Consider the following 538,382-nt stretch of genomic DNA (forward strand, 5'->3'; position numbering starts at 1 on the left):
TCAGACTGGGGAAAGATCTCAGATGAGACAAGAGAACCCTGAGCAAGCACATGTTCAGAGTGAGAGGCTCATACATTCCCCACCTGGTTAATGCTGGCTCAGCCCTCTGGAAAATGACACGCGTTTTCCTTGCTGCGGGGGCCAGAGGGCTGTGCTGGGAGCTGTCTCTGCTCTCCCAGCCTGGCTGCAGGCAAGAGGTGCTGCTGGCAGGGTCCAGAACCACTGTTCTTTCCCCTTTTCACAGCTGTTGCTGGTTATGAAAATGGGAATGTTCCCCAGGCAGTTCTCAGCAGGAACTGCCCTTTCCAGGGCTGACCGCATGGGCTCTTTCTTCCTCTTCCCACCTCCTGACAGCAGTCACAGTTTTGGGTACATTCTAGTCTTGGCAAAGCGCTGCCCTTCCCTGCTCCTCTTCCTCACATGACACACAGGAGAGAGAGGCTGTGGCCTGTGGAATGGGAATGTTTGTTCCTGGACTGAGAACAATACAATTCTTGAGCCAGTTCTCCTCCCAAAGCTCAAAGAGAGAAAGAAGAAAAGTTGGGACCAAGTGGGGGATTTACACCCCAAATTGTCAGTGTGCTCCTAGCACAGAGATCCTGACACAAGCTCTCCTTTCCCCAGTGCAGGATGAGGGGTACAGCTTGCAGGAACACCAGGGCATGTTGTGGGAAGTCATTATGTCTTGTCACATCTGATTCAGTGCCTACACCACAAAGGAACACTGGGCAAAGCTTAGGGCAGGCAGGAAGGGGACAGCAGAGCTTGCTGCTGCTGGAAGCTGAGTTCCTCAACTGAGGGGTCAGACCCTTCTGCAGGCAGGAGCTAACACACATTTCAGGGTAGGAAACCTCAGGGTTCAGAGCTTAAACCAGTTTCCATGAAAAAAGATCAGGACTAGCAGGAAAGGGGAATGACTCCAGGCCAGCTTTCTGGCAGTGCTGGACACTCAGAGGACACTGATGGCACAGAAGGGGGTGGATTTAGGCCACATCCTAGCCAGGAGCTTGGGAGTTCTTTGGAAAACCTAAATAAGCCAAATGAGCTAACCCAGAAAGAAGTTGTCTGGCTAAGGCTAAGGTCAATCTGAATAATTCCTTCCACTCTCTCTTCCGCTTTTGTGCAGTGAGGCAGGAAACTGAAAATTCTCCGGCTGATTTTGGGAGTCCAGAGGTCAGTGAGCAGGGATCATCCGGGTTCTGAGGAACAGATGAGTGTGTTAGCACCCAGCCCTGCACTCAGCTCCCTCCTGACTCCTTAGCACACAGCCACAGAATTTCCTGGCTTTTCGTTTCAGAACTCAGGGAAAATTCCTGCCACGAGCGCTGAGTTAAACTAAAAGTTGGTAAATTCAGGAGGCTTCTTGCGACAAGGCACTAACCTTTGGAATTGCCTCAAGAGTTGGTAAAGTCAAACAATAACTGGCTTGGAAAATCCTGATGGTTTTATGACCTTTCACAATGTCTGTACTTCTGTACCCAAACAAGGGTCACCACACTGCTCCGAGACATGACCAGAGAGATAAAGGAATAGTTTTCTTCCTATCTTTCCCTGTCCTGGAGTGATTGACATTGCTCAGTTCTGTAAAGCACAGGAATTACCCCAGGCCAGAGCAGCATGGCTGGAGTGCTGAGCCTAGTCCCATAAACCCCACTTTGGGATAAGAATTCAGGTCTCTCCATGACCTCCTGACAATTGAGGGAATGTGGCCATTGCTGAAGGGGCTTCAGAAGACCCTGCTGAGGGCAGTCATGCTCTTGTCCCTGGAAGTTCTGCTGAGACCTTTCCCTTCCCAGCTGCTTTGTGTGATTGAAGCCCAAACCTCCTTGGAGGCCAAGCAGCCATGGAGACAGGCTTCATCCACCACCTGCCCATGGCAGCAGGTCCCAGTGGTGCTCAGTTCACTGGAGCTTTCTCCCACTAGCAGGTCCCTGAGAGCAGTGGATTATGCCCTGGCAACAGGGACACTGCAACATGCAAGCCCCGAAACTGCAGAGCCTGCTCCACTACACAGCAAAATAGGTCGTGCATCAGCAAATGAAAAAGGACAGATGGTGTCTGCTAATACAGCTTAGTTTATGGCCTGCAGGATTAACTCACTAGTTGTCATGTCTGCAGAAAATAGGAAATGGGTGGGTCAGCTGGAGGAAATGTGTGGTGTGCCCGGCCCTACCTGTGCTGTGGGATGCACCAGCTGAAGAGGATGTCAGAGATCCTGTGGGGTTTTGAGATGTTGCTGAAGGTCTGCCAGTGTCTTCTGGGGGCTCTGAGCACTGGAGATAGTGCCTTGTACCAAGCCTTCCTGTCCACCTGGATTGCCAGAGTCCCACTGCAAAGGTCAGTGCTGCAGGGATTGACGCTGAGCTGAGCAGGGATCTCCAGCAGACACAGGGACACCCTCTGTGGTCTCTGCTCCAGCAGCTCTGCAGGAGGAGCCCACAGCTTCCTGTCCTCTGCCAGCTGCAGGACAGCCTCCAGTTCAGCCTTTGAACTCCCAAGCACCCACGTGTCTGCAGGAGTAAGACCGAAAGCTGAGGCAGAAGCCTCAGGTCTTTTCAATGCCTTCTCTGTGACACACTGTTCTCCTTTCCTGGAAACCAGGCCAGTGCCTCACTCTGTTCTCCTTGCAGAAATCCAAGCCTGTGCCAGAGCTCTGCCTTGTGCATCTGCTCTCTGAAGGGCAGGACAAACTCTTCCTTAGCTCTCCATGAGAGCTCCTCCTGAAGATTTCACCTTGATCTTGCTGCCTCTGCTGTGGCCAGGTTTGCTCACGTCCTGCAAGATGCTGAGCATCCCAAAACCCAGCTGGCATCAGGGAGATACTCCAGAGCCAGGAGCATGACATGCCATCTCCATGCCTCTTGGCCTTCTGCTGGCACAGTGTTTGTCACCACCACCACTAACCACAGCCTGCCATCACAGGCACAGGAGGTTTTCTCCAGTGACTAATTTGCCTGTGTTTATGCCAACACCAAACAATTAATTGCCTATTTAGTGACTCAGGTGAGGAGGGAGTCTGGCTCCTTCCTCCTGCCATAGGGATCTGGCCAGCCCTATCCTGATGGCAGCACCCTACAGTGCTAAACCTTCTCAGTTATAAATCCCCCACGATTAAGGGTAGCAGGTCACTGGTGAGAGTGACTTGAGAGCGGGGATCATTGTCACTTCTATCCCCAAAGCCGTTCAGCGAGCGTGGAGGTGAATAAAGAACACAGAACAGCCTGTGCTTTTATTACAAAAGGAAATGCTGCTTTTTGTAGAGGGGGAAAGCATGTCACATTACTATTATAAGTAATTGCTTAATGATCCCTACCTTTGCGTCATTGCTGAAGTACATCTGAGTCCCTTTTTGGGGTCTCTCCTCGCTGCACGTGTGTCACCAACGGGGCCAAGCCCGTGGCCATCCTGACTGTGGGAGCCCTGCAGGAGACAGGACGGGGGAGCTACGTGGGCACAGGAGCCTCCACATTCTTCCCCCTCGAAATCTCCCCACCTCCCACCTCTTCTATCAGCTGCTGACAAGACTTGCCGTGTGTGTAGGTGGCTCCCGAGCTTCCAAGACGATTCCCCGCTCCCCCCACCTCCCTTCCATGAGAGGATTTCGGGGAGGGGGAGCGCAGCGTTCCCCCGGCTGCCGGCCTGTTCTGCAAGGCCTGTTGTGATGCTTTCAGAGAGAGCTCCATGTGGTAACTCTCTCCCAGGATTTCACATGACAGCCTCTTCCCCAGAAAGTCACAGCAGGGAGTGGAAGATTGCCGTGCGTGTGGGTGTTAGGAGGGAGCGGAGTGGGATGGGGAGATGGAGGGGAGAGGAGGTGTAACCACAGACTAAGCCAGAACAAATCCTCTTGGAAGAGCCTTGCATTTCTGATCCCAAGGCTCCCATCTCCTGCCTCTTCCTCTTCATTTAAAAGACCGTCAATCCTTGTTAGGTCCAGCAGAGAAAAGAGGAGCCAAGCAGAATCATCTCCTTCCTTCCCTGAACACATCTCAGGGGACCAGGAGAAGCAAACAGAACACGGACTAAAGGGATAGAGGCAGAGATGTGCACACTGGGGAGAGCCCTCCCCAGCCACGGGTGTCTTCCCTGGAGAGACATGAGCGGCTGTTAATGACATCTCCATCTGACAAACGATCACAGTGCATGTCATTACGACCCAGTGTTTCCCCGGGGCTCTGGCAGAAAATGACCCCAATGAGCTTCAGTTCTTGCAATCACAGCTGCTCCCCATGAACGTTCAGCGTCCCTCGAAGGGCTCTCGGGGTTAAGCCTCGCCGAATGCCTCGGGCAAGCCAAGATTGACAGCCCTGCTCTGGAGCTGGGACCCCTAAAAGAGGAGTAGGGAAGCCCATGTGCCCCTGGCACAGCTCTCCAGGGCAGGGAGAGGACTGGAGACTTCACACTTTTGAGAGGTTTAAAATTACTTCTGTGCTTCTTGGATCTGTCTGTCCCTCTCATCTTCTTCTTCCAGACGCTGTGAGTGCAGCACATCTCAGGAGGGTCCCGTGGTGGGTCCTCAGCAGAGAGACCCCTGAAATTGCCATCTGAATTTTGGCAGCCTGATGCACCTGCATCCCTTCAACAACCCTGGCTGTCTCACCTTAATCGGGCCAAAGGTCTCAGCCTTCCCAGCAAAACCAGAGCTGAGTCATTGCTGAGTGTCCCTATGTGAAAACAAGGAAAAACTCCTGGTGTAAAACTGCTCTCTTCCTTCCCGCATTTCATCAGCAAGCAGCAACACGAGCTGGGTTTTCTCTAAACTCCATCTGCACCCTGTCCCCTTTGAATAACCTCCCATCGCTGCCTGGGGAAAGTGGGAGAAACCCCGAAGAAACCCACTAAAGAAAAGAGCGCTGGGAAGAGGCTCACACCTCAGCGCCTGCATTCCAGAGGTTTAAGGCAGATCGGATCTTTTTGTGTCCTGAAATAGCTCCTTCAACACCTCTTGTGTCCTGCAGGACAGGGAGGAGAGCAACAGCGAGGTATTTCCCATACCTGTGATATTTGGGTAACCCAGAAGGGGGGAAAGGTGGGCAAAAGGGATGTGGTAAGAGCTGGAATTTCAGTTTTATCGGCTGCAAACCCAAGCCGACGTGCCTCCTTGCCAGTGTCCCACCGCAGCGATATTCGCGGCCAGGCACACCCCAGTTCCTCCATGCACTCTGCGTTTCACAATCCCTTCCCAGCAGCCCAGCCTCTGCTTTCACTCTCTGAATTACCAAGGGGAATTTTCATTACATCACCAGAAGCTCTTCCTCCTCGATAGCGACAGACTTGTCAGTCTGCTTTGCAGGGGGGTTTTTTGGGGGTGTGGGTAACGAGGGTATTTCTCTGGAAAGAGAAATAGCTCCCAAAAGCAGGTTCAGCCCAGCTCAGCCTCTTCAGCGGCTCCATCCAGGCTGGGAACGGCCACTGGGCAGTGTGGGGCGGCTCCAACCGGTGTCTGAACAAAGCTTTCTCCCTGGAAGCCTTCCTGGGGGATAAGGCGCTTTCAGGCAGCTTTAAAAGTCGCCTGTGCCAAATCCAGAGGGGCGGAAGTCAGCAATCTTCCAGCTTTCTGCCAGCGTAAGCAAAAGCCAATTTGCCTATTGGAGCTGGGATTTGCAGAATGATTCGCTGCGGCTTTTGAATTCCCCCCACACGCCCTCGCCTTCTGTATATCTTTTTTGTTGTTGTTGTTGTTGTTTGTTTGCTTTGCGTTTATCTTTTCAAATATCCTCCTGTTTAACGGTCAGGCTGGTGGCAGCTTCCCCGCAGCTCCGGGGAGGGACTGATCCGATCTCTCTCCCAATCCGGTGACTTTTCAATCAGCCTCTTTCCTTTCCTTGCTTTCCTGCCCTCTCATTCCAGTTCCCGACTGTTTGGTTTGGGTTTGTCTTTTTTTTTTTTTTTTTTTTTTGAATCAAAACAAACTACCGGGTTCAAGCTGCTAGTCAGGAACACGCTGAGCAGGAGCCTTTGCTCCTGGCAAAAGCTGTGGAAATTCGCCATGGAGAAACACCTCAGCCACGGAGAACTTTTTTTTTAAGTAGCTGGGATGTCTGGAGCACAGCGGGGTCTGGACAGCTGGAAATCTGTGTCTCAGAGCTCCATAAAAGCACTGAGTTCCCTCAAATATAATACCACTGGCAAGAGCACTGCACAGCTTGGGAGCAGGGAAGATAGTTCTGGAGTCACTCGGATTTACTCCGACCTCCCCCAGCCTTGTTGATATCCTTGTTGATTCCTCATATAAGGCAATGAAGAGTCATTTCTGCCCCATCAGCCCTTCCCAGGAGCTCCAGATGGTTTTGCTCTCTGTCTCTCTTGTGTCTGCACTACTGGTAATTCAGGCCTGTCTCACATTAGTTTTTGAGCTGAAACCTTCCCACAATTAGAGTCTGTGCTTCTGCGCTGCAGAGGACGTAGGGCTGAGCTGGCAGAGCGCTGTCTGGGAGATCCATCCCACACACGAGTCCTGTTCAGGTTTCTCTATTTCAGTCAAGAGTGTGATTTTTCTAGTGAAATCATCAAAGCAAGACAGTCTCTGCTACAGATGGGCAGCGACAGCCATTTGAAGATGCCTCATAGCTGGTTTGTCTCAGACAGGAGTTGTTGATTTCAGTATAATCTCACTTTGCACCAATATAACATCTCTCTCTGCTTCATCCAGCCCTCCTTTTCCAAGGAAAAGAGGTTATGTTCCTTCCCCTTTTCCTCTGGGAGCTTCACATCACAAGTGTCAGGGAAATCTGCCCAAGGACCACAGCTCAGCAACTCACTCAAGAAAAATGTGCTCCACAGATACCCTCGAAGCATCCCTGCTTCTCTTGGAGCAGAGCTGTTTGGCCCTTGCCAAATTAACTTGCTAATTAACAGGGTTTTTGATCCCAGGCAGGAATTTACCACTCTGAGGCCAAACCCAAGTGTGGTCCAAAACTTCCAGCTGCTCCAAAGCCCTGTGTGCTGTGGCAGGAATGTGAAGAGCTGACAAATGTCTGGGGAATGCAATCTCTGGGAGAGGACTTGGGTGTAGCAGACATCTCGGGATAAGCAGTAAGGGAGGGTTTATGGCAGGCACAGAATTAATGGAGAAGGAGCACAGGGAAAAGCAGGATTGCTGCAGGGCATTTGAGAGAGGATGAAGCTTCATTTGTGCAGGTGATTTACTCCTTCTGTGCCTTTATTCAACCCTCAGACAGGGAAGTGTCATCATTATCCCCTCTGTGCCGACAGATCTGGGGTCTTTGCCTACAGCAACCCAGCGGCACCAGCACCGAAATCCTGGTTCCTTGTTCCCATCCCAGCTCTTGGAAGGATCCCGGTAATAATAATCATGCAAATCATGCAAGCAGGCTTTGCTGAGAGAGATGATTTCAGCAATGGTGATAGCTGGGAGACAGTGATGGAGCCACACTTGTCACATGAATAACCACAGTCTGTCCAGTCAGAGCTGACAGTCTAAGGCAAGGCAGCTCCTTCTGTGCTTATTTAAGAGGCTCTTCGTAGACACAGCAGATCTTTCTGCTTCACCTCCCCTGCATAATAAGAAGCAACGTCTTTCCTGTTAGTTTATCTGCCTTTGGATGGGATATGAGGCTGGCAGACCCCTCTGGGCACGGGGGAACCCTGGAAGGAAGTGGAGGCTTTTAACTTTCTGCATGAGTGCAGTGAGAATGTGGGTTGTAGTTTCAGTGCCTCTAAACCTGGCACTCGGGGAGGAGTTCCCAGCTGAGTAAATCTTTACGTGATCTTCAGAAACGTTATCAAGGAGGGACACGCAGTGAGGGACAAGGTCCTCCACTGAGATGGATGAATTTAGAGGAGGCTCCTGAAATTACAGACACTCCTCTCCAACGAGAGATGTTAAAAAGCAAACTGCCCCGGGGTGGGTTTTTTTTAAAAATAGAAACCTATTTTTTCTGCACAATCCAGCCAGAAGACTCCCCCCATTCCAGGCCTTGCATGAGGCAGCCATGGCAGTGCTGAGTGAGGGATGTTAAGGAGAAGATGTAAAGCTGAAGGGATAATCACAAAACAAGCTGAGTGGAAAGGGACCCACCAGGATCATCGAGTCCAACTCCTGGCCTTATGCAGGACACCCCATGAATGCCTCCATGTGCCTGAGAGTGTTGTCCAAACATTAGGGAACCAGGGTGCTGAGGGGAAAACGGGAGCGCTGAGGGGACCCAGGGAGTGAGGGGAGCCGAGTGTTGAGAGGAGCCAGGGCACTGAGGGGAAATGGGGAGCTGAAGGGAGACACGGGTGTTTAGGGGATATGGGGGCACTGAGGGGAGCCAGGGGTGCTGAGGAGAGCTGAGCACCGAGGGGAGCAATGGCGCTGAGGGAAGATGGAGGAGATGAGGGGAGATGGAGGCACTGAGGGGAGCATTGGCACTGAGGGGAGATGGAGGCGCTGAGAGGAGATGGAGGAGCTGAGGGGAGCAATGTCACCAAGGGGAGAAGTGGCACTGAGGGCAGATGGAGGCGCTGAGGGGAGATGGAGGCGCTGAGGGGAGATGGAGGAGCTGAGGGGAGATGGAGGCGCTGAGGGGAGATGGAGGAGCTGAGGGGAGATGGAGGAGCTGAGGGGAGATGGAGGAGCTGAGGGGAGCAATGTCACCAAGGGGAGAAGTGGCACTGAGGGGAGATGGAGGCACTGAAGGGAGCAAAGCTGCTGAGGGGAGATGGAGGAGCTGAGGGGAGCAATGTCACCAAGGGGAGAAGTGGCACTGAGGGGAGATGGAGGCACTGAAGGGAGCAAAGGTGCTGAGGGCAGATGGAGGCGCTGAGGGGAGATGGAATCACTGAGGGGAGATGGAGGCACTGAGGGGAGATGGAGGCGCTGAGGGGAGCAATGGCACTGAGGGGAGATGGAGGCGCTGAGGGCAGATGGAGGTGCTGAGGGGAGATGGAGGCGCTGAGGGCCGGGGGTCACTAAGCGGAGCCCAGAAGCAGAGCAGAGGCTCAGCTCTGCCTCGCTGGGACGCCTCAGACACACTCACAGGCAGCGCAGCCGCGGTCCGGAGACACAAACAGCAGCAAGGACACGGACCGGCACCGCGGGCTCGCCGCTGCCCGGGGGCGTTGCCCACAACCGAAATGGCGGCGGCCGCGCCCGGTGCGGGGCGGGCCGAGGCGGGGCCGCTCTCACCCGGCCCCGGCGCCGCTTTCGTTACAGCGCGGCCGAGGCAGCGCCCGGCGGGACGCGGCGCCCGGAGCCCCCGGACCGATCCGCTGCTTCCACCTCGGACCCCGCCGCCGGTGACTCGCCGCCATGGGCTCCGAGCGGGACTCCGAATCGCCTCGTTCTTCATCCATCCACTCGGCCGCCGCCAAGTGCCCCAAACCCGGCCGCCGCCGCCGCCTCTCCTTCCAGAGCGTCTTCTCCGCCGCCGCCGCCTCCGCTGCGGGCGGCCGCCGCCGCGCCAAGGCCGAGCCGCCGCCGGCCGCCCCGCCGCCGCCTCCCGCGGCCCCGCCGGCCCCGCCGCCGCCGCCGCCGCCGCCCGAGGAGGCTCCGGTGGTCCCGGAGGGCGAGGAGGAGCTGGAATGTCCGCTGTGCCTGGTGCGGCAGCCGGCGGAGAACGCGCCGAGGCTGCTGTCGTGCCCGCACCGGTCGTGCGGGGCCTGCCTGCGGCAGTACCTGCGCATCGAGATCACCGAGTCCCGCGTCAACATCTGCTGCCCCGAGTGCAGCGAGCGCCTCAACCCCGCCGACATCCGCCGCCTGCTCCGCGACTCCCCGCACCTCGTCGCCAAGTACGAGGAGTTCATGCTGCGCCGCTGCCTGGCCGCCGACCCCGACTGCCGCTGGTGTCCGGCCCCCGACTGCGGGTGAGTGCTGCGGGGACACGGGCTGCCGGTGGGATGCTCCTGCTCCATCCTGGGACAGCCCGGGAGACGGGGGACCTGCTCGTGTGTCTGTCCCGGGACACCTTGGGGAGGGGAAACCTGCTGTCCTCTCCATCCTGGGACACCTTGGGGAGGGGAAAACCTGCTGTCCTCTCCATCCTGGGACAGCCCGGGCGATGGGGGACCTGCTCGTGTGTCTGTCCCGGGACACCTTGGGGAGGGGAAAACCTGCTGTCCTCTCCATCCTGGGACAGCCCAGGCGATGGGGTACCTCGTGTGTCCATCCTGGGACACCTTGGAGAGGGGGAAACCCGCTGTCCTCTCCATCCTGGGACAGCGTGATCCCTGTCCCTTCCATCGTAGGACAGCTTGGCAGGGGAAAGCTGTTGTCTCTTTAGGGTGCTGCCCCATCTGTCTGTCCTGTCCTGGGAAAGGCAGATTCCCAGCCTGGAGGGATGCTGCCTGTCCCCAAGATGTGCTGGGATAGCTGAGTGAAGTAGACCCACTGTGGGCTGCTGCAGATGCGGATGGCATCCCTCACTTGGGTCCCAGGACAGCACGGTGAGGGCTGGCTCATCCTCAGTAGGATGCTGCTGCTGTGATGCTTCTGGTCCTGCTGTGTCCCATGGGGAGCCCTCGCTGCAGGGGTTTTTTGCTTATCTGCAGTCTGTTCAGGACAGCTGATAGGCCTTGGGTACCAAAATTCCATCCATCCTTATCATCTCTCTAAAGCACCAGGATTTGACCTTGGGGATTGTTAAAACACAGACAAATCGGGTAGGAGTGGTGGCTGAAGGGGGTTTTAACAGAGCCATCGTTTCCCTAATTTAACAGCAGCCTTTTTTTCCTGCACAAATGGTAAGTGTGGACTTTCCCAGCTCTGTGTTTCTCTGCCAGTCCTGGGGACAGTGCATGGGGACAACGCTGCAGCCTCCAGTAGTGGGGAAGAAGGAGCCATAACCAGTCACTTTTTCCCAGTGAGGACTTGAAAACACGGCAAAGAGGGGTGATGTTGACTCACTGTCTGTTGCCCAAGTGAGGAAACGTCTCTGTCCAGAAGTCAGCTCAGCCAAGCCTGATGACTGTGTAGTTATGAACGTGTTGCTTTCATTTTCTCTTCCCTTTTCTTTTAAACGAACTCTGTTCAGTTTCTGTTTTGGGCGTGAGCCAAAGCTGCCTGGAAAAGGGCTTTGTCGGGGAACTTGAGAGAAGTGCTGTGAAGTTGAGCTACAACTTAGCTTGGATGGCAATTCTGGGTAGAAAGAACATGAAAGGAAAGTCTGACCCAGTAGTCGGAATGGAAAAGATGGTGGGAGGATTGTGAAGATTTAATCAGAGCCTTGTAATAGGCATCCTATGCAAAGCAGTGAACCTGGCTCCGGTTACCCATTTCACAGCATTTTGAGCATCCTGTATAAGGGCTTGTTCCTTCAGAGGGTGAAGTTAACAGCAGACAACACCTTTGCTCCTTTCTGAAGCCAAATCAAGTGCACGATCTCGATATTTCAGCAGCTCTGAGGATCAGATCAGGGAGATAGAGCAGGTTGTGCTGCCACGGAGGAGGGAATGCCTCTGCTGGTAGCCGGCTAGAGAAAATCCGGTTCCTGCTCAGCGAATCTCAGCTCCTTGACTATTGTGATGTTATCTGTGCCCAGGATAAGGTGTACAAACAGCGACGTCAGCCGGGCTGGCTGGTTGGAAGGATCCAGCTCCAGCTCGGGGCCCGGAGGGCGTTGCCTCTGTGACAGCAACGCAGCCTGAGCCTGGTCCCTTCCTCTGGGGGAGGTTTGGGCAGGCTGGTGGCACACACGGCTCTTTCTCCGAGCTAAAACCTCCTCTCTGGTTAGTCAAGGAGCAGGATGAGCCAGGTGACAGTGCCGGCATCCTCCTCCCAGCTGCCCAGAAGAGCAAGAAGCGACCCCGAGGCTGTTGGAGATGTTGGAGACAGCTCTGGTGGACCAGCGCTGCTGGTGTGTCTGTAGCGCTCGAACAAAGGCTGTTGGAATCAGCCCTCCGGCAGGGAGAGGAATTAATCACCCTATTCATTCTTCCCGGCAGAGCTTGTGTGGCTGTGCTTATGTAAAATGAGGGTATGAATTATTTACAGCGGGCTTTCCCCGCTGTAGTAGTGCCGAGTACGGGAGCGTAGGGCTGGGGGCACGGCAGAGTGATGCTTGTCACTGGGTCACCCACCACTGTCACCCCAATTAAAACTCTCCAACAACGTTATTTCAGCGTCAGGGAATCAAGGCATTGCTTTATTCTGGCCAGGATGTGCAACAGAAATCGTTTCATCCACACGTGCCCCAGGTTGTGCAGTGAAAATCCTTCCATCCCACCTGGTTCTTTACCAGACTTTTCACGTATTTATACGTTAAAAAAAACCTCCAGAGAAATTCACCTTCATTTGGCTTAAATTACACAATTATTCCATTTCCTATTGGTTGTTGATCCCTTCGATGCTAATTTGGCCCTCATTCTTTGGTTCTCTTATTGATCTTTTCCCAGACCAGGTGTCTCCAGCCTCGCCGGGGGGTGATGAGTGTTGATCTCCGTTTATCTCCTCTCTTTCTTCTGGCTCCTCTCCATCTGTTGATATTCAGCTCGTGAGGCCTCACCCCGGGGCTTTTCAAGAGAAACTTCAATTCCTCTCCCCCTGGGCAAAGGCAAACAAAACCCCTGAGTGAAATTACAACAAAAAATGCTAAAAGTTGTATCATTTCCAACCAAGGTGGGCAGGGCTGGGCTACGGCCCTGGATGTCACCCCCACCGAAGTGGTGGCATCAAGGGGCTGCAGGGCTGTGACAGAGCCCTAAAAACATCCTGTGCCTTGCTCACACCCTGCAGTGTTTCCTAAATGAAAGAGCTTGGCCGGGAGGAGGAGGAGGAGGACGACACAACACCGGTGCATGTTGCCGTGGAAACCCTGGTCAATTGATGGCGCCATCAATGGCAAAACAAATAATTTTCTGTGTTTTGCAGCTCCGGGTTTTCCCCCCCTCCGACACGCCCCTTGCTACAGTCAGGTGGGATTGCAATTGCTGTCTAGTGTTTGTCACACTGCAGCCTTCCCCAAAGAAAAGCAGAACCTTTAAAGAGAACGGAGCTGTGTGGGCTGAGATCCGTGAATGGGCAGGAGGAAGGACGGAGGAAACTCGTGGCTGTCCAAGGAGGGGGATGGAAGCGGAGCTGTGCCATTCCTGGGGTCTCAGGAAAACACTCACATTGCTTTGTAGGGAAAAGTCAGGGAGAGGAACTCGGTTTCCCTTCTTACCTGCTGGGATTGAGCCTGAAAATGGCCATATAATGTGTCTCCACAATGTGTCAGGGATCAGTGGAAGAGGAAAACCACTCTCCATCCAGGTCCTGCCGTGACTATTCCTCAGCATTTCACTTCAGAACCCACTTTCTAGTTGACCTTGACGTGGAGATGTGTTATTTCTTCCCCCACTAGACAGTCCTGGAGCTTCTTTCCCCCACAGCTGTGGGCTTGTGCATGATATTTCAGCTCCAGCAACAAAATATAAATGCTGATGATTTTAATTTCTCGAGTGTTTAAAAAAAAACCCAGCGTTTTGAGCGAGGAGTTAATTTAGAGTGTGGGGTTGCTTAATATATTACACTGAGCTCTCCTTGGCTGCTGTTATGGTTTGAAATAGCAATGTCACAACACAGCTGGGCAGATGAAGCTTTTCTTTTCTGTTCTGCCAAGGGCATGCCAGAGGGTAGTGGCAGGGTGAGGATGTTTAGTGGGATATTCCTTAGACAAGGTGCACAGGGACCAAATTCATCCCTCCCAACCCCCTGGGCTGTCTGGTCACAGGATTATCATATAGGAACAGAGTGGTTTGGGTTGAAAGAGACCTTAAAATTCATCCTGGGATACTTCCAGGGATGGGGTTTTCCTGTCTGTCCTCCTGCTGGGCTCAGGGGCAGGTGTGTGGATGCACAGGTAGAGCTGCAGTCGTGCCTGCCAGCCCTCAGATGCTGTTTCTTTGGCGATGCTGTCGTAGCCTGGCAGGATGAAGTTGCTCAAACTCCCACGGGATATGAATCATTGTGGTATGACACATTCAGTAGTTCTCACGCTGCTGCCTCGGAGAAGAAGAGGCAAATACAACTCCAGCCACACGAGCTCTAAATATGAAACCTTAAATAGGAGTTATTCCCCTCTGACCACTAACAGAAATACTGAGGATGAGCAAACAAAAATATCCTTTTGCCATATGGGTGTCGCAGGACTGGGAAGGCACTTTGGGAATTGCTCATGGCAGCCCCTGCCAATGGAAACAGCCTCATCCTCAGTGGCTGTCAGTCACATTTCTGCAGCACTGCTTGGTGATGCTGCTTAAGGCTTCTGTGTACACAGGACACTTCCTTCTGGGCGTATCACACTTCTGTCACAGTCAGGTGGTGGAGCTTGGGCCTCTCTCTCTTGCACAGTTGATAATTTTACTCCAATTTTGGCGTGTTCCAAAGGCAGGGCATTGTTCTTCACCACTCTTTGGAAAAGGAAGCTCCGTGGGGATCATCAGGAGCTCGCTTGTTGACTTAGCTACGTATGGAACTGTTATCTCACTTTTTTAGAATCATTCAGTTGATAAAAGTGCCCGGGACAAGCTCAGCTTTCCTAGACTCCTCTACACCACATACAGCATCCACCCATAGATCTGTCCTGAGGAAATGAGGGATGTGTGTGTGCCTGGAAAGAGCAGCCAGAGCCCATCCTGAGAGGAAAGAGCAAGGAGTCATCTGGGCACACTGGGCCAGACAAATCTGGCCTGGCTGAATTGCCAGTGAGAACTGCCAGCAGTTACCGAGGAGAGAACAACTCAGCATCTCAAGCTGCCTGCATGAAAGGTCCCTGCCCTGAGTAACCCAATTAGCTCTGCTTAATTTCAGGCCCTGCAGAGCTCAGGAATGTGTCTGGTGTGGAGGCTGCTGTGCCAGTGATCAGGAATGAGACAGGGGGGAAGTGACCTGGTGGCTCTGGGTGTCGTGCCCTGCTCGAGCTTGGTAACTTTGTGTTTCCCTTCTCCCGGCAGGTACGCGGTGATCGCCTACGGCTGTGCCAGCTGCCCCAAGCTGACCTGCGAGAGGGAGGGCTGCCAGACAGAGTTCTGCTACCACTGCAAGCAGATATGGCACCCCAACCAAACCTGTGACATGGCCCGGCAGCAGCGGGCACAGACCCTGCGGGTACGGACCAAGCACACCTCGGGCCTCAGCTACGGACAGGAGTCTGGGCCGGGTATGCATTTACCCCTTTCTCATCAAACATCCAAAGCTGGACAGACCCACTAGGCTCTTTGCCCTTTGCAAAGGACAGCCCTAAAGAGTCACACCCTGATTTTTTTTTTTTTTAAATTGCTCGGCTGTTTGTGTGTGTGTGTGTGTGTGCGCGCTGAGAAAGGGGCACCTCTGTTCAAACCTGCTGCCCTCAAAGCCTGAGTGTGTCTCCAGCAGCTGTGAAACTCAAGAGTCATTTCCCCTCGGATGTGTGTTAGGGCACGTCTGATCTCTTCCAGCAGCACCAAACAGATCAGGAGGTGATGATGTGCTTTGGGTCCTTTTGTGTCATGGCAGCTCCCCTCATCCGCCCCAGCCCTGCTTGTGGCTCTTTTGATCTTGGATGCTCTTGCTTTTTTGCTGATCTAAACCCTGAACAACAGTAAAAAAGCAGTCACTCCTTTACTGTTGCAGCTTCAAAAGTTGCCTGGTGTGGTCTTGAAGAGCAGCATTCATGGCCAGCTGAGTGTGGGGAGCTCTGCTCTTGTGCACTGTTAGGTCTTGGTAATGGCAGCTACCAAAAAAATGCCAACCCACAGAACTCCTCTGCTGCCTGGCAGGAGCTGCTGTGTCTGCTGAGTTTGTGTTCCTTAAAAATAACTGTATTGACTCTGGAAATGGGCAGTGAGGCCATTTTTTTAAAGCCCTGCCCTACCCCCAAACAAAATACCCTGGTTTTCCTTCTGTGTGAGGAGTTTAAATATTAATTCTCTCAGTGTGGAGCTGCCGTGGGTGGTTCTGAGGTGGCTTAATGGTGTGCCGAGGTCCAACATGCCCCAGTTTAGAGAACCCTAAGAATGGGCAGCATAGATACTGCCCCAACCAGCAGAAAAACCCAGTGTATGACTTTTTCTATGCTGTTAAAGAGATCCCTGCCAGGAAGGGCATTTAGCCACGGGAAGGGAGGTTTTGGAGACAGTGGTTTTTCTCCCCACCCCGCCGTGCTGGATCCAGCCTGGTGATTAATAAGGTGTGAGCTGGGCTCACAGCTGGATTTCATCTTGCTGAGCTTTGCAGGGGCCAGCAGAGCCCCGAACCACGGCACAGCCATTGCATAACCACCATCAGATGATGCCTGAATTAAGGAAGGGGTGAAAGCCCCTTATCCTGCTCTGCCAGCAGCAGGCTGGGGCCTGGGCAGCCTCTGCAGCTGTGTGTGGCTGCAGCCCCATGTCCCCTAAAGGCCAGGTTTGGGGTTTCTCCAGTGCCTGTTCTCCCAGTCGCTGTGTTGTTCTTGGCCCATGAATCACCTCCGTGGAGCAATTCAGTAATGGCTCGTTGTGCTGGGCAGGTAGGACTTGTTCCCTGTGTTTAAGCATGAATACTGGAATACATCCCATTCAAGATTAGAGCAAGCTTTCCAAAGTGGCTGTTGTTCCCAGTCCCTGCTGTTGGCGGGGTCTGTCACGTCCAAATTATCTTCTCTGAGATAAACTAAAGACACACCAAAGACACCGCTCACCTTGGGAGCAGCAAAAGGTGTTCTGCTGCACAGAAAACAAGGATTTCAATCCTTAACGAGAACCCCTCTGGCTGATTCTTCACTCTCCCAGCAGAGAGCCCCTCTGATCCCCTTGTTTCCTCCCCTCAGCTGATGACATCAAGCCGTGCCCACGCTGCAGTGCTTACATCATCAAGATGAACGATGGCAGCTGCAACCACATGACGTGTGCCGTGTGTGGCTGCGAGTTCTGCTGGCTCTGCATGAAGGAGATCTCGGATCTGCATTACCTCAGGTGAGCAGGGCAAGCAGCACGTGCCTCTCTCGGGCTGCCTGGAGGAGTTCACTGCGCCCTGATGGACTTTCACCCTCTCGCTTCAGCGATCAGCCAGCGGGGATTTTATTGTTTCGGAGTTCTGATGGACTCTGTTCCCACTTTACAGCGTTCAGATGCTTTTCCCACATCAAACAAAGCTCCTGATACAATTCCTTTTGAGAGCTCTTGGTGTACTGTGTATTAAACACAGACCCTATAGTGTGATAATCACCTTTTGGAGTTAAAAAAAAAGACAGAAAACTTATTTGTGTTGTCTACCTGCTTCCTAAGCTCTGGGTTTTACTCATGAGCAAGTTGAACATGAGGTTCTCAGGAGCTTATAGGAACTGCTGGAGTGCTAATGTCAGCTTTTTTTTCCCTTCCATGAAGCCCCTCTGGCTGTACATTCTGGGGCAAAAAGCCATGGAGTCGTAAAAAGAAGATTCTCTGGCAGCTGGGCACGTTGATCGGGGCTCCTGTGGGCATTTCCCTCATCGCTGGCATTGCCATTCCTGCCATGGTCATTGGCATCCCTGTGTACGTTGGGAGGAAGGTGAGTGTGAGGGGCAGAAGGCTTTGGGGTGTTCTCTGTGCTGACCAGAAATTTAGAGCTGATAGGAAGGGTGGATCTTGTCACAGAATTCAGTTTTCTCTTCTGAAGCTTCTCTTATCTCCTGGGCTTTGTGTGGGGAAGGTGGTGGCTGATAGCCCTGGAAGCCCTTCAGGCTCAAGTCCTCCCAAATGCATTTTGCATTTCTCTTGTGCCTCTGCCTCAACTAAGGAGCACCCAGGGGGTCCCTTTTGAGCCCATCAGCCCTGTGGCTTCTTTTTCTTCAACACGGACCCTTTCTTCGTGGTTGTTTCTTTTTCTTCAGCACAGACCCTCCTGCTAGGTCTGCTCTCTGAGGAGATTCAAAATGAGGTTCCTCCAGCGTTCATGCAGGTGTCAAGGCTGTAAAATCACTTTGTAATGTCCTCTGGGTGTCTGCTGTTCTCACCTGGTGCTTTTTCTTCCATCAGATCCACAGCAGGTACGAGGGCAAGAAAACCTCCAAGCACAAGAGGAACTTGGCCATTACTGGTGGGGTCACCTTGTCTGTCATTGCCTCCCCAGTCATTGCTGCTGTCAGTGTTGGTAAGTGGCTCAGCCCTGTCCCTTCTGCTGGCCCAGTGGCCACTGAGACAAGTGGGTAGCCCAGCCCTGTGCCATGGGGGTGGCCAAAGGACAATCTGCAGAGTGCAGCTGTGTGTGGGTTTGGGCACAATGCTCTGTCTCACATCCTGATGTGCTCGAGCTGGCCCAGAGCCAGCACAGGCCTTGTCTGGAGTTGGCTGTGCCACAGCCCATCCTGGAGTCCCTTGTCACACAGAGCTGTCTCCTGTCATGGTTTGGGGGCTGATGTCTTGATGGTTCAATGCTCTTGAGGCTCCCCCACTCAGCACAAAAGGCTCCACCACTGTCTGTCTGTGAACTGGGACCTTTAAAAGCAACAAAATCATGACTAAAAAGAGTCCCTAAAAATCTTTTCTGTCTGCCCAACACATCTTTAAGCTCCTATAACCCAGCTCATCTTCCTCTCCAGGAATTGGGGTCCCCATCATGCTGGCCTACGTCTATGGGGTGGTGCCCATCTCGCTGTGCCGGGGTGGTGGCTGTGGGGTCAGCACAGCCAATGGAAAGGGCGTGAAAATCGAGTTTGATGAAGATGATGGACCTATCACAGGTAATAACCGGTCTTGGGAAGGGGGTGAAGCAAAATGCTGTTGTTGTTGTCTGTTGTAATGACATGGTTTGAGGTTCTGACATCTCCCAAATCTGAGATGAGACATCGCGGCCGAGCGCTCCCACTGCCCATCCCAACCCCTGTGCTCTCCTTCCCCGCAGTGGCCGATGCCTGGAGAGCCCTGAAGAACCCCAGCATTGGAGAGAGCAGCATTGAGGGGCTGACCAGTGTTCTGAGCACCAGTGGCAGCCCCACGGACGGGCTCAGTGTCATCCAGGGCAACTACAGCGAGACCGCCAGCTTTGCCGCCCTGTCCGGGGGCACCCTGAGCGGGGGGGTCCTCTCAGGGAGCAAGGGCAAGTACAGCAGGTAACTGCACTCTGGGAAAAGCAGAGAGGTGCCCAAAGGCCTGTGTGGGTTGAGGGGGTTTATTTTGAGGAGCTTTTCCAGGAGTGTGAGCGAAGCTGCTTTGATCTAGGGGTTGTGTCGTGGTATTTTTGTGCCTTGGTCTGTTGGAGAATAACCAGGTCTAGGAGATCACCTGGGATGATCTGGAACCCGGAGCCACCCAGGGTGGGGAGGCAGTGGCACAGATTGCCCAGAGGGGTTGTGGGGTCCTCATCCTTGGAAATGTTCCAAGATCAGGTTGGATGAGGCTCTGAGGTGTCCCTGCCTGTGGCAGGGGGTTGGCACTAGGTGATCTTTAAAGTCCTTTCCAACCCAAACCATTCCATGATTAGTGCCAGTCTAGTTCTTACGAGGTGGACAGATCCCTACTGAGCTCCTTGAGACCACAGAGCTGATATTTCAACTTAATTTGGAACAGCACAGAGCTCCTGCCTGCCCTGCTTAGAGCTATTCCATCCCTGTTATCCCAGCCTGGAGGCTTTGATGCTTCCTGTTCTGCAAGCAGGATCACGGCTCTCCAAGTCAGGAGGTTACACCACAGTTTTCCTCCCAACTTGCCTGTGAGTCAGTTTGCTGGGTAATTAGAGCCACGTGTTGATGTGGCAGCCAGGATGTAATCAGGGCTCTGTGCGAGATCCATGGAAATCAGCTCTTCGCAGGAACCGTGTGAGTCATGGATGTAAACACGGCTTTACCTTCGTCATGGAAAACAGAATGGATTTGCCTAAATGGAGCCAAAAATGAGAGTAAACGAGAGCAACCACTGGGGTTAAACTCCTGCCACACTGAGCTGTGCCAGCCTGCAGGGATTCTTGCTTTCCTGTGAGGAGCAGGGATGGGTTGGTGCTCTTTGGGGGCATCTAAAGCATTTCTGAGGAATCCTCTTCTTCTTTCCTGCAGGCTGGAAGTCCAGGCAGACGTCCAGAAGGAGATTTTCCCCAAGGACTCGGTCAGTTTGGGGGCGATCAGCGACAACGCCAGCACCCGAGCCATGGCTGGTTCCATCATCAGCTCCTACAACCCCCAGGACAGGTAGGAGGACGTGGAATGCTGAGAGGAGCGTTGGTGGAGGGCGTCCTGGAAAAACACACGCTCTGTGAGAGCTGCTGTGGGTGGTGGGATGGCTGTGCTGGCACCAGGGATCCATCCTTCTCCTTCTCCTAGCACGGGAGGAGGGCTGGGGACAATTTGGGAGCAGCCTCCATGTGTGGTGTGGAGGCTGGGGAGGGGATCTGCAGCCCAGCACCCTCAGGGGCTGTTTTGGCAGTTTGAGAGGACTCTGGAGCATTCCCAGCTCAGCCCCTGGCTCAGATCTTGGCTCTGTTTGGAGGATTCAAGGAGAGCAGTAAATCATGGGGTGACGAGCAGCATCTTGCTCCTGTTTTGGAGGTGTGATCCTCCCAGTACAGCCCAGCTGAACCCAGTAACTGCTCCCAGTAACGAGAGGCTGGTTGTTCCTGCAGGGAGTGCAATAACATGGAGATCCAGGTGGACATCGAAGCCAAACCCAGCCACTACCAGCTGACCAGTGGCAGCAGCACAGAGGACTCCCTGCACGTCCACACCCAAATGGCAGAGAACGAGGAAGAGGAGGAGGAGGAGGAAGAGGAGGAAGAGGAGGAGGACAAACAGGAGCAGACGTGCAAACACCAAAGCTGTGAGCAGAAGGACTGCATTGGCAGCCAGACGTGGGACATCACCCTGGCCCAGCCCGAGAGCATCCGCAGCGACCTGGAGAGCTCGGACAGCCAGTCGGACGACGTGCCGGACATTACCTCGGACGAGTGCGAGTCCCCCCACTGTCAGACTGCAGCAGGCTGCCCACAGACCCCCAGAGCAAGAGGTGCCCAGAGCCCAAGTGCCCACCTGAGCCACTGTGCCCAAGCCGAGGGCTGCCGGCTGGATGAGATGGTCCAGCTGGAATGCATCGAAGCCAGAGTGTGACCTGAGCGCTGCTCCCTGTCACCTGCAGCTTCTGGGCCAGGGTTGTGTCCCTGTTGGCTTGTGTTTGCCATCCTCCAGCTGGCTCCCTCAGCCTCGCCTCGGGGAGTTGCTGTTTGTTATGTGACAGAAAAAAAAAAAGCAAACCAGAAAAAAAGGAAAGGAAGGAAAAAAAAAAAAAAAAAAAGAAATTCCCCCTCACCGCCGTCTTTTTTGGTTTAATTTATTGGTTCAGACTCTGTGAGGTGTGTAAGAGTGTAAATATGTTTGTGTGTCTGTACGTCTGCAACCATCCTAAGGGACTCTGGGAATAAAGACTCTGTCATTCGACCTGAATCCAGCTCATCCTTTCCAAGGCTGCAGGGAAATCTTCCAGCTGACTGTGCCCACGTGAATGCTGTTCCCAAAGGCTTGGGAAGTGGAGAAGTCTCTCTTCTCCCTCTCCCTGTGCAGCAGGGCTGGGTACAGGTGAAAGGAGGGGAAGAACGGGACCAAAAGGCAATTTTCCAGCACTTTGGGGTGTGTGGGAGCTGAGGATGATGATGAGAGCAGAGGTTCTGGTGGGACACTGGGGACAGTGCCTTTGCCCAGAGCCGTCCCAGGAGCCAGGGTTCTCCCTGTGATTTAATTGTTGGAGCCCACAGCCACTCCAGCAAGCCCCTGTCCCCATGCCAGTCCCTGGAACTTCCCTGAGGGCGATGGCCACCAAACCAGCTCCTCTGAGTGGTCTTTTGGCCAGGTCACCTCCTGCCCTGACCCCTCTGCTTTGCCCTGTCCCTGCAGGTCAGTCCCTGGCAGTGCTGGTCAGTGCCCTGTGGTCCTGCAGTGTCCCACCCCAGGGGCTGCCCCTTCCCTGGAGCCCAGCCTGCTGCCGTGGCTTGGGGATGGATGGGGAAGGGGATGAGGAAGCGTGGAACGGTGTCTGGGCATGGCACAGCACGTCACGGCTTGTCACGGCACGGCTCTGGCTTGGCAGCGAGGGGAGGGCAGGGGTGGGACACGCAGGAGAAGGTGGAGTTATCCCTTTGTCCCGGGGAGCTGGTCTGACAGGAATTGGAGCAGCAGGTGGGCGGCTCCGGGTGGCTCCGGTGTCCTGGTCCTGCCCCGTCCCAGCCCCCGATGGATCCGACTGCCCGGGGGCTGAGGGCAGGGCAGCTCCCCGGGGCATCCAGGGGCTCTGCTGGCCTGATCCTGCCCCGGTGAAGATGTGCCAAGTGGGTGAGTCTGGCTCCGGCAGGGGGATCACCCCAGGAGGGCTCCATCTCTGCCCTCCTGCAGGGGAAACTGAGGCAGGGAGGGAGGGACAGGAGCTGAGGGACTCGGTTGGGGTCAGAGAAGGAGCTGGGCTGAGCACTGCGTGGTGATGGGGGTGTGAGGGTGGGTTCCAGAGGGGAGACAGCCCCACGGTCACTCCTCACGGGGCTGGGTGCCAGAACCCAGCCCTGGAGCTGCCGTTTGGGGACAGCTGCTCTCCCAGAGCTTCCTCATCACTCCAAGGAGCTCTTCCCAGCCCCACAGGGTCTCTGTGTCCCCATGGCCATTGTCACACCTTTGCTCCAGTCCCACGAGAGCTGGCTGGGCCAGTGGTTTGCATACCTGGGCTACCGGTGGCTTCCACTTCATCTCCTGCCTCATCCCCCTGCCAGCATGGGGCAGGTCCTCCGGGGCTGTCCCCAAATTCCTGTGGGGACAGCCCAGTGCTGGCCACTCCACACCCTCCTTTCCCCTCGTCTCAGGCCACCTCGATCCTGGCAGCCACCGAAAGGTGCTGATGAAAACGGGGCTCATCCTCCTCATCCTCGGGCACCTCAACTTCATCACCGGCGCCCTCGTCCACGGCACCGTCCTGCGCTTCGTGGTCACCGCCCGCGATGCCACCTCGCTGCACTACGGTGTCACCAACAGCGCCTCTGTCGTTGCTGCACTGCTGGTACCGCTGGGAGCGGGGCTGGGGACACGGGGGGACGTGGGGAGGGGCTGGGATGAGGGAGGGGTGGGGATGAGATGGGATGCAGGATGGACACTGCTCTGTCTCCACTTCCCCGCTCCAAACAAGCACAAACCCAGAGAATTAAACACTCGGGGGCTTTTCCTAGCACAAACCCAGGGAATTAAACACTCGGGGGTTTTGTTACTGGGTGAGGCCGTGGGAGATGAAGCACTGCCCCTCTGGATGAGCTCCGGGGACAATGCCAGCAGGGAAAGGGGACCCGTGTCCCTGGGGCGGCTGCTGCTCCTCGCTGACCTCCCTGTGCCTCCTCGCAGACCATCTCCTGCGGAGTCTCTGCCCTGCTGCTGTCCCGTTACCTCGGCCCTGCAGCCTTTGTAAGCACCCCCAGCTCCTCTCCCAGCACCCAGGGGGCTGCAGCCTCCCAGGGAACCCCTCTTTGGGGTCCATCCCGGGGAGGGGACACCCCTGAGTGTCCACTCTGCCTCTTCTCTCCCTCCTGCAGAAATGGGCTCTGCTCTGCCTGAGCGCCTGCAGCAGCCTGTGCTGCCTGTGCTGCCTGCTGGGGCTGCTCGTGGCCATGGGGCTGACCCTGGGCAACCAGGGCCGGGTGTTGCTGGCCCCCTGCTCCATCACCAGCGCCGCCCTCGCCCCGGTCTCCCGCGAGTGCCCCTTTGATCCCACCCGCGTCTACGTGAGTCCCCCGTGGGCTGGGGATGCGCCGGGGATGGGGAGGATGTGCAAGGAGCTGATGCTCCCCCCGTCTCGCAGAGCTCCACGCTGTCCCTCTGGGCCATTTCCCTCCTGCTCGAGGCCATGGAGATCTTCTTCAGCATCCGCTGCCTCCTGCTCACCCTCGAGCTGCTGCGCCTCGGCCGCTGCTGCTGCGGGATGCTCCGGATGAAGGTGATTTCTGATCCCTGGGCTCAGCTCCAGCCCTTTTCCTGCAGGGCTGGGACGGACCTGCCTGGGCTCGGGGTGACTCGTGCATCCAAAGCTTCCACCCCTCCGGTCCCATTCTCATCATCCTCTCTGGCTTCCAGGTCTCTTTGCAGGCAGGGCCAGTGCAGAGCCCCAGCCCCGGGCAGTGCCTGGGCTTGCTGAGACTGGACAGTGTGGAAATTGCCTGGCTCTGAGGGATAAATGACCCTGTGGCTGTGTCCTGGCCGTTCCTGCCCCATTCCAACACCACCACAGGACTCAGCTGCCTCCCAGGATGTGTGGACACATCCCCTGGCACACGAGCCCATCCCACGGCCTTGGCTTGCCTGGGGCTGCAGCGAGGGAGGAAACTGGGCTGGATCCAGACCCTGCAAGGAGGAACTTTCCCCAGGGGTTCCGTGTCCCCTTTCCCAGCACGGACTGCACTGACACAAACTTTATTCTGCAGGTATTAAAGACCAGAAGCACGGCCCCCACCGCAGCCTCAGCCCCTGCCCTGGCCGTGGGGAGGGGGCTGACCCAGCCCTGCGCATGGCGGTGTCCTCATGGGGGGGACCCCGCAGCCACCGGGGCTTTGTCCCCCTGGGCTGTGTCCCCACTCCTGCCAGAGATGCCGCAGTGGCTTGGCCACCAGGCTGGGCTGTCCCCTGCTCCGAGCCCCGGGGCTGGGGAGGTCTGTCCTCACTCAGGGCACACCCAGCCTCCCTCCTCCCACCAGTAAAACCAGTGCAGGAGCCCCCCGGGGGATGAATCCCCTCACCCCAACATCAGCCAGGCTCCAGCTCTCATCCCACAGGGGGCTGTGGGGACACGGCGGGGACCGCGGGGGCCGGGCAAGGGACAGTGACCATCTGCAGGGTCGGGGGTGGCAGAGAGGGGGGCTCTGGGGGGTCCGTGGGGCTCAGAACTGCATGGCCCCGCTGGGGTCACACTGCAGCAGGCGCACGATGGACGGGTCGCTCTTGGCCCCTCGGATGAACTCCTCCAGCGAGAGCTTCCCTGTGGGAAGGGGACACGGCTCAGCCACCCCCCAGCACCAGAGACCACCCAGCACAGCCCGTGGACACCCCCCAGCCGGGAGGAGCACCCTGGGGTGCCCCTGAGCCCCTCCACACTACAGACATGAGCCGTTTAATCAGCGTGCGTGCGGCTCCTTCTAAGGCCCCTGGATTTAGCCATGAGACCTTTCCCTAATCCCCGGCAGCTCCTCTCATTTACCGTCGTTATTAGTATCCATCTGTCGGAAGATTTTCTCCGTCCTTTTCTCCGGGGTGGCCTCGTCCTCAGGCATGTTCATCACAGAGGAGACCATTTTGTAGATGGCCTGGGACAAGGAGAGGAGGGTGAGGGTGGGTACGGGGGCATTGCCCACCTGGGACAGAGCTCTGGGCTTTGCTTCCCTGGGAATGGGGCTGGTGTTTACCACCCTTCCCATGGGATCAGGCTGGGAGCTGCTCCTGCAGGGAAGGGTTTGGCCACTGGGATGCCGCTGCAGTGGCCATGAGAACCACCAGGTTGGGATTTGGGCAAGGAGAGAATCTCCTGCCCTTTTGCCAACACCATCAGGAGTGTTGGGTGATGACTGGAAGCACGGGAAGAATCCCGGGATGGGGTAACAAAAGGACATCCCCAGGCAGGGAAAAACTCGGGATGCTCCAGGATAAAACCATCTCTGCAGCAACAGCAACGAATTCACCCCTGCTACTGCAAAACCCTGTCCGGGAGGTCCCGCAGGGCGAAATCCCCAACCCACCCGCACCCGGGGGAGGTGACGGTGACACCCGAGAGCCGCGGCGGGGCAGGGCGGGGCCGCCCGCTACCTGCACGATCTCCAGCATCTCCTCCCGGCTGATGTAGCCGTTGCCGTCCAGGTCGTACATGCTGAAGGCCCACATGAGCTTCTGCTCCAGCTTCCCGCGGGAGGTGACGCTCAGGGCGATGATGAACTCCCTGAAGTCGATGGTGCCGTCGCCGTTGGTGTCGAAGGTGCGGAAAACGTGCTCGGCGAACTTGGAGGCGTCGCCGTAAGGGAAGAAGTTGGCGTAGATCTTCTTGAACTCCTCCACGTCCAGCATTCCCGAGGGACAATCCTTCAGGAAACCTTTGTACCAGCCCTGCAGCTCCAGGTCGGAGAACTCCGTGTTTTCCCGCAGGTCCTGGAGCATCTCCGGGCGGAGTTTGCTGTTCTGTTTCCCCATTCCGCTGGGACTGGCCCCGAGGAGGGGAACGAGCGCTGCAGGGGCAGGGGTCTGACCGGGATCGAGGGGTCTCTCTGCGCTACAGGAGGGGAAAGGAACGGGCCAGAGCTCCCTGGCAGCCCCCGGACACCCGGCCGGACGCCGATGCTGCTCCCTCCATCCCCGCTGGCCGCTCTGAGCCGTCGGGGCCAGCCCCGGGGACCACCCAGCGCCAGGCAGCGCCAGCCCCCTCCTGTTTGCGTAATAAGCCCTTATAGCTCATTTGCATAATATATAGGTGATATATAGGTGGGATCAGCAGGGCAGAGCGGCCCGGAGGAGGGGACGGGGATGGGTTCGGCCCCGGCAGAGCCGTGCCGGCGGTTCTGGGTCCAGCGCAGCTCTGGGGCCGGCCGGATCTGGGTCACATCCCTCGGAGGAGGGTTATTTTCAGCTCCTCCGCTGTCTCCGGGAATATTTGATGCCTCCGGCGGGCACTGGAGCCCCAGGAAGGGCCGGGGGCGGCTCGGGGCTCTGTCCCTGCCCCAGGGTGCCCCCAGCCTGGGGGGGACCCAGTGGACCCCAGCCCTGGTCAGCCCCGAGGAGCTCAGGGGGGAGGGTGTCCAACACCCGGGCACTCAGCCCAGGTCCCCACCCTGGGCACTCTGTGGTGACCTTGACCCGCTGCCACCATCCTGCGGTGTCCCCCAGGCTGTGTCGTGACCCCTCCATGGGAGAGGATGGACTCGGGGGGATTCAGGGGCGCACAGGAGGAGGCTCCAGTGCCTGGAGCTGCCTTATCCAGAGTAGGGAGAAGCCGCAGCACCCCCAAACTCCCCAAAGATCCCTTCGGATCTCAGGGCAAACGGGACTCCCCAAGAGCAGCAGCCAGGTAGGGCTGGACCCCCCAGTTACAGGGGGATGGGACCCCACAAAATCTCTCCATCACCCCCCACCTCAGCTCCAGCCCCGCTCCAGCAGCCCGAGGAAGGATCTGAGTGCCCCCACCCCACTCAGGGCTCCCCAGTTTTGGCCCCCCGGGGCTGGCACGACCCTACCACCCCCAACGCCCGGGGTCTGTGACCCCTCCCCACTGCCCGGGGCTGGGGAGGGAACCCGAGGGGGGCTCAGCACCCCGAGAGGGCTCTGCGAGGACCCCCCCAAAAGCGGACACCTCGGCAAGGGTGGTTGGGCACCCCCAGGGAATCCTCTCCGGGGGTTGGGGGCAGCTACAGGGGATTCCCCCCAAACCGGACACCCCCGGATTGCCGGGGATCGCTTCCCTCCCGTGGAGAGGCTTTACCAGGCACCCCCGAAAGCAGCGTGGGGGACACCGAGCACCCCCGAAAGATGCGGCGGGGCGGCGGTGGCTCTGCAGCCGCCGGCGGGGACGGACGTGCCCGGGGCTGGGTCCGTGCCGGTGCCCGGGGGGCTCTCCGGTTCCTCAGCGCCCCCCGCCCGTGTGTGTGCGTGTCCCCCCTCCTCGGGTCCCTTGTCCCCTCCACCTCCTCCTACCTGCCCGGAGACCGCCGCTGTCGCCGCTGCCACTGTCACCGCAGCCCGGGAGCTCCCGCCGCAGCGCCGGGAGGCGGGGGGGGGACACCGGCACCGGGGGCAGCACCGGGAGCGTCCCCCGGGACCCCCCACCCGCCCCGGGGCACAGAGAACCCCCCGGGGCATTGTCCCAGGGAGGAGAACTCGGGGTGCAGCCCCTGGTGCCCCCCGAGAAGGGGCTGGGGAGAGAGGGAGGGCTGGGGGGCTCTGGGAGCACTGGGAGGTTTTCAGGCACTGGGAGGTTTTCAGGCACTGGGAGAACTGGAAGGTTTTGGGGAATGGGAAAACTGAGAGCACTGGGAGCACTGGGAGCACTGGGAGCACTGGGAGCACTCAGAGTGCTGGGAAATCTTCAGTGCAATGGGAACACTGGGAAGGAGCACTGGGAGCACTGGGAGCTCTGGGTGAACTGGAAGGTCTTTGGGCACTGGGAACGCTGAGAAATCTTGGGGACTGGGAGCTCTGGGAGCACTGGAAGCTCTGGAAGCACTGGGAGCACTGGAAGTTCTGAAAGCACTGGGAGCTCTGGGAGCACTGGGATCACTGGTATCATTGGGAGCTCTGGGAGCACTGGGAGCACTGGGAGCACTGGGAGCACAGGGACATTCTGTCTCCACTGGCCTGAGAAGGGACCGAGCCAGGCTTTTTGGGGCTAGAAAAGGACATTTTGGGTTGAGTGTCCCCAGGACTCTGACGAGGGTAGCAAAGCACCCCCAGTCACTCCAGCAAGGAGCAAAGTGGCTTCCAGAGCACTGGGAAAAGGCTCCAGTGGGGACAGATGCTCCCCATAAGGAGGTGCCGTTCCCAGCAGGTTTTCCAGAGCCCGGGATGGCCGTGGGGAGCAGATGGCAGGGGCAGATGGGAGCAAGAGCCACTCTCCTTGGAATTACACAAACAAAAAAAAAATGCATCAAGTGATTAAATCCACGGCTCCACCGCTGGCCTGGGGGGAACAGGAATGCTCTGGGGTGGCTGCTCCAGGATGGGGCTAATTCATCCTAAAATCTCCTGGGCAGTAAAAAACTGTGGCTGGCCCCTCCCTGGAAGTGTCCAAGCTCAGGTTGGACGGGGCTTGGAGCAGCCTGGGACAGCAGAATCTGTCCCTGCCCATGGCAGGAGTGGCACTGGGTGAGTTTAAGATCCCTTTCAATCTAAACCAGTCCCTGATCAGTGAGGTTGGGGGGCTTTGGGCACCCACTGAGGGACACCTGGCACCTCCAGGCTGAAGCAGGGCAGGAGACAGAGACCAGTTCTGGCCAAGTATCCAAAATCCAGAGGTGTGTTTGGGAACACCACTGGGCACCTCTCCACCAGAGCTGGAGAACAGGAGCAGCCCAGGAGGACCACAGGGACTCGACACACCACAGGAATGAGCAATTCCTATTAATAACCCTGGGAAGCCTCCCTGAGCTCCAGGTAGGGGGTTTGTGCACTGGTATCAAGCCCAGTGGAGAGTTTTGGGAATGGGATTGGGCTGGAAACACGGGACCTGGAGAGGGGAGATGCTGCAGTGGTGTTTTCTCCTCTCTCGTTTAAGAAGGAGATTTGGAAATGAGGGGTGGGATGGAATATAAGCAGAAAGGTGAGGAAAAGGGAGACTTTTGTGCATTTGGGAAGATGTTCTGCAGGGCTGGAGCTGAGCACCCCACAGGCAGCAGAGCCAGGGCTGGGGGAGAGCAGGGGGGCCCCAAGGTGGAGGTGCCACCTGCCCTCAGATAATCTTCATATCTATTTTAATCCCCCTGGGCATGAGTGACTGAGGCACAACTGACGCAGGCTGATTTGAAAGCATCCCATTTCCGACTCCAACCCGACCCTAAACCCACCTAATCCCCGTGCTGGAAGGGATTGTGGGAGGGAGAGGGAGGATAATGCCCGTGAGGGGGGCACGGGCAGGGACATCAAACCCCCCGTGATTCACAGGGTCCCTGGCACTGGGGGCAAACACCCCCCAGCTCATCCCGCCTGCCTCCCACCCCTTCCACCCCAAAATATCGTGGGTTTATGGCTGGAGCCCCTCCAGCACCCCTTGCCACAGGGGTGGGCACCACAGCTCGGGCTCGGGATGTCCTGGAGGTGACAGGGCAGGTCCAGGGCAGGTCCCTCTGGCCCTTTGGTGTTGAAATAGCCACCAGGGCCGCTGTGGCATCGTCCCAAAGCTGCTGGGGACACACCTGGGCTGCCTGCCTGGGAGTTCCCCCTCGTTTTCCTCCTCCTCCTCCTCCCTGCAGGGATTTCTGTGGGAATTTCCTGCGTTGTCATGGCAGCCGCGAAGCCCCCGAGGTTCGGCTGCGGCAAGAGCACGGTGAGGTGGGGCTGCAGGGGACACCCCGGGAGGGGACACCGCCGTGTCCCTGTGCCCCAGGACGGGGCTTCAGGGCTGGCAGGGCCCCGCACACACCTCTGTGTGACCCGGGCAGTGCGTGATGCCCTCAGAGCGACCCTGGCCGCGGTCCCCAAGCTGACGGGGCTCGATGATGCTCAGGGTACCCACAGCTCGGTGATTTGGGCTCCAGCATCAGCCTCAGCGCCCTCATCAGCCCCAGACGCACCCACACACAGCCAGGGTGGCACGGGAGGAGCCCAGGTGTGGCCGGGATGGCTCTGGGTGTGTCGGGGGACATTTGGTGCTCAGCACACAACAGGCACCACCCCTAAAACCTTCTGGGATACTGGGACAAACTGGGAGAGGGCAAAGCAAGAGGGGCTCAGCCCTAGTGAACACAACCAGGGTGTCCCCAATACCCCACAGACCCCTCCCTGATGGTCCACGCTGTCCCCAACGCGTGTCCCTGTCCCCAAAGCATGTCCCTGTCCCCAAAGCATGTCCCTGTCCCCACAGCGTGTCCCTGTCCCCCCGCCCGGCCCGCCGGAGGACACGAGGAAGGTGAGCGGCCCAGGGTGGGGCAGGGGCTGCGGGAATAGCCGAGGATTAAAAGCAAATACCCAGATAATGAGGATCTTTGGTAAAAAGCCCATTTGTATAATTTAAACCTCTAATAGGCTTCCTGGAATACAAAGCCCTTTGTGATGCCCCATCTCATCTGGATCAGGAGCCACTCTCCCGCTAAATCTTGACTTAGCAGCGCGGAGATGCGGGGACGTTTCATAACATTTCATAACAGAGCTGCTCCACCCCGTGTCCCCGTGTCCCCGTGTCCCCGTGTCCCCACGTGCGGTGCCACCCCGCAGCACGTCCCGCTCACCTCGCCCCGCCAGCCAAGGTCAGGGCTCCTGGGGACACGGTGCCTGTCGCCGTGGGGCGCTGCCACCTGGACACGTGTCCTCAGCACGGTGACACCGCGCTGGGGACGTGTTTTGGGGCACTTTGGGCACAGGCGTGTCCCCGAGCCGAGCCCACGGCCAGGCTGTGCCTCAGTTTCCCCAGTTCGGGAGCCCAGCTGGGCTCTGCTGGGGGGTCAGGACATGCCCAGGGTGGGCTGGAGGCTGCAGCTCGTCCCTGTTGTGTCCCAGCCTGGGGACTGAGGTGACACTGCCACCCCGGGGAGGTCACGGCCCCGCAGGAATGGGTGAGACTGGGCGGGTCCGGGGCTGGGAGCGCGCCCAGAGGGGTCTGGACCCAGACTTGTCTCTTGTCCCCTCGCTGTCCTTAAGGAACGGAGGGGTTAAACGCCATCACCAGTGCCACCAGTGCCACCAGTGCCACCTCTATCCCACTGCAGCGGCCACGCGCGGGCCCCGGGCTCCCTCTCGTGGCTTCTCTCCCCATCTCATGGGGCGGCCGAGGGACTCTCGGGGACGCGGCGGGGCAGCGGTAGCTGGGACAGCGGGGTCGGGGGGCCTGGGCGGGGGTCTCCGAGCCGGGGGGTTCCGAGCGGGGGTCCCCCAATCCCCCCTTGGCCAACCCCGGCTGCCCCCAGCCCCCTGCGACAGAACCCCCGGGACGAACTGGGCGCGGGGCCGGAGCTCGGGTGCTGTCCCGGGGGTCCCGGGGGGATGTTGGGGGGTCCCGGGGGATGTTGGGGGGTCCCGGGCTGTGTCCCCCGTCCTCTCCCGGCGCTCCGCGGAGCCGGCCCCGGCGCGGTGTCGGCAGATGGCAGCAGCGGCTTTCGGCAGCGCCGGGATGCGGGAGCTCCCCGCACTCCCTGTACCCCGCAAAGCCTGCACCTCCTGAACCCCTGTACCCCCAAATCCCGGCACCTCCTGAGCCCCCTACACCCCCTGCACCCCACACCCTTTTCACCCTTGAACCCCCTGCTCACTGCACACCCCAGAATTCCCGGTATCCTGCACCCCACATCACCCTCGTCACCCTCTCAGGGGCTCTCAGCACCCCACACCCAGCACCAGCATTTGGGGGGACAAGCCCCCAGAGAAGCTCCCAGTGGGTGATGAGCTGCCATGGGGTGCAGGGAACCTTCCCCCCGAGGGTTTGGGGTGTCACAGGGTGACAGGTGGGGGTGACCCAAGGGCACCTGGGGGGACAGCAGCAGAGTCCCCCAGATCTGCCAACATCCCTTTGTGCCATCATAACCCCCCGGGGCTGGGATTGTCCCTCTCGAGGGACACTCAGAGCATCCCTGCACGCCCCCATTTCCCTGATTTAGGGACGAGTTTTTGGTGTCACAGAGCTGTGGGCTCGGTGCTCCTGCCGGAGCCCAGCGCGGTGAGGGTGAGGTGGGACAGCGCTGGGTGTGAGGGGTGGGACAGCTGGCGGCTTCCCAGGTGTCCGTCTGGTGCCGGGAGAGGGAAGAGGAACGTCTGCGGAGCCTTGAGTGCGTAATTAGAGCTGGGACTTAATTGGCAGACGAGGGGACGCGTGACGGGCGTCGTGTGACTTGAATAGTGATGGGCTGGGGAGGGGCAGGAGGCTCCGCACTGCGAGGGGAGCCCAGAGGGGACCAGGACACCCAAAAAATGCTTTGCCCAGTGGTGGGAAAGGTGAGGGAAAGGACAAGAACAGGATGGGCTGCCCCTGGGGACAGCCAGGACCTGAGCCCCTGGAGGGGACCTCAGTGAGCTGGTGACATCCCAGGGCACCTGCTGATGTCATAGGGTTGGAAAAGAGCAATGTTCCTCCTTTATTTGGAAAGGAGGGAAGGAAAAAGCCAAGGAATTGTGGTGTTAGCTGTGTTCAGCCTCTGGAAAAATACCAGGACACAGCCAAAACCCTCCTGGGAGGCAGAGGGATGACAGGGACCAGCCTTGTCACATCTGCCAGGAGCCACTGGGGCAAAACACTGCCCGTCCCATGAGCTGGGGCCCAGCCTTGGCTCCCTGTCAGACCCCCCCAGGATGGGGTCCAGGCAGGCAGGGAATCCTTGGGTTTGTGTGCTAATCCCTCCATTTCACTGCTGGGGGACTTGGAATTCCCTCTGCAGAGACGGGGAAGAGCTGCTGCTGCTGCTGGCATGGAGGCACATCCTGCTGGGACCTCGGCTTTGCCTTGCTGGAGCTGTTCTGGCATCACCGGTATCAGAACTTGGGGGTTGTGAGGCTGCTCCAGGTGTGCAGGCCACAGAAGAAGCACCATCAGGAGCCTGAGCCTCACAGTGTGTCCTGCCCAGCCTCATGTTCCGGCAAAGAAAGGCCCAGGGGAAGCAGCAGCCCAACCTGGAGCCACCTCTGGAGCCATGGCTGTGCCCAAATCCTGCTCCTTCCAGCCCAGCCATCCCCGCAGGGCTGTGCCCAAATCCTGCTCCTTCCATCCCACCCATCCCCGCAGGGCTGTGCCCAAATCCTGCTCCTTCCAGCCCACCCATCCCCGCAGGGCTGTGCCCAAACCCTGCTCCTTCCATCCCACCCATCCCTGCAGGGCTGTGCCCAAACCCTGCTCCTTCCATCCCAAAGATCCCTGCAGGGCTGTGCCCAAACCCTGCTCCTTCCATCCCACCCATCCCTGCAGGGCTGTGCCCAAATCCTGCTCCTTCCAGCCCACCCATCTCCGCAGGGCTGTGCCCAAATCCTGCTCCCTCCAGCCCAGCCACATCTGGCTGGATTTGGGGCCCCCCCAAGCTCGGCGCAGGCAGCTCCAGTGAGGGGCTGAACCCCTGAGCTCCATCCCGGGGCTCCCACTCCTCCCCTGCACCTTCTCTGGTGCTGAACTGATGAAATTTTAATCTGCTGCCAGGCAGGAGATGAGAGGGAGGCCCCACAGGCATTTCCCTGGGATGCAGCACGGACACGATGCTGGGAATTGTCATCCTCCAGGCTCGGGGGTGGCAGCACAGGGCTGTCCCCTGGCTCTGGCAGAGGCTTTTTGGTTTTCCCTTGGGTGCCTGTCACTTGTCCAGGAAAGATTTTTTTTGAGGGGACTCCTCAGCTGGGGGGTGTCTCTCTGTCCCCCCCAAGCAGCACTGAGGGAGGGTGACAAAAGGATGGTGGCAGAGGTTGCCAAAACCCCTCACAGCTGATTCACTCCCCTCTTCACCCAGCTGCATGGATGAGCAGAGGAAAACCACCAGTCCATAAACCAAACCCTAGGGACCGGGATTGACATTAATGTGGGGACCCTGCTGATGCTCGTGGCTGTCCCCAGCACACCCGGGCAGGTGGCAGATGGACACCTGGGACAGACAGACAGTGAGGGGACACACAGCCCGGCCCCCAGCACCTCCCACCCACAGCACGGCCGGGTGCTCCCAGTCAGAGCTGGAAACTGCCACCCGTGCCCAGTGCCACCCCTCACAGGGCCAGGACACCCCAGTGCTGCCGGGGAGCAGCCGAGGGGTCACAACACGGTCCCCCCTTCAGTGTCGCATGATTTGGCAGCTGAGCTGGGACTTGGATTATATTCCCATCAGCCGCGAGCATCAATCAGAGGGTGCCGGTTAATTAACCTGGAGGCACGGCTAATTCCAGAGGCTCCTCGTATCCTCTGGCCACGGAATTTAGCGCCTGCTGGCTGTGTGACACCCCGGCGGTGACACGTCCCCGCTGCTGTGCCCCAGGGCTGCTCTGGGCAGGGAGAGGGACCCTCGGTGGTCCGAGCAGCCCCCGGGAGGGCTGTACCGGGACCCCGGCGGGGGAAGGAGGGGCGGGACGGGGAAACTGAGGCAGAGAGCGGGGGGCCCGAGCCGCCCCCGTCCCACCGCCCCCGGGGCCGGGGGAGGGACCGGAGCGGGGCTGCCCGGCGCTGCAGCGGGCGGAGCCGGGGCTCGGCGGGGCCGCCTCCCGGTCGAACCCAGCCGTACCGTACCGTACCGAACCGAGCTGAGGCGAGGCGAGCCGAGCGCTGCCGGGCTGAGCGGAGCTCCGCCGAGCCGCACCGGGCGGCACCGGGCGGCACCGGGCGGCACCGGGCGGCACCGGGCGGCACCGGGCGGCACCGGGCGGCACCGGCCCCGCCGCTCTCCGCGGTGCTGAACGACTCCGCCGAGCCCGCAGGACGCGCCGCCGGCGGGGCCCGGCCCGGCCCGGCCCGGAGCGGCTCGGCCCGGCCCCGAGCGGCCGCGGGGGATGGAGCCCTTCCTCGGCTGCACCGGCGCCGCGCTCCTGCTCTGCTTCAGCTACGCCGGTCTGCGCCCGGTGGAGGCAGGTACGGGCGGCCGGGCCCCGGGAGCGGCTGCCGGGGCGGTGGGGAAAGGGGTTCGGGGCCAGGAGAGACCCTCGGGGCGCGGGGAGCAGCGTGAGCTGAGCCGAGGGGACGGAGTTTGGGGGCGCCGGGACTTTGCCGGGATTTGGGTGCGGAAGAGGCGGCGATTTGGGACACGCAGCCCCGCGGCACCGGGGCTCGGGTAGCGCCGGGTCCCAGCGTGGGCGCTCGCAGCACCGGGCATCCCCCGGGAAGGCGGCTCGTGGAGATGTGGAAACGGGGACAGGGACAGGAGCCCCTCGTCCTGCGCTGGGAGAGGTTTTGGGTACCTGAGCAGCGGCCCCGGTTCGTGTCACGGGGCTGAACTGGAGTGGAGGGGGCAAAGGCAGGTCTGCCCTGCCAATGCCCCTTCCCGGCTGCCCAGGGCCCAGCCAGGCTCTGCTGGGAGCCCTGTGAAGGCTGGGGGAGCACCTTGGTCCCAGAGGAACCACGGTGGCCCCAGAAGAACCATGGTGATCCCAAAAGAACCACCTCTCCAGGGACACTGCACATGCTGCCATGAAAACCAGGCCCCTCCGAGCTGAGCAGGTCACCTGCAGCTGGGGGGATCTGTGCTGAAGGCAACGGTCCCTTGAGCTGGACTTAATTTTGGAGCTCCCAGAATGGCCCCAAGTCCACTCTTGCCGTCATTGGCCCCAGAACCCCCTGTGTGGGTGTAAATTGGGCATTACTGGTGGAGCTCCCCAGTCACCCTCCCAAGCAGCCCAGGGCTGTCTCCTTTGCTGGCTGCAAGATGTTGGTGGAACAGCTGCTTTGATTCCCAGACTGCTGAATGCCAGGATATCTTGCATTCCAGCAGGCTGGGGGTGATTATTAGGGATGCAGAGCTCCAGGGAGTGGAAATTCCTTCGCTCCAGCCATCCCTGGAAGTTGCTGGAGTTACATTTGGCCTCTGTCAGGGCTGCAGCAACCCCTAAATGCTCTCAGCTCTGCCACCCGTCCTTGGGCAGGCGTCGCCTTCTGAAGTTGCTGTTTCACAACTGCCAGATCCGGGGAGATTAATGAAACATTCCCAAAGGGAGGGAGCGATGAGGAAAACACCGCGGCACAATGGAGGCGTCTGCAATTGTGACAGCACTCGGGGTTCTCTGTAAACTAGGCCACTTCCCTGCTCTTCCTTATCCTTGGATCACCTCAGCTGGCATCTCAGAGTAAACAGGGAGTCGTGTCCTTGCCCATAAACCGCCTCCTGCTCCTGCCTGGGCCGGGAGGTGTCCGTGCCACGTTCCTGGGAGCTCAGGGTGAGCTGTGTGACTTTGGTTTGGTGGCACGCACTCCCCACTGCCTCCTCCTGCTGTGTCACCCGTGCCAAGGGTCCTGACGAGCTCTCCCTGCACTCAGGTGAGGCAGAGAACTTGTGCTGTCCCTGTTCTCCAGAGCAGGAGCAGAGGGATGAGGGCACGGAGTGATTTTGCCAAGGTCACATAGAGGGAGTGGCAGTGTCACCACCAGCTCCGTGTCCCCAGCCCTGCGTGATGATGTGGCCACCAAGGCACACAACCCAAGAGTCATTGGAAAAGCCTGTGGGGAGGAAATCATTTCCTGGCAGGGATGGAAGCTCCAGGGCCCATCCCCTTTGGACCCAGAGCTCGTGTGAGTGAGTTGAAAATAATTCCTGTCATGAAAGATTAAAGCTGTCGTGCCCAGGAGGGGACTAGTGCAAATTCCCCCCTGGCAATGCCAGGGCAAGGGCTGGTGAGTGGCACCAAGCACAGGCCCTGCTCTGAATTCAGGGATTTTGGCCAGGCAGGACCATTTTTTACCAAGGTGATGCCAAGGTGAGTGAGGAGGGGAAGCAGGAGCAGGAGGATGAGGTGGCTGAGAAATAACCTTCACACCAACGCCCTTTGACAACCCAAATCCCACCTGGCTGGGTGATGCCCTCCCATCATCCCCACTGCTCCAGAAGGTCCCTGAGGAAACACTCAGGATGTTTGGCAAGTCAGGAATAAGATTTATTTTACCCTTGCTCTGCCAGCAGTCCCCTCCTCGTTAGGCTGAGCTAATGAAGAGAGGGGAGCTGGGCTCAGGGCACTGCTCAGGGCTCAAAGAGCAGTGGGGAGATGATGGAAGTCACAAAATAGGCCACGACCCCTGTGACATGCAAACAGCCTCACTGCGAGGTGCCAGCCTGTAAAGCAGCTCAGCTCAGGTTTATTTTTGGGAGATGGAGAGCAGAGGTGACAACGCTGCTCAGGTAAAACCTCCCCTGCCAGCACAGCTCAGGGCCAGCTCTCAGGACCTGCACAAGCTCCAGTTTGAGGAGCCCCTTCACAGCTCCCCCACCTCAGCTGCCCAAAAAGCTGCCAAACTCTCCTGGCTGGATTCTGGTCTCTGCTCAGCTCTGAAGTGTGTCCTCACCCCCCTGAGCCACTGCAAACCACCTTCACCCCTCCCCAGGCAGCTCCCCAGCCTCCAAGGGGGAAGGAGAGCAAAGCAAAGGTGACAATCTGACTCCAGGTGCTGATTCCCAGCTTGTCCGAGCCCAGGGAGCTGGGATCACCCTCGGATCAGAGTGAGCAACAACCTCAGCACGCTCAAGAGAGCAGCTAAAGGTCTCTCAGCCCTTTGGGAACAACAAACCAACCCGTTCCAGCCCTTTCTCTCCATCCCAGAGGCCGGGGAGATTCCTGGCTGGCTGACGGGTGGCGTAAGCACTTTATTGATTTTTTTGCTGTTGGGCGTAGGAGGGATTTAATTGGGATGTGGAGGTTTCTCACCCCGGTGTCAGGCTCTCAGCAGGGATGGTGCTGTGAGAGGCAGCCAAGGTTGAGCCATCCTCTTCCAAACTCTGTCTCCTGCTGGGAATATGCTTGTGGAAAAGGGAGATTCCTCCCAGAGACGTGTGCTTGCAGTTATTAACCACTCACTCCGTGGCAGTGCCATCCGTGTGCTGGCCCTGGATCCATCCTCACCCTTCCAATGTTCATTGCTAAACAAACTCTTGCTGCTTTATGAAGTGCCCAGAGGCTGAATTGAGGCCTGGATCGAGTATAATTCAGTTAAAAGCAGAAATGTATTGAGCAGTGAAGCTGCAAACCTTTATGTGTGCAGTAAAAAGCAGGACACAAGAGCAGAGCTGGGCCAGGAGCAGGGAGCAAAATCCTGGGAAAAGTCTGCATCCAGGACTGTCCAGGAAATTCCCAGCCTTCCTCACCTCCTCTGATACTACAGAGTGTGGGATAAGAGGAGCTAGAAGAGCCCATGGTACCCAGTTCTCCGTGGATATTTGGATCCTGGACAAAACACGCCATGATGGGAACGACTCTGCTCCGAGCTGGCAGCATTTAAACCCAAATTGTGGCACTGGGGAGACCTGAGAGAATCCTGCATGTCTCTGGGACTCTCCAGGGTAGAAATATTCCTTCCTTCTGCCCTGAAGAATTCCCAATTCCTGTCTGGCCACAGTCTCTGCGCTCCCTGAAAAGGCTCCACGCTCCCTGGCAGCATTTCCAGCACGTTTGGGCAGCTGCTCCCTGAAGAATCAGCCACAGAGCCAAGGGGTGGGCAGGAGGGGGCTGGTGGCCTATTAATATCCCGTTTTTATAGGGAAGTGAGCGGCCAGCAGGGAATAATTGCCTCTTTCCCAGCTGAAGAACCACCAGTTGGCCTCTCTGCTCTTTGAAATCGCTGGAGCTCAGAACACAGCTCCACTTCCCGTGGGGCTGGGAATGATCCCTGCTCCCACACGTTCCCCTGGGGCTCCCTTCATTAAAACCCTCGGGAATGCTGAGCAATGTGCCAGCTCTTCCTACATATCCCATAAAACCCACAAGCAATTACATCCACGGATGGGATCCCTGCTGGGAGAGCACAGAGAAAGCAGCAAAAGCAGCTCTGTGGGAATCCAAACTCAGGGAAAAGGGCGGTGGGGCTGGCAGGAAACATCACATGGAGTTTTAGGGATGCTCCTTTCAGGTCGTGTCCTTTCATCTCCTGCATCCCCCAGGGAAGGTTGTGGTGCAGAAATCAACTACTGGGAATTAAGGCTGGAATTCACTGCTTCCTGCAGGAAAGGGCAGCTGGAAAGCAGGGAATGAGCTGCTTCAGAGCCTCAGCTCAGCAGACCGTGTCCCTGGGGCTCTGAGGCAGCTCAAGTCCTTCCAGCAGGGCAGGAGCTGCTTGGGAGAGGAGTTGAGTGAATTGGAAAGTGCTGGGAACACAGCACAGCCTCGGGAAGGATGCAATTCCAAGCACATCCATGGGAGAGGTGAATTCAGGGGGGTTTGGGGGCCTCTTGGCTGGAGAGATAAATCCAGAAATACACTTTAATTCCAGACCTATGGCCTGGACTCGGCTGGCCTGAGGTGACCCCAAGGATGTGACATTTCCACAGGTTCCTCCTCTCCTTTGGTGACACCTTTGTGGCCCGGGAACCTCCCTGATCCTACAAACCCCAGGGTTTGGACACTACAATATTCAGCATCCCCCCCCATTCCCAGGTGACAGCAGCAGTGGAATGGGACAAAACTTTTTTCCCTGCTCTTTTCCCCAGCCCTCCCATCCACGCCACAGCTCCCGTGGGGAATCCATGGATTCCCTCACAGGGAAGAGGGTGGGCTCCTCTTCCTCGTGCCCACAACAAAACCAGAGTTGTAAAGTGTGTGTGTGTGGGGATCTTCTCTCTCTCCAATTGAAGTCCAACAATAACGAGGAAAACATTTAATGGAGGGCAGGGAGGGGTTCTCAGCAGCGGGAAGGGATTAAGGATCGTCTCCAGGGCTCAGGATTTTTTGGTGCACAGCGGAGGCTCCGACCTGCTCCTGCCAAAGGGGCCCCAGGTGCGGCGGAATCGGGGAGGGCTGGGCCTGGGGGATGGGACATTTCGGAGTCTGTGGGAAGGAAACGAGATGGGATTTTAGAAAGCTTCGGTTTTTAAGCTGCTATTCGTGTTGAAAAATCCTGATTTCAGCTGAAATCATCAGGGTTTCCCTTAATGAGGGGTGGGGCGATTTCTGCTGACATGAAAATGAGGATCTTTTTCCATCCCAATTCGGGCAAATATCCTCTGCCACTTTGCAAAGTGGGATTTGCTCCAGCATCCTGCACTGGGCTGAAGTTAAAGTGCCAAAGCAGGAATCTTGCACCATTCCCTTATGGAGCAGACAGGGAATGTGCTGCCCTCAGCAGCTCTGGAACAAACAGGCACAAAAAAACCCCCTTTTGATCCACAACCCATTCCCTGCAGCATTCCCACCCTCTGTGCCTGCTCCCAGAACACCAGCAGCTTTCCTGGCTGCCACAGGCACAGAAGCAAAGTTTCCAGGAGTTGCACATGACTCTGGAAGGAAACAAAAATTTGCATTTGGCACCTCGAGGCCCGGCTTGAGCTGCTGACCCCCTGCAGCCAGCTGGAAATTACAGGAATTACACCTTTTCCACTTGATCTCAGCCAGGCTGGGACTAACAAAGAGCTGCAACAGGGCTAGGGAGCCAAAAAGTCATGTGGAATATCTTGGAACTGTGTTATAAGTCTTAGGAAGTCGTGATCTCATCATTTCATCTCCTGGGAATGGGCAGAAAAGCAACCTCATGGATGAAAAATTTGGTTCCAAATTATTCCCGCAGCTCTGGGAGCAGGAAATTCATCTTCCTGGGTCTATATTTCTGTCAAACACAGTTTAACTCTCTTTTTAGTGTTTTTATGCTGGTTTGGCATCACTGATTTGGGTGTAGCAGTGCAAGGGAAGGCACATTGGGATCTGCCGTCCTGGATTTTAGAGCTGCTGACTGCACTGCCCCATCCCTCTCTCAGGTATTCCTCCAAAGAAAGGTTCTAGAATGTTCCTGACCACCTACTCCAGGTGATTTCTCCCTCACCTCCATCCAGATTCCAGTTTTGGAGGCTTCAGGCAGCTTTCCCTCCTGCCTCACAGCTCTCCACCCTCTCCCACCACTTCCCAGAAGACTTTTTTTGCTCTCCTCCAGCTCTTCAAGGTCTTCCCAACTCCCCCATATCTTCTGCCATCAGGAAACTCGGACACTTTTTATGCTGCGCCTCCCTCAAGGTCACAAATTTCAAAGGGGACCTGAACACTCTCAGTGCTGTTCCCTTTTCCAAGCATTTTTTTTTCCCCCGTGATCTCCGTTCCTGTGGGGTTAATTCATCTCTTCACAAAGCCCTCCTTTAACTGAAGCTGGCTAAGTCAGTGGTAGCTCCTAAAAAAAAAAATTTAAAAAAAAAATATATATATAAATTTAGCTCCTAAAAATACCCAGGGAAGACAACCACGCCGGGATTGAGCGGTGCAGCCGGGAAGGGCGAAGTGCTTGGCTGCAGCTGGAGACTGTTTTGTCTCCCATCCCTCAACTCCGTCATGTCCTCCGTATGTTCCAGCAAATTCATCAGGCATGACTCACAGACCTTCCCCGTGCACATTCCTGTCTGCTGACCGCCCCTTCCTAAAATTAGACTCGACTTTTGTTGCTTCAGTCACGGGGGAAGGTGAAGAGCTGCAGACCCACGTCCCTTCCTCGTGTCACAGCCCGCTTTGGAAGGGACTTTTATTCCAGCATGGGGAGGATGATCTGTCTCCATCCTCGGCTCAACATTGGCACTGCTGCCGCAGGGAGGGTGAGGATGGTGAGGGATTCCATCCCTCTAGAGCGTGGCTGAGGAATTCTGCCTCATTCCATGAGGGCCAGGCCCTGGGAGATGAGAATGCTCTGGGTCAACACTGACTCCATCGTTGCTCCAGACAGGAATGACATCCCTCTGTGGAATCACAGAGACTTGCTGCTCCTCCTGAAGTCCTAAATTTGTGTGAATTCAGCCACTCAGTGACTTTTTTTTTCCTCACTGAGGGATTCACTGGATTCAGTCTGGCTCGAATCTCCAGACGTTTTATTCCTGAGGGTCTATCTGCTGGCTGTGAAAGGAATGAGGGATCACTGTGCCAAGTGACCTTCAGCTGGGGAATTCTGTGCTCCTGTTATTCCTCTGTTCCCGGGGGAACATTCACCAGGAGTGATGTCAGACACTGACACTACAGCTTGAATATTTTCAGCCCCATCCAGGCGGCTGGGAATGACCATAAATCCAACAAGTGTCACTGGAGATGGGCACAAGTGCACCCCTCTTGTACTCGTGGTGACCTGTCCCAGCCCCAAAGGGGTGGTTATAATGAAATAAAAGTATTAATTTATCATAAAAGTTAGAATAAAATAACTCTTCCTCACCCTACTGACCTCCTGGGACTACTCAGAGCATTCAGTGCTTTGGGTTCAGAGCAAAACTGAAGATTGTGAATTAAATTTGACCAGAGGAGTGGGAACAGAGTCCAGCTGGAAGAGCTGTGCCAAGCCCAGGAGGTAAAATCTCCCCTCGAGATGCCAGGAAGGGCTTTGGACTGAGCAGCTCCCTTGGGAGGAGGCTCCTGGGGAGGTTGTGCAGGAACCCAGCTGTCCTTGGCAAGGCTGGCAGGATCCTGCTGGAAATTCAGCTGGGCTCTGGGAATAAACACAAAGCCTCAGGCTCCTGCTTTCCTGGCCTGCCCTTTCCACATTACAATATCCACCGTGTCCTGGCAGCTCCAAGTGGCTGCTCGCTGGCTGTGCTCTGACATCAGCCACAAAAACATTGTAAGAAGCATTTTTTTGCCAGGGAAAAGCAAAAGAAACTCTCCCAGTTTACTCCTCTCCCACGTTTCAAACCTCTGGAATGCTCATCAAAGCATTCGGTGTGCACACTTCCATGGCAGAGCTCAAAATTCCTCCCAGCTGTCACTGTCAGGGAACAACAGGGAAAAATGTGGCTGGGGAAGTTGGGATGAATGAGCTGCTCAGGGCTCGGCTGTGGTGTTCAAGGAATTCTTCCCAAGGGTCGGATATTTCATACATAGAATGGTTTGAGTTGGAAGGGACAGGAAGATTAGCCAGTCCCACTCCCTGCCATGAGCAGGGACGATTTGCACTGGCCCAGGTTGCTCCAACCTGGAGATGAGGCAGCCACAGCTTCTCTGGGCAATCTCCACCACCCTCCCAGGGAAGGATTTTTTCCTTCTATTTAATTTAAATTTCCCTTCTATCAGTTTGAACCAGTGTTGAATGTAACTCATATTCTGAGGTGACATCTCCTAGCTCCGCCGTGGGAATTGAGACCTGGAGTAGCAGCAATTTCCAGGTCACATATCCAAAACGGATCCTGAGGAAGGTCCTTTCCCACTCCTTGCCTTGCCCTCGCTGTGTCTCCTGCCCCTGTAAAGGCTCTGCTCTCCCTCCTTGCAGACAGCCCCTCGGCTCCAGTAAATGTCACAGTCAAACACCTGAAAGCCAACTCGGCCGTGGTCACTTGGGATGTCCTGGAAGACGAAGTTGTCATTGGATTTGCAATTTCTCAACAGGTACCGTGCCTAGAATTACCCAGTTTCAGCCATGTCCATCTCCCCCTCAGGTCCCTTCAGTTGCCAAACCCTCTTGCTGCAGTTTAAGCCCATTCCTTCCCGTCCTGTCCCTCGTGGTGCTGGAGGGGATTTGGCTCCCCCGTCCCCTTTGCAGCGGCTCTTTTCACGTTGGTGGCTGCAGAGAGGGAAGGATCCTGACGGTTTCTCCACATCCACGTGGTGGGCAGGGCAGGAATCGGTGGCCTTAGGTGGCAGCAGATGCACACAATGGGAGGGGAGGTCTCTCCACCACTCTGTGCTCTCCTCTCTCGGCTTCCAGAAGAAGGACGTGCGGATGCTGCGCTTCATCCAGGAGGTGAACACCACCACCCGCTCCTGTGCCCTCTGGGACCTAGAGGAGGACACTGAGTACATTGTGCATGTCCAGGCCATCAGCATCCAAGGCCAGAGCCCTGCCAGTGAGCCAGTCCTCTTCAAGACCCCCAGGGAAGCTGAGAAACTAGCCTCTAAAAATAAAGGCAAGTGTGGGTGAGTTCCTACGTGGCCCCTGGGACACAGGGCTCCGCAGAGAGGAACCAGGATCCTGTGTGGTGAGAGGAGCTGGGAGAAACCCTGTGGGATAAATAGGATCAACTCAGTGGGATAAACAGGATAAACCCCGTGGGGTAAAAACTCACGGGGGTGAGTGTCCTCTCAGGATGTGCTGGAGGGGACACAAGGTGACGGGGAGATGCTGCTGGAGGTGGCTGCTCCTTCTCCCTGTTTCAGGTGAGATTTAAGGAAGTGAGGAGGAGGTTTGCAGCTCTGTGTCCTGCTCCTTACAAGTGGAGAATGCCAGGGGATATTCCTGGCCTGAACTCACGTGGAACCAGCCCCTCTGGATGGCACTGGGCACACCACTGCCCACAGGGCACTTGTGGCATTCATGGGGCCTCCTGTGCTTGGATTTCAGGGGAAAAAAAAGTACCCAGAGGCTCCCACTTTTCTTACATTTTCAATATTTCTGCCAAATCACAGAGAGCTGAGGTTGGAAGATCCCTTGAGATCACCCAGGCAGGGTCAAGCAGAGCAGGTTGTCTGGGATCACATCCAGCTGGGTTTTCAGTATCTCCACAGAGAAAATCAGGCACTTCCTCACTGGCAACTCCTTCACTTGCTCCTCTTTAGCCAAACCAGGCTGTTGAGGGTTTTCTGTCAGCAAGAATCCTGCTCCAAAGAGGGTCTGGCAGTGCAGGGCTGTGGGGACACCCAGGTCCCTCCCTGCCAGCTGAGGGTCCAGCCTGTTCCAGGGCTTTTGGCCTTGGTTCTGAGGATGCAAGTCCTTGACTCTCTTTATTAAACTGATTTGGAGGCTGTAAATCCTGAATTGCTGTTTATCTGGAAGCACTAAGAGGAGCACTGCTCCTTTCCTGGGGGCCTGAACTGTAATCTCCTTAATGCTTTGAAGCCAAGGAGGCGAATTACGCCCTGCAAAAAGGCTCTGCTCCTTTCTGAATCCCAAGGCTCTGCTGAAAAATATCCTGCCAGGCTCCCCACGCCGCTGAGCTGGAACTGCTGGAGCATGCAAGGCTTTGTGACAGGTGCAGATGGCACTAACAGGGACAGGGACAGCAGAGAGAGCAGCCACGGGGACAGATAACACTGCTCTGTCCCCTGCTCCTCCTTTGCCCTGTCCCCTCAGGATGTCACAGGATAAATCCTGGAACCCCAGACTGGTTTGGGTTGGAAGGGACAGAAAGCTCATCCTGTTCCATCTCCTGCCACGGGCAGGGACACTTCCACATCCCAGGTTGCTCCAAGCTGGCTTTGGACACTTCCAGGGATGGAGCAGCCACAGCTTCTCTGGGAAATCCATTCCAACTCCTCACCACCCTCACAGGGAGGAATTCCTTCCTAAATCCTAACCCAAGTGCCCTCTCAGGACTATTTCCCTGCTGGCTCTGCCCCTGACACACTGCTTGGGGTCAGGGACACTCCTAAACCAGGCTCTGAGCTGGGTTTTGGGGTCTCACGGTGTCTCTTTGCCCTTGTGCAGATGAGGTGACAATGAAGGAGATGGCGAAGAAGAACCAACAGCTGCGAGCGGGGGAAATTCTCATCATTGTTGTGGTGTTGTTTATGTGGGCAGGTCAGTCCTAACTCTCTGTCAAAAGTATTATCCACGGGATACCCTTAGGAATGCCTGGCTGCACGTGGAACCATGGAAGAAACCTTTCCTCCCACAAAAAGTTGGAGTTGTCACTGTAAAGGCACCTCAAGTTGGGCTTTGCAGCTTGAGTTTGGTCCACCAGGAAGCAGAAAATGGATTTGATGGAAGCAATTCCTTATGGCTAATCCTGTAATCTCATTTTTTTTTTCCAGACTGCCCTGATTATGACGCCCTCAGCCACAGAATCATGGAATGGTTTGGGTTGGAAGGGACATAAAGATCATTTTGTTCCACCCAACCTTCCACCAGAGCAGGTTGCTCCAAGCCCTGTCCTGGAATGTTTCCAGGCATCCAAATATCCAAGAGGATATGCCTTGAGTCCTTCAGATCTTACAGGTTGCAGTAATTTTCTGGATATTATATGACTCCGATGCTCAGGCAAAACGGAGATTTACGAGTCTTGCTCTCCACAACCACATATTTATCTTTATATTCATATTTATATCTCCCACAGAAATTTCCCCATCATAGAAGGGGATGGAGGAATCCAGGTGACAATGAATCAAATCCATATATAATAATTTTTTCCCCCTTATTTGCATCTCTAGAGACTGGACTGCAATTATTCTTAAAGCCAAGAATCGCATGAAAACCGAAACGAACTTAGAGGATTTCCAGAACCTCTAGGCCATAATTTTTTTCAGCATTTATGCCATGTTTTAGTTGTACACATCCCACTTTCAATGCCCTGCCAGGGAAAATAATCATGAATAATTACATGGGGTGATTGAACAACTGATTCATCTCCCGCTGTAGAATAATCTGCGACTTGGATCAGCTGGGAACAAAGAATTTGCTAATCCCACAATTTCCCTTCCAGACAAATGACTTACATTTAAAAAGCAATAAAGGGTGTGGGGAGAATCTCTCTACATCAAATGGGTCCTTAAAGGAGTCTCAATACACAAAAATCTCCTTCCAGCTTTTAACCTGTAGCACAAAATTCGGGAAAATCCAAACGGAACCAATCCATGTCCAGGGCTCTGTATTGAGCTAAACCCCAGCTTTTGTGTTTCTGGGATTTTTCATGGCACTTTCCTCCTTTGTGTGTCAGTTTTACCCAGAAATCACACAAGGAGTGGCTGCGGCAGATGTTAACGCCTTTTTCTCCTGGAATCAGCCGTTCACCCACATTCCCAAAGAAAGAATTTGGGCCACTGTGTTTATCAGCAAAGCCTGGGGGCAACTGCCCAACTCGTTTTGTAGAGCAGTTGATGACGTGAGACCGGAAGATTTAAATATATTTGGCTATTAAGGAAGATTTTTTTTTCAGGGGAGGGAAAAGCAGCATCTGCCTGGATCCACTTCACCTACGTGTCTGGAATCTGCAGGCAGAGACGTTATTTGGTGGAAACATCACATAAAAGCTGCTCAGACAGACATTTGCAGTCCTCTTACGTGCCACGGCTGCCCCTGCTTCCCTCTCCACGTGCCTGGGTGTGTGTGGGAGGAAATTTCCACTCGCAGCTTGGTGCCGCTGCCCATTTGCAGGTGCTGGCAGGTTCAGAACCTCTCCTCTGCCAGCTCCAGCTCCAGAGGACAGGGAGCAGAGGACACGTTTTCACCAGGCAGAAATTCCAAGGAGCTCCAGTGCTCGCTGAACCGCGGGCTCGGTGTTGGTCCAGGTCCAAACGCAAGGCTTAAAACACTTCATAACAGGGAGGCTGGAATATAATTAATCTTCTGTCGTCCTGTCTAACTAGTTTAGCGTGGAATTAAGGGAAGGGAAGAGCCAGAGGGCTGCCTGGCCGTGCTCTAGGAGGAGCTGGGACTGCAGCCGAGGCTGGCCAGAAGGGATCTGTGATCTCTGCGGGCTGCTGAGCCTCTGTCGGTGTGATCGCTGATGATGCTCTCTCTCTCTCCCGGCAGGGGTGATCGCCCTCTTCTGCAGACAGTACGATATCATCAAAGATAACGAGCCCAACAACAGCAAGGAGAAAGCCAAGAGCGCCTCGGAGAACAGCACACCCGAGCACCAGGGCGGGGGTCTCCTGCGGAGCAAAGTGAGTGCCCGCCACCGAGTTGCGCTAAATCATCCTCTCTCCAAAAAATAGCCTCTGTTAAAAAAATCCTTCCACCCCTCCGCAGCCGGGATGAGGGAAGGGAACACCCTCCACACCCACGGCTCTGCGGATCAGGACGGCAGAGCTTCACTCCCACCTCCTGGAGCCTGCGTGGCCGACAGAAATCAGATTTCGAGCCACGTTTCTGGATGATATGAGCATCTCTGGAGGAAAAAATTAAAAATTGAGTTCCTTGGGTCCTCCCAGAGCAGCACGTGGCAAAGAGGACACTGCTTCCAGTAATTAACTGGAGAGTTAATCAGCAGGAGCAAAGATGGTGACATGCACGATGTCGAAGTGTAAATAGGGCAAGGCTTTAATTTATCCCAACTTATTTCAATTAATTTACCTTCCTCGTGTTTCTGTCCACATCCCCACCCTAATTATTTAGTATTTTGAATACTTATTATGGTTTATGATGGTTCAGAAGCAGTGATGATCCCCACAAGCCTAAAACCTCAACTCCGACCCTCTTTCATCATCATGAAGGGGTGGCAAGGAGAATTTTCACACAACACGACCTGCAGACTGCCCTGAGCTCTGATGTGATTTTTTTCCCTTCCACACATTCGTTTTTCCTTTGTTTTCTCTCCTAGTTTCCAAAAAACAAGCCCTCAGTGAACATCATTGAAGCATGACAGCCTGACACCTGAGAGATGGACTCCATCCCTCACTCTCACTCTGCCTCTGAGCCGTGATGACTGGGGAGGTGAAACATTGTCGGAACGATTTGCAAAACAAGACCTCGTGATTGTCACTCGCTGGCATCCACCTCCTCATCCGTGTTCTGCAAAACATCTGGCCAGGAAGGGAAATCCTGCAAAAAAAAAAACCAAAACAAACCCAAACAAACCCTGACACCCAAACGAAGAAGATGGAGAAGAATCAGTGATTGCTGGAGCGATCTGTGAATCAACCTGGGTTGGAGAAATGCCTCCTCTCCTCGAGCTCCATCTTCTTGGACAGTTTTCCTGTGTTTTTGGGAATGCACAAGGTTCTGTTGTGTCTTTCTCTGGTCTCACTGGCACTCCATCCCAGCAGTATTCCCAGGCATCAAGCACATCCCTCTCTGAGCAGGAACAGAGGGAAGTTCATGGCAAACACCACCGAGAAGCCAAATTCTGGCTGCTGTGTGCTCGGGCCTTGCTTCGTCCATCGATGTGTGTCGTGTAACACGTCTTGCAGGTGGGTTTTTCAAACAAAACAAAACAAAAAGGCATCCCCCAGTTTTCATTCCCACCAGGAGAACTCCCCTGGTTGTTCTCCAGCCAGGCTGCAGCACGTTCTCCACTGCTGCTGTCTCTCCTCTCTCACACTGGTGCTCTTCACCTCAGAAAAATCGGGGAACACTGAGGCACAGACCAACACGAGGGGGACACCAGAAGCTGTTATTTAGCTTCCAGGATAATTTCAACCATTTTCTTCGTGGTATTTTCAGCCTGGGCCTGAGTCCAATGGGATAAAAGGTCCATAAAAATGTAGCCAGTCAGCAAAAAAAAAAAAACCAACAAAAAAGAAACCGAGAAAAGGACAAAATACCTGATGATACCGGTTGCTATGCAAGGTCTCCAGGGGGCAAGGGCTGTTTATTGTGGAAGGCTCTGGCCTGAGGAGCCTTTTTCTGAGGGCTTAAGTTCTTAAAATGCTTCTTTTCGTGAAGTTTCTGTGTGGGAAGGGCGGGTTCTCCTGATGCTGGAATGGCAGGAGGCTGCTGGAGACAGCCCTTCCCAAAAAAAAGGGATTAGGATGGATGGGAAAGGGGCTGGGCTTCTCCTCTCTCTTAGGAAACGCTGAACAGGATCCCTGGGGATTGCTGGTGCTCTGGAAAGCTGGGAGATGCAGGACCATGACATGAAAAAGATTTACTCTTTGTCGTGTGCCATGGGGTATCTGTATTTATTTAATTCCTCCACAAGACCACTCCATATGCACTTAGGGGATGAGGCAGGATCCGACCCGTTCCGTCAAAAGCCAACAGGGGTTGGCCTGAGGAAGGTTTGGAGGAGCCTGGGTTGGGAATCCCTGCAAAGGACCAGGCTGGCAGTGAGGAGCTGCCATCTCTCCTCTTCCCCTGTCACCAGCTTTTCCCAAAGAGCTGGTTTGGGAGAAAAGCACTGGGAAGTTCTCCTGCAGAGGTGCTGGTTGCAGCCTGGCCAACCCCAAAGGTGTCTCCAGGATCCTTTGCCTGAACAGACTCTTCCATCACCAAGAAGGAGAGGTCACCACCTCTGATACAGACAGAGCAATAAACATTTTATAATGTACAATAAAAAATTAAAGGCATCTCTTGTGTCCTTCTAATGCCTGAATTAAATCATTTCAGCAGCACAGACCCCTTAGAAATGGGGGTACTTTGTATTTCCCAGACATAAAACCTAAACAGACCTACAACCTAAAATATTTTCTTAGTGTCTGGTGGAGAAATCCAAGGAGCTTCAGAGTTGGTTCTGGTTTGCAGGACACACAAAAAAAACTTGCATCATAAATAACTCCCCAGCCCTACCTAGCAAAATTCTTCAGCCACGTCTGTTATCTCCTAAGGAAGAAATAGCATTTGGAATCCACAGGCCTACAAAGGGAGATTTAGGACAGATGGTACAGCATGTGCAAAATGATAAGGGAGATGCTCTCTCCTAATCCTGGGGCAGACAGTCAAGCAAGCAGCCCTCGGAGAGCTGCTCCAGAGGAAATCCAGCCTGGTAATTTGGCAGCTTGAGGGGGTGTGTGGCCGTTTTTAAGGCCAGTTGTCCCTGGGAATTCAGACCATATCCCTTTTTTTTTTTTTTTTTTTCCCCACAGTTGTTGTTCCCTAGGGACAGGTTGAAGCTATTTCTTTCCATCCACAGAGATGTGAGCACTCATTTGGTAGAACAGAATTAAATTTAAAGTGTCAGTTTGGGGCAGAGTTCAATACTCAGATGTGGCAGGAGGTGCCAGGGTTATTTTTGATAACCTGCAGTTGATAACCCATAACTGCAGGCATGGAGAGTATGGAAATGTTGTTTGTGAGGAGAAACAAATGGAGGCTGGCAGAATTCAGCTCAGACAGGGCTCAGTTCAAGTGATTCCCTTCATGGAAATTTTTCAGCCACTCTCAATTGAGGTGAAGGAGTAAATCCACACTTTAGGAAAAGGTTATAGGAGAAGAAAGTTACTTATAATGCTGCCGTTCTGAGGGTCATAAACATCAAAGCTTTAACTGCTGTCTGGGTATTAAATCCCACTGTAACCCATGAGAGTGAGCTCAATCCTAAACCCATCTTTAGAACAGAGACCTCGCTCCCGTCAGCAGCTGCCAAAAGATACTCCCGAGGTGTTTTACAGTCAATAAAGGCAAGAGATCAAGCTAAAATAAACTCAAGACACACTCAGGGAAGTCATGCTGGGCCACAGCACAACACACCCTCCAGACCACCCACGTCCCCCTACGTGTTTTTGCCCTGACTGCTGATTTTGACTCATTGTTGGAAGCGGGGAGCTGCAAAAGGGAGGTTTCAATAAATCCTAAAAAGCAGCAAGTGGGAGTGGGCTGCTGTGCCAGGGATCCCAGAGAGGCTGATTCCCTGCTGATCTCTGAAAGCAAAGCCCTCCCAACTGGCTCGGGATGAATCCCGTTGATTTCCAAGAACCAACTGAGCAGAGATTCGGGGCACAATAGGAGCAGAGGGAGCTGCAAACAAAAAAAAAAAAAATAAAACCCCTTTTGCCAGCACACCCAGGGCGTGTTTGGAGTTAAGCACCGCTCTCCTCCCTCCTTCCCAGCACTGTAATATTATGCCTACAAGTACAATTTAACCGATAGATTCCTCCCCCACGAGTTTAGCAAAGAGGAGCCGCGGGAGGAAGTGTGGAGCAAACAAATCCTGCACAGCGTGTCCTTCCAACTCACAACACAGCCCCAGCCACTTGTCACCCCCTCCCCCGGGCCACCAGGCACAAGGCTCCGTGCTCCGAGGAAAACGGGAACACGAGGCTTTTTTAATTTTTTTTTTCCTTCTTTTTCTTTGATTCCCTGCCACTTCAATAGAAGCCGAGGAGGAAACACCTACACGGAGGGAAAAGTGTTAGCACAATCTCAGCTGGGAATGGCTTTACCGGAGGAGATGCCAAAGGAGAGGAACAGGCTGCTGCTGATGGCAGCGTTTGCCAAAGACGTCGAGAGGTGACATCACTCCAAAGCCAATGTCACAGCTGCACATCCATTTTTTTCTCCAATAAAAAAACCCACCTCGGCGAGGCCTGAGCTTCCCGAGGAGAAGGATGAAGATGACACCATATGTTCTCCACCGAATGTAATTTCCCCCAGATTTGCAGCAAAAAGAGAGAAAAAAAAAAAGCTTCCTAACGATGTGTAATGAGCTATTACAGCCTCGTCTGGAAGCAGCGCTGACCAAATTCAATTCTTCTCCAGTGTTTGTTAAAAAGCTGCTCGATCAACGCACGCTTGTTATGTTAAAATATCTTCTGTTTCCTCCACAAATCTGGTGTCTGTTGAATTGTTTGGTGACCTCAGGCATCCAAATGATGCTGTTCCCCCTCGGTGGTGCTGCAGCCCACACGTCTTGAGGAAAAACAAAAAAAAAAATAGGGGGGGAGCTGGATTCTCCTTCAGCTTCAATTTTGGTTAAGTAAGTTCCAAATGAAGAATCTTCATTATTAGTGACAGAGCCGGGGAAGGCACAGCTTGAATTTCAGATTCCCAGATGGAGGCAGCAAAGCTGGCAGCCAGAAAAAAAATTCCTCTTTTTCCTTGGAATCTGGACGGTGCTGGAAGCAGAACCATCGAGTGGCAATAACGACAGAGCCCCACGATGCCATTTGACACTTTGCAGCATCGTTGTGCTTTTAAACTCACAAAACCCCTCACCTTTAACGCCACCACCTGCTAAATAAAACCTATTTGTATCATCCAGACCTGTTCTGCACCTAAATATCCTCTCAAACCAAACGCAAAATTGTATCAGCTTCCACTATTTCCTGATTCAGGGTGTCATTTCTTCCTCCTTACAGAGAAGAGCTGGTTAGTTTTTAAGAGGAAAGCAGAAAAATAAAAAAAAACCCCACACAGTGGTTTCATTTCAGTCTCCTTGTTTCCCAGCTGCTCTCGGCTGGCTGAAATACATTGATGAACACAATTAAATTTTTAATTGTGAGGCATTTCATCAGTGCTCACACAGGGCTTGCACAAAGCCAGTTTTATTCCAGTTTTTATTGATATCACTGGGTTCTACGACAGCAAAAATCATCAGCAGGGCCCTTGGCTACTCTCTAACAGCAAACACAGAGTGAAACACCCAGTCCTGCCATGAAGGCTTAACCCACGATCCTCCCTCCTCTCTCCACCATTCAGATGTGAATCATTTCCCGTGTCAAAGAGGGGAATTTGCAGCACCAAAGCTGCCCAGAAGCCTCAATCCTTCCCAAGGGGCAGAGCTGCTTCATGGCAGAGTTTTACATTCCCAAAGAACACAAATCTCCTCCTGCCTGAGGGATGGAGGCACCATCAGCATCTCCCTGGTGGGGTCAGGAGCTGCTTGTTGGGAATTTCCATCCCTGGAAGTGTCCAAGGCCAGGTTGGACAGGGATTGGAACAACCTGGGATACTGGGAGGTGTCCCTGCCCTGACTGAGATGATGTGGATGATCTTTATGTCCCTTCCAACCCAAACCATGCTGGGATTCCATGGGTATCAGCTGAAATTGTCCCCAGAGCACAGGAAAACGATTCCTTTTTCAAAAAACTTAATTTGTGGGCTTCACTGGTTTAAAAGCCAGGAACCACCACGTGCTGACAACTCTCACGTGCTTCCAAGGGATTTCTACTTCTCCCTCAATGCAAAAGCTCTCTGGAAATAAAGTTTACAGAGGTAAAAGTCACCAGAGAGGCTCTGGTGGCACCAAGGACCTGATAAAGCTGGGACCCTGGCCATGTCCCAGTCCCAAATGTGCTGACTTTGGGTTCCCTCCTTCCTGCATTCTGTGAGATCTGGGAGTTTGTTGCAGTCAGGTTCTGCTCCAAGCCTCACTGCTGATCCTCTGGACAAATTATTTCCATTCTCCCTGCCTCAGTCTCTGCACGTTCAGTGCAGGGAGAAACTTTCCCTGGTTTCCAAAGTCCTGTCCCACTCTGGGTGCCACAGAATAAAATCTGTGAACCACTCAAAAAAAAAAAAAAATTCATCAGCACTGAGCCAAAACTTTGATTTCTTTAAGATCACATGAGCCAAAAGCATCCCCAAAAATAGTCAGATTGCGATGATGAAAATATGAGATGATTTGCTGCCTGAATAAACTTAATTTGCTCTCCAAAATTCCACCTATAAATACCTAAAGGAGTCACAAGGCCCTGCTGGCACCCCTGGGAAGAACATTGGGAAGATCAACCTATCCACCTCCAACTCATTTGGAGCTGCTCAGTCACACAGGAAAGAAGAAAATGACATCTAAAAGCTGCAAAAAATATTTATAAACTCGAGTGCAAATCTCATTAAATGCTTTTGCAGAAGTTACAAGTGAAACTTAAAACCACTGAAAACCAGACCAATTAACACCTCTAAATGCAGAACAAGAACCAGCACAAAAAGCAGCAGAATCCAATGGGGTTGCACTGCAAGTGTTCAGGAATTCTCCAGAAATCCTGGCCAAGTTCTTGCTCACCCACTGGGTATGGGTTGGAATTTGGGGGATTTCTTAAAAAAAAAAAGCAAGTCAAAAAGTTAAAACAAACCCGAGAGGAACATTTGGATGAGGCTGGAGCAGCAGCAGCATTTCTGAAAAACAAATCTCCATTTCCTTGGTGCTCACAGCTGGTACCTGATGTTCCTGGTAGGAGGTTTTCAAAGGGAAACCACATCCTAAAGGAGGCACCTTGAGAAGGGAGAACATCAAAGCTCCTTTCAGGAATTCTGCCTGGTGCTTCATCACTTCCTTTGCAAAGCTCTTTCTGCCTGGCCCACCACAAAGGCTGAAGGTTCAAACAAAAAAGTAAATTTTCCTCACCAAGCGCAGCACCCTCCTTAAATCCTCTCATTTGCACGTTCTGAAATAACGAGACAAAACTCCACAAACTTTAGGCAGCCTCAGGAAAGCAAGATGAAAACCCAAACTACTTCAAGGGGCTTGGTTATCTGCAGGCCTCAGAGTGCTACAAAGCTTTGCCCCATCTGTGTTTCGAAAAAAATTAACTTTGCTGCCTTATTTTAATCTTAGTTATGCACAGCCTAACTCAGGAAATCACTTTTTTGACCTGTAAAACACTCTGGTTTTCAAAGCAAAACCCAACCATGGGGGTCACTCCTGCAAAAGCACTGTCCAAACATCTGGTTTGGAGCAGGAACATCTGCCTGGCTCCGGGTTGTCACCTCTGTCACAGCACAGAGAGTTTTATTTTCACTGCTCAGCAAGAACAGGCAGTGACCAGAAGGGCTCCAGCCAAAGCAGCTTGGTCTGGATTCCACCCAGAGCTCAGGGAAAGGCCAATTCCCAGGAATTTTTTGCCCTTCCCAGGGTAAAATCCAGCACAGAGCCAAACTCCAAGGTTTTTCCATGCTGCAGTCATGTGCTGGATGTGAATCACAGCTCCTTCCCAGGGAACACAGAGTCTCCCCAGTAATCCCAAGTCTCCTTCAGGAACTGCAGGATCAGCTCCTATTTACCCAAAGGAACAACTTCTGGCCAAAAAACTGATACTTCTAGAATGGATTGTAAGAAGTTTTCCTTGAGGAATCCACGGGTTGTTTGGGAGGAAGGGAGGTTCTCCAAGGCAAACTCTCACTGTGTGCAGCAGTTTCCATTGTCTGCAGTAAGTGTAGAAGAAATCACGACTCTTTTTTACAGGTTTTGAGCCTTCCTACATCTCAGTTCCCTCCCTTGGCCTTCTGAGTCAGAGGTGAAATGGGTCATAAAAACAGAGGGAACATTTCCTACTGCCAGGAGTGCACTTTTCACCCCTGAGGAGAGATGAGGACTTGGGCAAACCTTCACCTGACTCACTCCAGGAAGAGGCTGAAACTCCTCTCCAAGAGGGGAAGTCCCAGGGGCAGATTAATCCCACCAAATATTTGGAGGAGCTTATCCCAGTGCCTCACCATCCACCCCAGGGCTCAGAGGCCTTTTGGCCTGAGGAGAGGGGGCTGGATAAACTCAGCTGCCATGGAACATTGCTTAAAAGCTTTGGAGTTCTGTCTCCTTGGGCACATCCTCGTTCCTTCCACAACTGTTGAGCCCAAACTTGAGATTTGGGATGAGGTTTTCAGGCAAGTTCCACTCCTTTAGAAACCAGGAGTAAAGATTATTTCAGCTTTGCCACAAGAGAAGCCCCTGGACCAAGAGCATCACACTCTGAACCCGGGTAACTTCTCACTCTCCTCACCATAAACTTAGAAATCCACTTTATCAACTCCCACCCCACATCTCTTGAAATTTAGGGTTTGGAGGTGGATTTCATTTGCTTTGAAGTGAAATCTCCCTCCTGAGCTCAGCCACTAAATGGAATTCTCCCTTTCTGTCAGCACAGCCCCAGCCCTGCACCTTCCCTGCCTGCTCTCCAACCAAGCAAAATTAATTTGGGCAGGTAAAAACTGCTTCAAGATTAAGGATTTTTCTTCCCCTCAGCCAGCTCAGCATCAATCAAGAGACCAGAGTCTTTCAAGACAGAGTCTGCTAGCAAAGAGTTCATTTGTATTTCACAGATTTGTTTCTCCATCTGTTCCCTGACACTGCTCTCCCTTTCCATCACCTTAAACACACTGTCTGGTTTTTTTTTAAGATATTGATCTTTGTTATTACAGTAAAACCAGATGGTTTGTGCCTCTTTATAAGGTATTTCCTCCTCCTCTCCCTTTGATTCCAGGGAGATCCAAGGAAATAATTTATCAGGTTTCTGCCAGGTTGTGAAGAAGTCTGATAAAAATTTTAAAAGCATCGAAAACCTCTAGCAAGCACACCAAGCCTCAAGGAGAGCTCCTGATGGAATCCTGGTTGGGAAAAAAAAATGGATGGAGGTCAGGCAGGAGCCAGCTCAGCTTCCCAGAGGTGCCTGGAGCAGTGGAAGGTTCCCTGCTCATGGCAGGGGGTGGAACAGGATGATCTTTAAGGTCCCTTCCAACCCAACCCCTTCTGTGATTCTGCTCCAAATTCCCCAGTTTTAGCAGCCTCAGTATTTGTGTAGCTGATCCAGCCTCAGAATTGCCAAGGAGGATCTCATCAGGAAGGAAATAATTCCATTTACTGCTGGATAAAGGGCAATAACAAAGTGCAAACGCTGACAAATGGTCAGCTGGCAGAAATCTTGTGTGGTCAATTATCAGCCCCCCCATTGCCAAGCAGATGCTCAAATCACAGCTCATTTTTACATCTGCTCCAGCACAGCCTCAGCAGCATTTAAATTCTTAAGGGAAGCTGCAAATAAATGAGTATATTAGGATTTAACAGCATCTAGAAAGCAGAATGAGAGGAGGCCACAAGTAGAGCCACGGGGTTGTCTCCCAACACACTGGAGATGGCTCAATGTGAGAAGTTTATTCTGAATATAAAAGGATTTTTTTTTTCCCAACTAGGCAGCGTGACTTTTAGCACTCAATCACCCAACATAAGAACATATATGAGATATATGCAGATATAAAATATATATATATATATATATATATATATGAAAATGGTAGATAGATAGATAGATAGATAGATAGATAGATAGATAGATAGATAGATAGATAGATAGATGAAAAATGGATTTATATATATGGAGGTTGTATTTCTGGTATATATTTATATATATGAAAGTTGTATTTCCTGCCAGTGCGAGCCACTCTGCAGATGAGGGAAAAGACAAAATCTCTCCTGAAGCCTGGAATTCCCTCAGACAGCACAGCAGCAAGAGCCAGGATCCAAGGAAGAACAGACAGATTACGTAAAAGATGGGATAGCAAAGCAAACATTACCCTGAGACAAATGCCAGGAGATTTGCAACTCAAAGCAGAGCTGAAGATTTGTAGCAGCAATATATTAGCAACTGCTTCCCAGAAGGAATTCCCTTGCTGGCTCTAAACCTGCTGATTTTTTTTATTTTTTTCTTTTCCTTCATGAATTCCTTGGGATCACTCAGCATTTCCTATGCAAACGACACACCCAGGGCAGTGCTGCAGCCCCAGGTGCAGAGGGACAGGACACAGGGCACTGCCAGCCCCACCCAGCAGCTTTTCAGCTGGGACAAACTGGCAGAGCCCACGCTGTCTGTCGGGCTGGATTCCAAGCCTACAGCTATTTGGAATAAGAAAGGTTTGCACTAATAAGAAAATCAAATTGTGTGCATCACAGACAATGTTCTTCCCCGGCATAAGAGAGCTCGATTTCAACTCGTCAGCCGCGCTCGTTTAGAGCTCCTGCCTGATTTTTTGTGACTCACAACATACGTCTTGCATTTTTAATTTGAAAGCAAGAGAAAACAGGCCATTTCAGCTTTCCCTGCCTCGTCCCCTCTGCATTACTTATGCTGGATTCATCTTCTGGAAGCTGCCCTGTGGCGATGCAGCTGTTCCTGCTGCCTGCCTAAGTGCAGGCTCCACACACACACACAACTGTCAAGCTTCTTGTGCCTCGCAAGAAATGGCAATTATTGCACCCATGAACACTCAAAATAACCGCAGGGAGCCGTGGCTGGAAGCTACCAGAATATTTTGCCTCTCAGAAGATCCCAGTCCTACCCATCAGCTGCCACCCATGAGCTGAAATCCAAACCTGCTCTTTGCAACACCTTCCTTTCCACGCCCCCGCAGTCGGTGCCTCTTGGATGACACCACTGAGGCAACACGGAGAAGGTGTCAAAAAATAAACCCAAATCCCAGCACTTGAGCTCAAGATTCCCTCAGTCTGAATCCACATCTCAGCATTTGAGCTCTATTCCCTCAGGCTGAATCCAAATTTCAGCATTTGAGCTCAATATTCCCCCAGTCTGAATCCAAATTTCAGCATTTGAGCTCAAGATTCCCTCAGTCTGAATCCAAATTTCAGTATTTGAGCTCAGTTCCCTCAGTCTGAGCCCAAATTTCAGTATTTGAGCTCAAGATTCCCCCAGTGTGAGTTCACAGGTTTCAGGGAGGTGGTGGAGTCCTGGAGGGGTCCAAGGAAGGACTGGACGTGGCACTCAGTGCTCTGGGCTGGTGATAAGGTGGGAACTCCATGTTTTTTGAGTTAAATTTTCCAATTTTAATGATTCTGAGATGGTTGTGAACCAACAAGACCAAGTTAATCCCCAACAGAACAAGCCAGAGCTCAGCTCTGCTTTTCCCAATGAATACAAACCTGCTTTTCCCTGATTTTCCACACCAAACCCCCTTCACAATATTTCAGATATCTCTAAAACTCCTCAGAGGCAGCCCTGAAGCCAGGCTGATTCCTGTGCAGGAATTTTGTGTATAGCAGTGCACAAAAGTGTCACAGGAGCTTTTTATTCCCCTCTGAAAACAAACACACTCCAAACAAAGAATTCAAATCCAGCCAGGAGACCAATTTTTCCCTCCCCATCAGCCTCATGTCATCCCCACCTGGGGGTTACCTGAGGTAATAGCCACACTTTTCCTCACTTGGATGGGCACAGCCTGGAGAGAAACGTTTCTTTTGCTCAGGCTGAGCTTCTGAAATGCAGATCCGTTGTTTCGGCCTTGAAAATAATAATTAGTGTTAATTCTTTTTAGGTTGTTTGTTAAACTAGGTTACAGTTGACAGAGAGGGCAAAGAGCCCTGCTGAACTGCGGCAGACATGACACTCTTGTAGCACCGCTCTGGATTGAAAATAAGAAAAAAATAAAAAGTATTTATTTGAGTAAAGCTGTAAAGATCAAACACGCCGAGAGCAAAGCGGCTGAGCCACCCAGCCGCTCACTGCCCCGCTGACCACAACGGGAACCGCAGGGAGCTCTCAAAAAGCAGCTTTTTCATACAAACAGCAACGCCCAGAACGGGGAGAAAAGCCCCGATGTGTCGCCTCCAGGAGCGGGGAAGAACAGGAGCAACATCGCGACCCGCTCAGCTGCTGCCACCTGCAGGGAGCGGCTCCGGGAGGAGCAGCCAGGGAGCCAGAGCGGCACGAACATCGCCTCTCCTGCCCGCAGACCACGGCCCAAATCTGCCTGGCACACCTCCTTTCTCATTTCCCGACATTCTTCCCCCTCCTCCAGTATCTTACAGGGTGAAATATTTATTGTTTCCCCACTATTTCAGTGCAATTGAATTTAAAAATAGGAATAAACCCAGCAATGAAGTGGTAAAGGAAACAGCTGGGATGGTTTCCAAAGCGAAGATTTCCTAAGAATTTACCTTTCTTCCTCCTCCTGTGGGACTGGAATTACTCTGCCACTTTTCTTCCCACTGGGTGGCTCTTCCTGCCCAGTCTGGCCTACAGCTGTGTCACTTAACTGGAAAGGGAAGGGAAAAGGGGATTAATGTGGAATAAAACTTTTTCATGTAAGTTTTGCTTATCAGAGTTATATAAAAATCCACTTGAAAAACCTCCCCAACGCTTGTTTGCACATGGAGAAATCCAAAGGGACGGGGTTAAAAACATTCAAGCTACAAGAACGAAGATGTGAGTTTACTTTAGTGCTGCCTGGTGGCTGCTCAGCTCTTGGGGATTCCCTTTCAGCATCCTCTGGAGAGCCTGATTTCCTTGAGGAGCAGCTCGTGGTTGCTTTGGGAAGTTCTTTTTTTGGTGGCAACACAGATGCTGAGCCCTCACCCCCTGTGCTGTGGCCACAGGGAAGGTCGGATGAGGGCACGGATTTTCCCGGGCAATCCTGAGCCAGGCTTTCCTGGCCTTTAGGCATCACCCCTTCCGTGGATTCTTCAGGAATGCAGCTCCCAGCAGCTGTGGAATACCCCAAGCAATCATCTATCATTGCATCCAAGGTTTCTCTTTCCAGGTTGTTCTCCTCCAGAGCCCCGGCGGCGCAGGCGGCGGCGAACGGGCTCAGGCTCAGCAGCTCCTGCAGGTCAAGGTCCAGCTCCTGCTGCAGCTGGGCCCCATCCAGAGCAACACTTCCACTCAAAAAGCCAGCATCACACCCAGAGCTGCCTGAGAGAGGCTCCTGGGCTTCCTTTGGCTCCTCTGTGACCTCTGAGGCCAATTCACTGACTGATGTCCCCAGGGTGCAGTCGCTCTCGGCCTTGTCGCTCTCTCCGCTGGCACTTTGGCTCAGGTGGCTTCCACCAGCGACGTGCTGCTGCTGCTCAGCTTCCATGGAATCATCAGCCAAGATCTCCTGGATCTCCTCCTCGGTGTAATCAAAGGGAGAACTGCCTTTCTCGCTGCCTGACAGCTCCAGCAGGGAATCGTCCAGCTCGCTGTCGTCGAAACACCTGCTGATGTCCAGGGAAATGGCCACGTCGTCGTACTTGGACACGGAAAAACTGGCACCAAGCTCGTCCTGGCCACTCTCATCCAGGAAAAGGGAGCAGCCAGAGCCTGGGGAAGGGAAGAGAGGATGCCCTGCTGGATCTGGAGTGCTGCAGCCACGCCTCAGCACACAGGCTTTCTTAGCTGACTGCAGGGCCTGCACCTGCACTGCGGAATCCGACAGCCTCTTGGCCCTGGGGACTGGCTCCTGTTTGAATCCCTGACAGAGCCCCGGGGAAGGAGGGGAACTGTCTCCCATGGCTCTGTGGCTTCCTGCAGCTCTGCTTCCAGCTCTAGAGGCTCATCTGCTGCTGGTGGCCTTTGATCAGCCCTTGCAGAGGAGGAATCAGCAGGAGTCAGCTCCAACCTGCCAGCAAAAGCAATATCCTCAGTGAAAGGCACTCAGCTGGATCCCCAGAATGCTGGAATTTAACAGGGAGGGCAAAACCACCACGATTTGATCTCTGTTCTTGGCTGGTTTAGGTCCCAACCAACCCTTCATCCCTGAGTGTTCCCTCAAGCAGCACCAGTGGAAACCCCAATGACTGGAAACCTCCTCAGGCTGTGGCCTCTCCTCCCAAAGTGCTGCCAGTCCCTCACAGCCGACCCCAGGAATCCCAAATGCCTTAAATTGCAGAACATGCCTGAGGCATTAAATAAAACCTCCAAGTGTCTCAACCCCCACCTCTGCCATCCAGAGATAAATAAACACATCTAAAAAAAAAAATCTTTTTTTGGGTTGGGAAAAACTGAGCAAAGGAAGAGGAATCCTGTCAGGAAATTAGTCATTGAGACACTCACACAAAACCCTCATCATAATCAAAGATCACCAGATAAAGAACCTTCCTGTGAAACTCAATAGTTCCAAAGTATTCACAAACAAACCCTATTTTTCCCCAGTGAGGACTCATCCCGAAAGGAATCTTTGGACCTGAAAGCCCTGCACTTGACTCTCACCCAGCAGGAGAATTTGGACTAAGGAAAGGTATTTCCTGTCCTCTTTGAGAAAGGATTTAAAGGAATGTCTTTTATCATTCCGTGTCTTTGACTATTGTTTATAAAAGAGGGAGGGTTACACACTCCAGGAATGAAACCTGGGCAATTGTGCTGCTTCCTCTTGTCATTCTGCCTGAATAGTGAAAATGGACACTTTCAGAATTGTGCTGTGGGGAAAAAAAAACCCCTCAGGAATCAGCTGTGTGTGCACAAAACCCACACAAGAACACGGCTGGATTTAGTCCTGTGGAGTGCGATAGTCTGATAATTCAGCTCCTAACCATGGAATCCCCGAAAGGGTTGGGTTTGGAAGGGACATAAATGTGTGGCAGTGCCACCCCTTCTTAGGGCAGGGACACCTCCCACCGTGCCAGGCTGCTCCAACCTGGCCTTGGACACTTCCAGGGATGGAGCAGCCACACCTTCTCTGTGCCTCCTCACCCTCACAGAGAGGAATTTTTTCCCAATGTCCCATCTCCCTCGCGCAGTGGGAAGCCATTCCCCCTTGTCCTGTCTCTCTTTGTCCCACGTCCCTTTCCAGCTCTCTCGGAGACACCAAAAACCTGCACTTGGGTCACCCTGGAGCCTTTCTCTCTCCAGATAAAAACCTCAGGAGGTGGTTAGACCCCGTTCTCCCCTCACCGAGGGCATCGAAGCCAACACCGACCCCGCCTCTCTCCGTCAGGGACCCGCCCGTCCCTCAGCGGGCACCGCCCAACCGGCGCCTCAACGGCACCGCCCCAAGGCGGGGCCAAACCCGCCCCGCCCCCGGCTCCGCCTCCTCGCCCACCCCAACACGGGGAGCTCCCCGAGCCCCAGGAAAAAAGGGATAAAACCCTTCAAAATAAAGGAGGAAAAATTAAGTTCCGCTGAGACAAAGCAGCGGCCGCGGCCCGGTTGGGCCTGGCGGGAAGGGCGCTCACCCGCCGCCATCTTAACGGCGCCAAGGCCACGCCCCCACGGGCGCGAGACGCCCTCTGATTGGCGAAGCGCTGGCCCCGCGCCGCGCGACGCGCTCTCTGATTGGAGGAGCGCGCCCCCGTCCCTCCCTCTCAGTGCATCGGCAGCTCGGCGTTCGGCAGGCCCAGGAGCGGCAGACGAGCGCCGAGCGGGGCTGATGCAACCCGGGGCAGGTCGGTGGGACCGGGCCGGGGAACCGGGGGGGTTTGGGGCTACCGGGGGGTCCCAGGGTCCCGAGCCTCCGGTAACGGCCTGTCCTGCCCTACAGTCGCCGCTATGGAGCCCGCGCCCGGCCCGCAGGAGAAGTATCAGCTCATCACGCGGAATCTGCAGGTACCGGGAAGGCGGATGGGGCCGCGGCGGCGGGGTCGCGGCTGGGCCCGCGGGGACGAGCGGGGGTATCTGGGCTGGATGTCAGGGATGAGCGGGGCTGGATCGGGCTCGGGCGGAAGAATTGGGGCTGGGCGGGTTGATTTGAGGTTGGATCGGGGCGGGGGCGATTGGGGCAGGATGGGGTGCGGGTACCGGGAGGATCGGGGCCGATCGAGGGGAATACGGCAGGATTGGGGTCCGAGAGGAGGCACGGGGCAGGATCAGGGCACGGGATGGAGGGATCTGAGCCAGAGCAAGCCCCGGGGATCAGCGCAGAGACACACCGTGTGTGAAAAACCTGTGTCCCCAGCGGGATTTATCCTGCCCAGCTCCTTGCCGGTGACTTCCCGGCGAGGCCCATTCCTGCCAGCTCTGTGTGTGTTCTGGCCCTGACAGGAGGTGCTGGGCGAGGACAAGCTCATGGCCATCCTGAAAGAACGAGAGCTGAAGATTTACTGGGGAACCGCCACCACGGGCAAGCCCCACGTGGCTTATTTCGTGCCCATGTCCAAGATCGCGGATTTCCTGAAGGCTGGCTGTGAGGTGAGGCATTGTCACCGTGCTGGGTGGCACCTGCAGTGAGCAGGGGCGCTTCCCTTCACCCAGGTGACACCGCCTGTCCCTTGTCCTAGGTGACAATCCTCTTTGCTGACCTCCACGCTTACCTGGACAACATGAAGGCTCCCTGGGAGCTGCTGGAGCTGCGCACCCGTTACTACGAGCACGTCATCAAAGCCATGCTGGAGAGCATCGGGGTGCCCCTGGAGAAGCTCAAATTCGTCCGGGGCACTGATTACCAGCTCAGCAAGTGAGTCCTGGCAGGGCTTCACCTTGAGCTCTGCTGATCCTGAGTCACTGCAGGAGGTGCCTGCAGGCTTTGTCCCCTCTCAGTGTGGCCAGGAGCAGCTGTCAGAGCTGTCCCCGTGGCCCGTGGTGACAGTGCTGTCCCTCCCACAGGGAGTACACGCTGGATGTGTACCGGCTCTCCTCCGTGGTGACACAGCACGACGCCAAGAAGGCAGGAGCAGAGGTGGTGAAGCAGGTGGAGCATCCCTTGCTGAGTGGTTTGCTCTACCCAGGCCTGCAGGTGAGGCAGGTGTGGTGTTCAGGGAGGTGCTGGCAGAGCCAGGGCCACCTTGGGGTGTTTGGGGCTGAGTGTCAAGGTCGTTGTTTTCCACCCCAATGTCACAGCTGGTGGTGGCACAAAACCTGGCCTGAGCACAGAGCTGCTGTTCCAGCAAACAGTCTGGAATGTTCCCGTCCTTCCCTGGCTGGGAGTGCCCCAGGAGAGGCTGAAGGACAGGCCAGGACTGTTCTGGGTCCAGCCTCGAGGCTCTGTGTCTCTCCACAGGCACTGGATGAGGAATATCTCAAGGTGGACGCTCAGTTTGGAGGGGTGGACCAGAGGAAGATCTTCACCTTTGCAGAGAAGGTCAGGAATGGGGGGGATTTCTGCCAGACTGGGGCCTGAGGGAGGGCTTGGCCACTCCCAAATCCACTGGGAGGAGTGTGTGGGATTTTAGTTGACATCACAGCTCTCTGTGCTGCTGCTGCTGTTGCTGTACTCTGTGCAGCCACACATCCCTAGCTGTGACTCTGCCCTTCCTGGGTGCTGTTATCCCAGATCCCAAAGTTACCTGGAGCCAGGAGCAAACACGGATTGCGAGTTGAAGCTAAATGAAGCCTGTCTCTGACTTGCCTCTTGGTGTTTTCCCAGTACCTCCCTTCCCTGGGCTATGCCAAGCGCGTCCATTTGATGAACCCGATGGTTCCTGGGCTGACAGGCAGCAAAATGAGCTCCTCAGAAGAGGTTGGTCCTGGATCTGGCTGTGCTCAGGGGCTCTGGGGGGGCAGGTGGGTGGCTGGGGGCTGAGAGGGAACCACCCCAGGGACGATGAGTTCTCCCTCCCCACTCACACGGGGTTCTAAGAAGATACAGCAACTCCAGTGTGAATTTTCTGGGCAAAAGCTTGGGTGAAGGGCTGAGGAAGTCTCTTGCTGCAGGACTCCAAGATAGATCTTCTGGACCGCAAGGAGGACGTGAAGAAGAAGCTGAAGAAGGCTTTCTGTGAGCCAGGGAATGTGGAGAACAACGGTGTCCTCTCCTTCATCAAGCACGTCCTCTTCCCCCTCAAGTCAGGTGAGGGGCTCACCACGCTTGGGTGTGGAGGAGGGGACAGGAGGAGTGTGTCCCCTGCCCCTGAGTGCCACCTGCCCAGCCCCTGCTCGTGGGCAAAGAGGGGTGGATGGTTTATCTGAGCCTGGAGTTAATCTGAGCTTTAAAACCTGTTTTGTCTCAGAGTTTGTGGTGCTGCGAGAGGAAAAATGGGGAGGAAACAAAACCTACACAGCCTATGAGACCTTGGAGAAGGACTTTGCTGAGCAGGTGAATGCTGGGAGGGGCTGAACCTTCTGCCTGTGGTTCCTGGGAGCACTGGGAGATGGAAATCTGCACTGGGAAGAGGTGTGGAGTGTGGCCAGGTAGTGTGGGATGCTCCCAGCCAGGAAAGCCCAGGGGAGAGAGGATGGGTGAAGGGTGTGAGGTCAGGACAGCACCACATTAGCCACATCTGGAGCACAACAGCAGTTTAACCCTTCCCAGCTGTTCCCAGCAGAGGCTGGAGGCGGAAGTGTCCAGAAACTTCTAATGTCCAAGGGGAATCAGGTCAACGGTTTGGGATTCATCTTCTCACCCTGTTTGGTCTCCAGTTCCCACCCGTGACCTCAGACAGGAATATCTTTGTCCTGACACAGGTTGTGCACCCTGGAGATCTGAAGAACTCTGTGGAAGTGGCCCTGAACAAACTGCTTGACCCCATCAGAGAGAAATTCAACTGCCCAGAGCTGAAGAAGCTGAGCAGCGCTGCGTATCCCACCCCATCCAAAGCCAGTAAGGAGGGGCTGGGGGCCTGGGGAGGTGGGGGTTTGGCAGCTCAGGGAAATGGGGCCCTGGCCGTGCAGGGCTGAGTGGGACAGAGTCCCTCCAGGAGCTGAGACCAGAAAAATTCTGAAGCTCCAGACTCAAAAACAGCTGCGGTGAACATTGGGAAAGGTGAGGAAAGCCAGCACAGGAGAGACTCTGCTCTGTGGTATGGAGTTCCATGAAGAGAATTCCCCCCAGGGGCCTGTATTTGGGGCTGACCACCTCCCTGGGTTTGTGCTGAGTGTTGTGACCACTCCATTCACCCTGCAGAGCCTGCAGAGAAGGGCACCAAGAACTCTGAGCCGGAGGATGTGATCCCATCCCGGCTGGACATCCGCGTAGGCAAAGTGATCAGCGTGGAAAAGGTATGGGGACAACCTTCCCACGTGGTGGTGACATTCGGGGTGTGCCTGGTGGCTCTGCCACCCTTCTGTGCCACCCCATTCTCATCCCTGCTCCCCCTGGCAGCACCCAGATGCCGACAGTCTGTATGTGGAGAAGATTGATGTGGGCGAGGCTGAGCCCCGCACCGTGGTCAGCGGCCTGGTGCAGTTTGTCCCCAAGGAGCAGCTGCAGGACAGGCTCGTGGTGCTGCTCTGCAACCTCAAACCCCAGAAGATGAGAGGGGTGGAGTCGCAGGGCATGGTGCTGTGTGCCTCCAGGTGAGGGACGAGAGGGGACAGCAGGGCTGGGCCACCCCTCCTGCCTCAGGGTGCTGAGGGGCAGCTGGGCAGCACTCTGGGGTGACTCTGGTGTCTCCACACCTCTCCTTAGTGTGGGGGAGCCCCGTCAAGTGGAGCCCCTGGACCCCCCAGCTGGGTGCTGCGCCGGGGAGCGTGTCTACGTGGAGGGCTACGAGGGTGGGGAGCCCGACGAGGAGCTCAAGCCCAAGAAAAAGGTCTTTGAGAAGCTGCAGGTGAGGACTGGGAACAGCTGGGAGTGGCTGGAGTTCCATCCAGCAGGGCCACACTTGTCCCCACCTCTGGGTGACCCCAAATGGGCTGTTTGCCCCCTCGGTGTGAGATGAACCTTCCCAGGGCTGACCCTGGTTCCCTGTTCTGCTCCCCAGGCCGATTTCCGTGTCTCTGAGGATTGTGTCGCACAGTGGAAGCAGAGAAACTTCCTCACCAAGCTGGGGACAATCTCCTGTAAAAGCCTGAAGGGTGGCAGCATCAGCTAACAAGTGCCAGGGCTGCTCTGGTGCCTCCTGCCTGACTCCTGCACCTCAGCCAGGCTCCTCCCAGTCATCTCCCCACCAGTGCCCCGGGTCGGGGGGCTCAGCCCTGGGGGCTCTGGGACTGAACTTGCAGCCTCTCACCCGAGGAGCTGCCTCCAGCATCCCCCTGGGCCTCGGCTGTGCCAGCGCTGGGGACTGGAGGTGCCACCACACCCAAGGGACCCGTGTGACTCATCCCCGTGGCCTTGGGGGCCACGCCTCGCTCTCAGCTGTGCCATGGACTGCACTCCCTGCCTGCTGGGGTGGCACATGTGGTGCTGTGCTGAGGGCAGAAGGGAGAAGCTGCTTCTCCAACCTTGTGTTGCTGCTACCAGAGCTGGGGACAGCCTGGCAGTCCCTGTCCCGTGCTCCACCTCCAGCCCACGTGGCCACTGGTGCTGCTTTTTGGCCAGGAGCCAGCCCAGGCAGCACCCGTGGGGCTGTCCTGAGCCCGTGGGGGGTGTGGGCCTTCAACACTGACTCGGGAACCATCTGTCTGTCATAAACCCAATAAAATGTCAAGCTGACTGCACGTGGCTGTGCCCATCTGTCCAGGAGAGCTGGCAGGCAGCCCTGCTCCAGAGTTTTACTGGGCAGTTGTGCTGGGAGCCAGCCCAAGGGTGTCCCTGGAGCTCAGCACCACCCAGAAGGGACCTGCAACCATAAACCAGGAAGAACAGGAGGCAGCAAGCTTCGGTCATTATTTTTACCAGCCAGGTACAGAGCTCTGAGCAGCTACTCGGCGGCAGAGGGTCAGTTGCTTTTGGTTCAGTTTGGTTTGGTTTGGTTTGGTTGGGTTTGTTGCTTCGTTTGGTTATCGTTCCGTTTTTTGTTTTGTTTTGTTTTTTTTACAATCAAAGAAATCAAAATGTGACCCGAGGTTACAGAAACAGAATCAAGGCTCTATCCCAGAGCCCAGGGCCAGCTCGAGGGACAGCCAGGCCCTTCTTCCTGCCGGGCAGTGGCGAGTGGCCGGGGCCAGTGCTGGCCACCAGCCCCTTACGTCTTTCCACGAAGAGCCAAAGCCCTGGTCCCTCCCAGCCAGCACCTCCATCCCCTCCTGTTCCTGTCTGCATCTCCCCAGGCGCTCTTGTGCCCAAAGCTTTCCCATTCCCTTGTCCAAAGTGCTTCCATTCCTTGCAGGAATTCTGTCCAGCAGCAGTGGCTCCAGCTCCGGTGTCTTCGGTCCCCAAACTCTTCTGGGTGTGGCTGCTCGGCTCCACACACCCAGACCAAGCATCAGCTTGGCAGGGAGGAGGTGCTGGCTCTGGGCATGGGCCTCGATTCCAGTTTAAAAAAAAAAAAGCAAAATAAAGCTGTAGTACTTAGGAAAGTGAAACCAACACCATTTTTGCATAAATATCAAGGCCGTGGAGGCTAAGGCTGTTTGCTTCCTGTATTAAGTTAGTTGCCAGTTCCACACTCGTCCGTTGACCTGCCCAGGTCCCTGAGAGATTTGGATTCCTGTCCTTGGGGGCTCCAGTCCTGCAGCGTCGTCCTTCAGGCCGTCTCTCCCCGTCCATCTGCAAGGGAGAAAGGGAAGAGCCCATCAGCCACCCTGAATCCCAGCTTCCCACAGCCGGGTGGCTAACTTTAGGAATTTATGACTTGGCAATGTACAGCTCAGGATCCTGAGCAGCGAGGCCGAACCTCCAGCAGCATCATCACCCCGTGGCTCCCAGCCCACGTACCTTGTGCAGGGAGGCTCTGAGCCGGCGGCTCCGCGGCGTTCCTGCCCTCCGTCCCCGCCAGCTCGCTCTTAGTCCTGCTCTCCTCCACCTTGGCATCCCCGTCGGGCACTGGGGAGCCCAACGCCTCTGCTCCCGGTGCCTTCGGGGCAGGAGCCGGCCCCGAGCCAAGCGAAGGCTTCTTGGCCACCGGAGGAGGGATCTTGCCTGGTTTCCGCTGGGTTTGTGCCTTCCCGGGGCCCGGCGGGGCGGCAGCAGCCGGGGCTGTCGAGCGCTGCCCCGAGAAATTCATCAGCTCGGCCACCAAGTTCCTCTTCAGGTCGGCCTGTGCCTCGGGAGACGAGGCCGTCTCGATCACCAGCTTCCTGGAGCTCTTGGCGAAGATGAAGCTGGCGGTGGAGGCCGGCGATTTGTTCCTGGGGGACAGCTGCCCATCGCCGGGCGGCCCCTCGGGGCCGGGCTGGACCGCTCGGCCGCTCGCCGGCTTCTCGGCCTCTGCGGAGGCCAAGGCGGCGGCCTTGAGGTGCACGGCGTGGTGGAGCTGGTTGGAAGGCACCGTGTCTTGGGCAGGAGGAGGAGGAGGCTGCCGTGTGGACAGCGAGCGGCGGACGGGCTTCTGCGGGACCGGCCGCTCCTCGGCCCCGGCTCCGGCCCCGGCTCCGGCCGCGGGCTCCACGCTGACGGAGCGCAGCCTCACCATCTGCAGCAGCGACGGGGTGACGATGGGCAGGCTGGCGTCCTCCTTGGCCGCCGGGCCGCTCTTGCTCCGCGACACCGGCTCCTTCTTGGCGGCCTCTGCCCGTGGGCCGTTGGCCGCCTTCTTAAGGCTGATTTGGGGCGGCAGGGCCGGAGCCGAGGGCGGCGGCAGAGGCGGCGGTGGCGGGGGCACGGCGGCCGTGGGAAGGGGCTCGGCAGGAGGCTCTGGAGCTCCGCTGGGTGGGTTTTGCTGCTGAGATGATGAAGACGCGGCTCCCGGGCTCGCTGTGGCCGTCTGCCCGTCCAAAGGCGCCGAGGTGGCATCGGGCAGGCTGCAGAGATAGGATTCATCCGGAGGAGGGAAGTCTGCCATGGAGAGGTCGTGCTCCTCGGCGGTGGGCGGCGGCGGCGGGGGCCAGGCGGGGTCGGTGAGGGGCTCGCTGCTGCTCTGCGGGCTCCCTTCCACCTTCTTGGCCGGCGGGGGAGGCGGCTGGTAGGCAGGCGGCGGGGATGGAGGTGGGGACTTGCCGCTGGGCTTGGCCGAGGGCTCCTGGCCGGCAGTGCTGGGCGCTGGAGGGGTTTGTGAGGGCTGCAGGGAGCTGGTGGAAGGCGGCGGCTGCTGGGGCTTGGTGGGCGGCGGGGAGAAGGGAGCGGGAACCTTGGGGTGCGGCGGGATGATGAAGCGGTCTGAGCGACCGCTCAGCGCCTCGGGAGGGGTCGGGTCCGAGGCCGAGGAGGAGATGGAGGTGAGGGAGGAGGACACGGAGAGCGCAGGCGACTGCAGGGAGCAGACCCGCTCCGGCTTCTGGGGCTGAGACTTGCCCGGGGACACAGCTGGAGGTCCCAACCCCTTGGTGGGCAGTGTGGGTGTCCCGCTCTGGCTGGAGTAGCCGCTGGAAGGGGACATGGTGCGGTCAGAGCCGTCGGGGCAGCTCCACTTGGCCTGAGCTTGGGGCTCCCTCAGCACCACCGTCACCCCGGGGCGGCCCCGCGAGGCCTCGGGGGAGCCGGCGCCGACCAGGCTCTCCGAGCGGAGGCTGCTGGTCTCGCTCAGCGACGGGGAGAACACCTCATCCTCGCCCGTGGGGCTGAAGGGCACGGGGTGCGGGGACCAGGGCCCGCTGCTCTCCCGCTGGGGCCGCCGGTCGGGCCTGGGGGGCAACCCCAGCACCTTGGGCTCGCCGTCAGCCTTCTGGTGCAGCGAGTAGGTCCTGCGGGGAGGGGCCGGGGGCTTCTTCATCTTCCTGAGGGAGACGCTGCGGGTGGAGGAGCGCTCGCTGGCCAGGCTGGCCGTGTCCGAGCCGTCCGCCTGGCTGCTGGTGCTGTAGGCGGGGGACGTGCGGCCGCTGCCCACAGCCAGGAGCCCGGTGGCCGCAGGAGCGAGGCCGGCAGCGGGTTTGGAGCAGGAGCTGGCGTAGCTGGTGGAGCTGTAGATGCTGATTTGGTCAGTGTCGGAGCGAGCTGCCACATCTGCCTCTCCGTGCGGCCCCACCTCGGGCTGCCGGTGGTCGCAGCCGCCCTGGGAGGAGATGGTGGAGCTGTTGGACACGATGGTCTCCGTGGACTGCGAGTGGCTCCAGTTGTCGCTGGAGGAGGAGGGCTCGCGGCTGCGGGCGCTGCGCTCCGAGAAGCGGGACAGGGAGCGCACCGAGGCCGGGCTGGACGACACCAGGCTGCAGCGGCTCAGCGTCCGCACGCTGCTGCTCGTCAGGGCCACCACGTCCACCATGGGTGGCAGGATGGCGTTGGGGATGATCTTGGACATGTAGGTGCCCTGGGGCGAGATGGACATGACTGGACCCACCAGCATCTCCGGGGGGTTGGCATAGGTGGTCATGCCCGGCACAGCCAGTGACTTCGGCCTCATCATGGGTGACAGCTTGGCCGCTGTCTTCCTCCCCAGCAAGCTGTCGTCGTAGTAAACCTTGTTGATGTGCTTCTGCAGGGCTGCATCTGCCTCCTCCAGCACTCCCAGGCAGACGCGGGCGCCGCCGGCCACGGGCAGAGGCTGCAGCTTCCCGTCGATGGTGGGGATGCGGACGGCATCCCCGGACACCTGCCCCCCATTCAGCAGGGGCTGCACTGCCTGGCCATCCCCCCGGCCCGCTGGCCCTCGCCCATCTGCTTCAGGATGTCCCTTGGCTCCATGGCTGTTCCTGAGACCTGGGAGCAGGGAGAGGTGACCTCAGCGTGATCCCAAAGCAAGGCAAACAGAAATCCTAAAAATCCCCCCTTGCCCCCAAAGCTTACCCAGCTCCTTATGGACATGCTGGGGGATGCCCAGCACTGTTGTCCTCCTGTCCTTCCTCTTCTTGCCAGCCCTCTCTGAGGATTTGGAAAAGGAGTCGTGTGGTCGGAAGGTGGAACCTGCAAGAGGTGTGAGAGGGTCCAGCCGGTGTGAGGGGGGCCCTGGTCAGGGTGTCCCCAGTGTCCCCAGTATCCCAGCACTTCCCACTGCCAGAAATGCTCTGGGGCAAGCCAGGCTCAGGCACTGGAACAGCCCAGAGAGGCACCAACCGAACAGTCTGAGCAGGGAGGAGACGGTGTCTGTCTGTCCGTCCATCCCCCTCGCCCAGCCCCAACGCTCTGACTCAGCCAGAGCTGCTCTCATCTCTCCCAAGGGCCCCCAAACCCCTGCCCTGGCTCGTGGCCACACCAAGGCAGAGCCCAGCTCCGTACCACACTCCCCAAAGCCCCTCTCGAGCCCCATCCCGCAGCCCCCAGCCGGGTACCTTTGCGCTGGATCATCTCGGAGCGGATGGACAGGGCATCCTCAGAGGTGCTGTCCGTGGCACAGGAGGTTGCCCGGCTCCGGAAGGACAGGCTGTCATCCTCCGAGGATGCACAGGACTGTGGAGACACAGTGGGCTCAGCAGACCCCGGGCTGAGGGGACAGAGCTGCCCCAGCCCCGGCCAGGCCCCTTCCCTGCCGCGAACTGACTCTGCAGCCGAGACAAAAGCTTTTCCGAGGGCCAAAGGCTGAGTCAGCCACGCCGGCATCCAGAGTCCTCCCACCAGGAGCAGGGCTGGGAGCAGCCCCTGGGACCCTGCACGGCTCTGCAGCCCCCCAGAGAGCAGGAGAAACGGGCTCTGCTGCATGCAGGGAGCACCTGAAGGAAGTGCCAGGCTCGTCCCTATGCCAAGCCCAGAACGAGTCCATGGGTGTTCCCAGCCCTGCTGGGAGCCCAGGGCTGGAGGGCTGCCACGGCTGGGACAGGGGTGTGGGACAGGGACAGGCAGGATCCCCAGCACTCCCTGGACACAGCCCCATGCTGGAAACACCTTCCAGCGTCCCCATCCCTCCAAACCATCCCTGGCACGGGTAGAGGTTGGGGATGAGAAAATTCAGAGTTAACCTGACCCCTCCACCTCACTTCCCCCTTGGCTCTGCCCATCCTGGGGTTTCCAGTCCCCCACTTCCAAGGGGTTAAAGGGGCTGGGAGCCAACAGAGGCAACAGCTTGAGCAAACACATGTGGGTGAGGCACTGGCAGCGGGGTCAGGGATTGCCAAAGCTCAGCTTGGCCAAAAGAGGAGGAGTTTCTCCTCGTCAGCAGCCAGGGAGGGGCACAGGCACCGGGGCTGGATATGGCAAACAGTCCCCATCATTCCACCACGTCACCCCTCCTCGGTCAGGGCTCCCAGGGGACACCAGTGGGGGTGGGACAGAGGGACAGAGGGATGCAGGCACAGGGGGGACCTCGGCAGAGCCCCACAGGGCAGAGCAGGACCTGCCAAAGCTGAGGGTGGGGAGAACGGCTTGTCATGGGGCAAAGGGGACAACACCAAGGGACACACAGCCAATTCCAGCCCCAAAACCCCCCTGGACATGGTCCTGCCACCTCAGTGGGTTGCTTGTCTGTCCCCAAACACCACCCAGGCAGGACAGAAGAGCCACCCTGTGTCTCGTCACCCCCAGGGCAACCCAAGAGCACCTCTTGGCAGGGCTCACCTGGAGGCTGCTGGTGTCCCCGTGGTCCCAGGCACTTTTGGTCTGTTTCTGCTTCTCTGTGGAGGGAAGACAGAAGGTCAACCCCTCCAGGGGAGCTGGGGGAAGCAGCTGAGAGCTGGCAGTGGCCCCTGCACAGCCCAGCCACCAGCACTGGACTCCGGTCAGCCCCGTGCGCCGCCCACACTGCCCAGCCAGCCAGGAGCTGGGGACAGCCCTTCTGCCATGTCCCCAAGGCCACCCTGGGGCTGGGGACACCTACCCTGGTGCTGCAGGGACTTGAGGCCCTGCTGGGCCTGGTTGTGCAGCTCCTCCAGGTGCGGGGGCCGTGTGCTGGGGAAGAAGACGTTGTCGGGACATTCCTCACCCGCAGTGTACTGCACGCTCAGCCGCTTCTCACCCTCGCCCTTGGCAGCGCCTGCGGGGGACAGCGGGGTCAGCTGGGCTGGGGGGACACGGCCACGCTGCCAGCAGTGTGTCCCAACCCACACTGTCACCCGGGTGGTGACAGCCACCGCCGTGATGACATTATCGCGCTCAGCTCCAAACCAGGCGCTGGAAACACCCGGAGAAATCCCATCCCTGCCGGTCGATATTCCGGAGTCAGGATGTCTCCGCTGGTTTTCTGCCCACCACCAGAGCGGTGCTGGGGTGTGGGATGACTCCTTCCCCAGCGCCTTCGTTAGGAGCTAACGAGGCAGGGAATTGTGTGGGGCTCGGGGCGGCTGAGCAGGGAATGGGCAGCACAGCAAGGGATTAAATGTGGATGGAACAAACATGACTTTCCCTTCGGAGCATTGCGTCATTCCCAGGCCTTGCTCATCACCCCGACAGCAGGGGCTCCCCCCATGCCCAGGCAGGCTGGGAACTGCACAGAAGAGGGAAACTGAGGCACATCCAGCAGCAGAGATCCCAAAGGACCCAAATCCTTGCTTTAAACCCCATCGGATGCTGAACACTCCATCTGCCACGCCTGGGGCAGCACGGAGCCTTCACTCTCTGCCTTGCAGTCCCCTTCCTCACAGCCACCACCAGCAGCACCCTGGGATGCCCAAAGCCAGGGGTTACCCTGGCATCACCCAGCCCTGGCATCACCCAGCCCTGGCATCACCCAGCCCGGGCATCACTGCAGCACAGTGCCACAGCCCTGCCCGCTCCTGCCCACAAGCCTGAGCAAAGCCTCAAACTCTTCCTGCCCAGAAAAACAACAAAAAAAAAGACAATTTTGAGGAAGGGAAGGGCGAGTGCAGGAAACCGTCGCGGCTGGCGGTGGCACCCCGGGGCACCTGCTGCTCAGCATGGCCAGCAGCACACAGCACCCCTTGTCCCCCTTGTCCCCCTTGTCCCCCGGTCGTCTCAGGGCCAGCCCAGCCAGGCAGCGAGGCAGCCGAGCTCCAGCACACAAAGGAGAAGGATGGAACAATGGAGCCTCCCGCCCTGCCGCCATGCCGGCCTCTGCCTCCGCCAGCACCCGCGGTGTGAGCGGGCACCGGGGCACGGCCAGCCCGGCACGGCGGGTGCCGCCACACGGGTCCCCTTCTCCTGGTGGAAAATCCCTGCGGGGCACACAAGACACCCACAGCATCCCTGAGCATCACGTTCCTAATCCTCTTTTCTCCCCCGCTTTCGGCAGCCCCTCGTCTGACGCCCCCCAAACACGCTCGGAGCTGCCTTTGCGGGGAGAGGAGCGCAGTGATTTATTCCGGGAACTCCGCGGCGGGAGAGGCCAAGGCTGGGGTGACCTTCCCTGCCCTCCCCCGGGGATGGCAGCCCCCTGCCCTCCGCGGGTGGGCGAACACCCCGGGCCAGCTCGGGGGGGGTCCCGGCGGGCAGGGGTTGTGTAAGGACAAGGCTCTGCTCCCTGCCTCCCTCCCCGCCCGCTGCTCACTCACCCTTCTTCTTGAAGAAAGCCAGAAGCGAGGAGAGGTTCCTACCCATGAAAACCACCATGGTGGCCGGGGAGAGGGTCTGGTCCCCAGCGAATGTGGGGGGCTCCGCAGCCCCCCGAAGAAGCTCAGCCTATTGTGCCGAGGCTGCTCTCACCCGGCGTGTGCCGGCGGGGCGGATGCCGGCGGCCCCCAGCTCCCTCCTCCCGTCCTCATCCGCACGGGCGGGAGGATGCTCGGCCAGGCGAAGACGCTCCGGCGCAGCTGTTTGCGAGCAGGGATGAGCCCGAGCCGGGGACGGCTGCGCGGTGGCAGGAGGGGACAGTCCCAGCTGCGCCCACCGCGCTCCTCGGCCGCGGCAGAAGGGAAGAGGGGAGCCCCTCCTCTGGCCTCCGGCTCGCTGCCCCCGGCCCTCCCGCCTCCTCCCACGCACGGCACACACCACAGGGATCTGTTCTTCCAGGCTCAGGGCCAGCATTTCCCCTGCTCCTCCCTCTCGGACCCCTGAGACCCCCCTCCCCAGGACCCTGCTGGGCACAGCAGCGCTGCAAACCAGTTGCTTGTTTCCACGATAGGGTGGCCAAACTGGGAGGAACTGGGAGGCTTTTCCACCTTGGGCTATGACACAGCACAGGCAGCAGTGTCACGGTCCCCACCCCGGCCTGTTCCCAGTGACCCCCCCAGGACCATGCCCCATTCCTGGCAGGAAACACACAGGGCAAAGGGTGTTTGTCCTTAGGGACGAGGCCACGTCACGGTCACAAGGGCTGGCAGCACTGGGGTAAACCAGGTCCGGGACCAGTCTAACCAGTAGCTCCAGCTGCTGCTGCGGAGGCAGGTGAAAGCAGGGGCAGAAACGCCAGGCGGTCACACAGTGGCACTGCCCTGGCACTGTCCCCACCATGGAGATGCTCCCAGGGTAGTGGGTGCCCGGCACCTCTGGGAGCTCCATCCCCCCTATTTCCAGGTGTTTTACCCCAAAAGGTGAGCAGCACCCGGGTTTTGCCCAGCAGGCAGCCCTGTCCTTGTGCCAACCCCTCTGTCCCCTGCCCTGCGGCTCCCCACGGGCTGTGCCCAGGGTTTATTCAGGCATGACACAGTGTGGGCTGCAGACAGAGCACAGTCACCCAACACAGGGTCCCAGCAGGCCCCAGGCAGTGACTGAGCAGCCCAAGGGACACTTTGACCTTGTGAAGGGCATCTCTGTGTCTCCAGCCAGGCAGCTCTGGCCTCAGCCAGGATTTCTTCTCTGGAATTCTGATATGGCCATGGCCCCAAACACCAGCAGCTCCCTGGCTGTGCCTGACCCAGCAGCTGCTCCAGCTGTGCCCTGCAGCTGGGCCCTGCTGCCCACAAGCTGCCCCAGAAGGTGTCGGTGGCCGTGGGTAGATATTCCCCAGCTCTTTCCACAACACAAGTGGGAAAAGGACATAATGAAAGGGCTGAGGATGCACAAAGCAGGCAGCCACGTGCTGCGCTGAGCACTGCCCTCTGCTCTGTCATGAGCCCAGAAAGGACCACGGGTGGTGGCAGCAGAGAGGGACACTGCTCCTGGCTCCACAGGGAAGGGTCCAGCTTCACAGTGATGGAACTGCAACAGGCTCTCCCTGCATGGCACCAGGAGCTCCCCCAGCAAAGGGAGACAGCCCCTCCTGTGCTGCTGGTGCAGGGCCCAGGCGCGGCAGGGCTTTGGGCCCGCAGGTCTGCTGATGGCAGTGCACGTGGAAGCTGCTTCCAGCGCTGTGAGGACATTCCCAGGGGCTGGCAGAGAGCCTGGCCCTGCTCCACCTCCCTGCCTGTGGCCCACTGCCCACACTGAGGAGCTGGAGAACATCCCTCACCGAGGGAGACGTGTCCCTCTGCCCAGTGTGACACCGCTGAGGAGGAGCTCAGCACGGGTGGCTGCAAAGTGCCAAAGGATAACTCGGGACTGAGCCGGGGCAGGCCACAAAGAGCAGCCTCCCCTTCTCCCACTCCCTGTGACCTTCGCTACCTCATCATCCTCACCCAGCCCGCCTCACCCCGGCTCTGTCAACACGCAGAGAAACCTGCTGGGAACAGGAGGGGGAATCCAGGAGGGAGAGAGCCCCGATCCTGCAGGTCCCGGTGGGCTGGGGAAGGCGCTGCAGCTGCAGCCTCTGCTGGTAGCAACACGCCCGGTTGGAGCCGGTGTCCCGGGCCCTGCGCATTCCTTGCGGTGCATCCTGGATCACCCCGTGCCCTCCGGGCTCAGCTGACACACGTGCCTCGGCCACACGTGGCCAGGGATTCTCCCAGATAAGGAACCGGAGGGTTCTCAGCGATGGCATCTCACCCTCTCGGGGATGGGCTCGGAGCTGGTACCTGCTGCTGCCAGGGCCAGGGGTGGTCTGGAGGGAGCAGAGCATCCCTGGAGCAAGACAGGAAGGGCAGGGAAAGCCCAGGCTTTCAGCTCTGCCTGAGACAGGTACCAGAGTGAGAATGGGAATCGCTGCACTAGAGCTGAGACCCCACAGGAACACGGCCAGGGCCCCCCAGCCCGATGCTGCGGACAGAACTCGCACAGAATCACAGGATTTCTTGTTGGAAGAGACCTTCAAGATCACCGAGTCCAACTCCTCCCCTAACACCTCCACCAGATCACGGCACCGAGTGCCACATCCAGTCTTTCTTTAAACAGCTCTCACGCTGCTGCTCTTCACCTGGAGAGAGCCAGGGGAGAAAATCCCAGCTCCTGTCCCCCTCCTCGCCAGGCCTGTGCCTCCTGCGAGCAGGTTTGGCCGTGCTCGGCGGCGAACATCCATCTCTGCCTGCTCGGCACTGCCCCGACTTGCCTGCGCCCCGCACGGCGCGGGTCCTGCGGCGGCAGCGGCTCCCTGCCCGCGCCTCCACCGCCACTGACTCACCGCCCAAAAATGGGGAGGAGGGGGGCGGGAAGGGGCTGCGAGGTCCCCAGGAGAAGCCGGCTGTGTCCTGCTGCTCAGCGGGATGGAGCCTTTGCCTCCCTTCTGCCGGCAGCGAGGAGCCCCCCTGCCCCACGGGTTGGTGCTCTCCAGCCACTCTGGGGGTCCCTCCCAGCACCTGGGGACTGCTCTCTCTTTCCCTGCTGCCTGCAGAAGTCACAGGAGTGGATAACACCGGTGGGGTGCACCGTGAACCCCATTCCTGAGAGCTGCACGGAGGTGTCAGGACATGGATGGAGCCTGGCAGAGCTGTGCTCCAGTATCACGGAATATTCTCATTTGGAAGGGACCCTATCCAGCCCCTCTGCTCCAGCATCCTGTCCCTCTGCTCCCTTTGCAACCTGCAGCTCTTCAGGGTGTCCGGGAGCCCCTAAAGACAACCAACCCGTTCCCTAAATCCTTGTCTCAGCACAGGATCCACACCCTGGGACACACCGCGGGGCCCTGAGCACTCCAGGCAGGGCAGGAACACAATAATATTTACGGTGGCGCTGGTCACACAGCCCCTGCCGCCAGCGTGCCCCGGGCCACACCTGGGGGGCTGCTCCAGCCACGAAAACATCTCCACCGAGCAAATAAACACCACCCGATCCACGCTGCTGGCTCGGCTCTCAAACACGATCCCACGCAGAGGCTGAACTAAAATTAATCTCAACTGGGAAAACAAACTTGGATAGGGTTGTTTTTTGGGTTTTTTTTTTTTCCTTCCTCTAAATCACAGCGGGGAAAGCTGTCTGGTATCACCTCGGTGAGCCACAGGGTCTGGCCAGGGAGCTGGTGCAGGGAGAAATGCTGCTTGGAGCAGAGCCGTGGCTCCAGTCGCCTGCAGCCACGGCTGCTGTCATGACAGGAGCACACGGGGTTGTGCAAGGGGCCCTGACCTCGCTGCTGTCCCACACTGGCCCCACAGCCAGCCCTGAGGTGACACAGAGTGTCTCCTGCTCCCTGAGTTATCCCGCATCCAGCTGGCAGCACACCTGAGAGGTCCCGGGGCAGGACCACCCCAATGCTCGGCTGTGCCTCCCTCCCGGCCCCTCCAACAGCCCAGAGAGCCTCCAGCCCACCACGTCCCCACCCTGAGCTCGTCCCCTCCCCGGGAGAAGCCACCAAACAGGTTTGAAGGTAAATAACAGCCTTCTCCAGCCAGGAGCCGGATCCGGGCGGCAACATCCCAGATGGGGAGCGCGGGGAGGGGAGAGAGCCGCGGGCAGAGCCTGGGAAGACACAGAGGGTGACACCCACGTGTGACCAGGAGTGGGCCACCAACATCTCCTTTCACTTTTCAGAGTTTTTGTCACTCCCGGTGCCCTATCTGGGTGTCCTCCAGCTCTCGGGGCGCTCGGGGCTGGCTGTCCCCGGGCCGTGCCGTCATGCCCGGCGTTGTTTGCAGGGCACCAGGCGCTCCTGCCTCGGCAGAGGCGTTTGCCTGTCACAGCAGGCACCTGGCTCCACGCAGGAGCAAACCCAGCAGAGACGGATTAAGGACAAGACGTTGCAGGTTTTTTCCCGTGCACGGATCCCCCGTCCTCGCAAGCGGCGCCCAAACCCTCGGGGCTTTTCCAAGGAAAACTCTGCGGAGGTGCCGATCCTCCCTCTGACACGGACACGGCCGTGTGGGAGCAGGGAGAGGAGCTGCCACCGAGATGGGGTGGGGGACAACCAGAGAGCCACAGGGCGGTCCCATCCCTGCCTGTCGGTGACGGGAGCGTGCCAAGCCGGCACGGCACGGCACGGCACGGCACGGCACGGCATGGCACAGCCCAGAGCCGTGACAGCTGCCTGCCGGGGACACCCGCGGATCTCCTCTGCTCCGGGAGCAGGAGGGACACCGGCAAGGGCTCGGATGTCCCGGCCACAGCGGGATGTTGGCCGGTGCCTGGAGAAAGCGCCTGTGTAAATCTCAGCGTGTCCCCCGCTGGGAGCGGCCCCTGCCCTCCTCCTCCTCCTCCTCCTCCTCCTCCTCCTCCTCCTCCTCCCCGGCTGTTTGCGGAGCCGGCCCAGCGTGGGTCTGGCACGGGGAGAGGCTGCGAAGGAGCACAGAGCTGCTCAGCCCACACCGGAGCTGCCCCGCAGGAGCTGCCGAGAGGCTGCTGCTGCTGCTGCCGGGGCCGCTCACAGCAGCACACAGCTCACCCCTGGATAACCCATCCCTGGAAGTGGTTAGGATCCAGCCTGGAGCAGCCTGGGAGAGTGGAAGGTGTCCCCTGCTCACGGTGGGGAGTGGAACGCCATGAGCGCTTCAAGATCCCTTCCAAATCAAACCATTCCATGATTATTTTTATTTTTATCCCCCCATCGGCCACCGAGGGTGACCCCGCACCCAGAGCTCGGCGGCGGCCGCGGCCGCATCCCCGCTGCCTGCGCGGGGCACAGCCTGGCCAGCGGCCACGTTCCTGCGCCCTGACTCAGCAGGGCCCGGCGGGGAGTCCCGATAAGGAGGCGATAAGAGGCTTCGGTTCTCCCTGAGCCTCAAGGACCTTCCCTGGCGTGGAGGAGCCCAGGGACGAGAGGCTGGGGATGCCCCCGGATGGAGGCAGGCTCTGCCAGGGGTGCGTGGGTTTGGCGCTGGTGGGGCAGAACGGGTGGGCTCGGGCAGGGGACAGCGGCAGAGCCACCCCGGAGCCCTCAGCTGTGCCCACCCTGTCCTTGGGGACCCCTGCTCTGTCCCCTCAGCACCCAAAGGTGCTGCACACACGGCACAGACACAAAACCATCTGCCAGCGCCCTGATGCACCAACCACCGCAGCACCAAATTAAACTTCCAGTCACCAGAGAGACAGGAACTGGGGACACTGGTCCAGCCGCCTGCCACATGCAATTCTTCTCCAGCCCCACACGCAGAGGCGGCCGGGGTCTGTCAGGGGGAGACAGGAGCGCCCCGAGGGTGCCGGCACACCCTGCCCCCAGCCGGTGATCCCGGCTGCACCCTCCGAAATGCTGAAGCGACACAATGCAAATTCTTTGGCTTTGTGGCCGCCGCGCCGTTGCCATGGAGCCGTGGCAGAGAACAAACACAACTCGCCCCATGTTTTCTCAGCACCTTCCACCCCACGGCCTTCGGCCCCAACGCCGGAGCTCACCTCCCAGGATGAGCCCCGGCTGGACCAGTCCCGCATCCCGCCCATTCCAGGGAATCCCACATGGAGCAGCGCTTGTCCCAGGCGGCCCTGGCTCAGGGCATTGAGAAGGGACACCCAAGGCTGGCAGGAGATGGAGGTGTGGGCAGGAATGTCACATGGAAAGGGTGAGGATGTGCCCGGGGATTGCAGCGCCAGCCCAGCCTGGCCAATGGCACCTTCCTGCGTGGAGACCACAAGAGGACAAGTGCAGCAGAGAGGAGCCTGCAGCCAGCCGGGGAGGAGAGGTGGATGGTGGAGGGGCTGCAGTGAAGGAGACGCTGTCCCTGCACGGCCACGGGCGGTGTGTGAGCCTCCTGCCTCAGTTTCCCCGGGCACTGAGCGGATGTTCTCAGCCAGGACGTTCTGGAACTCTCTCCCTGTGCACCTGCGGGGTCTCCCCATCCCAGGCCCCACCTTTGGGATGGTTTTGCTCGGAGTGGTGTCCCCGAACCTGGGCAGAGTTGACTCCAGACCGTGTTCACCCTGAGGACAGCCGGGCTCACACACCTGGGAGCTGCTGCCTGTGAGCACTGAGGGAAAAGGGCAGGAGGGACAGGAGGATCCCACGGGGCTGGTGTGGGAAAACCTCCCGGTTACCACCCCTCGGTCCTGCTAACCCTGTTCCTGTGATCCTGCCCACGCTCCTGCCAGGTCTCCTCCTTGGCTCAGGCTGGGCTGGGGACACAGGGACAGTCTAATGACACCGGTGGGGGAGTCCCCACCGGGATGGGGACATTGGCACTGCGAGAGACCTCCTCTGCTGGCATCACCCTGCTCTGATGGAGGAGCCACGGAGGGAGCTCACGGCACCCCACGGGGTTCATTGTTCCGCGGGTGGGTCCGGCCTGCCGTGGGACCTTCTCCCTGCAGGAAAAATCTCGGTCCCTGCTTCCTCCTGGGCTATCCAGTGGCATCCACGGAGATGGAGCATAAAGCAGCGAAGCAATCGGTGTGCGGACAGACAGACAGACAGCGAGGGGACGGCGGCGGGGAGAGAGGAGGGAACAACCCCTGCGAACCCTCCCAGATCCCCGCGGCACAGCGAGAGAAACCGAGGCACGACATGGCAACAGGGGATCGGGAAAGCGACGCTGGCAGCGCTGGGATCCCACTCGGAAAACAAATCAGTAACTAATTCAGCTGATCCCGTCCTGATAGCGCGGCGAGCTGCTCCCCGGCACAGCCCTGCCCGCAGCCAGGGGGGCTCCCCCAGCTCCCACCCTGCGCTCGGGGGGCTCCTCCTGCCCCCCCGGCACCGGCAGCACCCAGAACCAAGCCTCCCCTTCACTCCCCTCTCCTTCCCAACCCCGCAGAACACAAGCAGCCAACTTTCCCTTCCAACTCCCCCTAAAGGGAGACCACCCTCCGTTCTCCATCCCGGAGCCATCCTCACGGTTCCTACCTGCCCTGGGTTTGCCGGCCCGGCCGAAGGGCCAGGAGGAGCCGGGTTTGGTGGCCGCCGGGCTCCTCTTGCGGTGCGCGTTGCCCATGAGGCCGCCGCCGCCTCCACCGCGGCCGGGTGGAGGGCACCGCGGTGCTACATGGCCGAACCGAGCGGGCTCCGGCGTGACCCGGGAGGCCCCGGTACAACGGAGGACGGCGGCGGTTCGTTCTCAGCCGCCGGTTGCCATCCCTCCGGATCCCGGCGGAGCTGAGAGCTCGCCAAAGCGGCAGCGCCGGAGCCAATGGTACGGGCAGAGAGAGGAGGGGCGGGATCACCCGGCGCATCCCACAGCACCCTCCCAGCCCCATCCCTCCGCCGGGGATGGTTGGGTGACACACAGAGGCTGAGCGGGCTCAAGGGAGACGCCCCGGTGGCCCAACAAACATCCCCGAGCAGGGATTTCCACCCCGCGCCTCCCGGGAGTTTGCCATCACTTCTGGCTGTCCCCAGCTCCAACCACCGCGGCTCCAAGCATCCCCTCTTGGTGGCTTTTGGGGAGGGGGGACACCTCACCCAGCTCGGCAAAAGGTTAGGACAGGATTACCAAGGCTGGAGCAAAGCGCCCGAGGGCACGGGCTGGGTCGGGCCGCTGCCCAAAATCAGGGCGAGCAGCCACACGCCAGCCCCGGGTGGGTGGGAACCCCTCGGCCGCTCTCCTGGTTCTGGGGAGAGTCACGAGCATCTCGCTCACACCGCCGGCACCTTCCCGTGCCCTCCCCGGCTGCACCTCGGCCTCTCCCCGCCTCCAATCCCCGCTCCACCGGCAGCGATTGTGCTCCAAAAAAGCTGCCCACACCTCCCGGACAAGCCCCTCCACGGCCCCTTCCCGAAGGCCACTTTTCCCCTGCTGGTTTTTAATTAGAACATTAAATGCTGCGAGGGCAGGGAGGGGTCAGCCAGGCAGGCAGCGGTGGGCAATTCCTGCTGGCAGTGTTTGTGTTCCTTAGGTGATTCATCAAAGGCTGGGATAAATAGGAAGGAGGGTTTTGTGGGAAAGGCATAAAACCGGGGAGGTGGTGCAAGAAAGAAAGGAAAAAAAAAAATTAAAAAAATTAAAGATCAACCAGCAGCTTTGTCCTGACGTCCCAAGGTGATCGGCACCGAATTAATCTTTGGACTTCAGTCTTCTCCTCGGCGGTGGAAATATTGATGGTTCAGCTGCTCACCAGCTTGGTTGGGTGCCCAGGGCACGCTCAGCTGGGCAGGGACTGTCCCCGTGGGTTTGCTGCCCCGTCTGCTGTGGGAGCTCTTAGGGAGATGAGGGGCTCCGATGGGAAAATATTCCCTGTTTTCCATTACTGGCTGTGCCCCGTTCACAGGACAGCCCCTCCACCTTGGGGATGAGACAAGGTCACGGCCACAAGAGCAGCAGATCACAGCTCTCTCAGTGACTGTGGGACATGATTTCTCCTCTGCTTAGCCAGGAGCATCTCCAGGCTGGGACGAGGCTTCCTCCCGCTGCCCAGCAGCTTCCAGGATCCCTGGGATATCCATCCCAAACCATGGAACCCCTCCCGCAGTGCCCCAGGGAGCTCCTCTGCAGCCACACAGGACAAACCTCGAGCTGCAGCTCTTGTGTTTCTCTCCCTGGGAGGAACAGAGAGGCTGGAGCCTGCCCCAGATCCAGGGACGACACTTCCCCCCTCCACTCCCAAAACAGATGCCCTCCGTGCCAGCACTTGCTCAGGGAACGCGGCCACCGTCACCGCCCCCAGGCAGCGCCGGGGATGTGCCGGCAGAGCTGCGGGAAGGAGCCGAGCCCCGGGCACCCCGCGGGGCCCACGGCTGCCAAAAATACCCAGCGTGGCTCCTCTGTGATGGGGTAACTCGCAGCCACGCCGAGCCAAGCTCCAGCTCCTCGTTGGGCTGAATTTTCGGGGCTGAGAGCAGCCCCATAGCTGGGGAGGCTCCAGCAGCCCCATAGACCCCACTGAGCTGCCCCACTGCTGTTTGAGGGCACAAACCCCGCTCAAATGTGTGGGCAGCCTGCTCTATCCTGCATCCCAGACGTGGGTTTTGTCGCTGTGAGCAGAAATCCGGCTCTGGGGGCCTGGGGAGAGCTGAGCCCCAAATTCTTTGCCCTGTGCTAGAACCTCAGTGCAGCCCAAAGGAGAAGGGAAGAGAAGCACTTGAAGCCTCCCCAGCACACGAGGGATGTGTGAGAATAGGGAGCTGAGGCCCAGAGATGCTGATTTCCAGGCGGAATCTCTTCTCCAGGCCAGAAATCCCTGGTTTTGCTCACTGAGAGAACTCCTGATAAGAGCTTGGAGCAGCAGAGAAGCAGTTTGTGAGATACAGATCTGGTCAGCACAGCGTGACCTGCCCCAAGCACATCTGATCTGCCCAAAGTCACACATTCCCTTGGTCACAGCGGCCATGGGGACCCCTCTGTGCAGTCACAGGGGACACATCTGTCCCTCCTGGTGCTCCCCATCCATCCCCCCTGGTGTTTCACCTTCTGGAGTTTTCTAAACCCAGGACCACCTCCGAGCAAACACAGAGCAGGAGCTGAGCTGCCTGAAGGAGAAAGGAATTCAGCCCTTGTTCCCTTCACGGGGAAGTAAAGCTCAGCGAGGCAAAGGTAACACAAAAACCCCACTTGAGATCCCCAATCATTAACAGAAATACATAACCAGGAGGGTTTCAGATGATTTCCTGCTCCAGCTGGAGTCCAGGCCGGCTCTGCTGATGACAGGTCCGGCTCCAGCCCACAGAGGTGGAGGGAGCTCAGCTCCCTGCTCAGGGTGAGGTGGGTTTTATCCCAGCACAGCAGCCCAAGGCTCCTGCTCCTGCTTGGCAGGGAAATGGTTTTTCACTTCATCCTTGCCCAGCTCTTCACCTTGCAGCGGGTTGTGTTCCCATCGCCGCCGGAGTCAGAGTCAATGATGATATTGTCTTATGAAATCAGACCTCCCTTCCAGGGGGAAACATGACCCCGCTGAAATCCTTTTATCGGCTCTTATGGAACGTTATTCTCAGGAGTCATTCTCCCGCTTGTCTCCAGGTGGAATAGCTGTGGTTGCAGACACACCTCTCTTTGTTCGCCGGTGCCAGGCCAGGCCAGCCAGGGGATTCCTGCTGCTCACATTTGCTGAAGTGTCACTCTCTGCCTCTGGCAGATTAACAAACTCATTCCCACACACACACACACACACAGAGGAACAATCCCCGTGCCTCTCCCCTCTCCTTTGAGCTCAGAAGCTCAAGGCTAAACTCAAGCCTTGTGTTTACACCAAACCGTGCACGGCAGCAGAGGATGGAGGAAATAATTGTCCGGGGAGATTCCACAGCTCAGCCCCACATTTCCTTGAGGGCTCACGTGCACCCCACGGCATCGAGTGTCACCAGCGCCGAATCACAGAGTTTTTGAGGTTGGAAAAACCCTCCAAGATCATCAAGATCAATCTGTGATCAAACCCCACCTTGTCAACCAGCCCAGAGCACTGAGTGCCACGTCCAGTTGTTTCTTGAACACCTCCCAGTGCTTAAAAACCTTTTCCATGGAGGAGCTGAGCACGATCCCCACCACAGCCCAGCCCCTCTGCCCTCTGCTCACCCTGCACATGGCAAATCCCCAGCCCCAACAAGCACTTGCTGCTGTTACAAAGCAGCTGTGAGCATTGAAAGCTTTATTTTTAACATCACTATCCCTCTGCCCCAGTCAGGAAATCACTGCTGCCGGACTAAGCTGGCATCAAAAACGAAAATTAAAAAAAAAAAAAAAAAAAAAGCCAATCCTAATTTAATATTTCTGGAACATCGATTCCTTTACTTCATCAAGGAATTAAGAAGAGCGTTGCGAAAGCCGGATAAAGCAGCGGCCAAAAAAACCGGACTAAAACCACTGGATCCCAGCACCAGCTCATCCTTCATCCCAGAGCTGTGTTTATTTACATCTCTGCACCCAAAAATCCAGCCCAGGCAGCGGGAATGGTGGGGCACCTCCAAATCCTCTGGGTCTGACCCTTGGCACAGCCCCGGCTGCTCTCCCCGCCTCAGCTCCGACCCCGGGGCTTAATCACTCCTCTGCCTCCAAAGGTTCTTGTGGAAATAACCAGGCTTGGACCGGCGAGGAGCTGGGATACCACCTGCAGCCAGCAGGGCCCATCCATCCAAACAGGGCCGAGCATCCCGAGGATGCAATTCCAGCCGGGATCAGCCATTCCCCGCTGCTCCCAGAGCTGTCCCCTGGAGAGGTGGCTGCTGCTGGCCCAGCAGTGGGATTCCAGAGCCTTTCCTCTCCACGGCTCAGCTGTTTGGGCAGCCAGAGACGGGCTGGCTGATGGCCGGACCCACGGGATTGATCCAAAGTGGAAATGCTCTCATCCTCCCGCTGCCGTGATTTCAGTGCTGAGCAATGCCGACCTCACCGGCACCCACAGCTCAGCAACGAGCCCTGATCCACGTGCCCTGTGCTGAATTCCCTCTCTCCCATCCCTGGGAGCCATCCTACTCCCCCTCCCCATCACCAGGATGGTCTGAACACACCCTGTTCCCAAATCCGTGACCAAATCCACCTGCGGGAAGGGAGAAGGTGACGGGGAATTGCGGGGCCTGAGCTAAAATCCCTCACACAGGGAAAGCTGAGAGCACTCCGAGCCTGCTGCAGCTCTCCCCCTCCCACAGCTCCCAGCTGATGGTTGGAAAAATTCCCAGCTGGTCCTGCTGCACGAAGGCTCGTGATGTCGCTGCCTCCGGGCAGGTCAGAGCCGCGTGTGGCACAGCCGGAAAACCCCCGGAAAACCCCCGGGGCTGACGCTCCTTCCCTTCCCACAGCTCAGCCCAGGGTCTTGAGGCATCCTGATCCTCCTCCTCCAGGGCAACTTTATCCCCCATCCCACAGGGATGGATAGGGGTAAGCCCGAGGATGCAGCGGAGCCGGAGGCGCTGGAGCAGGGAGGGGCTCCTGACGTGTTCTCCCTGCTGGAATTGCACGGGGAGGGTGATTCAGTCATGCAGGCAAGCTGCAACCACTGCACAGCTGTGCTGCTTCTCCTGGTGCACCAGTGGAGAGGCCAGGGAATTCGGGGCAGCTTTCATCCCATGGGATGGCAGAGGGGAAGAGTCCCCAGGGTTGGGGCACTGAATGGCCTCTCCATCACCAGAACGGGCTGTGGGCACTCAGGACAGCTGTCCTGGACACATCTGATGGGACAGCAGGGTGACAGTGCAGTGACAGAGCCCTGGCTGGCACAGAGAGCAGCCAGGAGGTCCCCAAGCTGTGACCCTGACAGGCCGTGACTTGGCATTTTGAGGATTAGCTGGTGAACGGTACAACTTCAGGGAAAGGAAAAAAAAAAAAAAAAGGAAAAAAAAAAGGCTGGCAGAGCTGCTGGGGGCGTTTCTGCCGTGGAGAGGAACATCACATGCTCCAGCACATCTCGTTTTTTCTGCTCAGGTTTCAGTGCTGGGCTGTGGCAGCGGCGTCCACACACGGAGGGCCGGGAAGGAGCCACCAGCAGCATCCCATGGATCAGCCCAGCAGGGAGCTCAGCTCTTCCCAAGCCTCTTTTCCCTTTCCTGTCCTATCACAGATCCCTGTGTGCTTCTCCATGCAGCAAACGTGCCTGTATCTGGTTTGGACGCCTGGAAATTCACTCCCTGGAGCAAACTGAGGGAGAAAGTCCCAGCTGACAGAATCCTGCTGCACTTGGGTGCCACAGAAGAGGCCTCTCCCTTGGCAAAAGAGCCAAAACATCCCTGCCAGAGGTGCCTGCAGGGCGGGCAGGGGTGTGACACAGACAGTGTCCCCGACAGCGTGGGGTGGGAGAGGTTTTGGGGTGATCCCTGCCTTGTTGGGACATCAACTCCTGCCAAAAAAACCGCTGAGGAGAGGAGCGTGACCAGACAAGCCGGCAGCCACGGCTCTGCCAAAGCTGCCTGAGCCTGTGGATCCCCAAAACACGGCTCCAGGATGGTGAAGAGAGGGCACCCCGAGCCCTGCAGGGCTGTCCTGGTGGCAGGGACGTGACGGGGCGCGGGAGGCAGCACCCACAACGGGCCAGGGTGAGGGCCATATCTGGCACAGGAAGGGCCACACCTGGAGCACGCAAACACCCAGCCCAGGAGGAGGAGGAGGAGGAGGAGGAGGAGGAGGAGGAGGAGGAGGAGGAGGAGGAGGAGGTGGCAGCGGCTGGCACCCCTCCAGATTTCCCTCAGCCCCAGTGACCTTCTGACTCAGCGCAGGGAGAACCTACCCAGTGAAGCAGCACCAGCCCTCGGGGCCGGGGCGAGATTGTGCCGGGGACTGCCGGATCCATCCTGCTGCCACCATGGCCACCATGGCCACTGCCACCACGGCTGTCACCTCCCTCCCCCCCTGCAGCCACCCCTGCTGCCACCACGGCCAGTAACTCCACCCCACCTGGCCACCACCATGACCAGCACCTCTGAGTCCCCTTTTTAGCCACGTCCGTGGCCACCATCACCTCAGCCATCATGGTGACCCCCCTTTGGTCACCTCCAGGGTCAGCGCCCTGACCCACTTTGGCTTCCACTGTAACACCTCCACGGCCACCACCTTGACCTCTCCTTCACCACCTCCTTGGCCACTGCTGCGACTCCTCCTTGGCCACTGCCACAACCCCTCAGCCACCACCCTGAGCCCTCCACGGCCACCAGCCTTGTCCCTCCTTGGCCACCACCGCTGTGAACACCACCCCGACACCTCCCTGCCCATCCCACAGCCGCCACTCCACGCTTGGCCATCACTCCAACGCCACCGTGGCCACCACCGTGACCCCACCGTGGCCACCACCGTGACCCCTCCTCAGCCACCACCACCACGACACCTCCCTGAAATCTCCTCGCTCACCTCCACCGCTGCCACCACCGTGACCCCTCCTGAAGTGCCACCGTGGCCACCTCCCCTCCCGCTCCTCACCTGCTCCCTCCGTCCCTCCCGAGCTGTTGCCGTCCTTGGGCCGTCTCCGCCGATCTCGGAACCAGCTGAAAGCCCGGCGCAGCGAGTTCTTTCGGGCCTTCTTCTTCTTGGGGGGAGCCCCGGTAAGCCCCGCCGAGCCTCCGCCGCCCGGCTCCGGGTCCCGTTGTCCGGCCGCCGCAGGTGCAGCCCCGGCGGACATGGCCGCGGCGGGCAGCGCCCCGCAGCGCCCCGCAGCGCCCCGCACCGCCGGCAGCCGCTGCCCATAGGGCCGGGCCCGCCCGGCTCGGCTCGGCTCGGCTCCGGCTCCTGCTGCAGCCCCGGCCCCGCTCCGGGCTCCCGCCGAGCGCCCGGCGCCGACGGAAAGTTTCTGTGCGAGGCGGGGCCGGGCTGCGGGAGCTCCGCCCGCACCGTCACCCGCCCCCGTGGCCCGCAGGTGGCCCCGGAGGCGTGGGGACCGGGGACCCTCCCCTTGGTGTCACCGGCGTCGCTTTGTCGCCGCCGGGGCTCCCCGAGGTGTTTTTGGCGATCCGCGGTGGGTGTCGGGTTTGTCCCCTCCGGGGGCGATGCCGGGCCTTTGGGACCCTCCTTTTCCCTGCCCGCGGTGCTGAGCATCGGCGGGGGGAGAGCGGAGAGGAGCCGGGAAACACACGAGGGGGAGCGGAGAGCGGGATTCCAGCGCCGTCATGCCCGGGCCGGAGTCCCGCACATCCCCGGGGGGCCTGTCCCCTGTCCTTGTCCCTGTCCCTGTCCCTGTCCCCATCTCTGTTACTGTCCCCTGTCCCTGTCACTCTCCCCTGTCCCTGTCCCCATCCCTGTCACTGTTCCCTGTTGCAGTCCCTGTCCCCTGCCCCTGTCCCTGTCCCCTGTCCCTGTCCCTGTCCCTGTCCCTGTCCCTGTCCCTGTCCCTGTCCCCATCTCTGTTACTGTGCCCTGTCTCTGTCACTCTCCCCTGTCCCTGTCCCTATCCCTGTCCCTGTCCCCTGCCCCCTGTCCCTGTTCCCTATCCCCTATCCCCTATCCCCTATCCCCTACCCCCTGTCCCTGTCCCATCCCTGCCTCCTGTCCCTGTCCCCTGTCCCCTGTCCCCTGTCCCTGTCCCTGTCCCATCCCTGCCTCCTGTCCCCTGTCCCCTGTCCCTGTCCCCAAGGAGAGAAGCCAGAGCTGGCAGCCGTGTCCTGCCCTTGCCCTCCCATCCCGCAGCCACCACCGGATGGCCCCGGGGGTGACACTCACCCTGTCACCACCAGTGGCAGCGCCCAGGGGGACACGGGCACACCTGAGGCCACCAGGACGCTGCCTGCAAACAATAAACCAGCTCCTGCAAAGGGAGCGGCCCGGGGCAGGGGCGATGCCTGAGGCCGGGAGAGCAGCAGGAGCTGCAGGGAAGGGCTGTGCCTCCCGGGGAGGATGTCACCACGCGGTACAAACTGGCCTTGCTCAGGAGCATGACCACAGCGATCTGATTTAGATTAGATTTCAGGCAGAAATCCTTCCCCGTGAGGGTGGGGAGGCCCTGGCACAGGGTGCCCAGAGAAGCTGTGGCTGCTCCGTCCCTGGAAATATCCCAGGCCGGCTTGCACAGGGCTTGGAACAGCCTGGGACAGTGGGAGATGTCCCTGCCCATGGCAGGAGGTGGGAACAAGATGAGTTTTAATTTCCCTTCCAACACAAACCATTCCACGATTCTGTGATCCAGCCGAGAAGTGACAACAGGACACACAGGGACTGGGCCGGAGCAGCAGCAGGTTGGTGACAAAGCCAAAGGAACGATTCTAACAACACCACAGGTGGTTTCTGCTACATTTCCACACTCCTGGCTCCCAGGGGGTTGGGTCCCTGCGTTTCCTGCTGGTTGTGTTGGAGCTCCATCCTTCCCGGATGCTGCCAGGGCCTGGCTGCATGCCTGGAGGAGTTTGCCAGCCTCTGGAAATGGCTGGAAGGATTTATAAAACAAGGAGCCTGTCCATCCCTCAGGCTTTCCAGCACATCAGCGTCTCCTGTGGGATTCAGGCGCTGGCACTTGTGGGTGGTGCAAATCTGAGCATCCCACTGCCTCCCAGCAGCACCAGTGCCCAGGGATGGGACCAGGGATGGGGATTCAGCTCCAAACCCAGGGTAACACCTGCAGAAAGGCCAGGATTTGCTGTGCTTTTGTGTCTCTGCCTCACATCCCTCCCCTTCTTCACCCATCTGAACCCAAACTCAAGGTTGAAATGAGCACTGGAAAGAGCTGGGCAGAACTTCCCTGGCCCCTCTGTGCCCCTCCACGATCCCAGGGGATTGATTCCTTTCCAGGATGAAGGTTGAGCATGTCACTGCTCTCCTGGGCTTTGCTGACCCACGTCGAGCTGAACCACACTGAGGAGATTCTAATCCCCAATTAAGGTGTTTGTGTTGACTTTCTGCTGCTGGCGCCGACTTCCGAGTCATTACCCTCAAAAAAAAAAAAAAAAAAAAAAAAAAAAAAAAAAAAAAACTAACAACCAAAAAACCCACCCATTTTTCATTTTTTCATCTTTCCCCTCCTCGTGTGGCAGCAGAACCAGTTTGAAAAATATTTTCGCACGGACTAATGGAGCATTGTCCAAATAACCACAGTGAGAGAAAGAGAGAGAGGGGGAGAGAATCGGTTACACCGCGGGGAGAGCTCCCATCCGAGGGAAACGGGAGGAAGGTGAAGAGGAAGATCTAGAGGAGAAGGAAATTCCAGGAGCTCCCTAAAGCACCAGCATTTTGTGGAGAGCCCCAGAAAGGTCCCAGAGAGCTGCAGGGTCCTCAGCTGGGTGACTCCTGCAGGGCCAGGATGACCCCAGGACACCGGGATTCTCCTGGGGAACAGCAGCTCTCCCAAGAGCTCAGCTCCCACAAAACTCAGCCCCAGGGGAAGGGCGGCAGAGCCTCTGCCACGTCCCCAAGAGCTGGGGAGGAGCGAAATCCGAAATAAAGACTCCAAACCATGGGGCCGCCGGCCGTGATGGAGCCACAGCAGCTCCTGCTCTGCCCTGCCTTGGGCTGTGCCCATCCTGTCCCCTGCCCCCATTTCCGTCCCCTCGCGGGGACACGGAGCCCTGGCTGCTCCCTCATTACTCATTAACGCCTCCGTCACGCACAGGCGGCCGGGACAAGGTCCTCCCGCATCCCTTTGAGCCCCGTGAGTGCCGCTTCCCAGCCCTGAGCAGGAGCTGCCGGCCTCAAACCCCTCCTGCGGTTTTGTTTTTTCTTTTTTTTTTTTTTTTTTTTTTTTTTTCCTCGCTCTTTCTTGCCCCAGGGTATGGAAAAAGCCAGCGCCGAGCTCGGGCTGCCGTGACCCCGCCGGCGATCGTTGGGACGCGGGGATTGTTTGGTTGTGGTGCTGAAAATCAGAGCCCGGTTGGAAAAAAATGGGTTGGAGAAGAGAGTCTGGGCTGCAAATGTCATGGGAAAAGCGCTGATCTCCTTGTTCAGGTGCTCCTGGGATGGGATGGATAAAGAGCAGCTCGCTCATGCTGCAAGGGACAGCTCTGTCACAGCCCAGGAGCATCACCCGGGAGGCGGTGACAGGGACAGGTGGCCACAAGAGGCATCTCCTGCTGCTGTGTGAGCATCCCGAACCTTTCCTGAAAGAGGAAAAAAAGCCCGTGGGAATGTCAGCGCAGCCTCGGTGCCGTGTGGGATGTCACAGACACATCAGAGCTGTCCCCAAGGGTTGGCACAGGCGTGATGGAGCTGACAGTGAGTGCCAGCCCTGGGGTGTGAAATCCCCCCCGGGGGTGACACAAGTGACACGCCGGGGTGCTGAGGGAGCTGCAGGGACAGGCAGCCTTGAGGCAGATGTTTAATCCCGATTTCTGGGCTGCAGGAGCGGGATGTGGGAGCAGACACACTCCAAGGATGCCAGCAGCTGGAACTGCTCCTCAACCCCTCTGCTCCCTCGGGAGCCGCTGGGATGTTTCCTCATCCCGTCCCCGCAGGGAAAGCCGGACCCAGCACCCAGATAAGCAGGAGCCGCTGGCGCCTGTGGCACCGCGACACGGTGTGACCCTGCTCCCGTGGAGATCCCAAGGTCCCCGCGGGGCAGACGGCGCCTTCGGGCTCCTCTTTCATGTGCCCGAGCTGGCACATGCCCACCTTTCACTCCTCCTCCTCTTCCTCCCCTCCTTCTCCTTCCCCAGCTCTCAGCTGAGGAAACTGAGGCAGGAGGTGAAGCAAACCAAGTTGTCCCCAAGGGGAACATCCAGCCCCTCAAACCTGGCTCATCCAGAGACCCCTGACCCGCCCAGGGCGCTGCCCTCGGAGCCGGGAGCCTTTCCCCGGGTGCTCTCGCAGCTCCAGGGATGAATCACACTTTCCCCTGGGAGCAGATTGCAGCTCCTCGCACTGAGGGGCCGGATTTGGCAGCGCCGTCCCCGGCCCCAGCCCCGCGCCCTGGGCAAACAGAGACAACAGCGTGGGGCACCGCTGCCCGGGATCGCCGCTCCTAAACCCCATCCACACTGGAATTCCATCGGATGCTCCCTGGAGCTGCCGGAGGTTCCAAAGCCCTGCAGTGGGGCTGGTACTTCCAGCCTGTCCCCAAAGATGGTGTGGGGACAGCGCGGGGACAGGCTGGTGGCGGTGGTGTCACGCCGGGTCCCTGCCCTCGGGGCAGATCTGCCGTGCGTGACGAGAAGGAAAAATCCACCAGGAGCTTTGACACAGCGCCAGGGCACCAGAGACGGGGTGAAAGAACCCCCACAGCTGCTCTTCGCTCCTCACCACCCCTTTCAGCCGTGTTAGAGCCGCTGCCGCGGATCTCCGACTCTGCATCTCTCCAAATCTCTGCTGCCTTTTCCCTCTCCTGCGGCAGCGGCGGTAACACCCCTCCAGCTCTGTTTACCGGAGCAAAGTCCACGTTGTTGGCTGCGGGCGGCATCTCCCTGCACGGCCCCGGTGTGTGCCCGCGGCCGGCCGGGCTGTGCCGGGGACACCGGAGCCTCTTGTTGCCTGGTTATATCCACAAAACATCCCGGTGCCGGGGCCCGGGCCGGGCTATCGCCTTACGGAGCGGGGAACAGCTGAGCCTCCTCACTCCGCACCCCGCCCTTGGCAGCTCAGCGCATAAACCCCAGCCTGGGCTTGTCGCTGTCATTGTCCCCTCCAGGCCCTACAAGGGTTGTTGGATTCAGCCCGTGTGATGCGCAGGTTTCTTCCCTTGGCAGCTCCGGATGGATATTTATACACCCAACTTGTGTGAATTTAACAGCATTCCTCGCTGATTGAGTCAAAAAATAGAGGCGCTTCATGGAAAAAAAGGAGAGAGAAAAAAAGGGAGGGAGAGAGAGAGAGAAAAAGAAGGTGTGTCTCTCTGAAAAAAAAAAAAAAAAAAAAAGCAATGGGATCCAAAAAAAGAGAGGAAAAAAAAAACAAAACTCCACTCAAATCTCCCTTTTCCTTTTAAAGCTCTGTTCCCGAAGGATGGACCTAGCGCCGTTATTTTAAACTTGATTTCTGCATCCCCGTGGCCAGCGAGCCATGGGCGAGGTGCCGGTGACAGTGGCGGGGTGGCACCGGGCGGTGTCGCAGGCTGTGGTGTGCTCTGCCGCCCGCTTTTGGGGCACCTAAAGCCGAGACTTCCTGAGAGAACAGTGCCGACTTCCTGGGCACGGCAGGAGCGGAGAGGGCTGAGGTAGGCTCGGGGACACCACACCAGGGGTGGCCAGGCCAAAAACTGACCCTGGGATGACGCACCCACTTCCAAGTAGCAAAATACATCTAAAAACTGGGATTTTAGATAGATATTTGTCGGTGATATGATGGGCAAATGTGGGTTTGGGATCCACGGAGCGAGGAGGATGAGGATGGGCACCGTGGGAGGGAAGAGCTGTGGGTGGGGATCCAGGTGGGTGTAGGACAAGCCAGGAGTGTGACCACGGCCACCACGGGGCTTTGCAGGGAGAAACGTCAATTCTCCATCCCCAAAACAGAGGGAGAAGGGTGGCAGGGATGGGTTATGGGCGGAAGAGGAAGCAGAGGCTGCGCTCTGCCATTACTGGGGTTTGTGGGCCGTCAAAAGGCCCCCGAGATATTGGCGTTTAATCCGATGATAATCAATGCACCTCTGTGCTACCAGCACCCTCACAAATCCCATTCCATCCTCGGGGGGAGACCGTGACATTCGGGGACATCCTCTGGCGTTTCCCCTCCCACCACAGCCAAACCCCAGAGCCTCAGGGGGTTCCCACCGAGGCACCTCATTATCCCCATCTCAGAACCCCGGCGGGATGGGGACCTGTGGATCCGGGGAAGGAGCCTCCAGCGGCACGGGAAAGGATGAAAAACCCAAACTAAACCGCCCATAAATCAGGGCTGGGAAGGGAAGAGCCGGGGGGCGCCATGGGGGCTGCTCCCCAAGGGATGCGCCTGGCTGCAGCCCGTCCCTGCGGCTGCCTCTGCCAGGGATGCAGAGAGCCGGGCCTTCCCCGCCCTCCTCCTCCTCCTCCTCCTCCTCCTCCTCCCCGGGGCGGAGGAAGGCAGAGCCCGCAGCTGGCACTGCAGGCGGTGGCCGGGGGGAAGCGGCTGCTCCGAGGAGTCTGATTTCCAGCCCTGTTTATTAATAACCCCTCTCCGCCCCATGCTAAGCCCATGTGCAGCGCACAGCCGGCGGCGCTGGGCTCCAGGGGAGGAAGGTAAGAGCCCAGCAGGGCAAAAAGGGGCCGGGGTCCTCCAGGGGGGTCCCATGGGGGCTGGATCCTCGGTGAGCTGGGACTGGCCAGAGAGCAGGGATGGGGTTGGGAAGATGTGAGGTTCAGCATTCCTGGACCCTCAGGAACCATCAGATAGGGGGAGAATGTCCCTGTGGGGCACGCAGGGGTTTGGGGGGCCTGGGATGAGGGGTGGGAGGTGGGAGAGACTCCCCCAGCCCCGCTGGCGAGGCGACACGGAGCCCTCCCCTCCCGTGCTGCCAATGCCAGGCGGATGGCAGAACTTTGAAAAACAAGCGCTGGCAAGAGGGGAGGGCAAAGAAAAAAAGGGGGCAGAGGAGCCTTTTCCCCACCTTTCCAGGGGCTGCCCCTTCTCCAGCCGCCCGCCGTGGAGTCCGAGGCTGCGATGTGTCAGCAGTGCCGAAAACTGCCTTATTAGGAGAGAAAGTAATCGGTGAAAATCAGTTCTTTGCTGAAAGCCGTTGCTCCGAGCCGAGGGCTCTGAGTGCCAGCCTGCGCTCATTCCTTCGGGAATGACTAGACATGAGCTCAGCAGCGTGGCCGAGAGGTGAGAGCATCCTCCCACCGATCCCACCGCGCTCCTGGCAGCAGCGGGAGAAGCCCCGGCTCGTCCCCGAGCGTTCTTGTCTCCATCCTAACCTCCCCCCCAAAAAAAAGCAGCTGGGAGAAGGCAAAAGCCGGGGTTTGGTGGTGGCAGCCGCAGGTGCCGTGTCTAGGGGACAATGAGGGATCGGATGACTCTGCAAAGCGCCGGGCTCCTGCTGCAGACGGCTCGGCTCGCCCGGGGCTCTGCGTGTGGCGTTCGCTCCATCTCAGTCATCCCGGAGGCTGCCTGCGCTTTCCAGCGGCGCATTCCCTTGCCGTGAGGTTATGCCACACCGCTAAAATCCCCGCGGGTTTTCCAGGGAGTGCTCACACCACGCGGGTCAGGTCGGTGCCCCCGGGGAGGTTGGACCTGGCAGGTTGGCACCGGAGCAGCTCTTGGGTTTGGGGTCTGGGTTTGTATCCTTCATTCCTCCTCCCTGGTGGTCACACGCTTTAATGGGGTTTTAATAAGGTTTTCTTTCCTTATTTTGGACAGTCTGGGCCCAAGTTGTCAGCAGAGCGTTGAGCCCTGTGGGTGACACAGGGATGGTCACAGTGGGACCCTCCCTGGCTCTGGGGGTCCCACCAGGTGGGGAGGAAAGGCTGAGACCTGCCCCACTCATTGCTCTGCTTCACATCCCCTCTCCTTCCCAGGGACCTGATGGCACAGCCCGAGCCCCCTCCAGAGCTGCAGCTGGATGAAGCCAGAGGATCCCCAGCCCCACAGGGAGCAGCTGAAGGAGCTGCTCCACACCCAGAATGTCCCCACACCCCTCTGGAGGCAGCAGGAAATGGATCCAAACCCCTGCACAGGGGCAGCCCAGACTCCAGCCAGGATCCCTCCTTGGAGAAAAACACAGCAGGGACTCAGCTGCATGAGGGTGCAGGCAGGGCTGGGATCCCTCTGGGTGTGGACGTGGCAGGAATCCCGCTGGACGTGGATGCAGATGGGACAGGAATCCCACTGGACATGGATGCAGATGGAGTAGAGATCCCACTGGACGTGGATGAAGGTGGGACAGGGATCCCAGCGGATGTGGATGCGGCAGGAGTCCCACTGGACGTGGATGAAGGTGGGACAGGAATCCCACTGGATGATGAAGCGGATGGAATAGAGATCCCACTGGATGTGGATGAAGGGGGGACAGGGATCCCACTGGCCATGGACACAGACAGGGCAGCGATCCCGGACAATGCAGCCGGGGCAGGGATCCCGCTGGACATGGACACAGAGGGAGCAGGCAACCCTCTGGACGCTGACACCACAGAGCACCAGTGCCTGACCCTGGAAGAGCTGGGGAACTATTTCCAGGAGTGCATCGAGATCGTGGAGCAGCTGGAGAAGGAGAGGGACAGCCTGATCGCCGAGCTGGCCCAGCTGCGGGAGCCGGCGCTGCAGGAGATCCGCCATGCCCACGAGGAGATCCAGGCCGCCTGCAGGCTGCTGGCCAAGGTGGAGCTGGAAAGGGACAACCTGCGGGACGAGATCCGGCAGATCAAGCAGAAACTCTTCAAGGTGACCAAGGAATGCGTGGCCTGCCAGTACCAGCTGGAGAGCCGCCGGCACGACCTCTCCCAGCACGCCGCCTACCAGGGCGAGCTGGAGAGCCAAGCCGGGCAGCTCTCGGGGGAGCTGTCCCAGCTGAAGGAGACCTGCGAGAAGGAGAAGGAAGCCTTGAGGCAGCGCCTGGAGGCTCCGCCCTGCCGCCAGGACAACCTGTACCTGCAGGAGAGCCGCCGGCTCTCCGTGGAGTTCGAGAGTTTCGTGGCCGAGAGCCGGCGCGGGCTGGAGGAGCACTATGAGCCCCAGCTGCTGCGGCTGCTGGAGAGGAGAGAGGCCGGGGCCAAGGCTCTGCAGGAGATGCAGGGAGAGATCCAGGGCATGAAGGAAGCCCTGAGGCCCTTGCAGGGCGAGGTCAGCCGGCTGAGGCTGCAGAACCGCAGCCTGGAGGAACAGATCGTCCTGGTCAAGCAGAAAAGGGATGAGGAGGTCGGGCAGTACCGGGTAGGTGCCCCCAAAGGGCACCACTCTGCCCTCTTTTGAGAGTGGGAGTCGTGTTCTGCGTCCAGGGGGATGGGGATGCTGCAGGGTTTGCTTGTAGGGCCCAGGGAAGGAGCAGGGTGGGTGAGGATGTGGAATATCTGCTGCTGGTTGGAAGCAAAATTATCCCACACCCTGGAATGGGCCAGGTGAGACAGCAGCCCCTGGGCATAGGGCAAACCCAGAGAGGTGGTGGGAAAGCTGAGGGCTTCACCCAGCTTAGAAAATAAGGTTCTTCTGAATATATTCATTTGGGTTTGTCCCCTCAGAAGTGGCTCCAGGGAGGAGGTGGAAGGGATGGGGGATTTCCTCCTTCCCGGAGCTCAGTGATGCTGCTGATCACAGGCACCATCCACCCACAGCTCCTCCGAGCACTGGACTGAGCCAAGAGGCTTGGAAAAGCCAGTTTTAAATACAGGTGGCTTTTCTTTCAAATCCTTCTCCTGCTGGGGCAGGTTCTGCCCTTGCTGCAGCCAGGAAGGGTCTCACCCGTGTGCCCACAGCCCCGGGGCCAGGCTGCCTCTTGGGAGGGTTATTTCTGGCTGGGCCAGCATCCCCTCGGCCTGAGGGACAAGGCAATTCAATATCTCCAAGAGCACATTTGGCAAAGAGGCTCCACAATTAATCTCCTCCCTTTCAACACTCTCTGTTCTCGGCTCGCAATCGCTGCCTCCTCCCAGCGGTTTCTGGAAGTTGCCATTCCCCTTCCATCACGGGCTCCTCCCTGTTGGGATGGGGATCAGAAGCACCAGCACCCATGCCATGGCTTGTCCTGGGTTTTCAGGGTCTCTTGGACCCCTGGTGTGCCTCCACGTTTCCCTTTTCCCAAATTCCTTATTTATCTCCCTCCGACTCACGGGTTTCTACAGCTCTGGCAGCTTCTCAAAACACACACGAAGTTGTTTAGGGGACAAAACCAAGCAGCCAGCAGAAGCCTAAGGACAAAAGGCAGCCCCAGCCTTGCCCAAATTCCCACCTTTGTATTAAAACCAAGATTTTTTTTGTTGTGGTTGTTGTTTTTTTTGGTGGGTTTTTTAGAGGTTTTTAAAGAGAGTGGCTGGGCAGGGGCAGCCTGGCTGTGCTTGTCCCGACCACCACCATCCACAGGGAAATCCCTGAGGAGAGTGAGGGAATCCTGCTGATCCTGCCTCAGCTGACCCACTCATTTTTGTCCCTGCAGGAGCAGGTGGAGGAGCTGGAGGACAGGCTGAAGGAGCTCAAGAACGGGGTCCAGCTCCAGCAGCGCAAGAACCAGGAGCTGGAGGAGCTCAGGACCAGCCTCCACCGGGAGCTCTCCATCTACAAGTGGGTTTGGGTCTCATCCCTGCGGGGCAGAGGGGCTGGGAAGAGGAAAAGGATGGTGGGGAAGAGCCCACGGTGGGGTCACACAGCTCGGGGACAGCCCTGGCTTTTCCTCCTGCTCCCCAGCAGGGCAGCACAGCAGGAATTGCAGCTCCTTTGCCCAACAGCCAAGAGGGATTTGCTGGGAACTCCTGCAGCGGCTTCCCAAAAAGAGGTGTGGTGATTTAAGTGGTGGTTTCCTTAGGAATATGTGGAAAGGAGCCGAGGTTTGGCTTTGGGAAGCCGTGCTGGGGATGCTAAGAACTGTCCTCTCCTGATTTCACTCAGCTTTTCATTGCACGTGAATTTCCAAAGCTCCAGAAAGCATCCATGAGTTTGTGGATTGTTTTACTCACCCAACGTGGAGCTGTTTTGTTATTCCAGCCTCAGCTGGACACTCTTAACCATTTTCTGCAGCCTCACAGCTCCTTTTTCCCCTTCTCCACCCAAACCTCCTCATTCAAACACATTTCCTACCTCAAAGCCTTTTTTTATCCAAGCACAGGGACGAGCTCCCTCAGCCTGTGCTGTCACCAGCCATTCCCAAGGGGACAAACTGCATTTAGGATTCAGCCCAGATCCCAACACCACCCTGGGGTTCTCCTAAACCACAGCCCCAACATTTAACCCCAAATACAGCACTGGAGTCTCTTAACTCCTGGAATCTACAAACTCCCATCCCTGGGGGCGACACCTTTAAATGAGTTTTCACATTTGCTCCGGGGAGCTCAGAGTTAAGTGCAGCTCTGAGCTGCCTTTTCCAGCAGCTCCCACCAAAAACGACATTCCCTTCTGTTCAACCCTGTTTGCCAAAGGCTCTGGAAGGGCTGGGCCCACACACTCAGCACACCACACTGAGCCTCTTGAAGTGTTTCCCTACTCCTTTTTCTTCCATTCTACAAAAAGAACTTTTTTCCCTTCTCTTTTCTCCAGCCAAAAGCCTTGATGTAAATGTTCCATAACCTGAATTTCTCTTTTCTCCCCTCACAGGAGCTGCTTAGAAATCTACGGCCACCTCTGCAAATCGGAGGAAAAAGCAGAGCAGGACTGTTAGAACCACAGAATTTTCCTCTTTGTAGCAAAAACCAGTGGACAGAGGACACAAGGGATGTCTCCTCATGCTGCTTTATCCTGTCTGATGGGCAGCAGCTGCCTGGAGCTGGGAATAACCAATCCTTTTCCCTGGGTATGTCCCCAGGTGCTGCTGCTGCTCTTGTAGTAAAAAAAAACCAAAAAACAAAAAACAAAAAAACTGCTTTTCCCCAGAGGAGCAGAGCAAATCACCTTTGTACTGAACAATGGATATGGTTGAGGAATAACCGATTGATATTTTGCTGTGTTTGGGAAAAATGGTGTCTTGTTCCAGATTGTTTTAGCCTGCACAGAAAGTTCTGGAAGCTGTTGTTGTTGGGGGGGGGAGTTGACTTTGAAGTTTACATGCAAGAGAAGCTTTCTCCTTTGAAGAGGATTTTCTTTTGTATTTCAAGAGTTTCTGCTGTACTGGGACATGCTCCACAGAAAGGAGGTGGTGGGGAAGAGGTTTCCACTTTATATCGAGTCTCACACTGAAAATAAAAGGTCAGAGTTTAAGGAGCCTTTTCACTCTCAGGGCTGTGTCTCAAAAGCCCAAATTCGTCTGCCAAAGCGAGGTGTTTGTAACAAAAAAACAATTGTGGCAAGGGCTAAAGGCAGAGTTAAAATGCAGACAGCAGCAGGGCTGGAGGGGAAGAACAATTCACTGATTTGGTGGCTGCTTGGGGGTTCAAATGTTTATTTGATTTATATTTAATTTATTTCACAAAGCAGAAGAAACGAGAGGGGGAGAAATACCCAATTTCACATCTTAAAAATTAAAATAATATATATCTCTACCAGCACCTCATGGACACACAGAGGTAGAGACCACACTCAGCTCCCTGAAGACATCCTCAATAAATCAGTAAAAGCAGAAACAAGCACAAAACTCCCCCAAACTCGGCAGCGTTTACGTAGAAAAACTTTATTCCAACTGAAGAACTTACACTCAATTAGTCATGAGGAGATGGAGAGTAACAGGCTGCTGGTGGCACTGGACACCCGAGTGGAAGACAGGCAGGACCTTGTGGTCAAGGACTAAACTCCTAAAAAAAACGTAATCCCATCCACGTTTTCATTTGTTTTCCACCAGCTGCCAAGGCTGTTGAGGGCACTGGGGTCATCCGTTGGTACAAACAAACACCTTTTTGAACAACTTGAGGGCTCCCTCAAGTTTTGTTTTAAAAAAAAAAAAACCATTTCACAGAAAGGAAAGAAACGTTATGTGAAAACACAGCTCAAGAAACACACAATAGAGCAAAAAACATGAGAGGTGAAGGAGGCTCTTGCAGGAATAGCTAACAAATCCAAACTGCTGGTGCCCAGCAGGAGGGAGGAAAGGGAAAAGGAAGGAAGGAATGAAAAACCCAGAACTGCCAGGAGAGAAAAAAAAACCCAACACAAAAAAAAAAAAAAAAAAAAAAAAAAAAAGAGAAATTTCAGTTCAAGTCAGAACTTGCAAGTCTTATATCTGCAAAAGCAGAAAAAAAAAAGCCACAAGGTACAGATAACTAAAGGAATTCCAAGGCTTCTGAGCTGGACTGAGGAGGACGAGACCTTCCACACCATTTCTGAGCTGTCAGGGGATTAACACTTGGATCATCTCTGTTGGCTCAAGCCCACTCGGGCAGCTCTGCCAATTTAACTTTTGTTTAAATTAGGCAAAAGCCTGTGGCTGGAGCAAGCAAAAGAGAGGAAAAAAAAACCACCTAATCCCAAGCTTGCTGTGTGTGATGAAGGCTGTTTAAAAAGACCAATAAAGGAGGCTCCTGTAGGAATTCTGCCAAGGAACCACAGCAGGGACCTGGCTGAGGAGAGGGGGCTGAGCCCTTTTTGTTTTTGGGGTGGTGAGTTCTCAGTGTGTGGGTGGAAAAGCCTGATGGGATCTACAGGAGGATGGCTGAAGACAAAGTCTACGTGTGTGTGTCTCAAAACCAGTGTTAAGTCAATATCAGGGCTGAGAGGGAAGAGAAGGAGAAAGACTAAAAACAGGGAGAAGTTGTCATCTAGGATCCTTGACCTTCAGGATCCACGCTTCCTTCGGGATCTTCATCGTTGTAGATGTTCTCTGCCTGCAAGACAGGGATGGGGACACTGAGGGAGCATTTCCCACCTCTCTGGACAGGATTTCACCCCCACAAAGCTCTGCTCGTTTTTTATTTGCAGATATGGATCACCCTGATCCCATTTATATTAGCAACACAATCTTATCTGTAAATCCAGGTGGCAAAAAATGTCCTCTAAAAAGGAGAGTTCACTGCAAGACTGAAAAAAAAGTGTTTCAGGTATTCATTTTGTAGACCCTCTACTCAGCAGCACTTTTTAAAGGAACTACACAAAAAGCTGCCAAGAACAAAATTTAGAGATGAACAAACAAACAAAAAAATTAGGAAAATGGTCTTGTTGAAGGTTGTTTTCCAAAACCTTCAACAGCTGGGAATGTAGGGGTCAGCAAACTGTTCCTGTTCCCTTTTCATCTTTGGAGAATGAAATCTCAAATATTCTTTAAGACAATAATAGAGAAACCTCAATTTTATCCTTGGTGCTCAAACACAGAAGGGAAAAATTTCCTTCTGCACCAGCACTTCCATGTTTTGGGTTGTTTTTTTTTTTTTTTTGTTAATACAAAACATCTCCTGAGCATTTGGGAAACAATTGCTCTGGCCAAAGCTAAAGGGGATTTCACTGCCCCTCTGAGATTTCAGCAGTGCTACAAACTGGGTAATTCTGAGGGCTGTAAATAAAAGCAGGAATGCTGAAATCCAGGAATTTCAACACCATCACCCACCTGCACCTCCTCAGACAACTCACCATTTGCCAGACTTGCATGATATTATCTTCTGATACAGAACAAATGACCCAGGGCTCATTGGGATTCCAGGAGAAATCCGAGATCTTTGCAGTGTGACCACCATGGATAAACTGGGATTGGGCAGAACAAAAAGGGAAATAGTTTGAAATTTGCACTGCAGGGGGAGTAATAGGTGAAAAGTAATTAATGAGAGTGAAAAGACTCACCAACAGCTCTGGGGGACCATCCTCAGCATCTTCAGGGGATTGCTCCTCTCCAATTTTACTGAAAAAAAAAAAAGGGAAAAAGGATAAAAAAATGGTTGGTTTGGATTTTTTTTTTTTTTGAGGTGTGATGAAATGAATCAGTAATATTTGAAGGAATTTGGGATTTACCTCAAGTCCCAAACATTTAGCCTGCGGTCTGTGCCACTGGAGGCCAGGATGGTTTCATTATGGGGAGACCACTGAACCTGCAGAGATAAATTTAAAAGCAGTTTTTGAGGAGCTGTGACATCCCCAAGGCTTCACTTTGTGCCCTGAAAAGCTCTACAAGAACTCAAACTGACAACAAGGCAAATACCTGTAAATAACATTTATCACAGGAAAGACTGGGAATGTTCACACACACACAATAAAAAGTGACATTTCACCAAAAAGGTGCCACCTGGAACTTTCCCTCCAACAAAACCCCACGTGTTTGTAAGTGCAAACAGCTCCCAAGGGTATTGGCTGCTCCTTATCTTAATAAGGGTTGCACAAACAGAACTCACAGATTCCTTCAGCAGTAGGCACAGCTCTCACATGAAAAGAAATCACTGTAATTAAGCTTAACTGCCCAAAAGCTCACATTTACTGCTCCTGCTGGAGATAAAGCTCTCCAGAACACAGCACTTATAATAGGATCACAGGATTAGGAAGGAACACAGAATTCTGCACACTAAGGTGGTATTTTAGGATTCTGTAATTTTATTTAGACATAACACAGTCTGAACTGATAATCCCTCCGTCAAAAAAAAATACTCTCTACATATTTTTCCTCTGATTAAGGCACGAGTTGGAGATGGAAATATTTAATCTGCTAAGCAGGTGCTGCCCATGATGTGAACATTCTCTATTTACAGCAGCAAAATCAGCAATTATCTTTTGTCAGGGAGTGTTAAAGCTTCCTGCAGGACCAGGCTGAGGAGATGGAAACACTGCAACCATTTCCCTGAGCCTCCTGCTTCAATCTGCTGCCATGAATAATTTAATGGACTCTGCACTGCTACCATTTCATCCTTCTGCTGTGGTTAAAGCTCCACAGCATTTCCCTGATCCTTTTCTGGACTCTCTTTCTGTACTGGAGCTCTGCAGCTCCACAACAACACCCAGAGAAGTATAAGCAGATAAAAGAATAAAATATGAATCTAAGTGCAAAAATATTGTGGAAAAAACTACTTTTCTATTCCAGATTGCTGAGCAGAACTAAGTCTGTGAGGATAAAAGATCTTTTTTTATACCTGAAATATTTCATCTTTATGTGATTCAAAGGAGTGCAGCTTCAGCTTTAGATTCCTCAAGTCCCATAGAGCAACAGTCTAGGAGAAAAAAAAAATACAGAAATGTTTTGTTGAAGTTACCAACATGTACATCCAGCCCAGAAAGTGAGCAAGGCCCTTCCAAGATGCAGACAGAAATACCTTATCAGCTGATCCTGTGGCCAGGATGAACTCACTGTAGGGGTTGAAGGAGAGGCAGTTCACCTCAGCTGTGTGAGCATCCACGGAATGACTGGGTTTGGAAGTGTTGTTTGACCTGGTGTCCCAGCTGGGAAAGGAAAAACACGGGATTAACAAAGGTTTGTATCCCATTTCACTGAGATTGTGGAGATGAGAAAACACTGAGGGGCACAAACGATCCGTGAAGGGAAATCCCTCACTTACATCATGAGCTTCTGATCATCAGCAACAGATCCAAAGAGGGATTCATGGAGCAGGTGCCAGGACACATCCTCCACCACGGCTGTGTGTCCCGTGAAGATGGTCTTGGCATCCACCACTTTGCCTTCTTTGGGAACAGCGCTGATATCCCACAAGCAAATGGTCTTTACAACACCAAAACAAAGTCAAAAAATTACACCTTTACACTTCCCCTCCTCTCCCTCAAAGCCAGGAGGTTTTTGCCTTTCCCAAGGCACAGCCAAGTGCAGGTTTAGCCCAGCTGTGCCCCAAGCACTCACATGGTCATCAGAAGCACTGAGCAAGTGCCCGCTGAGGTTGGGGTTCCAGGAGAGCCCATATCCCTCCTTCTGGTGCCCACGGAGACGCAGGTCCGGGTTGCACTCCCCAGAAGGATCTGGAACAAGGCAGGGTAAGGATTCCAGTGGCTGGAATGGTTCCCAGCACATCCTGGAATAGCTGGCATTAAGTTTATTTAACTTTATTTATTTGCCACCTCCACGCTTTGGCTTGAGTTGCAGCTGGAGGGAGGAACAGCAGCTCAGCTCTTGCTGCTTAAAAAACTCCTCCTGAACATCCAGAAATGGTTGAGATGGTTTTCTTCCTCTCATCAACTCCCAACTGCGCTTTTGAAGTGAGGAAAGGGCTTCTGGTCCTCCTCACAAATGGCAAAATGAGTTACTTTAAACTGTCTTGAGGAGTTCATAGGTAAATGACTGTTAATATATTCACAGGGTATCAGGGGAATAGCTCTGCTACCCACCAAATCAACCCTAGTTTCCAAAAAATCCACCTTCTACCACCTCAAAACCTCACAGTGAGGTGACAAAAGAAACACTGGAACTGCAGGAAAACGTTTCCTTCCCTAAAGAATTCATTTGTTTAAACTTCATACAAAACAGCCTCTTGAAAAAAACACCCACAGGGCCTTAAAATCCCAAATAAGGAGCAAACCACACCATTTCTTAACCTCATTTTTCACCCTTGGGGGATGAACTGGCTGCTCCCTGAAGCACAGACCTGGTTTGGAGGGGTGTTTGGTGTAATCAAAGACCAGCACATCACTGGAGGGAGTCTTGGTGGCAATGATGCAGGGGTTCTGGGGCATGTAACGGGCTCTGTTCACCTCTCCCTCGTGGTTTATCTTGATCTCAATTTCAATTTTTCCACTTACTGAGCCAAAGCCTCCAAACTCTAGGAATAAGAGAGTTGTGAATAAGAAGATAGATTCAGAACAAGGCATAAAAAGTTGATTCAAGCTTTGCTCCCGAGCTCTCAGAACAGGCAAAGTTGTGGTAAAAAAAAACAAATTGCAATTTTAGGATTGTGATACAGCTTGTTAAAGCTCCCTTATCTTTATAAAGTAACTTAATAATTCATAAAACAGCAAAATTTGGGCAAAAAGAATGAGTTTTGGATTCTTTCAAAGTTAATTTAGAATATTTTTCAGAAATACTAAAATAGAACAGACACAAGTATTTATTAGACAACTCCGTGTTCATAAACAACTTGAAGAAGCCCAAAGATCAAAATACTCATTGCACAATCCAAACTTCCTGTAAAATGAAGAGCAAACATTGGCTCATCAAGGACTTTCACCAGGTGGAAAGATTGATTCAGCCAAGCAAACAGGAGAAATGTCTAACTTGAAACAGCCACGAAGGTTACCAAGCATCAAATTCTAGTCTGACACATGGAATAAAACCCAATTTCACCCCAATCAGGCAGAACTCACAAATGAAGAATGTTTGAAATGTCACACTCTGAAATAAAACACTCTCTTTTACACTTGTGTAAGAATTTTTTGCATGACTTTACCAACATGTAATAAAAATACCAATTAAAAGCACTGCTGGGAATCCTCTGGGATTCAAGGTCAGTTCCTGAGAAATAGGGAAGGGTTTTCCCCCACACAAATATTGTAATTACAATTAACAAATATTTTAATTAACAATTAACCTCCACCTTCTGTTACCATCATTAGATTATTAAGACATTCAAGAAACAGAGTATTTGTCCATTAAGGAGGCACCACTTAGAAATAAATTATTTCAGAAGTAAAAACTCAACTTTGCTGCCTGAATTTTAGGGAAAACCAAATTTTCTATTGACAAAGGAAGGGGGAAAAAAAAAGGTTAAAATCCTCCTTTTTGGGTTCTCACCTCCTTTCTCACTGTCATAGTGGGAAGCATCAAACTGGGCATCATCATTGGGCAGCTGCACACTGGCAATCACCAGGTGGTTTTGTTCATCTGAGGTGTGGGTGCCCAGCACCAACCTGTGGATGCTGAAATCTTTGCCTTCAGGTCTGCAGGGGAAGAGAACCAAAACACGGATCACAAAATCTCTTCCCTGTCAGGATGGGGAGGTTCTGGAAGTGTCTCAGGCTGGACAGGGATTGGGATAATGGAAGGTGTCCCTGTATTAGATTTCAGGTCTTTTCCTGCCCAAAGCAGCTTGGGATTCTGTGATTTCAACCTTAAACGCTCAGCATAATCCTGGATTTGCTGTTTATTTTGCTTTACAAAGAGAGCAGGAGGGTCCCTTTACCTTGTGACATCAGGAAGCCACTGAGCAGTCAAGCTGGGCCACTCCAGGGCATGGGTCATCACCAGATCATACAGGAAAGGGGTGTTCTTTTTCCATATTTTATACTCTTCGTTGATCACACGCTCTTCCACCGCATCATCAAAGGCTGCTGAAGTGTTTTTTTTTTTTAAGAAATACATACAATTAATTATTTTTAAATGTATTTACAGACACACAGCGCTGTGGGCAGGGAATGGATTAGAGCCAAGCATATCAATCACACCCTGGTTTGCTATTTGCTCTATTGGAGTAGTTATTAAATGGTTAAAAATCCCCTGTTGCACATGTTAATCCTTTTCTCTAGATATTTGGTTGGAAATTAATATTAACTATGTCAAATTTCATCCCTGGAAGTGTCCCAGGGCGGGCTGGACAGGGCTTGGAGCAACCTGGGATACTGGAAGGTGTTCCCTGACCATGGCAGGGGTGGAATGGGATGAGTTTAAGGTTCTTTCCAGCCCAATCCATTCTGAGATGATTTGACAATGATGTTGTTAGAGCAGCACAATAAAATTCCGAGACACAGTGCACAGGGAGGCAGAACCCAGACTTGTAACCATGTTTAAACACAGAAGATCCAGCAACTGCCGTTTAACAGACCGGTCTGGGCGCAGCCTTGAACTACTTGTTCCCAGAATCCAGTTTTCCAAGGCTCCTTATGCTGCCCTGTCACTCTCCAACACTTTCTCGGCCCATCTGTCACCGGTGGAGAGGAAAAGGCGACGGGCAGACCTGGGGGAGCTCACCCGGAGCAAGGGGACACCCCCACGGCAAGGGGACACCTCCAAAGAACCGGAGCTCACCCAAGAACGGGAGCTCACCCATGAAATGGAGGCCCCCTCAGCGAACCGGGGGCACCCTGGGCGGTAACACCTCTTTGTCCGCCCGCTCCCCTCTCGCGGCCCTCCCGGCCTCACAAACCCCGTGCCAGGGCCACAGCAGCGGGCAGCGGGCCCCGGCCCAGGCCGCTCTCCCCGGTTGATACCGCGGGCACCGGGAGGCAGCGGCGGCCATGAGCGGGGCGGCCTCAGGCCCCGCCCCCGCGCGCCCCCTGGCGGCACCGCCCCGCTCCCCTCACGCCGTAACGGCAGAGGGGGGGGGCACCCCGCGCCTCACGGCGAAGGCCGCGCCGCCCATACGGAGCCTTTACCTTCCTTGTCCGCCATGGCGAGGCGGGGGGAGCGCGGCGGCCGCGGGGAGCGAGGCGGGGCGGGCTGAGCGAGGCGGGCGGGCGGTTCCTGCGCTCGCTGCTCCGACCCCTCCGGCCGCGGCTCCCGTCTATTGTTTCCTGCCCCCGCTGCGTGCGGCTCCCGGCGCCGCGCACCCCTTCGCGCGCCAACGCCGCCCAATCAGCGCCCGCCGCCGGGAGGAATCGACCAATCGGCGGAGAGCAAGGGGGCGGGCACGGGAGCGCGCGCGGTGGTCACGTGGGTGGGTTCCCCCCGCCAGAGCCGCCATTTTCCGGAGCGCCCCCAACGCGCTCTTAAAGGGGCCGCGCCCCGCGCTGAGGCGCGCCGCCGTCGGGGTCCGCTCCCGCTTCCCGGTCCTGCTCCCGGTCCCTCTCCCGGTCCCTGATTTGGAAGAACCGGTGGTTGCGGCTCCTCCGGTCACCGCAGACGTGGGCAGAGCGTATCGGGGCGGGACGGGACCGGACCGGTGCGTGTGTGGGCCGAGGTGTCCTCCCAGGGCCGCCCTGACGCTATCCGGTATTCTCGGCGTGTTATTAATTCTCTGTAATCACGAATATATTCCCTTTTTCCACAATTCAGTGCTGCGGTGAGTTTTAGAGGCCTAATATTTGCTGGTTCTGGTCTGCTGCTGAGGGGTAACCTGGGACCTGAGTGTCCACAGCTGAGGCTTAACAGGTTTAAAATAAAAGTATCAAATCAATATCTGGGTTTATTCCTCAAGAGATGCCCCGATTTCTCAATTTCAAATTTCCCTTTCATTACACCCAGATATTTACCTGAAATTAGAAATTGGAAATCCTATGTCTTGTTCCTGAGCCTTAGAGTAAGAAGCAACTCCTGTGTAAAAGTTAAGGGATATTTGTAAATTATTTGCATTGTCTGGGGAAATGTTTGGGTTCAGCTGTGGACAAATCTCATAATGCACGAAAATATTAAGGAATGGTTATGATGTCTGGAAATCTGGAGAGGAAAATTAATTAGCCTGAAGTTAATTGGGTTCTTCAGTTTGTGTCTGTTGGATTTACAAATGAACAGGAAAACAGCAACTTACGAGATCGGTGTGAGAATCTGACTTTTAAACGGGGGAGTTGATACAGTTCTTTAGGGATTTCTTTTTTGTTTTACTTGAAAAAAGTCAGCCAGAAAAGGAGCACAGCAAATCCCTTGCACACAGGTGACAGCTGGATTTGACACACAAGTGCTTTGAGGTCTGCAGGTTTAAATGTAATCCTCGTCCTAAGAGAACACAACTTTTATTCCTGGAGAAAAATCCTCTCTAAGGTGATATCAGGGGATTTGAGGGGCAGTGACACTTCAGGTGTGTGATGTATCCTCCAAAAAAAAAATTAGAAAATCCAAATTAACCTAAAGCATGGAAGTTTAATTCACTCTACAGCTGTTCCCATCAGAGTTGTGTTTGGTTATTTGTGAGTGAATGGAATGCTCAGTGTACACAAGGAAAAAGAAACACAATCCCTCCCAGAAAAGGCCCAAGTCCACAATTCCCATCAGGAATATTTCCCCTTGGCTCTGCTGGCTGAACAGACCATCACTTGGTGCTTGTGGGATTGAACTCCCAACTTCCTCACCTCCCACGTTTGACACAGAAACGACTGAGAGGACACGAATTTTTAGCACTGAGAGGGATCCTCCCTGTTCTCCGCAGGTTGAATCAGCTCCGTGGGGAAACCAGGAAGTGATTGAGGATTTCTGCACTGTCCCAGCAGCAGGAAGGGAGAGATTCCTGTGGAGCCCTCAGCGATGGCAGCAGAGGACAGGGATTACAACCTGACCGAGGAGCAGAAGGCTGTCAAAGCCAAGTACCCCCCTCTCTGCAAAAAATATGAATGTAAGTATTTTTTTTAATATATTTTTTTAAAATATTACCCTGGTGGTGGTGACAGTGCTGTTGTGAGGAAGAGAACAGGAAATACAGAAATGAGAAACTGATTTTCTGTCTTCATCGTTCTGAAAACAAAAAAAATCACGATGGAAATAAATTACTTAAATCTCACCCTGGAAATTTTTCCTCTTCTGAGCCATTCCTTAGCAGTTTTTCTACCTCTCGTGTAGGAAGAGGCATTCAAAAGTGTGCTGCTCTTGTGTGTGGTGTTTTCACTCGACTTAGAGATGATGATCTCTGCCTTTCCCCACCCCTGGAATGTCTCCTGAGAGGATGTGGGTGGCAGCCCAAGGGCCAGCTTAAGGCAGGGGCCATTCCCTGCCTGGTTTTGTGTCTCCAGTGTCTGTTACCTCTGTTAGAATTTATGTTTTTAGGCCGTGTTCAGATCTTTATTTGATAGAAGTGCAGAAATAGGGTGACACGTCACGACAGCCATGCACTTTCCAGAACTGGAGGTGGTTTTATCCCTCTTTTGCATCCAAAGGAATTTGTTTGCTTTAGAGACCGTTGTTGAGAACCCTTTAATAGTCTGTGATCTCTTTAAACAGCACCAGAACAATTTTTTCAGTTGAAGTGAGCGTTTATTTCACATCCCAACTTAGTTCTGCTGGAATTTTGCATCTCTTTCATTCCTCTGAATAAATATAAATGAGGTTCATGTACAACTGGATAGATGGGATGATAATCATGCTTCAGGAGTCAAGTTTGCCTTCTATTTTATATTCCATCTTATGTTTTAAATTCTTCTCTTTGCATAATGGCTGCTTTTGGGTGTGGACAGGTGGATTTCCTCACTGAGCTGGAAATCTTTGCAAAGCTCATCCTTTGCATGAATAATTTTCAGTCCTGCAGACTTCAGCACAAGCTCTTTACTCCTGGTGAAAGTTTCTTTTTATTGCAGTTAACTTGTGGAAGCCTGTTGGGTTTCAGCAGCCAAACCCTGCACTGACATAATCACATTAAACAGAAGATTATTTTTGGGGGGCAGAAATAATCCAAAATTCCACCTTATGCCAAGTTTTTCTAATACACTACAAAAAAAAGATCCATCGCATCTGCAGATGAATGCAAAAACATTTTGTTAGAAAACCAGATATTTATGTGATCTTTGGTTTAAATCCTCATGTTATAAATACTTTTTGGTGACATCATTCCTTTTCTTTTTGCTTCCCCTCAGATTTGGATCACACGGCGGACGTGCAGTAAGTGTGGGCAGCTGGGATTTCTCAGGGTGACAAACTGGTGATTTCTTACACTGCTTTAAGCCTGGGCTGACAGCCAAGGACAGTTTGCAGATGTAGCACCTTGTGGAGCTCTGAAATGTCACTCACTGAGTGCTTTGGTGGTCAGCTTTGTTCCTGCTTTTGGGACACCATAGAATTGTGTTTAGTTTCTTTTCTAGTGGTTCTGTGGTGCTTCTGACTAAGCCCCTGTGTTATTTGGAAATGTCTTTTGAAATTTCCTTTCAAAAAAATTTCCTCTTTTAAATCTCCCCCTTTTAAACAAAATTTCTTCTGTGTGGCTTACTTTTATAGACACCAATTAGCCACATTAGGAAAGAGCTTCTTACTGGCTGGTATAACATTTATTTCCATGTTCTGCCACGAAACTCTTCTGACAAACTTCTCCTTCTAGAAAAAACCAGGTGCTTTTTGCTCATTCACCTCCTCTGCCTAAATTCCCATCTTCTGATCGCTCACCTGCATGTGGCTGTTTCTTTCTGTTGTGATCCAGTGTTGTATTCCAGGGATTATTCCATGTGTTTTTAGGCTCCAGGGATTATTCCATGTGTTTTTAGGCTCCATGCCTGGGGAGACACGTTGGAAGAAGCCTTTGAGCAGTGTGCCATGGCCATGTTTGGCTACATGACAGACACAGGCACTGTGGAACCTGTGGATACAGTGGAGGTACAGGCAGAAGGTGAGGGCTGCATTTCTTCTGTGGAGAGTTATGAGAGGGAGAAAGGTACCAAAAATCTCAGTCTTTACACCTAGCCTAAGTGCAGTTCATTAAAATATAATTAAACATTATTTTTTAATCTTCTGTGCGTCTGAGATGCTCTTAAAAATGTTTTTGTTGAGATAATCTCTGTTTCTACCACGCAGGGCATGACCTGTTGTCTCTTCTCTTCCACTTCCTGGATGAATGGCTGTATAAATTCAGTGCTGATCAGTTTTTTATACCCAGGGTGAGTGTTCTGGTTTCTTCTTTTTCCATTTGTAGGGCAGAGCTGTTCCTTGATAATCCCAGCTCTGAATGCAGTGGTATTTTAGGAGAAAAAAGAACACAAAGTCTACAAGGCCAGGTTGGGCAGGGCTTGGGGCAATCTGGGCTGGTGGAAGGTGTCTGAACAGTGGAAAATAACTTTTGGAAGTGGGATTTATTGGGAATTTCTGCCTGAAGGTAGAAGGTGTGGCTGACAACATTTCTCCTCCCACTCTCTGCAGGAAGTGAAAGTGCTTCACATTGACCGAATGCAGTTCAAAATAAGATCCATTGGGTGAGCTTAAACCATTGTCTGAAAATGGGTTGTGGACTTTCCTTGCTTCTTTTGAGGATTTAAATGAGGATCTCACTGTTCTGTGCTCATCACTGAGACTAATTATAGCATTTGGTAAATATTACCAAAATTGCAACACCTCTCTTCTATTTTCTTTTTTTTTTTTTTTTTTTTTTTGCCTTTACAGGTGGGGAGAAGAATTCTCTTTAGACAAACACCCACAGGTAGGCAGTGGTTCCTCTTTTCCATTTTAGGAGGAGGAAGTGTGGTGTCCTTTAAATCAGACCTCTGAGTTCTGCAGGGATCCAAATATAAACGTGGCTGAAGTACCACTGAGCTCAAATCTCCCTTTCTGCTTGGTTTTGTGAAATGTGTCCCTGAAACTGTTGGCCTGAGCATGACATTTCCTCAGCAGTAGCAAAACTCAACAAAGTAGCTCAGTTGGCTTCCTTTTTGTGATGTTGACAGCACAGAAAGTCAATCTATATTCAGAATTTTCGGTTGACACTGTTGGTACAGATTTCTGTTTAGTCAGGTTTTGCTTTTTTCTCCTTTCCTTTTTGCCTAAAGAATTGTCAGAAGCAAAATCTGATGTCTTGATCTGTGTCATTTTTAGCTTAGCAAATGTTGATGGTCTGTCAGAGGTAAGAGGAGGAATTTGTGGTATTGGGAGGCAATAAAATAAGGAAAGAGTTCCCTTTTTACTATTTGGCCTGGCCATTAGTGTGGCAAATTCCTTATTCATCAGAACAAATATAGTGACAGCTTTTTTGGGGAAAAAAATGGATAGCATTTGAGGAAAGTGATGAGAACTGGGGGGTTCTGAACTGGTAAAAGGGATATAATTTAGAAAATCTATGGTTTGTGTCTCTTTTCTAGGGCACAGAGGTCAAAGCCATAACTTACTCAGCAATGCAGATCTGTGAAGATGAAAAGCCAGAAGTCTTTGTCATCATTGATATTTAAAGCAAGAAGGGTTGAGTGGAAATATCCATCTGATGAAAGCCCCCTTAAAACTGTAATCCCTGTGGGAAAAAAACTAAGGAATTGGTCAGTTAAAACTGGAAATTGAAGGGAGTAATTGCAGGGAGTGTCTGGCTGTTTTCACTGAGACAGAGAATAAGAAATAACTGAGTTTATGGGGGATGTGGAGAGGTTTGTACAGGTTGAAAGTCTCCCAGGAATGCTGGCAGTCAGCTTTTAAGGCTGGTACATGTGCTAGGGGCTGTATGAAACACAGAAATTGGAGCTGGGAACTAAAATACTCCCTTTTTTGCAGCGTGGCAGGAGATAATGTTCATCTAGATTGATTCCATTTGCATATTTCATGTTCTAATTCTGAGCTGACGTCCCTCCTCCATATTACATATCTCCAAAATAGCTGCAGTGGCTCAGATGTAATGTGGGAGAAAAATCTGAGTGTTTAAAATTAGACATAAAAAAAAATGATGCCAATTAAGCAAACAAACCACCACATCTTTCAGACTACTTAAAAAAGAAGTCGTGCCAGCAGGTGGTGCTGAGTTGCTGTAAATAAATTGCCACGTGAAATCCTAAAGCACGTGAATATTTACCTGGAATCCTCTTATCACCTGTGATAACTCTAAAAAGTTGGCAGCTTTGCTGCTCTGGTAGAAGGGAATGGAAAGGTCTCAGGTTCTCGCTGGGTTCACTCCCAACTGTATCATGTGAAAACTGAGTCTTTTTTTTAAAAAAGCATGTTTTGGATCAGCCTAATTGTCTTTTAAAAAGAACAATACAGACAATCTTTAAACGTCAAAAGGATTGTGGATTTGACTGAATCAAAATTAATCAAAAATAATCAAAAGTGTGAGGTTTTGGTTTTTTTTTAAATCACAGGATGGCAAATGTGCATTATCTGCTGTTTTAATTTAATTTAAATGTGAGGAGCATAGGCCTGGCCTGCTCTGTTACCGTAAATGCTCCAAGTGCCTCACTGTGATGTCTCATCAAGTCATCTTAAATAGTTCTGGTTTTATTTCCATGTTGTAAAGACTGAGGGATAAAACCCCTGTTATTATTTAAGCAAGCCTCAGTGCCAAAATAAAACTTGGACTGAAACAATTAATGGCTTTGTGAGTGATCTTGACAGGTCAATTTGGACACAAATGAATTACGCTTGTGCTTTGTTCCCCGCTAAGGTGAGCAGACTGGTCTTTTTATCCATAAGAATTGCAACGTGCCATTTTAATGGTACAAAATAAAGGTGATTTTGACAGGTTGGGGTTTCTTTGTCTCAGGCAGACCCCAAAGGCAGCGAGGGCAGAGCCGCCATTGCGGCCGCTCAGAGCCCGCGCTGCAACGTCATTGGCTGGCGGGATCACGTGACTGCCATCGGCCAATCAGGCGTCGAGTTGGGGTGGCTTCTGTTCTCCACAGCCTGAGGGGAGCTGGACACTGAGGGTCAGTGGCTGTGGGGAGATGGACACTGAGGAACTGAGCTGGGGGTCAGCAGCTGTGGGGAGATGGACACTGAGGGTCAGTGGGTGTGGGGAGATGGACACTGAGGGTCAGTGGCTGTGGGGGGAGATGGACACTGAGGGTCAGTGGCTGAGGGGAGATGGACACTGAGGGTCAGTGGCTGTGGGGAGATGGACACTGAGGGTCAGCGGCTGTGGGGAAATGGACACTGAGGGTCAGTGGCTGAGGGGAGATGGACACTGAGGGTCAGTGGCTGTGTGGAGAGATGGACACTGAGGGTCAGTGGGTGTGGGGAGATGGACACTGACTGAGGGACTGAGTTGGGGCTGAGGAGAGGTGGGCAAGGATGTGAGCTGGGGCTATGGGGAACTGGGTAAGAGGCTGAGGGGATGTGGGGAGGTGGGCTCTGGGGCTGAGGGGATGTGGGGAGGTGGGCTCTGGGGCTGAGGGGATGTGGGGAGGTGGGCTCTGGGGCTGAGGGGATGTGGGGAGGTGGGCTCTGGGGCTGAGGGGGTGTGGGGAGGTGGGCTCTGGGGCTGAGGGGATGTGGGGAGATGGGCTCTGGGGCTGAGGGGATGTGGGGAGATGGGCTCTGGGGCTGAGGGGATGTGGGGAGATGGGCTCTGGGGCTGAGGGGATGTGGGGAGGTGGGCTCTGGGGCTGAGGGCACTTTTGGGGAGTTGAGCAGCACGTGGGGGCTGTGAGGAGGTGTGTGTAGAAGCTGAGGGCAAGCCTTTCTTTAGCACAGCTCTCTAAAAGATGATAAAATAAATTTATGTGGTTAAATTTTAACTTTGCAGACAAATGCTGAGTTATCAGTCTCAGGCTATAGTAACACACTGAAGTGCTCTGCTTATTGAAACGCTGACAGGAGCTTGCTAGGAAAACATTTGGAATTAACTAAGTAAGTGTTACTCATCTATTTTTTTTTCCCAATATTTATTAAGTACTTACTATAAAACAGGCCTTAAATTCACCTTGTTCCATTTACACAGCTGTGGCAGTGGCAGGTCTCAGCTCACACTGCTGCTCTCCCAGGGCTTTACAGGAGAGCTGAAAGTGAGTAATTAAAAAACACCCTTGGACTACAAACCCTTCTGGGGGTGCCAGATGATCCTGTTGATGTAGGAAGTTTAAAGACTCTGGAAAAGACCTGCACTGGTGATTTAGCAAATGTACAAATCTCAAGGAGAAGTGAAAAAGGCTGGAGATTGGGAGAGCATTAGGGAGTTATTACAGAAGCTTGCCCCGTTCTCACTTTTGCCGCGTTTAATGGCAGCTGTTGGAGGCAGAGCCTGGATGTGGATCAATATGGCTGTTCTCAAATTCTCTGTGGGGAATTTCTGCTTTCCTGGCAGGAGCCTCAGACTACAGATGCTGCTAACGGGAAAGGAAGCACAGCATCAAATGAGACATGAGACCAAACAGTGGCTCTTTATCAGGAGTACCCACTGGGAATGCCATTCTCTGCTCTCAGGCAGAAGGTTTCTTCTATGCACTCCTTGAGCTTTTCTTTTTTTAATCATTTAATACCGAGCATTTTTAGTTTCTCTATCAAGTGCAGCTTCTCTGATCCTCTGAATGGGGGAATAAATATTACTAAAAAATGCTTAAGAGACTTCAGAATTACAAAGGTTGCTTAACCTCTGAGGGAAATAGTGCTTATAAAAATATTTTTATGCTGTCCAGCACCCTAAAGTTATACAAACAGGAGAGCCTTTGTAAAGTAGTTCCATGATCTTAAGTCACAAATGTCCCACTGAAATTCAAGGGACTTGGCCTCTTTATTCCTAGAGTAAGATAGATGGGTTTAAGGGAATCTTATATCAATCATGAGGGAAAAAAACCTGACAAATGTACTTCCAGTGATTGCACTTTTATTTTCTTGGAATCACGTTGGTGTATCTTTCTATAAAATTCACAGTACAAAAAAAAAAAATAAAAGAAAAAAGGCAAATTCATACTATCCAAGTGCACTACAGACTCTACTCTGGCTGTGGGAGTTCCTAAAACATGCTTTTTCTCAACTATAAGAAGCTGTAAGTTCACTGAGAAAACAAAGCTCTGGTAAAAAGGTTCTTCAGCAGGTAGAACTCCACTTGTTTCCTTCACTCCTTTCTTAGGAAAGTCCTGATGTGTTATGTACAAATTGATTACAGTATCAGCCAAAAAAAAAAAAAAAAAAAAAAAGTGGTTTAACATTTCTCAGCTGTTCACCTCAGTTAAGAGTTCTTCCAAAGCAAATCAGCAATATTTGGTTTTTAAAAATCTGTATCTTACGGAACCTTTGTAGAACTGTAAACTGATTCACACTTTGACAACCAGCAGGAGCTCTGAGCATGTCTTTGATGAAATATAAAACAATTCTCCTAAATAGTTTCCAGATAATAAATGAGCAGCTGGACTTTGATGTTCTTTGTGGGTCCCTTCCAAGTCAGGCTATTTTATGATCCTCTCTGGATGACATTTAGAAGCAATTACACTGCTCCGTGCCAGCAAAAACAACTTGTTTTAGTCCAAATGTTGCTTCTCAGAACAGAATTTTAGCAACACTTCGTTTTATTAAAAGTCATAAAGTCAGTAGGACATGAGCCATTTACTCTTGAACACAACAAGGAAAAACACACAAAGGATCTACCGAAGATTTGGCTTCACCTTTTCCTTCACCTCATCCGGAGCATCCTCGTTATTGTGCCGCACAACCAAATCATAAGGCTCCTCCTCTGCTGTCTCTCCATCTGATTTCTCCTCCTCCTCCTCCAAAACCCTTTTGGGACGTTTGTTTGCCGTGGAGGAGCCAGGAGAACGTTCAGGTGCACTGAAATCCTCGGGGATGCTGTCCAGGTTGGCTTCTGCCAAGCATTTGTGGCACAGTCTGTAACGCCGCGTCCCCTGCTGCACCACGCAGCCCGTCAGCTCCGTCACGTGCCGCTTGCACTTCCTGCAGATCAGTTTGCCAGCTTGGTGGATCTGAAAAGGTTGCAAAGTTGAAAAAAAAATTAATTGAAAAGCAGAAAAAAGAAATTTGAAAAATTCGGCTGTCGCCGGACAAGAAGGATGCTCATGTCGCCAGTGTTAGGGCAGAAAAGAAGAAAAAGAAAGTTTCTTTAGGGATCAGGGTTTATTCCTAGAGTAAGATAGATGGGTTTAAGGGAATCTTATATCAATCATGAGGAAAAAAAAAACTGACAAATGTATACTTCCAGTGACTGCACTTTTATTTCCTTGGAATCACGTTGGTGTATTGAAAAGTAGAAAAACTAAATTGAAAAATTCATCTGTCGCCGGACAAGAAGGATGCTCACGTCGCCAGTGTTAGGGCAGAAAAGAAGAAAAAGAAAGTTTATTTGGGGATCAGGGTTTATTCCTAGAGTAAGATAGATGGGTTTAAGGGAATCTTATATCAATCATGAGGAAAAAAAGCTGGCAAAAACCTGTCACCAGAAAAGAAGAAAAAGAAAGTTTATTTGGGGATCAGGGTTGAAATAGTTTTTGGGGTTTGATTAGGGATTGGAGGATGAGGTTGACACCTCTCTGACCCCACTGGTCAAACCAGAAGTCTATCAGTTTGTCCTTCCCTCTGGAAGGAAAGTCTGAATTTACAAAACATCGCTTTTTGTTGATATTACAATGGGTGAGAAAGCTCCAGCTCAGAATGTAAACAGCAGAAGGCTGAAAAATCAGAGCCACATTCAGCCTTTGACCATTTCTTTTAAGACAACGAAAATGTGCTAAAAAAATTAAATTTCAAATACAACTTGCCACGTTAAATAATGAATAATTCAAGCTGATGCTCTGCTTTCTGGGATGAATTTGGAGATACCCACACAGCGAATTGCTTCACAACGAGCAGCACCTCTGAGCAAACCTTTGATGAAACACAAACCAATCCTCCTAACCCCTTGGGAGAGGAGTTTCCCTACCGTTTGGAAGTGGTTGCGGAGGTGCTCCAGGCGGGTGAACCTCTTCCCGCAGGCGTCGCAGGGGTACGGCCGCTCCCCGGTGTGACACCGCAGGTGGCGCTTCAGGTCCGCCCGCCGCTTCACCGTGTGCGTGCAGAACGGGCACTTGAAACGCATCCGGGGCAGGTCACCTGGCAGGGACACGGCACACAGCTCAGCTCTGTTCACTGCACACACCCCTCGGTTTTCAGCTTAAAACATCTGACAGCTCGGGTTGTCTTTAAATAGGAAAAATTCCCAGTGTTTGCGGTATTTGGATGCTTATATATAAGGATGTGTTATGTTATATGTAAGTATGTAATGAGGCATAAAATACAGGCTTTAGGGGATGTAGGTTTGTTAAATTTATAGATCTTTCTATATATCTATGTATCTATAGATATATCTGTATCTTCCTCACCTGGCATCTTTATTCTTATTTATTAAATAAGAATATATATGTACACACAGATAGATATAGATATCTGTATCTTCCCCATCTTGCATTTTTATTCGTATTTATTAAATAAAAATATTTTTATATATACAGATATATATATCTGTATATATCTGTACCTTCCCCACCTTGCATTTTTATTATTTAATAAATAAGAATATTCATATATATACAGATATATAGATATATATATATGTATCTATCTGCATCTTCCCCACCTTGCATTTTTATTCTTATTTAATAAATAATATTTATATATATATATATATATACATATCTGTATCTCCCCCAGCTTGTGTTTTTATTCTTATTTAACATGTTAATTGACCACTCGATAGTGTTTTGTAACTGACAACATTTTTGGCTATAAAGGTGATCATAAATATGCAGCTGTTTATATATAGCCAGCATATCTGACTCTTCCACCAGCTAATGGTTCATAGTTTTGACATTTACAATCTCTGTGTGATATATGATAATGTCTTTAGTCTGTGCATTTATGATCTACAGATGTGTTCATTTCCAAAGGAATGCACAAGGGAATAAACCTGTCAGTTTGTTCCACCCTCTCAGGCAGCTCATGGCTGAAGTTTGGGCTGGTTGGACCCCAAAATGCAACATCCCAGGACCTCTCATGTCCTGGCAATCCCACCAGGATTGGGCTGTGGTTCAACACCTCTGTTAATGTCAGGTATTGGAGAAACTCAGTCCTTCAAAAGTCAAAGACAGCCTTTAAAGGCTTCATTCAACGCCACTTGGGCCCAAATAATCAGGCATGTTTTGGCTGAACTTTACAGAATACCTGGATCGGTCCCATTCCAATTCCCATGCCCTGTTCTGGCTCCAAAACCTTAATGTTAGCCATAAAATTGAGTAGATAAAATCACCTATATAATTCCAGGCACTTTTTTGGTTTCCATGCAGCAATACAAACTCCTTCCGAAGCATCACCTGAATTCTCCTAAATAAACCCAAACTTTTCCAAGTGGCTTCTATTTACCTTCATTCCAGCTACTCATTACCCCTAAAATTGTGGGCATCGAGGTGTACAGTTCTTCTGCCTTTAACTCCATGAACTCAGGATTTCTAGAAAGTTCTTGTTCTAGCTGCGTAACCGACCACCTCTTGCGCACAGCCTCTGCCCCGGCATGAAATCCAAAATCATCCTGATCCACGTCGTTCTCAGCATCGAACTCTGCCTCGGAACCGGCGTCCTCTCCCCCGCGGGCGATGTGAGCGGGATCCGAGGCTCCGGCTCGCTCCGCCCTGTCCGATTTACACCCTCCCGACTCCCGGCTCTGAGACAGCCCCAGGTGCCTGCGGCGCTTCCTCGTGGAGGAGCTCTGTTTCCTGCCTCTTTTGGACAGCTGGGTCTCCGCCCGCTGCAGGATCACCTGTGACGACAGGTAGCTGCTGTAACTGCTCCACGAGTTCTCATTCCCGTTGGGTTTTTCATCCGGGATGGAGTAGGAACGCCGGGGGTTGCTCTTTGCTTTCCTTCTGGAGCGATAAAGAGCCGGGCGGGCAGGGGGAGGCTCAGTGCTCGTACTTTTAGCCGAGAGGCTGAGGTAATGATCCTTTTCCTTTTCGTTAATATCCAGTGAGGATTTAATGAAGGTCTTGCAGACATTGAGGATATCTGTCATCTGCAAATAGCTGGCGGCCGACATGACTTCGATGACATTCTGACCCGTCAAAGACAATATCCCTGAATACACAAAGTCCAGGATAACCATGAACGTCTCTGGAGAGAAGACCTCAAACGTGGCTATCGTTGGCTGACTCGTCTCCTTCGAGCTCTGCGAAAGGAGCATTTTGAAGTAGCCGCTGCTGGCGAACAGCACATTGCGATGGGCTTTGAAGACCTTGCCCTCCACCAGGATGTTGCAGTCACAGAACAAGTCCTGCTTCCGCTGCTCGTTCAGCTGCTCCAGGAGGTGAGACTGGTGGGAAGAAATCTCCATTCCAGGCGGGGAGTACGAGGAAGGTTTGCTGTAAAGGGAAAAATATAATCATGACAATCTAAATCAATGATGCTGAATACAAATTTAAAAAGACGAGCTCTCCTTTTAAAAAGCGCTATCACGTTGCCAGTCTATCTCCAATCTCCCTGCCACTGCTACTCTGCATAACAAGAGAGAAGAAACTTAACTCCAAAAGAGGTGAGAAGATGTCCCAGCGGGATCGCTCCGTATCCCAAAAGAACCGAAATTATGTCGACCAACCCATGATGGTTCTCAGACTCCGCAAGAGAACTTGGCCCTCCCGCCGTGGGCAGAGCCGCGGCTGACGCGGGTCCGCGGTGGGCGCAGCCTCTGCCCCGGCGCATCGCGGCCGCTCGAATGCGGCGGCAGCGCCCCGGGGCCGCCGCCCTCCCGGCCCGGGCTCCCCGGCATTGGCCGCGGCCGCCGTCACTCACCGGCCCGCCGGGCCGAATTGGCCGCCCGGTTCCCGGGACGCCCGACGGCATCGGAGCCGCTCCGCCGGCTCGGAGATGCCTCCCGGTCCCGTTCCAGCTCCCGTTCCCTCCGCGGGGAGACCGCAGCGCCCGCCAGCCCTGGCTGGCTCCGCGCTGCCCTCCGCCCGCACCGACCGCCCCGGGCCGGGCGTGCCGCCCGCAGCCGCCCGCGGGAACGGAGCCGCGGCTGCCGCTCCTCCGGAGCCCCCCGTGTCCCCGCCCGGTGCCCGACGCCCGCGGTTACCCCGGCCCGTGCCGCTCCCGTCCCGCCGCCCGCCGCCCCCTCCTCCGGCAGCGCCCCCGCCGCCGCCGCCCGCCCCGCGCAGCCCCTTTGTGTCCGCGCCCGGGGCTGCAAATGGCGCCCGCCGGGGACGCGGCACCGAACGGCCCCGAGCGGCTCCGGGCGGCCCGAGGCGCCCGCGGCCACCGCCGAGCCCCGCGCCCTCCTCGCCGCCTCCCGCTCGCAGCCGCCGCCACAGCCCCGACGCCCGCCCGGTCCTTCCCATCAGCGCGGAGCAGAACGGCCACTCACCGGCGGGGAGCTGCGGGCGGCTGCCGCCGAGCCGGGGGGAGCGGGCGGTGGCTGCGGGATCCCCGGCCCCGCCTCGGGGCTCGCCGTGCCTGGAGGCGACGCGCCGCTGCTCCCGCAGCCCCGAGCCCTGCGAGCCCGAACCGGGAGAGAAACAAAAGGTATTTGCTGACGTGGGCGTTGGACAGAGACGCCCGAGGGCTGGGGACACAATTAAAGGGGCAACGCACCGATTGCAGCCGCAGCCCAGCGCCTGCCTCGGCCCCAGCGCCCCGCGGCCGCCGCCGCTCGCCGCTTCCCACACCCACATGCTGCCCCGAGCCCGCTGCCCTGCTCACACCGGGCTTTGTTGGTGCTACCTTTGTGTGTGTGCGGAGGGAAAGCGCCACCTGAACGGTGACCGGCAGAGATCCGGAGCTCCGCGGTGTAGCATTAATGATATTAACTCGATAGAGCAGCATTTTTATAACGGGATTTTTTTTCCTGTATTCAAACAATGAGGATAATCCCAAAGCAAAGCGTTGCACGTAGGAGTGCAATACACAGATTGTCCTGTTTTTCCCTTCTGAGTGGAAATGGAATCAGGACGCCTGGTAGAAGACAAGACACTTTCAAATTCGTGCCTGTTAGATGAGATTCTTTCAGTCTTATTCCTCGAGGTCATGGGATGGTTTTGAGAAGGAAGCTCTGCAGTCATCGGTACAGTCCCCTCCTCAGAGCAGGCTGCAAGAACCTGGCCACGAACAATTCCCATTTCCACAGTCAAGCCTCGGGTGAGATCTTCAATAGCGTTTAATTTATTCCAGCAGCTGAGCCAAGGGAAGGTTCTTTCCAGCTACTCCTCCCCATTTTCCTTACAAAATCTCTTGTTCTGTGTTCTTGCTCTGTTTAAAATTCTTGATGCACCGAATAAGCCTCCTCTTTGCATTTCATGAGTTAAATAGGATGAAAGGTTACGCCTCCAATGTAGAAAGGTTTTAAGTTAAACAGTATAGAAAATATTTAACTAAATGCTATTATAAGCTTTTCTTAGTAGCCTATCAACTTATACCCATCACTCAACAGACAGTGTTGGCACAGATTTGTACCTAATGGGAAAATTCTACAGGCAAGGGCTGGAGGGTTAGAACATCCTTTTCTTCAAAACTCAATCTTTTGGACAGAATTTGAGATAATTTTTTTCCTTCTATTTAATTTTTGTACTTGTTGCCTCCAACCCACAGTAAATAAAATATAAAAAAGGTAGACATTGGCATGGCTCTGTGATGGGATAACACTGACAGTGACCAGATGCTTCAGGGAAGAAATGTATATTCCATCATTTTATATCCAACAGACTGTTTTGTGGTTTTTCTCCTTCAAGTTATCATTGAAAGCTTCAGATGGAGCCCAAAATCCTGGAGGATGGAACATTCTGCAGAGCCAGGAGTAAGGGAAGGATACCTTTAGCAGAGTCAGCCCTCTGTGAGATCTCTGAGCTTTCAGGTATTTTCAAAGCCACCCTAAATCAATATGTTTGCTTTTTTTTCTTATGTCAATTCTTTAGAACTGGAATAGAATCCAAATTACAAAAGGTTGGAAAGGGAGATTCATTCTGAAGTCAGTTTTTTGAGGTCTTTTTTTGTTGTTGTTTAAGAGGGTCTACCCAACTATCTAATCTTTAAAATAAGGACAAAGTGACTTTTTTTTGGATAGTAAATAAGGATGTTTAGGTAATTTAATGGCAAACAAACAAACAAACAAACAAACAAAAAAAAAAAAAAAAAAGGAAATTATGTAAAAGAACTAATCAAGCATCACCCAAGTCATAGGTTTTTTTGGGGCAGAGAGAATTCTGTAAGAAACACCTGAAAAGGGGGAAAGGGATTTTTTAAATTGGGTATTTCAGCCTTTAAAAGGATGGGAAGATATTGTCAGAAAATAAGGACAGTTAAAAGGTGAGACATTAATCAGAGGATGATGAACTTTGTCTTCACTCTTGACTGTGGTTTTGTGAACACAAAGTAAACACAAACCAAGCAAAAATAATCACAGAATTCTTGGAAAAGACCTTTAGGATCAAGTCCAGCTCTAAACCTTGTCCCAAAGAGACATAAAGATGAAAGAAATACAAGGAAATAAATAAATTCAGTGGGAACACCCCTATGTGGTCCTCACAGAAATATGAAGAAGACAATCAGAGGCAATGGAAAGAGACAAAAAGAAAACAAATACTTCCATTTAGAGGGAAAAAAACCCCAAAAAACCAAGGAAAATACGTGACTGTAAAATGAAGGACGTGGAAAACAGAAGGCACTTAACATTTATCTTGTCTTGCAATACAAAAATAAGGAATGAACAACCAAAATTAAGGCAACAAATGTAAAAATGGCAACTTTTAGAAAACAGAAAAACCATCTTTGACCTGTGGGAATGGCAGCTTTGAGCTAAACCTCCAAGCTTTAGAAGAAACATTAAAAATTACTACAGATACCTAGTTATGCTACTGAGAAAAACAACATATAAATCCAGAAAAAAAAAAAAAAAAGCCCTTATTTGCCCATCAAATCAACAATTAATCTGCCTGTGTTTAAAAAGCAAAAGTCTTCCTGTGGATGGATTGTTCCATTTGCCCATTTCGAGCCACTTCAGATCTCGTTGTGAAGCATCTGGTCCTCAGTATTGTTAGATTTATGATCTCTAATTAAATTGAGTATTGATCCCAAAATCCCTTTGCTTCTGAAGACACCCCCACTATTAAGAAACACTTAATTTTCTGACCTTTGCAGTTGGCAATTAAAGATTTCAGGCCTGGAGAGAACACTTTATTTTCCCCTCCCCTTCCTCCATCCCCAAACACACCCAGACCAGTTCCAGCCACTCATTATCCTGGGACAGCAGGCACTGATACCTGGGATTTATTGTCAAACTGTTTAATGAAAAGAGAAACATCTATGAACTTTGAGCCAAGTTATTCCATATTCTTTCAAATATTTCTTGTTCTGTGTATTTGATTTAGTCCAGGTTGCTCAGGAATATTTCTTAGCCATTTAACAACAGGCATTTTAGGAGTTTAAAAGCTCCAAGAAATTAAATGTCTGTTTTCACATCGAGTCCATTTTTGGGCTGCTGACCAAGTGTCCCATCAAATCGAGTGTAAGTCTTGTTTAAGATGTTTTCATCTGTGTCATCACAAAGATTTTTAAGTCACCCCCCCCTAAATCTAAACCAGTAAATTATAATTTTTGCAGGAACAATAAAACACCATTTCTTGTGTCCTTGGGATGCTTCCCATGGAGAGGAGGATGCTTAATGTTTACACTGAATTTAGCATCAAGTTCTCAAGTTGTCATTTGTTTGTCAAGTTGGTCACCTGCAGCCTGGAATGAAAATGCTGCACTCTCTGGTCATGATGATACAAGAAAGTTATACAGTTTTTACACAACTAAAAATAAAATAGTGACTTTTTAGCTGTCCCTGGGAAAGATTATATAGTATATATATATGTATATGGGATTGTTGTGTAAGAAACCCCGGGGTTCAGCCAAACATGCTTACAAAGCTGTAAAAAAGAAAAAAAATATATATAATTTTCTAAGTCTACAGCCACTGAGTCCCATGATCCCAAGAATTAGAATAACACTCCAGTCTGTCCAAGGAATGCAGAGCAATAGGACCCCAGGAGCATCTCCTGCTCCTCTCCTGCTGACTGGGTAAGAGAAACTCACTAAGCAACAAAACTGAGCAGCTTCTTTTGTTAGAGAAGCAGAATTTCTTCATCATTACTGATCTCTGTAGCCTGATTGTAGGTGAAATCACACAAATACAGTGTCTAGAACTTCCAGTACATCTTGGTCTCGCTGGTACAGACTGGAAAAGGTGCACAGAATTCAATATCCTGAGCTGGAGGGGACCACAAGGATCATCCAAGTCCAACTCCTGGCCCTGCACCTCAACAATCCCACCATGTCTGGGCACTTTGGAGAGGTTTCAAAATATTTAAAAAAAGAGTATTTTAATAATGCTAACTGAAACAGCCCAGTCTGAGATCCTAATTTTGAGACTAAAAGATCTACTGGCATCAATTAATGATCCAAATTTTTAATTAGTTTGTCTCTGATGTGTTAAGCATTTTTGTGCTCATTTTCTTTTAAAGAAATAGGTCTTGAATGTATGATCTACTAATGATTCAACTCATCCGAATAAATTTTACAGAAGTCCTTTTCCAGACAAAAGTGCCAAAACATTTTAAATGCTCTTTCTTAATTAGCTGCCTTTTTCCTTATCATAACATGAAGATTTTATGAAATTTCATGGAAGATTCTCTAAACTTCTGAACACTCAAGAGAGGTTGTCTGGTGTGGGGGGTCTTTACACTTTGTTTATCACTCAATGATATAAACCCCACCTCTCTACAAGTGTAAAAAACGGGCAATTTACAATAATCCGCAACTAAACAAAAAGTATTTAGACCTCACTCCCTTGCAAGAGGCTTTGAGACGTGCCCCATTGCCTGCTATAAAACTTATCCACGTAATACTGCAGTTTCCTTGTTTATCCACAATTTCAGGATGGATCCTTTTCAACAAAACAACGCACGGGGGGGATTCTGCTAACAAACCAGCATGGCCTCAATGACGTGTCCATAAACACATGCAAGTCTGGACCTGTTCAACCACGTGTGTCTCTGTAGGATCACCACCAGCTGGCAGAGGGCATTTGCTTCCCAGTACATTCTCCCTCTTCCGTGGGATTCCCAATCCTCGCCTTCCAACTACCTAATATTGGGTTTCACTTCCTTCTCCTCCGCTTCATCCTCGCTGTCATCCACTTGCTGGATGACCAAGTCGGTCGAGCCGTCCTCCACAATCTCCACGTCGGACCTGTTGTCCTCCCCGCCGTAGTGCCACCTGGAATCCTTGTCCCCATCCTGGGGGAACTCCAGAGGCGCCTCAGCCTCCAAGTCAATGCGGATACTGTCAATGCCAGCCTCGGCCAGGCACTCGTTGCACAGTCTGTAGCGCCGCGTCCCCTCCTGCACCACTTGTCCCGTCAGCTCCGTCACGTGGCGCTTGCACTTCCTGCAGATGGGTTTGCACGCCTGGTGGATCTGGGGAAATCAGAAGGGATGGGTTTGTAAACCATCCACCAAGAGGGGTTTTTTTTTGGGAGGTGACAAAAAAAACAAAGCAGCATCGAATGGCAGCGATGCCTCGATTTGAGAAACGTCAAATGCTGAACTGCACCAGCCCAGGCATGGTAATTGCCCACTGGAGCTCTCACAGGCTGCAGAAAGAACCTCTGCAAGCCATCAATTACCCAACAAATTCCTCCCTTTTCCTGCAAATTATCCTTCAGTTTGACTGTGACCAAACCCAATTAATTTTCTATTCCCCTCTCCTTTACAGGAGTCATTAGATCAACCAGATACACTCACACTGTGTTTAATTAGCCAGATTTACACGTTAAATAAATCATGCCGTTGCTAAAAATATACTCACGGTTCGAAAATGGCTGCTGAGGTGATCCAGCCTGCTGAATCTCTTCCCACACGCCTCGCAGGGGTACGGCCGCTCTCCCGTGTGACAGCGAAGGTGACGCTTGAGGTCGGCTTTTCTCTTCACCACGTGGCTGCAGAATGGACACTTGAACCTCATCCTGGCCAGGTCATCTGTCAGAAAATAATGGGATTGAAAAAAAAAAAGAAATTGAAGTCGTGTCATGGAACGCTCTAGGAAAAAGTGTTTTATGAGAAGAACAGCATGTCAGTTTTGTTAAAACGGTATTCACGGGTTGTTTCAAGCACAAAGATTTTGTGTTTTCCTGTAGATTACATGGGAATACAACAAAGGACTATTAGCTGTATTAACACAGTCCTGGCAAAGCCAGCTTGGACAGGGCTTGGAGCAACCTGGGATGGTGGGAGGCGTCCCTGCCCATGGCAGGGAGTGGAGCAAAATGAGCTTAAAGGTCCTTTCCCACCCAAACCATTCTGTGATTTCATGAAAATGAGCTTAAAAATATCCCAACTTACATTTATTTTTTAAATTTAATACCCCAGGTACTTCAAGAACTCAAAATCATTTAAAAATCAAGAGTTAAACTTCCCAAACATCCATTTCTGGACGACACATCTGTCTTTTTGGCAGCTGTGCTTTACTCTTGACCAAGACCTATTTTCTCAGGAGGATTCACAGGTATGTGTGTCCCTTCAGCACTAAACCCCACTCACCTTCAGCCCAGTTCCCCATGACTCCCAGGATGGAGGGCATGCTCCCGTACTGCTCCTCAGCTTTGGAGGACTTGGATTTACTGGAGGAGCGGGGTGACTCGTGCTCCTGCTGTGACACTGCCAAGCCCCTGGGCATCACCTCAGCCCCTTGGCTGAACTGGAAGCCCACGTGAGGAGCTTCGACCTCCGTGTCGATGTGAACTTGCTCCTCGGCCGGCGCAGTGTGGCCGGCAGGCTCGGCAGCCCTGTCCTCCAGCTTGCTTGATTTATAGTGGGGGATGTCAGAAGGCTGCTGCAGCCCCAGGTGCCGGGATTTCTTGATGGAATCCTGCCTCTGCTCGTGTTTGGACAGCTGCTGCTGGGCATTTCTTTGAGAGGTGGGGTAATAGTTGAAATTGCTCCAAGTGTTCCCGCCCATCATACAAGTCCCAGGGTCTGGGCTCGAGTGGGAATGCGGGGGGCTGCTCTCTGCCCTCCAGCCTCCGCTGTACACACAGGATCGGTCCACGCCGTTGGAACTCACATCTTTGTCTGACAGGCTGAAGTAGCGATCCTTCTCCTTCTCACTGATGTCCAGCGACGACTTTATGAAGGTTTTACACACGCTGATCACATCGGTCATCTGCAGGTAGCTGGCGGCCGACATCACTTCGATGACATTCTGACCAGTGAGGGACAGTTTCCCCGAATACACAAAATCTAGGATGACTGTGAAGGTGTCAGGAGAAAAGGCCTGGAAAGTGGCTGTGGTGGACTGACTCGTCTCCTTCGAGCTCTGCGAAAGGAGCATTTTGAAGTAGCCGCTGCTGGCGAACAGCACATTGCGATGGGCTTTGAAGACCTTGCCCTCCACCAGGATGTTGCAGTCACAGAACAAGTCCTGCCTGCGCTGCTCATTTAGTTGCTGCAAGAGGTGAAACTGGTGGGAAGAAATCTCCATCCCAGAAAAGGTGAAATGAAACGTTGCTCTAAAAAAAAACCAAGAAAATTGTTACACTCTTGACTTCGATGCCGTGTAACTCAGCCAAAGATGTCAGACTCAATTTTACGGCTACCTTTACAAAGAATCTCATTTCTTTAAATCTAGAAATACATTTAAACCACGATATGCTCAACCACAGATTCATTTTCCAACAGGATGAACAAAGCCAAGACCACGTTATTTGGCAGGGACGGCTGTGCTACAGCCGGGAGTATCTCCATCCCCAGGCTGCGGGGCTGGACTCGTGCCGCCCGCTGGAGCTGCGCAGCCTTCGGGCAGCTCCAGGAAGACGAGGAGCCAACAGCAGCTGCGGCTGCGAGCGCGGCCATGCCTCGAACCGGCGATTCCGCCTCTCCCCGCTCCGCCCGGGCTCCGGCCCCGCCGCCGAAGGCTCCGGGAGCGAGGCTCAGCGGCAGCGCCCCGGCCCCCCCGGCATCGGCCGCGGCCGCCGCCACTCACCGGCCCGCCCGGTTCCCGGCAGCCCGGGACGCCCGACGGCATCGGAGTCGCCTCCCGGTCCCGTTCCAGCTCCCGTTCCCTCCGCGGGGAGACCGCAGCGCCCGCCAGCCCCGGCCGGCTGCGCGCTGCCCTCCGCCCGCACCGACCGCCCCGGGCCGGGCGTGCCGCCCGCAGCCGCCCGCGGGAACGGAGCCGCGGCTGCCGCTCCTCCGGAGCCCCCGTGTCCCCGCCCGGTGCCCGGTGCCCGGCGCCCGGTGCCGCTCCCGTCCCGCCGCCCGCCGCCCCCTCCTCCGGCAGCGCCCCCGCCGCCGCCGCCCGCCCCGCGCAGCCCCTTTGTGTCCGCGCCCGGGGCTGCAAATGGCGCCCGCCGGGGACGCGGCACCGAACGGCCCCGAGCGGCTCCGGGCGGCCCGAGGCGCCCGCGGCCACCGCCGAGCCCCGCGCCCTCCTCGCCGCCTCTCGCAAACCGGGCTGGCTCCGGGCGGCCCCTTCCGCCCTAAACCCAGCGCCCGGCCCGGCCTACCGGAGCCGCCACTCACCGGCGGGGAGCTGCGGGCGGCTGCCGCCGAGCCGGGGGGAGCGGGCGGTGGCTGCGGGATCCCCGGCCCCGCCTCGGGGCTCGCCGTGCCTGGAGGCGACGCGCCGCTGCTCCCGCAGCCCCGAGCCCTGCGAGCCCGAACCGGGAGAGAAACAAAAGGTATTTGCTGACGTGGGCGTTGGACAGAGACGCCCGAGGGCTGGGGACACAATTAAAGGGGCAACGCACCGATTGCAGCCGCAGCCCAGCGCCTGCCTCGGCCCCAGCGCCCCGCGGCCGCCGCCGCTCGCCGCTTCCCACACCCACATGCTGCCCGGGAGGGGATGCGATGCCCTAGATGCCTCCTTTTCACACCTTTATCTATAGCAGGGGCCTCGATGACCCAAATCCTTCTCCTTTCTCTTGCAGCATCCTCCAAAGGAGATGTGACATCTTCTTTTCTCTGTTGGTATCTGTTATCTTCTGAAGAAAGCATGGCTGAAAGCGAAACCTGAACCTCTCACCTTCTCTCCCTCGAAGTTTAGTCGCTTTCTCCTTCCTCTTCTTACCACCAGGGTCTTTTCTGTGATTTTGACGCCCCAGTTATTTTTCATAAATATTTATTTTCCCATGGAAGCCATTCTTCCTTAACCGAGCCCTTTGTGGCATTTTTGGCCTTCCCTTCTCTTACTTCAGGCATTCCACCTTGAAACAATTTATCTTTCTTTCCCCAGTGTAGCAAAATTGACTAAAGACTTTATCTAGAAAATAACAATCCAAAGACTCTTTCCTTTGATCCTTAGAACCATTCTCCCACTAATTCATATACATTTATTCATCTCCAATTTATATCACTCATATTTTGTATACATAGATGTATGTATAATAATTTTTTTTCAGCTTAATTCCCCCTTTTACATAAACTTCCTTAGTTTTGTAGATTCTCCTTTCCAACCCAGGCCATGCTCTTAAAATCTTCATGAGACCCACTCTGCTTCTGTGAGATTCTGCTCAAAATTAATAATTCTTGAACATGAAACCACTGGAATTCACACCAGCTTCTCACAGCTCTTACCACTGAGAAATAAAGAATACAACCAACTAAACAGACTGTTTAATATATAAACCAGAACACTTATTTTTAATATTAGATTTTAATATACCTTGAACTTATCAATTTCACGTTTCTTTTGGCCTGTCAAGCCATTTAACTACCTCCTCTTTTTATTTAACATGGAATTACAGATCCAAGGATGGTCTGGGCTGGAAAGGCCCTTGAGGACCATGGGCAGGGATACCTTGTTGCTTGACATTCTACATATTTCTTTCCACATTTCTACCCAAATTATTTCATCAGCTGAAAGCTTCCCTTGGAGAAGAATTATCTGGAGGTATTTGCTCTGTTTGACTTGCCTGGGTGGTGCTTTCACTTGTCTGTCAGTGGGGTTTTGTATCAATGTCAACAGGAGCTGGAGGGTTCTCCTTCCGCCAGGAACAGGCAAGAGAATTTAAAAAATATGGGGGGAAATTTCAGTGTTATCTGGAGTAGCTTAATTAGAATTTTTAACGATGCTCCGAGTGCTTTCCTCAGAGCACTTCCTGCTCCCTGCTCTGTGCTCTGGGTCCAGAAACAACCACAGAACAAACTTTGGTTTTCTCCTCCACGGAGCTGATTTCATCCTGTTGTGCACAGGATGATAAACATCCCAAACGATCTCAGACATGCAGAGAGATTTTTGGTTTGCGTTTCTAAATTTTAGAGCCAATTTCGGCTGAGAAAGTTCCTCTTGAGATGCTGTTTGGAGAGTTTATCCAGAGGGAATGTGCTTGGCAGCTGTGTGAAGGAGGTGAAGGAGCTGCTCCTCACAGCCCGAGTGTGAAGAGTCTGCTCTTCAGAGAACAACCGCGCTAAAAAAAATTGACATTTTTCTTGCTCCTAGAAAAATTAAAGCACATTTCTCCTTGAGTTTGGTAACCAAATAGGATTAACAGTAAAAATATATACTAGTATAGTGTATTATATTATAATATTTTAATTAACAGTGGCATCAGTTAAAAGATTTCAGTTTTCCTCAGCATAAATGTTCCTCAGGAATCACAGCCTTCAGTGATGGTGCATTTTCTAACTTTAATTATCCAAGGATATTTTTTTACCAAGGAAAACCCCGTGAGCCTATACTAGAACAACTTAAGGAACTGTTCAAAGCCTAGAAATTAATTAGGAATGACATTAGGATTTTCACGTGATCACTGTCAACTTGGATTTGGGTCTTCTTCATTTGCATCATCGTTCTTGTCTCAGCTTTCCCAAGGACCAAACCGGGAGAGTTGAATCTCCCAGGATTGGAGCTCCACCTTCTCGTTCAAACACAAATCCAAATTTCCCAGTCTCTGGGGCACCAGGAGATCGTTTCCTTTTTCAAAAAGAGCAGGAAATCGGGATGTCTTGTCCTAAACCCCCAAATCCAGGGAGGAATCTTCCCTCTGGCAGCAACGTCGGATTTAGGAAAAGTCGGAGACGTGGTGGAACCACAAATCCCAATCCTGTTCTAGGACAATTAAAACCCTTATCTTCACCCGGGAACACCCAAATGTCCCATATTTGCATACAGCTCAAGTTGATGATTTAGGGCAAACAATTCTCCCCAAATCACCAGAGTCTTTGACACCCTCTGATGGCCCTCGACTGCTCTGCTGCTTTCCTCCTCCTTCCCCCACAAAGAATCCTTTTCACCAAGGGTGGAGATAACCACCCTCATCCCCTCTGAGTTCTTCAGCATCTCATATCTTTCATAGGGAGAAAAAAAAATTTAAAATTGTGTACTTGCAGCGAGATTTTTTGTGAAATATTCGATATAATTCCAGATTTTCTGGTAAGGATATTTGAGATGCTGTCCTCCCCATTCACATGTGCATTTCTCCCTAGCTGGGATCAGAGTCTGCTTCCCAACAAGAAAAATTTTAAAGTTTTAAAAGGAGTTTTAAAAGCTGAATTAACATAAAACTACAAAGGCTGTTTAAAAAAACCAAGTCAGTGTTAATAAAAAAAAAGATTTTCTAAAAATCTCACTTGGCTGGGGTTTAAGTGAACAGGATCCTTTTAGTCCTTTCCTTCCAAAAAACTGATTTTTCTTGCAAACTAGCTGTCCCCCAAAATGGATCTATTGACTTTTAAACCAAATTAATTAAATGGAAATATTAATTGTTTCATTTTAATGCCCGAAATTGAAACGTGAGCCTCAATCTAGACACTCTCAGGTTTACTCAGTCAACATTTGAACGGTAAAAAAAATCAAAGCAACCCTCTCAGAGAGTTTTATTTTCTAGACAATCAAAAAACTCCAGAATGCTCCAAGATCCACAAATATAGTTCAGTCACTTCCACAAATAAGGGTCAGTTAATAAGAATTTGTCATCGTTACTGGACTAAAGGACTTTGGTTATGAAACTCTCTTACAAAACATCAGGAAATTCAACTACCACATTTGGAAGATTTACAAGGGCCTTGAACCAAGAGGTTAAATGCACTACAAATACCAGTGCAGCATGTATTCCTTCATAATGTGAAATACAGTGCATTTCTGTGCAAAAATACATTAAAATGTGTATTCCTAAACAAAGTCAAGTACAACGAGCTACGTTTTAAGATATGTCATCTTCACGGCCTTTAAAAACCTTTGAGAAAGAGATTCAATTCGAAATAACTCCCCTAAAACCATGATTTTTGATTCTTCATCAAGCACCACAGGAAGGTTTTTAAACAGCCAACGTCATTGTCTCAAAGCTTGTAGATGTTGCATCTACAAATGGAAGATTTCAGGAAAAAAAACATTCATAAAACAAAGCGGAAAGCACAAGCAAACGGATTCACATGAACACCCGGGTCACAAGAATGTGCATAAACTCCATCCTCTTCTACATCTCAAAGGCTGAAAAGACTCCACAGGGAAAACAAAAACAAAACGAAGCAGCACAAAAAATGACAATTTCACAGGAAACCCCGAGTTTGATGGAACTTTCCCTGTGGAAAAGCCGCCCCCCGCCCGCCCCGGACCCCTGACAGCTCCATTCTCTAGGCACAAACACACAAGGACAATCTCTAAGACCAAAGACAGCAGGGGGGAAAGGGAAAGGTGTCTGCAGCCATTCCTGCAGCTTCCAAAGGGTTCATTTTCCCTGCTCCAAGTGTCTCCACAGGCTCAGAGTCAGCAGAGCTCTGAACTTCCCAACCTTGTGGAGCACGAGCCAGACCCAGCTGATGTTCCAGGTCTGGTGGCTTCTACCAATATTTACAACGAGGTGGAATCTTCATGACCACAGCTGGGGGTGCCTGGTCACCAAATATTCATTGGATCCCTATTTACATTCCTGCCCCGCTTCCAGAAAAACTCGGATTATCCACGCCTCTCAAGGCAGAAAGTCCCTCCTTTGTCACCTTTGTCACCTTTATCACCCTTTGGTTTTGGGTGGACTCAGCAAAACTCCAGCAGTCCAAAAGACAAGCCCTGGCGAGGCTGGAAGGTGCTTTTCCAACCATTCCAGTTGGAATGACGATGTTGTCTGACAATTTACAAGTCCCACATTTTGCTCAGGTTTTCAAGAGCGCCAAGGAGCCAAAACCACAGCAGGATTTTCAGAGGAGCTCAACTCCAAAGGTGGCACCTCCATGAGTTTTCCCTTCAGTGTCCCTGAATTCAGATTTGACTAAAACAGGGGCTCTAGAGCAGGGAATTTTTTAAAAGTCTTCTCCTGTGTTCCAGCTCCTACAAACTCAAATTTCCAGCTGACTTGGAACAGGGATGACTGAAACTCACCCAAATTAAGGGCCAGAAAGTAAAACCAGCCCATTACCTGGTGACACTCATCAAGAACTTGGACCAGACCACTCCAAAAGAAGTCTCTTTACCTTCTGCTCTCCTCAGCAGCCACCAGTAAAGTGAATTCTTTAAAAAGAATTTAGTTTCTTCTTTCCTGATCCTACCTGGTGTGGCAGTGAACCCTTGGCTGCACTTGTGAGAGCAGAATCACCTCTCACAAATAAATCTGACGTGACAGTGGGACTGTTCCACTGCTGGATGAAGCAGAGGGAGAAGCTGAATTGCTCTTTTTTAACGTGTACAAGAAAAGCACGAGGTATGCAGAAAAAAAACCCCAACCCTGGTTAAATCAGAGGGCTCTTGGGTTTTTTAGGCTTGCCAAGTGGAAAATCTTTACACCCAAAACCCCTCAGGAAACAGCACCAAGTGGGAGGAACTGCTCACTCTTTGTCAGCCAAATCTGTCTACGGAATTCTGCCCCAGCCAAAAAGACTCATCAGATTTGCCTTTTCATGCAACACTTAGGAACAGCAGAGTGAAGGAGCATTAACAGTCTTATTTCACAGTATATTTCAGTTTTGTCCCTTTGTCAGGGAACAGGAGGTCACCCCGAAACAAACAGGCTTTCTGGTGGTGCTGGGTTTTCTTCTAAAGCTCCCCAGCCTGAGTTTTATTAAAACTTGCTGCTGGAAAGGTGACAAAAATCTCACCTCCTTTGAAAATCTTTAGCTGCCCTGGTAAAGAAACAGGAGGTTTACAGAGGAGATTTAAAAAAAAAAAAATAATAAATTGGATAAAATCACAAAACAAATCATAAATCACGAGAGGATCCCTGAATTTTAAAAGAAATTACAGTAAAAGAGAAAGAAAAGAATTCCAAAAGGGCATTCAGGGCTCTTTTATAGCATAGCTCAGATATTTCACTGCTCCTCAGCTACACCAGGTGTGGATCTGGTTATTCAATCTGCCACAGTCAGAGTTCCCAAGGAACCTGCTTGACAGCTTTTGACTCCTATTGTAAAAAGCTGAAAAGAATTTGGGCTTTTCTCTTAGTCCTGGCCACTAAGACACCATTAATTGTGCTTAATATTTAAGCCAAGACTACTGATATCTGAGTGACAATAAAGACACAGCTGAAGATCTACAGCCTGAGCTCTTAGGGAGAGGAAGATGCAGTAAAAATTCAGAAAGAGAAGCTTGGTCTCTAAATTCCTGCAATTAATTGTGTGAAATAGATTTATTCTTCCTGTCTATCCTTTCAGCAGCAGCATATTTTGTTGGGTTTGGTTTTTTTTTTTTTTTTTTTTGTTATCCTGGTTTTTCTGCCCTGGTTTCCAGGTCAAATCCAGTCTCAGCAAGCATTTATGGTTCATAATTTAGATAGCACTGTCCTAAGATCACAGATTAGCTTGGAAAAGTCCCAAGGTAAGAGACATAAACCACATTTCATGTCATCTTCAGAGAAGAGGTGGTGTCCCTTTCAGATCAGGGATTAAGAACCATGACTCATTATTTGAAGAAACCTGTCCCCAAAACAACCCAGAGGTGTTCCACCTGCAAAACCAAAACCAGGAGGCAGAGAAACTGCTCGAGTCCAACCTCTGTGAGCCCCAGACAGAAGAGTCTTCACAGATTTCTGGTGCACAGCACTGAAAACTTAAAAAAGCATTAAAAATTCCAATTCTCCCCGCGATTGAATTAATTAAAACCCAGAATAACAAACCCCAGCACAGTGTCACTGATTGAGCAAACGTGCAGTTCTCTACCAGGGAAACCTCTCAGTGCTCCCCTTCTCCTCTCTCACTGCTACATCAAAGCCTCTCTGTCTGACAAACTCCGCTGGATCTCCTGCTTGTCATCGCCATCCTCATCCTCAGCCGGGTCGTTTTCCTCTCCAGACTCCACATAAATGGGCCAATCATTGTCAGCATCTCCTTTCTCCTGCCCTTCTGAGGCCGTTTCCACGAGGCTGAGGTTGATGGGCACGGAGTCCTCGTGGGTGGTGGTGACACAGGTGCAGCTGTCGCAGAGCCCGAAGCGCCGCAGGCCCTGCGACAGGCTGTTGGTGAAGGTTCTCCTGCAGCCCTTGCAGATGATGGGCTTGTTGGAGCGATGGACCTGCAGGGAAAAGAGCAAATTTGAGAGGGAAAAAAAAAAAAAAAGGCAATTTGTTGATGTGGTTGGACATCACCGTGACACAAGGCTCCGACTTCAGAAGGCACTCCTTTATTTTTGGGATGTGTCTCCCTTTTATGCTATTCTACACAGATCAATTTGATTGGTGACACAAACACAAACCTCTTCACTGCCATTGGTCAGAGCACAGGGACATCAAGGAGAAGTCCCTCCTAGGGAAAGGAATGAATAACAAAGTTACAGTTACAAAAACACTTCCCTTCTTTACAGAACATTCCCAGGGAAAAGAATTTCAGAAAATCAAAACACCTCAGGCACAAACCAGGGCTACAATTTGCTGCTTTGGAGAGATTGTCAGAGCAGGGAAATGGCCACGCTTCAGCTGAAGGGACCCCACAGTGATTCTGGCCAGAAAGATTTGGGCTGCCCGAGTATAACAATCATGGAATGGTTTGGGTTGGAAGGGACTTGGAGCTTGTTCAGCCCATGGAAACCTTCCAGAATCCCAAGCTTTGTCCAGCCTGGCCTGGGACACTTCCAGCAATGGGGAATCCATAACCTCACAACCCTCACAGGGCAGAATTCCTTCCCAAAATCCAATCTAACAGATTGGGAGAGCAAAAGGCCCAAATCCTTATTGTCCAGTTCAGGAGAAATATCAAACAGCAAATACACCAAAACAATGAACCAAATATTATCATTAATTGGAAAGCTTCTCTCACATTGGCAACACTCCTCCTCTTCAGGAAATACAACTGGAAAATGCCAAGGGACTTTATTTTTGAAATAAAGTCCCTGGTGGATATGTTATAAATAACTATGTAGTTATTGGCTTTCACTATTAGCTATTTCACTATTGGCTTTTGCAAATTATTATTAATCACAATTTTGATGTAGTACACTTGTAATCACTTTTAACTGCTTTAATATAGTATAATCTGTTAGCTTTTGTAGCCAATGCCCTGTGTAGCAAATATATATATAAAATAGTGTGATAAATATTTATTATAGCTTAGACTTTGGAAAATATTAAACTAGAGACTATGTGTTGTGCACTGTAATGTTAAATGCTTTAATTTATATAACTAACTCTCAATGGTAGGAATAACTCAGATAATTGTGTGAAATAACTGTGTTGGTTCAATGTACTTATGGAGCATCTTATTTAAATGATAACATTAAAAAGAACCAGGAAAATAAACACCAAGAGAAAAAAAATGCAGGAAATTTACTACTGACCCTCCAGGTTATCAGAAAGTATCAAACAACAAAACAGAGCCTGGAGAAGAGATGAAATAGATGGATTTCATCTGCAGGATGGCATGAAGACAAGCCAAAAATGGAACCAAGCAAAAGAATTCCTGGAACATGTAAACTCACAGGAATGCTTCAGTATCTATAATCTCCATGAATATGCTTTAAGAAAATTGTTTTAAGCTAAGTGCCTAAACTGGCAGTTTGCCAAGCATCCAGCACTGTGAACAGCCCCTTTGATCCCTTAGGAAACTTCTCAAAATTAAAAAAAAAAAAAAAAAAAATTTAAATCAGAATCAGAGTCATTAGGTTGCAAGAGACCTCTGAGATCATGAAGTCCAACCCAACCCTGACACCTCAACTAACCCCTGGCCCCAGTGCCACATCCAGTCTGCTTTAAACACCCCCAGGGGTGGGGACTCCACCTCCTCCCCGGGCAGACCATTCCAGTCCTTTATCACCCTTCCTGTAAAATCCTTTTCCCTGATACCCAACCTGTATTTCCCTTGGCCCAGCCTGAGGCTGTGTCCTCTCGTTGTGTCAGTGCTGCTGGAGAAAGAGCCCAGCCCCAGCTGAGCACAGCCACCTTTCAGGGGCTTGTGGAGAGTGCTCAGGTCACCCCTGAGTCTCCTTTTCTCCAGGACAAACACCCCCAGCTCCCGCAGATTCCTCACAGAGTTTGTGTTCCAGCCCCTCACCAGCCTCGGGGCCTCCTCTGGATGGGCTCAAACATCTCAAATGTCCTTCCTGAACTGAGGGACAGAGCTGGACACAGCACTCAGTGTCCTTCCTAAACTGGACACAGCACTCAGTGTCCATCCAGAACTGGACACAGTACTCAATGTCCACCTTAAACTGGACAAAGCACTCAGTGTCCATCCCAAACTGAGGGGCCAGAGCTGGATACAGCACTCAGTGTCCTCAGTGTCCATCCTAAACTGAGGGGACAGAGCTGGACACAGCACTCAGTGTCCATCCCAAACTGGACACAGCACTCAGTGTCCGTCCCAAACTGAGACACCCACAACTGAACGCAGCCCTCAATGTACGGCCTCCCCAAACCCTTTCACACTTCTCAGGCTTTGACAGAAGGAGCCACCCGTGTCCCCAACACCCCTGTGGACTCACGCTGAGGGCGTGGCTGCGCAGGTGCTCCTGGCGGGTGAAGCGCTTCCCGCAGGTCTCGCAGGGGTACGGCCGCTCCCCGGTGTGCGAGCGGATGTGCCGCTTGAGGATCCCCTTCTGCTTGGCCGTGTAAGGGCAGAACGGGCACTTGTGCAGCTTGATGGGCACCACCAGCACATCACCTTGAGGATAAAAACACACTGAGTTAGCTCGGGAGCGTTCTGGGCTGCTGCTCGGGCTCCTCGCTGCCAGTCTGAGGGTGGGAGGTGAGTTTTTCTCCCTCTCCCCCGTGCTTGGCTTACCTGGGATTTCCTCAGCTTGTGCCATTGCAGAGTTCATGCAGCTGCAGTGCCCTGGGAAATCAGCCTGACTGCTGCTCGTGACAGCAAAATATTAATTTCATTTCAGGAAGTTTTTTTAATTAAGTGCCAAAAATCTGCTTTTAGCGAAGTGGGGTCTCTGCTCCATCTCAGCCACTTCCTTTTGTTTGAATTATTAAACCATTAGCCTTAAACAGCATCAGAAACGAAAACCTCTAACACAAACTGCAGGCAGGAATAGCACATTTTGTCCACGTGTTTTTGTATTTAGATATGAAAATACGACTCTGTTTCTACTGTCCTCCTGTTGGGAATAACAAGATGAAGGAGTCCAATATATTTCCTGACAATATTTTACTGTTCCTAAAACCAAACCACAAGTAATACACAACTGATGGAGTCAGGTGCAAGAACAGAAATCAATTTGAAGATCCCATTTTACAAAAACCTGGGCTCTGCCAAGCTTTTCTGCACCAGCCCAGCTTCCCTTCCAGCAGAGAGGTGGAGATGTGATGCCAAAGGAATAATTTTCCCTGTTCCAGGCCCGGATTCAGGGCAGTGTTTTGTGTGTCAAGCAGGTGAGGCCGCAGAGCATCCTTTGTATGAAGGTTTATCCGACCCACTATCAAAAAAAGGTGTGTCTGGTATTAATGATGTGAGTGAGAGACAGCTCACCCCATTCTGAAGCTTCCCAAGGGATTACAAATCCCTGCTGGGCATTTAGAGCTTCATTAAAACCCCAACCAACCCAGCACTTAGTTTTGTTTTGCTTCCATCCAGCTCTCTACAGGCGCCTGTTTCCCCTCCTTCTGCTCTGAAGGATGACTGGAGCAGAGGTGGACACTTGAAGTGATATTTATCTCCTCTCTTAACCTGAGTGCACCATTCCTTTATGAGGACTTTGTATTTCTCATTTCTGGTGCCTTGTGAAGAAGCTGAGGCAGCAGCACCATTGAAAGCTGAGGCACTCCCACTCTCCTCCCTGCTACAAAGTCCTGCTTTAACACAGAAACAGAAGGAATGGAAGGTTTGGTTTCTGTTCCCTCACTCCTACTCAAACCCCATCTCCCACTAACATTTCTGACACATTTCCAGGACTCCTGATGTTCCCTATCAAACTCTGCAAGCATTTCCCTTTTAATGACTCACTAGCAGCCTGGAGATGTTGGAAAAAGAGAAGTGAAATTTGTGTGTTGGATGTTCTTGCCTTGCCACACGTCAAAAAGCACCAGTGTGAGTGGTGACAGCCCTGCTCTGAGACGAAACCTGGATCTGTGTTTTTATCAGTGCCCTGTTTGAAAGCAGTGAGAGGATTTGTCACTTTTATTGGCTTTAGGGTCACACGGGCAACTTGAGCTGGAGGTGACATGAAAATAAATTTGCTGGCTCCAGTCAACGCCAGCCCTGTGGCATCTGTCACATCCTCGGCACCTGTGACACTCACAGTTTGTCAGAGACACCTCCTGTCCTCCCAAGGCCGGTTGGACAAGGCACTTATGAAAAAAAACAGATAAAGTGCCCAAATCTTTATTGTCCACATCAGGAGAAATGCACATGGGCATGATTTTCTTCTTCTCCAGGTGCCTGACAGCGTTGTCAGGAAATATTCCAGAGATATTTCCAACTGCTGCTGGGCTCAGGGCAGCTGAAAAGTGAAAAAAGCCTCATCTTTATGCTGCACCACGGAGTTGAAAGCTTTCAGTGCTCCTAAAGGACTTGTAGGAATCCCTCAGTGTTGGATAAAACAGACTCCTGCCCTCTGAAGTTCCAAGCAGGAGCAGCACTGGCAGGAGCTGGGATGGGATGAGCTCCTCCTGCTGCACCAGGTCCCTCCTGTGGCAGCTCAGCTCCTGTTGGATTGCTCTTTATGACCATCAGGAGGGAAAAATTCCTTTTTAAAATGCACCTGCCATTCAGTGAGGTCCCACTGAGTCTGTTTATTAAAGAAGAATCACCCCAAGTGGAGTCTGGGGGTGATTTGGGAGCTGCAGAAGAGCTGTCAGGAATACTCACCTGCCACGGGCTGCACCGAACAAACGAGTACAGCTGCTTTAAAAGTGCACAACAAGAGTTTATTTCACCGTGCCAAAATAGTCAGCAAAATACTCTCGAACAAGAATAACAAAAGAAGCGGCCCAACAAAGCTGTTCCCTGGTCCACTGCACCCCCCGAGTCCTCTCACCTGTGTCCTCACCATACCAGTCGCCGTGAATGTCCATCATGGAGCTCATGGCTACTCCTGCATCCTCAGCCCTACCCTCAAATCCCCGGACAAAGTGATGCACCACGTCCTCCTTCCTCGGGGCCGAGCTGTTGCGCAGCAGAGCCTCCAGGAACTGCTTCATGTGGTAATTGTTGCAGGCCAACTCCACGGGCTGCCCTTCTTCCATCTGCTCCAGCGAGATGGGCGCCGGGTACTGCGGCAGCCGCTCGCCCACCTCCACCTCCACCTCGTCGGGGTCGAACTCCACCTTGGGTTCCACCCCTTTGGGCAGCGAGGAGGAACCATCGGGGGAGTCACTGCTCAGAGGGTCCCCGGCCACCAGCTCCAGGGGCTGGCAGCTGCTGCAGTCCCCGCAGGGAGGCTCCCGCTGGCATTCCGGAATCCTCTCCTCCTGCGCGGACGACGCGGAGGCTGAGCTCTTGAAACCGCCCAAGGACGTTCCTTCCCTGGCGGAGCTCCCGCTGTCAGCCTGGTAAAACGCCGCTTCCCTCTCGATTTTCCTGCAGATGTCCAAGGAGGACCTGATGTAGGTTTTGCAGAAGTTCACCACGTCGGTCATCTGCAGGTAGCTGGCGGCCGACATCACCTCGATGACGTTCTCCCCGCACAGATCCAGCTTCCCGGAGTAGAGGAAATCCAGGATGATGGAGAAAGCCTCGGAGGTGACGATGTCCAGCGAGGCCGTGCTGTGGCGCCCGCTGTCCTGGATGTAGTGGATGAGCAGCGCTCGGAAGTAGCCGCTGTTGGCGAACAGGATGTTCTTGTGCGCTTTGAAGATCCTGCCCTCCACGATGATGCTGCAGTCGCAGAAGAAATCCCGCTTGCGCTGCTCGTTCAGCTCCCCCAGCAGTTTGGTGTAGTACGACTGCACTTCCATGGCTGTGCCGGGAACAGAGAGAGAGCCGTCAGCACCGGGGACACCGGCACCGCGGGGACACCCCCGGGACACCCCCGGGACACCCCCGGGACACCGGCACCCACGGGACACCGCCAAGGATAGTCCTGCCCGGTCCCGGGGGTCTGTCCCGCCCGGTACCGGGGGCTCCACCCCGCTGCCAGGACCGTCCCGCCCGGTACCGTGTCTCCGTTCCGCCCGTTACCAGGAGTCCCGCATCCCACCAAAGGTCCGTCCTGCCCGGTACCAGCACCCCCTAGAACGCCAAGGTACCGGGAGACCCCACCGCGCCACGACCCGTCCTGCTCGGTACCGGGATCTCTCCCTGCTGCAAGGACCGTCCTGCCCGGTACCGGGGGTCCCACACCCCGCCCAAGGACCGTCCCACCCGGTACCGAGGGTCCGTCCTGCCCGGTACCCACCGGCTGTACCGGAACACCAAGAACCGCTATTCCCAATACCAGCATCCCCTAGGACCACCGTGCCCGGTGCCGGGAGCCCCCGCCGCGCCAAGGACCGACCTCCCGGTGGCGGCATCGCCCGGAACGCCAAGGATGCTCCTGCCCGGTTACCGGGAGCCCTCCCAGCTCTGAGCACCGCCCTGCCCGGTGCCGGGGTGTCCGGAACGCGGCCCTGCCCATCCCGGGGAGCGCTCGGTGCCCACCGCTCACCTCCGCCCGGCCCCGCTCCCGGCGCCGCTCCCGGTGCCGCCCGGCCGCCGTACCCGGGCCACGCCCCCAAAAGGCGGGGCCGGATATGACGTCACCGCCCGGCTCCGGGGTGTGGCCCGCGGGGTGAGGGGTCGGTAAATATTGGTGACGTCACACCGCCAAGATGGCGGAGGGGTGAGCGGGGCACGGCCGGGGGGCGGCGGCACCGGGACCGGGACCGGAACGGGACAGGGACCGCGATGGGCACGGGCGGCGGCCAGCGGGGACCGGGGACCGGGCCGGGGTTTGGGCGGCTGGGATCCGGGCTCGGCATCTGGAGTTGGGATCTGGGTCTGGGATCTGGGTCTGGGATCTGGGGTTGGAATCTGGTCGGGCTCTGGATTTGGGGTCGGGGTCTGGAGCTGGGTTTGGAGTCGGGATCTGGGGTCGGCGTCTGAAGCTGGGCTCGGGATCTGGGTCTGGAGTTGGGATCTGGGCTCAGGATCTGGATCTGGCCTCGGGGATCTGTCTGTGGGGTCGGGGATCTGTCTCTGGGGTCGGGATCTGGAGTCTGGGATCAGGATCTAGGGTCTGGATCTGCGGTCTAGCTCTGGGTCCGGATCTGGGGACTGGGAGCTCGGTGTTTGGGCTCGGGGTCTGGGATCTGGTGTGGGTTTGGGCTCTGTGTTCGTGTCGCCGTGCCCTGACGCCGTGTGGCCCCGCACAGGGAGGACGGCGGCTGGTGGCGGAGCTGGCTCCAGCAGAGTTACCAGGCCGTCAAGGAGAAGGTGCGAAGCGGCGGTACCGGGAGCTGCGGGGCGGCCCCGGGAGCCCGGCCAGGCCGCGGGGCTGGAGCACAGCCCGGGAGGGGCTCCCCGAACTGGCATGGGGATGGATTTACTGGGGATCTTCTGGCTCTGGGTCATGCTGGGCTCTGTCATGTGAAGATCACCCTCTGAGCAGAGGGGGTTGTGTTCCAGCATGGCTTTGTGGTGTGTAATTTCCTGCCTGTCACTGCATTGCTTGTGTTAATTATACACAAAACTTAAACCCAGGCTTTTCCCAACCTGTGTTTTTTCTAATCTTGGCTTAAAAACCTCCTGGAATGTGTTTTGAGCCTAGCAGATGCTGTTGTTACTCAGGTTATTCTGGTCTTACTCATTGCCCAGGTTGGGGTGAGGGCTCAGCTGAGCTAAGCTCTCACACTTGACTTTCTGTAACATCCTGGGAGCGATCAGGGCTTTGTTTGGGAACCAAAAGCCTGGAGAATCCATCTGCTGTCTCCTTGCAGTCCACAGAGGCTTTGGAGTTCATGAAGAGGGACCTGGCTGAGTTCACCCAGGTGGTGCAGCACGACACTGCCTGCACCATCGCCGCCACGGCCAGCGTGGTCAAGGACAAGCTGGCAGTGAGTAGGGGCTGGGAGAGCTTCAGCATCGTCCTGTCCCACCCCTGCCATGGGCAGGGACACCTTCCACCATCCCAGGGTGCTCCATCCAGCCTGGCCTGGGGTAATTCCAGGGATGGGACAGCCACAGCTTCAATGAGAATTCCATCCCGCCACCCTCACAGGGCAGAATTCCTTCCCAATATCCCATCTTACCCCACCTTCCTTCAGCTTAACCCATTCCCCGTTGTCCTGTCACTCTGTGCCCTTGTGGATGAGCATGGGAAGGTCCCTCTCTGCTGTGCTGACTCTGGCAGTGTCACTGTAGGGTGACACAGGCTCTCCACACGAGCTGTGAGCCTCAGCCCTGCACAGCTGCTGCTGCTGGGACAGTCCCACCCCAAACCAGCCCCAAACCTGGCTGTGTCCTTCCCACAAAGCCTCAGCTCAGTTCCCCCCCTGAAGCAGGTGCCTCCCACCACACCCTTCCAGCCCACAGCACTTTCCTGAAGGGACAGATCCTGCTTCCTTGGGGATCCTACCCTAAAACTCTGGGATGTTACTGACACTGTGCTGCCTCTTCCCTTGAAGAGGGCAGAAAGCTCAGGGGCCACTGAGAAGGTGAGGAAGGGGCTCTCTGACTTCCTGGGGGTCATCTCGGACACCTTTGCCCCCTCACCGGACAAGACCATTGACTGTGACGTTATCACGCTGATGGCAACACCCTCAGGTACCACTGAACCCTACGACAGTGCCAAGGTGAGTGTGCCACTCTGGGAGGTGCCATCCTGTCCCCTGTCCCCTGCTGCTGTCCCTGCCCTGACAGCTGTCCCTGTGTGTCTCCTCCAGGCTCGTCTCTACAGCCTCCAGTCTGACCCAGCCACCTACTGCAACGAGCCTGATGGTATGGGAGGGTGCAGGGGGGTCCAGGGTGCTGCCCCTCGGGGTCTGGGGACCAGCTGGAATTCCCTGAAGCCTTTGGCCACCAGGGCTGGCTTGGCTCTAGCTGTTCTTCTCTGTGAAGAGCAGATCTTGCTCTTATCTCAAAGACCAGCTTTAGCTGAATTTATTGGCCCAGTTTAAACTGGTGCCACATGTCCTTGGGTGGGCAGAAGAGTTCTGAGCCCTCTGTCTCCCTCCTCCTTTGCATCTCTCCAATAAAACTCCCCCAAAGCGTGGTTTGTGCCAAGGATTTCTATCCCTGTGCTTGTCCCAAACAGGTCCTGCTGAGCTGCTCGAGGCCTGGCTCGCTCAGTTCAACCTGGAGGAGAAGAAAGGGGAGATTGCAGAGCTGCTGGCAACCAGCCCTTCCATCAGGGCACTCTACACCAAAATGGTGAGGCCTGGGCGATTCCTGGCTTGGGGAATGCTGCAGGAAAAGCCTGAGCTGTTTGTCCCCTGCAGCTGGAATGGAAACAGCTGTGGTGGGGTGGTAAACTACAGGAAAATGGCTGCAATAAAACGGGAGCTGCAGGCTTTGGGAGGAGAGAGGGGCATGGCAGCAGCTGCAGCTCTGCCTCGGAGGGGCTCATCCCTTTCCCTGATGCCTTTCCCAGGTCCCTGTGGCTGTTTCCCACTTGGAGTTTTGGCAGCGCTACTTCTACAAATTGCATCGCCTGGAGCAGGTGGGTCAGGCTTGGGGGGCTGCTTTTCCTGGGAAAACAGGGAGCTGAGCTGGCTCCTTGGAGTCAGTGATGCACAAATCCCTGGGGGAAGACAGGGGCTGGGGCTGGGAGCAGCTGCTGATGCTGAATTCCCTGCAGGATGAAGCCCGGAGGGAGGCTCTGAAGCAGCGAGCAGAGCAGAGCATGCACCAAGAGGAGCCAGGCTGGGAGGAGGATGAAGGTGAGACAGGTTTGGGGGCTCTGGGGAGGCTTTGTGGAGAATTTGTGGGCTGGTGGCTCTTCTTCACTCCCATAAATCCCTATGGGCAGTGAAGGGGCAGCTCCAGTCTCTGCTCAGTGACCAATGATGGGATCTGAACGGCTGGAGCTGTGTCAGGGGGTTTAGGTGGGATGTCAGGAAAATGCTCTTCCCCCTGAGGGTGCTGAGCACTGACCAGACTCCCCAGGGAATGAGCACAGCCCCAAAGCTCCCAGAGCTCCAGGACAATGCTCTCAGGCTGGGTGGGATTGTTGGGATGTCTGTGCAGGGCCAGGGCTTGGACTGGATGATCCCCGTGGGTCCTTCTCAGCTCAGGACATTCTGTGATTCTGTGAAATGCAGCTCCCCGCCCAGCTGCTGCTGCACTTGCTGAAACATCTCTCGCTTCTCTTCTGCCTCCCTACAGAGGAGTTCTTGGGGATGTCCCCCCTGCCTTGTGCAAACATCACATTTCCAGGAGCAGCACAGAAAGAACCTGCCCCGGAGGGAAACCACCCCGCTGCCCCCAAGGGCCCCTCAGGGGAGAGCTGGGCTGTGCTGCCCCCAGAGCTGGTCCCAGTGGAGCAGAGCCCCTCAGAGAGCAGCGAGAGCGTGTCCCTTGTGACTCAGATTGCAAACCCTGCCTCTGTGCCTGCCACCCAGCTACAGACTGCAGCTCCACCCCAGGACCTCTCCCAGAGGTTGGAGGAGGCCACTTTGGAAGAGCAGAGCTCCCTGCCAAATCCCCCAGAAGCTGCTCAGCCTTCTGCACCTGCCAAGGAATCAGCGACATCCTCAGAGCCAGCAGCTGGAGCAGAGCTCAGAGAGCTGGAGAGCAAAAGCCAGGGCAGGACAGAGACTCTGAGAGAGGAAGGGCCCACGGATCTGCGAGTCTTCGAGCTCAACTCGGACAGTGGCAAATCCACCCCCTCCAACAACGGCAAGAAAGGTTTGTGTGGGGCCTGGGAACCTGCTGGGAGGGGCAGCTCTTGGGGAAAGGGCTCTGGCTTTATGGTGCTGAGGGAGAGGAGAGGGAAAGTAATCCAAGGTGTGCTGGCTGAGCAGAACAGGCCTTTGGTGCCTGGATGCCAGGAAAGGCTGTGCTCTGTGGAGGGAATGTGGTGATGCCTTCCCTCTGCCTGTCATCCCTAGGAATGTCCCAATGGCAGTCCCCAAATCTAAGTCCCTGCTGTCATTCCTTATCCACTGCATTTTCTGTGTGACTGCACCCTGACACATCCCAGTTCTCCCAGAGGCCAGAGGAGAAAATGTTTCAGCATCCACCTCTCCCACTTGTGCTGCGCCAGCCCTGGCTGTGAGGGGAGCAAACTCAGTCCATCCCATCCCTGTCAGGGAGCTGTTCCTGGGGATGTGGAGGCTTTCCCTCCTCAGGCAGGCTGTGATACCTCTGAGCCTGGAGAATTCCAGGGCTTTGGGGCCAGCTCTGGTGGCTCAGTGACGATGTTTGCTCTTCCAGGCTCCAGCACGGATATCAGCGAGGACTGGGAAAAGGACTTTGATCTGGACATGACAGAGGAGGAGGTGCAGCTGGCACTGTCCAAGGTGGAAATGTCTGGGGAGGTGAGTCAGGGGAGGCAAATCTGCCCTCCAAAAGCATCACCAACCCCTCAGGGTGGTGCTGCATGAGCAGAGAGGGGCTGGTGGGATGAGTTTGCAGGCAGATCCCTGTTGGGAAGGTGTGGGACTGTGAGGGTACATCAGGCTTTGTGCTGCTTCAGGTGCCCTGGGCAGGAGGAGATGTTGAGTTACAGAAACAAATGGTTGAAAACAGCTCAGAATCAGTTCAGAAATTAATTTCTTCTTGTTTGCAGCTGGAAGATGAAGAGTGGGAAGACTGGGAATAAAGCAGCTGCTTCCAGAGTGTGTCACAGGCTCATTTCCACCATCGAATGTGAATTCAATCACGGACCGGCTGTTCCTTTGTGTGTGACTGTGCTGGGGGTTGCAGTTCCAGGCTGGAGGAGTTCCATTCCTGCTAAAACCTGTGGGCAACTCAAGTGACCCCTTCAGATCCAGGAAGAGGAAGCAGGAGGTCACTGGGCACACACGAGCCCGACTTCTGCGTAGGTCCTAGAGACTGGCCAAGCCCAAAACCGCCCCTGACGTGTCAGGAAGAGGCAGAGTGAGGGGTCCCTGGGGCCAGCTGGGCTCTCAGAGCCCTGCCAGGTGTGCTGGGTGCTGCCAGGCTGCCAGCTGGCTCCTTCCTTGCTTGTGTGTGCACGTGTAACCCGCAGCTGAGAGGCTCCTGGATGTGGCTGTGCCTGCTCCGCTCGCTGCTCTGCAATTCCCACCTGAGAAACAACACCCAGGGAGGTGCTGCACAAAAAGGCACTTGGCTCGTGGCTTTGATCCTGGAAGGAGCCAACCCCCCCTGCCAAAAACCCTGAGCTTCTGCCTGGCTTTTCGTCTTGGAAGCTTTTTCTCAATGGAAACTCCCGTTTCCAGCAGTTCCTCAAAGAGCCAAGGCCTGCTGCTCCCCTCCCTTTGCAGCTGCACCACCTCCCTGCACTGGGGTTTGTGTCTTTCTAGTTCAATTCTCCCAGCAGAATCCTCGTGGCTTGCTCTCACTGAGCCCTGCTGGGCTGGCAGTGGTTGGGGTCACCTGGGAACAGGATCCCTGGTGTTGGTGCCCAGCCTGACCCACTGACCATTTCACCCTCTGCTTGGGCAGACAGAGGCTCCCAGATGTGGGTGTTCCCTGCTGGCTGAGGCTGTGTCCCCATCTGAGCCCTGTCCCCTGGGTGCCAGCCCTGCAGCCACCAGGAGCTTTGCTGTGCTCACTTCAGCCCCCTGTGACTGCTTGTGATGCTTCCTGCAGCCCCACGGCCTCTTTTTGGGGTAGTTTCCTTGTCAGGACACGAGATGTTGCTGAGGCACAGTTATCCCAAGGGGACAGAGCCCTGGCTGCCCTCCCTGGCCTTTGGGGTGGTGGGGTGACACTTTTTGCCTTTGTCCTGCCCCTTCCACTGGGCTTGGGGGTTTCGTGCTGGGTTTGGACAGCACTAAACGAGGTGCACTTGGAAGAGTTGGGTTTTTGGGGTTGGGTTTTACTCCTTTGGGGTGAGTTTGGAGCATCCCTGTCCTGCCAAAGCCCTGGGGACCGACAGCTCTGCTCCTGCCTGGGGTGTGGGGGGTCCAGCAGAGCCTCGCCTTGTCCTGGCTCAGATTATGGTGGGCAGGGGACACAGGGGACACCAGTGGGGACCTGGGGTTGGCATGAGTCCCTGCTGATCCCACAGCAGAGCTCGAGGGTGCAGCATCTGTGTCACTTTCTTTTCTTCTTTAGTCGAATTAACCGTTGGGTTGGTTGTGCAATATTCTCTGTTCTTGAACTATTCCGCATCTCCCTGAGCCTTTTCTAGCTGGGGTGACGAACCAGGAACAATTCTAACAGCTGGTAGTTTTGTAACGATGACTTTCTCCAAACCTTTTACAGACTTGCAGTTAACAGCAATTAAAGGAGTTCTCAAGAGTCTCTGCCTGTCCCGGGTGTTCTCATTTCCTGCAGGGTGGGGTGACACAATTTTTCTTTCTTCCCATCTCCCTCAGGAGAGGCAAAGGAACCCCCAGTGCCCCAGGCTCCTCTGTCCCCCACTTTTCAGGGCTCTGAGTGTCCTCATAAAACCACCCAGTGTGACCCAGAGCGTGTCTCTGCCTGGCCCATAATCCACGAGCCTGGATCGATGGCAAACACCATCCGACAGCCCCTTCCAATGGGGACATCCCAGGATTCTGTGACACTCCGGGGCTGCTGGCACTGGAGGGATTTTGTCCTAAGGATTCCTTACATTCCTACGGGATGCTGCTTGTGGGGGGGAAATGCTGGGCTGCACCAGCTCTTTTCCCTTCTTGCAGCTAAGGGAATGGGACATGAATGAGGGGACAGGATGAGTGACAGCACAGAGGGGACAGAACACGAGGGTCAGGAGAGAAGGAGCAGGATACGAGTGTCAGGACAGAACAGGACACGAGTGACAGGACAGAGGTGACAAAACACGAGTGTCGGGACAGAACAGGACACGAGTAACAGGACGGAGGTGACAGGACACGAGTGACAGGACGGAGGTGACAGGACAGGGGTGACAGGACCCCGCCGCTCGCTGGGGCCGCCCCAGCGCCGGGGCCGCGCTCCGCTCGCACACTTTTGTCCCCACGCGGCCTCCGTCCGGCCCGCGCCCCGCCCGCTGCCGCCATATTTTGGCCGCCGCCGCCAGCACCGGAGCCGCCGCCGCAGCCGCCGCGATGGGTGAGGGCCCTGAGGGGCGGGCGCGGTCCGGGGAGCACCGGGCACGGCCGAGGGTGTCGGGTGGAGCCGGAGGAGCCGCCCCGATGCCGGGCAGCGCGCACAGCCCGCCCGCCCCGCGCTGCCGCCGCCCTCGCCTCTCACCGGCGTCCCGGGCGCTCCCGGGGCTGAGGGCGGCGGGCGCGGTGCGGCCGCTGAGTCATCCCGGGGCCGCTCCTGGGGGTCTGCGGGCGCGGGGAGCCTTCGGGGGGCTCTCGGTGAGGGTGTCCTAGGGGCTGTGACCGCTCCGGGGGTTAATGGTGAAGTATCCCGAGTTTGGGGCTGTCAGTGCTGCAAGAGCTCGGGCTTGGCTTGGAGAGCTGCAAGAGTCCCCTCTCGGGGTGGCAGTGCTGCGACTTTGGGCTGTTTGGGGCTGTGCCTGCTCTAGCCGAAGCCTCCCCAGGCTGTCAGATCTCTGCTCCGTTTGAATTCCCAGAGAACTGCTCGATTTAAGTTCTGAACCTCTCAAGGAAGACTCCAACAAACCTCTCCGCCGTTCCGATAACCCGGCTGGGCTCTGGCTCTTGGGGCTTTTGTTCGCATAAAGCTCCGGCCCTCAATGTCACCGTGCACGTGCTGGGCTGTCCCGGTGTCCCCGTGGGTGACACGGCGCTGCCGGGAAGGAGTGGAATCTGATTCCCTGCGAATCAATCCCGGCTCGGTGACAGAACCCCAGTGACAAGAGGCTTTTTTGGAATCCCTTGAAAAAGTGTTTTAATTCCAGCAGCTTTTTGTTTTTGGTGTGCCTGATGTGGGAGGTCCCAGCTCGGGGAGGAGAGGTGGCTTTTATTGTTATTATTATTATTATTTTGAAGATTCCCGTAGGAATGCTGTAGGTTTGGAAGGATGAGGTGGAAAAGCCAAGCCTGTAGCAGCCGCGTTTTCCTTAAAATTGACTTCGGGTCTTCGGGAAATAAGGATGAAAAATGTTCCCATTTTCCACCTGCAATATTGTCTTTTAAGCAGAGCTGTTTGAGAAGCTCAATGGTTTTAAAGTGGCAAGTTTAGGTTGGATATTGGGATGAAATTCTTCCCTGTGAGGGGCTGGGATGGAATTCCCAGAGGAGCTGTGGCTGTCCCATCCATGGAATTATCCCAGGCCAGGCTGGGTGGGGTTTGCAGCACCCTGGGATGGTGAAAGGTGTCCCTGCCCGTGACAGGGGTGGGACAGGACGAGCTTTCAGCTCCTTCCAAATTAGGGATTCAGTGAAGCTTCAGCAATGCCCCGTGAGGTGAGATTTTACCTGTCAGGATCTCATCAGGAGCTTTGCTGCTGCCTCCAAACCCTCCTGTGGTGTTCCAGGAGAAGCCAGTGACCTGCACTCTCTGCTGCTGCACCTCCCAGCCCTTGAACACCTTTGAAATCTTTAATTTCTGGCTTGAAGATGTAAAGCCTGGACTGGCAGCTCTGAGGAGAAAAATGTCCTGGGGCTGGTGGGAATGTCTGGAAACTCTTGGAGCAGTTTTATGTGGAGCTGAGGAGTTTGTGCACAGGAGCTTCCCCTTCTTCCCACCACTGCAAGAGTTTTAAAATCCCCCTTGTTTGAATTATCCTCATGTAACTTTATTATTTTTAAACAAACTGAGGCTGGGTTTTTTCGTTATTTTAAGGTAATGATGCCATTGGAAATTCCCAAGGAAAATCTTTAAATCCCCCTTTTTTTTTTTTAGTGCTGTTTAACCCACGGAGCAGTATTTATTCTCAAGTGTTAATAAAACTCCCGTGGCTGATGAATTTAACAGTTAATTGGCTGATTTGCTCTGTTTGCTTTTCGTTCAGCAGAGCAAACATGAACTTTGTCAAGGGGGGAGAGTTTCACCATGAAAATCCTGCGAGAAGGGAAGTCCTGATTCCTTCAGCCTTTCACTTCTGGGGCTGATAAATCTGCTTAGCAAATCACACAGCCCTGTTTGTTTCTGAGGCAAAGCACATGTTGGAAGGGATGGATTTCTTGGAATTTTATATCCCTCTCTAATTATCTCTGAGTGTTTCTGGTCGGTTTTAATCTGGAACTCCCTTGGGTCGAGTTTGAGTGGATTCAGTTCCAGCTTTTCCCTGGTTTAGGGACTGCTCCAGGCGACTCTCAGCTGTCGCTTGTGTTTGATCAGTTCATTTTTAAAGGAATTCTGAGTGTTCAGAATGGATAGAGCAGCCTGAAGAAGACTTCAAGCCCTCAAATTTTGGGATGAAAAAACCCAAATCAGGAGGAGGGAGGATTGAGGAGTCACCGAGTTCTTTTTCCCATCAGGACAGAGACATTCCAAAAGGATTCCTAATCTCAAGGAACGAGAAAACAAACTGTCTCACAGCCAAAATTTCCCCCCAAAGAGAAAAATTTTTGCCTTTCCCTTCCCCCTCCCAGCTCTGCACATTCCAGCGGTGATATCACATCGCCGGGAGCTGAATGAGCCAAAATAACTGCGGGGATCAGGGATTTAGCAGCACAGAGTGTCCCAGGGACAGGGACAGAACCAAACACCCCAATAAACCCTTGGGGAAAACCCCAGACCCCCCAGTGTCAGCACTGCAGAATTTCTGCTGCTTTTCCAGCATTTAACTGTGCCCAAGGGAATTCTGGGGTTGGAGGGATAACCCAGACTCGTGGTTATTTGACAGGATATTTTAATTTTTTTTTTTTGGTTTGGTTTTGGTGTAGTTGTTCTCCTGTTCAGCTTCGTTTGTTCTGTTTTCTGAGCGAACAAAGTGAATTTTTGCCTTTTATTGGTTTTTTTTTCTTATTAATTCACGGCAAAACTGTTGGTGACAGTAAAAAAAACCCACGTGGTTTTGACAGTAAAAAAATGTAGTTTTGACTGATTTTTTTTGGTAGCAGCTCAGAGCTCTCCTTTTACACATTAATTCAACTACTTTTATGTATTTCTTCGATTTGTATTTAAATAGTACAGATGATTTAGTCGTCTTTTTTCTAGGGTTTCAACTCACTTAATAGAGTTGTCCTGGACACATTTTATTTTATTTATTTTTCTAGGAGAATCCTCTGGAGATATTAATTATGATAGGCAGGGATGGGAAAATCCTCTGGGATTTCAGGGAGGTGGAGAATTAGGACGTTTATCCCATGAAACTCAGCTGTTCCCTCCATTTATTTTCCAGCAATTTGCCTAATTTAAGAGGAACTGAAGCCATAAATCACCAATTTTATTCCATCCCAGGGAAAAATTTAGGTGAAAAGGGCCTTTAGAGGTCACCTGAGAGCCGGGAAGGTCCCCAGCAGCGGGCACTAATTGGCAGATTAATGCTGATGAAGAAGTTCCTCCAGTGGTATTTATTTACACTTGCAGAATTTCCCCACTGCCAAGAGCAGCTGCCAGCTCCTCCCGGCTGGACTCTGTCATCACAGCCACCTTTGGAAGATTCCCTGTGGGAAAAGGGGGAATTTTTGGCTTCCAAAGAGCAGTGTCAGGTCTGGCCGTGCCTTCTCCCTGACTCAGCAGCACCAGCCCTGCGGTGACTCAGCGCCCAGAGTTTAATCAGCAGCTGGATCAAAATGTTGGAAGCAAATGCTTCTCGTCTTGCAGAGAACTAAGAAAAGGCAGGGTTGGATTCCTGATCCAGGAACATCCAGAAGTTGTTGGAGTAACAGCTCTGAAATGAGAGTTTCCTGCTGTGGTGGGGTTGAGTGCCCTGCTGAGCCTTCAAAGTTCAACTTTCACCTCGTTTTTTCTTTCTTTTAAGTGGGAAAAACCTTCTCATCCTCCAATTTAAGAGTGTGGCAACTTGGGTTCGTAATTCCTTGACAGCTGGAGGATTTTTTTTTCCCTTCAGTGAAGCCAGGAGAACCTAAATTTCTTCCAGCTCCTGAGGGGATTTCCTTTGCACAGAAAATTGGGAAGGTGTTGTTCAGTTTTATCCTTAAGTTTGAAATGCAAATATTGATTTTTTTTTTTTTTGTTGTTTTTTTTTTTTTTTTTTTTTCTGGAGCTATGAATGAAGTTCACTAATCCAGGGAGATACAAAAGGCACAATTTGGGGAACTAAAGCAGAAGGGATGTTTTGTCTAAGCTGGATCAGAACTTTTTAAAATGGAATGAATCTTGCAAGGTTTGTTATTTTTGAGTGAACTCTCTGAGGTTCTGAGTTCAGTGTCCACTGACACTTCTGTAGAAGGAAATCTCTCTGGAGTCAAGTAAAAATCTGGGGTTGGAGTCTCTTCCCTGCATCACTTCCTTAGGAGCAGAGAATTCCTGACAGCTCCTGATTAATGGGATTGGGAATATTCCCAAAAGGAATTGGAGTTCAGAGTTAACACAAAGGAACTGGCTGTTTGGTACTGAAACATTCCAGACACGGAATTTCTCCTGCTGTGTTTTATTCCGTGGGTTTGGTCCTGCTGCAGTCCAGAGCTCCCTGTGAGCTCCTGATGCTGCATTTCTCACCCCCATTGCCATGGAAATGGAGTGGAATGTCCCAAATCAGCCTTCTCCTGCCATTAAAACATTGCCAGAGATATGATGGACTGGGAGAAATCGATAGGAATCATCTGCAGGGATAAACTGGGGGAGAAAAAAAAACCAACAAAAAACCAAAAGCATTTTGTGACAGCCAGCCTTGAAGAGTTAATCTTTGTGATTTCCCTGCAGGATGACAGTTCTTGATGCTCTGGGACAAAAAAAAAAACCCCAAAACCTTTAAAGGGCAAGGTGCTGAGTGTCCCTGAGTGTGGCCCTGTCATGTGTCACTTGGCTGTTTGTGTGGCTGCCTGCTAATCCCGTGTGTCCTCACTTCTCCTTCCTCCTTTTCTTCAAAACCACCTTTTAATTGGAGGCTTTGCTTTCCCAAAAGGAGGATTAAGAGTCTTAAATCGTTTGGAGATTGAAGCTGTCAAACTTTTACTCTTCCGTGTGGCTGCGTGAGCCACAGTGGGGTGGAAATACCAATAAAAACACAACGGTGGTGCTTAAATACGTTTTCTGAATTAAAATCTATAATTAGGTGACCCCTGGCTGTTGTATGGTCGGATATAAACCCCTAAACCCTGTAGATTTCTCTGTTTTTTGGTGTCTTTTTAGCTGGTTTTGGGCAATCATAGAATTAAAGCATTTTGTTTCCCCTCCTGCTAAAATATTATTAATTTTTTCCCGGTTGTTTTCTCTCTCCTTAGTAATGAAAAGCTGGATATTTGTATTTAGGAGGTGTTTTTCCTTGGGCTGGCTGTGGACTTGTGGGTCTGACACTTCTCCAGTTGATCTTGGAAAGGCTCCAGGAGTGGCTGGAACCTGTTGATAAGTGGGACTGAAACTCTGTGTGAGCCACAGGGCTGAGGGGAGATAAAACTGCAAACTTCCACACAAACTTCCACCTGCCCTCTGCAGCTGGGAAAAAAAAACAACAAAAACCACAAAAATATTGGTTTTCAGATGAGTTCTGGAGGAGTAACTTGGTTCAAGGCTGGTTGGTTGCTGCTGAGAAGGGCACAAATGTGTAAATAACATCAGCTATGGGAGACTTTGGGGAGTTTTTCCATGTTCAAAGCAGGAGCAGTGAGGGGGTTCCATCCTTCCCTCCTTCAGTTACAGCTTGGCTTTAGCTGCTTCCAGCTGTGCCAAAAACTGGAGTGTCCCTTCCCTGACCGGGAGAGGGAAACTCTGAAGGAATCAGGTTGGAATCGCTGCCTTGCTCAGGTCACCTGCTGGGACACACGTGGCTTCACCTTCAGCTCTGCTCTGGTGTGGCTATAAACTCAAAAACCTTCATTCTGGTGTGGTTACAAACTCAAAAACCTTCATTCTGGTGTGGTTTTGTTCTCTGGGAGTAAATATCCGAGGGAGGAAAAAAAAAAAAAGGCAAATAATTCCAGCTGAAAACCAAAGGCACTCGGAGCAAATAAATCAAATCCATGTGTTTAATTCTGGTTATTCCATGCCTCGTGCACGTGGGGAGGACACCCAGGAGCAGTGAGGAGAAAGCCTGAGGTAGAATTCCTCCTGTTTTCACAGAAAACTATCGAATGAAGAGCTACAAGAACAAAGCCCTAAACCCCGAGGAAATGCGCCGCAGGAGGGAAGAGGAGGGCATTCAGCTGCGAAAACAGAAACGGGAGCAACAAGTAATTGTCACCTTGAGGGGGTTGTGCTCAGCCTTAACGTGGCCCAGATGGTGCTGCTGCCTAACTGCAACCTGCAAGGATCTGTGCATTAAAGTTTGTTGGCAGTCTTCATTTTTTCTGTTCTGAGATCTTGGGTTTTTTCCTCTTTTTTTTTTAATTATTTTTCCTTCTTTTTTTTTTTTTTTTTTTTCCCCTCTGGGCCCAGCTCACATGGAAAGATTTCCAAGCTTTTTATTTTTGGGCTACTCGAGGGTTTTTTTGAGTTTTTTTGTTGTTGTTCACAGATCCTTGGTTTTAAACGTGGTGGTGCTTGTTGTGGTTTTTTTTAGCTATAATCAGTGAATGGGATTATTTCCTGGAGAAACAGGAAGAGCAAGTGAAAGTCATGGCCTGAATGTATTTCTTAACACTGGGTATATTTCTTTTTTTGGAAGCACGAGGTGATTCCCAAGTGATACGTTTGGCACTAAATATTTGCTTGATTAGCACCTTACCCAAGCTACTTTTTTGCCCAGTTTTCTCTGATTTTGGTCAAATTCTGCACTCTACCTGCCCAAGTGGCTCAATGATTTTGGAAATTTGCATATCTGAGGGCAAAACTTGGCAGGTTTGTGTGCCAGAGAGTGCAGAGCTGCTATTAATATCCACTTTTTCCTCAGATTCCCTTCAGTCCAGGCAGGATCTTGGTTGAGGAACAAGAATGTCCAGTTGTGGAGCCTGTTGCTCCTTTCTAATAACAATCCCTGTGTTTTGGTCCCCACCAGCTCTTCAAAAGGAGGAATGTGGAGCTGATCAATGAGGATGAGTCCATGTTTGACAATCTCCTGGTGGATTCCTACGTTACTTCCACGACGTGTGGGGTAAGGTTCAGGCAGATTCAATCCTTTTGGGGATTCTGAGGCTCTGCAGGGATTCCCAGAGAAGCTGTGGCTGCCCCATCCCTGGAATTATCCCAGACTGGATGGAGTTTGGAGTTGGGATGGTAGAAGGTGTCTCTGCCCTTGGCAGGGGGTGGAACTGGATGAGCTTTAATCTCTTTCCAACCCAAACCATCCTGGGATTCTGTGATTGCATGGAGCTGCCAAAATCCAATGGGTTTATTCCCTTACTTTGAAGGATGTTTGTGTAAGTTGGTGCAGGCAGCTGGAACAAACAAACCCTCAGCTAAAACACAAAGAGGAAATTTATTCCTGAGGGGAAAATGTATTCCAGTGGAGCCCTGAGTCCTGCAAAGCTCAGCCCATGGCCAGGGAATCCCCATCCTGCTGCTCACTCTGGTTTATCGAGGGTTATTCCCAGCTGCATGATCAAAAACCCTCCTCCAGTGTCCTCCCCTTTTATCCCATTCCCCCAGCAGCATTAAAAATGTGATCCCCAGTGATGGTTCTTTGGGTTTCTGAGCCCAAATCCTGTGAGGAAATCATGTCTGAAATGATCTCAGTCTGGAACAAAACCATTTCTCTGCTCTCTGCATCTTTTCAGGAGGGGTTGATCACAGGAGAGATGGTAGAGATGCTTTTCTCTGATGACCCTGACCTACAGCTAGCAACCACTCAGAAATTCAGGAAATTACTCTCCAAAGGTAAAAATAACTCATCCCTGCCCCAGCATCCAGCAGAGCCTGCCTTTTTTGCAAGGGTTTGTGCACAAAAGCTTTGCAGGTTGAGGAGGGAAGAAAAAAAATAATAATCTAGAAATGTGATAATCTTTTGTATTGCTGATGGTTGCCAGAATCAGCAAATGATTCTGCCAAGTTGCCCTGATGAGTTTAGGCCAATTTGAGATAATTAAATGAACGTTTCAGGCTTGTTACTCCCCTGCATGAGGCCTGTTCATTCCCTGACCTTGCTGCCTTGCTGTTTCAGAACCAAATCCTCCAATCGATGAGGTGATAAACACTCAGGGAGTGGTGGAGAGATTCGTGGAATTCCTGAAAAGAAGTGAAAATTGCACATTACAGGTAGAGGAGATTCTGTTATTAATTCTTCAGGGCGTGCAGCTGTTTTGACTTGTGAACCCACCGGTGTTCTCCAGGGGAAAATGAGATTTTGAACCCCAAAAATGCAGGTTAGGTGGTCTATAGAAGAAGACAAAACTAGTCTGTAATGCTCAGGCAGAAAAAAAAAAAAAAAGTGTAAATGGCTGCTCTGAATTAAATTCTTGGAATAATCCTGGCAAAAATCAGCTGCAGCAGAAGAGAGTTTGGCCTTCCTGGAGCTGATATTTCTGCTGGGAGCTGGTGGAGCCATGGGATAAACCTCCATTGCTGGGGGCTTTTAAACAGAGGCCAAGAAATGTTAGAAATGGATTTGAGCAGTGCTGATCCTGCCTGAGGCAGAGGGAAGGCCTGGGTGGCTTCCTGAGATTCCTTCCAGCTTGGTAATAAGTGCTGGTTTCTTTGGAGGGGTTAAAGAGACTTCCATACATGGAATTTGGTCCGAGTTGATGACTGCTTTCTTCTTTCTCTCTGCCCTCTGGCCCCAGGCCATGGACCTTAATTTCCAGAACTGGGTGGAAATCTGGTTTAAACCAAAAAAAGAGAAGTAAAACCAGGGAATTTCTGCTCAATTTCCCTTGAACTCGCAGGATCTTGGGGATGTTGGGTGAAATATAGAAAAATTTCTGTTTTGTGTGTTCCTGCACTTGTGTGCTTTCACTTTTCTTTCTGGGAAATGGTTGTGGAGGAGAAGTGACGTGGTGGTGACATCTCTTGCTCATCCTTTGAGCAGCTCTTTAATTGCTCAAAAAAAAAAAAAATCCTTCAAAACTGCGGAATCCTCTTTCTTTGTCTCAGAAAACCTTTGTAGCAGAATTGGAACCAGAGTGTAAAGAGAATTATTTTGCTGGATCAGGCTGGTTTTATTTCTATTTATCCCTCATTTCAGTTTGAGGCTGCGTGGGCCCTGACAAACATCGCCTCGGGCACCTCCCAACAAACCAAAATTGTCATCGAGGCTGGGGCAGTTCCCATCTTTATAGAGCTCTTAAATTCTGACTTCGAGGATGTTCAGGAGCAGGTAAGGATCACCCCTCACTTTGGGGTTTGGGGAGAACCACTTGTTAAAAATGCAACGTTTAGAAAAATGGAGTGATCCCAGGTGGCTGCAGAACACAGACTGTTGCCTGGAATTACAAGGAAATGGCTTTCTCTGCACATTTCCTATTTCTCCCTGTTAGAAACTGAGTGCTAAAGCTGTCTGCTGTTTCCTTTCAGGCTGTCTGGGCGTTGGGGAACATTGCTGGAGACAGCTCTGTGTGTAGAGATTACGTCCTGAACTGTGCCATTCTTCCTCCCTTATTAATGTGAGTAGCCACCAGCAGTTCTGGTACCAGGGCAGCACAGATTCCCTGGCAGTTTGGGGTTCCTGGGAATCAAACTTTTGGTTCAGAGGAGTGGGAATCTGTGAAAACATTGCTCACAGATTCCCTGGCAGTTTGGGATCCCTGGGAATCAAACTTTTGGTTCAGAGGAGTGGAATTCTGTGGATAAAATTCCTTCACAGTGCTCTGGGGATAAGGCAGGTGCTGCTCCTTCACAGGGTGTCCCTCAGCTCCTGCTCTCTGCTTGGGCTGTGGATTTTTTTGGGATTGGAGCAGGATCAGGTCTCTCACTCCACCTCCCTCAGCACTGTGATAATGTGGTTCTGTCAGGCTTGGGCTTTTGTTGTTCTGGCAAGAATTAATCTTCATCCAGCCCTGGAAAAGTCAGGCTTTGTCCCAAATGGCTGATTTTGCTGCTCCTGGTGTCAGTCAGGGCTCAGCCTCACTCCTCAGCCCACAGGACTCACTCCGAGCTCAGGCTGAGCACTTTGTGTCACTTGATCCCTGGTGATAGCTGGGAATGTCTTCCTGGGCTGAATGTTTTAGTTTTAATTCTTTTGGTTCCCTCTGCTTCCACACGAAGGACAATAACCCCTGGTAATTCTGTGTTCAGGCTCCTCACCACGTCCACCAGGCTGACAATGACACGAAACGCTGTCTGGGCCTTGTCAAACCTGTGCAGAGGGAAGAGTCCACCTCCTGAATTTGAGAAGGTGAGAAGAAATGCCTTGTTGGCAGCCAGGTGATGGGGAGACACCCAGTTAAGATGTTTCTCTGGGTTATTTTGAGCTGTTGAACTCGAGGAGGGCACAGGGTGAGTTTTTTTGCTGCTGAGGTTGATCTGGATGTTTAATTTTTCCCAACCTTTCTGCTGGACCCCTCAAATAAGGGACAGGCCCAAGCTTCCCTAGAAAGTTTATCTAAACCCTTTTCTTGTTGAGAGTTTTGAGACTTCAAATGATGACCAACAACTATTCTGAGACCTGGAAATGCTAAAAACCAGGGCTCCTGTAAGCTGTGGCATCTTCCCTCTCCAGGGAGCCTAACTAAAGGTCCTGCTGGCTTTCCAAGCATTTCATCCTCCTTTGGCAACACAAAAACGTTTTAAATCAATGTGTTTTCACTTTTTGTAAGTGAAACCTCAGATATCAAAGCTGGGAAGCCTGTGGCCAGGGGTGAAATCTGAATTGAGTATAGATATAAACCCACTTAGAAATGAGATCTTCAATCTCATATTAATTTATCAATTCACTTATCAATTCATTTATTCAATATTAATTTATTGAAACTTGGTCTGAACACTGAGAGTCAGAAACAAAGCAGAGCTCTTTCACAGAAACCCCCAAAGCTCAGTGGGATCCCTCAGTGTGATTTGAGTGCAGCACCAAAGCTCTTGAGGTGGCTTTGGATTCTTACTGAGGAGCTTTTGGGAAGCTGCTGAGTGGGGGAAAAAGGGATCTGTGCCCATGCAGGACTTTAGCTGAGCAGAGTCAGCAGGAGCAGGGGAGGTTTTTGCCTGCAGGTGTGGTGGTCCTGGCCTGGTGACTAACCCTGGGTGGTGGCTGTTGTTGCAGGTGTCTCCCTGCCTGCCAGTGTTGTCCCGATTGTTGTTCAACAGTGACTCTGACCTGCTGGCAGACGCCTGCTGGGCTCTCTCCTACCTGTCTGATGGCCCCAACGAGAAGATCCAGGCTGTGGTGGACTCAGGGGTGTGCAGGAGGCTGGTGGAGCTCTTAATGTGAGTATCTGTCAGGAGGCTGAGGGAGAATCCCATCGAAACCTCTGAGGGAGCTTCTACAGCTCACAGCTTGCTCAGAGCCCCCTCAGAGCTGTAGAAGCCCCCTGAGAGCTTCTTCAGAGCCCCCTCAGAGCTGTAGAACCTGCCTTGAGAGCTGTACAAGCCTCCTCAGAGCCCAGGACTCAGGGGTGTGCAGGAGGCTGGTGGAGCTCCTAATGTGAGTATCTGTCAGGAGGCTGAGTGAGAATCCCATCTAAATCCCAGAGGGAGCTTCTACAGCTCACAGCTTGCTCAGAGCCCCCTCACAGCTTGCTCAGAGCCCCCTCACAGCTTGCTCAGAGCCCCCTCAGAGCTGTAGAAGCCCCCTGAGAGCTTCTTCAGAGCCCCCTGAGAGCTGTAGAACCTGCCCTGAGAGCTATAGAAGCCCCCTCAGAGCCCAGGACTCAGGGGTGTGCAGGAGGCTGGTGGAGCTCCTAATGTGAGTATCTGTCAGGGCAGTGAGAATCCCATCCAAATGCCATCAGGGCACCCCAAGGCTCCTGTGCACATGGGATCCAGGCAGCTGAGCTGACCTCCTGATGTGGGAGGATCTGGTTCACAGCTGGAATTTGCTGGCTTGGCTTCCTGAGCTGAGGTTTTTTCAGTTTTGATCTACACTATGAAAAGACACCTGTGTTGGCCTAATCCTCTGCCCAAAAAATTACAAATTGACTGATAAAAGAAACATTATCTCCATAAATTTCTGACGTTCAACCTTTTTTTGAGTTGGGTTGGCAACTGGGAAGAACTTTCTCCTTTCCCAGATTTCCTTAATGATTGCAGAGTGTTGTGTGCTCTCAAACTTCAAATGGGAGCCTGGTTATGAGGCAAAGGAAAGAATAACGGCTAGGAGAAATCAGCTTGGCTTTATTTCTCCAAAATCTGAAAAAGGGGTTGGAGTTGGGCTGCGAAGGATCAAACTGTGTTGCAGCTTTGTTTTCAGTGGCTTTAACTCAGCTTACCCCGTGTTGTGTATGGCAGGGGGTGGAATCCTGAGGAAATCATACAGGTGGGATAAAGGGGAGGGAATATCATGAATATCCCAGGGATCTGATGGATTTGGGGTTTGCCTTTGCACCATTCTCCTGCAGGCACAACGATTATAAAGTGGCCTCTCCAGCTCTGCGAGCCGTGGGCAACATCGTAACAGGAGACGACATCCAGACCCAGGTGAGAGGAGAGGGAATTATTCCTGCAGGGAATGCAGGGCCTGGCACTGGTGATCTCATTTCTCCTTCCTTCCTCCCAAAGGTGATTCTGAACTGCTCAGCCCTGCCTTGCCTCCTCCATTTACTGAGCAGTCCCAAGGAATCCATCAGGAAAGAGGCGTGCTGGACCATATCCAACATCACAGCAGGGAACAGAGCACAAATCCAGGTACAGTCTTCTCCAGCCTGCCTGCAGTGGTCCCACATTCCAAGCTCAGCATTAAGGATTTGCAGCTTTTTCCTTAGCCTGACCCTCAGAGGCTGGGTTGGTTCACATCTCTTATTCTGCAGTCATTTGCAAATTGGCTGCTGCCAAAACAAGCTCAAAAAATGGGAAAGAAATTGGGAATGGCAGCAGCACATGGACTGGATCCCACAGATTGGATCACTGGAATTAGAGAAGATACAGCCCCTATTTCTCCATCCTCAATCCCTTTGAAGAGCTGGATCCTTTTCCTGACCTACCTAGGCAAGCAGAGCTTTCAGCATTCCCACAGTATTGATGCAATTCCAGGGATCGTCTGTGCCGTGCTGCTTACGGAATATCTGCTTTTAATAGGATTGACTGAGGAATAAACCACAGGGATCACTGCAGGGTGCAGCTTGGGGATGTTCCTCACACTGGGATATGGAGGTGGAGGTTTCTTTCGGGTGCTGGGAAGTGTTTCCCATCCCAATCCCAACCCCTCTGTTCCCAGGCAGTGATTGATGCCAACATTTTCCCGGTGCTGATCGAGATCCTGCAGAAGGCGGAATTCCGCACGAGGAAAGAGGCAGCCTGGGCCATCACCAATGCCACCTCAGGAGGGACCCCTGAGCAGATCAGGTATTCCCTCTCCTCCTCCTCCTGCTGCCTGGCTCCCTGGGAGCTTTGCCTTGAGGGGAATTGCCAGGCAAAGGAGGAATTGGGAGAAATTTCTGGAGAGTGACTGAGACGGGCGGAGCTGGATTGTGATTTGGGATTTCCTTCTGGATGAGGTTCATCCGATCCCAAACTTTCTCCATCCCTCTTTGGATAGCTGAGGCTAAATGTCCAAGCCTAATGACAGATTAAATTCATTAACAGATAAATTTGAACACTCATATCCAAACTTAATTACAGTTTAAATTCATGTGGGCTTAATTTAAGCAGTACATTTGATTTCAAAAGCAGTTCCTTTTTTTTTTTTTTTTTTTTTTTTTTTTTAAGAAAAGAGAGAGAGAGATTTCTGAAAATAGGGTTATGTACAAATGCAAATGGCTCAAAATTAATGCATATTTTAAGGTAAATTTCTGGATTTCAGTTGGATTCATCTCCTTTGTTTTCCAGGGAGCAAAGGTGATGTTTCCCAGCTCCTGAACACGCAGTGATTGTTGGTTCTGCTCTCTCTCTGCAGGTACCTGGTGAATTTGGGTTGTATCAAACCTCTGTGTGACCTGCTGACTGTCATGGACTCCAAGATTGTTCTGGTGGCTTTGAACGGGCTGGAAAACATCCTGAGGCTGGGAGAGCAGGAAGCCAACCAGAGTGGGACTGGCATCAACCCCTACTGCAGCCTGATTGAGGAGGCCTATGGTAGGTGGGGGTTTGGGCACTGCAAGGGTCTCTTGGATTCTTTTCTGCTCTGTTGGAAGGTTTATTATGGTCCAAACCAGCCAATATTTGTTCCAAAATCTTTTCAAACTCGTTTAGTGGGTGATGAGAAAATACTTGGAAGTAAAAACTCTTTGATGTGGAGTCCAAGCTGAAAATCGTGGCTTGCACCAGGTGGGAATATAAAAGCAGAAATGAGCTGAGCTCAGTAAGAAGTGACAGTTGTGGGTCTAAAATGGCTCTGACTGTACCCAGTTTTACTGGAAATCCAGGGAGACTTTGCTTTTCCCTGGAGTGACTTAATTTGGTGGTGATGGATTTCTTTCTTTTTTTTTTTTTTTTTCCTGCTCTCGATGCTTTGAGGAAGAGCAAGTTCCTATTTTGGTCTGAAACTCCCTGTGAGCTGCCAGTGTCTGCTTTGCCCTCTCATTACTCTGAGTGTCCTGATTCTCCCTGCAAGGATAATTCCTGGAATTCCTGAGGGTGCACAGTGCATGGATGCTTTCTGTGCAGAGCTGGATTTAACTGGGGCAGCAAAAGCTGGAGGCTCCTGGGACAGGCCCTGCTCCTCCCTACCCCCTGGAGCCACCAAATTCCTCCTTTCTAATTCCACTGCAATCTGGGAGCACATCTGGATGAGCTGCCTGGCAGGGATGAGATCCAGGGCCAGCTTTGGAATAGTTTGGTTTAGGTGTTGTGCATTTCAGTTCTGCTCACAGAATTATTTCGAGGATGGAGAGTGCATTTCTTCGTTTCATCCCATTCCACTTCTTTTTTTTTTTTTTTCCTCCAAAGGTTTGGATAAAATAGAATTCCTCCAGAGCCACGAGAACCAGGAGATCTACCAGAAAGCCTTTGATTTAATTGAGCACTATTTTGGGGTGGAGGACGACGCAGCCGTGGCTCCTCAGGTGGACGAGAACCAGCAGCAATACATCTTCCAGCAACCCGAGGCTCCCATGGAAGGATTCCAGCTATAATCCTGGGGGAAAAACCCTCCAAAAAAAAAAAAAACCCAACAAACCTAAAACAAACCCCAAAATAACCCACCACAAACTTTCTGGGAAGTTTGGGAGAGCAGCTGCTGGTCCTGGCTGGGAAGGCTGGACACCCACTCCACCTGTTTAGGAAAACTCTACAAATACAAAGAGCGCTGGGTCCTGCAGGAGAGAAGGGGAATTTCTGCTCCTTGGTTCTTTTGGGCTGCTGCTCACGTTGTCTTTGGAGGCAGGAAGGACACAGAGGTGACAAGGTGGCACCTCTTGGTGGCTTCTTCTTTGTGGTGGTGTCTCCTCAAAGCAGTTTTTTTACCTCCAGCCTTGGGTTGGGTGAGGACACACAGAGAGGAGGGAGCTGTTCTGGCCACAGTAATTCTGCAAAATGTGGGTTGATCTATTTAAATTTTTTTTTTTTTCTTTTTTTTTTTTTTTTTTCTTTTTGCACATGTTACTCTTTATTAAAGACTCGTTAATAATGCCAAGAGCAAAATTTAGCCCTGGCCTTCCTCCTTCAGGTGGACAATCCTGGTGAAGCCCAGGACCAGTTCCCTGATGAAAAATACTGAAAATGGACAGAAAAATTGAGAAGTTCTCTCACTGCTGGGAAGTTGTTGTTGTTTTGGTTTTTTTCTGCTGCTTCCCTTTGTCTAGATTTTTTCTTTTTGTTTATTTGTTTTTGAAGAACTGCTAGTGCTTTTTCCAAGGATTAAAAACAAAACAAAAAAGCAACAAGAGCCCAAAGATGGGAACTGGGGTGGATTTTTTTGGAGCAGGAAGCACAGCTGCTGTTGCACAGGTTTGGTTTGCATTGTACTGACTGATCTCAGAGCTCTGAAATGCTGAAACCCACCTTCATCTTTACTTGAAATACTTTATTTTCCATGAGAAACATGGCCTGAATTCTGGCTTTTTCCTGCCTTGGGGTGGTTTGGGGTGGAGGAAGATTTGACTCCACCTGCCAGCGGTGATGGGAGCTCCAACAGCACCAGGTTTTCAGGTTTACCTCCTGCTCACAGTCGAACAGTGCACATTTTACTTCCAAAAACCGGCAAATCTCTGTATTTTTTATATTATAAAGAGGGAAGCTATTTGGCTGATTGGGCCACAGAGAAAACTCTATCTGAAATTTCTGTAATTCCTGTACATAAACACTGTGAGGCAGGCACACCTGGAAACCGCCGGGCTCAGGGCTGTGCTGCTGCTCCTCTGGGTGAACACGGAGCTCCCTGAACCCCCCTCGGCGCCTTTTTTTGAGTGACTTTTCTGCTGTTTCGGTCAAAACGGAGGAGCAAACACCCACTTCTGGGCTGCGGGGGGGAGCGGAGCCCTTGTTGTGGAACGAATAAAGTCCACCTGTGCAGGTGCCCGGCTGTGCTGTGATCGGGGAGCTCGGGGCTGCCTCCGGGGGGACCTCGGTGACCTTGGGAGGGGCCCTCGGTGCCCGGTAACGGCGGGGTCGCGCGGGGCATGCTGGGAGTGGTAGTCCTTAGGGCGGGCATGGTGGGAGATGTAGGCTACGGTTTTCTCTTTCCTTCCTTCTGCTCCCATTCCTTTCCTCCTCTTCCTCCTCCTCTTCTTGTCCCCGCTTCCAGAGGAGCAGGGCGGGAATTGTTGTCCCCAGAGCACCCATGCGCCAGGCATGCTGGGAGTTGTAGGCCACAGCTTTCCTTCTTTCCTTTCTCGTCGCCCTCTTCTTCCCCAGCCCCGGGGCATGGCGGTACTTGTAGGATCCAGTTTCTTTCCCGCTTCCCTTTTTTCCTCCTCCTCCGCCTCTTCGACCTCTTCTCCTTCCAGGCCTCCAGAGCCGGCCGGGAGCTCTAGTTCCCATGGCCGCCCTCGCGGGGCACGCCGGGAGCTGTAGTTCCATGGCCGCTCTCTCGCGATGCACGCCGGGAGCTGTAGTTCCCATGGCCGCCCTCTCGCGATGCACGCCGGGAGCTGTAGTTCCCATGGCCGCCCTCTCGCGATGCACGCCGGGAGCTGTAGTTCCCATGGCCGCCCTCTCGCGATGCACGCCGGGAGCTGTAGTTCCATGGCCGCCCTCTCGCGATGCACGCCGGGAGCTGTAGTCCCCTCAGCGCCTCCGGCCGCGGTTGCCGCGTCTCCCCGCTGTTTCCCGGCAGCCCCCGCGCGGCGGGCGCTGATTGGGCGGCGGCACGGGCGGGCGCACGCGCGGCCGTTGGAGGCCCGGGGCCGAGCCGCTCCCTCAGCGCCGGTACCGCCGGAACCGCCGCAACCGCCGACACACCGGCACCGGGCGGGCACCGGCACTCACCGCCCCGCCGATGCGCCGGGCCGCCGCCGGGCCCTGCGCGCCCGTTGGCTGAGGAACGAGGCGACGCCTGCGTCAGACCGCCGGCGCTGACGTCACGGGGTGCGCGCGTGACGTCACGGCGGTGCGGGGAGGGGGCAGCGCGGGGCTGCTTTAACGGGGGGTCCCCGGAGGGGGAAGGCGGAGGCTCCACCGGGGGCTGGGCCGCGCCCGGGGCGATAACGGGGCTGAGGGGGGCCGGGGCTGCCGGTTCCCGGTGTAACGGGGGCGGCTCGGGCCGCGGGGCGGCGGGGCTGGAGCGGCCGGGGCTGCCGGTGCCGAGGCAGCGATGGGCCGGGGGCTCCCGGGCTGCTGCGGGGCCGCTTCGCTCCCCGAGCCCCGGTTACCGAGCCTGAATCCCAGTTATTCCCCCCGAAGCCCGGTATCTCCCCGGTTGTCGCCCGCGGTTTCCGCAGCAGCGGAAAAGGAGCGCCCGAGGCGCGGGGCAGGTGCGGGTGAAGGGCGCTGCCCCGCTGATCCCGCACGTGGGTGGGGACACGGGCCGGCCGCCGCCGACGCTGTTCCCTCGGGTTATCGTTCCCGGAGCCCCGGGAGGGGCTGATCCCGGTGTGAGCCGGGAACGGCCGCTTCTTGCCCTCCGGACCAGCAGCATCGCATCCCCAGCTCCTAATTAGTGTGAGGGCCAGAGGCCGGGAAAGCTGAGAACAGCCAAAGCCCTCGGAGGTGGAGGGGATGAGGATGAGGAGCTGGGATTTCTCCTTCGCCAGGGAATTCAGCAGGAATTGACCTCTGTGCTGTGCAGGCGCTGATTTCTGGGTCAGCTTCGAAATCCAGCAGAAAGGGCTGAGGGGTTTGTGCCCAGTGGGAAAATTCTGTCATCTGTAGGTCAGGAGGTGCTGCCTTGCTGCAGGAGAGGATTCCAATAGGAATTATCCTGGCACAAACCGGGACACAAGAGATGCTTTCCTCAGCACGGAGCTTCTGCTGAGAACATGCTCCTTCCTTCCCAGCCGGGGCTGATGACTCCTAAAATCCTCCAGATGTCCTTAAAGCCTCTCCCTTTCTGTTCCTGCAGACTCTGAGAGGGTGGAAAGGCTGTGATGAAGAACCAGGGAGTGGAGACCAAAGCAGCTCCACGTCCTTCCAGAACCAGCAGCGGGATGGGGCTGGAAGAGGGAGATTCACCCGATGCTGCAGCTCCCCCAGAAGGTTGGGGGATCCCTGGGGATTTGGGGGTTCTGCCCACGGTTGGGGGCAGTGCTGGCATTCCCTGGAATGTGTGAGGGCGGGTTTGAGCCTGGCAAGAGCCAGGAAAATGCTTTTTCTGCCTGAAGCTGGGCTGCTCTATCCAGCTCTTTGTAGGAGTAGAAAATCCTGGTTTTCCAAGGCAGAAAATCCTGGGAGTTTTCCCTATTTCTGTGTGTGTGCAATCCCCTTTCCTGGTTGCTGCTCCATCCCTGTTTGATCCCAGGGATCCAGCTGCTCTTACCCAGGTTTAAAATCCATTGTCATGCTAAAAAGCCCTGCCCTGGAGATCCGAGCTGCCAATTCCTCTGGGGAAAAAAAAAAAAAAAAAAAAAAGGCTCACACACAACCTGCTTTCCTTAAAAATAATAAAAAAAAATAAAAGAGGGGAGAGAGGGGAATTTTCCCTCTTGACAGATGTCAGGGGCTTGGTCATGCTCTGCTGATCAAAGGAGAGACTGTTGGGAATGCCCTGCCATTGTCAGGGCAGCTGGGCTGGAGACAAAAGCAGCTTATCCTCCTTCAAGTCCAGCCAGGAAAAAACCTCCCATTCCCTAGGAGAAGGAGAGAAAGAGAGTGAAGAGACACCCTCACTGCTTTGTGTTTCCCTTTTTCCCCTCTCCAGCTCCCGTCACTCAGGAGGATCCCAAATCCTCCCGCGACGTCTCGGAGGAGCTGAGCCGGCAGCTGGAGGACATCCTCAACACCTACTGTGTGGATGCCAGCCAGGAGAACCCGGGGGAGGATGGAGGGCAGGGAGAGCCCCCCGAGCCCGAGGAGCCCGAGAAGGGGCGCAGTGAATCCCCCAGGAACGGGGAGCAGGAGCCGGGAGGCCCCGAGATGAACGGGGAGAAGGAGAACACCAAGGGCAGCGAGGAGTTCCGGCCCGGAGAGGAGAGCGGAGAGAGGGATCAGAAGAAAGCTCAGGAGAAGAAGAAAGCCAAGGGTTTAGGTGAGGGATTCCCTGATCCCCGAGGGTTTGGGTGAGGGATTCCCTGATCCCCGAGGGTTTGGGTGAGGGATTCCCTGATCCCCGAGGGTTTGGGTGAGGGATTCCCTGATCCCCAAGGGTTTAGGATTCTCTGCTCCACAAGAGTTTGGGTGAGGGATTCTCTGCTCCCCAAGGGTTTAGGATTCCCTGATCCCTAAGGGTTTGGGTGAGGGATTCTCTGCTCCCCAAGGGTTTAGGATTCCCTGATCCCCAAGGGTTTGGGTGAGGGATTCCCTGATCCCCAAGGGTTTAGGTGAGGGATTCCCTGATCCCCGAGGGTTTGGGTGAAGAATTCCCTGCTCCTCAAGGGTTTGGGTGAAAAATTCCCTGCTCCCCAAGGGTTTAGGATTCCCTGCTCCCAAAGGGTTTGGGTGAGGGATTCTCTGCTCCACAAGGGTTCAGGTGAGGGATTCCCTGCTCCTCAAGGGTTTGGGTGAAGAATTCCGTGCTCCCCAAGGGTTTAGGATTCCCTGCTCCTCAAGGGTTTAGGTGAGGGATTCCCTGCTCCTCAAGGGTTTGGGTTTAGGATTCCCTGCTCATTGAAGGTTTGGGTGAGGGATTGTCTACTCCCTAAGAGTTTAGGTGTAGAATTCTCTGCTCCCCAAGGGTTTAGGTGAGGGATTCCCTGCTTCCCAAGGGTTTAGGATCCCCTGCTCCCCAGGGGTTTGGGTGAAGGATTCCCTGCTCCACCTGTGCCCAAGGATATCAGTGCATGGATAAATGGATTTTATCCCACACTAATCATCCTCGGGGAAATCAGAGCCTTGGATGTGTTTGGGATTATCTTCCTGTTCTCTGGGGATGAGGAATGCACCCAGTGCAGCCTCTGAATTCTCTGGGTTTCTCTTCTGCTGGGCACAGCTGGCTCCAGCCAGCCCAGGGATGGTTTTCCCTTCCAAAATCCAGCTGCTCCAGCTGTTCTCCCACCACGGGGAAATCCTGGGAATGTTCTGGGTCCCTCTGCTCAGTCCCTCCTTTTTTCACCTTTCCAAGCCAGAACTGTGTATAAAACAATTTTATCCTATTTTATTGCATTATCCCCATTCCACACCTCATCCCAGGCAAGGAAATCACTTTGCTGATGCAGACCCTGAACACCCTGAGCACGTCAGAGGAGAAACTGGCAGCTCTGTGCAAGAAATACGCTGAGCTGGTGAGTCCTGGGGCTGGGGGAGGATGTGGCAGCTCAGGGAGGCAGGAGAGGGACATTCCAGGGACACACTGGAGCTTTGTGGTGTCCTGGGATCTCTGCAGTGCTGGATTTTTGGGGTAGGAGGAGGGTGGGTGTCGCTGGTGTTGTTTGTGAAGCGTGGACAGAGGGAATTTTGGTTAATCTGAGTGCAGGAGGAGCTCAGATCTGTTTTCACACACACACAAAGCCCTGATCCCCAAAGTCCAACCAAAGTGGAATTCCAAGCATGGATCTGGAAGAGGTTTGGGGCTGCCTGTGCATGTCCAAAATGTCCCTGTGGGTGGCTTTTCCCTGTGCTGGGGGAACATGGAGCTCCTTCCCATTCCAGCAGGGTGGGAATTGAGGGCTCTGTGTCACTCCTGCTCACTCAGAAGTGTCACAAACCTCCTGTCCTTGAGGGGCACAGCCCTGCCCTGCTGCCTCCACACCTTCTGCTCCCCTCTCCCAGCTGGAAGAGCACCGGAACTCGCAGAAACAGATGAAGATCCTGCAGAAGAAGCAGAGCCAGCTGGTGCAGGAGAAGGATCACCTGCAGAGTGAGCACAGCAAGGCCATCCTGGCCCGCAGCAAGCTGGAGAGCCTGTGCCGGGAGCTGCAGAGGCACAACAGAACCCTCAAGGTGACCCTGGGCAGCCTCTGCTCCTTCCCCAGGGGCCATTTGGGCAAACTCACCTGTCCCCACAGTGCTTGTCCCCACTCTGCCATCAGGGCGCTGCTCTAACTTTGTAATTCTATAATTTTGTCCCAGTGCTGTAATTTTGTCGCTTTCCCTTGTCCCAGTGCTGGAATTTTGTAATTTTATAATTCTGTCCCCTTGTCCCAGTGCTGGAATTTTGTCCCTTGTCCCAGTGCTGGAATTTTGGAATTTTTATAATTTTGTCCCTTGTCCCCAGTGCTGGAATTTTGTAATTTTTATAATTTTGTCCCTTGTCCCAGTGCTGGAATTTTGAGGCTGAGCCATCCTCACCCGCAGGATGAGGATGTTGTCAATTCAAAGGAAATCACCAACTGCTCCTCACCATCTGTGCCAAACCAACACAGTGTCCAAGTTGTTATTTCAGGATTTATCCTCCAAAAGAAGGGAAGGGGGAAGGCCCAGATGGACATAAGGGAGGCTGGATGGGTTGGGAACACCATTTTGGGAAGTTTTCTCCTTTACCTGATGCAGGAGGAAGGTGTCCAGCGTGCCAGGGAGGAGGAGGAGAAGAGGAAGGAGGTGACCTCCCACTTCCAGGTGACTCTGAACGACATCCAGCTGCAGATGGAGCAGCACAACGAGAGGAACTCGAAGCTGCGCCAGGAGAACATGGAGCTGGCAGAGAGGCTCAAGAAGCTCATCGAGCAGTATGAGCTGAGGGAGGAGGTGGGTCAGGGACAGAGGAGGCTGCTCCTGAGGGCAGGAAAAAGCTCTGGCTCCTCCCCTGAGCTCTGCTGTTCCCCCCCCACAGCACATTGACAAGGTGTTCAAGCACAAGGAGCTGCAGCAGCAGCTGGTGGATGCCAAACTGCAGCAGGCCCAGGAGATGCTGAAGGAGGCAGAGGAGAGGCACCAGCGGGAGAAGGATTTTGTAAGTCTTGGAGCAGTTGCTTGGGACAGTTTTTTGCCTCTTACTGGGTGTTATCTCAGCTCTTGACATTCCAGTGGCTGCTTAGCCCTGGATGCACCAGGAGCATTCCCAGATAATTCCCTGCTTTGCTCTTCCCCAGCTGCTGAAGGAAGCTGTGGAGTCACAGAGGATGTGTGAGCTGATGAAGCAGCAGGAGACACACCTCAAGCAGCAGGTGAGTTCCCTGCTCTGTGTGCTCAGCCTGGTTTTTTTGTGGTTTTTTTGCCCTCCCTGAACACCCCAAACCTCCTTAATCTGGAAGAGAGAGGGGCAGGATCCCTCCCGGGTTTGGTTTTGGTGAGCTGAGGCTTTGTTCAGGGACATTTCCCAGGCCTGGGAGCAGTCATGGGATCACCCTGCTGCAGCCAGGAGGTGTTTGTAGAACACTCTGCTCTCAGGACGTTTCCCTAGCACAGGATTTTCCTTTGGCAGGAAAGCAGCTCCTGCTGTTTGTTGGTGTCCCAGGGCAGCAGCTCAGCCTCTGCAGGCCCTGGGTGCCATCAGCTCCCTGTCTGTCCCCACAGCTGGCTCTGTACACTGAGAAGTTTGAGGAGTTCCAGAACACCCTTTCCAAAAGCAGTGAAGTGTTCACGACGTTCAAACAGGAGATGGAGAAGGTGGGTGAGGTTTTTGCCTCCGTGCTGCTCCCTAATTTCAGTTAATTCTGGGTCTAAACCCAAACTCTGGGGTGACACACGAGAACCTGTGGGGTGACACACGAGAACCTGTGGGGTGTCACTGCAATATTCCCCCTGAGGTTTATTTATTTTGGTGTGTCCTGAGCAAGGCCAGGAATTGCACTTTGATCCCTTTGGGTCCTTTCCAACTCAGGACATTTTGTGACTCGATTTTTTTGCCTTTTCTGTGGTCCTGTAGATGACCAAGAAGATCAAGAAGCTGGAGAAGGAGACCACCATGTACCGCTCCCGCTGGGAGAGCAGCAACAAGGCCCTGCTGGAGATGGCAGAGGAGGTGAGGCTCTGGAGCAGCTGGGGAGGGGTGGGATGGGGACAGGACAGGTCCTGCAGAGGGAAAAAGAAGCTCCTTGGTGTTTTGGGTGCTGAAGGTTTGTTTGGTCATGGAGATTTTCCCCTCAGGCTTCCCTAGAATCAGTCATGGAGTGATTTGGGTTGGGAGGGACTGTAAAGTTGATCCAGTTCCACGCCATGCCGTGGGCAGGGAGAAATTCCACTGTGCCAGGGTGCTCCAAGCCTGGCTTTGGGCACTTCCAGGGATCTGGGCACCCTGTGCCAGAGCCTCCCCACCCTCACTGAGAGGAATTTCATCCCAACATCCCACCTGACCCCTGCCTTCCCTCCATTTAAAAACCACCCCCCTGTCCTTTCACTTAGCCCCTCATACCCTTTTGGGGTTTCATCTCTGCTTTGCTGCCTGTCTCCCTGCAGAAAACCCTTCGGGACAAGGAGCTGGAGGGGCTGCAGGTGAAGATCCAGCGCCTGGAGAAGCTTTGCCGGGCGCTGCAGACGGAACGCAACGACCTCAACAAGAAAGTGCAGGACCTGTGCGCCCACACGGACCTGGGGGAGCCTCTGAGGGAGCCTCTGAAGGAGCCAGCACCCCGGGACAGCTCCGAGGCAGATTCCCTGAGCTCTGGAAAAGCCAGGAACAGCCCAGATCCTGTGGAAATGCCGGCAGAACTGAGCGGGACTGAGGAGGGCACTCGGGGCACTGACTGAGCTCCCCGGGGCAGGGCACACACAGCTGGGCTGAGGGAGGATGAGTCCCCTCCCTCTTCCCTGTCCCCTGGGACAAGGTGGGAAAAGGACAGGACACACAGCCCCTTCTGGGGCTTGTGAGATTTCCTAGCTTAGGTTTTTGGAGGATGGTTTTTCTTAAGATTTTATACATATATATATATATATATGTACATGTACATGTACATGTGTATATATATATAAGATACATAAAAATGTGCAGGGCAACACTTTTATCGATGGATATCCCTGAGAAGCAGAAGGGCCCACCCAGCTCCCTGCCTGCTGTGTGAATATTGAAAAAATTTGGAGCCTCAGCTGCCCGTCCCTCTCACTGAAAGACCTTTGTCACTGGCAGGCTCAGGAGAGCAGATCCAGGGATCTGTGCTCCAGCACAGGGACAACGACTCCACCCTGGAGAGAAAGCAGAGCTGGGAGAATTCCAAGAGCATTCCCAGCACTGGCTTCTCCCTCTTCCCTCTGCCAGGCAAGGAGGGAGCCCCTGGACTCACGGAGGCAGCTCATGTGTGAGCTGAGGGCACAAGAGGCTGTTCTGTCCTCTCTGTGGGTTCTGTGTCTGCAATGGGACCAGGAGAAGCAGGAAAAGGGGCTGCCTGGTCCCACCCCCGGGAATTTTTTTGCTCTTCCCAGGCCCTGCCAATGTCTCAAAACCGCCTTACGATTCACAGTTGCCTCTTTGCTGAACGCACACGTGCACAAAGTGTATTAAACAGTTAATCCAAAGGTCTAATTCCCAAGTGTTTGTGCACAGGGATTGGGGAGGTGCCCCCGAGCCCCTCTGGCCCAGCCCTGGAGGCATCCAGGGAGCTGCAGGAGGATCTGAGCTCTGTGTGCTCCTGCAGCTGCTGCTCCAGCCAGGATCATCGGGATCAGCTCTGGGGCTGCTCCTCCAGCCTGGGGCTGCCTGTGCTATCCCAGCCACACTTCTTTCCTTTCCCTCTCTGCTTGGAAGAGCATCTCCCCCCAGCGCTGCCTCACCCCTGGGGCCTGGATGTGCTGGGAGGGAGTTTAGGGACCTGCTGGCGCCAGGTTTTGGGATTTTTCCCTTCGTTCCTCAAGATTTTTGTCTTTTCGCTGTTCTTTTGGAAGAGTGGACTCGCTTCAAACCTCGCTGCAGCTTTGTCTTTGTGACAGACTTGATTCATTCCCGGCATTGCCTTCCTCGTGCTGGAAGCCGAAGCCAGGACGTTCCCCACCGTGGATGTATCCAGCGGATCAGTTTGGGATTCTCTTCTGGCACCACAGCTGCTCTCACATCTTCCCTCCATGAAGGACCTGCCTCCGTGTCCCCTGTTCCTGCAGGGGGATTCCAGGGAATCCAGATCTAAGGAAGGCAGCAGGGACGGGCTCTGAAGCTCCACAGAGCCGTGGCTGGACATCCACGGGGACAATCCCTGGAGCTGTGGCTTGGTGGCTGTGTGCCAGCCGCTCGCTGTCAGCGCGGTTCCTCCGGGAGGATCCATGAATGTAATCCCGCCCCGTTCCCGGCGGCCGGGCCGAGCGGGGGCTGCTGCCGGAATCTGGACTTGACTAAAAGGAAAAACCCTTTAGAAATTCACCAAACTCCCTTTTATTTGCGTCTTTACCCTGTCGTGGTACAGAAACCTCCGCGGGGGCTGTTTGTGTGTATCCTGTATCCAAGAGAAACACTCCCAAACCTCGCTGCTGCCTCTCGTTCTTTTACCGCGGCGACAGCGAAGATTTGGGGCTTTGGGTGGCCACATCCAACCTCTGTGGGACACAACTTCCCCCTGTCCAGGGCTCTGCTCCTGCTTTTCCAGCGGGAATGAGGCGGCGGAGGCTGCGAGGGGCACTGGAGCTGGGATGTCCCTGCTCAGGGGGGACATCGGGGTGTCCCCAGCCCCCGGCCTGTGGCTCTTTCTCCCCGGGCTGCTGCAGCCACCAAGAGCCACCAACCCTGAGGGTCCCTGGGGACATCAACCCCCTTTTCCCGGCTGCTCCTTTGTGCCTCCATCGGCTCCAAAATATCCAAGATGGGTTTAAAATCCTGCCGGGATTTACAGCAGCTGCCGCGCTCGGCCTGGAAGGGGGAGGACGGGACTTGTTTAATCCCGTCCCTGCGCCAGGGCTGGAGAGGCCCTTTCCCGGCTCTTTCCCGGCCCTTTCCCGGCTCCTTCCCGCAGGGACGGATCCCGCGATCGCGGCACTGCGGTGACAGCGGAGGGGACTCGGGGTAAAGCGGGGGAACGGGAGGCGGTGACAGGAACGACCCCGGGGCTCCTCTGCCGCCAAATCCCGCCGCATTCCCGATCCTGCGGGATGCTGAGCCCGGAGCAGGGATCCTGCGGGCAGCCGGGGTCCGGCCGAGCCTGGAGGAAGTTCCCTTTCCCTTTAAATGCAAATCCCAGGCTGTGCGGACGGTGTCCGGCGGGATCGGGGCGTCCATCGGCTCCCGGAGGCCGGAGCGGGCCCGGAGCAGGTCAGTCCCGGTCGTGGCGCTCCGGACAAAGGGGACGAAAGGGACAAAAGGGACAAAAGGGACAAAGGGGCTCTACAGCCCCCAGAGCTGCCCCGTCCCGGCGCCGCGCGGGGTCCGGGGCACGGGGGGGACAAAGGGGGTCCCCACGCGGTCCCTGTCCCGCTCTCGCCGGGCCGGTTCGGGGCCCAAATCCTCTTTTCCCTCGAGAGACGGGGCCCGGCCGGAGCTGCGGCTGCGGTTCAGGCCCCGGCCGAGCTCCTGCGGCGATGCTCCGGAGCCTCCCCGGGAACGGGGGACCGAGCTCCTGCTCCGGTCCTTCCGCCGCCACCGAGCTCCTGCTCCGGTCCTTCCGCCGCCACCGAGCCGTGCTGCGGTCCTTCCGCCGCCACCGAGCCGTGCTGCGGCTCCCCGTGGGTCACTGCTTAACCTCGGGGTCCCTGTGCCCCCCTTATCGCGGGCGTCCCGGTGTCCCTGGCTGTCCCCTCTTTGTCCCGCTGTCCCCGCTTGTCCCTAGGGTCCCGGTGTCCCTGGCTGTCCCCTCTTTGTCCCGGGGGTCCCCGAGCCCATCTGCTGTCCCCGCGTGTCCCGGTGTCCCTGGCTGTCCCCCCCGTGTCCCCCCAAACCCCTCTCCGCTGTGCCCCGGGCAGCCGCGTCCTGTCCCCGATCGATGCCTCCCCTCCGCCCAGCGAAGGAGCCCCGAGCGCCGTGTCCGTCCCCCGCAGGGTGCCGCGGCCATGGAGGAGCGGAGGAAGAAGCGGAGCCCCAAAACCTGCCTGGCTCAGCCGCTGCCCGCCGGAGCCCCGCGGCCGCTGCCCCCGAGCAAGAGCACGTCCTTCGCTCTGCCGCTGCCCGCTCTGCCCTCGCCCCGGCAGCGGCCGCGGCCCCGCCGGTCAGTGCCGCGGCCACCGGGGAACCGGGGACGCTCAAACCGGGGCCATGCCGACGCCGTGTTCGTTCCCACCGCAGGACCAGCAAGGAGCGGGCGCGGGCGGGTCCCGGAGGGTCCCGGGGGGCTCCGCTGCAGCACAGCTTCCTCACGGATGTGTCCGACGTGTGCGAGATGGAGGGCGGGCTGCTCAGCCTGCTCAGCGACTTCCACTCGGGAAAGCTGCAGGCGTTCGGTGAGGGGCGGGGATGGGATGGGAACGGGGGAGAGGGAGAGGGGACGGGATGGGATGGGATGGGATGGGATGGGATGGGATGGGATGGGATGGGATGGGACGGGACAGGAAAGTTGTGGGATGGGATGGGCCAAGGGATGGGATGGGGCACGGTGTTATGGGACAAGATGGAATGGGGATGGGACAGAATCAGAGGGGATGGGATAAGGATGGAATGGGATGGGACAGGACCAGACAGGATGGGATGGGACAGGAATGGGGCAGGCTGGGCTGGGCTGGGTATAGGGAAGGAGCAGGCTGGAGAATTTAGGGGCTGGAGGATTTTGGACCCACGAGGAAGGATTTGGATTGGGAAAGTGTTGGATCCATAGGGAAGGGATGGGCTGGGAGATGGATGGTTGATGGATGGATGATGGAGGGATCCATAGAGAAGAAGGGACAAGCTGTGGGTTGGGATTGATGCCCAGGGAAAGGCAGTTCAGGAGGAGCTGTGCTGGCTCTTCCCTGGGATCCAGGCAGGGAAGGAGCAGGGGCTGCTGTGGAATGTTCTGGGTCTCTCCTAGGGAAGGAATGCTCCTTCGAGCAGCTGGAGCACGTGCGGGAGATGCAGGAGAAGCTGGCGCGGCTCCACTTCGGCCTCGACGTGTGTGTGGAGGAGCTCCCTGAGGAGCAGAAGAAGGCGGCGGCCGACAGGAACCTGGACCAGCTGCTGGCACACGTGAGTGTCACCCACCCCTGTGACACGGGAGTGTCACCCCTGTCCCCTGCCCGCGCTGGGACACCCCCAGGGTCCCCTCTGGTCCCTCAGCCTCTGCCTTTGCTCCCACAGCTGGAAGAGCTCAGCAGCTCCATGTATCCTTGGCTGGGGATGGGGGTGGCCTGGTGACAGTGACGGTGGTGACGGTGACAGTGGTGACAGTGACGGTGGTGACGGTGACAGTGGTGACAGTGGCAGTGATGGTGGTGGTGGGCAGCAATGGTGGCAGTGGTGGAGGTGGGTGGCAATGGGAACGGTGGCAGTGATGGAGGTGGCAGTGGTGACAGTGGTGACGGTGATGACAAGTGACGGCACTGGTGACAATGCCAGGAGTGACAATGCCACTGCTGACAGTGACGCTGCCGGCGCTTCCCCTTGACCCGCTCTCAGACAAAAGCTGCACCTGGCCGAGAGCTCGGACCCCGAGGACGCGGCGCCCTGACCCCGACCCCGGCCCGGTCCCCGCCGTCCCCGGGACCCCGAATCGGGCCCTGCCGGGGCCCCGCCGCCATGGCGGCCACGGGCGCGCCGTGATGACGTCATCGGGCGGCGCCGGGCCCATGGCGGCCGCGGCGGGAGCGGGGAGCGCGGCTGAGGGAGAGCGGCGGCTGCTCCGCGCCGTGACACGGCTACAGGTGCGGGAGCGGGCCGGGGAGGGGAGGGGAGGGAAGGGAAGGGAAGGGAAGGGAAGGGAAGGGAAGGGAAGGGAAGGGAAGGGAAGAAAAGATGGAGCCGTTGGGGACACGTCTGGAAAGGGCCGTGAGGGCACCTCAGGCGGCGGGGGGATGCTCCTGCCGGTGCCGGTGCCCGGTGCCCGGTGCCAGCGCTGCCCCGGGCCGTGCCAGGCCTGTGCCAGGGGCTTCCTGCTGCGGCGGCGGCTCCGGGGCCTGCGGGAGGAGTTCGAGGCCGTGGTGCTGGAGATCGAAGGCGACCTGAGGCGGCTCCGCTGGACCGGCAGCGTTCTGCAGCGGCCGCGCTTCGAGCCCGAGGTCCGTGAGCGGCGGGGAACATTCCCGGCACCGGGGGAACATTCCCGGCACCGGGGGAACATTCCCGGCACCGGGGGAACATTCCCGGCACCGGGGGGAACATTCCCGGGACTCGGGAACTGGAGCCCGCTGGAATTGCTGAGTGCTGCCCCTGCCCTGCAGGATTCTCCAGACCCTGCCCGGCCGGGATTTGTCCCTCCAGGTGCAGCTCAGCCTCAAGGCCGTGCCCAGGTGATTCCCCTTTCTCTGCTCTTACCCGTCCTGAGCCCATAAAAAGTTTGGGTGGCTCAAAGCAGAGCAAAGCAGGACGTTGTTAACAGCTGGCACAGCAGAGCCACGTCCCAGACCTTTACATTTTCTTTTATATATTTTCTTTTGTGTATTTTATTATTTTCTTTGATAGTTCTTTATATTTTCTCTATGTTTTCTTCTTATTTGTCTTCATATTTTCTTCCTGTTTCTTTCATGTTTTCTTTTAGACTTTCTTGGGTTTTTAAAAGATTTTTCTTATATTTTTCTTTCCCTCCCTTTATTGGTTTGTGGGGTTTTTCCCCCTGTTTTTCTTTGGGCAGCTCTCCCCAGGGCAGCCCTTGGATCCAGGGCGGGCTGCAGAGAACGAGAATCCCAAATCCATTCCCAAAAAAACCCCGGAGAAGCCAAATCCCCCTGGAGCAGAGCGGGCTGGGAGCTTTGGGAACATCCCCCCCTCAGCCCCTCTGCCCAGGGGGACAACCCCAAACCCCCCAAATTTGGGGTCTGGTGCTGCTAAAACCCCAGAAAAGGAGGGAAGAGGCCCAGAGTGGGACAGTGACAGTGTGACCTCGGAATGGGACAGTGAGGACCTCACAGCCAGCCCAGGTGAGGGACACACAACCTCAGCAATATCTTGGGAAAGCTGGAACAGCTCCCACAATCCGGATCTTTGTGATTCTCCCATTTTTTTGGGTTTTTTTGGGCAGAAATCCCAGAGGATCTGCAGGGCCTGCCCCGCTCGGAGCTGCAATCCCACAGGAACCATCTGCTGATGGAGCTGCTGTGGATCCAACAGGCCATTGCCAGCAGGAAACACGTGAGGGGCTGCTCCTGCCTCTGCCCAGACCCTGCTGGTGTGGGCTGGTCACCCAGGGCTGGGGGTGCATGGGGCAGGGGTTCTGTTATCCTGAGATTCAGTTCTCCAGGGGGTTATTTGGGTGGATGTGGCTGGATTCAGTTCTCCTGGGATTCAGTTCTCCAGGGATTTATTTGGATGGATGTGCCTGGATTCAGTTTTCCAGAGATTTATTTGGGTGCCTGTGGCTGGATTCAGTTCTCCAGGGATTCATTTCTCCAGGGATTTATTTGGGTGCCTGTGACTGGACTCAGTTCTCCAGGGATTTATTTGGGTGGATGTGGCAGAGATTCAGTTTTCCAGAGATTTATTTGGGTGGCTGTGGCAGGATTCAGTTCTCCAGGGTTTCATTTCTCCAGGGATTTATTTGGGTGGCTGTGGCAGGATTCATTTCTCCAGGGGTTTATTTGGGTGCATATGGCAGGGATTCAGTTTTCCAGGGATTTATTTGGGATTTTGCTCTGGGACTCAATCCCTTGGTTTTCTCTCCCTCGCAGTTCCTGATGCTGAAGCAGAAGCTGGGAATTCCTGAGCACTCCAGCAGCATTCCCGAGTTTTGGGATGGGTGTGGGGACGCCCTGGAGCTGCAGCACCACTCCTGAGGTGACAGTGGCAGCTCCCTGGGACGGTTTTCACCCCAGGAAAACCTTTTGTGGATTAAACATCATCAGCCAGAGGAGCTGTGGAAGGATCCATCCCACAGGATCCCCCTTTTCCTTGGCTGAGCTGGATGATCCAAGTGGGAATTGAGGATTTTTCGCTTCCAGCAGGTGTTTTTGTGCAAGTGGAATGGCTGAAGGCAGCAGGAGCTGCAGGAATGAGCTCTTCCCACAGAGCTGAGTGGATTCCACGTGGGAATTCCCGGGTTTGGGGTGGTTCTGCACCATCCAGGACAGCCAGGGGCTGGATTTTTGGGAACACTGAGTGTGTGCAGTGCAGGTGGGGAGGGAGAGCCCATCCCCTGCTCCTTGGGCTGAGGCTCATTCCTGCCTTTCCTCTGGCTCTGGGAATTGCCTCCTGGGGCAGAGCCAGGACAGGACCTGGTGCTTTGTCAATTCCTCCAGCTCAGGGACGTCCCAGGTCCCTCAGAAAGGGACTTTCTCCGTGGTGCTGAGGTGCCCTGACCCCTCTGAGGCCACTGCAGATGTGGATCCTTCCCTTCTGCAATTGTTTTTACTCTTTGGAAATAAAAAAAAAATAAAAAAAATAACAACTTTTCCTGATGCTGAACTCGTTCCTGATTTCTCCGTGGCTGAGGGTGAGGTGTCCAGGACAGGACAGGATCTTGGGGACTTCCCAAACTGTCACAGGGGGGTGACAGCAACTGCTGCCCATGGAGATGCTGATCCTGGAATCCTGATGGGAACCTGGGGGCTGCTGCTGGACCTGGAGGAACAAATCCTGGAGGATCAAAGAGCCCTGAGGTTCCTGGTGCTCTCTCAGGGTGTTGGATGTGGTCACAATTTCCTGCTGCTGGGTTTGCATCCATGGAAACTGGGCTGGGAAGGGGCTGGGCTCAGCAGAGGGAGGTTTTTGGGGTGCTCAGGAGGGTTTGGGGAGGATTTGGGGTGGTCAGAAGGGTTTGTTTTGGGCTTGGCAGAAGGATTTGGGCTCAGTGAGGGGCTGGTCGAAGGGTTTTGGGGTGCTCAGAAGGGTTTAGGGTGTGTTTGGGATGGTCCAGGGAAGGGTTTCAGGTTTTCAGAAGGGTTTTGGGGTAATCAAAAATCCATCAGTGCCAGGAGATCCCACTGGGTGATTTATTCCTTACCCCTCCAGTGCTGAATGAGACGACTCAATCCTTGAAACAGCCACCAAAAATCCCTTCAAACCGTCCCTGCAAAGGGCCTGGTGCCTCAGGGAATGCCATCCAGGGCTTTTGCCATCCCAAAACACCTTTCCCAGGTGTGACTGAGAGCCAGGAGGTGACTCTGGTCAGGTTCTGCTGCTTCTCCTTCAAGACCCAGCCACACACAGGGAGACTCCCAGGATGGTGAGCAGCATTCCTGCCACAGCTCCTGGGGGGATTCACAAGGATAACCTGGGAATTTGCCTCAAAAAACAACCTCCAGCTGGTTTTTCCATGTCCTGGAGTTTTAAAATTTCCCGGTTCCCTCCTTTTTCCTGCCCACCTGAGCAGGGCAGTGTCAGTGTGGGAAGCTGGGGGTTGACATTTGGGGGCTTTTGGGCCACTCCTTTTCCATGGTGGGTGTTTTATTCAGTGTTTCTCTCCTGAGGGAAAAGCTCAAACCTATGAACTCTTTTTAGCAAAAAACAGCCAGTTCTGGCTTGAAATTTAGCAGCTCTGCCCAAAAAAAAATTAAAAATATCTGTTTCAATTCCCTTTCAGCCAAAGCTGCTGTGACCCAGTTTGAGCCTTGTGGGGTGTTTGGTGTCTTCAGAAATAAACTAATGTAAAAAATAAAATATAAAAATAAATCAAATAAAATTATAAATCAAATCATCTCAATGGAATAAATGGTGAGTTCTTTGAGGAAAGGCTTGAAGTGGAACTCACTTTTCCCACCAATGTCCTCTCCCAGGATTTTCCCTGTCACCAAGGTCACAATCAAAGCCAGGGAGTTGCAGAGTGGCACAGCCAAGGCCAGGTCTGAAATGCAAGTGGAAAACGCAGAAATTTGGTTTATTTGTGATCATCCCCAAGGGAGCTGCTGGGTGTTTGGCTAAACCACTGACCCACAGCTCTGATCCTGCCCAAAAATCCCATCAACCCACCCCAAAAAAGCCACCAGGGACTGACCTGTGGAGGCCAAGGTGAGGTAGAAGAGGAGGGATCCAGCCTGGTTGAGCAGGAAAGGCACCAGGTACTGCAGGAAAACACAACCTGGGTGAGGGGACCCAGCCTGGGACCACCAAAAATGGTGAATGGAATCCCTGAGCTCATCCCAACCTGGGGGAATATCAGCCCCAAATCCCTCTGGTTGGGAAAATCAGCCCCAAATCCCTCTGCCTGGACACTGAATGTTTCTGCACCACATTAAAAAGGGATTTTTAATTTTATTTTTAGGGCAAAATCCACCCCAGGAAAGGCAACTCGGAGCCCAAGTGTTCCCACTGGGAAATCCCACATTTTTCCCATGAAATCGGGAAGAAAAGGCTCAGTTTGTTGCATTTAAACAACTTCTTTTTTTTTTTTGCTCTGCTGCCCCATGGAATATCTCCCCAAATATATATCCATCGGGGTGTTATCCCAAATATCAGCAAGGCAGAAAAAACACCCAAAAGATGGGAAAAGAAGAGGCAACATAAGAGTGAAATGAGAGAAAAATCAGTGGGAATGGCAGGGCTGCTGTGCAAAGCTCCAAACCCTGCACAGGAGGAGCAGAACCACGGGAAGGTTTGGGAAGGTTTGGGAAGGTTTGGGAAGGTTTGGGAAGGTTTGGGAAGGTTTGGGAAGGTTTGGGAAGGGAAGGGAAGGGAAGGGAAGGGAAGGGAAGGGAAGGGAAGGGAAGGGAAGGGAAGGGAAGGGAAGGTTCTCACCTTGCAGTTGAGGCTGAGGAAGAGGAGCTCGGCCAGGAGCTGCCTCAGGCGGCCCCGACCCCGCTGCTGCCGCTGCTCCTGCTCCAGCCCCGCCGCTGCCGCCCTGAGGAACGGGGCAGAGCCGCCCCAGAGCGCGGCCACCAGCGCCACGGCCGCGCCCTGCCCTGCGGGACACAAAAACACCCCGAGGGTTTGTCCGGGGGGATTTCAGGTTCTGTGGTGCCCAGGGGCTCTGAGCTCACAGCAGTGTCACTCAGCTTTGCACACAGCAGGGACACAAAACAAATCCTTGTCCTGCTGCACACCAAGGACACCTGGGACAAGTTCTCAGGGCCAAAGGCACAAACAAGGGTGGGCTGGAGGGAGGGACAAGAAGGATGGGACTGCATCAGCTGGAGCTGGGATGGGACAATTCAACCCCAACGGGAAAATGGACAAACACTTATAAAAGTGTGAGACCTCGTGACCATTTGTCCATTTTGTGACCATTCTGTGACCAATTTGTGCCCATTTTGGGTCCACTTTGGGTGTAGCCCTGCTCAGGCTCTTGTCCTGCCCGAGGTGTGTCCTAAAGGCCTTTTAATAAATCTCTACTTTATTCTCCAGCTTTGCCCAGTCTCTGTTCCAGCTCAGCCTTCCCAAGGCACCAGCAGTGTCCAAGGCCGGGCTGGACGGAGCCTGGAGCATTGCGGGTCTGTAACGCCCGCGGGGATGGATGATCCCCCAGTTCCTCCCTCTCCCCGTTTCCCCGCCAGAGGAGCCCCTCCACCACCTCCCTCACTCCTCTGATCCCTCCCACCCTCTCAGGACCTCCTCACCCACCTTTCCTCCCCTCCCCAAACAAACCCTCCCCCGCCGCCATCACTTTCCCTCACCCACGGTCGCCATGGCAACGCGGCGGCGCTTCCTGCTTCACCCGGAAGTCGCGCTGTCGCCATGCCAATGACGCATTTCCGGCGCGCCGCCGCCAACCCGGAAGTACCGCCTCCTTCACGCCTCAGCGTGGCCGCCATGGTGAGAGCGGGATGGCGGCGGGCTCGGGGGTGGTGATTTATGGTCGCTACCGATGATTTAACCGCTCCAAACCCCCGGTCCGGGGCTCCTGGGCGCGGGGGGGCGGCTTGGCCGCCCCCCCGCGTCCCAGGAGCCCCGGACCGGGGGCCGCGTTCTCCCTTTTCCCTCACCCCCTTTTCCCTTCTCATCGCTCATTTATTATTTAATCATTAATTCCAGAAGCCGATCCTGCTGCAGGGCCATGAGCGCTCCATCACGCAGATCAAATACAACCGCGAGGGTGACCTGCTCTTCACCGTGGCCAAGGATCCCGTGAGTAGTGCTGCTTATCCCCGGTAATTACCGTCATTAACGCGCCCGTCGTTAATTTTATTCCGTTTTGGGTTTTTTTTTTTTCTCCTCGCAGATTGTCAACGTTTGGTACTCGGTGAATGGGGAGAGGTTGGGCACCTACAATGGGCACACGGGAGCTGTGTGGTGTGTGGATGCCGACTGTATCCTTTGATCCCCCCAAAACCGGTTTTATCCCATATTTTAGAGCCTGATTCATTCCTGTTTGCTGCTCCTCGTTTTCTTCTCTGAGAGGAGCATTTAACTCTTATATTCCCTCTTCTTTTCCCATCTTTTGGGTATTTTTCCTGCCTTGCTGGTATTTGAGATAACATCCCAATGGATATTTGGGTTTCTTGTGCCTTGTGCTGCTTCCCTGAATATTTGGAGAGATCCACCACAGGGCAGCAGAGCCAAAAAAAAAATTGTTTAAATCCAATAAACGGAGCCTTTTCTTCCCAATTTCATGGGAAAAATGTGGGATTTTCCAGTGGGAACACTTGAGCTCCGAGTTGCCTTTCCTGGGGTGGATTTTGCCCTAAAAAAAAAATCCCTTTTTAATGTGGTGCAGAAACATTCTGTGAGTGTCCAGGCAGAGGAATTTGGGGCTGATGTTCCCAACCAGAGGAATCTGGGGCTGATTTTCCCTGACTGCTGGCCCAGGGGACACCAGGCACGTCCTGACTGGCTCTGCAGACAACAGCTGTCGGCTCTGGGACTGTGAGACAGGTGAGGCCATTCCCAAATCCCCCTTGGGGACACACTGGGACACCGCCTGAGCCCGGGGGACACCCCCTGGGGTGGCCACAGATCCAGGCTGGGGGGAAGAGAAGGATGCAGGGAGAGCTGGCGAGGGACTGGGGACAAGGAATGGCTTCAGACTGGAATATTGGAAGGAATTCTTCCCTGTGAGAAGCTGGGATGGAATTCCCAAAGTATCTGTGGCTGCCTCATCCCTGGAACTGTCCCAGGGCAGGTTTGGGTGGATTCTGAGGGGAATTTTTCACCTGGAGCAATGGGAACATCCCAACCCGGGGCTGGGTGACCTTCAAACCTCTTCTAACCCAAACCATTCCGTGCTGAAAGCTGGGAAAGCCTCCAGTGAGTCCTGGGTGGCTCAGCAGCACTCCTGCTGTCCCTGCCATCCCCTGGCCACCTCTCCCAGCCCTCCCTGAGGCTCCTGTGCTGTCCCCAGGGAAGCAGCTGGCCCTGGTGAAGACCAGCTCGGCCGTCAGGACGTGCGGCTTCGACTTTGGGGGGAACATCATCATGTTCTCCACGGACAAGCAGATGGGATACCAGTGTTTTGTCAGCTTCTTCGACCTCAGGGACCCCAGCCAGATCGGTGAGGAGGCAGGGATCCCCCTGGGATTCCTCTGGGATCCCTCAGGGAATCCCCTGAGCCATCAGATCCCAGAAGCTCAGGGTGGTTTGGGGTCGGGGCCGTCCTCAAATCTCCCCCCATCCCCATGGGCAGGGATTCCTTCCTCCATCCTAAATAAAACCTTAAAGGTTCTGTGCTTGCCAGGCTTTGGGGTTTGTTAGGCTGGGCTACAGGAGCACAGCAGGCTCTGGGAATGGCTCAGGAATTCCCAATCTCTGGGAATGGCTCAGGGGTTCCCATAATCCAGTAGAATTCCAGGCTGCAGATCTTTAACCCTGGCCACTTCCACCCTTTCCACTGCTCCCCCCTGGGCTCTGCACTGGGATGTGGCTGCTGGGGTTGGTTTTTCTGGGATCCTGCCAGGGAATGTCCCTCAGTGGTGCTGGGATCCATCCCAGAAGCCCAGGGTGGTTTGGGGTCGGGGCAGCCTCAAATCTCAGCCCGTTCCCGTGGGCAGGGATTCCTTCCCCCAGCCCAGACTGCTCCAGGCTGGCCTGGGATGGCACAGAGGAGATGTTTCCCTAAAAAACCCCTCTGCTGAGTGCCTGGGGGCTGATCCCATCAGCAAGGACACAATTCCCTCCTCGTGGGATTCCTTTGGGAACAGCAAAACGCTTCCCCTGAGACCCCTGGGAATCTGAGCCCCAGAAATAAAACTCACAAAGGAGTTTTGTCCAGATCCCACCCTGGAAATGCTGGAAAAGCCCAAATCCGAGCTGAGCACGGGATAGGAAAGGACAAAAGCTGGATGCAGTGCCTGTGGTTGCTGTTTCCCACAGAGAACAACGAGCCCTACATGAAGATCCCCTGCAGTGACTCCAAGATCACCAGCGCCGTGTGGGGCCCGCTCGGGGAGTTCATCATTGCTGGCCACGAGAACGGGGAGCTCAACCAGTTCAGTGCCAAGGTCAGGGCCTGGGGCAGCGTTCCCAAAGGGATCAGGGCTGGGATGGGGCATTTGGGGCACCAAACAGCGCCTTCAGCAAGGAAGATCAAAATATTTATTGTAATGTTCAGGAGGCTCCCCTGAGCGAGGCCGGAATTGACACCGCAGAGAAACGTGGAGCTAAATCCATTCCCTAATCCAATCCTAAATTCCCTGCCCACTAAAACCATTCCAGGGTTCTATTCTATGTTGTTTTTAATGAGGGAATCACTTCCCAGCTCCCTGAAAATTCCTGTTTCCTCTTAAAACCTGAGGCTCCCTCAAGCAAGGCTGGAAGTGACACCTCAGTGCAGGGACAGGAAACTGAATCCATTCCTAAATTCCCTTCTAACCCAAAGCATTCCAGGGTCCTATCCCATGATCCCCCAGGTTGTTTGGAAGGAGGGAGTCACTTCCCAGCTCCCTGAGATTTTCTCTTCCTCTCCAGTCAGGGGAGCAGCTGTCCAATATCAAGGAGCACACCAAACAAATCAACGACATCCAGACCTCACGGGACATGACCATGTTCATCACTGCTTCCAAGGATAACACAGCCAAGGTGAGCTTTTCCAGCAGCCTGTGGGGATTTCCTGGCAGGATCTCTGCTCAGAGAGGGCTGGAAATGTTCAGTGAAGAAGCAGAGGTGCTAAATAAACAGCCAGGCATTTATATATTGAAATACTTTGGTATTTCTACAGAACGTTTGCAGTTTGCCAATTCTGGAAAGCCAAACATTTCCCTTTCTGGGGGGGATATTTTTGGGATTTGAAAATCCCATGCAGGCAAAGCCCAGAAGCTGGAGCTGTGTGAATTAATGGATGAATTTCTCCCTTTTCCCTCGCAGCTCTTTGACTGCACCTCCCTGGAGCACCTGAAGACGTTCCGGACGGAGCGGCCGGTGAATTCCGCTGCCCTTTCCCCCATCTTTGACCACGTAAGGATGAGCTTCCTCAGGGCATCATCACTGACCCTGTGATCCCTGCATTGGGAGCCTTCCCAGTCCAGCCTAAAACCAGGATTCTGGAACGAGCCTGGCGGGTTTTGGTGGGTCTGGCACTGGGAATGAAGTTTTGTGTTGTCTGATGAAATGTGGCAGGGAGGTGGGAATTCCTCTGAGGATTTGTGGGATCAGTGGAAGTGCTGGAGGTGTCCAGGGTTCCTCTGGACCTGGCACTCAGTGCTCTAATCTGATTTCAAGGTGGGGATCAATGTTGAGCTCGATCCTGGAGGTCTTTTCCAAGCTCAATGATCCCAGGATTCCCTAAATCCCAGAGGGAAGCACTGGAGGGTTGTGATTGCTCTGGTTTCTCTCCCCTGCAGGTCGTGCTGGGTGGAGGGCAGGAGGCCATGGATGTGACCACCACCTCCACCAGGATTGGCAAATTCGAGGCCAGGTCGGTCCTTTTCTGTGGGAAATGGATTTGTAGAAAACTTTTATAGAGTTTTATAGGTTTAATTCAACACTTCTCCCTCACACAGAGCACTCCTGACATCCCACAGATTGCACTTCCCTTTCTTTTGGGAAGGAGAAACCCTTGAGGTGGTTTTCTTTGAGGATTCTGTGGTTTTGTCCTTTCTGAGCTTGTGACAGTTGCATTTTTCCTCCTGCCAGGTTCTTCCACTTGGCTTTTGAGGAGGAGTTTGGCAGAGTCAAGGGGCACTTTGGGCCCATCAACAGCGTCGCCTTCCACCCTGATGGGAAGAGGTGAGAGGCTCCCTGGGCATCCTGCAGTGCCCCAAATCCACTTTTTAATCGGGATATCACCAAACCCTTGGGATTTCTGTGGTGGGGATGGAACCAGCACCTGAATTCTCCCATTTTGAGCTGGCCCAGGGGGTCGCTCACTGATTTTTTTTTTTTTTTTAATTTTTTATTCCCCTTTGTGATTCCTGTCTCAGTTTCAGGAGGGGGTAGTGAGGCCAAACTTCCCATTCTTTGCTCCCAGCAGCATTCCTGACTCTCCCTTTCCTCCCTGCAGCTACAGCAGTGGTGGTGAGGACGGCTACGTCCGCATCCATTACTTCGATCCCCAGTACTTCGAGTTCGAGTTTGAAGCCTGAAGGAGGATTTCCCTCTTCTCTCCTCTTCTTTTCCCTCCTCCAACCCCTTGCCCAGTCCCTGGGCTCCACCACAGGACTGTTGGAAAGGCCTGAGGTTATTGTTGGCAGAGGTTTTAGGAAGTGGGAACTCGAGCAAAGGGCAGGGATGGCTTTTACTGGAAGAAGGGTGAAGGGAACTGGGTTGGCTGCCTGCCTGCTGGGCATATTTATAACCCAGGGGAGGGGAAAAAAAGAGGAAATAAATAGAAATCTTTTCTAAACACAAAGAGAAGCACCTCTGTGGAGTTTTTTTTCGGTGGGGGTTTTTTTTTCCTCCCTCATCTGGACCAAAATTAACGCGAGGGTTTTGATTTCCCAGCTCTGTTGTCAAGCGTTTTGTTCCACTCCCATGGAGCTGTGCTGGCTCCTCCTGGGACCTCTGTCCATCCATGAACTCCTTCCCAGGGAGGCTCCACGGCCTCCAGCCCAGCCCTGAAGTGTGAAGAGGCTGGAAGTGCAGGAGCCAGGGATTGTTTTCCAGCTGCCACGCACGCGCCCGGCCCCGCCGCTGTTTATCTGCTGGGCTGACCCTGAGCCAGCTTTCCTCATGGAACAGTTATTTCCTGCCCCAGGAGCTCGTGCTGCAGCTCCTCACCCTCCCACCCTCCTGTCTCTGCACAGGGCTGGTTTATTTTGCTTCTTTCCTTCCTCAAAACTGGGCCCAAGGGCAGAATTCCCAGGCTGGCTCCTGGCTCCGAGCCACTGGCACGACACTGAGGTGATTTGGTGAGGGGAGTGTTGGTTTAGTGTGTCCTGTTGGGGTTTTTTTTCTGTCATCTGGGGTTTTTTTTTTTTGGGTGATCTGCTATTTTTTCTGTGATTTCCTGGGGATTTTTTGTCCATGATTTCCTGGGGATTTTTTTCTGTGATCTCCTGAGTTTTTTGGGGTTTTTTTCTGTGATCTCCTGGGGATTTTTTGTCCATGATTTCCTGGGGATTTTTTTCTGTGATCTGTTTTTTTCGTGTGATCTCCTGCCCTTTAGCTCCAGAGCCATCCAGAGCACTGCTGAAATCCCAGTGGGAAGAAGCAGCTTCCCTGTGGAAGAGCAGGAGACTCAGGCAAAGGGCTGGGAGAAAGATTTACTGCGAGGAGCTCAGGCTGGGAAAGGAAGGTCTGTCCCCTGTCCCAGAGCTGTCCTTGGGCTCTGTGTCCTGCACAGCCCCTCCCATGGGGAAATCCAGTGTCACCTTGTCCCAGATCCCAAGGGATGTGTCCACATTCATCTGCCATCCTCTGTCCCAGCAGTGGAGTCAGGAAGGGGCTGGCTCAGCCTTTTCCCCGTGCTCTCCTGGGTGGAGTTGTTGTTTCCCTCCACCAACCTCCGGATCTCCCTCCAGGCCTCATCCAGGTGCTGGGAAGGACGGATCCAGCGAAGGAATAAACCTGGGAGAGAAGGGGCTGGGAGTTATTCCAGAGGCAGAGCAGCTCCCCCTGAGAGAGCCCAGCTTGGGGGGAGCTCAGGGAGGATTTTGGGGAGGATTTGGCTTTTTTGGGAGCTCACCCTGCCAGAGCTGGATGCTCTGGGGCTCCACGGAGGGCCAGATCACCAAGGGGTTGTGCGAGTAAAGAGGGTTCAGGTACTTCTGCTTCTCCTCGGGCTGGTTCAGCCAAGCCCAGAGCGAGTGTGTGCTTTCCTTCACCTTACACAGCCTCCTGCAGGGCACAGGTGCCACGTGTCACGGTCCCCAGCGGCGTTTTTGGTGTCACCTGAGCCGTGAGCTTTGTCCCCACACCCACCTCTCCTTCTCGTTGTTGCACAGGAAGGTGCCGTAAGCAGAGGCGTAGGCGTTGTCGAAGAGGGTGAGCAGCAGCTCCTCCCCGAATTCCAGGGAGAAAGGGAACTGCCGGCTCAGCTGCCACACGCAGTCGAGGAAGAGGAGGAAAACGGGCGCCTCCTGCTTGCTCCGGGCGTGGGAGGAGGCGGAGCGGGCACAGCGCAGCTGGAAGGGATGTCCCGCCTGCGGGGACACGGGGACATGGGGCCACCCAGCCGGGCTGGCATATCCCCACCCCGCTCCCAACAGCTCTCACCTGGATCCATTCCCGCTCCAGCAGCCCCAGGAATCCCTGCAGGCTGCGGCAGCACGGGTCCAGGATGAGCTGCGCCAGCGCTGTCACCAGCAGCGTGGTGTCCGTCCCCTCCGCGCCGTGCACCAGCACCTTGCAGTCCTCCCTGCCCAAAGGAGGTGACACCGGCGGTTCGGAGGGGTTTGGGAAGGGGAAAGGTGAGCGAGGGGCAGCCCAAATTACCTGTCCAGGCACTGGGCAGCCAGGCAGGCCGTGCTCAGGGCGGCCTTGACGTGGCTGAGCCAGCGGCTGCCGTCCAGGCGCGTCAGCCAGCGGTCCATGCTCACACACGGCTCACTGCAGGCCTCCACCAGCCTGCTGAAACTCTCCTGCAGCGGGCGGCCCCTGGCAGAGGGGGACAGAGCTCTGGAGAGGCTCCCTGACACTTTCCCTGCTCGATTAACCCGGTGATAATGACTGCTCAACACCTACAGCGCAGGGGGTTTGTCACAAAAGTCCGTGCTGTAGGTCTGGAGTAGTTATTACAAGTTTCAATTATAAAAACCCGATTAAACTCGTGAAGAAGGAAGGAAAAAAAAGTCAAAAAGAACTTGGACAGCGCCCAGAGCCCTCCATATTTTCTCATATGTATCACGATATACTAAAAGTCTTAAGTTTTTTCACCCTGTGAAATTACACAAACGATTCAAACTCCACACCCACAACCCCCATTCTTGATCTCAAAAACCCGTCCCAAAATCTTAAAGTCAGATGTGGTGCTTGCTTAAAAGGCAGCACCTTTTTAACACAGAAAACCTAAAATTTTCAAGCCTCCAAGGTTCCGACGTGTGCCCAGGTCCCACAGGGGCCGTGGTGAGAGATCCCTGACACCCCAATCCTGGTTTGGCTGGGCTGCAGGGGGCTGGGGAGGAGAGGGAGAGCTCAGAGACAGGATTTGGTGACTGAAAGCAGCACTCAAAGACCAGGGGTGTGGTGAGCCTGGCATTTTATGGGGTTTTACCTGGGGTAAGCGTCCAAATTTGGTTACAGAGCTGGGGCTTGACCTTAAAATTCTGAGGGCTTGACCAAATAAGGTTTACTCTATTAACATCTTCCTAATTAATGTCCCACCTGCCAAGATTTAATGAACGAGATGGGGATGGTGGAGAGCTCAGAGGATTGAGCTGCAGCATCCAAAGAGTGGCATTTTATAGGGTTTTACCTGGGGTAAGTGTCCAAATTTGGTTATAGGGCTGGGCCTTGACCTTAAAATTCTGAGGGCTTGAACCAATGGGGTTTACTCTATTAACATCTTCCTAATTAATGTCCCACCTGCCAAGGTTTAATGAACGAGATGGGGACGATGGAGAGCTCAAAGGATTAAATGCTGCAGCATCCCAAGATGTGGGATATGGCCTTTTATAGGGTTTTACCTGGGGTAAGTGTCCAAACTTGGTTACTTGACCTTATAAGTCATGAACCAACGGGGTTTACCCTATGAACATCTCCCTAATGAACCCCCCACGTGCCGGGCTCTCAGGTTTCCCCGCCCTCAGGGCTGCCGGGCTCAGCTCGGCCGTGTCCCCGGTGCCACCACGAGGGGACAGCAGCCCTCCCTCACCTCTCCAGGGCTCGGTGCAGCCTCCTCCACTGCGGGTAGGCGGATTTGGGCTCCGTGCCCCCGCCGCCCATCCGCGCCTGCTTGGCCGCCTGCGCCGAGCGAGTGTCGATGATGAAACCCCGCTCGCCCTCGTCCAGGATTGTCCCCAAAATCTTCTCGTCCTCCGGGCAGCGCCGGCGGTTGTGCCCCGTCAGGGGTTGGCTGCTGCGGAGCAGAGCCTGGGGGACAAGGTGGGACAGCTGGGGACATCCAGCCCGGAGAGGAGAAGGCTCCAGGGGGATCTCAGAGGGGCTCCAAGGGTCTAGAGGGGCTCCAGGAGCGCTGGAGAGGGACAAGGGATGGAGGGATGGGACACCGGGAATGGCTTCTCACTGCCACGGGGTGGGGTTGGATGCGGTTTGGGGAAGGAATTGTTCCCCGTGAGGGTGGATGGGCTGGAATGGCTTTCCCAAAGAAGCTGTGGCTGCCCCTGGATCCCTGGGAGTGTCCCCAGTTTGGAATAACCTGAGACAGCGGGAGCTGTCCCTGCCATGGCAGCGGTGGAACGAGATGATCCTAAAATCCCTCCCAACTCAATTCTGGGAATTCTGTGAGGATGGAATCCCTAAAATCCTTCATAACTAATGCTGGGATTCCATGAAGATGGAATCCCTAAAATCCTTTCCAACCAATTCTGGGGTTCCATGAGAATGGAATCCCTAAAATCTCTTCCAACTCCATTCTGGGAATTCTATGAGGATATAATCCCTAAAATCCTTTCCAACCCAATTCTAGGAATTCTATAAGGATATAATCCCTAAAATCCCTCCCAACCCATTCCTGGAATTCCAGGAGGCTGGAATCCCCGCTCCTGCAGCCGGCCGAGGGGCGGGGACGGACTCACGGTGCCGTTTTTGGGGTGGAAGTAGCTGAGCACGGGGAAGCGGCCGCCCTGGCGGAACCTCGCCGCCTTTGTCACCGTGTCATCGCCCACGGCCGCCGGCACGATCACGGCCTCGGGGTACGAGGGGCAGGCGCCGAAATCGCGGTTCACGGTGCTCAGCCGCCACTGGCTGCTCTGGGGAGGGGAGGGGACAGGCGACATCAGCGGGGAGCCCGGCAGGACACGGGGAAGGGTCCCTCCCGGCCGGACTCACCCGCGAGCAAAGGCGCTGGAAGAAAGTCTCCAGCGGGAACTGGTGCCAGCCCTGCTCCAGCCGCAGGCTCGGCGGGCGGTAGAAGAACGGGTACATCATCATCACCGAGTCCACCGAGGACAGCGCCTGCCGCGGGGCCGAGGGGACACCGGCGATGTCACCGTGCGCCACCCCCCGCTGCCGGAGCCGCGTGTTTACCCGGTTCGGTGCCAAGCCCAGAGCAAACACAACCAGCAGCGCTTTTTCCTTTTCCATGCCGAGCCTCTGCCGGCCGCGGCTCACCTCGATGGAGCTGGCGATGTTCAGACACTGCTCCATGCCCGGGATCTCCAGCTGCAGCACCTTCAGGTCCTTACAGCGCAGAGTGATGGTGCCCGAGGAGCCCGACACCCTGCGGGGACACCACCCGGGGTCAGGGGGACACACGGGGACACGCGGACAGCAGCACCGAGCTGTCCCCGGGGGCTCCCTCCAGCCTCTCCGCCATCGGGGCACGGTGGGTCCGTGGTGGAGATCAATAAAATAAAAATAAAAAGCCGAACCTGGTGTCCCGCAGGGAGGCGCCGGTCCGCGGGGGCTGGTACCAACCCAAATTCTGCACTCTGAGGAGGAGAGGAGGGCGATGCCCGCCGCTGGGCAGCGAGGAAGAGGAAGGACAGAGCCGGGCGCTGCCCATGGGGACAGCAGAGGGGACATCCTACAGCTCAGGGTAAGGGGGACACCGCTAACAGCGAGGGGACAAACCCTGGGGGACAACCTTGGGGACGAGCGGCACCTTTTCTCCACGGCGTCCACGTTTCGGATGAGCAGCCAGAGCTCCAGGTCGCCGCGGGGACAGGAGGAGAGCAGCAGGTGGTGGCTGGTGACACACAGGGTGCCCGTGACCGGGGTGTCCAGCCCCGGCCGCCACAGCAGCGCCTTCTCCACTGTCGCCGTCTTGATCAGCTCCGAGAACTCCATGGGCGCCGCCGCCTCTGCCGAGGGAGGGAGCGAAGGGAAGGGAAAAAAAAAAAAAAAAAAAAAAAAGGGAAATCCTGCGGCTCCGGGCCCGCCTGGAAACTCCTGCCCCTGCGCGCTGTCCCCTCTCTCCGTGTTGGCATTGTCACCTCCAGCGCGCAAGAGTGCCACATTGCCACCGCCAGGCGACGGGGAAACTGAGGCACGGGGTGTGGGGACTGAGCTGGCTCCGGTCCCCCAGAGGGGATTTTTGGGGGGATTGGGGTTGTAGCGAGCAGCTGCCGGTCCTTCCCTGCCGCGGTGGGGCTGAGCCCCGTCACCGGCCGCCACACAGGGTCCCCAAGGGCTCTGCTGTCCCCAAAGCCACCCGCGGGGCTGGGGACAGGCCAGGAGGAGGAAGAGGTGGAGGAGGAGGGTGGGTGGCCGTGCTCCTGTCCCGACCACCCCTGTGCTTACCTGCTGGGGCTGGGTGGCAGCTGGGGACCTCGGGGGACAAGCGGAGGGACAAGCGGGGGGACAAGCGGGGGAACAAGCGGGGACCTCAGAGGGAGCTGCTGGCCATAAGGAGAGGAGTCTCGGGGTGCCAGCGGGGATTTTGGGGGGCAGAGGCACGAGGAAGAGTCTCGGGGTGCAGGGGGAGGATTGAGGGGGGGGACACCGGGAGTGTCGCCGTGCCAGGAGGGGACTGGGGGGACACACCGGGAGTGTCGCCGTGCCAGGAGGGGACCCCGGGGTGGCAGCGGGACACCTCGGGGCGCTCGGGCGGGGCTTTGGGGGCGCAGCACGGGGCAGTTTGGGGGCAGCTCGGGCTGGAAGCGGGAGGGTGGCGATGTCCCCGCACAGCCCGGCCCCGCCGGCGGATGTCGCCTTTAAGGTGGCGCCGTCCGGGGGGACGCGGCTGCGCCCGGAGATGGCGCTGGGGCTGCGGGGGGGTCACCGCGAGGGTGCGACAGCGAGGGGACACCACGGGGGACAACGGGAAGGGACACGCGAAGGGACAGCGGGACTCGAGAGCAGCGCGGGGGGAGCACGGGGAGAATTTGGGGAGGGGGCTGGAGGGAACAGGAGTGAGAAGCCACGGGGCAGGTGAGACCCGGGGGACACAGGTGACACCCTGAGCCACCTCCGCTGTCCCTGAGCCCCTCCGGACGGCGAGGAGGTGACACGGGACAGATCCGGACGCGGTTCCACCTTAAGGTCCCGTCCGGGTGCGGGACCCCGGCTGTCCCCCGTGAGCATCGCTGTCCCCGCCCGCTTCTTTTTCCTTCCTTGGGCTTTTTTTGGGCCCCCCAAAGGGCGGCTGAGGCCGAGGATAAATCATCCCCGTTCCTCCGTGCCCGGGGAAGGCTCCGTCCGGGAAAGGTTTGTCTCCTCCCAGGCGGAGACAATGATGTGAAAAAAAAAAAAAAAAAAAAAAAAAAAAAAAAAAAAAAAAAAAGGGAAAAAAACCAAACTAAAACCACCAACCAAATAAAAAAACTTAAAAAAAAACTTAAAAAAAAAAAAAAAAAAAACCAAACAACAAGCCAAAAAAACCACCTCCTCCTTTACTCTCCTCTGGATAAGGAAATTCCTGCCCGTCAGCCCCGTCCTGGAAGGGTGGATAAATAGATAAATAGCCGAGAACCGGGAACAGCCGGGACACGGAGTGCTCAGCTTTGGGGGCTCCATTTCCCCGGGGAGAGAAGAAATTCAGGGGGTTCTGCATCAGCGAGGCGGTTTTTTGGGGAGGGGGCTCTGCTTTATCCCCCCCCATGGCCTTCAGGCAGCTGGAATTCAAAGAGCTGGGCGAGGAGGAGCCCACCTGGGAGGAGGAGAACCTGGACAGCGTGAAGGCGCTGACGGCCAAGCTGAAGCTGCAGACCCGCAGACCCTCGTACCTGGAGTGGGAGGCGCGGGTCAGGGGTCAGCGCTGGGGGACCCCCGGGGACCCCCGTGGGGCGCAGAGGAGCCCCGAGGAGCGGCGGGATGGTGATGATGGTGATGATGGTGATGGTGGTGGTGGCGTTTGTGGCTTTGCCACCGTGGAGGCGGCTCTGGAGTGGCTCAGGACGGAGCTGGTGAGTAGGACACGGGGACAGGGGTCACCGTGCCCGGCTTGAGGTCACTGGGAGGGAGAAGGGACAACACAGGGACCCAGGGGTGGTGGCAGCAGGTGACAACGCCTTGCCTGAGGGTCTCCGCTCCTCCAGCCGAGCTCCCCTGCCCTCCAGCTGGCTGCACGCGGATTCTCCCAATATTTCTCTAGTGCCACTGCTCTGCCCCTGACCCCGGCAGCGGTGACCTTGAGGGGGTCAGCTCTTGTCACCTCCTCCTGCCACTCCGGGGGTGGCACTGGCAGCACAACCCGCGCTGTCCCCGCGGTGTCCCCGCTCCCGCGGTGGCAGGAGGGGGTTGTGCCTTGTCCCCTATCCCAAAGCATCGCTGTCGCTCGTCCCCGCAGCGGGACATGCAGGCTGCGGACCAGCGGCTGGCGCAGCAGCTGATGCGGCTTCGGGCTCGGCTGCACCGGCTGAAGGTGGAGGAGGCCTGCCACCAGCACAAGGAGATGCTGGACGACGCCACCTTCGGCCTCGAGGGCTGCGAGGAAGACTCGGATCTGCTGTGCACCATCCCGCCCAAAGCCGCCTTCCTGCTCTCCACGCCGCTCAAACACATCGGCGTCACCCGCATGAACATCAACTCGCGCCGCTTCTCCCTCTGCTGAGCCCCCGAGGGCACCCCTGGGTGACTCGGCCTCGGGGGTCCCTCCCCAAACCCCTCGGGCCAGCTCCTCCCAGGGGCGGTGGTGGCACTGTCGCCACGATGTCACCGGGTTTGGGCGAGGAGGGAAATGTGGGGAGCAGCTTTTGGAGGGGGAATAAAAGGAGCTGAAGGTTTTTTTCCTTCCAGCTGCTGGCCCTGAAAGAGGTTTTTTTTACCTCCGTGTTTTTGGGGAGGTGCCAGCTGCAGGTGCCACTTGAGGACGCGACTTTCCCAGAAAGTGCCAACAGCGCTGGGGAAATTTTGGGATCATCCCGGGGAGGATTTTGGGGGTTCTTTCTCTCCCAAATGTGCCCCCCAAAGCTGCCACAACCTCCCCCGACACCTCAGGGCTTCCTGCCTATGCCTCTGGGCGCTGCCTGCGGCTTCTGCTCCGATCAAAGCGGCCAGCACAATGCTGCTGCGGTTGTCGCGCTGCCAAACGGCGCTGCCAGTCCCCGCCAGGGCCACCCAGTGTCCCCCGAGCTCCGGCCCTTGGTCACCGCGGCTCTGCAGCCGCCGGTCTGCGGTGGCACCGCGGGGACACGGCGGTCACGGGCTAAAGGGTGTGGGGACACAGCGCTCAGAGGGGACAAGGAGGGGATTTGGGGGGTGACAGGAGGGGATTTGGGGGGTGACAGGAGGGGATTTGGGGACACAGAGAGGGCGCGGGGACAGGGGACAGCGCAAGGGGGACCCCAGGGGTGGTGGCAGCAGGTGACAACGCGCTGCCGGAGGGTCTCGGTGTCCCCTCGCCCACCCTCGCCGGGAGCCGGTGGCGATGGCAGGAAGCCACCGAAGGTTTTGTCACCGGCTCTGCGGTCGGGAGCGAGCTGAGAGAGAACGAACGGGCTCCTCTTGAGTTTGCTCATGAGGCAGGAAGCCGGGGCAAGGCGGGGAGAGCAGGAGCGGGGCGGCGGCGGCGCGGCCGGGCACGGGGGGCTCCTTGGGCACCCCAAAAACATCCCACCCGGGGTTTTGGGGGGCTCCTTGGGCACCCCAAATAATCCCACCCGGGTTTTTGGGTTCTTTTCCGCACTCCAAATAATCCCACCCGGGTTTTGGAGGGCTCTTTTTTGCACCCCAAATAATCTTACCCGGGTTTAGGGACTCCTCGGGCACCCCAAAAAATCCCACCCGGCTTTGGGGGGCTCCTCTGCGCACCCCGCGGGGTGTCGATGGGGAGGACGTGACGGGACATGGGACACTGAGAGCGGCCGGTCCCCACCTCGCTGCCACCAGGTGAGAGCCGGGGACAGCGCGGCTCCGCGTGGGATTTGGGGTTCTCCCGGCTCAGGGCTGGAAATGGGGGTCCGGGCTGGGGTTTGGGGGGGATGAGAGCGCTGGAGGCAGACTGGACTCCCCCATCCCTCTGGGGGCTCCCGGGTGGGGGAAAGGCGCTGTCCCCATGTCCCCTGTCCCCCTGGGGGTCCTGCCAGGGGTGGCAGCGCTGGTGGCCTCCCAGGGCTGTCCCCAAACCCCCATTTCCAGAGCGAGGCAGGAGTTTTGTCCCCAGGGCGAGGCAGGAGTTTTGTCCCCAGGGCTGTGCCGGAGGGACAGACAACAACTCGGTGTCGGTCCTTTAAGTTTAGTGCCAAATTTGCGCCTTCAGGAGCTCCGAAATTCTCGTTTTTTTGCTGCTGGCTCAGAGTAAAACCCTCCCTGCTGCAGTGGCAGCTTGGGGACACGGTGCTTGGTGTCACTGCCAGCGCTGGGTGTCCGTCCAGAGGGCTCACAGCTGGCTCACAGCTGGCTCAGGGACACTCAGGTGACCCAGCCACGGATTCCAGGCTCCTCACGTCCTCCCACGTTGGTGACAAACCACCAGGCCCACGTGGGACAGCACAGGACAGGCAGCCAGGGGGTCCCAAATCCAGCGAGAAGAAACGCAGGGAAAAGGGGACACACCCGGCAGGGACAGCCCTGGCCACCCGGACACAAGGGGCACCTCCACACCGCTCCCTGCCAGGCCCCTTGACACAAAGAAATTCGGTTGCACAGATGCAGCCACCAAAAGACTTCAAACACCCTTTTTTTTTGTTGTTTTCTTGGTTTTTTTTTTTTTTTTTTTCATCTGTCGTGGCCCTGGGGCAGGTGAAAACGGCTGCTGCTGCTCGGTGGAAATTACGCTGTGGCTTGAGGCTGTAAGAAGAGAAGAAAAAAAAAAAGGCACAATAGCAGCACCTCCCTTCTCAGCCTGGGAGGAAAAAACAGCTCCAGGCCCCTCTGGGCTCTGCTGGGGGGTTTGGGGAGCTCTGGGCACCTCCTCTTTGGGCTCAGGGGCCTGGATTTGGGATTTCTCAGCTGTCCCTTGGCTCTGGCTGGGAAATGTGGGCGCTTTGCTGTTGTTCTTGTCCATAAAAGCCGGGCTCTGCTCAGAAAACCCTCAAAATGTGGGTGAATTTTGGGGTTTTTTTTTGCTCTTCTGGCTGCTGGCTGAGGTGTAGGGAGCCTTGATGGGGATTATAAGGAAAGAGCAAAAGAAAATCTGTGTTTGAGCACTGTCACCCTGCCTGCAGCGTGGCCAAACCCCTTTCTGGGGGCCAAAATGTGTCCCCCCAATGGGTGTCCCCAGGGTGGGTTTGGAGTCCCCAGAGCAGCGTTGAAGGACACGGGGACCTCACTCCTGAAATGGCCCCTCACCTGCTCCTCTGGCCACCGTGGGGACAGTCCTCGTGTCCCTGTCACCTCTGCAGCTGAGGGAGCGCCAGGAAATCAAACCTGGAAGTGCAGGCTGGGGGCTTGGACTGGCATTGGCAGCACCCTGGGGACCCTAAAATCCTCTCTGGGGACCCCAAAACCTTCTTAGAGACCCCCAAACCCTTCTTAGAGACCCCCAAACCCTTCCTGGGGATCCAAACCCTCCTTAAGGACCCCCAAATCCTCCTTAGGAACTTTCAAACCCTCTTTAGGAACCCCCAAACCCTTCCTGAGGATCCCCAAACCTCCTTAGGGACCCCCAAACCCTTCTTAGGGACCCCCAAACCTCCTTAGGACTCCCAAACTCTCCTTAAGGACCCCCAATCCCACCCTGGGGACCCCAAACCCTCCTCAGGGACCCCCAATCTCACCCTGGGGACCCCAAACCCTCCTCAGGGACCCCCTGCAAGCCCCAAATAAAGCCCCCACCCCTGTGCCCCCCTTGGCACTGTGGGAAAAGGTGGATTTTTGAGCGTGTTGCTGAAAACCAAAACTCTCAGGCAGGAAAAGAAGGAAAAAAAAAAAAAAAATCGATGCCAGGGTCCCACAAAGCCTCTCCCAGCCCAGGTGGCACCGGTGGGGACAGGGACCAGTGCTGCCACGGCAGAGGTGGCACAGAGGGGTCTGGCTGTGGGGGTGACACACTGGGCTGGCTCAGGGTGACAAAACCCTGCAGAAACCTCGGCTGGGCCCCTGAGGAGCCTGGCAGAGAGGGGCTGGAGGTGACCCCCAGCTTAAATGATGTTAAATTATATAAGCTTAGAGTCACGAAAATTTAAAATTAATCTAAACTTGACGGGCCCCAAACTTCACGAGACTTAAAACCGTCATTTAACTGAGCAAACCTTCACCTAAACTTCAGCTAAACCATAGAGAAATCAATCTAAATATTAACAGGATATTAAAATATATCTCCACTCAGGCATATAATCGTAGACATCAAATACAGCAAAGGACTCCGGTGAAACATTTTACGCTGGGAAATCTTGTCCCCCACGTTGTGATGGGGACAGTGAGGGGACAAATCCCCCGTGGGCGTGGGCGATTCTGAGGAAGAGCTTTTTCCAGGAGGCTCCCGGGTTTGTGCCACCCTCAGCACTCTCAGAAGGCCAAAAGGGCCCCGGGTGGTTTTGTAGAGCCCACGCAGAGCTGGTGGCAGCTGTGCCCACGCTCTGGTGACAGCGCAGTGACAGGGACACCGGTGTCACCACGGCTGAGCACTGGGGGTGATGCCTTGGGAAGGCTGAGCTGGAACAGAGATGGGACAGAGCTGGGGAATAAAGTAGAGATTTATTAAAAGGCCTTTAAGGTACATCTCGGGCAGGACAAGAGCCTGGGAAGGGCTACACCCAAGGTGGACCCAAAATGGACACAAAATGGGCCAAAAATGGTCACAAAATTGGCACGAAATGGACCCAAAAGGGACCCAAAATGGGCACAAAATGGACAAACGGTCACGAGGTCTCACACTTTGATAAGTGTTGGTCCATTTTCCCGTTGGGGTTGAATTGTCCCATCCCAGCTCCAGCTGATGCAGTCCCAGCCTTCTTGTCCCTCCCTCCAGCCCACCCTTGTTTGTGCCTTTGGCCCTGAGAACTTGTCCCAGGTGTCCTTGGTGTGCAGCAGGACAAGGATTTGTTTTGTGTCCCTGCTGTGTGCAGAGCTGAGTGACACTGCTGTGAGCTCAGAGCTGCTCCCCTGGGCACCACACAACATGAAACACAGGAAATTGAAACTGAAGGCATCAGGGGTCCTGGGTGCTCCAGGGTTTGGTTTTTTGGGGTTTTTGTTTTGTTTTGGTGGTTGTTGTTTTGGGGGTTTTTTTTGGCTCCAGGAGTGTCCCCGATGCAGCAGGGATGGGGCTGAATGTGGGGAGAGGACGGGAATTTGTAGGGGAAGGAATTTGGAAGTGCCCACAGCCAGCTGGGAGCTCAGGAGCTGTTTTAGGGTGGAGGAGGTGCTCGCTCAGCCAAACCTCGTTAAAGCCGAGCTGCAGGAGTGTATTAATTGCTAATGGGATATTAATGATGAGGTCGTTATGTGCAGGGAGAGCAGAGGGAGCAGCCCCAGAGCTGCCACAGGACGCAGAGGAGCCTCGGGCTGGGGACTAATTGCCTTCAGTGGCTTTAATTAACGAAGGCAGGAAAAATTAGGAGGAAATAAGGGCTGGTGACAGAGAGTCAGGGAATGTCCCCAGCTCAGCTGAGGAGGTGGGGTGAGGGATGGAGGGATGGAGGGATGGATGGATGGATGGATGGATGGATGGATGGATGCAGGGATGGGGCCCCCCTGGAGCAGGAGCAGAGGCAGCCGTGGTGATGCCAACGCTCCCTGTGTCCCCTCTGTCCCCACAGCCACCATGGGCTGCTGCTGCAGCTCGGATTACGACGAGGACTGGATCGAGAACATCGACATCTGCGAGCACTGCAATTACCCCATCGAGCCCGACAGCAAGCGCCAGGTGAGGAGGGGCCGAGCCCAACCCCAGCGGCCAAACGCCCCCAAACCCCCCGGGGGTGGCCAAATCCTCACCCTGAGGGCTCACAGGGTCCCTGTCCCCTGGCAGGGGCTGATCCGCAACGGCTCCGAGGTCCGGGACCCTCTGGTGACCTACGAGCCCTCGTCACCTCCCTGCTCCCCCATGCAAGGTGAGGCTCGGCTGTGGCCTGGGGTGGCTGTGACACCCCCGAAATTGTCACTGCCACCCCCCTGCCGCTCTGTTTGTCCCCCTAGACAAGCTGGTGGTGGCTTTGTACAACTATGAGCCCAAGCACGACGGGGACCTGGGGCTGCGGAAGGGGGAGAAGCTGCGTGTGCTGGAAGAGTGAGCGAATCTCTCCCTGTCCCAGCGCCCCCGGGGCTCCGGGCGGGCTCGGGGCCGGTGTCACCGCGCTGTGTCCCCGCAGGAACGGAGAGTGGTGGAAGGCGCAGTCGCTCACCACGGGCCAGGAGGGGCTGATCCCGCACAACTTCGTGGCTTTGGTGAACAGCCTGGAGCCCGAGCCGTGAGTAGGGATGGAGCAGCGGCTGTGTCGCGGTGGGAATGAGCCTGGAGCATCTCACAAAACCCCGATGGCCGCGTCCCCTCAGCCCTCAGCCCGTCCCTGTCCCTGTCCCCAGGTGGTTCTTCAGGAACATCAGCCGTAAGGACGCCGAGCGGCAGCTCCTGGCCTCGGGAAACACCCACGGCTCCTTCCTCATCCGGGAGAGCGAGACCTCCAAAGGTGCGCCCGCGGCTGCCCCGGCCTCTGGGAGGGCTCTGGGCTCCCACGGGGGTCCCACGGGGGTCCCACGGGTGTCCCTGTCCCCAGGCTCCTACTCGCTGTCCGTGCGGGACCTGGACGAGAGCCAGGGAGAGACGGTGAAGCACTACAAGATCCGGAACCTGGACAACGGCGGCTTCTACATCTCGCCCCGAGCGCCCTTCGGCAGCCTCAGGGAGCTGGTGCAGCACTACACACGTGCGGGACGGGAATGGGGCGGGAATGGGATGGGAATGGGGCGGGAATGGGATGGGAATGGGGCGGGAATGGGATGGGAATGGGGCGGGAATGGGGCTGGGTGAAGCGGGATGGGATAGGAAGGGAGCGGGATGGGATGGGAATGGGATGGAACAGGAGAGAAGTGGATGGGATGGGAACGGGGGAGAATAAGAGGGGATGGGATGGGATGGGATGGGAATGGGATGGGGCTGCAGGGGATGGCACCAGCCAGAATGGGATGGGACAGGAAAGTTGTGGGGTGGGATGGGCCAAGGGATGGGATGGGACAGGGTGTTACGGGACAAGATGGAATGGGGATGGGACAGAATCAGAGGGGATGGGACGGGATGGAATAGGAATGAGGCAGACTGGACTGGGATGTGACTGAATGGGGTGGGATAGGGACAGGATGGGACAAGATGAAATGGGAACGGGAGAGAATTGGATGGCGTAGGACAGGATGGGACGGGAATGGAACAGGATGGGACGGGATGAGCAGCAGCCAGCCGAGCCCCGGGCGGTGCCGGGCGCCCTGCCCGGGCCCAGCTCTGCCTCCCCCGGCCCAGGCAGCTCCGACGGGCTGTGCTGCCGCCTGGGCAAACCCTGCCAGACGCAGAAGCCGCAGAAGCCGTGGTGGCAGGACGAGTGGGAGGTGCCGCGGGAGTCGCTGAAGCTGGTGGAGAAGCTGGGAGCGGGACAGTTCGGAGAGGTCTGGATGGGTGAGTCGGGGTGACACTGGGCCACCAGAGGGAAGGATCCAGCCGGGATCTCACACGGAGCGGCCAGCACAGCCCAAGGTGTGGCACTGCGGCTTTGAGGGTCCTGGAAGAAGGGAGAAACCATCCCAAACTTTCTTTTCTCCCATCCCTGGATCCCTGCCCTGCCGGTGGACACAGGGGGGACGTGTGGGATCACAGAGCTGCTGGATTTGTCCCCTCCCGGCAGTGTCCCTTGTGGCTGGAATGCTGGAGCAGCTGGTGGGGCTTGGAGGCAGATCCAGCCACAAAAACCCCTTCTGCTCCCTGAGTTTGGTGGTGGGGAAGGCGCCGGGACTGCCCTGCTTCCCTCCATCCCTCTCGGCTTCTCTCCATCCCTTCCCTGATTTCCTCCTTCCCTCCATCCCTCTATCCCTCCCCTGATTCCCCCCACCGTACCCCGCAGCCCTCTGGGGTCTCTGCTCCCGCTCCCACCCATTCTGCCCACCCCACCGAGTCCCCTCTTTGTTCTCCCAGCTCCTCCAGCCCCATCTCCCACTCCAAGCCCAGCTCCCCACGTGCTCCTTTTCCTCCTGGGGGCTGCAAACCACACACAAAAACAATTCGGTGCCTGTGATCGCCCCCAAACCCCTCCAGCCACACCACAACGGCATTTTGGGGCGGTCAAACCCCATCCTCAGCCAACCTTTCCACCTCCCACCCAACTCCTGGATCCACCGACATCTCCTCCTCACCTCGGGACGCTCCCTGGAGCCTTCCCCCCTTGGCTGGCACCGCTGTTGTCACCTTCCCAACACCCAGACCCTGTTTTCCCCATTTTTTCCCCCACAAAGGCTTCTACAACGGGCACACCAAGGTGGCAGTGAAGAGCCTGAAGGCTGGCAGCATGTCCCCCAGCGCCTTCCTGGCCGAGGCCAACCTGATGAAGAAGCTGCAGCACCCTCGGCTGGTGCGGCTCTACGCCGTGGTCACCAAGGAGCCCATCTACATCATCACCGAGTTCATGGAGAAGGGTGAGCCCACATCCCGCGGCGAGATGTGGCCGCAGAGCCCCGCGATTTTGAAGGCTGGAAAAGGTCTTTGGGATAAAGTTTGAGCTGTGAAAAATCCCCACTTAAACCGGCCCAGAGCGCTGTGCTGGTCATTCTTTAATCTCGTCCAACACTTCTCAGTGCAGGCTGCAAAAGGAGTAAAAACGAAAGGTTTCCCTAAGAAATGGAGAAATTTGTTCGTTTTAGAGATTCCTTTGCCTCCAGCCCTGGGGATTTTTCGCTTTTGTCATTTTCCAGCTTGGGGAAAAAAGGATTTTCTGTGTTCTCCTGTCCACGTTCCCAGAGGGTTTTTTGGGAGGGACAGTGCCCGTGTGACCCCCCCAGGAGCTGAGAACTGTTTCCATCACAGGCAGCCTCGTGGACTTCCTCAAAACCTCGGAAGGAGTCAAGCTCAGCACCAACAAACTGCTGGACATGGCAGCACAGGTGAGGGGGGGAGAGAAGAGAAATTTGGGGATGGAAATGACAGAACCCTGCCGGGCTGGAGCTTTTAATTAACAATTGTTCATTAATAATTATTACAAATCACAGATTGCTGAAGGCATGGCCTTCATCGAGGCCAAGAATTACATCCACAGGGACCTGAGAGCCGCCAACATCCTCGTCTCGGACACTCTGGGCTGCAAAATCGCCGATTTTGGGCTGGCCCGGCTCATCGAGGACAACGAGTACACGGCTCGGGAGGGTGAGGCCAGCGCTGCCCCGCGGGTCACACAGCTTGGGGACATGGGGACAGGGACCCGCCACCAGCCTGGAGCTCTGGGGGGCTGCAGGAGCGTGGAGTGCAAGGATTTTTTTTTTTCCCCTTTTCCATCTCTCAGCCCCAGGGGGATGAGCGGCTCCTGCTTTGGGTGGTTAGCGCAGGGTCAGGGGGCTCAGCCACCAAGCCCAGCCGGTCCCCAAGCAGCGACAGAGCCCTGCTGCGGGTTGTCACATCGGATTCTGCCCTGAGGGCTGATTCCCGGCTCAGCCAAGGCGCTTTATCCCCCTCCCCTCCCGCCGCTTTCCAGGGGCCAAATTCCCGATTAAATGGACAGCGCCCGAAGCCATCAACTACGGGACGTTCACCATCAAGTCGGACGTGTGGTCCTTCGGGATCCTGCTCACCGAGATCGTCACCTACGGCCGGATCCCGTATCCAGGTCAGGATTTTCGGGCAGCTTTTGCGGGCACGCCCACGAGTGTGTGTGTGTGTGTGTGTTCATGCAGAGCCGCACGCACGCTGCCAGCCTGGCTGCCTGCCCTCCTGCCGACACCCAGCCCGGCCGGCCGTCACCGGGCACGGCCCCCAGAGCCACCCGGGGCAGGCTGGAAAGGGATGGAAGATCCCTCCCCGAGGGGTTTGGGAGGGTGGGGAGACTCAGTCTGGGTCCTGGGTATTGTCCTGGCAAGGGATGACCAAGCCTGGGGTGGTTCCTGTGACCCAAACTGGGTTCTGGGCATTGTCCTGTCAAGGGTGACCAACCCCAGGGTGGCACCTGTGATATGGGGGTGACCCCAAATGGGGTCCTGGCAGGGATGACCAACCCCAGGGTGGTCCCTGCAGTATGGGGATGACTCAAATTGGGTCCTGGGCATTGTCCTGGCAGGAATCACCAAGCCTGGGGTGGTTCCTGTGACCCAAATTGAGTCCTGGGCATTGTCTTGGCAGGGGAGACCAAGCCTGGGGTGGTCCCTGTGACATGGGGGTGACCCAAACTTTGTCCTGGCAGGGATGACCCACCCCGGGGTGACACCCACACCACGGGGGTGACCCAAACCCAGCCCCACACACGTGTCACCCTGCAGGCATGACCAACCCCGAGGTGATCCAGAACCTGGAGCGGGGTTACCGCATGCCGCAGCCGGACAACTGCCCGGCCGAGCTCTATGACCTGATGAGGCAGTGCTGGAAGGAGAACCCCGAGGAGCGCCCCACCTTCGAGTTCATGAAGAGCGTCCTGGAGGATTTCTTCACGGCCACCGAGGGCCAGTACCAGCAGCAGCCCTGAGGGCCCCACAGCCCCAGCTCTGGGGCGCTGCGCCTGCCCCACATCCCCACGGACAATACACGACTCTGCCTGCAGCTCTCTCAGGGACGATTTTGAAGCACTCCAGAGCTCGGGAGCAGCGGATTTCACCCCTTTCAGGAGGGGATGGACACAGGGAGGTGCAGAGGGTGCCCACGCTGCTGCTCCGGGCCCTCAGGAGCTGCCCTCACGCCTTCACCCCTCAGCGATGGCAGGAGGCTCCAGCAGCGCTGCCCACTGCAACTCCCTCGGCCGTGGGATGCTCCTTCTCCCCTCACGGCGTTTGCAGGACCCTCCCCGTAATAATTTTGGGGGAAATAAAGACATTTTTAGCTGCGGGGGTCTCGCAGGGCCAGGCTGCTATGGCATGGGGTTATCCGAGGCGATGCCCGCGGCGGGTGGAGCCCGCTGGGTGCTACCCACAGGAGATGGATCCCGCTGGCCCCAACGCACCCCTGGGACCCCTGGGACCCCAGCCCAGCCCTGTGAGACCCCCCTGGCCCTTCTCTCGCCCACCCAGGTGGGTCAGGCCTGCCCTGAGGACCCCGCGCTCCCCTGGGCTGGTTCTGCGCCTCTCCGCTCCCCTCAGGGAATGGTTCCTCCCCGCCCACCTGGACCCTCTCCTCTTTCGCTCCCCCTCAGCGATGGTACAACCGCTCCCCCCCCCCGTCCCCACCGCAGTGGTACAGCCCAGGCACCCCCGGCGCTCAGCCTAACTTGCTAGGTGCCGCTGCGGCTTGCGATTGGTCAGTGGGCGGGAGGGGGCGTAACGCAGAGCTGCGATTGGTCGGAACGGGCCGGGAGGCGGGGCTGAGGGCCCGGGGCGGGCGGGGTTGGTTGCACGGCGCGGCGGCGGGTCGGGCGCTGTGAGGGGAGGCAGGAAAATGGCGCTGACGCAGGGGACGAAGCGCAAAGTCTGCTACTACTACGATGGTGAGGGGCTGCGGGCAGCCGCCGGGCTGCGGGGGAACCGTCCCGGGATGGCGGGGAGTTGGAGGGCTGAGGGGGATTCGGGGACGGAGGAGGCGGGGTTGAGGGGAGGAGGCTCGGGGAGAATGGGGAGGAAATGGAGATTACGGGGAGTCGGGGTGCGGGGTCACTGAGCGGGAAATGGGGGTCACTGAGGAGGGGATGGGGCTGTCTGTGAGGGTCACTGAGGGAGGATTGGGGTGCTGGGGATGGGATGTGAGATTAGGAATGGGGGATCATCGGAGATGGAGGGGTTTAAAGGTTCTGGGGGGGTCACCGATGGACAGCGGCAGTCAGGGCGTGGGGGTCAAGGATTGTGTGGGGTTTTTAATGGGGTTGGGGGGCATAGGGACATGGCAGGGATATGGGGAGCACTGGAGAGGAGAATGGGAAGATCGGAGGGGTGGAATGGGCTGGGGAAGGAATTTGGAGGATTTGGGAGATGGGAAAGACTGTGAAGGGCCCGAGATGCTGAGAGGAGAAGGATTTTGGGGAGCACCGGAGGAGGTGCTGGGGGGGCTCTGAGGAGGAGGAGGAGGAATCGCTCCCGGCGTTTTGGTGCCAGGAGGGAACAAAAAGGCTCCGGGAGCCGGGCTGGCTGCGGGGCTGTTTGCACGGAGCTGCTGTCCGGGAGCATCCTGCGCTTCTGGAGTGGGGAATTGTGGAGTGGCTCCTTTAGGTTCTGCCTCTGGGGCTGCTCCTCTGTGCAGCAGGGAAGGGACAGACCCCAAATCCCTCAGTGGGTGTCCTGTAGGGAAGGGACAGACCCCAAATCCCTCACTGGGTGTCCTATAGGGAAGGGACAGACCCCAAATCCCTCAGTGGGTGTCCTATAGGGAAGGGACAGACCCCCAAATCCCTCAGTGGGTGTTCTGTAGGGAAGGGACAGACCCCAAATCCCTCAGTGGGTGTCCTATAGGGAAGGGACAGACCCCAAATCCCTCAGTGGGTGTCCTATAGGGAAGGGACAGACCCCAAATCCCTCAGTGAGTGTCCTATAGGGAAGGAACAGACCCCAAATCCCTCAGTGGGTGTTCTGTAGGGAAGGGACAGACCCCAAATCCCTCACTGGGTGTCCTATAGAGGAGAAATCCCACTCCTGCCCCTCTCCCTTTCCCTTTAAAGGGCTGACTTGGTGCCCTGGCTCGTTTTTTACAGGCTCTGTGCTCACCTTGTGTGAGAGTTGTTGTGCAATTCTCTGTTCCATCACGGTTTTTAGCCTGAAATCCAATAAAAACTCGTTCTTGCTGCTTTTCCCCCCCCTCTCAAAGGATGTTCCCAGTGCTGGAGGCTTTTCCAAATCCTGTGCTGAGGTGGTTTTTTTTTGTTTTGTTTTGGTTTTTTTTTTCCTCTAAAAATGTGAAGTGTGTTTTTTTTTTGTTTTGTTTTTTTTTTTTTTTTTTTTTTTTTTTCCTCAAATGTGAGGTTTTCAGCTCTGCTGGGTTATGATTTCTAAAGGCACTAAATTATATCCAAAATATGAAATAAGCAGTGGTTTTGTTGGAAATGCTGCTGCCCTGCAGGTCTTTGTGCTGCACAGGAATTTCACAAAATTTGGGTTCCAGGCTCTGTGGTGAGTTTTTAGTGCCTTTTTTATTTAAAAAAATTTTTCTTTTTCACTGTTCTTTTTTTAAGCAGCTCTGGAACATCCACAGCTGAAGGGTAAAAAGCTGCTTTCACTGAGAGGAACCAAATCATTTGTTTCTTCCAGCCTTTCATTTTCCGCCCTGGGAGGTTGGAACAACCCAACCTGATGTGGGAATTCCCTGAAGGAATTGGGATGAAGGGAACTGGGGAGCCCTTTCTGAAATCCTGAGGAGTTGAGGAAAGGTTTGGTTGGGATTTCTCCTTTCCAAAGCTCCCCGTGGAGGGATTTAACCCCAGCAGAGCTTGCTGAACTTCACACTCCTTAATCTGCTCTGACGTCCAGGAGCAGCTGAGCTCATCCCTGGGATCCACAGGGCTCAGGATGTGCTCAGCACAGGGACACAGGAGCTCAGGGTTGGCCCAGGCCATTCCCCTGGGCAGCTGATGGGGATTTTTTTTTAAAAAAAAAAGTTTTAGAGTTCTGTGGTTGTATTTTCTAGGCACAGCCTCAAACATCTCGCCCAAACTTTGATTTAGACACAGTAAAATACCATCCCTAAAACTGTCCAGGATGGTTACCCCCAGGAAAACAGCAGCATGGATTTCTAGAAGTTCAAGAAATAGAATTTTTTCATAAAAAAACCCTCTATATTGAAGTGAAAAGAATTCTATTTCCTGAAAGAACATTTCTAAAGTACATCCCTAAAAATGTAAAATACATCCCTAAAACTGTCCAGGATGGTTACCCCCAGGAAAACAGCAGCATGGATTTCTAAAAGTTCAAGAAATAGAATTTTTTAATTAAAAAAAACCCATATTGAAGTGAAAATTCTATTTCCTGAAAGAACATTCCCCCAGAGCTCCATGGCCAATTCCAGCAGCAGACTTGCCTGGATGTGGGATTTGCACCTCTGGCATCTCCTTTTCCTGCCTGAAAATAGATCCATGTGCTCAGGAGGAAAAAAAAAAAAAAAAAAACAAAAAAAATCCCTGCTTCTGCTGAAGGTGGAGAGTGCTGATGAAATATTAATTCTCCCCTCTGAGTCACTGGCCAGACCGGATTGGATCTCCTGCTTCCCAAAAGGATCAGGAGTTGTTCAACCCCAGGAACACCTTGGTCTGGTTTCCCCAGGAAAATGAGGAGGCTTGGGAGAGGCTCCAGCTCCCTGCAGCCAAATCAGGCAGGAATCTGAAAGTGAAATTCCTGTGAAGTTCAGGGAAATGAGTTCCCCGTGAGGAAGGAGGTGGAGTGAAAACCTCAGTGAGCAGTGAAGGGTGAGCTCAGTCTGGAGGAGAAAACCCACCTGGGGAGGTGGGACTTTGTTCCCCTGGCCCCATGGATTCCTGAGGGGTGTGCTGGAAAGGGCTGGGAATCCTCAGGAGGATTTTAAGGAGGAGTAAGGAGGGGTGAGGAGGAGTGTGGAGCTGTAGCAGCAGAGCTGGGTGGTGTCTGCTGAGTCCAGAGTTCCCTGGGTAAACAGGAGGAAAGTGAGGCAGAGGCCGGGTGTTCCTGGCCTGAGTCACTGTCTGAGCTGGGATTAACTCCTGTGGCCCCTGGGGATCCTGCTCCAGCCCTCCCTGAAACCTGGGACATGTTCCTGGCACTGCCCTGAGCTCCTCTGGCCCAAAAACCCGGGAGAGTTTTCCTCTGGACTCACAGAACCGTGAGGTGCTTCGGGTCGGAACATGATCCAGCCCCAGTGACCCAATCCCAGTGATCCAATGATCCCATCCCAGCCCCAGTGACCCAATCCCAGTGATCCAATGACCCAATCCCAGTGATCCAATGACCCAATCCCAGCCCCAGTGTCCCAATCCCAGTGATCCAATGATCCCATCCCAGCCCAAATGACCCAATCCCAGCCCCAGTGACCCAATGATCCAATCCCAGCCCCAGTGTCCCAATCCCAGCCCCAGTGATCCAATGATCCCATCCCAGCCCCAGTGACCTGATCCCAGCCCCAGTGACCCAATCCCAGTGATCCAATGATCCCATCCCAGCCCCAGTGACCCAATCCCAGCCTCAATGATCCCATCCCAGCCCAAATGACTCAATCCCAGTGATCCAGTGACCCAATCCCAGCCCCAGTGACCCAATCCCAGCCCAAATCATCCAATCCCAGCCCAAATTACCCAACCCCAGCCCCTTCCCCAGGGCAGGGACACTCCCCCCAGTGCCATTCCAAGTTCCCTGTGTGCCTCCTCTCCCAAACCTCTGTGTCCTTTGTCTCCATGGATCTCCCTGTGCCAGGAGAAGGTGGAATTCCCAGCCACTGCTGGAGCAGAGCTCAGTCCCAGAGGAGCCGATGGAGCTGGGCTGGGATTGCCTCTGCAGGGGCTGATGAGGAACTCCTTTCTGCTTCCAGGGGATGTTGGGAATTATTATTATGGCCAAGGCCATCCCATGAAACCCCACAGGATCCGCATGACCCACAACCTGCTGCTCAACTATGGGCTCTACAGGAAGATGGAGATCTATGTAAGTGTGGGGCTGAGATGTCAAATTGATGTTCCAGGCTTTAATCGTGGAGCTTTTCTCCAGGAGGAAAGGAATAAACCCCAACCAGTTGTGTTGGTGTGATTCTGGTTTCTTCTCAGTGCTTTAAGTGAGGGGTTCTGTGCTTCAGAGAGGCTTTGAAGCCTGAAAAACTCATTTTTTATCCTCGAAATTAAATTTATTTCCACATCTGCGTACAACAGCGCCGTCTTCCCTTTTCAAATTCCATTTTTAATATTCACCACTGCTTCACACAGCTCCTGGGGTGAGCTCTGGGGCTGGAGGTGGGAATGAGGGGAAGGGGAGGTGAGCTGCCAGAGCAATCCCTGCTGAGTTCTGTCCTTGCAGCGTCCTCACAAGGCCAACGCCGAGGAGATGACCAAGTACCACAGCGACGACTACATCAAATTCCTCAGGTCCATCCGCCCCGACAACATGTCTGAGTACAGCAAGCAGATGCAGAGATGTGAGTGAAAAATCTGGGAGCTGGGAATCTTTGGGATAAAGGGGTTTATCCCATGGGAGATGGGAATCTCCAGGAGTTTATCCCTGAACTTGTCTCAGTTGGAATTCGCCTGATTTTGCTTTTTTAAAGGGTTTTGTTTTGGTTTTTTTCCTGGTGAATGAAGCATTTTTTTAAAAAACCAAGTCCCTCTCTCCAGCTAAAGGAGCTGAGGGAAATCTTTTGGTCTGGTTGTATTTTGGGATTTTTTTTTTTTCTTTTATTGTTGTCTAAATTCCCTTCCTGGCTGGAGATGACAGGGCTACTCCATTTCTGGATTTTGTGTTGGTGCCCATCTTCAGCCACAAGAGTTGGGGTGTTTAAAACCAGCAAATTAAAAAAACACAACTCAATTCCACCCCAAATCTGAGGGCTTTTCAGGGCAGTGGCAGGAAATGGGGCAGGTTTGAGATGAACCTATAAAATCATCAATATCTGATGAAATACATAAAATTATAAAAATCAATTAACCTATAAAATCATCAATACCTGATGAAATATATACAATTATAAAATCAATTAACCTATACAATCACCATTACCTGATGAAATATATAAAATTATGAACCTATAAAATCATCAATACCTGATGAAATACATAAAATTATAAAATCAATTAATCTAGAAATTATCAATACCTGATGAAATATATAAAATCACAAAATCAATTAGCCTACAAATCATTCTAATGAAATAGAAAAATCAATTAAGCTCTAAAATCATCAATTCCTGATGATTTTATTGCTTAATTGTGAGCTGATGTCTTGTTCCAACCTCTCCAAACCATGGAAAGACTCTTTAATGGTACAAAAACCCCTGGATTTGGTGTTTTAACCACTCTGAGCTGATTTTTTTTTTTTTTTTTTGGCAAAATAGATTTCTAACAAGTCCAGACAAGCAGTGGGAAGAGCTGAAGCTTCATTTAAACAACATTTTCCTCTTGGAAACCCCCTGTGAGCTGAAGGGGACAGATTTTTCTGCACATTAATTCATGATTAATACACACTGAAAACCTCCCCCTAGTCCATGATATTCTTTAATCCACCAAATGACATCCAGCAAAAGTGCATTTTTTTACCCAAACTGACCTGTTTACCCCTGGAGCAGCCACAGCTCATGAGCACTCTGCTCTCTCTCTGCTGCTCAGGGTTTTCCTGCACTCTGTTTTATGCCTGAAAAAGCCCAAAATTGAAAATTCAACATCTAAAAGACAAAATTTTTCTTTAGCAAAACCTGCTGGAAAGGCAATGAACAGTCTCTAATTCCATTTTTTTTTTACATACCAGCCTTGAGCAGAGTAAATCAAAAGGCCTGAAGTTTAATTTCTTCTAAGGAGCAACTATTTTTTTTTTAATAGTGGAATTAATTGCAGTAAACATTTATTCCAGTTGTGCTGAGGACCCAAAACTGGGTGATTTGAAGCTGAAAGCTTGTGCCAAGTCTCAGCCACACATTTCCATTTCATCATTTGATCACAGCGTTGGGTTTAACGCTTTTAGCCCCTTTCTAAATCCAGAAGGTGGGGTAAAATTTGGAGTTTATTTCTGCTTTTATTTGAACTACTCTTTTCCATTCTCTTCCAGTTAATGTTGGGGAGGACTGCCCAGTGTTTGATGGGCTCTTTGAGTTCTGTCAGCTCTCTGCTGGAGGCTCTGTTGGTAAGGTCACAATTCCTCTGGGTGGTTTTTGTTGTGTTTTATGTATTTCTGTCTCTGTGACCCTCTTGCTGATTTAATAATTAAATCCAGGTTTCTCCAGGCTTTTCCTGTTGAGCCCCTTTCCATTTGTTGATCACTAATTCGGGTTACCTCAGGAAAATCACCAGTGGCAGAGTTAAAACCACCACATCCTATTTGAATAATTAAAAAAAAAAAAAAATCAACCTGAGCTTTAAATTCAAACAAAATCTGTAAAAATCTCACTCTGGGCAGGCACAACCTGCAAAGGAAAAACCAAGGGTGATTTAACTGCTGCTTTTAAAAAACCACCAACCCTGGGCATGAGGCAAAGCAGAAACTGAAAGGTTTTGAGAGCTGGGGCATTGAAATTGTTTTTTATTTTCTCACAATTCACAGGAAAGCACAGCCTGAGAGCTTTGTGGCTACTGCTGCCACAATGACACCTCCAGTCTGTATTTCCTGTGCCAGCAGCACGCCAGCACTGAGTGCAGCAGGTTTTAAAGCAGCTCTGAGCTCTCTCTGCTCCCAGGGCTGGAGAATTCCACAGGATTTATAATTTCTTGGGATCCTGAGGGATCTGAGGGAGCAGAAGTCCCTTTGCCTGGCTGCATTTTCACTCCATGACCTGAACACATCCCAAATAAAAAACTTTGATTGGATCTTCAGGGCTCTGAGAAATCCAGGTTATCTCCAGTATGATTTCCTCTAAAAATCCCATAAAAATAAGTTAAAAGACCCTTTCACCCCTGAGAACAGAAGTTCTGGCAGTGCCACCAGTGACATTGGAGTGACCCAGAACTGAGTGACTGCAGGAAATGCCAATAAACCCCCAAAGAGTGACACCCAGCTGAGTGCTGAGCACTTCTTTGTGACTTTTCTTTGAAGCCAAAATGTGAAGGGGTAAAAAACAATCCCCATTTCCTCATGGGGACACCCAGCACCAAACCTTTGGAGCTGGAGCTTTGTGACCCCCCAAAAAACCCCTGAGGGAAGGGCTGGGAGCTGAGCTCAGGCTGTGTGTGAGGGTGTTGTGGTTTGAAAACAAACCAAGTGACAGGCTCTAAGTCGGAAATACAATTTAATGAGAAGAAAAGGGAAAAAAAATAAAATAAATGCAACAATACAAAAAGAAAAACCACTGACAGGGTCAGAACACAACCTGAGCAGGGTGATGGAAGCAGTCCAGGTGAGGTGGTCTTCCTGAAGCAGTGATCCCATAGAAAGGTCTGGTTCCTCTGGGAATCCAGTGGGTGAGGGCTGCTTCTACTGTCCCAAATCCCAGTTTTTATCCAGGTGAGAATGCTTGGCTCCTCCCCATGGGCGGAGCATCTCCCAATGGGCTGCTGAGTCATTAATGAGCTCCTTAATGACCCATTAAAGAGAGATAACCCCGGAGGGAGTGATCTGTGAGTCATGGCAGGGCATTGATGGGCCATTAACTGAGGATGGTGATAGAATACATCCCAAACTCCAGCCCAGGGCAGAGGGGCTTGGGCTGATGGAGAGTTGGGAACACCCCAGGACAGAGGGGCTCAGGCTGATGGAGGCTGTCACCCCAGGACAGAGGGGCTCAGGCTGATGGAGAGTTGGGAACACCTCAGGACAGAGGGGCTCAGGCTGATGGATGTCTGTGCTCTCCCCACAGCCAGTGCAGTGAAGCTGAACAAGCAGCAGACTGACATTGCAGTGAACTGGGCTGGAGGACTCCACCACGCCAAGAAATCCGAGGCCTCGGGCTTCTGCTACGTCAATGACATTGTGCTGGCCATCCTGGAGCTGCTCAAGTAGGGAGCTGCTGCTGCTCAGGGCTTCTGCTGCTGGGCTGGGGTTTGGGGGTTTGGGATTGGATTGGAGTGGGTTTTGGGGTGTTTTAGTGTGTTTTAATTTTAATTTAATTTAATTTTGTTTTGTTTTATTTTTATTTTATTTCATTTCAGTTTTTTATTTTATTTTAAGTGAATTTTAATTTTATTTTAATTAGATTCTTTTAAAATTTTATCTTATTTTAATTGAATTTTTCTTTTATTTCTTTTATATTTTATTTTATTTTAATTGAATATTTTATTTTAAATCTCATTTTATTCTAATTTTATTTTAATTTTTTTCTATTTTTAAATTTTAATTTAATTTTTTAATTTTTATTAGTTTTAATTTTTTAGCTTTTATTTTACTGTATGTATTTTATGCTGTATTTTCTATTATTTACGTCACTTCATTTTATTTTAGTTTATTTTTATGCCCTGATTTTTTGTGCTCTCTCCCAACATGGATTTATCCAGCAGGAGGCAGAAGATTTTTTGGAGCTTTTTGGATATTAAATTTTTTGTTTTGCTGCTGCTCTTTATCCAGTGACTCTGTGACAACTCCTGGGCGATCCTTGGCCATAAAAATCTACCTAAAAACACACCCAAAAATTCACTTTATTGCCCGAATCTCACCAAACCGAGCTGAACCTCACACAGCAAAAACCCACTTTATTTCCTCTCCTTCCCCTGTCAATCCTGGGGGACTGAACCCTGAACCTTTGCTCTCCTCCCACGTTGATCTCCTCTGGAGACCAGAAATAAATTAAAATCACCACTGTGACTTTTCCCCAGGTACCACCAGCGGGTGCTGTACATCGACATCGACATCCACCACGGGGACGGCGTGGAGGAGGCTTTTTACACCACAGACAGAGTCATGACCGTGTCCTTCCACAAATATGGAGAGTATTTCCCAGGCACTGGTGACCTGAGGGTGAGAGCCACGAAATTCCCTACAAAATTGGGGTTTATTTCCAGCTTTTCTGCTTCTTCTCGGGTTCTTTCCTCGGCGTGACACAGAGATGTGCATGGGAAACTCACTGATTTTTTATTAACTCTAAATCTTTGCTCTCAGTGTCTCTGGTGGGGTTGTGGTGACAAAAATAAATGACATTTTTGGTCACCTCAGAGACCCGTCTTGGTGACACAAATTTGGGTGAAGGTTTGTGATTTTAATTGGCATTTCCTGCAGTCACTCAGTTCTGGGTCACGCCAAGTGTCACCTGGTGACACTGCCAGAACTTCTGTTCTCAGGGGTGAGAGGTTCTTTGCTCATTTTTATGGGATTTTTAGAGGAACTGTGGGGTTTTTTTGGATCTAAATCCTCTCACCTTTCGCTGGGGATTTGTCTTTTTTCAGCCCTGCCGAGAGCTTGGTGCTGCAGCATAAACAAACCAACCATTTTTAATAAACCACTTGGCTGTGAAGGTGATACAATAATAAAATAGATATTATATTAGAGCAGAATATTTTATTTTTATTTGAAAGCAGAATTCAGTGACTAAATAGATTCAATGCCCCAGTCTGCCCATCCAGCTGTGCATCTCCGCACTAAACCATTAATAATTAACAATATTAATATCCTTCAATATTTGCTCTGGCTTGGATTACACTGGAAGCCAAGCTGCCTTTCCCAGTTTGGGAAGCAGAATTGGGATTCCTGCTGAGCTCTGGGCTCCTCTCTCCCTTCTCAGGACATCGGGGCAGGCAAAGGGAAGTATTACGCCGTCAATTACCCGCTGCGGGACGGAATCGACGACGAGTCCTACGAAGCCATTTTCAAACCTGTAAGTGAAACCTCTCCCCTGCTGAGGGATCCTCTGTGGGTCTCACTTTTCCCTCGAGGATGTTCTTTGTGGGGTTTTATTGAGGTTTTGTGGTTTTTTTTCTGAGCTAACACTCACCAAGGGTTCTGTTCCATCCCGGAACAATCGGGGTCTGTGCGGGAGCTGCTGCGTGTGAGAGCCCCAGTTGTTGGCAGGGCAGCTGTTGGGTGCACCAGGGGTGGCTTCACGTGCCTGGCTGTCCCTGTGCTGCTGTGACAGCGGCCTGTGGGCAGGGGGTGACAATGCCTTTTGTTGTTTAGGTGATCTCCAAAGTGATGGAGACGTTCCAGCCCAGCGCCGTCGTGCTGCAGTGCGGCTCCGATTCCCTGTCCGGGGACAGGCTGGGCTGCTTCAACCTCACCATCAAAGGTAGGGCCTGGGCTGCCCCAGCCACAGCAGGACATCCCATGGAAAACTTGGGGTTTATGCCAGGAGTGTGACCTTTTTTGGGGTGGTTTTTTTGGCAGGCCACGCCAAGTGCGTGGAGTTTGTGAAGAGCTTTAACCTGCCCATGCTGATGCTGGGAGGAGGAGGGTACACGATCCGTAACGTGGCCAGGTGCTGGACCTACGAGACTGCTGTGGCTTTGGACACTGAGATTCCCAACGGTAATCCCCCCTGGAGCTCTGAGACATCAGTGATAACCCCCTGAGAGCTCAGGGAAATGGTGCTGCTGGGCTTCTCTTACCTCTGCCTGATCCCTGGTGGATGCACTGAGTGCTGCAGCTGCTCCCGCTGCTAATTCGGTGTTAATTACCGTTAATTATCCCCCCAGAACTCCCATACAACGACTACTTTGAGTACTTTGGGCCAGACTTCAAGCTCCACATCAGCCCCTCCAACATGACCAACCAGAACACCAACGAATACCTGGAGAAAATCAAGTGAGTGTTGGGGCGGTGACACTTCCACGGGGGCTGGTGGCTTTTGGTGGCCCCCGGTGACAAAATGTCCTTCCCCTGGCTGGCTCTAGGCAGCGACTCTTTGAGAACCTGAGGATGCTCCCTCACGCTCCTGGGGTCCAGATGCAGCCAATCCCTGAGGATGCTGTCCAGGAGGACAGTGGGGATGAGGAGGAGGATGATCCTGAAAAACGCATTTCCAGTAGGTGCTGGGAGTTGATCCGTGCTGGGAATTCTGCTGGGAAAAGCCCAAAGCTGAGCAGGATCCGTGGGCTCTTCATGAGGAAGGATGTAGGGTTTAAATCCAATTCTGACTCTGGGATTTAGGTTTGTGGGGACATCCAAAGTCAGACCCTTGGGCTGGAACTTTGTGGAGCCCCTAAAAATCCCAGGGAGGGGCTGGAGCTTCACCTCAGGCTCAGGGTTTTCTCCCTTGGTTTAACCTCTCTGATTTGAACCCATTCCCACCTCCCTGCAGGACAAAACACTGCAGGATCCCTCCTGCCAGGCGATTCCCATAACAGGAAAAACTTCTGGTTTTAAAGGGAGAATTCCAACACTTTCTGAGTGCTGGGACACAATCCTGGGTGTGATCCCAGCAGTGGAAAACGGAGTTCTCTCTCCAGCTTGGCCCTTGGGATCTGGCAGACAGATTTGGCAGTGTGGGAGGCAGGTTCTAAACCTGCTGTCAGGTCTAGACATCCCACTGTGCCTAATCCAAGCTGTCCCTGTGATGATCTTGGAGCAGTTGGGAAAGGATGAGCTCAAAGGTGCTGCAAGTACCGACAAAAAAAGTGTTTTTCTCATGGCCTAATCCTGCTTTCTATGAGCTCCACTCAGAGATTGAACGCTGGCAGCCTCCTGAGTTGGGAAATGTGCTCAGGCAAGCTCTGTCCTCTCCCTCCTCAGTCCGGAATTCCAACAAGAGGATCTCCTGTGACGAGGAATTCTCCGACTCCGAGGACGAGGGCGAAGGCGGCCGCAAAAACGTCGCCAACTTCAAGAAAGCCAAACGTGTGAAAGCAGAGGAGGAGAAGGAGGAAGAGGAGAAGAAAGGTGAGCAGCAGGGCTGGGACTCTCTGTGCAGTTCTCCTTTCCTCCTGCGTTGCTCTGTGTATCTCCATTTTTTAATTTTTTTAAAATTATTTTTATATTTTTTTTTCCTCCCCTCAGATGAGAAGGAAGAGGAAAAAGCAAAAGAGGAAAAAGCAGCAGCAGCAACAGCAGCAGCAGCAGCAGAACAACCCAAAGGGTGAGCCTTGTGCCCAGGAGGGTTTGATGTGACAATTTGGGTGCCACTTTGGGTGGGTTTCTCACAGGTCCCTCGTGGGAAGAACCTTACAGGTATTGAGAGGACTGAAAAAAAATCAAACCACTGCTCTTTCCCTTCAACAACTTATTAAATTTTAGCTGAAAACAAACCAGATAAGCAACATTTTTAAGCATGGCTGTTTGATACAACCCTAAATATTTAAGCCAAATCCTTTTTTTTCTTTTTGCTTCCTCAGGGTGAAGGAAGAGACAAAATCCACCTGAGTGGCTGCAGCTGGTATTGTCACAGGTTTAGCTCCTGGGTTGCCTCCTCCCCACAGGATTTCTATTTTATATATGGGGTTTTTTTTTTTCTGTATATATTTCTATATAATTGTATAAATGACTGGAGAACTGTAAATTATTCCTTGCTGCACTTCCACTGGGAGCAGGCAGGGGGAGGATTCTGCTGACAGCCCAGCTTTGGTGACCCGGGGGAATTTCACCCTTTGCCCCTCCTTGGTGTGGCTCTAAAAAACAAAAAACACACACAAAAAAACCCACAAAAATCACTTCCCTCCCCTTTGGCTCTCTCCTCTGAAATAACCTTGGAAAAGAATAATTTAAGTAGAAGTAGTGTCTGCATTTCAGGTTAGGTGGAAAGATGGCCATCAATTCTTGGTTTTCCTCGATTATTTTTTGTTGTTGTTGTTGTTTTGGTTTGGTTTTGGTGTTGGTTTTTAACGGGAGAATTCCCAAATGAAGCCTGGGACAGACCTTTGTGGTCTTCAGCTGGATTCCACCACGACAAGACAGAAGAAAAAAAAAATACAAAAACCTGTGAGCTGGTGCCACTTCTCAGGGTCAAAATTGTGCAGTTCTTGAACAGAGTTGGCTCCTCCCTGCAGCAAACTTGGGGAAAGAGATGAAGCAGCTGAAAAAAAAACCCCCAAAACCCTGAAAAATCCTCTTTTTTTCTTAATTTTTTTTTTTTTAAATCAGAGCTCAGATCTGGAAAATGTAAAATTTAAATCACCCTTAGTGAGGTGATTCAGTTTTCCTCCTGGATCCAGGGAATGTGGCAGCATTTGCTACACCTCCAGGGAGGGACAGGATTGGATTTTTTACCTCATTTTTATCCCCTCTCTGGGTGGGGAAGGGAATTTCCTCCCCTTTGGCTTCACTTTTCTGCTGAAACAAATCCCCTCAAAGCCAGCCCAGCTTTTCTCAACGTGTGTCCCTAAAAAAACCACTTTTTCCCTGATTTTTAAGCAAAGTTTTCCAATTAAATTTCCCTCCCGAGGCCAGTAAATCTCAACCTTTTTTTTATATATTTTTTTTTTTAAATCCTGTTGCTTTCCTGAGGGAACAGCAGATGGGGCTCTGAGCCTTTCTCCAGCTCCTCTCCCTCCTCCCACACATCCTCAACCCCCAGATCTCTTTTTGTGACCTTTTTTTTGGCCTCTCCTTTTGTACAGTTCAGGGGAAAATAAAACACCCAAATTTTTTTTTTTTTTTTTTTTTTTTTGTGGGGGGGAAAAATTCAGAATTTTTTTCTTTAATTTGATTTTTTTTTTAGGCATTTCCCACTGGCTGCTCTCCTTTCTCAGGGGGATCCCTCTGGAATTCCCAGAGGCTCTGCACCCTCCCACGGGAGCACTGCTGAGGGTTTCAACTCCAATAATGCTGCTAAAAACTTTCACACAGGTTCTTTTTCAAAGGGTTTATTTTTTTAACTCCTTGGGTTTTTTTTTTCCTCCTGCTCCCCCCTTTTATTTTTTTTCTCCCCTCACCGTGGAGGTTTTTTTTTTTTTTTTTTAGTCTCTTTTGGGCTCTTGAGTGAGGTTTTCACTCTGATTTTCAGTGTTTTTACGTGAAGCAAGAAGAGAGATCAGTGTAACTTTGTGTCTCTGGGGAATGGTGGGAGGGGTTGGGAGGGGGAAAAAATCTATTGTGGTTTTTTAAAGATGCGTTTATTTTGGATTTTCAGAACCTTTGTAATAAAACTGCTCCATTTCTATGGTTGGTGTGAGCCTGGCCTTTTTTTTGGGTTTTTTTTTTTGCTCAATTAAATCATTTTCAGAGCTTGGTCTGAAAATTAGGTCTTGGATCTAATGGAAATCCCAACAAAATAAAATTAGAGGTGGAATTAGGCTTTGGGAAGGAAAAATAAGGCATTAATTCCCTTCTTCTTTCAGGAATGATGATTTAATTCCATCCACCAGAACATTTCACTGATTTGATTTATCCTACACCTAAAAACCTGCTTGAATCTCTTCTGTAAATGGTGATTTCCTTTGTCAATTATTTGGGCTTTGTTGAGGTTTTTTTTAACCTTTTTTCCCCAAGTGTTTTTACAAAACAGCCTTGAGATTTTTTTCCCTCTGGCTGAAAAAAAGAACTCAAAACTTGATGGATTTTGGGGTTTTTTTTTGCTCACCTGGAGTGGTTTTATTCCCAAATTCCAGCTGGGTTCTCATCCCTCATCCTGGCAGCTTTTTAGAATGGAGCAGTTTGGGAATAATAAAGTGATGGGAAGGGAATGAACTGGATTCATCTTTGGGCTGAATTAAAGTGATTTCATCCAAAAGGACAAAAAAACCCCCTTAATTTCATCAGGAGCAGCTCCATTGTGGAGCTGAGCCCTGCTCACACCTGAAATGGCCACACAAAACCCCAAACCTGCTCTTTTTCAGAGCCAAAAAATATAAAAAAAGCAGCTTTGTGTGAGCTCAGCAGACTTTAGGTGCTCCATCCTCCCCTCCCATCATTAAATCCTCCCTTTTTTTGAACAAAACCCCCGGGATTTGAATGGAATTCCCTTTTTTTTTTTTTTTTTTTTCCCCAGCCTTTCCCTTTGCCAGGAGTCCTAAAATGGCTGCCAAAGCTGCGCCTCCTCCGGCTGCTCCCAAATCCCACCAAAACTGGGGAAAAATAAAAAAAACCCCACCTTTATTCCACCCCTCTGCTCAAAGAAATGAAATCCCTTTGGAAAACAGAGCCCTGGGTTTGTTTTCCTTAGAGAAAACCTGGAATTTTTGGGGGATGCTCTCACCTACCTCAAGGATGCTCCTTGCCCTCGCCCAGGGTGGCGCCTTGGGGTAAAAAATGGTGTTTTGGGGGGTTTTAATTCGATTTTCTTTTTGGTTTTTTGCTCTTTTCCAGCTAAAAAGCAGCAAGAGCAGGTGCTGGGCTGGGGAAATACTGAGAGCACAAACAAGGCCATGAAATGGAGGAGCAGCAGGAGCAGCTTCCAAGGGATTTCTTTGGGATAAAGCACCCGGGGAGAGCCCAGTGACAGGAGCAGCTTCCAGAGCTCTGCTCCTTTTCCTCGGGGGAAAAAAAAAAATCCAGCAATATCCCAGAGCTCGGTGCAGGTGACAGGAGCGCGGATAGAAGCTCCATTGTCACCTCCTTTTTTTTTTTTTTTTTTTTTTTTCCCTCCCCGTTTTCTTTGTTCAGGAAATCTTCTCTCCCAGCCCTCGCCTTTTGTGCTCCTTTCAGCCCGCAGGAGCTAATCCGGCTCTTAAAAAATAAAACCAACAATAACAACAAAAAAAACCCCACACCCGGGTTTAAATTAAAAAAAAACCAAAAAAACAAGTTACAAATGGAGGAGAATTGCGCCTTAATCCTGAGTAAAATCCTAAAGGGTTTTTTCCCTAAGGAAATAAAATAAAATAAAAATAATAAAATAAAGATAAAATAATAAAATAAAAAATAAAAATAAAATAAAAAATAAAATAAAAATAAAATAAAAAAAATAATAAAATAAAATAATAAAATAAAATAATAAAATAAAATAATAAAATAAAATAATAAAATAAAATAATAAAATAAAATAATAAAATAAAATAATAAAATAAAATAATAAAATTTAAAAATAAAATTTAAAAATAAAAAATTAAATAAATAAATAAATAGAATAAAAAAAATAAAATAAAAATAAGATGCAGGATGGGGAAGAAAAGAGGCGAGGAGCAGGCAGCTGAGCAGCCACGGGACCGGACTGGGCTGGTCCTTTGTGGCCGGGGCTCCGCATCCGCGGGTCAATTAACGGCGGGGTGATTAACCAGGAGCCGCTGGGGCTAAATGAATGAGCGAGTGCCACCGCTCCTTGGCTGGTGCTCGGGGCACGGAGGACTCCAGCTCCCCCATAAAGGATCGGGGTCACCATTTATTTCCTTTCAAATGTTAGACAGCTTTTTTTTTTGGGTTTTTTTTTTTTTTTTTTTTCTATATATATTTTTTTACAAGTTAGAAAATCGCAGATCAAGTCGTGTTTTTTTTTTTTTTTTTTTTTTTTTTTTTTTTTGGCCGTTAAAAAAATTATTTACAGAGGAAAAAAAGAAAAAAAAAAAAAAAGAAACAAGGTTGGCTTCAAATTATACAGCTGGCAGGGTCCCCCTCTCTCCACCCCACACCCGAAAAGTTATTATCCCTTAAAGCAGAATTAAACACAGCGGACTTACAAGCTTTATGGTTTTAAGCCAATAGAAGACATTATAAAAAAAAAAAAAACCAAACAACAAAAACCTAACCAGATTAGCTTTTTAAACCATCGATTTCTATAGAAAAAAAGCACGAAAAAGACTCGAAATGAAAAGTCAGAACCAGGAATGTAAACTGAGAAATAAAGAAAAAAAAAATGAAGAATTCCATTGAACAGTCCGTGGGCCCGGGAGGAGAAGGGACAGTCTGGAGAGATCCAGAGCAGGATTTGGGATCCGGGTTCTCACAAACTGTAAACTCCAGTGGTGTCCGGGACAATTCTTCCTCCCCAGCTTGTTTTTTTGTTGTTGTTGTTATCGTTGCTGTCATTATTTTTCCCCAAACAATTCAGCTTCAAACTACTCCAAGTGGCGGCCGTGATGAGAATCCAAACCAGCTTCGCTTTTTTTTTTTTCTTTTTTTTTTTGTTTTTTTTTTTTTTTTTGTTTTCTACCAGGAACGAGGAAGGAAGAAGAGAGAGAGGAAGAAGAAAAAAAAAAAAAGACAAATAAAATAAAATAGCTGCAGGGGAGGGGCTGTGCGGGGCTGTGTCAGTCCTAGAGGGGCCGGGGCGGTGTGGGCGAGTCCGTGGCGATCCGGGCTGGGCACAGGGAGGGAACAGAGAGCGCCGTGAAAAATCCCCGCTGAGGAGAGGACGATGCCCCGTGCGCGCTTTTTTTTTGATTTGATTTTAATTTAATTTTCACTCTTCTTTCTGCTCCGTTGTGGGCTCCGACCCTGAGCTTTTCGACGGCTCCTCGGGTTTGCCTGCGTCTCCGTGATTCTCTCCTCCCTGCTGCTGCTTCTCCTCCTCCTGCTCCCGGTTCCCGGCGGCTTCTCCTCCATCCTGAGCCCCGGGAGCATCCTCCCGCTCCTCCTCCTCCTCGGGGGGAGCCGAAGGCTGCAGCCCCCCGGGCGGGCTCCCGGCGCTCCTGCCCCGCTCCTCGGTGGGCGACGAGCCGGAGGAATCGCCGCCGCCTTCCTTCTTGTTCTTACGGAAAGAGATGCCGCTGAGCTTGAAGGATTTTTTAAACGAGAACTTCTTCTTTTTTTTACTCGGCGCGTCTTTGGGAGGAGGAGGAGGAGGAGCGGCGGCGGCTCCCTCGGTTTGGGGCTGGCCGCCGTCGCCGGGGGCAGCGGGGGCGGGTTCGATGGTGTCCGCCCCGCCCGTTCCACCCTCCCGCTCCTCCTCGGGGGCTTCGGCCGAGCCGCTCCCGTTCTGGGCGGTCACCTCGAGCCCCGCTTTGGGCGTCATGTCCCCGTTGGAAATCACATGGCCGTTCTCCTGCCGGGAGGGGGAAGGCGTTAGGGCAGCCCCTTCCCCAAAAAACACCCCTCAGACACACACAGGGCTCCGAGCGGGGACACCGAGCCCCGGGGGGGGAACCGGGGATGAGCGGGGGAACCACCGGGGAGAACGGGGGGTTGGCAGCCGGTGCGAACGGGGAGCCCCGGGCACGGAGCGGGGTTCGGTTCTCCCCCAGGGAAAGGAGCGCAGCGGAGGGTTCACAGCCCCCAAACGGGGCGCAGCGGGGCTGGGTGGGGGTCTCACGGGGGGATCCACTCGGTTTGGGGGGGGGGGGGCTCAGCTCGCTACCACCGGGAGGCGCCCGCGCTCCACTCCCGGTACCGGGGCGCGGCGGCGGACGGGACCCGCCCGGTACCGGGGGAAAGCCCGAGGCGTGCTCCGGGCGGTGCCGCATCTCCCGGTACCGAGCGGCCAGGAGAATCCCCCGGGGGGCAGAAATCATCCTCCAGCCTCCATCACCGCGCCCTCCCCTCCCCTCCTTTGTCCGCGCCGCCGCTCTCCCCGGCGGGGCGCACGGCGACCCCCGCTGCCCCCCGCTCGTGCCGGGACCCACCTGCCCGTTGGCTTTGGCCGTGTCGGGCTCTCCGCCCGCCGCCTTGGAGCCCTGGCTGCCCATGGTGCGGCACTCGGGAGCTGGCGGCCCCGCCGCGGCGGCTGCGCTGGGCGGGAGTGGGGCGAGCCCCCCGCCGGCCGCTGATAAGGCGAGGGGCGGGGGCGGGACGGGGCCGAGCCCGCCCCGGGGGCGGGGGGACAACGGGACAGCCACCGCCCCGCCGGGACCGGGCGGGTCTGGGGGCCGCCGAGCGCCCGCAGAGGGTCGCGGTGGGGTTGGCTGGGGGGACCCGCTTCTCTGGGTGGGGTGTCACGGCGGCTCCGACACCCAGGGGTGCTGCTGGCTCCATCCCTGACAGCTTTGGGGTGTCTCTGTCTCCAGCCTCATCACCCCGGGGTGCTGCTGACTCCATTCCTGGCAGTTTTGGGGTGTCCCTGCCTCCAACCCCAGCACTCCGGGGTGCTGCTGACTCCATTCCTGGCAGTTTTGGGGTGTCCCTGCTTCCAACCCCATCACCCCGGGGTGCTGCTGGCTCCATCTCTGACAGCTTTGGGGTGTCCCTGTCTCCAACTCCATCATCCTGGGTTGTTCTCACCCATCTCTGACAGCTTTGGGGTGTCTCCGCCTCCAACCCCAGCACCCCCGGGTGCTGCTCACCCATTCCTGGCAGTTTTGGGGTGTCCCTGCCTCTAACCCTAGCATCCCCGGGTGCTGCTCACCCATCTCTGACACCTTTAGGGTACTGCTCCTTCCCAACCCCAGCACCCCGGGGTGCTGCTGACTCCATCCCTACCGGCTTTAGGGTGTCCCTGCCTCCAACCCCAGCACCTCGGGGTACAGTTCACCCATCTCTGAGAGCTTTGGGGTGTCCCTGCCTCCAGCCTCATCGCCCCCGGGTGCTGCTCCCCCATCTCTGACGCCTTTAGGGTGCTGCTCCTCCCAACCCCAGCACCCCGGGGTGCCTCTGCCCCCAGCACCAACATCCCTGCAGTGCCCGTGCCCCCGGCCCTGTCACTCTTGGGGTGCTGCTCACCCCATCGCTGTCACCCCTGGGAGAGTCCCGGGGTGTCACTTGGGTCTTTCCTGTCCCCTCCAGGGCTGTCCTGGTGTAGGTGGCCTCAGTCCTGTCACCCCAGGGTCCTGTCACCCCAGGGTGTCTGATCCCGGGATTTTGCTCTTTCCAGGGTCCTGCTCATCCCAGCCCCATCATCTCTGGGGTGTCCTGCTGTGGGGACAGGACCTGCCTTGGGGACAGACCTGCCTTGGGGACAGGACGGGCTGTGTCACACGTGTCACAGCCTGGCTCCCTGCCTTGCTGACGGCCCTGGCACACGCTGGGGGAGGTTTTTCCCCCTGTGGGTGTTCCTCGTCTCTGATTTCCCAGAAGAGGAGAATTGAGAGGAAAGGAAAACGGGACTAAAGCGATGGGCTGTTGGTGTTGGCGAGGGCCCTGGAGCATTCCTGCCGGGAATCCTGCAGTGCCGTGAGGATTCACCCCTGCGGCACCCACACCTGCATCACACTGAGCGCCCCCAAAACCCAGACCCTTCTGTCCCAGCCCACCAACATTCCTCCAGGACGACTCCCAAAGCACCATATCCCGACCTCTGGAGCTTTTCCAGGCATCCTGCTCCCCGCAGAGCTCCTCCAGAGCCACGGCGGGTGACACAACCCCCTGTCCCCAGCACGAGCTGTGCACGGAGCCCAGCAGCATCCAAGGCCAGACTCGGAGGGGAAAACAATGTCCCGCTGTGTGAGCTGCACCAACAAGGTCATGTTTTGTCTCTCCCTCCCTCTCCCTCCCCGCTGGCACAGCAGTTCACCCCCCATCGGAGCGAAATTGCTGTTAATTAAAACAGGCGGCATCCTCCTTATTGACTTTTGGGTGCCAGTTGATAAAAAGCCCTTGGAGGGCTGCCGGCCTGGCCGGGAGGGCCGCAGTGTCCCCAGCGGCCACGGGACACGGGCAGGGTGTTCCCTGCTGGCAAACAGCGCTTCCAGGGAGGGGGTTGGGGTTGGAGAGACCCAGAGGGCGAGAGAAGGTGGAATTATGGACACACGGTGTTTGTTCCCAATCCCAGCTCCAGGCTGCGGGGGAAATCCGTGGCTGGGGAGCCCTTCCTGGTGTCCCAGCAGCTGTTCAGCCTCGGGAAATATCCCTGTCAAACCCACACTTCTCTTCCCACCTTCCAGGAGTGATTTTCAGCTTTTGCGCTGGAGGTCGTTTCATCCTGGTTCTTCTCTTTGGGAATGCAAACAGGGCTCGTGCTGCTGTGGCATTCCATCCCATCCCACCCCATCCCATCCATCCCATCCCATCAATCCCATCCCACCCCATCCCATCCCATCCCATCCCACCCCATCCCATCCATCCCACCCCATCCCATCCATCCCATCCATCCCATCCCATCCCATCCCATCCCATCAATCCCATCCCATCCCACCCCATCCCATCCATCCCATCCCATCCCATCCCATCAATCCCATCCCATCCCATCCCATCCCATCCCATCCCATCCCATTCCATTCCCATCCCATCCCATCCCATCCCATCCCATCCCATCCCATCCATCCCATCCCATCCATCCCATCCCATCCCATCCCATCCCATCCCATCCCATCCCATCCCATCCCATCCCATCCCATTCCCATTCCCATTCCCATTCCCATTCCATCCCTCTTATTCTCCCCTGTTCCCATCGCATCCCATCCTACTCCATCCAATTCTCTCCCATTCCCATTTCATCTTGTCCTATATTGTCCTGTCCCATCCCATTCCATCCTTTTCCCATCCCATCCTGTCCCATCCCCTCTGATTCTGTCCCATCCCCATTCCATCTTGTCCCATAACACCCTGCCCCATCCCATCCCTTGGCCCATCCCACCCCACAACTTTCCTGTCCCATCCCATCCCATTCCCATCCCTCTTATTCTCCCCTGTTCCCATCCCATCCCATCCCATCCCCACTCCTGGGGGGCTCTGGGGGTGCTGGTGGCAGCCCCATTGTGGCTCTTGGGGACAGTGACACGTCCCCCGTGCAATGGGTGCTTGTGGGGAGGGGTTTCCTTGGGTTTTAGGGGATTTATGGGGCTGGGCTCAGGCCTGGGCTCCTGGGGACTTCAATCCTTTTCCATGTTTTGCCAGAGGGGATGAAGATTTCCATCCCACTGCTCTGCCCTGTCCCAGGCAGGATGTGTAAAGGGCAGGACAAGGAGCAGAGCCGGGGGGTGACAGCGACAGAGCCGGGGGTGACAGTGACAGCCCCCCCAGCACCCCAGGTCCCCCTGGCAGGAGTTTTCCCGCAGTTTTCACTCCCAGGAATCCCGCCCGGCCCGGCCCAGCGTGGCTGTTCCTGCGGCGCTGCGGGAGGTGATAAATAACCCCATTCCCCAGGGCCCGGAGCTGCTCCTCTTCCTCATCCCCGGCCCCTGCCCGGGGCACCCAGCGCCTCTGGGGACACGACGGGCTGTGGGGACACGACGGGCTGTGGGGACACAAGAGGGTGTGGAGACAGGACAGGCTGTGGGGACAGGATGGGCTGTGGGGACAGGATGGGCTGTGGGGACAGGTCCTGCCTTGGGGACAGATCCTACTGTGGGGACAATTCCTGCTGTAGGGACAGGAGCTGCTGTGGGGACAGGTCCTGCCTTGGGGACAATTCCTGCCTTGGGGACAGGCCTTGGGGACAGGATGGGCTGTGGGGACAGGACAGATCCTGCCTTGGGGACCGATCCTGCCTTGGGGACAGATCCTGCCTGGGGGACAGGACAGGCTGTGTCACACGTGTCACAGCCCAGCTCCTCACCTTGCCGAGCACCCTGACACACGCTCGGGGAGGTTTTTTTCCCCCTCTGGGTGTTCCTCCTCTCTGATATCCCAGAGATTTCTCCTCCTCCCTCTGGAGCAGCTCCGTGGGGTGACCCCGCTGTCCCCAGCCGGTTTTTCCAGCCCCAGACACCCCACAGCTGACACCGGGATGGAGCACACACACCAGGAATCCCAAACACAATCCCAAATTTTCCCAGCTCTGCGGTGGATCCCCGCAGGGAACCGGAGCGGGGCAGGGAATCCTCCGCCTCCAGCGGGAGCTTTGGAAGGGGCAGGAATTTGCGGGATCCCCGCAGACGGCCAGATGCCGGTCTGGCTGCTCCTCCAGCAGATGGACGGGCAGACAAATCTCTGCTGCTGCTGCTGCCCGCCAGATCCTTGCGGATGTTGTTTTTCCACTTTCCAGACCTACTTAAACTGCGGCTGATTATTAATTTATTGGGTGTTAAGCGCCGGGAGGCTGCAGGGTAGAGCAGGGAGCTCAGCCCCGGAGCTGGAGAGGGACAGAAAGGACTGTCCCCAACCCCTGTCCCCTGTCCCCACCCCCTGGTCCTGCCCCGCATCCTCCCCAGCCCTTAACGAGGAATTAAGGCAATTATTTATTCATGGAGCCGCTCCGGGATGAGTTAAAGGGGCCCAGCCAAGGCGACCGACAGAGGCGGCAATAAAACCAGAGGGATTTCCACATTGATTTATAAATAGCGAGGGAATTAACTAATTAGATCTCTCCCGGGGAGAGAATTCCAGCAGGGAGAGTGCGGGGTTGGATGGGGAAGGCTTCTGTCACCTCGGCGGGGATGGGGACAGCCCTTGGGGACTGCCCAGAGCTGCTTTAGGGTCTGGGGGATGCCTCTATAGGGTTTGGGGGATGTCTCTGTAGGGTTTGGGGGATGCCCCTATAGGGTTTGGGGGATGCCCCTGTAGGGTCTGGGGGATACCCCTGTAGGGTCTGAGTGCTGTCCCTGTAGGGTCTGTCCCTGTAGGGTTTGGGGGATGCTTCTATAGGGTCTTGGGGATGTCCTATAGGGTCTGGGGATGTCCCTGTAGGGTCTGTCCCTGTAGGGCCTGGGGATGTCCCTGTAGGGTCTGGGGGCTGCAGCACTTTGTCCATCCCAGGACATGGACGCTCACCTGCGGATGTTCTGGATGCTCATCCCACGGGATTCGGGGTGAAGGGACAGACCTTCCTCAGCTGCAGCAGCGAAACCCTCCATGCTGTGGGATTCCTGACGGGAACAAGGCCCAGCAGGAGGAGCAGGGAACCTCTCCCCTTCACCAGGCACAGCTCGTGGTCAGTGACCTGTGATGATCACCTGGGAAAAGCCTCCAGGGCCGAGCCACGCTCTCCTGGGAATGTCACAGGCCCCGGGAGCAGTGTCCCCAAATCCTTCCTGCCCTGGGCAAGGCTCCAGCCCGGGAGGCCGTGGCAAGGCTCTGACTTCCCCTAGAAACACATGAAAGGGCCCCTTCTTGTATTTGCCAGAGCCCCGTCATTTTTTGGGTTGTGAAGATCCCATGGCAACCGGCGCCTTTTGCGACTGCACTTTGGCTCTTTCTGGGCTCGGCCTCTCCCCTCCGGGGGGATCATCCCGTGGGCTCAGCCCCGGGCCGGTCCCTGCTCGTGCTGGGGGTCGAGGAGCAGGGAGGAGAGAGGGATCTCCTCCTCTCGGAGCCCACCCGCCCTTCCTCAGGGTCAGCGCTTGGGGTATTTGCAGACACAGCCAAAACCCCTCCAGCCTCGTCCTGTGAGCCCCAGAGTGACAACGGGGACAGTGGCGGGATGTGACAGTCCCCACGGACATGAGCTCAGGGCATTTGGGGGCTGAGCACTCCCACAGGACCTTTCCCAGCCTCGTGGGATCCTTCCTGACAGAACAGAACCCCCCAGAACAGCCCGGCCCGGGCATCGCACTCATCCCACTCATCCCACATTCCCTATCTCCCATATCCCGGCCTCACGCCGCGTCTCAGGCTGATAAAGAGCTGCCTGACCCTGAGCACTGTGAGAGCAGGACGGCTGCCAGGGGCAGAACCCCGGGAATGTCACATCCAGCCGGGAGGAGCCACCCCGGGCTCAGCTCCCCTGGCCCGGGCAGGGTCCCCCAGCGCCGGGGGCCGAGCAGGGACAGCTTCCAGAGCATCCTTCCTGGCCCAGAGGGACGTTTATAATGGAAACAAAAGGCAGGCCGGCTCCAAGTGCAGCTTTTCCCGTGCTGTTTCCTGGCTCCCGCACGCCACGGCCAGAGGGACAGCAGGGGAGTGTGTGTGTGTGTGTGTGATTTGGGAGCCCAAAATCCCACCCAGCTCCACCCTCTGCTATTCCCGACACTTCCCTTTGTCCAAACCTCTCTGGGACCCTCTGGCAGGGCTTTTGGAGCTTTCCCTTCTCCAGGGGTTTCTCCAGAACTCTCCCAGCCCTCGGAGCATCTCCGTGGGCTCCTCTGGCCTCTCTCCAACCATCCCACAGCAGCCCGGAGCTGCAGGTGCGGCCTCACCTGAGCAGGGCACACGGGGACAGATCCCTGGGCAGCGGGACACCCCCTGTCACCCCTCCCCGGGGCTCGGTGGCCTCCGGTGGCCGGGATTCGGGGCAGGGGAGCGGGGCCGGGACTGCGCGCTGCCTCCCCCGGGAGCAGCGGGATGTAAAGGGCCCCTTTTCTCCCGGCGAGTCAATGTGGCTTTTTGTTGCTCTGCCGGGGCTGATACCGCCGAGCGGGGACAGACAATAGGTGCCATTGTTCCCTTTTCAGCGACATCTGACGGGCGCAGAGAAGAGGCCAGTGTGTGTGTGTGTGTGTGTGTGTGTGTGTCCGGGCCGAGGGGGGAAGGGACCCGCAGGAAAAACACAGGGACACTCAAACCGGCCCTGGATGTCGCGATAGGCAGCGCCAGGAGGATGCTGAGCTCCTGGGGAGGTTGGAAAAAAATCCCCCGGGTTTGGGTGGGCGCGGAGCTCGGAGAGCGTTTTGGGGTGATGGGGGGATGTTGTTTGTGGTACCCAAAGCGTGGAGAATCGTCCCCCAAAGGCGCGAGGTGCCCGCCCCGCTCGTCCTAATGGAATATTAATTATGGAAAAGCTCATTAAGGAGCCTGAGAGTGTCAACAGCACCAACGCTCGAGCTGCTGCTGCCTCTCCCCCAGCTCCTGGCTGGGTTTTTTGGGGGTACCTGAACCCCCGGGGAATCCAAATAAAAAACCTCCCCCCAAAATCCCACAGGGGTGGGGTGAGGAGCAGAACCCTGCGGGGGAATCCCGGCGGTGCCAGGGCTGCTCTGCGACTTTCCAGCAGAAATCCCCTCCTTCCCTCCATCCCGGGCTGTCCCTGGCCGGGATTGCTTCACCGCCAGAATTCCCCCTCGGCTCCGAGCAAACCCCGAAGTGTCCCCAGGGTCGCGGCTGCCGGCCCACGGACACCTCGGGGGTGGCTCCGGGGGGGTCGGGTCTCGGCTGCGCTTTTTGGGGATCCCTTTGCCCCCCCAGGGGGATTCCAGCCGTGCCCAACCTCCTCTGGGACCCGCGGGATGCGCTGGGAGGGGACACGGAGGGGTTTGGGACCCTCCAGAGCCAGGAGCTGCTCCCACCCCTCCCCATCCCCGCTCGGCTTTCGGGGGGGGTCACCCCGGGAAGGGGCTCGGCAGCCCCCCCAAATCCCACCCCCGGGAGGGTCTCGGGCGGGTTTGGGGCTGGGGGCAGCGGTGTCCCCACCCCCACGGCTCGCGGGGATGCAGCGGAGGATGCGGCTCGGCCACAGCGTCACCATGGCAACGGCAGCGCGGGGGGATGCGGGAGGAGCGGGGACAGGGGACAGCGGGACAGGGGGGACAGGGGGGACAGGGGGGACAGGGGGACAGGGGGACAGGGGGGGACAGGGGGACAAGGGGGAGAGCGGGACAGGGGGGACAGGTGGGGACAGGGGAGGACAGGGAGGACCGGGGGGACAGGGGGGACAGCGGGGACACGGGGGGACAGGGGGGACGGGGGAGAACTGGGGGGACAGGGGGGATGGAGGGGGACACGGGGGGACAGGGGGGAGAGGGGGACAGGGAGGACAGCGGGGACAGGAGGGGACAGGGGGGACCGGAGGGACAGGGAGGATCGGGGGGACAGCGGGGACACGGGGGGATAGGGGGGATGGAGTGGGACAGGGGGGACCGGGGGGACAGGGGGAAGAGGGGGGGACAGGGGGACACGGGGACAGGGGGGACAGCGGGGACAGGGGGACAGGTGGGGACAGGGGGACAGGTGGGGACAGGGGGGAACAGGGGAGATGGAGGGGGACAGGGGGGACAGGAGGGGACAGGGGGGACCGGGGCTGCAGCGCTGCCATCGCCCCCAGGGCTGGCTTGGCCGCGTCTGCGGTCACCCCACATCTGGATTTGTACACATCTGGCTTCTCCCAGGTCTGGGTTCACCCCAAATGTGGCTTTTCCCACATCTGCATTCCCGCAGCTCTGTGTTCTCTCTCCTCTCTATTTTTCCGTGTCTGGACTCACCCCACACCTTGGCTCACCCCCCATCTCCCTTCTCCCAGCTCTGGCTCCACCCCACATCTGCCACCAGCGCCCCGAACCCGCGCTCAGCCCTGTCCCGTGTCCCCCCAGCCCTGGGCTCCCCCCGGGCGGGTTCCCGCACCCCGGGGCTGCGCTCCCTCTCGGCGGGTTTTTGGGGCTGCAGCACCCCGGGAAGGGCCGGGCTGCGGGGACGGAACATAAAAAGCCGCCGCTGTTTGTTTTGGCGAGGCCAAAGCTTTAACTTTGAACCGCGGCCGTTTTTCCTCCCCCTCTGTCCCCTCCCCGCCCCTCCAGGGCTCTGAAACCTCGGGGTGAATCCCCCCTGAACACCGCGGGGGGCTGCAGAGACCCCCCAAAATCTCTGCTTGGAGACACCAGCGCTGGAGCATCCCGCTCCTCTCCGCCGCGCTGGGGACACAGCGGTGCTGACACTGCGGGGACACTCGGGGGACACTCGGGGGACACTCGGGGGACACTCGGGGGACACTCGGGGGACACTCGGGGGGTGGCAGCGGCTGGTGCTGCCCACCTGGCCGCCGCTCGGGCCGGCCCAGCCCCCTGCAGCCGCCCGCTCGGCAGCTCGGCTGGAGAAAAGCCCGCGGGCGCTGGAGTGACCCACTAACCTTCTTCTCCTGAAAAATGCATGAAACGCGGGCGGCTGCGGCCGGCAGAGGCGCGGGGGGCTCGGGTGGGCACCGGGGAGGGCACCGGGGAGGGAAGGGAGGAGCTGATGCCGCTGCCCGAATTTTTAAGGGGAGGTTTGGCGGCGTTTGAACGGCGGCGCATCCCTGGGCACGGCGGGGTGGGGTGAAATCCACGGGAATCGCACGAAATCCACTGGTTTTCCCCACTGGAAGGGATGGCAGGAGCAGTCCAAACCCACCCCGCACTGAGTCACCCCCCGCTCCGCTCGGTGTCACCGCGCTGTCCCTCGGGTGACACGGGCGGGTGGCAGGAGGGGACAGCCTCTCCCCGGCGCTGCCATCGCAGCAGCCCTGACCTGGTTTCTCGGCAGCTCCTCCACGCCTTTAATACACCCCGAGCAGATGGCAGCCGGCCGGGGGGGCCGGGGACAGCGAGGGGACGGCGGCTCGGCCCCACCGAGGGACAAGGACCCCCGTGTCCCCCTGGGGACCCTCCCGGCGGCGGCAGGGGTTAGCGGCTCCTGTGGCATGCGGCTGATTGAATTTCGGTCTCGTTTGCACGGCTGATTGCCGCTGCGACACCTCCGAGGAGGCGCGGGGATATTTTTAGCTGCTCTGCGGCTCGTCCTGAGCCAGCCCCGGGCAGCCCCCGGGCGGTGTCCGACCCCGGAGTCCCCTCGGAGGGGCACAAACCTTCCGTGGGAAGAGAGGAGGGTTGGCGGGCTTCGAGTTTTGCCTTTGTTCCTGCGCTCACGGCAGAAGGAGAAACGAGCCCAGGAACAGAGAGCAGCGCAAGCTGGGTTCAGTCAACAGCGGAGCTGCTCCATCGCTGCCCGAGAGGGGCTCCTGCCTCGCCTGGATCCGCCTTTCCCATCCTTTTCCCTCCGGAATTCCCCGGCCACCGCCGGCTGCTGAACCTCGGCAGCGGCCTGAGGGAGGAACTCCCTTTGGAAATCCCTGGAGCTTCCCGAGGGCTCAGCCCCGAGGGTCCGGGGATGGGCTGGGGACATCCTCAGGGGGATGCGACCCCTCCGGCCCCGCCCGTGTCCCCTCCGGCCCCGCCCGTGTCCCCCCAGCGCCAGCCACCGGCAGCGCTTCCCAACTGCCCGCGGCTAATTAACAGAAATTGACACTGACTAATTAACCGTGCCGCCTCATTAGAGCCCGGATGCCCAACACCCTGCGAGCAGCAGGCGGCCGAGGCCGGGCTGTCAACGCGGGGTGGCCACGGCGGCCACCGGCCACCTCTGTCCCCTCCCGCAGCGGGAGCGTCCCCAGGGCTGTCCCCACGGCTGTTCCTGTGTCTGTCCCCACCGCTGTCCCCACGGCTGTCCCCACAGCTGTCCCCACGGCTGTTCCTGTGTCTGTCCCCACCGCTGTCCCCACGGCTGTCCCCTCGGCTGTCCCTATGTCTGTCCCCACTGCTGTCCCCACCGCTGTCCCCATCGCTGTCCCCACCGCTGTCCCTATGTCTGTCCCCACGGCTGTCCCTGTGTCTGTCCCTGTGTCTGTCCCCACCGCTGTCCCCACCGCTGTCCCTATGTCTGTCCCCACGGCTGTCCCCGTGGCTGTCCCTATGGCTGTCCCTGTGTCTGTCCCCACCGCTGTCCCCGCCGCACGGCCCCTGTCCGGCTGCCAGCAGCGACAAGGAGATGGGTCCCTAATCCATTTATTCCTGGCTGCAGCCTGTCCCCGAGCCCCGAGGGACACCGAACCCTCCGGGGGTGACAAACCCCGGCTGAGGGGCACGGAACGACCCCCGGGAGGGGCCGGTGACAGCCAGGGAGAGGCGAACCCTGGGGGGAAGGTGACACCACGGGCAGCAGAGCAAACCTTCCATCAGCCCGGCAGGAGACAAGGAGCGCTCCCAGCCCCGGCCGGGGGCGGAGGGAGCGGCGTGGGGACAGCGCACGGGAAGGTCACCGCAGCCCCGGTGACACGCAGCTCGCCTGGGCAGGAAGGAAAAGGAGAATTTTTCACTTCTCTGTTTGCTCCGGGAAGCCGGGGGGAGGCTCGCAGGTCCCGGCCTGCCCCGCCTGAGTCACGGCCCCGCACGTCCGACCGGTTTTTGGGGACACCTTTGGGGCTCGGCGTGGGAACGTCCTGCCCTCCGCAGCGCCCCGGAGCCGGGAGCGGCCCCGGGACTCTGAACTCCCCCAAAAAACCGCGTCCGGAGGTGGGGTGTGGATGCTCCTGGAGGGCTCCTGCTCCTTCCCAGCGGCCCACGAGCCCATCCCCGGAGCGCTGGGTTATGACAAACCGGGTCAGAGGAGCCCCAAAAGTGATGGGGGCCGGGGAACCGCCTGGGCCGAGCCCCGGGGCCGTTCGATGCTTTTCCCTCCGAGCTGGTGGGAAAATGCGGGTGGGACAGGGATGGCGACAATCCCACATGGGGCTTTGGGGACCCCGAGGAGGACACAGAGCGCTGGAGAGGGGCAGCGCCTCGGGATGGAGCCCCGCGGAGGACGGCCGGTGCTGGGAAAAGCGGGAATGCTGAGCTCGGAGCAGCCACAGGCGGAGGGCAGGAAGCGGGGCCGGGGCAGGAAAAGCAGCTCCGGGCTCGGGGCTGGGCGGAAAAGCAAAGGAAGAGCCGAGGAAAGGCTCGAGGCCACCGAGGTGGCGGCAGGGGGAAGCTGTCCCCGGCCAGGAGCTGTCCCGGTGTCCCCTCGGGGAAGGGATGGGACACAAAGTGGCCCGTCCCCGCAGAGCCTCGGGCTGCCAAAGGTCCCCGTGGGGCCGCAGGTCCCGTGGCGGCCACACCTCGGCACTCGGAGCCTCGTGGGAGATCCCCAAAGCGGGGACACACACCCTGGGGACAGCCCTTTGGTGGCCTGGAGGTGACACTGCCACCCGCGGGGTGTCACAACTCCAGGGCTGTGGGGTGGGTTTGGGGGGTTTTTACATTCCTTTGGAGTTCCGGGAGGGTTTTTGGGGGGGGCTCAGCCTGAGGTGGGGCCACCCCAGCGCCTGACACCCGGCCGGGGACGGGCGACATTCCTGACACCGCCCCCTCTTTCCTCCACGACTTCTTGGGAAATATCCCAAAACTCCCCGGAGCCTCCATCCGCCCCCTTCCAGCCCTCGAGCACCTCCAGCTCAGATGAATTTTCAGGAATATTCCGCCCAAACGGCGGCGGGGGCCGTGTCCCCCATGCCGGGGATGTCACCCCGGTGTCCCCCATGCCGGGGATGTCACCCCGGTGTCCCCAAACCCGGAGAAAAAGGCTCTGGAGCTCCGGGAGCCGCCGCGGCTCCTCGGGCACGGAGCTGTTCAGTCTTTAGGGACAATGGCAGCGGAGGAGGAGGGGGACAGGGGCGGGAGGCTCCATCTGGCCCCGGAGCTCCGTGTCACCAGCCGGTCCCCGCGGGTGCTGTCCCCTCTCCCCTGCACCAGCGCCACCGATTCGGTGACGGGAGAAGCTTTTTTGGGGTGACTCCAGGGTCCTTCTCCATCTCTGAGTCCCTCGTTTGAATGAGGAAACGAGGACGTGTGTGTAATTGTTAATGAGGATGCTCCACGCTAATTAAGGGTTTGTAATTACGGCGGGCCGGCGCCTGGCGGGCGGGGTTTGGCCAGGTGAGCCCTGGGGAAGCTCCGGGGTTGTTGTGCTCAGCTCGGATCAGTTCAGCATCTCCAAAATTTGGGTGTCCCAAGGGGGTCCGCGGCTCCGGGGCAGCGCCCAGGGGACGCTCAGGGCTCCCCCAGCCCGGGGGATGCGGACAGGATCAGCACTGGGGTATTTTCCCCTCCCTGATGCTTTTCCTCGTTCTTAATCTCACCCCAAACCTGCTGGGGTGTGAGGTGACGGCGAGCAAACGAATCCTTAATTAATCACTTTGGGGATTCGGCTTCATTAATGTAAAAAAAAAAAAAAAAAAAAAAAATACGAGGGAGGAATGAGAGCTGCCAGACTCTGGGTGGGGTCACCTCTGGGTTTGGGGGATGTCCCTGTCCCTCCCCACCTCCTTGTCCACATCAGGAACTGCTGGATTTGGCCGTGAAGCAGCCAGGGATGGGCTGCGGGTTTGGGATGGATGAGGAGGAGCTGGGAGGTGGCTGAGAGGTCTCCAGTGGAGCTGCAGGATCCCCCAAAAATCCGGGATCCAACAACCCAGGATCCCCCAGAAATCCGGGATCCAACAACCCAGGATCCCCCAGAAATCCGGGATCCAACAACCCAGGATCACCCAAGGACCCAGGATCACGCAGAAATCTGGGACCAGTAACCCAGATCCCCCAGAAATCCGGATGCAGCAATCCCTCGTCTGTGCTGAGCCGGGACCAGGCAGGAATCAGCCTCTTGCAGGTCCCAGGAACTGGGATAAGGGTGGGAGACGCGTCCTCCCAGGAATGCTGGGGCGGGTTTTAGGGGAAAACAGCCACTTCCCATCAGCTGCATCCGCTGGGGAGCGGATTCCGGAGGGAGGAGGGTGAAGCATTTTGGGTGTGCACAGGGAGGGAGAGCTCCGTGGGAATTTCTGCCGGGAATTTTGTCTCAGCGTGGTCGCTGTCCCGAGCTTCTGAGCTTGGGGACAACCCGGGATGTGTCCTGGCTGATGGGAGCCCCGTGTCCCCTCTGGGGGACTCCAGGCCGGGGTGGGACCGGTCACAATTCCCGCACTTCCATGTCATCGCTTCCCTCCCGAGGGATCCTGGTCACCTGCGGCAAACCTGCTCCTGGCATCTGGCTGCTAATCCCGGGATTAGCGGCCGTGGGGAGGGCGGCAGATGGAGCCCGGGAGCCCCGAGGGGACAGCCCGGGAGCCCCGAGGGGACAGCCAGGGACCCCAGAGGGGACAACCCGGGACCCCCGAGGGGACAGCCCGGGAGCCCCGAGGGGACAGCCCGGGAGCCCTGAGGGGACAGCCAGGGACACCCGAGGGGACAGCCCGAGACCCCCGAGGGGACAGCCAGGGACCCCAGAGGGGACAGCCCGAGACCCCCGAGGGGACAGCCAGGGACCCCAGAGGGGACAGCCCGGGAGCCCTGAGGGGACAACCCGGGAGCCCCGAGGGGTCAGCCCGGGAGCCCCGAGGGGACAGCCAGGGAGCCCCGAGGGGACAGCCCGGGACCCCAGAGGGGACAGCCAGGGACCCCAGAGGGGACAGCCCGGGAGCCCCGCTGTCACCGAGCCCGGCTGAGCCCCCACCGGAGCCGCCCCCGCGGTTCTCCCGAGGGAATTCCCAGCGGGATCTCCCCCGGGACATGATCCGTGCCCCGAGGCCCTGGGAAAACCCCGCTGGAAGGGAAATGACACGTGGCGCTGCTCCCGGCTCTTCCCAGCCGCGGGAACGGCGTTTCTGGGAAAGGCGACAATCCGCCTCAGTCCGCCTTCTGCTGGCCCCCGAAATCTCCTCCGCGGCGCTCTCGGGGCTGGGAGAAAGGGAAGGAGAGGAGGAAATGGGAGGAAATGGCTGCGTGATTCCATCCTGTGAACCGCCCCCTCCCAAAAAAAAAAAAAAAAATCCATCTCCTTCAATCTCGGGACCAAAAAACATCCATCTCGGGGTGCCAGAGGGGAATAAGGGAGGGTTGTTTCGGGGTCTCTGCCCCCCAAATCCCAGCCAGGAGCCCCCCTCGGCCCCGTCCTGTGGCCGGGTGTCCCCAGGGCTGCGTGCTGACCCCAGGGTCCGCGCTCAATGGGAGGAAGGAAACCCTCATCCTCGGGAAAAGCTGCCCACGGCCGCTTCCTCCCGCCGTGTGGGGAGCGGGCCGGGCCCCCGACACCGGCCGGACCCGGCTGGAAAACCCGGCGGGACACGGCCTTCGGGCCGGGAGCGGTCACACGGGGGATGGGGACAGGCTGGGGGCCGCTCGGTGTCCCCAAAGCCGCGGGGGCAGCCGGGGGGACTCGGGGGGCTCCAAGCAGCGGGACCCGGCCGTGTCCCCGGGAGTGGGGGTCCCGGTGCGGGTGTGAGGTGGGGGTGAGGGAAGGCACAACCCCGAGGGCTCCGCCGCCTCTGGCTCCCCTCCAGCCTTCGCTGCTCCTTTCCCCTCCTCCTCCTCCTCCTCGCCCTTCGCCCCGCTGACAAACGGCCGCGGCTTCGCTCCGGTGCCCTTTGGTCCCGCCGTGTCCCCGCCGTGTCCCCGCCGCCCCTCGGGGCTCTGCCGGGCACCGACCGCCCCTTTCCCGTCCCCGGTGTCACGGATGATGCTGCTGCCGGTCCCGGTCGTGTCCCGGTGCCAGTCCCGGTCCCAGTCCGGGTCCCGGGTCCCCGGACCCGCTGCGGTGTTCCGTCTCCGCTTTCAGCGGCGGTAATTCCCGGCGTGGTCGGCGCTGAACCGGGAGAGGTGTCGGAACCGGGACCGGGATCGGAACCGGGATCAGGATTGGGATAGGGATTTGGATTAGGATGGGGATGGGAATCGGGACCGGGACCTGGATGAGGACCTGGATCACGGTCGGGACCGGGACCGGGACCCAGATACCCCCGGGACCGGGATCAGAGTCGGGATCGGGATGGGGACAGGGGTCGGGATGGGACCGGGATGGGACCGGGATCAGGACCGGGATAAGGACCGGGAGCGCGTGCCGGGCGCCCCCTGGCGGCCGCGGGGGGCTGCCGGAACAAAGGCCGGAGCCGGGACCCCCGAACCCTTTTGGGACCCCCCGGGACCCCCTTTAGCACCCCCAGAACCCTTTTGGGATCCCCCAGGACCCTCCCGCGGGCAGGAGGAGCCCCGAGCCCCCGCAAGGGGCGCTGCCCCCGGCCGGGGCACTGGGGGATGCGCTGCGTCCCTTCCTCCTCCTCCTCCTCCTCCTCCTCCTCCTCCTCCTCCTCCTCCTCCTCCTCCTCCTCCCCCGGCCCTGGGGCAGGTTGGGCAGGAGGGGCTCGGGGGGAGCACCCGACCTGCGGGTAAAGGAGCAAAGGGGAGCGGCCGGGGGTCCCCCAAAGCCCCTCAGCTCCCCCCGTGTCCCCTCAGAGCAGCGCAGTGCCAGCCGCGGGCTGCAGCAGTTGGGGCTCAGCAATTGGAAAAAAAAAAACAAACAAATCACCATTTTAGAGAAATAACACCACCTTTTCCTACACGGGGCACGGGGAGGGGGCACAGGAGCTCCTGGGGACCCCCAGAATGAGGGTTCAGCCCCTCCTAAAGGAACCCCAACTCTTCACCTTCCTCCTCCCACCGCAGCCCTGTCAAACCTCAGCACCACCAAACCAACCCCTCCTCACACCCAAACAGCAGCCAGCCTTTCGGTGGAGGTCAATTCAAACAACAAACACACAAACCAACTTGTCGGGAGTAAAAAAATATGTTTTTTTTTTCTTCTTCTTCTCTCTCTCTTTCCTTTTTTTTAATTACATCAGTTATCAAAGAAAACGACGACGACGACGACGACAACCAAAAAAAGCAGTGGTAACAAAAATACAAAGCTCTGAGGGTTTCTCGTTTTTTTTGTTTGTTCTGTAACAGGCTGAGAGCATCAGTGCAATAGTTTTAATTTAACTTCTGCTCTGAGTCCCTGCTGGCAGCATAGGAGTAGGCTTTGCCCAGCACCAGGCGGTCCCGCAGCAGCTTGAAGAAGGCGTAGTAATTGCTGAAGAGGATCAGAGCCAGGGAGATGGTCTGGTGCCACTTCTCGGAGGAGATCAGCGAGTAGAGCTGGTAGAAGATGACAGCTCCTTCCAGCAGGATCAGGATGTTGAGGATTCGCAGTGGTTTGCTGAAAAAGAACTGTGGGAGAGCGGGGTGAGGCACCGGGAGGGAGGTGGGGCCTCTGGGGGAGGATCCCTCAGGATCTGGATGGGATCTCTGAAGCCCAGGAACTCCCCCACCCTGGGCTCCATCAGCCTGCAGTGTCCAGGCCAGCAGCAGCCTGATCCTGCTGTGTTTTCCCTGCTCCCAGGAAGGAGAGGGAAGAGCTTACGTGGAATCGGAAGTGGGAGACGTCCGAGGGCACGGCCACGTTGTAGTGACCCACGGCCTTGTAGACGTTCTTGCTGTGCTTCACCAGCACCCCCTGAGGCCACATGCACTCCTCAGTCCACCTGCAGGCAACAGCAAAACCCTTAACCTCACCTCAGGGACCAAGAGATCCCTTAGCCCCACCTGGAGGGTGCAAGAGATCCCTAAATTCCACCTGCGGGGACCAAGAGATTCCTCAATCCCACCTGCAGGAACAACAGATTCCTTAATCCCACCTGCAGGGGACAGCAAAACCCTCAATCCCACCTGCAGGGAGCAAGAGAATCCTTAATCCAACCTGCAGGAACCAAGAGATTCCTCAATCCCACCTGCCCTGGTTTTGCTGCCTGCCCAGCAGCAGTGAGGAGCACAGAATTCTGCTCCCCAGTTTGGACAGGAATTCTGCTCCCCAGTTTGGACAGAAATTCTGCTCCCCAGTTTGGACAGGAATTCTGCTCCCCACTCTGGAGTTGTCACCACAAGAGTGACAAACAGCAGGTAGCTGTGGGCACCCTGCCAAAACACCAGCCCTGCAGAACCTGTGCCAACAGCTTCTCTCTGCTTTACTGAGCTCCTCACCCACCCAGCCAGCAAAACCACAACTCCAGCAGAGAATTCCTTACTGATGCTGCAGCACGTTGGAGCAGAGGGCCGGGTCCACCTTCTGCCAGCAGCCCAGGTGTGCAGCAGCTTTGTGCAGCAGGTCGCAGTAACGTGCAGGGAGCAGGTACTGCATGAGGATCACCGAGGTGCTGATGGAAACCAGCAGGAAGAGCTCACAGGACCAGCGTTTGTCGTAGTACTGAGTGTTCTGGGGGGACAGGAAGGTGGAGAGTGTTTGGGATGCTGTGGGACAGGTTTGGGCAGCCTCAGCTGCCGAGGTGTGAGCACAAAGCAGTGTTTGGTGAAGGGAGTGGAGCTGTGGATCCTGAGTGGAAAAGGAGAGCTCATGTGGGGTGGGATTTGGAGAATTCCTGTGGAGTATTTGTGCCATCATCACCCAAAGCAGGCAGCTCCTGATGATCCCTGGGGACAGGGCCAGCCTCAGCCTGAGATCCATTCCACAGAATCACAAATCACAGAATGTGCAGGCTGGAAGAGACCTCCAGGATCATCCACCCCAGCCCCAACACCTCAGCTAACCCCTGGCCCCAGTGCCACATCCAGTCTGCTTCAAACACCCCCAGGGATGGGGACTCCACCTCCTCCCCGGGCAGACCATTCCAGTCCTTTATCACCCTTTCTGTAAAATCCTTTTCCCTGATACCCAACCTGTATTTCCCTTGGCCCAGCCTGAGGCTGTGTCCTCTCGTTGTGTCAGTGCTGCTGGAGAAAGAGCCCAGCCCCAGCTGAGCACAGCCACCTTTCAGGGGCTTGTGGAGAGTGCTCAGGTCACCCCTGAGTCTCCTTTTCTCCAGGACAAACACCCCCAGCTCCCGCAGATTCCTCATCTCCCACCAGACATTCAGAATCCCACCAGCACAAGGACACACTGCCCTCTCTCCCTGTGCCACCACACCCCAGTGTCACCTCCCAGGCAGGCCTCACCTTGACAAACCACACAGGCACAAAGGCCACGTAGTAGGCACTGAGCATGGAGCTCACCAGCACCTCCTTCATGCGCCAGTTGAAGTCCATCTTCAGGAATTCCACCTCGTTGCGGATCAGGTCCGGGGAGAGGCAGCAGGCGTGGCTGGGCATGGCCTCCATCCCGTACATCTGCCTCGTGTGCTGCTTCCAGGTCTCCTTGAGCACTGTCAGGTAGTCCCTGCCCCTGGCTGTCACCTCCCCCGTGTCCCTGGGGCCAATGTTGGCCACCTGGGCCAAGAGCCCGGCCTTCCGAAAGTCACAGTTCAGCTGGAGGAAGGGGATGTACATCCCAAACCTGGAAAAGCACAGAGCTCAGGGGCTGCATCCCCATCCCATCCATCCCATCCCATCCCTTCCCATCCCATCCATCCCATCCCATCCCATCCCATCCCATCCCATCCATCCCATCCCATCCCTTCCCATCCCTTCCCATCCCTTCCCATCCCATCCCATCCCATCCCATCCCACCCCATCCCTTCCCATCCCTTCCCATCCCATCCCATCCCATCCCATCCCATCCCTTCCCATCCCTTCCCATCCCATCCCATCCCATCCCATCCATCCCATCCCATCCCCAATTTCCCCCTGGGGTTTGGAGCTGGAGGAATTCAAGGCTTGGAGCAACCTGGGATAGTGGAAGGTGTCCCTGGCACTGCTGGATGAGCTTTAAGGTGTCCCCTCCACAACCCAAACCAGTCTGGGATTCCATAATTCCACAGGGAAACTCCCCAAAAAAGCTCCATTATTCCAAAGGGAGACTCCCAAAAAGAGCTCCATGATTCCACAAGGAAACTCCCAAAAGAGCTCCATTATTCCAAAGGGAAACTCCCCAAAAGAGCTCTGAGCTCAAACACAGGCAGCAAATCTCTGGATGTTTCTTCCCACAGCAAATCTCAGTGGATGTTTTTTCCTGCAGCAAATCCCTGTGGATGTTTCCTCCTGCACCTACGTGGGAGGTAGGAGCTGTTTCCACTCCAAATATTTCCTTTTGACAGGTAACAAAAAGCCAGGAGCTGTCTGAATCCCTCCACCTGCCACAGGAGCCCAGGAACAAAGGGAGAACAAAGCCCTGAATTCTGTGAGCACCACGGGGAAAACCCACAATCCCATCCAGCAGACACCAGCAGCAATAATGAGCAATAATTAACGCTCACATCAAGCTGGAGGAGGGCTCAGTGTCACAGATGAGCCTTGCCACCACGGAATGTGACACAGCAGGAGGAAGAGGTGCACCATAAACACTGTGTCCATGGACAGGGACACTTCCCACCAGCTCAGGCTGCTCCGAACCTTGGAGACTCCCAGCTCAGAAGGCCACAAGGAGCCTCCCCCTGGATTTGGGGTGGGTGCCAGGGGTACTCACGGGTAGCACAGGAACAGGAGGTTGAGGAAGGAGTAGGTCCTGAAGAGGTGGATGATGGAGCGACACAAACTCCAGCCCGTGCCCGTGAGCACGGCGAAGCGAGTCACCACCAGGAAGATGGAGCGTGGCAGGGAGACTTTGCCACTCTGGGAAGCCTGTGGGGCACAGGAGGGAAGTTTGGCACAGCTGGGCATTCCCTCTGCTTCCAGGAGAAAGCTCAGTGTGGGTTTATGTAGGATTGATTTATGTAAAATCAATTTACAGAAATGATTTATGTAAAAAAACCCCAAAACGATTTATGTAAAATCGCAGCTAGGAAGGAAGTGCCAGTGATGACACCAGGATAGATTTCTGTGGAATCTGGGCTCTCCAAAACCTTTGGAATCTGGGCTTCATTCCTCATTTTGGGCTCTCCAAACCCTCTGGAATGTGGGCTTTATTCCTCAGGGAGTGAGGAGAGTTTCTGGTTAAGGTCTGGTAGTCACCAGTGCCCAGCAAACTGCCCTGGCACTGCTCACCATGGGATATCTGCACAGAGAGCATCCCTGGGGAAAGCTGGAGAGATGGAGAGAGCAGGAAAAGAGCCAAAGGGAGGAGGGAATGCCACTCAGTGGGACTCAGTCACAGCCAGTGTGGCTGAGACAGAAATTCAGTCAGAGAAGGACAGAGACACCAGGGGCTGGTCTGTGAAGCTCAGTTCTGCTCTCTGCTCCTCCCACTGGAACCCACGCCTGGGATCCTGACCTGGGAATATCACAGGGGCCTCAGGGAGGGATGGAGGAGTTTGGAATGGCAAAAGGGACACAGATGTGCTGGCAGGACAGCTCTGACTTTACCTCCTTGACCACAGCCCCGATGAGGCGCCGTGCCAGGACGATGGTGGTCACCGTCAGCACGTTGAAGTCGATGAGGTGAAAGTTCTGTGGGGACAAACCCAGAGTTATCCCACTTCCATCAGCAGCAGGGAGAAAAACAGCCCCACATCATTCTCTTCTCCTTGGGCTCTCTCCCAAGAGAACACCAAGCAAACAACCAGAGCCCAAAACGTGGGGAACACGAGTGGCAGGAGCAAACCCCTCAGTGGCAGGCTCAGGTGCAGTTTTGACCCACCACCACCTCTAAAAGTCGACATTCAGTGATCCAGCAGCTCTGGAGCTTACCAGGGACGTGTGAGAAGGAGGGTGGGAGGGTGGATACCACCACACAGTCTTGTAGATGTTGATGTAGTGGACGAAGAGGGCGACCAGGTGGCAGAAGAAGAGCTGCAGCTCGAAGAGCACGCTCCTCTCCACGGGCAGCTCGGGGATCTTGCAGTGCCGCAGGGGAACCACGGTCTGAGCTGCCAGAGGGGGGCTGGACAGCCCTGTCCCTGAGCCACTCCTGCCAGGGGAAGCCAAAGGCCAGGGGTGAACAGGGGAACCTCCTCCAGCTCCCCTCCACGCGGGAATTCGAGGCACAGAAACTTCTCAAAACCTTGCGCCTGTAACAGGCTCCGGGTTTGAAATGAACCTGAGGTGGTGGGAAAAGCTTCTGTAGCAGCAAAGTGGGTTTGTAGTTTAAGAGGAAACGTGTTAAGTTAGACAGCAGAAGGTTTTGAAGCTTAGATATAGAACTAGTTGTAAAACTAAGAAGTTTTGAAGTGTAGTAATATAGAGTTGTGTGTCGTGGTAAGACAGTTTAATTAGCCCTTGGTGTGACAGTTAAATCAATATGTGTGGCAGTAGTTTGTTGGCTAATAAACCTTTAAAACCCCTGGTAACTCGTGGCCCTGTGACCACTGACTACTGACCTCTGCATTTATTCTGCAGCAATAAATCCTGCTGTAAACCTGAAGTGGTCCTGTCTGTACCAACAATCCCAATACCCCACAGGTCTGGGAGTGATTGGGAAACTCCAGCCATCAGCAGCTGGCACAAAACCACAAATTTCAGGCAGGTTTGTGTGATTTCAGCAGGGATTTGCCCACACAAATGGACCCAGGACATTTGATCTCAAACCCAGGGCTGTGCTGCGCTGCTCAGTGGCTCTCTTAATTAATTGGAAGCTTTCAGAGCTCGGGTTGGTGTTTACACATCTGAGAGTGCTTGAACATGAAAGGCAGAGCAATTCACACACAAGCCTTTGCTCATTCTTCACCTTCTGTTCACCTGAGGAGGAAAAACGAGTTTAGCCAGAGGTGCCTCCTCCTGTGTGAGCCTGCACAGGGTCCCAGAGTGATCCTCTGCACCAAGGGGAATTAATCTCTCCCAGAATGAGCTCTGCAACCCCTAAACGACACCAGGCAGAGCAATCTGGGTGTGGGCCTCCGAGGGCAGAGCACAAAGTGCCACTGCAAATCCCCAGATGAAATCCCAGTGGTGGGGTGTGGCCGTGGAGGCTGTGGTTTAAAACTGGAGATGGAGAACCTGAAACTGGAGATGGAAAACCTCAAACTGGAGATGGAAAACCTCAAACTGGAGATGGAAAACCTCAAACTGGAGATGGAAAACCTCAAACTGGAGATGGAAAACCTAAAACAGGAGGTGGAGAACCTAAAATCAGGCTGTGAGTGAGGTGGAAGCCTGAGGAGCCTGAGCTGTCTCTGAAATGCCCACATTGCCAAACTCATTTTTAAGGTCAGGGAATGGGATGAGCTTTAGGATCAGGGAATGGGATGAGGTTTAAGGATCAAAGAATGATCTTAATTAGCTTTAAGGTCAGGGAATGGGACAAGGTTTAAGGTCAGGGAATGGGATGAGGTTTAAGATCAAGGAATGGGATGAGCTTTAAGGCTGAGGAATGGGATGAATTTTAAGATCAGGGAATGGGATGAGCTCCAAGGTCAAAGAATGAGACAAGCTTTGAGACCAAGGAATGGGACCAGTTTTAAGGCTGGGGAAAGGGACAAGCTCCAAGGTCAGGAAATGGGATGAGCTTTAGGATCAGGGAACAGGATGAGGTTTAAGGATCAAAGAATGATCTTAATTAGCTTTAAGATCAGGGAATGAGACAAGGTTTAGGGTTGGGGAATGGGACAAGGTTTAAGATCAGGGAATGGGATGAGCTTTAGGGTCAGGGAACGGGACAAGATTTAAGATCGGGGAATGGGATGAGGTTTAAAATCAGGGAATGGGATGAGCTTTAGGGCCAGGGAATGGGACAAGCTCCATGGTCAGGGAATGAGCTTTAAGACCAAGGAAGGGATGAGCTCCAAGATCAGGGAATGGGATGAGCCTTAGGGTCAGGGAATGAGATGAGCTTTAGGGTCAGGGAATGGGATGAGCCTTAGGGTCAGGGAATGGGAGGAGCTTTAAGACCAAGGAATGGGACTAGCTCCAAGGTCAGGGAACGGGATGAGCCTTAGGGTCAGAGAATAGGATGAGCTTTAAGACCAAGGAATGGGCCGAGCTTTAGGGCCAAGGAACACCTCTAACACCCAGGCACGATCCCGCAGGCCCTCCCCGCGCCCAGCAGCGCTGTCGCAGCCCCGGGGCGGGGCCGTACCTGGTCCGGGAGCGCACACCGGTGACGGAGGAGCCCGAGGCGTGTCCCGCGGCCCCGGCGGCTCCGGGCTCGCACAGCGGGCTCCGGCAGTAGGAGGTTCTGTTGGGTCCCCGCCGTCCCCCGGCCATCCCCGGGCCTTTGGGGGATTCCTGGCTGCTCACTGCGGGCTGCGCTCGGCCCTCACCACTGCACGGAGACAATGAGCGGGGATTCATTAGCATCTCTTAATTACCGGTTTATATGGAGCGTTTCACGCCTCTCCGTCACCAAATTTCTCCAGTTTTTGGGGTTTTTCCCCCCCCCGCCCCGTCTCCCACATTTCCCCAGGGAGCTGCAGCTTTGCTGAGGTGTTGGGAATTCATCGCTTCACCAGGAATTCCATCTGCAGCCCTGTGGTGCCATCCCTGTCTTCCCAGCTCAACAATCGCCCCCGAAAATAATTCAGAAATTTGGTCTCTGGGCTGGAATGGAAGGTTACAGCTGTTTAAAATGATTGTTTTATTTTTTGGCTCTTTGAAATGGGGGGAAAAACCAACACTTTTTTTTTGGGTGTTTGTTGTTTTTATGCTTTGATGGCACCCAGTTCAAAGGGGTCGGCCCAAATTCAGCTTTTCCAGTGCTTGTTTGTCACACAAAAAACCCATCCCGAGGTTTTTCAAGCTTTGTCTTGATCATGTTAACCTCAGGAGAACCCAAAAAAGTGACAAAAAAACCCCATTTCCAAGTGAAATCTGAGCCGTGAGGGGAGCTCAGCGCAGATCAATGTCTGCACATTCCTTTCCCTGGCCGATCATTTCCAGCTCGCACCGCGCTTTGAAATTCGCATCTGGAGCAACAAAAGATGTGCTGAAGGTTTAGAAACGGATCTCAAAGGAGTTTTAAAGCTGATGCTGAGCTCGGGAGTTCTCCAAAAAACCTCATCCCGGAGCTGGATCTTGAGGGAGCCGCTGGTTTTGGGAGCTCCAGGAAGGCTCTGAAGGGCACACACTGGGGAAATTTGGGATCCACAGAGGTGTAGGAAAGAGCCACGAAGGCTCCAGGAGGGAAAAGGGAAATGTGAGGGCACAGTGGGAGCCCTAAAGAGAAATTTGGGGATAAAATTTGGGGTCAAAGGGGCTCTGGGGAGGTCGTAAAATGAAAATGTGGGAGCACAAGTTGGGGGGCTGCAGGAGAACACTGGGGGCCACAGAAGCTCCGCGAGAGCTGTGAGAGGGGAAATCCGGGGGCACAAAGCGGGGCTGCACAAAATCTGAGAGGGAATTTTGGAGGCACAAAAGCTGAGATGGAAATTTGAGGACACAAAAGCCGAGAGAGGCGCTCGGAGGGTCCCGCCGGGGGCTGCAGCGGGACCCTCGGGGGCTTTAAAAACCCGACTGGAGCACTCAGAACCCGCACGGGAGCTCCAGGGAAGGCTCCGAGGAGTCTCCCTGAGCATCCCCCGAGGCCGCGGGGCTCTGAGGGGCTCTGAGGGCTCCGGGTGAGGCCGCAGCGCGGGAGCCGCCCCCCTGACCGCGGCGGGGCGGAGCGAACCGCGGGGTTCTCCGGCGCTCCGCCCGCCGCCCGGGCCGCTCCCCTCCGGCTGTCGGGCGGCTTCCCTCCCGCCCGTTCCGCCCGTTCCCTCCCGGCCGCGTTGTCCCCGGGCCCGGCTCCCCTCACCCATGGCCGGCCGCCGCTCCGCCTGCGCTCAGCACAATATGGCGGGCGGGGCGCGACGGCGGCCGGCGCGGGACACGCTGCTGAGGGGCGCGAACGCGCACAGAGCCACGCCCCCTTCCCCGTAACCACGCCCCCTTTCCCCATAGCCACGCCCCCTTCCGGAACCACGCCCCCTTTGGCCACGCCCACCGGGGCCCCCACGGTGTCACCTCCCGGTGTCACCTCCCGATGTCCCCGCGTGGGAACGGGAGGAGTCACGGCCGCCAGCCACCCGTGAGTGCAGGGAATGAGGGATCCAGGCTCCTCCGCGCCGTGTTTCCGGGCGCTTTGATTCACCCAAATTAATTTTGGGTTTAATTTTTTTAATTTTTTTTTTTTTTTTTGCCCCTGATTTTTGGAGGTTTTTTGCGGGGGTTGATGCTTCGGCACAGATGGTTACACAAAGCTGAAAGCCAGTTCTGCCCGGGTTGGAGGAAAAAGCGGCCCTGGGATGAATGGACTTGGACAGAGCCAAACTTTGCTGCTTTTCTGGGTTTTTTTTTTTTTTTGGCTGCCCAGAGAGGTTTGGAGTGGCCATTCCTGGAGGTGTCCAAGGAATTAAATGACTGGTGAGGATGGAGATCACAGATCTGGAAGGGCTTTTCCAGCTTAAATTGATTCTGGGAATGTGCAAAACCATCAAAAATCAGGAGTGGCCAAACACCTGGTGTTTCAGAGAATCCTCTTAAAAGTACCAGGACATCCCTAAAAACCACAACCAGGCTAAAAAAAGGATCTGGAACGTGATAAATGAACCTTTTTTGGTCGTGTCTGGTTCCAAATTCCGCGGTAAAACGAACACCCTCCATCAGGAAACAGTTTCTATTTCACTTTTCCAACAGGCAGCTGGAGATCCAAGGGAGGCTCCAAACGCTCCCAAAAAAACCTGGCACATTCCCATTTCCCCTGAGAGGCTTTGAACCGATCCTGTGGAATCAGGAGATTCATCCCTCTTGGCAAAAGGAGCATGGAAAAAAAAAAACCCAAAAAACATTTCCCAGGAGAACATATGGAAGGTTGAGCTGAAGGGAAATGAAGGAATAATGGGACAATGGGGACACTGCCCAAGCTGCAGGAATGAATTCATTCCTCCTCCTCAGCAGCTGAGGTGTTGGGAGGTTGATCCCTCGAGGAGAAATTCCCTGGTTTCCTCCCCAAAAGCTGCAGATGGAGAATTCCCTGATGCTCCCTCCTCCTCTGGCTGCTGGAATCATCCTGAAGCCAAATTTGGCTTTGGGAGAGCAGCAGGAAGGGGTTAAGGAAGGGAAAAAAATAAAAATCAAAATGCACATTTCCAGCTGTTCCTCTTGGCTCTGCTCGTGGCAGATGCTCTGATAGGAATTTCAAATTTGTTCTGTGAAAAAAAAGAAAAAAAAAAAAAAAAGAAACATCTGGATGGGGAATGCAGCTGTGCTCCCCCAAGCTGGAATTTTGGAGGGGATGATGTATTGAGGTAAAAAAGATCAAACCACTGTGCTCTCAGTGAGGCTGAAGGATTAAAAAAAAAAACAACTCCCAGAAAAAGCTGTGAAATTCCCATCCCTGGAGCAGCTTTAAGGCCCCTCCCAGCCCAAAGCATTCCCTGAATCCAGGATTCCACAGAATGAAACTCGGAGCCAGTGGCTTTATTGAAATAATGCAAAGAGAAGGTGGAAAAGGAAAGGGCACAGGATGAGGCTCTCCCCAGGAAAATGCTGGGGATACCTCTGGAATTCCAGCTGGAGCCTTTTCCTCCCCTTCACTCCCCACTAAGGACAAAATGCAGCTTTGGGGCAGCTCCCAGGCTGAGGCTGTACACCCCAGGGCTGCACTGGAGGCTGGAAAAGTTGTTCCCACTTAAAACTCGATGGGAACGCTGAGGAGGATGTTCCCAGAGCCAAGTTTCTCCTGACAAAAGCAGCTTTTTGCTGGGAAACATTTCCAGAGAGGAGCCATGAACAGAGCCAAGAACAATGAGATTTTTGGTTGGTTTCTTTTTTTTTTTCTCTGGGTTGGGGATATTCCCCCCAAAAAATCCTACAAATGACAAGATGTGGATGAAGCCTTTGGGCAAACAGGGAGAGGGAAAAGATCCCTGGCACTTGGGAGCAGAATTCCAGCAGCAAAGGGAAGGTTCTGCAGGTTCCTGAGGTGACTCAGACTCCCAGGGAATCTCCCAAATCCCCGGAATGTCTGGCTAATTCCAGCATCTCTGAGAGGCACATCCGATGCTCAGGGGGTTATTTTAGGATCTCAAACGAGCTCTGGCAAGCTCCAGGGCTAAAAAATCTGCCTGGAAAAGGGGCTGGGAGAGGGAGGGAAGGAGAGAAAGAGCTGTCTGATCCAAGGAATGTTTGTACAACACCCTCAGCACATCCAGTTATTTCGAGGAATTCACATTTCCATCCTGCTGTAACATCTGAGGCTTTCCCATCCACATCCCACAAAAAAAAAAAAAAACCCTCAACAAAAAACCCAAAAATAATCCCCCCAAAAAACCCCAAAACCAAAAATAACCCCCCAAAACCAAAAATAACCCCCCAAAAACCCCTCAAAACCAAGCAAGGCACGAGCTGGGTTATTCCAAAGGCAGCATCCCAAGATCCATTTGGGAACAAAGTGCATCCTAAGGGATGATCTCTAGCCAATCTTTTCCACTGGATCTAAAAGCTGGGCCTATGAGGAGAGAAATGGCAAAGATTGGTGCATTGGCACAGAAATTGATGTCCCACTTGGATTGGATAAGCAGCCTGTGATCATTTATTTCCCTCCTGGCAGGATTTAATTGTCCAGTGCAGGAATTCAGGGTGAGCTCCCTGCTGCTGCATTCCCACAAATTGGCTTTTCCCTGTCCCTGGTGCTCCTGAGGTAAGAGGAGCTCGTTTAGGAGCTTTTTAATTCCCCATCAAATGAGATTTGTACTTTTATTTCCTGTGCTCAGCTTGGATTTGGGCTTTTCCAGCATTTCCAGGGTGGGATCTGGACAAAACTCCTTTGTGAGTTTTATTTCTGGGGCTCAGATTCCCAGGGGTCTCAGGGGAAGCATTTTGCTGTTCCCAAAGGAATCCCACGAGGAGGGAATTGTGTCCTTGCTGATGGGATCAGCCCCCGGGCACTCAGCAGAGGGGTTTTTTAGGGAAACATCTCCTCTGTGCCATCCCAGGCCAGCCTGGAGCAGTCTGGGCTGGGGGAAGGAATCCCTGCCCACGGGAACGGGCTGAGATTTGAGGCTGCCCCGACCCCAAACCACCCTGGGCTTCTGGGATGGATCCCAGCACCACTGAGGGACATTCCCTGGCAGGATCCCAGAAAAACCAACCCCAGCAGCCACATCCCAGTGCAGAGCCCAGGGGGGAGCAGTGGAAAGGGTGGAAGTGGCCAGGGTTAAAGATCTGCAGCCTGGAATTCTACTGGATTATGGGAACCTCTGAGCCATTCCCAGAGATTGTGAACTCCTGGGACATTCCCAGAGATTGGGAATTCCTTAACCATTCCCAGAGATTGGGAATTCCTGAATTATTCCCAGAAATTGGGAACCCCTGAGCCATTCCCAGAGATTGGGAATCCCTGAGCCATTCCCAGAGATTGGGAATCCCTGAGCCATTCCCAGAGATTGGGAATTCCTGAATTATTCCCAGAAATTGGGAACCCCTGAGCCATTCCCAGAGATTGGGAATTCCTGAATTATTCCCAGAAATTGGGAACCCCTGAGCCATTCCCAGAGATTGGGAATTCCTGAATTATTCCCAGAAATTGGGAACCCCTGAGCCATTCCCAGAGATTGGGAATTCCTGAATTATTCCCAGAAATTGGGAACCCCTGAGCCATTCCCAGAGATTGGGAACTCCATCCCCAAACCCTGCTCTGCTCCTGGGTAACAAATCCCAAAGTTTGGGAAGCACAGAACCTTTAAAGGCTCGCTGTGATTCCAAGCAACCCCTGCTCACAAATCCCAGCTCCAAGGCATGGATTTCATCCCAAAAATCCCATAAAATCCCCCAAAAACCTCCCCTCAGGAGCCTCCTCCACGCTGTAACCTCTGCCAGAGCAGCAGCTTCCACTTTTTTTGGGTGGTTTTTTTTTTTTTTTTTTTTTTTTGTTTGGATCCAAAGAAAAATTCGAATTTAGCAGCTCAGATGGTGCCACCCCCACGTTGGGAACTCGATGGGTAAAAAGGCCCCAAAACTCACCCAGTTGGTGCTGGTCCTGCTCTTCCTCCTCCTCCTCCTCCTCCTCACCCCGCTGAGTCACAGCCCCAAATTCCTGCAAATGAAAAGGGAAAAAAAAAACAAACCAAAAAAAAAAAAAAATCGTGAGGATCCTCAATGTAGAAGCAGAGATACAAAAAAAAAAAAATCTTTAAATATCTAAAAAAAAATTAAATATATATAGGAAGAAGAAGAAGAAGAAAGAAAGAAAAAGATTCCTGCATGCAAATTACACATGAAGGAAAAACATGCAACTTCAGCTGAGCTATGGACATTTCACAGGGGAGGGGCTAAAAATTGTTATTTTCAAACCACTGACCAGAATTTGGGTTTGTTTTGGGGTTTTTGTTTTGGCAGTAGCAGGACTAGCTGGCAATTCATGTTCTTTATTTTTGTTTTTTTTTTTTACATTTTATCCTTTCAAAATCCCAGGATATTTAAAAGATCCCTTTTTGGCCCACATTCCATCCCAGTGCATCTGCCAAAAGGGGGACACTTTATTAAAAATAAAAATAAAATTATTGCTAATTTATGCCACGTGGGTTGGCTTTAAATATTTATATTTAAAACATATTTTTCTTCTTTTTTTTTCATGTTTTTGTTTGGGTTGTTGTTTTTTTTTTCCCTTTTACATTAAATTAACATCCAAAAAGGGTTGGCTGGGTCTCAAAGGTTTATGGAAAAAGAGAAATGTGCTGTGTTAAAATCAGACATTTAGGGGTTTTACCTTTTGGGCTCTGCGGTGCCTGTTAGAGCTTTACCCATCCTGATTGTCTCCTGATTGCATCCTGATAATTTTCCTTTAATTGAGGGGGGCATGGGCTGAGCTTTTCCTCCCTTTATGCCCTGAAAGCTGACTCCAAACCAGCGTGGAAAATTCAGTTATTGGCATTTTAATAACAATCTACAAATACAACTTTTGTGTGTGGTGTTTTTTTTGGTTTTTTTTTTTATAATTTTTAAATATTCCCCTCTGTTCATGCGCTGCAATTTTTTGGTTTTTTTGTGTTTTTTTTTTCCCTAAAATTCTATTTTTCACCCCCGAGCAGTTTTGTTTTTTTTTTTTTTAATCCTCTCCCCCCTTAAAAAATTTTTCCAATTTCATCTGCTGCATGGGAAAGAGCAAACCATTTAAAACATTGAATTTTTGCAATAGAAATATATGAAACATCTCTACCTCCACACCCTCTCAGGAAAGATTTAAGGAGCAGCTGCAGCACCGTTCACCACCAACAAAATAATTTCATTTTAAAAGTGTTTTTTTTGTGGTTTTTTTTTTCCAAGGAAAAGCATCATCTTAACCCAGGAAAGGAAATTCCTTGGAATTCTCAGCGTTGCCACTTTAATCCAGCCTCTGGAATATTCCCTGAGGCCACCTGAAATCTGAATCATCAAGCCAAAGAAACCATCACAAGCTTTTCAAATTCAGATTTCTGCCTGAAAACTGCTTGCAGCAACTTCCAGGGGGTGAAAAACCAAATTTTTCTTTTTTTTGCCTTTTTTTTTTTTGGTCTTTTTCATATATATTTTTTTTAAATAAATTTAAGCTCGACAAAAATATTTTTGTTTTGTCACGAGAATTACCAAAAAACCACCATTTTTGTTTTTGTTTTTTTTTTTAAAGAAATGCCTCCAAAGATTTAAAATAAATAAATATAATAATAGTAATACAAATTAAAGTTTAGCATGATTTTATAGTTAAAAAAAAAGCAATAATAATAATAATAAAAAAAACACCTCCAAAAAACAAATGACAATTCATCACATTTACTTTGATTTAAAAAAGGACTAAACTTTATTGACAGATTGAGACAGACATTTTTTTTTTTGTTTTTTTGACACCTTTTTTTTTTTGGAGCTACCTATTTAGGCAGACTTTACACAAAATGTAGCAATTTTTCTCTTCCAGAACAGAAGTGGGAGGACAGTGGAACAAATCCAATTTAGGACTTTTATCTTACGTACAAAGTGAAATTTGGGGATATTTTTTTTTTTTTGTCTGGGTTTCTTTGTTTTTATTTTGGTTTTTTTTTTTTTTTTTTGTTTTTGTTTTTTTTTTTTTACAGCTGCAGTGTCCCTTTTTATGACAAACTCGTGCTGAGATACACTTGAACAAGTGGCTGGGATGGCTTCAAATTGAGATTTTTTTTTTTTTGAGGCAAGTTGGAAATTTTCATCAGTTTTTTTGCCCCCAAAATGCTACAAAAATAAGAATTTTCCAGGCCTAGCCATGGAATATTCATTCTATCAAACACTGGCCAATCAAAGCCATAATTTGGGGGATTTTTTTCCCCTTAAAATTGTTCATTTAGAACCAAACTAAAACCCATTTTCCACTGGAAAAATATTCCCAAGCGTATCTCAACACTGCAGGGGGGGGCTAGATTTCAAAATCCACATCAGAAAAGTCAATTTTTTTTTTTTTTTACCAACCTAATTTTTTTTTTCTTTTTAAGTCAATTCTCTTTAGAAAATGCTATTTAATTTGTTTGGAGGATCTTTTAGGTTAAAATTTAAAAACTTCAAGATTCACCAGCAATCTCCTTTTAAAGGTTTGGCATCTGAAGTTTGGTTTTGGTTTTGTTTTTTTTTTTTTAATGGTGGCAGCCACTACTGTTACATTATGATTTTAATTCTTTAAAAAAAATATAACCCTGAATTTTGAAATGTAGCCTACTTTGGGATTCTGCAACTACAACCTTTATGGGTTCCTTTAAAACAAACTTTATCAGTTTTAACAAAACCTTAATTTCAGAACTAAGCAAAAAGCACGTCACTTTGGAAACTAACAGGTTTTTTTTCTTTTTAATTTGGTTTGGGATTTTTTCTTTTTTTAGGGTTTGGTTGGTTTTTTTTGTTTTCTTTTCCTTAAAAAAGGTACAGTTTTTGTTTGTTTTGTTTTTTAAAAACCTAAAACGACAAAAGAAAGAAAAGCCACCTACACACTGAAAGAAAAGAAAAAAACCCCAACAAACAAAAAAAACCCCACCCTCCTCCCCCCTCCCAAAAATAATAAAAATTAAAAAGTTTTTCCCCCACCCCCTTCTAAAATCTATTTAAATTCATCTCTCCAGAAAATCACTACGTACAAGAAGCCAAAAAAACGCAAAGGTGAGGATGAAGCGGGAGGAAAAATAAAAACCAAAAAAACACCAACAAAATAAAAAAGGGCCAGGAATTAAAAAAAAAAAAAAAAAACAAAACAGGGAGACAATTACTTGTCTGCTGTGGGTAAAGCAACAGGAATCCCGGGAGATACAAGAACCAGTAACAACTGTTTGCTCCTAAATTGGGATATTTTTGTGTTTTTTGGGGTGTTTTTGTTTTGTTTTGTTTGAAATGCCCAGTGTTCTGCGTCTCAGTAACGTCCATAGGGGTGCTCTCTGTAGCCCCCCTTGACTGGCCTGGCTGGAGGGGCTTTCAGGGAGGCTCGGGCTCCATTCCAGTCATCTTGGCCTGCAGGAGGGGAAAAAAGGACAAAAATCAGGGATGGAGGGTCTCAGAGGGGTGGTGGGAGGGCTCCAAGGGCAGCTGGTGATGGGGGAAAGTGAGCTGATAAAATAGGGTATGGCTGTCCAGAAATCTGGCTGGTGAGCCCCCAAAATCTGGCTGGTGATACCCTAAAATCTGGCTGGTGAGCCCCTAAAATCTGGCTGGTGAGCCCCTAAAATCTGGCTGGTGAGCCCCCAAAATCTGGTTGGTCATTCCCCAAAATCTGGCTGGTCATCCCCCAAAATCCGGCTGGTCATCCCCCAAAATCCGGCTGGTCATCCCCCAAAATCCGGCTGGTCATCCCCCAAAATCTGGCTGGTCATCCTCCAAAATCTGGCTGGTCATCCTCCAAAATCTGGCTGGTGAGCCCCCCAAATCTGGCTGGTGAATCCCCAAAATCGGGCTGGTGAGCCCCTAAAATCTGGCTGGTGAGCCCCCAAAATCTGGCTGGTCATCCCCCAAAATCTGGCTGGTGAGCCCCCAAAATCTGGCTGGTGAGCCCCCAAAATCTGGCTGGTGAGCCCCCAAAATCCGGCCTGTGATCCAGCAAAACTGCTCCACCGAAACAGTTTGTGAACTCCCAAAAATATCTCCCTCAGAACAGCTTGTGGTCCCCCAAAAGTGATCCCCCAAACCAGAGCCTGATCCCCCCAAAAGAGCTCCACCAAAATCCAGCCCATGTTCCCCCAAAAAGCTCCACTGAAACACCTCGTGGTCCACCAAAAATGATCTCCCAAAACAGTTCCTGGACCCCTCAAAACCAGTGATCCACCAAAACAACTCCTGATCCCCCCAAACTGTTATCCTCAAATAGTGAGCCCCTAAAACAGCTCCAGCAAAAGAGCTCGTGATCCACCCAAAGTTACCCACCCAAACAGCTCGTGTTTTCCCCCAAAATTCACCTTGTGCTCCTCCAAAACGAGCTCATGATCCCCCAAATGAGCCAAATTCACAGCTCAGTGCTCCTGGATTTGGGGTTAAACCTGGAGCAGGGAATGCCTCAATGCTCCTGGAATTTAATCCAAACCTGGAGCAGGGAATGCCTCAATGCTCCTGGAATTTAATCCAAACCTGGAGCAGGGAATGCCTCAATGCTGCTGGAATTTAATCCAAACCTGGAGCAGGGAATGCCTCAATGCTCCTGGAATTTAATCCAAACCTGGAGCAGGGAATGCCTCAATGCTGCTGGAATTTCATCCAAACCTGGAGCAGGGAATGCCTCAACGCTCCTGGAATTTAATCCAAACCTGGAGCAGGGAATGCCTCAACGCTCCTGGAATTTAATCCAAACCTGGAGCAGGGAATGCCTCAATGCTCCTGGAATTTAATCCAAACCTGGAGCAGGGAATGCCTCAATGCTCCTGGATTTGGGGTTAAACCTGGAGCAGGGTGAGCAGGAGATAACAACTCTGCTCCCCTAACTCTGCCAGGATGTGAATTCCCAGCTCCCAGGGGATCTCCAGCTGCTCAAAAATGTCACTGCTGCTTCCACCCACGTGGAATTCCAGGCCTTTAAGCTGCTCAAATGAAAGCTTTGGGAATTTGGGATGTCACGTGGTCTGGAAAATTCCACTGCCACATCCAGAGGTCATCCCAAAGGCTGGATATTCAAAAACAACTGCAGCCACAGCTGAGGAGGAAAGGAGGGACCTCTGGAATGTCTTCCCAAGGAAAACAGGGAATGAATTCCTTGTTTTACTTTGCTTTTCCTGGTGAACTTCATCCCAACTCATTCATTCCCTCACTTTTACCCTTCCAATTCCATCAGTGGGGAGAGAAGGAGGCTGGGTGGCCCTTTGGGGTTAAAGCATAAAATTTTGGCTCAGCCCAGCTTAATTTGGGAGTTTTGCATAATTCAGATGAGCTGAGCTTTGCCTGCTGAGTCCAACTGGATGCCCACAGCCAAGGAGAGGCTTTTCCATCCAGTTTTTGTGCAGATCAGAGTCAGGATCAGGGGTTTGTGAGGATAAAGGGAGCAGATGGAAGCACGGAAAATCCAGCCCCTGAGAAGCAGACTGCAGCACAAGTGCTGTGGGTGGAAATCCAGACCTCCTGAAAGATTCTAAAAGCTACAAGGAAATGAAAGACCCATTTCCAGAGTTAAAAAATGGAATTTGTTCTTTAAAAAAGCATCGCCTTTGAGATAATGGAGATTGAGAGGAATCTAAAGCCACAGAGAGGTTGGGTAAATAAAATAAAACCACTCCAGATTCTCCTCAAGTGTTTTTTTACATCCAGATGCTGGAAAATCAGAAAATTGATCACAAGCAATTCCCAACCCCTTTTCCCTCTCCCAGAATTCCCAGACATACCATAAGCTTCATAGGTCTCCTGTGCCTCCCCGTGTCCATAATCATAATATTCTGTATCCCTGGAAAAGCAATGAAGTGGTTACAGCACAGGGAAATCCCAACCCTACCCTGCCACCACTTCCCAAAAGATCAGGAAAACAGAAAATGCTGCAGGATTCCAGCAGAACTCAGGGATGTTTCCATTGGCTTCAAATGGGATTAAAATTAAAGGGAAAAAAGGGGGGAAAAAAGGAAAGAAAGGGGGAAGAAATGGTAAAAAAAGGGGGAAAAGGGGGGGAAAAAAGGGTGGGGAAAAGGGGGAAAAATGCCCATGCAGCATTCCTTTGGGCAAAGGGAATCCAGCTCACCCTTGGCCCTGGCTGTAGTAGCCCTCGTACCCCTCGTAGCTCTGGTCTGCGTACGTGTCATCGTAGCCCTGCCAAGGGTGGGGACAAAGAAAGTGTCACAAAAGGACCAAAAAGGAACCAAAATTCAACCCACAGAGCTCCCAGAGGAGCCTGGAAATCCTGGCCTGCCACAGGGAACAGGATCAGGCCCAACACAGAGCTCCCAGAGGTGTCCCACAGGGATAAATCACGCTGATGTTTAGAAATATTCCATCTCCAGGGATAAATCCATGGGACAGAGAGCTGGAATTGTGAGCAGGGAAAGGTTTTTTTTTCCCCCAGGAGGGTGCTGGGTTCTGGCCAGGCTCCCCCAGAGCTCTCAGGGATGCACTGGGTGGGATTTTGGGGTGTCAGGAGCTGGGCTGGATGATCCCAGGGGATCCCTCCCAGCTCAGGATATTCCATAGCTCTGTGTCACCCAAACCACGCATTTATAACCTCCAACCTCTGGGTTTTATCAGTGCACAAAAATCCCCATTTTTGCTGAGAAGAGAAACCATCCCAATGCTCCTTGGTGATCCCAGCACCATCCCACTGATCCCAAGTGATCCCATTGACCCTGGTGACCCCAGCACCATCCCACTGACCCCTGGTGATCCCAGTGACCCCAGCATCATCCCACTGATCCCCAGTGATCCCACTGACCCTGGTGATCCCAGCACCATCCCACTGATCCCCAGTGATCCCAGTGATCCCTAGTGACCCCAGCATCATCCCACTGATCCCCAGTGATCCCACTGACCCTGGTGACCCCAGCACCATCCCACTGATCCCCAGTGATCCAAGTGACTCCTGGTGACCCCAGCACCATCCCACTGATCCCAGTGACTCCTGGTGACCCCAGCATCATCCCACTGATCCCTGGTGATCCCATAGACCCGGGTGATCCCAGCACCATCCCACTGATCCCCCAGTGACCCCAGCACCATCCCACTGATCCCAGTGACTCCTGGTGATCCCAGCACCATCCCACTGATCCCTGGTGATCCCATAGACCCGGGTGATCCCAGCACCATCCCACTGATCCCCCAGTGACCCCAGCACCATCCCACTGATCCCTGGTGATCCCAGTGATCCCAGTGACCCCAGCACCACCCCACTGATCCCCAGTGATCCCAGTGACTCCTGGTGACCCCAGCACCACCCCACTGACCCCTGGTGATCCCAGTGATCCCTAGTGACCCCAGCACCATCCCACTGACCCCTGGTGATCTCAGTGATCCCCAGTGACCCCAGCACCCTCCCACTGATCCCAGTGACTCCTGGTGATCCCAGCACCATCCCACTGACCCCTGGTGATCCCAGTGATCCCCAGTGACCCCAGCACCATCCCACTGACCCCTGGTGATCCCAGCACCATCCCACTGATCCCTCTCCCACCCCGACCACCCAACCGCCCATTCCCCCGTTCATCATTAACCCCCCTCCATTAATTAACTGAACCCTTCCTTACGTATTCCTCGTAGCTCTCTGGCACAGGGGGAGGCGGCAGGGGGATCCTCTGGATGCCAGCAGCCCGTGCCCGGGGGGCAGGAGTGCCCCTGACTGCCGGGGGAGGTGGCACCCCCCGGGCCAGGGCAGCCCCCCGGGCCATGGCCCCGCGCACGGGCGCCCCCCGCACCAGGGCACCCCGAGGGGGAGGAGGAGGGGGACCAACCCCACGGCCCCTGCCAGGGAGAAAGGGTTTGGTGAGTTGTTTGGTAGTCACGGAGAAGCTCCAGGATGGAGGGTTTGGTGTGTTTTGGTAGAGGAATGGATGGTGGGGCCCAGGGGAGCAGCTCTGAGCTCACTCAGCTCTGCACACAGCAGGGACACAAAACAAATCCTTGTCCTGCTGCACACCAAGGACACCTGGGACAAGTTCTCTGGGCCAAAGGCACAAACAAGGGTGGGCTGGAGGGAGGGACAAGAAGGATGGGACTGCATCAGCTGGAGCTGGGATGGGACAATTCAACCCCAATGGGAAAATGGACTGAAATTCATAAAAGTGTGAGACCTCGTGACCATTTGTCCATTTTGTGACCATTTTGTGACCATTCTGGGTCCCTTTTGTGCCCATTTGGTGCCCATTTTGGGCTCACTTTTGAGTCCATTTTTTGTCCATTTTGTGCCCATTTTGTGCCCACCTTGGGTGTAGCCCTGCCCAGGCTCTTGTCCTGCCCAAGATGTACCTTAAAAACCTTTTAATAAATCTCTACCTTATTCCCCATCTCTGTCCCAGCTCAGCCTTCCCAAGGCACCAGAACCATCGAATCAAACCCATCCCAAACCGCTCCCAGTGTTTGGATGATCCCATCCCCAAAATCCTGCTCTGAAAACCTTGGCTCAAGCCCGACATGATGATGATGAAGAAGGAGTTTTAGGATGGAATTTGGGAATTTTGGGCATACCTGGGGACAGGTGGAGGTGGGGCTGCCCCTCGGCCCCGCCCGGGGACCCCTCGGCCTCGGTTGGGCTCCGGGACCCCGTTGAGATAAGAGAGCTCCAGGAACTGCTCCTGGCAGATATCATCCATCATATCCTGGGAGGGGGCAAGAAAAAACGGGGGTAAATGAGGAGAAAATAAGGGGAAAAAATAAAGGTGAGAAAGGAGGAAAAAGGGGGAAAATAAGGGGTAAAATAAAGGTAATAAAGGATAAAATAAGCGGAAAAATAAAGGTGAGAAAGGATAAAATAAGGGGGAAAATAAAGGTAAGAAAGGATGAATAAGGGATAAAATAAGGGGAAAAATCAAGGTGAGAAAGGAGGAAAAAGGGGTAAAATAAGGGGGAAAATAAAGGTGAGAAAGGAGGAAAAAGGGGTAAAATAAGGGGTAAAATAAAGGTAATAAAGGATAAAATAAGAGGAAAAATAAAGGTGAGAAAGGATAAAATAAGGGGGAAAATAAAAGTAAGAAAGGATGAATAAGGGATAAAATAAGGGGAAAAATCAAGGTGAGAAAGGAGGAAAAAGGGGTAAAATAAGGGGAAAATAAAGGTGAGAAAGGAGGAAAAAGGGGTAAAATAAGGGGTAAAATAAAGGTAATAAAGGATAAAATAAGAGGAAAAATAAAGGTGAGAAAGGATAAAATAAGGGGGAAAATAAGGGGGAAAATAAAGGTAAATAAGGAGATAAATAAGGGAGAATAAAGGATAATGTAGAGGGTAAATAAAGGATAAAATAAAGGTAAAAATAAAGATAAATAAGGGGGAAATAAAGGTAAATAAGGATATAAAAGAATAAGCAAAGGGGGAAAATAAAGGTAAATAAGGATAAATAAGGTAAAAAATAAAGATAAATAAGCATAAATAAAGGATAATATAAGGATAAAAATAAAGGTAATTAAGGAGATAAATAAGGGAGAATAAAGGATAATGTAGAGGGTAAATAAAGGCTAAAATAAGGGTAAAAATAAAGATAAATAAGGAAAAATAAAGGACAATATAAGAGCATTAGCACGTGGATATGGGTGTGGAAATCCTGATTTTTCTCATTAGCACATGGATATGGGAGTGGAAATTTTGAATTCTCTCATTAGCACGTGGATACAGAAATGTTGAATTCTCTCAGTAACACATGGATATAGAAATGCTGAATTCCCTCATTAGCCCACATTTATGGAAATCGTGGAAGGGTTGTGTTGTATGAATTTATCTGTTGTATGAATTTATCTGTTGTATGAATTTATCTGTTGTATGAATTTATCTGACCATTCAGGACCCATCCACAAAGGACACACGACGACTTTAAAGGAGCGCGCATCAAAAGAACTAAGAATCTTAATTAATTGTGCTGATAATGAGGCATTGAACAAATTATTAATAAAAAAACAGGAATTTAGGGAGCCTTGAGGGCTCAAAGAGAAGGGGAAAATGTTATAAGATGATGCTATAAGATGATGTTATAAGATGATGCTACAAGTCAAGGGACGTCTGCGGACACTCCGCTTACGTTATTAATAAAAATTTAACATCCCAAAACTCAGGAATAATTCCAAATAAAAGCAGCAGGACACTCACAGGGACCAGGAATTTCTTCACCTCCTCCATGGCGTGGGCCATGAGGGCATAGGCCTCACAGGGGGGCCCAAAGACCTCGATGAAGACGTGCAGGTCCATGTTGAGATGGGCGTATTTGGGGTCTCCTCCTTTGCGGAGCTCCTCCTCCTGGGGAAAAAGAAAACAAAAAAACACATTAGAAGGGGCAAAAATCTGTTTAAAAGGCAAAAAAAATCTCTTTTTTTTTTATGCTTTAAGAGTCTGTGTAATTTTGGCATTTTGGGTGTTTTTTTCTTTAAAAGAAAAAATTTTCCACCTTTTTGAAAAATCTCTCCTTTTTACGCTTTAACAAGATTTGTAATTTTGGCATTTGGGGCGTTTTCTTTCTTTGAAAGAAAAAAATTTCCTCCTTTTTAAAAAGTCCCATTTTAAGCTTTAACAAGGTTTGTAATTTTGGGCTTTTTTTTCTCTAAAAGAAAAAATTTTCCACCTATTCAAAAAAGTCCCTTTTTTAAGCTTTATCAGGGTTTGTAATTTTGGCATTTGGGGTGTTTTTTTCCTTTAAAAGGAAAAAGTTTCCACCTTTTTGTTGCTGACTTTTCAAGTTGGTTTTTTTTTTTTTTTTTTTTTTTGAGGGGTTTAGGAGCTTTTAAGGCAAAAAAACCCCTTTCCTACTTTTTTTTTTTTTTCCTTTTTTTTTTGCTGCCTCTTTAGCTGATTTATTTCTTGCCAAATTCATACATTTTTAATTGGTGCCAGCAAAATTTTTACCTGGGAATATTTAAACATTTTCTTCCACACCACTTTGTGAAGCTCCTCCACCTCTGCTCTGAGAGATCTTTGATATTTCTGTTTTTTCAGGCTGTTTTGCAGTTAATTTAACGAGTTACAAACAGCCTTTTTTGTGCTGCTCAAATAAAATCAGAAATAAAGTTACACCTCTGCTGATTTTTAGCTACAAAATAAGCAGGAAGAAATAAAAATAATCTTTTTTTTCCCATTATTTTTGTATTTTTTTTTTTGCTGTTAAAAAAAAAACAAACCTCCTGGCACTTTGTGATTCAGCAAAGATTTTATCAGGAACATGCTGCACCAAAATCTCCACTGAACCAGGAGAATTTAAGAATTTCAGAGGGAACAGCAAGAAAAAGGGATTTTTTTTTTTTTAAATCTTTTTATGGAGGGGAAAAATATCCCTTCAGTGAATGGCCTCTTCAGGAGATGAATCTTTATTTTATCAACTTTGCAGCTCATCTTTAATTGAAGCTTTTCCTCTAGTTGAATTTTTAATGAAATGCTTGGGAAGCCATTAATTCTCACACCATCAAGAGAATTTTGGTTTTCCCCTTTACCTTGGCTTTATCTCTCATTGAACCTTTCCCCAGCACAGAGATTTTAGCACCAGTTTCTTCCTGAAGTCTCTTAATGGTGTTGCCTTGAGGTCCCAAAATCTTCCCAACGAAGTTGAACTGGAAATGAAAAAAAAAAAAAAAAGACAAAAAATCAGCTCCAGAGCTCAAAAACATCAACAGAAAAAAAAAAATTCTGTTCTGTTGGTTGGGAAAAAAAAATAAATTACTCTCCATTTTCTCCTCAGCTCACTAAAAAAAATGCACAGGAAAATTTAAAGTTTCAAGAGGAGAATTAAAGTTTCAAGAGGAAAATTAAAGTTTCAGAAGGCAAATTTAAATTTCAAGAGGCAAATGAAAGTTTCTAACCTTTAATTCATTAAATTAAAAAATGCTCCAGCAGAAAAATCAAACTAAATGAAGTGTTTCAATTCCAACATCTCCCCTGCAGCAGCTTTCCAGCAAATCTTTCAGGAGTTCAACACAAAATCAGAAAGCTCCACACATGGAATTGTCTGTTCCAGCAAATCCAAGATCCCAGCCACACACCACCATTTACCCCAGAATATTCTATAAATTCAATATATTAAAAATAAAATCCCTGCAAACCTGCAAAGAAAAAAAATTAAAAAACTCCTTATTTTTCCAAATAAAATCTCTTGAATTTTGGTTTAAAAAGAAGATTTAACTCCTGCCAGGCACGAGAATTCCCCAAATTAAATCAGCAAATCCCAAAGATTTGTTGGTTTTACCTGCCCCTCACCTTGGGGTATTGTTTGACAGGGATCAGAACTCGTTCTTTCAGTTTCATATTCTTGTGGGAAAATAAATCCAGGTAGTTCTCCTCCTCATCCTTCTTGGTTGTCTCACCCTTCTGGATTTTTTCAATTTCTAAACGAGATTAAAAAAATATATATATTTTTATATTTTTATAGAAACAAGCATCAGCTCAGGGATGGAATCACACAACCCCAGAAATACCAGGAGGAAAATTCCTCTGCCAGCCCCAAAAACTGCAAAGAAACCAGCCCAAACTGCATTGAAATAATCAATATTTTTACTAAATTGTGACAAAAATCAGCCAGCTTTTTTTTTTTTTAATCATCCAACTCGAATTTATTTGAAATTTGCCCTTTAATGAGTGGTGTCAACAGCTCCAGGCACGATGAGGTTTGGTTAAATTGAAAATATTCCCAATAAACACCAGTGTGGTGTAGATTGGGAAATTCTCCCACCTTCACCTCATGAAATAAATCCAGATTTATCCCACAGATCATCCTGAAGTGGGGGTTGGAAACTCAGAAATTCCGAATTCAGCAACGCGACCGCGAATATTTCACCTCTCAAAATCCAGATTATTCTTTCTTTTTGTGCCTTTTTTTTAATTGCTTGTGGCAAATTAAAAATGAGTTTTAAAACCCCACTGAGGCACAGAGTCTGAGGGGAGCTGGGACAGCCCCAATAATCTGCTGGAACCAGGTCATTAAGGGAAATTAATTAGGTGATTAATTAATTAATCACCAAACTCCTCCTGGAAATTCAGTTTTCGCTGAGAGGTGGCAGGAGATGACCCACATGGAGATGGAAAATCCTCTCCCAGGCATTTATTTGTGAGTTGTGAAACTCAGAAATGTGTTTTCCTGGTGCAGGAATAACCCCCTCAGCATTTTCCAGAAGAACACAGCCCACAGCTGCCTGAGTTTCCCTTCCCAGAGGTAATAAAACCCACAATTTTTTTATTTTACCTGACAAATTCCTCCCTAATTTGGAGTCATTCCGTTGTTAACAACTCCAAATTGCTGCTGATCCTTTGGTCCACCAGAAAAAAACCCCAAAAAACCAAAAAAAACCAGCCCCAAACTGATCACATCATTAATTACCCATCCCAAATCCTGATTACAGCATTTACCCAGAGGAAAAAAAAAAATAAAAAAAAATCCCATTTACACCTGGTGAAAAAAAAAAATAAAATAAAAATCCAATTCTGCCATTTGACCAGCAAACCCAAAGGCTTGGAAATTTGAATTTCTGAGCCTTTTCCCAAGGGAAAAAGCCACTTCCCAGGATTTCCCACAGCTCTGGGATGGAGCTGCAGCCTGCTTGGTCAGGAGTAGCATTTCCAGCCTGGATTTTATATTTTCTGGGCATTTTTGGCCACATCAAACCACCTGTTTGAGCCCCACGAGGCTGCCACATGGAGCTGACGATCCTGGAAACCTTTTCCAACCTGAAAAACGTTGGATATTTGGGGTATTATCAATTAGGGAATGTCACAGGATGATCCAAGCAGGAAAAAAAGGGTCACCAGCGTCCTCCTGAACTTCTCCTGGGCTGAGAAACATCTCTGATGAAAGAAAAAAAATAAATCTAACCTCAAGGAAAAAATCATCTCTATTTAATTATATTTCTGGGTTTGTTATGGGCCCAGGGATAGAAACTGGGGTTTAGTTGGAACTCAAGAGATTTTATTTGCCAGCTGGGCTCAAAGAATGACACAGAATTGTGCTAAAAAACCCTGAATTTTGTATTTCTAATCCCAGCAGCCCCTTGGCTCCCTCACCAAAGTGTTACCATGACTCCTTACATTTCCAAATGCAAAGAAATCTGTTTAAAAAGGAATTATTTTTCTGAAGATACAAAGCAAAAGTAAAAATACCTTTAATTCACGCACTGCCCAGTTTATAAAATAAGACACAAAAGCTGCCTTGGTTCGTTTTATGGAGCTTTTTTTAAAAATTTCAAATAATCAAGATTTGGAAAATAAATTTCCACTGATTGCCTGGTTAAGGATAACTTAAAACCCTTAAATAATATGTTTTTCCAAAACCATTTCTGAAAATGCAACCTGCAGATAAACAAGAAATGTTTTTTTACACACACCCAGAATAAAAACACCCTCCAACTTCCTTGCTAAAATTAAACTGAACAGGAATTAATGAGTGGTAAATTGAAAAAAAAAAATCATATGAAACTAAACACAGGAATTTTTTTGCCTCCTGAAAACATCCCAGCACTGGGGTGAAAACTTCTGGAAACCAGCAAATTCCAGCAAAAAAAACCATATAAAATTTAAAAATCCATTTTTGGCTCCTGCCAAAGTTACAGAAACACCTGGGAATTGGGCTGGGAAGGGCCAGGAGGAATTAAAAAATTGATCAAAACCAAACCAAAATCAAATCAAATGGAACATAAAATGTTAAGGGAGGAGAAGGAGCAGTGAAGGAATTCCAGATTTTGGGAATTCAGGGCACCTCCAGACCCCAGCAGGGCTCCTGGGGGGCAGCTAAAGGGGGTGAAGCCTCAGCTCTTCCTTAAAAATCAAAATCCATGGGAAATGCTGCACTGAGCTGTGCCCTGGGAGCACAGTGGTTTGATTTGGAAGACTGAAAACATTACCTGGAAAGTAAAATAACGCTGACCCCTAAAAAAAACCCCAAAAACCCTGCAGAATTTGGGGGTGGCAGCACCTCTGAGGAAAGCAAAACCTCCATCCCTCCTTCCTTCCCAGCTGGATTGATTTCCCAGGAAAGGGAAACAGCTCCTGGCTGGATTTCAGGAGTTTGGCAATCCTAATCCCAATATTTCCCTGCCCAAAATACATCCCCCAGCCTGGGAATGTCCTGGGATTGCTGGGCAGGCAGATCTGCTCTGGGACTTTGCTGGGAGGGGACAGAGGACACTGCCAGGAGAAGGGACACGGGGAGGGAAAGGTGACACCTGGGAGGTGGCACAGGGGGAGAAACTCCTGGGATGGCAGAAGGAATGGTCTGAGAGGTGGGACTGGGAATTGTCACAGCACTGGGATGGGAATGGTCACCACAGGGGACAGCCCCATCCCTGTGACACCCCATTCCCAGGGACAGCCCCATCCCTGTGACACCCCATTCCCAGGAATGGCTCCATCCCTGTGACACCCCATTCCCAGGGACAGCCCCATCCCTGTGACACCCCATTCCCAGGGGACAGCCCCATCCCTGTGACACCCCATTCCCGGGAATGGCCCCATCCCTGTGACACCCCATTCCCAGGGACAGCCCCATCCCTGTGACACCCCATTCCCAGGAATGGCCCCATCCCTGTGACACCCCATTCCCAGGGGACAGCCCCATCCCTGTGACACCCCATTCCCTGGGGACAGCCCCATCCCTGTGACACCCCATTCCCTGGGGACAGCCCCATCCCTGTGACACCCCATTCCCAGGAATGGCTCCATCCCTGTGACACCCCATTCCCAGGAATGGCCCCATCCCTGTGACACCCCATTCCCAGGGACAGCCCCATCCCTGTGACACCCCATTCCCAGGGACAGCCCCATCCCTGTGACACCCCATTCCCAGGGACAGCCCCATCCCTGTGACACCCCATTCCCGGGAATGGCTCCACCCCTGTGACACCCCATTCCCAGGGACAGCCCCATCCCTGTGACACCCCATTCCCAGGGACAGCCCCATCCCTGTGACACCCCATTCCCAGGGGACAGCCCCATCCCTGTGACACCCCATTCCCGGGAATGGCTCCACCCCTGTGACACCCCATTCCCAGGGACAGCCCCATCCCTGTGACACCCCATTCCCAGGGACAGCCCCATCCCTGTGACACCCCATTCCCAGGGACAGCCCCATCCCTGTGACACCCCATTCCCAGGAATGGCCTCATCCCTGTGACACCCCATTCCCAGGGACAGCCCCACCCCTGTGACACCCCATTCCCAGGGACAGCCCCATCCCTGTGACACCCCATTCCCGGGAATGGCTCCATCCCTGTGACACCCCATTCCCAGGAATGGCCCCATCCCTGTGACACCCCATTCCCAGGAATGGCCCCATCCCTGTGACACCCCATTCCCAGGGACAGCCCCATCCCTGTGACACCCCATTCCCAGGGGACAGCCCCATCCCTGTGACACCCCATTCCCAGGGGACATCCCCATCCCTGTGACACCCCATTCCCAGGGGACAGCTCCATCCCTGTGACACCCCATTCCCAGGGACAGCTCCATCCCTGTGACACCCCATTCCCAGGAATAGCTGCAATCCAGGAGGGAATTCCCTGAAGGAGTTCCCCCAGCTGCTCCCAGCTTTTCCAGGTGTTGCTCCAGCTCCTTCCTGCTCCCGTTCCCACCCCACGTGGGCTCACACATCCTTGGGAAGCTCAGCTCTTTGCCCTTTGGAGCTTCTCCATGAAATAAAACCAGCTAAAATTCCCCAAAAAAAACCCTGAAAACCCCACACAGGTGGGATATCTCCTGTTCTCACACCATCAGAGCTCTCCCTGCTCTTTCCACAGAATAAAGCCAAAGAGGGGAAAAAAACCAGGATTTTCTTCTTCCTATGGAAAGGAAGGTCACATTGACCCCAAATCCCAGGAGGGAAATATGGATTATATTACAAAATGCAAAAAAATTTCCCAGTTTTCAGTTTCTCTTTAGGAAAACAGAACTCTCAGTGTAGCCACTTCCACACCAGAGCCCATGGGATTAAGAAAAATCCCATCACTGCCCAATCCCCTCCAAAAATACAGAACCACCACAGCATTTTAGACAATTTTAAGATGTTGTTTCAAAAGAAATGAATGCAGAATTCCTGCGTGGCTCCCTCCCTGAGGCTGAGCAATTCCACGTCTGGGAAGGCAAAAAAAAAGGCTGGAATAGGAATTCTGCTGCCACTCAGGATCATTTCTGGGTCTGGAAGTCATTTTGCTGGAGTTGTGCTGGCTCTGTGCAGCACAGCTTTGGCCCAGACTGAAATTCCAAAGAATCCAGAGCACCTTGGGGGTCATGGAAGCAAAAAAATAATGACCTAAATCCACGATTTTACCTCAAATTCTTCCTGTGGATACCCCTCCCCAAAAAAAGTGAATTTCAAAATACCCACAGCTGAAGCTGCTCCAATCTGAAATCCCCCAAAGCTGCAATCAGCATTTTTTAAAATGGAATTTTAAATTAAAATTTAATTCGAAAATTTAAATGACATTTTCATTTGGAAAGTTTAAATTAAAACGTATTAAAATTTTAATAAAGAAATTTAAAAGAATTTAATAAAGAAATTTTAATTTAATGAATAAAATTTAAATTTTCAATTGATAAAGAAACCCTCTCCTCCTCCTAAATCCTTGTTACACCCCTCAAGTGAAGGAGGTGCAGCAGAATTCTGCTCTTTGTGTGAGAATTTACAAACTCCTTGGATCTCCTGTGGGCATCACAGCCCAGCTCGGCTGACAGAATTTCATTAATCAAACCCATTAAACCCGACGGAAAATCGGATTATAAACCTCATTTATTTAAGTGACAATCTCTCCTGCGTTGTTTGCACCCTGGGAGACACAGCAATTCCCAAGAGTTATTATTCCCTGGATAAAACAAGCTCATAAAACCTCAGGAATTCGGCATTTTTAAGCCTCAACCAAACAAATAAGTAAAAAAAAAAAAAAAAAGGAGAGTACTAATCATTGGGGAGATAAATCTGAACAGATCTTTGCTCTGGGGACAGAGAGCAGAAAGTGGCTGGGAATATTTGACCTCATTCCCATTTACAATTCCCAGGAATCAGTCCCTAAAAGCTCACAAAACCTCGAGAACTCAGCATTTTTAAGCCTCAACTAAATAAATAACTTTAAAAAAAGAGGACATTAATCATTGGGGAGACAAAAATCTGACCAGATCCTCGCTCTGGGGACAGAGAGCAGAAAGTGGCTGGGAATATTTGAGCTCATTCCCATTTATAATTCTCAAGAATGATTTATTCCTTGGATAAAAGAAGCTCATAAAACCTCGAGAACTCAGCATTTTTAAGCCTCAACAAGATGAATAACTAAAAAAAAAAAAAAGGAGGACACTGAGCACTGAGGAGACAAAACCCGAGCAGATCCTCGCTCTGGGCACAGAGAGCAGAAAGCGGCTGGGAATATCTGAGCTCATCCCCATTTGAAATTCCCAAGAATCAGTCCCTACAAGCTCATAAAGCCTCGAGAACTCGGCATTTTAAAGCCTCGACGAGACAAATAATTTAAAAAAAAAAAAACAAAAAAAAAGAGGACACTGAGCACTGAGGAGATAAAACCCGAGCAGCTCCTGGCTCCGGGCACAGGGAGCAGAAAGCGGCTGGGAATATGTGAGCTCATTTCCATTTGAAATTCCCAAGAATCAGTCCCTAAAAGCTCGTAAAACCTCGAGAACTCGGCATTTTTAAGCCTCAACCAAATAAATAACTTTAAAAAAAGAGGACATTAATAATTGGGGAAACAAAAATCTGACCAGATCCTCGCTCTGGGCACAGGGAGCAGAAAGCGGCTGGGAATATTTGAGCTCATCCCCATTTGAAATTCTCAAAAATCAGTCCCTACAAGCTCATAAAGCCTCGAGAACTCGGCATTTTTAAGCCTCGACGAGACAAATAATTAAAAAAAAATTTAAAAAAGGAGAACACTGAGCACTGAGGAGACAAAACCCGAGCAGCTCCTGGCTCCGGGCACAGGGAGCAGAAAGTAGCTGGGAATATCTGAGCTCATTCCCATTTATAATTCTCAAGAATGATTTATTCCTTGGATAAAACAAGCTCATAAAACCTCGAGAACTCGGCATTTTAAAGCCTCGACGAGAGAAATAATTTTAAAAAAATTTAAAAAAGGAGGACACTGAGCACTGAGGAGACAAAACCCGAGCAGCTCCTGGCTCCGGGCACAGGGAGCAGAAAGCGGCTGGGAATGCCCGAGCCGGTTCCCGTGTTTCGGTGATTTGGAGCTGATCCAGCAGACCCGAGGCGCCGGGCGATTGGACAGCGGCGCTGGGGGAAGGAGGATTCTCTGCCCGGCCACAGAACAAAGCCTGCCATTTCCAGCCTTTCTTCCCTCCGCACAGCACCAGCCCAGCCCTGCCGAGGGGTTCCAGCAGAGGAATAAAAAAAAAAAAAATTAAAATAAATGGCAGAAATGGCTCGCTGAGATTTAAACACCTTCTCAGCGGTTTTTTTTTTTAGCTCTTCTGTTTTCCCCAGGGATGGAAGGGCTGCCCTGATTTCGGCTGCTTTTCTTCTTAACAGCTGGGTTTAGGGGGTTTTATGGGAATTCCATTACCATAAATTCCATTCCAGGGGTATTTCGGCTGTTCCCAAGCGTTTATCCCAAGAGTTCTCGGTAAAGGAGAGGAGCTGTCCCCAAACCAGGACAGGTCACCCAAGGGACATTCCATCCCCCAGAGTGTCATTGTCACCCCAGGGACTGGAAGGAGCTCGGGGATGGAGCGGGACGTGAACAAACTGAGCGTCGCTTGTTTCTATTCCCTCTCGACATCGCGATTATCCTCATTATCAGCGTATTTACTATTACCAGCACGTTTTTTGGTTCAATTATTAAACAGTTATCTCAACCCGCAGTGGGTTCGATTCTCCTGATTCCGGCTGAGGTCACACCGCAATGACTAACACAATATAACGATAAAACACACGCAAAACTTGTGGCTCTGCGGATCGAGCTGCGATTATAGAGGGAAAAAAACCCTCATTTTAACCCTTTCTCACACCGGAGCCAGAAGGACACCGGGAGCCCTGTCCCTTGTCCCCGCCCGGGGATGCCGGTACCTGCGCTCAGGAGCTGCATGGCGTGCGTGAAGGACGGGTCCAGGCTGTCCTTCTCGGCCATCAGCTCGGGCAGATACTTGTTCTCAGGCTCCATCTTGCCGCCAGCCATCGCGGCCGAAGCACCGCACCCTGAGGCCCCACCGGCCGCGGCTCCACCGGGCGATCCGCTGCTGACCCCACGGGCCCCTCCGCCACGGGGAGGACGACGAGGCGGCGGAGCGCGACCTCCGGGACCTTGCCCACGCGACAGGCGTCCGGCGGAGTCGTCGCGACGTTGCATGAGGCGGTGACGGGGAAAGGGAAAGCGGCGGGGGCCGGGGGCGGCGGCGGCGGGAGCGCAGCGGCCACACCGCCCGCGCAGCGCCGGGGCCGGAAGTGCCGCGCCGGAAGTGCCGCCCCCTGGCGGCTCGGAGGTGTGTGTGAGGGGGATTGGAGGACCCGCGGCGGGAACACCCCGCGCATGCGCACGGCGCTGAGCGACGGAATGGCGCGGTGGCGGTGGCGTGAGGGGAGCGCTGGGGAATGATGAAAGAATGATGCAAAGGAACGACTTAACGCTCTGTCCGTACAGCGCTGCCGTTGTAATGCCTCCTAAGTCGCATCACGGCTAAATTCGGTGATTTCACCACCTCCTCAAGCAGCCCCCACCAATGTCTGGCCGCGTGGACGGCGAGAGATTTTGAATATCTACTGTGAATCTACCCTGTCTCAGCTTGAGGCCGTTTCCTCTCAGTAAGCTCACTCTTCACACAGCAGAAGAGACCGGCCCCAGCTCACCAAGCTCCTGGCAGGCGGTTGTGAGGAGCGATGAGATCCCCTATAAGCCTCCTCTGGAGACTGAACCCATCTCCCCCAGCCGCTTCTCACATGTTCTGTGACCTTGCACGAACCTTTGAGAACTGGAGGCAGTACTGCAGGTGCGGCCTCACCCATGCGGACTAAACAGAACCATAAAGTTTTAAGAGGCCCGTTAATGGGGGCGCGGGCGGGACTCGAACCCGCGAGGATTGGAACCCGCGGAGTGTGGCCCGGCGGTACCGCGCATGCGCGCTCCGGGCGGGAAGGGCTGAGGGAGCACCGGCACCGGCACCGGGCCACGGAGAGACCGAGACCGGGACCGGGCCACGGACACCGAGACTTTGGCCTGCCCGGGTCCCAGCCTGCCCTGAGGTACAGGGGTAGTGCCGCTGTGAGGGCTCGGCGTGCTCCCCCGGCCGCCACAGTCCAGCCGGGCCCGTGTGGGAGCTGAGCCTTCCCCTCCCTGCCCTGAGGACGAGCCCTCGGTGTCCCTGTCTTGGTTCCCTGTCTTGGTTCCGTGTCTTGGTTCCCTGAAGGACGAGCGGCTGTGCTTGTCTCAGGTGGTGTCACGCAGTGCTGAAGAAAGCAAGACAAGAGCCCAAAGGCCTGTGATTCTCAGAGTTTACGTGACTCCAGTTAGGATTTTGCAGAGCCATTAAAACCCAGCGAAGGGGCGCCGAGCGGCTTCTCTGTGTGTTTTGAGGGACAAAGGTTTGCTGGTTCCTTCTTTCTCAGTGGAGAATGACCCTCGATTTTGCCCCTTCGTGGATGATTCTTCAGTTTCTTTGCTGATGGATTTGGGCAAGGACTTGGATTTTGTGGCCCTTATTGGGTCCCTTCCAACTTGAGGTATTCCATTATTCTCTAAATGCAAAAACCCTTTTTTTGAGGGGTTTCTGTTATTGTGTGTGGAGGCAGCTCTTCACTGGCACAGACACATTCCAGGCACTGAAGCTACTTAAAATAGTATAAAACACAGCCCTCTATTAATAAACTCGACAATCACAAATGGGGAGAGAACATCTTTTACAACATGGGGAAATCACACGTCTCCTGCAGCCTGTGCAGGAAAAAAAGGGATTCTGATTTATCCACCTCTCCCTGAGCTGTGAGATGTCACCCGACGTTGGGGACACCGCGCCAGCTCCACGTGGCACTTGGCGGCCTTGGACACAACCTCAGCAGGATCCTGACGGGAACAGCCTCCCTTTTCCAGGTGCCATTGGGGAGCAGGTGTTACACAAGCACTGTCACCACGCCGCAGGAGGTGTCCCCCGGGGCAGGATGCTGCTCCCAGCCACGCTCCGAGCCGCGGAAGGAAACGGGGAAGCGGCTCCACGGCTCATTCATTTACCGACGTTTCACCGTGCGCTGGCGGCCCCGGGGGACGCGGGGCTTCCAAGGGGGCCAGGGCTGGACCGAGCCCGGGTGTTCCCAGACCCCGATCCCGGTTCCCCGATCCCAGTCCCGGTTCCCCGATCCCGGTTCCCCGATCCCAGTCCCGGTTCCCCGATCCCGATCCCGGTTCCCCGATCCCGGTTCCCCGATCCCAGTCCCGGTTCCCCGATCCCGGTCCCAGGGCAGCGGAAGCCGTGGGAACCCCCGGCAGGCCCGAACCATTGCCCCCAGTGGGGAGGAGCGGGCTGTACCACTGCGCTGGCGGGTGTGTGTGTGTGGGAACGCTGGCGTGGAAAGCTCCGTGGGCACGTGCGGCCAAAGGGCCGGTCCAAGTGCGCGGGGCTGCGGGGGGGCCCGGGATGTACCAAGGGTGACCGGGGCCGGTCGGTGCCTGCTCAGGGCCAGCCGCCTCCGGCCCATACCAATGCCCAAGGGAGGGGACACGCCTGTACCATGGGATATAAGGGGGGTTGCTATAAAAGCAGCGGGATGGAAGAAGCCGTTCTATGCTGCACGGAGAGAGGGCACCTCCCACTAGAGCGGGTTGCTCAAGGTGTTATCTAACGTGGCTTTGAACAATTCCAGCCTCGGGGCATTTCACTGTGCCAGCGCAGGGAGGAATTTCCTCCTCATACTTAACCTATATTGTTCCTTGCCCTGTCCCTGCTAGTTCATGACGAAGTTGTCTCCTTTCTCCCTGGAGGCCACTCCACACACTGGAAGATGCTCAAGCAAACCTTCCATTCCCTGCTTTCTCCCCCCGCCGCGCCTGGAATGGACGCGCCCAGCGCGCTGCCGCGGGGCGGGGTCTCGCGTGGGCGGCCCGTACCATCTACAGGACCGTGGGGGTGAGAGGAGGACCGTACCATGTAGAGAACCGTGGGGGTGAGGCCGGGCCGTACCATGCCCAGACCGTGGGGTGAGGCCGGGCCGTACCATGCACAGACCATGGGGTGAGGCCGGCCCGTACCATGCCCAGACCGTGGGGTGAGGCCGGGCCGTACCATGCCCAGACCGTGGGGTGAGGCCGGGCCGTACCATGCACAGACCGTGGGGTGAGGCCGGGCCGTACCATGTAGAGAACCGTGGGGTGAGGCCGGGCCGTACCATGCTCAGACCGTGGGGTGAGGCCGGGCCGTACCATGCACAGACCATGGGGGTGAGGCAGGACCGTACCATGCCCGGACTGTGGGGGTGAGGCCGGGCCGTACCATGCCCAGACCGTGGGGTGAGGCCGGGCCGTACCATGCCCGGACCGTGGGGTGAGGCCGGGCCGTACCACGGCGCCGCGGGCGGCAGGGGGGGCGCGGCCTGTGCTCCAGGAGCCGTGTGGCGGCGCGCGGGCTCTCGGTGTCTCCGGCCGGACCGGGCCCAGCGCAGCCCCAGCCCCGTCACGGGCCCCGCCGCCCGCCCGCGACCCCGCCCGACCCCGGCCGGCCCCCGGCCCGCTCAATGCCCAGGGTGAGGCGGCTTCGGGAGAAGCGGGGGAAATGCCGGAGGCGCCGCCCCGGGAGCCGGGAATAGCGGGGGGGAAAGCCCGGGTGGTGCTCGGCGTGTTCCGAGGGGATTCCCTGCTCCGGGGGCCTCTCGGCTCCGCACAGTCTCCTTAAAGCCCTCGTAGGTGCTTCGGAGAGGGTTTTGTGCTCTTGGAGGGGTTTGGGGGCTGCGCAAGGCTCAGGCGCTGGTTTGGGGCTCCAGGAGGCTGGATCCTGGGATCTCTCCTGTTGTGGAGGGAGCTCCCGGCCTGTGGGGTTGGTTTGGGGGGACTTTGGGGGCTCTCAGGGCTCCCTGTGTGCCAGGAGCAGCTTTGTCCCCTCTGGGGTCCCTCCTGAGCTTTGGGGGTCCCCAGGGGACAGTGGCCCTGACCTGCAGCTTCGGGGGTCCCTTCACCTGCTGGTTTTGGGGGGCTCCTCGCTCACCTGTGGGGTGTGGGGGGCTCAGTGCCCACCCCCAGCGTTGTGTGGGTCCCCAGATCCCCCTTACCCCGGCTTTGGGGGTCCCTCGGGAAGGAAGGGCATTTCCTGCGGGATTCAAACACTGCGGGGACGGGGAGGCTGCAGGAGGGGTCAGCGTGGGGTTTGTACCTGCTTTGGGGTTTTTTTAAGTAGTTTTGGGGTTTTTTTACCTAGTTTTGGGGTTTTCTTTTGCCTAGTTTTGGGGTTTTCTTTTGCCTAGTTTTGGTGGGTTTTTTTACCTGTGTTGGGGGCTTTTTACCTGTTTTTGGGTTTTTTTAACCTGTTTTTTGGGGGGGATTTTACCTGGTTTTGGGGGGCATCTGCAGCCGTGTTTTGAGGACAGGCTTGTTACTAATTCCTGTGTGAACGAGGGGCACAAATCTGATAAAAGTCTGATTTTTTTTTTTGAGGGGGAGTGAGAAAAAGAAACCTCGAGGTGGTCTATAAATGGAAGTACTTTTATTTATTTTATGTTTAGGGCTGGCCAGTGGAAGGGGTGACAATTTCGGAGGCAGCAGGAAAGGAAGGGTGGCCAGGATGTGGTGGCTTTCCTGGGCTGGGAATGGGGGCAGGGCTGCCGGGGCCGGTTTGTCTGGATAAAGGGCTGCCCTGTGCCATTTGGGGCTGCGAAAAGGGGGAAAACCCATAAATTCTGGGACGAGCAACACCTCGGGGAAAAGTCCTGGCGTGGCCCAGGGGGTTTGGAGTGACCTGCGGGAAGGTCTGAGTCAGGGAGGGGCGGATTTTGGGGAATGTCAGTGCTGTGGTTGAGAAGGAGCTGAGCTTTGGGGGATTTTGGGGGATTTAGAGCCCAGGTGAGGCTGTGGGGAAGTGCTGGAAGTGGCTTTTCCTCCAGTCTCATGATGGTTCCTGGGTGTGATTAGTCACCATCTGCATTTTTCCTCCCGGGGCAGTCTGTGCTCGCTGGTTTCGGGGCAAGGAGGAGGAGGAGGAAGGCAGAAATTTGGCTTTGAAAAGCTCCTGTATAAATGGAAACTCGCCTCGAAACTCCCCGAACGAACCAGGCAGGGTCTGACTCAGAACTGCAGTTAGGATTTAAAGGAGAGGGAAAAAAAAAAGAAAAAAAAAAAGAAAAAAAAGGAGAAAAATAAAAAGAGAGAAACCCACCACTAACAGCAACCAGAAAACTCTGTCTCCTTATGACTCAACGTGTAGAAATACTCGGATTTAACCGGCTCAGCTGGAGTTAAGGTAGGAGTGTGGATGCACAGCCAGGAGTGTGGGTCTTGCTCAGGGTCTAGTTGTCATTTTTTTCTTCTTTTCTTTTTTTTTGTTTTTAACCACCTCACAAACTGCAGGGAATGATTCCAGGCTGAATTCCCTGCAGAGATCCATCCTCCTCTTCCTCACTGCGCTTCCTCAAACCTTTTTTTTTTTTTTTTTCCCTGTGTCAGGGCAGAGCTCAGGCTGCTTCCCTGGCTCCTGGCTGGACTTTGGCCCTGTGTGGAATTCCAGCTCTGTTACCTGTGCAGCAGCCTGGCTGATTCCTGGAGGGTGACCCACACCTGGGAGAGGAGCTCTGGCAAACAGGGAACTTCCCACAGGAGCTGCCAGCGTGAGAGGGAACAGCTTCACGCTGACAGAGAGGGCCTTTGGAGGTCTGAATGGGATTCACCTCATCCCTGTGAGGGTGACGAGGGGCTGGATTCCCAGAGAGGCTCTGGCTGCCCCTGGATCAGGCTGGAATCACCTGGGAGATGTCCCTGCCCATGGGTGGGCTTTAAAGTCCCTGCCCAGCTGATCCAGCCCTGAATTCCCAGTGATGTTTGTAGGCTGGGTTTTGGGATGGCAAAACACGTTTTCAGGGATGTTCCTGCCCTGAATTGACCTCATCCCTGTGAGGGTGAGGAGGGGCTGGGATGGAATTCCCAGAGAAGCTCTGGCTGGCTCTGGATCCCTGGAAGTGCCCAAGGCCAGGCTGGAATCACCTGGGATGGTGGAAGATGTCCCTGCCCAGCTGATCCAGCCCTGAATTCCCAGTGATGTTTTGGGATAGTGAAAAACACTTTTTCAGGGATGTTACTGCCCTGAATTCACCTAGTCCCTGCGATGGTGGTGAGAGACTGGGATGGAATTCCCAGAGAATCTCTGGCTGGGAAGTGCCAGGCAGGAATCACCTGGGATGGTGGGAGATGTCCCTTCCCAGCTGATCCAGCCCTGAATTCCCAGTGACATTTGTAGGTGTGTTTGATATTTGTAGGCCGATGTTTGATGTTTGTAGGCCGATGTTTTATATTTGTAGGCGTGTTTGATATTTGTAGGTGTGTTTGGGATGGAAACCACATTCCCAGGGATGTTCCTGCCCTGGCAGGGAGCAGCTCAGTGCCGTGGGTGCCTCGGGGTGACTTTGGCAGCAGCAGCTTTCCAGCAGCTCGCTGTAAACCCCGAAACCAGCCCGCGGTGTGTTGGAGGTGGCTCTTTTTGGGGCAGGGGAGCTGAGAGCAGCCTGGCGCCTCTTCCAAAGGGATTATAACCCGCTGTGACCTGCTCTGAGGTATCATCCCCTTTCCCGGTGTCACAGCTCCCCAGGATTGCTCCACTCGTTCCTTGGAGCTTTTTGTTGCCTCTTGTTTCTGTCTCCATCTCTCCTCTCTGAGGCTGCAGAGGCAGAGCTGCGTGTCGGGGACAATCGGCGCTTTGTGGCAGTGACATTTATCAGTCAGCCCCAGGCTCAGCTCTCAGCCCGGGGTAACTCCTCGGCCTTTTCCCAGCAGAGGTGGATAATAAAAGAGCTGGAAACTCGATTTAAGATGAGCAAAGTTGATTCAAAACTCTTCTCTCTTTTCCCTGCGATTTTTTTTTAATAATTTTAATTTATTTTTTTTTTAATTTTTAAAGTTGCTTTTAAGTCCTGCTCGACTCGTTAATGGGTGTTGGATTTGAGATTTTGGGCTGAGTTGTTGATCAGTTTTCAAAGCCCAGCTTAGACAACTCGGCCTTGGGAGGTTTTTTTAGGGGAAGACTTTCATTGATGTCACAAAGAAATTCCTGAAAGTGACTTTTGATTTCCCTTAAATGTAATTCCGTGCCTTCAACAGGATTGTAACTCCATTTTTAATTTTTTTTTTTTTTTTTTTTTTTTTTTTTTTTTTTTTTTTTTTAGCAGAGCCTCGTGCTTTTGACTTCAAACACTTTGAGCAACTTCAAACACTTTTAACAACTTTCAACTTTTTGGGCATGGAATGCAAATAACCATTCAAACATCTCCTCTAAAAACTCGAGTGATGGGTGGAGAAGCTGTTTGGTTTTTTAATTTTTTTTTAAATATAATCCCAGTGTCAGAAGAACATTTTTACAGGACATAATCCCGAAGGAATTATCCCAGTGTCCAGGTTGATTTTTCCATCCATTCCCTTGTAGAGATGACAACCCAACAACTCTTTGAGCTTTTTGCCCTCCCCAGGAGCAGGTGACAATTGTCACCATTTCGTGTCACTTCTTTTCACGCCGAGAGGGTTTTGGTTTTTGAGGGTTTTCTTTTTTGGGGGTTTTGTTTTTTGGTAGTTTTATTTTTTTTATTTTTTGCAGATCCGTATCTGCTGCCTGCTTCGGGAGGAAACGAGTGAGTCACTCCCAGAGCTTGTCAGCGAACTGGGAGGGACTGGGAGGGACTGGGAGGGACTGGGAGGGACTGGGAGGGAGCTCAGCCGCCCGCGGGGGTGGCCAAGGGTGGAACAGTGAAATTTTTTTGGACCTCACCCCTCTGCAGGCACGTGTCAGTCTGAGCCAGCTTCCTCCAGAGAGGCTTTCCAAGGACTTCATCCAAAACCCTTTCCTCCCAGAGATTTCTTTTTTTGGATTTTTTTTTCCCCCCTCTCTCCCAGTGCTAGGAGAGGGATATTTTAGAAAAGATTTTTTTTTTTTTTTTTTTAGGGTGATTAGTTGGCTTCTCACAAATATTTTGGGTCCTCTAAGTTGGATCCTCGAGCTGCTGGGTTTTCCTCTTCCATAAAATCCCTGGTGATTCCTTCCACAGGTGAAATCAGGTTGGAAGTTTGGAGGCTCCTTTTGGAGGTCTCTGGCTTCTTTCCCTTGGGAAACGTCGTGGGGGGAACATTTTGGGTGGGTTGAGAGGAGTCACTGAGGGGGGATTCTCAGGAAGGGGGAATAAAACCTGGCACAGGCAGAGTGGCAGGAAAAAAAAAAAACCCCAAAAATCCTGATAGGAATCTGCTGGGATCCATTCCAGGAAGGGGAAATCTGTTGGGATTCATTTCAGGAAGAGAAAATAAAACCTGACACAGGCAGAGTGGCAGGAAAAAAACCCCAAATCCTGATGGAAATCTGCTGGAATCCATTTCAGAAAGGGGAAATTAGACTTGGCATGAGCAGAGTGGCAGGAAAAAAAAAACACCCAAATCCTGATGGGAATCTGCTGGGATCCATTCCAGGGTGGAGAAATAAAACCTGGTATGGGCAGAGAGGCAGGAAAAAAAAAATCCCAAATTCTGATGGAAATCTGCTGGGAAAATCCTGGAAATACTGGAAATCTTCCCATTCCAGGAAGGGGAAAATAAAATCTGCCATGGGCAGAGTGGCAGGAAAAAAAAACCCCCAAAATCCTGATGGGAATCTGCTGGGATCCATTCCAGGAAGGGGTAATCTGTAGGGATCCATTTCAGGAAGGGGAAAATAAAACCTGGAGCTGCAGCTGTCCTGAGCTGTTCCTCTCCCTCCTCCTCTTTCTCTAACTCAATTTTGGAGGAGCTGGTTGTAAAAAAAAAAAAACCACGAGCTTCTTCTTTTTTTTTTTTTTTTTTTTTAATATTCTACAAATATTTTTTTAAAAAAATATTTACGTATTTTTAAAAATATTTAAATAAAAATTTTACAGTTGAATTAAATAAAAACAATAATTAATTTAATAAAAAATTAGCATTAAATAAGACTAAATTAAATATAAATTTATAATAATTTTGATGGATATTTATAACCTGCTGGAGCTGGGGCCATTCCCTGGTTTTCCCTTTCCCCTGGGCTCTGCTGGAATCTCTGATTTAGGGGTGGGATCCCCTGGAATTGTCGATCCTGTGCTGGGTTTCACTCCTGATCAGCATTTCCCTGCTCAATTCTTACCTTGATTAATTTATGCTGGTTAATTACTGCCCTCTCTGCTGATTTTTGCCCATTTTCCCCTCAACTAATCTTAAGGTTTTTCAGCTGATTTTTGCCCTTTTGAAACGAAACTCCTCTGAGGGGACCCTGATCCTGCAGGGAAAATTTCCCTAAATCCCTCCCAGCTGGAGAACATCTGGATGGGGCAGAGAACATCTGGATGGGGCAGATAAAATCAGGATATTCCCTGCTGACACCTCCCAGGGACATCCTCCCAGCTCCAGGGATGTTTCCTTGTGCTCCTTGGGATGTTCCTGCTCCTTTTTTCTGGTTCCTTGTCTCACTTTCTGACCAGAAAATCTCTTTTTTTTCTGACCAGAAAATCTCTTTTTTCTGACCAGAATTTCTGACCAGAAATTTTATTTGCTTTAAAAAAACATTCCTTGTTTTTTTTTGCTACTGTCCACAGAACCTGATGACAATTTATTCTCATTCTTATTTATTCTGCTGGGGCTTAAATGCAAATTTCCTTGGGAGTAAAGTCAACTTTTTAAAATATTTAATTGGAAAAAATCAGAAGTTGAGGTTTTAATTTTTTTTAATTAGAAGCCTGATTTTTTTTTTAATTTTTAAACTCAATATCTCTCAGCAACCCAAACTTTTAAAATTAGCCTCGTGTGCTACATCAACTCCTTATCCTGCTGGAAAGAACCTTTCTAATAATTTAATAATTTAATAATAATTTTTTTCCAGGCTTAAATAGAGTGCTTTACACTTTTAATCACTCCTGAGCTTGGAGCTAATTAAATTCTTCAGGAATATTCCTTTGGGAAGGGGAGCTGGTGGCATTCCTGGGTTTTTTCAGAGGAGCTTGTGACTCCTTTGCCCCTCTCAGGACAAAGTGGAAAGGAAATATTCCACTCCTTAATCACTTGATAAATCGTTTGTACAACCACCTTTTAAATTAATTGGGGGAAAATTCCCTCTTTGATTGGAAGAGGATCAAAAATGATCCTGGATTTAACACAACTTCCAGGGCAAAAAATAGCCTCTGGATGAGCCTCTTCCGACCAAACCTGGAGCTGAGAGGAAAATCTAAGGATGGAACTTCTCCTTTCTCCTCATTTTACCATTATTTATTAAAAAAAATTATTATCCTTAATTAAATTCTAATTGAGCTTTTCCCCTCCTTGATTTTCTTTTGCCCTCCTCGATTTTCTCTCAGCTGTGAGAAGGTTGAATTGATAAATTGATAAATTGATGAATTTGATTCTGGTGTCTTTGGAGGGGGATAAAAATTCAAGATTCATGGTGGAAATTTGTATTTCAGTGGCTCAGAGCAGGAGCTGCTTTAAGGCCAGGGGAGGTGATTAAAAACAGCTTTTTTCCTCTTTGCCTCTGGCCAGTTAATTAATATCATTTTTGGCACTGTGAAGCTGCACTTTGAGGCAATAATTGCTGCTCTTTGGGTGGGTTTTTTTGATTGGGAGGCATCAAAAAATACGATTTTGTGGCGCTGAATTTAGCTGTGTGAAAGGGAGGGTCTCATCCAGGGCTGGGTGTGAAGGAGTTTGGGGTGGCAGCTCCAGAGGGGTCGGTTTTTTCTCTGGTTATCCTCACTCCGAGTGTGGGTTTGGCATTTCTGCCTGGGCCATTTGGTCCAGCTGATTTCAACTTTTTGTTTTTTTCCCCCCATCCTCAAAAAAAAAAAAAAAAAAAAAGATCAGCGATTTATTTGCTTATTTGTAAAAAGCACTGAAAAATAAATCACATTAATAATTCAGTATTTTATCCATCTGGTTTTTTCCCCATCCTCAAAAAAATCAGTGATCCATTGGCTTCATTATTTGTAAAAAGCGCTGAATAATCACATTAATAATTCAATATTTTATCCAACTGGTTTCAACGGTTTTTTTCCTCCCCATCCTCAAAAAAATCAGCAATTCCTTGGTTTTATTATTTTCAAAAAGCATTGAAAAATCACATTAATAATTCAGTATTTTATCCAGCTGATTTCAGCCTTTTTTTTCTCCTCTCCTCAAAAAAGATCAGCAATTCATTGGCTTCATGAAGGTGATTTTTCAGTGCTTTTTAAAGATAATAATTCACTATTTTATCCAGCTGATTTCAACCTTTTTTTCCTCCCCATCCTCAAAAAAATCAGCATTTCACTGGCTTTATTATTTTTACAAAGCACTGAAAAAATCACATTAATAATTCAATATTTTATCCAGCTGATTTTTTTTCCCCCCATCCTCAAAACAAATCAGCGACTCCTTGGCTTTATTATTTTCAAAAAGCACTGAATAATCACATTAATAATTCAATATTTTATCCAGCTGATTTCAACCTTTTTTCCCTCCCCAACTCAAAAAAAAAAATATCAGTGATTCCTTGGCTTCTTTATTTTTACAAAGCGCTGAAAAATCACATTAATAATTCAATATTTTATCAATCTGATTTCAGCCTTTTTTCCCTCCTCTCCTCAAAAAAATCAGCAATTCCTTGGCTTCTTTATTTTCAAAAAGCATTGAAAAATCACATTAATAATTCAATATTTTATCGAACTGATTTCAACTTTTTTTTTGCCCCGTTCTCAGAAAAAATCAACAATTGCTTGGCTTAGTGAAGGTGATTTTTCAGTGCTTTTTAAAAATAATAATTCAGTATTTTATCCATCTGATTTTTCCCCTGTCCTCAAAAAAAAATCAGTGATTCCTTGGCTTTATTATTTTCAAAAAGCACAGAAAAATCACATTAATAATCCAACATTTCAGCCCTGATTTCTGAGGCACTTGGGGATAATTCCCATTTTCAGCCCCAGGATTTTCATGCCTCTGCTCCATCCTCCAATGCTGAAATCTCAAATATTTTGAATTATTCCAACTGTGGCTGCCTTTTTTAAAGCCCAGCTCTGTGCATGGAGATAAGGCAGAGAACAACCCCAAAGTTATCACGGGTTATAAATGAAATAATAGAAAAAATTAAAAGTTATTGGCTGTTAAATGATCGTTTGGGCCATCACTTTGATTGATTCCTGGAGGGTTATTTCCAGTTGGGTGAAATTTATCTGCCAGCAAAGAGCTGAAATACGTGAAAAAAAAATTGATTTTATTGTATTATTTTATTTATTACGTTCTTCCTCCTGCTGCTGGTTTTGTTCAGGAAATAGAGCCCAGAGCAGTGCTGGGTTTTTATATGTTGGGGATTAATCCAGCTATTAAAATATTGGGATTAGTCCCTAATATATTAAAAAAAAATTTGGATTAAATGTGAATTAATTAAATTAAATGAAATTAAATATTTGTGATTTGGGCTCTCAGGACTTGCATTTATTTGGGGCTTTTTCACAATATTCACAATATTCACAATATTCACAATATTCACAATATTCACAATATTCACAATATTTGTGATTTGAGCTCTCAGGGCTTTCATTTATTTGTTTCATTTCATTTATTTGGGTTTTGGGGCTGTTTAAAGTGTTGATCTTCATTTGAATTTCTCATTTTTGTTGCCTCCAGGGGCAGAAATTGCAACAAACCCTCAGAGAATATTCACAATATTCACAGAGAATATTCACAATATTTATGGTTTGGGCTTTCAGGACTTTGATTTATTTGGGGCTTTTTCACAATATTCACAACATTTGTGATTTGGGCTATCAGAACTTTAATTTATTTGCTTAATTTCGTTTATTTGGGGCTTTTTTAAGTGTTGATTTTCATTTGAGTTTCTTGTTCTTGGTGCCTCCAGGGGCAGAAATTGCAACAAACCCCCAGAGAATATTCACAATATTTGTGATTTGGGCTATCAAGACATTAATTTATTTGCTTAATTTAATTTATTTGGAGCTTTTTAAAGGGTTGATTTTCATTTGAGTTTCTCATTTTTGGTGCCTCCAGGAGCAGGAATTACAACAAACCCTCAGAGAATATTCACAATATTCACAGAGAATATTCACAATATTTGTGATTTGGGCTCTCAGGGCTTAAGTTATTTGTTTCATTTAATTTATTTGTGGCTTTTTTAAGGGGTTGATTTTTATATGAGTTTCTTGTTCTTGGTGCCTCCAGGAGCAGGAATTACAACAAAACCCTCAGAAAATATTCACAATATTTGTGATTTGGGCTCTCAGAGCTTTAATTTATTTGTTTCATTTAATTTATTTGTGGCTTTTTTAGGGGGTTGATTTTTATTTGAGTTTCTTGTTCTTGGTGCCTCCAGGGGCAGGAATTACAGAAAAAACCCAGAGAATATTCACAATATTCACAGAGAATATTGACGATATTTATGGCTTGGGCTATCAGGACTTTGATTTATTTGGGGCTTTTTCACAATATTCACAATATTTGTGATCTGGGCTATCAAGGCTTTCATTTATTTGGGGTTTTTTCACAATATTCACAGAGAATATTCACAATATTTGGGATTTGGACTACCAAGACTTGAACTTTTTACCCATGAATGTTCACTGGAGTTTCTCTGGGTTGTGCCCAGACCCCACTGACCCTGTTCCTGTTTCTCCCCTCGTTCCAGGTGTTCTGTTGGAGGATATTTGGCACATTTATGGCGATTCTGAGCGTCAGGGCAGACTTCTGCCAGGCCCAGCACAGCCCCCTGGCTGCCAAGTGAGCTCCCAGGGGCTCCCTCTGTGTTGTGAGTGCCACAATTCCAAGAATTCCAAGAAATCCCCCTTTTTTTTTTCTTTTTTTCCATTTTTTTTTTTTTTTAATTTTTTTATTATTCTATTTTTTTAATTTTTTTTTTCTCTGCCTTTCAAAACTTTTTTTTTTTTTTCCCAACAACTCCCCAAATTGAATTATATGGGATATCTGCTGTCTTTTTTTTTTTTTTTTTTTTTTTTTTTTTGGAAAAAAAGATCTCCTGGGGCAGGGATTTGGCACAACTCAAAGCCAGGGGAATTAAAAAACCCTAAAAAACCCACCCCAAGTGGAGACAAAACTCTGCCCTTTCTCCTCACCAGTGCCTCGATGTAGAACAGGCTGCCCAGTGGGAATTTTGGGGAGTCTGAAGGATAACACCCAGGAATTCAGGGATTGAGCAATTCAGGAGCTAAACCTGCTTTTTTTTTTTATTAGGAGAAAAAAAAAAAAAGAAAAAGAAAATCCAAATCATCCCCCTGTGAGGAACAAACTTGTTGAAGGAAGCTCTGCTCAATCCCAGGCATATTAGTGGGGTTTTTTGATGTTTTCTGCTGTGAAACGTTTCCAAGGTCATTGATTTTTATTTTTGGGGTTTTTTTTTTAAAACCCCCTTTATTTTGATTTTTTTTTTTTCATTTTTTCCCCCCTTTTTTTTTTTCTTTTTTTTTTCATTTTTTCCTTTTTTTTTCTTCTTTTTTTTTTTTTTTTCCTTCTTTTTTCCTTTTTTTTTTTTTTTCCTTCTTTTTTTTCCTTTTTTGTTGGTTTTCTTTGGCCCCTTCACACCTTTTCTTTGCCATTATGAACCGTCCAGCCCCTGTGGAAATCACTTACGAGAATCTGCGGTTCCTGATCACTCACAACCCAACCAATGCAACCCTCAGCAAGTTCATCGAGGTAAGGAGGCAAAAAAAACCCCAAATTCCTCAAAATTTCCTGTGCAGGAATTCACTGACCAGTCCTTCCTCACTTCAGCTGCTCTATTATCTGAAATTTAAGGGATTTTTGTCTTTATTTTTCACATTTTCTTGACAATATGAGAATCACTGATGATTTTTTTTGTCTGAATTATGGATTTTTGTCTGAATTCCTGCATTTCTTGGTTTGGAAGAGCTTCAGTTTTGGGATACAAATACCTCCCCACTTTCCATCAAGGATTTGCTCCTTTGGTCCAAAAAAATCCCAAATTCCTCAAAATTTCCTGTCCAGGAATTCACTGACCAGTTCTTCACTTCAGCTGCTCTGTTACCTGAAATTTAAGGGATTTTTGTCTTTATTTTTAAAATTTTCTTGACAATATGAGAATCACTGATGATTTTTTTGTCTGAATGAGGATTTTTTGTCTGAATTCCTGCATTTCTTGGCTTGGAAGAGCTTCAGTTTTGGGATACAAAGACCTCCCCACTTTCCATCAAGGCATCCTTGGGTTCAAGCAGAAAAAATGGGAAATTGAGGTTAAAAATAGAAAGAATTCCTCCTCTGGGCTGGAATTCCCAGAGAAGCTCTGGGAATTGAATTTAATTTTGTATTTTTTGTCACCTGCAGGCTCCAAAGTGGCACAATACATTTAATCCATTTTTTTTTTAAATATATTTGGGATTAATCCCAGTATTTTAATATCTGGATCCTTGGAAGTGCCCAAGGCCAGAGGAGTTTGGCTGAGCTTTGAGTTTCCCTTCCCACCCAAACCATTCTGATGTTTTTATCCTGAATCTTTTGTGCCTCAAAATGTTCTTTTTCAAGAAATGAGAATTACTTTAATGAATTGCTGTTCTTAGCAAATCAGCTCAGCTGCTGCTCTCCAAGAGTTGGGGCTGAGCTTTCTCCTCCCCAGAAAAATGAAATAAAAGGCTTTATTTTCAATAAAAAAAGAAATAAAAATGAAATAAAGTGAAGTTAAAGTTTTTCCAGGAGGAATGATCAGACTCCAGTGGCCATCCCAGAGGTGTCAGGGTTTTCCAGGTGCCAGAATTGATCCGTGAGAAGTGACCCAGCAACACCTTCAAGGCAGCAAAATTTAAATAATTTCCTGGGCTGGTGTAAAGAGCAGCAGAGTGAATTTTACATCCTTTTCACAGCTTGGTGCCCTTCAGGCTTCTCTCAGGAGGGTTTTTTATCTGCTGTCTGCAGGTTTTTGTCCTTCCAGAGGGCTCCTGTCACCTCCAGCTGCTGTCTGAGTGTCCCTTCACATGGATCTTTTTCCCGTCACCAGCCGCATCCTTTTGGGTTTTTTTATTTCCCCTCCAATAAATGAGCATTTTGTGCCTTTCTCAGGACTCTCTCTGCCACAGATATTCCTGCTAATCACCAGCTGCAGTTCAGCCCTGAGCAGCAGAGGGAAATTGTGGGGTTTTTTAACCTTCAGAGTGAAATGGAGCAGCTTTTTGTTTGATCCTCTGGATTTTTTTTGGTTCTTTATCCGGCCCCGAGTGCTCCTTAGCAGGAGGCTGCAGTGTGCTGGGGTGTGTGTCCTGTCCCTCCAAATGTCAACACTGGCTCAGGCAAACAGCCCCAGGCTGCTAGTTAAAGAGAATTCCAGCATTTAAATTTAGGAGGGTTTAAACAGCTATTTTCACTTCACTCTCAGAGTTGTCATTTATTTTTTTTCCCCTCATAAATTTTTCTCACCCTTTCGTGCGTCACTTCCCCTCCCAAACTTTATCCCTTTCTCCTTCCTTGGGCAGTGCCCTGAAACCTTGGAAAACTTGATAAAAATGAAGAGATTTCTCATTCCTCAGTGGCCTCAGGTGGTTTTTTTTTTTTCTCTCCAGGAGCTGAAGAAGTACGGGGTGACAACTTTGGTGCGAGTTTGTGATGCCACTTATGACCAAGCTCCAATCGAGAAGGAAGGGATCCAAGTCCTGGTGAGTTGTCTTTAAAACTGTAAAAAAAAAAGTGAAATTTTCCTGTTTAGAAATTTGTGGGGATCTCTTCATGCTCAGGGCTTGGCCGAAAAAAGTGAATTAGCACGACAGCAGGTGAGTTTAAAAAAACTCGCTGAGGTTTTGGGTTGGATTTGTTGAGATTTTTTATTTTGTTTTTTTTAATGATTATTTTTGCTTCTGTCTGTGGTTGGAGCCTGGTTTGGTGCTTGTTCCCTGGTCACAGAGTGATTTGGTTTTTGGGGTTTTTTTTGGCTTTGTTGTTGGGTTTTTTTTTAAGGATGTGGATAAAATTCTCTTGAATTGTTCTTAAAGGAAGTGCCACTTTGGAGCCTGCAGGTGACAAAAATACCAATTTCTGTGGAATGGCTGTGCCAGGAGAGAATCCTGGAATGTTTGGGGTTGGAAGAAGAGACCTTAAAATTCATCCACTTCCCACCATCCCAACTTGCTCCTGCCTGTCCTTGGAGGCTCCTGTGGCAACCACAGGAAATCCATCCCAGCCTTTTCCCACCCTCAGAGGGAAAAATTCCCCCCCCCAAAAAATATAAATCCCATCTAACTGTGCTCTGGTGACGCTCAGAGGGAAAAAATCCTCCTCAAAACCCAAAAAATCCCACCCAGCCCTGTCCTGGTGACCCTCAGAGGGAAAAATTCCTCCCCAAAACCCAAAAAATGCCACTCAACTCTGCCCTGGTCACCCTCAGAGGGAAAAATTCCTCCCCAAAAAATATAAATCCCACCCAGCCCTGCCCTGGTGCCCCTCAGAGGGAAAAATTCCTGCCCAAAACCCAAAAAATGCCATTCAACTCTGCCCTGGTGCCCCTCAGAGTGCAGTCCCCAGTTCAGCAGGTGGAATTCCTGCCCCCAGCTCCCATTGTGCAAGGCTCAGGGTCTGAACTCTCCCAGGGAGGTTTTTTTAAGAGGTGTGTGCTCACCCTGAAGCTTCCAGGAGGTGTTTTTGCAGGCAATAACTCAGGGAATGATTCAAGAGTTTGAGCCTGATACCATCAGTTTATTTTGCTGCAGTTGAGGGGTGTTTGTGAGGGCAGGAATTGCACCTTCCACCTCCCTGCAGCAGCTCTCTTTGCTTTTTGTGGCTCAGGCACAGGAAAAACTCCTGCAGTTTGCCATGAGAGAAAAAAAAAATTAAAAAAAGAAAATTATCCTGGCATATCAGTTCAAATTCCACCTCCAGGTCAGTCAGGTTTGGGGTTTTGTTTTCTTTTTTTTGGCTTTCAGCCCTGCAGAGGTTTTTTTATTCCAGTTCCACGTGGGCCTTGGTGGTGTTGGAAAAAAATCCTTTTCCTTGCAGGGCTGCCCTCTGGAATTGGGGTTTTCCTCCTCTCAGAGTTTATCTGGGCTTTGGCCACACTCCTGGGGCTGGGAGGATTCAGTTGGTGCTCTGGAATCCCTCTGAGTTAAGCTCCAAGGCTTGGGAGAGAATTCCTGTGCCAGGAGGGGAGATTCTTCCCAGGGCAGCTCTGTCAGCTGGGCTGGAATTCCCAACTGGGCTGGAATTCCCAACTGGGCTGGAATTCCCACTTTTCCAGCCCCAGGGGCAGCTGCAGTGCACTGGAGCTCACATTTCTAAAATAATTCAGGCTTTTGGTTGCTTTAAAACCTCAATTTTGAACCGAAAGCTGCTCTCTTTGGGGCTAAAAAAAAGAAAAAAAATGAAATGGGGTTTCCTGCAGCTCTGCCCTGGTGTGGAGCTCCTCACCTGGAGCAGAATCTCCTGTGTGAAGGATTTGGGGCAGAATCTCCTGAAGAATTTGGGCAGAATATCTCCTGTGTGAGGAATTTGGGGCAAAATCTCCTGTTTGAGGAATTTGGGCAGAATCTCCTGTGTGAAGGATTTGGGCAGAATCTCCTGTTTGAACAATTTGAGCAGAATCTCCTGTTTGAAGACATTTCCCTCAGCTTAAAAAAAAAGCCTCAGGACACTGCTCCAGCAGGGAGATAAATCCAGCTCCTCTTCCCAATGAATTCCTGCTTTTTTTTTTTTTTCTCCTTTTTTTATTTTTTTTTTATTTTTTTTTTTTCAGGCAGAGTTTCTGCTCTTGAAATGGGATTGAGTTACCCCTGGCTGAGAAAATAACACCTCGCTATTTAAAGCTAATATTTGCCTATTAAAAAAAGAAATAAAATATCTCTCTCTATATAACATTCAAGATTAAAACCCCACAGCCTGGGGGAAGATGAGGAGTGCCTCTTTTAGCTCTGTTTAATGTCTATTTTAGCACTGCTGAGGTCAGAGCTGTGCTGAAACCTCTGAAAATGGGAATATTTTGGCAAACCTGGGAGCAGCTCCAGAGCTTTTTTTTTTTTCCCTATTTTTTTTTTTGCCCAGATGGCAAAGTGAGAAATTTGGGAATGAGCTGTTGGTTCCCTGCAGGTTTTTATCAGCAGGGATGGGATCCAGGAGCTGGGGCTGGATTGAATCCCTGAGGCTGGATTTAATTGTCACCTCAGAACACAAAATGTGGCATCAGGAAAACCAGGAGGGATTTTTTTTTTAATTTATTACTTTCCTGAGAGGATTTTTTGGCTCTTTTTGGCAGCTCTGGTGCCTTTGTTCATCTTCAAGATCCAAGGGAAATCTTCTTGGTTCTCCTCCTCTCTCACTCTTTGATTTATTGGATCAGGTTTTCTGTCATTTCTTCACCACTTTTGTTGCCAGTCCTGGAGCTGTTTGTGCTATTCCAAAAAAAACCAAAAAAATCAGGAAAAGAGGATTAAATCCCTACTTTTCCTTTCCTGCCTCTCCCCTTTTGTGCAATTCTTGGTTATCAATCACTATTTTCATTGTACACCTCAGAATTTGCTTTTCTCTCCTGTCCCAACAGGAATCCAGAGGTGGCAGAAATAAGGAAAAAAAAAAAAAAAGTTAATTAGAATAAGGAAATAAAATAAAAAAAACTCAGAATAAGGAAAAAAAAAAAAAAAAAAAGAAGCAAAACTTTGCTGTGATTCCTTCCCTGCTGCCAAAATCATTCCTCTGCTTGTGTTTTATCAGTGCTGGGATTGATTCAGGAGTTGTGAGGAGCGAGAAGGAGAAGATTTAAATCCAATTAAAGACAGAAATCCTCTTTGCCAAGTGCCACCCTGCAGCTTTGTGCCTCTCCTGGGGCTGCCCCAGCCCTGTGGGATTGGCTGGGAAAAATCCCAGAAAAAACCCTTTAATTCATTTAGGAAAGAACAAATCTCCATCCCTGATCTTACTCCTGTGGCCTTTCACTGCCCTGAGCCGTCCCAGATATTTTGAATTTTCCAAGTTGCTTTAACAAAAGGAGTTTTTTTTTTTTTTTTTCTGCAGGTTCAGGGAATTAATCCCATTTAAAAAAAAAATATTGTGGGGTTTTTTTTTTTTTTTGGAGGTTTTTATAGAGCTCAGACTTCTGCAGGAGCTGAAGTGGATCTCCAAATGAAAAACTCTGGTGGTTTTCAGCTTTTTATTTCATCAAAACCCAGGAAAAAGGTGGTTTTTTTTGTGCCTGCTGAGGTTGAGAGAGTTCTTTTTAAACCAATTTCCTCCCACTTTCAGGCTGCTGGAGTAATCCTGGGCTCTGCCTTGAGCTTTGCTGTTCAAATACATCACAACCATCTAAAGAAAACCGCTAAATAACTAAAAATAGTAATTTTTTTCCCCCTTCTCCTTTATATCCTTTCTCCAGCACTCCCCACATCCAAGAAAATTCTGAATTTTGGGATGTTGTGCTTGGGGCTGAAAGAAAAGCTGTGGAGCACAAATTCCAGGAGGGTTTTGTGTCCTCAGGAGAAATGAGAAGCTGCTGTCACCTCAGATTGCTGATTGATAATTAAATGTGGGTTTAATGCTGCCTGCACCTTTAACAGCCAAAAAAAAGTGACTTTTTACCATTATTTGCTCATGAAATTATTTTTTTTTCAAATTAAACCCTCCAGGGGATTGGTAATTCCTTGGGATTGGGAATTTTTAGGAGCAGCTTCACCTGCTGAGAGATCCTTGGAAAATGGGATTATCAAAGGCACTGTGCAGAGCTCATTTGAAAATGTTCATTTGAAAATGTTCATTTGAAAATACCTGTTGATTTTCACACCTTTTTTTTTTTTTGTAATAAAATGGGATTTCAAGGGCAGGGATTTTTCTAAAGAAAAAATATATATATAAAAGAAATCCTTTATTGCAAAAGGAAAAAAAAATATTTTTTTTAATTTAATTTATTTGAACTTCAATTGCACCCCCAAGTTCACTTCAATGTTAAACATTTAGCTCCACCTACAAACTCCAAAAAATAAAAAACCCAGAATGAGGTGTTTTAATGTGTTGTAATACAGTGGGATTTCAAGGGTGAGGATTTTTCTAAAGAAAAAAAATGTATATATAATTTTTTTTAAAAATTTAATTTAATTTCACTTTAATTGCACTCCCAAGTGCACTTCAATGTTAAACATTTAGCTCCACCTACAAACTCCAAAAAATAAAAACCCCAGAATGAGGTGTTTTAATGTGTTGTAATAATATGGGATTTTTCTAAAGAAAAAAAAAAAAAAAAGAACTAAAAGAAATCCTTTATTTCAAAGAAAATGTTTTTTTAATTTGATTTCACTTTGATTGCACTCCCAAGTTCACTTCAGTTTTAAACATTTTGCTCCACCTACAAACTCCCAAACCACACCCCAGAACGAGGCGTTTTAATGCGTTTATTAAGGGGTTTTTTAGTAAAATCCAAGATTTTCTCCTTGAAAATTCCCAGACTCTGCCCTGGGGCTGACTGGACTGTTTCCCCAGGACTGGCCGTTCGATGACGGCGCTCCCCCGCCCGGGCAGATCGTGGAGGACTGGCTGAGCCTCCTGAGGAGCAAATTCCGCGAGGAGCCGGGCTGCTGCGTGGCCGTGCACTGCGTGGCCGGGCTCGGGAGGTCAGGGCACGGCACAGGGCACGGGAGAGGGCAGAGGGCAGGGGAGAGGGCAGGGGAGGTCAGGGCAGAGGTCAGGGTAATGGGGAGGTCAGGGGAGGGCAGGGCAGAGGGTAGGGCAATGGGGAGGTCAGGGTGGGTCAGGGCAGAGGGCAGAGGAGGGCACGGGAGAGGGCAGGGTAATGGGGAAGTCAGAGGAGGGCACGGGAGGGCAGGGGAGAGGGCAGGGGAGAGGGCAGGGGAGAGGGCAGGGGAGAGGGCAGGGGAGGGCACGGGAGGGCAGAGGGCACGGGAGGGCAGGAGAGGGCACGGGAGGGCAGGGGAGAGGGCACGGGAGGGCAGGAGAGGGCACGGGAGGGCAGGGGAGAGGGCACGGGAGGGCAGGGCAGGGCAGAGGGCAGGGCAGAGGTCAGGGTAATGGGGAGGTCACGGGAGGGCGCAGGAGAGGGCAGGGCAGAGGGCAGGGCAGAGGTCACGGGAGAGGTCAGGGGAGGGCATGGGAGGGCAGAGGAGGGCACGGGAGGGCAGGGGAGAGGGCAGGGCAATGGGAGGTCAGGAATGGGGAGGGCAGGGCAGAGGTCAGGCCAGAGGTCAGGAATGGGGAGGTCAGGGGGGGTCAGGGCACTGGGGAGGTCAGGGCAATGGGGAAGTCAGGGTGGAGGTCAGGGGAGGGCAGGGCAGAGGTCAGGGAAGGTCAGGGGTGGTCAGAAATGGGGAGGGCAGGGGAGGTCACAGGTGGTCAGGGCAATGGGGAGGGCAGGGGAGGGCAGGGCAATGAGAGGTCAGGGCAGAGGTCAGGGGAGGTCAGGGCCATGGGGAGGGCACGGGAGGTCAGCAATGGGGAGTTCACGGCACTGGGGAGGTCAGAGGAGGTCAGGGGAGAGGTCAGGGCCATGGGGAGGGCACGGGAGGTCAGGAATGGGGAGATCAGGGCAATGGGGAGGTCAGGGCAATGGGAGGTCAGGAATGGGGAGGTCACGGGAGGGCAGGGCAGAGGTCAGGGAGGTCAGAGGTGGTCAGGAATGGGGAGGTCAGGGGCAGTCAGGGCAGAGGGCAATGGGAGGTCAGGACACAGGGGAGGGCAGGGGAGGGCAGGGCAATGAGAGGTCAGGCCAGAGGTCAGGGCAATGGCGAGGTCGGGGGAGGTCAGGGCACTGGGAGGTCAGGGCAGAGGGGAATGGGAGGTCATGGGAGGTCAGGGGTGGTCAGGAATGGGGTGGTCAGGGGAGGTCACAGGAGGTCAGGACAAGGGGGAGGTCATGGGAGGTCAGGGCAGAGGTCAGGGCCATGGGGAGGGCACGGGAGGTCAGGAATGGGGAGGTCAGGGGAGGTCAAGGGAGGTCAGGGCTGGGGAGAGGGGGAGGAAATAAAATAAAATAGGAGTAAAAGAAGTAATAAGATAAAGTAAGTAAATGAAAATAAAATAAAGAAGTAATAAAAGAAGTAATAAAAGAAGTAAAATAAAGTAAGTAAAGTAAAATGAAATAAAATAAGTAATAAAATAAGTAAAGGAAAATAAAGTAAGCAAAATAAGGTAAGTAAAATAAAATACATAAAATAAGTAAGTAATTAAAGAAGATAAGTAAAGTAAAATAAAATGAGTGAAACAAAGTAAAATAAAATAACTAAGTAATGAAAGGAGGAATAAAAGAAGGTAAAGTAAAATAAAATAAGTAATAAAAGAAGTAATAAAGTAAGATAAAGTAAAATAAAGTAAATAAAGTAAAATTAAGTAAAATGAAATAAATAAGTAATAAAAGGAGTAATAAAATAAGATAAAGTAAAGTAAAATAAATAAGTATTGAAAGAAGTAAAGTAAAATAAAGTAAAGTAAAATTAAGTGAAGTAAAATAAAGTAAGTGAAGTAAAATTAAAAAGTAACAAAAGAAGTAAGAAGATAAAATAAGTAAAGTAAAATGAAGTAAGTAAAGTAAAATGAAATAAAATAAATAAGTAATAAAATAAGATAAATTAAGTAAAGTAAGTAAAATAAAATAAGTAAAAATAAAATAAAGTAAAATAAAGTAAAATGAGCGAAGTAAAATAAAATTTTAAAAACAAATAAAATAAAATAAGTAAAACTAAAATAAAGTCAAACAAGCAAATGGGATGGCTTTTGAAGGATTTCATGGATTATTTCCCTTAAATATTATTTTTTTGTGGTTTTTCTGTGCCCAGGGCTCCGGTGCTGGTGGCGCTCGCTCTCATTGAGTGTGGGATGAAATATGAGGATGCAGTTCAGTTCATAAGGCAGTAAGTGAAAATTCATTTTATTTTTTTTTTCCCCACCCCCAGAATCTTTCATTCTGTTTTTTTTTTTTTTTATCATCTTGAGCCTGTTAAGGAAAAAAATTTGGGGTTTTTGGGGTTTTTTTAGGAGTTTTATCCTAAAATAAATAACACCTCGGTAAAATCTGGGTTGAAATGGGAAGGAAAACTCAAATGTTTTGATTTTTAGGAGGTGAAAGTGTCAAGAATGGGGCTGTAAAAATTGCTGCTGATTAATGAGGATTAAAAAATGATCTCTCCCCTTAAAATTGGGGTTTAAATGGGCAGAAAAAGCCCGAATATTTTGATTTTTGGAGGTTAAATTGTCAAGGATGAGGCTGTAAAAATTGGTTCTGATTGAAGAGGATTAACAGGTGGTCTGTCTCTTCAAAATCTAGGTTTAAATGTGAATAAAAAGTTCAAATATTTTGATTTTTGGGAGGTGAAATTGTCAAGGATGGGGCTGTAAAAATTGCTGCTAATTAATGAGGATTAAAAATTATCTCTCGCCTTAAAATCTGGGTTTAAATATGAAGAAAAAGCTCAAAATATTTTGATTTTTGGGAGGTAAAAATGTCTAGGCCAGCAGTATAAAAGCTGCTGATAAATGAGGATTAAAAATTGATCTCTCCTCTTAAAATCTGGCTTTAAATGTAAAATAAAGCCTCAAATATTCTGATTTTTTCTGAAGGTGGGGCTATAAAAATTACTTTAAATGAATAAAAAATTAAAAATAAATCCTGCTGAGGCTGAGCCAACAAATGGAGGAGCTCAACAGGAGGAATTTTGGGGAGAATTTCTCCCAAAACAGATTTTCCTGGTTTTTTTTTTAAATATATATATATTTTTTTCCCTTTTTGTGGGCCCCTCTTATCTCTTTGTCTCTTTGACCAGCAGCATCTGGGGAGGGTGACCTTAATGTCCTTCTTTTGTTGTTCCATGGGGAATAAAATCTCCCACTCCACCAAGGGAAAGTAAAAAAAAAAAAAAAAAAAAAAAAAGAGGAAATATGTAAAAAAAAAAGGGGGGGGAAATGTAAAAAAAATAGAGGAAGTGTGGGGAAAGAAAGGAAAACGTGGGGAAGAAAAGAGGAAAATGGGGGAAAAAAGAGGAAAATGGGGGGGGAAAGGGGGGGAAATGTAAAAAAAAGGGAGAAAATGTAAAAACAGAAGAGGAAAATGTAAAAACAAAAGAAGAAAATGTGAAAACAAAAAGGAAAAGTGAAAGAGGAAAAGTGAAAAAAAAAAGTAAAATTTAAAAAAATAAGAGGAAAAATTAAAAAAAAAAAAAAATTAAAAGCTCAAGTTTAACCCGAACATTCCCCTGAAACATCGCGAAATAGCCCCAAAATCTACTTTTTTAACCCTAAAAAAAACTCCTTAAAACCTCCTGAAGGTGGATACCCACCTTCTTTTTTAAATTTTTAATTTTTTAATTTTTTATTTTGGTGTTTTTTTGTTTTTTTCTAGGAAAAGGAGGGGAGCTTTCAATTCCAAACAGCTGCTTTACCTGGAGAAATACCGGCCCAAGATGAGATTACGCTTCAAAGATGCCAACGGTCACTGCTGTGTTCAATAAATCAATAAACACCCCAAAAACCCCAATAAAAACCCCAAAGTGATCTCCAAAAGTAAGGCAGGAGTGAGCTGGGGGAGGGGGGGCCTTTTCTCTGGACTTTTTGGCACCTGGAAATGTGAATCTGGAATCAAAAAAGAGATAGAAAAAAAAAATACCAAAAAAACCCCTAAAAAAAGGTGTTAAATTAGTGGTGGAGTTCCTCAAGCTCTGTCCTTAAAAATGAAATAAAATTAAAAAAAAAAAGGGTGATGATGATTGAAAGGAAAATAAAAAAACCACCCACCTTAAAATGAAAAGAAAAATATAATAATAATAATAGTAATAATAATAATAATAATAAAAACCAATTAAGAGAACCATTTCAGTGAAGGATCGTTTTTCTCCTTCAGCTGCGAACCTGCGAGGAGAAAAACAGTTTGTGAACCTTCTGTATTTTTAACTTTTTAAGGAAAAAAAAAAAAAAAAAAAAGAAATAAAGTCAACTTTATGTCTTAAGGAGAAGCAGCAGAGCTTTGCCTTGTGCAGGAAGGATTTTTCTGGAGGTGAGGGAATCAGCCAGGAATGGCAATTCCTGAGCTGGGAATTCTCTTTGAAAACTCTTGAAAAACTGAATTTTTTATTTTGTTAGTTGTTTTTAACCTGGCAGAGACACGAGGAGGAGCTGCCTGGGAACACCTGACAGCCTTAAATCCCATTTTTTTTGGTTTTTTTTTGGGCTCATCCCAGGTTTTTGAGGGATGTTTTCCATGGAGTTCTGACTCCTGGAGGGCTCAGACAGGAACCTCACTGCCTGAACCCTCTGATGGATCTGCTTTTGGGGAGCAGCTGGAGGATTCTCAGTCTGATTTTTATTTTTTTCCCGAAGAATTGGAGAACGTGGCCTGGATCAGGAATGGGGTGGGCACAGGAGCAGGGGGTCATTGTGTCCCTGGGCTGGGCACTGCTGAGGCCACACCTGGAGGGCTGTGTCCAGTTTGGGGTGGACACTGAGAGCTGTGTCCAGTTTGGGGTGGACACTGAGTGCTGTGTCCAGCTCTGGATGGACACTGAGTGCTGTGTCCGGTTTGGGATGGACACTGAGGGCTGTGTCCAGTTTGGGATGGACACTGAGGGCTGTGTCCAGTTTAGGAAGGACACTGAGTGCTGTGTCCAGCTCTGTCCCTCAGTTCAGGAAGGACATTTGAGATGTTTGAGCCCATCCAGAGGAGGGAATGAGGCTGGTGAGGGGCTGGAACACAAACCCTGTGAGGAATCTGCGGGAGCTGGGGGTGTTTGTCCTGGAGAAAAGGAGACTCAGAGGTGACCTTGTCACTCTCCACAAGCCCCTGAAAGGTGGCTGTGCTCAGCTGGGGCTGGGCTCTTTCTCCAGCAGCACTGACACAACGAGAGGACACAGCCTCAGGCTGGGCCAAGGGAAATACAGGTTGGGTATCAGGGAAAAGGATTTTTTATAGAAAAAGTGATAAATTCCTGGACTGATCTGTCTGAGGAGGAGGTGGAGTCCCCATCCCTGGGGGTGTTTAGAGAAAGATTTAAAGATTTAATTTGGCACTCGGTACCATGATCTATTTGAGGTGTTGGGGTTGGACTCGATGATCTTGATCCAACCTGCACATCCTGTGATTCTGTGGCTGAAATGTGAATTTTCCCCAGAAAACCCACACTTGGCACACAAATCTGAAGTTCCCAAGTGTCCTGGGTGAGCGAGGCGCCCTTCAGACAAGGAGTTTAAAATTCATTTCTCTGTCAGAAAGACGGAAAACACTTTTTATTTCTTTTTTTTTTTTTTCTTTTTTTTTTTTTTTTTTTTTTTTCTTTTTTTAAATTATTTTTTTCCTGCTGCTGTCCACGCTCATTGCCTTGCTGAGCCCAGGAAATGGGGATTTTGGGGCAGGGCCTCCCTTGGTCTAAGGAGGAACTTTCTCAGCTGAACCTCTGATTGTCTTCTTCTTTGTCATTGGGGTTTTTGGGATGGAAAAACCCCAAATTCCCACCCCAAAATCCTGACACCCTTCATCAGCAAACCCTAAAAACTGGGAGTTTTTAGGGGGCTTTTTGTGGGGCTGCCAATGGTCAAATCAAGGGATTTGAGGAGCGGTTTTGGAAAAGCTGCTTCCACCAAACACGTTTTTGATTTTGGCTGCCCCAGGGGTGACCTTGAGCACCTTTTCCAGGACATTTTCCCATAATATCCGGGTTTTTTTCACATAATACCCAGCCTTGGAAGGGTTTGGGTTCAGTTTTTCCCTGTTCCTTTGGGATATTTTGGATTCAGTTTTCCCTATTCCTTTGGGGTATTTTGGGTTTTGATTTAGTTTTCCCTGTTCCTTTGGGATATTTTAGGTTTGGTGCAGGTTTATCCCTTTTTCTTTGGGATCTTTTGGGTTTGGATTCAGTTTTTCCCTATTCCTTTGGGGTATTTTGGGTTTGGATTCAGTTTTTCTCTGTTCCTTTGGGATCTTTTGGGTTTGGTGCAGGTTTATCCCTGTTCCTTTGGGATATTTTGGGTTTGGATTCAGTTTTTCCCTGTTTCTTTGGAATATTTTGTGTTTTGGTGCAGGTTTATCCCTTTTTCTTTGAGGTATTTTGGGTTTGGATTCAGTTTATCCCTTTTCCCTTGGGATATTTTGGGTTTGGATTCAGTTTTTCCCTGTTCCTTTGGGATATTTTGGGTTTGGGTGCCCCTTCCTCCAGCTGTGTGTCCTTGTGCCGAATTCCCTCCTCCCTGTGGAATATTCCCAAGTTTTTCCATGGATCCACGAGACCTGGCAGTGGATTCTGCCCTGGGGCAGTGGCTGGGAGGAAAATGCTGAAATCCCCAAATTCTGCCCTTTGCCTTCCCCTGCCACACCCAGCCCCTGACGGGCAAATTAAAACACACCTTCCTGCAAAGAAAAAAAATAGATTTTTATGTATTTTATTTAATTTTTTATAAGCCAAAAGCGGTTTTAAAACCAATTTACCAAATCCTGGGAGTCACTTTGGAGGGGAAGGCGCTGAACTGGATAAAACCCCCCAAAATCCTCCCTCAACAATAACCCAAATTTTCAACTCTGCTCCTCCTAAATCCCCTCTTGATTTAGAACCTCCTAATTATCCTCTCCAGCCTTAATTCCAGGGGGAAAAACGTGGATTTATCCCATGTCCCCACAGCGTCCCACAGGCACAACTCCTGCCTTGAACTTGAGCGTGCTGCAATAAAATCCTCCCAGTAAAATCTCTTTTATTCCTCCGCCTCTTGACGCGCTCGTTGCACCTCATTAAATGGGAAATAATCGCCTTTAATTGGGGTTTAATTATCTCCAAGAGTTGGTTTGGAATTGCTGCTGGGAAAAAGAAAGAAAAAAAAAAAAGAAAAAAAGAAAAAAGAAGAAAAAGAAAAAAAAAGAAAAAAAAAAAGGAAAAAAGCTGCTCTTTTTTTTTTTTTTTAACAGTGAAACAGAGACAATTCCCTCCCTTTATCTCTTTTTAAAAAAATTAAAAGATAAAAAAATAAAAGGTGGAAATTTACCCTGAAACAACCCAAACAACAGCTCTGACCTTTCCCAAGAGCTGTTGCCAAAACTTTTCTGCACCTGGCAGCACCTGAAAGGGGAGCTTTGTTTTGGGGTGAAAAAACAGGAATTTTGGGCTCCTGAATACCAATAATTCCTCTTTCCTTACCTCTGGATGTGTTTAATTCATCTAAATAATTTCAGGTGCTTTTTTTTTTTTTTTTTTTTTTTTTTTTTTCCCCACCTTGGATGATTCACAGAAGTTTAATATTTAATTTATTTAAATTCATTTCAGGTGCCTTTTGTTCCTCCTGGGTTTTTCACTGACAACCATGAGCTGTGAGAAATCTCCTCCTTCCAAAGGGGCTCTTGAATTTCCGACCTTTATCAGATTTTTCCCACTCTCAGAACAAAAATTTAATCCCTGTTGGCTGTGAGAGAATAAATAAAAACCCTCGGGAGGGGAGAATCGAAATACAAACTCCTCTTTTTTATGGTTTTTTTTATGGTTTGTTTTTTTTTTTTTTTTTGGTTTTTTTTTTTTTTTTTAGTTTTTTTGTTTTGGTTTGGGGTTTTTTTTGGGTTTTTTTGTTTTTTTTAGCACCAAACCCTTGTTTGTTTTTCAAATTTTCTGGGTTTGCTTTATTTCGTTTCTTTTTGTATTACCCTGCCTAAAAGTGAATTATCCTGCTAATTAAAGGCTATTTAGCAGAAAAATCAGCAAGGCCTTTAATTGGAGCTGAGATATTCCTCTGTGATAGGAATCATTTTTTTTTCCCCCACTAAAACCCGGGCAGCTGCCGCTGCTGGAATTGGAGATAAAGCTTTAATTTATATCGCTTAAAATAACGCTGTTTTTTGGAGAATCTTGGGATTTCCTGATGGAAATGGATGGACTTTTGTGGGAATCTCTTCCCTGGGATGAGCAGGGCTCAGTGATGCTGCAGCTCTCCCGTTTTCCCGCCTCCTTTTTTCCCGAGTGATTTTTCCCCAAAAGTTCTGGAGCGTTCCTGGGGTCACATCCCGGGGGGAACAGCCTCAGAGCGGGGTGAGACTGATCCTGAAAAACTCGGGATGAGAGAGGGAAAAAAGCGGGATCGGCCTGGGAAAGGACCTTGGCAGAGGCACAAAACCCCAAAAATAATATAGGGAAAAAAAAAAAAAAAAAAGGGAATCTGTGATTTATTTGGCGTTTCCTTCCCGGTTTTCTCCCGTCCCTCCTCCCGCTGCTCTGCGTTCCTGGGATTCATCCCGGATCTCCCGGGATTGATGCCGGGCGCTCCCTGCTCCTCAGGGAAGGGTTTTTGGGGGTTTTTTGGGGTTTTTTTCCCCTTTAGAAACAGCCGATTGCTGTTGAATGAACGATTCACGTCTTCCTGAGGCACGGGAATCGCCCAGAGGAGATTTTTTAATTTTTTTTTTTTTTATTATTTTTTCTCCCTCTCTGTGTTTTATTCCCGAGGCTGGGATGAGCCGATCCCAGGGATTTCAATCAGAAATCCTGGAAAAATTCACTTGGGGAAGTGTCCCCTAAACACAGACGGGGCGGGAACAAATCCGTGACACTCCACAATTTCCCAAAATTTCACCCGGGGTGGGTTTTTGGGTTTTTTTTTTTTTTTTTGTGGATTCTGTAGAGGGAACTGATAACGAAGCTCCTGCTTCCCAAAGCGTTGCCACGGCAACGGGCGGGCGGCGGGGATGGATGGGAAGTGTCACCCTTGGGGACAGCGAGGGGACAGCAGCGGCCAGCCCCGGCACGCCTGGGGGACACGGCTGGGATGGGGGATTTCGGCTGGGGTAATGGGGTTATGGGGTGGGGTAAAGGGTTATGGGTGGGGTAACGGGGTTAAAGATGGGGTAATGGGGTTATATTATGGGGTTACAGGTGAGGGTAATGGGGATATAGGGGGATAATGGGATTACAGGGGGATAAAGAGTGACAGGGGGTAATGGGGTTATGGGTGGGATAATGGGGTTAAAGATGGGGTAATGGGGTTATAAGGGGTAATGAGGTTATATTATGGGGTTACAGGGGGATAATGGGGTTATAGGGGGATAATGGGATTACAGGGGGATAAAGAGTGACAGGGGGTAATGGGGTTATAGGGGGGTAATGGGGTTATGGGTGGGATAATGGGGTTATAGAGGGGTAATGAGGTTATATTATGGGGTTACAGGTGGGGGTAAGGGGTTACAGGGGGATAATGGGGTTATAGGGGGATAATGGGGTTATGGGGTGGGGTAAAGGATTATGGGGGGTAATGGGGTTACAGGTGGGATAAAGGGTGACAGGGAGGATTATGGGGTTATAGGGGGGATAATGGGGTTACAGGGGGGTAATGGTGTTATAGGGGGGTAATGGGGTTACAGGGCCATTATGGGGTTATAGAGGGGGATAATGGGATTAAAGGTGGGGTAATGGGGTTATAGGGAGGATAAAGGGTAACACGGAGGATTATGGGGTTATAGGTGGGGTAATGGGGTTACGGGTGGGATAACGGGGTTACAGTGGGGTAATGGGGCTATAGGGGGGTAATGGGGTTACGGGGGGGGTAAAGGATTTCAGCTGGAATAAAGGGTTATAGGTGGGATAAAGGGCGACAGGTGGGATTCAGGGGTTAAAGGTGGAATTAAAGGGTTCCAACAGGAGAGAAAAAGATTTCAGCTGGAATAAAGGATTTCGGCTGGAATAAAGGGGTGACAGCTGGAATAAAGGGGTTTCAGGTGGAATAAAGAGGTTACAGATGAAATTAAGGAGTTCCAGCAGGAAATAAAAGGATTTCGGGTGGAATTAAAGTGTTCCAGATGGAATTAAGGGGTTACAGATGGAATAAAGGGGTTCCAGCCAGAAATCAAAGAATTCCATCTGCAGTGAGGGTGTTCCAGGAAGGATCCCAGGTGGAATAATGGATTTTAGCTGAAATAAAGGGGTTCTAGCTGGAATCAGGGGTTCCAGATGGAATCAGGGGTTCCAGATGGAATCAGGGGTTCTTGTTGGAATAAAGGGGACTATAAACTCTTTATTCCGTCTGGAGAATTCCATCTGTTTCTCCTCTTGGATTCTTGGATTTCTTGGCTCCAGGAGCTTCTCCCGGGAGTTTGGCCTCGTGGTGGAGCTTCGGGAGGGGCTCAGCTCCAGGAGAAATGGGGACACCTCGCAGGAGAGCAGTGCCCACCCCAGCTCCTCTCCATCCCGGCAGGAAGAGGCTCCCTGCCCTTCCTCCAGCCCTGTGCCTCGCTCACATTCGGGATCTGTGTTCACTTTCCCCACTCCGGGGAGGAGCTTTGGGGTCAAACCCAGCGCTCCAAAACCTTCTCCCGTGCTCCAGAGGAGGGATGCAGGAGGCGCTGGATCTCTGGGACGTGGAGCCAGGTCCCTGCTGGGCCAGCCCCGGCTGTCACCGATGGGGACAAGGAAGGAGCCACTCGGGGAGGGCCGGACCTGCCTCGTCCAGCAGGTGACACATCCAGGAGCAGCTTTTCTTTCCCGGGAAGGGCTGTCGGGAAGCAGCAGGAGATGGGAAAGGAGCCAGCCTGGAGCTGCTCCAGCCCCGGGAGGCTCCTGAGAGGGGAAACAGCTTTTCCCTGGCTTTTTGGGGGTTTTTTAGGTTTTGTTTTATTTTCCCAGCTTTTCCCTCCCCTCCACTGTGTTAAAAGGCTGGAAAACACCCGGAAATTTTCCGCAGAGGCTGGAATTGCAGAGTTTGGAAGGTCTGGGAGTCTCCTCTGGGTCCCTTTTGCTGTGGGGATGGAAATCAAAAAACAAATCTGGGAAAAGGAGCAGGGAGATCTCCTCCAAGAACTGGGAATTGGGAACCTCCTGAGGATATTCCTGGTTATTCCAGAAGCTTCCAGCACCCGCTGCTCCAATGTGGGAGCCCAGGGGATGAGGGAAAAGCTCCTGGAGCTCGGGCAGAGGCTGGAGGAGGAGCAGATGGTGACCTGGATTTGCCAGGGAAGGGATGAGGTTGGATTTGGGGAGCAGGATTTGGGGAACAGGCAGTGCCTGGGATACTCTGGGCTTCATCCCAGGCAGCTCACACCCGGCTTTTTGGGAAAACCAACCCCCAGCCCCTCATCCTGAACCCTTGGGTTGGGTTTTGTGTCTTCAGCAGTTCCATCTCCAATTATTCCCACTAAAAACCCCGGGAGCAATCACCTTTCCCTACCCAGACCCGAATTCCACATTCCAGCCTCATCCCTGAGAATTTTTTATTCCCCAAACCAGGGAAAAACCGCGGATATTTTCTCAGTTTCCTTGTCCCGCTGCAGATTCCCTCCTCTGCCTCTGACATCTGTTTCTCCTCTTGGATTCTTGGATTTCTTGGCTCCAGGAGCTTCTCCCGGGAGTTTGGCCTCGTGGTGGAGCTTCGGGAGGGGCTCAGCTCCGGGAGAAATCGGGCTTGGGGCTGAGCTCCTGCTCCACGTCCAGCTCCTGCCTTGGGGATGATGGAATTCCTGGAGATTTCCGCTGGAAAATGTGGGATTTTTGGGGGGAGGTGATAATGGGAAACGGCGGGTGTTCCCAAATTTGAGGAAGCAGGAAAATGTTGGAATTTTTCTGCTGGAAAATGGGGATTTTTGGGATGTAATAATGGGAAAACAGAAAACGTTCCCAGGTCTGAAGAGGCAGGAAAACTCTGGAATTTTCTGTTGAGAAATGGAGACTTTTGGGATGTAATAAAGAAAAGCAGGGGGTGTTCCCAGGTCTGGGGAAGCAGGAAAACTTTGGAATTTTCTGCTGGAAAACGGGGATTTTTTGGGTGGGAGTTAATAATGGGAATCAGGGAGTATTCCCATGTCTGGGGAAGCAGGAATAGTCTGGAATTTTCTGCTGGAAAATGGGGATTTTTGGGAGGTAATAACGGGAAACAGGAGGTGATCCCAGATCTGGAGAGGCAGGAAAACTCTGGAATTTCCTGCTGGAAACTGGAATTTTTGGGATGTAATAATGAGAGGCAGGGGGTGTTCCCAGATCTGGGGAAGAAGGAAAACTCTGGAATTTCCTGCTGGAAAACGGGGCCGAGCAGGCGGAGGAAGGAGCCGGTAATTCGGGCAGGCGGATGAGTCACTCGGGGATTAGGGAAATCTCAGCAGGATTATTCCAAGGGAAAATCCGGCAGCTGTTGGATCTGGGAGTCCCCTGGAGAAGGGGACACCGAGGAAGTGTCACCAAGGGAGGTGACACCAAGGGAAGTGTCCCCGCTGGGCACAGAGCTGTGCCAGTCCGTGGGAATGGATCCATCCCTGGGGAGAGGATCCTGATCCCTCTGCGGGGTGACACGGGGCAGCGGTGGCCTCAGGGAGAGGGAGAATCCTGTCCTGTGTCACCCCTGATTGTCCTGTGTCACCCCTGATTGTCCTGTGCCACCTCCTGGCTGTCCCTGTGCCACCCCCTGATTGTCCTGTGCCACTCCCGATTGTCCTGTGTCACCCCCTGATTGTCCTGTGTCACCCTCTGGCCATCCTGTGCCACCCCCTGGCTGTCCCTGTGCCACCCCCCACTGTCCCTGTGTCACCCCCTGATTGTCCTGTGTCATCCTCCACCATTCTGTGCCACCCCCCAGGTGACCCCTGTTCGTTTTAATCCAGGTAATCCCGATTTAATTCCTGGCCACAATTATTTTATTCCAGGTGACCCCTGTTCGTTTAATTCCAGGTGATCCCAGTTTAATTCCCGGTGACAATTATTCCATTCCAGGTGACAATTATTTATTCCAGGTAACCCCTGTTTGTTTTATTCCAGGTGACAATTATTTTATACCCGGTGACAATTATTTATTCCAGGTGACAATTATCTATTCCAGGTGACCCCTGTTCGTTCAATTCCAGGTGACCCCGGTTTAATTCCCGGTGACAATTATTCTATTCCCAGTGACAATTATTTATTCCAGGTGACAATTATTCCATTCCAGGTGACAGTTATTTATTCCCGGTGACCCCGGTTTAATTCCCGGTGACGATTATTCTATTCCGGGTGAATCCGTGGCTCAGGGATCCGCACTCCGGCAGCTCTGGGCAGAGCCACCCCCGAGCCCTGAATGTCCCCAGGGGTGACATTGTCACCAGCACAGCGAGGGGGTGGCCCCGCGCCACCAGCGCTGGGAACGGCGGCATTTTGCTGCCCTCTAGTGAGGTCCTGCAGCCGGGACCCTTCGGGGTCCCCACGTGTCCCTTGGGGGTCCCCAGGGCACCGCCACCTCCCTTTGGGGACGTCACATCCCCGCGGGGTGGTGGCACTTGGGTGACGGTCCCTCCGTGTCGCCCTGGGTCACCAGCGTGGACCCCAAATCAGCCGTGCCCCCTTCCCGCCCCCCCGTGTGTCCCCGCCTGGTGTCAGTGTCACCCAAGTGTCACCCAAGTGTCACCCGAGTGTCACCCAAGTGTCCCCTCCTGTCCCTTTGCCGAGCAGACATTTCCCGCGGCTGTGCCCGGGCTGCCGCTGCGTGTAAATAATACAAATTAATTAAAAAGGAAATCAAATCTAGGCTCGTTTGTAATTAGATCATCCACGGGCCCTCTGGCTTAATTAATTATGTTAATGAGGCGTGGGGAGACACGCGGGATGGGCACAGCTGGGGCTGGGAGCAGCGGGAATGGGGCTGGGGGTGCTGAGGGCTGTCACCCCTGCTGGGGGACAGCTGGGGACAGCTGGGGACATTTTCCTCGTGGGATGAGGCTCATCCCCTCGCCAGGAATGGGGTTTTCCATCCCCGGGGGTTTCCTGGGGCTGGAGCTCCCTGTGCCGCTGCAGTGCTGCGTCTCCTGGGACTGGGAGAGCGCCGGGACACCGGGACCTCCTGCCCCGGGACACCGGGACTGGGAGAGCCCCGGGACACCGGGACTGGGAGAGCGCCGGGACACCGGGACCTCCTGCCCCGGGACACCGGGACTGGGAGAGCCCCGGGACACCGGGACCTCCTGCCCCGGGACACCGGGACTGGGAGAGCGCCGGGACACCGGGACCTCCTGCCCCGGGACACCGGGACCTCCTGGCCCGGGACACCGGGACCTCCTGCCCCGGGACACCGGGACCTCCTGCCCCAGGACACCGGGACCTCCTGCCCCAGGACACCGGGACCTGCGGGGCGGGATCCTGTGCTGGGACCAGAGCAGCCTGACCCCGGATCCCAGAGTGTCCTTGTCCTGGGATCCAGATCAGCCTTGTCCTGGGATCCAGAGCATCCAGACCATGGATCCCAGAGCATCCTCACCTCAGAATCTGGAGTATCCTTGTCCTGCAGAGGGGAACATCCTTATCCAGGGGTCCAGAGCATCGCTGTCCTGAGGTTCAGAACATCCTTGTCCATGGGGTCCAGAGCATCCCTGACCCTAAATCCCAGAGCATCCTCGTCCTGAGGTCAGGAGCATCGCTGACCCTGAATTCCAGAGCATCCTTGTCCTGGGATCCAGAGCAGCCCTAATCCTGGAGGGCAGGGCATCCCTGTCCTGGGCTCAAAACCATCCTTGTCCAGGGATCCAGAGCATCCCTGAGCCCGGATCGCAGACCATCCTTGTCCCGGGATGCAGAGCACCTTTGTGGTGCCGTGCCGAGCCGTGCCCGCCCCGAGCAGCTCCATCCCGGCAGCAGTTTTCCCCGGGGAGCCGCCGGCTTTTCCCGGGAGCAGCAATTCCCCGGCAGCCGCTTCCCCGCGGCAGAGGGCAGCAGCAGCCTGGGCTGGGCACGGCGGCACCGCACCGGGCATTACACCGGGCATTACACCGGGCACCGCCGGGATGGGCAGCCCCGGGTGGGGGTTTGCATTCCCAAAGTGCTTTCCCGAGGGATTTGGGGCAGCGGGAGAATTCAGGGCCTGCAGGGGAACAGGGGCTGAGCTTCACTGGGCTCGGATCCGTCACCTCCTGCCCCGCTGTGGGCACAGCAGGATGTGAGTCTTTTTCTTTTTCTTTTTCTTTTTCTTTTTCTTTTTCTTTTTCTTTTTCTTTTTCTTTTTCTTTTTCTTTTTCTTTTTCTTTTTCTTTTTCTTTTTCTTTTTCTTTTTCTTTTTCTTTTCCTTTCCTTCCCTTTCCCTCTATTTTTTTCCCCCTGCCTTTAACTAAAACAATCCCAAATTCTCTCCTCCCGGCCCAGCCTTTGCTCCACCTCCCAGGAGACTCCAGGGCAGCCACTTTTTACAGCCCCAAAACTCCATAAAAACAGAGCCGGGATTGCCCCGTTCTCCTCGGGAAATAATTCCAGGTTTTACCTGTGGCTGTTAAAAGGGGATGAATGTTCCGTGTAGTTCAATATCTTCTTTATTTTTTAAAAAATACATATTATTTAATTTTTACGGATCTGGGCAGCTCTGGCAGCTTCCCTGGGATGGAAGAAGAATTTTGGGAGGGAGGAATTTGGGGCTGTGATAAGGAGCTGGAGATTTTCCCAGTTTTCCTCATCCTGGCAGGAGAAAAGGGATGGGGAGAAGGATTTTGGGGGAAATTTGGGGCTCTGGTAAGGAACTGGAGATTTCCCCACTTTTCCTCCTCCTGGCAGGAGAAAAGGGATGGGGAGAAGGATTTTGGGGCTGTGACAAGGAACCGGAGCCTTTCCCAACTTCCCTTTCCAAAAAAACCACCGGGATGAAGTGTCAGGAACGGGAGGAGGGACCCCGGCGTGGCCACATCCCACTCGCGGTGCCCTGGTGCGCCTCTAATCCCAGGTAATTGGATTTACAGGGATCCAATTACAGCGCCCTAATTAACGGGCCGCGGTTACAAGCGCGTCGCTCCTCGCTGGCAGCAATTGGGATTAATTAATTTTTATATATATTATTTTCCAGGAGCCACAGGCAGCGGCTGATTGCGGGATCCGCCGGAGGAATGCGGATCATTGGAGGAGGAGGAGGAACTTGCAGGGATGAAGGGCACAGCCCTGGAATTGGAGGGTCTAGCCTCAAAAAAAGGAAAAAAGAAGGATGTGGAATTGCTGGAGGTGCTCTGGAGCCAGGCTGGGAGAGCTGGGAATGTTCACCTGGAGAAGGGAAGGATCCAGGCGGGAACTCGGAGCCTAAAAAGAGCTGGAGAGGGATTTGGGATAAAGGATGGAGGGACACCCCACAGCTTTGAACTGGAAAAGGGGAGATTTGGGGATTTGGGGGCTGGAATTCCTGGCTGTGAGGGTGGGGAGAGGCTGGGCTGGAATTCCCAGAGAAACTGCGGCTGTCACGTCCCTGGAAGTGCCCAAGGCCACCTCGGAGCACCGCGGGGTGATGGGAGCTGTCCCTGCCCATGGAATGGGATGAGTTTTGGGATCCTTTCCCACCCAAACCACCCCAAGGCTCCGTGAGGAAGCGCTGGAATTCCCGGAGATCCCCTGGGATAATCCCACGCACGGACACACCGGATTTGGGGACCAGGAGCAGCAGCCCCGTGTGGGGCCTCCCCTTTTCCACACTTCCCAACCCCTCTCCGGCATTCCCCCTTTTCCTGGGTGAGTTGATTCCTTATCCATCCCTGCTGGACTGAGCCGAGCCATTCCCGGGATAAACCTGAGGGATCCTCAGCTGGGAATTCCTTTATCTCAGGACAATCACTGGGTGGGAATTCCTTTATCTCAGGACAATCCCTGCTCAGGAATTCCTTTATCCCAGGACAATCCCTGATCAGGAATTCCTTTATCCCAGGACAATCCCTGATCAGCAATTCCTTTATTCCATGACAATCCCTGGGTGGGAATTCCTTTATCCCAGGACAATCACTGGGTGGGAATTCCTTTATCCCAGGACAACCCCTGATCAGGAATTCCTTTATCCCAGGACAATCCCTGGCCGGGAAGCTCCAGGTGTCTGCCCTGCAGCAGTGCTGGGATTCCTCCCGTTTTCCCTCCTCTGGAAAAAAACCCCAAAAACCTCCCTCAAAAAAGCCTCAAAGTTACAAAAACCTGAGGAATCTGGGGGAAAAAAATTCCCAAAAAAGCCCAGAAGTTACAAAACCCTGAGGAATCTTCACGGCTCCAGCAATCCGTGGGATTTTCCTGCATCCCAAGGGGCAGCCGGGCCTCAGCCCGGAATTCCCGGCCCTGGACAATCCATGGGATCATTTCTCTCCCTGCTCTGTCTGTTCCTCGTGGTGATATTCCCGAGAATCCTCCAGTTCCCAGCCCAGGACACGGATCCAGCACGAGGCTCATCCAAACAGGGAACATTCCTCGGAGATTTCCGCCTAAACCCCATCGATCCTCATAAAAGGAGGAAGGATTTCATCCCAAAAGGATCCTCGGAGGGAAAACGGCTCCGCACATCTTCATTTTCTCCCGGATTCTCCCATTTGCTCCTGTTCCTGCTGGATTTTTTATTATTTTCTTTCCCTGCCGATGGAGAAATCCCAACCTGGGGCTCATCCCTGGCTTTGGTGTCCCACAGGAGCTGGGATTTGGGGTCTGGGCGATCTGTGGGATGAGCTGATGGATTTTGGGGTTGTCCCTTTCTGGGATCGTCCCTTTCTGGGATCGTCCCTTTGGCTCTTTGATCCTTGCGGAGTGACAAGTGGGGACATCATCCCGTGTCCTCCATTCCCGGATTTGGGAATGGCGGGATGGGGAAAGACACCAAATTTGGTGACAGGGACACCCTTGGGTGGCTCTGGCCTCGCTCGGCTCCTTTCCCAGCCTTCGGGAAATCTCCAAAGGGATCCCTGGGATCCGCAGCTCCGTCTCTATATTCCCAACCCTCCCTGCCTTCCTCCCCTCCTTCCTCTCCCTCTCCGAGCGCCCCTCAGCTCCTCACGCAGCGCTTTGATCTCCGGAAACCCCTTTCCCTTTTCCAAACCCTCTGGAATGCTCCGAGGAGCCTCATTAAAATAGATGAGGCCGCCTTTGATCGGCCACGACTTTGCTCTTCTTCGCCTTTCATCCCTGCTCCGAGCTGCAGACCTCGCATTTCCCGGGAAGAGCTGCTCGTATTCCCAGGGAAAAAGTCCTCATATTCCCGGGGAAAACTGCTCATATTCCTGGGGAAAACTGCTCACATTCCTGGGTTAAAACTCCTCGTATTCCCAGGGAAAAACAACTCATATTTCCCGGGAAAACCCACTCACATTGCCAGGATAAACCCCTCATATTCCCAGGGAAAACAGCTCATATTCCTGGGTTAAAACTCCTCATATTTCCCGGGAAAAACTGCTCACAATTCCCGGGAAAAGCTGGAGGATCCCGGCCCTTGGAGAACCCACATGGATGGAGCGGGGTCGTGCTGGATCGCTGGTGTCACTGGCATGATCCTCGGTGACATTGTGCCGCCCTCAGTGACACTCTGTGACCCTGGGTGACACGGTGACACCCTCCGTGTGGTGCTGTTGTCCCCAGTGCCGTCCTGTGTCCTGTCCCACGTTCCCACTCCCTGAATCCCGGTGTCCTGTGCCCTCACCCCCATCTCCCCAGTTCCCACCCCAGGTCACCAAGGTGACAGAGTGTCACTGAGGGTGGCACAATGTCACTGAGGATCATGCCAGTGCCACCAGGGATGTCACATCCCCTGTCCCATGGTGGACCCTTCTGTCCCAGAAGATTCTCTTCTCCCACTAGTGTCCCTCTGTCCCCTCATTGTCCCCCTGTCCCATCACTGTCCCTTTGTCCCCATCACAGTCCCTCTGTCCCATCATTGTCCCTCTGTCCCCATCTCTGTCTCCTCATTGTCCCTTTGTCCCCTTATTGTCCCTCCTTCCCCTCACTGCCCCCCTGCCCCCATCACTGTCCCCTCACTGTCCCTTCTGTCCCCTCCTGGTCCCTCTGTCCCCTCCCTGTCCCCTCCCTGTCCCCTTGTCCCCATCTCTAACCCCTCACTGTTCCCCTGTCCCTTCATGGTCCCTGTGTCCCCTCCCTGTCCCTCTGTCCCATCACTACCCCTCCATCCTCTCATTGTCCCCCTGTCCCCATCCCTGTCCCCCTGTCCCCTCGCTGTCCCCATCCCTGGCCCCTCGCTGTCCCCATCCCTGGCCCCTCCCTGTCCCCTCGCTGTCCCCTCCCTGTCCCCATCCCCATCCCCTCTCTGTCCCCCTCACTGGCCCCTCGCTGTCCCCATCCCCGTCCCCTCCCTGTCCCCTCTCTGTCCCCTCGCTGTCCCCATCCCCGTCCCCTCCCCGTCCCCTCGCTGTCCCCATCCCCGTCCCCTCCCTGTCCCCTCCCCGTCCCCTCTCTGTCCCCTCGCTGTCCCCTCGCTGTCCCCTCTCTGTCCCCTCGCTGTCCCCTCGCTGTCCCCATCCCCGTCCCCTCTCTCCCGGCTGCCAGAGCCCCTCTCCGAGCCCTTAATAAGCCGTGATTCACACCCCGCGCTTAATTAGCGATTCAGTGAGCGGTTTGTAATTCAGGCACGACCCTGATTGCATCCGAACGCCGCTTTTATTTCTTCTCCGCCGCTCGCATTCTGAGCACTAATTACGCCTCTTTGGATGCTAATTGCTTCCCGGCCCTCCGCCGCTCTCTTGCCTCGGCAACATTTATTTTATTTTTTTTATTTTTTTTTTTTCACGCGTCCGTGTGTTTAAACTGAGCGAGGAGGAAAGAGGGAGGAGGGAATCGGGAATGGGGAATTGGGAATCGCCGCTCCGGGATGGGAAACGTGCCGGGAAAGGTGAGAGGGGAGGGGGGAGCGTGGGAAAGAGGCGGCATGGTTCTTCCTCTTCATCCTCCTCTTCATCCTCCTCTTCATCCCCTTCATCCTTCTCTTCCTCCTCCTCTTCCTCCTCCTCTTCCTCCTCCTCTTCTTCCTCCTCTTCTTCCTTCTCTTCATCCTTCTTTTCATCCTCCTCTTCATATTCCTCTTCATCCTCTTCATCCTCCTCTTCATTCTTCTCTTCGTCCTCCTCTTCATCCTCCTCTTCATCCTTCTCTTCATCCTTCTCTTCCTCCTCTTCTTCATCCTCTTCCTCTACCTCCTCTTCCTCCTCCTCCTCCTCCTCCTCCACCCCCCTCGGGCTGGGGTCCAGGGCCCGGCCGGGATTCTCCAAGGCCGGATCCTTTGGGATGTTCCCGAAGCGTGAGTGGGAAAACTCCTCAGGTCGGGATTGGGGATGGAGCCCTGGGGTCGGGATGGAGCCCTGGGGTTGGGATAAAACCGTCGAGAGTTCAGGATGGGGCCCTGAACTTGGGATAAAACTTTGGAGGGGATCAGGATGTGGTGCTGGACTTGGGATAAAAATCTGGGAGATCAGGATGGGGCTCTGGAATAGGGATAAAAATTTGGAGGGGATCGGGATGGGGCCGTGAATTTGGGATAGAACCCTGGAGGATGAGGATGTGCTCTGGATTTGGGATCAATCCCTGGAGATTCAGGACGGGATCCAGCCTCTGGAATGAGACAAAACATTGGGAAATTGGGATCCAGCCTCTGGAATGGGGGGGGATAAAACTGGGAAATTGGGATGTAGATCCTGGGATGGGATCTACAGGGGACACATCCCTGAGCTGGGCCAGCTGGAGCTCTGGGACATTCTTGGGACATTCTTGGGACATTCTTGGGACCTTCCAGGGACCTTCCAGGGACATTCCAGGGTCATTCCAGAGATATTCCAGGGACATTCCAAGGACATTCCAGGGATATTCCAGGGATATTCCAGAGGGGCTGAGGCTAGTGGACACCCAGGGTGGTGGCAGTGACTGCCCAGGGTCACCCATGGGTGTCCCGCTGTCCCCAGCATCCCAGAAAAACGGGAAGCTGAAGGCAGAAATCCAAATTTTCCTGTTTTTTTTTTTTTTCCCAGCACTTTCTGCACCTGGAATTCTCCCCGGGCCTGGAGGAGCCGATTCCCGATTCCCAACCCGCCGGAATTTGTGTTTAATTGGTTTATTTTCCTGGTGCTCATTAACATGAATCGTTAATGGTGAGGACCCACGGCGGGTTCCGGCAGCGGCGCCCGGAAAACATCCCATGAATATTGATGGGAAGGGAAGGCTTGGAGTGACAGCTGTCAATCATCCAGCCAGCCCTGGGCAGCCCTGCGGGGGGTTGGGGTCCTGGAAGGGGGATTTGGGGCTTTTGAGGGTCCTGGTATGAGACTTTGGGGGTCCTGACAGGAGAGTTTGGGGATTTGGGGTCCGGGCAGGAGGATTTGGGGTCCTGGCAGGGAAATTTGGGGTCCTGGGAGGGGGATTTGGGAATTTTGGGGTCCTGGCAGGGGAGTTTGGGGATTTGGGGTCCTGGTATGAGACTTTGGGGGTCCTGGTGTGGAAATTTTGGGTCCTGGCAGGGGAGTTTGGGGATTTAGGGTCCTGGCAGGGAAATTTGGGGTCCTGGAAGGGGAAAGGGGTCTTGGAAGGGGGATTTGGGGTCCTGGCAGGGGAGTTTGGGGCTTTTGGGGTCCTGACATGACAGTTTGGGGGGTCTGGCACAGGTTTTTGGGGTCCTGGCACAGAGATTTGGGGTGCTGGCAGGGAAATTTTGGGGTCCTGGGAGGGGGATTTGGGAATTTTGGGGTCCTGGCAGGGGAGTTTGGGGGTCCTGGAAGGGGGATTTGGGGTCATGGCAGGGGAATTTGGGGATTTTGGGGTCCTGGTATGAGACTTTGGGGGTCCTGGTGTGGAAATTTGGGGGTCCTGGCAGGAGAGTTTGGGGATTTGGGGGTCCGGGCAGGAGGATTTGGGGTCCTGGCAGGGAAATTTGGGGTCCTGGAAGGGGTAAGTGGGGTCTTGGCAGGGGGATTTGGGGTCCTGACATGAGAGTTTGGGGGTTCTGGCACATGTTTTTGGGGTCCTGGCCAGGAAATTTGGGGTCCTGGAAGGGGAATTTAGGGTCCTGGCAGTGAAATTTTGGGGTCCTGGCAGGGGAGTTTGGGGTTTGAGGGTCCTGGCAGGGAAATTGGGGGGTCCTGGCACAGAGATTTGGGGTCCTGGAAGGGGAATTTGGGGTCCTGGCAGGAGAGTTTGGGGACCTCTCACTCCTTCCCAGACTGGAATATTTAAATTTTTTTCTCCTTTTTTTCTCTCCTATTTCACCATCTCCTCTCTGCTGCCTGCAGGGGGATGATCCACGGGAAAAAAAAAAACCCAAACAAATCAAGTATAAAAACAAATTTAAAAATTCAATTAAATAAATTTTTAAAATAATTAAATAAAAATAAAATTTAAAAATAGATCAAAAACTAAACTAAACTGAATAAAAAAGTTTTATTTTTTAAAAAAAGAAATTAAAAAGAAATTAAAAAGGATTTTAAATAAATTAAAAATAAATTAAAAATAAATTAAAAATAATTTAAAATAAATTAAAAAACCCCAAACCTTGAATCTCCTGATCCCAAAATCCAGAGGAATCCCCAACCCCAGGCCACAATTTCAGATTTTCCCAGAAAAAAAAAAAATAAATTGGGATTTCTGCCAAGAAAACCTCGGCAGGGGAAGGAAGAGATAAATTAGAATTAGTTTTAATAAAACGAGGCTCATTTTTTAAAAATCGAGGCCGGGGTGATTTTTCCTCCGGCTTTTCCCTCCTTGAAAAACGAGGGGAGAAAAATTCCAGCTGGAAATGACAATTCCTCTCTGCCAGCCCCGGGCTTTAATGGAGATAAAACCCATTTTAATTCCGAGCCAGACATTTCCCCCTCCACGTTTTCCTTTTTGTAAAATTCCTTTTTTAGAATCGATTTAATTTTTTTTTTTTAATTTCTTTAAAGGATGATCCCAAATCCTTTTTCCCTACTCGAGGGGACAAAACCCCCTCTGGGGATTCTCCACAGGGAAATGGATTTGGGGGGAAAAAAATTGGGATATTTTGGGAATTTTGAGTGGTTTTGGGATGGGATTTGGAGGGAAATTTGGGATTTGTTTTGGGAAGGGGTTTGGGGGAGAAAATTGGGATTTGGGGGTCAGGGATTGCCACATTCCTGGGAATTATGTGGATTTGGGGGGAAAATTTGGGATTTGGGGTTGGATTTGTGGGTTGCAGCAGCTCTGTGGGTTTGGGGCATGGCCACAGTCCCAGGAATTCCCATATTCCTGAGAATTATGTGGTTATTTGGGGGGGGAAATTTGGATTTGGGATTGGATTTGTGGGTTATAGCAACTCTGCGGGGTCAGGGGTTGTCACATTCCTGGGAATTGCCACATTCCCGGGAATTATGTGTTATTTTGGGATGGGATTTGGGGGAAAATTCGGGATTTAGGGTCAGATCCGTGAATTGCCTCATCTCTGTGGGGTCAGGGGTCGTCACATTCCCGGGAATTCTCCAATCCCCTGGATGAAGCAGAACCAGAATCCTGCAGGGGACGGAGGGAACCGCGCTGGAAAACCGGGATTTGGGATTTTTCCCCTTTTCCCTCCCCTGAGCATGGCCAGGACCATGGGATGCAGCCCCCAGCCTTTGGGGTCCCTTCCCACCAGGAAATTTGGGATAAAGGGGCTCAGGGGAGGATTTGGGGGAGCCTTGAAAGAGAGAGAAAACAACCTGCCCTGGGCTGGAGTTTGGGATGTATTCTATCACCACCTTCAGTCCATGGCCCATCAATGCCCTGCCATGACTCACAGATCACTCCCTCCGGGGTTATCTCTCTTTAATGGGTCATTAAGGAGCTCATTAATGACTCAGCAGCCCATTGTGAGATGCTCCGCCCAGGGGGAGGAGCCAAGAATTCTCACCTGGATAAAAACTGGGATTTGGGACAGTAGAAGCAGCCCTCACCCACTGGATTCCCAGAGGACTGGAGCTACCAGACCTTTCTACAAGATTTCTGTTTCAGGAAGGCCACCTCGTCTGGACTGTTTCCATCACCCTGATCAGGTTGTATTCTGACTCTGTCACTGTTTTTTTCTTTTTGTATTTATTTTATTTTATTCTATTTTATTTTACTTTTCTTCTCATTAAATTTTATTTCTGACTTAGAGCCTCTTACTTGGTTTGTTTTCAAAACCACAACACAACCCCAAAGAGAAAACAACCCCCAAACCCCCCAAAAAAACCAAACCCCAACAAAAAAACCCACAAACAAACAAACAAACCCAACAAAACACACAAACCCCCCCCCAAAAAACCAAACCAAACCAAACAAAAAACCAAAAAAAAACAAAAAAAAAACCAAAACAAAACCCAAAACAAACCAAAACGTTGGGATTCAACCTCCGTTCTGAGCTTTTTCCCAAAAATAAATCCCACTTTTCCTCAGGTGTGGACCCGGCCTCGCCCTTCTGCTGCTCCCAGTGGATTTTGGGGGGTTGTGACCCCTCAATCCTTCATCTACATCCCAAAATTCCCCCTCTGGAATGTCCCCAGGAGCTGGTTTCAATGAATACCGCCCACTCCAGGTAAAAAAATAATATTTTTTTTTTTTAAAAAGATGTTTTTTTCCCCAAAGGGACAGCTGGTGACACTCTGCTGTCCTCTCTGAAGAGGTGGCATTTAAAAAAAAATCAGGTTTTTACCCTGAAGGGACCCCTCCTGTCCCCTCCCTGCTGCCCACGAGTTTTTTGGGATGAGTTTTACCCATCCCCTAATTAAACCTGACCGGGAAGATTTGGGCAATGGAATCATCAATCCCCCAAAACCCCCAAAAAAACCCAAAAAAACCCCAAAATCGCCTCTGCCCCCCTCTGTGGGTGCCCCTCGTGATCCCCCTGAGGCGGCGCCGCTGGAAAAGGTTCTTTTAATCAGGAATCATTTGATGAATCGTTAATAGCGATCGTTAATAGCGGGCCTTGATTAGGAGGAAGAGAAATTTCTGCTCAGGGGGAGATGAGAGGAGGAGGCGGGTGGGGAATGGGGGTTTATTTTTTAGGGGGGGGGTTGTGGGGTTTGAGGGGGTTTTGTGGGGTTTTGATGGGGTTTGGGGGGTTTTTGTGAAGTTTTGTGGGGTTTTTGTGGGGTTTTGAGGGGGTTTGGGGCTGTTTTTAGAGGGATTTGAGGGGGATTTTGGGGTTTTGGGGATGATTTTTGTGGGGTTTGAGGGGGGTTTGGGGACAAAGGGGCTCTCCATGCAGCAGCTGCCTGCACTGAGGACAGGACAAGGGGATTTTTGGGGGGTCCCTGGGTGGTCCCTGTGCTTTTCCCTCATCCCTCTGTCCCCTGACAGGTGACAGGCTTCCCTTTCCATCAGGAAATTCGGGATAACGGGGCCCGGAGGGGGGATTTTGGGGAGCCCTAAAAAGGCACAACCAGAGGAAATTTCCTTTTTCCTCCCTTCCCCAACCCCATTTTTCTGCATTAAACCCCTTTGGAGCCTCTCGGGCATCAAAGGGATCTCTGAATATTCCCCAAATCCTGAATATTCCAATTTACAGCGACCAACCAACTCAAGACACAAAATCCTACAGAATCTACACACAGCCCATAAGAACTCCTACATCACCATACTGAGTTATATTTTAAACTCTAAAAACTCCTCTTTAGACTTTTCTGTTTTGCTGCATTGACTTTTGGATCCCTCAGCCAGCAGAAAGGGATTGTTCAATCCAAAGGGATTCTCCATCGTTTTCGGGTTTTATGGTAACTAAAACTCAGTATCCTACAACTCAAAGTCAGCTTTCATTTAATTTCCATTATGGGTTTTATATTTTCAGAATCTTTTGCTAAGCAATCATATTTATAAGGTTTTCCTGATTCATCTTCCCCAACAGCAGAGGGTCTGAGTGCAGCTTCCAGCCCCAAATCCCACCGGGATCAGCCAGGAATGTCCATCAGCCCCACAAGTTCTCCCTGGTTGGATTTGGGGTTGGAGGCTCCCCATGGGCTCACTCAGATCCTCTGGGAGCAGCTTCCAACCCTAAATCCCACCGGGATCAACCCCCCAACTTCCCCAATCCCACTCTGAGCTCGGATCCCACCAGGATTTGGGGTTAGAAGCTGCTCTGGGCCAGACCCCCAGGAATTGGGGAAATTCATCCCAATTTCCCTTGAATTTCCCGGGAATGAATTCTGATGATTCCTTGGAGTCAGCCCCGATTCTCCCTCCTCCTCCTCCTCCTCCTCTTGCTGACCTTCATCCCGCTCCTTTTCCCTCACAAGGAAGATGTGGCCGTAAATCTCAAACCTCCAGGAGGAAAACAACATCTGCTCCTCCTGCCCGGATGGTGCACGAGTGGGAAAAGGCACCTGAATGAAATCCTCCGGGGGTGGATTTTTAATTTATCCCCAGGGAAAAATCCATCCCCGGCTCCTCCCCTAGGTGAGGTTTGCCCTCTGCGGGTGGAGATGGAGAAAGGACAATTTTTACTGAAGGAAAAAAAAAAAATCTTCATTTTTGTCAGTTTTATTCCACAAAATGCAGAGAGAGAAAAAAAAATATCTCCACTTTTCCCCAGTTTTATTTTCCTGAAAAGCAAAGGGGAAAAAAAAAAAACCCCAAACCCCCCCCCCCCCCCAAAAAAAAAACCCAACCCTCTCAATTTACCCCCATTTTATTCCCCTGAAGAGTAGAGGGAAAAAAATTCCTTATTTTCCCCAGTTTTATTCCCTGAAAATTGGAGGAAAAATCCCCACTTTTTTCAGTTTTATTCCCCCAAAAAGCAGACGAAAAATCCCCACTTTCCCTAGTTTTATTCCCTTGAGAATTAGAGGTAAAATCCCCACTTTTTTTAGTTTTATTCCCCAAAAAGTGGAAGAAAAATCCCCACTTTTTCCTAGTTTTATTCCCCTGAAAAGCAGAAAAAAAAAAAAATCCTCATTCCCCCCACTTTTACTCCCCTAAAAAGCCCACCATTTAAACCCTAAACGCCCAGAACTCCTTTTGCTGACGGGGCAAAGTGAATTTCTGTGGGTTCAAAATAAAACCTGATTAAAAAAAAAACCAAAAAAACCAAAAAAACCTGATTAAAAAAAAAACCTGATTTAAAAAATAAATAAAACCTGATAAAACCCCCTGGATAAAACCAAGCCCGGGGAGATTCCCACATCCCTGGGGAAAAGGGAGAAGTTTCCCGCTGGGATCTCCCAGCGGAGCTCACACATCCCCAGCGGGGAAAACGCTGATGAGCATGAAATTAATTACCCTTAATTGGATCAAAACGTGGCAGAGTTTTTGTTTTTTGGTGTTTTTTTTCCCCTCGCTGCCGCCGCCAGCTGCCAGGTGTGGGGACAGAGGTGACACCGGTGTCACCACGGCCTGAAATGTCACCTGGGTGAGGAGGTGGAGGTTGAATTAAATCCCATTTTCCCCCTTTCCATCACCTCTTTTTCCTCGTCCTTTTCCATCCCCTGCCAGCCCTGAACCTAAATAAAATATAGCTGAAATTAATTTTTGCTTAAATAAAATCGAAGTAAAATAAATTCTACTTAGGTAAAATTTAAGTAAAATAAATTGTACTCAGGTAAAATTTAAGCGGAATTAAATTTTACTTGAATAAAATTCAAGCAGAAGAAATTTCACTCGAATAAAATTTAACGTGAGGAAGAAGAAAATTTAAAATAAGTAGAATAAAATAAGTAAAATGAAATTTAAAAAAAAAAGGCCCCAAAGTTCCTCTGGAATAGGAACACTAATGAGATGGAGTTAATTGAATGATTTTATGATGTCGTCGTCCTCGTTTGCCTTTTTAATTAGGTCCTTCTCCCACGAGCACACGGATCTGTGGGATCGGGAACTCCCAGCAGAGGTTTGTGGAGAGTTGGGATTTGGGTGAGGAGCTGGAGCAGCTTTGAGGGAGGGAAGAGACGCCCTGGGGAGAGAAATTCGGGTGGTTCTGGAGCCTTGGGAAGGCTGAGCTGGAGCAGAGACTGGGCAGAGCTGAGGATAAAGTAGAGATTTATTAAAAGGCCTTTAAGGTGCATCTTGGGCAGGACAAGAGCCTGGGCAGGGCTACACCCAAGGTGGGCCCAAAATGGGCACAAAATGGACCCAAAATGGTCACAAAATTGATCCAAAAAGGACCCAGAAGGGGCCCAAAAGGGGTACAAAAATGGACCCAAAAGGGAACCAAAATGGACCCAAAAGTGGCCCAAAATGGTCACAAAATGGGCACAAAAATGGACATAAAATGGGCCAAAATGGTCACAAAATGGACCCAAAATGGTCACCAAATGGACAAACGGTCACGAGGTCTCACCCTTTGATAAGTTTTGGTCCATTTTCCCATTGGGGTTGAATTGTCCCATCCCAGCTCCAGCTGATGCAGTCCCATCCTTCTTGTCCCTCCCTCCAGCCCACCCTTGTTTGTGCCTTTGGCCCTGAGAACTTGTCCCAGGTGTCCTTGGTGTGCAGCAGGACAAGGATTTGTTTTGTGTCCCTGCTGTGTGCAGAGCTGAGTGACACTGCTGTGAGCTCAGAGCCCCTGGGCACCACACAACATGAAATACAGGAAAATTGAAACTGGAGGCATCAGAAGGTGGCAGCAGGAGGTGACACCGAGCCCTTTGTCCCCTCTGCTGGGCGCTGTCCCTCCCTCACCTCCGCTGTGTCCCCATCGGGAATTAATTGCCCTTGGGAACGGAACCGACCCCATAAAATCGGGATTAAAAGGGAAATTAAGAGGATAAAAATGGAAATTAAGGGGATATGAATTGAAATTAAGGGGATACAAATGGAAATAAAGAAGATAAAAGGTGAGTTGGGGCTTTGGGAGGTGCTGGGGACTCGTGGCAGGTTGGGGACAGCCCAGGACAGGGCCACAGGTGACAAAGGGACTGTCACCAACCCCTCCCTGGCAATGGAAGGATCGGGAGTGTAATAAATACTAATAAATAAAAATAGATTATATTCCTATTCAATTATAGAATAAATTATAGAATCAATATAGTATTTATTTGTTATATAACAAATAACTATATATAATAAATATAATAATAATGATTGTATAATATGTATATAATAAATATTATGTGAATTCATGTCAATATTTGTGAAAAGCCAAGTATATAATGTATAATAATATATAAAATTTATAACAAGGAGAATCCTTTCCCTGATCCCTGCTGGGACCCACTCGGCCACCATCAGGTGACAACCCCAAACACCACTTTGAGCAGACCTTGCCTTGATCTTGATATTCCCAAAAAATCCGGGAATTCTCCTCTTTTTCCCCAATTCGGATTGAAAAAAATCCCTGAAAATCGAGAACGAAAAGATTCTCTGCTCAAAGCCGCGGATGCCTCATGGGAGAACCAACATCCCGGGGATCAGGCACGTGTTTGGACCTTCCCAAACTCCAGAAAAACTTCAGGATCGAGGCTTTTTTGAGGCTTTTTTTAGGCTTTTTCGAAGCTTTTTCGAAGCTTTTTCGAGGCTTTTTCCCCCTGCGATTTCCCCGCGGGCTCCGGGCAGGTATTTTAGCAGGGGAAGAGGCACTCAGTGAGTGCATTAACTGGAATCCTCGCACGAAGCCGGGCTGTAATTAATCATTTATACAGCTCTGGGACCCCCGGCGGCCCGGGCGAGGAGTAATTAAACCTCTCCAGCTTTTCTTCCTCGGCATCAGCTCCCAGGAAGTTTTGGGGGGTTTTTTTGGGGTTTTTTTTTTTGACAAGGTGATCAATGAAGGCTGCGGGTGGGGGAGAATTAGAGCAGAAGGAAAAGGGGCCTGGAGGAGGCAGCTCGGCCTAATGGAGCAGCCGGGCGAGGGAGAGAGAGGAAAAAAATAAAAAAAGGGAATTAAAAAATAATAATAAAAAAAGAAGGAATAAAAGCCAGAACGCGGCCGCTGACCCCTCGCCTGAGTGCACGTGGGAAACTGGGACCAGTTCCAGCTCCAGGGCTGAGCTGTTCCCTCCTGGATGCAGTTTGGAGGTGGGAAAAGGCCATGAAATGACCCCAAAAAAGGGAAGAATTTCGGGTTAAATTTGCTCCCCCAGCTGCCTGAGAATTCTCTGGAGGGAGTTTTGGGGTGTGAGGGAGAGGAGCCGCGCCAGAGATCAAATAAATCCACGCTGGGAAAATGTTTGAGCTCCTCCAGCTCCAACCCAAAAACATCGTTAGCTGAAATCCCGCGGAGAGAGAAAAAGGAAAAAAATTTAAAAATAAAAAAAAAAGAAATAAAAATAAAAAAAATCCTCGGCCCTTAAAAATGCAAATAACATGGGCTGCTGAATGTCCTTGTTTGCCGGTAATTGCAAAATTTCTCCGGCTCAATCAGCCAAAGATAAACTGTGTTATTTAGGAGCAATTTGAAGGCAGACGGATGGAAAACAAAGGGCTGGATTGGGCTCAGGAACGGCGCCAGCATCCCGCCGGGATTCCCAACCCCTTGGAGCAGCAGCGCCTGGAATTCCATCCAAAAGCGGTGCCCAGGGGATGCCCCGGCCTGCAGGGAGGATTATCCCGCTGGATATTCCCGCCTGGAAAGGAACCACGAGGATTATGGAGTTCAGCTCCTCGTCCTTGCACAGCTGACCTCCAAAAATCCCATCCCTGAGCATCCCCCCGGGGAATTTCAGAGGGAATTCTGTACAGAATTCCCGAATTTCTGCTGGTGGAGGCACAGCCTGGATGTCCCCTCTTCCAGGAATGTTTCTCCTTCCCTGGATATTCTCTTTTCCCTGGATGTTCTTTTTCCCTGGATTCTCCCCTTCCCTCGGTGCTCGGCCTTCCTTGATGTTCTCTCCTCCTTGGATTCTCTCTTTTTCCTGGGTTCTCCCCTTTTCCAGGCCGTTTTCCCTTCTCTGGATTCTCTCCCTTCCTTGGATCTTCTTCCTCCCGTGGAAGGGAGGAATTTTTCTTGCCCTTTTGCTGAATTCTCTCTGTTCTTTAGACGTTCCTTTCATGGGTGGTCTCTTTTCCCTGGATCCTCATCCTTCCCTGGATCCTCATCCTTCCCTGGGTGCTCATCCTTCCCTGAGTGCTCATCCTTCCCTGAGTGCTCAACTTTCCCTGGATTCTCAGCCTTCCATGATTTCCTTCTCATCTTTCCATCAATACTCTCCCTTTCCCTGGGTGCTCAGCTTTCCCTGGATCCTCACTTTTCCCTAGATCCTCATCCTTCCCTGGATCTTCTCCCTTCCCTGAATCCTCATCCTCTCCAGGATTCTCACCCTTCCATGATTTCCTCCTCATCTTTCCATCTGTGCTCTCTCTTTCCTTGCCTGTTCATCTTCCCTGGATCCTCTCCTTTCTGTGAATTCTCATTCTCCTCTGGATTCTCACTCTTCCATGATTTCCTCCTCATCTTCCCATCAGTACTCTCCCTTTTCCTGGCTGTTCATCTTCTCTGGATCCTCACTCTTCCCTGGATCTTCTCCCTTCCCTGGATCCTCATTCTCCACTTGATCTTCTCCTTCCTCTGGATCCTCATCCTCCAATGGATCTTCTCCTTTCCTTGGATCCTCATTCTCCGCTTGATCTTCTCCTTCCTCCAGATCCTCTCCCTCCCCAGGGTGCTCAGTTTTCCCTGGATTCTCTCTCCTTCCCCTGGATCCTCACCCTCTCCTGCTTGCCCTCCCTTCCCCACCGAACCCACAACCTACAAAAATCCCTACAAACCCCTTTCCCACCCCAACATTCCCAGCCTTTCCCGAGGCTCTCCCGGGGCCCGGGAGGAGCCCACAGCCACTCCCAACACTCCTTTAATTATTCCCCGGACCATCCAAATGGTAATTATTTCCCCCGACCATCCCAGTGGTAATTATTCCCCCGACCATCCCAGACCTACAAGGATGTAAACACGATTCCCTTTTAGCCACATGCTTCCCGGCCATCCATCACCTCGTCCAGACTTCATTATGCCTCCGCTCGCGACGTTATAAATTACATTTTAATGATGAATTACGCCGCTCCCGACGCCGACCGCGGGGCCTCCCGCAGCCGGCAAAAACAATAATAGATTTGTAGGAAGCGAAAAAAAAATGGGAAAATGCATATTGATGAGGTTTGGGGGTGGGAAAGGAGGGAAAAAAGGCAGTTGTGTGGTGAAATATTTGGATTTATGGGTTGTTTCCTGTTTTGTTTGGGTTTTTTTAAAGGCCTCTGTGGGGTTTTTATTATTATTTTTTTTTTGTCACGCTCAAATTGTCAAGTCATTCCAAGGGAAAAGGGTGGGAATTGCTCCCGGGGGGGGGGGGTCTTTTGGGGACATAAAGGACATTTGATGGGCTGAGGAAATTCCAGGGGAATGTTCGGGCATTGCAGGGTGATGGTGAAGGGAATTCCCTGGGGTTGGGAAAAATATCCGGAATTCAGGGAATGACGTGGGGGATAAAAAAATGGGGTTAAAAAGGGAGGATGGGATGGGATGGGATAGAGGAAATATGTGGGAATGGGATGGAGGGAATAAAAAACAGGGATAAAAAGGGAGAACAGGATGAGATGGGGGAATATGACGGGATGTGGTGGGATGGGATGGGATGGGATGGGATGGGATGGGATGGGATGGGATGGGATGGGGTGGGATGGGATGGGATAAGGGACGAGGTGTGGGATATTTTGGGATGTGATGGGGCAATATGAGGGGATGTCGTGGTGGGATGTGGGATGGGATGGGATCGATGGGGGGGAATCAGATCCAAAGAGGGGATTTATGGGGGGACGAGATGGGGAGAACGAGGAGAATGGAGATGGAATGGAGACACATCCCTGCCCGGGGAGGGGACACTGCTGTCACCTGGGTGCCCTGGCAGTGCCACCAGAGCCAGGGAGGGGACACTGCTGTCACCTGGCTGCCCTGGCAGTGCCACCAGAGCCAGGGAGGGGACACTGCTGTCACGTGGGTGCCCTGGCAGTGCCACCAGGGAGGGGACACTGCTGTCACCTGGGTGCCCTGGCAGTGCCACCAGGGCGGCGGCTGCCGCAGGGAGCGGGGAGAGCTCGGGGCCTCTCCATGGCCGGGCTGCCGAGGCGGCGCTTTTGTCTGCACATCCATTACCCGAGCAGCTTTTGACTGGAGCGGGGATCGCAGCTCTGGCCTTCAGCAAATGGCTTTTTCAAGGTGAACGGCGCCTTTCTGCCAGAGCCTTTTTATTTTTTTTATTTTTTTTTTGGAGCTTTTCAAAGAGCGGCTTTTCATGCGGCTGCGGTCCCTCAGAGGGATCAACGCCCCGCGGTGCAAAAACCCGGCGAAAGGAGGGGGAAAATGGGAAAAAACCCAGGGAGGGGAATGGGAGGAGAGGGGCAGGAGCAGGGAAGGTGCTGAGGGGGTGTCCGGCCCTCTGGAGCTGAGAAGGGAGCTCCTGCAGGACCCTGGCTCCGGGATAGAGGGTGTTTTGGAGAGTTGGGAGGGAGTGGGATCGCTCCTGGGGGACAGGAGTGACCAGGGCTGTCCCCAGGCCTTAGGGGACAGTGAGGGGACAGTGAGGGGACAGTGGGGCCAAGGACAGCACGAGCTGGTGGTGGCCCAGAGGCTGAGCTCGGGGTGAGGCAGAGGTAAGAAACAGGAGATCCAAAGGGCAGGAGGGAGGAAAAGCTGGAAAAGAGGAAAGGATGAGAGGAAGGGCTGAGAGGGAGGAAGGCTGGAAGGAGGAAAGGGATGGAAGGAGGAAGAACTGACAAGGAGAAAGGACTGGAAGGGAGGAAAGAATGGCAGGGAGAAAAAGCTGGAAGGGAGGAAAGGCTGGAAGGAGGAAGGGCTGACAAAGAGGAAAGGCTGAGAGAAGAAAGGCTGGAAAGAAGAAAAGACTGGAAAGAAGAAAAGACTGGAAAGAAGAAAAGGTTGGAAAGAAGAAAAGGTTGGAAAGAAGAAAAAGCTGGAAGGAGAAAAAGGCTGGAAGGAGAAAAAGGCTGACAGGGAGGAAAGGCCGAAGGAGGAAAGGCTGGAAAGGAGGAAAAAGCTGGAAAGGAGGAAAGGCTGGAAGGAGAAAAAGGCTGACAGGGAGGAAAGGCTGAAGGAGGAAAGGGCTGGAAAGGAGGAAAAGGCTGAGAGAGGAAAGGCTGGAAAGAAGAAAAGGCTGGAAAGGAGGAAAGGCCAAAGGAGGATGAGCTGGCAGGGAGGAAGGGCTGACGTCGGCGGTGACAGTGACACCGGCTCCTCGGTCCCCTGCGAGGGGCAGGAGCCTCAGCCCGTCCCGGCTCCCGGGAGCTGATCCAGGAGGGGCAGCAGGGAGCACCCGGGCGGTTTCTGCATGAGCGGCCCCCGGGCTCACGCACAAGTGCCCAATTATCCCCCGCATGGGCACCCAAGCGATCCCGGCGCCCTGCCAGCCCCTCGCTGGGCCCCGTGTGGGTGTTGGCACCCGGCTGGGGGCTCGGATCCTGCCCTGGGAGTCTCCCTTAGAGGTTTCGCCTCCGAATTCCAGGCGGAATTCCAGAATTCCTGGCTGTTCAGTGATCACGGGGGTGCTGGGGAAGGGAAGGGCTGGTGGGGAACTGGAATTCCTGCAGGAGGGGCAAAACTGGGATGGGGGAGTCCAACCCCTGAGTGGAGCATCAGGGGCTGCCTGGGGATGGGGTCTGCAGGGGACTGGGGTGGCCCAGAGCCCAGCCAGGCTGTGCTCTCTGTGGGATTTAGAGAATTTGAGCTGAAATCCGGGCTGGGAGCAGGGCTGGGAGCTGGGATCCATCGCTGGGATCCATCGCTGGGCTGGGGGAATTTTCCTGGAAGCGTCACACCCGGAGGGGCAGAGCTCTGAGCAAAGCCAGCAAGGAGCAGAAGGACCAGGCCGGGCACCAGGGGCAGCAAATGGTGTCCTGCAGGAGGGAAAAATTCCCAAAATCCAGCCAGGAATCCTCTGCAGCACGCAGCCACACTCCATCCCTCACCAGGGACACACAGGAGGCACCTGGGGACACACCGACCCTTCTCCCCTTTCTCCCAGCCCTGGCACTCCGCATTCCCTGGAATTTTCGGGCAGCAGGAGGTGAGAGCTGCCTCCCCTCCTCCTCCTCCTGCTGTGCCGGGGCACGAGAAGCTGTTCCCGGCTATTTTTGGGACAGCTCCTTGTGTCGAGAAGGAAAAAAAAAAACCCACTCCAAAAAAACCCCATAAGGAGTGGGTCCATCTGGATGTCTGGCTGTGTCCCCTGGGTGCCACCAGCCCCTTGGCGCTGCTTGTCACAATCAGGAGCAGGAGAGGCGACACAAGGATGGGGGATGGCATTGCCGGGACAGCCAGGCTCAGCATTCCAGGATTTATCCGGGATGATCCCAGCCTCCAGGGCAGGACCACCGGGCCCTTCCCGAGCCGGGTGAAGCGGCAGCACCTGGCTGCTATATTTAGGAGGAATGTAGGGCAGGCTGGAGCATCCCAGGCCATCCCTCGCCGCCTCTCCCCGCACGGAGCGCGGCATGTGAGGGCCGGGCCGGGCGCAGGGGGGCCCGAGGGGGCTGCTCTGCCCGTCCGTGTGCTCCAGCACGATCCAGAGCCGGATCCAGCCGGCTCAGGAGGTTTTATTCCCAAAGATTTTTTCCCCCTTTGGATGAGGGGTAAGGAGGTTTTGATGAGCCCCCAGCTCTGAGCCCCCCACCCCGCTGTTCCTCATCCCTGCTCCTGCTCCTGGGTTTGTTTTATCCTGCCTGGAAGCGTCTCTCCAGCTCGGTCACGCTGATCTCCTCTCGACAGAGGCCTTTGTTGTGCTGCTGGGGAGAGGTTTAATTCCCATTGTTGGCATTAGCAGAGGAGTACAAAGAAAGGTGAAGGGAGAGGAATCGCTGGTGTCCCCCAGTTCCCTGGATCTCTGCGGTGTGGGGAGCGGAGCTGGCGGCAGCAGGGAGGTGCCAGCCCGGCCTCGGGGAGGATTTGGTACCCGGGATGGTGCTGGGGAGGGAGAGAGGGATCGCGGCTCAGCCAGGGGACCAGGAGGTGTCACCCTGCCGGCTTCAGCCCTGAGTGACACACTGGGCTGGGCATGGGGACAGCCCCTGGCCGAGTTCCAGCAGCTCCGGGATCTCTGGGAAGCTGCTCCGGCCTTGTCTGCATCCCTGTGCTCATCCCTATCCCTGTGCTCATCCCCATCCCTGTGCTCATCCCCATCCCTGTGCTCATCCCTATCCCTGTGCTCATCCCCATCCCTGTGCTCATCCCCATCCCTGTGCTCATTCCCATCCCTGTGCTCATCCCTATCCCTGTGCTCATCCCCATCCCTGTGCTCATCCCCATCCCTGTGCTCATTCCCATTCCCTGTGTTCATCCCTATCCCTGTGCTCATCCCTATCCCTGTGCTCATCCCCATCCCTGTGCTCATCCCCATCCCTGTGCTCATCCCCATCCCTGTGCTCATTCCCATTCCCTGTGTTCATCCCTATCCCTGTGCTCATCCCCATCCCTGTGCTCATCCCCATCCCTGTGCTCATTCCCATCCCCTCTCCTCATTGTTATTCCTGTGCCCATTCCTTGAGCTCTTTCCCATTCCCTGTTCCCATTCCCATTCCCTGTTCCCATTCCCTGTCCTCACCCCATTCCTTTGCTCACCCCCCAAAACCTCCCTCTCCATTCCTGTGGTTTTCCACGGAGGGTTTTTTGGGGTGGAATGAAGCTCATCGCCCTCAGCTTCCCTCAGCGCTTGCCTTCGGCTGCCAGGAGGTGCCGGGATGTCCCCTGCTGTCCCCTGCTGTCCCCTGCTGTCCCCTGCTGTCCCCGTCCATTCCCGGTGCTCCTCTCCCTCATCCCTGCCCTGCCCTCATCCCCGGCTCTGTCACCTCGCTGTCACCTCCACGGTGGCCGCGATCCCGTGTCACCGGGGGATTCGCTCCACTACAGTGCCCCTGGGGTTACCCTGGGGCAATTCCAGAGGTTTGGAATATTCCAGATGGCGTGGGGCACCCCCGAGGCCACCACGCCCTGCGGATTCCAGGGCTCTTCCCATGGAAAGAGAGGAAACGAGCCGAGCTGGGAATTTTTTTTTTTTTTTTTTTGGTTTTGCTTTTTTTGGGGGGGATTTCTGGCTGCTGCAAAGAGCTCCTTAAAATTCCAGCGAGGGATTTTCCCCGCTCCTGCCCGCCCTCCACCTCGGCGGGGCCCGGCCGGGGCGGAGTGACCGCCGCAGATGGAGCCGATTGGGGCATTAAATTTAAAGAGCTGATTAAGTGCCATGAAAACCGTGTCAGCTCCTTGTCAGCGAGGAGAATGCGCCAGGGCTGCGGATTAGAGGCTGAGTGACGGCCGGGGATTGCAGGCAGACAGCCGATCCATCAGCCGAGGGGGGATCACAGGGAAGCATTCCCAATCCTGGCATTCCTGGCTGCTCCCTGCGCTCTGGCCCTTTGTCACAGGCGCGGTGGCACCGGGATAATGGGAAAAGGGATGAGCCAGAGGTTCATCGCTGCTCTTTGCTGAGCCCAAAAATGCCCCCAAAAATCCCTTTATGGGATTCACCCGCCCACGTTCCCCCAGTTCCTGACTCACAGAGATGAGGGGACAGATGTGACAATGGGGACACAAGGTGACGGGGGAGCCCAGGTGAGGCGGATCTGCAGCATTCCCATCTCCCCACATTCCCGTTTTTCTGCATTCCCATTTTTCCACATTCCCATCTCCCCACATCCCCATTTCCCCACATTCCCATCTCCCCATATTCCCATCTCTCCACATTCCCGTTTTCACACATTCCCATCTCCCCACGTTCCCATTCTCCTCCCCCCGCTGCCTTCAGCCCCAGATTTGTCCCCCATTCCCTGGGAAGGCTCCAAGGCCGCCCAGCTCGGGGTGACAAACCCTCCCCGAGCCCAAAGCGGACGAGCCGGGATTTGGGATTTGGTTGCAAACACGACGGGATCTGCCCACGCCGAGCTCTTCCCTCCAATCCAGGGGCTCATCCAGAGCCTGCGGCTGCTCCCGCTGCCGGCTGCAGCTCCTGGCATCGCTCCTGGATCGTCACCACTTCACACCCTCCTTTGCCCGCCCCTGGAATTCTCAGCCGGGAAAACAGGGATGGGTGTGGGGGATCAGCTCCTCCCTCCATCCCCTCTATCCCATCCCAGGCGCTGGATCCAGAAATGCGGATTTTCCCAGCGCCTGCAGCTCTTTTCCTGCCTCATTTCCCAGGCGGAACATCAGGAGAAGCTCAGGTTGGGATGATGGTTCATGGAGCTGCTCCTCGTGGCCGGAGCGAGCCGGGCCGGGGTATAAATCCCGGTATAAACCCGGGTATAAATCCGGGTATAAATCCAGGTATAAATCCAGGTATAAATCCGGGTATAAATCCGGGTATAAATCCCCTGGGGCTGACCTGGGCTACAAATCCAGGTATAAATAAATGTCAAAAAAAAAACCCCTCTCCAACCCTCTCCTCTGCTCTTCTCCAGCCCTTTCCCCCTCTCTTTCCCTCGGTTAATTAATTTAATGGCTTTATGATTGCGGAGGGATTAGCTGGGAGCTATAGGATCTATATATAGCGGTACCGAGGGGGCTATAGATAGCGCAGCAAAGCGCGAACAGCCCCCAACTCCCCGGGATTGGGAAGTTTTTGGGAGCCGAGGGAGGCCGCGGATGGAGCTCCGGGATGAGGCCGGCCGGGATTTAGGAGGGCAGGCGGGAAGGTGAGTGAGGGGATGGAGCTGAGGGAAGGGACAGCAGCGTGTCCTGCCCTGGGGGACCGGGGACAGGGGAGGTCACAGCACCTTGTGCCACTGCTTTGGGCTCCTCACGGAGCCTGCAGGGTCCTGGGAGAAGCTGGAAAAGCTCTGGCTCCACCCCGCCGGGGCTACGGCACCGCTGTCGCCACCCCTACGTGTCGCCGTTGTCACACTTGTCCCCCTCATCTCTGACAGTCAGGTACCTGGGGGACACACGGGCTGGCGCACCCCATCAAGGGATTTTTGGGGGAGTTTTTTGGGGGATCAGCGAGGAGCAGGGATGATCCATGGGAGGGCTGAGCCCCTTTGGATCTTCCCTCTTTCCATCCACGCTCCCAGCCCGGGCCGGTGCCACCACACCTGGCAGGGCTGTGACAAACCTGTGACAAACCTGTCACCCTCACAGCCAGCGCTGATCGCTCCGTGCCGGGGCTGTCACCGCTCCCTTTGTGCAGGGAACAAAGCCAGGCTGCCCGGGGACCGCCAGCCGCTGGCAGGGACAGCTGTCACCGAGGGGACACCCAGGAGTGGCCGCTGGGCCCTTCCTACGGTGACAGGGATGGGGACAAGGCAGGGCTGAGCCCCCCAGCTGGTGACAGCACCCTGGGGTGGGGCTGCAGTCTGGAGTGATGCTCCTGCACTGGTGTTTAATCCCTTTGGAGCACCGTGGCTCATCCCAGGGATGTCCCCAAGGGACACCATTGGCCTGGTGGCACCCACAAGCCGAGGGCTCCGTCCTTTCTGCCACTCAGAGGGGTTCAGGAGAACGGGGTGATGCTGGAATTTGGGGGTGACGCTCCTGCACTGGTGTTTAATCCCTTTGGAGAGCCACAGCTCATCCCAGGGATGTCCCCAGGGGACACCATTGGCCTGGTGTCACCCACAAGCTGGTGGTTCTTTTCCTGCCTTCCTCCCAAGGATTTGCACCCCTGGAGTTCAGGGAAACACGGTGGAATTGGAGGTGATTTGGTTCCTGCTCTGGGGTTGAGTCACTTTGGACCATCACAGCTCACCCCAGGGATAAGGGGACACAGGGACACTTGTCCTGGTGTCACCCACAAGCTGGTGGTTCTTTCCTGCCTTCCTCCCAAGAATTTGCATCCCTGGGCTTCAGGGAAACATGGCGGAATTTTGGGATGATGCTCCTGCTCAGATATTGGGTCCCCTTGGAGCACCAAGGCTCATCTCAGGGATGAGGGGACACAGCGACACCTTGTCCTGGTGTCACCCACCCACCAACCGCTGGCTCTTTCCCTGCTGTTTCCCAAGGATCCCCACCCTCGGGGGCGGCGCTGGGACGGGCCGGAGGTGGCGGGTCCCCCCCGGGCCGTGCCCGCGGCTCCGTGGGCAGCTCGGGAGCTCTGCCCGTGCCCGTCCCCGGGCCTCGGTCACCCCCGGGAACCCCCCCGAGGCGGCGAGCCGAGGGTTGACTTTGACAAACAGAAGCTGCGTCGTGGCGGATGCGAATTATTCAGCGACTCCCGGGGAAAACGCGCGGTGACAGCGCGTGCCGGGGGAGGGGAGAGGGGCTGTGACACCCTGTCACATCCTCCGCCAGCAGCAGCTGCGCTGTGCCCGCCGCCCCCGGCGCGCTCCCGGCACAAAGACAAGGTGGAGGGGACAGGCCTGGGGGTGTCCCCAAAGGCCAGGCTGGGAGGTGACAAAAGGGGGGTTGGCCAAAGGATGGAGCCGCCGAGGTGACGGCAGATCTGTGGACAAGGAGTGCGCTGAGGAGCTCGTGAGCATCTCCAGGCAGGATGAGGGGACACCCAGAGCGTCCCAGTTCATCCCAGTTCATCCCAGCTCGTCCCAGTTCATCCCAGGATTGCATTTGGCCCCATGGGGCTGGGCTGAGTGCGGGATTGAGCTCAGGGCTGTTGGGAATTGGCCGGGAGCTGATAACAGAGATAAGGATCTGGAAGGCTTCTCCTGGATCTCTTTCCCGATCTAATTCCCAGGACCCTTTCCCGAGCTGATTCCCGGGATCATTTTCCCGATCTGATTCCCAGGACCCTTTCCCCATCTGATTCCCAGGACCCTTTCCCCATCTGATTCCCGGGATCCTTTCCCCAGCTGATTCCCGGGATCACTTTCCCGATGTGATTCACCAGGTGCTGAGGTGGATCTGGCAGGAGTATCAGCTCCCAGCTGAGGTTCAATTCACGCTCAGAACATAAATCACTCCTGGCCGTGAGTCTCAGCAGGACCCTCCCCGGGGATGTCCCCAAGTGGGTGACATCAGGATCAGACACCTCAGCTGTTCCCGGGGCTGTTCTGGACCCAAAATCCCGCTGTTTCCATGAAGAAATTCAGGTTTTGAGGCCATCCCCAGGCTGACACGTTTTGCCGGGCTCCCAGGCCCCACAAAATCCGAAGCCCTGGCGAATTCCCGGGATGAAGCATGCAAATCCTGAGGAGGAGAGCGGCGAGCTAACGAGAGGGGAGAAGCTGTTCTGAGCCAATCCCTCTCGGAGGTGGCATTTAAGCAGATGGAGGAGTGGAGAGGAGCTGTCTGAGGAGGATGTGATGGAAATGTGAATATGGAGAGGAGGATTTCTGCCTGTTGGGAGCCGGGATTGTCATGGAACAACATCCACCGGGCCCAGGCAGCTCCGTGTGCCGGCCCTTTGGAACAGCAGGAGCTGGTTTTGGGGATCATCCAATGGTTTGGGGGGGTTCCCTTGACTTTTTGGGAGGTGGATGGGGAAACAGAACCCTTTGGAAAGGCTCTGGTGGTCCCTGGGAGGGAACAGGGAATGTGGCACAGGGAATTGCCAGGACAGCAGAGCCACTGCACAGACCCTTGTGCCAAACCCTCCCGGCCCCAAGCTGGATCCTCCTTCCTGAAGGTTTGGAATTAATATTTATCCATCAGTGGCTGCTAATTAGGCCTCTCAGTGACGCTCCTGCTCGGCGCTGGAGCAGATAAAACCAGGATGATGTGCCAGAGGAGCCACGGGCTGGCTCGGGGATGTGCTTTGCCTCCAGATCAACACCAAGGCTCCGTGAAAAATTTCCATCGCGTTTCTCCCAAGTTTTCCTTCTCCTGCCACCGCCCCGGGGCTGGGGACACGTGGTGGCAGTCGGGGTTTTTCCCTCCAGGTGTTTCCCCAGGTTTCCGTGGCTCGGCCCTGTGGCAGGGCCGGGGATGAACGGGGCAGGAGGGAGGATTCCTCTCGGATCCCTCTCCACGCTGCTTCCCATCTGCCGGATTATTTCAGCGTTTAATTATTTACCGCAGGCTGTGTGGGCAGCTGTACAGAGGCAGTTATTGCTTAATTGAGATACTTGACTCCAGCGCTGCCAAAACGGGAATGAGAGTGGAAATAAAAGGATCCCCACTTTGTCGGGCAGCGGGGACAGCTCCATCCCTTGGGGAAGATCCGGCTTTCCAGGGGGAATTTGGGGTGCTGCCACCTTCATCCCATCTCACCCCCTTCTCCCGACCCCAAACCCAGCCCTGAGCGAGAGGGAGCCGCAGGGAGAGGTGCCAGAGCGGGGATTCTCCAGCCAGGTGACACGCGGTGACAACGCCCTGACAAGGAGATGCCAACCTCAGGTGTCCCAAACCTGGAGCCGGGATGTCAGCCGGAATCTGGTTCTCCCAGAGCTCAGCTCCAGCTGAGGCTGCGAAGGAGCTTTTGGGGTTGGTTTTATTTTCCCAATTCCCCAAAGGAATCCAGCCCCACCCACGGCGGTGACCTCCCCATCTGTCACCCAGCCCGGGTGTCCCCAACCCCGCCCTGCTCCATCCATCTCCATTTCCCGGGGAACGCGGAGCTCCGTGGATGAAAGCTCGGGATAATTGATATGATGATGGAATCCAGCGGGATGCAGATTGGCACCGAGCAAACATCTGCCTGCTGCTCCTCAGGGAGCCCGGGGAGGGGACAGGAGGGAGAGGAGCCCGTCCATTTTCCCTCTGGAGCACTCTTGGGAAGGAGGATGAAGCGAGGAGAGCCCCGGGAGGGCGTTTTGCGTGTGGGATCTGGGGGGTTTGTCACATCCAAAGGCTCGGGATGGGGTTTGGGATGGTCAAATCCAGTGCCTGCCACGGATCCCGTGGGAACTGGAGGTTTGTTGTCCTCCAAGAGCTGCGTGGGCCTGCAGGGAACACTTTGGGATGTGTAAGGGAGGGTTGGGAGCCATAAATGTGCCCGGGGTGCTCCTGGTGCTGGCTCAGCCCATCAGTCACTGGATCCTTCCTCTGCAGCCTCCTGTGGCATTCCCGGCGTGGGGAATGGGGTGGTGGAGGTGACAGCGGGGAGAGGAGACAACACAGAGGGGACTGAGAACAGTGGGGACAGAGGGGACAGTGATTGGAGAGGGGACAGTGGTGACAGTGGAGACGGAGGGTACAGCTGGGACAGAGGGGACAGTGAGGATAGAGGGGACAGAGGGGACATTCGGCAGTCTCAGCTGCCAGCACCGAGGTCCCAGCGGGTCCCTGTGCCAGCTGCAGCCCCGAGCACCCCGGGGTGTGTGTGTTGGGGACACGGAGGTGACCCCGGCGCTGGCGTCACGGCTGCTTTGGCACTTCAGAGGCTCCGGCTGTCACCTGCAGCCGCCTGGCTCCTGTCCCCAGCCTGGCAGGAGGAATGATATCATTGATAGATGCTCTTTATTTCCTTTTATTTCCCCCCCTGGTGCGACAGAAACACAACCACACCGCCTCCGCAGTGCCACTCTCCCTGTCCTTGTCCTTGTCCCTGTCCCTCTCTGAGGTGGCCCCGGGGGTTTTGTGGCTTCGTTCCCCTCATTGAGTGGCCGCCAGGACAGCACAAGTGACACTGAGCTGTCATTCCCCTGGGAATTTGGGATGTCACACAGCCCGGGGTGACCCCTGGCCCTTTATGGATCCCTGTCCCCTCAACATTTTGGGGTTCAGGGCGAGCCCAGCACGGGGCAGGGACAGGGCCACCTCATCCAATTAGGTGTCATTTTCCCAATTAGGGTCAGCACCAAGCGTTGGGACCCTGATGAGCCCCTAACGAGCAGGACTGGGTGGCTTGGGGTGGATTTATAGGCCCAGCTGTGGTGCCTGGCAGGAGGAGGAGGATGAGGATGAGGATGAGGAGGAGGAGGAGGAGGATGAGGATGAGGATGATGAGGAGGATGATGAGGATGGGGCTGGAAGAAGTTCCTCCCCTGTTTCGGGAAGGTCGAGCACACCGTGGGAAGCTCAGAGCAGCTCTGGTCCCCAAATTGGGCCACCCAAATGTGCCACTGGGCCGGGCCACCAGGGTCTGGGGGTGTAAAGAGGAGGATGATGGGGGCCAGGCCGTGGTGGGGGACAGGACAGCTGAGGGTCACCCCTGGGCTCCCAAGAGGCCTCAAACCCCCCAAGGCACACGCGTGGGCGGAGCGCTGAGCTGCGCGCTCAGCCATAAATTAATTAAAACCACCTAATGAAGCCTCACGACGAGCCCCAGTGGGATCCTCGCTGACTCCAGGCGCTGGTGGCGTTTAGGGATGAACGCCCTGCCGGGGTGGGATCTCATTCCCAGCCTTCAATCCCGGTTTTTCCTCCTCTCCCCGGCGCGGGCGCAGCATCCCTGGGGAGCAGAGCTGTCAGCTCCGATCCCTCTCCGGGAGGATCCCGGCGGCATTCCCAGCCTGTCCCCGCATCCTCCGGGACCGCGGGATCAAACCGAATTAGTGTGAAGCTCTGGATCAGGAAGATCCAAGGAAAGCCGAGCCTGGAACCCGCTGGAGAGCCGGGGGCGGGGGAAAGGGCTCGGCGTGTTGTGGGTTTGGATAAATTGTTGGTAATCGCGGCTGCTCGAGGACATCCTCGGCTTGATGCAGGCAAAGGAGGAATCCCGAATCCTGGAGTTTTGGCCAGGGTTTTGTCGGGATTGGGGATGGGAATGGTGCTGCTGGTGTGTCCAGAGCCATCCTCAATCCAGAATTGTGTCCTGATCCATCCCCAGGTTCAAATCCACCTCTGGAAAAAAGGGAAATCCCAAATCCCCTCCGGCCAGGATGGCATCCAGCAAAAGGACAGGGACAATTTATCGGGATATTCGCAGGTTTAATGACTCGCTTTTTGAGAATTTAGGAATTAAATTCCTAAACAAACTAAATTCCGGGGCTGGGAGTGAAGGGAGGGGCCGGCGGGTGGGATCTGGGTGAAGTTTACAAGGAGGCGAATATTCCTGAGGGAAGGGAAAGGGGAAAAAAGGAAGGGAAGGTGGAAAAGGAAGGGAAAAGAAAGGGGGGAAAGGAAAGGAAGGGAAGGGAAGGGAAGGGAAGGGAAGGGAAGGGAAGGGAAGGGAAGGGAAGGGAAGGGAAGGGAAGGGAAGGGAAGGGAAGAGGAAAAAAGAAAGGAAGAGGAAAAAAGGAAGGAAATTAAAGAAAATGGAAGGAATGGGGAAAACAGGAAGGGAATAGGAAAGAAGAAAGGGAAGGTGAAAAAAGAAGGAAAGATGGGGAAAAAAGAAAGGGAAGAGAAAAAAAATGAAGGAAATTAAAGAGAATGGAAGGAATGGGGGAAAAAAGGAAGGGAAAGGGGGGGCGAAGGAAGAAGGGAAGGGTGTGGTGGAGCAGCTCCAGCGCTGTTCTGGTGCCGGGAGCGCAGCTGGAATTTCCCAGCCCGAGGATCTCCAAAGCCCCGTGGGGAGCAGCCATTCCCGCCGGGAAAGGGACGGGGAGTTTGTCTGGCTGCCAGCTCGTGCTTGTCTCTCCCCGCACGCCAGCTTGTGCTGCTAATTGTCTGTTAATTGTAATGGAGCTGTAGTCAGGGGTGCTTTAATTAGCGCCGTGCCTCATCCAGGGAGCGGCTCATCGGAGCTCCGGGGCTCCGTGTAGGAACTCAGGGATGGAGACGGGATCGTGTGGGGAGGAACTGGAATTCCTCCGGGATGGGAAGTGCAAGGAATTCATCGGGAAAAGCGTTGGGATGAGGAAGAGGAAGAGAGGATCTTCTGCTGGATCTTTGGAGAGGCCTCGACCACTGAGAGGGTTAATCCTGGGGTTGCTGTGGGATGTTGATCCCATTCCCAAAATGATGGGAGGAACCCGAGGGGATCCCTTTGCTCTGCTCAGCTCCATGGAGCTGCCTGGCTGCTCGGAATTTATTGGCTTTTTAATCCTGAATGCCCTTGGAATTGCTGCTCTGCGTTTTTCTCTCTGTTCCCCACTTCCATGAAATGCCGTGTTTATAAACCAGGCTCCCCACCCATCCCATTCCTCTTTTCCCTCCCTTCCCGCCCTTCCCGACTCATGGGAAATGGGATCGATATCTGTGGGGAGCTTTGGGAAAGCCAAAAATTCCTCCTGGATTGGAGCAGGGCAATCCCAGCTGGCGTCACTTCCCCTGGAGTGCTCCAACCTTGACCTTGGGACAGGACCAGGGACAGCCCAAAAGGCTCCTTCCCTCAAAATCCCACTTTGGCTCTTTTTCCCTTTCACAATTCCCACCCTGAATAATGGGAATGGAGAGGCCGATCCACCTTGTCTGAAGTTTTTCCATCCCGAGTGGTTCCTTTCCTCAAAATCCCATTTTGACCCTTTTCCCTCCACATTTTCCACCCCAAACCGTGGGAATGGAGAGGCTGATCCCAAGTTTTTCCACCCCAATTGGCTCCATTCCTGAAAATTGCATTTTCACCCTTTTCCCTCCATAATTTCCCTCCATAATGGAGGGGCTGATCCTCTTCAGCCAGATTTTTTCCAGCCCAAATATCGGGAATGGAGGGGCTGCTCCACCTTTTTGGAAGTTTTTTCAGCCCAAATATCAGGAATGGAGGGGCTGATCCTCCTCATCCAATGATTTTCCAGCCCAAATATCGGGAATGGAGGGGCTGCTCCACCTTTTTTTAAGCTTTTCCAGCCCAAATTCTTCGCTCTGGCAGCTCTCAGGGTGCTCTGAACGCCTCTCTCTCATCCCAGTATCCCAAAATCGGTGCCTCTCTGGGATCTGGGAGCTTTGGCGGGATCTGGGATGGCCGAATCCGTGCAGGAGAGTCTCTCCCAGCCATTCCCCAAAAACAGTTGTCAGGGCTGCTTTGTGCTTCCTTGTATTTTCCCACCGATAAAGCTCCCGCCGCAATTATCCCATTTTTTATCTTTACGGCCTCGGGAGATACGGGATCCATATCGGAGCCCAGGAGGACATGAAAAGAGCTCCTAAAAGCGGAGAGGAGATCCGTCACGCTGAAATACGGGGCTGTGAGGGAGCACCCTCAGGTAACCCACACGGGATTTATGGCCCTTAAAACGTGTTTCATCCGGAGCTGGGAGTTGGATCCTTTGGAGAACCTGGGATTGGTGTCACGGAGAGCGGGAAAACCCCCGGGGACTCCCCCAAAATCCCTCATAACCCTCAGGGTTGTGGTTTTTGGGGGGGTGAGAAGGGATTTGGTCGTGCTGGGATGGAAGGAGGTGACAGTCAGCAAAGAGAGGCAGTGACAGAGAATTCCAGAAGCTGGGAATTAATTCCTGGAAGCTCCACTGAGGGCAGGATCTGTGTCCTGTGGGTGTGGGGACGCTGTCACCCCCCTGAGCCCACCTCAGATGTGCCCAGGATGGTTTTAGGGCTGCTTTCCAACCCTTCTTTTGCTGCCACGGCATTGCTGGAACCCTCAGTGTCCCTTTTCCAAGGGGCCATTTATCCTGGGAATGTTTTATGCTCCTCATCCATTCCCTATGCTGATCCAGGTGTTTGCCATCCCGCAGGAGAAGCAGCTGCACCGGGGTTACGACGTGTGTTAAAACATAAAATAAAATAAAAAAGAAAAGAAATAAAAGTCAATAGGAGAAGGGCCAGCGGGGATGGCAGCGCCCATCCATCACCACTGCCCAGGATTATCCTGGGGAAAAAAAACCCTGGAGCTGCATCCTGCTGGGAAAAGGAGGGGTTTAGTCACCTCTTGGCCGCCCTGGCCATTTGTCACCGTGCCCAGGGGGTGGCAGCAGGGCCGGGGTGAGGGGACAGCGATTTATGGGAAGGAGGGAACCGGCCTCGGGAGGGACGCGGGAGATTTGGGATTGGAGGGACAGAGGGAGAGGATCCTGTCCCACTGCGGTCCTGCCGCTCCCGACGGGCCTGAGGGGTGGTGGGACTGCTGGGTATGGATGGGTGTCGATGGGTATTGGTGGATATTGATCGATATTGGTGGATATTGATGGATTTTGATGGATATTGATTGATATCGATGGATGTTGGTGGGTATCAGTGGATATTGGTGGATATCAATGGATATCCATGGATAGTGGTGGATATTGATGGATATTGGTGGATATCAATGGATATCGATGGATATTGATGGATATTACTGGATATCGATGGATGTTGATGGGTATCGATGGATATTGGTAGATATTGATGGATGTTGATAAATATCGGTGGATATTGATGGATGTTGATGGATATTAATGGATATTGATGGATATCGATGGATGTTGGTGGATATTGATGGATACCAATGGAGGTTCATGGATATTAATGGATATCAATGGATATTGATGGATATCAATGGATATTGATGGATGTCAATGGATATTGATGGATGTCAATGGATATCAATGGATATCGATGTATGTCGGTGGATACTGATCGATATCAATGGATGCTGATGGATATTGATGATATCAATAGAAGTTCATGGGTATGGATGGATACAGATTGATATCAATGGATTTCTATAGATATTGATGGATATCAATGGATATTGATGGATGGAGGACACTGGGAATCGGGGACAGGCCCAGGTGACCCCCAGGACCCCACCAGCCCCTCTGTGCTGAGGCTGGGGGGCTGCTGGCTCCACTCCTGGGGGGGCAATGAAGGAGGATCCAGGAATTCCCCTGAATTATCCAGCACAAAGCTGGCACTGCAAAAGCTCTGATGCCACCCGGGATGTCCCCCAGAGCTCGGTGGCTCTGACTTTGTCACTCCTCTCCCGTTTTTGGAGGAGTTTTGGGGGCTCTTTGCTTTGGTTGGGGTGAGCAGGGAGGGAGGATGAGGGAAAACCAGCCGGGAGCGGCGCTGGGATTGTCCCCAAAGCCTCGCTGGCAGCCTGGCACCTCTGGTTTATCCCAAATCCCACCCGGGAGAGCCTGGAATGTGCATTCCTGGTGGGGAAAGAGCCACCCCTGCGGCGCTCCGGGGGTGGGGACTGTCACTTAACAGCGCTTAATGAGCACTTCCAGCATTATGGAAATTCGCTCTTCACCCCGGAGGAAAACCAGCGAGAGAGCGAGGAGCCTTTATTTTATTTTTGTCCTTTTTTCCCCCCTTTAATCTCGCTCTTTTTCTTCTCTCCTCTCCGCTGCCTTTCATTTAGCAGCAAAGCGGGGCGGGAGGTGGCAATTCCAGAGGGGATCTGCACATTCCAGAGGCAGGCACCACCCGGATACCTGAGACCTCCCCTCGCGAGGCCTTTCCCTCGGTCCTGATCCTTTAAATCCTTCCCCAAACCCTTCAGCACCTGGGCACGAGCATCAGGAAACGCTCTGGAGAAGCTTCTGGACCCTCAGGATTGGCAGCGCCAAGAAAAAAATAATCCTGGATGTCCCATCCTTGGAAATGCCCAAGGCCGGGTTGGAGCAACCTGGGATAGGGGAAAGAAAACCCGGATTTTAAAGCTCCTCCCAACCCCAAATTATCCCCGAAGAGTCCCAAAAAATCCCATCCTGTTGATCTGAGCACGCACGTGCCGGATGAACCCTTTGGAAAAACACTTGGCTTTGTGCACATCCGCCTCCTGGAAGTACTTTTAGCTCCTTCCCTTTGTGATTATTCCCGGGATGAGCAGGCGGCTCGAAGACCTGGGAGGAAATGTGTCAGTCACAGAACGATTTCCTCGAGATTTTATAAGTTTGTTGTTTTTTTTTTTCCTCCCTCCTCTCCCCACTTCAAATGAAAGTTGGCTAATGGCTCGTTGCGAAGGAAAAAAAAAAAAATAATTGCCACTGATTTCTCCAAATTGCAGAAAACGTATTAATGACGCTTTTTTTAATTTTAATTTTTTTTCTCTCTCTCCCCGAGACAGAAATAACGCAATTTGCATTTAAATGCGCCCCATCTTTGCAAAAAAAATATAAAATAAAATAAAATAAAAATTCCCAGCTCGGGCGTTTTCTTACAGAAAACACAAAAATACGGAGCGATTTCAGAGCAGGTGCCCGGGGGTGGGGACAGCGGGTGGGGACACCTCGAGGCTGTGGCACTGCCAGCCCCGGTGCCACCAGGAGTTGGAATTCCAGCCGGAATCCAGCTGGGAATGGCCAAACTTATTTCCCTAGAAGGGAAGCAAAGCTGCTTCTCTTCATTAATAACTTTGACCCGTCGTTTTATCGCTGCCTCGTTACCCAGACCCCACGGGGAAGGGTAAATCCAGGGATTTATGGGGCGGGACACGAATCCCCCGGGATGGGGAAGCTCCAGGGATGAATGGGGTGAGGATTTTGGGGCGTCCTCTGCCTCTTCTCGCTATCTGTGGGTGTGCAGAGGAGGAGGTTTGGGGTCATCAGGCCCTTTCCATCCCGCTGGAATCCCGCTGGAGGATTTGGGATCTCCACCCACTCCTCCTCCATCGCTGCCGTGGTTTAATTCCTGATCAGGCAGAAAATCGCTCGGTTTTAGGAGATCAGCACGGGCTCAGAGCTGTGGAAATTGGACTTTTCCCCGGATTTGGCAGGGCCGAGGAGCTGAGAGCCGAATTCCCTCCCGGCGCTTTCCATGGGAGATGAGGATGAATCCTCGCCCCTCATCTTCCTCTTCCCGAGGATTGCTCCCGGGGAAACTGAGGCACGGGCCTGTGGGGAGGATTTGGGGGTTTGAGGGAAGATTTGAGGGTCTCCCTGACCCCTGGGATTCCTCCTTCCCGCCCCTTCTTGTGGGATAAACGCTTTTATGTGGAAAAAGGAAATATTTGCTTTATCCATGGAACAACAACTCGGGTTTCTCCCATCTGTGGGGGCGTTTTTTTGTGCCCCGATGCTCAGGACCCTTTCCTGCGGCCAGATTTCCCAGGATCTGCTGCAAAAAGGAAAAAAAAAATATCAGGAAGCAGAAATTCCGGGTGGGAATTTGGGAACCCCTTCCTCTTCCATCCAGAGTTCCCAGGGGTCTGATCCATCCCAGAAGGAGCAGTTTTGGGATGCAGGATGCTGGGAAGAGCTGGGAATTCCGGCTGCATCCCCGGCACACGGCTGCTCTGCCCTCGGGGGACGGGAGGAGGTTTAATTTACCCGGTTGTGTTTTATGCGCGGCTCCTCCGGCTCCATAAAAAGCAAACGGCCGCCCTAAAAGCTAAAAGGAGGAGGAAAAAAGCCATCCATTGGTTTATTCCCTGCCTGGATTATTTTTTTTTTTCCCCGACAGCTTTTTCCTCTTCTCCCTCCTCTTCCCGGGGTTGAAAAAGCTATGGAGAGGAAAAAAAAAAATATCCCTTTTGGAGTTGGTTTTGGGATCATTCCTGAGGTTCCCAACATCCTGAGCCACATCCTGGGGTCAGGGCTCATCCCAGGAGTTCCCAATCCCTTGGAGGGGACAGGAGGCACGGGATGCCCCAATCCATGATGTGTTTCCATGAAAAAAGAGGGGGAAAAGAGGGTCAGGATGCAATTCCAGGGTTTTGTGGGTTTTTTTGGATCCCTCGTGCCCTCGGAGTGTCCCCGACGAGGCCGCAGCAGGGCAGGGACATCTCCAGCCTCTGTCTCCTCCCGAAGTTCTCCCTCCCTTCTCTCCCCTTGTGTTTTCCTTGCAAACAGCCCGGCCTTTGAAATTCAAATGTTGCCGTGGCCCTTTCCTCACCCTCCGCAGGAATATCTCCCTTTTCATCTGAAAATAATTAACAAATGAACAAAACTCCTGTGTGAAATTAAAATTCATGCCCAGAGGTGACCTTTGAAACCCAGCACTGCTGCTGGCTTGGCTTGGCTTTTTTTTCATATATTTTCCCTTCTCTCTCTATTTTTTTTTTTCTCACGCTCTTCTCAGCTCCAGAGGGTTCATTTCCACCTCTTTTTCCCCTTTCTTTTTTTTAAAAAAATTGTGATAAGTTGCATTTCTCTGGGGATTCTCTGCCTTTCCAACCCTGGATGTCCCCAGCCCAAAATCCTTCCAAAAGTGGAGAGGGATGTGAGCCGGCTGCTCCCGATGGGTTGGGGCACAGATTTTGGGATTTTTGTGGGATCAATCGGGTCATGACATCCTCACCTGGCAGCCGGGCACGGGCTCGGGGTCAGCTGCCACGGGAGGATAATTGTTTGTAATTAATTAATTAGGGAGAGGTTGGCGGCCCCGCCCTGAGCAGGGAACTCCCGGCGGGATCCCCGTGGAGATGTCCTGGCTCTGCTCGTTGGATGCTCAGGGATGTGCTGGGATTCGCTTTGGGATCTTCTCGCCTGGTGGGGTGGGAGTTTGGGGTGTCCTCCTCATGGGTAATCTGACCCCAAACTGGTTTTCTTCGGGAATAGGAGGAAATGTTGAGCTGGGAATGGTTCCAGGGGCAGCCTGGGCTGGCTGAGCCGGGGGAATCCTGGGTCCTATTGAATCCTTGCTTTGAATTCCAGCTGGGATGGATGGAGGGAGGGAGGGATGGAGCAGGGATGGAGCAGGGAAGCAGCAGGCATGCAGTAGGGATGGATTTAGGAAGGATCAGGGATGGAGCAGAGATATCAGGGATGGAGCAGGGAGGGATGGAGCAGGGCTATCAGGGATGGAGCAGGGATATCAGGGAAGGAGCAGGGATGGAAGGAGCAGGGCTATCAGGGATGGAGCAGGGATATCAGGGATGGAAGGAGCAGGGCTATCAGGGAAGGAGCAGGGATGAAGGAGCAGGGCTATCAGGGATGGAGCAGGGCTATCAGGGATGGAGCAGGGATATCAGGGGTGGAGCAGGGCTATCAGGGATGGAGCAGAGATGGATGGAACAGGGAGGGAAGGAGCAGGGCTATCAGGGAAGGAGCAGGGCTATCAGGGAAGGAGCAGGGATGGAAGGAGCAGGGATAGCAGGGATGGAACAGGGAGGGAAGGAGCAGGGCTATCAGGGATGGAGCAGGGCCATCAGGGATGGAGCAGGGCTATCAGGGATGGAGCAGACCCCCGGCCCCCCCGCGGAGGCACAGCCGGCTCTGTAATTAAGCCAAGTGGGAAAGGTTGCCATGGCACCAACAGCAAAGAAACGAAGCTGCACCTTTATGGCAGCTCCGGAGCCTCGGGGCGTTCCCGGCCCCTGTGCCCGGGGCGCTGGGGGTCCGCGGGGCGCAGGGGACTCTGTGACAGCCCCGGCGCCCTGCCCGCTGTGGGTGGAGGGACAGAGACACGGGGATGTGACAACGAGGCCGCGGGGCTGTGCCTTGTCTGATCCGCCGGGATCTGAGCGTGTCCCGGCGGGTTCCATCCCGCTTTTCCCGCTGTGGCCACATCCCTGCCCAGCCCTGCTGGCTGCAGGCGGCTCTTGGGGGGTTCCCCTATGAACCCGAGACTTGGGGGGCTCCCCCAGCACCCCAAACCTGCCCCCACATCCCGGAGCCTGGTGGAGGTGGCTCCGTCACATCCCGTTGTCCTGGCAACGGGTGAGGATGCTGCAGAGCCAGGCCTGGCCTGTCCCCTCCTGCCCCGGGAATGTCCCCACACCCCTCTCCTGGATCGTTCCCGCTGCTTTTCCCAACCAAGCAGCGAGGAAAAGCAGGGATGAGGTGTCCCCTCCTCACTGCCACACCACACCCGGGGGTTTGGTGGCATTTGTGTCCCTTTGTCCCGCCCAGCCGAGGAGCAAACCAGACCCGGCTGTGATGAGCAGCACAGCTCTCAGCCATTCCCATGCCCGGGATTTATTTTCTCTCCCTGTGTCCCACATTCCCAGCCGTTCCTTGCCCTTTCCCTGGCCTTGCTCTCCTGTTGTGCTTCTGCCGCGCGACAAAAATAACCCGAGAGGTGCTAAAATAGAATTAAGGATATGTAAATGGCTGTTTGTGCTCGCCCTGTTGCCTCCTTCTCTTCAGCAGGAACGACGATTTTTTTTTTTCCTGCCAAACCTCAGCCCGGGGAGGCGGTTTGGGAATCAGGGAATGCTGGGACAACTCAGCCTTGCCGGGGGGGCGAGGATGGATTTGTGAACTCCCCTTGGCACCCGTGACCCTTTTTCCACTAAATCCTGCGGGTTTTCCACCCAAATTTGGCCGAGCGCCGTCAGCAGCTCCCTTTGGTCAGCCCGGGGGGAACTCAGCTGGAGAAAGGTTTTACACTCGGCGTCTTCCCGGCAGGAATTTGGGGAGGATCAGGCCCCGAGGCTCGGGGGGTTGGGTTCTGGTGGAGGGAGGGATAACTCGGGAGCTCTGCCATGAATCCCGGCTGCTCCCGCGGCTGCCGAAGGGAAGGAATTAAACCACTTTGAGGAGCTGGCAAAGATCCCTCCGGGAGCCCTGCGGCGGCTTCTTCAAACCCATCCCTTCCCTCGCTCCCCACGCTGCCAGCTCCTATCCCAGCGCCGCTCCTGCCCCACATCCCCCGGCCCTATGGGCATCATCCCATCCCCGCACCCACCCGCGACACCCCAAAATCCCCGTGACGCCTCTTGTCCCCCTTTCCCCGGCCTGGTTTGCCCCCGTGGGTGGTCCTGGGGGGCTGGGAGGGCTCGGGGCTGTGAGCTCTGCCAGCCGGAGCAGATGCCGGATTCGCTCACACGCCGCAACTCCGCTTTTTTATTTTTTTTTTTTTTTCCCCTTCTCCAGATTTTTGCCCTGGAAAAGTAGGGCGCAGGCACGGCCTGCCCACGTTCTCCTCATCCTCCCCTCGCCATCCCTGGCAGCATCTGCTGCTCCTCGTGCTGGGGATGGGGGAGCAGCCGGGGCCCTCCGGAGGGATGGATGGGATTAGGGGGTGTTGGATTTGGGATGAGAGACCCAAAAGCGGCTCCTTTCGTGGGGTGGCGTTTTCCATTCCTTCACTTCCCACCCGGCTCCGTGTCACCTCCCAGCTGGAGAAAGGAGCATCAGGACACCTCTGGGACCTCCGGGTGCTGCCTGGGGATGGGCTGGAGGGGCAGGACGAGGTCCTGGCACGCCACGGAGCCACCCACGGGCTCGGCACCAGGCGGTGCAGGGAGGCAGCACAAGCCGCATGTAAATGGGGATATTTAAAGCCGGAGCCGGGTGGGAAGTGAAGGAATCGATTTCCCAAGTGGGAGGGCGGGGTGTTATTTTTATATCGCGCTGGATACGCAGCTCAAATCCGGCCCTGGAGAAGATGGAGGGGAAATCGGGGCGGGTGGGGAAAGGAGGATGGGGTCCCGCTGGCCTTCGGGCTCTGCAATCCCCGGATCCAGCAGCGCTTCTTCCATCTCTGCCCGCCCCACGCCGCGTCCCCACCTCGCTGCCCGGGCCTGGCTGAGGTGACAGGAGGGGACAATCAGCTCCGCGTGCTCTCTGTCGTGTCCCCATCACCTCCGTGCCCTCTGCTCCGATCATGCCGGCGTCTCCAGCTCTGTCCGTGTCACCGCTGGGCACGGCCCGGAGCCGTGGGCGTCCTCACGGAGTGGCCGCGGGGCTCGGAGGTGGGCACGGGCTCCTTTGGTGCTCATCATTAATGAAGAGGATCACTCAGAGCCACTCGTAGTGTAGTGTGTTGTCTTCTAATAGTCGCGCTTCTGTCCCCGCGCCAGCTTCCATTAGCAACAAAACCCACTTATCTTGTTCTTCCCCTATCTCTTCCCTTTATATTTTTATCCTCCCCTCTCCCTGCCAGTCTCTCTCTCTCTCTCCTCTTTTTTTCTCTTTTTTTTCCCCAGCCCCAGCACCGCAGTAATAATTCCACCAGTCGTCATCTCGGTTGACAAAACACTGGTGATGTGACAGCTCCGAGCTATGAAATCTCCGTTAGCGCTCGATAATTAATTTACTAATTGTGTGCTCTGCTTCATCGCCCGGCTCCGGGCCGGCTCCGAGGCCAGCCAGGCCACCCTGACCCCGGGGAAAACATCCCAAAATCCCTCCCCGAGATGGGATGGAGACCCGGGTTGTCCCCTGAGGAGGACATTCCCGGGGAATGGGGAATTGGGATGGAGCCCTGAGTTGTCCCATGAGGGTGACATTCCCTGGGAATTGGGATGATGGGGATGGAGCCCTGGGCTGTTCCCTGATGCAACTGGAATGGAGCCCTGGGTTTTCCTTGAGGAGAATGTGGTTTTCATGGGAATGGGGGAATTGGGATGGAGCCCTGGGATGTCCCCTAAGGGTGACATTCCCTGGGAATTGGGATGATTGGATGGAGCTCTGGGCTGTTCCCTGATGGGGTCATTCCCGGGGAATGGGGGAATTGAGATGGAGCCCTGGGCTGCTCCCTGAGGATGACATTCCCTGGGAATTGGGATGATTGGGCTGGAGCCCTGTGTTGTTCCCTGATGGAATTGGGATGGAGCCCTGGGATGTCCCCTAAGGGTGACATTCCCGGGGAATGGGTGAATTGGGATGGAGCCCTGGGCTGTTCCCTGAGGAGGACATTCCCTGGGAATTGGGATGATTGGCTGGAGCCCTGATGGAATTGGGATGGAGCCCTGGGCTGTTTTCTGAGAATGGGGGAACTGGGAGGGAAGGGGATGGGATGCAGGGAGTGGTGGAGGAGGCTGAGTGCCCCCAGTGCCACCCTGTTTTCTGCCCGGGTGAGCTGCCAGCGCTGCCAGCCACGCTCGGGTGACTTTAACGTGTCACCTCCACCCTCTGTCTCACCGCAGAGGTTTCAAAACTGGTCCATCACCTGGGGAAAAAAAAAAAAAAAAAAAAAAAAAAAAACACAACCAAATCAGAAAAAACCCAACAAAACAACCTTTTCCTGCCTCTATCCTGGTGGATAAATGGGGTATGGGATTTGCCACTTCCTTCCCATGCCCCCAAACCCTCTCTGAGCTGGATCCTCATCCCGTGCCTCCTGTGGGTTGGGAATGTTGATGAAGGGAGAACAGAGGTTTTCCCCTCTTTTCCCATCCCTTCCCAGCCCCATCCAGCCCCTTCCCGTGTCCAGCTCCACACAAGGAAGGCAAAGCTCCCACGAGGGGATCCCAGAGCCTGTGGAATGTTTGGGGGTTTTGCCCTGACTGCAGGAATTAAAATGAACAAATTCTCCCAGAGCCGAGTGAGATCCCTCATCCTGACACCACCACTGTGTTCCTGCAGGGAAACGTTGGGGTTTGAGCTGTTTTCCTGGTTTTTCCTCCTGTTTGGTTTTGGGGTTTTTTTTCCCCTTTTCACTGTCTCAAACCCCAGACGGTGTTTTGTCATCGGCAGGAAAACTCCAGTGGGAGAGATGGGGCCGGGCCTCAGCCGTGCAGGAGCAGAACTGGGGCTGAAATCACTCTGTCAGGGGTTCAATTACCTTTATTTGGGGTTAAACCCCCCTATTTGTGGTTAACTGAAGGGTTAAACCTCATATTTGGGATTAAATCCCCTCTATATGGGATAACTGAAGGGTTAAACCCTGTATTTGGGGTAAAATTCCCCTATTTGGGGTTAAACCCCCATTTTTGGGGTCAACCCCCCCCCCATTTAGGATTAACTCAGGGGCTGAAACTCCATATTTGTGGTTCAACCTCCCCCCCTATTAATTCAAGGCTTAACCCCCCATATTTAGGGTAAATCCCCCCCTTTATGGAGTTAATCCAAGGGTTAAAACTCCGTATTTGGGGTTAAAACACTCTCTATTTTAGATTAACCCAAGGATTAAACCCCCATATTTGGGGTTAAACATCCCCCCCTATTTGGGGTTAACCCAAAAGTTAAACCCCTGTATTTGGGGTTAACCGCTCCCTATTTGGGGTTAACCCTGTGGTAAAACCCCATTTTTGGGGTTTAATCCCCCTCTTTCGGGGGTTAACCCAAGGGTTAAAACCCCATTTTTGGGGTTATCCTCTCCTGTTTGGGGTCGAGTGAGGAGGACACACCCCACTGCTGCCCCCAATCCATAAAAAAAATCTCCCATGGGATAGCTCCAGGAACAGGAGGAACATTTTTCTTTGCATCCAGAGATCCCATTCCTGAGCAGAGATCACTGCGAGGAGAGGGAAACTGAGGCACGGGCAGCGGAATTTAATGTCCCGACCCCTGGGCCAAGTGTCACCGTCACGGCCACTCGATGAGGGCGGGATTCAGCGCCCCATTCCCGCTGCCAGCGACATTCCAGGGCCGCCACCTCGTCGCCGGCTGAACAAATAACGTGTCGCCCGGGCCGCCGCTGGGCTGCCGGAGCGATAATTACTTTTTTGGGAGCCGCAATTACAGCCCGATGTTGTGGAACGTGTCAGCGCCCGCGGGGCCGGAGCGCTGCAACCATCGGCCGAGCGGCGGTGGCAGCTGGTGACACCCCGGTGACACCCTGGTGACACCCCCGAGGGCGCCCAGCTCAGCTTTGGGTGCCGCCCTGCTCCGAGCTGGGCTCGCTGGTGTCACACGTTGTCACCCCTGAGGACAAGCGCAGCTTTTCCTGCACCCAGAACCCCCAAATGTTTGGGGGGGCTTGGGGCAGGGGGTGGCACCATTCAGTGTCCCCCTTTGTCGTGGGGGTCTCACCAGGAGCCTGGTTTGGGGTTTGGGATTTGGGATTTGGGGTTTGGGGTGGCACAGGAGGGTAGTGAGGCCGTGGGGCTCTCTCAGGGATGGTTTGGGGACACAGGGGGACACAAAGAGGTGCCACGCGTGTCCCAAATCCCCCTCCCCAAAAAAGCAGAAAAGCAGAGGGTTGAAGGCACGGAGGGTTTGGGGGTTCTGGCTGCAGGGGAGGTGACACCACCCCGTGTCCCCTTTTGTCCTGGGGGTTCTCCCTGTGCTGAACCCACTCACCAGGAGCCCTGGAAAAGGCTGATTTGGGGTTTGGGATTTGGGATTTGGGGTGGCACAGGAGGGCAGCGAGGCCGCGGAGCTCTCTCAGGGATGGTTTGGGGACACGGGGTGATGTCACCTCCCCTGCAGCCAGAACCCCCAAACACTCTGTGCCTTCAGTCCTCTGCTTTTCTGCTTTTGAGGGGGTATTTGGGACACGGGTGGCACCTCTCCGTGTCCCCCCGTGCCCTGGGAGAGCTCCCTGTGTTTATCCCCCTCTCCAGGCGCCCTGGAAAAGCCTCATTTGGGATTTGGGATTTGGGGTGGCACAGGAGGGTAGCGAGGCTCTCTCAGGGGTGGTTTGGAAGCCAAATTCACGCAGGATTTAAAATTCGGGGGTTCTGCCCGCTGGAGGTGGCACCACCCCGTGCCCTGGGCGCTCTCCCGGTGTTTATCCCGCTCTCCAGGAGCCCTGGAACATCCCGACTGGGAATTCGGGATGGCAGGGGAAGGGCAGGGGGCAGCAGAGGCTGTTTGCCTCGCTGAGCGATGGCTCTGAAGCGCCGAGCTTTGGCTCTCGGCAGCTTTTGAAGCCTCGGGAAATTCGTCTTCTTTGACTCGCCGAGGTGCTCAGGCGGGGAGGGAAACGCGTTACGAGTTGAAAGGCTCTGAGAGCAGAGGGGAAGCGCTCGGTGATTCCAGCCCCGGCTCCTGCCAGCCGCAGCCACCCGCGGAGAACAATCGGTGATATTCCCACATTCCTGCCCTCCCTGTGTGCACAATCCGTGTATTCCCACATTCCTGCCCTCCCTGTGCCCACAATCGCTGTATTCCCACATTCCTGCCCTCCCTGTGTGCACAATCCGTGTATTCCCACATTCCTGCCCTCCCTGTGTGCACGATCCGTGTGGTATTCCCACATTCCTGCCCTCCCTTCACACAATCCCTGTATTCCCACATTCCTGCCCTCCCAGTGTGAAAAATCCACAATATTCCCACATTCCTGCCCTTCCAGTGCCCACAATCCCCAATATTCCCACATTCCTGCCCTCCCTGTGTGCACAATCCGTGTGGTATTCCCATATTCCTGCCTTCCCAGTGCCCACAATCCCCAATATTCCCACATTCCTGCCCTCCCTTCACACAATCCCTGTATTCCCACATTCCTGCCTTCCCAGTGCTGGGGTTTTTTTCCTCCCTCTCCTCCCGGAGCTCAGAGCAGGAGCAGCACCCGATTCCCAGCCCAGCCCGGCCTGGAGGGATGGAGGGAAGGCCGGGATGGAGCTGGGTGAGAGCCTGGGCAAGGATAAAGCCTTTCCCATCCTGAATTTCCATCCTGAATGTCCCCATGTCCCTGAGCCTCCTCCCAGTTGGTGGGAAAGGAACTGGGAGTGTTTGGGGACCCTCATTCTGAGAGTTCTGAGCATCCCAACCTTCTGCTTGCGGGCTTTGACCCCCTAAAAGTTGGGAAGGGAGCTGGGAGGAGATGGAGACTGTGATCCTGAGCATCCCAATCCTCTCCTGGCCTCACCCCAGGTGGGTTTTCCCCCCATAAGAGGTGGGGAGGGAACTGGGAATTGTGATCCTGAGCATCCCAATCCACTCCTGCTCTCCCGAGAAGGGTTTCCCCCGTGGCAGGGAGAGTTTGGGGCCTGGGGCAGGTGCCGGGCTGGGCGATGGGACCTGACCCCATCGGGAATAAAAACCAGAATCCCCGGGCGGTTGGTCGCAGCTAATAAACGGGAGCAAATTGCGAGGGCCGTGGGGAAAGCGAGTGACAAACGCCGCCGTTTAACGTCCTCACAAAAGCCCCGTGTGTAAGCGGGACTTCGCGTGAGTAATTCCATACAATTTTAATGGCGGGCCCTGGGGGAAAATCCATCACGGCCATCGAGTTTCTCTCACTGCCAGGGAGCACAAAGTGATTTGAGAGGCTCCTCTTCTTCCTCTCCACCCCGATTCCCTGGGGAACTCCCCCTTGGCAAAGCCCTGGAGGCGCTGGATGGGTCCGGGAAGGTTTTTTCCGGCTGTTTTTTGGGGTGGTTTGGGCACGGAAAGAGCTCAGCTGAGTGTTGGGTTGTTCTCTGGAGGTGGGGCTGAGTGTTGGGAAAGACGGGGCAGGAAAGGTTTATGGAGATGATTGTCCGGTGAGAAATACCGGAGATGTAAAACCTGGGAGTGAAATAGGAATGAAGGGCAGCTTTGAGATGTCAGCACGGCAGGCAGGAGGACGGTGATTAACTGGAGATTGGGGTGAAAGGACAGAAAACAAAAGGACCCAAGAATGCAGCCCCTCTCCGCCCTGCCGAGGCATCAAGGAAAAAGTAGCTAAGAAAAGCAGTCTTTAGAGTTTAGAATGTAGGATGATGTGGGAATTTAGGCTCATGCAAAGTTTGCAGGTTTTGTACCTTGCGCCGGTTGGTTGATCGCTGTAAATTAGAATATTCAACACAAAAGGAGATGTGATGGATTGTAACAAGGTCCTCGCTCTTCTTCTACCTCCCTCTCTCCCACCTGACCCCGGCACTCTCCTTGCCTCCCTCACCTCATCCTCCCTCTCTCTCTCCCTCTCTCTTTGGGGCTCCCCTCCAGCCCAGGCCGGTGGCTGAAATCAGACCCTCTTTACCCCCTGCAATAAACCCACATGTTCTAGAATATCTCAACTCTGCAGAGTTCCTTCTCCCTGTCCTCCAGAGATGTTCCTACAGCTGTGGTTATTCCTGGTGCCAGCCAGCGATTTAGGGATCACCCCTGGGATTTGGGGTCTCGCCTCCCTGCAGGATTTTGGGGATCATCCATCCAAGATTCCCCAAGAATCCAACTCCGAGGAGAGGGAGAGTGACAAATCCTGCCAAGAATAGGAGTTTTTTTTTTTTGGGGGGGTGGGGAGGAGAAAAAAAAATTCCCTTATTGTTATTCTGGACCATCCCAGCTCCATCCATCTCCCGTGGCAGGAACACTTCACATGGATTAGCAGAGCTTCCCTATGGAATGCAGCACCCCTGGGCGCAGCAGGATGGTGGCACTTGGGGGACAATTTGGGGGCCACCTCACCCATTTCCTGCCGCTGGGAGGGGTGACAGGAGCCTGGGGAAAACAGCGGGAGGGGGAATTTTTTGGGATGCAGGAGCCAGGGGCTGACGTGCTCAGGGGGAGCCGCTCCGACCTGTGCCAGGGATATGGAAACACCTCATTTATCGGGATATTTCTTCTGCCGGAACGGGGGTGAAGCAGCTGCTATCTGTACAAACAAAATTAGGCCAAAGGAGGAAAGTAATTTTGTCAAAGAAATAGGGAGATGCAGGGGGAGATGGAGAAGAGACAGATGAATAAACACAATCTACATAGGAACCGATAAAAATTCAATTTTCTGCTCACACACGTCCCCGGTCTCGCTCACACCCTTCCCTCTCCTCCTCTCCACGCTCTCCCCGGCGTTGTCTGCAGCCCTCGTGCATCCATCTGGGATGTGGGAGGCAAACACAATGATCCTCTTCTGTCTCCAGCATGCTGGAAAATTTTTTTTTCCCCTTTAATTACGGCGCTTTAATTCCCGTCCATCCAAAGGTTCGGGTTCCTGGTGAGCAGAGGCAGCCTGGGAGAGTGGGATGGGGGGTCCTGTGGGTTAAAACTCCCCTGTTTGGGGTTTACTCAAGGGTTAAACCCCCACTTTTGGGGTTAAATCCTTCTTATTTGGGGTTAACTCAAGGGTTTACACTCCATTTTGGGGGTTAAACCTCCCCCCCTTATTTGGGGTTAACCCAAAAGGTTAAAATTCCATATTTGGGGTTAAACTTTCCCTTCTATTTGGGGTAAAAATCTCCCTGTTTGGGGTTATCCCAAAGGTTAACCCCCCACTTTTGGGGTTCAATCCATCCTATTTGGGATTAACCCAAGGGTTAAAACTGCATATTTTTGGTTAAACTTTCCCCCCCTATTTGGGTTAACCCAAGGATTTAAACTCTATATTCGGGGTTTACCCACCTGTATTTGGGGTAAAAATCTCCCTATTTGGGGTTAACCCAAGGGTTAAACCCCCACTTTTGGGGTTAAACCTCCCCCCTACTTGGGGTTAACCCAAGGGTTAAAACTCCATATTTGGGGTTCAGTCCCCTCTATCCGGGCTTTAAACCCCTCTATTTGGGGTTAACCCAGGGGTTAAACCCCCATTTTTGGGGTTATCCTCTCCTGTTTGGGGTCGAGTGAGGAGGACAAACCCCACTGCTGTCCCCAATCCATGGAAAAATCTCCCATGGGATGGCTCCAAGAATGAGGGGAACATTTTTTTTCCCTTGGCCTTTGGACCCCATTCCCGCTGTGGTGACCCCAGTACGGGGTGGAGATCTGGGATTGGCAATTCCTGGGAGTTATCCCGACCCTCCCTGTGGACTCCTGCAGCTGTGGGAGCACAAAATTCCTGAATTTTTTTGTTGTTGTTGTGTGTTTTGATACGGTTTGTACCAACCCCACAACTCTTCCAAAATCTTCCTGGGCTTGCTCGTGTCTGTGAGCTCCCATCAGGAATGATGTTCACCTTGGGCCCACCAGGGAAATCCTGGCTGGAAAACTGACCCCTGTGAGCTGCAGGATTGGCCACAGGCCGGCCTGGGAGCTGCAGGAGGTAGTTTTTGAGCCACTCCTGTCCCCACTCCGATGTCCCTGTGCCCATCCAGGTGCCCTCCCCGCCTTCTCCACCTCCTCCAGGTCCATGGGAGCCCAGCCTGGGCTTCTGGAGACTTCTCCTGTCCATTCCTCCATCCTCTGGGCACAGAGGGAGCGTCCCACTGCTGACAGAGCCCTGAGGGGCACATTTTGGCCAGGCTGTGGTGACAGCTCAGTGCTGAGGTGGTGGCACCTCTGCCCTTCCCAAACCCAGGGCTGGGAGCTCACCTGGAAGAGCTGGAGGCTTCTCCAAGCAGGAGTGGGGCTGTCCCAGGGCTGTCCCAGGGCTGTCCCTGGGCTGTCCCTGGGCTGTCCCAGGACTGTCCCAGAGCTGTCCCTGGGCTGTCCCAGAGCTGTTCAGGGCTGACCCTTTTCCCTTGACCCCTACCCCCCCTTCCTCTCTTCCCTTTTCCCACCACCCTGGTCCCTCATCCCGGCGCTCCGAGGTGTTGCAGAGTCACACCTGGAACTGGGGACGTCTCCGTGGGGGTGTCCCCTGCAGTTGGTGACACGGGACAGCGTGGTCCATGTCCCCAGGGAGCGAGAGCTGGCTCCAGGCCAGAGGGGACGGATCGATGGGAGCAAAGCGGGAGCACTTTCCCATCTGTTCCAAGGGAAATGGAGCATGGAAACGGCCGTGCCGGCGGGGCCAGCCCGGGCTCAGCCCACTCCCGGCCCTCTCCCAGCCTCGGGAAGGCCGGGCCTGGCTCTGAGCATCCTCAGGGATGTGGAGCAGAGCATCCTCAGGGATGTGGAGCCTGCAGCGTTCCCAGGGGACACCCACCCAGGAGTGGGGACTCTGCTCCTTTCCCTCCCTCGGAGGTTTGGGAGAGGAGACGGAGCTGGGCACCCACATCCCTCCCTGCACACCCACGGCCCTCCCTGCACACCCACATCCCTCCTTGCACACTCACATCCCTCCTTGCACACTCACATCCCTCCCTGCACACCCACGGCCCTCCCTGCACACCCACGGCCCTCCCTGCACACCCACATCCCTCCCTGCACACCCACATCCCTCCTTGCACACTCACATCCCTCCTTGCACACCCACATCCCTCCCTGCACACCCACGTGCGCGGGGGCTGAGCTGAGCTGCAGCCTGGTTTCCCTAGGAAACCGAGGCGAGCCCAAAATCCCGCAGGGAAGAGCTGGAGGGGCTCCAGAACGTGGCTGGAAGAGCTCTGCAGCCCGGCAGCGCTGTCCCAGCAATGGTAGTGACAGCGTGGTGACACTCTGGTGGCCCGGGGAGCTGCTGGCGGCAGCTGCTCTGAGGGGGTGGAAAAAGGGATTTGAGAGTGAAACATTCCTGACATTCCCAAATGACCGAGCTGGGGTAGGGCAGGGCTGTCACCACAGTGTCACCGGTGTGTCACTGGCATGTCACCGCTGCTGGCGTGTCCCTGCCACCACCAGCATCACCGAAAAGATCCCCTCCTGAGCCACAGGGGCTGTTCCTGCCTTGCCGAACCCAAAATCCTGATGCTGCCACGGGGGCATTTTCCTGGGAATACCCTCGGCAAGGAGTGACTTGTCCCAGGATTGATGCTTGGGGAAAAACCTCTCAGGGGTGGCAGGGTGACATCCTCACCCTGTTCCTCCTCCTCTTTCTACACCTCCTCCTCCTCCTCCTCCTCCTCCTCCCCGGGCCTTTCACACGCTGCCAAGCAAAGATGCGTTTACCGGGGCTGCACGCTCCGAAAGTCTCTCCTCTCCCCTCCAGGCAATTAAAGGGAAGCTATTTCTCCTCAATCAGGCGTATTTGAATATGGAAATGATTTTTAATTACTCAGAGTCAATATCATTTTATCACCGAAATGTGTTTGAACGAGGCTCGCCCGTATTTGCAGGGCTGTCTAATAAGCGGAATGCGAATTCACCCTGATCCACGGGTTTGGGGTTTTTTTTTTTTTTGGCGTGTCTCGGTGAGCCAGAGGAAGGTGCTGCCTTTCCGAGGTTTCATTCCCAAGCTCCTGACGGAGCAGGGAATCCCGGTTAACCCCTGCCCCGCCGGGAAAATCCAAGGGAAGGGACTCAGGGACAAAAACTCGTGGCCTTGAACATGCCCGGGGTCAGCTCCGCGCGGAGCCGGTGACGGCTCGGCAAACCTCAGATCCCCGGCTATTGTCTCCTGATTAATTTGCTAATTATGTTCTGCTTTAATCCGAGGGCCTGGCGGCGGTGTGGAAATGTCAGGCTCTTGTTTATGCCCCGGGTTGCTGGCGGAGTGACAAAGGCAAGTGTCCCGCAGGTGCCACCGCGCGTCACCTGGCCCCTGCCTCTGCCACTGCCGCCTCCCGCAGCCCTGGGGCTGTGCCTCAGTTTCCCCCACAGGAGCTGGGAATACCTGGATGCACCCCCTTACCTGCTCTGGTGACAGAGGTGTCACCAGCACTGTGGGGCTGTCACCGGGGCTGGGCATGTCCCTGTCCTCCCTGCTGTGGCTTTGTGGAGGGCACTGCTCAAAGCTGGCCCTGAACATCCCCTCTGGCGGTTTGGGGCTATTCCAGAGCTATGGGGAGGGGGTTTGGGGCTATTCCAGACCCACGGGGGGTTTTGGGGCTATTCTGGAGCCACGGGGGTTTTTGGGGCTATTCCAGACCCACAGGGAGGGGATTTGGGGCTATTCCAGAGCCATGAGGGTGTTTTGGGGCTATTCCAGACCCCCCATCCCGGTGCAGCCACACCCAAAGGGGACCGGCCCTGGCTGCTGTCCCTGTCCCTCTGTGGGGTTGTCACACGGGATGCAAAGGTGACCAGAGCATCTCCCCTTGTCCCCCAGAGTGTCCCAGTTTAGGTCTTACTGGGAATCACTGGGGCTGCAGCCCCTTGGGGAGACACCAGCCCTTTGTTAACCAAAAGGGGCACGAAGGACGCGGCCGAGCGGATTCCCAACATCCAACCTCTGGTTTTTCCTGCTGAGCGAACCCCGTTGGGGTGTCGGGGGTTGAGCTCCTTCCCGCGGAGGCTGAGCAGGCGCTGACACCCCGCCGCCGCCGCTGCAGCCGGGCGCTCTGCAGCCCTCATGTTTATTAATCGCCATGAATATTTATGCCAAGTTCCTCTCTCCTGGAGCGGCTGCTCGAGTTGCAGGCGTGATCTGGCCGCTGCTGCCGGGCTGGGCAGTGAGATGGCTCCGGAGGATGGAGCTGGGAAAGGGGTTGAGGGGGGGATTGCTCCTGGCCAGGCTGCTCTGGCTCAGGGAGCATCTCCCAGGAAGGTGAAAATCCCACTTTGGTCCCACGGTGCTGTGCTCGTCCCTCATCCCAAGGGCCCAGCTGGGAGGTCAGCACCTCACCCGGCAGAAATTCCTCCAGTTTGCCCCCAAAATCTCTCCCCAGCGTGCCAGGCCCTGCACTTTGGGCTCTTGGTGCTGCCCTGGCCTGTGCCACATCACCCAGCGCAGAGGGACAAGGACCAGCCCTGCCCCATCCTCGGCTGCACAAAGAGCCTGGGAATACCCAAACGGGGATGCTGAACTGAAATCCGCCTTCCTGCACCGCCTCCAGAGGCCCGGGAGCCGCTTGGGGTGGGCTTTTGGCTGCGCCCTCAGTCCGGAACAAACCTCAAACCTCAAAGAGAAATTTATTCCACGGCTTGTTCACGTCCTTCCTCTGCTTCTCGTCACCTGCGGTTCCCTCGCTGTTTTTAGGGTTTTTTTTCTTGGGCTTTTCTCCCTGAGACCAGCGGGACAAAACTCCACATGAAGGTCCCTGGGAGGGAGCGGTGGCCTCGGGCAGGCAGGTCCCTCCGTGCCGGTGATGTGACCTCGGGCAGGCAGGTCCCTCCGTGCCGGTGATGTGACAAACGCCCCTCCGCGGGCTCTCCCATCAGAGCTGATTATCCCCCAACCCCAAACTCCCCCGTTTAGGGCTGGTTTTTTGTTTCCCGGAGCCATCCTCCCGCCGAGTTTACGAGAAGCGGTTCAGACAAGCGGCTGTCCCTCCCGGCTGCTGGGGGCTGCCGTCCCCTCCCGGCACCAGCCGAGGTGCTCCTGACAAACCTTTCTGGAAAGAAGAGGTTTTCCTTCTCCCTGCCGTGCTCAGCGGAGACAATCCCTGGGGATGGAGCCCGTCGGGGGCTGGATGAACATCCCCGGCCGGGAGTTGGATTCAACCCTTCCCTGAATCCTCAGTGGGCACAGAGCAGCTGCCACCTCGGTGACTCTGCCTGTCCCTGATTTCTGTGCCAAACGAAGGGGAAACAAGAGCTCTGTGTTGGAAGCAGCAGTGCCGGGTGCCTGGGGAGCCCCTGGCCGGCTCCGGGGGGCGTTCAGCCAGTCTTTCTCTGTCCCGGTGTGCCCCGTCCCCGCGGCGCTGCAGGCCCTTAGTGACAGCGGTGACACCCGGCGACCTCGTGTCAGCCCCGGCGGGTTTTTAATGGCCTTAATGGACGGCTCTGATTCCCAGCGAGCCATAAAGCCCCGGTGTCACCACCTCCGCGCGCTGCTCTAATTACACCCTGCGAGGAGCTCTGCTCCCGCCCAGCCCCCGAATCCGCGGGCCCTGCTCGGTGTTTTCCCACATCCCGGCAGCTCCCGGCGCCGAGGAGGAGGATGGGGACTCAGAGCCCTCACCCTGGACAGCTGAGGGCACTCCGGGGGGTGTCCGCTGCTTTGCCAAGCTGTGTTGGAGGGGTTTGAGGGGCGATGAGCGCTCCCCTGGTTGAGGATTTGGAGGCAGCGGCGCTCCCGCGGTGCCGGGGGAGGTTTGCAGGGATGCAGCAGCAGCAACAAGCGGCTCTGGAGAGCACCCAGTTGTCCTGGTAACAGTGGGTGCCTCCCGCTCCCACGGCTCGGGGCCCCCCCGAGCCCCCCAGCTCCTCTGTGCCCGCCTGGGCCACAGGGGACTTGGCACGGAGGGGACACGGAGGGCGGGGGTGGCTGCCAGGCCAGACAGGCAGCAGCAGGAGGATGGTGGCCTTGTGGGACAGAGTGACACGAGCCAGGATGTGTCACAGCGTCAGGGAACATCCCACGGGCATCGCATGCCCCGTCGCATCCCGCGCTGCATCCTGCACCACGGCGCCCTGTTGCATCCTGCAGCCCATGCCACATCCCGGGCTGCATCCTGCATTGCATCCTGCAGCGCATCCTGCATTGCATCCTGCATCCCACATTGATCCCACATCCCATCCTGCATCCCACATCGCATCCTGCACCTCACATCAATCTCACATTGCATCCTGCATCCCACATTGATCCCACATCACATCCTGCATCCCACATCAATTCCTCTTCGCATCCTGCATCCCGCATTCCTCGCAGGGCAGTGGCAGCCGGTGCACGAGATCCCTTTGGAAATTCCCAATTCCCTCGGCCACGCTGGGCTGCTTGTCTGGGGGAGAGCAAACGCCTCGTGGGAAGCCGGGAATGACCCGGGGAATGAGCCGTGGTTGGTTTTTGGGATTGTTCATGCACGGAGCTGTATTTACAGAGCCGGGGTCGGGAATCTCCTCCAGCTCCGGCGAAGCTAATGCTGCTTTTCTCCTCGGGATAAAGACCAGCCTGAAAAGCTGGTTTGCTTTCTCCCAGCCTCGAGCCGCAGGGGATGAGTGTCTGTCTGGGGACATTGGGTCAGGCACCCAGGGACTGCAGGGAAGCGCTGGGAAAAGGGAATGCCAGCAAAGAGAAGGAGCCGAGCTGCAGGAAGGTCTGGGCTGAGTGTGATCCTGCACTTCCAGCGGCGCCGGGCTGGATCAGAGCTGGTGCTGAGCCACAGCTCCTCAGGGTGCCGAGCAGCTCTCCAAGAACTGCCTCCTGCCCTCTCCATCCATCCGTGCTGCCCGGCCCGGGTGGAGGGGACAAGGGACAGCCCTGAGCACCCCCGGTGCCGAGCGCTGGGCAGGATGTGTCCGGCAGAGGTGGACAGGCGGCAGCGGGAATGTGCTGCATTTCCAGCTGCGCTGCTCCCGCAGCGTGGCAGCCAGGCCGTGCTGCATCCTGCCGAGCTCCTGCCGCACGCCCGGGGCTCGGTGGCCCTGACACCCCTGTCCCCTGCCAGCCACAGCTCCTGGAGAGCAGCAGGAGCCTCTGTGCCGGTGGCTCAGCGGCCCAGGGACCACCAAGATCCTCGAGTTTACCCTCTCTGCGCTTCCCCTTTCGGTGTGAAACCGCAGCTCTGCAGCCCCCCGAGGTGCCGGGGGTCCGGCAGGCTCCGTGTCCCCCCCCAAATCGTGTCACCTCTGTGGGTGTGACAGCCGCGTCCCTCAGCGTCCCCACACCCCGCTGCAGAACCCCCGGCGGCCTGCACGTGTGCGGGGACACACACGGGGCTCACCTACACGCCTTGCACACGCGTGTGCAAACCCGCCCTGCCGCGGCTGAGCACACCCAGCTTCACACCCCCCCCGCAACGCCGTGCACACGCACCACAACCCCCTCCCCCCTCACCCCCCCGTGCCCGTGCGTGTGACACGACCCACTCCACGCGTGTCACACGGGTGGTTTTCGGGGTGGGGGGGGGACACACGGCACCCACCCCCCGGAGCGCGACCCCCGCCGCCCCCCCAGCGCTGCAGCAGCAGCAGCAGCAGCATTCCGGGGGTCACCTCCCCCCGCACACACGGCGGAGGCGGGAGCGCGGAGCGGGGAGCGGAGCGGGGGGGTCCCCGCCGTGCCCGGTGCTGTCACACCGCCCCGCGCCCGGCGCATGCAGCAAGTGCCCGAGCGGCGCGCGCCGCCGCCGCCCCCGCGCCCCCCGCTCCCCCGGCCCTCCCCTCCTCCCTTCCCTTCCCTTCCCCTCCCCACCGCATCCGCCGCCGCCGCCGCCACCGGGGCCCGGCGCGCTGCGCGCCCGCTCCCGGCCCCGCGCCTTGCCGCCGCCGCCGCCGCGCTCCCCCGGGCGCTCCCGGGCACCGGCTGCCGCCGCCGCCGCCGCTCGGGGATGGCCAGCCCGCTGCTCGCCGCGCCGCGCTGGGGCTACACGCGCTGCTAACGGAGCGCAGGTAAGGGCGGCCACGACCCCCTCGGCCGGTGCACCGGGATGTCCCCCCCCCCACCTTTCCCTCTCCGGTGTACCGGCACTCCTCTGTTCTCGGTGAAAATCCTACCCCCCCCCCGCCTCATTCCCGGTGCGGCGGCTCCGCTCCCCCCCGGCGCGGCGCAGCGGGGGCGGCAGCTCAGCTCGCCGCCGATGCGGGCTGCGGCGGCCGGTGCTGCCAGAGCCCCGGTTCTACCGGGGACATCCCCCCCTCGCCGCCCGCCGCTCGGGCTCCCACCCCAACCGCGGCCAACTTTGCTGCCCCGGCGGTGGGGCTCTGCGGGGACGGGAGTTGCGCGGCGGGTGCCCCGTGCCCGGTGCTCGGGGCCGGGCAGCGGCGTCCCCGAGGCGGCCCCGGCCCTGCCGGGAAGTTGCGCGGGGCTGCGGCGGCGCGGAGGGCTCGGCACCGGGGCTGCCTGAGAGCCGCGGCGTGCCCGGTGCTGCCGGTGCCCTCCTCTCCCGGGGCTGCCGCTCTGCCGGTGCCCCCTCCCCGCTGATCGCCGGTTCTTCCCCACTCTCCGCCGGTTCCCCCGGGGGTCCCGGTTCCCCCTCAGGAGGGCACTTGTGTCCCCCGCCAGGCGCCGGTTCCTCCCGCGGGGTGCCGGTGAAAACAGCGGCGGCCCCACGGCGGAGGCCCCGCACGCGTGTTTTCGGGCACACGCGTGTTTTCGGGCACACGGTGCCGCGCTGTGTCGCACAGCCAGGCCAGGGGCTGGGTGCGGGGCTCCGTGCTGCCATCGCCGCCGTGGGCACACGCGTGGATTGTGCCAGCGTGGGTGCTCGGCGGGCTCGCTCACCCCTCGTTGTCACCCCTCGGGTGACACCCCTGGGGGACTCTGGCACGCACCCAGGGGTGCGTGGGCGGGCGCGTCGGCGGAGCCCCGGCAGAACGGCTGGGTGGGTGGGTGGGTGGGTGGGTTGGTGGGTGGCTTTGCAGCCCTTCCCCTGCCTGCCGGGGCTTTGTTCGGTGCCAGCGTGGGGGGCTGCGGGCAGAGCGGGGAGGGGGACCCGCCGTGCCACGGCACCCGGGGGCCCGTGGGCGTGCGGGAGGGCACACGTGGGCCACCCCAGCGTGTGCCACCGCGGGCACGTGCGGCAGGCAGGTGGCAGCCGGCGTTTTGTGGGGAGCTGCAGCCCTTCCCTGAGGGGCCCTGCGAGCCTTGGGGTTGGTGGCGGCTGTGTCCCCAGGGCTGTGCCCGCGCCGGTCACTTGTTGAGGACGGGGATGTTGTTTTTTTTTTTGCGGCAGCACGGCGGGGGCAGGGGGGAGGCTGGCGGCAGCGCGGCGTGTGAACAACCCCTTCGCTTTTCTAGGTCATGTCACTGCTGGCTGTGCTGCCTGGCAGCCGGGGCCGCCGGTGACGCGGGGAGGTGGCCCCGGGGTGGCAGAGAGCCTGGCCGGGGGTTCTGTCTGCGCCGCACGTGGAGCTGGTGGCGCTGGGCTGGCTCGGAGCTGTGACACTGGGATGGTTCCCAGTGGTTGGGGACACGTTTGTCACTCCTTTGAAGGCCGTGGTTGAGCTGAGGGGGGTCGTGGGGAGGCACCCGCGCTCCGTGGGCTCACACGGGGAGGAGAGGGGTGGCGCAGCTGTTGTCACTGTCACCGTCACCGTCACCTGGCTGCTCTCTAGCCGCCCTCGGCAGGGCGGGTGCGCTCCCCATTCCCAGCAGGGCTCCCTGGTGATGGCACGGTGGCAGTGGATGTGGAGTTGGCTGTGTGGCAGTGCCAGCCCCGCTGTGCCAGAGCTCAGCTGCTGGCAGCAGCTCCTCTCCCAGGCCTGCCCAGTCACTTGTCAAGCCTTGTCACCAGCCCCTGCTTTGATCCGAGGAGCCAGGATCCTACAAATCCGGGCTGTGCTGGAGAGAAAATGGACACGGAGCTGGCGCAGCGGGCACTCGCTCTCCGACCGGGAGCCGCGTGGCAGAGGGGCTCCAGCACTGGCTGCCACACGCTGCCAGCTCTTCCCAGCTCCCTCTGGTTCTTCTCAACACCTCCAAGGATCCTTGGCAGTGGAATCTTCTGCCTGGAGTCACTCCCTGCCATGCTGGAGATGGCACCGGGGGTGCCCGGCTCTTCCCGGTGGGCTCACGGCTGGTGGAGAGCTCTGCCCTGGCACCAAGCTCCTGCTCACCGCTGTGGGGATGGACGGGACTTCCACCCACACAGCCACGGTGTCCCCGCTGCTGCCACATCCCTACATCCCGTGCTTTCCACACGGGGTGAGGGCTGCAGGATGGACTCCCCATGGAAGATGATGCTCCAGCCCTGGGCTGCTCAAGGCTTCTCCATGGGAATTTGGACTGAGGCCCTGCAAACTCATTTCCTACCACGGGCCCAGCCCCTAATGGGGACGGGGCTGGCTCGGGGCCACCTGGCTGGGTTGCCAAGTGTCAGAAGCTCTGTAGCTCCTCAGCGCTCACGAGGGCCACCGTGTCCCCCCTGCGCTGCTCCTGCCTGTTCCTCCTTGATGTCCTCCAAGAGCAGGATGGAGCCAGGCCCTTTCTCCTCCCTGGAGCACCTCGGAGGCTCCTGCTGGGGCTGGGGCTGGATGACATGGTGGGTACCATATAAAAACACCAAAAAAATCCCTTTTTGGGATGAGCCCAGATCCTGCTGCCAGCGCTGGGACTCAGAACCCATCCTTTGGAGCCTTCCTGGATCTCCCAACCCTCCAAATCGCAGCTGCTGGAAAAAAAGGGACTCACATCCCAAGGATGTGGATGAAACTCCTTGGAAAAGGCCCTGGGAGCACCGTGGCTGCTGCAGCCCCTGCAGCCGAGGTGGGGCTGCTTTTCCTCCGGGGAGGAGAGGCAGCACGCTCCGTTCCCTGGCAGAGCAAATCCCTAATCCCGGCGGAGATTTCTCTGCGCCGTCTCCCCCGGCCTTGCTTTTTTAATTTTTTTTTTTTTTTTCTGGAGTGGAGTTTTACCAACAGCAGTTAAGTAAAATAAATAAAGGGGCCTGCGCTTGCCAGTGCTCGCGAGGCCGCGCCAGGGATTGGCAAAGCCGCACCATTAATTACAGCTCGGCACCGCTGCCAGCCCGCCCGGCTCCGGGAGAGGCCGTGGCAGCGCGCCGGGGAGCCACAGGGAGAGAAGGGAGACTTGGAATCATGGAAAGGAAAGGAAAACGTGGTCCTGGGCACTGAAGGAATTGTGCCAGAGCGGGTGGAAGCGGCTGGGATGTGGCTGTGCCTGCTGGGTGTCCGCGTGTGCACACGCGTGTGCCGTGCGGGGATCCGTGTTCTCGGGCTGGCGGCTTTTCCAGGGAATGGAGCTGGTCTGTTGGTGGAGGGGCTGGGAAGGATCAGGATACCTCAGCTCAGTGCTGGGGGGCCCCGTGGAGGAGCGTTGGAGTCCCTGGATGCTTGGAGGAGATCCTGGGGGTGGCAGGGTGGTGGGTTCTCAGCAGGAATTGTTCTTTCTGTGCTGTGCTTGTCACTGTCACCTCTGGGCGGGCAGGAATAGGATCCCATGGGATGGAGCCTTGGATACCCCAGCCTTTCTTTACTTTTTATTCCTTTATCCTAAGCCATGTTACTGTCAGGAATTTTCATGCATCAGGTCTTTTTTTTTCCCCCTCATGGATTTTGTATTTTCCACAGCCTGTGAAAAGAACAGGCGAGTTAAAAACCACATCCCTCCACCCCCAAATCTCCTTTACTCTGCCATTAATCGTTTCTCAGATTACTGATGCCGAGGGGTTTAGTGCTGCCCGTTTATCACTTTTTTGGGGGGACTTGCTTGGTTTTCCCTGGGCTTTTCCTGGCTGGAGCTGGGCACGATCTGGGCTCCTGCCGTGCCGGGATGATGGAGCTGGACCAGGATCCAGCCAAAATCCGGGCAAAAAACCATCCTCAGGGAAACAACCTGTTTGTGCGTGGGGAGCAGTGCCGTGCCGCGGCCAGGCAGAGCCGAGCCCGGCTCGGATGCTGCTTTTCCCGGCGCGATAATTCCAGCAGGGGATGGAGAGAAGGACCGCGCTCCCAGGACGTGGAGCCCGGGCTGTCGCTTCCGCCCGCCCGGCTTTTTCCCCAGCTCTGTGATGGCTCTTTAAAAGCTTTAATTAAAGCTTTAAACCCACCCCCTTTCCCTGCGCCCGGGCGGGAACAAAGGCAGATGGAAGGGGCTGGAGCGGGCGCCTGCGGCGGGCGAGCGTGCCAGGCTGTGCCCGCCGTGCTCCGGGTGACATCGCTGTCCCCAGGGGGACAGTGGGGGGGGGTCCCTGGGTGGCCGCCAGCTGCCCCCAGGGACCCAGCAGCGTCTCCGGGATGCGGTCAGAGCTGCCGGGGCGGTTCGTTCCGCATGGAGCGAGGTGGTTTTGGAGGCAGCGCGGCCGTGCCCGGGCACCGCGGCCGGGCTGGGCTCCGCCGAGGCGGAGAAGGCAGACGGTGACGCTGCAGGGCTCCGGGTCCCCGCCGCGCTGCCGGCTGCGGGTGACAGTGACCCCCAGCTCCCGCCGGGTGACTGGGTGGCCCAGATGGTAAATACCTCCTCGGCCCGGCTCGCAGCTCGGTGAAATATTTTCACTGCAGCAGCAGCAGCGGCAGCGGCAGCGGCAGGAGGAGCGGCGGAGGCTGGAGCGCTGCAGGGAGCGGGGCTGGTGCCCAGAGGGCTCTGGAAGCTTTCTTTCAGCCCCGGCCGCGGCTCCCGGCAGGTTTTTTGGGGCTGGGAGGAAGCTCCCCAATACCCCAGAACATCTGGATCATGCATGCCTGGAGAGGTGAGGCGTGGGCTGTGCCCATCCCCGAGCCTTCCAGCGGGCAGGATGGATGGATGGATGGATGGATGGATGGATGGATGGATGGATGGATGGATGGTGCTGCCGGAGCGTCCCTGCTCGCCGCTCCTGAGCGAGGGAAGCGAGCAAGCACCATCTTGTGTCCCTGCCAGGCTGCGGGAGCCCCAGGAGCTCGCTGCAGAGCAGCAGCGTGTCCCTGCCTGACCTCCTCCTCCTCTCCCTCATCCTCCTCCTCCTCCCTCCTCCTCCTCCCACCCCCGGCTCTCCCGGAGCAGCGGAGGGGGGCTGTGGCTCTCTGGGGGCCCGCAGCTCCAGCAGCACGGGTGGGGGATGCCCGTGGTGCTCCCCGCTCCGGCCGCAGTTGGAACTCGCTGCTTTTGGGTCTCTCCTGTTGCATTTCCCGGGGTCTCTGGCTGGGAGTCCCTCCCTGAAATTTGGGATTTTTTTCTTCTGCCTCACATCCCCCTGCTCGAATCGGGGAGGTCCAGCCCGCTCTGCTCCCTCTGGCTCCATCCCAGCCGCTCTCCCGTGCCCTGGACGGGGGGAACGCCAGCACCGAGCCCCCCCATCCCCGCGCTGCCGGGGCTGCAGGAGCCAGCGCCAGCCTGTTGCATGAGAATCGGGATATTTTTAGCTCTTTAATGTCCCCGGAGTGGCTCCAGCGGAGGCTCGGCCAAGGCTCCGTGTCCCTCCCGGTGAGCTGGGGGATGCCCCGCTATCAGCACCTCGGCCGGGGGTGGGTTTGGGAGCAGGATTTGGGGGTGGAGAGGAGAATCCGCCGCTCGGCCTCCCCAGCACTCGGCTGGGGCCAGCGGCGACCTCGGCGATTTTGGAATCCACCTCTGCCACGGCACCTGGCCCCGTGGCCACCCCCAGAATGTCCCCCGCTGCCCCCAGGGCTGTCGCCTTGCCCCGGGCACGGGCTGAGTGATGCTGCCACGTGCACCGCGGCCTCGGCCTCTGTAGAGCCGTGCTCCCGGCTCACTTAATAAGGCCACCACGTGCATTATTTTATTAATGAGGTATTAAAAAGCTTTTCACGGCGATGCTCTGCATTCTCATGGAGAGGTATCCAAGAAATCTGTGCTGAGCAGTGGCTGCTCACCCTGTGCCCAGCTCTTAGGGACAGCTGTGGGGACACCACGGTGCTGGGGTGTCACTGTGCACCCCCACCGTGTCACCCTGAGCTGCCAGCGTGTCCCCACCAAGCTCCAGGGGGCCAGAATTAGCTCCAAGGGCTTTTGTAGCCCTGTTTTAAGTTGTTTGGTGGCTCCTTGCCCAGGCTGTGCTCGGGGGGGTGAGCTGAGGGTGGGTGAGGGGTCACTGCAGTGGGGACCTGTGGGGCTGGGTCTCTGCTCTGGTGGTTTTGGGGTGAAGTCCCCGCTCTGTGCTGCACTGTCCCCAACCTGGGGACTCACTGGCACAGCAAGGAGTCTCCTGTAAACCCTGCACGGTGGCAGGTGGGGACACGCACCAGGTGGGGACATGACCTGGGAGGGGACTTGGGGTAACTGGGACGCTGCTCCCACACCACCGGGGCTCAGGGCAGGGTGCTGACCCCCAGCCAAGCCTCTGCCCACGTGTCCACCCGTCTGTCCGCAGGGCAAATGCCATAGGATGACCGCTGCTGGTCCCCTCTTACTGGCTGTGATATCGTCTGTCCTGTGGCTCACGCGGGGCTTCGACCCGGCTCCCAGCGCCTGCTCCGCCCTGGCCTCGGGCGTCCTCTACGGCTCCTTCTCCCTCAAGGACCTGTTCCCCACCATCTCCTCCGGCTGCTCCTGGACCCTGGAGAACCCCGACCCCACCAAATACTCGCTCTACCTCCGCTTCAACCGGGAGGAGCAGGTGTGCACGCACTTCTCTCCCATGGTGCTGCCGCTCGATCACTACCTGGCCAACTACACCTGCGACCCCCGGGGCGAGGCCAGCCCCGCGCCCACCCGCCAGCGCCCGGAGCAGCAGCCGCAGGAGGAGGAGGAGGACGAGGAAGCCGAGCTGGAGCTTTGCGAAGGCTCGGGACCCTTCACCTTCCTGCACTTCGACAAGAACTTCGTGCAGCTGTGCCTGGCGGCCGAGCCCGAGGCGGCCCCGCGGCTGCTGGAGCCTCAAGCGCTGGAATTCCGTTTCGTGGAGGTGCTGCTCATCAACAACAACAACTCCAGCCAGTTCACCTGCAGCGTGCTGTGCCGCTGGCTCGAGGAGTGCCTGCAGGCTCCCGGAGCTCGCCGCTGCGGTTTCACCCACGCCGGCTGCAGCTGCCAAGCCGAGAGCCCTCCGGCGCCGCGGAGGAACGGCACCCGGCCCCCGGCCCCCGCGCCCACCCCGGCGCCTTCCGACCCCGACTGCTGCCCCACCGAGCTGCATTCCGCGAATGCCAACGAGCTCGAGCTGCCCGAGGTGCCGCACGGTGAGTGGGGAGCGGGGAGGGATTGTCCCGAGCAGGGTTGGGGGTCCCGGGGGGTGCTGGTGGTGGTGGGGCTCTGCCTGTGCGTGGTCTGGGGGGAATGGGGGTGTTGGGAATTGTGTGTGGGGCAGGGAATTGTGTAAAGGGTGGATCCTGGGGGTGGAGAGTGCCAATGGGGCAGTGGGCATGGAGCAGGGAATTGTGTAGGGAATGGATCCTGGTGCCAACGGGGCACTGGGCATGGAGCAGGGAATGGATGGATACTCCTCGTGTGAGTTCTGTGGGACCGGAAAGTGCGAACTGGGAACTGTGCATGGAGCAGGAAACTGAGAAATGGATGGATCCTGGTGCCAGTGGGGCACTGGGCACAGAGCAGAGAATTGTGCAGTGGATGGATCCTGGGGCTGGAAGGTGCCAATGGGGCACTGGGTGTGGAGCAGGGAATTGTGTAGGGGATGGATCCTGGTGCCAGTGGGGCACTGGGCACAGAGCAGGGAATAGTGCAGTGGATGGATCCTGCCTGTGCACACTCCCGGGGCAGGATTGGTGCCAGCTGGATGCTGGGCACGGAGCAGGGAAGTCATGCCATGGATGAATCCTTCCTATGCACGTTCCACAGGGCTGGGGGATGCAGCTGGGTGCTCTGCATGGAGCAGGAAAGCTGGTGCATGGAGCAGGGAATCCATGGGATGGATGAATCTTCTCTGAGCCACCCCCAGGGCAGGATGGTGCCAAGTGGGCACCGGGCATGGAGCAGGGAATCCATGGGATGGATGAATCCTGCCTGAGCTCCCTTAGGGCTGGAATGGAGCAGGCAATCCACACAGAGTTCAAACCCGTAGAGCTGCACCTGGGACGGCTCAGCCACGCCTGGCAATGCCATGGTGAGCCCAGCTCTGCCCAGGCCGATGCCACGGCTGCTCTGGCACATCCCACGTGGCTCCCCGAGCTCTGTGCCCACCTCCCCGGCACGGGGCAGGAGAAGGAGCCGGCGCTCTCCGCCTTGGTGGAGACGAGGAAAACAATTTGCAGGTAAAAATGACCCTTTGCCGTGGCAAATTACCCTTGACTGCTGCAGCCCGGGCCGCTTGTTATTCCAGGCAGGATGTCACGGCACGGCGGCCGGGCTATTAACCAGGCGGAATGAGGCCATTTGCTCGTTCCGGGATTGTGGGAATGGCTGGGGATAAAGCAGCCGGCACCGGGATCGGGGCCGCCTTGCCCTGGCGCTGCCCGTGTCCGCCGTGCCAAGCCCGGCGAGGTGATGCGGGGGATTTTGGGGCACAGCTGGCCAGATGTTCCCGTCGGCAGCCTCAGGGCGATGCGCAGGCAGGAGCAATCCCCAGCTGGGCCGCGGCGGGGTCTTTATCCGGCAGATTAGGTGGAGGGGCCGGGCCGGGGGTGTAGAGATAATTTCATTGGGCTTTAGCATTTATTTCAGGAGCTAAATGTCATTACGGGCAGATCCCCCACTAAATCCCCGGTCCGTTACAGCTGCAGGGCTCTAAATCCCCTCATCCCGAGGGGAGCTGCTTGAGCTGATTTCATTTTATGGGGTGGTTTTTACATGGTTTCCCCCCCTCCTTTAAATGCCACTCCCCTTGATTAGGAGCTCAGCACCGGGGTCAGGTGGCAGCCCCAAGGCCAGCCTGGGTGACCCTGTGCCCGAGGGGTGACACCTGTCCCGGGATAGACAAATGGAATCCAGGATGAGATGGAGAAGCGAGATGCAGGATGGGATGGAAAAGTGGGATGCTCCAGGATGGGCTGGAGAAGTGGGACCCAGGATGGGATGGAGAAACGGGATAATCCAGGATAGGATGGAGAAGCAGGATACTTCAGGATGGACTGGAGAAATGGGATCCAGGATGGAATGGAGAAATGGGATAATCCAGGATGGGATGGGGAAGTGGGATGTAGGATGAGATGAAGAACTGGGATCCGGGATGGGATCAATAAAATGGGATCGAGGATGGGATGGAGAAACGGGATAATCCAGGACGGGATGGAGAAGCGGGATGCTCCAAGATGGGCTGGAGAAGTGGGATCCAAGATGGGATGGAGAAATGGGATGCTCCTCCAGGGGACCCAGCACGTCCCCAGGGGTGGCTCAGTGGGGTTATTCCCCCTTGGCCTGTCCCAGGGCGCTGCCCGGAGTGTCCCTGCAGAGCTCTCGGGGCTCCGCGCCACATCCCGCCCCTCTGCCTGCCACAGCAGCGCCAACTCCGGCTCCTTCTCCAAATCACATTTGACATTCAATTAAAGGCCGGAGCGCCCTGAGGCTCAGTGTTATCGCGGCGCCGGAGCCACGGGGGGCGATGCTCTGCCTCGGCCACCCCTCGTGCCACACCGCTGTCGCTGTCACTGTCACTGTCACTGTCCCCCCCGCGGTGTCACCGCGTGGGGCCACAGCACAGAGCGCCCTTCATGCAGCTGGGGCTGAGGGGGGGTCCCGGGCTCCCACCTGGCCTCCCCCGGGCCCCCCAGGGTGGAGAATGGTGGCCTTTCAGGGGGATGGTGGCACGCAGGGCCGGGGGGCTGAATGGCGCCTGTGAGCCGAGGCTTGGCGGGCGCCCAGCGCTGATCTCAGCCGCTCCCTCCTCCGCTGCAGCGACGTGGGGCTGGCACCGGCCCAGAGCGTCCCCACGGCGGTGACCCCGGGGTCCCCCAGCGCCAGCGTCATCCCCGCCCGGGGAGGCTCCTCCGGGAGGATTCGGGGATGCGGCTGGAGGAGTGTGGGAGGAATGTGCAGATGGGTTTTTGGGAATTTGTGGGGTGATTTTGGGCGTGTTCAACCCTGTGCCTCCTCCTAACAGTCCCCAAAGGGGTGACCCCCACTTTTTGATGGCCTCTGGGTGACCCCGATGTGCCAAACAGTTCCAATTTTGGGTTTCCCTCACCCCAAATTCTGTTCAGAAACCAACCCCTCAACGAGGTGCTGCTGGGACAAGGCCACCACCAGCCTTGGGATTCACCTGGGGATCCCCAAAGGAACACCCCTGACGTCCCCAAAATCGCCTGCTACCCTTGCACCCACCGGCTGTGCTGTGGTGGGGCGCTGGGGGACACCCCTGGGTGGGGTGGGGTGCTGGGGGACCCCCGTGGGCAGAGTGGGGTGCTGTGCCAGGGTTGGCCGCAGCCTCCCGGCGCTGACAGCCGAGGATTTAGTGCTCTCCAAAGGAAATTGAATTTGGTGTCTCTGTCGAACACAGCCAGGGAGAACGCCCTCGTATATCCTCGGGATTTATGGCCCTCCCCGGGCTCTTTGCCGTGCCGTGTGTAATTCTGCCGTGGTGCTCCCAGAATGGAGAGGGTGGCCCTGTGGGGAATTCAGCCCCACAGACCCCCACTGGGCATCTCCACAGTGTCCCCAGGTCCCCTCTGTGTCTCCCGTGCCACCAGGGATTCCGTGCCCTGGAGCAGGATGGATCTGAGGTGCCAGCGGGGAGCCCTGAAGGGTTACCCTGAGTTAAGGTAAAACTCTGTAAATTTAGGGCTTTTTTTTGACAGTGCCAGAGCAGGCTGTGCTCCCTGCCTGGGGCTGGGTGTCCCCGCTCTGCGTCCCAGTGGGAGCCACCATGTGCCCAAAGCACCCTGCCAGCGCCAGGTGTCCCCATGCCACCTCCTGTCCGTCCCTTGGGGACACGGCTGCGCTCGGCTGCCAGCTCAACAAGGCACTTTGTGCCATCCCTGGCTGCTCTCCTGCCTGTCACAGCACTGGGGAGACCACGGCAGGTTTGGGGGTGACATCCCTGGGGTGGCACCGATGGTGCTGTGCTGCTGTCCCCCACGTCACATCCGGCAGGAACAGCTCGGATGGGACCCACGGGAACTCCAGGGCCCAGATTTGGGGACAAGAGCCCCTCTAGAGGACAGGGAGGTGGCCGAGGGAGGCGTCCCCCTGCGCCCGCAGCCGCGTCCCCCGCCGAGCCCCGCACATGCCAGTTAATTTCACGCCAAGTGCTCTTGATGGATCACTTGTTATTTTTGGTGAGCCGAGCCATAAATTTGTGCCACCTCACTGCAGCGAGCTGATAAGTGGGGACAGGAGAGCGCCTCTGCCTGGCACGGTGGGGGCACCCAGGGCTGGGGTCCAGCTGCCACCCGGGGACAATTTTGGGGCAGCTGTGACACACTTTCGGGTGTGCTCAGTGATGCTCAACCGGGTCTTGTTCTCAGGGGTGCTCAGCATGGCGCCAGGCATCCTTGTATTGCCCTGAAATGTCCTGTGCTGGCCTGTCCCTATCCCTGTCCCCATCCCTGTCCCCATCCCTGTCCCCATCCCTGTCCCCTGCCTGCTCTCATTGGGACATTTCTCTCTCCCAGGCAATGCAGTCGAGGAGAACCAGAAGGTGAAGACCCAGTGGCCACGGTCAGCGGATGAACCCGGGGTCTACATGGCCCAGACAGGTACCAGGCACGGGCAGGGGGACACTGGTGACACTGGTGACACTGGTGACACCAGTGACACCGAGCTCATTCACCTGAGCAGGGCTGATGGAGATGGAGTGACTCCCTTTAGCTTCCTGCCCACAGACTGCCTTAATTTGCTCCATTTATATATTTTTTTTCCCTCTGCACTTTTCCTCCGAGAGTTGTAAAGCAAAAAAAAAAGAAAAAAAAATCTATTAATTGTTTCGTTCAAATGTATTTATTTGGCAAATCCATCTGGGTAATTTGAGCGTGCTGCTCCCCCCTCCCCAGTCTCCCTGATTTATGGTCAGAGGGCTCGGAGGCGAGCGGGAGATGGATGGGCCCCGGCTCTGCTCCATGTGCCTGGCGTGCAGAATAATTCCCGGCCACACTCGGCTGCTCACGGGGGTTCTGCCCCACCCCAGGAGCTCCTGGGTGACCTCAGTGGTGGCCCTGTCCAGTCTCGGGGTGCCTGTGTGACACAGAGCTACCCCAGCACGTTGTCACGGCCGCGGGTGACACGGAGCCCGCGCCCTGCCTGTCTCCAGGACAAATGGTCGCCTTTGGAGCCCTCCCCCATAGATCCCTGTTTAATTTAAACGGATGGGCTCTGCTGCGGGGCTGTCCAAGAGCCTCAGAGACATCATCAACCTTAATAAGAGCCGGTTGTTGTAAATGTCAGCGTGTGACGGGGCTGGCGAGAGGGAGCAGTGGAGGGCTGCCCGTGCTGCTCAGCCTGTCCGTGCTGTCCACTGCCCACTGTCCACCCTGCCCACTGTCCACTGCCCACTGTCCACCCTGCCCACTGTCCACCCTGCCCACTGTCCACTGCCCACTGTCCACCCTGCCCACTGTCCACCCTGCCCACTGTCCACCCCGCCCATTGTCCACTCTGCCCATTGCCCATCCTGCCCATTGCCCACTGTCCACCCTGCCCATTGTCCACCCTGCCCATTGTCCACCCTGCCCATTGTCCACTCTGCCCATTGCCCATCCTGCCTGCTGTCCACTGCCCACTGTCCACCCCGCCCATTGTCCACCCCGCCCATTGTCCCCTCTGCCCATTGTCCATCCTGCCCACTGTCCACCCTGCCCACTGTCCACCCCGCCCATTGTCCCCTCTGCCCATTGTCCATCCTGCCCACTGTCCACCCTGCCCACTGTCCACCCCGCCCATTGTCCACTCTGCCCATTGCCCATCCTGCCCATTGTCCACCCTGCCCACTGTCCACCCTGCCCATTGTCCACCCTGCCCATTGCCCATCCTGCCCACTGCCCACTGTCCACCCTGCCCATTGTCCACCCTGCCCACTGTCCACCCTGCCCACCCTGCTCATCCTGTCCATGCTTCCTGTGATGCCCACTGCCCACCTGTCCCCTGTCCCCCATGGGCTCTGTCCCCTGTCCCCTGTCTGTCCCCCGCGGGCTCTGTCCCCTGTCCCCCGTGGGGTCTCAGGCTCCCGGACTCTGTCCCCTGTCCCCGTGGGCTCTGTCCCCTGTCCCCGCGGGCTCTCAGGCTCCCTGTCTCTGTCCCCTGTCCCCCGTGGGCTCTGTCCCCTGTCCCCGTGGGCTCTCAGGCTCCCTGTCCCCTGTCCCCGCGGGCTCTCAGGCTCCCTGTCTCCGGCAGGTGACCCCGCGGCGGAGGAGTGGTCGCAGTGGAGCGTTTGTTCCCTGACCTGTGGCCAGGGCTCCCAGGTGCGGACGCGCTCCTGCGTCTCCTCTCCCTACGGGACGCTGTGCAGCGGGCTGCTTCGGGAGACCCGCACCTGCAACAACACTGCCACCTGCCCAGGTACGGGGGACACCGGGGACACCGGGGGACACCAGGGGGCACCGCGCGGCCGTGCTGCCGGCTCCCCGCAGGGCTGAGCAGGAGGGTGGGGACAGGCAGAATGCATTGCTGGGACATCTCTGGGGTCTCCTTGGAGCGAGAATGGTGGCTCGGCGTGGTTGTGGTGCCCACCCTGCACTGGGGTGCTCCAGGCGCTCCCATACTCCATCCTCTGGAATCCCTCCTGGAAAACCACAGGGGAGGAGTTGGAACCCTGAGCACTGAGAATTTCAGGCTTTCTGTGCTGGCAGGTGCTGACCCCTCAAAAAACCACTGCATTGACATGAGGCCTTGGGAAAGGCTTCCAACATTGACCGGTGGTGATGGGATTATGGGTGTGTGGGGTCCCAGATGCCACGGGGGAGATGTCTGGGATGGGTGCCCTGCACCCTGTGCCCTGTCAGCGCTGCTGCTGCCGGGGGTTTCCCTCGGCAGCTCCTTCCCATCCTCTCTCCTGGCAAACGGTGAGCTCCTCCTGGATGTCCCCCAGGGTTTGTGCTGGAGCCTGGGGGATTTGGAGCCTGGCATTCCCAGGGGCTGCTCGTGATGTGGGGCAGGAGCGGGCTGAGCTGCTCAGTGCCTCGGGGCAGGTGACAGGCAGGATGACGAGGATCTGTCTGTCCGTGGCGCTGTCCGTGCGTCTCATGTGGGACACGGGAATCAGAGGGACCTCAGGGTGCCACAGTGGCAGCCTCACTGCCCTCTCCAAACCTGGAGTGATTTGAGGGAATTTTTCACCTCCAGGACACACGATGGGGAGTGCAGCCCTGTTATGGCACTCCAAGGACATCCTTTGGGATGGTCCCTGACCCTTTCCCGGGAGCGCTGAGCTCCCACGGATGCGAGGATCCTGCTCTGTGTGCTGACATGGATTGGGGTGACCCGCGTGTGGCTTTGGGGGGACACGTGCGCCGCCAGTGCCGGGACCCCAAAGAAGAGGCACAGGGAGCAGCAGCGGCGCTGCTGCCAGCTCAGGGATTTGGGATCACCACGGGGCAGGCAGTGCCGGGACCCCTCAGTGCCAGCAGGAGGAAGAGGAGGAGGAGGAGGAGGAGGAGGCTGGAGCCCCTGGGCTGTGCTGTGTTGCAGTTCCCGGCGCGTGGGAGGAGTGGTCCCCGTGGAGCCTGTGCTCGGTGACCTGCGGGCGAGGGGCCAGGACCAGGACGCGGCGCTGCGCGGCCCCGCGGCACCGAGGGAAGGCCTGCGAGGGCCCCCACCTGCAGGCCAAGCCCTGCAATATCGCGACCTGCCCGGGTCAGTACCTCCCTCTCCCCACTCTCCTTCTTCCCGCCGGGAATGCCAGGAGAGCACCAGGGCTGCGCTCCTGGCGCTGCCAGGGATGGGTGGCACCGCCACGGGGACCAGGGGCACAGGGGTGTGGTGACACTGGGTGCACCATCCCGCCCCCGCTGGAAATCCAAGTGGAAAATCGGTGCTGTTGGTCAGGCCGGGGTCTCGAGACCCCAGCAGGGGTAGGAGTCCAGCCTGGGGGCCACAGAGGAGGTGGCTCCTTCCCCAGCCATCTGCTGTGTCATTGTGGGGTACAGGGAGGTGACAGAGGCTGTCTGTGCACAGGTGGCAGTGCCACATCTGCCCCTTCCCTTCTGCGTGCCAGGAGTAGCCGTGGTGACAGCTGTGGGGTTTCTGCGGTGACGGGCAGGGATGCCACATCTTGGACGGTGTCCCCACCCCACGTGTGACATGGGGCAGCTGGCAGGGGGCTCAGGGCAGGAGCTGCTCCTGCAGCAGCTCTGGCAGGGATGTGGCAGCCATGGCACACGGCTTTGGCCATGGCAAACCTGTGGAGATGCTGCTGGAATCTTGAGCCTGGCAGGGAACGATGCCAGGGACGCTGCAGTTGGTCAAAAGTGATGCCAGGGATGTTGGATTTGGTTGGAAGTGATGCCAGGGGTTGCTGCATTTGGTCAAAAATAATGCCAAGGGTGCTGGATTTGGCCAAAAGTGATACCAGAGATTCTGGATTTGGTTGGAAGCAAAGCCAGAGATGCTGGATTCAGCAGGACTGATGCCAGGGGTTGCTGCATTTGGTCAAAAGCAATGCCAGGGTGCTGGATTTGGCCAAAAGTGAAGCCAGGGGTGCTGGATTTGGTTGGAACCAATACCAAGGATGCTGAATTTGGCAGGACTGTTGCCAGGGATGCTGGATTTGGTTGGAAGAGATGCCAGGGATGCTGAATTTGGCAGGACTGATGCCAGGGATGCTGGATTTGGTTGGAAGTGATACCAGGGATGCTGCATTTGGTAGGAAACGATGTCAGAGACGCCAGAAATTCTAAATCTGGTGCAGTCAACACCCAAAGTCCCCACTCCGAGCCTGTCCCTCGTGTCTCAGCTGCTGTGGGGGTCAGTCCCAGCGACAGCCCCCATGCCCAGCACTGCCTGCCCAGCTGGGCACAAGTCGAGGTGGCACACCCGTAGGTTGGACCCGTTGCCCGGCGAGCCCGGGGCGGGTTGTGGAAAGCCGAGCCGGGGCCGCGCGGCCGAGCGGCCGCTGTCCGGTGGGAGCTGACGGCGCTCTCCTTGTCCCCGCAGTCGAAGGGCAGTGGCTGGAGTGGGGCGCCTGGAGCCGCTGCTCCGTCACCTGTGCCAACGGCACCCAGCAGCGGACGCGCAAGTGCAGCGTCTCCGCCCACGGCTGGGCCGAGTGCCGGGGGGCCCACGCCGACGCCCGGGAGTGCTCCAACCCCACCTGTCCCAGTAAGGCCCCGCGCGCTTTGGGGGGGAGCGGGGGGACGGCCGCGCGTTGGGGCGCGGCTCCCAGCACGGCCCAGCCGTGGCGCCGCCGCGGTGTCACCGCCCGGTGACACCCGGAGTGCTGGCAGCCCCCTCCGCTGCGGGGGAGCAGGAGGCTGAGGGTGATGGCAGGGATGACCACCTCAGCTGTCCTCAGCTGTCACTGTCCTCGGGTCGTGGTGGGGACCCGTCGGCGCCAGGCGGCTGCGGGTCCCGCCGTGCTTTGGGCGTTAAAAGCACGAGGCAGCTCTCACATGTGCACGCGGGGCTGGGGACGGCTCCGGGCGTGGGGGACACCGGGCAAAGGATGGACCACGGGGTCATCATCCTGTCCTTCGAGCCTCACTTCGTGGAAGAGGTCACAGCATCCATGGCGGCCGTGGAGGGAGGCGGTGGCTGTGCCGTGGTGGCCGTGGTTGGTGACAGGGAATGAGGGGCATCTGTGCCAGGATGGGCATCTGCACCAGGATGGGCATCTGCGCCAGGATGCCAGCCTGCCCTAAAAGAGATTTAAATCACTGACCCGTGGATTTCACACCCCGTGGGATTCCGGCTCGCAGCGCGGTCGGGGCAGCGCCGATGGTGCCCCCGCGGGTGCCACCCTCTGTGCGTGCAGCCAGATGTCCCACAGTGTCCCCATCTCCACAGCAGATAGCAAGTGGGGTCCCTGGAACCACTGGAGCCTCTGCTCCAAGACGTGCGACACGGGCTGGCAGCGGCGCTTCCGCATGTGCGAGGGCACGGGCATGCAGGGCTACCCCTGCGAGGGCACCGGCGAGGAGGTGAAGACCTGCAACGAGAAGAAGTGCCCAGGTATGGGGTATCCCGGCCCCCAGAGCCCCTCGCCCCACTCCTGGGCAGTGCTGATCCCCCCTTCCCACCCCCCAGCCTACCACGAGATGTGCAAGGACGAGTACGTGATGCTGATGACCTGGAAGAAGACGGCTGCCGGGGAGATCATCTATAACAAATGTCCCCCCAATGCCACAGGTGACGCCCCAAATGCTCCCAGGGCTGGAGGAGGGCAGGGGGTGGTGGGTGGTATCGGAGTCCAGCACCCCAAACTCCAGGAGCAGAGGGGGGCATTAGGGTTGAGCAGGACAGGAGGTGGTGGGTGACATCAGGGATGAGCACCTCCAAACCCCATGGGCACGGGGTGACACTGGGGTCAAGCACCCCGAAACCCCCTGGCCTTGGAGCAGAGCAGGGACTGGTGGAGTTAAGCCACCCCAAAGCCCCAGGGGCAGAGGGTGGCTTTGGGGTCAAGCCACCTGGAGCAGGACAGGGGCTGGTGGGTGACACTGGGGTGGAGCGGCCCTAAATCCTCTGGAGCTGCTGTGGTGGCATCGGGGTGCCAGGAAGTGATTCCAGTGGCAGCCCCAATCCCAAATCTCTGTCACAGGGACTGCCAGCCGCCGGTGCCTGCTGAGCCCCCACGGGGTGGCCTATTGGGGTGTGCCCAGCTTCGCCCGCTGCGTCTCCCACGAGTACAGATACTTGCATCTCTCAGTAGGTGCCCGCTCTGGCACGGCCCTTTCTGTCCCTGTCCCCAAGGCTCTGTCCCATCCCTGGCACCCCAAGAGCCACCTCACCTCTCTGGCATGGGGAAACTGAGGCAGGGCTCCCCGGAGGGGCTGAGAAAGGGGATCCCACCCAAGCTGTGTCCATGGGAAATGGTTTTGGGGTGGGAAGGTTCCCTCTGATCCACCCTGTGGGGTGGGAATAGGGATCCCATCCCAGAGCTGGAGGAGGGTTCTGGTTGGGGTTGTGTTCCTGTGAGTTTGGGAAAAGGCTTTTGGGGTGGGGAGGATGTCCTCTGAACCTCTTGGATGTCCCCTGACACCCCCCCGGATGTCCCCAGACCCCTGTGACCACCCACAGACCTCTGTGGCCTTGGAACAATGTCCCAATCCCAGAGTTGGAGTGCTTGAGTTGTGTTCCCATGTGGTTGGGAAAAGGCTTTTGAGATGGGGATGATTCCCTCAGACCCCATGGACATTCCCAAACCCCTGTCAATGTCCCCAGACCGCCCTGGATGTCCCGAAACCCCTGTGAATGTCCCCCAGGCCATCCTGGATGTCCCTAAACCCCTGTGCACTCCCTCAACCAGCACATCCTGCAGCAGCCTTAATTAACACAATTAGCTCCGCACCGTTCCGCGGGGCTCTGGGGACGATAAGTGCCACTCAGCACTGCCGGGAGGGTGGTGACAACAGAGTGACACCACTGTCCCCGCCCCGTTTCCAGCTGCGGGAGCACCTGGCCAAGGGCCAGCGGGTGCTGGCAGGGGAGGGCATGTCCCAGGTGGTGCGGAGCCTGCTGGAGCTCATGGCCCGCAAGACCTACTACAGCGGGGACCTGCTCTTCTCCGTGGACATCCTGCGCAACGTCACCGACACCTTCAAGAGGGCCACCTACATCCCGTCCTCCGAGGACGTGCAGGTAGCGGCGGGCAGGGGGGACAGCCAGGGTCCCCTCCCCGGGGGGAGGTGGCGGCCGCTCGGTCTGTCCCCAGCCCCGCTGAGCCCCGTCCCCGCAGCGCTTCTTCCAGGTGGTGAGCTACATGGTGGACGCGGAGAACCGCGACAAGTGGGAGGACGCCCAGCAGGTGAGTGACACACGGCGGGGTGGTGGCACGGTGTCCCCGCCGCGGTGACGCGTCTCCCGGTGGGGTTTTGGAGCTGCTGCCGTCTCCCGCAGGTCTCCCCCGGCTCCGTGCACCTGATGAAGGTGGTGGAGGACTTCATCCACCTGGTGGGGAATGCGCTGAAGGCTTTCCAGAGCTCCCTCATCGTCACCGACAACCTGGGTGAGCGGCGGGGAGGGCGTGGCGTCCTGATTTAGGGCAAAATCGGGAGAAACCCCCCCAGAAAACTGCAGTACAAGCATCAAAAAATCACTTCAGTGTCCTAGAGGACATGAAAGAACTCCCCTCACTTGTCAAGCTGAGAGTGAGAAAAAGAAGTTTTAATTTTGGGTTTAGGGTTTAAATAAGGGTTTGGACTTTGACTAGCCACAAGGTTGACACTTCTTGGACCTCACTGGCCAAGCCAAAAGTCCACCACAGAGAAGAAAAACAATTGCCTTTATTTGTGTTACAACGCACGAGAACCCTCCAGTCCGAGAAGGAAAACATCAGAAGGCTGAAAAATTAAAATGACACGCGGGGACCTGAGGGGACACAGGAGCAGGAGGTGACCCCCCTGGTGTCCCCTACAGTGACCAGCATCCAGCGGGAGCCCGTGTCCGCCGTGTCCAGCGACATCAACTTCCCCATGCGGGGGCGGCGGGGGATGAAGGACTGGGCCCGCAGCTCCGAGGACAAGCTCTTCATCCCCAGGGAGGTGCTGAGCCTCGCCTCGGCCGGTGAGCAGGGGGGTGTGCACATCTGGTGGCGTGAGCACATCTGGAGGGGTGTGCCTGGGCCTACTTTGGATTTCCCTGTGCATCTGGAGGGGTGTGCCTGTTGTGTGTGTGCACATCTGGGAGCGTGCAGGTGTGAACATAGGTAGGAACACGGACAGGGGAGTGCACATCTGGGACAAGGTACAGGTGTGTGCGTGTGTGGTTGCACATCTGGAGGGGTGCCTGTTGTGAGTGTGCACATCTGGGAGTGTTGCAGGTGTGCACGCAGGTGTGAGCACGGACATGCTGCTGCACATCTGGATGTGCACACAGGTGTGAGCCTGCACATCTGGAGGTGTGCACGTTGTGAGGACACACACCTGGGAGCGTTGCAGGTGTGCACACATGTGCTCCTGCACATCTGGATGCTCCTGCAGGTGTGAGCCCGCACATGCCAGTTCACATCTGGGAATGTGCAGGCCTGTGCACATCGGAGCGTGCACATCTGGAGGTGTGCCCACCTGCCTGCACACACAGGCGTACACATCTGCTGTAGATGCGGGCTCACATCTGGCTCCCATTCGCACGCACGCGAGCTGTGCTCCCGGGGCGTGCGCGTGCCAGCGCACATCTGGGCGCACATCTGGCAGCCCCAGTGTGTGCCCTGCGTGTCCCCTCCCGCGTGTCACCCAGCCCGTGGCTCTCCCCGCAGAAGCCGAGGAGTCGTCGCATTTTGTCATCGGGGCGGTGCTGTACCGCACTCTGGGGCTGATCCTGCCCCCGCCCAGGTGAGTGGCGCCGCCCCCCGGTGTCCCCTGCTGTCCCCCGGCCTGTCACAGCCCGTGTCCCTCCCCGCAGGAGCCCGCTGGCTGTCACCTCCAAGGTGCTGACGGTGACGGTGCGCCCGCCGACCCGGCCCGCGGAGCCGCTCGTGCTGGTGGAGCTGTCCCACATCATCAACGTGAGTGTCCCCTCCCGTGTCACCCTGCGTGTCCCCTCCCTTGGCATCAGGAATGTCCCTTCCCACATCACCAACATGAATGTCTCTCTTCCCATGGCACCAGTGTGAGTGTCCCTCTCCCGTGTCACCATGAGCGTCCCTTCCTGTATCATCAACGTGAGTGTCCCCTGCCTTGGCATCCAGAATGTCCTCTCTCATGTCATCGTGTCCCCCTTCCCATGGCACCAGTGTGAGTGTCCCTTTCCCATGTCACCGTGAGTGTCCCTTCCCACATCACCAATGTGAGTGTCTCCTCCCATGTCACCCTGAGTGTCCCCTCCCTTGGCATCGAGAATGTTCCTTCCCACATCACCAACATGAATGTCTCTCTTCCCATGGCACCAGTGTGAGTGTCCCCCTCTCATGTCACTGTGAATGTCCCTTTCCACATCATCAGCATGAGTGTCCCCTCCCTTGGCATCCAGAATGTCCCCTCCCATGTCATCGTGTTCCCCTTCCCATGGCACCAGAGTGAGTGTCTCCTCCCATGACATCAATGTAAATGTCCCCCTCCAGTGTCACCAGCGTGTGTCCCTCTTCCCACATCCACGTGACTGTTCGTGTCCCTCGTTGTCACTGAGTGTCCCCCTCCCACGTCATTGTGAGTGTCCCCGTCTGTGTCATCCACACAAGTGTCCCTTGTCCCACATTGCCATCGTGAGTGTCCCCTCCCGTGGTGTTGCCCCTCCTCATCATCAGCCCTGCTGTGTCATCAATGAGTTCCCTCATCACCACCACGAGTGTCCCCTTCCCTTCCCACGCTGTCGATGTGTCACCCTCCTGTCCCACCACTGTGTCACCTCCCAGCCCCACGTGGGTCCCTGTCACCAGCAGGCACTGACAGCCGGCCAGGGACCAGTTTGTGGCACGGTCCCTGTGCCCACGGTGGGGACGTGCCAGCCCTGGGAATGTCCCCAAGGGCCACATGTCCTGGTGGGGTGGGGACAGGGCTGGGGGACAGCCCTAACCTGTCCCTGTGTCCGCAGGGCACGTCCCACCCGCAGTGTGTCACCTGGGACTACTCGAGGACGTGAGTGAGGGGCAGGGGCACTGGGACATGGGGACACTCTGGGGACAGGGCAGGGCTGGCAGGGAGGGGAGCAGGGACAGGGAACAGGGATGGGAACGGGAATGGGAACAGGGATGAGGAAACAGGGATGGGAACAGGGACAGGGAACAGGGATGGGAACAGGGATGGGAGCAGAGACAAGGAACAGGGATGGGAACAGGGGTTGGAGTAGGGATGGGAACAAGGATGGAAACAGGGGTGGGAGAAGGGGTAAGAGAGCAGGAATGGAATGGAAGCAAGGAAGAGGGAACAAGGGTGGGACCAGGGGTGGGAGAGCAGGGATGGGAGCAGGGATGAGAGACCAGGGAAAAGGAGCAGGGACAAGGAGCCGGGACCACCCCTCCCCGTCTCCCAGCCCCACTGGCACGGGAGAACCGATCTCCCACGGGATGGCCGTGGCCCCGGAGCCGCGGGGCCGCCCGCGCCAGGCTGCCAGATGTGATTTGTTAGTGCTGGCAGGAATGAGGGAAAGTAGGGCACGAAGGGGGGCGGGCAGCGCTGCGGGCTGGGGGAGGGCACTGCCAGCCCCCCTGCCCAGGTAGCCACGGCTGGGCCACGGTTTGGGGTCACTGGTTCATCCCCCAAACCGCTGGGGAGGCGTTGGCTGTGATGAGCGTGGCAGGTCTCAGCCAGGCCCCAGGGACAGTCCCCAGCTTGTCCCTCAGACCCAGTTCCTGGTTTTCCTGGTGTGCTGGGAATTGTGGCTGCTTCCCCTGGGCATGGCAGTGTCACCCCCCTCTCTGCTCCCTCCTCGCTGGGGGGGTCCCCATGGCAGGAGAGGTCCCCATGGTGGTGAAGTCCCTATGACAGGAGGGGTCCCCATGGCAGAAGGGTCCCCAAGGGCAGGAGGGTCCCCAGGGCAGAGGGCTCCTTGTAGCAGAGGGGTTCCCATAATGGGGGATCCCCACCATGGGAGAGGACCCCATGGCGGGAAGGAGCCCACGGAAGGGGGGATCCTCGTGGAGACAGGGGAATCATCACCCCACACAGGTGCCGCGGGGCTCGTGGGGAGGTTCCTGGCACAGTCCCCGCCCCTCTCCGTGGTGTTTCCTGCCCCCGCCCCAAACCTGTGTGGGATGATTCAACCCGAAGCCTTTCCCCTGCGTGGCTCCCAGCAGGATCAGCCCGGGCCAGGGGCGGCTTCACCCCCTCCCCGAGCTCGGGGGGTCCCCGGCAGTGTCCCCTCCGTGCCTGCCCCCGGGCAGGGCCAGGAACGGGTTAACTGCTCTGGAGAGGCGCGAGGGGCTGCCCGCGCGTTTGATCATTTCAAATTGCTCTCCCTCCGCTCTCTTCCCATTAATCAGGGATGCTGGCTTGGGAAACTGGGACACGGAGAGCTGCCAAACCCTGGAGACCCTCCCGGCGCACACCAAATGCCAGTGCCGCCAGCTCGCCACCTTCGCCGTCCTCGCCCAGCTGCCCAAAGACCTGGTAGGGGACAGGGACAGGGTGGGGACAGCCGCCAGCCGGCTGGGGACACGGGATGTGGGTGGGGGATGACCCCGGGCTGGGCGAGGGGTGGTCCTGAGGGAGGGTGGGGATGGCCACGGAGCGTTTCCTACTAACACCAGGTGGGCACAGCAGGGTGGGGGTGTCCCCGTTAGCCAGGGGAGGGGTCTCAGCCCCCCCCAGCACCCCCAGGAGGGTGGGCTTGTGTGGGTAGGGGCTGCCGTGGTCCCTAGAGCTCAATGCTGTGCTCCAGGAGGGGAGGGGGCAGCCCTGGCCCCCCACCCCATTGCTATTCCATGCCCTGTTGGCACCGGGAAGGTGCTTTGGCTGTGCCACCACTGTCACTGGTGGTCCCCAGAGAGGGGGTGGAGGGCCCAGAGGGGGCAGGGGGCTGGCAGAAAGCACTGAGGGGGGTTGGGTTGAGCCAGTCCCCTCAGTGTCCCCCTCCCCAGGCCATGGACCCCTCGGGGACACCGTCGGTGCCATTGATGATCGGTTGTGCCGTGTCCTGCATGGCCCTGCTGACCCTGCTGGTGATCTACGCCGCCTTCTGGAGGTGACCCGAGGGCACACGGGGACCTGGGGGGCACCTGGGGCGTGAGGCCGGGTGGGGAGGGGGTGACAAAAGGGGGGACACGGCCCCGGGAAGGCTCAGCATCGATGGGATTAATGGGGACAGAAAACCTGGCTGGGAGAAGATGTCCCTGCTCCAGGACAGCGCCCACCCTGTGGGACGTGGGACAAGGGACAGGGACATGGGACGAGGGACAGGAATGTGGGACAAAGGACAGGGATGTGGGATAAGGGACAGGGACAGGGACAAGCTGGTTCCCCGGCCCCACGCCGCTCCTGCTGTAGGTTCATCAAGTCGGAGCGCTCCATCATCCTGCTCAACTTCTGCGTCTCCATCCTGGCTTCCAACATCCTCATCCTCGTGGGCCAGTCCCAGATGCTCAGCAAGGTGGGTGCCACCACCCTGTCACCACCCTGTCACCACCCTTGCCAGGGTCCCAGGCCGCTCGCCCCGTCCCCCGCTGGCTCCCAGCAGCAGATTGGATTTGGATTAACTCGATCCCGGGATTAAATCCTCCCCACGCTCCAGCGGCTGTGACACAAACCTCGCCGAGCGTGGGGCTTTAACCACTGCGCTGCCGGGCACCTGGGCGTGTCCCCCCTTGATGTCCCCGTGTCCCCACCCCCGCAGGGCGTGTGCACCATGACCGCCGCCTTCCTCCACTTCTTCTTCCTCTCGTCCTTCTGCTGGGTGCTGACGGAGGCCTGGCAGTCCTACCTGGCGGTGATCGGCCGGATCCGGACACGCCTGGTCAGGAAGCGCTTCCTGTGCTTGGGATGGGGTAAGATCCCGGTGTGGGTGGGAGGGGGACACCCCTCACCCACCCCTGGAACCCCCCAGGTTCATCAGAGGGGAAACTGAGGCACGGAAAGCAGGCCCAGGTGTCTCGGTTGTGGCATCCTCAGGCTGTCAGAGGAGCCCCATCGCTGTCCCCACCCCTGGGACTGGCACAGTGGGGGGACAATGCCACCTCCCTCCAGCTCCTCCAGCCTTGTGTCCCCTCTCCAGGGTTGCCAGCCCTCGTGGTCGCCGTCTCCGTGGGCTTCACGAGGACCAAAGGCTACGGGACAGCGAGCTAGTACGTGGGGACAGGGGACACGGGGGCTGCTGCGGGGCTGGCTGGGAGCAGGGCACGGTGACAGGGCTGTCCCCTGACACGCCACGGTCCCCTGCAGCTGCTGGCTCTCGCTGGAGGGCGGTTTGCTCTACGCCTTCGTGGGACCCGCTGCCGTCATCGTGCTGGTGAGCTTCCCCCAAAAACTTCGGAGCCCCCCAAAACCCACCTGGGTGGGGGGCTGCTTCTGTGGGCAGGGGGGGATCCGTGCCAGCCCTGAGCCCCCCTGTCCCGCAGGTGAACATGCTGGTGGGCATCATCGTCTTCAACAAGCTCATGTCCCGCGACGGCATTTCAGATAAGTCCAAAAAGCAGCGAGCTGGGTAAGTGCCCTGCGCCCCGCGGGGGGGTCCCTGGGGCTGCCCCCCGCCCCCCTGCACCCTGCCGGGGGCTGGGCACGGCAGCGGGCTGAGGGTGGGGCAGATTGCACCCATCGAGTGGGCGGCGGGGGCCAAGCCCGGGCTGAGCGCAGCCCCTTTGTTGGGGGGCTGCCGGAAGGGCAGGATTTTTGGGGGGCAGCCACCTCCCCTGCTCCTTCCCTTGCGGAAGGCGAGTCCGCAGGCCGCAGCCGCCCCTCCGTGCCCTCCCCTGCCGCTTGGCCACCCCCCCTCGCCATTAACAGCTGCCGCCCTCGACTAACCCGGCGCTCTCTTTCTCTCTCTCTCTCTCTTTCTCTTTCTTCTCCTCCTCCCATTCGCTTCTTGCCTGTGTCCGTCCGTCCATCCATCCACCCATCCATCCATCCATCCATCTGTCCATCCCTCCCCGCCGTCCTGCCTTGCTCCCCGTGTCCCCTTCCCCGTGCCTGCATCCCCCCTCCAACCCCCTCGTGGCCCGGTCCTGGCCGTGGGGGCGCCGGGGGGGCGCTGGGCCGCTAGTTCCAAGCCCCCCCCGTGCGGCAGCCTGCTGCTGAAATGCACCAAGTGCGGCGTGGTGTCCAGCGCGGCCATGACCTCCGCCACCGCCAGCAGTGCCATGTTAGTGCCCGCCCCGGGCCCCCTGCCCCGAGCACAGCGCGGGGTCGGGAGGGGGCTCTGGGTGTCTCCCCGAAGGGTTTGAGGGGTGGTTTGGGGGTCCCCGAGGGGAAGGCAAGGGTGACGCTGTGTGCTCGGGGCGGGGAGCGCGTGTCCCATCACGTCTGCATGGCATGGCTTCCCATGGCAGGTCACCTCATCGCTGGGGTTTGGGGGCTTGGGGGGGTGGGGGGTGTCCCCTCGGGACCCTCTCGCCGGCGTGTGAGCTCCAGAGGCTGCTCAAGTCCCCGCTGGCGGGGGCTTAGTCACGACAGAGGCAGCCCCCAAATTCACTCCTAAAAAAGAAAAATTAAAAAAAAGAAAAAGAGAAAAAATAAAAAAAGAAAAGAGAAAAGAGAAAAGAATCCCCTTCTCTGCTGTTGTGGTGGCCGTGGGAGGGTGGCGGTGACCCCACGTCCCCCCCAGCACCCTGTGGCTGTGTGGGGACAGGGACACATCCCGTGGGGCTGGAGCCCACAGGTCCCCTCAGCCCTCAGTTCCCCGCCGGCGCTGGCTTGGGGACACCGAGGAAGAGGGGACAGCTGTGTCACACAGCCCCGGCCGTGCTTGTGGGGCGCGGGGCAAGGCTCGGGGGGCTGCGGCGAGGGGAGCGGGGCGGTGCTCGGGGTGGACTGTCCCGGGGCCGTCCCGCCCCGCGGGCTCACCCCGGCCCCTCTCTCCCTGCGCCAGGGCATCGCTGTGGAGCTCCTGCGTGGTCCTGCCTCTGCTGGCGCTGACCTGGATGTCGGCCGTGCTCGCCATGACCGACCGGCGCTCCATCCTCTTCCAGGTCCTCTTCGCCGTCTTCAACTCCGTCCAGGGCTTCGTCATCATCACCGTGCACGGCTTCCTGCGCCGAGAGGTGGGGCGGCGCCGGAGGGGCGCCGGGGGACAGCCCTGGCCGCGGGGCCGTGACCGGCTCTGTCCCCGCAGGTCCAGGACGTGGTCAAGTGTCAGATGGGGGGGTGCAGGAGCGAGGAGAATGAAAACTCGCCCGACTCCTGCAAGAACGGGCAGGTGCAGATCCTGGTGAGTGGGTGCCCCCCTGGAGACCCCGGCGCTCGGCCCGGGCCGGCCGTGGTGCTTCATTTCCCCGTCTCTCTCTCTCTCTCTCTCTCCCCATCTCTTTCTCTCCTCCTCTCTCTCGCTCTCTCCCCTCTTTCTGGATTTTTATAGACAGATTTTGAAAAGGACGTTGACCTGGCGTGTCAGACAGGTGAGCTCTGCTCTGTTTGTCACCGCGCCACATCTGGGAGGGACGGGCAGCACCAGCCGGGGGGGGTCTCCCCAGTGTCCCTTACCCTCCGTGGGACCCTCAGGACCACCTCTGACCCCTCTCCCTGCCCCCACAGTGCTGTTCAAAGAGGTGAACACCTGCAACCCCGCCACCATCACGGGCACCTTGTCCCGCATCTCCCTGGACGGGGACGAAGACCCCAAGCTCAACACCACCTCGGAGGGCGGCCTGGGCTTCTCCAGCCTGCCCGGCAACATCCCCCCGGCCAGCATCCTGGTGCAGGTGCCCAAGATGACTCCCAACGTGGTGGCGGGTCTGACCGAGCTGGGCGAGCCGCCGGCACAGCAGCTCGGCCTGGAGGCGCCGGGTCCCGTTTACCTGTGCACGGAGAGCAGCCTGAGGCCGCTGGAATACGGCTGGATCCGGGCTCCCGAGCCGCCCAGAGAGAGCGATTACATGATGCTGCCCCGCCGCACCGGCAGCCTCAAGCCTTTCCCCCGGGACGAGGCGACGCTGGGCGGCGGCGGCGGCGCGGAGGAGGCGGTGCCCGGCGGGACGGGGCGCCCGGCGGCCGAAGGGGACGCTTACCCCGGTTTTGTGGCCGTGGATCACGTCAACGTGAACCTGAACCAGCCCTACGCCACGGTGAAAGCTCCCTACGGGCTGCAGTTCAAGCAGCACCCCACGGTGAGGCAGATCCTGGCCTCGGAGCTGTCGGAGCGCAGCCGCACCATGCCCCGCACCGTGCCCGGCTCTGCCATGAAAGTGGGGTCGCTGGAGGTGAGCGGGGGGCTGGGGACCGTGTGGGGACGTGTGTGGGGAGGGATGAGCGCGCCAGGACACGCGTGAACGTGTGGGGTCGCATGAATCTCCCGCCGTGCTCTCCCCTGGCCATCCCATCCTTGGTGGGATGAGCTCCGGGCATGGACTGGGGCTGGCATGAGCCCCTAAACCCTGTTCCCCCTGATCCCGGATCTGCAAAGACCTTTCCCTTCTCTTCTCCATCTCCTCCCCCTGCTCCTGCCCGTGCCCCTGCCAGAGGAAGAGGTTGCGGTACTCTGACCTGGACTTCGAGGTAAGTGCTGCCCTGGAGGTGTCACCGCTGCCATCGGGGGGGACAGACACAGTTTGTCCCCACTCCCTTCACCAGCTCCTGAGCTCGGAGGGGTTTAGACCAGGCAGTGAAAAGCGTTGGATTAAACCACCGATGATGAGCGTGGAGTGGGCTCTGCTGCTCGTCAGGGATGGGGACAGGGATGGGGACAGGGAGGGGACAGCGCCGAGGGACAGCAGAGGGCAGATGGCCACAGGCTCTGCTCTGCCCCCGCAGAAGGTGATGCACACACGGAAACGCCACTCCGAGCTCTACCACGAGCTCAACCAGAAATTCCACACGCTGGACCGATACCGGGCTCCTTCCACCGGCTCCTCCAAGGTGAGGAGGCCCCATCCTGCCCTGGTCTGCACCCTGCAAACCCTTTACCTCCTCCTGCATGCACTGTGGCAGCCCGGGGAGACTGGGGGCACCCAGGGGCGCCGCTGAGGCTCAGCATTCGGGTTTTTTCCGCAGCGAGAAAAGCGGTGGAGCGTCTCTTCGGGAGGCGGGGACAAGAGCACGGGACAAGTAAGTGCTGAGGGTTGTCCCATCCCATCCTGGAGGTGGCTGTGCCCCGGGGCTGTGGGACAGAGCCGGTCACAGCTGCCCCACGCCCCGCAGGACGTGACCAGCCCCGAGGAGCAGCGGCCCAAAGCTCCGGCCGCTCCTCCCAAACCATGGAGCACCTTCAAGGCGATGACTCTGGGCTCTCTGCCCAGCGCCCAGCGGGACCGGCTGGAGCTGTGCCGGGCAGACTGGGACAGCCCCTGCGCCGGCCTGGACGGGCCCGACGGCGATTTCCAGACCGAGGTGTGAGCCCCGAGCCCCATCGCCGCCGCCTGCGCGGTCCCGTGCGCGGCCCCGCCGAGCCGATACACGCTGGGTTTGCTCCGGGGGCAGCCGGGGGAGGGTCCCTGCCTGGCCGGAGCAGATTGTCCCCACCCTGGGAGAGCCACCTCCCGCTCGTCCTCGCGCGGTTCCTCCTCCTGCCACCCTCCCCGGGGACGCGGGTGTGGAGGGGACCCGTGTCCCCTCTCTCTCCCCCCGCCCCTCCCCAAAATGCTCACCCACGCTCACGCCTGCACCCTCCCCCCGGGGGCAGGACCGGCCGTCGAGGCCCTCAGACCTTCGTTCTTTTCTACCGGGATGTTTCTTTCACACGCCGTGCACCGTGTGCACGCCAGCGGCCGCCCCCCGGGAAACCCCCGACCTCCCCTCCCAAAAAAAAACCCGGGACCCCCGCGGCCGCCCCCCAGCCCTCCCAGCCCTCCCCACCGTCCCCACCCCACGGGGCAGGTGCTGTCGTTGTTGGAAATAAAAGTTCACTCTCTGTGGTGCCGTGGGGCCGCGGCCGCCGCCTCGTGCTTCGCCTGGGGGTGGCTGTCACTGTCACTGTCACCCAGTGGGGACCCCTCTGCCCCAAAAATCCCCCCCCCCCAACAGGGGCTGATCCTGCACCCACGTGCTGCAAATGAGCATCTGATCACGGGAGTAATTAATCATCACGGGAGTAATTAAAATTGAGGAAATTTGGAGGCTGGAGCAGCTGCAGGTGGGAGCTCCAGGCATCCGGAGCTGAGGGATGCAGCCTCTGGACATGGAGCTGGGGCAGCAGGAGCAGCAGCTCTGGAGGGAATTCTTGGAGCAGGAGCCGTGTTGGGACAGCGGTGCCGGAGGACAGGACATCCCTGCACGTCTGGGATGAGAGATTTTGGATAATGGCACTGAACCCCGCCCTGAGTGCTGTGGTGGGAGCGGATCCTGCTCATGGCTGTTCCTTCCCTCTGGGAAAAGCCTCCTGAGCTTCCTGAGGGCTTCTCGTGGACAGGACTTGGAAAGAGCAAAGGGCACTGCCCGGTTTGGACCCCGGGACAGGACAGGAGATGCTGCTCCCAGCCCCAGTGTGCCCGTGCTGGGGACACTGGGACACAGGATGTCACCACTGGAGTGGGGAGGCCTCTCCCTCTCCCCATCCTGGTACCTCCAGTTAAGATGGAAGTGCCAATTTCATAACCCAGTTCATCCCAGCAGCGGCGCCCAGTTTGAGTTTGGGCCACGGGAAGAAGTGATTTGGGGGTTCCGTAGTGGGAGTGAAGAGAAGGGGGTGGAAAGACCCAAATTATTCCACTGCCAACAGGGATCCAGCGGCGTGGAGATGAGCATGAGGACGTTGTGTGCCCATGCCAGGGGTGAGGACGGTGGGTGACAGGTCCTGGCACAGCCAGGGGGGCTCAGCCACGGCTCCCAGCCCCATGGAGGGTCAGGGGCACCGTCCCCTCCCTTCAGTGTCCCTAATCCTGCTGGTGAAGGCAGCCACATCCTCCAGCTCTGGTTTTTGGGATCCCCCCCGCCTCCAGCTTTGGGGGATCCGGGCCCTGCTCCAGCTCCTCCCCTCCTCTCCTTCCCAGCCAAACACAGCGGCGAGAGGCAGCGTCAGGGTTTCCTGGGGCATCTGTTGGCAATTAGCAGCTTTTATTACTCATGGAGACGCCAGATGGGGCGAGGGAACGGAGCCCGGGCGGGAGGCACAGGCTCGTGGTGTGTCCCAGCATTAAGGGGACAAGGGACAGCCCCCAGTCCTGAGGGATGGGGGTACAGGGTGGCTCAGGGCACATCCCAGAGCTCTGGAGCCGTTTTTCCATCTGCAGCTCCCACCAGGAGCCAAGCTGTGTCCCCCCAGCGCCAAAAATGTGCAGTTTAAGGGGCGGAAATGATGGAGAAGAGGCTCTGAGGCTGCGCGGCCACGGGGGAGCTCCGGGAAAGAAATTTCACCAAAAAGAGGCAAAAAAAAAGTGCTGTTCTAGCACGGCGGACACAAACGGCCCAGCGAGGCTGGAAAGAATTCCTGCAGGCGCTCTCCTTCCTGGCTGGAATTAGGCGGTGGGAAGGGGGTGGAATCGTGCCTGGATCGGTGCAGAAATTAATGCTGAACCGCTGAAATCCTCACCGCAGGAATTCCCTCCTGCGCCTCGTCCAGGCCGGCAGCTGCCTCGGAGCCAACGTGGTCATCCCAACCCCTCGTTCCCAGGATTTGGGGAGCCTTTGAGGGGGAAAAGCTGAGCTCGGAATGGGGAGCCCCAGGGTGACACAACCACCGCGGTGACGCTTTGGGGGCTCCGAGGCAAAATCATCTCCAGGCCGAAAATTGCGGGGCTCTGCTCCGGCTCGTGTTTCTTGGCAGGCGGAGCGGCAGTTTCTTGGAAGCTCGGCCGTGCCTGTGCTTTTTCCGTGCTGGGATGGCGGGCAGGAGCTGCGGGATCCTGCTTTCCATCCCCCCGCTCGGCGCCGCTCCAAGACACAGTTCTGGAGAGGCGGGATCCAGCTTCTTCTTTCCCCTCTGGAAATGCCGATCCCGTGCACTGGAACAGCAGCGGGAAGCAGGAGCTGAGCGGAGAGGAGTTTTCCACGCTGCTATCACCCCTGGGGTTGTTCCGGGTGGCTTTTGTGCCGCCGGGTTGGGGACAACCAACCCTGGGCGCTGAGGGAAACTGAGGCACGGGACGGGTGACTCGATTGTAATCCCTCCGAAGTGTTCTGCAGAAGGATTGAGGAGCTGTAGGGGATGGGATGAGGCCGCCCTTCATCCCTGCTCTGCTCTGGGGTTGGGATGAGATGTGGGGCCAGTTTTGGGGTCGTGTCCCCCCACGCACAGGACACACAAACCCCCAAACCCCCACCCGCCCCGGGCTGATCGCTGCTGGGCGGCCCCAAAGAACAGCCCGAGGTGAACAATCATCTTAAACGCGGCAAACCAGAGAAGTTTCCTTTATTTTCCTTCCCACTCGCTTTAATTACCCTTAATTACTTCAGCAGGCACCTCGCGGGAGCGTTGTCACCGCGTCGCCGGGACCTGGCGGGCAAGCGACTGGCGGAGCCGAGCCGCTGGGGTTGCCCACGACAGCTTATTTACTGCCTCCGCCTAAGCAGCAGTTGTTAATTAGCGACTTTATGGAGATCCATGCGTCCCTGACGCGTCTGCAAAGCTGCAGCCTGAACAGATCCGTCACAATTTGGGAGAAAACGCGGCTGGAGCCATCCTGAGGGTGCTGGGATGGGGCCGTGGGGATGCCGCAGGATGCTTTGCACCCCTCAGGCTCAAATTTGCCTGAGCTGGACTGGTTTTTTAGGGGGGGGGTTTAGGGCGGCCTGGCACGAGTGGGAATGGGAGGCTGGAGCAGAGAGGGGCAGTCAGGCCTTAGGGCAGCATTCCAGGCCCCGGGGCAGAATTCCAGGCTGGCACATCCCATCGGCGCGGGGTTGGGAGCTGGGATGGGCGCCGGATTCCCTCAGGGTTTGGCAGGGCTCTGGGAAATCAACATTGCTGCTGCTGCTGCTGCCGCCGCTGCCGGGGCCGTGGGAGCAGCAGCGGTGGCAGCCGCAGGGATGGCGGTGGCAGTCACAGGGATGGCGGTGACAGCCGCAGGGATGGCGGTGGCAGCGATCCCCGTCTCAGCGCTCTGATCCCCCCCACGGCCACCTCGCCCTGAGCCAGGCTGTCCCCAAGCCACCCCAAGGCGCAGGGAGGGGACACCAGCTCCGTGTCGCACAGCGGGCTGGTTGTCCCCGTGCCTCGGAGCTGCTGCCGGGGGTGATGCCAGCGAAGGAGCATCCTTGAGGGACACCCTCCTTCCTTAGGGACAGACGTTCTGGCACTCGGCGATGCCACCGCCGGTGCCAGCAGCCGGGTGCCCTGCGGGGAGGGACAGGCGTTCCACAGGGACGGCAGCCAGGGAATGGGCGACACCCCAGCCCCGGGATTGGGGTTCCCCTTTTCCGGGCCGGGATCCAGCGCCCGGAGCGGGGCGACGAGGGTGGGGAAGGAGGGAAGGAGCTGCCGGGGGAGGCGCCCGGGGGTGGAGGAGGAGGAGGAGGAGGGCGGGGATGCGAAGGCGGGCGGCAGCCCGGGCCCCCCCGGTTTGGGGGGTGGTGCGGAGGGCGGGCAGCGCTTTGGGGGGGCGGCTCAGCCCCCCCAACCCGGAGGGAGGCGGGGAAGGCGGCGGGGGTGGCGCGGCGGCTCCCGGTGTCCCGAGCCGGAGTTCCCGGTGTCCCGCGGCGGAGTTCCCGGTGTCCCGCACCCCCCCGAGCCCCGCGCAGGTGAGCCCCGGGCAGCCCCGCTCCGGGGGCGGGCGGAGGCCGGTCCTGCGGCGGGCCGGGCCGGGCCGAGGGGGGATTCCCGTTAATCCCCGGAGTTAATCACGCCCCGGGGCCGCGGGGACCCGCCGGTGCGGAGGGTGCGGCGCAGGGAAGGCGGGCAGCGGGCCCGGGGAGCCGGGGATAGCCGAGTGGGGGGCGTGGAGGGTGCAGGGGGGTGGGTGCCAGGCCGGGGGAGCCGGGTGACAGCTCAGGGGACAACCCCTAAAGGGCTGTGGTTGGGGACAGAGGGGCTGGGAGCCTGGGAAGGGCTGCGGGTGCCAGAGAGCCCCGAGCAGACCCCGCAGCCGGGGGTCCCGGGGGCTGTGCGTGGGCTGGAGAACAGGGATGCACGTCCCGCCCTGGCAGCAGCCCCTGGAGCCGAGTGTGTCCGGTCTGCCCCGGCTCCGCTCCCGCCTGCAGCCCCGGCTTGCCTCGTGGCAGGAAGCAGGAGGGAGGCCAGGTTGGGGTGACCTGCAGGGACACCCCGGGATCCACGCGGGACCGGGAGATAAAGCGGGAGGCAGCGAGACCTCCGTGGGTGGGTGCACGCAGGAGGTGCCCGGCTCCGCTCTGGGGACGCTGAGCCACCGCGTTTCCGAGTGCTGGGTCTGACCCACAGGGATGCTGAGGCTCGGGGTGGGTGTGGAGCACATCCATGGGGACCACAGTGACCTCCCCAAAACATCGCCGAGCCGTGGCCGGGAGGGTCAGTGTCACCCTGTTCTGGTGACTTCCCGGGCCAGTAGGGTCATTGTCACTCTGTGCTGGTGACTTCCCTGGCCAGGAGGGTCATTGTCACTCTGTGCCGGTGACTTCCCGGGCCAGGAGGGTCATTGTCACTCTGTGCCGGTGACTTCCCGGGCCAGGAGGGTCATTGTCACTCTGTGCCGGTGACTTCCCTGGTGTGGGCACGGGCTGGTGGCCTCCAGGTGCCCATCCCGCTGCTGCCCGGGGTCTCTCCCTTGCAGGCCCTGAGCCGCGGGCACCATGAGGGGTCTCTGGGCCCTGGCGCTCGCCGGGCTCCTCAGCGCCTGCCGGGGGAAGGAGCTGCCGCCAGCGGAAGGTGAGGAGCCACCTTCGTCCTTTGCCTGTCCCTGCGGCGGGGAGGGGACGGCTGGGTCACACCCGGGGGTGACAAAGCAGGTCACAGACACGCCGCGAGCTGTGCCAGGTCCCCACGTGCCAGGAGACACCCCGACACCGCCCCCGCGGCCATCAGGGAGGGATGGGGACACTGCCCGGGGACACTCGGCAGCCAAAGGTGGAGCCGGGGCCGGGCGGGGCAGGTGAGCCAGGACCGGCCCGGGCACTGTGAGGATGCACAGAGCTCCCCGGGGAGGTTTGGCCTCCAGCCGCCAGTCCGGAGGAGGTTTGGCCGTGATCCACACCGTGATGGAGGGCTGCGGAGTGTCCACGTGCGGCTGGGGACAGGGACACTGAGCCCAGCTCTGCCGGGGTGTCCCCGCCGCGGGATGAGCTCCGCGCTCCAGGGGAGGAGCCGCTGGAAGCGACGCAGGGGTGCATCAGGCTCGGTGGGGGTGGAGCGGTGGCTCGGGGGACCCGGGTTTGTCCTGTCATTGTCACCCGCTCCTGCGTGGCCTCCCGTGTCCCGGCCTTTCCTGCGGGACAGAGGGATGGACAGGCGAGATTCTCCTTCGGGATCAGCAGCAGGACCGCCAGAGGCTTCAAAGGGATGGCGCTGGGGGTGATTGATGTGTCCCCTGCCCTGCCGAGAGTGATGTCAGCGCTGCCTGGAGGGGACACTGCTCCGGGCTGTGACATTCACAACTCCCGCTGCCGTGGCCGTGTCTGAGGTCGCCAGGGCCACAGCGTGTCCCCACACCACTGCTGGCCCTGTGGGCAGCCCGGGTCATCACCCACGGTGGTGCCAGGCTCTGGGATAGAGGTGGGCAGGGGTTTGGGGGGCTCAGAGACCCCCCGGGAACACCCGAGGAAGAGGAGGGAGAACCGTCGGTGCCCATCCTGCCCCAGGGCCGGTTTGTGCGGAGACAAAACAAATCCCTCTCTCTCCCTTTTTGTTTACTCCTTCATCTCGCACCTCCCGACATCTGGCGCATCTGGAGGTGGGCCGCTGCTGCCGGGGCCGTGATTTATCCCTGCGAACAGCGGCGGCCCCGCCGTGACCGCGCCTGACACGGCATTTCCTGCGCCTCAGCCTCGGGCTGGACCCTGCCGCCTGTCCCCGAGGGCCCCCAGCTCCGAGCTGTCCCCGCGATGGGACAGGAGCCCACGGCTCCCGGTGGCACTGTGGGTGTCCCTGGCGCCCCGCCGAGTGTCCTGATGCCGGTTCCAGCCGCGGGGCTGTCTGCAGGCGGAACAGGCCAGGGCTGGGGAAAACATTTCACCTGTGGGAGGCGGCTCTGTGCCCTCCGAGCTGCTCCTGGAGCGTTCCAGCCTCGCTCCTGCCGGCTGCCGGCAGCTGGGGCTGTCCTGGGAGAGGGGTTTGGTCGGTCTGTGCTGCCTCCGGGGGCTGGGGTCAGCTCCTGGCATCACCCCGAGACCCTCCTGGGCTTGGGGAGCTCTGTGTGGTCCCACCCTGCTGGTCCCAGCGTGCCTGGGGACACTGCGGTGACAGTGGTGTGCTGCTTTGCCTCACAGGGGAGCTGTGCCCGCAGCTCTGGGAGGAGGATCTGGCTGGGGACAAGTTTGAGAATGTCACGGGTAAGGAAAGACCCTCTCCAGGATCCCCTGACACCCCCAGATGGCCTCTGTGTCCTGCCTGGGGACTGTCATCTGTGCCAGGTGCCAGGTCTCATGTCCCCTGCTCTGTCCTGCAGGTTTTAACCTGATTAAAAGGTTCGATCTACTGAAGATCTCGTCCATCAAGAAGATCCGGAGCACCCGGGGGCCGCCAGTGCTGCGCCTGGGCACCGTGCCCCTGGTCCAACCCACGCAGTGAGTGACCAAAGAGGTGGCCTTGGGTGACCCCTGAGGTGGCCCTGAGTGACCCTCAGGTGACCCCCGGCACCATCCCCTGGGTGTGGTGAACTTGGGGTCAGGGTGAAGCTGGGTGGGCTTTGCCCTTAGCTCGTGCCAGGGCTGCCAGGCAGCTCCGTGTCACCCGTGGGGACACTGGGAACAACCCCAGGGCTACCCCAGCACCTTCCTCCTCGAAAGTAAACCCCGGGCTGCCACGGTTCTGCTGGGTGCTGGCCAGGCCTTGCGCAAGCGGGGCTCTGTGGCGGCTCTGCGGCTGCTCTTGGCAGAGCCCGCGGGGTCCACACAGCTCCAGAGGCTGCTCAGCCCCGAGCAGCGGTGTGGGGCTGCCGGGGGGGCACAGGGGGGCTGGCCTTTGTCCCCTCCATCTCTGGTGCCCGCCGTGCCAGGGCTGGCAGGGACGGTGCAGCGTGGCAGCGTGGCAGAGGATCCACGTCCTCGGGACGTCCCTTTGTCCCCACATCACCCCGGAGCTGGCACAGAGCTGGGCCGGGCATGGGGCTCTCCAGAGGGCCAGACATCCAGCCCGGGCAGCCAAATCCCTGGATGGTTTTGGGATGGATGGTGGATGCTCCAGGCTGGTGTTGCTCTTGGCCGAGGGGGGCTCCTGGAATCTCTGATCCAGCCTGGGGGAGTCTGGATGTGGGGACAGGCTGTGAAATCCTCTAGGTGCTCACCCCAGTGCCCAGCCGGGGTGTCCCCATGCCCCACGGGGCACCGCTGGCCTTGTCCCAGTCCCCGTCCCCTGGCGCAGCTCCAGAGCAGTGGCTTGGCGAGCCGTGGCTCTGGCCGGGAGCGGAGCCGAGCCCGGAGCGAATATTTCCAGTGGTTTAAGGGGCTGTGGGCGAGCTGGGAAAGGGGAAAGGCTGCCACAGCCGCCTGGCGATGGTGGATGCGTCTCCTGCCTTCCCAGGGACTGGATTTTGGGATAAGAGCACGGCCCCGAGCGCTGCAGCCACCCCAGCAGGGCCATCTTTGGGGTGCAGAGTGTGGGGCGGGTGATGGGGGCGTTTGGGGTGACAGATCACGTGGCGGCACTGTGGTGGCATTTGGGGGTGACAGATCCCGGCAGGACCTACCAGGGGTTGTTGGGGTGATGCTGCCACCTGAAAATGCCCCATGCCTGTGCTGTGGGGTTTTGGGGTGCTGTGGGGTTTGGGGTGCTGTAGATTTTGGGGTGCTATGGGGTGCTGTAGGTTTAGGGTGCTATGGGGTTTTGGGGTGCTGTGGGGTTTTGGGAGCTGTGGATTTTGGGGTGCTGTGGGGTTTTGGGGTGCTGTGGGGTTTTGGGTGCTATGGGGTTTTGGGGTGCTGTGGGGTTTTGGGGAGCTGTGGGGTTTTGGGAGCTGTGGTTTTGGGGTGCTGTGGGGTTTGGAGTGCTGTGGGGTTTTGGATGCTGTGGGGTTTGGAGTGCTGTGGGGTTTTGGGTGCTGTGGGGTTTGGGGTGCTGTGGGGTTTTGGGAGCTGTGGGGTTTTGGGAGCTGTGGATTTTGGGGTGCTGTGGGGTTTGGAGTGCTGTGGGGTTTTGGGTGCTGTGGGGTTTTGGGGTGCTGTGGGGTTTGGAGTGCTGTGGGGTTTTGGGAGCTGTGGATTTTGGGGTGCTGTGGGGTTTGGGGTGCTGTGGGGTTTTGGGAGCTGTGGGGTTTTGGGAGCTGTGGATTTTGGGGTGCTGTGGGGTTTTGGGGTGCTGTGGGGTTTTGGGAGCTGTGGATTTTGGGGTGCTGTGGGGTTTGGGGTGCTGTGGGGTTTTGGGGTGCTGTGGGGTTTTGGGAGCTGTGGGGTCCGGCCCTGGCCCTCAGCCTTGGTGCCATCCCCAGAGCACCCCACAGCCACCTCAACGCCTCTGTCCCCACAGACTCGTGTTCCCCCGGGGGCTGCCCCCTGCCTTCACCATGGTCTTCACCTTGCTGCTGAAGAAGAACAGCACCGGGGAGCACTGGTACCTCTTCCAGGTCACCGACCGCCAGGGATACCCGCAGGTAAATCCCGGGAAGGCGGCGGGGACACACCAGGGGACAGCCAGGAGGATGTCCCTGAGCGCCTCGCTGTCCCCTCCGTGCTCAGCTCTCCCTGTCCGTGCACGGCCCGGAGAAAAGCCTGGAATTCCAAGGCAGGACACCGGGAGCCGCCTTCCTCAGCGCCGTGTTCTCGGGCAAAGCCGTGGCGTCGCTTTTCGACGGCCGGTGGCACAAGGTGGTGGTGGCCGTGCAGGGCCACGCCGTGTCCGTGCACCTGGACTGCTCCTCCATCTCCTCCAAGCCGCTGGCACCGCGCCGGGCGCTCAGCCCGGAGGGAAACACCTTCCTGGGGCTGGACGCCGTGCGGGGCAGCCCGGTCCGGGTGAGTGAGTGAGTGAGTGAGTGAGTGAGGGGCAGCCCGCGGGGCTCGGGGCAGCTCCGGCCCGCCTGTGGTGACCCGCCCGTGGTGACCCCTGACCCGCCGCCCGCCGCAGTTTGACCTCCAGCAAGCTCACATCTACTGTGACCCCGAGCTGGCCAGGCAGGAGGGGTGCTGCGAGATCTCGGCCAGCGGGGTGAGTACTCCCGGGTGTCCCCCGAGTGTCCCCCGAGTGTCCCTGGGTGTCCCCCGAGTGTCCCCCGGCTGTCCCCTGAGTGCCCCCGAGTGTCCCTGAGTGCCCCCGAGTGTTCCTGGGTGTTCCCTGAGTGTCCCCCGGCTGTTCCCCGAGTGCCCCCGGGTGTCCCCCGAGTGTCCCCGAGTGTCCCTGAGTGTCCCCCGAGTGCCCCCGGGTATCCCTGGGTGTCCCTCGACTGTCTCTCGAGTGTCCCTGAGTGCCTCCGGGTATCCCTGTGTGTCCCAGAGTGTCCCCGGGTGTCCCTGAGTGCCCTCGGGTGTCCCTGGGTGTCCCTGAGCTCTCCTGAGTCCCCACCCCAGTCCCGGCCAGACCTTGGAACTGCCCAGGGAATCCCGCTCAGGGATTTCCGCACAGGGGAAACTGAGGCGCAGGTCTGTCCCCTTTGTGTCACCTCCTCGTGCTGCCTGTCCCCACGGCTGTCCCCACGGCTGTCCCCACGACTGTCCCCACGGCTGTCCCGCGGCGACGTCGCTGTCTCCCCGCAGTGCCAGACGGAAGCGCCCAAGACCCGGCGGCAAGCGGAGCTGCTGCAGAGCAGTAACCTCATCGAGATGGTGCCGCAGCCCGAGGGCCGCGTGTTCACCCGCTGCTTCTGCCTGGAGGAGCCGCTGGGCACCGTGAGCTCCGGCGGCCCCGGCCCGGCCCCGTCTCCATCCCCTGTCCCAGTCCTGGTCCCTGTCCCCATCTCCATCCCCACCCCCTGCCCCATCCTGTCCCAGCCCGGGCTCCATCCCTGTCCACACCCCAGGCCCATCCTGGTCCTTGTCCTCATCTCCATCTCCACATCCGGCCCCATCCCGGTCCCATCCTTGTCCCTGTCCCTGGCTCTGACCCAATCCCCACCCCAGTGTCATCCCTGTTCCCATCTCTGTCCCCACTCTGGGCCTGTCCTAGTCCCCATCTTCAGCCCCACCCTGGGTTCCCATCCTGGTTCTCCATCCCTGTCCCCATCCCGTCCCTGTCCCATTCCCTGTCCCCATCCCATCCCTGTCCCCATCCCTGTCCCCATCCCGTCCCTGTCCCATTCCCTGTCCCCATCCCGTCCCTGTCCCATTCCCTGTCCCCATCCCATCCCTGTCCCCATCCCTGTCCCCATCCCTGTCCCCATCCCATCCCTGTCCCCATCCTTGTCCCGGTGCACCCACGTTGATCCAGCCCCTGGAAAATCCCAGCCTCGCTTTCCCCCCACACCGTGAGGCCGGGGAGGGAGGTTTGTGTTCCTGAGGGAATGAGGGAAGTCTCCTGCGCTCCCACCGCCGCCTCACCCCGGGGTGTCCGGGCGGGAGAACCCGGGATTCATGGACAGGGAGCACCCAGGGGTGGGACAATCCCGGCAGGCAGCACCCCGTGCTCTTCCCTCCCTACAGGAGCCGGGGAGACCCTCGGGAAGGACCAGCCTGAGGGACGACCCCAAGGACAAGGTGAGGGTGTCCCTGTTCCTGGCACACCTGGCTGTGCTCCAGTGCCACCCCAGAGTGTCACCCACTGTCCCAGACCTGGCTGTCCCCATCCTGGCACACCTGGCTGTGCCCCAGTGCCACCCCAGAGTGTCACCCACTGTCCCAGCCTGGCTGTCCCCATCCTGGCACACCTGGCTGTGCTCCAGTGCCACCCCAGAGTGCCACCAACTGTCCCAGACCTGGCTGTCCTGTTCCTGGCACACCCAGCTCTGCTCCAGTGCCACCCCAGAGTGTCACCAACTGTCCCAGCCTGGCTGTCCCCATCCTGGCACACCTGGCTGTGTTTCAGTGCCACCCCAGGGTGTCACCCACTGTCCCAGACCTGGCTGTCCCCATCCTGGCACACCTGGCTGTGCTCCAGTGCCACCCCAGAGTGTCACCAACTGTCCCAGACCTCGCTGTCCCCATCCTGGCACACCTGGCTGTGTTCCAGTGCCACCCCAGGGTGTCACCAGCTGTCCCAGACCTGACTGTCCCCATCCTGGCACACCCGGCTGTGCTCCAGTGCCACCCCAGAGTGTCACCAACTGTCCCAGACCTGACTGTCCTGTTCCTGGCACACCTGGCTGTGCCCCAGTGCCACCCCAGAGTGTCACCAACTGTCCCAGACCAGGCTGCCCCCATCCTGGCACACCTGGCTGTGCTCCAGTGCCACCCCAGAGTGCCACCAACTGTCCCAGCCCCAGGCTGGCTGTCACCCTGCCCCGTTTGGGAACTCCGGGCCGCTTCCAGCGCTGCGGGGACCCCGGGAAGAGCGGCTGCTCCTCTCCCTCGAGCGGGGGCTGAGGCCCCAGTGGCTCGGCGCTGCCGCTGGAGCCATCCCAGCTCCGGCCAAGGGGCTCTTTGTTCCCTCCGAGCGTCTCCGGAGCGCTGCCAGAGGCTGGGGAACGTCTCCAGCGCTCCCGTTCCTCAGCCCTGAACGTCTCTGGGATCCCTCAGCCCACCACGGGGACACTCACTCACATCAGGGGTTGTGGGGACAAAGCCACGTCCTGCCCTGTCCCCGGTGCCATGGGGAGAGGCTGGGCTGGTCACAGCCCCGCGGGGAGAGCAGGGTCACCTCCCCAGGGAGGAAACGCCGCGGGTTTCCCGTCCCCATCCGGGAATTCCCTGTGCGCAGGGAGCTGCAGGGCTGCGGGAGGGGCTGCAGGGGATCCCCACGGCCCTGGGGTGCCCGGGGCAGCGGGGCGGCCGCTGTGGGGTTTGGGGTGCTGTAGGTTTTGGGGCGCTGTGGGGTTTGGGGTGATTTGGGGTATGGGGTGCTGTGGGGTTTGGGATGATTTGGGGTTTTGGGGTGATTTGGGGTTTTGGGGTGATTGTGGGGTTTGGGCTGATTTGGGGTTTTGGGGTGATTTGGGGTTTGGGGCGTTGTGGGGTTTGAATGCTATGGGGTTTGGGATGCTGTAGGTTTTGGGGGTACTGTGGGGTTTTTGGGAGGTTTTTTGGGTGCTGTAGGGTTTTTGGGTGCTGTGGGGTTTGGGGTGCTGTGGATTTTGGGGTGCTGTAGGGTTTGGGGTGCTGTGGCATTTGGGTGCTGTGGGTTTGGGTGCTGTGGGGTTTTGGGGCACTGTGGAGTTTTTGGGTGCTGTAGGGTTTGGGTGCTGTGGATTGTGGGTGCTGTGAGTTGTGGGTGCTGTGGGGTTTGGGTGCTGTGGGTTTGGGTGCCTCGGGCAGTGTGTGGGGCTGCTCCAAGTTTCCACCCCTGTCTCCTCCAGTGCCCGCCCTGCTCGCCCCAGATGGCATCAGGAAACGTGAGTGTGACACTGGGCACGGGCACCCCGAGCTGGGCTGCGGTGACAAAAGCCACCCGGGTGCTGTCACCAGCCCCCCACGACCCCACAGCTCCTCCTGGCCCAGCGCCCTGCAACATCTGGAAGGCCCCTGATCCTTTCCAGATGTGGCCCCATTCCTCCAGCACCCGCTGGCTGGGGGGTGGGGGGATGGCAGGGAGGTGGCAGGTGTTGGGGACCCCTCGTGCCCCATGGTGGCACTTGGGGACAGGGTGGGGACCGTGGTGGGCTCAGGGCTCTGCTGTTTGAAGCCGCCATGGCTTTTGGGGACACTTTTCTGCTGTCCCCACAGGTCACCCTCGGTCCCCCAGGCCCAAAGGTAGGTTTGTCACCCCCCAGGTGACAGCGGGAGTGTGGCTGTGCCAGGGCATCGCTGGCAGGAGCTGTGGGCACACATGGGGACACCCTGTGTCCCTTTGTCACCCTCCCTGTGCCCGTTTGTCACCCTCCCTGTGCTACTTTGTCACCTACCTTGTGCCCATTTGTCACCCACCCTGTGCCTGTCACCCACCTTTGTGCCCCTTTGTCACCCACCTTTGTGCCCATGGGTCACCCACCCTGTGCCCCTTTGTCACTCACCTTTGTGCCCGTTTGTCACCCACCTTGTGCCCCTTTGTCACCCACCCTGTGCCTGTTTGTCACCCACCTTTGTGCCCCTTTGTCACCCTCCCTGTGCCCCTTTGTCACCCACCCTGTGCCCCTTTTTCACCCTCCCTGTGCCCCTTTGTCACCCTCCCTCTCTTGCAGGGCACCAAGGGCGAGCGGGGCCTCCCTGGCACCGCCGGTGGCAAAGGGGAGAAGGGTGACCGTGTGAGTGTCCCTGGTGTCCCCCCTTCTGCTGGGGGGCTGCTGCCTGGGGGTCCTCCTGTCCCCCCAAACCCCCCAACCCTGCCCCCTGAGCCACCTCTCCCCTCTCCGCAGGGCATGGACTGTGTGCGCACCCACCCCGGCGGTCCCGTGCAGGTGAGACCCCCCAGACCCTCCCCAAACTCCCCCCAGACCCTCCCCAGACCCTCCCCAGACCGTCCCCAGACCCCCTCTCTGCCCCCCTCTCACCTCCTCCTCCTCCTCGCAGTGCGCCGAGGGGCCGCGGGGTGAGAAGGGACAGCGTGGGCAGGTGGTAAGTGACACTCAGCTGTGGGGACAATGTGTGGGGACACTGCGGGGGTCCCCCTGCCCTGGGCTGTCCGGGAGGGGTCCAGCTCTGCGGGTCCAGCTCCGTGTGGGCAGGAAAGGAGCAGGAGGTGCCCACCTGGGCACCTGCAGGATCCCACCTGGGCGCCCACTTTGTGTTTTCCGTGCAGGGACTCCCGGGGCCAGCTGGCACCGAGGGGCAGAAGGTGAGCCCAGCCACCTGTGGGTCCTGGCATGGCAGCAGGGACACCTGGGATGGCGACAGAGCTGCCAGGACCTGCCACTACCAACCTGACTAGCTTGGGTGGCACCGTGGGTGACGCCACAGGTGACACCTGTCCGTCCTGCAGGGCCAGAAGGGTGACAAAGGTGACGGGGGACTGCAGGGCAAGCCGGGGCGCCCTGGGCGTGACGTGAGTAGTGCTGGGTGGTCTCTGGGCACCCCCTGGGCACCCCTGGGCATCCCCCAGGGCATCCCGGCCACAGGATCCTTCACACCCCGTCCCCTCCTGGCAGGGCCGGCCCGGAGAGATCTGCGTGGTGGGGCCCAAGGGCCAGAAGGTACCTGGGGGGGCTTTGGGGGTCATGGGGTGGGACATGGGGCACCTGGTGGCACTGTCACACCTCTCCCATTGTCCTCCAGGGTGACCCCGGCCTCGTGGGACCTGAGGGGCTGGCCGGTGAACCAGGACCCCCAGGCAGGCCAGGACCCCCAGGGATCGGCCTTCCAGGGAAGCCGGTGAGGAGCCCTGAGCCCAGGGGTGTCCCCGTGGTGGGCACTGCCACCCCACAGCTGCCTAACACCACCCTCTGTGTCCCTTTCAGGGTGACCCTGGTGGCCCCCCAGGGCTGAAAGGAGAGAAGGTGAGTGGAGGGAAAGGGATCCCAGCTGCCAGGACAGGGAATTCCACCCAGAGCCAGATCCAGGGCCGAGCTGGAGCCACCAACAAACTCCATCTGGGTGGCCCAAAGACCTGGCTTTAGGGGGCAGGAAACCCCCCGAGGGGACAGAAGTGTCACAGAGGGCCCAGGGCTGTGGCGTTCCCCCTTTGCTGGGCTCAGGTTTTCCCATCTCTGGCTCCAGGGCAGCCCGGGAGCTCCTGGACCCGGAGGATCGCCTGGGACACCCGTGAGTAGCGGGAGCCAAAGCCGGGGTCAGCGCCGGGTCTCTTGGCTCGGGGTCGGGGCTGTTTGGCCGGAGAGGTGACGGGATCTGGGCCTGGGAGCTGAGAGGGATTTGGGAAAACCGGGAGCCAAGAGGAATTAGGGAAAACTGGGAGCCAAAAGGGCTTTGGGAAAAGCAGGAGCCGAGAGGGATTTGGGAAAACCGGGAGCCAAGAGGAATTTGGGAAAAGCAGGAGCTGAGAGGGATTTGGGAAAACCGGGATCCAAAAGAGCTTTGGGAAAAGCTGGAGCCAAGAGGGATTTGGGAACAGCAGCATCCTCGCTTGGAGCCAGCAGCATCCCGTGACACGGCTGGTGGCCAGCTGAGGGCTGCTGGGTGGCACTGATGGGACACTCCGTGACCTCCCTGAATCAGTCCCGTCTCCACTTTTGTCCCGCAGGGTCTCCCGGGAGTCGTGGGGCCGAAAGGAGACAAGGTGGGTGACAGGGACAGGGCGGTGACAGGGACAGGGCGGTGACAGGGACAGGGACAGGGTGGCCCTGGGCACATCCCCCGGTCTCGGGGCTGCCTGGGGGTCACCCCCCGGCCTCTGTGTCACCGCTCCCACCGGGCAGGGCGAGCCGTGCGAGGTGTGTCCCACTGTCGCCGAGGGGCTGCTCGGTGCCATCGGAATTCCAGGAGTTCGGGGAGAGCCCGGAGCGCCCGGCAGGGACGGGACCTCGGTGAGTCTGACCCCAGCGGTGTGTGGGCTGGAGCGGTGTCACCTCAGCATCCCTGATGTCCCCTCTCTTTCCTCCTCCTCAGGACACCCCCGGCCCCGCGGGACCCAAAGGGGACAGGGTAGGTGACACGGGGAGGGCTGGGTTGTCCCCAGCTGGAGCTGAGGGGACACCGAGCACCTCCCGGCTCCGGCTCTTCCTTCCCAGGGAGATCCCGGCATCCAGGGCATGAAAGGGGAGAAGGTGAGTGTGTGACCCCCGGTGCCATCCCCCGGATCGGCCACGGCAGATCCTGAGAAACGGGAAAAATCCGAATTTTGGGCAAAAAAACCCGGAATTGGGGGGAAACACCTGAAATTTAGATGTTGGTTGAAGCGTCTGTCTACTAAACAGGAGATTGTGGGTTCGAATCCCAGCGGTGCCTTTTACCCCAGCACCTCGGTTTGTTTTTTGGAGGGGACACCCCTTATTTAACGGGGAACACTTCGTTTTGAGGGAACCCCCCGAATTTGGGGAGAACCCCCCCGAATTTGGCTGGAAAAAAACCCCCGAATTCTGGGGAAATCCCCCGGATTTTGACTGGGGAAAAGCCCCCAAATTTGGGGGGAAACCCCCCAACTTTAGCTGGGAGAAAACCCCGAATTTTGGGTGGAATACCCCTAAATTTTGGATGGAAAAAACACCCTGATTTTGGGGGGTTTATTTGATTAAAGTAAACCAAATAAACTCCCAAAATAAGGCGGAATTCCGGGTCCCTCCTGCCATCCCAGGGGGACTCGTGCCTGTCCTGTGATCTCCGTGCGCTCGCCGCGCTGCACCGCGGCCCCGCCGAGGGGGAGCCGGTGAGTTCCGGGCCGGGACCCCCCTGTCCCACGCCGGGGTGACACCCAGGGGTGCTGTGGGTGCCGGGTGAGTGACCATGGTGGTGTCCAGCAGGGCCAGATGGAGCTGTCCGGGCTGGCTGGCGTCAAGGGCGAGAAGGTGAGTGACCCCTGCCCCTAAAATCCTGTTCTCTCTTCACATCCCTGGGAGTGACCGGGTCATCCCATGGGGCCGGGGAAGGCTTGGCTGATCCTGGCCCTCAATCTGATCCCGGTCCTAATTCTGTTCCTGGTCCTAATTTTGTTCGTGGTCCTAATTCTGATCCCGGCACTAATTCTGATCCTGACCCTGAATCGGTTCCTGACCCTAATTCTGTTCTTGGCCCTAATTCTGATCCTGGCCCTAATTCTGATCCCAGCCCTAATTCTGATCCCGACCCTAATTCTGATCCTGACCCTAATTCTGATCCCAGCCCTAATTCTGATCCCGACCCTAATTCTGATCCTGACCCTAATTCTGATCCCGGCCCTAATTCTGATCCCAGCCCTAATTCTGATCCCGACCCTAATTCTGATCCCAGCCCTAATTCTGTTCCTGACCCTAATTCTGTTCCTGGCCCTGCTGTTTCAGGGGGACAGTGGCCATGTGGGACCCACGGGCAGCCCGGTGAGTGGGGACACTGTGGGGACTCATGGGATGCAGGAGGGGTTCGGGGGCTCAGCCGAGTTTTGGGGACCGCGGTGTCACCTCTGCTGTGGGTCCTTGGCACAGGGAATCCCGGGACAGAAGGGAGATCCAGGCGTGCCGGGACTCAAGGGAGAGAAGGTGAGGCCAGCCCTGGGGACACCCCCGTCCCTGTCACCTCCCCAGCTGAGACCTGGCACAGCGCTGAGCTGGAGGGGACAGGGGGCCATGAGCCCACCCCCGTTCCCACCGTGTCGCGGTCCCCAAAGCCACCTGGCAGCAGGGATTGTCCCCATTGCAGGGCGAGCAGTGCGGGCAGTGCCCTCCCACCCCGCAAGCCCTCCAGGGGACGGCGACAGTGGTGACAATGCCGGGGCCACCGGGAGAAAGGGGCGCTGCTGGCCCCGCGGGCAGAGCGGTGAGTGTCCCCCGTGTCCCCCGTGTCCCCCGTGTCCCCCGTGTCCCCCGTGTCCGTTTTTGGGGGGAACGCCCCACCCTGACCCCCCATTCCTGCGTTTCCCCAGGGCAGACCCGGCGACGCTGGCGAGAAGGGACAGAAGGTGACAGGGGCTGGGAGTGGCTCCCGGTGGGGTTGGTGGTGGCAGAGGGCGCTGTGACCCCTGTGCGCCGTGTCGCCGTGCCAGCTTTGTCCCCTCTCTGCGCCAGGGCGACGCTGGCAGCCCCGGGGACCCGGGCACGCCGGGCACGGCCGGTGTCCCCGGGCTGTCGGGTGAGCCTGGCATCAGGGGACCCGCCGGCCCTAAAGGCGACAAGGTGAGACCCCAACATTTTGAGCGGCTGTCACCCGTCACCGCGGTGTCACCAACTCCTCTCCTGTCCCCTCCCCGCAGGGTGACGCGTGCCAGCCCTGCCCCGCCGTGCCCGGGGACCTCTCGGACGTGGTTGGCATCCCGGGCAAACCCGGGGACAAAGGGGACCAGGGCCCGCCGGGCGTGGGCCAGCCGGGCAGACCCGTGAGTGTCCCCTCCTGTCCCCGCGGTCACAGCGCCTTGGTGGCACCGTGTCCTCGGGGTGACGCCGCCGCTGTGTTTTAGGGGAAGCCGGGGCTGCCGGGGGTGCAGGGCCCCGCCGGGCCCAAGGGGCTGCAGGTGAGTGGGCTGTGGGCTCCTGGGGACACCTCTGTGTCTGTAACGGGGTACAGGGGCTGCGTGTGGGGCCCTGGGGACACCTCGGTGTCCCTAGTGGGGTGTGGGGTCTGGGTTTGGGGTCCTGGGGACACCTCTGTGGGTGAGTGGGGTGTGGCTGTGGGCTTCTGGGGACACCTCACTACCCCTCGATGTCAATAGTGGGGTGCAGGGGCTGGGTGTGAGGTTCTGGGGACACCTCTGTCTCCCTAGTGAGGTGTGGGGTCTGGGTTTGGGGTCCTGGGGACACCTCACTGCCCCTCTGTGTCCATAATGGGGTGTGGGGTTTTGGGGACGCCTCACTGCCCCTCTGTGGGGTGTGGGGTCCTGGGGACACCTCACTGCCCCTCTGTGGGGTTTGGGGTTTTGGGGACACCCCACTGCCCCTCCGTGTCCGTAGGGTGAGCCAGGACCACGAGGGATCGGCCAGCCGGGACCTCAGGTGGGTTTGGGGTTTTGGGGTGCCTGTGTTGTCCCCTGCTGTCCTCCATGCCACCAGGGTGGCTCTGGTGGCTTTCACACACTCTGCCTTTCCGCAGGGAGACCCCGGCAGCGCCGGACCCCCCGGACCCCCGGTGAGTTTGGGGTTTTTGGGGTGCCCAGCCCGGGGTGATGTGGCACAGCGGGGTCACACCCCTTGTGGTGGCTCTGGGGACACTCTTGTCCCCTCACTGAGTGGCACTAACACCTTGTCCTGCCCCCAGGGCCCCCCAGGACCTCAGGGACCCCCGGGGACAGCGGCAGAGAAAGGAGCCAAGGTAAGGGAGCGTCCCCCAGCCCTGGGTGTCCCCCGTGCTCCCCATTCCTGCTGTCCGTCCTCTGCAGGGATCTCCGGGTCCCAAAGGTGCCACGGGACCCCCTGGACCGCCAGGGAGCGGCGTCACAGGGCCACCGGTGAGTCCTGCGTGGGCGTGGGCGGTGCCACCCTCCTGCCAACCTGGAGTTTCCTCACCCTCCTCTTCCTCGCAGGGCCCCGAGGGGCAGCGGGGGCTCCCCGGCTCCAGCGGGCAGAAGGTGGGTGCTGGGGGGCTGCGCCAGGGGGTCAGGGGTGATCTTGTTGTGCACCAAAACGACACAAGGGTTTTGATTTTTGATGGCCGAAAAGGAGTTCTTTATTTATTTTGGATGTGTCTTTTTTTTTTTTTTTTTTTAAATACTGTTTTATACAGTATTTTTAATACTGTTTTATACAGGTTTGATTGGCCACAAGGAAACAAACCCCTTCGATCACATTGGTCAAACCAGAGGGACATAAAAAAAAAAAAAAAGTCCCTCTTGAACAAAAAACAAACAGAATAAAAAGTAAACCGAGTTCTCAGTTCCTAAAAAACATTTCTTGTTTAAAGAAAATTCCTTGAGAAAGGGATTACAGAAACCCAAAGGTGTCACACACGAGCTAAAACTCCCTGAGGGTGGTCACGCGGTGGGTGGGGGGCACCGGGGGCTGCCCTAACTCCCATCTCCGGTTTTTTTTTCCCCTCTGGCAGGGGGAGAAAGGCGCCCAGGGAGAGAAGGTGAGTGGGGCTCCGGGTGGGGCTGTGCCCCCCGTGCCACCCCCTGCCCACCCCGCCCTCACCCCCTGTGCCCACAGGGAGACCCCGGGGAGTGCTCCTGCCCCTCCAGCCCCCGCCAGGACCCCAACTACAACGGCATGCCGGTGAGTGTCACCTCCCCCTGGCTCTGTGTCACCCTCCCGGTGCCCTTTCACCCCCCCGAACTCTCCTCCGCAGGGAGCCCCGGGATTATGGAGCGGGATGTCCTGGCAGCCCCAGCCCGGCCCGCAGGTCTGTGCCATCCCACCCGTGCCCCTCTCACCCTCCTCCCGTCCCCTTTGGCCTGTCTCTGACTGTGTTTTGGGGCTCTGGCAGGGTCCCCCCGGAGCTCCCGGTCCCCCCGGGCCGCCCGGTGCCCCCGGCCGCCAGGTGAGCGCTGGGACAGGGGAGGAGCAGCGGGGTCCATCCTCAGCCTTTAAGGGCAGGTTTTGAACGTTCCCTGTGGGATTTAGGGAATGCCGGGACACAACGGCTTACCCGGGCTGCCTGGGCCGGCCGGAGACCTGGTAAGTGGTGACAATTGCCACGGCGATGTCCCCTGTCCTGGGGACAATCCCTCTCTCCTCCATCTCTCCATCCATCCCTCTTTTCCCAGGGACCTCTGGCCGTCATGGCCGAGAGGAACATGGAGGTGCTGAAGGTGAGAGGCTCAGGGTGGGGTTGGGGTCCCCCTCCTGCCCTTGGGGACCCCTCGGGACACCCCTGACTCCCCTTTATCCCCCCCCAGACTCTCTGTGGGGACTGTGCCCAGCTGCAGGCAGCCCTGGAAGCTCCCGAGGGGCTGGAGAAGGAGGATGGGGGAATGCCTGGTGCCCCCGGCAGCGAGAACTGTGCCCGGGTGAGAAATTCCCAGAGCTCGGGGTGCGAATTCCAGCGCTCAGCATCCCCCGAGCCCCGCGGGGGTGAGCTTGGAGAGACGCTCCCGAGTCCCGGGGAATTGGATTTTGCGGGATTTGGGGGAAGAGCCGCGCTCTAGGCAGGCTCTGGGGGCTCTGGGAATGCGGGCAGGCTCCCAGGGACAGGGACAGGCTCGTCCCCTGTCATCTCTGTCCCCTTGGGTGACTCCGGGGTTTTCTTCCAGTGCTTTGCGCAGTTCCCGAGGGCGGAGGAGGCTCGGGTGAGTGACCCTGGTGTCCTTGTCCCCAAGGATGGTCCTTGCTGCGCACCCACGGCTGCCCCCCAGCTGTGGGGGGCTTTGGGGAGGCTCCGCAGTGGGTGGTGGGCAGCGCCATCCCTGACGTGTCCCCATTCCCTGCAGGGTGACAGTCCTGACTGCGCCGGTCATCCCGGGCTGCCGGGAGCACCAGGAATCCCGGGAGAGAGAGGAGAGCAGGTGAGTGAGCTCCAACCCATCCCACCGACCCTCTGCTGCCCTTCCCGGGGGCTGTGACACGTCCCGCGGTGGCCCTCGGGGCTGTCCCCACCTCTGTGGTCACACCTGTCACCCCCCCAGGGCTCCCCAGGACTGCGGGGACCTCCAGGACCACCCGGACCCATCGTGAGTACCCCAGCCCGGGGTGTGGGGGGGTTCTGGGGGGCTCGGAGCCCCTCAAAGCAGGTTGCCAAAGGGGCCTGGTGACGGGCGCAGAGGGACGCGGCCGTGGCGAGGCACAGGCGTGACACGGATGTCCCCACGGAGGCTGGAGGAGGTGACGGTGCTGCCAGCCCGGCTCTGTGGCACACCCAGGGCTCAGCCCAGCGCCTTTTTTCCAAGCTGTGACCTCGGTGTTTCTCCCCTCAGGGCCCCCCGGGCTTTCCTGGAACGCCGGGCGCCCCCGGACTGCCCGTAAGAAAAGCCAGCACGGCTCCGCTCTGTGCCCTGTGTCGCTGTCGCTTGGTTTGGCTGTGTCCCTTGTCCCCCTGTCCCCGCCGGGAGCAGCCGCAGCACAGCTGCCCTTCCACTTCCACTCCATCTCCATCCCGCCATTCCCTCTCCTCCATCCCAAAGCAGGGGGTCCCGGCGGACCCGGGCTCGGATCGTCCTCAGCTCAGCGATTTGGGGCTGGCACTTGTCACCTGCCGGGTCCCCTCAGCACGGCGGGACATGGCGCGGCTCCGGGAGCGCCGGGGACACGTGTGTGACCCGTCACAGCTGCCCTGATGGTCACCGGGGACAGCCCTGGTGGGGGCCAGGAGCATCCTGTGTGTGGCCGGTGCTGCTGGGCTCATCCTCCTCCTCTGGTCACTCCTCTGAGGTCACTCTGTGGTCACTCTGTGGTCACTCAGCCTCCACCACCATGTCCATCTTCATCTCCATCTTCATCCTCATCTCCACCTCCATCATCTCCATCCTGCTGCTCCCGCCCTGCTCCCCACAGGAGCTGGTGGCGGCGGCTCTCGGAGGATCCCGCGCTCCTGCTCGTGTCCCCTCGTCCACTAATGTCACCGTCACCCCACGGGCTCTCCGGGGCTCTCTGGGGCTCTCTGTGGGCCGTGCTCTGCGGTGTGCCAGCGCGTCCTGTCCTTCTCTGTCACCTCGGCACCACGTCACCCCACTAACCCACCCCGCAGGGATGTCCCCATGGTGCTCCAGGCTGTCCTCGTGTCACCCTGGGAGGAGGACGGGGGGCACCAGGTTGGAGCTGAGGGCTGGAGCCCCCCCAGGGCTGAGCTGTGCGTGACCCCAAGGTCACAGCGCCAGGGTTTGAGTGTCCCCACCACACCTGGGCGCTGACCCTGGTGCCTGCAGGGGCGCAGGGAGCCCGGGCAGGGTCCCAGCAGGGTCCCAGCAGGGTCCCAGCAGGCTGGCACAGGTCACAGACCCCAGGGGCTGTGCCCAGCTCCTGCTGCCAGGTGGGCACAGCCCCGGGAGGGCTGTAGGAGACCCCCCTGCATCTCCTCTCTTCTCCCCACCAAGGGTCTCCAAGGGGAGCGCGGCCCTGCCGGGCTGGCCGGAGCCAAGGGGGAGCCGGTGAGTGCTGTGGGACCAGGGCACAGGGGGACGTTGGTGGCCCATGGGGGTTGGCACCTGCTTGGGGCACTGTGGGTGGCTCAATGTCATTGTCCTCACACACAGGGACCTCCAGGACAACCCGGCTACCCCGGGGCCACGGGGCCCCCCGGCCTTCCTGTGAGTATTGGGGGGACCAGGCAGCCCCTGCCAGCCCCTTGTGCCCTCTGGGGTCCCCATGGCCCCTCTGGGGCTCACTGAGACCCCCCATGTGGCAGCTGGGGGACCCTGGTGGGCGCAGAGTGCTGTGTTCCTGCAGGGCTCATCCCTGTCCCGTCCCATCCCACCCCACCCCACACATTCCCAGTGCCCTGTTCATCCATGCCACGGCCATCTGCACCCCGAGTGGGCTCCCTCTGTGTCCCCAAATCCCATCCGTGCCCCAAATCCCATCCGTGCTCCATGTGCCACCTGTGCCAAATACCCAATGTGTGTCCCGTGTCCTTTCCGTGGCCCATATCCCATCCCTGCCCCATTACTCATCCATGCCCCAACCCGCCCCAAATGCCACCCGTGCCCCGTATCCCATCCCTGCCCTGAATCCCATCCCTGCCCCATGTCCCATCCAAACCCCCACATCCCACCCATACCCCAAATCCCACCCCTGTGCCATGTCCTGTCCATGTCCCACCCGTGCCCCATGTCCCACCCCTGCCCTAAATCCCACCCGTGCCCCATGTCCCACCTTGTCACCTCCCTTCCCCAGGGCAGCAAAGGCGAGCGAGGCTACGTGGGCCCCCCCGGAGAGAAAGGGGAGCTGGTGAGTCCCTCGGGGCCCTGCTCGGGGTGCAGTGGGGCCGGGGGCTCCCCCAGCTGCCCCCTCCCTGTGGGGCTGGACGGACCCCAGCCCCATCCCTCTGATCCTATTCCCGTCCTTCCCAGGGACCCCCCGGCGTGGATGGGCTGCCCGGTCCTGTGGGGCCAGCGGTAGGTGCCCACCCTGGGGGCTGTGGGGGGGTTGTGGGGGGCTGTGGGGGGTTGTGGGGGGCTGTGGGGTGCTCCCACCACCTCATCCCATCTCTCCACAGGGTCCCAGGGGTGAGCGGGGTCTCCCAGGAAGTGCCGGAGAGAAAGGGGACCAGGTGAGTGTCCCCAAAAGGGGCAGGACCCCCACGGGGTAGGGGGTGGCTGTGGGGTCTGGCTCAGCTCTTGTCTCTCCACAGGGTTTCCAGGGCCAGCCTGGCTTCCCGGGACCGCCGGTGAGTGAATCCTACTGGGAATTTTGAGTGCGTCCCACTGGGAATTCCAGCCCCTGGGAGATGTCCCATCCCTGGCTGCGTGTCCCCGTGTCCCTGCAGCACCAGAGATGCGGGGACACGAGTGGGATGAGGTGCAGGGAGCAGCCCCAAATCAATCCCATTAAAATGAGCTGGGAAAGAGCGGGATTTATGGGATTTGTGGGAATTGTGGAATTTATTGGCTGGGCTTTTCCATTGGGATCCCCTCTTCACTAAATACCCCTCGTCCCTTTAGGGTCCCCCTGGTTTCCCAGGAAAGGTCGGTCCAGCCGGGCCACCAGGACCTGCGGCCGAGAAGGTGAGTGCCAGGGACAAGTGCCACCGGGCAGTGGCCCTGTGGTGTCACCTCTTGTCCCTCGGGCTGTGCCTGTGACCTCCTGTGGCTCTGCAGGGCAGCGAGGGCATGCGAGGCCCCACGGGGATGCCGGGACCCCCCGGGCCCCCTGGACCCCCGGGAATCCAGGTAAGACCCCCTCTGCGTGTCACCCTTAGGTGCTCCTGAGAGTGCCACTGGCTGTTCCCATTCCCAGAGACCCGTTCCCACTCCCAGGGATTTTTCCCCATTCCCAGGGATTTTTCCCCATTCCCAGGGATCTGTTCCCATTCCCTGGGGTGCCCTGAGCAAGTCCCTCAGGGACCTCCCAGATCTCCCCAGTGCAAACCTCGCTGTGACACTGTCCCCTTGTCCCCGCAGGGCCCCGCTGGCGTGGAAGGACTGGATGGCAAGGACGGGAAGCCCGGGCTGAGGGTAAGGCTCCGGAGCTCTCTGGGGTTTGGTGGGGGGCAGCCACCCTACATCCCCCCCCCCAGGACACCCCCAACCCATTTCTCTCTCTCCCCAGGGTGACCCTGGTCCCCCCGGGCCACCAGGGATGATGGGTCCTCCGGTGAGTGACAACACTCCTTGTCACCCCCCTGCTGCCAACACCGGAGTCCCCTGAGCCGGGACTGTCCCCCAGCATGTTCCTGGGGACACTGAGCTGCGGGTGGTGGCCCTGGACCAACACTTCAGGGTCATGGTCACCTGCTGTGCCACTCTGGGACCCTCACCCAGCTCTTTTCTCTCTCCAGGGCTTCAAGGGCAAGACAGGACACCCAGGGCTGCCAGGCCCCAAGGTGAGCGATGGTGGCACTGGGTGGTGACATCCCCAGGGACCTCGGGGACGGCCAATCCACTCATTGCCCTGTCCTTTTAGGGTGACTGTGGCAAACCCGGCCCCCCGGGGAGCACGGGCCGGCCGGGAGCAGAGGTGAGTGAGGGCTGGGTGACCCCTGGGTGGGTCTGGCACTTGTCACCACCCTGCCTTCCTTGTCACCACCCTCTCCCCTTCCTCCTCCTCCTCCTCCTCACCTTGCCTTCCTCAGGGTGACCCCGGACCCATGGGACCCCAAGGCCGCCAGGGACCCCCAGGGCTCATCGTGAGTTGGAGCTGTCCCCCATGTCACACCCCTGAGGGGGTCACCGCGGGGACTCCCTCCTGTGCAGGGAGTGGGGACATGGCTGTGACCCCCAGCTGACCGCTGTGTCTCTGTCCCCAGGGTCCCCCCGGCAGCCCGGGACAGCCGGGTCCCGCTGGCCTGGCCGGAGTGGTGAGTAGTGCCGGGGGCTTCTCTTTGGGGTTTGGGGTGGGGAGGAGCAGGTTTGGGGTCCCCCATTCCCACCCCGCCGCTCTCCCGCAGGGAGTGAAGGGCGAGCGCGGCTCCGTGGGCGAGCGGGGGCTGCCGGGGATGCCAGGACAGCCGGGACCCCCGGGACACCCGGGACCACCGGTGAGTGCTGCGGGGCACCCACCCCGTACCCCCGGCACAGCGGTGACACTGTGCGGTGTCCCCGCGGTGTCCCCACCTCACGCTGCCCCTCTGTGACCTGGCAGGGAGAGCAGGGACCGGACGGACCCGTTGGGAAAGAGGTAAGAGAGGGAGTTTTCTGGAACTTTCCTGCCCCGCTGGGCGCAGGGATGGATTGTGACATCCTCTGGGTGTCCCCAAAGTGGGGACATCCCTGTCACGCTGCTCCTGTTTTCCAGGGCCCCCCAGGAAAACCGGGCATCGCGGGGCCGGCCGGACAGAAGGTGAGGGGAGTCTGGCTGTGCCACCAGGGTCACCCCGGTGTCCCACAGCCGTCGTGCCACCCCAGAGCCGAGCTTTTCCTGTCCGCAGGGTGACGCTGGATCCCCCGGCGAGAGGGGATACCCGGGGGAGAAGGGCAGAGCCGGGATGCCCGGGGGCCCGGGGAAAAGCGGCTCCATGGGGCTCGTGGGGCCACGGGGACCCGCGGGAGAGAGGGGACCCCCGGGCTCACCGGGCCCCGCGGGCAGCCCCGGCCTGCCGGGACCGCCGGGGATGATGGTAAGGACCGGCGGATGTGTGGAGGGGCAGGAGCCTGTCCCTTGTGGCTGGGCGCGGTGGCCGTGTCCCCTCGCCTGTCCCCTCGTGTGTCCCCGCAGGGAGATGTGGTGAATTACGACGAGGTCAAGAGGTTCATCCGGCAGGAGCTGAACAAGATGTTTGACGGTAACGGGGGGGTGAGGGGACAAGCACCGAGGTGCCACCCCGTGTGTCCCACACGGCGCTGAGCTCGGTCCCTGTCCCCGCAGAGCGGATGGCGTATTACACCTCCCGGCTGCATTTCCCGGTGGAGATGGTGGCAGCCCCGGGCAGACCCGGTCCCCCCGGCAAGGACGGGCTGCCCGGCCGGCCGGGACCCCCCGGCTCCCCGGGGATGCCGGGCCAGATCGGCAGAGAGGGGCGGCAGGGCGTGCCGGGCATGCGGGGTACGTGCTGCTCCCCCGGGGTGTTCCCGGTGTCCCCAGGACGTTCCCGGTGTCCCCAGGGCATTCGCTGTGTCCCTGGGCTGTTCCTATTGTCCCCATCACGTTCCCAGTGTCCCCCGAGTACTCCAAGTGTCTCTGGGTGCTCCCAGTGTCCTCATCATGTTCTCGATGTCTCTGGGGTGTTCCCGGTGTCCCTGCGGTGCTCCCGGTGTCCCCAGGACATTCCCAATGTCCCTGGAATGTTCTCAGTGTCCCTGGGATGTTCGTGGTGTCCCCAGGACCGTCCCAGTGTCCCCAGGACATTCTCAGTGTCCCCGGGATGTTCCCGGTGTCCCCAGGACATTCCCAGTGTCCCCGGGATGTTCCCGGTGTCCCCAGGACATTCCCAGTGTCCCCGGGATGTCGCGGCTGTGCCGGGCTCTCACCCCTCTCCGTCCCCCTCTCTCCCAGGTGAGCCGGGTGCCAAAGGAGAGAAAGGCGAGAAAGGCGTGGGGCTGATGGGGGACAGCGGCCCCCCGGGACCCCCAGGTGAGCCCCTCCTCACCTCCTCATGGCCCCCAGCCCCACGCTGGGCTTTGCTGCCACCTCCTCACCCCATCCCTTCTTTCTCCCCATCACTTCCAGGTCCCCAAGGGCCACCAGGCTACGGGAAGATGGGTCCCCCGGGCCCCGTGGGGCAGCAGGGAATCCCCGGCATCCCCGGTCCTCCCGGAGCCACGGGGCAGCCGGGCAAAACGGGCCACTGCAGCCCCGCCGAGTGCCTGGGGGCCGTGCCCATGGAGCAGCCGCTCTTCCAGCCCAAGAACGTCAAGGGTCCCTTCGGCTGAGCGACATCTCCGTGTCCCCCCAGGCCGAAATTGCTGTTAATATTGTTAATATTGTTTCCCCGCTGTGCCGGGGCCGTGCCCGTCGCGGGCTGGGGGAGGCTCGGGGGTTGTTGTACAGCTCCGTGGCAATCGAGGGGGCGGGTGGATCCTGTCCCCTCCCCAAAAAATACACCTGTGCTGGTGGCCCCGCGTGTCCCGGCTCCGTGACTGGACACGGGTGGGCTCTGGGTCCTCCGCTGCCCTGTCCCCAGCCCTGTCACCGGGGGATGATGCTCGGGCCGGTGCTGAGGCCACTCTGGTTGGGGACACGGGGACCCTGAGCTCCCTGATGGGGGAATCCCAGTCCTGATCCCAGCGGATCCCGGCTCTGTCTCAGGGGCAATCCCTGGTTTGGGGATATCCCAGCCCCATTCCTGGGGACACCCCGCTCTCATCCCAGCACATCCCAGCCCTGTCCCCAGCAGATCTGTGATCTGGTGAGATCCCTGTCTTGCCTCTGGAGGAATCCCAAACTAATTCCCGTGGCCATCCCATCTCTCAGCTTGTGGAGACTCTCGCCCTACTCTCAGGCTGACCCCAGCCCTGCTCTTGGGCTGAGCCTGATCACGCCTGGAATTCCCGGGAATGCCAGCCCACCATGGCAGCCCTGCTCCTAGAGGGATCTCGCTCCTGCCGTCAGCGGAACTCCAGCCATCGTTTTGTGGGGTCTCCAGCCCCACTCCCAGGCTGACCCTGGCCGCACTCCTGGGCTGATCCCGGATGAGCTCCCGGGGAATTCCAGCTCGGATCCCGGGGAATTCCAGCTCGGATCCCGGGGAATTCCAGCCCGGATCCCGGGGAATTCCAGCCCCGATCCCGGGGAATTCCAGCCCCGATCCCGGGGGATTTCAGCCCCGATCCCGGGGGATTTCAGCCCCGATCCCGGGGGATTCCAGCCCCGATCCCGGGAATCTCCCGGCGCTATTCCCTCCTTCCCTGTGGGCCCCACCGCTCCCAGGCGCCGTTGCCGCTTTAAGGCGCGTCACCGCTCTGCCTCCGCCCCGCCCAGGGGGCGTGGTCGCCGGGCAGCACAGCCAATGGGCGCTTGGTCTTTCTGTGACGTCATCAGGGCGGGGCCGGGGCGGAGGAGCCGCTATGGCGTATCCGGGGCAGGTGCGGGAACGGGACCGGGACCGGGACCGGGATCGGGATCGGGATCGGGATCGGGATCGGGATCGGGATCGGGATCGGGATCGGGATCAGGGTCAGGGTCAGGGTCAGGGTCAGGGTCAGGGTCAGGGTCAGGACGGGGACCAGGAGTGGCAGCAGGGAGCAGGGCTGGGACCGGGACTGGGAATGGGACCCGGACCGGGATTGAGACCGGGATCGGGATCGGAGGAGCGGGAGGGAGCGGCGGCGGGGAGCCCCAACCGGGACAGGGAATGGGACGGGGGACCGGGACCGAAATCCGGAGCGGCGCCGAGGACCAGGCTCCGTGCTCGGGACTGTGACACCGGCACCGGGACTCTGACCGGGGGCGGGGATCGCACCGGGGACCGGTCTGGGAATGGGGACCGGGGGGGCGCGTAGGGGGTCCCGGGTGAGTGACATCTCTGTCCCCTCCCCAGGGCTACCCCGGCGCAGCACAGCCCCCCCCGGTCGGCCCCTACCCCGGCGGTCCCTACGGCGGGGGACCACCGCCGGGACCCTACGGGCAACCTCCACCGGGGGGTCCCTACGGCGGGGGGCCACCCCCGGGACCCTACGGGCAACCTCCACCGGGGGGTCCCTACGGAAGCCCCTACGGCGGCCCCCAGCCCGGGCCCTACGGCGGGGCGGCCCCGGGAGGTGAGTCCGGGGGTCTCCTGTCGCGGTTCCCGGGGCAGGGCTGGGCAGCGATGAGGGTCCCCAGCCCGGTGCCCGGCGGAGTTGAGGATGTCCCCAGCTCAGCAAAAGCCACCAGCAGCATGAAACTCGATGTCCCAGTTTATTATTTTGAAATCCTGGAGGAGGAGGAGGAGGAAGAGAAGGAAGAGGAGGAGGGAAAAGAGAAAGAGGAGGAGGGAAAATAGAAAGAGGAGGAGGGAAAAGAGAAAGAGGAGGAGAAGGAGGAAAAGGAAGTGGCAGGCAGCCCTATAACTTTACACCCCACATCCGTCCCCCGGTGCTCGGGGTTTGGGGGGCAGCCCCTCTCCATCCCGCAGCTCCTCCGGGCTCCGATTCCCATCCCGCTCCCAGCTCCAGCCGCTCCGTGCCCATCCCAGCCCTTCCTGCCCTGGTTTCCCGGGATTTCACCGGCCTGTAAAAACCCGTGGGAGGAGAAGCTCTGCCCGGCCCTGGGAGCCACCCCCGGGGGCCAGCCCAGCGCCTGGCCTGTCCCAGGGGAAGGTGACAGTCCTGATGGCTTCTCCCCACGCAGGGAATGCCCCTCCAGGCGTGGATCCCGAGGCGTTTTCCTGGTTCCAGACGGTGGATACGGATCACAGCGGCTTCATCTCCGTCAAGGAGCTGAAGCAGGCGCTGGTCAACAACAACTGGTCCTCGTTCAACGATGAGACCTGTCTGCTCATGATCAGTGAGTTTGGGATCTCCTGACGCTCTTGCTGGTGTTTAATCCGGTTGGTTTGGGTTTGGGGTGAAGCCCATTGCGGCAGAATTCCCCTTTTCCCTGGGTGTCGCTCCCTGCCGGAGCTGGGCAAACCAGAGCAGCTCCCATGAGTGAAGGGCCCAAAATCCTGCTTGGGAAAGGAAATCCCAACTCTGCACAAGCCCCAGATCCCAGCAAACAGGGAGGAAAGGGAATAAAAACCCAAAAAATCCCAAGACTGCCCCAGAGCTTGCCCCAACCTCAGCTTTTGGTGCCGTTTCTTACCAGCCTTGGGGGTTGAATGGTCCCATCCCTCAGAGCCCTGCTGAGGGGGGATTTGGGGATCAGAGCAGGATTCCGGGGAGCCGTGGCGTGGGATCCCGAGCTCTCTGGAAGTTCCTGCAGCTTTTCCCTCCCCTCCTTGCCCTGTTGCTGCTCCTCCCGTGCCCAGACATGTTCGACAAGACGCGGTCGGGGCGCATCGACGTCTACGGCTTCTCCGCCCTGCTGCGCTTCATCCAGCAGTGGAGGAGCCTCTTCCAGCAGTATGACAGGGATCAATCCGGCTCCATCAGCTTCAGCGAGCTCCAGCAAGGTGGGTGAGGGCCAGAGGAACCAGCCTGGCCTGGCTTGATCCTCCTCACAGCCACTGCCTGGCTCCGTTCCCAGCTGGAAACTGGAATTCCTCCTGGAGTGGTCCGGGCTGGGGGGCTCTGAGATCCTTTGGGATGCTTCTCAAACAGCTTGGGAATTATCCACGGGATGAAGCAGGTTGACACGGGGGACAGGAGGTGGTGAGCTGCAGCAGGGCTGAGGCACAGACTTCCTTTAGGAAGCCCGGAATTCCCCCTCAACAATTTGTGGATTTTTTGGGGAGGAGCTCTTGGGTGTGTGTGAAGGTAAAAAAAAAAAACAAAACCAAAAAACGCTTGGAATTTGTAGTTTGATTCCTCTGGAGAGCCCTGCCCTGTGCACACCCTGAGTGGGAATGGTGGTGGGAGTGGGAGATGGAGCATTTGGGACATGAGGACACTCCCCCTTCCCTTTGGGATAGGTTTAATCCGATTTTTTTTTTTCTTGCTGCCAGCTTTCTCCCAGATGGGTTACAACCTGAGCCCGCAGTTCAGCCAGCTGCTGCTGGCCCGGTATTCCCAACGTTCCCCCAATCCCAGTATCCAGCTGGACAGGTTCATCCACATCTGCATGCAGCTGCAGAGCCTCACCGACGCCTTCCGCGAGAAGGACACGGCTCTGCAGGGAAACGTCCGCCTCAGCTACGAGGATTTCCTCTCCATGGTGGTCACCAGGATGCTCTGAAATCCCCACTGGGAATTCTGGAGCACTCCAAGAGCTTCAGCCATCCTCATCTTCCCTCTTCTCTGAGAGTTCTCCCCTCAACTGGGGCCAAATTTCCTAAATCCTGCTGGGGATTTTCCTGGCTTTATCCTTTGTGTCCCTTCTGTGGGAGTGGGGAGGAATCCCCATGCCAAAGTGGGGCAGCCAAAGCAGCTTAGAGCCGTGCCAGCCCCAAATTCCAGCCTCATCCCGAGGTGCCTGCAGCAGAACGTCCCTGGTTTGGGGAGGGAAAAGCTGAGCCTTGGCTTTGGAAGCAGCAGGAAAAGGGGAGAAAGTGAGGACAGAGCTCCTTCCTTCCCTCCCTGAGTGTCCTGGGGTGACATCCCACCCCTGGGAATGTTCTCCTGGGGGTCTGGGGTCACATGCCACCCCTGGGAATGTTCTCCTGGGGTCTGGGGTCACATCCCACCCCTGGGAATGTTCTCCTGGGGTCTGGGGTCACGTCCCACCCCTGGGAATGTTCTCCTGGGGGGTCTCATCCCTGTTTCTCCGGGGGCTGCAGGAATGGGATGTGCTGCTGCAGCCCCACGGGGTCGTCTCCTCGCTGTTGCCAATCCTGAAGCCAAATCCAGACAATTAGAGCTCAAATTTTTTTCCAGCTTTGGAATAAAAGGTGTTTGCTCCGGCTGCTCTGTGGTCTCTGTGTCCAGGAGGGGGCTCCAGGGGACATCAGGTGCCTCCTGTCACCCTTGGTGACACCAGGGGACACGTCCTGTTCCTCTCTCCCTGGGCAAAATTCCCTAAAATCAATGCTTAGGAATTTCATGTCAAAATATTAAAATAATGAAGGACTGGGGAGCTGCTGAGGCACAGAAAAATCCAACCAACGCCCAAATTTTCTTCCCAGGTGACGTCCAGGGGCTGAACCTGGAATTTGCCCTGAGGAATCTCCAGATTTGAAGGAATTCTCAGGGAATAAAAGGTGACAAGGTCTGAGATGAGAGGGAAGGGCCCAGCTCGGTGTGTTCTGTGACCTCGGGGTTTTCCAGCCCGGGGCAGGACTGGCTGTTCCCGACCAGCCCCGAGCATTCCGAGGATATTTCTGCCCTGAGAATTTCCAATATTTCTATTGAGTCAGAGCTCAGCCTGGTTTGAGGCAGAGGAGGCTGTAAATATATCTATAAATATGCGTTTTATGCACTCATATATATAATATATGTATTATATGTATTCATATATTATATATAAATATGTGTAAAATACATACCTGTAATATATATATAAAAACACATATATATAAAAACACATATATATATATATATATATATATATATATATATATATATATATATATATATATATATATACAGGCATTTTATATATATACAGGCATTTAATATATATATAAATATGGATGTACATATATACACATAAACATATAACAACTGTTTACATGTAAATATATATAAAGGCATGTGTTTAAATATATATGTGTACATGTAAATACGTACACGCACTTGTACATATTATAGATACTATATATAATACAGTATATATAAAATATATAGTATGTAATAGATATTATTTTATACATATCTTTTATATGTTGTATATAATGTATTATTTATATATCCTATGTATTATATATAGTATATATAGTATGCAGACTGTATGTTAAATGGGTGTGGTGACATGTACAAAAATAGACATATAAAAATATATACAGGGTTTTTTTTGCATATATATCAATATACAGGTATATATACACATATATCTATATCTATATATATAGATACAGTATATAAACATATAGATATAATATCTATGTATAGATATACATAGATATATTGATACATATATCAATCTATATCTATAGGGGGGTATTCATGTCTGAAAACAAAAAACCAAACAGGGACCTTTGTGTATATACATATATATATATACACACACAGACATATCTATACACCTCTATATCTCCATCTCTACATATAAATACATATTTTAAATATATATATAAATATTCTATGTTATTATAAATATTATATATAATTCTATATTTTCATATATGCATAATATATATGTATATTATATATACACTGCATTATATACATGATATAAAAGATTCATTATATGTTATGTACTGTATATAATATATAATATAAATATTATATATAACATTTATCTATTTAGATTATATATACACACACGCAGAGCCCTGCAGTTGCAGGAAGCCACCACCAGGTGGCACCGCACCCCGCACTGTGTGTCCCCGTCGGGGACCCGGGGGTGACCCGAGGGAGGGGACACGGAAAGGGACAGGGACCGCCAGGACAAGGAGACAACAGCCCCAGCGCCACCCCCGGCATGGCGCGGGGTGGCTGTGGGGACACGGGGGCGGGTGGTGACACGCCTGGATGTGGTGGCACATCTCACTGCGGTGGCACCTCTCACTGTGGTGGCCGCGGTGGCACAGCCAGCTGCACGGTGGCTGTGGTGACAATACAGTGGTACGCCAGGGTGCGGTGGCACAGCCGTGGTGACCCTCCTGGCCGAGGTGACGGCCCTGGTGGCCCTGGTGGCCCTGCGCGTGCCCCGCGCTGGCCGCGGTGACCGGAGCGGCGGGGCCGGAAAGTGGACAATGAGCGGGGCCTTATCTCACCCCCCCAGCCCTTCCCGAGGCCACCAAGGGCCCCCCCACACGGAGGTGACAAGGGGCCACGTGTCCCCCTCGGAGCACTGAGTCCACCCTTTTGGGCTCTGAGGCTTCCATAACTTTATTTACAAACGATAAAAAGCAAAATAAATACAAAAAAAAAAAAAAGTCTTTTAAAAGTACAGCCCTTGGGGTGTGTGTGGGGGGGTTGTGGGGGGTGGTCCCGGGCTGTGCTGGCTGCGTGGACCCCACCAGGACGGGGACACCACGGGGCTGAGCCCTCCCTTGTCCCTGCTGTCCCCAAGGGGGTGGCAGGGTCATAGCACCATAGGGACGGGCTTGGTGGGGGGGGGACCCCATCCTGGCGACACCCAGCCCTGGGGGCTCAGGGGACCCCCCCGGTGGGTTTTGTCACAGCCCCAGCTCCAGCACTGCCCTGCTGGGGGGAGCTGGTGGGGCCAGGACGGGCAGGAATATTGGGGGGGGTCCCTTCCCAACCCCATCCCTCGGGAAAAGGGGAATGCCACAGCTCCAGCCGCGCTGGGAGGGGATGCAGCTGCCTTTGAAGAGCCCCCCGCCGCCAGCGCAGCCCAGCCGAGCCCGGGGCAGGGGGGATTAGCCGGTAAATCCCAGCGGGAGAGCGGAGCAGCCCCCGGGGCAGCCCCCACCTACGCCCCACTGCACCCAGCCGCTGTGTCAGCACGGCGGGGACAGCAGCCCCCCGGCCAGGGGACACAGGGGACAGCAGCCCCCTGGTCAGGGGACACTGGGGACAGCAGACCCCTGGCCGGGGGACACAGGTGACAGCGCCAAACCCCTGGTCAGGGGACACAGGGGACACAGGGGATAGCAGCCCCCCGGCCGGGGGACACAGGGGACACAGGGGACAGCAGCCCCCTGGCTAGGGGACACACGGGACAGTGCCAGGCCCCCAGCCAGGGGACACAGAGGACAGCGCCAGCCCCCTGGGTCAGGGGACACGGGACAGCGCCAGCCCCCCGGCCAGGGGACACAGAGGACAGCGCCAGCCCCCCCTGCCCGCCGCGCTGCGGGGCTCACGGAGCTGGCTGGGGCCGCAGTGGGGACAAGGGACATCACTTGTGGGGCATGTCCTCCATGCTGACGCGGCCCCAGACGCCCACCACGAAAGTCTCCACCTCGCACTCGTTGACGCCGCGGGCGATGCGAAAGTGGCCGCCCTCGCCCCACGCCGTGCCCCACGAGTTGGCCGCCGTCTGCAGAGGGGACAGGGGACACTCTCAGCGTGGTGACAAACCCCGCCCCGACACCAAGCTGGACCCCACATGGGAGCGGGGAAGCTGCAGCACCCCACGGCTGAGCCGCCCCAAACTCCCCCAAACACTCACCCAGTATTTTTGGGTCTGGCCATCAGGCAGCTGCTCCTCTCCCCACCTGCAGCGGGACAGGACAGTGAGGGGGACGCCCCAGGCACCCTAAAACTGTGGGATCCCCCCACCCAGCACCCCGGGGTGGGATATGGGGGGTGCTGGCCCTGCTCATTTCCTGCCCCCGGCGCCTCCTCAGGGCCAGGCCGAGGTTTTGACATCCGCTCCAGGAATAGGGGCAGGAATATTTAGCCACGGCAGGAGGAAGGAAACACGGGCTCAGAGGGGCAGCCTGCCCTCAGACCTGACTCTCCTCCTTCCAGGGTGCTGAGCGCCTCACTCGTGTCCCTTGTGCCACCATTCCCTTTTCTGCTTCCTCTCCCAGCTTGGGGACATTTCTCCCACCCTGACCAACCCTCTCTGCCCTTCCCCGGATCCCCCCCGGGTCACCCCCGCTCCTACCCGGTGATTTTGACAGAGTGAGTCCCGTGTCTCTGGTGCTTCGGCCCCTTGCCCTCGGCCACCGGCGTGTGCCGGTAGATCCCGCTCTTGTACATGAAGAAATCCTCGTGCACCTCCAGGATGGCTGCGGGGAGAGGGACAGGGTTTGGGGACATTGCCACTGTCCCTAAGGAAGGTGGGGGACACGGGCACAGGGGGCACGGGGGGTATGGCATTCCCAGTGGGAGGGAAAGGCGGCAGCCGGATCCTCCCCGGGGCCATGCAACAACACTCGAGGAGGTTTCAAAAAGAAAAAAAAAAAATTATTGAGTTAAACAAATGCAGCTGCCAAGACGGTGATTAAATCTCAGGAGTTAATGAGCAACCAGCCCAGTGCCCGCTGGGGTGGGCAGCGTGACGGGCACTGGGGCAGCAGCTGAGGGGGGTCTGACTCCAACCACAGCTCCCCCAGCCCGGACAGAGCAGTTTTTTCTCCCCCAAATTGTTCCCCCAGCATTTTGGGGTGCACAGAGGGGTGTCCCCGCCAGCTCCTTACCTTGCACCGGGCCGTTCTCCATCAGCTCCTTCATGATCTCCTTCTCCTGCAAGCACAGAACCGGGTGGCACCGAGTGGCATCGGGTGACAGCAGGGCCAGGACCCCCGAGACTGCCCTCCCCACCCCCAGGGATGCAGCAGAGCTGCTCCAGCACCCACTGGAAACTATTTTGGAGATGCCAGAGGTGCAGGAGCCGCTCCCCCAAGGCTCCGCAGAGGGGTTTTCCCAGCCGCATTCCCAAAGTCGGTTTTCCCAGGTAAAGCAGCCCGAGCCAAGCCCCTTCTCCCCGCTCCCCGCGGCTCCCGCTCCGCCCCGGCCCGGCGCTCACGCTGGAGGAGAGGCGGTAGGCGGGGGTGGACTGGTAGATCTCGTTGGAATGGGTCTGGGGGTTGGGGCAGCGCGCTGTCGCCTGTCGCTTGCCGCGGCCCGTGGAGCGGCTGTGCATCATGCAGGGCGGGGCCGCCGGCTGGCTCTGCTGGCTCGTGAACGGGTAGCACTCGTCTGTCACCACCCTGAGCACGGGGACAGCGAGGTAGGAGGGGAAGGACCACGCGGCTCCATCCTCATCCCAAACTCCACTGCCATCCTCATCCCAATACCAGACCTACTCTTCACCCCTGTACCAAATCCCTCTTCCATCCCCATCCCAATCCCGACTTCCATCTTAACCCCAAACCCCACTCCCATCTCCACTCTGATGGCCACTCCCATCCCTATCCCAAACCCCATTGCCCATCCCTGTCCCAAACCTCACTGCCCATCCCTGTCCCAAACCTCACTGCCCATCCCTGTCCCAAACCCCACTGTCCGTCCCCGTCCCAACCCCACACTGTTTCTCCCCATCCCAGACCCACTGCCCATCCCCCTCCCAAACCCCCACTGTCCATCCCCGTCCCAAACCCCACCGCCCATCCCCAAACCTGACTGTCCATCCCTATCCCAAACCCCACACTGTCCATCCCCATCCCAAACCCCACACTGTCCATCCCCATCCCAAACCCCACACTGTCCATCCCCATTCCAAACCCCACTGCCCATCTCTATCCCAATCCCCACTGCCCATCCCTATCCCAATCCCCACTGCCCATCCCTATCCCAATCCCCACTGCCCATCCCTATCCCAAACCCCACTGCCCATCCTTATCCCAAACCTCACTGCCCATCCCTGTCCCAAACCCCACACTGTCCATCCCCGTCCCAGACCCCACTGTCCGTCCCCGTCCCAGACCCCACTGTCCCACCTCTCCAAGGGACAGGACGAACACGGGGATCTTCTGGGCTCTCCCCAGGTGACCAGAGCCTCAGCCCCCCTTTACCCCACCTCACCCCAACCCCACTGACACCACCCTGTCCCCAGTGACCCCACGCCATCCCCACTGACCCCCGTCTCCGCAGGTACCACCAGGCTCCGTCCAGACGCCCCCCGCTGCAGCCGCGCTGGTTGCGGGTGTCACAGGACAGCAGGTTCTGCGGGGACAGCGCGGGGGTCATGTGTCCCATGGAGTGGATGGAGATGCGGTCCGAGGCCACGGCTGGGAGGGGCGGCAGGTCAGCGGGAGGCGGTTCTGTCGCCTGTCCCCGCTGTCCCCGCCCAGCCCGGCCCGGGCCCGCTCACCGGCCGTGGAGAACGCCCAGGAGCCGGCGCAGTTTCCCTGGTCCAGCGGCTCGTGGATCATCCCGGGCCACTTGGCTGCGGCGTCGAAGTGACGAGGCAGCACCTCGTTGGAGTCCATGTTCATCTGTGGGGCAGAGCAGGGGGGGCTGAGCTAATCGGGACCCCCCGGCTCCTCCTGGCATCCCGGGGTGTCCCCTGAGGTGGTCCCCAGCCAGCTTTAGTGTCCCCCAGCCCCACTGTGGGACCCCTGAACCTCCTCCTGCCATCCCGGGGTGTCCCCTGAGATGGTCCCCAGCCAGCTTTAGTGTCCCTCAGACTCCTGTTCTCCTCCTGCCACCCCAGCCATCCTCTGAGCAGTGTCCCCACCCAGGTTTTGTGTCCCCCAGCCTCACTGTGAAACCCCTCAGGACAGGGATGTCACCATCAGTGACAAAGATTTGGGTTCTCTTTTATCCCAGAAAAACCACACCCCTGAATTTTCCCTAAATTTGGGTTCCACAGCCCCAGCAGCTCCTTAGAGAACACCAGGAATGTGTGTCCCATCCCGGACCCCAGCAAGGCCCTTGGGGTGTGGGTGACACAGCCCCTCACGGTGTCCTGTGACCCAGTCCTTGGTGGCCACCCCGAGGGGACAGCTGTGGGTGACACAGCCCCTCAAGGTGGCTACCAGGAGGGGACATTCGTGGGTGACACAGCCCCTCGGGGTGGCCACTGAGCTGTGGGTGACACAGCCCCTCATGGTGACCAGTGAGCTCTGGATGACAAATCTCCTCACAGTGGCCACCCCGAGGGGACATCTGTGGGTGACACAGCCCCTCAGGGTGACCACTGAGCTGTGGGTGACACAGCCCCTCAGGGTGGCCATCCAGAGGGGACGTTTGTGGGTGACACAGCCCCTCAGGGTGGCCTCTGGCCCAGCCTTTCCGTTCAGGACCGGGGACCTGCCCCCTCCCCGACCTTCCTGGGGAGGACACAGCCACAACTCCCCGGCTTCTCCCAGCTCAGGAAGCGCCTCTAAAATTAACCCTCAGGCTCCGGAGCTCCGGGCTGCACCAAGCTCTGCCGGCACCCCGGGGACCCCCGGCCGTGGGTGCCCACCCCGGCTGTGGGTGAGGGCAGAGGCAAAAGCGCTGGAGCAGGCGGCTCTGCTAAGTCAGCAGCGGCGGGGCCGGCGTTCCGATGGGAAACGAGCACGGAGGAGAGGGGGAAAAAACAACACTGGCAGCCCGGGGATTGTCCGGGGGAATTTGCTGAGCTGCTGTCTCCAAACACTGCTGGCTCTTCCCCCTGCCTGACCCCCTGGAAGCCCCTTCCCAGCCGTGGGGAATCGCTGGGACAGGCGGCGACAACCCTTGGCGTGCCTCAGTTTCCCTCCCGGCCCAGAGGTGGGGACTCACTTGCATCTCGTTCATGTTCATGACGGTGGGAGAGGGACGGAAGGTGCCCAGGCGGTGCCGGATCCCGTCCTCCAGGGTCATCCCCCAGAACTGGCTGTAGTTGGCGGCTCTCCAGCTGCGTGGGAAGAGGGGACACGGGTCAGGGGTCACTCCCCCAAAAAAAAAGCACCGAGGGCAGAAGCATCCCTGCCCCACCCTGGCCGCGCCCGGTGCTTACCCGTAATTGCCTCTATTGACGGCGTCGATCAGCTCCCCATCCATCAGGCAGGCGTGGTCCTCGCACTGCCACTGCCCTCCGGGCCCGCAGGTGCTGCAGAGGGGACAGCCGGTGACAAAGGATGTCCCCAAGGTGACCAGGGGCTCCTTGAGTGGGGTTGCCCCTCCCAAAGTGGGCAGCCAGCCAGGGGCTCAGGGCTACTTTAGAATGGTGGGCAGCCCTTTGGGTGACACCGAGTGGGGTCTGGGTGACCCCGAGTGGCCTCTGGGTGACCCTGGGAGCTGCCACCCCCCTCCCGCAGGAGCCTCGAGGGCAGACAGGGCACGGGATAGAAAATCAGCTGAAAACCTGCCAGGGTTACAGACATCACCGAGGGTCTGGACACCAGCCCGGGGCCCGGGGGTCAGGGCTGGGTGTCCCCATGAGTCACACAATGTGACCAGGTCACTCCACGGGGACAGCCGGGCTGTGGGGGGGGGTGTGGCGGGTCCCCTGGGGAGCCCCGGGCTGTGCTCCCCCCGTGCAGCCAGCAATGCTTGGCATGTTCTCTCCTGCACATTTCCCTTTTATGGAGAGGAGCGAGGCCGCAGCCACGGCCCAGACACCCCCCATGCCAATCCCGCCGGCAGCACCTGGATTCCAGCATTCCCCCATCCATCCCTGAGCGCTCCCGGCGCTCTGCCTCACACCTGGCCACCTGCGAGCACCTCAGGGTGCCACCAGCTGGGTGCTCCCACACCCTGCGTCACCTCACCGAGGTGTTTTTTCCCCCCATGCCACCCCCTCAACCACGGCGGGACCCCGGCAGGGATGGGGTAGGGGTGAAACGCGGCAGGAATTCCTGTTCTCCAGGCGCCAAGTGCGGGGGAGGAGGGTTTGGAGGAGAAGGTTTTCTCCCCTCCCCAGCGCTGCTGGGTCAGAGATGCTCCCGCAAGCCGCAGGGACATCGCGACAGCGACATTCCGCCGGGAGTGGGGACACTCTCCATCCCTGTGCCGCCATCCCGGGGATGCTCCAGGCTGCCCCGCCGCTGCGGGGAGGCTCGGGCTGCCTTTTCACCTGCACACACATGTTCACACACGTGTGCCCCTGCCCTCGCACACGCCCCAGACGCCGCCTTTGATTCCCCGCTTATCTGCCGCATCGCCCCGCCGGCTTCAACCCTCGTCTCCGGCAGCTTCTCTCGCCTGCAGGTTCCCCAATCCCCCACCTCCGGATGCCAGCAATACCGACATTCCCAGATAAACCTCCAGCAGCGAGCTCCGCCGGCACGGCCGGACTCTGGCACGAAACCCAAAGCGTCCCGTCAGGCTTGGGCAAGCCGGGCCGGGACCGGCGCGGCCAAAAACTCCCCTGGGGGCTGCTCGTGGTCCCGCCGGGGCGAGCGGCTCCCACGCAGGCATGCGCTGAAATTTGGGAGCGGCTCCAGGGCCCTTGGCTCCGAATTTGTTGGAGCAAAGGCGTTTTGGCAGCGGCTCCCACCACCCAGCTCGGGCCCCGCTCTCCACCGAGCCCTGAGGATTACAGGAGCCTCAGGGACGGCGACACCTTCCTCTGGTGACATGCTGGTGACACGCCACAGGTGGCCGCAGGTCATTCACTCACCACAGGTTGCAGTTCTCCCGGTACGTGGCTCCGGTGGGATAATGGAGTCCGGCACGGGCACAGCCTGGATGGGAACGGGAGAGCCCCTGGTGAGGGTCCCACCAGCACCCCCAGACCCCCGGGGGTACAAACCGAAGGGAAAAACAACTCAGTTCTTCAATCCAGGCAGGTTCAATCCAGGCTGCGCCTTGGCACCTCCAAAATTATTCTTGGGGGTGCCCCACGGGGCAGGGTGGGAGCGGGGCTGGCTCGGCGCCGGGAGGGTTAAATGCTCTCCGGCGGGATAAAGGGGCCGGTTGTGCCCAGGAGCTGGCTCTGCTCCTCAGGCACTTCTGAGAGCGCCTTGTGCTGGGAGCTGGGGGCTGCCCGTGCCCCCTCCTCGCCCCCAGCTGCCGCCAGGGTTAAGCCAAGGCCAACATCTGCCTGCCCCAGACGTGACCGGGCAGGCTGGGACGGAGCCCCCGCATGTCCCCTCACGTCCCTGCTCTGCCCACAGGCGCTGAGGGGTCACGGGCTGCTCCCACACCTCATTTCCTAGGGGTCCATCCCCATCCTGGGACACCCTGTAGGAATTCTCACACCTCTGAGGGATCCAGAGCGACCCTGCAGCGAGGGCACGAACGCGGGGCGCCACATCCCTCACCCCAAAGAGCACCAGCAGCACCCCAGGGCCACCCCCCAGCACCCACAGCCGGGCTGGGCGCTCCTCACCTGAGGCTTTGGGGAAGGGCGGCGGGATGCCCAGGCAGTATTCCCAGAAGTCGGGGCAGCAGTCGGACACGGTGCGGTTGCAGAAGAGGTCGCAGTAGCACAGGGTGTCGTGGTAGGGCACGGTGCAGCCGTCGTCGCGGCCGTGGCAGCACACGTCCCCCCGCTGGCAGTAGGAGCCCCCGGCGTCGTAGATGCCGTGCTGGTACAAACCCGGCCCCAGCTCCCGGCGGGTGCGGACCCGGGAGGACAGGGCCACCTGGGCCACCAGGGCCACCAGCCAGAGGCACAGCAGGGCCCGCATGTCCCCGCTCATGTCCCCACACCTGCGGAGAGAGGGCGAGGAGGTGGCCGTGTGGGTGCTGCTGCTCCCACCCTGCCCTCGCCAGGCTCCTCGGAAACATTCCGGTTTTGTAACTCCCCTTGTGACCACGCAGCTCAACCTCCAAAACACTGCCCGCCATCGGAGGGGCCCCGTGCCCGCCCGCCCCTTCTCCAGCGGCTCCAAAAACAAACCTCTCCCTCGGGAAGGGGCTCCCCGGGACACTCGGGGGGGTTTCCCGGGGGCCGTTCCCATCGCCACCCCCGGTTCCCATCGCGGCCAGTGCGATGAGCTGCCAGGGCTCAGCCCGCGGGGCCGAGAGGGGGCTGATGGGGACCCCAAAAAAGCCGGTGGGGACATCCCGGGGGGCACACGGAGAGGGTCCCCCTCCTGCCGGGTCCCTCCCGCGGCCGCCTGCAGCGTGGGGGCTCCCGGGACCCCGGTAAAGCGGGGAGAGGCTGACCCGGGAGCCCACGGGGATCCCGCGGGGTGAGACCCCCGCCCCATTCCCGACCCTACCTGCCGCCCCCGCCGCTCAGAGACCGCGGGACAGGAGCTGGGGGTCCTCTGCTGAGATCCCTCACGGAACTCACGGGGCGGGACCCCCTCTCTAACCCCTCCTGGCACCCCCCCAGCCCCAGCCCAGCCCCCGGAGCCGGTGCCGTACCTGCCGCGCCCGCCGCTCCGCCGTCCCGTGCCCGCCGCCGGCTCCGCCGCTCCTTATAACCGCGCCCCGGCCCGGGGCGGAGCGCAGCGGGGCGGGGGTCGGGCCTGGGGTTTGTGGCCCCGTCGCTTTTAATCCCCGGCGACACCTCTGTCCCCACCGGTCCGGAGTGTCCCCAGCTCCTGATCCCCTCCCGGTGACCCCCCCCCCCGGCGCTGCCCTCGCCAAATTGGGGGTCCGTCCCTATTCCCCAAAAGTGTGGGGAGGAGGGGAAGGGAGGGCTGAGGAGGGGAGGGGTGTGGGGACAGCTCAGGGACACCCCAGGCCAGGGCATGAAGTTGGTGTCACTCGGGTCCCAGCCATGGACTCAGGGACCAGAACCGGGGGGTTTTGGCCGCCCCCCAAGCTCCAGTGTCTCCCCCCGCGGCACCAGCACCTGCTGCGGGACCTCAGCCGCCCACACTCGGGCCTCCTGCTGCCCCTGCCTCGGCGGGAGCATCTCCCGGAGCTGCCAGAGGATTCCTCGAGGATGCCTCACGGCAGCCAGGACGGGAGCAGCGCAGGACACGGGCCAGGGGCTCCCGGCTGAGCCCACGGGGGGATGCCGCGGCCAGGGTGGGCTTCACCCGGGGGACAGGAGTGGAAGTGGGGAGCCCCAGATCCCACCGGGCACGGGGGCTGCGTTCTCCCCGGGCCCCCGGGGGGCTCTGGGAGCCTGAACGAGGGTCTTGGGGAGCCCCACCCGCAGGCAGCGCTTCCAGGACTTTTCCTGTGAGCGCGTCCTTGGGCAGCGCAGAGCTGGAGGCCGGAGCTCGGCAGGAAGGAACTGAGTCCAGCCCAGAGTCCGAGCGTCTCCAGCATGACTGGACTCGTAGGAATCCGCAGTGAGTCACGAATTCCCTCAAGACCCCTGGAGAACAAAGCAAAGCCACTGGCACAAAGGACATCCCCGGCCGCTGCCCCGTGTCCCTGTGGCCCCGCCAGCTCGCTGACAGCTCAGAGGCGCTGCCGTGGGGCTCTGCGGGAGCGGTGACCGTTCCCGTAACCAGCCCGTCCCCCGGCAGCCGATAAGAGCCTCTGGCGCGGAGGCGGCAGCGGCCACAGTCCAAGTGTTTGGAGCATCATCCCCTCACCCCGTTCCTGCGGCTGGGCTCCGGCGGGACGCGGCCAGCTGGCCCTGCGAGGTCACAGTCCTCTCTCTGTGTCACTCTGACGCTGGTGTCTGTCCCCCCCCGCTCCTACGCGTGTCCCCTCTGCAGGGAGTGGCAGCCTGGGCGCACATGGGGCAGCCAAGGTGGAGGGGGACAAAGTCCTTGTCACCCTGTGCCCATGTGACGGCGGGAGGCAGAGCCGAGGGCTGGCACACACCCCTGCGCTGCCCGTGCCACCCTCCCGGCCGTGCCAGGGGAGGGGCAAGGTGCCAGGACCCCGTCCCCACTTCTCGGGGCCGTGGGGTGGCCCCACACCCGGCTGGGTTCACCCTGAACGCGCACGGGCTCTGTCCCCTGATGATCCCATTGTTACAGGGATAAATCCCCCCAAACCCACCCGGGAACGCTGCCCGCCCCCTGGGAACACAGCGCCCCTATGGTTTTTGGGGTGCTGCAGCGCCCCTCAAAGCCACCCCCCCAGGGATTGCACCCCACTCATCGGGCTCGGGGCGGATCCGGGGTGCTGACCCCCGGACCCCCATCCCGCTCTGGGGCGGTGTGAGCTGGGCAGGGAGCTGCTGACCCGCAGTGCTCGGCTCAGGGACAGTCCTGGAGCGAGTTTCTTGGCAGGAGGCAGCCAGGAAAGGCAGGGACCGACCCGCGGCTTCCTCCCGAGCCAGCGGCACGGGAAGGGGCCAGCTCAGCCCCCGATGTCGCAGGGTGGAGGACGTGTTGTCCCCGGGGGGTGCCAGCTCGCAGCCGTGGGGTGAAGCTTTGCTCTCCCTGGAGGGGCTTGGGGGGCTCCGGGGAAAGGCGCTCCGCCCTCCCCTCCCTGGGGTGGCCTTGGGGACATCGCAGCGTCGCCGCCGTTTTAGGGGGGGGGACACACCAAAGAAGTCGGTGGGGCACAGCCCTTCCCGGGGCAGCGACCCTTCCCGGTAAGGTGCCAAAAAAGGGTCACGTGTCCCTTTGGCGCGACATCAACCCTGAACCTGTCCCCACACACAGGATGGAGCTGGGGAGGGCGAGAGCTGGGATGTGAACCCCATCTCGGTGCGTTTCTGAAGCTTAAGGGGTCAGGGAGGCGTCCGGACATTTGTGTCCCCTGGCCGGACATTTGTGTCCCCTGGCCGGACGTCGCTGTCCCCTGGCCGCGGCTCTGCGGCAGGGCTGTGGTGCCACCTCTCGGGAGTTTCGGGACACAGACGGCGGCAGGCGGGCAGTCTCTACTCCAAATTTTAATGAAACAAATAAGTTAATGAAGTGAGGTAACTACAGGCGGCTCGGGGAGGGGGCTGCGGGGACCAGCCAGCCCCGGGCAGGGAGGGAAAGGGACTCCTAAGGGTTAATTCCTGCGTGCGGCTGCGGGCAAAGCTGTCACATGCACCTGGCCCCAGGGCCACCCAGCCGGTCGGCGCTGTCCCCTGGTGTCCCACCCCGCGGTGAGGGGTGCAGGGGCTGCAGGAGGAGGGTCTGGCACGGCCCGCGCTGGCCACATGCACTAACGGGGCGAGGACACGAGCAGGGCGGGGGTCCCCAATGCCCCGAGCAGAGGCACGGGAGAAGGGGGTGCGAATCCCACAGTCCGAATCCCGGAGAGGGGAGCAGCCCAGGACACATCCTGGCACTGTGGGGTCACCCCCGAGCCCCCCCCGAGCCTCGGCTGCGGCCCCAGCCCCGCGCTTTGGCACCACCCCAGGAACCAGCTCCAGGACCGGGAGGGACGCCGGTGTCGGGGATTGGGGCAGCGCGGGAGCTGTCGCGGCTCTGCTGTAGGTGACATGCAAGGACACCGCCCTGTCCCCACCAGGCAGGTCCCCTCCAGGCCCGGCCCGTGCTCCCCGGGCCGCAGAGGGGACAGGGACACGGGCAGGGACAAACCGAGCACGGGAGGGAATCCTCTGAGCGGCTGCAGGGACACAGAGGGAGGGGACACTCCTTGGGGACAGCGCCTGTGTCTGCACCCCTGCCATCCCCACAGCCCCCGCTCAGCTTCCTGCCTCCGGGGCCACCCATGGGTGGGGATTTTCCCCTCTCAGGGCCTCCAGGGCCCTCCAGGGCAGCCCAGGGAGCTGGCAGAGGGTTGCTTATTGCCTATGGCCCCTGGGGTTGCTCTTCCCAGGGATGTTGCATATTAAGACATTATTGCATAAATATATATATATATATATATATCTCCTATATATATATCGCCCTGGGAGCATGCACGGGCAGGCAGAAGGCTCTGCTGTGCTTCTGGAGAGCTGCAGCCTGGGGAGGGGGGACAGTCCCCTGTTCCCCGCACTGGGCACCCCGAGTGACACGGGTCAAGCCACCCTGGATTATGCCCCCACACCCCTGCACTGGCGGCAAGAGGGAGATGGGACCTTGCATAGCTGGTGGTGGCCCCGGCTCAGCTCTGGGGGACCGGGCAGGACCTGTCCTGAGCGCTGGGGTTCAAACCAAACCAAACCCCAGGGGATGGGGCCAGCCCGGAGCATCCCCACCACAGCTGGGGAGCACACAGGAGCCCGGAGCTGGGAGGTGTCATCTCCCAGGAAGCCGGGAACATCCCATGAACATCCCAGGAGCACCCAGGAGCATCCGAGGAACCTTCCAGGAACATCTCATCCCAAGAGCACCCCAGGAAAATCCTAGAAGCATCCCAGGAACATCCCAGGGGCACCCCAGGAGCATCCTAGGAACATCCCAGGAGCACCCTAGGAGCATGGGCTGGCCATGCCAACAGTGCCACGGAGCACAGCCGCGTGTCCCCGCAAAGGAAGACTCGGTTCAAGCACCACGCCGAGGGACAGCGAGGTGACAACGAGGTGACAACGCGGTGACAAGGCCCACGCCTCTCCCAGCGCCCCACGGCCCCAGCAGGGTCGCTGCCGCCGCCTTTCTCTGCTCAGTCCATGTTGGCGCTGGCCGAGCGGGAGATGCTGAGGGTCTGCGCGGAGGCCGAGATGTCCTCGGGCTCGGCGGGGCTGTGGTAGTCGGAGGTGATGTCGGGCTCCCCGGGCGGCGCCCGCACGGCCGCCAGGCTGAAGGAGTTCGTGGAGCCCTTGCGGAGGCACTGCGAGTAGAGGCCGAGCAGCAGGTCCAGCTTGTGCTCGATGGATTGTACCTGCCCGGGGAGAGGGGCGGGGCTGAGCCGGGACACACCCACCCATGGGCGGGGTCCCAGCGGGTGGGCTCGCCCCTCCAAAAAGGGGACGGTGACATTGTCGGGGTGTCCCCTCCTGACCTGCCGCTCCACTTTGACCACGCGGCCCATCATGCTGAGCTCGTCCACCAGCTCCGCCTCCAGCGCCGGCTTCTCGCCTTTCTCCCGGATTTTCTTGTCCGCGGGGAGAGCCCGATCCCTGCCCACGATCTGGTCCACGCTGGCACGGAGGGAAGGCGCAGAGCCCGTCCATCACTCCCAAGGGCTGGGCAGCCCGCCGGGGATGGAGCTCTGGGAATGTGGGACAAGCCCCAGGGGTCACCTGCAGGGCACCTCACCGCGTCTGCAGGCTCTTGATCCTGCCCAGCATGTCCAGGTGACCGGCCGAGTACTGCTCGATGACATCCTTGACGTCGTAGGGACGCAAAGTCTCCTTGAACTTCCTCTTGGCCACCAGGAACTTCAGGATCCTGCGGGGACAGCCTGGGCTGGAGGCAGGAACGGGGGGCCTGGGGAGGGTCTGTGCAGGCTGGGGGGACACACGGGAGGGGACAGCCTCACCTGACTGCCCGGATGAGGGTCTTCACCGCCGGCATGATGTCCTCGAAGGTCAGCTCGCAGGGGGAGCTCCTCTCCTCTCCGCTGTCCTCCGGCGGGCAGTCGGCTGCGGGTGCCAAGAGCGGCTGGATGGCACACCCCCAGGACTGTCCCCAACCCTGCAGCCCCTCAGGTGACCCCCAGACCCCCCTCACCCAGGGGCTCACCCTCAGCCGGGCTGCGCGGCTTGAGCCTCAGCGACGCTCGGAAGCGGGTGCGGTCGTTGAAGCTCCAGCTTTTCTGCACCTTGGTGGGGCTGGAGGCCTCGGCCACGTCCTCGGTGCTGGGGGAGCGGTGCAGGGGCGGCCCCAGGGGCTGCTGCCGGCGCTGGGAGCTGCCCTGGCGCTGCGAGCTGCCCAGGCGCATCCGCTCCTTGAGGCCCATCTTGTTGCTGCGCGGGGACAGCGGCGTCAGGGGCGTGGGGACAGGGACAGGGACAGGGACGGGGAGGTCCCCGGGGTGAACGGGAATGGCCGTGCTGAGCTCACGGAGAGCCTCCAGCAGGTGATGGGCCTGAGGCAGGCCGTGAGCATGGGCAGCTCTGGGGTTGCTCCTTTTAATCCCTTTTTTTTGGTGCCCAGAGCAGAGAAAGGAGGTGACGGACAGGGAGAGAGGGGACAGACAGGCAGGGGACACGCAGCAGAGCCACGTCTGAGCTGAGCAGAGCTCCTTCTGCTCCAGCCCTGCTGGCACGGGGTGTCCAAACCCGGCCAAACTGCTTCATCCTCCTCCTCCTCCTCCTAATCCAGGCTCTGCTCCTGCCCTAACGCGAGTTCTGCTCCCAAACCCAGCAGAGATTTCGGGTTGGGGGTAAACACCAGGCATTGTTTATGCAGGACCTACACAAAACTCGCGTATTTTGCATGATGGGACACCCCAAACACAGCCGGAGGGGAAAGTCCCCAAAGCCGGGAGGACACGGAGTGAATCCCTGCCTTGGGAATTGTAACCAGGAGTGTGCGTCCTGTCATTATCTGTTGAAACCAGCTCAGGAGTGGTTTTTTCTCTTCTGTAACCCATTCCTGGTGACTCTGGGAGGGGAATGGGGCGGTGCCTTCTGTCCCTGGGCCGCTGTGAAACCAGCTGGGGCCGTGCTCTTTATCCCTGCCAGGACCCACCCTCCCAGCAGGGATATCTGCTGTTCATGGGCCAGCCAGGCTCACTGCAGCGCTCAGACAATCCCATCATCCCACTGGGAGAGGCTCCGCCCAGGGGGAGGAGCCCAGCATTCCCCCCGGGATCAGCCCTGGCATTCAGAAGCCCAGCACAGGCTGTTGGCACTGGATTCCCAGAGGAGAGCAGCCCCAGCTCAGCACCACTGGGCCCTTCTCCAGGATCATCTCTGCTCCAGCAGAACCACGGCTGGCCCTGCAGGACTGGGCTGGGCTGAGCACAGCCTGACCAACAGGGCTCAGGGGTGTTCTGACTCCCTCGGTGGTTTTTAGTACTACTGCATTTTTATTTTAATTTTCCTGGTAAAGAACCTGTTATTCCTATCCCCATATTTTTTACCTGAAAGCCCCTTAATTTCACAATTACAATAATTCAGAAGGAGGGGATTTCCATTCTCCGTTATTCCAAGGGAAGCTCCGGCTTTCCCTGGCAGACCCCTGTCTTTCCAAACCAAGACAATCCCACACCAGCTGCACAACGGGCTCCATGAAACCTTTGGGGACATCCCTGAATTTCCTCAGCAAAGCAAGGCCAGGATCTGGGCAGGGATCTGGGCAGGGATCTGGGCGGGGATCGATGCAGGGATCCATGCAGGGATCCATGCAGGGATCTAAGCAGGACCCAGGCAGGGTCTAGGAAGGTCACGGGGCTCCCAGCTCTCCCCTGTGCTGCCAGGGGAGCTGCCACACATCCCACACATCCATCAGGGGTGGGAAGGGCTGTGTCCCGGGAATCAGGCAGCAGCACACCGCTGGGATGGGATCGATGGGATTTATCTGGTTGCCAGCAGCCCGCGCTCATCCACGTTGCAATGGGGAAACTGAGGCACTAAGGGACAGTGGGGACAGCCCAGGCCATGCACAGGGGACCCCCGAATCAGCCTCCACCCACTGTGGCTCAGCCCCAGCCGTGTCCATGCTGCAGGCACGCAGGCAGGGAGCACATCCATGCATCCCGAATTTCCCGGGGCCGCTCCCCGGCGGGCAGGCCGCGGTACCTCCGTCTCCACGTGCCCCACGTCTGCAAGAGCCTCCTCTTACCACTAAATACGGGGCTGGAGGGGCAGGGCAGAGACACAGGGGAAAAGAGAATCAGCCACGGCCGGCGGAGCGTCCCCAGGCCACCTCCTTCCCGTCCCCCGTGAGCGCCACAGCCCCGTTTGTGTAGGTCCTACATAAACACCTGCGCGGTCTCTCGGCTCTGCCGGAAGGATTTTAGGGACGGTCCCCGAGCAGAGGGAGCTGTGGTGGCCCCCAGACCCCGCCGGGCTCTGGTGGGGGCTCCCCGCGGCCGGGGGCGAGCGTTACCTGAGGCGTAAACACCTGGGGGGCTGCGCGTCCTCCTCATTCCAGCTTGGGGGTGGTGAGGGAAGGGATGGAGGGATGGAGAGGAGGAGGAGGAGGAGGGTGAGCGGGAAAGGGAGGAGAGAGAGAAGATGAGATGTTATGAGAGGTGATGCTCGTGGGGAGGGATGGGTGGGCTCAGGGGTCCCCCCGAGGGGGGTTTTGGTCCTTCCCCTGCAGGTTCCTGGTTGGTCACCGAGCCCAGGGAGGAGCCCCCTGAGCCCTGAACTCACCTGGGGGAGCAGGTCCTGCTCAGCCCCACACCTGCAGCCTGCTGATCTCGGGGGAAACTGAGGCACGAGGCCTCTCCCCACCTAACCCTGGTGCTGGCCCCATGTCCCGGTGGGGTGGCCAGCGCTGGTGACATGCTGGGATCTCCTCTCCAGGCAGAGGGGACAAGGGACACGGGGCAGAGCAGCCTCAACCCCTCTCTGCTCTCCTCGTGGGCACAAGGAGCCATTCCCAGACCCAGGATCTGGGATTTGCTCCTTCCCAGGCTCTGGAATTTTGCCCCACAGCTCCATCCACTGCCTTTGCCAAGGGATTCCCTGCCGTGCTCAGTCACCCTGTGCCACATCCCGGGGTCAAAGGCACATGAAAAAGGCAGCGAGGTGACCTCATGAGGGTACAACATCCCAGAGTGTCCCTCTGGAAAAAAAATCTGCCCCTTCCGGAGCTGGAATGGGGCTGGGAGCAGCAGCAGGAGCAGGAGGGATGCCCAGCAGGAGTGGGGAGCGGAGCCAGCTTGGGGTGGTGGCCCCTCGGGTGACAGTGACATCTCAGGAGGGCACAGAGGAGCAGAGGAGACAGAGCAGAGAGGAGGGAGAACTCGGGGGCTGCGCCCTCCTACCTTTCCCCTGGGCACACGGCCAGGCTGAAGCTTTTCTGGGCAGGGGTGAAGGAGTGATAGGGCGGTGGGGCTCTGTCAGGCCATTTTTTCACCTCTGAATTCCTAAATCCTCCGTTGCGAACCCGGTGCAAATGCTCAAACATAAGGACCAGCTCTCTGAGGGTCGGGGTGAAATAACAAAAAAACGGGGAGAAATTAAAATTTCTGAAGCGAACGAAACCAGCGAAATGAGGCTGAGCAGAGCTGGGTCCTCCTGAGCTCAAACCAAAGCAAAACAAAATAAAATAAATAAACAAAAAATCAGCATTTTTGTTCAAAAGAGGGTTTCTTAGTTGGGGCTGGGGAAGGGTCCTGGGACAGGATTCCACAGAAGGAAGGGTTGGATGTGCTGAGAGGCATGGATCAGGGAAGGACAAGCCTGGGACGGGGTGGGGACATGGAGAATTGTCACCACCAGATGCTGGGGCTGGGTGCTGCTGGAGCAGCCAGAAGGGGAAAACTCAGATCCAGCACGGATGGAATCAGGCTCTGTGTGAATTCCACTGAGGGGAAAACAGCTCCTGGCACAGCAGGAGGGGCAGCAAGGCCTCAAATAATTCCCAGGATCTGGGGTGATGCTCGGGAAGTTGGGACTCGGGGCTGTGGCTGTTAAAAAGCCTTTGGAAAAATTCAGGATTGGACAGAAGGGTGAGTTTGTCACACGGCCAGAGCAGAGCAGGACCCTCAGGCAGCAGGGCAGGGATGCTCACAGGGATGTGGCAAACCCTCAGGATCTGGAAGAGACTTCTGGAAAACCTTCGGGGAGCCTTTGATCCACCCACAGCGGCCAAATCCCAGCGATGACGGGAGGGACACGCCACAGGAACGGGACACTGGGCTCCCATGGGATCCCCCCGTGCCCAGCTGGATCCACAGCCAGAACCAGCTCCTGTCGGGCTGCAGCTCCACCACCGCAGCCGTGGGGTCCCTGAGGCATCACCCCGTTCCCTGTGGGGCTGCAGGAACTCACAGACGGGGTGAGAGGGGATGAGATGGGCGCTGTGAGGATGATGAGGATGAAGGAGGGTCCTTCAGCAGACTCCCATCCTGGGAAGGTGTCGGTGCTGCTCGACCCCCGGGGGTCCCACAGGGTCCCTCCCGGTTTCCCAGGCTGTTCATCCCCGCGGAGACCCCCCGGGACCCCCCAGCCCTCACCCCGTGCCGCCTACCTGAAGGCGGGCAGGAGGCTGTCGTAGTAACACCAGGTGGCCGTCAGGTACCCGCGGCTGACATCGGTGGAGTACAGGCGCCAGGCAGCCTGCAGAGGGGCGAGATTCCCGGGAATCGGGATCAATCCGGATGGGAGAACCGCCCCCGGACCCCTCCATCCATCCTGGCAGCAATGGCCAGCCCAAAGGATCTCGGTGCTGGGTGTGGAGGTGTTTTTTGCAGACCAGGGGACTGTTATTACTGCGGTAAATGTAATGGATAAATTGGTGTATCAAAGATTTGGTCTATTAAAAAGCTACTCCAGGGCATCTCCGAGATTCCAAGACCTGTGGTGCGAGCTGCGAAACCACAACATTTGGAACAGAAATGACACGGCCGGACTGGAGATCATTTATAACATTCCTATTCCCGTGTCTTTGCCCTAAAGCCTCTTAATATCAAAATTACAATAATTCCGAGGGAGGTGGTTTCCATTCTCCATTCCAAGGGAAGCTCCAGCTTTCCCTGGCAGACACCTGTCCCTCCCAAAGCGAGACAATCCCACACCAGGCATTCCCGGGAAGGGACGGGGCGGGACACACCTCACCTGGATCAGGTTGGCGGCCGGAGTCCTCCTCTTCTCAAAGTGCTTCTGCCGGTGCTGCTCCTGCACTTTGAGAGCAAAGCCGGAGCCCAGGATCCCCTGGGGACAAAAAGGGACAGGACTATGGCTGTCAGGCCCCACCCAGAGGCGGCTCTGCCCCTCTCCTCCTGTTATAAGTAATGGGGAATTAATTAGGTTTTTTTAGATAGTTCTCCTGTATAAAATATGTACTGTATCAAATGCCTTCGCCTCCTTGAAATAAAAGCGTGGTGCAACTACAAGTCCAGGAATAGGAGACCCGTTCATCTGCAAAATAAAAAGGGAGTCCCCACCAGGAGATGGGTCCTCTCCGGAGATGATGGGAGTGCCAACGACGCGGGGATCATCACTTGATTGGGATCTTATTTACATCAGACCAGTGGGTGTGTGAATGCCAAGTTCCCGTAAATCTAATCAGGAGCCCCAACACTGCCCGGAAAGCCATTCCCCAGACCGGCAGAGGGATAGGAAGGAAACAGGAATTTGAAACGCCAGGGAGTGGACAGTGGGGTGAGGCAACTTTTTGCCTGGAGCAAGAAAAGCTGTATCAAACTGGATGGTGCGTGGGCAGGATTGGTGACCAGGGAGGACACGGCCCGCTGTGGGATCTGAGGTTCACCCAGCATCGATCCCGGGGTCCATTGTCTGATTGATTAGGGCTTTTTTCCTATAAAATTCTATTTCACAACATTTTTATCAAAGAATTTGCCTTCTTTTATGAGATTGGACTCGTTATTTATAACACCTCCGCTGTTTTTTACAGCAGGGAACCCTCTCCGGCCCCACTCACGGCTGGCAGGGCGAAGAAGGAGATGCCGAGCAGGGCGAATCCGGCCGCCAGCATCCGACCCAGCCACGTCTGCGGCGCCTTGTCCCCGTAGCCGATGGTGGTCAGCGTCACCTGCCCGGGGACACAGCACGGCGGGGCCTGGAGGACACTCACTGCCCCACCACGGCCCCGTCCCACCCTCCTGCTCCCCTCCCGGGCCCGGGGAGGGCTGTGGGGAGCCGGGCTTACCGTGCCCCACCAGAGCGAATCGGCGTAGGTGGCGAACTGGATGTTGGCGTCCTTCTCGGCCAGGTACACCAGGAAGGAGGCGAAAATGAGCACCAGGAAGCCGATGTACCAGGCGGTGATGAGCTCCTGCGGGGCACAGAGGGTCACACACACCCAAAGATGCCTCCGGGGGGATGTCACACACACCCGGGTGGCGCTGCTTTACGCCACAACCACACAGACTCCGACTTCTGAAGGCTGGAAAGGACTCCTTTATTTTTGGGATGTCTCTCTCTTTTATACTATTTTACACAGACCAATTCGACTGGTGAAAACAGAGGCAAAACCTCTTCACTCACACTGGTCAGAGCAGAGGGACATCAAGGAGAAGTCCCTCCTAGGAAAAGGAATGAATGACAAAGTTACAGCTACAAAAACATTCCTCCTGTTTCCAGAAAATTCCCTGGGAAAAGAATTTCAAAAAACCAAAACACCTCGGGCACAAACCAGGGCTACACCTGAGCAGTCAGGACCTCCACAGGTCGCGGCAGAGCCGCTGGGGACACATTTTGCCCCTAGATGGTGACATGGAGCCTTTGGGGAACCCAGGAGCTGCCGTGGGGCTCGGTGCCAGCTCTGCCCTGCAGACCTTTAATTAAAGGCAGGGAGGGAGGCAGCGGGGTGGTCCCACACTCTGGAGGGTTCTGGTGCTGCAGGGAGGCCACCAGAACACCTCAGCACCACTGCCACCCTTGGGGACCTCCCAGCACCACCTAAAAACCGTCAACCCAAGCGGAAAAAAATCCCCAGGAAACATCTCTGAGGCTGCTCCTCCTTTAGGAGCACCAACCTTGAACACGAGGAGCCCTGGCCCGGGCCTTTCCCTCACCTTGCTGTGGGCGTAGACGACGGAGCCCAGCAGTTTCCAGGTGCCTCCGCGGCGGTCCATGCGCACCATGCGCAGGATCTGCAGGAAGCGCATGCTGCGCAGCGCCGACGTGGCGAAGATGTTGCCCTGCGTGCCCGCGGCGATGACAGCCACCGAGGCGATGAAGACGATGAAATCTGAAGGGGACAGCAAAGCTCAGGGCGGTGTGTGGGTGATCCCGAATCTCGCCATCATTGGATCCTGTCGGAGCCCAGGGTGTCCCTTTGGGTGTCCCTTTGGGTGCCCTGGAGGGTCAGGGATCTTAGCAGAGATGTCTAGGACCTGAGCAGGAGGGTTTGAATCCTGGCCAAGGGGTCTGGGGTCTGTCCAGGGGGATTGGAGAGCCCGGCACAGAGCCCAGGAAGACACCGGGTTTTGATTTCAGTCCGTGGGAAAAGCCCCCAACGCTGAGAGAGGAATTGCAGGTCACAAAATTGTGACAGACAGTGGTTTAACTTATCACAAGGTGGAAAATTTTGTAGTTTTGGGGTTTTCAGAATGGAGGTAAATGGGGACAAAATGGAGGATTTAGGGCAGTGCCCTGGGCTCTTCTTTTTACCCCTGGGCCTCCATCTTCTGATGTGAGGGTGGCACAGAGTCGTTTAAGGGGGTTGGGTCAGAGTAGGAATGACCCTTTCAGTACAGATAACAGAAATTGGGACATAATTGTGAATAAGAGACACGCAGTTATAAGAGAATAGGGACGCCCTGTCGGTGGGCAGCCGTGTCCTCACCACTGTTCAGACCTCAGCCGGGCACGGAGAAAATTGCGAGATGAGAAACGACAAACAACACGAGAAACATTGAACAAACAAGACCTCGAAGGAAAAACAAGACCTTCGAGACTCTGCTTCTTTCTCACCAGGCGGCTCAGGGCTTTCAGAGGACGAAACACTCTCCGACCACCCGAATCTCGGGTGAGGAACCCGACCCCAGCCCGTACCTATGACACAGAAGGGTTTCCTGGCGAAGCGAAAGCGGCCGCGCCAGCCGCGGTAGCGGCAGCAGCAGCCGGCGGCCCAGACGCGGATGATGTACTCCATGCCGAACACCACGATCATCACAAACTCCTGGCGGGGAGGGGAAAACGGGTGAGAGGGGCAGGGGAGAGGGTAGAGGGGCTCAGATTTGAGGGGGGACGGCAGACTGTCAAAACGAGTCCCCGAAAGGCAGCGGAGCCGTTGGAGCTGCCTGAGGAGCTCTGCTCTCCTCCTCGCCCCGAGCTGGGTCCTTTTCCTCCTCTGTCAGCATTGTCCTCCTCCCTCTCGCACAAACAAGCCCCCGTTCTGCTTACTGGCAGGAAAGTCACAAGGACCTTCCCAATTTAGTCCCCGTCACTCGGGAGAAGTCCCTGCGTCAGCTCTTCCTGACAGTTTGGGGGAAAGTTGCCTTTTTTAGCCCCTCGTGCCCTGCCTCTTCCAGCGGTTGGGGACAACGGTGGGACGGGCCACAGATGTGACAGCCACGGGCCAGGCCGTGCCGTGGGATCGTCAGTGACATCCCAGCTGCTGGTGGGGTCACAGGGCTCCTGGCCGTGCTCTTGCCCGGTTTTTTTAGGATGCAAAGTGGGGAAAGGAAATCTGAGCACCAGCACCACTCACCAGGATGAAGAGGCACTGGTTGGCCAGTTTCTGGTGCTCCTGGATGGTGGAGAAGACCGACAGCACCAGGCAGCTGAAGACCAGGAGGAATCTGCAAGGACAAAGTGTCAGCTGGGGGCACAGGGACAGCCAGGGGACCCCAGCCCCAGTTTTATCCCCGCTCACAGCCTGAACGCCCCAGCCAGGACCTCCACAGGTCGCGGCAGAGCCGCTGGGGACACATTTTGCCCCTAGATGGTGACATGGAGCCTTTGGGGAGCCCAGGAGCTGCCGTGGGGCTCGGTGCCAGCTCTGCCCTGCAGACCTTTAATTAAAGGCAGGGAGGGAGGCAGCGGGATGGTCCCACACTCTGGAGGGTTCTGGTGCTGCAGGGAGGCCACCAAAACTCCTCCAGACTGTCCCCAGCATCACTGCCACCCTTGGGGACCTGCCAGCAGCACCTGGGAAGTGTCAACCCAGGGGAAAAATCCCCAGGAGCATCTCTGGGGCTGCTCCTCCTTGAGGAGTGCCAGGCCCAGGCACGAGGGGCTTTGGCCCATTTAAAATAAGGAGGGGAATTAAAAAAAAAATAAAAAAGAAAGAAATAAAAAAAAGAAAGTCGACTCTGAAGCTGAAGCAAATTAAACCTCCAAAAATACATTTTTTTCCCCTGATCCAGCGATTCTAAAAAAGGAAAGCGGAGGGCTTGTGCCACCACAGGCCCACGTGACGGCGAGCCCAGGGCCACTCACTGCTCTGTCACCGTCACCACGGCTCTGTGGTGGCACTGGGGGCTCTGGCCACTCCAGGCTGGGTGACACTGGCACAGCCTGGCTGAGCCCTGGTGGTCCTGGCACCTTGTCCTGGAGCTGGTGGCACCCATCTCACCCCCAGCGCTGTGGTGACAATGCCCAGGGGCCACCAGGGGTGACCCAGGGGACTCAGGAGCACGTTCCCATCTCGTTATGTTGCTTGATGTGGAATTTTTGGGCAGGACCAGCCGCCATGGGAGGGATGGAACCTGTCCCAGCACCTGGTGGGGAGGCTCCAGGGGACACAGCAGAGAGGGGACAATGCTCTGTCCCTCAGTGGGGCCATCCAGGAGCCCTCCCCACTGACCCCCAGCCCTGTGTGAGGCTGGGGGCTCTCAAACCCGGGGCTGGGGGACAAGTGGGTCCCCTAAAAGGGACAAGGTGGGTCTCCTTCCTCCCCAAACGTCCTGGAGGTGGGACCGACAGCCAAAAATTAAATCCCTGGGAATGGGAGAAGGGCTGGATGCGGAGCAGGAGGCAGGAAGGGGCCAAAGGTGTCCCAGCCGTGTCACCACCCTGCACAGCCACAGAGGACGACTTTGCTCTCCCGGGCACTCCCCACCCTCAGGGCGGAAGGTTGGAGCCGGCTCCTTCTCCCTCTGAATTATTAATTGGAGTTTTTTTCCTCCTGCGCAGCAGTTCTGGGATTAACCCCCGCCGGGAATGTGGCACCTCCGTGACAGGGAGAACCGGGCTGAGGAGCAAAACCCGGCCCTGGGCCGAGCTCAGAGCCTTGTGCACCATCAGCAAGAAAAGATTACCCGAGCAGGATTTTCAGCAGGCAATTACACGGGCAGCGGAGCGCGGAGCAGAGGAGAAGGCAGAAATCTCCCAGGCTGCAGGAAGATTTGTGCCCCTCTCCTCATCCAGCCAACAGGGAAGAGATCCCCAGTACCTGCGGTGGGTGGCCCTGACCCTGGAGCCCCACACATCACCCACTGCGATGGAAATCTGCTCCTGTTGAGGGGTGGGGAGACCTCCCAGCCCGCATCCCAGAGGATTTGGGAGAGGATACAGGCGTGAGAGGTCCCACGGGGCTGGCTGGGAAAGGAAATCTCTGGGAACGCATCAGCTGCTAGGAATTAACCGGTAAAGCCTGGGCAAACTCCCCGTCCCGGCTGGCGGCGGCGCTTAAGCGGCTTAGGGAAGGGTCAGATGGCTGCAGGCAGCCAGGAGGGCCAGGAACCGGCATCCCCCATCCCTCCCGGGCAGGAATTCTGCTCTCAGCCGCTTTACCAAGCGCCCAGGGGGGGTTTCCACCCTCAGCCCTCCATCAAACACCTCTGGGGATGTCCAACGTGCCAGGCTCCCGTCCCGATTCTCTGCTTTTCCCACCCGGCAAAGAGGAGCTGGAAAAGCGAGGGATGCTGGCGGGGAAATGGGGATGGAGAAGAGAGAACGGGACAGCAGCTCCAGGATCCCCGGGGATGGAGGGAGCAGAGGCTGAGGCGGTGCTTCCCCTCTCCCGAATAAAATTCCCACCTCCGGCCTCCTTTCCCAGCACGTGGCACTGCAGGGACACGGGGACAGCACCCAGCAGGGGCACAGCCCGGCCCCAGCAGGAATGAAACCTCCCCAAAACAATAACGAAAACCCGCTGGGGAAGGCGAAATCTCCTCGATTAATCTTCATTAGGGCGGGCTTTGCCATCTGCTGCCGCCCGAGGAACAGGTGAGCCGGGAAAGCTGCTGAGCTCAGGGGAAGCAGGGCCAAGGCGGCCTCCCTGCCAGGGCAGGAGGGCAGCACTTGGCCCCAGCGCCCCCCAGACACCCCCGGGAAAAGAGGCTGCACCCCAAAACTGCCGAGGGAACGGGATCTTGGAGCTCGTGCGGTGGGGATGAAGAGCCCAGCTCTCCCAGGATTGTCCCCAGCGCTTGGGATTGGCACAGGGGTGACACCGGCACTGGCAGGGCTGTCCCTGTCCCTTCTTCCCCAAATTCCTGGGATTGGCACAGGGGTGACACCGGCACTGGCAGGGCTGTCCCTGTCCCTTCTTTCCCAAATTCCCGGGATTGGCACAGGGGTGACGCCGGCACTGGCAGGGCTGTCCCTGTCCCTTCTTTCCCAAATTCCCGGGATTGGCACAGGGGTGACGCCGGCACTGGCAGGGCTGTCCCTGTCTCTTCTTTCCCAAATTCCTGGGATTGGCACAGAGGTGACACCGGCACTGGCAGGGCTGTCCTGGTCCTGCTTTAACTGGACCCCCAGGATGGGTCCTGGTCGTGCTTTGCCCAAATTCCTGGGATTGTCACAGGGGTGACACCTCGTGTCCCTGTCCCTGCTTTGCCCGGACCCTTGTGCCAGTCCCAGGCATGACACCTCATGTCCCTGTCCCCACTGGGCCCAAACCCCCAGGATTGGCACAGGGGTGACACCAACACTGGCTGGGCTGTCCCTGTCCCTTCTTTACCAAATTCCCGGGATTGGCACAGGGGTGACACCTCGTGTCCCTGTCCCTGCTTTGCCCAAACCCCTGTGCCAGTCCCAGGGGTGACACCTCATGTCCCTGTCCCCACTCTGCCCAAGCCCCTGCGCCAGTCCCAGGGGTGACACCTGGTGTCCCTGTCCCCGCTCTGCCCTGTTCCCTCAGGGATGCCCCGGGCCGGATCCAGCCCGGCGAGAACTCAGCAGAAGGAAAACACCACAGGCCTCAGGATAAACAACCCAACCATGGGATGAGCGACCAAACAGACCCTGGGCAAAGCACAGATCCCTTCCCTGGTGCCACCCCATGGCCTCGGCCCTACCCTCCAGCTGTGCCACCGCTGGAAATTGGGGATTTGGACCAAACCCCACCCGAGCAGCGGGGATGGGGCTGGCGTTTCACCCTGCAGGCTCCGCTCCGTGTGCAGCTGTATAAACAGCACGTCCCATAAATCGCCGGCCCTCGGGCCCTTCAGGAGAGGTGGAGCCGGGGGATATAAATAACCGGGCTGTGGAGGGCCTGTTTGGCCCCGTAACCATGGCACGGAGCGTCCCACGCCGCCCAGAAGAGAAGCAGAAAAGCTCCGAGTGTTTCCCCACGGGCAGGGAAAGAGCGGCCGGAGCCCGGAGCCCTCGGCAGAGGCACCACCGACCCTGACACACGCTCAGAGGCCGGCCCTGACCCCGTTATCAGCGCTGTGGGATCAGGGCGATGCTCTCAGAGCCCTCCAACCCCAGCGGTGAGGCAGCACAGGGATGTTCCCAAACCCCCGAGGGAGGCTGGAAGCAAAACTGGGATGTTGAGCCTCTCCTGCGCGTCGTGGGGTGACATCCCCACGGAGTGTGTGAACTCGTGGGCCCCCAACATCTCGTGTTTGGGGAGATAAATGTGGCCGTGGCACCAGGCGGTGCCCCCCGGGCCCGCGGGGAGCGCGGTCACAAGGCTCCCGAGGCCCGTGCCAAGAGGCTCACACGGAGCAGCAGGGATAGTTTTGCTCTTGGATCATCTGGCAAGGAGCGGAGTGAAGGGGGGGAAGGAATTGGAGTGTTTTCCGAGACACCCCAGCGCAGGGATCGGGGTTGTCACCCTCCTCCAGCACCTATAGGGTGCGGGGATATTTGGGGCACAGGGATGTGAGCGGGCCCAAAAATCACCCCCAAACCCATCAAAAAGTGCAGGGGAGGTTTGGGATCGCTGCAGGGGAGGGGACAACGAACCAAAAACTCTCCAGCATCACCCCTGCACCCCACTGGGGCACCCAGAATGGCACCTCCTGCACCGGCCTGGGGGGTCTGGCAGGGGAGGGAAGAGGGGGAAAAAAAAGGGAAAAAAAAAAATCAGCAGGAAAAATCAATGCACCGGTTCAAGTTGCGCCGAAGTCGCTTAATTTTATGCCCTGGTGACACCACATGGGGCTGGGGAAAGTGCTGTGCCGGCTTCTCCTGCCGCTGGCATTGCCCCTGCAGCAGCTCCCGTTTCAGCCCCGGGCAAGGTGGCCCAGCCTGGGGGCACAGCCCCTGCCCCAAGGGCACAGCCGCCAGCCCCTGGTTGTGGCCCTGCCACCACCCCAGCTGGGGGACACACCGGTGACAGCGAGTTAAAAGGCTGCAAAGAGCTAAATTCGAAGAGGTGGAAGAGCTGAGAGTTAAACCGAAGAGTTGTTGAAGAGTTAAATTCAAGAGGTTTTTTTCCAAGCAGGCTGCGGAGAGTCAGCACTGAGCGGGGATGGAGGATCCTCCTGTAACCCATCCAGGGCTCCAGGCCGAGGAATTGTCCCGGGGGTGTTGGCAAGCTGGGCACTGACCCTGGTGACATTCCTGGAGGGCAGGGAGGGGTTTTCCCGCTCTCCAAGCGCTGCTGGAGGGATGTGACAAGGGCAGGGGGTGACAAGGGCAGGGGGTGACAGCCCCATCCTGCCCTCCACACCCGTCGGGAACAGGGATGCTCCAGGACGGACATGCTGTCACCACCCCTGTCCCTGGCCGGAGGGGGACACATCGCAGTGCCACCGTCCCATGCCAGCCGGGATTTCCCGCTGGAGGCCAGCCCTGTGCGATTTGTGCCTGGCATCCCTCACCCGGTGCCAGGGCTGCCCTGAGACTCTGCTGGGAGCTGCCACCCCTCTGTCCCCACAGCCACACCAAACCCCCGACAGGGACAAGGCTCGTGTCCCCTCCCTGCCTCGCGGAAATTCCTCTCCCGCACGAGGAATAAAGCCCTGGAGCAGCGGGCAGGGAGCTGGGGCTGGCAGCTCCAGGCGGGGCACTGCGGCTGCTCCTGGTGCTGCTGGCTCAGTCTTCCCTAATTTGCTCCAGGTTAAACTGTTCTGGTTGGAAACGTTCCTCCAGGACCAGGGAAAAGTGCTGAGCTGAGCTGCTGGTGCACCCAGCGGCCGTTTCATAACCATCAGCACCATCCCGGAGCCTCGGGGAACCGCCGGGAATGCGGGGGGCTGGAGGGTGGGCAGGGAGCAGCCGCGATGGGCAGCTGGAACAGCTGGAATTGGACACTCGGAGAAGCTCGTGGAGCAGCTCCAGGCTGCGGGAAGCCCCTGGCAGGGCAGCCTCTGCCCACGGGACACGCAGCCCCTGCCCACGGGACACGCAGCAGCTTTGCCGGGAGCAGGGAAGAGCCTTTCCCGCCGGCTGACCAGGAGGAGATTGCAAAAAGGAAGTTCTTATTTCGCCTCCTGGCTCGAAAGCCTTTGGCTTAATGCTCTGGGCTCCCTCCCGGATTTGCTCCCTAAGCTCCGGGGCTGGGAACTCTCCTCGTTCCAAGCTTGGAGAGACCGGCCAGCGCCTCTCTTCGTGCTCAGCGTGGGGCTGCAGGGGCCGAGGGAGACCTCGGCACCTCGGATTTCCACCTGCACGGGTGGAAATGTCCTCACCATCCCCTTCCCGAGCGTTTGGGGATCCATGAGACCCCAAAAGTGGCGCCGAGCCCTCCCCGGGCAGAGCTGCCAGCAGGAGGGAGAGCTGCAGGAATGATGCAGCCACCGAAGCACTGAGCCCGGAGCAGGAGCTGGGATAAGATTTAGGATCAATTCGCCGACAGAAAGAGGCTGAACTTGGTCAATAAACGCTCCCGCGGCTCCGGGAGGGAAGCGCGTCACTTCTCAGCGGGTATTTTAGCAGTTTCCAGCCCTGCCTCGGAGCCAGCCGGGGCTCGGGGGACAGGTCATTGTCCCCAACACTCGGGCCGGGGGCTCCGTCCCCTCCCGTGCCTCGAGGGGTGGGGAAGGGGTGGGGGGTAACACCTTCCTCCTCCTCTTTCCTTAAAACCCGGGGATTGCGGCACACAAATCATTCCCGACAACTTCAGCGCCGCTGCAACAGCTTCGCAGCTCCCATCTGCTGCGAGAGAGAAAAAAAAAAACCCAACAAAAAAACTTGGAAGAAGCCAGAAATGAGCAACATTACGGGAGAGGCTTCACAGAACAGATGTCCACACCTCGCACCCACTGCGGCGTCTTCCCACAGGATTCGGGGGGTCCCTGGCAGGACTCTGCCCTGCAGCTGCCTCAGCCCTGAAAATGAAGCGAGTGAGGGAACAAAAAGCCTCCCCAGCGAAGGCTGGAGACGTTTGGCTCCTGCTGCCGGCGGCTGCACATCTCGTGGAACAAAGCCCAGCGCCCAGGAGCTGCGGGCCAGCACTGGGGGGACTTGGGGGGCTCCGAAAACGGGGTCCCTTGTCCCACGTGGTTGTTTTTGGGGGTAAAACGGGACGGGACTGGGAGGAAGAACTGGTGGAGGGCGCTCAGGGATGGAGATCCCGGCTGGGAGATGAGCGGGGGCACATCTTTTCCACATAAACCCCGATTGCCTCCCCCGGCAGAGGGTTTTGGTCGCCTTTCCCTGCAGGAGCAGCTCTTCCCCAGGGTGGGATTTTCCACGCAGGGATTCTGGCTGTGGGAGGTGTGGTTACAAATGGGCCCCGGGCTCGTGTCCCGGCTCCCTGGGGAGCTCCAGGTGCCCTTTCATCCAGTGACAAATCCCTGCTGCCAGCTCGATGTGCTAACTTAGGCAAGACCCATTTTCCTGCCTCTTAACGAGCTCCCGCCTCCCGCACCCCAGAAACGACGCAGCCCCTCGGCACCGCTCCAGGACAAGGGGGAAGAGGCAAAATTTGGGCTCCTGCCCTCGCGGGAGGTCTGTGCCCACACCTGGGACACTCGAGGCGAAGAGAGAGAACACCTCCTGCCCCACGGCTGCCGCTGTGATGTCCCACCGGTGTCCCCAGCAGTGCCACCGGGCCCTGGCTTGGCACAACCCCTCAGAATGGAGCCCCAACTCTGTCCCTGCAGCCCCCAGGTGATTTGGGGACCCCCCAGCTCCCTGTCACAGTCCCCCCGAGGTGACAACCCCGAGGGGGCGAAGCTGTTCTGAGCCCTGAGCTGAGCCCGCATGCCAAGAGCCGTGGGATGCTCAGACGCAGCGAGGGAAGCTGGAGCAGCTTAGGAAACCGCCCGGAGCAGGGGAAGAGGCAGGTGTGCTCCCGGGAGCATCCCTCTGCTCCTGGAGAGGCGTTTCCAGGGCTGGGAATCGATGGTGAGCCAGGAACGGGCGCGGCTCTCGGGGGACAGCAGGGACAAGACCACCCCCGCTGTCCCCATCCCAGCCGGACACTTGGGGTGGCACTTGTGCCTCGTCCCAGCACGACAGGACAGCAGAGGGTCCCCGGTCCCGCCCAGACCTGTCACCCCTCGGGGGTCCCCTGCAGGGCGGGACGGTGACGCCGCTCCCTGAGTGCCACCGGGAAGGGGCTCGGAGCCACCGCCGAGGTCGAGTCCCATCCCGGGGCCGCGCTCAGCTCCTCGCCGCGGCCCCTCTCCCTCGGACCCGCTACGGGACTCGTTCCCCGGGAGCGGCGGATCCCGGCACCGGCGGCAGGAGCGGCACCGAAGGCGGCGGAGAAACTTCCCGGCGGAGCCCCCGGCATTCCCGGTACCCCCGGAGCTCCTTCTCCGGCAGCGCCCGTTCCCTCACCGCTCTCTCCGGGACCCCCGGGGCGGCCCCGGCCGGTGCCCGCTACTCACATGAAGACGTGGTAGATGAAAGCCCAGCCTCGGGGCCGCTCCAGCACGTTGTACAGACAGTTCTGCAGGCGGCGGCGGCAGCAGCGCGGGGCCCCGGCGGGGCGGGGAGCGGCCCCGGGGCGCGGCCCCACCGACAGCCCCCGGCGGCGGGGAGCGGCAGGAGGCGGCGCCGGGGGGGTCCCGCTCCCGGGCTCCCCGAGCTCTCGGTCCGCACCGCCGTCAGCGCCGCCCGCCGCTCCCCGCCCGCCGCCGCCCCGGCCATGGCCGCCCCGTTCAGGCCGCCGCCCGCCGCATGGCCCCGGCCGCCGCGGGACCCCCCCCGAGCCAGCCCCGGGCCGTTCTCCCGGGGCCACCTGCCTTAGCCGGCCGCCGCCGCCGCCGGGCCCTCCCCGGCCGCCGCCCCGCCCGCCCCGCCGTACCTGGCCCCCGCCCCCGGGGCTCCGCCGGACGGGGCGGGCCGGGAAAGCGCCGGGAGGGGCCGGCGGCAGCGCGGGTGGAGGGAACGGGGGCGGTGGTTTGGGGACGGGGTGCTGGTGGGGATGGGGAGAGTGCCGGGGCATCCCGACGGTGAGGATCCTGCGGCGCATCCCGGCTGCATCCCAACCCGCATCGCGGATCGCTTCCCGACTGCATCCCAAACGGCATCCTGCAGCGCGTCCCAAATGCATCCCAAACTGCACCCTACAGGGCATCCCAAATTCATCCCAAACTGCACCCTACAGCGCATCCCAAATGCATCCCAAACTGCACCTTACAGCGCATCCCGAACCGAATCATCCCAGCCTCGTCCCAAACTGCACCCCAAACCTCATCCCAAATCAAATCTCATCCCAAACCACCTTCACTGCCTCCTGAATTGCATCCCAAATTGGATCCCGCACCTCACCCCAGACAGAAGGTGTGGGGCATCCTGGGGTGACAGCGAGCCTCCCAACAGCCGTGGGATGGAGCATCCCTGGAGGGGATGGGGAATCCCTGGAGGGGATGGGGGATCCCTGGAGGAGATGGAGAATCCCTGGAGGAGATGGAGAATCCCGTCCCCACCCATCCTCTGCAGACTCAGCCTCGAGCCGGGCTCTAAGAGTTTCCCATCCAACACACTCAGCCCTTTGCTCTTTACCTCTGAACCTCCCACCAACACAGCAGGGAACTGGGGCAGGAATTCCCTTTCCAAACCGGATCCGTGGGCTCTGGCACCTTCGGAGAATCCAAACGCCACCCCTCAACTCCTCCAGGTTCTCCCGGAGCAGGGAGGGAGTTCAGGGGTTTGGGCAGTGAATTATTTAGTGGCAGGCAGAGATCCTGGCACGGCCTGGGCCCTCGTGAGCACTGCGGGATTTAGGTCTTGGGAATCTCACACAATAAATAGACAGGTTTATTTCCTCGGAGGAAATGGTGCTGTTAAACCCGCAATTCCCCTCCGAGGATGCCACAAAAACCCTCACACAGATGGGATAAGAGCCGTGGAGGCTGAAATCTGGCAAATCCAAACGAAATTCTTCCCTCCATCCATCCCTAACTCCTGCATCCCCCCAAAAAGTGCTTCCCAGAGCATCCCCCGGCTCGTCTGGCCCCTCTCCCAGCAGGAGCTCCAGCGGGAGCACCTTGACCTTCATCCCGCTGCCTTTGGAGCAGCACAATCCCCTCGATGGAGGTTTAGGTTTCACCCGGGATTGATTAAAACCTCGGGGAGCTGTGGAGGGGGACAGGGTCGAGGTGACCTGGAAAGGACTCGGGTGTTGAAGAGGGAGGTGGGAATTGGGTTATTCCTGAGGCTGGGGGTCACCACGTGCCGTGGGCAGGTGTCATTCCCACCTTGTCACCTGCCCAGAGCCCGGGAATCTCCATCGATCTGGGAGCTGGGAGCTTTTGGGATGGAGCCAAGCAGTCTGAATCAACACGGCACCGACCCATCCGGCAGAAACGCTGCAGGTTTTTGGGAAAAGCATCCCAGGATTTACTGACTTTACCCCACACCTGCCCGGCTTCGGGGGTCCCACAGAGCCACTCGTGTCCCCTGCCCTGCTGAGACTTTCAAAGAGGATTCCAGAGGCCGGGAATGATGAGAGGGAGGCCTCTGTGCTCGGAGCCTGCTGCCCTCTCGGGATTGCAGCTCAAGTTCCTGGCACGGCCCGGCGGCCAGGATTTGCATCCACAGGATTTCCAGTAAGTTTTGCAGGCTTGGAATGCGGCTGCGGGGCTGGGGACAGCGGCTGCGGGACAGGGACAGCCGCGAGCCCTCGCAGGGACACAGGGACCGGGACAAAGCCCCAGATGGGCTCCACTCCTGGGGGACATTTTGGGGACATTTTGGGGACATGGTGGAGGGGAGGATTAACCCTTGTGAGCGGGGGGAGCCCGGCTGGAGTGACTGGGGTGGGCAGAGGTGGGGACGGCGGCCTCGGGGGTGGCATTGTGGCTGTGGGGCGAGCGCTGGTGACAGCGGTGACAGCGGTGACAGCGGTGACAGGGGGAGCAGGGAGGGCAGCGCAGCACCTGCTCCAGCCGGAGGTTTGGCCTCACCCCAAGGCAATTAAAACTCCTGGCGCCGCTCGCTGAGACAAACCAGCGCTGGGATAACCCGGGCTCCTCCTGCGGGATGGAGAAACCCCCCGGGCAGGGGGCTGGGGGCTGCTCTGCCCCAAAACCACCCCAAAACCACCCCAAAGCCACCCCAAAGCCACCCCACAGCTCTGTCCTGCGCTGTCCCCGAGCTGGGGGTGACCCCTGTGACACCGCCCGGAGCTGGGGCACAGCCCGGAGCGGCCCCGCTCTGCCCCAGCGGGGAGCGGGACGGGACAAGGGCTCGGCTCCTCTTCCCGGCTCCGGAGGGGAGGAAGGAGGGATGGATGAGGCTGCCCGGAGCTCCGGGGCTCGCCGGGGCTGGGACAGTGCCCAGCCAAACCCCTCCAGCCGTGCCGGGCCCCGCGGAGATGGAGCGGAGCGGGGCAGAGCCAGAGCTGGTCCCCAAGGGAAAGGGACTTCGGTGGCTCCAGAGATTTCACCGGGAGCGTCTTTCCCTGCTCCAGTGTCCCTCTGCGATCCTGGACCCACAGCGGGACCTTCACCCCAGTCTGCTTTCCTTGGAAAAGGGTGGCCGGAGGTGGCAGCGCTGGAAGGGACAGCAGCCGTGGGGAGGGGACAGCAGCCGTGGGGAGGGGACAGCAGCCCTGGATGGGGGACAGCAGCCCTTGAAAAGGGACAGCAGCCCTGGGGAGGGGACAGCAGCCCTGGAAAAGGGACAGCTGTCAGCAGCTAAACCCGCGGCAAACGGAGCGTGGCACTGCCCGAGTGCTGAGCTCATCACCCCGAGGAGAAACGGGATCTCGAACCGCTCCTTGGCAGGGAAGCGCTGCCTCCTCCTCCTCCTCCTCAGCTTCATCCCGGGGCTGTGACCAGCTCCGCTCCTGTCGCACTGGCCCCGGGCAGTGGTGACACTCCCAGAAGGGCCGATGTCCCTCCCGCGGGTGTCACCGCTGGCCCGGCCTCTCGAGGGACACGTGTTTGCCTCTGTGTCACCCCACGCCACCCAATTTGTCACCGCTGTCCCCTCGGCTGATCAAAGGGAGCCGCGAGTCCTCCGCGGGGAAGGTCTGGCTCCTGTCAGTGCCCGGGGTGGCAGTCCCTGCGACAAACGATGTCACCCGTCCGTGTCCCCGTCTCCTCTGGGAGGGCAGGCAGAGCGTTACCTCTGTTATCGCCTAAATAAATGAATAACTTATGCCCGGTGAAGGCTCATTTCAATATTTAAATCCACATCTTGTATACGCTAATGAGGTTAATTAAATACACACTCTCACATCCGTGATTAGTACTCAGCGCTCTGCCCAGAGCCGTGTCCAGGGAGAAGATTCCGTTCTGAAGCTGTTTCTGTGCCTTCAATAAACTCAATTTTTGTCCATCTGATCGAGGTATTTATTGTGACCACACTTCTCGTGCCCAATTCCATCAGGAATTAAATTCAACCAGGAATTAAATTCAATCAGGAATTGAAATAACCAGCCCCTCGGATCCCTCGGAACTCAACAGGATTTATTTCCAGCCGAATTCCATTCACTTCATGTAACAGCTGGAAACTCCCTTCGGGAGCAGCATCTCCCTCCCGTTTTTTTCTGTCCTTTCGGCGATTCATTCCCATTCAAATTTAAACTATTTCAGCAAACCCTTCTGCCGGGGGTAAAGAGCTTTTCCTCAGCAGAGCCTCGGCGGCCGGGGGCTGATAAAAGCGAGTTCGGCTCTCCAGCTCTGCTTCCAGAGCCCTCCCCATCCCCACAGGCGGATTCCCGGCTCTCCAAAGCCAAGGGATGTTTTTTCCAGAGGTGTTTTTGGGGGCACGGGAGGTCACTGATCTCTGGCGCTGGGGCAGCTCCGGCCGGGTGGGACCGGCTTTTGGGATGGGAGATCCCAGCCCCCGTCCCGGCTCTCCCACCCCGCTGCAGCCCGGAGCAGACACAGGGATGCTGCTGCCGGGAGAAGGGACCTCCGAGCGCTCAAATCCAGGGAAAGGACCTCCGAGCGCTCAAATCCAGGGAAAGGACCTCCGAGCCCCCAATTCCAGGGAAAGGGACCTCCAAGGGCACAGTTCCAAGGAAAGGTGGGACCTCTGAGCGCCCAGTTGCAGAGAAGGCACCTCTGAGCCCCCAGCTCCGGGGAAGGCACTTTTGAGTCTCCATCCCGGCTGTCCCCTCCCTGCTGTCCCATTCCCTCTGTCCCATTCCTTCTGTCCCCTCCCCGCTGTCCCATCCCGACTGTCCCCTCCCCGCTGTCCCCTCCCCGCTGTCCCTTTCCCTCTGTCCCCATCCCGGCTGTCCCCTCCTTTGTGTGCCATCCCGACTGTCCCCTCCCCGCTGTCCCATCCCGCTCCAGCCCTTCCCACCGGGGCCCTCTCGTGGCCGATCCCACGCTCGGAGCTTTCCCGGAAAGTCCTTTTCCTTTCCCGAAAACTCCTTTTTCCTCTCCCCCCAGTTCCATCTTTTCCCAGCCCGGCACATCCCGGCTCATCCCGGCTCATCCCGGCTCATCCCGGCACATCCCGGCTCGGCCCGGCACATCCCGGCTCGGCAGCCGCTCCTGCCTTCCCTCCTTCCCTCCCAGGAATGGAGAAAACTTCGGGAATCGGGAAAAAGGGACATTTCCAAAGCCAGGAGGTGCCGGGAATTCTGCCCGGCTGGAACAGAGACCCAGATCCCGCAGCAGCCAAACGCTGAGGCAGAGCTTTGGTAAGGGGACACCTGTGACAAGGTAAGGGGACACCTGTGCCAGGGAAAGGGACACCTGTGACAGGGAAAGGGACACCCGTGACAGGGAAAGGGGGACATCTGGGATGGGATAAGGGGGACAAATGGGGTAAGGGGCACACCTGAGCCAAGGAAAGGGGGAAAACTGTGGCACAAGGGGACATCTGTGCCATGACAAAGGGGACAACTGTGTCAGGGACACCTGTGCCAGGTAAAGGGAGGCACCTCTGCCCAGGTAAGGGGGACACTTGTGATGGGACAAAGGGGTCACGTGTGACATGACAAGGGGACACCTGCACCACAAGGGGGACACCTGTGCCAGGATAAGGGGACAATCAGTGCCATGACAAGAGGGACACTTGTGCCAGGATAAGGGGACAATCTGTGCCAGGATAAAGGGGACAGTTATGCTGTCACTCGAGTCCCTGCCCAGAACATGGCCCAGGTAAAGGAGGAGGGGATGAGGCTGGAGCCAGGTGGGATTCGGGCTCTGCTCCCAGGGAAAAGGACAAGGAACAGCCTCAGGCTGTGCCAGGGGAGGCTCAGGAGGAATTCCTGCGTGGAAAAGGTGGTCAGGCATGGGAAGGAAGTGCCCAGGGAGGTTTGGAGGTGTCCAAGAAACACCTGCATGTGGCACAGGTGACAAGGTGGCACGGTTTGGACTCAATGACCTTGGAGGGATTTTCCTACCTTGATGAATCCGAGGGCAGAAATTCCACCTGACTGGGAGGAAGACCCAAAATGACCTCGGAAGGAACTCCTGTCCCTCCTCCCAAATCTTCTTGGCAACATTTTCTGTGGCCCAAAAAGCTCTTGAGCTCTGCTGGAACACCGGGGAGGTTCTTTTTGTGCCAAATTTCACATCTTTACCCCCAAAACCTCTCACCTCAGCACCTGAGCTGTCACATTTCCAGGGATTCAGGTTTGTCCTGGCCCTGCATCTCATGGACAGCACACACAGGATCTGACAAAAGCAAATTTATTTCCTTTTTATGAAGCTTATATTACATGCATGGACCAAAGCCAGGACAACAGGTAACAGCAGGGCTGGGGTTTTGTCCAGATTCCATCAGTTTTTCTGGAATCCAGAGGCCAAATTCAAGGATTTTTTTTTTTGTCTTTAGAAAATACAATTATAATAATACAAGGAATGTTTTTTGTTTTTTTGGTTTTTTTTTTCCAAGTTTTGTTTTGCTTCAATTCCTCTTCCTCCTCCTATTCCCTGCATACAGCAAATGCTCCAAAAAAGGAGGCAGGAAGGAAAAATCTAAACCACACACAACTCCCCCCACCCCCCAAAAAATTCCCTAAAACCCACTGAGATGGGAGGACCAAACCTAGCTCTATCCATAGAAAAAAAAAATCAACAAAATACAAACAGAACAGCAGGAATAGAGCTCTGACAGGAGCAGTACCCTCAGGATTTTCCTTGAAATAATAATAAAAAAAAAAACATTTCCCACATTTGTTCAACGAGATGCTCCAAATCCCTTCGGATGGGTTTCTCTCGGGGTTTGGAAAAGCAGCTGGATACACAAAGATTGGTTTGAAAAATAAAAATTAAAAAAAAAAATAAAAATATTGCATTCTTGGCAGAGTCTGCTGGATATTCTGGATATTTTGGATATTCCCATAGCCAGCAGAGCGAGGTGGAGATGGCAGAGCCTGTCACAGGCTCAGTCTCAGGTGTGTTCCTCAGCCCAGGTGGGTCTGGCAGAGGTTGGATTTGGGGACAGGTCACCAGGTCCCTGCTCAGTCCCCTGTCACCTGCGTGGCCTGGGTGTCCGAGCTCTGGTTGGTGGACTGGATGAACATGGGCTGGGTGATGTCCTGGCCTGCTGGCATTGTCACCTGCTGGATCTGGTACAGCTGCTGCAGACACACAACGGGACAAAGGAACCTCTGTCAGCGCTCAGCACCCCCAGAATTGTGTCCCTTTGAGTTGCCCCAAACCCACCCCCAATGTGCTGCTAATTCCCACCACAGTCCTTCTGGGAATTCCTGATGCCCAGGCTCACATCACTGATTGCCCAGAGGAGTTGTGGCTGCTCCTGGCCAGGGTTTGGAGCACCCTGGGGAAGTGGAAGGTGTCCCCTCACAAGCTTGGAAGTGGATGAGTTTTAAGCTATTCCACGATTTATGATACTTATGGAACATGCAGATGTTAAAACCTTTATTCCTGAGTTACCCAGGATTTAGGATTTCACCTGGAGGGCCAGGGACTGGATTAATTCCAAGCAAAGGCAGCAGGACTTAAAGAATCCACCTGAATTCAGACTGGAACGACATTCCCTCATCCTGCTGCAGGCCAGCAGTGTTTGGTGAGGAGGAACATGCAGATTTAGGGCAGTCCCTGTGTCCCTTGTGACCTTACCTGTCCATCCGTGAACTGGCTGAACTGCTGCTGGCCCTGCTGCACCTCTGTCTGCGTTATCTACAGAGATAAGAGCAGCTGATCACTGCCAGCCCGTCCCTGAGGGTCACACCCCACCAACACCATCCTGCTGCTGCCTGCAGGGGAGGTTTTATAACCTCAGCCACAGTTTCCAGCACTGACCGGGAGAGGAACGGCAGCCACGGACACTCCAGACCAAACACTGCCTTCCAGACCAAACACTGCCTTCCAGACCCCAAACCTGGTCCTTCCAGACCCCAAACCCAGGTCATTCCAGACCATCCCAGGTCCTTCCAGACCAAACTCTGCCTTCCAGACCCCAAAACAGGTCCTTCCAGACCCAACCCTGCCTTCCAGACCCAGATCCAGGTTCTTCCAGACCAAACCAGGTCCTTCCAGACCCCAAACCCAGATCCTTCCAGACCAAACACTGCCTTCCAGACCATCCCAGGTCCTTCTAGACCCCAAAACCAGGTTCTTCTAGACCCCAAAACCAGGTCTTTCCAGACCCTAAACCGAAGTCCTTCCAGACCAAACCCAGGTCCTTCCAGACCCCAAAACAGGTCCTTCCAGACCAAACACTGCCTTCCAGACCCCAAACCCAAGTCCTTCCAGACCAAACACTGCCTTCCAGACCATCCCAGGTCCTTCCAGACCCCAAAACCAGGTTCTTCCAGACCCTAAACCCAAGTCCTTCCAGACCAAACCCAGGTCCTTAAAGACCCCAAAGCAGGTCCTTCCAGACCCCAAACCCAAGTCCTTCCAGATCCTAAACCCAGGTCTTTCCAGACCCCAAACCAGGTCCTTCCAGACCCCTACCCCAGGTCCTTGCAGACCCCAAACCCAGGTCCTTCCAGACCAAACACTGCCTTCCAGACCCCAAACCAGGTCCTTCCAGACCAAACCCAGGTCCTTAAAGACCCCAAACCAGGTCCTTAAAGACCAAACCCAAGTCCTTCCAGACCCCAAACCTGGTCCTTCTAGACCAACACCAGGTCCTTTCAGATCCCTACCCCAGGTCCTTCCAGACCCCAAACCAGGTCCTTCCAGACCCCAAACCCCAAACATCCTCTCTGCCTCCCCTGAGGAGAAGGTGGGAAGGCAGAGGAGGATCCCTCCAGCCTCAGCGCTGCTCCCGACCTTCTGCCTTTTCCTGCACACGGCTCCTCCCTCCCCCAGACAAGGAGGAGAAGGAAAGAGAAGGTTGATGAGCCCAAAACGTTGTTACACTTGCAAGCAGCTCAGAAGCAGCGGGAGGCTTCACCCAGAGCCACACACACACACACACACAAAAGCACAAAAAAGCTTCGCATGCACCTCTCACGGACACCTAAAGGAGGTTTCCACTAACGCTCCTTCGTTTTATAAAAAAAAAAGACAATAATAAAAAAAAAAAACCACCTGACAAAACAAGAAGGAAAGAAAAGCAGGAAATCCTATCCCAAGAAATGCTATGGAAATCCCCCTGGGAATCCACAGCTTCAGGAGGCAGGGAGGAAGCCTTGGAGGCAGCCCTGTGGAGTGCATACCTGCTGTGCATTTGTTGCAAGCGTCTGGATCTGCCCCTGGACTACCTGGGTGCCTGACACGGGTTGGGCTAAGCGGATATACTGCAGCTGGCCAGCATTCAACTGGACCTGGAGACAGGCGGAGGGGGGGCAGGGAAAGAAAACGAAACAGGTCACTCTGCACACCCTGAACACACAGCAAAAACTCCCTGCTCCGTGCCACCGCGGGAGCTGGAGTTACCTGGGGAGGTTTCCCCAGAATCCACGGAGTTTTCGGGAGGATTCCCGGCAGGAAGCACCACTAAAAGCCAAACCTCCAGGGCACAGAGCTCCTGGATATTCCTGAGGCACCACATTCCTCCTTTTTTTTTGTATTTTTGTTTTGTTTTTCCAGGCTAGGAAAGGTCAGTTAGTAGCTAAAGCATATTAATGGCTCATTTTCTCAGGGAGTTGGGAGCGGTTTTGGTTATGAGAATGAACCAGCAGCATTTCACATCGACTGTTAGCAGCTGGCAGCACCAAATCATATCCTACAACCCTTTTCACATCCTGCCCCCCAAAAAATCAAGGAATAAACAGGAATTTTCCCCATAAATAAAGCCTGACAAGATGGCAAAGGCAAACCCCAGAGGTATTTTTGGAAGCTTTGAAAGCAGCTCTCTGCCAACACCTGTCAAGCCCCACCTGGTAGAAGCTCAGCTTTTTGGTGTCAGTGCTTCCATGTGAAAGATTCAACCCCAAATTTATTCCCTAAAATCCCCTCATTTTGGGAGGTTGGATGGTTTGGGAATGTGGGACGTGAAGAAAACACAGGTAACATGGTTCATACACACCTGAGAGCAGTAAAAATGTCACAGATACTACTGGTGGATTTGAACTTCTGGTATTTCACTTCACAACATTGAGGTTCACAGTTTTAAGGGGAATTTTATACCAAAAAAACCTCCCCCAGGTTTTGAGGTGGTTTTTTTCTTCTTTTTAAGAAGGGGAAAGAACACACAGAACACTCTAAAAAACTGCTGACTGATAAACAAGTGCCTGGAACGTGGCCCTGGCATTTCCACAAAAGCCATCAACTCCTCCTTTTGTGTCTGAAAGCTCCAAAATTATTTCAAGAGCAAATAAAACTCCTCCTGAGCAAGAAAATTTCACTAAAAACCAATCGGTTTCTGCACTGAGATCTGCAGGGAGGTCGAGTTTTCCACGCTGAGGGATTAGGTTTTAATTACATCATTAAATGACGGTGGAAGAGATTTGGGAAAAGTTCTTCCAGCAAGGAGAAGAAACTCCAAAGAATCAGCCCAAAATGAGCTCTGGGTAAGACAAAGATTAAACTGAACATAAAATTCACGTGGCCAAACAATTTTATCACTTAAAATTGTTTTGAGCGATAATTAAGTGATAAATCGCTTAAAATTGATGAATTCCCTTCCAGCTTTTTTTCTCTGTTCAAAAATAAAATTCACTTTTCCCACTTCATTTCTGGAATAAGGAGCAACAGGGAGTGTGCTCAGCACCAGGAACTCATGGAAAAAAAACCCAAAAAACCAGGAGTAAGATGCTCCCTACGCTCCAGAGGCACTTTCAGGAGTTCCCAATTCTATCTGGGGGAGCCGAGATTCATTTCTGAGCTCTCTGAGCAGTCAGAGATGCCTCTGACTGTGCCAAAAGAGAAAGGAAATAAGGGAAGAAATCAAAAAAAAGCAAAGCAGGAAGAGCAGAAGAGACCAAAGACTGGGATTTCGTGGAGCTAAATCCAGGTTTTTCTCTGAGTTTTGTTTTATTTCACTTGCTGGAAGCTCCTTCAGCACCAACTGCGGTTCTTCCAACAGAAGAATCCTCCTGGTTGCAGGCAAACAGGATCTCTGCTGGATGGGGAGCTGGGAATTTTGGGATCATTCCATCCCACACTGCTCCTGCGTTGCTGGTTTGCAGTTTTGGGGCTGTCAGAGATCCGGGTATTCCCAAAAAGATTCCTCACTCCAGCCCCTGGGGAGCAGCCACAGCTCCCTGTTCTCCCCCAATCCCAGGAAAGAGGGAGGAAAAAGCAAATTCCTGCTCAAAACCAGACCCTAAAACCACAGGATCACTTCCCAAAGGATCCTCCTGGATTTTCTTCAGGAGGTTTTGGCCCTGAGCAGCTCCTTTGTAAGGAATTCCTTCTCCCAGGAGATGTCCAAGCCCCTTTCTGTAGTTCCAGCATTCTCTGCAGACAACTGGGGACAAACCTCAGCTATTCTTTTCTTGCTGAGGATCCACTGGAGATCTCCTTCCATAATTCTTTGAGGAACAAGGTCTCTCAGAGAGATTTTCACGAGGCAAAGAAGAGAAGAAATGAAATGGAAAAGAAAGAAAGAAAGAAAGAAAAGAAATGGAAAAGAAAGAAAGAAAGAAAGAAAAAAAAAACAGACAAGAAAATGCAGAGAAAAAGGGTTCCTTGTAGTAAAAAAAAAAGCCAATTTGGGATTTTTTTTTTCCTTCCTGATCAACACCTCAAGGCAGCAGGAATCAGCTGAAGACTCAAGAGATGAAAAGAGCTGGAAAAATCTGGCAGCTGCCCCTTTCCAAGATGCTCTGGCACAGCACGAGCAGAGGGAAGCTCAGCAAGGCTGGAAAGGCAAAAGCTGTGTGAAAGCTCCAATTTCACAGAAAAACTGAAATCCAAGTGAAATGTCTGCTGGCCCTGGGTAACCTTTTGGGTTCTGGAACACACAACTGGCTGGGTTTTATTTTTCTTTTCTCTCACAGGTGTGATATTTCCCAGCTGGGAACCAAAAGCCACAGCTTTGTTGTGATTCTAAGTTAAAGTCACTTTTTTTGGACCGCTGTATTTACTCAGGACACATTTCAGAAAGTTTTGGTTCTGTTGGGCACCCAAAATTCCCATTTTTGAGGCTGATGGAAAAGTGAGGAGGTATCTCCTGGTTCTGCATACCCAATTCCTCCAACCAGCTCCAAATATTTTGGAGGGAATATTTCTTCTAACATCAAAAGTTTATTAATAACTCCCAGATGGCACCTTTCCCACTCAGCCTGCCAGGTCATAACTTCAGATTGCAGAGGCACGACCAAGTAAAGGCAAAAGAAATGAATTCTCTTTTATTCAAACCAGGCTGTGGTGAAGAACTGAGGTTTAGCCAGGAAATATTTGATTTACTGCTTCCTAATCACAACTATTTCACCCAGGGGAAGGCGTTTGGGGTGGGCAGTGAGTCTGGCCTCAACGAGTTCAGATTTATTTCCCCCTTCACGTCACACTTGGTTGGTTTTCCTAAGTGCAGGAACCACACCACTCAATCCAAACTTCCTCTGCCAGTTAACAAAGCAAACAGAAACAAGCCTCACGCTCACAAAATTTGCTCAGGGGGGAACTTTTGCACCTTTCCCTGCTGGCCAAACCTTACCGGGATTTGCTGGATTTCTCCAGTGTTGGTGATGATTTGCTGCATCACTTGCATGGTTTGTCCAGTGCTGCTCTGAGCCTGCTGGGTCTGGCCCTGGGGCTGGGCTTGGACAATCTGGACCTGCTGGCCCTCTCCCACCTGCATTGTCACAGGGGTGGTCTGCACAGGAAAGAAAAAATAACAACAAAAAAAACCCCAGGGGTGAGGATGCAGGAGGTGGATTTATGAGATGTCAGGATTGGGGTGGACTGAGCCTGTCCTACACTCATGAATTGTGAGGATTAAACCACCACAGATGGAGCTCAGAACCTGGGTGAGGCACTTTCCTGGAGGAACAGGAACCAGGAACCACATTTGACCCTGACAAGTTGAGGATCCCCCAGAGAAAAGTCCCAGGTAAGGCAGGACAAGGACTGGAACAACCTGGGACAGTCCCTGACCATGGAATGGGGTGAGATTTCAGTTCCTTCCTTCCCTCCCAGCCCATCCCATGGGTTAAACCCGTGATTTCCATGCTGCCACTGATGTTCCTGAGCAATCCACCCCTGAGGACTCCCCTGGCCCAGCTCGCTGCTGGTAGCCTGTCCTAGACCCAGGTTAAATCCCCCCAGAGGGAGCTCAGAGCCTGGGGGAGGCACTTTCCTGGAGGATCTCACCCAGGAACAGCACCAGGAACCACATTTGGCCTGGGACAGCTGAGACTGCACTACAGAGATGTCCCAGGTAAGGCAGGATAAAGATTGGAACACCTTGGGACAGACCCTGATCATGGAACACGGTGAGATTTCAGTTCCTTCCTTCTCTCCCAACCCATCCCATGGGTTGAATCCATGATTTCCACGTTATCACTGATGCTCCTGAGCAATCCATCCCTGAGCAATCTGACCCAGGACCAGCACCAGGAACCACATTTGGCCTGGGACAGCTGAGATTGCACTACAGAGATGTCCCAGGTAAGGCAGGATAAAGATTGGAACAACCTGGGACAGACCCTGATCATGGAACAGGGTGAGATTTCAGTTCCTTCCCTCCCAACCCAAACCACCCCACAGGTTAAACCCTCACTCCCACGCTGTCACTGCCACTCCTGAGCAATCCATCCCTGAGATTTGCCAGGATTTGGGCTCACCTGGCCCTGCTGGGGCTGGGCGATGATGATCTGGCCCGGCTGGATGGTGGTGGTGGCCGTGGTGGTCTGCTGGCCCTGCTGCTGGCCCTGCACCTGCACTGCTGCTGGCTGCTGGGCCAGGGTGAAGTAATACTGCACGGGCTCGGCCGGGGTGACGGCCTGGCGGACCTCCTCCTGCAGGGAAAACACCAGGAATTGGGATGGGGACACGGCCACCGCCCGCCCCACTGCTGGGTGTCACCCCCCAAACACAGCCTCTGGGAAAGGAGCTTCAACAGCTCACCCTAAATGATGCTTTGAGTTTGATCTCTCATGTGGTTCAGGGTCTGTGGTGCTCTGAGCTCACAGCAGTGTCACTCAGCTCTGCACACAGCAGGGACACAAAACAAATCCTTGTCCTGCTGCACACCAAGGACACCTGGGACAAGTTCTCAGGGCCAAAGGCACAAACAAGGGTGGGCTGGAGGGAGGGACAAGAAGGATGGGACTGCATCAGCTGGAGCTGGGATGGGACAATTCAACCCCAATGGGAAAATGGACCAAAACTTATAAAAGTGTGAGACATGGTGACCATTGGTCCATTTTGTGCCCATTTTGTGTCCATTTTGTGTCCATTTTGTGCCCATTTTGTGCCCACCTTGGGTGTAGCCCTGCTCAGGCTCTTGTCCTGCCCAAGGTGAATCCTTAAGGTCTTTTAATAAATATCTACTTATCCAGTCTCTGCTCCAGCTCAGCCCTCCCAAGGCATCAAGAACAGTCCAACCAAGTTGGTCTGAGCTGATAAAACCTCGTTTATTCAGCTCTGTGGAAATCAGGAGCGTTTCCAATAAATTGTGGATAATGTGGAGTCACCACTGAGGTGGAGTCACCGTGAGGAGGAGGAGGAAATGAATAAAATTACCAGAGCTGAAAGTCATGGAACTTCCTCATGGGTGAATTCCAGCACAGGAGGAATTAAAAATGCCCCAGGAAAAGTGACAGAGTCCCTTTGTCACCCAACCCCTCTCCTGAGCTGCATTCCCAACCTTCCACTGAGCTCTGATATCAAAGCCCTGGGAATAAAAGTCATGGAATTGATGCTCACTGTCGTGGCTGGGGTAATTGATCTAATTTTATCTAAATCCAGCTTTTCCCTGCTGATAACCATTCCCTGCTGTGGGAGCAGTGGGAAGAACCAGAGGCTCTGCTCTGCCCCTCTGGCAGCAGCAACGCTGCTTTCTTCCATCTCAAGAGAGGAAACCCCTCATGACCACCGATATTCCAGGATTTTTTCTGAGATCACGAGACTGCAATCCTGCAGGATGAGAATTGCTGAGCTCCCCAGAGCAGCGGGATGAGGGCAGATGCAGCTCCCAGACGTTCACTCCATGGCAGAAGGCGTAAACAATCCTCTCCCAGCCACCTCGAGTTCACAGCTGAGAGTGTAGGATGTTTACACGTGCTACAACATGGGACATTTCCCTCTTCCAGCAGCCTGCTGGAATCCCTGCTCTTCTCAGCCTTGCTCATGGATTCCCCTTCAGTTGATGCAGCTGGGCAGGAAAAGGAAAATTCACATCAAACAGGAGCATGCCTGGGTGGGCACGGGGCTGGAGCGAGGAGTTTGTTGGCTCAGAAGGTGGTTTTTTTGGGGAGCACAACAATTCAGGAGTTACTCCTGGGAGGTTTCCCAGCAGAAAAATCACATCTCAAAGATTTAACTGATCCCAGCTGGCTGTAAAAAAAATCAGATCCAACTTTGAGCCTGGCTCTCGGGGCAAACATCATCACAAGCACCACCAAACACGACACTTCCTACTCCTGCAGCTCCCTGTTATTCCCATTCCTCTCGTTAATTCCTCTGAGGGAAGGAGTGATAATAAATTGAATTTTCAGCAGGGCAGGTCTGCAGTGAAGCAGCAAGGCACAGCCACTGAAGAGCTGGGGCTGCTCTAAGCCCAGTCCTCAGGTTATTTCTGGAGTGCTCCAATCCCCAATTCCAGCTGAATCCTGAAATAATTAAGGCAACTCCCAGGTTCTAGTCCAGGTTCAATCCTGTTTGCCAGAGGCAGCAGTGGCTTTAAATCCAAATCTGCTTCCAGTCCCTCCTCTCCCAGCGTTTGCCATCTTTTATTCCCAGGCCACAGCTGGAGTTCCAACACAACACCAGGATTTCAGCCCCAGCTCCTCCAAGAACCAGCACTGCCTCGTCAGGTAAGAGAGAAAATACAGATTTGTGACACCAGCCAAAAAAATATTTAAAATTCCAGGCACAGGCGGCCACTTTTCCCCAGGATTTTCCCTGTAAATCCTTAACCTACATTCCTAAGGGGCATCTAATTCTCCATTAAACCTTTCCTGCTGGAAAATGCATTTCTAGGGATCCAGCAGTGGTCACAGATGGGTGAGGAACATCTCCCCCAGCCTCATTTCCACCCAAAACTCCCCAGGATTTCCTGGCTGGGATGGATCAGCATTATCCCAGATGTTCTAAAACACTCCTCAAGTGCTCCAGGAATTCCTTGGATTTCAGAGCTTGGATGTTTCTGTCATCACAATGTCCTGATGGGAAAAAAAAGCAAGGAGAAGACACAGGGAATGCTCTCCCTCCCAAACATGGTGCACTGCTAAAAATAGAAAAGTTCAGGAATGAGGCACCTCAAGGGAAAAAAAAAAAAAAAAAAAAAAAAAAGAAAAAAGAAAAAAAAAAAGTGAATTTCCAATGCCAGAATGGAAATAGCAATGATTCCAGCTGAAAAAGAAACTCCAGGTAAAGAAGAGCAGCTGTGGGAGCTGTTTTATCTCTTAATTAACACCCAACTAATGAGTTTGGGAGAAATCATGAGGATTCACGTTGATATTTCTGTTTTATGGCGAGTTCCCAGTACACCTGACATGCAGGAGCAGCAGGATGGACTCTCCTGGAGTTTTGGGACATGGGAAAGTGTTCTCCTTGTTTTCCAGACCTCCTGGAGATCAGGATGGGAAGTTAAACCCAGCTCAAGGCACCATCCCAAAGGAAGAGGTGTGGATTCCCTATTCCCTCCCTTTATTGCCATTCCAGGAGCACCACGAGGACATTTCCAGGCACAAAATCCAGCTCCAAATGGGAATTCTGCCCCGTGCACTCAGAGCAGACAGGATTCTCCATGCTATCCAGGATTTAGAGTGGAACAGGGAAAAAAAAAAATATCCATGTCAGAGACAAACTTCCAAGTCCAGATGTTCCACAGAATCCCAAACTCCCCAGTTTTTAGGGACAACTTGGATTCTTCCACACTGCAAACCTTCAGAAGTAGCAGAAAGGAGCTGTTTAAACAATTATTTGAATTTTTTTTAAATTGCAAGAGCAAGGAGCAAGAATGATCCAAAGAGGGGGAGACCCAGAGTGGTTTTTTTTTTATCCAGCAGGGAAAATTGAAGGAAAAGGGATGAGGAATCCCTGCAGCTCAGCTGAGAGCAGCAGCCTGCTGCTGCAAACATCCGACTGAAAGCTCCTTCCAGCACCTTCCAGCTTCCAGTCAAGGATGTTTACAGAGGCACTGACTGCCCCAAAAGATGCAGGAGGGGTTTTTTTCCAACCCACAAGTCATAAAATCCAGACAAATACAATTATTTTCGAGTTATTTTTTTCCTACTGGCACCATTTGGGAGCAGAACCCTCCAGGAGTGGGTTTGGTTTGTTGGGCAGACTTGGGTGGATTCTCCATTTCAGCTCTGCTTCCATAAAAACCCAGTGGATTTTGATTTTTATTTCTGATTTTTATTAAGATTTTGATTTTGATTTAACCACCTGAAATCTGAGAATTTAAAGGCCTGAAATTTCAGAATTTAAGGACCTGGAAACCACAGTAAATAAACCAGAGAGGAACAAACCTCACATTTAAATCTGTGTTGCTGGATCACCTCTTGTTTCCATCACAGGCTGAAACCAGGCTGAGGAAAGGACAAAAAATTCCATCATTTCATGTCTCACCTGCCTTTTTGGAGGCTTCAGCTCATCCCTGGGGACAATATCGATCAGGAAATCAAACTGATCAAACTTGGTGATGGCCATGGCAATGTCATTCCTCTGGAACAACAAAGGGAAAAAGCATTCCTCAGCTTCAGGAAGGTTTTGGCACTGGATAAATGAAATTAGAGGTGTTTAAAGCTGAGGGAAGAAAGAGGGGGAATGGCTCCTGCAGGTCCAAGCTGGTAGAAATTCAGTTTTGTGCTGAGAAAAATATGCCATAAAAAAGGTTTTTAGCAACTTCAGCCCAGTTTGATGGGTCTCAGTGATGGGAGCCCACCCCTAAATCAGCAATTTGTGCCCAGGGACAGGAGAATTGATGTGGGCCTGAATATCCCAATTTTTCCCCCTCTTCCAATTAATGGCTGTTGCATTTTCCAGTAGTTCTGCTCAATACTCAAGACTAAAAGTGAAAACCTCCTCTTTTTCTCCACAAAAACACCTTAAAAAGTTAAGATTTTACCACTTAAAAAATAAAGAATATTACTGAGGGCTTCTCAAGCTACAAGAGCCAACATTCTGTGCTTTGTCTTTGCATTTTTATTTTCACTTCCACACTTCCATCACCACAAACCAACTAATGGCAAGTAATAAGAACAAACCCAGAAATTCAACAGCTGCTGTTCCAGCAGGTCACCATCAGCTGAGAGATGGGAGATTTGGGTTTGGGTGGGTTTATTTTAATTAAATGGGGGGAAAAAAAGGGGGGGAAAAAAGGGGGGGGGAAAAAAGGGGGGGGAAAAAAGGGGGGGGGAAAAAAGGGGGGGGAAAAAAGGGGGGGGAAAAAAAGGGGGGGGAAAAAAAGGGGGGGAAAAAAGGGGGGGGGAAAAAAAGGGGGGGGGAAAAAGGGGGGGGGAAAAAGGGGGGGGGGAAAAAGGGGGGGGGAAAAAAGGGGGGGGAAAAAAGGGGGGGGAAAAAGGGGGGGGGAAAAAGGGGGGGGGAAAAAGGGGGGGGGAAAAAAGGGGGGGGAAAAAGGGGGGGGGAAAAAGGGGGGGGAAAAAGGGGGGGGGAAAAAAGGGGGGGGGGAAAAAGGGGGGGGGAAAAAGGGGGGGGGAAAAAGGGGGGGAAAAAGGGAGGGAAAAAGGGAGGGAAAAAGGGAGGGAAAAAGGGAGGGAAAAAGGGAGGGAAAAAGGGAGGGAAAAAGGGAGGGAAAAAGGGAGGGAAAAAGGGAGGAAAAAGGGAGGAAAAAGGGAGGAAAAAGGGAAGGCTTTCAGTTGTTCTGTGCTTTGCACCCGGGTTGCTGTGTACAAAACCACTCCTGGTGTGATGGGAACAAGGGGTTGGGAAGGGATCTGGGAGCAGCAGGGATTTGGGGAGCTCCCTCACCTGCAGGGTCCTGCGTTTGTTGTCCTCTGTGTGGATCCAGGCTCTCAGGGTCAGCTCGGTGATGAAGATCTGGGCAGCCTTGGCAAAGAGCACAGGAGCTTCTGCACTGATCATCTGCCAGAAAAGAAAGAAAAAAAAAGGAAAAAAAAAAACCCCACAATATTTTGTACTTTACTGCTTGGTTCTAGCAGGGCAAAGAGGGGGTTTGGTTGCTCAGGGAGGAGGTTTAAATGTGGATTTGGGGGATTTTTACTTCAGGATTTCATCCTGGGAGATGATGGAAGCTGAGTTTTGGGCATCTAAAATTTGGGCTTGAAAAGCTCCTTCCTGTTGGATTGAGGGCATAAAACCATGGAATGTTTTTATGTTTTAGATTTGGGAAGGGATCTCAAAGCTCAGCTCATTCCAACACCTTGGAGACACTTCCAGGGATCCAGGAGCAGCCACAGCTTCTCTGGCAGGGAGGAATTCCTTGCCAATATCCCAATTTCTTCAGTTATCCCAAATTTCTGCCCTCTTGCCATTTAAAACCAATGCACCAGTGGATATCCAGCCTTGGATTCTCCTGGCCTTGCCTTGGAGGGTCCAGAAAGGATTTGGAAATTGAGGGCTCATTTTAAATCCAGCCCTTCCTTTGCTCTTTTTAACATTTCAATAATTGAAAATAAGTGTGAAATGGCAAAGGAGGTTTGGAGTGAAGATTCAGCCTCACCAAATTCCTTTTCTTTAAAAATCATCTGAAAAAAATCATCCAGTTTGACTCAAATGAAGCAGTTTTGCTATCAGCAGCCTTGGCATTAATGCTAAATAATTAACCTTTAAATAGGAATATTCCAGACACTTTCCTTGCCTTAAAAATCTCATTTTCCCCTTTATTATCACAGATTTGGCATTTATTTGGTTCAGACACCGAGTTGGACCCTCAGAGGTCTGGGATCATCCTTTTCAATGGAGTCTGAACAGAGAATTTTCAGGATCTGATTTAAATTAAGGGGTGTCCTGACAAAAGGATGGTGTCACATTGAGGGGAAATAAAAAAAATAAAAAAAATAAAAAAAAAAAAAAAAAAAAAGAGAGAAAAAGACAAATAATTTTTTCCCTCAGCAATTAAGTGACAGTTTTCCAAAGGGAAAAAAATAATGGATGAGTGGAGCAGCACAGAGTCAAAAACTGAAGGTGATTTCTTTTCCCTTCTTTCTGTGTCAGGATTTGGGTGTCCTTGTCACCAAAATCCCAAACACTGGGATCAAACCCAGGTTATCCACCTGAATTATTGCTTAGTTTTCTATAAAGAAATAAAATAAGTGGCACAAATTTAAGTGATGTCAATCTACTGGGATCAAACCACAGGAATTACTGCTCATTTTTCCAGGAAAATGGAATTAGGTGGCACAAAAGAAAAAAAAAAATCACTCTAAATCTCTGTGAGAGTGGAGAAAAAACAAAGAGGGAACTTGAGAGAAGACAGTTAAACACCAGGGGAAAGCAGGAAATAAATAGCCAGAATTATTTTTGTAGTTATTATACCCTTAAAGTGGGATTTTATCACAAGAAAACAAAACTGCAAAACCCCAAATCAAAACCCTGAAAGTTTCTGCTTTCCCAACTCAGTTTAATTACACAAAGCCAAGGGAATTTTGCTAAAAAAATAATAAAAAACTGCTTTAAAAATAATAATAATGAGAAGAATATTGGATTTCAAGGAACAACAGGTAAAATACTCAAGAAAAGGAACATAAATCCTTTTTCCAGGATGGTAAATTCCAGGTAAAAAACCCTGAATGTACCTTCACATCTTCATCCAGCTTCATGATCTTCTTAATCCGAGCCAAGGGCAGCTCCTGAACTCTGAAATCTTTCTGCAGAGAGAATTGAGAGGCTTTTTACTGACATTAAATTGGAAATAAAGGTCAAGAAAAGGCTGAAAGAATCAGTGTTTCCTAGAATTGAACTGGCTAAAAATCAGATTTTTTTTCTCTCTTTCAGGTGTGGCAGCTCTTCCCTGAGGGCTGGAAAGCCTCTTTATTGTTATTTTATATTGATATATTTCCTCTGTCAGACATTTATATTCATTATTTCCCTTCCAAGCTGAAGTTTTCCTGAAGAACAGAACGTTTCTGATGTCACACATTTATCCATCTATTTATATTTGAAATAACTGATTCAATTCTGTTTCCTGGGTCTCAGAAACCATTGGAATTTACCAAAAAAAAAAAAAAAATCACAGGAGAAAACGAAGGCAAACAAAAACTGCCTAAAATTCTGGATTTATTTGTCACTAAATCCTAATTTTGGTGTTAAAAACCTTGCTAGGACCTGGTTCAAAAGATCAGTTTTGTGTTTTTTAGGTGGATTTATCCACGTTTTTCAGTCAGGAATGGTGGTTTTCTCCTGCCCTGAGACCAAATTTGCACCCACACATTCCCTGCAGAGAATTCCTCAGCTCAGGAAACCACCAAGAGGCTTCTCCCTTCCCTAAAGATAAAAAAATAAAAAGTGGAATTAAAAGAAATAGATTAATCCAATGTATTCCTGCCAGGAACCTCTTAAAAAAAAGGGAGAAAGGTTGAGGTTACATCCCACTGCATCAGGAATCACAAAAGACTTAAAAAAAAAAAAACCCAACAAAATAAAAATCATCATCCCTTCTTAACAAAAACGTCACAGGAAAATAATGGGAATGAGGAAAAAGCACTGCAGGATGTATCAGGGAAACAAAAGAAGGGGGGGAAAATGATGAAAAAGCAGTTTTTTATTCAGAATTTCTCTTCTGTGCTTCTTTCCAGTGAAGAAAAATGTGGATGTTGTGAGTGGCCCAGCCAGTACCTGGGCACAGGAATTTAATTTAATTAACATCCAGCACCTTTATCAATATTTATATACATGGATATATAATGAAAAGAGGCATTTTGGGCAGAGAAATCTAAAAGTGGTGTTCCTGCTGTAAAACCAGAATGATTTTTTTTTTTTTTTTTTTGGTGGGAGAATGTGGAATTTTGAAGGATTTTGGGCAATTAACACACACCACGCTCAGGAGTCACCAGGTAAATAAGTGAAGGGGTTAGGACAAGGAAAAATACCCCAAAATGATTTTTTTGTTGTTATTCTTGGGTTTTTGGTGGTTTTTTAACAATTTTTTCCTCTCAGGTCTTTCCTTTTTATAAAATCTCGTGAACTTGGAGGATCACAAGAAGCTGAGGGGAAATTTTCTTTTAATCTGCAACACTTTCAGTTTTAATTTAAATTTTTATAAAATCTGAGGAGACACAAACAGCTAAAACAGTATGAAAAAAAATTCGATTTAGAGAAAAAAAAATCAAAATTTTTTTAAAAAATTAAAAAAAAAACTTAAAAAAAAACTAAAAAAAAAAATTAAATTAAAAAAAAAATTAAAATCAAAGCTGTTTTATTCCTTTAAGGCAGCCCTAAATCAGAAGGAGCAGTGTGGTGGGGAAGAGAAGCAGGACTGGCCCCAAACCAACAGGAGAAAACCTCAGACACCAATTCCTCAGCTTTTCTTTTCTCCAAATTAGGGCTGGTTGTGTCTCCATGAGCTGAAATGCTGAGCTCAGCCTGGGCCTGGTTCTTATTTCTCCAGGATTTTGCTGTGTCCTTCCCTTCTCTAAACACAGTTTAGTCTTGGGGTTTTTTCCTGAATTTTAGCCACTAAAAAACCCTCATAAAAACAGGCAGAAATAGCCCCAAAATCAAGGGATCAGCACAGCTTTTACACCCATATCCACAGGGATAATTTTAATAATAAACAGAATAAAATTCAGGATTTGATGATTCCGCAATGTTGAGATGATTTCCTGTGATCCCTTTTCCTTCCTTTCCTTCAGTTCCCCAAAAAATCAGGGGACCAACACATTTTTCACTCCCTGCTCTGCCACCTTCAGAGGAGTAATTTTAATAATAAACAGGAAAAAATGCAGGATTTGATGATTCCACAGCACTAAGATGTTTTTTCCTGTAATCCCTTTTCCTTCCTTTCCTTCAGTTCCCAAAAAATCAGGGACCAACACATTTTTCACTCCCTGCTCTGCCCCTTTCACACCCACATCCATGGGAGCAATTTCAATAATAATTTAAAAAAAAAATAAAAATCCAGGATTTGATGATTCCACAGCATTGGGATGTTTTCCTGTTATCCCTCTTCCTTCCTTTCCCTCAGTTCCCCAAAAAATCAGGGACCAACACACCTTTTACACCTACATCCACAGGAGCAATTTTCAATCATATTCAAGATATAACATTCCAATTGCAATAACGTTCAACAGAATAAATTTCAGGATTTGATGATTCCACATCAAATGATGAGATGTTTTTCCTGTTATCCCTTTTCCTTCCTTTCCCTCAGTTCCCAAAAATCAGGGACCAACACACCTTTTACACCCACATCCCCAGGAGCAATTTTAATAAAAAAAAGAGAATAAAATTCAGGATTTGATGATCCCACAGCATTGGGATGTTTCCCTCTGATCTGTTTTCCTTCCTTTCCTTCAGTTCCCCAAAAATCAGGGACCAACACACCTTTTACACCCACACCCACAGGAGCAATTCTAACAAAAAAAAGAGAGTAAAATTCAGAATTAGATGATCCCACAGCACTGGGATCTTTTCCTGTTATCCCTTTCCTTTCCCTGCCCTCAGCTCCATTCCCAGTGACTCCTGAGCTGGCAAAACAACTAAAAGATCCCACTGACAGTTTCCAAATTAAGCTGCCCATACTTGATAAAGCTGCATAATAAACCCCTTTCATGTGGAGATGAAACCCCAGCTCCTGAACACCAGAATTTCACTGTGCTGAAAGAGGGAAGTAATTAATTCTGGTTTATGCATACAAATTTCTACATCTGTTTCTTTAATCAACTATCTGCACACAGGGCAAAAAAAAGGAAAAAAAAAAGCAGCTTATCCTGGTGGATTGGAGGATTTTTTTTTTTTCACTTTGAAGAGCCTGGAGTTGGAAGTTCTTTTGTTTTCAGCTGCATTAAAAGCACCAGGAGAGTGATTTTTTGGCTCACAGGAATCCATCAATCTCCTTTCAAAAGTAATTTTTTATGACGTGCCCTTGTTCCCACACCTCTTGTGGGGATGGAAAAAAAATAAAGAGTTGCTTAGTCCAGTTGTTATTTTCAGCCTAGATGGGATTTTTTTTTTTTTAATCAAATGTCTTTAATTTAATAAAGCACCTGGTAACGACACACTTGGCATTTGAGTGATTTCAACACTTCAGGGTTGTCAAAGGAGGTTTGGTTCTGGAGCCTGAACTTAAAAAAATTCATTCACAGAATTGGAATTCACAGGGAATTCAGGGAGGAGGGAAAAGCCTCAGCTGTATTTTGACAGTGAAAACTTGGTGTGGACAAGGGCTCCCTCACAGGTTTATAATTCAGAATATGAACAGCAACACGAGGTTTATCCTCAAATCCCTCAATCTGCCCCTAAAACAGCCTCTGGCAGCTCCTTTTACACCTGGAACTGGTTTAAAATCCCACCTCTTTTTCCTCCCAAGAGGAATTCCCCAGGATGCAGCCACGACCATCCCTGAGCCTGATAAAAAAACTTTTAAATCCCCTTTTGTGGTGCTGGAAGGAGCTGCAGGTTTGACTGCTCCACCTCCAGAGAGGGAACACTCCCTGGAATGTTCCAGGCCAGGCTGGATGAAGCTTGGAACAACCTGGCACAGGGATAACCCTGAAGATCTTTCCTATGGTTTTACAACTGCTACAACTCTATTTTTTTTATCTCCATTAATTTGGAGATCCCTCCTTGACTTGGTGGATTATCGCTCACCTCCTAAATCCCACAAAAACCCCCCAAATTCCCAGATCTCAAACTGAGCTCTGAGAGGAATTTTTCCCTGGGTTTGGTGGGGTTTTTTTTTCCCCTTTCTCTCACCACGGTGAGGTTCCTGATCTCCTCCATCACCCGTGGCCAGAAGGACTGCAGGCTCTGCTGGGCGTCGCTGTTCCCCGCCGTGCCGAAGCCGCCGTCCGTCGACATCCTGGAGGCTGGGAAAAGAACAAACAAAAACCTCAGGAATCAACCCCCCAAAAAAAAAAAAAAGGGGGGGGAAGAGAAGGATTAAAGGCTTCAAATTGCTGGGTTTAAGGTGGAAGATTGGGAAGAGATTTTTTTCCTGTAAAAGGGTTGGGGTGGATTGCTCATTCTCTCAGCCTGGAGAGGGGAAGTGTCCCATGGTAGGGGATGATCCTTCCCCCAAAACCATTCCACAATGTCCCAGGTCTCACACCCTCAGGATTATTTTAAAATGAAGTTGGTTTTTCCATAGGAAAACTACAATAAACATTTGCTGCCGTGGCTGTTTGACACTCAAGTGTCATTTTTTGTGGCTTTTTCCAGCGGTTTTCAAATCCCTCTTTTCCTTGGATAGGATCAAACAGGAGGAATTAGGAGCCTGTACAAGGCAGGAGAGCAAAAGCAGGAAGATTTAAATCCCAAATCTTTTAATTGAAGCGATTTTCCAAAGGGGTGACTAGCCTGGGGGTGTTACAAATCTGCTGATTATTCCCTTTATTCCAGAGGATATCCATGAATCCAGGGAGACTGGGCTCACTGCAAACATTCAGCTGAGAAGGAAGGAGGTGAAAACAAAGGGAAAATTATTGGGATCAGCCTCTCCCTAATCCAGGGACAATTCCAGGGCTCTTCCAGCCAATTTTTCCCCTCAATAAATCCCTGGATCAAGCTTTGGGACAAGGAACTCTTCAAAACAATTCCAGTTGAATATTAAGTTGGAGAAATCCCTGGGAATCCCTGCTCCTGCAGGATTCCTGAGAGCCTGGAAGGATTGGGAATTGTGGCAGAGTCACCAACAGCAAACACCTGGAACAAGCTCCAGAATGTCCAGGAATGACACAGAGCCCAGGGATGGAAAATCAGTCAGAAAGGATTTTCCATAGGGAAGGATTTCCAGGATCTTTGTGTGGTTTTTTTCCCCATCACGGGGTGACACATGAGCAGGTTCTCCCCTGGACACAGGCACAGGAATTCCCAAATCTACTCCAGCCACGAATTCCAAAATCTGCTTGGGCCAGAAGTTCCCAAATCCACTATTTCAAAGCAGAGAGGATCCAGAAAATAGCACTGAGGGGTCACACCAGACAATCCTGCAGCCCACACTTCCCAAGGAAAACCTGGAATGGTTCTATTTTAATTCCACATTTCCCAAGGAATTTAATTCCATATTTCCCAAGGAAGACTTGGAATGGTTCCATTTTAATTCCACATTTCCCAAGGAATTTAATTCCACACTTCCCAAGGAATTTAATTCCATATTTCCCAAGGAAAACCTGGAATGGTTCTATTTTAATTCCACATTTCCCAAGGAATTCAATTCCACACTTCCCAAGGAATTTAATTCCACAGAAAGACTTGGAATGGTTCTATTTTAATTCCATATTTCCCTAGGAAAACTTGGAATGGTTCCATTTTAATTCCACATTTCCCAAGGAATTTAATTCCACACTTCCCAAGGAAAACAAGGACCAGTTCTATTTTAATTCCAGCAGCCTGGGCGTGGGAAGAGGCAGAGAGGAAAAGGTCAGGAAATTGGATTTTCGGTCTCAGATGAAAGCAGGAAGAATTCCAGGTGAAGGAACCTCTGGAATTCAGTGAGTGACACATTTCTTGCTGACTCTTCCACAATTATCTGCATTAGAATGGAACCTGCCCACAGACTGAGATATTCCAAGTATTTTTAAGAAAAAAAAAAAAAAAAAGAGATAAAAATATTCCAGTGAGGATTTAATTGGAATTTGTCAAAAAACAATTTAGGGACAAAAAAGCCCCAATCCTTGGAACCTGGGAATATTTCAGTATTCCTGGAATTTGGTGATGCAATTTATTTTGGACACAAGGAAAATTGCTTTTAAAATATGAATGATTTGAATTGATCCCGTTTAAATGCTGCACTGGAACATAACATCACCCACAATCCCAGGAAATAACAGGTTAAATTAAAAGGAAAAAAAATTGAATAAAGAGGAAGAGAATTTCATCACCATTTAATTTCTTGCATTAAATATCTGCCTCCAGACACATTAAATATGCAGATTTCAGGATTGGTTTACTCTGGTCATTTATAATATAAAAATCCTGCTGATGGATACAAAAAAAAAAAAATTCCTATTTTTAAGTATAACACAGAAATAATTTCAGACCAGTGGGACAATTCCTGCTTTCTGTGGCTGTGTAGGATCATTTCAGGATCAACTGAGCAAAAGCAGAAACAGGAAAACCTACAAAATCAAACCAGTATAAACCCCCAAATTAAAAGTGAGAGTGCTCAGCACAGGGCAGGAATTTCTCCCAATTAAAATACGGATACAAAGAGGTTTGGAGATGCTGGAGAGGCTGGAAAAATCCCAAACTGGGACACAAATTCCATAGAGAGAAACCCCACTCATGCCCCATTCCTGGGCAGGGAGGGGAATTCTTTCTCCTCCTTTCAAACCCATCCCAGGATTGGAGCCAGGGAAACCTCACTGGGGCTGAGCTGGGCTCAGCACAGCCAGAGGAATCCCTGGATTTCACACTGTGCCTGAACCTGCTCGGGGTTTTTATCTGGGAAGGTTTATAGGGGAATTTTCCAGCTTCACTCTGCTCCATCCATGGATTCTTTTCCCTTTCCTTTCCCTTTCTTTTCTCCTTTCCCTTTCCTTTTTCATTTCCTCTCCTTTCCTTTCCTTCACTTTCCCTTCTCCTTTCCTTTTCCTTTTCCCTTTCCTCCTCCTTTTCCCTTTCCTCCTTTCCTTTTCCTTTTCCCTTTCCTTTTTCCTTTCCTCCTTTCCTTTTCCTTTTCCCTTTCCTTTTTCCTTTCCTCCTTTCCTTTTCCTTTTCCCTTTCCTTCCCATCCCTGAGTTCACCCAACAAAGTCTCCCAAGGGCTTTAAGAGGAAAAGTGGCTGCTCCAACCACAAATTCTGCTGGAAAACAGGGACAAATCCCCAGGGAATGGAGCTGAGCCAGAAGGGATTAAAGCTGGATTTAGGGGAAGGTTCTTCCCTCAGAGGGTGCTCAGGTTGCCCAAGGAATGGGAACGTTCCCAAAGCTGCCAGAGCTCCAGGAATGTTGGGACACCACTCCCAGGGATGCTCAGGGTGGGATTTTTCAGGCTTGGACTGGAGGATGATCCTTGAGGATCCTTCCAGGATGTTCCAGGTGGGTGGAGAAGAGCTGAAATCCCACCCGGAATCCAGGCTGGGAGAATTCCAATGAGGAGATTCATGGATGTGGGTCTCAGGGAGACACCAGCAAGGAAAAAAAAAAAAAAAAACCAACAAAACTTCCCAATAAAACCAACACAGCAAGGAAGGAGGGAAAAGCTTTCCCAGAGAAGCTCTGGAAATATCCAAATCCAGGATTGGAGCAACCTGAGACAAGTGGAAGATGAATTCCTTTCAACCCAAACCATCCCAGGAATAAAAAATCAAAAAACCTGGGATTCACCTCCAACCCATCCACACCAACCAGACAGCAAAACATTCTGGTTTTTTCCAAACTGAGGGGAAACAAAAAAAGGAAAAAAAAAGAAAAGGCAGGAGAAGCTGAGGCCTGGAGCTGATCCCAGAGCAGATCCTCGGGAATATCCCGGCAGCTGCTGGAGCTTTTCCGCTCACCAGAGCACCACAACCTCTGGCAAACACCAAAATTCCCAATCCCTGCGAGGGTTTTGCTTCGTGGGAGAGCGAGGGAAGCGTGAAGACACCTCTGGATTGGGGTTTTTTGGGGTTATTTGGTGAACAAATGCTGTTTTCTGCTCTTTTTCAGGTGCCTTGGGAAGGGGGAAGCGGCCAAAAGGAGCCACATTCCCTTGGAAAATTCGCCGCTTCAGCTGCTGGAAAAAACCTCCAAAAATCACAAATTCACCCCAACCTCTGAGCCTGCAAGTCCACCCTGAGCACAACCCAGAGGGTTTTTTTTTTTTTCCCTCTGGAAAAACACCAGCCACATTCCCAAGCATCCAAATGAGGTGAAAATGTCCCCGTCCGGTCAGGGCCATGTCACAGTTTTTGCTGTTTTTTAAATCTGATTTCATTTTAAATGTAATTCTAAATTTTTTGCTGAGTTCCCCTTGAGTAAGAAGCCAAGGAAAGAAGGTGCAGAGCAGCTCCAAAGGCAAATTTATCCAAATATCCCGAGGGATTTGCAAAGAGGGAAGGAGGAGGAACCCAAATTCCAGCTCCTTTCCAACTTTGAATATTAAAGTTAATTAAGGACTGAACCCACAGCATCAATCCACAATAATTATTAAAACATAAAAACTCCCAGCGTTATGGGCAAGAAACAAATTTTCAAAACCCTCAACAATTAAAACCAATAGGAATAATTAAAATCTTTTTTCTTTTTACGTTTAACACAGATTTATTTCTCCAAAAAGATTCTGTGAAATGCTGTTACCAAACCCAACAGAGGGGAAAGGAGCTGGACACAAACCCAGGGGAGGCTGAAATTCTGCTTATAAAAATAAAAAAAACAACCCCAATAAATGTTTTAAAACATTTTAACCCATTAAAAAAAAAAAAAATAAAATTATTTCTAGAATTAAATCTTCAGTGAGGAGATCAGGGTTGAGTTTGATCTTGGAAAAATCAACACCTGAACACTCCAGGTGCCTCCCAGCCACTTTTCACAGGGATATTTTATATTTTGGATTTTTTTTCCCACTTTCAAACTCCAGGAATCCTCCAGGACATTCCCTGTGACTGAGCCAGCCCCAAATTCAGCTGGATTGGGGCAGATCCCAACTTCCAGCTCCTCATTCCAGGGAAATCTGGGACAAAGAAATGATTTTTAGGAGCTGCAAAGGCTCTGGATATTTATATAAAATCACTTATTTCTCTATCTTTTGATAAATATCTATTTAATCCTATTCTTCTATGGAATATTTTATATTTTTATGACTGTCTTATTATTCTATAGAATATTTTATATTTTTATGACTGCCTTCACTCAGTTTTGTGAATAAAATGGCATCATCCAAATGCTCAAATTAATTCTTTTTATAGGATTTTTTTTTCCCTCCTGAAGTGCTCAAAAGGCAGCCAGGATGGTTTAATTCCTCTTTTTTTTTTTAATTGAAATAAAAATTCTTTGATGCTACAAAGATGCAAATCTCTCACCTTCAGGGCATAAAAAAGGGAAAATTCCTCCTCTGATTTGAGCAGGAAATGACCAAATCAACGGAAAATACAAAAAAACCCTTCAGCTTTTGGGAATAACTCCTCCAAAAAAATTAAAAATCTCCTTTTTTTAACTCTCAGGATGCTTTAGAGGTGTCCTGGAATTTGTCCTTGTCGTGGTTTTTAACCCCTCTGAAATAAAAGGTGAATTATTCCTGAGCATAATTAAGCAGTTTAACTAATTGAAGAGCTTTAAAAATGATAAATAATTCCCCATTTTAGGTTCCAAACTCACCAGATTTAATTCACTTACAACACAAACAAGGCCTGAAATAAAGAAACCCCCTCATGAGGCAGCAGCATTAAAATACAGATGTCAGCCTCAGTCTATAAATATGAGATATTAGCCTGATTAAATGAAATAAAATCCAAATTTAGTGGCTGAAAGGTGACCTCCTGCGGGCACCCAAACCCCTGAGAGCAAAAAAGTGTCCCCAGCACCTTCCCTGCTTTCCTTGGGGCAAAAAAAACCCCAAAAAATAAGGGTGGAAAATGGAATTTATAAAAATAAAATTAAAAAAATAAAAGGTTGTTTTCCAAGTTTGAAGGTGCAGGTTCAAATTTTAGGAGGAATTAAAAAAATAAAATTCATGGGGAAAAAGGAAAATCAAACTGAGAGAGAATAAAGCTAAAAAAGAAGATCAAATTCATATGGAGATTAAAACTAAAAAAAATCAAACTCATGTAGAGAGTAAAGCTAAAAAATCCAACTAATAGGGAATAAAATGTTTAAAAATCAAACTTCTAGAGAATTAAGTTTAAAAAAAATCAAACTCATAGGGAATAAAACTAAACTAACCAAACTCATATGGAGAATAAAACCAGAAAATCAAACTTGTAGAGAATTAAAGTTAAAAAAAAAATCAAACTCTTATTGAGAATTAAACAAAAAAAAAAAAACAAATTTTCAGAGAATCAAACTTCCAGAAAACAACAACAACGACAAACCCCTGGAGATCTCTGGAGCAGAAATGACACCCAAAAATTCACTCCTTAAAATGGGACCTTCCAACCTCTCCAAAGCTGGGAAAAAAAAACCCCAAAAAGGAACTGGAATAATGGAACTGGAATAATTAATAGTAATTAATTTATTTATTCCCAGATTTCCCAGGCTTTTCCTGCTGCTCTTGACCTAAAAAGATCAAACAGAACCAATTCCTGCACGCTGAAAAAAGGCAAAATATAGCAAATATTTTGGGTGGAATCAAGATTTCAGCAGGGTTTTGATCCGAATTTTGGGAGCTGCAGGTTGTCCTCGTGGATTTTAAAAGCTGGATCCACCTGAATTTCAAGGGGAAATAGATTAAAAAATCTGATTTTTGTTTCAAATGACCTTCAGGCTCAAATCCCCCCAATCCTGGCTCACAGGAGGCTCCAGAAGTTCCTCCAAAGCTCCTAAATTATTGAAAAGGTGATTTTTAGGGATATTTCTCCTCTTATTCCTTTTCCTCACATTGAAACTGTGACAATTTATTTTAAAGGTGATTTTTTTAGGGATATTTCTCCTCTTATTCCCTTTTCCTACATTGAAACTGTGACAAATTATTTAAAAGGTGATTTTTTTAGGGATATTCCTCCTCTTATTCCTTTTCCTCCCATTGAAACTGTGACAAATTATTTTAAAGGTGATTTTTTTAGGGATATTTCTCCTCTTATTCCCTTTTCCTCCCATTGAAACTGTGACAACAAAAAGTTCAAGAAGCCCAAGGTGAGGTGCTGGGAGTTTTAATTTTGAATTAAATCGCCCTGAGAACGAAGGTGGAGCCCAAAGAAATCCTGACACGAGCTTCAAAGGCCTGGAGTGCTCAAAAACCTTTATGAGAAGAAGTTGTACGAGTTAATTATCCTTAATTTCCCCAAACCAGAGCTTTTAAGGTCAGCAATCCACAATGAGAGAAGAAGGAAAAAAGGAAAAAAAAAAAAAAAAAAAAAGGTGTTTTTTCACCTTGAGAAGGAAAGGAACAGGGGGAAAGTATCTTGGAGGAGCAGGAATTGGGGGAAAAAAGGGATTTTTTCACCCTGAGAGGCAAAGGACTGGGGAAAAGCATCTTGGAGGAGCAGGAATGGGGAAAAAAGGTGGATTTTAACCCTGAGAAGGAAAAAAAATCAAGGAAAAAGCATCTTGGAAGAGCAGAATGGGAAAAAAATGTGGGTTTTAACTCTGAGAAGGAAAGAATCAGGGAAAAAGCAGCTTGGAGGAGCAGGAATGGGGGAAAAAAAGGTGGATTTTAACCCTGAAAGGAAAGAAACAGGGAAAAAGCATCTTGGAAGAGCAGGAATGAGGAAAAAAAGCTGCTTTTTAACCCTGAGAAGGACAGGACGGGGGAAAAAAAAAAACCATCTGAGAGCAGAAATACCGGCGATGTGCTCAGGAAAGCCAACTTTAACTGGAACCTCCCCACTGCCCCCCGAGGTGTCCTTGATACCCTCGGCCACCGCTTTGGTGAGGGGGTTTTTTTTCCTCCCTATTTTAAATTTTTTGGGGGGGTTTGGTGGGGTTTTTTTTTTGCGGTGCAAAGTGCCGCCAACAAACTTTGTCCTTCAGCGCGGCGGCCGGGAGCGCCGGGGATTTCAAGGTCACCGGAGCAAAGGCGCCGCTGCTGAGGCGCCGGAGGCCGGGCCGGGCCCGGGGCTGAGGGCAGAGATCCCCGGGACCCCTCAGCCCCCCGACCCTCCGCTTCCACCCCCCGCTGACCTTCGGGAATGAAACACGACGACAAAAAGGCTCTCGGCACACGCCGCCGGGGCTGGGGGCTGTGGCGGAGCTGTTGTGGTCACTGAGGGATGGGGACAGGCCCCGCGGTGCTCGGGGGGCCTCAGGGTGAGGGCAGCGCTGCTTTGTGTCCCCCCCCCCGCTTTTCCCATCCGCATTTAGCTGGCTTCACGTTGTTACCGGCGCGGTGAGGAGCCACGGAGGTTTAATGGTAAATCCCGCATCGGTGCCTCACGATGTGTAACCCTCCCCTCCGTCTGTCCCCGTTCCCGCACCGGGGCGCACCAGCATCCCCCGCCGCCGCGGCCTGTCCCCGGAGCACGGGCCGCCCTCCCCCGTCGCCACCGTGGAGGCAGCGCCCAGGACTCACCGCCGGCCGTGCCCGCGGCCGGGGGTTCCCCGCCATGGCTTTGTCTTTGAGTGACCCCGGGAGCCTCCGGGGCCCCCCCGGGCCGGGCCGTGCCCGCGGCCCCTTTAACGGCGGCGGCCCCGCGCGCCCCGCTGCGCGCGCCCGGCCCGCCCCTCGCCCGCGCTCATTGGCTGCGCGCCCCGAGGCCGCGCTCTCCCATTGGCTGCGCGCCCCGAGGCCCCGCGCTCCTATTGGTTGGCGCCGCGGCGCAGCCTCGCCGGCCGCTTCCTGCTTTAAAGTTACCTTGAGCGGCGGCCGCAGGGGTCAGGCAAGCCCCGCCCCCCAGCCCCGCCCCGATTGGCCGCCTCGCCTCCTATTCAAACGCCTGAAGAGGCTGGCGGGGGAGGCCGCTGATTGGCCCGCGCGCCTGTCAATCACGGCGGTCGCAGCCACGCCTCTCCCGCGGGGCGCGGGGCCGCACGTGCGCGAGGCGCGGCGGGAGCGCGCGCGCTCGGATCCCGGAATTCCAGAAATTTGGGAATTTTTGGAGATCTGCCAGTCCAACCCCCTGCCAAGGCAGGGTGACCCGGAGCAGGTGACACAGGGGCAGCTCCAGGTGGGGTTGGGATGTCCCCAGAGAGGGAGACTCCAGCTGTTGCCGCATGGAATGAAGCCCTTCCTCAGGGTGAGGTGGAATTCCTGATTTAATTTATGGCCGCTGCTCCTCGTCCTGTCCCTGAACAGAGCCTGCCACCATCCCCTGCCACCCCTTGGGGACATTTTATGGGTGGATGGGATTCTCCACATCCAGCTCCCAGTTGGTTTTTCCTCCTAAGGATCCCCGAGAGCTCCAGCTTGGAAATTCCTGCTGCTTCTCAGGAATAATTCATTCCAGCAGGGCCACAGCCACCCCAGCTCGCACTGTCCTCATCAGGGAGATGCTCCAAATCCTGTCTGTGACCTCTCTGCACCCTCTCCAGCAGCTCCTGAGTATCCCAAAACTGCATTCTTTGTGATATTTTTAACTTGTGGACGTCCAAATCCCAGTTTTATCAACAACACCCCAAAGGATTTCCAGCTGCAATTCCAACCTCTAATTTCCTGCTGATGGGATTATCCAGAGGAGAAAAAATATTGGGAAGAACAGCCAAGCAGATTAAATCACTTTGAACCTGATAACGAGGAGAGTTTAATTTAAAAACAGATCTTCCTGATGGATTTGGAGGAATAGAATTGGTTAAAACACGGCCTTTAAAAAAAAAAAAAAAATTAAATACACTCTGTTCTCTTCCTGTGGCATTCCTCAGATAAAAACCAGGCCCTGGAAGCCGTGGAATTCTGACTATTGGAATTATGTGAGGTACTTTTGGGTGGTATGAAAAACAAAGGCAGCACCTTTGCTGCAGAAGACAGGAATGTCTGGCTGGAAGTTTGGAATTCTGAAATTCCAAAGGGGTTCTGGATGGTCAAACACATCCCAAGGGACCCTCAAGCTGCTCTGCCCTGTTGGGAATGACCCACGGGAACAGCTGATGCTCCCAGAGTGGTTAATAACAATAAAAACTGGGGAAGTTTTTAATATTGTTTAATAACAATAAAAATTTGGGGAAATTCTACAGCAGCAGAATGTTTGTGGGGGGATAAAAAAATCACTAAATTCATTGTGGGAAGTTCTACAATAAAAGGTTTGTTTGTGGGGGGATAAAAAACCCCAAATTAATTGTGGGAAGTTCTACAATAAAGGGTTTATTTGTGGGGGGATAAAAAAAAAAAACCTCAATTAATTTTGGGAAGAACTGCAGTAAAGGTTTTTTTTTTGGAGGGGGGGAACCCCAAATTAATTTTGTGAAGCCCAACAGTAACAGATTTATTTCTGGAGGGATAAAACCCCCAAATTTTGGAAAAGCTGTGCAACAAAGAGTTTATTTGTGGGGGAGATAAAAAACCCCAAATTAATTTTGGGAGGACCTACAGTAATGGGTTCATTTGTGACAAAAACCAAAAGTGAATTAATTTGGGAAGCCTTAACAGGATTATTTCCATCATTGCAGCTGTTCTTGCTCTGAAATCACAGAGGGTTTGGATGGGATTTTGGGAAGGAATTCTTTCTTTTGGGAAGTGTCCAAGGCCAGGTTGGAGCACCTGGGACATTTCTGCCCATGGAATTGGGTGGGATTTCAGGCTCCTCCCTACTCCAACCATTCCATGAACCACAGAATTCCTGGGAAAACATCAGGAGAAAGGAATGTTCTGAGCCCTCTGTGTCTCTCTGAGGAATTTCTAGGAACCCACCGCTGATTCCTGTAGGGAAATGTGCCTGGATAAACTGGATTGATCTGGATGGAGCACAAACCCAACGAGGGACAGACCAAAATGCCCAGATCACTGTTGGGATCACACCTATTCCTGCCTGGAATGATCCTGCTGCATCCCAGAATCATGGAATATCCTCAGCTGGAAGGATCATCCCTGAATGATCCCACCCTGGGCATCCCTGGGAGTGTTGTTCAAATATTCCTGGAGTTTTTGGCAGCTTTGGGAATGTTCCCATTCCTTGGGGAGCCTGGGCAGTGCCAAAGCACCAAAAAACACCCAAAAAACCTTTCCTTAAATCCAATTTAAATTCCCCCTGGAACAGTTCCAGCCTTTCCCTGGGGTCCTGCCCCAGAGGCAGGTGTGACATTGTTGTCACCACGGTGCTCAGGTGAGCTGAGGCTGTCACAGAGCACCAAGGACAACCAGAGAAGGAGGAACAGCCTGAGAGCAGGACCTCATTTAAGGAAAAAAAACCAAAAAAACCAAAAAACAAAAAAACCCCAAAAAACAACAACAACAACAAAACCAAAAAGCAAAAAACTCCCCCCAAAAAACCAAAAACAAAAAACCCCCCAAAAAACCCCCAAAAAACCCAAAAACAAAAAAACCACACACACACAAAAAACAACAACAAAAAAAAAAACAAAAAAAACCCAAAAAAACCAAACAAAAAAAAACACACACCAAAAAAAAAACCACAAAAAAAAAAAAAACCCAACAACAAAAAACAAACAAACAAAAAAAAAAACACCAAAACCCCAAACTCACTGAATGTTGCCAAGGAAGTTGGATGGTTTGGTCTGTAGGGCTGGAGGAAAAGGTAATTCATGGATTTTGAATTGTCCTTGCTCAGACAGCAACGGAGAAAGGGAAGATTTCTTCCCAAACCCATGGAAAATACTCCACTCACCGAGAGAAACGACTCAAAATTGCTTTGCAAAAAATCACATTCCCAAAGCTGCCAGGGCTCTTGTTCCTTTTCCTCGGAGCAATCTGGAATCTGCCAGAGCTCCAGCGCCTGGAGGTGGCCCTGGGCCACAGCTCAGCCCCCCAAAGCTGCCCTGACACCCCTCAAACACCTGCAGGAGGAGTCCTGAAGGAAATCCCACCCAGCCCCAAAGAATTCCCGGTTTTCCAGCCACACCCACACTGCCGGCAATGCCCTGGGATTTACCAGTTACCTGGGGGTATTTTTTTTATTCCCTCAATTCTGTTGGAGGGGGGAAAAAACAGGATTTAGGGAGACCAAAGGTGTTCTCACAGCTTTTGCTGCTTTTTGAGCACAGATTAAAAAACACCCAAGACAACAGCAGAAACCCTTGATGCTTTGTTGCAGTCCTGCCCCTTTTCCTCTTCCTGCCAAATCAGGCAAAACCTGAAAAAACTTCTCAAGGCTCGAATGGCAAAAATCCCAAAGATTCGTAAAAAGAGTCATGGAATTATGGGATGACAAAATAGGGCACCTTCCACTGCCCCATCCAACCCGGCCCTGGGACACTTCAGGGATCCAGGGGCAGCCACAGCTTCTCCAGGAAACCCATCCCAGCCCCTCTCCACTCTCACAGTCAAGAATTTCTTCTTAAAGTCAAACCTAAACCTAAATATCCGAGTTTCTCTCTTTCCCCTCCCGCTCTTTCCTCAGACAGGTCAGGACCACAACAACCTGCCTTGGAATCACACAACCAGCAACGGTTTGGGTAAAAAAAAAAAACAACACCTTAAAGTTCATCCCATCCCACCCCTGCCATGGGCAGGGACACCACTGGACCACTTTACTCAAGGCTTTATCCGATTTGGCGTTGGATCCTTCGAGATTTGAGGCACCACGGCACAACCCCTGTGGCGGCCCGGCAAATCCCACCCGGGAACACACCGGGAGGCCACGGTACCGACAGCCCTGAGGCAGCCTTCCCCGGGCACTGCCGGCCCCGAATCCCGGCTCTCAGACCGGAGATCCCCGGGCCTGCCCCGGCCCCGAATCCCGGCTCTCAGACCGGAGATCCCCGGCACTGCCGGCCCCGAATCCCGGCTCTCAGACCGGAGATCCCCGGGCACTGCCGGCCCCGAATCCCGGCTCTCAGACCGGAGATCCCCGGGCCTGCCCCGGCCCCGAATCCCGGCTCTCAGACCGGAGATCCCCGGGCCTGCCCCGGCCCCGAATCCCGGCTCTCAGACCGGAGATCCCCGGGCCTGCCCCGGCCCCGAATCCCGGCTCTCAGACCGGAGATCCCCGGGCCTGCCCCGGCCCCGAATCCCGGCTCTCAGACCGGAGATCCCCGGGCACTGCCGGCCCCGAATCCCGGCTCTCAGACCGGAGATCCCCGGGCACTGCCGGCCCCGAATCCCGGCTCTCAGACCGGAGATCCCCGGGCCTGCCCCGGCCCCGAATCCCGGCTCTCAGACCGGAGATCCCTGGGCACTGCCGGCCCCGAATCCCGGCTCTCAGACCGGAGATCCCTGGGCACTGCCGGCCCCGAATCCCGGCTCTCAGACCGGAGATCCCCGGGCACTGCCGGCCCCGAATCCCGGCTCTCAGACCGGAGATCCCCGGGCACTGCCGGCCCCGAATCCCGGCTCTCAGACCGGAGATCCCCGGGCCTGCCCCGGCCCGGAATCCCGGCTCTCAGACCGGAGATCCCCGGGCACTGCCGGCCCCGAATCCCGGCTCTCAGACCGGAGATCCCCGGGCCTGCCCCGGCCCCGAATCCCGGCTCTCAGACCGGAGATCCCCGGGCCTGCCCCGGCCCCGAATCCCGGCTCTCAGACCGGAGATCCCCGGGCCTGCCCCGGCCCCGAATCCCGGCTCTCAGACCGGAGATCCCCGGGCCTGCCCCGGCCCCGCCGCCCCCCCCTCACCCCGCGCCCGCGCGGGACAACGGTCCGCTGCCTGTCCTCTCCCCGGTCCGCACCCCAGCAGCCAATCAGCGCCCCCCTCCCCGCGCCCGCCTTCCCCTCGCGGGCCAATCAGCGCGCGCGCCGCGGCCCAGCCAATCGCAGCGCAGCCGTTGGTGAAGGGGGGGCCGCAACGACCCCTCGGGCCGCCCCCGCCCCGCGCCCCCTCACGGGCCGCCGCCGCCGCCTCCCCCCCGCCGCGCTCCCCGCGCACTCACCGGGGCGGCCGGCGCCGCGACCTGCGCCTGCTCCGCCCGCTGCCCGCGCTGCCTCCGGCGCGGCCGGCGGGAGGCGGACGGGGCGGGGGGGGGGAAAGGGGGGCGGCCGGAGCGGAGTGAGCGCCGAGCGGCCGAGAAACAAGATGGCGGCGGGGCCGTGAGGCGGCGGGGCGGAGGCTCCGCCCTTTTTTTGTTCCCCCCCTCCCCGGGCTGGGCGGCGGCGGCGCGCGCGGGGGCGTGACCCCGGCGGGGATCTCGCGAGATTTGCGGGGGGCGGGAGTGGGCGGAGCCACCGTGAGGGACCGGGATAAACCGGGACAAACCGGGACAAATGCACGGACCGGGAGAAACCGGGACAAATTGCACGGACCGGGACAAACCGGAGCGACCGGGATTAACCGGGACAAACCGGGAGGGATCCCGGGGGCGATTGTGCCTTGAGGGGCAGCCAAACTCTGGTTCTGGCACAGATCTGTCCTAAACCCCCGCGTGTCCAGCTTTAGGCCCCGTGTGTGCAGCCTTCCAGTGTTTTTCCTGCTCTATATAAAAAAAGAAAAAAAGCAGGAATGCTGCGATGTTTTCCAGGCTTGGTTGCTTCTCTGTCAAGCGTCCTCGTAATAAATTGGGTGGTGAATAAATGCGTTAGGGATGTTGGATAAAAATTGTTATAAATACGTATAATGCCTAGGGTATGATGAGTTGCAATAAACTTTTCTCCACGCCAGGATTTGGCATTTTCTGGGATTTTTTTTTTTTAATAGGAGTTCGTTTGAAACTGAATTTAAATACATCCAGTGTTCCTGAGTTGACTCACTCTCACAGTCCCATTATGTAGTTCAACTCGATCTACCCACAAAAGAAGAAAAAGAACTATTTTACATATCTGGGAGACTGCAGAGTTCTGATCGTTCACATTGCGGGGGAAAAAAAATATATTCCTCAAATCGACTTAAATAGATAAAGGAATGAAAGATCCTTTTTTCTCTGAGTGGAGACACGAGGCAGCTGATAATCAGAAAACAAAAACAAAAATAAAAACCCCTCAAAACCCAAAGGCAGCCCCAAAGGGAGGGGAAGCAAAGGCTGCCTTGACATTCCCTTCAAATCATCAATTCTGGACCAACATCCACTGGGAATAATGAGGAAAATTAGCGAAGGGATTTGTATTTTCATGGGAGGTGGATTTTTTTTTTTACTCTTTTTAAGCTTTTCCTTGAAGCCACAGAGGGCTGGAGCTGCTCCTCATCTGGGAATTGTCACCTCCTTTCCTGCAGTATCCCATCCCAGATCTCCTCCAGGATCCTTTCCCCTGTGCCCCTTTCATCCTGTGGATCCTCACAATTCCTGGAGGAATGGGCTGGAATTCCATTTCCAACCCCAAGGAACTGATTCCCACCCCTGGGTGGATGTGTGTAATTATCCATGGCAGGATACACCCCGAATATCTCAGGTATCTCTGCAATTCTGCTTTAATGCATTAATTATGTCAATTCACAGAGCACTAAAGCAGTTTTCTAGTGGATTTTTTTTCTTTCTTTTTGCATTTCCAACAGAATTTTTTCTCCTTTCTGCACATCTTAAAAGAGCAGCTCTGCTCCAGCAGGATCTCCCTGGCAGTGCAATCCCAGGGATCATCCAGGGACGTCCCAGTGAATCCTGGCTGAGCACAGGAAGATTTTTCTGCCCTCCTGGAGCTGCTTCAAGCCAAAGCCTGTGCCCTGCTCCTGCCAGCTCTCTCCATTCCCAGCTTTCCTGGCTCCAGGACACGCTGAGGAGTGACTCACGCTCCCTCAGGATTTTTCCCATTAAAAAAAATTAAATAAATTCCCTTTTCCTTAGGAATGACTCCATCTTTTGCCTCCTCATTGTCCTTTCTCGGTGGCCCAGTTTGCAGCCTGGCCAAGTTTCCTTTTTTTTTTTTTTTTTAATATATAATTATAATTTTTAATATCGTCGTTCGGGTTATAAAAAGAAATTCCCTTGAAATATCGGTGGGGATGAGAAAGGAAAGTCAGATCCTCACAGGGCTGCTGCACTTCCACTCACCCTTCCCAAAATTGATGGCTGGGTCTGCCCCTGCCAGAGGACAAAATCCCATTCCCTGCCAGCACAGGGATTTGGGATTTTTGGGGAAAAAAATAGAGAAAATGGGACAAATTTTCTGTGTCCTCAGTGGGTCAGGAGCTCGGCTGCCCCAGAGGCTGCCACCGGAGTGGGAAATGTCTTGCAGCAAAATTCCTGCAGTTTTATTGGAAGTCTCGAGGGCACTTGCAAGGCAGCCAAGAGAAATAAAAGTCGGGATCACGGAGTGGTTTGGGTTGGAAGGACATTCGGGATCGTCCAATCCCTCCTCCTGCCACGGGCAGCGACGTTTCCCAAATCTATCCCAGGCTGCTGCAGCCTGGAACTGAACACTTCCCACCGTGGGGCAGCCACATTTTCCTTAGGAAATCTGAAATCCATTCCTCACCCTCACGGCTGCTCTGGTTTGGGGTTGGGTTTTTTTGAATTTTTTGATTTTGAGGGTTTTTTTTTTTTTGCTAATTTCTGACCGTTTGCTTCTTTTCCAGCACCGGGGCCGATCATCCGTTCCTGCAATTCCCTGGAAAAACGCCTCATTAATTAATTAATTGATTAGCCAGCACTGCTGCTGCCAGGCCCAGCTCTCTGAGCACCCAGCTTGGATTCCAGCCCCTCTCCAGGGATTTCTGGACAATCCTCTCCTTGCTCCTCCTCCTCCTGCCGGATCCTTTTGTGCTGCTCCTTTTCCTTCCCCACCTGCTCCCTTTTTTTTTTTTTTCCCAGCAGCAATGGATCCATTGTCTGGAGCTGCTCAGCTTTTCCCACAGGGATTGCAGCTCCACAGAGCTCCCTGTCAGCCTGCCCGGAACGTGCAGCAGCCAAGGAAAACACCAAACAGGAGAAAGAAGAAAAAAAAATTAAATTAAAATAAAATAAAAAGGAAAAGGAGAAAGCGCTTTTGCAGGAATTCAGTGATGCTTCGACGAGTTTGGACTCACCCAGCACCTTCCACCTGCTCGTCTCATCCCTCCCACGCTTCCCACTGCACCTCAGAGCTGGATTTGGGAGCCAGGGGCTCGTTTGGCAGCGAGGAAAAGGAGCTCAGAGCAGCAGGGACGAGGCTGGTCCTTCCCAGCTCAGCCCCCGCCATCCCCCGGGATTCCCGTTCCAGCAGGACTCTGGATTGATCCCAAACGAGCTGCTGCTTTGGGGCAATAATCCACAGGCCTGGGAAAAACTGGAGATGAATTCTTTTCTGGACGTGGAGACGCTGTTTGATGGAGCTGCAGGAAAAAGGGGCCATTTAGGGCCAGAATTTGGGGCCTGACCCTGGTGCCTGTCCTGGCTGGGATGATCCATATTATATTTAAGGATATTTAATGATATTTAGGGATATTTAAGGGATATATCTATGCCTGCACACTGATTTTTTTTTTAACCTTCTGTTTCCAAATTAACCCCCTGGATTTAATTGAAAGGATTAAAATCGGAGCCCAAGATTCCTGAGGGATGATCCAGGGTCAACCCTGAGCTTGTGGGTCCATGTTTTGTGCTCAGGTTTGAACCTGTGTCCCTGGAAATTTTACCTTTTCTGTTCCAGATGGGAATTCCCAAAGGAATCCTGCTCTCCCTCGTTCATTTCCTAAGGAAGAGCTGACAGAAATCAGGAAAAAAAAACAACCCAAAACTTTAGGATCAGCCCTGGGAGCTGAGGTGCTCAGCCTGGTGCTGACTGGGAGGCCTCATTCCTGATATTCCCAGATTTTCCAGTGTCTCCACATGGCTCCAGCTGACCCAGCTCCTTCCACTGGCACTTCCAGAGGGGCCAGGGCAGGTTCTGGCACCTTCCCAGGGCAGGGTTATTCCCAATCCTGCCCTAAAACCAGCCCCTTTCTCCAGGTGCTGCTTCTCCTTCCCTGAATGCAGCTCCAGGACCTCCAGAGCAGCCTCAGAACCTCCAGGAAAGCCCCAGCAGCGCCCTGGGAAAGCTCCAGGATATCCCAGGAGAGCTCCAGTGATCCTTCTGGGAAGCCTCAGTCCTTTGGAAAGCTCCAGGAAGCTCCTGGGAAGCCCCAAAATCTCCTGGGAAGCCCCAGGACCCCAGCTCCAGGACTCTCCAGAGCAGCTTCAGGACCCTTCAGGGAGGCACCAGAATTCCCCAGGCAGCCCCAGGACAGCTCCAGGACCCTTCTGGGAAATCTCAATCCTCTGGAAAGCCCCAGGAACCTCCTGAACAGCCTCAGAATGTCCCTGGGAAGCTCCAAAGTGCCCCAGGAACCCTCCTGGGAAGACCCAACACCTCCCTGAGACAGCTCCAGGATCCTCCTGGGAAGCCTCAGCCCTCTGCAAAGCTTCAGGACACTCCTGGAAATCCCCAGCACCCTCCTGGGAAGCCCCAAAATCTTCTAGGCATCCCAAGGACCCTCCTGGGAAGTCCCAAAATCACCAAGGAAGCTCCAGGATGCCCCAGGACAGCTCCAGCACCCTCCTGGGAAGTCCCAAAATCCCCCAGGGAAGCTCCAGGATGCCCCAGAACAGCCTGAAGACCCTCCTGTGAAGCCCCCAAATCCTCTGGGCACCCCTAGGACCCTCCTGGGAAGTCCCAAAATCCCCAAGGATGCTCCAGAACAGCTCCAGGACCCTCCTGTGAAGTCCCCAAATCCTCTGGGCACCCCGAGGACCCTCCTGGGCAGCCCCAAAATCCCCCAGTCAGCCCCAGAGCCCCGACATTCCCCCTCTATCCCCATTCCCTGCCCGTCTCTCCACTCCACGGGCAGTTTTCCGCCCTGTCCCGGGGAATTTGGCCCCACGAGGGGCCGCAGATGCCGGGGTGACCCTGACAGGGACAGCTCTGCCGGGCTCCCGCACATCCCGCAGGATGATCCCTGTGCACACACACACACAGCCCGCAGCCCCGGGAATCCTCTTAGGGGAGTTTTAGTGGGATCATCGCGTTAAGCCGCCCCCGGGGGCCCGGGACGAGCACAAAAGGGAAAGGAGAAGGTGAGGAGGAGCCGGCAAAGCCGAGCTCCTTATGGAATTAACAGACAGCGGAGATGGGGAGAGCTCTGATGGGATCTCGGGATGAGGCTGGAGCTTTGTCCATCCATCCAGGGGAAGCAATTCCCAGGAAATCGGGAAGCGCCCAAAGCCTTCCCAAATGTGAGGCTGGTGATCGCAGAAAAACCAAAAAGGAAGAAAAAAAAAATAAAAATCAAACTTCCAATGGAACCGAGAACTCATCGCTGTGAAGTTTCCTATCATCAAAAAGCAGCCGGGGGAAAAAAAAAATAATTCTTTGGAGAATCTTTTAGGGGCGTTGTTTTCATTATTCCTTCCTCCCTCCGCAATGGGGATGTGACACTTCCTCAAAAAAAGCTGGAAATTTCAGGGAATAGCTTTCCCTGCTGGGAGAATTCCAGCTGGTTTTCCAAACTCTTCCTCGCCACGGCCCCTCTGGACAACCTCCCTCCTCCCTGAGTTTGTTTATACGCTTCGAATCCCGTCAGGAAACCATCTCCCTCCTTCAGCGCTGGTTTCTCCAAGTTTCCATATTTAGTTCTTTCAGCTATTCCTGTTCCTGGACCAGCTTTCCTGCTGCATCCCAGTTTTTTCCCCTCCAGCAGCTGCCACAGGGCGAGGAATTATCCCCCATCCTCCCTGCACCGATGGATGCTCGCACTCCCTGAGCCACCCTGATCCCGAATCACTCCCCGAGCCCTAATCCCGGCATTTGGGAACCGCCGGCCGCAGCCCCAGGTGCTGTCTATGGGATGAGGAGCAGCGGAATTGCGGGATTTTAGGGAGGGACAGAGTTAAAAAGGCGCTGAAGGAGGGTTTCCTCCTGGCACGTGGCTCCATGTCAGCCGGCAGAGGCAACGCAGGGAAAAGCAGCGCCGGCAGCGAGGAATTCACCGGGAGCCAGGAGACGCTGCTCGGAGGGAAATCGGTGTTTGGAGCCCGGCAGCCAAGGTGAGTCCAAGGGCAGCGCTGGGATCGCCGCCTCTCCGCCCAAAACTTTCCCCTCGGGGTGCCGGGGCTGTCCCCGTGGTGTCACTGTCCCCTCCAGGAGCTCAGAGCTGGGGGGGTTTGTGCTTTCCCCAAACCCCAAAGGCTCAGCCCGGAGGATCCCGAAATCCCGAGGGTCTCCCTGGGGACACTCGGGCTCCAGGTGACAGCCGGGGGGGTGGCAGCTGCTCCTGGGGTCCAGCTGTGACAGAAGGGGCAGGTGGCAGCTCCAGACTCCAAGGAGGGTCCAGCTGGAGGGGCTTGAGCTCCAACTGGGGGGTTTGGGGTTCGTTTGATGGGTGTAGGGTCCAGTTGTTGGGTGTAGGGTCTGGTTGGGGGCTCTGGGGGTCCCACTGATGGGTGTAGGGTCCGGCTGGGCGCTCTGGGGGTCCAGTCGATGGGTGCAAAGTCCAACTGATGGGTGTAGGGCTCAACCTGAGGCTTTTGGGGTCCCACTGATGGGTGTAGGGTCCAACTGGAGACTCTTGGGGTCCGGTCAATGGGTGTAGGGTGCAGCTGGAGGCTCTTGGGGTTCAACCGATGGCTGTAGGGTCTGACTGAAGCATGCAGGCTCTAGCTGGTGCCTCTTGGGGTTCAATTTCTGGGTGTAGGGTTCAATTTCTGGATGTAGGGTCCACCTGGCACTTCTTGGGGTTCAGTTGCTGGGTGTAGGGTTCAATTTCTGGGTGTAGGATCCTTCTGGTGCCTCTTGGGGTTCAATTTCTGTGTGTAGGATCCATCTGGTGCCTCTTGGGGTTCAGTTTCTGGGTGTAGGGTTCAGTTTCTGGGTGTAGGGTCCAGCTGGTGGCTCCCACACTCTGGTTAATGGCTCCAGGCTCCAGCCGAAGGCTGTATGGGTCCAGCTGGAGCTTTTTGGGCTCCAGCTGCTGGGTGTCGGATCCTCTCGAAGGCTGTAAGCTCCAAACTGGAGCCTCCTGAGTGGGGACCCACCACGGCTTCCATCATCCTTTAGGACCCGCCTGATGTCCGCACGCTCCTGCCGCTGCCTTTTGGGGTCCCGCCGGGCCGCTCCCTCGGGGGATTCGGGGGCCGCCGGTGCCTGTCTCCGCTCCTCCCGGGCCGTGGGTCGGGGCCGGGCCCGGGGCTCCCCCGCCCGCCGCTCCCAGCAGCCCGCCGGGGCCGGGGGAGGAGCGGGCACGGGCGGCGGCGGCGGCGGTGAGTGCCCGCGGGGTGCGGCGCTCCGGGACAGCGGCGACAAACGCCGAGCCCTCGGTGACCGCGCCCGGAGGGACCGCACCTGGCCCGGAGCATCCCCGGGAGAGAGCGGGGAAGGTGAATTTGGGGGGAATAGCCGGCCCCGAGGAGCGGCGGAGCAGCTCCGGGAGGAGGGATGGAGGGAGAGGAAAGGGGGCTCCATCCCCGTGGGGACAACACCGCGGGTGGCCCTGGGCGCGCCCGGCACCCCGAAATCATCCGCGATGCTCTGAGCCGGGATGCGAATCCCCCCCAAAAATCAGCGCTGCGCCGAAAACCGGCGAGCTGCGGCCGAGCTCTCGCCGTTCCCCGGGGCTCCCAGCGCCGGTTCCCCGGTTATCCCGGAGCCTTTCCCGGTGCAGCGCTTCCCGGCCGGCGGCTGGGCACCGGGAGCTCCTTCCCGTGCCATCCATCACCCCGCTGAAAGCCCCTTGACGTCAACCCCGTCCCGGGCACGCCGGTGCCAGCGCCGGGAAAAGCGGGATGGGCGCCGGGAAAAGCGGGATGGGCGCCGGGAAAAGCGAGGAGGGTCCCCGGGAGGGTTTGTCCCCCGGGGTCATCGCACCTGGTTCGGCTCGTCTCGGGTTTCCCAGCCTGGGATTTGCGCGTGGATTTGGCTCTTCCTGGATCCAGAGCGTCCTCCGCGGGGTTTGGGGTGGGTTCTGGAGGGAGAATTGTTAAGGAAGGGGTGAGGAAGGGTGAGGTGATGCCACGGGATGAGCAGAGCTCCTGGGCTCTGCCTCAGAACCGCGGGGACAACAAGTGGGGACAGCCCCAGGGCGGCGTGGGCATCACCCTGGCACCCCAAGGGGCAAAGAGTCCCCTCTGTGGCCCGAAATGTCCCCAGGGCCACCGTGTGGGAGCTGGCACTGAGCTGCAGGATGGCCCCTATGAGAGGTGATGGCTGTGAGGGGCTCTGTGATGGGCAGTGCCCACCCTCAGGGGTCTGGTGGGTTCTGTGATGGGCAGTGCCCACCCTCAGGGGTCTGGGAGCCACGGGAAAGGGGTTTCCGAGGCTGAAGGCCATCCCTGGGTGCCCAGGGAACACCCCGAGGCTGTGTGGGATGGGAGGGGAGGCTGCGGATCCTCCGGGAGCACGGGATGGGCTTTGCTGCCAGGCACAGGGGCCTGGGGCTGTTCTTCCACCTCAGCACAAGGGAGCACCTGCCCAAACCGGCCCTGGCTGCATCCCCTGGCTGCTCCCAAACCATTCCTGCCTGGTCACCCCTGGCCATTCCCAAACCATTCCTGCCTGGTCACCCCTGGCCATTCCCAAACCATCCCTGGCTGATCTTCTGGCTGCTCCCAAACCATCTCTGTTTTCATCCCCTGACTTTTCCCAAACCATCCCTGTTTTCACACCCTGCCATTCCGAAACCATCCCTGTTTTTATCCCCTGCCATTCCCAAACCATCCCTGTTTTCACCCCCTGCCATTCCCAAACCATCCCTGTTTTTATCCCCTGCCATTCCCAAACCAGCCCTATTTTCACCCCCTGACTTTTCCCAACCCATCCCTGTTTTCATCCCCTGCCATTCCCAAACCATTCCTGTTTCCATCCCCTGACTTTTCCCAAACCATCCCCGTTTTTATCCCCCACCATTCCCAAACCATTCCTGTTTCCATCCCCTGACTTTTCCCAAACCATCCCTGTTTTTATCCCCCGCCATTCCCAAACCATTCCTGTTTCCATCCCCTGACTTTTCCCAAACCATCCCTGTTTTTATCCCCTGCCATTCCCAAACCAGCCCTATTTTCACCCCCTGACTTTTCCCAACCCATCCCTGTTTTCACCCCCTGACTTTTCCCAACCCATCCCTGTTTCCCCCCGGCTGCTCCTCATCTCTCCTCTCCAGCCCCAGTTCTCCGTGTGCCCGTTTCCTCCTGCACCGACAGCTCCCCAAGGCCACTCCTGCTGCGCTCACACCTCTCTCCTTGTGTTCCACCTCCCTTTGTGAGGCCAAACTCCTGCCACCTCCCACATTCCCAGCGCTCCAGCCTTGTCCCCATTCCAGCCTTTGTGGGACAGAGGGTGACATTGCGGCAGCTCGGGCTGCTTGTCCCCAAACCCAGGGATGATGGATCCCTACCATTCCATCCCTGGAGCTCAGCTCCCCGTGGGCCCCAGCTGCAGCCCAGCCCTTTGGGAAGCCTCACACGGATACAAAACGCAGTTTAAAGGGATGCAAATCCCCGGTTCTCCTGCTGATTCAAACCGGAGCCGTGTGGCAGCAGCTCTTGGCGTCCCCGTCAAGGCACTTCAAATGTTTTGTCACCACGTCTCCACGAGCAGGGAGAGAGCCTCGGGGAGGAATTGTTGGGAAGGGATTGACAGCCCCGCTCCTTCCCTGCCCTGGGATGCTCTGCTGGGAGCCTCTCCAGGCTCCTCATCCTTTCCACAGACAAAAACCCCCCAAAAACAACCTCCTGGAGATGGAATTTCACCCCGGAGATTGGAAATTGTGTGGATTTTAAGTTGTCGGGTGGTGGAACACACCAGAGCTTTTGGCCTCACCTTCTCACAAGTGCCTTGGGGAGCAGCACCTCGCTGGGATCATCCCGTGTCCTTCCAGCCCATCCTCCTGCTCTTCCAGGGATGCAGGAGCTGCTGCCAGCCCCGGAGAGCGTCCCCAGCTCCCCGTGCCCACAGCCAGGGGGGTTTGCCGCAGGCTCTGCCCCTTCCTGGCATCGCTCCGGCTCCCAGAAACTCTTCCCAAGTTTTCTGCTGATCCCTGAAGAAGCTCGGGAATAATTGTGCAGCCTTAGCAGTTAAAAAAGCAACTTTTTTTTTTTTTTTCTGCAAACAAAGCTGCTCGCCCCCGGCTCCAGCTGGGACCTGCGGGATGGATGCAACTGGGCAGGGAATGTGGGATCCAGCCGGGCTGTTGGCACATCCCGCTGCTGGATGTGGAGTTGGGGATGTGGGTGACCCACCCTGGAGCTGGTGGCTTGTCCCTGGAGACCCCAGGAGCACCGAGCAGGTGCCAGCTCCAAGGGTGGAATCGGGGCAGCACTTTGGAACCCGAGTGGCGATTTCAGGATCCGGAGCCTCTGGAAGGCACAGGGATGTTTGGGAAGGACGAGGGCGACGTGCTGGGTGCTGCTGGAAGGAAATCAGATGTTCCCTGCTGGTAGGAGCAGCAGCAAGCCGGAGCTGAGAGCAGCCCTTCCCCTGGAGGAAGAGCAGCTCCATGAAATATTGATGGGATTCACACACAGCAGCCGAGCCGCGCGAGCTGCATTGCAGAGCTCGGAGCCCGGCAGCCGGGAACGGGAAAAGCTCCTCTCCACATTCCCTCCGTGCCAGGGAGATCGGCCCCAGCCCTGGCACGGCCGTGGTGCCAACCAGGAAAAAGGTTGGCATCTGAATGATCCCAGTCCAAACCCCATCCCAAGGCCGGTTTCTCGCATCCCCACGGAGCTGCCCCAGTTTTTGGGGACGCACGCGGCTGCAGCGCCCCACTGCTCACGGTGCCAGCTCCTGTGTGTCCCCAGCAGGGTCCTGCTCCGTCCCCAGCTGCCCGGGGTGGGCACAGCCAGCACCGAGGTGCCACCAGAGCAGATTCTCCACGCTCTGTCCTGGATAATCTCCGGGCTGAGCGGGACCCTGGGGAACGCCCGGTGCCTGCCGCAGCGTCCCCGTGGCTCTGGTGGCCACTTGGGCTCGGCAGGCACTGGCCATCCCCCAGCCTGGCCCTGCCGGGTGGCTTTTTGCTCCTCGGATTCCTTGATGTTGCCAAGGAAACGCTGGGATTCAGCACAGATCTGATTTAAGCGGGCGCAGACGTCACACAGGGACACGGGGGACAGGGACGGCGCGGTCAGGGCGCAGACTCCACCGTCCTGCAGCCCCTTCTCCATCACACGGGACACGGGTGACCTGGAATTCCACCCCGTCCCACCTTCCCAGGGGATGATGGGCACCAAGTGGGTGCAGGAGGACGCTGTGTCCCACTGGTTCTCCATCCCAGGATGGATCCTTCTGGAGCTGTGGTGTCCAGAGATGGACACGTCCTTTGGGAATGAGGATGGGAAGGGAATTGCCATGACCACGAGTTGTGTTTGGACTCAGGGAGATTCCTGTGGGACATTTCTCCTGTGCCACTGTGGCTGGAGAGCCCACGTTGGGCTGGGGCTCCTGGTCTGGATCCCATTTGGGTTCCCAGTTTAGATCCCATTTGGGTTCCTGGTCTGGATCCCATTTGGGTTCCCAGTTTAGATCCCATTTGGGTTCCCAGTTTGGATCCCATTTGGGTTCCCAGTTTGGATCCCATTTGGGTTCCCAGTTTGGATCCCATTTGGGTTCCCAGTTTGGATCCCATTTGGGTTCCCAGTTTGGATCCCATTTGGGTTCCCAGTTTGGATCCCATTTGGGTTCCCAGTTTGGATCCCATTTGGGTTCCCGGTCTGGATCCCATTGGGGTTCCCGGTCTGGATCCCATTGGGGTTCCCGGTCTGGATCCCGTTTGGGTTCCCGGTCTGGATCCCACATGCAGGAGCAGATGGAAGCATGGAGAGCCCCAGCTGCTTCCAGACTGGAGGAATCCCATCCCACAAGAGCCATTCCCAGGTCTCTGGAGGAGCTGAGCCCTTGGGGACATCCCTGGTCACTGTCACCACCATCCAGCTCAGCTCCTCCACCCACACCACGGCCACCAGCACTTCCCATCCTGATGGAAAAGCAGCCCAGGCTCCCATCCCAGCGCTGCCCTTTGGAAAACCATCCTGTGGGATTTGCTCCAGGGCCTTCCTCCTCTTCTTCCTCCCAGGCACAACCTCGCTCATCCCACAGCCAGACCCTTTTCCAGAGGCAGCAGCTGCTCCTGTGGGATCCCTGAGCATAGCCCCAACCAAACTTCCCAACTTTTCCAAGAAATGGAGCACATTTGGACCCATTCTTTAATTTTAAGCGATTAACTGTGCACCTGCAGCCAATCCCAGCCAGGACAGGACTTTGCTAACCTGCCTGAGGCAGGAGAAAGCTGAATTCCAGGACCTGCAGTTCCTCCCAAACTCCCAGCTCACGTGCACCCAATTATACCCCTTGTTGGGCCGTTAAAATTATACAAGCAGCTGCCTATCAAAGCTGAAGCACAATTAATTAGAATGAAATACTTCCAGGGGAAATAAGCCTTGCCTTATTTCCCAAATTCCTGGAGGAGCACGTGTGTGGGAGCTGGGAGGCTGCAGCTTGTCCTGGTGTGTGGCTGCCCAAAATTCCCCAGAAAAGCTGGTTTTAGGACCTACCTGCTGCAGAGATCGAGAGTTTTCAGTGCTGTCCCTCCAGGCTGGAGGCAGCCCCAGCACGGGGGACAAGAAGAACCTCCTGCCCCACTGCCGGGAGTTTCCATCCCCGTTTTTCCCTGGGGAAAACACCCACCTTGATGCTTTTGAGCTCCCCAAATCCCTCTGCCTCCTTCCCTGGCAAGGCAGCATTCCCAGCCACCCCCACCGTGCTTATTAACACCTTCCTCCTCCTCCTCCTCCTCCTCTCCCACCTGTGTGGGGGCACCTGCGGGGCTGCTCCTTCCTTCTCCAGAGCTTTTCCTGAAGCATCCATATTTTTTCGCCATCGATAGTTTTGCCCCTCATTCCTGTTCCTGGGGCAAATTTGGGACCAGCTCTGCCTCCCAGCCCTGGGTTGTTCCTTCCCACACCTGGCCCTGTCCTGTCCCTGAGATCCATCCCCTCCTGGGGTCACCTGTGACCCCCTGCCCTGCCTCCAGCCCCACTTTTCCCAGCCCCACCATCCCCACGGCACCTGGATCTGTCTGGGGGGTCACCAACTCCCTGACTGCCGGCCCTGGGATGCTCCCGGCACATCCCACCCCGCTGGACCACTGTGGCCCTGCTCGGGGCTGGGAGGAGAACTGGGTCAGCCGTGTAACCATGGAGATGCTGAGGGAGATGCTGAAGCGGCGCCAGCACAGCCCCGGCTCTCCAGAACCCTGGAAAGATTCACCCGCCCTGGCACCCTCTGGATCCGGCCGGGATGGGGCTGGGAAGCTGAGCTCAGCCTCCTCCTCCTCCTCCTCCTCCTCCTCGGCGCGGGGCCGGTAAGACGCCTCCATCTCTATAATTTTTTTAAAATTAAATATATATATATATTTTTTGTGGGGGGTTGCCACGAGCAGGGAGGGGCAGCACAGCTCGGCCCCCGCGCCGCCGCCGCCATCCCAACGCAACAGTGATCCCGGTTTTTGGGATTTTATTTTATTTTATTTTTTCTTGCCTGCCTCTTGCGCTCATCCATCGGCGCCAGGCGCTGGAGGATGCTCCAGCCATGACACGGCTCCCGGCGCTGCCCGTGCATCCCTCGGGACCCGCGTTCGCCTCGCCGGGGAAGTTCCCGGAGCTGCCGGTGGTCCTTGTTCCCCGCAAGGACGGAGCGCGGTGGCGGTGAGAGCCCCCGGGAGCTCGGGGAACCTGCCCCGGCCACGGCAGGAGCGCGGCTGGGCGTGCGGCGTCACGGTGGATGCATCGCTCCGGGCAGCGCGGGGAGATGCGGAGGGGAAAGGGGGAAAAGGAGTGTTTGAAGGGAAAAGCGGTGCGGTTCCTTGAGTGCCCCCGCGCTGGGGCTGGGGGGCTGTGGTGGCACCGAGGGGGCTGTGGTGGCACCAGGGAGCCTGTGGTGGCATTGAGGGGGCTGTGGTGTCTTTGAGGGGGCTGTGGTGGCACTGAGGGTGCTGTGGTGGCATTGAGGGGGCTGTGGTGGCTTTGAGGGGGCTGTGGTGGCACTGAGGGTGCTGTGGTGGCACTGAGGGGGCTGTGGTGGCACTGAGGGTGCTGTGGTGGCATCGAGGGGGCTGTGGTGGCACTGAGGGTGCTGTGGTGGCACCAGGGAGCCTGTGGTGGCATTGAGGGGGCTGTGGTGGCATTGAGGGTGCTGTGGTGGCACTGAGGGTGCTGTGGTGGCACCAGGGAGCCTGTGGTGGCACCGAGGGGGCTGTGGTGGCATCGAGGGTGCTGTGGTGGCACCGAGGGGGCTGTGGTGGCATTGAGGGGGCTGTGGTGGCATCAGGGGTGCTGTGGCCCTGCTGAAGGTGCTGTGGTGGCATTGAGGGTGCTGTGGTGGCACCGAGGGGGCTGTGGTGGCATCGAGGGTGCTGTGGTGGCATCGAGGGGGCTGTGGTGGCTTTGAGGGGGCTGTGGTGGCACCAGGGAGGCTGTGGTGGCACCGAGGGGGCTGTGGTGGCACCGAGGGGGCTGTGGTGGCATTGAGGGTGCTGTGGTGGCAGCAGGGGTGCTGTGGTGGCAGCAGGGGTGCTGTGGCCCTGCTGAAGGTGCTGTGGTGGCTTTGAGGGTGCTGTGGCCATGCCAAAGATGTTGTGGTCCTACCGAGGGTGCTGTGACTGTGCTGAGGGTGCCATGGTGGCACCAGGGAGGCTGTGGTGGCAGCGAGGGTGCTGTGGCCCCACTGAGGGTGCTGTGGCCATGCCAAAGATGCTGTGGCCGTGCTCAGGATGCTGTGGTGGCACCAAGGATGCTGTGGCCCCGCTGAGGGTGCTGTGGTGGCTTTGAGGATGCTGTGGTGGCATCGGACATGCTGTGGCCCTGCTGAGGGTGCCGTGGTGGCATCAGGAGTGCTGTGGCCTTGCCAAAGGTGCTGAGGATGCTGTGGCTGTCCTGAGGGTGCTGTGGTGGCACCAGGGATGCTGTGGCCTTGCCAAAGCTGCTGTCGTGGTGCTGAGGATGCCATGGCCGTGCCAAGGGTGCTGTGGCCATCCTGAAGGCACTGTGGTGGCACTAAGGGTGCTGTGGTGGCACCAGGGGTGCTGTGGTGGCACCAGGGGTGCTGTGGCCGTGCTGAGGATGCTGTGGTGGTGCTGAGGATGCTGTGGCCACCCTGAAGGCACTGTGGTGGCACTAAGGGTGCTGTGGTGGCACCAGGGGTGCTGTGGCCGTGCTGAGGATGCTGTGCTGATACTGAGGATGCCGTGGCCGTGCCAAGGATGCCGTGGCCGTGCCAAGGCCGGCTCAGCTGTGGCAGGCTCCAGCACCCAAACCCAGGCTCCAGCCCAGCTCATCTCAGCACCAGGCAGCCCCTCAGCCCCGCAGGCAGCAGCAGCTCCGGGCAGAAACAGATTGTGCAAAGAGATACGGGGTAAAATCACGGGCAGGGGAAAGCAAATCCTCCCTTCGGGCTGAGGAGCGGCTCGGCTTCCTTTGCGGATTATCCCTGTGTGTGTTGCATTGGAAATGATCCCATTAGCGCTCTGCTCTCCTGATCTAATTTGCTCCCACCAGAGCCTGGTTCTCTCCGGGCGGGCTGAGCGGGGAGCAGCAACAGGAGCCTTTTGTGTTCTCCCGGCCCTCCAGGGCTGGGCTGGGCCGGGGATTTCTCACCTGGACCGTGGAGGGGCCCGGGCTGGGCCTGGCTGAGCCCTGGTGCAGAGGGATTTGTGTTGGTTCAGCACAGCCCAGGCCAGGTTTGCCCGCAGGGAAACTGAGGCACGGGGCGCAGCGGGACACTGCGGCTGGGGAAGTGTTTGGGATCCATTCCCTGTGTCGGGTGCATCCTTAAGGGAAAACTCGGAGATTGCAGCAGGTTTGGAGGCTGAGAGGAAAGTGTCATCCCAAAGGTTCCCAAGGCAGCGGATCGGCCCTGACCCCTCCTGAGGAGGTGCTGGACATCAGCACGTGGCTGTGACGGGACAGCTCCGGAGCTGGATTGTCCCTGCTGCCACGGGATCCATCCCTCTGGAGCTGGGATTGTCCCTGGTGCCAAAGGATCCATCCCTCTGGAGCTGGGATTGTCCCTGGTGCCGATGGTTCTGTCCCTCTGCAGCTGGGATTGTCCCTGGTGCCGATGGCTTTATCCCAAAGGATCCATCCCTCTGGACCGGGGCTCGTCCCACACTTTATCCCAAAGGATCCATCCCTCTGGAGCTGGGATTGTCCCTGGTGCTGATGGTTCCATCCCTCTGGAGCTGGGCCCCATCCCGCACCAGTGGCTTTATCCCAAAGGATCCATCCCTCTGGACCGGGGCTCGTCCCACACTTGATCCCAAAGGATCCATCCCTCTGGAGCTGAGGCTGAGCCCCCCTGGGCACGAGGAGTGAGGGGAAGGCCGTGGGTCAGTGCCCAGGCAGAGCCAGGGGACAAACCCCAGCCAGGAGCGAGCTAATTAATGATATTAATGATATTAATGATATTAATGACTAATCACCCCGTCACCCCTGCAACTGATAAATCCACGAGCGCAGCGGAGCTGGAGCGGATCCCACAGCTCCTGCCAGCTCTCCTCCGTGATTCCCATCAGGTCTCCTCCCCGCCGTGGAGCAGCAGAGCCCCCGCCCTGCCCCACTCCCATCCCGCAGCTTCCCCGTGCTCGTGTCCATCCCTCTCTCCTGAAAGGGAAACATTTTCCCTCCATCCATTATCGCAAAGTGGCTTCGCTTGGCCTGCAGTGAATAATTCACCTTTCCCCGGAAGATGGATGCTCCGTCCCGCTGGAATTTAAATATTCATGGGTAAAGGAAGGAGCCGTGTGGGAGGTCTGGGATCCACCGCCGGTGACACCGTCTGCCCCAGGGGTTCCCACCCCGGGCTGGAATCGCCTGGAGCAGGGTGGCCTGGACACGGTTTGGAGAAGGGGATGTGCAGGGAAAACTTGGCCGCGTGTGAGGTTTTGGATGTTCTCAGGGTGATGGATGGGGCTGTGCCCAAGGGATTCCTCATCCCCGGGTGGGCACTGGTGACACTCAGAGCCTTCTGCCCATCCAGGGATTCTCCTGGGTGTTGGGAATGTCCAGATCCCGCAGGAAGCTGAGGCAGGGCTGGATGTTCACCCCAAGGATTCTCCTGGGTGTTGGGAATGTCCAGATCCCGCAAGAAGCTGAGGCAGGGCTGGAAGTTCACCCCAAGGATTCTCCTGGTCTTTGGAATGTCCAGATCCCGCAGGAAGCTGAGGCAGGGCTGGAAGTTCACCCCAGGGATTCTCCTGGGTGTTGGGAATGTCCAGATCCTGCAGGAAGCTGAGGCAGGGCTGGAAGTTCACCCCAGGGATTCTCCTGGGTGTTGGGAATGTCCAGATCCTGCAGGAAGCTGAGGCAGGGCTGGAAGTTCACCCCAGGGATTCTCCTGGATGTTGGGAATGTCCAGATCCCGCAGGAAGCCAAGGCAGGGCTGGATGTTCACCCCAGGGGTCCTGAGCCCTTCCCGCTGCTCCCATGGGTGGGAAAAAACATGGGAACATACTGAGATGAAAGGAATCCACAAAGATCATTGAGTCCAACCCCTGGCCTTGCACAGACACCCCAAAACCCCACCCTGGGAGTGCTGCCCCAACGCTCCTGGAGCCTCAAGAACATTCCCTGGGGAACCCGGGCAGTCCCTAGGGTTTTTTTCTCGGCAGGAAAAACCTTTCCATGATTTCCAACCCTCAATTCCACCTGAACCCCCCGAATCCATGAACACCTCCATATCACCACCCACCCCTTGGGAGGACGCACCGATGACACCACCCCCTTTCAACGTCCCCAAACTTGTCCCCGCAGCTGATCCGGGGGCAGCAGAGCCGGTGCCGGCGGGAGCTGTGACCATGTTCGACGGGGATGGCAGCTCCTCGTCCGGCAGGAATGTGGTGCGCAGCTCCAGCATCAGCGGCGAGATGTACAACCTGGAGAAGAGCTCCCGCGGCAGCGCCGACTCCGTCACCGTCACCGCCAGCAAGAAGAGACGCTCCAGCCTGGGCGCCAAGATGGTGGCCATCGTGGGGTTGTCCCAGTGGAGCAAGAGCACCCTGCAGCTCAACCAGACAGGTGAGAGGACAACTTGGGTCCTCCTCTTTGGGTTTGGAGGCGGTCAATTCTTGTGCGTCGGCGATGGAGGCAAACTGGGAAACGGGCGTCGGCAAAATGGCGCGCCAAAAAAGAAAAATAATTAAAATGATGATGCTAAAAGAGAATGAAAAATCACATCTCAAAAATGGCACTCGGAAATGATACCCCCAGGAAAAATGACAGCCTAGTAGTGGCAGCTGAAAATGGCGCCCCGAAAAATTACGCCTAAAAATGACACGCCAATAACGGCACCTGAAAATGGCGCCCAAAAATTACAACTAAAAAAATGGCACCTCAATAATGGGACCCGAAAATGGCGCCCTAAAAAATTACACCTAAAAAAATGACACCACAAAAATGACACACCAATAATGGCAGCTGAAAATGGCGCCCAAAAAACTACATTTAAAAAAATGACAACCCAATAACGGCACCTGAAAATGGCACCCAAAAAACTACACCTAAAAAAATGACACCCCCAAAAATGACACCTCAATAACGGCACCTGAAAATGGCACCCAGAAAACTATACCTAAAAAAATGACACCCCCAAAAATGACACCTCAATAATGGCAGCTGAAAATGGCGCCCAAAAAATTACACCTAAAAAATTGACACTCCAATTATGGTACCTGAAAATGGTGCCCGAAGAAACTATACCTAAAAAAAGACACCACAAAAATGACACCTCAATAACGGCACCTGAAAATGGCATCTAAAAAAATTACACTTAAAAAAATGACACCCCAATAACAGCACCTGAAAATGGCGCTCAAAAAAACTACACCTAAAAAAATGACACCACAAAAATGACACACCAATGACAGCACCTGAAAATGGCACCCAAAAAATTACAGCTAAAAAAATGACACCTAAAAATGAAACCCAGAAAAGCTACACCCAAAAGTGATACCTGAAAATGGCATCCAAAAAAACCTACACCTGAATATGGCACCCAAAAAACTACACCTAAAAAAACTACACCCAAAAATGGCACCTCAAAAAGCTACACCTAAAATAATGACACCCCAAGTGGCACCTAACAACGGTGCCTGAAAATAGTGCCCAAAAAAACTACACCCAAAAATGGCACCCGAAAAAACCTACACCTAAAAATACACCTAAAAAACGACATTAAAAAAAAAAAAAAAAAAAAAAAAACAAAAACACAACAAACCCCCCCCCCCCCAAAAAACCGTGAAAAATGACACCGGAAAAATGACACCTTAAAAAGCCACCTAAAAAATCGCATTTTTACCCCTCCCCGGCGCTTCTCCAGGTGACAGATTTGCAGGTGACGATGTCACTGGAGCTCTGCTCCATCTCAGTGTCCTCTTCACCAGTAACTCCCAGTCCCGGACTTCTCCAACGCTCTGGGAAATATTTAAACACTTTAAAACAGCTCTTCAAGGGGCGAGGGAAACACCAACCTCTTTTTTTTGTGCAGCTTTTCCTCCTGGTTATTGCTTTTCTTCTTTTTTTATCCCGTTCCTTGCTGCCATTCCATGATCTGGGCAAAGACGAGTTAAATCCGGAGCCCTCCCGCCATCCGAGGCGGCTCTGAAGGGGTTAAATTTATCCCAAAAATCATGGAATGGGGTTTTTTTGGGTTTTTTTTCCCCATGGCACGGCAGGAGCGGGATACAAACGGGGCAAACCCTTTGCGTGGGGACAGCACCGAGCGAGCAGGACAAAGCTGGCGATGCCACCGCTCGCACATGGTCACGCTGCAGGGTTTGGGGACAGTGCCAGGGGTGGCCGCTCGGGCCACCCTCCTCCTCGCGCTGCTGCCATCTGCCACCGCCGGGGACACGTGGAGCAGGAAAGGGGACATCAGGCGGCTTTGGGGCTGTGCCCACACCTGTGGCACTGCAGACTGTCCCCTCTGGCACGGGGACACGGGCACAGGGAGGGTGGGGAAAGGGGACATCAGGCGGCTTTGGACAGCTGAGGATTGTTGTCCCCCTCTGGCGCGGGGACACGGGGGGGTTTGGAAGCCAAGGGGATGGGGAAGGGGACATCAGGCAGCGCTGGGGATGTGGCATTGAAGGTTCCTGTCCCCTTTGGCACGGGGACAGGGACACAAGGGGACACAAGGGGACAAAAGCGGATACAAAGGGGGGTTTGGAGGCCAAGGGGTGCAGAAAGGGGACATCGGGCAGCTTTGGGGTGGTGCCCACACCTTTGGGTTGCTGTCACCTCTGGCATGGGGACAGGGGCACAGGGAGGGTGGAGAAAGGGGACACCAGGAGCTGTGACATTGGCTGTGACGGGGACTTTGGAGGCCAGCGGACGGTGCCAGCACCTGTGGGGTGAGCGGGGCAGGTCTCAGCTCAGAGGGGACTCTCAGCCATCCAAAGCCACGGTGACATTGGGACAGAGCGGGGCCGTGGCAGATGGACACGGGGACACGGAGCCAGCGCGTGGCTCTCCTCTCCTGTGCCCGTGTGCTGGGAATTCACCCTGGGAACGGTGCACAACCCCCGGGAAGGATGGAAAACGGGAAGGGCGGCGGGGAAGGGCTGGGAGAGGAGCTGATCCCGTCTCCGATGGCAGAGGGAGGCCCCAAAAAGCTGCGCAGCACCATCCGCAGGAGCACCGAGACCGGCATCGCCGTGGAGATGAGGACCAGGGTGACCCGGCAGGGCAGCCGGGAGTCCACGGACGGCAGCACCAACAGCAACAGCTCCGACGGCACGTAAGGAACGGCGCCGGGATCCCGGGAATAACGGGAACGGGGCCGGGATTGTTTGGGAATGGGGCCAGGATTGTCAGAACGGGACCGGGATTGTTCGGGAATGGGGCCGGGATTGTTTGGGAATGGGGCCGGAATTATCGGGAATGGGGCCGGAATTATCGGGAATGGGGCCAGGATTGTCAGAACGGGACCGGGATTGTTCGGGAATGGGGCCGGGATTGTCGGGAATGGGGCCGGGGATGTTCGGGAATGGGGCCGGGATTATCGGGAACGGGACCGGGATTGTCAGAACGGGGCTGGGATTGTCGGGAATGGGGCCGGGATCCCCGGGGTTACCGGGAATGGGGCCGGGATTGTTCGGGAACGGGGCTGGGATTGTCGGGAATGGGGCCGGGATCCCTCCCGCCCTGTGCCCTCGCGGAACCGGCAGAGGGATGCTCCATGAAAATCCTTTGCAGGTTCATCTTCCCCACCACCCGGCTGGGAGCCGAGAGCCAGTTCAGCGATTTCCTCGACGGGCTGGGGCCGGGGCAGCTGGTGGGGCGACAGACCCTGGCGACACCGCCCATGGGTGAGCGGGGACAGCGCCCAGGGACGCTCCGGAGGGACGGGAGGGGAGGGGAAGAGGCCGCCTGGCCTTCCCAGGGCTCCATCCCAGTTCATCCCAGTCTGGGAATGCTGTGCCCTGTACTGGGGAGCGTGCAGGGCTCAGGGCAGAGCAGCACCTCTGCCTTTTCCCGGGGATCCCTTTTCCCGGGGTTTCCTTTTCCCGGGGATCCCTTTTCCCGGGGTTTCCTTTTCCCGGGGTTTCCTTTTCCCGGGGTTTCCTTTTCTCGCACCCTGGAACCAAAGCCCCGCCTTTTGTCCCCGCTTTTCCCTTTGGAATCCCGAACTGGGATCAAAAGTTGCACCCTAAGCCTGAATTCCCAGCTGGGGACACGCCCCGAGGTGGCCCCACTGATCCTGCTGGAGATGCTGGGAATGGGAAGAGCTGCCCGGTGTCCCCTGTGCTGTCCCCACTGTCCCTCTGTGGCACTGGGAGCTGGTCCTGAATGAATCCCGGCGGGAGGGATGAGAAAAGGGAGAAGAGGAAAAGAGGGACAAAGGGGGACAAAGGGGGGAAAAAAGGGAAAAAAGGGGGGGGAAAAGAGGGGAAAAAAGGGGGGGAAAAGGAGTGGTTGGACCCCTCAGAGTTCCTGGCCCCTGGTTCCTTCTTGTCCCACCCTCTCCTTTTCCTGGGGAAAGGCCCAGCCTGGGTAAATCCCAGCCTATTGCCACCAGGAGGGATAAAGCCCCAGTGACAGGGACGGAGCTGATGGGGACGAGAAGCTCCCAGATCTCTCCTGGCTGCTCACTCCAAGCTCCTCCCCATCCCCTGATTCCCAACAAACCCGGTGGGACACAGGAATGACAAGGACGTGGCGCTGTGGCTGTCCCCAAGGGGAGGTGACCATCAGGTGACCGCCAGGTGACCGCCAGGTGACCATCAGGTGACCACCAGGTGACCACCAGGTGACCACCAGGTGACCGTCAGGCACGGCCCTGAAGGTGTGTCCCCCCCTTGCAGGTGATGTCCACGTGGGCATGGCTGACCGCAACGGGCAGCTCGAGGTGGACGTGATCCAGGCCAGGGGCCTCATCCCAAAATTGGGCTCCAAGTGCATCCCTGGTAGGTGGCTGTGCAGGGAGGGGGTCAGGGATGGAGAAGGGGGGTGGGAGCCATGCTGGGGTCACCCCAGGCTCCTGCTCCATGTCCCCATTTGTCCCCACGGCAGCCACCTACGTGAAGGTTTACCTGCTGGAGAACGGCGTCTGCCTGGCCAAGAAGAAGACCAAGGTGGTGAAGAAAACCTGCGACCCCTCGTACCAGCAGCCCCTGCTCTTCGAGGAGAGTCCCCAGGGCAAAGTCCTGCAGGTGGGCAGGGACACCTCCCCCTAGCCCAGGTGGCTCCCAGCCCCATCCAGCCTTTCCTTGGAAACTGCCAGGGGTGGGACAGCCACAGCTTCTGTGGGCTGGGATGTCCTCCTTGAGGTCTGGGATGTCCTCCTTGGAGCTGGGATGTTCTCCTTGAGGATGTCCTCCTTGGAGCTGGGATGTTCTCATCGAGGTCTGGGATGTTCTCCTCATGGTCTGGGCTGCTCTCTTTGGGGTTGGGATGTTCTCCTCGAGGTCTGAGATGCCCTTCTTGGGGTTGAAATGCTCTCCTTGAGGTCTGGAATGTTCTCCTCAGGGTTGGGATGTTCTCCTTGGGGTTGGGATGCTCTCCCTGAGGTCTGGGATGTTCTCCTTAGGGTTGGGATGTTCTCCTTGAGGTCTGGCTGCCCTCCATGGGGTCTGGAATGCCCTGCCTGGGGTTGGGATGTTCTCCTTGAGGTCTGGGATGTTCTCCTCGAGGTTGGGATGCCCTCTTTGGGATCTGGAATGCCCTGTGCCAGGACTTCCCCCACCCCACAGGGTGACAGCAGCAAGGCCAGGGATCCCCAGAGCCCTTCCTGAATCCCTCAGACCTTCCCAACCCTGACCACAGAGCAGAGTTTTTTTTTCCATCTGGGCTCCATTTCCTCCGAATTCCCGGTTCCATCAGCCCTTTCCCTGCCCGCAGGTGATCGTCTGGGGCGATTACGGGCGCATGGACCACAAGTGCTTCATGGGGATGGCCCAGATCATCCTGGAGGAGCTGGATCTCTCCAGCGCCGTCTCGGGCTGGTACAAACTCTTCCCAACCTCCTCCTTGGCCGACTCCAGCATCGGACCCCTGACCCGCCGCCTGTCCCAGTCCTCCCTGGAGAGCTCCACCAGCCCCTCCTGCCCGTAGAGGCTGGGATTGGGAAGGAGACATCCTTGCAGAACTGGTGGTGGAGAGCTGTAAATATCCCTTTTTTTGTTTTTTTTTTTGTTTTTTTTTTCCTCCATCTCCTTTCCCCCCTGCAGAAATTCTGCCCTGGCTGCCCTCCCCGGGAAGGGAGAGGGAGTGAGGGCAGGGTGAGAAGGAGAGGTGAAAAATTCCCTCTGAGGGCTGCGACTGCCAACGATCCCAGACTGTTCCCAGACCTCGTCCTGGAAGCTCCCAGTCCTCTCCCGACCCCGCTGGGAGCAGCTCAGTCTGGCTGAGGACGAGGTTCCTTTTCCCTCTCCATTCCCTTTCCCTGCCTCCGAGGAAGAGGTGGCTTTCCAAAGGGAAAAACCCCACCAGAAACTCAGAACAAATCCAACTCAGCACTATTTTTTTTTTGGTTTTGTTTTCCAAGGAATGTAGCATCTTCTCTTATGTAGCTTTGCCACGTGCTAACAACACACTCACTGCAATATCCAAGAGAACTCCGGATGGACCGGGAACATCTGCCAGTCTCATCCCGTTTTGGTCGCTTTCCCAGCACTTTCGGTGGCCATTTCCCTGCCTTTTTTTTGGGATTTTTTTCCCCTGATTTTTTTTTTTTTGGTTTTCCCGGGAGCATGTAGCCTGTGAACCATTGCCAAAGCAAGAGGGGACAGGGAAAGGGGCGCTGGCCTCCCCTCGTGTCTCACCGCGCTCGTGTCCGGCCAAAACCGGAGTCAAAGGACAAACTCTGGGAATGCCTCGTGACCCAACGGAGCGGGAACACCGGGATCCTGGCGGGTCGGCTGCCTCCCAGCCCCTGCTGACCCAGCTGGGGGGCTGGGATGCTCTCCTGGAGGTCTGGAATGCTTTCCTCGAGGTCTGGAATGCTCTCCTTGGGGCTGAGATGTCCTCCTCAAGGTCTGGAATGTCCTCCTCAAGGTCTGGAATGTCCTCCTCGAGGTTTGGAATGCTTTCCTTGGAGCTGGGATGTCCTCCTCGAGGTCTGGAATGCTCTCCTTGGGGCTGAGATGTCCTCCTTGAGGTGTGGAATGCTTTCCTTGAGGTCTGGAATGTTCTCCTTGGAGCTGGAATGTCCTCCTGGAGGTCTGGAATGTTCTCCTTGGAGCTAGGATGTCCTCCTCCAGGTCTGGAATGCTCTCCTCGGAGCTAGGATGTCCTCCTCGAGGTCTGGCTGTCCCACCTCGGGGTCTGGGAAGCCCTGCTCAGGGTTGGGATGTTCTCCTCGAGGTTGGGATTCCTCTCCTCAGGGCTTGGGATACCCTTCCTGGGGTCTGCAATATCCTCCTTGGAGTAGGACGCTGTCCTTCAAGGCTGGGATTCCCTCCTCGGAGGTTGGGGTTCTCTGCTCCGGAGCTGGGATACCCCCCCTGAGGGTTGGGATGACCTTTCCAAGATCTTGGATCCCCTCCTGGAGATGCCCTCCTTGGAGCTGGGATCTCCTCCTTCTCCAGACCAGGCTGTCCTCCTCAAGGTGTGGGATTCCCTCCTCGAGGTGTGGGATTCCCTTCCCGGGCTCTGGGATGCTCCCCTCGAGGTCTGGGACATCCTCCTTGGGTGGGTTGGGACACCCTTTCTGGAGAGCTGGGATTCCCTCCTGGATACTTGAATTCCAGGCAGGAGCCTGAATCCAGCCCTGGTTCTCTCCAGGGGAACATCTCAAGAGCAGCTCTGGAATTCGGGGCACAGACAAAGGAGCGGGGAGTTCCTGAGCGGGATGAGCGTTTTTTGGGGGGGTTTTTTTGTTCGTTTTGTTTGTTTTTTCCAAGCAGCATTTTGGGTTCCCTCCGAGGGATCCAGTTCTTGTAGCAAACCCGGGAATTACGGAAGCTTTTTTTGAAGGTGCCTATTGAAATTTGCTGAAAATTACTCAGGGGAGACACCACTAGAAACTCTTGGTTTCTTCATCAAATATTCCTAAATCCAATGACTGTCCTGAAGGATCAGTTCCCAAGAGAGAAGGAACAAAATCCCGACACACCAAAAGATGAGGAGACCGGAAAGAGGACAAGAGGTTCCATGGGGAATTTCACGGGGCTGGCTCTGACCTTCAGTCTTCACCACAAAGCACCCGAGAGCACGGCTGGGGTTTTTATAGGATTCTTTCTTGGCAAAACACGGAATTCCACGAGGCACAGAGCACAACAAACCCGCCTGGGCTTCTCCTGGTGGCACCGGGAATGAAGAACCAGCTCAGCCACAGCGGAACAAACCCAAACCTGAAGGGAAAGACTGTTGGGATGAAGCTGTTCCCTCCACAAACCCAACCCCAAAGCTGGGGGGAGCCATAAAACCGAACTTGGGAGTCCTCAACCCCAAATCTGGGGGTTCACAAATCTGGGGAATCATAAACCCAGTCCCAGGGGTCCACCAACCCAAAACCCGAGGGTTCACCACCCCAAATCTGGGGTTCCACCAACGCGAAACCTGAGAGTCAACAAACCCAAACTTGGGAGCCTACAACCCCAAATCTAGGGAAGCATAAACCCAAACCTGAGAGTTCACAAATCCGAGTCTTGAGGGACGCAACCCCAAATCTGGGGGCCCAAAACCCCAAACCTGGTGTTCCATAACCCCAAATCTGGCGTTCTGCTGATTCAAATCTGGAGGTCCACCACCCCAAACTTGAGGGTTCACAAATCCAGATTTGGGGAATCATAAATCCAAACCTGAGGGTTCACGAATCCAAACCTTGGGGTCCACCAGCCAAAATCTGGGGTTCCACCAACCCTCATTTGAGGTTCCTGAAACTCAAATCCAGAGTTCCATAACCCCAAATCATGGGGTCCACAAACCCCCAAACTTGGGGGTCTACAAACCAGATCTGCAAACCCAAACTTCGGGATCTACAACCCCAAACTTCGGGATCTGCAACCCCAAACTTCGGGATCTGCAACCCCAAACTTCGGGATCTACAAACCCAAACTTCAGGATCTACAAACCCAAATTTTGGGGTCTACAAACCCAAACTCTGGGGGTCCCACAGCCCCAAGCCCGTGGCCAGCAGCACACGTCTGTGCCGTGGCCGATTCCCCGGCACCACCACAACCTCGGCGCCTTCCTGACGGGGACTGGGAGCTGCTGCCGGGACTTTGCCAACCCCAAACCACCCAGAAGGGAATTGGCTGGGATGGGGAAAAGTTCATTCTTTCCCTCCGTGAAGGAAGAATGAAGGAAAAAGGATGGAATCCTCCTCTGCTGGTTGGAGCGCAGGCCGCGATTCCTGGATGGAGCCCTCTGGGAATGTGGGATGCCCTGAACCCTGGTGGTTTCGGGAACAAACTCAGTGCCCTGAAGTGCTGAGAAAGGAACAAACAACGCCTTGGACTCGATGTTCCCATCCCAGCACGGAGCAATTCCATGAGGCCAACGGGATCGTGGCAAACAGAATTCCGAAGGCTCAACCTGCCTGAGCCTGTGCCGGATTTTTGACTCTCCACGAGGGAAAGCAGCCCCAAAAGGAAAAGCTTTCCACTGCTCCGAGCTGCACCTCTTCCCTTCTGGCTTCACCAAGTCGATCCTGACGGGAAAACTCCGAATTGTCCCGGCCTCTGGAGCGGGAGCGTGGGCAGAGCAGGGAGCTGAGCAGGGACGTTCTGCTCCTGCTCCCGGCGTGGGCACAGCTTCCCACCCTCCTCTGCATTCCCGCATTCCTCCCCAGCCTTCCCTGCTCCCTGTCCCTGCCAGGAACATCCCACGGCTGTGCCGTGATGAGGAGCAGGGGCGGGGGATGAGCGGCAGAACCACGAGGGCCAAGGAGAGCATTCCTGGGTTTCTGCTGGGAAAAAAAAATAAAATATCCCGGTGAAATTCTGCCTGGGAATGAGGGAAAGCCAAAGGTTTTGGCTCATGGATCGCCGAGGATGATGAGGACAAAGTGCTGCCCTCGATGGGAGGGGTTCCTCCTGCTGCTGGAGGAGTGAGAACACTCCAGGAATGATCCAGGGAAACATTCCCTCCTTCCCATCCACTGGGAACAACACCATGGAGTGACACCGAAATCCAGGGAAAAATTCCCTCCTTCCCTTCCAGTCCCCCACTCACTTCCCAGCAGGAACGACCCACCTTAAACTGCTGTGGGAAACTCAGATCCGGGATTGTGGCACACTTGGGGTTGCAACATCATTTCTCAACTCCCAGGACCTCGTGTCTGAGGTTTTCCTTCCTCAAACGAGAAAAACACCCAGAAATCCCAAACTGAGCCCTGTGCCAGCTCCCGAGGGAATGAACTCCATCCCAGGAGAAATTCCTGCACTCCAAGGTTGTATTTTGGTGGTTTTTTTTTGTTTTTTTTTTTTTTTTTTTTTTTTTTTTTTTTTTTTTTTTTTTTTTGCTGGGGGAATATTTTCTAGCAAAGGGCATTTTTTCGATGTGCAATATGGTTCGTAAAATTCCCTGGAAGGGATTTCGAGTTGGATGATTTCCTCTGTTTTCTACCAAGAAAAAAAATCCAAACCATCGGATTTGGCACAGATTTTTTTTTTCCTGGAAAGAGGAATGAGTGTGGAATTAAATCAGGTTTTTTTTTCAGCCCGTTTGACACCCAGCCCCCAGCAGAGAGGAGCAGCCCCCACCTGACACTGCCAGAGCTGAAATCCCAACCCCCAGCTGGAATCACGAGGATGGATTTGACAAAAACAACCTTGGCACGATGCTGCAACATCCCCTAAAATCTGACAAAACTCACACAAAGCACAGAAAACGTTCCATGATTCCAAGCCTGAGTTATCCCTGATTTTCCACCAGCCTGGAACGGGCCAGATTTACCAAAAATTCCAAGAAATTGGGATCAGGCAGAATCCAGCTCCTGTTTCACCACCACCAGGGCACGCTGAAAACCTGGGAGAGGAGGTTGGGATGGAGTTTTCCCGAAATCCAGAGGAACAAAGCACCAATTAACTCCCTGAACCTACTGCCACAGAGCACCGGAGAGGGGGAGAAAAATTCCCTCCACCTTTCCCAACTCTGCCAGGAGCTCCTGCTTCCAAACAGACCAGGAATTCCTCAGGAATGGGATCAGGATTCCCTTGGCTCACAGGGAATCTCTTCTGTTCACTGCCTGACACCACGACTTGGGGGAAAAATCCAGCCTGGATTCCAAAAATTCCCACCTGGACTCACGACAGCAGGGCAGGGAAGGTGGTTTTTTTCCTGCCACGAAATAATCCCCCCCCCAAAAAACTGTGCCAAGGATGTTTTTCCAGGCGGGAAAATGTTTCTTCCCGTTGACTCAGATCCTTTTTTTCTGGATGGATGGGAATTGCCTGGATTTGGGAACCTCTGGAAGGCGTGGGATTGGTCTGGAAAATCACGGAATTGTGCAGATCAAGGAACAATGGCCAGGCTGAATCCAACCTAAACGTGTTTTTCCTCCTGGACGGGAAGAGCTCTCCCTCCTTTCCCTGGGGATTTCGTGGAGCTGGAGAATTCCCTGCAGGAACAGCAAGGTTTGCATCCAAGGGCCTTTTCCCAATGGTTTTGTAGCAAAGCTGTTCCAACTGGAAGTCTTCCCTCTGCTCCACAGGATCCCAAGGCTGGTTTGGGTGGGAAAGACCCTAAAAATCCATCGGATTCCAGCCCCTCAGAGGCTGCTCCAAGCCCCATCCTGGGACACTCCCAGGGATAGGGCAGGATTTCTTTTTCATGGAGAAACCCTCTTCCAATCCTTGGCTGGTTGGTTAAAGGTGTGAAAAAAAAAAATCACTTTTAGGAGTTGAAAAGCTGCAGGAAAAGATTTTTTAAGGAAAAAAAGAAAAGCATCCCAAATAAAGGGTTGGAATTTTTTTTGGGGTCACTCCGTGACCAGGTGGGACAACGCCGCTCACCTGAGGAAGAGTTTGGGGTTTCAAAAGACTTTGGAAAAGTTGTCCCCAAAGTGTTGGTCTGGGTGTCTGAGGAACCTCCACGTTGTGGGACCCCTGAGCATCCCTCAGGAACACCGGGATGGGCTCCAGGAATCCAGGAGAATCCAGGAGATCCCAGTGCTCCCCCAGGGCCTGGAGCTGGAGCTCCGGTTGTTGCTATACCTCATCCTTTCCTTTTCCTTGGATCTTCCCCTTCTCCCACTTTTTATTTTTTTCCATTCCTTCAGGACCCAGAGCTTGTGCACTCGGCCACATCCAGGTTTTTTTGGGTGGGTTTTTTTTTTTTTTTTTTTTGATTTTTGGTTGTTTGTTTCCCTGTGGAATGAAAAGCAATCCATGATTGGGGTGGGCAAATCCCAACCCTGCTCCCTTTGGGGTTTGAGCCCAAGGTAAAGGGAATCTCGGGGCTGGAGGGATGATCCAGAGGGATCCAGGGGTTGGAGGGATGATCCAGAATCCCTTTTCCACCCTCCCTGTCCAGCAGCCCCCTCCAGGGCTGCCCTGAACCCCCCAAAACCCTCCCAGGGGTGGGCGAGGGGCTCGATTCCAAAATCCAGGGCTGCTCCCACCCTTGGAAGGGCACAAATCCCTCTCCAGGGCCCTTGGAAGGGCACAAATCCCTTCCCAGAGCCCTTGGAAGGGCACAAATCCCTCTCCAGAGCCCTTGGAAGGGCACAAATCCCTCTCCAAGGCCCTTGGAAGGGCACAAATCCCTTCCCAGGGCACAAATCCCTCTCCAAAGCTCCTGGGTGGACAAGGAGCCTCTGGAGCAGGCAGGGCGAGGACAGATGTGGAATGCTGATCCCATTCCCCACAGGATCCCAGCTGCCTCTGGCTCCAAAAAAAGGGAATTTTCTCCCTCCACAGGGAATATCCCAAAGGAATTCCCGACCCCGAGGGCCTTGGGGGAGCCCCTGAATGTTCAGAGCACTTTGAAGTTGGTGGCCTTGTTTTCTTAAAGGGCTTTTGATCTTTTCATGAAAGGAGAGAATCTTCCCCATCCCATCATCATCCTCCTCCTTCTCCTCCCCAGCTCGGAATTCATCCCTGGAATGTTCCAGGATGATCCAGGACTCTGGAATCTGTCATTAATCCCTCAAGTTTACGCCGAAAAGCAGCTCTGGGGAAAGCAAAGTTGGGAATTTCTCCTGGAATTTGGGTTGGCACTAGGAAAAATGAAAATAGAGGAGGGAAAAAGCCCCGATGGATTTTTAGGAGCAGGCAAAGTGAAGTTTGGGAAGGTTTATCCCATCCAGAAATTCTGGATTTCCATTCCAAAATGGAAGGGGATTTTATCCATAAGAAGGAATTTTTCCATCCAGCTTACCCCCTAAAAAAGTTTGAGGGGGGAATAAAAAGGGAATTGTGGAATTAGAGAGTGGTTTGTGTGGAAAATAAAATCAAAGGGAATAAAAGGGTGAGGGGTTAAAGGCAAGGAGATGCTCCCAGAGCTCTGCCAGGAATTCCAAACCTTTGGAAGCTGAGGCTGGAAGGAGGGACGGGGATTAAAGTGCAAAACCCTACAAAAAAAACCCCCAAATCCCTCACATTTTCCAGCCCCCAATATTTGAACGGAAAAGTGAGGTGGGGAAGTGTCAGAGCTTAATTAAGCACGAGTTAATTGGCAGTAAATGAGAAGCAGGGGGAAAGGAGAACCAGGGGAAAACTTCCCTTGGATATCTGTAGGATTTCTGGGAGTTGGGATGAGACTCCAGCCCTGCTCAATTTGGGATAAATGAAAATCAATCTCAAAATGAGCCCTGCTCAATTTGGGATAAACTGAGTTTAATGACAGATTCCTCTCATTCCACAGCTCCATCCTCCCCAAAAAAATCACTGGCAAAGGAGGAACTGGAGCATCCCTGGAGCCCCAGTCCCACATCCAAGAGAAGGGGATGGGTTTGGGACAGCTACAGAATAAAACAACAACAAAAAAGTGGGAATATTTAAAAAAAAAAAAACAAATGAGCAAATGGAATTTTCTACCTGTGTCCTGTCCCGTTTTTTCTATGTGTGTGGTCCTTTCTTAAATGTCAAACTCTTGTATTTTTGTGGTTTCTATCTGCGGGACCGACGGCTCTGAGGGCGCACGTTGTTTTTGTAAAATATTCCTGAGATTTTTTTTCCTTCCCAAAAATAAAAATTAAAAAAAAAAAAAAAAAAAAAGGGAGGAAAAGCTGAATTATTTCACCTTTTAATTGGCTTTGCATGTACAGTATCGGGGCAGCAAGTGGAGATGATTAAAGCCAGCTTGAAAACTTTTTCCTGTGATTGAATTGAGTTTTTTTCCTTCCCCACCAAAGAAAAAAAAAATAAAAATCTTTCCACAATTTCTCATGGATACTCTGGGAAAGAAGGGAATGGGATAAAACCTCTTTTTTTTTTTTTTTTTCCTGCAAAAAACCAGGTTTGACTCGAGGAAAAAAAATCCCATAATGAATAAAAAAATCCCAAGAAGCACCCCCAAACCTCTGTGGTTCCCAAATCCCCTCCAGCTTCCCAAGAAAAATGTGCAGGGACAGGAAAAAGGGAAATGTGCAGGGTCAGGAGGGATTTTGGGATGGAATCCTCAGGGAAGCTGTGGCTGCTCCATCCCTGGAAGTGTCTCCAAGGCCAGAGAAATCTGGGATTGGGAAAGAACCAGGGACTGGAATGAGGACCCAAACCATTCTGAAATTCCACAATTCTCTGGATCTTTTTATTTTCCTTGTTCCTTCACGTTTTTGGACGAGCCTCGAGGAGGTTTTGTTAAACCCCAGCTTAAAGCTGCGATGGGAGCACGGAATGAAAAGCTGGAATTCAATAACTTAATGCAGGAATTCTGCTCCACCTTCCCCAAGCTGAAGGGTTTGTATATAAAAGTGTCAGCTTTGGATTCTTCCAGGCCTGGCTGTGCTCCCTCAGCTCCCTGGCATTTGGGACAAAGCCCAAACCAGAGGGAATTCGGGCTGATTTTTTTTTTTTTTTTTGGGAAGGCTGAAATTCCCTAAATTCCCACACTTGGGAGTGACCACCAGCACCAGAGGAATCTCCACTGCAATATTTTATTTGGGAATTTACATATCCACAGGAGAGAGCAGACCACAAGTCCGACTTCTTTGCTGACTTTTGAAGCAGTTTTGGGTTTTCTACTGGAGATGAGAAAAGAAACTTGCCTAAGATTAAAAATGTCCCAAGCGAGCCAGGAAAAAGGGAGAGGGGGGAAAAACCAGGATTTTACACAGGAACAACGACAACGAGAACGAAAACAAAACACAGAAAAAAAATATATAACAACGTGGAAAAAAAAAAAGTATAAATTAGGATGTCAAGGGTAAAACATTTTTTGTTTAACGTGTAAGAAAACTTGCACGTGGCTCTGGGCCCCGGGAGAATTTAAACCTCTGGTTAGATTGTTCAAAGTGACATTTCATCAAATCCTAACAAGCAGCCAGAAAATTCACTCTGCAGTGCAAGTTTTTCACATTCCATCAGCTTTTGCCCCCCGCTCTGGGCAAGATTCCTGCTTGCTCAGGGTGGGAGAGGGTTTTTCCCAAGGACTTTGGTTCCAAGGAGGGTGTTGGGAGCAGGGAGAGCTCCACTCCAGGGAGGAGGTAGCAAGGCTTGCTTGCCCCTGGGCTCAGCTTAAATCCAGTTCCTCAGCACCAAACGAAGTTTCCCCACCCCTTTTTCCACCCCACCCCACAAAAAAAATAATAATAATAATAATTAAAAAAAAAAAAAAAAAAGAAAAAAAAATCTGCTAACACTGGAGTTGAAGTGAGAATTCCCAACTTTTCTGGGAGGGATTCAGTCCGGATTTCCCAGTCC

At 55.0% G+C, this 538,382-nt stretch overlaps 35 protein-coding genes and 3 long non-coding RNA genes across 60 annotated transcripts; 23 read left to right on the top strand and 15 right to left on the bottom strand.

The window, feature by feature from the left end:
* Positions 1–9,170: 9,170 nt before the first annotated feature.
* RNF19B (ring finger protein 19B) lies at positions 9,171–21,287 on the top strand. The gene is made up of 9 exons (XM_066335371.1): positions 9,171–9,813; positions 14,878–15,083; positions 16,713–16,857; positions 17,269–17,431; positions 17,899–18,013; positions 18,462–18,602; positions 18,764–18,971; positions 19,911–20,042; positions 20,474–21,287. The coding sequence occupies exons 1-9, from the start codon at positions 9,257–9,259 to the stop codon at positions 20,952–20,954; spliced, it is 2,148 nt and encodes a 715-aa protein (XP_066191468.1). The 5' UTR covers positions 9,171–9,256; the 3' UTR covers positions 20,955–21,287.
* Positions 21,288–22,156: 869 nt separating this feature from the next.
* On the top strand, positions 22,157–24,162 carry TMEM54 (transmembrane protein 54). Its single transcript, XM_066335503.1, has 6 exons — positions 22,157–22,165; positions 22,417–22,881; positions 23,217–23,276; positions 23,405–23,593; positions 23,671–23,805; positions 23,943–24,162. The coding sequence occupies exons 1-6, from the start codon at positions 22,157–22,159 to the stop codon at positions 24,033–24,035; spliced, it is 951 nt and encodes a 316-aa protein (XP_066191600.1). The 3' UTR covers positions 24,036–24,162.
* A 291-nt stretch (positions 24,163–24,453) lies between these two features.
* On the bottom strand, positions 24,454–26,124 carry HPCA (hippocalcin). Its single transcript, XM_066335387.1, has 3 exons — positions 25,662–26,124; positions 25,060–25,165; positions 24,454–24,840 (listed from the first exon to the last, which is right to left on the bottom strand). The coding sequence occupies exons 1-3, from the start codon at positions 26,037–26,039 to the stop codon at positions 24,743–24,745; spliced, it is 582 nt and encodes a 193-aa protein (XP_066191484.1). The 5' UTR covers positions 26,040–26,124; the 3' UTR covers positions 24,454–24,742.
* An 8,745-nt stretch (positions 26,125–34,869) lies between these two features.
* On the top strand, positions 34,870–48,650 carry FNDC5 (fibronectin type III domain containing 5). The gene is made up of 6 exons (XM_066335148.1): positions 34,870–35,070; positions 43,354–43,469; positions 43,789–43,987; positions 45,505–45,597; positions 47,548–47,681; positions 48,338–48,650. Exons 1-6 carry the CDS (start codon positions 34,992–34,994, stop codon positions 48,377–48,379), a joined length of 663 nt encoding a protein of 220 aa, XP_066191245.1. The 5' UTR covers positions 34,870–34,991; the 3' UTR covers positions 48,380–48,650.
* A 10,549-nt stretch (positions 48,651–59,199) lies between these two features.
* LOC136371276 (uncharacterized) lies at positions 59,200–60,758 on the bottom strand. Its single transcript, XR_010745320.1, has 3 exons — positions 60,331–60,758; positions 60,053–60,150; positions 59,200–59,396 (listed from the first exon to the last, which is right to left on the bottom strand). It is a non-coding gene; the product is annotated as an uncharacterized lncRNA (long non-coding RNA).
* A 2,396-nt stretch (positions 60,759–63,154) lies between these two features.
* On the top strand, positions 63,155–68,126 carry YARS1 (tyrosyl-tRNA synthetase 1). The gene is made up of 14 exons (XM_066335366.1): positions 63,155–63,256; positions 63,352–63,416; positions 63,852–63,998; positions 64,088–64,263; positions 64,413–64,542; positions 64,807–64,887; positions 65,173–65,265; positions 65,460–65,595; positions 65,756–65,841; positions 66,210–66,345; positions 66,649–66,743; positions 66,847–67,040; positions 67,153–67,294; positions 67,448–68,126. The coding sequence occupies exons 1-14, from the start codon at positions 63,241–63,243 to the stop codon at positions 67,556–67,558; spliced, it is 1,608 nt and encodes a 535-aa protein (XP_066191463.1). The 5' UTR covers positions 63,155–63,240; the 3' UTR covers positions 67,559–68,126.
* Positions 68,127–68,286: 160 nt separating this feature from the next.
* On the bottom strand, positions 68,287–90,414 carry NHSL3 (NHS like 3). Of its 3 annotated transcripts, none has more exons than XM_066335363.1 (7): positions 90,201–90,414; positions 74,189–74,344; positions 73,930–73,985; positions 72,711–72,828; positions 72,229–72,345; positions 69,286–72,141; positions 68,287–69,117 (listed from the first exon to the last, which is right to left on the bottom strand). In XM_066335363.1, exons 1-7 carry the CDS (start codon positions 90,397–90,399, stop codon positions 69,095–69,097), a joined length of 3,525 nt encoding a protein of 1,174 aa, XP_066191460.1. In that variant the 5' UTR covers positions 90,400–90,414; the 3' UTR covers positions 68,287–69,094. The 3 variants fall into 3 exon arrangements, with proteins under 3 accessions (XP_066191460.1, XP_066191461.1, XP_066191462.1); XM_066335364.1 differs by lacking the exon at positions 90,201–90,414 and adding an exon at positions 83,276–83,453; XM_066335365.1 differs by lacking the exon at positions 90,201–90,414 and adding an exon at positions 75,819–76,347.
* A 6,273-nt stretch (positions 90,415–96,687) lies between these two features.
* Positions 96,688–102,096, top strand: SYNC (syncoilin, intermediate filament protein). Its single transcript, XM_066335379.1, has 4 exons — positions 96,688–96,844; positions 98,120–99,470; positions 100,687–100,811; positions 101,838–102,096. The coding sequence occupies exons 1-4, from the start codon at positions 96,801–96,803 to the stop codon at positions 101,899–101,901; spliced, it is 1,584 nt and encodes a 527-aa protein (XP_066191476.1). The 5' UTR covers positions 96,688–96,800; the 3' UTR covers positions 101,902–102,096.
* Positions 102,097–103,108: 1,012 nt separating this feature from the next.
* On the bottom strand, positions 103,109–110,570 carry RBBP4 (RB binding protein 4, chromatin remodeling factor). 2 transcript variants are annotated; one of them, XM_066335381.1, is made up of 12 exons: positions 110,391–110,570; positions 109,202–109,346; positions 108,814–108,959; positions 107,672–107,845; positions 106,933–107,048; positions 106,637–106,797; positions 106,394–106,520; positions 106,214–106,291; positions 105,108–105,184; positions 104,940–104,997; positions 104,733–104,843; positions 103,109–103,993 (listed from the first exon to the last, which is right to left on the bottom strand). In XM_066335381.1, the coding sequence occupies exons 1-12, from the start codon at positions 110,404–110,406 to the stop codon at positions 103,928–103,930; spliced, it is 1,275 nt and encodes a 424-aa protein (XP_066191478.1). In that variant the 5' UTR covers positions 110,407–110,570; the 3' UTR covers positions 103,109–103,927. The 2 variants fall into 2 exon arrangements, with proteins under 2 accessions (XP_066191478.1, XP_066191477.1); XM_066335380.1 differs by having other exon boundaries at positions 109,202–109,349.
* Positions 110,571–110,692: 122 nt separating this feature from the next.
* ZBTB8OS (zinc finger and BTB domain containing 8 opposite strand) lies at positions 110,693–116,918 on the top strand. Of its 3 annotated transcripts, none has more exons than XM_066335004.1 (8): positions 110,693–110,946; positions 112,097–112,279; positions 113,511–113,535; positions 114,132–114,253; positions 114,439–114,521; positions 114,781–114,833; positions 115,021–115,057; positions 115,713–116,918. In XM_066335004.1, the coding sequence occupies exons 2-8, from the start codon at positions 112,192–112,194 to the stop codon at positions 115,797–115,799; spliced, it is 495 nt and encodes a 164-aa protein (XP_066191101.1). In that variant the 5' UTR covers positions 110,693–110,946; positions 112,097–112,191; the 3' UTR covers positions 115,800–116,918. The 3 variants fall into 3 exon arrangements, with proteins under 3 accessions (XP_066191101.1, XP_066191100.1, XP_066191102.1); XM_066335003.1 differs by having other exon boundaries at positions 110,693–110,896; XM_066335005.1 differs by lacking the exon at positions 110,693–110,946 and having other exon boundaries at positions 112,223–112,279; positions 114,103–114,253.
* A 2,155-nt stretch (positions 116,919–119,073) lies between these two features.
* LOC136371195 (zinc finger and BTB domain-containing protein 8A-like) lies at positions 119,074–123,998 on the bottom strand. Its single transcript, XM_066335103.1, has 3 exons — positions 122,674–123,998; positions 121,199–121,368; positions 119,074–120,245 (listed from the first exon to the last, which is right to left on the bottom strand). Exons 1-3 carry the CDS (start codon positions 123,635–123,637, stop codon positions 119,910–119,912), a joined length of 1,470 nt encoding a protein of 489 aa, XP_066191200.1. The 5' UTR covers positions 123,638–123,998; the 3' UTR covers positions 119,074–119,909.
* Positions 123,999–126,860: 2,862 nt separating this feature from the next.
* LOC136371381 (zinc finger and BTB domain-containing protein 8A-like) lies at positions 126,861–131,936 on the bottom strand. The gene is made up of 3 exons (XM_066335468.1): positions 130,872–131,936; positions 130,141–130,310; positions 126,861–129,749 (listed from the first exon to the last, which is right to left on the bottom strand). The coding sequence occupies exons 1-3, from the start codon at positions 131,809–131,811 to the stop codon at positions 129,414–129,416; spliced, it is 1,446 nt and encodes a 481-aa protein (XP_066191565.1). The 5' UTR covers positions 131,812–131,936; the 3' UTR covers positions 126,861–129,413.
* Positions 131,937–136,121: 4,185 nt separating this feature from the next.
* Positions 136,122–146,371, bottom strand: ZBTB8B (zinc finger and BTB domain containing 8B). Of its 3 annotated transcripts, none has more exons than XM_066335286.1 (4): positions 146,272–146,371; positions 144,664–145,584; positions 142,165–142,343; positions 136,122–139,764 (listed from the first exon to the last, which is right to left on the bottom strand). In XM_066335286.1, exons 2-4 carry the CDS (start codon positions 145,580–145,582, stop codon positions 139,453–139,455), a joined length of 1,410 nt encoding a protein of 469 aa, XP_066191383.1. In that variant the 5' UTR covers positions 145,583–145,584; positions 146,272–146,371; the 3' UTR covers positions 136,122–139,452. The 3 variants fall into 3 exon arrangements, with proteins under 3 accessions (XP_066191383.1, XP_066191382.1, XP_066191384.1); XM_066335285.1 differs by lacking the exon at positions 146,272–146,371 and adding an exon at positions 146,023–146,257; XM_066335287.1 differs by lacking the exons at positions 136,122–139,764; positions 142,165–142,343; positions 146,272–146,371 and adding exons at positions 142,819–144,126; positions 146,023–146,257.
* BSDC1 (BSD domain containing 1) lies at positions 146,342–151,379 on the top strand. 2 transcript variants are annotated; one of them, XM_066335289.1, is made up of 11 exons: positions 146,350–146,445; positions 146,978–147,038; positions 147,542–147,658; positions 148,229–148,396; positions 148,487–148,541; positions 148,858–148,973; positions 149,194–149,262; positions 149,401–149,482; positions 149,928–150,449; positions 150,978–151,081; positions 151,333–151,379. In XM_066335289.1, the coding sequence occupies exons 1-11, from the start codon at positions 146,435–146,437 to the stop codon at positions 151,363–151,365; spliced, it is 1,338 nt and encodes a 445-aa protein (XP_066191386.1). In that variant the 5' UTR covers positions 146,350–146,434; the 3' UTR covers positions 151,366–151,379. The 2 variants fall into 2 exon arrangements, with proteins under 2 accessions (XP_066191385.1, XP_066191386.1); XM_066335288.1 differs by having other exon boundaries at positions 146,342–146,445; positions 150,978–151,379.
* Positions 151,380–153,649: 2,270 nt separating this feature from the next.
* Positions 153,650–170,112, top strand: KPNA6 (karyopherin subunit alpha 6). 4 transcript variants are annotated; one of them, XM_066335208.1, is made up of 14 exons: positions 153,650–153,767; positions 159,762–159,964; positions 160,636–160,731; positions 161,354–161,453; positions 161,737–161,831; positions 162,757–162,888; positions 163,086–163,174; positions 163,806–163,905; positions 164,767–164,930; positions 166,061–166,139; positions 166,221–166,346; positions 166,876–167,003; positions 167,554–167,732; positions 168,546–170,112. In XM_066335208.1, the coding sequence occupies exons 1-14, from the start codon at positions 153,764–153,766 to the stop codon at positions 168,728–168,730; spliced, it is 1,680 nt and encodes a 559-aa protein (XP_066191305.1). In that variant the 5' UTR covers positions 153,650–153,763; the 3' UTR covers positions 168,731–170,112. The 4 variants fall into 4 exon arrangements, with proteins under 4 accessions (XP_066191305.1, XP_066191306.1, XP_066191303.1 ...); XM_066335209.1 differs by having other exon boundaries at positions 159,762–159,871; XM_066335206.1 differs by lacking the exon at positions 153,650–153,767 and adding an exon at positions 159,164–159,423.
* A 677-nt stretch (positions 170,113–170,789) lies between these two features.
* Positions 170,790–179,452, top strand: TXLNA (taxilin alpha). The gene is made up of 11 exons (XM_066335382.1): positions 170,790–171,122; positions 172,096–172,229; positions 172,891–173,217; positions 174,318–174,409; positions 174,897–175,067; positions 175,617–175,811; positions 175,897–176,016; positions 176,156–176,230; positions 176,580–176,672; positions 176,932–177,027; positions 177,462–179,452. Exons 2-11 carry the CDS (start codon positions 172,121–172,123, stop codon positions 177,750–177,752), a joined length of 1,569 nt encoding a protein of 522 aa, XP_066191479.1. The 5' UTR covers positions 170,790–171,122; positions 172,096–172,120; the 3' UTR covers positions 177,753–179,452.
* Positions 179,453–180,965: 1,513 nt separating this feature from the next.
* Positions 180,966–182,568, top strand: CCDC28B (coiled-coil domain containing 28B). The gene is made up of 5 exons (XM_066335473.1): positions 180,966–181,120; positions 181,198–181,352; positions 181,916–182,070; positions 182,182–182,204; positions 182,500–182,568. The coding sequence occupies exons 1-5, from the start codon at positions 180,966–180,968 to the stop codon at positions 182,549–182,551; spliced, it is 540 nt and encodes a 179-aa protein (XP_066191570.1). The 3' UTR covers positions 182,552–182,568.
* A 96-nt stretch (positions 182,569–182,664) lies between these two features.
* Positions 182,665–185,419, top strand: IQCC (IQ motif containing C). 3 transcript variants are annotated; one of them, XM_066335124.1, is made up of 7 exons: positions 182,665–182,744; positions 182,955–183,098; positions 183,261–183,329; positions 183,671–183,956; positions 184,058–184,167; positions 184,704–184,809; positions 184,977–185,419. In XM_066335124.1, the coding sequence occupies exons 1-6, from the start codon at positions 182,670–182,672 to the stop codon at positions 184,806–184,808; spliced, it is 789 nt and encodes a 262-aa protein (XP_066191221.1). In that variant the 5' UTR covers positions 182,665–182,669; the 3' UTR covers position 184,809; positions 184,977–185,419. The 3 variants fall into 3 exon arrangements, with proteins under 3 accessions (XP_066191221.1, XP_066191220.1, XP_066191222.1); XM_066335123.1 differs by having other exon boundaries at positions 184,704–185,419; XM_066335125.1 differs by lacking the exon at positions 182,955–183,098 and having other exon boundaries at positions 182,666–182,744; positions 184,704–185,419.
* Positions 185,420–185,949: 530 nt separating this feature from the next.
* On the bottom strand, positions 185,950–188,623 carry TMEM234 (transmembrane protein 234). The gene is made up of 5 exons (XM_066335211.1): positions 188,580–188,623; positions 187,705–187,868; positions 186,965–187,031; positions 186,722–186,814; positions 185,950–186,221 (listed from the first exon to the last, which is right to left on the bottom strand). Exons 1-5 carry the CDS (start codon positions 188,590–188,592, stop codon positions 186,160–186,162), a joined length of 399 nt encoding a protein of 132 aa, XP_066191308.1. The 5' UTR covers positions 188,593–188,623; the 3' UTR covers positions 185,950–186,159.
* Positions 188,624–188,667: 44 nt separating this feature from the next.
* EIF3I (eukaryotic translation initiation factor 3 subunit I) lies at positions 188,668–193,689 on the top strand. The gene is made up of 11 exons (XM_066335216.1): positions 188,668–188,718; positions 188,938–189,030; positions 189,125–189,212; positions 189,712–189,777; positions 190,244–190,393; positions 191,212–191,339; positions 191,806–191,916; positions 192,202–192,291; positions 192,678–192,751; positions 192,970–193,062; positions 193,337–193,689. The coding sequence occupies exons 1-11, from the start codon at positions 188,716–188,718 to the stop codon at positions 193,416–193,418; spliced, it is 978 nt and encodes a 325-aa protein (XP_066191313.1). The 5' UTR covers positions 188,668–188,715; the 3' UTR covers positions 193,419–193,689.
* Positions 193,690–194,067: 378 nt separating this feature from the next.
* Positions 194,068–199,700, bottom strand: LOC136371256 (myotubularin-related protein 9-like). 4 transcript variants are annotated; one of them, XM_066335215.1, is made up of 11 exons: positions 198,861–199,698; positions 198,765–198,822; positions 198,505–198,613; positions 198,223–198,348; positions 197,970–198,143; positions 197,087–197,304; positions 195,709–195,870; positions 195,490–195,631; positions 195,196–195,416; positions 194,960–195,111; positions 194,068–194,841 (listed from the first exon to the last, which is right to left on the bottom strand). In XM_066335215.1, the coding sequence occupies exons 1-11, from the start codon at positions 199,180–199,182 to the stop codon at positions 194,678–194,680; spliced, it is 1,848 nt and encodes a 615-aa protein (XP_066191312.1). In that variant the 5' UTR covers positions 199,183–199,698; the 3' UTR covers positions 194,068–194,677. The 4 variants fall into 4 exon arrangements, with proteins under 4 accessions (XP_066191312.1, XP_066191311.1, XP_066191310.1 ...); XM_066335214.1 differs by having other exon boundaries at positions 198,765–198,824; positions 198,998–199,697; XM_066335213.1 differs by having other exon boundaries at positions 195,490–195,532; positions 198,505–199,700.
* A 960-nt stretch (positions 199,701–200,660) lies between these two features.
* On the top strand, positions 200,661–202,070 carry FAM167B (family with sequence similarity 167 member B). Its single transcript, XM_066335356.1, has 2 exons — positions 200,661–201,239; positions 201,623–202,070. Exons 1-2 carry the CDS (start codon positions 200,934–200,936, stop codon positions 201,884–201,886), a joined length of 570 nt encoding a protein of 189 aa, XP_066191453.1. The 5' UTR covers positions 200,661–200,933; the 3' UTR covers positions 201,887–202,070.
* A 4,604-nt stretch (positions 202,071–206,674) lies between these two features.
* LCK (LCK proto-oncogene, Src family tyrosine kinase) lies at positions 206,675–212,218 on the top strand. Its single transcript, XM_066335343.1, has 12 exons — positions 206,675–207,082; positions 207,188–207,269; positions 207,355–207,445; positions 207,528–207,626; positions 207,742–207,845; positions 207,933–208,082; positions 208,670–208,822; positions 209,653–209,832; positions 210,221–210,297; positions 210,403–210,556; positions 210,882–211,013; positions 211,660–212,218. The coding sequence occupies exons 1-12, from the start codon at positions 206,852–206,854 to the stop codon at positions 211,860–211,862; spliced, it is 1,656 nt and encodes a 551-aa protein (XP_066191440.1). The 5' UTR covers positions 206,675–206,851; the 3' UTR covers positions 211,863–212,218.
* A 453-nt stretch (positions 212,219–212,671) lies between these two features.
* Positions 212,672–225,365, top strand: HDAC1 (histone deacetylase 1). The gene is made up of 14 exons (XM_066335006.1): positions 212,672–212,813; positions 216,803–216,915; positions 217,282–217,399; positions 219,019–219,093; positions 220,760–220,898; positions 221,712–221,853; positions 222,614–222,706; positions 223,006–223,114; positions 223,213–223,353; positions 223,521–223,629; positions 223,719–223,849; positions 224,557–224,703; positions 224,821–224,899; positions 225,156–225,365. Exons 1-14 carry the CDS (start codon positions 212,765–212,767, stop codon positions 225,181–225,183), a joined length of 1,473 nt encoding a protein of 490 aa, XP_066191103.1. The 5' UTR covers positions 212,672–212,764; the 3' UTR covers positions 225,184–225,365.
* Positions 225,366–230,089: 4,724 nt separating this feature from the next.
* On the bottom strand, positions 230,090–231,393 carry MARCKSL1 (MARCKS like 1). The gene is made up of 2 exons (XM_066335355.1): positions 231,252–231,393; positions 230,090–230,674 (listed from the first exon to the last, which is right to left on the bottom strand). Exons 1-2 carry the CDS (start codon positions 231,312–231,314, stop codon positions 230,093–230,095), a joined length of 645 nt encoding a protein of 214 aa, XP_066191452.1. The 5' UTR covers positions 231,315–231,393; the 3' UTR covers positions 230,090–230,092.
* Positions 231,394–239,048: 7,655 nt separating this feature from the next.
* On the bottom strand, positions 239,049–444,616 carry TINAGL1 (tubulointerstitial nephritis antigen like 1). 2 transcript variants are annotated; one of them, XR_010745326.1, is made up of 13 exons: positions 444,590–444,616; positions 443,604–443,926; positions 442,893–442,956; positions 441,288–441,380; positions 441,071–441,185; positions 439,674–439,797; positions 439,440–439,590; positions 438,387–438,570; positions 438,058–438,103; positions 437,523–437,646; positions 437,082–437,127; positions 436,070–436,949; positions 239,049–239,065 (listed from the first exon to the last, which is right to left on the bottom strand). XR_010745326.1 is itself a non-coding variant. In XM_066335345.1 (12 exons), the coding sequence occupies exons 2-12, from the start codon at positions 443,914–443,916 to the stop codon at positions 436,809–436,811; spliced, it is 1,401 nt and encodes a 466-aa protein (XP_066191442.1). In that variant the 5' UTR covers positions 443,917–443,926; positions 444,590–444,616; the 3' UTR covers positions 435,818–436,808. The 2 variants fall into 2 exon arrangements, 1 of the variants encoding a protein (XP_066191442.1); XM_066335345.1 differs by lacking the exon at positions 239,049–239,065 and having other exon boundaries at positions 435,818–436,949.
* On the bottom strand, positions 247,473–256,252 carry TMEM39B (transmembrane protein 39B). The gene is made up of 9 exons (XM_066335099.1): positions 256,237–256,252; positions 254,581–254,766; positions 252,258–252,477; positions 251,934–252,017; positions 251,098–251,252; positions 249,693–250,029; positions 248,768–248,955; positions 248,107–248,227; positions 247,473–247,913 (listed from the first exon to the last, which is right to left on the bottom strand). The coding sequence occupies exons 2-9, from the start codon at positions 254,706–254,708 to the stop codon at positions 247,677–247,679; spliced, it is 1,470 nt and encodes a 489-aa protein (XP_066191196.1). The 5' UTR covers positions 254,709–254,766; positions 256,237–256,252; the 3' UTR covers positions 247,473–247,676.
* KHDRBS1 (KH RNA binding domain containing, signal transduction associated 1) lies at positions 263,503–280,923 on the bottom strand. Its single transcript, XM_066335082.1, has 9 exons — positions 280,552–280,923; positions 272,742–272,869; positions 271,982–272,098; positions 270,651–270,797; positions 269,043–269,173; positions 268,106–268,319; positions 266,614–266,681; positions 266,267–266,325; positions 263,503–263,918 (listed from the first exon to the last, which is right to left on the bottom strand). The coding sequence occupies exons 1-9, from the start codon at positions 280,829–280,831 to the stop codon at positions 263,821–263,823; spliced, it is 1,242 nt and encodes a 413-aa protein (XP_066191179.1). The 5' UTR covers positions 280,832–280,923; the 3' UTR covers positions 263,503–263,820.
* Positions 295,132–306,115, top strand: PTP4A2 (protein tyrosine phosphatase 4A2). The gene is made up of 5 exons (XM_066335101.1): positions 295,132–295,339; positions 297,214–297,306; positions 302,099–302,229; positions 304,405–304,479; positions 305,964–306,115. The coding sequence occupies exons 1-5, from the start codon at positions 295,244–295,246 to the stop codon at positions 306,070–306,072; spliced, it is 504 nt and encodes a 167-aa protein (XP_066191198.1). The 5' UTR covers positions 295,132–295,243; the 3' UTR covers positions 306,073–306,115.
* On the top strand, positions 298,983–299,474 carry LOC136371193 (uncharacterized). The gene is made up of 2 exons (XR_010745298.1): positions 298,983–299,066; positions 299,125–299,474. It is a non-coding gene; the product is annotated as an uncharacterized lncRNA (long non-coding RNA).
* On the top strand, positions 374,948–401,509 carry ADGRB2 (adhesion G protein-coupled receptor B2). 3 transcript variants are annotated; one of them, XM_066335095.1, is made up of 32 exons: positions 374,948–375,031; positions 378,594–379,401; positions 383,725–383,808; positions 385,439–385,603; positions 386,732–386,896; positions 388,196–388,360; positions 389,045–389,209; positions 389,285–389,386; positions 389,799–389,905; positions 390,644–390,838; positions 390,936–391,004; positions 391,097–391,205; positions 391,616–391,762; positions 392,454–392,529; positions 392,600–392,702; positions 393,728–393,771; positions 395,115–395,241; positions 395,712–395,815; positions 396,118–396,220; positions 396,464–396,614; positions 396,842–396,911; positions 397,009–397,075; positions 397,185–397,270; positions 397,826–397,924; positions 398,651–398,822; positions 398,894–398,989; positions 399,137–399,176; positions 399,313–399,977; positions 400,237–400,272; positions 400,528–400,632; positions 400,768–400,821; positions 400,915–401,509. In XM_066335095.1, exons 1-32 carry the CDS (start codon positions 374,966–374,968, stop codon positions 401,107–401,109), a joined length of 4,740 nt encoding a protein of 1,579 aa, XP_066191192.1. In that variant the 5' UTR covers positions 374,948–374,965; the 3' UTR covers positions 401,110–401,509. The 3 variants fall into 3 exon arrangements, with proteins under 3 accessions (XP_066191192.1, XP_066191190.1, XP_066191191.1); XM_066335093.1 differs by lacking the exons at positions 386,732–386,896; positions 388,196–388,360 and having other exon boundaries at positions 389,048–389,209; XM_066335094.1 differs by lacking the exons at positions 386,732–386,896; positions 388,196–388,360; positions 397,826–397,924 and having other exon boundaries at positions 389,048–389,209.
* On the top strand, positions 406,414–429,282 carry COL16A1 (collagen type XVI alpha 1 chain). The gene is made up of 70 exons (XM_066335505.1): positions 406,414–406,489; positions 408,046–408,108; positions 408,225–408,342; positions 410,240–410,363; positions 410,449–410,724; positions 410,837–410,917; positions 411,463–411,594; positions 412,345–412,398; positions 414,153–414,188; positions 414,520–414,546; positions 414,975–415,037; positions 415,149–415,190; positions 415,303–415,347; positions 415,532–415,567; positions 415,712–415,774; positions 415,878–415,922; positions 416,005–416,100; positions 416,187–416,225; positions 416,446–416,490; positions 416,927–416,962; positions 417,102–417,209; positions 417,292–417,327; positions 417,414–417,449; positions 417,977–418,048; positions 418,143–418,187; positions 418,659–418,694; positions 418,800–418,853; positions 419,014–419,130; positions 419,237–419,272; positions 419,379–419,486; positions 419,564–419,686; positions 419,768–419,821; positions 420,258–420,299; positions 420,397–420,432; positions 420,562–420,615; positions 420,683–420,751; positions 420,827–420,871; positions 421,345–421,371; positions 421,449–421,514; positions 421,588–421,641; positions 421,726–421,779; positions 421,863–421,916; positions 422,006–422,050; positions 422,138–422,248; positions 422,492–422,527; positions 422,669–422,743; positions 422,864–422,908; positions 423,152–423,196; positions 424,268–424,321; positions 424,427–424,480; positions 425,067–425,120; positions 425,243–425,287; positions 425,389–425,442; positions 425,524–425,559; positions 425,834–425,896; positions 425,990–426,061; positions 426,293–426,346; positions 426,441–426,485; positions 426,670–426,714; positions 426,795–426,848; positions 426,964–427,017; positions 427,138–427,188; positions 427,279–427,368; positions 427,473–427,508; positions 427,626–427,670; positions 427,759–427,947; positions 428,046–428,112; positions 428,196–428,372; positions 428,823–428,900; positions 428,997–429,282. The coding sequence occupies exons 1-70, from the start codon at positions 406,414–406,416 to the stop codon at positions 429,197–429,199; spliced, it is 4,800 nt and encodes a 1,599-aa protein (XP_066191602.1). The 3' UTR covers positions 429,200–429,282.
* Positions 430,305–433,748, top strand: PEF1 (penta-EF-hand domain containing 1). Its single transcript, XM_066335354.1, has 5 exons — positions 430,305–430,351; positions 430,807–431,026; positions 431,598–431,753; positions 432,217–432,360; positions 432,853–433,748. The coding sequence occupies exons 1-5, from the start codon at positions 430,334–430,336 to the stop codon at positions 433,080–433,082; spliced, it is 768 nt and encodes a 255-aa protein (XP_066191451.1). The 5' UTR covers positions 430,305–430,333; the 3' UTR covers positions 433,083–433,748.
* Positions 444,617–448,616: 4,000 nt separating the features above from the next.
* On the bottom strand, positions 448,617–458,428 carry KCNQ4 (potassium voltage-gated channel subfamily Q member 4). The gene is made up of 14 exons (XM_066335506.1): positions 458,394–458,428; positions 458,206–458,296; positions 457,548–457,674; positions 456,566–456,741; positions 455,698–455,823; positions 455,470–455,580; positions 454,644–454,739; positions 454,057–454,145; positions 452,849–453,004; positions 449,650–449,873; positions 449,447–449,549; positions 449,224–449,355; positions 448,967–449,105; positions 448,617–448,846 (listed from the first exon to the last, which is right to left on the bottom strand). Exons 1-14 carry the CDS (start codon positions 458,426–458,428, stop codon positions 448,628–448,630), a joined length of 1,824 nt encoding a protein of 607 aa, XP_066191603.1. The 3' UTR covers positions 448,617–448,627.
* Positions 458,429–472,658: 14,230 nt separating this feature from the next.
* NFYC (nuclear transcription factor Y subunit gamma) lies at positions 472,659–505,883 on the bottom strand. Of its 4 annotated transcripts, none has more exons than XM_066335347.1 (10): positions 505,144–505,877; positions 491,351–491,463; positions 487,234–487,305; positions 485,447–485,560; positions 484,085–484,180; positions 480,130–480,303; positions 479,001–479,159; positions 475,618–475,725; positions 474,068–474,127; positions 472,659–473,565 (listed from the first exon to the last, which is right to left on the bottom strand). In XM_066335347.1, the coding sequence occupies exons 2-10, from the start codon at positions 491,453–491,455 to the stop codon at positions 473,446–473,448; spliced, it is 1,008 nt and encodes a 335-aa protein (XP_066191444.1). In that variant the 5' UTR covers positions 491,456–491,463; positions 505,144–505,877; the 3' UTR covers positions 472,659–473,445. The 4 variants fall into 4 exon arrangements, with proteins under 4 accessions (XP_066191444.1, XP_066191448.1, XP_066191445.1 ...); XM_066335351.1 differs by lacking the exon at positions 505,144–505,877 and adding an exon at positions 499,739–499,818; XM_066335348.1 differs by lacking the exon at positions 475,618–475,725 and having other exon boundaries at positions 505,144–505,332.
* On the top strand, positions 474,536–474,791 carry LOC136371312 (uncharacterized). The gene is made up of 3 exons (XR_010745327.1): positions 474,536–474,585; positions 474,630–474,651; positions 474,733–474,791. It is a non-coding gene; the product is annotated as an uncharacterized lncRNA (long non-coding RNA).
* On the top strand, positions 499,605–505,045 carry LOC136371406 (basic proline-rich protein-like). Its single transcript, XM_066335507.1, has 3 exons — positions 499,605–500,333; positions 503,676–503,730; positions 503,847–505,045. Exons 1-3 carry the CDS (start codon positions 499,605–499,607, stop codon positions 505,043–505,045), a joined length of 1,983 nt encoding a protein of 660 aa, XP_066191604.1.
* A 16,998-nt stretch (positions 505,884–522,881) lies between the features above and the next one.
* RIMS3 (regulating synaptic membrane exocytosis 3) lies at positions 522,882–528,694 on the top strand. The gene is made up of 6 exons (XM_066335352.1): positions 522,882–523,152; positions 525,730–525,871; positions 526,330–526,442; positions 527,439–527,540; positions 527,647–527,786; positions 528,475–528,694. Exons 1-6 carry the CDS (start codon positions 522,933–522,935, stop codon positions 528,685–528,687), a joined length of 930 nt encoding a protein of 309 aa, XP_066191449.1. The 5' UTR covers positions 522,882–522,932; the 3' UTR covers positions 528,688–528,694.
* The last annotated feature ends 9,688 nt before the right edge of the window (positions 528,695–538,382 follow it).

Source organism: Sylvia atricapilla, chromosome 24, assembly GCF_009819655.1.
Source record: "Sylvia atricapilla isolate bSylAtr1 chromosome 24, bSylAtr1.pri, whole genome shotgun sequence".
Lineage (NCBI taxonomy): Eukaryota > Metazoa > Chordata > Aves > Passeriformes > Sylviidae > Sylvia > Sylvia atricapilla.

Coding starts and splice junctions, on each gene's coding strand:
- TINAGL1 (XM_066335345.1), bottom strand. CDS start 443,916: ATGAGCGGGGACATGCGGGCCCTGCTGTGCCTCTGGCTGGTGGCCCTG. Junction 439,591..439,673: donor CTGGGCGTTCTCCACGGCCG/GTGAGCGGGCCC, acceptor CGCCCCTCCCAG/CCGTGGCCTCGGACCGCATC. Junction 438,104..438,386: donor CCTACCGCCTCTCCTCCAGC/GTGAGCGCCGGG, acceptor CTGTGCTTGCAG/GAGAAGGAGATCATGAAGGA.
- HDAC1 (XM_066335006.1), top strand. CDS start 212,765: ATGGCGCTGACGCAGGGGACGAAGCGCAAAGTCTGCTACTACTACGAT. Junction 217,400..219,018: donor CAGCAAGCAGATGCAGAGAT/GTGAGTGAAAAA, acceptor ATTCTCTTCCAG/TTAATGTTGGGGAGGACTGC. Junction 224,704..224,820: donor GGAGGAAGAGGAGAAGAAAG/GTGAGCAGCAGG, acceptor TCCTCCCCTCAG/ATGAGAAGGAAGAGGAAAAA.
- MARCKSL1 (XM_066335355.1), bottom strand. CDS start 231,314: ATGGGCAGCCAGGGCTCCAAGGCGGCGGGCGGAGAGCCCGACACGGCC. Junction 230,675..231,251: donor CGGCCAAAGCCAACGGGCAG/GTGGGTCCCGGC, acceptor CCCTCCCGGCAG/GAGAACGGCCATGTGATTTC.
- NHSL3 (XM_066335363.1), bottom strand. CDS start 90,399: ATGTCCGCCGGGGCTGCACCTGCGGCGGCCGGACAACGGGACCCGGAG. Junction 73,986..74,188: donor CAAGTCCCTGCAGCACCAGG/GTAGGTGTCCCC, acceptor TTCCCTCCACAG/AGAAGCAGAAACAGACCAAA. Junction 72,829..73,929: donor GGGACACCAGCAGCCTCCAG/GTGAGCCCTGCC, acceptor GTGTCTCCACAG/TCCTGTGCATCCTCGGAGGA.
- PEF1 (XM_066335354.1), top strand. Junction 431,027..431,597: donor CGGCGGGGCGGCCCCGGGAG/GTGAGTCCGGGG, acceptor CTCCCCACGCAG/GGAATGCCCCTCCAGGCGTG. Junction 431,754..432,216: donor GACCTGTCTGCTCATGATCA/GTGAGTTTGGGA, acceptor TCCCGTGCCCAG/ACATGTTCGACAAGACGCGG.
- CCDC28B (XM_066335473.1), top strand. CDS start 180,966: ATGGAGGAGCGGAGGAAGAAGCGGAGCCCCAAAACCTGCCTGGCTCAG. Junction 181,353..181,915: donor GGGAAAGCTGCAGGCGTTCG/GTGAGGGGCGGG, acceptor GGTCTCTCCTAG/GGAAGGAATGCTCCTTCGAG. Junction 182,071..182,181: donor TGGACCAGCTGCTGGCACAC/GTGAGTGTCACC, acceptor TTGCTCCCACAG/CTGGAAGAGCTCAGCAGCTC.
- FNDC5 (XM_066335148.1), top strand. CDS start 34,992: ATGGAGCCCTTCCTCGGCTGCACCGGCGCCGCGCTCCTGCTCTGCTTC. Junction 35,071..43,353: donor TCTGCGCCCGGTGGAGGCAG/GTACGGGCGGCC, acceptor CCCTCCTTGCAG/ACAGCCCCTCGGCTCCAGTA. Junction 43,988..45,504: donor ACTAGCCTCTAAAAATAAAG/GCAAGTGTGGGT, acceptor GCCCTTGTGCAG/ATGAGGTGACAATGAAGGAG.
- ZBTB8OS (XM_066335004.1), top strand. CDS start 112,192: ATGGCAGCAGAGGACAGGGATTACAACCTGACCGAGGAGCAGAAGGCT. Junction 113,536..114,131: donor GATCACACGGCGGACGTGCA/GTAAGTGTGGGC, acceptor ATGTGTTTTTAG/GCTCCATGCCTGGGGAGACA. Junction 114,834..115,020: donor TTCAAAATAAGATCCATTGG/GTGAGCTTAAAC, acceptor TTGCCTTTACAG/GTGGGGAGAAGAATTCTCTT.
- EIF3I (XM_066335216.1), top strand. Junction 191,917..192,201: donor CCAAGGATAACACAGCCAAG/GTGAGCTTTTCC, acceptor TTTCCCTCGCAG/CTCTTTGACTGCACCTCCCT. Junction 192,752..192,969: donor ATTGGCAAATTCGAGGCCAG/GTCGGTCCTTTT, acceptor TCCTCCTGCCAG/GTTCTTCCACTTGGCTTTTG.
- KHDRBS1 (XM_066335082.1), bottom strand. CDS start 280,831: ATGCAACGTCGCGACGACTCCGCCGGACGCCTGTCGCGTGGGCAAGGT. Junction 272,870..280,551: donor CATGCAGCTCCTGAGCGCAG/GTACCGGCATCC, acceptor AATCTCGTTTAG/AAATTGAAAAAATCCAGAAG. Junction 269,174..270,650: donor TGAAGAAATTCCTGGTCCCT/GTGAGTGTCCTG, acceptor GCCCCCTCCCAG/GATATGATGGATGATATCTG.
- TXLNA (XM_066335382.1), top strand. CDS start 172,121: ATGAAGAACCAGGGAGTGGAGACCAAAGCAGCTCCACGTCCTTCCAGA. Junction 173,218..174,317: donor GAAGAAAGCCAAGGGTTTAG/GTGAGGGATTCC, acceptor ACCTCATCCCAG/GCAAGGAAATCACTTTGCTG. Junction 176,017..176,155: donor ACCAGCGGGAGAAGGATTTT/GTAAGTCTTGGA, acceptor GCTCTTCCCCAG/CTGCTGAAGGAAGCTGTGGA.
- FAM167B (XM_066335356.1), top strand. CDS start 200,934: ATGGCCTTCAGGCAGCTGGAATTCAAAGAGCTGGGCGAGGAGGAGCCC. Junction 201,240..201,622: donor AGTGGCTCAGGACGGAGCTG/GTGAGTAGGACA, acceptor TCGTCCCCGCAG/CGGGACATGCAGGCTGCGGA.
- TMEM234 (XM_066335211.1), bottom strand. Junction 187,032..187,704: donor TCCTCAGCCTCAACTGCAAG/GTGAGAACCTTC, acceptor GTTTTCCTGCAG/TACCTGGTGCCTTTCCTGCT. Junction 186,222..186,721: donor AGAGGACATTGGTGGGAAAA/GTGAGTTCCACT, acceptor GAATCCCCCCAG/GAGCTGTGGCAGGAATGCTG.
- RBBP4 (XM_066335380.1), bottom strand. Junction 106,521..106,636: donor GATGATCAGAAGCTCATGAT/GTAAGTGAGGGA, acceptor TTCCTTTCCCAG/CTGGGACACCAGGTCAAACA. Junction 103,994..104,732: donor TCATGCAAGTCTGGCAAATG/GTGAGTTGTCTG, acceptor CCTGTCTTGCAG/GCAGAGAACATCTACAACGA.
- LOC136371256 (XM_066335212.1), bottom strand. CDS start 199,182: ATGGAGTTCTCGGAGCTGATCAAGACGGCGACAGTGGAGAAGGCGCTG. Junction 195,871..197,086: donor CTGCACCGAGCCCTGGAGAG/GTGAGGGAGGGC, acceptor CCCCTCTGCCAG/GGGCCGCCCGCTGCAGGAGA. Junction 195,632..195,708: donor GCTGCCCAGTGCCTGGACAG/GTAATTTGGGCT, acceptor TCCTTTGGGCAG/GGAGGACTGCAAGGTGCTGG.
- LOC136371381 (XM_066335468.1), bottom strand. CDS start 131,811: ATGGAGATTTCTTCCCACCAGTTTCACCTCTTGCAGCAACTAAATGAG. Junction 130,311..130,871: donor CATGGGGAACTGGGCTGAAG/GTGAGTGGGGTT, acceptor ATTTTCTGACAG/ATGACCTGGCCAGGATGAGG. Junction 129,750..130,140: donor TCAGCAGCCATTTTCGAACC/GTGAGTATATTT, acceptor TGATTTCCCCAG/ATCCACCAGGCGTGCAAACC.
- KCNQ4 (XM_066335506.1), bottom strand. CDS start 458,428: ATGTGTCCCCAGCGGCTCTGCCGCGACCTGTGGAG. Junction 455,824..456,565: donor TCGTCTACGCCCACAGCAAG/GTGAGGGAAAGG, acceptor TGTGCCCCGCAG/GAGCTCATCACCGCCTGGTA. Junction 453,005..454,056: donor AGCCTCCTGCCCGCCTTCAG/GTAGGCGGCACG, acceptor CCCGACCCTCAG/AGAGCTGGTCCTTATGTTTG.
- YARS1 (XM_066335366.1), top strand. Junction 63,417..63,851: donor TCATCACGCGGAATCTGCAG/GTACCGGGAAGG, acceptor TGGCCCTGACAG/GAGGTGCTGGGCGAGGACAA. Junction 65,842..66,209: donor AGAAGGACTTTGCTGAGCAG/GTGAATGCTGGG, acceptor GTCCTGACACAG/GTTGTGCACCCTGGAGATCT.
- PTP4A2 (XM_066335101.1), top strand. CDS start 295,244: ATGAACCGTCCAGCCCCTGTGGAAATCACTTACGAGAATCTGCGGTTC. Junction 295,340..297,213: donor CCCTCAGCAAGTTCATCGAG/GTAAGGAGGCAA, acceptor TTTTCTCTCCAG/GAGCTGAAGAAGTACGGGGT. Junction 304,480..305,963: donor GCAGTTCAGTTCATAAGGCA/GTAAGTGAAAAT, acceptor GTTTTTTTCTAG/GAAAAGGAGGGGAGCTTTCA.
- TMEM39B (XM_066335099.1), bottom strand. CDS start 254,708: ATGGCCGGGGGACGGCGGGGACCCAACAGAACCTCCTACTGCCGGAGC. Junction 252,478..254,580: donor GGTGTGCGCTCCCGGACCAG/GTACGGCCCCGC, acceptor TTCCCCTGGCAG/GAGTGGCTCAGGGACAGGGC. Junction 251,253..251,933: donor TCGGGGCTGTGGTCAAGGAG/GTAAAGTCAGAG, acceptor TGTGCCCCACAG/GCTTCCCAGAGTGGCAAAGT.
- HPCA (XM_066335387.1), bottom strand. CDS start 26,039: ATGGGGAAACAGAACAGCAAACTCCGCCCGGAGATGCTCCAGGACCTG. Junction 25,166..25,661: donor AGATGCTGGAGATCGTGCAG/GTAGCGGGCGGC, acceptor TCCTTGTCCCAG/GCCATCTACAAAATGGTCTC. Junction 24,841..25,059: donor GATGGATACTAATAACGACG/GTAAATGAGAGG, acceptor CCCTTCCCACAG/GGAAGCTCTCGCTGGAGGAG.
- TMEM54 (XM_066335503.1), top strand. Junction 22,882..23,216: donor CTGTCGTTGCTGCACTGCTG/GTACCGCTGGGA, acceptor GCCTCCTCGCAG/ACCATCTCCTGCGGAGTCTC. Junction 23,594..23,670: donor TTGATCCCACCCGCGTCTAC/GTGAGTCCCCCG, acceptor CCCGTCTCGCAG/AGCTCCACGCTGTCCCTCTG.
- BSDC1 (XM_066335288.1), top strand. Junction 148,974..149,193: donor GGGCACTCTACACCAAAATG/GTGAGGCCTGGG, acceptor TGCCTTTCCCAG/GTCCCTGTGGCTGTTTCCCA. Junction 149,263..149,400: donor AATTGCATCGCCTGGAGCAG/GTGGGTCAGGCT, acceptor AATTCCCTGCAG/GATGAAGCCCGGAGGGAGGC.
- ZBTB8B (XM_066335285.1), bottom strand. CDS start 146,137: ATGCCGCCACCGGGAGGTCGGTCCTTGGCGCGGCGGGGGCTCCCGGCA. Junction 142,344..144,663: donor CTGGTATGGTGAGGACACAG/GTGAGAGGACTC, acceptor TTTATCCTCAAG/GTGATGTGCTGGTGGTGCCC. Junction 139,765..142,164: donor TGCGCAGCCACGCCCTCAGC/GTGAGTCCACAG, acceptor TTTTCCCTGCAG/GTCCATCGCTCCAACAAGCC.
- RIMS3 (XM_066335352.1), top strand. CDS start 522,933: ATGTTCGACGGGGATGGCAGCTCCTCGTCCGGCAGGAATGTGGTGCGC. Junction 523,153..525,729: donor CCTGCAGCTCAACCAGACAG/GTGAGAGGACAA, acceptor CTCCGATGGCAG/AGGGAGGCCCCAAAAAGCTG. Junction 527,541..527,646: donor GGGCTCCAAGTGCATCCCTG/GTAGGTGGCTGT, acceptor TCCCCACGGCAG/CCACCTACGTGAAGGTTTAC.
- LCK (XM_066335343.1), top strand. CDS start 206,852: ATGGAGGGATGGATGGATGGATGGATGGATGGATGGATGGATGCAGGG. Junction 207,627..207,741: donor AACAGCCTGGAGCCCGAGCC/GTGAGTAGGGAT, acceptor CCCTGTCCCCAG/GTGGTTCTTCAGGAACATCA. Junction 207,846..207,932: donor GGAGAGCGAGACCTCCAAAG/GTGCGCCCGCGG, acceptor CCCTGTCCCCAG/GCTCCTACTCGCTGTCCGTG.
- SYNC (XM_066335379.1), top strand. CDS start 96,801: ATGTGCAGCGCACAGCCGGCGGCGCTGGGCTCCAGGGGAGGAAG. Junction 99,471..100,686: donor AGGAGGTCGGGCAGTACCGG/GTAGGTGCCCCC, acceptor TTGTCCCTGCAG/GAGCAGGTGGAGGAGCTGGA. Junction 100,812..101,837: donor CGGGAGCTCTCCATCTACAA/GTGGGTTTGGGT, acceptor CTCCCCTCACAG/GAGCTGCTTAGAAATCTACG.
- LOC136371195 (XM_066335103.1), bottom strand. CDS start 123,637: ATGGAGATTTCTTCCCACCAGTCTCACCTCCTGGAGCAGCTGAACGAG. Junction 121,369..122,673: donor AATGAGTAGCTGGAATGAAG/GTAAATAGAAGC, acceptor TGTCCCTGCCAG/GTGACCTGCCCCGGATGCGT. Junction 120,246..121,198: donor TCCGCAACCACTTCCAAACG/GTAGGGAAACTC, acceptor CAACCTTTTCAG/ATCCACCAAGCTGGCAAACT.
- IQCC (XM_066335123.1), top strand. CDS start 182,670: ATGGCGGCCGCGGCGGGAGCGGGGAGCGCGGCTGAGGGAGAGCGGCGG. Junction 182,745..182,954: donor GCGCCGTGACACGGCTACAG/GTGCGGGAGCGG, acceptor GGGCCGTGCCAG/GCCTGTGCCAGGGGCTTCCT. Junction 184,168..184,703: donor CCATTGCCAGCAGGAAACAC/GTGAGGGGCTGC, acceptor TCTCCCTCGCAG/TTCCTGATGCTGAAGCAGAA.
- NFYC (XM_066335347.1), bottom strand. CDS start 491,455: ATGTCGACGGACGGCGGCTTCGGCACGGCGGGGAACAGCGACGCCCAG. Junction 487,306..491,350: donor AGATCAGGAACCTCACCGTG/GTGAGAGAAAGG, acceptor TTCTCTCTGCAG/AAAGATTTCAGAGTTCAGGA. Junction 480,304..484,084: donor TGAAGCCTCCAAAAAGGCAG/GTGAGACATGAA, acceptor TTTTCCCTGCAG/GAGGAGGTCCGCCAGGCCGT.
- RNF19B (XM_066335371.1), top strand. CDS start 9,257: ATGGGCTCCGAGCGGGACTCCGAATCGCCTCGTTCTTCATCCATCCAC. Junction 9,814..14,877: donor TGTCCGGCCCCCGACTGCGG/GTGAGTGCTGCG, acceptor TTCTCCCGGCAG/GTACGCGGTGATCGCCTACG. Junction 18,014..18,461: donor CATTGCTGCTGTCAGTGTTG/GTAAGTGGCTCA, acceptor CTTCCTCTCCAG/GAATTGGGGTCCCCATCATG.
- ADGRB2 (XM_066335095.1), top strand. CDS start 374,966: ATGTGGATGAAACTCCTTGGAAAAGGCCCTGGGAGCACCGTGGCTGCT. Junction 388,361..389,044: donor CTCCAACCCCACCTGTCCCA/GTAAGGCCCCGC, acceptor CCATCTCCACAG/CAGATAGCAAGTGGGGTCCC. Junction 399,978..400,236: donor TGAAAGTGGGGTCGCTGGAG/GTGAGCGGGGGG, acceptor TGCCCCTGCCAG/AGGAAGAGGTTGCGGTACTC.
- KPNA6 (XM_066335206.1), top strand. CDS start 159,288: ATGTTCAAAGCAGGAGCAGTGAGGGGGTTCCATCCTTCCCTCCTTCAG. Junction 164,931..166,060: donor AGGCTGGTGGAGCTCTTAAT/GTGAGTATCTGT, acceptor ATTCTCCTGCAG/GCACAACGATTATAAAGTGG. Junction 167,733..168,545: donor CCTGATTGAGGAGGCCTATG/GTAGGTGGGGGT, acceptor TTTCCTCCAAAG/GTTTGGATAAAATAGAATTC.
- LOC136371406 (XM_066335507.1), top strand. CDS start 499,605: ATGTGTAACCCTCCCCTCCGTCTGTCCCCGTTCCCGCACCGGGGCGCA. Junction 500,334..503,675: donor TGACACAGGGGCAGCTCCAG/GTGGGGTTGGGA, acceptor CTCTTTCCTCAG/ACAGGTCAGGACCACAACAA. Junction 503,731..503,846: donor CACAACCAGCAACGGTTTGG/GTAAAAAAAAAA, acceptor GGATCCTTCGAG/ATTTGAGGCACCACGGCACA.
- COL16A1 (XM_066335505.1), top strand. CDS start 406,414: ATGAGGGGTCTCTGGGCCCTGGCGCTCGCCGGGCTCCTCAGCGCCTGC. Junction 420,433..420,561: donor CCGGACCCCCCGGACCCCCG/GTGAGTTTGGGG, acceptor TCCTGCCCCCAG/GGCCCCCCAGGACCTCAGGG. Junction 425,897..425,989: donor CAGGACCTGCGGCCGAGAAG/GTGAGTGCCAGG, acceptor GTGGCTCTGCAG/GGCAGCGAGGGCATGCGAGG.